The sequence below is a fragment of the Osmia bicornis genome, chromosome 15, assembly GCF_907164935.1.
Source record: "Osmia bicornis bicornis chromosome 15, iOsmBic2.1, whole genome shotgun sequence".
Lineage (NCBI taxonomy): Eukaryota > Metazoa > Arthropoda > Insecta > Hymenoptera > Megachilidae > Osmia > Osmia bicornis.
Genome location: NC_060230.1, coordinates 6,353,376 through 6,930,091, shown reverse-complemented (window position 1 = coordinate 6,930,091; position 576,716 = coordinate 6,353,376). Strand labels below are relative to the sequence as shown.

General features: G+C 42.1%; 27 protein-coding genes and 1 long non-coding RNA gene across 67 annotated transcripts in view; 16 read left to right on the top strand and 12 right to left on the bottom strand.

Moving 5' to 3' along the window:
- Positions 1 to 118,266, top strand: part of LOC114877290 (protein turtle-like) — a 130,533-nt gene extending 12,267 nt beyond the window's left edge. The window contains exons 2-14 of the mRNA XM_046288917.1: positions 75,432 to 75,564; positions 76,219 to 76,427; positions 94,174 to 94,284; positions 95,270 to 95,473; positions 109,244 to 109,395; positions 111,391 to 111,535; positions 111,843 to 111,973; positions 113,182 to 113,341; positions 113,419 to 113,712; positions 116,195 to 116,503; positions 116,698 to 117,024; positions 117,186 to 117,370; positions 117,851 to 118,266. Coding sequence (XP_046144873.1) covers positions 75,432 to 75,564; positions 76,219 to 76,427; positions 94,174 to 94,284; positions 95,270 to 95,473; positions 109,244 to 109,395; positions 111,391 to 111,535; positions 111,843 to 111,973; positions 113,182 to 113,341; positions 113,419 to 113,712; positions 116,195 to 116,503; positions 116,698 to 117,024; positions 117,186 to 117,370; positions 117,851 to 118,123 — 2,633 coding nt within the window. The 3' untranslated portion in view covers positions 118,124 to 118,266. The remainder of the gene's footprint in view (positions 1 to 75,431; positions 75,565 to 76,218; positions 76,428 to 94,173; positions 94,285 to 95,269; positions 95,474 to 109,243; positions 109,396 to 111,390; positions 111,536 to 111,842; positions 111,974 to 113,181; positions 113,342 to 113,418; positions 113,713 to 116,194; positions 116,504 to 116,697; positions 117,025 to 117,185; positions 117,371 to 117,850) is intronic.
- Positions 118,267 to 120,610: 2,344 nt separating this feature from the next.
- On the bottom strand, positions 120,611 to 123,504 carry LOC114877296 (testis-expressed protein 47-like). Its single transcript, XM_046288965.1, has 7 exons — positions 123,430 to 123,504; positions 123,165 to 123,230; positions 122,991 to 123,092; positions 122,827 to 122,931; positions 122,602 to 122,760; positions 122,337 to 122,505; positions 120,611 to 120,705 (listed from the first exon to the last, which is right to left on the bottom strand). Exons 1-7 carry the CDS (start codon positions 123,502 to 123,504, stop codon positions 120,611 to 120,613), a joined length of 771 nt encoding a protein of 256 aa, XP_046144921.1.
- Positions 123,505 to 123,961: 457 nt separating this feature from the next.
- On the bottom strand, positions 123,962 to 127,118 carry LOC114877301 (nucleoporin SEH1-A). Of its 2 annotated transcripts, XM_029189692.2 has the most exons (6): positions 126,389 to 127,118; positions 126,152 to 126,308; positions 125,826 to 126,087; positions 125,531 to 125,761; positions 125,174 to 125,461; positions 123,962 to 124,373 (listed from the first exon to the last, which is right to left on the bottom strand). In XM_029189692.2, exons 1-6 carry the CDS (start codon positions 126,497 to 126,499, stop codon positions 124,196 to 124,198), a joined length of 1,227 nt encoding a protein of 408 aa, XP_029045525.1. In that variant the 5' UTR covers positions 126,500 to 127,118; the 3' UTR covers positions 123,962 to 124,195. The 2 variants fall into 2 exon arrangements, with proteins under 2 accessions (XP_029045525.1, XP_029045526.1); XM_029189693.2 differs by lacking the exon at positions 123,962 to 124,373 and having other exon boundaries at positions 124,510 to 125,461; positions 126,389 to 127,114.
- A 1,464-nt stretch (positions 127,119 to 128,582) lies between these two features.
- Positions 128,583 to 130,399, top strand: LOC114877302 (protein FAM50 homolog). Of its 4 annotated transcripts, XM_029189697.2 has the most exons (5): positions 128,602 to 128,674; positions 128,741 to 128,773; positions 128,849 to 129,587; positions 129,681 to 129,948; positions 130,024 to 130,399. In XM_029189697.2, the coding sequence occupies exons 3-5, from the start codon at positions 128,924 to 128,926 to the stop codon at positions 130,142 to 130,144; spliced, it is 1,053 nt and encodes a 350-aa protein (XP_029045530.1). In that variant the 5' UTR covers positions 128,602 to 128,674; positions 128,741 to 128,773; positions 128,849 to 128,923; the 3' UTR covers positions 130,145 to 130,399. The 4 variants fall into 4 exon arrangements, with proteins under 4 accessions (XP_029045528.1, XP_029045527.1, XP_029045530.1 ...); XM_029189695.2 differs by lacking the exon at positions 128,741 to 128,773 and having other exon boundaries at positions 128,583 to 128,688; XM_029189694.2 differs by having other exon boundaries at positions 128,583 to 128,773.
- LOC114877303 (CDAN1-interacting nuclease 1) lies at positions 130,318 to 131,950 on the bottom strand. The gene is made up of 6 exons (XM_029189699.2): positions 131,638 to 131,950; positions 131,462 to 131,566; positions 131,257 to 131,387; positions 131,100 to 131,179; positions 130,975 to 131,024; positions 130,318 to 130,906 (listed from the first exon to the last, which is right to left on the bottom strand). The coding sequence occupies exons 1-6, from the start codon at positions 131,733 to 131,735 to the stop codon at positions 130,522 to 130,524; spliced, it is 849 nt and encodes a 282-aa protein (XP_029045532.1). The 5' UTR covers positions 131,736 to 131,950; the 3' UTR covers positions 130,318 to 130,521.
- Positions 131,951 to 132,088: 138 nt separating this feature from the next.
- LOC114877300 lies at positions 132,089 to 134,815 on the top strand. 3 transcript variants are annotated; one of them, XM_029189691.2, is made up of 3 exons: positions 132,089 to 132,420; positions 132,508 to 133,955; positions 134,051 to 134,183. In XM_029189691.2, exons 1-3 carry the CDS (start codon positions 132,345 to 132,347, stop codon positions 134,084 to 134,086), a joined length of 1,560 nt encoding a protein of 519 aa, XP_029045524.2. In that variant the 5' UTR covers positions 132,089 to 132,344; the 3' UTR covers positions 134,087 to 134,183. The 3 variants fall into 3 exon arrangements, with proteins under 3 accessions (XP_029045524.2, XP_046145010.1, XP_029045523.2); XM_046289054.1 differs by having other exon boundaries at positions 132,089 to 132,405; positions 132,508 to 134,815; XM_029189690.2 differs by having other exon boundaries at positions 132,090 to 132,420; positions 132,508 to 134,815.
- A 90-nt stretch (positions 134,816 to 134,905) lies between these two features.
- On the top strand, positions 134,906 to 157,855 carry LOC114877298 (neuroendocrine convertase 2). Its single transcript, XM_029189687.2, has 12 exons — positions 134,906 to 135,902; positions 142,707 to 142,811; positions 143,997 to 144,264; positions 146,062 to 146,099; positions 147,933 to 148,009; positions 149,553 to 149,817; positions 151,150 to 151,362; positions 152,705 to 152,805; positions 153,334 to 153,567; positions 153,950 to 154,114; positions 154,239 to 154,356; positions 154,451 to 157,855. The coding sequence occupies exons 1-12, from the start codon at positions 135,330 to 135,332 to the stop codon at positions 154,613 to 154,615; spliced, it is 2,322 nt and encodes a 773-aa protein (XP_029045520.1). The 5' UTR covers positions 134,906 to 135,329; the 3' UTR covers positions 154,616 to 157,855.
- A 2,643-nt stretch (positions 157,856 to 160,498) lies between these two features.
- On the top strand, positions 160,499 to 208,894 carry LOC114877299 (neprilysin-1). Its single transcript, XM_029189689.2, has 19 exons — positions 160,499 to 160,699; positions 162,768 to 163,197; positions 163,629 to 163,829; positions 169,180 to 169,399; positions 175,052 to 175,159; positions 187,025 to 187,239; positions 192,895 to 192,990; positions 199,407 to 199,538; positions 199,805 to 199,903; positions 199,980 to 200,152; positions 203,782 to 203,968; positions 204,554 to 204,730; positions 204,931 to 205,031; positions 205,303 to 205,358; positions 205,419 to 205,705; positions 205,774 to 205,932; positions 206,004 to 206,080; positions 206,148 to 206,427; positions 206,498 to 208,894. Exons 2-18 carry the CDS (start codon positions 163,195 to 163,197, stop codon positions 206,245 to 206,247), a joined length of 2,391 nt encoding a protein of 796 aa, XP_029045522.2. The 5' UTR covers positions 160,499 to 160,699; positions 162,768 to 163,194; the 3' UTR covers positions 206,248 to 206,427; positions 206,498 to 208,894.
- A 14,592-nt stretch (positions 208,895 to 223,486) lies between these two features.
- Positions 223,487 to 334,602, top strand: LOC114877278. 6 transcript variants are annotated; one of them, XM_029189633.2, is made up of 13 exons: positions 223,487 to 223,565; positions 223,853 to 224,210; positions 224,515 to 224,662; positions 236,912 to 240,292; positions 306,577 to 306,767; positions 307,745 to 307,934; positions 310,582 to 311,190; positions 311,315 to 312,228; positions 315,229 to 315,518; positions 320,493 to 320,841; positions 323,904 to 324,216; positions 330,929 to 331,138; positions 332,004 to 334,602. In XM_029189633.2, the coding sequence occupies exons 4-13, from the start codon at positions 236,981 to 236,983 to the stop codon at positions 332,640 to 332,642; spliced, it is 7,017 nt and encodes a 2,338-aa protein (XP_029045466.2). In that variant the 5' UTR covers positions 223,487 to 223,565; positions 223,853 to 224,210; positions 224,515 to 224,662; positions 236,912 to 236,980; the 3' UTR covers positions 332,643 to 334,602. The 6 variants fall into 6 exon arrangements, with proteins under 6 accessions (XP_029045466.2, XP_046144943.1, XP_046144942.1 ...); XM_046288987.1 differs by lacking the exon at positions 223,853 to 224,210 and having other exon boundaries at positions 223,550 to 223,565; XM_046288986.1 differs by lacking the exons at positions 223,487 to 223,565; positions 223,853 to 224,210; positions 224,515 to 224,662 and adding exons at positions 228,269 to 228,429; positions 229,875 to 230,253.
- Positions 334,603 to 334,759: 157 nt separating this feature from the next.
- LOC114877305 (zinc transporter 7) lies at positions 334,760 to 338,038 on the bottom strand. Of its 2 annotated transcripts, none has more exons than XM_029189701.2 (2): positions 337,804 to 338,038; positions 334,760 to 337,376 (listed from the first exon to the last, which is right to left on the bottom strand). In XM_029189701.2, the coding sequence occupies exon 2, from the start codon at positions 337,332 to 337,334 to the stop codon at positions 336,276 to 336,278; it is 1,059 nt and encodes a 352-aa protein (XP_029045534.1). In that variant the 5' UTR covers positions 337,335 to 337,376; positions 337,804 to 338,038; the 3' UTR covers positions 334,760 to 336,275. The 2 variants fall into 2 exon arrangements, with proteins under 2 accessions (XP_029045534.1, XP_029045535.1); XM_029189702.2 differs by lacking the exon at positions 337,804 to 338,038 and adding an exon at positions 337,459 to 337,765.
- Positions 338,039 to 338,138: 100 nt separating this feature from the next.
- LOC114877306 (40S ribosomal protein S25) lies at positions 338,139 to 339,397 on the top strand. Its single transcript, XM_029189703.2, has 3 exons — positions 338,139 to 338,224; positions 338,804 to 338,896; positions 339,085 to 339,397. The coding sequence occupies exons 1-3, from the start codon at positions 338,222 to 338,224 to the stop codon at positions 339,346 to 339,348; spliced, it is 360 nt and encodes a 119-aa protein (XP_029045536.1). The 5' UTR covers positions 338,139 to 338,221; the 3' UTR covers positions 339,349 to 339,397.
- A 106-nt stretch (positions 339,398 to 339,503) lies between these two features.
- LOC114877307 (testis-specific serine/threonine-protein kinase 1) lies at positions 339,504 to 341,552 on the top strand. The gene is made up of 4 exons (XM_029189704.2): positions 339,504 to 340,019; positions 340,255 to 340,428; positions 340,534 to 341,199; positions 341,260 to 341,552. The coding sequence occupies exons 1-4, from the start codon at positions 339,936 to 339,938 to the stop codon at positions 341,428 to 341,430; spliced, it is 1,095 nt and encodes a 364-aa protein (XP_029045537.2). The 5' UTR covers positions 339,504 to 339,935; the 3' UTR covers positions 341,431 to 341,552.
- Positions 341,553 to 341,648: 96 nt separating this feature from the next.
- On the bottom strand, positions 341,649 to 373,443 carry LOC114877304 (unc-112-related protein). Its single transcript, XM_029189700.2, has 8 exons — positions 372,875 to 373,443; positions 346,279 to 346,512; positions 345,247 to 345,515; positions 344,450 to 344,869; positions 343,427 to 343,855; positions 343,095 to 343,307; positions 342,776 to 343,012; positions 341,649 to 342,693 (listed from the first exon to the last, which is right to left on the bottom strand). Exons 1-8 carry the CDS (start codon positions 373,011 to 373,013, stop codon positions 342,493 to 342,495), a joined length of 2,142 nt encoding a protein of 713 aa, XP_029045533.1. The 5' UTR covers positions 373,014 to 373,443; the 3' UTR covers positions 341,649 to 342,492.
- A 2,982-nt stretch (positions 373,444 to 376,425) lies between these two features.
- LOC114877294 (cyclin-K) lies at positions 376,426 to 378,600 on the top strand. 2 transcript variants are annotated; one of them, XM_029189681.2, is made up of 7 exons: positions 376,426 to 376,500; positions 376,692 to 376,919; positions 376,988 to 377,119; positions 377,201 to 377,306; positions 377,382 to 377,612; positions 377,804 to 377,950; positions 378,032 to 378,600. In XM_029189681.2, exons 2-7 carry the CDS (start codon positions 376,701 to 376,703, stop codon positions 378,427 to 378,429), a joined length of 1,233 nt encoding a protein of 410 aa, XP_029045514.1. In that variant the 5' UTR covers positions 376,426 to 376,500; positions 376,692 to 376,700; the 3' UTR covers positions 378,430 to 378,600. The 2 variants fall into 2 exon arrangements, with proteins under 2 accessions (XP_029045514.1, XP_029045513.1); XM_029189680.2 differs by having other exon boundaries at positions 376,426 to 376,567.
- On the bottom strand, positions 378,504 to 380,204 carry LOC114877295 (proteasome assembly chaperone 1). Of its 2 annotated transcripts, XM_029189682.2 has the most exons (6): positions 379,852 to 380,204; positions 379,517 to 379,705; positions 379,352 to 379,431; positions 379,124 to 379,287; positions 378,855 to 379,050; positions 378,504 to 378,782 (listed from the first exon to the last, which is right to left on the bottom strand). In XM_029189682.2, the coding sequence occupies exons 2-6, from the start codon at positions 379,612 to 379,614 to the stop codon at positions 378,598 to 378,600; spliced, it is 723 nt and encodes a 240-aa protein (XP_029045515.1). In that variant the 5' UTR covers positions 379,615 to 379,705; positions 379,852 to 380,204; the 3' UTR covers positions 378,504 to 378,597. The 2 variants fall into 2 exon arrangements, with proteins under 2 accessions (XP_029045515.1, XP_029045516.1); XM_029189683.2 differs by lacking the exon at positions 379,852 to 380,204 and having other exon boundaries at positions 379,517 to 379,807.
- A 94-nt stretch (positions 380,205 to 380,298) lies between these two features.
- LOC114877281 (delta(14)-sterol reductase TM7SF2) lies at positions 380,299 to 395,194 on the bottom strand. 5 transcript variants are annotated; one of them, XM_029189649.2, is made up of 10 exons: positions 394,028 to 395,194; positions 388,834 to 388,916; positions 382,787 to 382,944; positions 382,521 to 382,704; positions 382,161 to 382,444; positions 381,715 to 382,078; positions 381,344 to 381,642; positions 381,024 to 381,277; positions 380,825 to 380,949; positions 380,299 to 380,762 (listed from the first exon to the last, which is right to left on the bottom strand). In XM_029189649.2, exons 2-10 carry the CDS (start codon positions 388,877 to 388,879, stop codon positions 380,479 to 380,481), a joined length of 1,998 nt encoding a protein of 665 aa, XP_029045482.1. In that variant the 5' UTR covers positions 388,880 to 388,916; positions 394,028 to 395,194; the 3' UTR covers positions 380,299 to 380,478. The 5 variants fall into 5 exon arrangements, with proteins under 5 accessions (XP_029045482.1, XP_029045481.1, XP_029045485.1 ...); XM_029189648.2 differs by lacking the exon at positions 394,028 to 395,194 and adding an exon at positions 391,069 to 391,152; XM_029189652.2 differs by lacking the exons at positions 388,834 to 388,916; positions 394,028 to 395,194 and adding an exon at positions 391,069 to 391,145.
- Positions 383,540 to 385,997, top strand: LOC114877284 (heat shock factor 2-binding protein-like). Of its 2 annotated transcripts, XM_029189661.2 has the most exons (7): positions 383,540 to 383,617; positions 383,859 to 384,035; positions 384,190 to 384,382; positions 384,453 to 384,571; positions 384,665 to 384,769; positions 384,844 to 385,109; positions 385,234 to 385,997. In XM_029189661.2, exons 2-7 carry the CDS (start codon positions 383,979 to 383,981, stop codon positions 385,553 to 385,555), a joined length of 1,062 nt encoding a protein of 353 aa, XP_029045494.1. In that variant the 5' UTR covers positions 383,540 to 383,617; positions 383,859 to 383,978; the 3' UTR covers positions 385,556 to 385,997. The 2 variants fall into 2 exon arrangements, with proteins under 2 accessions (XP_029045494.1, XP_029045492.1); XM_029189659.2 differs by having other exon boundaries at positions 383,581 to 384,035.
- Positions 386,954 to 401,738, top strand: LOC114877279 (monocarboxylate transporter 3). Of its 5 annotated transcripts, none has more exons than XM_029189637.2 (11): positions 386,954 to 387,824; positions 395,227 to 395,527; positions 395,611 to 395,754; positions 395,832 to 396,037; positions 396,151 to 396,379; positions 396,486 to 396,925; positions 397,004 to 397,232; positions 398,326 to 398,501; positions 398,584 to 398,806; positions 398,888 to 399,135; positions 399,222 to 401,738. In XM_029189637.2, exons 1-11 carry the CDS (start codon positions 387,732 to 387,734, stop codon positions 399,369 to 399,371), a joined length of 2,439 nt encoding a protein of 812 aa, XP_029045470.1. In that variant the 5' UTR covers positions 386,954 to 387,731; the 3' UTR covers positions 399,372 to 401,738. The 5 variants fall into 5 exon arrangements, with proteins under 5 accessions (XP_029045470.1, XP_029045469.1, XP_029045473.1 ...); XM_029189636.2 differs by having other exon boundaries at positions 386,957 to 387,824; positions 396,468 to 396,925; XM_029189640.2 differs by lacking the exon at positions 386,954 to 387,824 and adding an exon at positions 388,196 to 388,807 and having other exon boundaries at positions 396,468 to 396,925.
- A 552-nt stretch (positions 401,739 to 402,290) lies between these two features.
- Positions 402,291 to 415,463, top strand: LOC114877280 (monocarboxylate transporter 10). 5 transcript variants are annotated; one of them, XM_029189641.2, is made up of 12 exons: positions 402,291 to 402,664; positions 410,305 to 410,437; positions 410,788 to 410,992; positions 411,080 to 411,220; positions 411,431 to 411,619; positions 411,962 to 412,205; positions 412,284 to 412,479; positions 412,761 to 412,937; positions 413,012 to 413,234; positions 413,311 to 413,550; positions 413,621 to 413,746; positions 413,828 to 415,463. In XM_029189641.2, the coding sequence occupies exons 1-12, from the start codon at positions 402,576 to 402,578 to the stop codon at positions 413,986 to 413,988; spliced, it is 2,124 nt and encodes a 707-aa protein (XP_029045474.1). In that variant the 5' UTR covers positions 402,291 to 402,575; the 3' UTR covers positions 413,989 to 415,463. The 5 variants fall into 5 exon arrangements, with proteins under 5 accessions (XP_029045474.1, XP_029045476.1, XP_029045475.1 ...); XM_029189643.2 differs by lacking the exon at positions 402,291 to 402,664 and adding an exon at positions 402,684 to 402,896; XM_029189642.2 differs by lacking the exon at positions 402,291 to 402,664 and adding an exon at positions 403,369 to 404,168.
- LOC114877288 lies at positions 402,550 to 435,194 on the bottom strand. Its single transcript, XR_003789542.2, has 3 exons — positions 435,106 to 435,194; positions 420,649 to 420,717; positions 402,550 to 402,636 (listed from the first exon to the last, which is right to left on the bottom strand). It is a non-coding gene; the product is annotated as an uncharacterized LOC114877288 (long non-coding RNA).
- Positions 417,561 to 437,935, top strand: LOC114877282. Of its 5 annotated transcripts, XM_029189658.2 has the most exons (7): positions 417,561 to 417,789; positions 420,677 to 421,140; positions 431,690 to 431,904; positions 434,149 to 434,310; positions 435,182 to 435,440; positions 435,505 to 435,798; positions 435,881 to 437,935. In XM_029189658.2, exons 2-7 carry the CDS (start codon positions 421,056 to 421,058, stop codon positions 436,093 to 436,095), a joined length of 1,230 nt encoding a protein of 409 aa, XP_029045491.1. In that variant the 5' UTR covers positions 417,561 to 417,789; positions 420,677 to 421,055; the 3' UTR covers positions 436,096 to 437,935. The 5 variants fall into 5 exon arrangements, with proteins under 5 accessions (XP_029045491.1, XP_029045489.1, XP_029045487.1 ...); XM_029189656.2 differs by lacking the exons at positions 417,561 to 417,789; positions 420,677 to 421,140 and adding an exon at positions 426,674 to 428,573 and having other exon boundaries at positions 431,015 to 431,904; XM_029189654.2 differs by lacking the exons at positions 417,561 to 417,789; positions 420,677 to 421,140 and adding an exon at positions 426,674 to 428,644 and having other exon boundaries at positions 431,015 to 431,904.
- LOC114877287 (cytochrome c oxidase assembly factor 5) lies at positions 435,332 to 438,590 on the bottom strand. Of its 2 annotated transcripts, XM_029189668.2 has the most exons (4): positions 438,357 to 438,590; positions 438,136 to 438,237; positions 437,989 to 438,039; positions 435,332 to 435,417 (listed from the first exon to the last, which is right to left on the bottom strand). In XM_029189668.2, exons 1-3 carry the CDS (start codon positions 438,459 to 438,461, stop codon positions 437,998 to 438,000), a joined length of 249 nt encoding a protein of 82 aa, XP_029045501.1. In that variant the 5' UTR covers positions 438,462 to 438,590; the 3' UTR covers positions 435,332 to 435,417; positions 437,989 to 437,997. The 2 variants fall into 2 exon arrangements, with proteins under 2 accessions (XP_029045501.1, XP_029045500.1); XM_029189667.2 differs by lacking the exon at positions 435,332 to 435,417 and having other exon boundaries at positions 437,854 to 438,039; positions 438,357 to 438,588.
- Positions 438,591 to 438,715: 125 nt separating this feature from the next.
- LOC114877285 (lysM and putative peptidoglycan-binding domain-containing protein 3) lies at positions 438,716 to 440,581 on the top strand. Of its 4 annotated transcripts, none has more exons than XM_029189665.2 (3): positions 438,716 to 438,883; positions 439,071 to 439,277; positions 439,349 to 440,581. In XM_029189665.2, exons 2-3 carry the CDS (start codon positions 439,071 to 439,073, stop codon positions 439,877 to 439,879), a joined length of 738 nt encoding a protein of 245 aa, XP_029045498.1. In that variant the 5' UTR covers positions 438,716 to 438,883; the 3' UTR covers positions 439,880 to 440,581. The 4 variants fall into 4 exon arrangements, with proteins under 4 accessions (XP_029045498.1, XP_029045495.1, XP_029045496.1 ...); XM_029189662.2 differs by having other exon boundaries at positions 438,718 to 438,883; positions 439,067 to 439,277; XM_029189663.2 differs by lacking the exon at positions 438,716 to 438,883 and adding an exon at positions 438,884 to 438,976 and having other exon boundaries at positions 439,067 to 439,277.
- Positions 440,582 to 440,856: 275 nt separating this feature from the next.
- LOC114877286 (40S ribosomal protein S11) lies at positions 440,857 to 442,263 on the bottom strand. Its single transcript, XM_029189666.2, has 5 exons — positions 442,159 to 442,263; positions 441,789 to 441,914; positions 441,500 to 441,705; positions 441,150 to 441,301; positions 440,857 to 440,963 (listed from the first exon to the last, which is right to left on the bottom strand). The coding sequence occupies exons 1-4, from the start codon at positions 442,168 to 442,170 to the stop codon at positions 441,178 to 441,180; spliced, it is 468 nt and encodes a 155-aa protein (XP_029045499.1). The 5' UTR covers positions 442,171 to 442,263; the 3' UTR covers positions 440,857 to 440,963; positions 441,150 to 441,177.
- Positions 442,264 to 442,484: 221 nt separating this feature from the next.
- On the top strand, positions 442,485 to 545,636 carry LOC114877289. 2 transcript variants are annotated; one of them, XM_029189671.2, is made up of 6 exons: positions 442,485 to 442,602; positions 484,675 to 484,728; positions 502,289 to 502,318; positions 523,309 to 525,141; positions 525,229 to 525,424; positions 543,220 to 545,636. In XM_029189671.2, the coding sequence occupies exons 4-5, from the start codon at positions 523,457 to 523,459 to the stop codon at positions 525,419 to 525,421; spliced, it is 1,878 nt and encodes a 625-aa protein (XP_029045504.1). In that variant the 5' UTR covers positions 442,485 to 442,602; positions 484,675 to 484,728; positions 502,289 to 502,318; positions 523,309 to 523,456; the 3' UTR covers positions 525,422 to 525,424; positions 543,220 to 545,636. The 2 variants fall into 2 exon arrangements, with proteins under 2 accessions (XP_029045504.1, XP_029045503.1); XM_029189670.2 differs by lacking the exon at positions 442,485 to 442,602 and adding an exon at positions 453,714 to 453,886.
- A 149-nt stretch (positions 545,637 to 545,785) lies between these two features.
- On the top strand, positions 545,786 to 547,159 carry LOC114877292 (uroporphyrinogen-III synthase). Its single transcript, XM_029189677.1, has 2 exons — positions 545,786 to 546,213; positions 546,288 to 547,159. The coding sequence occupies exons 1-2, from the start codon at positions 546,003 to 546,005 to the stop codon at positions 546,887 to 546,889; spliced, it is 813 nt and encodes a 270-aa protein (XP_029045510.1). The 5' UTR covers positions 545,786 to 546,002; the 3' UTR covers positions 546,890 to 547,159.
- Positions 547,119 to 549,957, bottom strand: LOC114877291 (tyrosine-protein phosphatase non-receptor type 14). Of its 4 annotated transcripts, none has more exons than XM_029189673.2 (7): positions 549,557 to 549,957; positions 548,918 to 549,284; positions 548,678 to 548,846; positions 548,452 to 548,613; positions 548,289 to 548,377; positions 548,022 to 548,223; positions 547,119 to 547,947 (listed from the first exon to the last, which is right to left on the bottom strand). In XM_029189673.2, the coding sequence occupies exons 1-7, from the start codon at positions 549,567 to 549,569 to the stop codon at positions 547,624 to 547,626; spliced, it is 1,326 nt and encodes a 441-aa protein (XP_029045506.1). In that variant the 5' UTR covers positions 549,570 to 549,957; the 3' UTR covers positions 547,119 to 547,623. The 4 variants fall into 4 exon arrangements, with proteins under 4 accessions (XP_029045506.1, XP_029045507.1, XP_029045508.1 ...); XM_029189674.2 differs by having other exon boundaries at positions 549,485 to 549,956; XM_029189675.2 differs by having other exon boundaries at positions 549,561 to 549,956.
- A 9,027-nt stretch (positions 549,958 to 558,984) lies between these two features.
- LOC114880856 (protein unc-79 homolog) lies at positions 558,985 to 576,392 on the bottom strand. The gene is made up of 47 exons (XM_029197311.2): positions 575,817 to 576,392; positions 575,633 to 575,752; positions 575,415 to 575,576; positions 575,186 to 575,356; positions 575,032 to 575,121; positions 574,729 to 574,914; positions 574,424 to 574,656; positions 574,140 to 574,354; positions 571,527 to 571,876; positions 569,917 to 570,058; positions 569,669 to 569,845; positions 569,331 to 569,608; positions 569,129 to 569,271; positions 568,848 to 569,069; positions 568,642 to 568,785; positions 568,192 to 568,321; positions 567,828 to 568,000; positions 567,612 to 567,760; positions 567,288 to 567,445; positions 567,034 to 567,215; positions 566,756 to 566,957; positions 566,492 to 566,686; positions 566,208 to 566,321; positions 565,493 to 565,641; positions 565,313 to 565,434; positions 565,024 to 565,255; positions 564,820 to 564,961; positions 564,570 to 564,759; positions 563,770 to 564,052; positions 563,410 to 563,711; positions 563,047 to 563,354; positions 562,902 to 562,991; positions 562,655 to 562,831; positions 562,497 to 562,582; positions 562,176 to 562,423; positions 561,982 to 562,095; positions 561,783 to 561,923; positions 561,554 to 561,708; positions 561,396 to 561,490; positions 561,079 to 561,330; positions 560,788 to 561,015; positions 560,575 to 560,730; positions 560,279 to 560,454; positions 559,947 to 560,211; positions 559,736 to 559,876; positions 559,541 to 559,663; positions 558,985 to 559,469 (listed from the first exon to the last, which is right to left on the bottom strand). The coding sequence occupies exons 1-47, from the start codon at positions 575,836 to 575,838 to the stop codon at positions 559,281 to 559,283; spliced, it is 8,322 nt and encodes a 2,773-aa protein (XP_029053144.1). The 5' UTR covers positions 575,839 to 576,392; the 3' UTR covers positions 558,985 to 559,280.
- Positions 576,393 to 576,716: the final 324 nt, after the last annotated feature.

Sequence of the window (576,716 nt, the reverse complement as noted above, 5' to 3'; positions counted from 1 at the left end):
TGAAATATTATTTTTTAATTACTTCAGTTGTACGTGGCTTTTCTCTGTTTGAGCTTTCTGCGCCATTTAGACTTTCATTTTAATAATATTTTAGATTTAATGAAAAACAAATTCACTTCTTCACAATATCATTGATTAAGTTGAGAATTTCTATATAAACTATAACAATAAACTGTATATTGTGAAAGATTGCATGCTTTGTCATGCAACGACGTGATTAAAATCCGTATACAGAAAGGGTTTCCGGCTGCGCGGTTATTAAATTTAAATTTAATTAACCAACCAAATGAGTTGACACGTAAAGCGAAGTATGGGAATCAACCAAATTAGTGTTTGGAAGCGCAGACACAGTTAATATCGTTGAATTAAGAGAGAATTCGTGTATTCAATGAAACTCCACACAAAGAACGTTTGACACAAAGAAGGAACAGAAAAAAGAATAAATATACATTCCATTCCGTTGAATTAATTAAGGTTAATCAGGTATCTCGAATAAGCAAGCTTCCCTTCAATCTCGTACGAATATCCGAAAACGTGGTTCGCGTTGAATTACGAATTTCAAGGTTCTCCCACGAATTATCCAACCCTCCGGGGCTCCTAATTCTATCCAGCTCGTAGACGAGCGAAATAATATTCCACGAAGGGGTCAGGGAACGTCGACGGGTAGGACCGTAAAGCTCGAATTTACAGGGTCGTATTTCGTTTGGAAGCGACGTAACGACGAAATACCAAACGCGATCGTAATTCTCGTCTCCGGAGGATCCGTCCAGGTCGACGTTTAACGACGGAAAGACGTCGGTGTAAACGCGCCACGGCTAAGTGGTAAACGGCCAGGACAACCGGTGTTTTCCACGCGAAACCATGAATTCCAGTCGACGCGTCGAGTAGCACTCGAAGGAACTCTCCGGGAAAACCGTAATTACCGGTACAACCTCTTATGTCCGCATGCGAAAATCACGCTGCTTTCTCTCGTTGTACACTCTCTCTTATGTTTACTCGCGCGAGGAACGCGTTGTATTACGGGGGTCGTTTTCGCGCCGACGATTTCGCTTTGATGCTCTCGAGGAGCCGTTTATAGGACGATTTTCACTCAGGCTTGAATTTAAACCCCGACGATTGTCCGGAATTTTCGTGGAAAATTCTTTCCCGAAATACATAATTCACGTGTCGGGAAGTAATTCGAAACTTCGGAAAGCGTACAGCTCGATCGTTGAAATCTGCTTTCAACTTGCCGCCCGCCCCGTTTCCACCCTCTTCTGGCCACGCGCCACCACCGTAATGCAAATTACTGGCTACACTTACCAATAAAACTGTCCGGAGTGCTCGAACTTAATTATCGCCGGAAGTTACGTAACAGATTGCAGCGTGAGCGGAGGTCGGCCCGAAGAGGAACGGCCGCGCGTGTTTGCTCGCGAGGACCGAGAGAATTAGTAAGGGTAAATAACGACACCTAGGGGAAAGAGAAAGGCAGGGACGGTTGGAAATTAGGTGGAAGCCCTGCCGCGATGTCGTGGAAGGTTTAATTGATTTGTGGCGCCTTCGAATTAACGATGTTTGCCTTTTCATCCGACCGCACCACCTTCCTCCAGGTTCGTTTGAAGAGTCCTCCGCGTACCACGGGGCGTTGATTCGTCTTTGACTTCGTTGAAAACCTTCCACCGAGTGTCTGAAATTTCATTTCCAATTTGTCTTTGATGAGAAATAACTTCGGCATAAAGTAACATTTCCAAAGTTAAACGGATAAATTATGAACACTTCTGTTTATAAATAATGAAACACTCGTGACAAAACTTTTCGATAGAAACGTCCGTGTATTTTACCATGCGAATTATTTTCCAACACAGAGAGATAGTTTAACTGTCAGGATGAACGAGATACATGGTAACTGCGAATAAGCTTCGAGCCCGTTTATTCAGATTAAGCATGAAGTTTGAGCGTAACGCGTGTACGGATTCCAGCGGGGGTGGATCGTGGCATTGGGAATTAGCATTCTAGATGTTTCATTAGCAGAGTATTGAGCTTAACTTTCTTAACTCGGACGGAAGTTTCTCGAGCATCTTAACGCATCGTTCGTAAAACTGCGAATACCGTGTTACAATGCTGTTCGGTGGATGAAAATGTCAAGTCGTTTACGTTGAAAATTATCATCGTATCTTGTAGCTAAAATCAAATGTTTATTCAATTATGTTGCTGAATTATCATAAGTTGTTAGAACAGCATGCCGCACAAGTACCACCATTACCAACTGTCAAGAAAGAACAATGTCTCTCGACCTGTGTTGATCGCATCTTAATATCCTTGCGGCAGAAGGGGTACGCACCCCCTGCCGTCACGTTTTCGACCGCGTCGCCCTAAAACTTCGACTTTACTCCCGCACCGGCGTGGCAGCCGCGTTAATCTTCCTTTTAACACGCTCGAAACCACGTCGCACCTGGTGCTCTCTCCGAGTGGTCGCGGAAAATATTTTCTTGCAGAGCTAGACACCGGCTGACGGTGGAGATTTGTTCTCTGCTCGCGATAAGATCGCTCCTTTGGTGGCCCGATTTATTTCGACGGGATCGCGTCACGGATATTCACACCTTATTTCGATGGGACATTGATCGATGTGTATTTCTTTCCCTCTCTTCAAAGTGAACGAAGGAGTTTAGAAACTCATTTCGTTTGAATTCTGCTTCGAAGGATATCGACGTGTATGGACTTGGAAGATTGAAATTGTTGGAAATACTGAATATAAAGTATTTATTGTGGTCGCGTGAATGGGACGGGTGTGAATGACTGTTTAGGCTAAGGTTCGAATGTCGTGCCGAAAATCCCATAGACGGTGTCGAGAGGGGTGAAACGGGGTGCGACAGAGGGTGCCTCTAGATGGTAGGTTTTTTGGCCTGAGGGCGAAGAATTTTGACGGGGTGAGTTTGACAAACCGAGAGAGAATTGCGAGTCGATTTTAATAAAATCTTACAATAAATCCTAAGCTAATGTATATTTCCTACATTACTGATAATATAAAATTATTTAAAATTTGATTTGCTATATTAGATTGCTTTACTGTATAAAATTGCTACTCGTCTGACCATACGGTTACTCATACTACTTATCTGACCGCACTATCACAAATCCGTGACCGCACAGTAGTTAAACCAAGTCAAGTACTATCGATCAATAATTGTATGTTATTATGGTACATGTAAATTGTGGAGAGAGTAATTTCACTAGCGGAGAAGCAGTAAATCGATAAGTATGTCCGTCTCGGTAAACCGCCCCAACTAATTGATCTATATACAAACGTTCCGTTTCTGCAACTCCAATATTTCAACCGACTGCCGTTTACATCTCGGTCAGTCTAACAAATACCTTTGTCTATAGATAAACTCGAAATAATGCAACAACTATCAGTCTCTCTCGGTTCACTTATCTTCTAGATTGGGTTTAATTTAGTTTCAACTAATTCCTTGGCCGCTCCATCCTGCGACTGGATATTAAGAAAAATGAAAAATATTTCAACATTTTCCTTTTGCCAAGTAACATATTACACATATTTTCGTCACAATATCGCGAGCTTTTCCAACTCGTTTCCCAATATCTTTCGGAAGCCTCAAGTTCTGGTATCTCCACGGTTTCCAGGATACCTCGTTGAATTCTTTTGATAGTTATTCTGCCGGAACCAGTGGCTCTGAATCTTCTTCAGACATTTCTAACGCGAGACATACGCTTGTATGTTCTTACCAGCGATTCGTCTTTGAACACGTAACGCTATAGAGAGCCGCATAACCATTATGTAACCGGTAAATGTTAACGGACTAGGATCGCCGTTACCATATCGAGCAAGTGGTCCATGAAATCAACTCTGCGGTATAGGAAGGTACGGGCAGGGAACAAACCCCAGACGGCACCTTTTAAAATATCAATTTCTCTTCAGAAACCACGATACTCGTGGTTCGATTGCATTTTATGTTTCGAGTGTTTAAAGAAATATACTTGATCACAGTTTCCACCTTTTTTCAATGAAAAGTTGGTTAAATATGGATAGAATTTTCATTTACAACTCATTACCTAAAATTTTCTATAATACCGTGCTTCAACAGGGCTTTACTCGCGTTTAATTATTAAACGTCGATCAATGCACGGCATTGACAAAGTTCGGTTGCATTTATACACGACGGCTGATTTGATATTCGAAAAGGGAATACGAGAAACGTTTTTACAGATTCAGTTTGTCAGGTGCCGATGGAGGTTAGTCTTGACACAAATCACACGTTCTATAGTCACGTAATTCCTCGTAGTTCAATATTTTTCTTCGAATGTTTCTTATTCGATTCATCAGTCGAGTCTAATTAGGGTAAAGTAAGAATAAATTTGCGTTTTTCTTTTTTTGAATATGTTTAAAATGGCGAGGTGAAATTATTTAATGCGATCCACGTAGTTTTATGAACAATGTGCACCAGTTGGAAAATTATCACCCGTCGCATTACCGGAAGTATAAGTACCGTAATGGTGTGATAAATGCGTTACACGTGTGGAAGACTAAGCGACCCACTTAGATTCGATGTCGCGTTATGATGTCCATACCGAAGGCGTATGAACTCGCCGGTTGGCGTGACTAAGAAAAATACATACGTCGTAACTTTAAACCTTGTCATTTCGTTAACTGATCGCGTATTTTTATGCCGTGAATATTATTGCATACTTCGAACTGGCTCCTTTTTATAACTCGACAAAATAACTATGGTTATTTCGCAAGCGTTCCTATTTATTATAATAAATAATTGATTTATTACTTTGATGGGGGCGTATCCATCTGAACATGTAGAAACTCGGTTTACAACGATTTACTATGCACACGGTCCCCAGCGAGAATGTTACAGAAGCGAAGTGGCAGAGGGAAACAATGCAACAACAACAAGGGAATTTATGTGCTGTACAGTTGGCTGAGTAACAAAGTGGCTAGAGCTAACGATTCCACGAATTGTCCGTGGTAACGTGTCCGCGAGTGTTGCGCGATTATACGTTTTCGCGTAGTACGAAGAGCAAACGCTCATCGGCCGGTTTTCGCTACTTTCCTCGAAATGGTTCGAGTTCCTTCTGGAGAGCTCGAACTTTCGTTCACTTTGATCCAGTTATTTGAAACGAACCGATTGCCCGAGGAGATTGAGAACTCTCGCGTCCTGCCACCTGGGTTACCGAGATTTCTTTGCCCTTTGAGGATACGAATCCTGGGGCTACGACGATTAACCCTTTCGCGGTTGCAACTACTTCGCCCGAGAACTTTTCGAAACTTCAATTCGACATCGGAAAGATTTTCAACCGGAAGATTTATCTGATTGTTCCGTTTGAAAAATGTTTGAAGAATAAGACTAGTTTAAAGTAAACGGCCTTGGGAAATGATCTGTGGAAGTAGATTTGGAAGTCTGAAGAAGGGTTAATAGTTTCGGCTACTGATTGCCGATTAAATTCCCGTTTCGATTATGTTGATATTGATTAGACACCGATAACCACGATGGCTGACCAACTGAGCAGTTAACAGGTGGTCAAGAGATTCGCAAGAGTAGTAATTGAACCGAGCTGCAACGGATCAATTTGCACTTGAGTAGACGAACTTTTTTCGTTCTTAATGATCGCATTGGATTGAAATCGTGGGATCGATCTGAAGAGGATAAGAAAATTCATTTATTTTGTAATCGATATCTTCAACATAGATACTTCAAGACGATAAATGGAAAAATCATAATTTTTCGACGATGAATCGAATGGACATTTGTCTATGTTCATTGATACCGTCAATTACGATCGTTCGTACAGCAGACATCGACCATCCTGTTTCCAGCAAGCAGACCAGAACCGTAATCCAAACACTAGAACGTACAACCCTGATGGCCGTCAATTTGGCGAAACTCGGAGCGTGGAGGAGAACAACAAGCTCCGCTTAAGTACAGCCAGCCGTAGGCACGCAAACCTATTCACTAACCGGAAGATAATTAGGCGCGTGCATCGAACGACCATCCATCGCCGCATCGTCTCGAGGAAGTGGCCCATGAAACCCCATCGTCCCTGTCCCGCATCGTCCCTTTCGGCTGGTCGACGATCAGGCTGGTTGGCTACGGGAACGAAACGCGGGACGTGGAACGGGGTAAAATGAAAGCTCGCTACGAGAGGGTTGCTGGCATGAGGGGGTGAACAGGAGGGTGTTCGAGTGGCGTGACGAGCTCCCATGAAGGATTTAAGCCGCTTTGCCGCCTTCGACTCGTCCCTCTAGCCATATAATTAATTTTTCAGTCGTTTTGGAATTCCAAACTCGTTCGCGTGTCCGCTTCCGTTGTCTGCGGCTCGCCGACCGGTCCGACACCCGCGAAATAATTATTTGCACGGACGTGTTCGTGCGGCAGTTAGCTGCGCGATTAATTCTTCGCCCGTTCTGGTTAATTTTAATGCGACCCGTAGCCACGCTTGACGAATCGTACCAATTACGCGGTTTTATTTGTTCCTTCGATATGATGTATCGCGAAGGTAATTGGGAATTTTCTTCTCTGTTTAGAAAAGAATCGTTTTGTTGGGTTTATAGATTGAGTTTCGAGTATCTTAGGAAACGAAGGGTGAAGTTCTGTTAATAGATGTCGGGCTTCTCCGGGAATCGTGGATACTTTTTCTTTTCCTTTCTTTGCTGTTCTTCGATCTACCAGCTCGTAGCTCCGGGCAACGGAATCATTTCTCTGGCCCTCGGATTACCGAGAGTTTTCGGAGGCTTTGAAAAATCCTCTGCTACTAATTGCGCCCGGCCACCGATGAAACAGAACCGGGGAAACGGAGCGATAAGCTTTTACGATTTAAGTTTCGAATGAAAACAATAATTTCCTCCCTCTGTAAGTTTCAAATTTTCCTGTTCGAACAACACTTCTTCGTTGGCGATGAGAAAAAAAAAAGGAAACGAGGTCGTAAGGGGGAACGTTCTCGCGAGTTCAAACACAGGTTTCGCAGAGTAAGCAACGTGTTCAGCTCTTTCAGCCAAGAAATTCATTCGTTACGGGACGATCACGTTCGTCGTGTAAATGACGAGTCTATTCAGCGAAGGGAAGGGATAAGTGGACCGGAAGAGTGGGTCTCTGCGACACTCGGTCGCACGGTCAGGCTGGGTTACCCACCGGTCCGGGTTAGGTTAGTCGGTTTTTCCTCGTCTGAATAAAGGAGACGAAGCTCGTTGGTTAAGTAAAAGTCACGTTCGACGGTTACAGCAAGTGGCACTCGTTCGAAACAATCACGAACACGCGAATCGATGGCTAAGTGACGTTTGTTCGATCGAACCCGGGAAGCTCGTTTAATCGGCAGCAAGTGTCTCGAGCCGGCTGCGAGATCCCTTGATAAACGGCGCGCGCTGCCACTTTTCGCCAAGAAAATCTCCTTCGATTAGCAATATTCTTCAATGGAACGACGTTGTGGCATTTAACTTGTTAAAGTTATTTCATTTCGTAAGGTGATAGGAAGTAAAAGCGTCGAAGGAGGTTATTTAAAACTGGAACAATTAAAAGCAACGAATCTATCGATGCACGAGTGGAATCAGTTATCGAGTATATTACCCGGGGCTGCATCCATCAACCGACTGCAATTTGAAAATTGCAAGCGACGCAACGGATGTGTTGGACTAATCGATCGCATTATGCCAGTGTCGCAGCGTGTACTGCACGTTAACGTGCATCGCGGCTTGATTATCGCGGTGACGGTACATAATAACGAGGTTGGAAACTCGTGGATCCCGAAAACAGCGTCCCGTCGACCGAATTAATTCGCTTCTCGACGAAAAGCGAAAAGCTTGTGAAAAATGCAACGCCCGCTGATGGAGCGTTGCCCGTCGACGGTGAACGGGAATCGACAGAGAAAATGCTGCTCGTTAATCGCGGACATCGCCGGAATAGGAGATTCACGAGCATGCATTATGATTCATCAGCAACGCGATGACGAAATCGTTTCGGTGATCGATCATCGAGACATCGTTCGGTCGGTGCAAATTATTCGATGATGATCGAACAAGTGAGAGCGAAAATTGTTAATTCTCGAACGACGGACCATGGAGAGAGCCCCAGTTTAAATGTAATTTTGGTTTACATATTATTTTCATTTTCTAAATTTTATACTGTCCCTTTAAAAATTATTCTTTAGATATATGAAATTCGGTCGTTTAAAAATTAAGCAGGAGAAGGTGAAAATTGGTAACCCTCAGATGGTGGATCATAGAGAGAGCTCCAATTTTAATTGAATCATTTTATAAATTTTACGCTATCCCTTTAAACTCATTTGTTTCAAAATTATACATTTTAATTTACGTTAATATCCTTGTATATTTTTATCATTTTTAGTCTCGATTGACCCCGACTGCGGTGTGCAAGGATTAATGTAGATTGGATTTACATATTCTATTAATATCCTTTTAATATCGTTCAAATTGCAATTTGAATGAAAAATTCCTCGCGTATCCTGTTGAAAATCTGAAACCATGTTACAATCCTCATTATTACACTACCCGACGAGGTAAATCGTTTCCCATTGTTACACGAAAATTCATCGGACCGAAACGAAAGTCGACAGGCTTGTTCACCGGAACTCGAGCAGACATTAATCGTTACAGGCTGTTGTTACTCGACGGAAGTGCCGAGTGAAACCGCACAAATTAGCAAGAAATACGACGCGGTTGCGTGGAACGTCGAAAATGGTTCGACGACAAGCGCGACGAAACGACGAGCCATGCACAGGGGAATCGAATTTAATACGAACGAGGTTGGTTCGCGGTGGAAGGGAGCAATTAATTTTTCGTCTTGTCGGCTCGATTTCGTACCGGCGAAAATGTTTCCTTAGGCGGCCGGAAGTTCCTGGTTGTTTCGCGCGAGCAAGCAAATTAGGGGAGCCACCCACGGCCCGCTATTTATATGATGAATTATGGAAATGCCCGCGACTCGAGCGCGCATTCTAAACACCGTTTTAACGAACTTAATTAAACGCGAAGTTCGGCCACGAGTTTTCCTCGTAATTCAGCAACCAGCTTTCTCTCGCGACTCTATTCACTCGCGTTTCTAACGCGATATTTTAAAAAGACTTTTCGCTTACCCCGCCTCGTTGCGTTTACTTTTTCAACAATTAAAGTTGCTTCGGTTTGTCGAATTTTCACCATCTCGATGACGGTTCAAGTGCAATGAAATTCCAGGATTTACCGTTTAACCTGTTAACTGGGTCATTTTTTTTTTCTCCATTCGAAAGTGTGTTGTTCCTTAACGAGATGAATTTACTTTCCACTGTTGTAATTCTATAAAATTACGTTGCAAGACGGTTTTATCGTTTCAAAATAGTTTTACCCGTTTTGCTTGGAGACGGTGTTAATCTTTCTTTGTCTGACCATACATCCAGCTATTCTACTTACTCCTGAATTTGTAATTTAATACACGGAAGAGAGAGCGTTTGTTAGGGGAAAAAGCAATGATAAAACAGGTCGGGGTAAAGGTACGAGAGCGAGCATGTGACAGGCGGGAAAAAATAATCCCTGTCAGGGGATTTATAGAATAAAACGGTGAGTGGATGTTACGGTTATTTTCAAAGCGACCTACTTCGTAACCCTTGTATTTAATTACATCACCGTAAACGACCTTTACTACATTTTATGAGAAGCTATTAAAAAATGAAGAAGAGAAAATAAGGGCGACGCGTTCTAAAGCCGGCCGCGATTTAATAATAGGGTATTTTATTCGCAAATTTCCTGCTCTCGCTTAATGAGGAATTAATTGGTTCTGTTAAATGGACGATTAATAGTTTGGACGTACCAGTCGAAACTAATTGCGGGGGTAATTGAATAGTTGATCGAATTGAATTGAATGGACGTGTAAATTGGTCTACCCTTAATTGATCTAAGAATCATCATAAGTGTCTTACATCATAAGTTCTTTTACATCACCTCCTTTTGTAAAATTCATTAATGTACACTAATGAAACTTGCCCCGTCTATTAAAATTAAATTAAATTAAAATAAGTTATCTTCTAAATTCCGAAGAATTTTTCCAAAAATATCAGTTAAAATTCTTAATATCCTTTCTGCTACTGTATCTACTTCAATAAAGAGCGTGAATGTTCACGTGTAACTGACAGATCGATGGTATAACAAAAATAAAAGGGATGAAACTTGAAACAGAAACACGAAAATCCTTCGCACCCTCTTCCGCAGCACTCTGGTTATTGACATCTCATCCGCCATCAGTCGGGGACACGCGCAGCATACTAAAAAAAAAAGGAGCATGTCCAATTTCCAATTGATCACCATCGAGAGCAGGAGGGCGGTTACTCGCGCGGTCAAACGTAACGCGCGTGGAAGCTCGTCAGCCTCGAAAAGCCGCACAAACGCTTCTCTCAGCCGACGGCGCGAATGGCCGACAGCTTTTCACGGGAATCGAACGAAAACGGCCGACAACGCGGCTCGTCTCGTTGTCCCCGCTATTTTTTCCGGCAGATTCGCGCGACCGAGCATCTCGAGCAATTACGCGGCCACCTCCGGTAAGAGGCGTGAACCATCGATAGAGGGCTCGTTATTTCCCGCCTGCAAACCTTTCCGCACCCTCTATACAGGCTCTCTCAAAAAAGGCTCTCTTAAAATAAATAATTTTGCGTTCTTAAATGTGCCCGTTGTTTTTGAGATACCCTGTATATTTCTATCGATTCTCTCCGTTCGCGATTTGAATTGCTGCTACACGTGCCAACAACCCCCTGGCTATCTGCAATACCTGCAGGGAATTAAAACGGGGCTTTAAGAAGGAAATGCTTCAACGCGATTGTTAACAAAGTTTCAGTTAATGGTATTGTTAGTCGATGGATGCGGTGCCTATGGTTTCGGGATGCTCGCACGCTTAATTGGATCGCGCGGTACCGTTCTTTAAGCCGTCGGTTTCTAGGAGTCGTTAAAACCAGACAACTTGGTAAATTGCGAGAGCAAGAAACTCGCCGCGTTGAAACGAAGTCGCTAAATCTGGATAAAGTTCCCGGTGTAATCTCGTAAATTCAGTCGGCAGGATCAAAAGTATCTCGTTGAAAGAATTACAAAATGAAATGTCATTCCGGATTAACGCGTTAACTTCCCGTGCCTTCGAAGCTTTCTCGGATTCGTCTTTGATTTACGAGGACGTTTTTGAAATTTTAATCTTCAGAATTACTTTGAATCCAATTTTTAATGTTGTAAAAGGTTCGTGAAAGATTTAGACATTTATTTGCTTATTTGTAAATAGAATGGGGGTATTATTTTTTTTTTCAAGTTTATATCGTATTTGCCCGGTTTAAATACTAATGTGTATGTTATTTCGGTTTGCGTTGATTTTCGAAAATTTGTACAGCATCATCTATCCGCGATCGAATGGATTTTATAGGTATCCATTATCCGTGTTTCGCGATATCCGCGTTTTTATATCAACAATCGTATAATATCCAATAAATCCGATACGCGTGATTTTATTTTTCAAATAAAACGTTTTATATATTTTTTAAATAAGCGTAACAATAAAAACTGTTGATACTTTGTTGAAACACTTTCGTTCGATTTGTTGTACAATCATTTTTGTATATCATTGAAACATTTGGGGTTATTTCATTCCCAAAATAAATCCGACATAAAACATCCTGTTACATCAGATTAACATCTCTGAAGTGTACAATAAAACCGAGTTCAATTGGTTATAACGTTTCCCAAAAAACGATTTATATTCAAAGCCCTGAAACAGCAGAGTAAAGCAATACAATGTTGATCGTAAGAGTATTAGAGGGCAGATGTTGATCGTGATCCAGCTTCGGGAGGACGAAAACATCCCGGTCCCGTCTTCCAGCTAGGGGGAACGGAGAATATAAACAACGAAACGGCCGGAATAAAAATTGTATTACCGCTTCGGGGTTAACGACAAAGCCGCCGTAAAACATTTTATTCCGCGCCGCTTTTGAGAACAGCCGAATAGCAAGCCGGCTGTGACATACTTTATCAGTTGTCGCAGCCACGGAACCAACCCTCGTGCAGACCGTGAAATATGAACAGAAGCTTTTTGCTGTCCTTGTAGAGTAAAGGAAATAGAAAATCGAACACCTAGAGTGATAGATAAACTGAATTTTATCGTTTAATTCGTAAAACATTTTCTTTCCGCGATAAATATTTCATTTGAACACCGCACAACGCGTCTACGCGAATCATTAACGTTCCCTTTATTAAGGGTGTCTTTTAATTAAAACACGACTCGGAATCGAAGCCTCGAAAGCTTGTGCAATCAACGATGAATCTTCTTTCTCTTCGAATGACAACCGAATCGAATGAAAGAAATGATGCGAAAGAGATGATGGATACAGTGGTTTTGTATTCCGTGTTCACGAGAAGCTTGAATTATTCTGAATATTCATTGGGAAATTAATTAACAGATACCCCAGCCGCGGTTTCGCATGAAAATTTATTAAGGAAAGGGTTGGAATTGTACGTGACACAGAAACAATGCATGTCAACTCGTTGGAATATTCATTGAAGTATACTTTATAAAAATCGACAAGTTTCTTCATTCGATTGTGATTAATTATTTTTATTTTACGATACCGATTTACGCTCCAGTGTATCAATCTTCGATTTGAAAATATTGGGAGCTCCTACCCCTCCATATGTCAGACTTTACAACCCTTCCAAAGTATACAACCTACTTAAAATTGTCATCGCTGGGAAACTTCTATGGAAACAGGCAATCATAAACGCTATAAATGCTATAAACGCCTGTAAGTGTCTACCTAGTTTTGATAACCATAAGTTAGAGACTTCTTCGGGTCTGTCACCTCTTTTTAATTATTTCCTGAAGAATGCCTAATGCATTTCATAAAAGCTGATGCAATTATTGGTCAACTTTGAAGAGCGTTCGTAAAGAAAATTGATCGGTCGAGTAATTACGTATTCCGATCATTAACCATCGTTCGTCGAACGATGCTTTCGATTATCCTTATGCTCGATGAATTATTAAAGCTTCCCCAATTCTTCGAGCAGCCGTTTTTCCACCGATATGTACATAAGTCTTTCGCGATTTTCAAATTCAACGAGTTCCCTGTTACCGGGTGGCCCGGAGCCGAATGGTGTTTCTGTTTAAATATTCGCGGTATCGGGGCCACCGAAAGCATCGAACTGGCTCGTTAAAATTCATACGGAATAAACGAGACTACGAACAGAAACTGTTATTTTGCCCCCTTTTCTTGTTTCTTTTTTTTTTCGTGATTGTTCGGATAGGATGTATACCATGTGTTTGGTACCATGCTTCGATCGGTGACCGAATGTTTTTATTTAAAATTCTACTTTTATTCGCGTCGCTTGAGCCGGCGTGTAACTCTCGTAAATTGACTTCCTCGAGAGAAACGGTCGAATGTAAATTTCATTGGTTTCCTCGTTCCGGGAAAGAATCTCTATGATAATTTCACTGAAATATATATTTCTTTACGATCCTGAGTCGAATGAATGTTCATACAGCAACTGAAAGAATTTATTGCAATAGACTGTTTATTGTAATTACATGAGATGGTTTTAAATATTCGTTTAAACTCCATTTGACCAAAGTTCAATTGAAACGATGACATGACTCTTCGAATTTAAAGCATAAATATGATTAAATGCTACAAGGGCTTCATAGTAAGTTTGTTGCAGAAAGGTTTACTAATTAACGATCGCCGTGACAACTACATAATTCGCTCGAACGCGGTAACGAGCCAATTATTGGACCGCGATGAGCAAAGGAATCGATGCAATTCCGACCACCCCGTTTTTTGTCACATAAAAAGCCAAATAATTAATTCACGGCGACTTGGACCGATTTTAATTAGCCCGTTGATTGGTCAAAGTGTTCGGTCCATCCAATTAACGGTCTCGAAGCTTTTATTTACGATTACGACCAGCCCCACGACTTTACTCGCAACAATTCGTGAAAGTGAACTTTACGTCGAAGGGTAATTACACAAAGTGGTCGTGAAACTGCGTTAAACGAGAACGGAAGTGGCGGTGTCTTAAGGAATTCACGAGCTATCTTCTCATTGAAACCAACTGCTTTTCTCAGCCTGCTACCAATTCAATTGCTGTAACTCATTGCTTTGGAAACAGCTTGTTTTGAGGATACTTTCAGCGAAGAAAATTTAGCAAAAGCGTTGCTTTTAATGATACTTTTGCCAAGAATTTTAGTAGTAATTTTGTCATCCATTTGATAAAAGAAGTATTTTATTTATATATAATTGAAAAACAGTTAGCAGACACCTTTCTTTTATTATATTTTCTTAGAGCTTTGAAACTATGAGGATACTAAAAGTGAAGAAAGTTGGAAAGTATGAAAATATGGTGCCACGTGATGATAGATCACGATTCATTGCATCGTGAATAAATTGGACGTTCGTGGCCGATCGATCACCGCTACCTCTCGATAAAAGATGCGATAGTAATCGAGTAGTTCCAATGGTGTTTACCTTCTTGGCTGAATTTCCTCTACTTTATCCTCGCCGCATCTGGCGATCTGTTTCATCCCTTGTTGCACTCGTAACGTATCGGAGATTTAATCAAATATCCATACGTGTTCGGGCTTCGAAGAAGTACAGACGATTTTGTACCTTTCTAAATCGTCTAAGAATTGAATTCTCCTATCCGTGCGAAATTAACTGGAGATCGAATAGTCGAGAAAGTTCGGCCACGAAGCTTCCTCGATTATTTCGCAACGATTACCATTGAACCCTTCCCAGACCTCGATTAGTCTCGGAGGGTGGATCCCGATCACCTTCCTAACCAGACGAGACGCTTTCATCGACTGAAAGCAGCATGGAAGGGATGCGAATCACGATTTACCGTGGTGCAGCAACACGTACCTGGCGATCACGCTAGTCTTCTAGTTAACCTGGACTAGAAGCTCTTCTTTGTCCAGCTTCCACGTCTGGCGAGGACGTGACAGGATTACAGAAAGGTTGTGGCTGCAACGTGGAATAACTTGCATCCACAGGTTGTTGATTTTTCTCGAGAGATCCCATAGAAAAGTTGTTACATTTTGATGAACACGACAAATCCCGATCCTATACAGACAAATTGATGATATAATTAATCAAATTCAATCCACGATGATCGAAGCTTATAATTAATTTCTTAACTCGTCCCGGGTATCACCCGAATTTTTAAAACACGAATGTTTCCAAAAGGGCAGAAAAATATCCAACGACCCGATTTCGAGGGAAGACGGTACAATACCGAAGGAACAAGCTATTCGAGCAATAACGTACCCACGCGCATCGGGCCGCAAATAGTCAGGTGCATCGGCGTTGGAAGATGATGCTCGTGCATAGCTATCTACAGGGAAGAGAGGAAAATGGAGGCATGCTCGTACATCAGGGGCGTCTTACGCAAAAATTCCAATGGCTAAGGTCGCCGGGCATCGTGGAAAGAGGAAGATATCAAGCGTAGCCGCCGGTCGATACTCGAAATTCTCGATGCAGCCAGTCGGTAGAGTGGTATCGAATTGAAAGAACCTCGCGAGAAATCTTCCCGAGGAAGTGGCTGCAGTAAATACACGATATATATGCAAAGTATGTACCGGCTTGAAATTCCGTGGCGAACTAACGACCCCTCAGTGCCGTATTTTAAACCGTCTCCTCGCAGCCTCGCCCAGGGAAATATTGGAAAACTATGAAATTTCTCGGTGTCGACCTGCCTCTTCTATCCAAGACTTCGACAGGTAGCGACGAGCTGGTGGATTACCTAAGAATTTATGTGCCCAGGATAACACGAGGTGCTAGCCTCCGATGAATTACAGGATGCTGTAGCTTTCGTTCGGCAAGATCCTCTAGAGCCGAGAGGAGAACTTCCTGTTGCTTTCGTCGGATACGGATACAGAGGATGTTTCTAATGAAATTTCAATCGATCGGTTCGTCGATGCAATTAGCAACGATGAAGAATATTTTCTCGACACAGATATTCAGAAATATTTCCATGCACCTGTGGAAGCAGAGAAAACGCGAGAGCTACGATTGCGAGCGATCATTGTCTCTCTGAAATGGTTGAAAGGTATCGCGAGCCTTTTCAGAGCTCTCGGGTGCAACGTTGTTAGCCGAATTCATTGCGGAAGTTGAACGTCAAAGCGTAACGAAACACGGGGAGCCCGTAAAATCGGGTGCATCCGCTTTAGCAATAACGAGGACAACTTCACCGCAATTGTTTTTAATACGCTCCTCTGTGGTCGTCTTTTCCGTGGAACGGAATTACCGTCGAAACAGTGACAAGCCGATGCAAATTATAACTTCCTGCGTTCTCTATCAACGTCGCAAGTGTATCATTTTTGCGGCGAAACGTTTGCTTCTATTTCTCTTGATTCATGTTTACGTTGAGATGCGTGACGGAAAAATTGTTGTTCTCCTTATTTTCAGTAGAAACGCGTACAATGTAAGTTGTTACACGTACGTATAATGCTTGGGAAGTTGCAGTTGTTTAAGGTAGTATCTTGCTAGCAGTGCAAATATTCGTTGGTCCCGGTTATATGGGTAACAACGCTGACAGAGATAAATAGAGGGAGGATTAAGGATTCCCTCGAGGGAAAGGAAAAACGTGTTCTTGCCGGCGCGGCGGTAGACTCGCTCAATTTTGGCCTCCCTGCCCTCCGGAGCATACGCAATTAGTCACGAATTATCAAACTACCGCGTTTCTGCTTGGTGGCAAAGTTTCGACGGAATTAATTCGTTCTTATCAGGGGGCTCGGCTGAAAATTAAACAACGGACGGGATGAAACTTGCTTTAAGAACACAGCTACGATATTTCATCATTGTCTCTTTTTGGTATTCAAAATTTTCTTATAACTCTTAGCCAGACATTCTTAATATCCAAATACCCTCAATTCACTGTATTGGCATTTACGTTAGGTAAAATAGGAGAATTTCCATCAGAAATAATCGCGCTAAGTGCAAGCGAACCCTTCAATGACAGCGGATGTCGCATCCGCATCATAAGCTCTGTTCAATGTCTTAACAATATCGTTTTCAACGCGGTACCTTAAAAATGGTCAGGAAAGCTTTTCCTTTTACTTTCTTCCTTCTTTTATTCTTCGCGGTGTCTTCGCCTGTATCCGGCTCTCCGTTATTCAAACCGCTTCTCTTATCCATCTAGTCGTTCGTCGGGCTTTCAGCGAATATTGCAAACGTCACCTTTTCATCCTGGTTCCTGGACCCCCGGGCGAAAAGACGACTGACTTCCGCAACTACAACGGAACAAAGTTCGCAACCGTGAATCGTAACCGTTTGACCCGTAATAAATAACGCCGGTGAATTACGCGGTTTGCTTTTGTTTCGCTAGAAAGCTTGAAACTTATCTTGGTAGCAAGATGAGAAAAGTGGCGAACTTTTGCCTCTCGAAAGACGCGATTAATTGTTAGCTTTTCAAATTAACGTCGTCGTTCAAATAGCAATTTGTAACTTCGAGCAATGAAACGTGAATTAAGAGAGAAAAGAAAAATTGTTTAAATCATAGAGACGTTTGTTGCTCGATAACGTTGTTATTTGGGGAGGAAAGGAGAATTTTAATTCGATCGGGACAGGCGCACTCGCGTAATCCGCCTATCAGAAACTTGTCATCGGTAACGAAGTTTTCCGGAACTTGGAAACGTCGTAACAACTTAAATTGCTTCGCGTTCGATTACGTGGCGAACGGAAGCTGAGTATGGAACAACGTTAATCATCGATTTTTAATTCCTCCGTGCAAGAAAATGATTATAGCATGAAACCACCCTGATGAATCTATTCTTCAATAAAATAAGTGCCTTGTGGTCAGAACTAATACGATATTAAATATTTTCATTAATTTTTTTTATTAGAAATTAATTTTTATACTTGTCGCTATGTAATTCAGTGAATAATAGTCCTTAGGGATTAAATTTAGTCGAGTAATTGAAATAAAATTTTAATTGCTACGAATATTACACTAATAATTCAAAGTAGACAATTTTGATTCAAGAATTTATTCCTGTATTTAGAGTTAACACTTTGTGTGGTATGTAGGTCATCGCGTAATCCGTCCTAGAAATTTCATTTAGGCGGGTAATTGAAATAAAGTATCGATCACCATGGAAATTACATCAATAATTCAAGGTGGAAAATTGAGGCATTAGATTTAATTAATTTTAGAGATTAATCCGTAATATTCTAAATAATCCATATTATCCTGCACCAAGCGACGCGTGTATTAGTACATGAATTTGCGTTACATCTAAATGCGTGCGAATTGTAAGGAATTTAATTTGATAAAATAATTGAACCATAATTCGTAATACCACGAAAACATTAATAATTCAAGGTAAAAGATTATCGCATTATATGTAATTAATTTCAAATCATGTAATATCCTTCCGTATAATCATTTCCATTGTACCAATACCTAACTTTCTTTCATTTCAAACATACGAATATCATTTTATTTAAAAAATAAATTCTACGACGAAGGAACTAAATAAATACAACTAACAATAGGTGCTAGTAGTAAACGTGTTAAGCACCTCATTTGCTATAAACTCGAGAATTCTTCAACGAAACAAGCAAAACGAACAAGCACGAAAGAGGAATCATGTTAGTTACTGTTTTCTCGTTTAAAGCAGTCGAAAGTCGTCGAATTAATGCAAACGTGGCAGGGTCCAGCTCGAACGAACGACGTACGACGCGGATACGTATAGCTTCCCGTAGAATCGTGTATTCTACGAATCGTGTTAACGAACCTCTAAATTTAACGAGGTCGTTGCTAGAGTAGCGTAGGGGACGCGAAACGAGATTAACGGAGGCTACGGAAACGTCTTCGTACAGTTTCGGTCGAGGTTTGTTCTTACAGTCTAGTCGCCGGCGTCGCTCGGCTCCATTAGCAACGTTCCCGTCTTACCTAATAGTTACTTACATATACCGAATGGGACTGCGTTAGCTGCACTGTGGTTACTTATAATTGCCGTGGAAATTAGTATTTGCTGGGAAATACGTTGTACCGGTGGTCTTGTTAACGTTCGAGCTACGCGAACCAACGCGAGCGTGGTAACGATCCCGGTGTCGCGTCCGAGTAATTAGCCGGCTCTACTACTTAAGCATCTATACGCTGGGTTATACTACTTTCATACTCGCAAGAGTTCATGAAACGGGCATCGCCACGATTCGGAACTCGAAACGGCCACTTTCCACACCAGCAACCAGTTCTCTTTAAGTAACAGTCGCCACGAACTTTGCCCCTTTCTTGGGTCAAACGGAATTTCCACGAGAAAACTTCGGTACCTCTGAGAAGTGCATACAAGATGTCGCGTCGCTCTGAAACGTGGGAAAAAATCGATTATTCTGTACTTTAGAAATAATTCAAATTAACATTCGTGATACCGGAAGTGTTAATAACGGAAGTGATTAGGATACAGACGGAGTGAAATACGGTTCGTCTTTCATAAATGCCGCTTTGTGGCAATTTACTCAATAAACGGGACGACAGCAATATCATGGCGTTATCAGAGAAGCAGGGTGTCGGGTGCAGCCAACCCTCTAATAATTACGCAACACCGCTGTTGGTTGATTGATTTCTTCGGGCGGCCGGAAACTAGGCCGACCAACATTTACTCGAGCCATTTCCTCTCCTTTAATTTCAACCCTGTCACCTAGCGGCTACCCCTTCGACCCTCGTTACTCTTTCTTATTCCACTTTTCCCGGCCGACCGTCTGTTTTTCTCCTCGTTTAGTTTTTCCTTGTTGGCTAATTTGTATTCATAAGGAGGAGCAATTCCACCCGGTCTCTTGGCTACGATTACGTAAAATCAACCCCGACAATTTTTCTTAAGAGCTATATTTGTCTCGTTAAACGAGAGCTTTGCAATTTTTAGTTTATTTGAAATGGATAATCTTTACCTTTCTAATTTACCTTTCTAAACGAGAAAAATTGACGTTAAGGGAAGGATAAAGAAGGGATGCTTGAACAACATCTGTCGGTGGTGTATTTAAACCAAGAATAGGTAACAGGACAAACGTTTCGAGCAATGTGTTACATTGTAACCCGAGTAAACAAGGGTGTGATGTTATTTGAGATGCTTAAGTAGGTCAAACAATGCGTGTGAGATGGTTGGCATTTGTGATACCGTACCTTCTGCCTAAACGTTTGAAACGTGACTGCGTCTCTATTTATCCGGCTTACGATGTCTAACGGATTGCTTTATCAAATGAATAATGAATCGTTCGTTTCGTATCGATAAATCTCTTTTCTGATTATTGTAAAAACGTCGAATTCACCTTGATCGATTCGCCATAATGGATCCCGCGGCGGAAATGGCACGGCGGAAATCAGTCGGTCGTTGGCGAAGGAAGGAACGAGCTGGAGAGGATATTACGTAATCGCGAAAATGGACGGACGTTCGCGGAAGGAAAATCGAAACTTACTCGACGATTACGGAGGCTGCCAATTCCGTGCACGTTCCGATCGAGAACGCGCGCCGCGAATTTATCGGCGTTTTTATGACGGAACCGCGCCGAATCCTCTAGCTCGTTCACAGGCTCACGTAGCAGAAGCGTTTACGTCGGTGTCGCGAGCAACGCCGCTGTTTCCTTTTAATGGAAAACGTCGCGTCCATGGAAACGTTCGCAGAGATCCTGACCAATCTACGTCATTCCAAAGCAAACACCAGCCGACTGCATTCTCGTGTCACCTGGACACGCTTCTGCTTCGCCGACCTGAAACTGACAGACAAACAGTCTGCGGTTGTGTTCGTGTGTTTCTTCTCTCGTGAAGGGAGATTATGTCGTCTGATAGGAGACGTTTGTTATTTGCGAAATAAGCTGCTGCGAAAAGAAATCTCACGGTTTGCGGTTACGTTCTGCGAGAGGAGATGAGAATACGATTCTTCTTGATATAAAAGAAAATAATAATAATTTTGAATATTTAAATCAGAGGCTACGTGATCGTGAAATAAATATTCTAATTTATTGAATATTACAAATTTTCCTGTATTAATTGCAATCATATAATATTGTCTCAATTGCAAATGCAGTCATTCGAATAATCAAATTGGAAGCTAGTATACCCTATAATTGGAGATTAATCGATACCGTCTACTAATCGAGTAAGGGATTAGTACATTCCCGTATCATTACAGGTTAACAGATAATCCTTCCTAATGAAAGCAGAGATTAATCAGAGTAATAATTGAAGAAATCTTCGTCTTACATCATTTTTATCTTATTTGAAGTATTACAAAACCGATCTGAAAAGTATCTCCCTGTTGGTTAAATCAAAAACATAACAATCAGATGTATCGAAGTATTCTGTATCCATTACAACGAACTGATTTTAATTGGTGTTAATTAATATAATCCACGGTCAGCGTTTTGCAGTTTCTGTGTTATTAATTAGTGGATGGAAGGCGAGCAACGATCGTCGATTAAATTAACTCCCTCACAGAGGGTGTTCGTGATAAAAATGCACAACGAAGCAGCAAACTATTATTTTATAATTAAATTTCACCCACGATACTGTTTTATACTCGTTAATAACGTGTGCTACGATGCGATAAAATAAAATATCCTACTGTGTGTGTGTGTGTCGGTCGATCGATTGTGTGTTACTACATTTTATCGGTATTCGATATCAGGAAGAAAGTCGAAGAAGAAAGGAAAGAAAAATCGAATTTCCATTGGGCCTGGTTGTAATCGCGTGGCTACGACCGTTCTAGTTTCGTTTCTAAACGACCAGAGGCGGCTGCTAACGAAGGGTTGCAAAAGTAATTAACGCAAAGCTTCTTATTCGCAGAAGTTTCTCCCTTAAGCGTGGTACGAAAGTTTATCTGCTCGATACAGACGCGTTTAGAAACCGTATTACCGTGTTAATTGAGACTCGCCCCTTCGCTTTCGCTATTCACCTTGAACACTGTATTGAAAAATTAATTACAACAAGGGGTAGGTGTCAGCTAACCAAGGATCTACCCTATTCGACAATTTCTGCCTGAAAATTGATTAAGATTCATAATTATATTATTTTTTTGTAGGCCTAAGTTTATTTTTATTAATATTTGTAGAGATATGAAGGTTATTATTAGTTGCAATTTTTCTTCTGTCCCGTTCAATGGAAAATGAAAAACAGAAAAGTAGAATTTTCAATTTCGTCACAAGGTTCAGCTATAAAGTTCGAAACAATAGGCAGCTAAATAACGCTTCAAAGGAGTCGAGTAGGTAGCTCGGTGCTAATTCTTTGGCACAATAAACGTTTATCTTGTTTAAAGAGGCTGAGGAGCGTTAAAGTGCCGCAACCAAAAGAAAGCGTAGAAGAAATCGCGAGCATAAATCCGCCAGTCCTTATCAGCACCCTTATCACGCTAGTTCCGCGGTAGTTTCGAACCAACCGTGCCGACCAGGTCATCGAAGCGAAAGAAGCGCAAGAAGTAATTAACATAAGGTTCTTAACTACCGAAACTTTTGCCAGTGGCTGATGAAGATTCGAGGAACATTCGGATCCATTCTTTGCACCCGCTTCGTGACGTAAATACGATATCGTTCGTTCGTTCGTATTAACACGAGTAAAGAATGCTGATCAAATCATGACAGAGTAGTTCTACGCTGCAAGATTTCTAAAATCTGCAATAGTTGCTGAATTTCTTTACGATTTCACTGTTTCCGAGCGAGATACGGGGTAAAGCGTGACGAAGGTAAAATTGATATCGTTGAACAATGAAAGGCAGATTTATCGCGGTTCGACGGAATACAAGCGAGCGTCGATTGTTTCGAAACGGGGGTTAATGAACAAAAATTGGCAGCCGACAGTTTCGCGGCAGCGGGGTGAGTTGAAACTAGAGAGTCACTTGTTCGGCCGGCAGCGTGTTTTCGATAATTTGCTCGATCGCTCGATAACCTTCGAAATTAGGATTTATTTCACGCGAAACGCTAATTAACATTCCACGCTTATAATGGGCCAAGCCTCGGTGACGAACGCGTACAATTAGCGATGTATAAAATTAAAAACTCGTCGACCGTTCGACGAGTGGAACGTTTAAACGTCCATCGACGGGAATATAAACGGGCGCTTTCTCCGTCCAATTTGTTTTTCATCAGTCCCTTGATGCTCGCTGAAATATGCATCGTTGTTCAATAAAATAGAAATAGTCGAAATATTTCTGTTAACATTTTAACAGACACCGAATGGTAGACAATTTTTTTTATGCAAATGTTTTTTTAATAAATAGTACAACTATGCGAAAGAAAGATATGTTAAATATTAAATTTAAAAAAAATTAGTAGTATAAATTCCATTGTAATCGGCGAGTAGTACTGGTCTGCGCATGGTCAGACAGGTAGTATACGCTCGCGGCTAGTGGTATAGGTCAATGTATGGTCAGGCGGCGGCTAAAATAAACGTAATACAAATAGATAAACGTATCATACTTTCAGTATCGAATCTATTCGAGTCTAAAATAAAATATATCTAAACGGAAAGCCACCAATAGACCGGAAACAGCGTTTCAAAGAAGCAGAAGTTGTCGAACTCGTTAGGTCGCGTTTGTTCACCTGAAATATCGATCGAGGCCAATAGTAGAACGATCCACTTCGATCCATCGGTGTTTTACATTCAATCTACTTCGAGCCTGGCCATTATTTGCCTCTAGCCACTTTACGCACACACGATCCTCGATCATCGAAAATGCCTTTCGACGGTTCACCGAAATGTCCGTTATGGAGCAGCTGTGGTTTGTTTCGGCTTCGAAATTCTCGTCAAGCTCGATTGCCCGATCGCGCATCGACATCTGCAGACATTAAGAACGCTTTAACCGTTCGGTGTATTTGATCGATCGATACGTCATTTCCGGGACAGCGATAGAGTCGATGGAAAATTGAAGGGTACAAACTGTTCGTAGATCGGTCGCTCGAGTGATACCCAGCTTTTTGTTCTTGTTTTTTTTCTGCCTCTCTCTGTCGAGAATGAAAGTCTGTTTTCACGTTTGTCGACGGTAAAAGCACGCTGGCGAAGTTTTATCGTCGCATTGGGAAGCACTGACCAATCGACGTTCACCTTTTTATCCGTTGTTGATACGAGAAACTTCGATTGTCGATCTTTCATATGTTTTACACTCTAGCTTTTTCCCTTTGTACCGCGCGGTGTTGAAAAATAAGTTTCTTCGGTTGGAGATTGAAAAATAAATTGAATGTGTCCCAAACCGTGAGCGTAGTGGTAAAAAAGGGGTGGACGTTTCATTTGAAACAAAGAAGGGAATTACTCTTCTTGGGTACAAGGGTAACTTGCGCCCTTAAAATGCGTTACTATTGCGCTTGCAAGGTCTCTGTATTGTTTTTCCAATTTACGAAAGTCTTTTGTTCGGAAATTTGAATGGATAATTTTAATCAGTGCACCATTGTACAGGTTTCGTTTATCTGGGTCACATTTGCGAACCCGGTTACCGTCTCTCAAAAGTCAAACATAACTTCGAACGACAAACTAAACTATTTTTCTGAACTCTGCTTTTACGTTCTTTCATTGCAAACTCTCTTACATTAGAATTGTCAGTCGTCAACGTTCCTAGCCCTGATGCTCGCTCATTTTTACCACAACTTCTCATTGTGTACACGCAACAATACACCCATTCATGGTAAACAATTCCATATTAGCTCGTTGCACGTCGAAATATTCTCTTTATCCATATTCACGAGCTACTCGGCTCTTTTTCGTCAAACATTTGTTACTTCATATTTCTATCCACATCTGTGATCATCGTCGGAACTTTTTTAATTATTATCTAGTGCATTGCCGTACCTCCCGGTACGTGGAAGCATGTGCCCGTATCAAATAGGAATTGAACGAAAAAGATGAAGGAATTTTCAAAGCGAGTTTGAAACAGTTCGCGCAGTAGTTTTTACAAAGGATGAAATATTCCAGCCAGACTTAACAATTATACGATCTGTTACGCGATTACGTTTTGAGCATCACGTATTCGATGGCTCGGTAAATCCATCTGCGAACCGATCGTTAATCAATTTCACGCGTCGATTGCGAGACGTTTCGTTTTTGTTGTTTTTATTTTTCAAACATAGAAAATTTTGATTGCAAAGAACTGAAGTTAATTTATAACAGTATCTTAGACGTCTTCATGTATGCCGCGTTCATTGTTAATGAATATATGTATATCATTTGGATTTCAATTTTAAATAATAAGCGATTCAGAGCATGACACGTAAGGGTGAATTTCTTTATCTTGATCCCCCTCTGAATTGCAAATTTTTATGACCTCAGGACTTTTCGGTTGAAAATGTCAACTGAGTTGCTTTTCAACTAGGAAGAAAATTTTCTTTTCTCATTTGACACTCTACATAGTTTTAACAAAAATTGAATCGCCTTCGGCTAAACTTCCAGATATTACTAAAAATGAAATGATCAAACGAATCTATCACAATCTAATCCAATAATAAATTGCTTTCATCCCTGTTTACCATCATCCACCATAATTCAAACAAAGAGTAACAAAAACCACCATCAAAGAAGCTGGAGACACATAAATATATCGGTCATTAATTAACAGCCGAGTCATAAAACATCCCTCGAAAGCCTCTGTCCACGTCAACTTAATAAATCATCGCCGTTAGAGGTGGCGTCGGCATCGATTAATCGGTCTCGATATTCATCCGGTTCCCGGTCGGCCAGAAATCTTCTCAGAATCCGTACGAGCCGAACAGCCCGACAAAAGCCGAGCCCTGTCATTATAAATTTTCCTAGCGACAGCTTTTCGCCGGCTATTAACTGGCTGCTTTCACAACGACAGCTTCTCCGACCGCTATTAACCGGCCTCGCTGTCCTTTCCGCCTCGTTTCGAAACCACCCTCTAATTTCCCTCGGTCGGCCAGTTACAATTTCGTGCGTTAACGGCAGCCTTCCCTTTCGAAGGTCATCGTCTGATGGCCACCCCGTGGTACGACCCTTCTACTAAATCACCCCTTTGCGCGAAATTTCACCCCTCGAGCTCAAACTTTTGATTTGTATATTTTCTTTTCTTTAACAGAGTAAAAAAGATGAAGAAAGAACGCAGAATAATAATCTAGGCCAAAGTGTGAACGAAAGTAAAATTTGGCAAGAAACGAATCCCGTGGAATGAAGGGAAAGATAAAACCAACGGGGTTCTGAAAATAATATCAGGTTACAAACAGGGGGTGTAATGTCTCTCCTTCTACTTGTTCCTTTATTTTGCGTGCCTTTTCACCTCTCGCGCTTTGTTTTGCTCTTTCACCCACGTTTCGCAAGCTGCGTCTAATGTTACCATTTATCTTGCCAACAATTTTTCCACTCCACCCTTTAACGCTGCTTTTCACCTGTTTTCGCGCTTCCATTTTGTCGATTCGGTATCTGTTTTCAACTTTTCTTTTACGATTTCCTGCAATAAAGAAAGGCCAATTTCCTCATTCTTGCATTATTTCCATCTCTTCTCTTTTGCGTTCTAATTTCTCTTTCATTGCAATTTACCGTTCCACTCAGTTCTTCGAGCCTCTTTTATTTCCCCGTTTTCTCCATTTTTAGCGATCGATTCTCTCCTCTGCTTTTTTTTCTCTCCTATCGATCCCTTGTTTCTTTCGCTCTTTGTTTCCCCCCGGTCTTTCACCCTGTTCTGGACCTCGGATCGTTGCTACCCCCTGTTGAGAAATAAATTTCCCTGCTCCATTGAAACCACGGGCGTGATTTGAAATATCGGAACGTCGAAAGTCGCCAACGCTGGTCGCTCATAAAACTCGTGAACAAGGTATTGTCTTTATGAAGGTAACTCGTAAAAGACGAGGACAGTACTTGTAGAAGAACTTTTTCTATAAATTCCAGTCGATGATAAATTTCAATTTAAACAGATAGTTTATTTCAATCATAGAATCTACACTTTGAATATTAGAGATTATGAATTCGCGAACAAATATTATTCACGTAACGAATCATCCCTGAAGCAGGAAATCAACGTGAATCATGATAGGATTTAATCTTCGATACCCTTGAAACCGAATTGAAGTTTACATTTCGCAAGTCTTCATTTCCTCGAACATCCAGAAGGAAGGAAGGAATGAAATGAAAGAAGAACGTTTGACTCGGGGGAAGTAATTCAATTGATCCGAGAAATTCGTGGGCCAGAAGATTAAACGCCTCTCGTCGCATGTGAAAAGATCCTCGCCGTGAGGAGGGTGGGTGGGTTCGAACGTCGTCAGGTGACGTGTCTCAGGATCGTTGGACGTGAAAGCTACCCCCGTAAACCCCTTCGCTCTGTGTTCGCGAGAAGAAAACTGCCGGTTCGATTCGAGGTAAAATTCAATCTGACTTCCCTTCCATTTGCAAATTAGTTCGAGCCGCCTGCCAACCCCTTCTAAACCACCCCTCGTTCGTTTCACCCTCTTCCCACGAATTTAAGTGAAATCGTTTCTAAGTCACGCTGCTTTTACTCCTATTACACATCCATACATCTTTGATTGATACACTCGATCGACTCGGTTAACCCTGAAAAATGATGCGCTTTAGAAACATGCTTCGCGATGAGCTTGTAACTCGTGTTAGGGATGAAGGGATGGTTATTGTAGCGACGAGGAAATTGTACCGAAATGAACTTTATTAACACGTCAGTTACCGTGGAGTTCAGGAAGAATATTCATGAGAATAATGGAGGAGCGAAAAAGGAAATGAACGTGTAAATTACATCGTTGATGTAACAGAAGTGTTCAACTTGTTTCCTTTTTCATTTTTAATTAATCATTCAAATAACTACCGCAGTATTTTTAAATTCAGAAAAGTCAGTAGAAAAATTGCAGGAGACCTCATTACCGAAAACAAGTTCGTGCAAAATATTGTAATCAATCTACGATGGTTGAAAGCGAATTTCAAGTATATTACGATTACCAAATCACGCGAACGATCGTTTAATCATCATTTACTAAAAATTGTTGGTACGCGAAGGTAGACAACGGTCCGGTCCGATCCGGGTTCGGGTTCGAAGCGAATAAACGAGCAAAGCAGGTTGAATGGGGGGAAAAATTGATTTTCCACGAGCAACGAGGTCCTTTGTATCGAAGTCGAGCGTCGACCCAACGTCCCTATACAGGACACGCTCGGCTTTTATAAATTACCCCCTGTTGATTCGCGCCACTCGTTATCCGACCGATCGCTCGTTGGTCGACAGCAATGAAAGCTTAAATATTCAGAGGCCACGAAAGCGGTGATAAAATTTTAATCGGCTTCCGATTAAAATCCCTCCGATCTCTCGATTCGTAACAAAGGAACGATCGTCTCTGAAACGAACCTTTCCTATCAATTTCAACTTTTTAACAACTCTTCGATTAATTGCTTTGATTTTTCATTAATTTACAATCGACTAGCAAAAAACAAGTGAAAAAATTCGATATAGAAGATAATTGGAAAATGTACTAGTTTCAGTCAGTGAATTTTATTTCTGTACGAAACATTTTTATATTTGCTTTTCAATTCTTTGTTAGCTGCGTAACATATAAACATTCCATTTTATATTTTGTAAACAAATTTGTTTGCATTAAATGAAATATTCTGAAAATACAATCGCAACGTAACAACCAAATAAAAAATAATTTATGAAATAACCAGCTATCTAGGTTACCAATGAATACCCTTTATGTTTCTATTATCGTGCAATTGATAGTAGAACGTAAAGTTTGCGATAGAATCAGGATTTCATGTATGGATATGGATAGATAACCGATGGTGATCGGTCGCATTCACAGCGCGACGGTTCCCGACGACTCGTTATCACTTCTGTTACATCAATTGGTTCGAGCGGACAGCAAATGACGCGGAGAGCATTAGCAAACGTATATTATTACGTGGATTATTGCGCAAGCGTGATTTCGCGAGCGTATCTGTAATATGAACATCGAACCGCTGACGCAGTAACCGTGATATCGCCACAGAATCGCGGTTTACTCTCTCGAACTCGTCAGCCTCCATTTCGCGCAATAGCTGGAGGACGTACAAAATAACCGCAATTCATTGAAACGAGCCGCTGGAAACTAGTCCCCAGTGTTGGTCAATGATCCGCGCAGATTAAAAACGAACAAACTGTTCGTGGCTGTTGGACAATGATCCGCTATCGCGTAACGTCAGTTGATTAAAGGATAAAGACACGAATATTTCTTCTTAATGAATTTTACATCAGCTCTTAACACGCCTCTCAGTTTCAAACATTTCACAGAAATTGTAATTTCACGAGACAACGGCGCGAGACTTCCCAGCGAGGACGAATATCATGGTGTACAAAACAATGGAAAGGAGGGCAGAGAAAATGTAATCATCTTCGAGCGTCACAGGAAAGATGATGCATTGCTAATTAAAGTACGGGAAAAGTTTGGTCTCTTGCGATGAAGTTCGCAGAATAGCGATTAACCTGATCTTCCTTCTCTTGACTCGCGGAGACACTCCGGTTGGTTTCCCTTGTAAATGTATGATAAATGCGTTACGGTATAGTCTGGAAAAGAATCTGCTCGTGGTTGGGGCAACTTTCTCGACACGGTTTTCAAGAACGACCTTTGTAATTCGTGAAGTTGATGAATGGTTAGAAAGAGTTAGTCGAGACTGCAAATACGTGTGTAACAAAGATAGGAAGAAGAAACTTCGGTTACAGCTGAATGCTTATTCTTTGACATTTCTAGATAAGTATCAGGCAGTCGTTATTCAGCTGTTCAATTGTTCGTCATTTTGACGATCCGCGCTTAACGATTATCGCCTCCCAACGGAAACGCTCCGTAACGGCAAAATTCGTCCGGAGTGTCTGATTTTCCCGGCAAAGGGTTTAATGAGACGAGGGGTAAATGATGCGTACCGGATCGGAAGTATTACCGTAGCTATTCATAAAGGGAAGGGTAGAAGGGTCTGGCTTGGTGAGTCGGGGAAGTCGTCTGGTTGTGGAAACACCTCATTAAGATTCCCGGGACACCCCTCTCCGTAACGGGGCGCCGGTGTCCCTGTACGTCGTTGAGGAATTGTTCCGTGAGGAGCCGCCACTCGAATTACGTCTCATCAGCGCGAGTAACGTGCAATATTCAAATTATCCTACCGAGTACCGCCGCCTAATGAGAATGTATGCAAATAACGCGCGCATCCGGGACCCGGCCGCTAGCACCCGCCGTCGAAGATGCTTCACGCAACACGCGAACCCGTGCCAATTATTTAGCTAGGCTAATTGTTGTTTGGTGAAGCACGCCAGCCGGTAACGCTATCAGCTGGAATGCGCCAAGTATGATGCAGTGGACGTCGGAAACGTTTAACAGCTATTTCGAATGCGTATGGACGTACGAATGCGCATAGAACGGACCGCTTAGAGAAAGGAATTGGGACATACTGTTGAGAATTGTTGAAAATCAAGGACACAGATACCTATATATATTATCCAAGAATAATGGGAGATTAGTATGTTTTCGAAATTAAATTTAATACGGTGCCTGTAAGTAAAATCTCAGCCGCTGATTTGCATACGCTTTTTCTTACGTGATCGAATCGAGGCTAATTTACATAAATCCACAAACAAATAGTCCCAGCTTTGAATTAAGCCTCGAGCCGAGTAACGAAAGCCCTCGTACCCGTTACAGCCTCTAGTCAGCGTCATCCTCTATTGTACACAATTATCTGCACCAGCTAATTACGGTAGCTGAATTTTCATGCTCAAAGTTCGGTCACAATGGCCTTCTCCGAGCGTTGCAATTAGAGGCAGGAAATCGAACAAACAGTTGGTCGAAACATGTACCGCGAGACGGGTACGCGTCCGTACGCCGATAATCGAGCGATCGAACAGCATAATCGAGCGATGGGTAATTAGGTAGCCGTGCAAACGGCCGGCTATTATTCTAACTCAATTAATCGGACGCTGCTGCACCGTGACATATTTAAATTGTTCGCACCTCGTGCCGATTCGACGTACAAATATACGCGGTCGTCGGTGGTCGATGCTCGACCGATCAATTAATTACCATGGAATCTCATACCTATAGATAAAATAGGGAATCGTTAAAATCCTTTTTCTTGGATATTTCGACATTCGGCTAATCCCTCTGTAACGATCTAGCCCATAAATACTAGAAAATCAGACGTAGTGCGCTTAAGAACCGAACGATCGGTCCACTGAACGATTCCACCTTCCTCGAAACGTATTTTTATCGTCTGCTCGTTCGGTGTAAGGGGTATTCAAATTACACCAGGTCGTTCCGAGAAGTCGTTACGCTGGATCGAATGCAAATGGACCTGGCGTGACGTCCAAAGATACCAGAAATCGTCGTTCGAGCCGATTATTTGGCCTCCGTTAACGGTCAGTCCCTATCTGTGCCGGTATGATTTAACGGTAACGATTATTAACACGTACCGGGAGATGTATTTGTTAGACCAGAAGGAGAGTTATTGGTGTTCAGAATACGATAATCCGTCAATCGAGTGACGGATCAACGCATGGAATAACGACGCATCGGTAATTTGCCTAATCCGGCTTGATTACTCATTAAGGAGGAACAGCAATGAACTCTCCATTTTTCCATACCACTTCCTAATATATTATATAAATAGTTCCATAATCAATAAAAATGAAAGCTATTCTCCATAAAAAAAAAAGAAATTTGACGCTCAATGGAGATCCAGCGAAGAGAAACCATAGAGTAGAAAGAGGAGAAAGGAAGTATCCGTGGAACAGAGGAAAGGAACGAGATAGAAATAGGAGTCGCAGGATGAAGCAGAGAAGTCAGCGGTGCAATTTCGGCGCTGAACCGCGTCGGGACGGGAATCTCTCCGACGCTTCAACGGAAAGCTATTCCCTCGAGCGAGTGAGCGGATAGGGAGGTGTACGTGGCGGAACAGAAGCCTACAACACACCAGGCGAGACTTTTGTTTTCGCGGCGGCGGTGGAGCCGAGGTCGGGCACAATGCACCGACATGCTCAGCGTTCCTCTTTTCTCTTCTTTCCTTTCTTTTTTTCGCCGCTCGCCTCGCCGCCCCTCGCCACGCGTCGCCCGCCAAACCCCTGTTCCGCCATTTTTGCGCCGCGTTCCCGCGCGATCGAACTTTACGCTCTTGCTCGACGGAAACCGGAAACAACGATGTACCGTCAGCCTCCTAGGAATCCTAAGCCCCGTCTGGCTTTCTGGTTTGATTATTCTGGATAAAAGTTTTCATCCCTCGCACCGTACGGGTTTGTACCACTTGGAATCAGTAGTTGTCTGACTACGTGTATATTGACCTGTACTACTTATTTTCTATTTTCAAGCTGTTCGAAGTCAATTTAATATACAGGAGCGAAGTTTAAGGAAAGGTAATTATTCGCGCTTTAGTAAAGTCATTCGTATTTTACACGCAGAATGCGTGATTGTTATGGTAGTCGAAAAAAGTGGGCGAAACGAAGAAAACACATAAATCCCTCGAGCGGACGCGTGAATTTTTCCGAGATACGCGGTATAAATCTCGCGAAGCATCGCGCATCCACGGCAATTTTTATGCTTTTCCTCGTTTTTTTTTTGACTTCCCACTCTTTTTTCGTCGAAAAGCAGGAATGTGCAATGTAACGTGACGCAAGCATAACGCGGCCCACAAAAGCAGGTCGCGGAATGTCAATCCGTGAATAACGGCCATCGATGCGGCGCGGTAGTATGTTCGAAAGAAAATCCTCGAGTTTGCTGGATCCGATGATCGATTCTGCTAAAAGATAAATCTTCGAGTAGCGAGATATCGACAGAATCTTCGAGAGAAGATTAAAGATATCGAGGAACGATGGACAGGAGGATTTTGAAAAGAAAAGAATGATGGGTAGAACGAATGGGATAACGTCATTGAAACTCGTGAACGAAGGATTACATTTAAAAATTTATTTTTTGCTATTAATACGTCCCGTGCATATAATTTATGTTTATTAATAATACACCAAGAGAATTACGTAAATTCGATGAAAATTCGCTTTATAATGTATGCAGGTTGTGAAATGTAATCCATTTGTTCGAACGTTATTTACCGCGTTGTATTACTCTACATTAACCCTCTAGGGTAAATCAATTATTGATTTTCCTTTATTCTCAATTTCCCAAATCGTCTTTTACTCGGCCCATTCGTTAAATTTCGAATCCAAAGCTAATGAAAATTTAATCCAAACGACATACCATCGATCTACCCCGAGGGGAAACAAAACTCGAGCGAAATTTCGAAAGCAATCCACCCCTGTCCCTCGAATCCATACCAGATCCAAACTAATCTCCGCAAATCCATCGGGCGGAGGGTGCAGCAAATCAATCGGCACCATCGTCGAAACACGTTTTCCCGACCGAAAGGGAAACGGAAACGGAAACGGTAAAGGGAAGTCGGTCGGCAGAGAACACAACACGTCCAACCTCCCTAATCCGACGACGAGTTTCAGGATTCGTTCGTTGCGAGCTGTACTTGAAGTCACTGAGTGCGCGCCACGTGAAACCGTGGCGAACCCTAACGAGGTGTTACAGCGTTCGCAGGACGTTCCGGATCCATCCCCTTGAAACTCGGTAATTAATCTCAGGACGCCAACTCAGTTTCCATTTCGTGCATCGCGGGGCTTGATGCTTCGCTTGATGCCGTTGAATAGCTCTTCTCCGCGTCGCTCTCTGTTTTCACCGCGTACGCTTCGCGAGACAGAGATGGACTGCCAGGTATTTTCGGCTCACCTTTCCTCTTCCACTTCTTTCCCGTTGTTTGTCATCTCCCTCGAGGAGAGTAGCGTAAAAGCGACGACAGGACTCGCGATGATACAATGCTCCCTGCTGTGCACCGCGTTTTCGCTTCTCTCGTCGATGACTCTTGTTGTTGCTGTAGATACACGGGTCGAACTTTTGGGAAACTCGTAAGTGTGAAATATTGAATTTACCGAAGTGTCGTTTTGAAAAAGATTCAATGGTAACAAATCGCTTTAGAGAAGTATATTTCGCGTAGATAAATTATGTAGATCGAATTTCATCCCCATTGTTATTGCACTACAGTTCTACACAAAAGAATTCCAAAGCTTTTAACAAGTTCAAGCAAGGAACTTTCTTTAAGTTATTTTAACTCGAAGAGATGAATTGTCCGGTAAAAAGAAAGAAACTGTAACTCTGTAAGAAAAGTATGCTGGCGTTGACGGTCGATAAGTCGGCGGGGATATAAAAGGCATAAAAAATGCAACTGCTCTGCTAGTCGGTAGTGCTCCGTATGGAGATCCGGCTCGATTACCAGATAAATGGTCGCCGGGCTCGCTCTCGAGGAAGCTCGATTTGGTTTAAGGTGCACCGTAAACTGTGCTACGAGAATGGAAACAAGAGGAACGTTTTATAACGCGCGATAAGAGAAAGGGATGGTACGGGACATTCGTAAGTGTATGCGAAGAATCGCGGGACCAGCTCACCGCTCAACTTTACGAAGATGGGTTTAGAGAGAGAGAGTTGGTTCGATCTGGGAATTGCTGGAAAGTGCAAAAGTGGAAGTCGACTAGGGAAACTAGTTGAGTACTGCTGGTCGAGTTTTTCGGAATGATTGAAGAACTTTCAAAGCGAATTTCAAAGAGATTGTGGATACTTCGAATGGAATGGAATCGAGGACGTCTTAACACGTCACCTGTGCTGCACTGTTTATATATGTAGGATTTCTGCGGAAAAATTATGGCATTTTGCGGCCATCACAGGAAAGAGGCCCAGGAGCTGAGATACCATGCTCCGCTTATAAATCCCTACATATAGGATATCTTGAAAAAGGTTTTTCCTAAAGTTAGCAAGGTCCCTTATAAATTTGAAATTTTTGCAAATTCTTACGTTTAAATGCACCTGATACCAATCTACCTATAAAGGATGAAAGGGGGGTTTCAAACAGCTTGATACGACATCCCTTGATGCAATCAGGCGTCAGAAGCTCTCAAGCTCTCCCAGTAGTTTCCGAGTAAAGGTCCCAGGAGCGACATGCGAGGTCGGGATCAGAAGTGGCGAATCACCGTTGAACTTCATCAAAGTTGCGAGCCGTTCCTCTCGCGAAGTCGGCGGGAAATCTTTCAGACGGTCTTCGACGGCCGGATAAGCAGTCTCGGCGAGGGTGGGCGGGGGTGGTAGGTAGAAACGGGGTGGAACTCTCGTTCCTCGAGGTGGCAGACCGAACAAACGACCAAGTGGTTGCTCCGCGTCGCCTCGAATCGCAAGTTTCAACGCCTCGTAGCGACGCGACGTGCACCGTGCACGAAGCAGCCACAGGAGAGAGGCTGGTGCATCGGTGCATGCACACGATGATGCGCTGCATTAACCGCGACAGGACTTTGTCTGCTCGCGGCTGCGTGACGTCTCTTTCAGAATCAAACTTCCGTCCTGTAAGCCTCGCGAAGGGTGCTCGAACGTTAAACGTCCGAAGATTCGAAGCTGGGGGGTTGAAATATGAAAGAAACGCTTGAATTGGACCTTTCGCGCGGAACCGGGGATGATTTCATCTACCTCGTCGGGTATTATTAAATATAGAACCCGAATAATTTCGTAAATTTTCCTCGCGCGAGATGCGAATGACCCTCGCATCGATCGTAAAAGTTACTCGAGGATTTTATATTTGAGAATTTCCCTTTGCGAACGAGTAGCAGCGGCGTGTTATTCTCGCCCGGCTTAATTTAATTTGAATTTCAAGCGGGACCCGCTCGCCGTCCGATGAAATTCGAAATAATAGGGGCGAGAATATTATATAACAACGGCCGCGCGGTAAGAAACGCGTAATTCAAGAGATGTGGCTTTCCTTGAATTTTATTAATTCATTAAAATATACCTCATCACGCCATAGGCTGACAGCACGGTCGACGAATTTGCTTGCTCGCGAAAGGACAGCTTCGAAGTTTTCACGATCTCCTTTTTCTCACGTTCTTCGATCCTCCCTCTATTTTTAACTAGCCAAGTCAGATACATAATTCCGTAACATTTTGATCAACTTTGACGATTTACTTCTTGTGAAAAATTGAAAATCTTAGCCTTTGAGCTCGGAATTCTTGTCAATTCGTAGGCACTTTGAAAACGTAGCTACGTATACTTATAGGCATTGAATTAATGATCAGAGAACTGCAACTGACGCTACATCGTAGCAATAAATAGGATGCTTAAGTCTCTCGAGAGGTTATCGAACTTCTTCCTCATTAAAGCAAGATGAAAGCCATAAAAGAGCCGCCTCTTTATTGCCTTTCCTACTTACAAGTCAATTGCTCTCGTAAAACGATCTCGCTGAAGATAAACTCAAAAGAAATAGTAATAAGCTTTGAAACGGTATCGAACCGTATCGATCGCGTTTATCACAGTTGCTCGGGACAAATGAAGTTCGGGTCTACGGAAACGATGGGCCGGATTAACAAGGGGAACCGGAATAATTGAGAAGTTTATTGGCCGAAGCGTGGCTCGTTAATTAATTATGTCCCATTGGCTGACCGATAATCAGCTGCGGTGCGGCGGTTTGTAAAGTATTCATGATACTTTTGCCCGTTGCAGCTCGATCGTGAAATTATTGACAGTAATGGGATCGTCGAAACAAGCTGGCAAGAATAAAACGACCAGTAATTTGCACGAATTTTAAACTAACTGAATTCTGTAGAAACACTCGGCACCACGGTACAATATTAAACCGTACGTTAATTTCCAAATCACTGCGAAACGTGTTTGTTGAAATACTTCGCGATAAGTGGCTTCGGTTAGCGTAACAAAGAACGGGTGAAATCGTTTTTAAGCGAACAAAGTGGAACGATGGAAGATTAGAGAAACGAGGAAGAAGAAAATTAGACAGACGGGTGAGTTAGATTCTTCAAACGCAATTTCTCGTCGGCCCGGCCGCGGAATATAAAACGCGCCCTGACTCGTTTTCCCGAGTTTTTCGCGAATGAAGGCAAGCGAAATGAGAACAAGATGCAGCTAAATCCCACGTAAAAATCCGAACTACCGAGTATCGCGTCGGAGAGGTAATAATTTTTGCTTTTTTGCACTTCTGCGCGAAAGAACTTTAGGTAAACGTAATTTAAACATACCTCCATCGTGAGAGATAAATTAATGAATCGGTAGTTTTTCTCTGGATAGAAAAATTTATCCTATCTCTGGCGTACGATTCGAGCGAAGTGTATTTGTACAATCACGATTTCTGAGGGCAAACAATCGGGAAAATAAAAAAAAATGTCATCTGAAAAACTAGTTCAAATAACGCAAAGCGTATATTGAAAGAGTACACAAACGGTACCAATATTTATAATCGTTAATATCACGAGAGCCCGGGGGAAAAGTGATTTCGGCAGAATTGTAATTTCGCGGTGAAAATTTATGAACGCGATCCGTACGGTCGCAATTTCACCGGTTGGCCAGGATAACTGTTACGATAGCCAGAATCGGTATCGTATGCGGCTGACATGCATATTTGCCGAGCTGCAAGTTGTTTGGTACACGTTGCGCGCGCCTTCGGATTCGAGCGGTGTTGGCAAGTTCGTTTATGTTCCGCTACACATCGTGCTGATTAGCTAATCGCGAATTCCACTTAGAGAGAGAAACCGCCCCGGCTCGATATTTACGTAACGAGCTAACTGTGACCGTTCTTCGTTAACGTGCCTCCTTGGTAGGAGGATCCCTTCATAAATTATCAACTTTCAACGCGTTTCATCCTGCGTTTTATCGAACCGATCCGTTTCAATCCAATTCGAACGGATGTTTAATTAAATATTTCAAATCTATTTTAATTTAAAATTCCATTCCTCGGAAAAGCAGCAATTGTAAAAACATTTTTCTAAATGAAAAATATCGCGTATAGTAGATTGTAGAAGATTCAATCACGATTTCCAACTTCCTCAACAATGGACAGAGTTTTTGTTAATCAGCCACGCGAAAGAGATAACGCCGAGTGGAACGTTGCTACCGTGAACTAGTGTGCGCTGTAAACGGAAAACTAATTACACGGCCATTGGAACTGTTTACACGTACGTGCACCACTAGCCCTTTGATGTAATGGAATCGGGAAGATATTAACTCCGTTTTCTTTTACACTGACTTTTGGATCTTTGATTAGGGTACTCGGAAAGCTATAGTTTTCTCAATCTCAGCCATCATTCTCTTTGATTTTCGCTAATTTTTTTTTTTAATTTTCAAGTTGAATAACAGCTAATTATGAGCTTTGTAAAAGAAGCTTGGTGTGTTATTTTCAGCTGGGGTATAGAGGATTAAAAGGAAATGAAGGGAATGTTTAATTTCCAGAGGAAGAGGTTGTCAAGCTGGTAACTACTTTTTATTTATTTCACAGTGGGAAGTAACACCGTGAATAAAATACAGCGGGATGATGTGACGGTTTTTATTGGACCTTTTCTTCCTTTATCTCGTGAAAAGTTTCTTCGCGAAAACATAAAGTTTTCCAAACGTTTTAGAGCGCTCTTGTCTCGAGGGTTGTTAAGAAAGAGTAGGTAGGTTCAGAAGTGAAAAGTTGTTGAATTTTTGTTTTGTTGATTCGCTTTCATAAGAAGAAACGAATAGTCCTTAAGGAAATACGAATAAAGAGGATCCTTTGTTCCTGTTTATCTCTGTAATTCGATATTTCGAAGAACAATTGCTTAATCGAATGAATATCTTCCTCATCTTAGACTTCAAGTAGTAAAATTTCAGAAATTTCATAATATTTCCATAAATTGTTGTCTCTATGGAATACAACACCTACCGTTCCGATAACGTAAATACTGAAGTATTGTTTTATCAAACAAGAACTGTCCGTAACGTTTCCTTTTCGTCAAAGTTATTCTTGCCACTCGACAAAGAAAGTTTGTTATTCCTCGATGAAAGTTCTAAAATTTGATAACGTTCCCACGAATTGTCGCATTCGACGGTTCGTTCGCTCTTTCGTATTCTGGTGAAATCAATTATTGCAATGCCTCTTGTTTTCACTATTTCATTTCAGACAGATGCATGGAAAATATTAAAAATATTTTTATAGTATTCTACAGCACACGAAATTCTATAACCTCTATACAATCTACCAAATTGCACTCAGATGCATTTATTATTTTAAAATACATTGGAAAACTGTGTATTCCTCAACAAAAACAGAAGGATCCTACAAAATTTATCAATTCTTATTAACCTACCAAATTACAATAATAGAATTTTCAATTCCCCAAGAAAAACACTCGAACAAATTCGTCGGGGGATAATAAATTCCCTCCCGAAAACAACAGGATATACTCGCAATCGTCTGTTGCAGAAAATTCCATAAATTTCGAAAAATCAACCAAGCTGCCTCCACCGGATACCTGCCAATTTCTATAACCGAACAATGTTCAATTCCCCCGGGAAAAACACTCGAGTTAATTCATCAGAAGATCGTAAATTCCCTAACGAAAACAACACGTTGCATTCGCAGTCTTCTGTCACGAACGATCGCGCGTAAATAATCTCCGAGATGCAACGTGTGGAGAGGTTCGAAAATAACCCGGGAAACGTTCTAATGGAAATTTATGAGGCCGGATACAGAACGGTTATTGGATTCCGTGTAAACGGACGTTGTTCAACGGCCGTTCGCTTCAATCGTCGCTGATTACTTCGTTTACATTCAGCTAATTTCGTTCGCCGATTAAACGTCGCGACGACGACGCGCGAAAAAAGTAAAAGAAGAAAACGAGAGGATGACCGGAATGGCGACGAAGACGAGCGGTGCTCGTTCTATCTCGAATCACATTTTTCTCGAGGAAAACGATGTTTGCACAAGCGACGCTAATTGCGGACCCAACGGTTTCCTGAATTTCGCGCCATGTCCGACTACTGTCTTCTCTCGTCTCCTTTCTTTTTCTTCGCGTACGTTCGTCGCCGCCGTTTTTCAGCATGAAATTTGCAACACAATTACCGTAATTAATTCAGAGCTTCGTCGCGTACGTAGACGGGCGTGATTTTGCTGGAATGTAAAATGTATTCAACGACGGCGCCGATGGTCATTTCGTGCCTCGCGCGATATATTGATCTATACTACTTGAATTTCGTTCATCAATGATTATCCATCTTTCTTCTGGATCGAATTGATCAGAAATCCTCGAATCGGGTTTCATGTAATTCCAACTTGCCGTGACTTAATAAACGAACGGGATAATCGAGTTTTACAGCAACGCGTAAATGGCAATTAGCCGGCGTGTTATATGGTGCACCGTAAATGCACGGCTAAAATTCGATACAGCACGAAGCGCATACCTATCCGATACGATTCAATCAGAACTAATTACATCGGTTCGCGCGCAGTCTGCAGATTCTGGCGTCTCGTATATCGTTAGCGAATCGAATAATTCCTGGATAACGTTAAAAGCTGCTTTTCAATTTGTAAAACCGCCGAACAACACGCCGGGCAGTATTTATTTATCGGTTTTCACTCGAATCGTTGACCTCAATTTTTTTTTTTCTTTTTCGTACTATCCAAAATGTTACCATTAAAGTTACTGCTCGTTCGGTTCGAACGATATTAACGTAAATTACAAGCTATTGTTACGCATTGATTGTACAAAGTTAGTTAAACGTTTGAAGGGACGTTGCGCGTTATTATTAGGCTGATTGCTGTTTACAAAGTTAGAATAAACGGTGAACGTGTACCTAGGATTCCGCTGCACAATGCACACGTTAACCTGTTAGCGCATTCAATCGGTGATGACCGTTTTGGTTATACCGAACCGACTAATTGAAACGCTACATAAACACGATCCACGGAATTGTGTAACACGGTCAACTTTCAGCGAATTGAATTTCATCGAATCCGCCAATTTTGTTACGACCAATATTCTGATAATCTGGGAAACAAGCTCTCCTTAATTTCTCGGTGAACTTTCGAGAACTGAAATCATCGTAACAATGTTTAAATTTCCACTTTCAATCAAATGGGTTATTGATAACCGGAACTTTCCAGCTCGAAATCGTGCAAGTTAGCGAATAACAACACCTTTAATCCGTTAGAAATAGATTTTTTCAAGCATCCTCCATTCGATAACAATATTTTCCAAAGTTAGAAGTGATTGAGGAAGTCGAGTGTCGTCAAATTTATCTGCATTAAGAAGAAAATTTATGATAAATATAAAAATTCCTTTGAAACTACCAAAAGCGTGCGTCGAACAGAAACATTCTTCCAACTTTTCCAATATCTATTTTCCTCGTTTCTTAGAGCGCCGTTCGTTATCGCCTGGCGCGTTGTACATAATATCAGCGACTAAAACTCGAGTAACTCGTGATAACACGTTTCCCGTTCGTTGCACCGCGTAAAAGCTGACTTGGCGTTCGCGATATCCGCGTAAATCGTGATCGTTCACGCCGGCAGCGTTTCGTTCGCGTGCGAACGTCGTAAATATTTAGAAAAGGGTAGAAAATCATTACAGGTTTCGCGAGAACGGACCTCGTGAATGATCGTTGCTGTTTCTGTAACAACAGCGACGTTCGGCAATCCGACTGGTGTCAGAAGTTGGGCTGTTCCGGTGGAACAAAGAGACCGGGGGAACGTTCGAACTCGTTCGCGAAATTCGCTGGCGTTTGCAATTAACGAGCGTTGAGATTGTCCCACGTGTTTCGATCCAGACAAAGGAGAACTTTGGACAAATTCCGATCGACGAGACGGTTGAAACTGTTTCTGTTCGTAGGATCCGTTTGTTATCGTGACTGATGCCTACTCTCGGTTTTCAAAGAGACGGAATTTCAAAGCTCTATAATTAATTTGAAATTTTGTTGGTAAGATAAGGAGATAACATATTACAATATTTTCTAACTGCTGCTCTATTTGATTTTTCTTAAAAAAAATATTATAATTTTATGGTTTGATGGTAGCGAATATTATTGCTCTTCTGTTAATTATTCCATTATAAAAAATGACGAACAGAGATAAGCGTTTAATGGTTTAAGCAATTTCAGTAGTACGAGTCAGTAACAAAGCCGACCGGTTGTAATCTTCTATCACACAACGGAAGCCCCCGGGTATTTCTCCGATATCCAGTGATTAGTTGACGCGAAACGGTCAGGTTTTGTCGCGATTATCGCGGAGCATCGTGGAAATTGAGCTCTAAACAAGCAGGGGGAGGCATCGAATCTCGGCGACGAAAACAGCGTGTAACGCTGTAACGTAGCATTTCGAACAATGCTACGTTCGACTCGGTTAATGAATACTTGTCGAGTGCGGATTATCGTGTGCTTATCAGCGTGAAATACGATCGCCTACCCTCCGCGTGCAAATACCCTGCACGGTTGACCTTTCAAGGGGTCGGACAATTGAACGAAACGAACGACGACTGGCGAACAAAATCAGATATCATTGTCTCATTTCCGGTTCTAGGTCATTTTACCTGATTGACGATCGAGGAAATTTTTAATATATATTTCAGTTGAATTGACACCGTATTTTAAAGTTATTTAAAGAAAGATAAATGAAGAAATTAAAGGGTACTTAAGGCGAATCGATCAAGGAACACTGGTGGACTGATAAGTTAAGGGTCGAAGGGGATTTTTAAGAGAAAGGATTTGTTCGCGGTAGAACAAGAGCTTTAGGATGTTGGAAATCGTTTGTCGGGGATTTGTACTTCCGCCGAGGAGGTTACCGAGCTTACAAAAAAAGAAAAATTGGGATTTTCAGAAATTCTCCAACGGAACAATGGGATTTTCTCTGTCCAGCTACTTCCGGCCGAGATATCCGGATTTTTTCGAATTCTCGTTCGAGTTTATCCCTTTGAAAACTTACCGAGGAAGAATCTTCGTCGAAACACTGGCAGTGAAACTTTCAATTCCCATCGCAAGAAGTGTGTGACGCGAGAGAAAAAATTCCAACTCAATTTCTTTTCATCAACGCTTGCCAGATAACCGCAAAAATGGTAAGGAAAAGGCTGAAAAACTTTCGCTTCCGGTGGTACGATGTTTCACGCGTGCACGCGCGTAACCGACGAAAAAAAAAAATGGAAGGAAAATTTGCATCGATCTAATCGTGATAGTAATCAATTAGAAGGCGTAGACGTAATCTGCCGTTATAGCTGCCGGGTAATTTACCGCTAATGAATGGTAATTTATGGAACGCCAGCCATGCGTAATACCTTCTGGTACGCTCGGTTTCAGCTAAAATATCACGTTACCGCTTTAATCGTTCTACGAGGGTTCTCGCGGTTTCGCGAACCGTAAGTGTTTAAGCCTTTGCGATTAATCCATGATTCTTTTACGTCTGACAATGTTACGCTGTTTCGATTACACTCGATAAATTATTCTAAGAAGGTTAACATGTTATCACGGGTGAAAAGAACGCGAATTTTATAGAAGTTACATGATGGAAATTGATTGGTACTACTTAAAAGTTGCCTGGTTGGAGTTATTTTTGAGTCGCACTGCTTAAAAATTGCTCGGTCTGTGTATTATTGAGTCGTACTACTTAAAATTGATAGGTCAACGTTGTTATTGAGTTGCACTACTTAGAATAACTGGTCAGCGTTATTTTTGAATCGCATTGCTTAAAAATTACTCGGTCTATGTATCATTGAATCGTACTACTTAAAATTGATGGGTCGACGTTATTATTGAGTTGCACTACTTAAAATTGATGGGTCGACGTTATTATTGAGTTGCACTACTTAGAAATAGCTTGATCAGCGTTATTATTGAGTCGTACTCCTTAAAAATGTTCGAGCGGGGTTATTATTGACTCGTACTACTTAAAAACCCCTAAAATGTCACATAAGTGATAATATAACCTGAAAAATTATTTCTCCATTCTAAAATAAGGCTGTTAATAAGAAATGATTAAAAATTAAATTCTCGTTTAGGGTAAATTTAATCGAAACACTACACAAATTATCATCTTTCCTACTATCTATTATCTTCAAGTACTAGTGTCGTACCTTTAACAATTGTTTTTTATCCTCACCGAGTAGGCAATTTCCATCTCGAAAAATCTAAGTGAAATAAAGTGGTTATTCGGGAGGAAAAAGCACTATTCGCGTTGAGTAAACGCGAACTAGTGTTCCACAGGCACGTTTTAAGCGTCCATAAAGAAGCGAATGAAAGTTCCGTTCGTGGTAAACACGCTCAGCTATCGTCACCAGCGGGGAGGAGGAATATAATACCTTTCAAAACGATTGCGGAAACGCTTGTCGCTTCCGCCCCAATAACAGCGTCCCCCTAATCACCGGGAACGGTCTACAATTTTTCACTAGCCTGTCAGCTACCTCTAGCGAATGCAAACACGCGATTCTCTAAGCTTGCTCGCACATTTTTGCATCAAACAACATTACGCAGTATTGTGAATAGAAAATATTTCAAATTATAAATATCTTTGTAAATTTATTTAACGCTACTGCCTGGCTGGATGGTATTCCAAACCCTTTGTGTGTTGAGATTAGAAACTCAACTTGAAATTCAATATTTATATTCATAATTTAATGACTGTGCCGGTTAATTAAGAACAACCCCATGTGCCAGTACGAAACGTAGGAGTAGGTAAAATTGAATCGCTAACAACGGGTTGTAATTCTTGGCTAAGGAAAGGGACTTAAACGTGCCATTTAATCTGCTAATAAATTTATGCCGGTGAAACGGCGCTCGCTGGTATCGAGATTAGAAGGTGAGCTTTACACCACGGATTCAGTCTCGCCTTCTAATTATAGCTTCTAACTAATTGCGCGATCCATGGCGGAATACGACAGAATCGAGATACGACTTTCCAATACCGTGCACGGAATTACTTGCACCTTTCACGTCTATATTTCATTGTTTTCTTTCGAGAAAATTGATTGCATGAAAAATAGAAAGAACAAGTGTCGTTATCTAAACGTTTTCACGTAGAAATCAGCCTAAATTCGTTAACCGTCCGATAATCAGGCGATGCGAGGTTTAACGAGGGTCTGAACGGTTGCTAAATCAGCGTCGATTCAATTGGTCCGCCAGGGCGGAAGGAAAAACTGGGCCAAAGCGGAATTACGATGGCCAGCGCGATCTGGAAGACCGCAAGAAACTAATAAGGAAAGAATTCACGGAAGCTCACCGCCTCGAACTTCCTAACGACCTTCTTTCCGGCCAGTGTCCGGCTGTGAGCTGTTGGCTCTCTCTTTCCCCTGGCCAGTGATTTTTACCGGCAAACTTCGATCGACCTGCCTCCAATTCTCTCGAGTTTGACCTCGCGTGAAAAATTGCCGCTTCGATTCGAAATTTTTCACCTTTGTTTTTTATTTTCCTATTTTTACACTGTTCAATTCAGTGTGACAGATTCTTGATACACGCCTTTTGACGTGCAGGTCAAAAGTTATTTGAGTAAATAAAAATTTGTTAATTCTTTGCGAAATATCGAATATAATGGTTCCAGTGTTTCTTGTTCGCCATGATTCGCCTTCTTTGAGCTAGGTTATCACTGAATGAAGATTTCGCGGTAAAATTATGCAGATGCCTGATCGTAGAACGATAAGCAGCCCTGCCAAGAGAATTAATTGGGAATCCTTATCAGCCACTTAACACGCCAGATTAATTCGACTTCCTGGAAACAGTCTTACCTATCGAGATCGGCAGCCTTCCAATCTACCTCGTTACAGGCTTCCTTTCCTACCTCACCGCAAAATAATTAAGCTAGTCAAGCTTTCTATTAAACATTTGTTTATCGTTCCACGGAGAGTAGCTTGCAAGCACCGTTGCGTTTTCTAATTATTCAACAGTTGAAACTTTCCAAGTGTTTTCAATTTCATTCTTGACAAGCGTCTTCGAGTCTTGTCAGGATACCAGAGTTGGAATAATTTCTTCGAACTCGCGTATGTATTCTGTTCTTATGTATCTTCTAATTTGAAGGGAAATTTGTGAAAAATTCACCGCGTTATTTGCACTCGCTTCGTGTGCGAATATTAGAAGTAGGTGAGAATTTTCGAATAAGTTCCTCGTAAATCTACCGTGGATACTGCAAATAGAACGTATCCCAGCGGACTTAATACATCACGCCGGCTTTAATCCAGATATTTCAAGAATCCAGCGAGTCGGCAGACACTTTTGAAATACTTGGCCAACTATGCGAAACCGTAGCTTCCAACTTCGGGTTAGCGTTAACTTTGAAAGTACGGTATAAAATAGCGCTTAATGTACGCGATGTGGAACGGAAGTCGGTTCGAATCAGGGAACTTCATCGAGTTCTTTCACGGGTCAGAGAGTGTAATCCATGACGAAAAGGGGGAGAAAACTGTGTTCTTAAATCGTCCTCAAAGTATTGGAATTTCACGTCTCTCAATATGAAGCTTGTACCTGGAAATACATTTTTATTTTCTGATCGCATTTCTTTACTTGGTTCAAAATGTTGTGTAACATCGGTTGGAAACAACAAACATCCAAATAAAATGTTACGAAAAGGGAATAAAATAAGGGGATGGATTTTCTTTAATTGCAAAGGTGTACTCTCACTGGTAACTTGGAATCTGGAAGAAATTCCCTCGACTTTTTCCCTTCTCTGTGCTTGTAAAATAAAATGCGAAAGCATTCCTTGCCAGAAAGTTTCTGAAAGAACTGTGTCGAAAAAAGGTGGAGTACGATCAAAGCATTCCCAGCAATGGATCAAGGGTTCAAATGTGAAAGTGATGAGCTTGCCATGAGTAATTAGAAAATTTCAAGACAATTTGAAACTACAAATTATGTAGGAGTTCTAAATGATAATAATGGTAGAAACTGATATTTGTATCCTGTAAATGGATTGAAACTGATGGCATATAATAGTAGTTTCCCAGTTGATATTCGTATCAGAGAATGAAAACGAATAGGTTAATTAATTTGTTTCTTAACTAAAATGAAAATAAATGTGAAGGGTACTAGAAACTCGATGCACTGTGAAATTTTGATTGGTATTTAGATACAGTTAGCCAACAAATGCAGCAACGTTCGAAACTCTCCAACTCTCTGTTACACAATTCACGTCCACCGCTTTTCCCAAATGTACACTGTTCCCACACAATCCGATACAGTGAACACGCATACGGCCACCTAACGCAGCATTCAATAATAAACCCAACGATACGGTTGCAGATATTTCAACAGATCAAATAAATGGAACAGTTCGACGTTGGTATCAACGAAATGCAATTAATCATCGTTCTGATTTATTTACTTCCACGCTAGATTCATCCGATCGTCCGTGAATTTTCAATGATCTGTTATAACAAAAGGGATATCATTGTAAAACGAATGAAAAATGTATTAATGCATTGTTAAAGAATCTGTAATTAAATGAATATTTCGGCTGGCGTGAAATCGTTCAATTCCGGAAAATTCACATTTCGATTCTATATTAAATTTTTGATTTTATATTAAATATGATACAAATACGAAATTTCCTAGTGCTTCAAATTTGAAATTAATTTAGTAAAAGAGATCGAATTTTAAATAAGCATTTTCCTCGTCTTCTCAATGCTACCATAATTACACTAAAATTGACACGCGTATTCAATTTATCAGATTCAATTAATATTTCCATCGAAGCGAAAGGTTCGCTTCAAGTCCATCAGTCGTCGCATATGTAACAGAAAGGAGAGAAAAAAAAAGAGGTTTAATTTGATTAAGAACCACCTGGAACCATGCTTCCATACAAGATAGATTTCCACAATGAACTCGTGACCTACTTTCCCTCGACACTCCAATCGAATTCTCCCGTGCTGGAAAAATCCACCAGCACGTGTAACAGTATCGAAAATCCTCCGGCTGGATTATATTAATGCATATTTCACCGTGGCCGATCGATCGCCGATACGAGTGATTAATTTACCCTACGCATTCGACTAAATTATTCATCGTTTCGTCGTTTCACCAGAAATGAATCTAACTGAGAAAAATAAAAAAATTTTTTCAAATACATCATAAGCGCTCCTCGTAAAGAGGATACGACGGATGAGGGTTTAAGGCTGACCACCTTAGTGCACCCTCATAAATATAAACCTCGAATCGAATGGTTGGATTTGCGTTAAAGCTGTGCCAACGAAACTGAGATCCATCAAGGAGTGAAAATTAGAAATCGACGTTTAAGAGACGTTCAAGTCTCAGCTCGATGAATTGTCTCCTTGTTCACGAGGTGACCTGGAATTCGAAAATTCAAGGATTACGGTTCGAGGATCATGGATTTCAGCATCGATAAAAGAATTTTAAAATAGACGGAACTTCGTACGAATTACATTACTAATTACACGTTACTCTATCCACGTTTAAGAGATAAGCTTAGAGGTAAATTTCAACTAAATTCCAACGATCAATTACGAGCTCCTCTTTCTTTCTCCGGATCGATTGATCGTTTTGTAGCGAAGAAAAAAACTGTTTATTTAACGTGACGCGGTTGAAGCTGCACGAGGTGTGCAATTAATCAGCTGGTGCGGATGACGGATCGCGCGGTGTCATTGGGACGTTGGCCTGTTTAAGCTGGCGAACATCCGGACACACGGAGCTCGTTCGATATAAACGGGAATCGCGTGGAAACTGAACGATCCATGAATCGCGATCGAGCACGAAATTTCGTCGGTGGAAGGAAAAAAAAAAGAGAAACAGAGAGCTGGAGGGTGGAGGATACGTTTCAACCGCGAATTCACGCGAGCAAATAAAAACTCGCTCCGATGGACCGTGTTTGGCGAGGTTCGTTTCTCTACTTTTTTCCTTTGCTTCAGGATTCTTGAACAAATTTCTGCGATTCGATTTTGGGAACCGTTTACCTCGACGATTTTCCACTTCCGATTATCGATCGTATTGGGAAGAATTAAAGAGAAATAGCTTCAAATTGAATTTATTTAAGGAACTTAATTTCCCGCTGTAATTAACGTGTAATCAAATATTTGGCTTCACTTTTTGCAGCTGTAGAATTTTTCCCAAATATTATTTGCAGCGAGGGCAGTTTTTTCAAAGGAATTCCCCAGAATCTCGACTTCTGATTTTAATTGCATAAGCGGCAAACGCAAATAAGAGTGATGTTTACCGACCGTTTCCAAAGTACGTCCAAACAGGGACGAAACAGTAACAAGTAAACAGACGGGGCACGTTGTGTCAGCTGTTGAAACAAATAAGTTTCCACGCTGAACTTTTCCTTCACCCTGGGCTGTTGTACGTTCTTCATCTACTTTGGTTACATAGTTTCTCTGGAACTCTCCACCTAATTTTATCGCCGTGGCATTTCGGGATAATTTTAATAGAATGTCTTCTCATATATTTTCAGTTAACACCTAAATCCTTTGAAAGATTTGCATAGTTATTGCATAAATTCCTTGAAGTTTGACTACAACCCTTATTTCAAATCTCATCCCCCTTCGACACTCTATGATAATTTAAACCATTTGATTGATCTGTTACACTTCAAAAATATAGATTACTCGCACTTTGTCTCTGATTTCATCCCCTTTAATTATCAATCTCTCCTTAATAATTTCTGAGGACACTAATCAATTTTACGATATTACTTTTCACGTATAAAATTTATTTTCCTCGTTTCGACAAGATGTATGACAGGTAAAGAAAAAGGTCAACAGGGGGTAGTTTAACCCGATTCAAAATAAAAAGGCTTAGCGTGGAGCAGCAAGAGAAACGGGGACACGGGATCGGGAAAGGGCACGTCTAAGGGGTAGTAGAAAATTCAGCCGGTGCATTAGCTCATTCCGTCAGATAGAAATCTCGTCTCGTGTCGACGGTGGATGCGCTGGCTGCGAATTGCTGCCTCCGTCGCGGCGCGCCGTCGAGAATTGGCCTGAAATTGAAGCGTCAGATGGCAGAAAGAAGGATGGCGGTCACGTACATCCATCTCTCTTCGACCGACGAGCTCGAAGACGTTGGCTCGAGCACAGACACCGTCCGAGAGGATCATCCTGAGAGCATCAAGCAGAAGCTGAAGGAATGCGACGAGTTTTGAAAAGAGGCCACTCGCCGAGCGTGTTTCGCGAACGGATGGATTTTTCAAATCAAAACTATTTGAAAACGCACTCAAGACAAACGCCGTAGGTTTGTCGCGTTAATGAAATATTCGCTTAGAACCGGAAGTGGACTATTCCGGGAAGGTTCAATCGGTTAGCCGACAAAAACAAAGGATCGATCGACGAATGCTTCCGCATCGCGACGACTTAAGGAACGCCGAGAGAGTTTCACGCCTCTGGCCGCTTTGGATCACGGCCAAAGTTAAAAACGGCCAGCACTCGGGGGTCGTTGCTGTTTTTCGCACGGTTGTATACGTCCCTGCCACGCGATATTTCGGCCAAGAAGAAGGATGAAACGAGCGTGGAAAATGAAAAAAACGAACTTCCGTAGATCCCAAATTCAAGGAAACTCGCCGAACCGATTGCCGAATTTCGAGGAAGATTCTAACTACAAATTCTTGGATAATTTTTCAATCTAAAAATAATCGAAAAATTATTTCGATATCGAGCGGATACCGTGAACGAAACGATGAAACTAGTTGGCGATTTTGAACATTTTTTTCAAACAGACCGGTAAAAGTTTCATTGTGTTTTTCAGCGCGCACCGTGTTTTATCTTGTTTAGAAAAGTGTGCGAATTTATCTCCCATGGAAATAGCCGGTACAAACAGTGTAACTCAAACTTTTCGTTATTTCATAACAGATGATTTTTCGTGTTTTTTACGGGGAACAGATAACCGAGAGAATCCTCGTTAGTATCGTGTATTAAAATTGCTTGTATTTCCGAGTGCATCGTAAAACAAAGCATGTTTCGTGCTGATAAAAATGAAAAAAACTAAAAGGGATGGTCGAAAAAGAGATCGAAAAATCAATCCTTTAAACACATTTGAGAAACATACGTAAGCGTTTGTAAAGGAGGATTGAAAATGATTGCTCGCATTTGCGAAGATCCTTTTTCCAATATACGAGAGGAAAATCTGTGCTGAAGCTTCCGGTGTGGCGGCTCGTTTGTCAGGTTTCGTTTTCGCGCGTTATCCCTTCTCTCGGTGAAAAAAAAAAAAAAAAAAAACGGGATAATGATGATAACTACGTTTGCAGTAACCTACACGTCCGCCTTGATGGCCGGAGCAACGTTTCACCGGTTGCCATTTTCTAGCCAGTGTTTCCTTCTTAAACGGTGAATTTATTAAAGTCGGCCGTGTTCCTTAATGAGATTTCTCGGCTAGAACCGCGTTGTTCTTCCGCGGAACGGGCTTTACCAGACTTTATGGCCGCCTCGGTGTACAGCAGGCAAGTTATCGGTAACTAAAGGATAAAGTCTTGTTAGCTTACACGTGGTTTCGTTATTCTTCTTAATACACCGGGGTGTAATTCTGAGACCGCTGTGTTAATACTTTGAACGATGCGTGGCATGAAATATATTTTCAAAGAAATTTCATTTAAAATTAATTGAACCTTCTAAGGGTTGTGTTTCACAAACGGGGTATTTGTTTTAATTAATATTATAATTAGTATTGGAATGCAAAACTGAACTCAAATTCAATTAAAATCAACGAATACCGGAAGATTGGATGATCACGAAAAGAAGTTGAAGCGAAATCAGAAATCGAATTCCGAACGGACTCGGATCGAATCTAATCGAATCGACACTCGAGGGTATTCGAGCGAAACGTCGACGAAGAAAGGAAGTCGAACGAGCGGAAAATAACAAAACAAAGAGGCCCAATCAATCCGAAATACCTGAAAGGGTGAAGAATAGAAAGACGAAGGAGATACGTTCGACTGTTTGCAACAGGAAGAAAGCAGATTTTCACTAAAGGAGAAATAATGATAAAAAGAAAAAAGTGACATTCGAATGCGCCAACTATTTCGAATGCAAACAAAGAGGGAAATGGAATCGTCGGTAAATGTACGGACTAAAGAAGATGGATATCTTTGATGGGACGTTGTCACAAAGAGCGACGAGAATGGAAGGAGAATAATGGGAACGTTCCCCGCGAAGAAGGCAGCGTAATCGAAAGAAAAACATACCACAATAATGGAAAGTTTCGCGTCACTTTTTCCCTTGCAAGCCACCGATTACTCTGGCTACGGATATTTATACCCTACTTTTGCATCTCCGAGAAAGATCGTGATCGAGCGCTGGAATTGAAGGGAAATCATTGTTATATATTTCTCTATACGTCTTCTTCGAATCGTAAGTTCCTCTTACGAAGTCGATACTTTATTCCGATGTCTATGATTGAGCTTATTGATCATATGTCGATGAAGATGCGAGGGAGAAAAAATTTTCATTTCCTTCAATGGATTCATCAGTACATCTTCCTGGAAATGATTGAAATTCTTATACTTCTCTATTTTATCGAATACTACTCGAACGATTGCTTCGTATTTTACATTCCCTTTCCAATTCCTATTTCTCAGAAATTTTTTTCGAATTTCTATAAATGAAAATCGACGTCGTTGATTTTTCTAATTTCTAAGATTGATGGCTGGAGCGTCGAATAAAATTTTAATTTATCGTTTAATAGAATTCTTTGGAAGGGTTGCTCGATCATAGGTCACGATGAAATCGGTGCCACGTTTGACATTAACGAGGGCAAGTTGCTCCGGACATTCCACGTGGAAAAGATCCATAAAGGATTTCGCGGAACGTTCCAATAACCAAAGAAGCCGGTGATTTATCGTTGGTCGGATTCTTCGATGTACCAGGAATAGATATTTCATACGGTTACGTTGCTCGTCGGACGATCGGTCCACCATCGAGCAAGCGATTTAACTCTTTTTTCCTAAGAATGACGACCATAACCGTTCAATCTTCAGCTTTATTACAAAAATTTCTTGTTAAGCATGATATTTAGTAGTTTGCTTTTCCATTGTTACTTTGTCGCTTGACTGTGTTTAATTAAATTTTAACTACCCTTCGTACCGGTTTCCAGCACGAAAGCTCCCATATTTGAATGAAAAGAAGAATGAACTCAAACGAAATTACATTATTTAATTAACTACTTGTTTAAATGAAAAAGAGTAGCTCGACAACGTCACGGACGAATAATCAAAAGGAAGTTGATCCTCGATCTGGGTCGAGAAGGATCGTAGCGAGAAACGGAGGGACGAGAATTCGTGGTTCAAGTCGTAGAATTATGGTTGAAAAATAGTAGTAATTACGAACGGGGGTGGCGTTCGTTGTTTCTGAAAAATTCTCGCCGCTTTGTTTCGGGACGGGTTCACAGGACAAAACAATGAACAACAGGGCGATATTTTCTCGACGTTGGTCCAAGCGAATAATATCTCTCGTTGATTCTCCACCCTCTCACCCTACGTGAAAGAACTTCCAAACCTTTTATCTTGAAATATCCTGGATAGCTGCACTGGACACGGATGAACGGTTGTCGAATTTCTTTTTTATTCGTTCGCGAGAAACTTTTCTCAATTATTCCCTTCTGATCAGATCCTTTTTAATTGGCAACGATGCGAAGGAACGGTTTCTCAATTATCTTCAATTATTCGACGAATTAAATTTCCACCTCTCTTCCCTCGATTCTCTCCAATTGGAGCAACTTTACGCGCTAGAAATAAAATTAGTTGCCGCATAACGCGAGAATGATTGAATGGCCGCATAAAAGCTGAAAAAGCAATTAAACCTTGGAGAGCAACAAAATTCTATGCCACTCTGTGCGGGTGATTTCGAAACGTTTCACAGACAAGTTGGAAAACGAAAAAAAAGTAGGAAAAAATAATTTCGTACGGTAGGGTGAGGCAGAGGGCACGAAAACGAAACAGCTAAATGAAAGCGAACACTCGCGCGCGTTGATTGTTCGCCGTAGGCGATACAAACGAATAAATCCGTCGAAAGAACGGTGATTTCATCTCGCCTCTCGCGGATCGTTCTCCACCTATGGATACCGATCTCGCGCGATGGATCGAGAGAAATTCATTTCTGACCCTTCAGATGTCTAGCAACCTCGCGACGAATAAACACGCTCGGCTAAGCCGTGTTCGACCGCGAATCGATGAATCGTACCCGACAAAACGATCACACGGAGGGTGAGGAAAAAAGAAACAATCCAAGCGTTCGTGTAGCCGTAGATTGGGGGATGTTTCCGCGTGGCAACCTCTTCTGAGAAATAATTGCTATCGAGCGGAGTGGTTTTTGGGGTGCTGGTTTGTTTTCTTGCGTTTTCCATCGTTTCACCCCTCGAGGGTGTCTAGGATAGCTGATAAGGGATGATTACTCCCGAAACGTAACATCGGAATTCAAAATCAAAGAGTACATTTAAAAAATTTGATCCTGTAGATTGTCGAGGAGTTTCTCATTATACTAATTATTCTAATCACTCCTCCCTTTCTGCTGATGCATTTCAAGCCGAACCACGCTCATTTCGTGGAGCATTTCGCGAAACAAAGTAGCCGGACCCTGTTGTTCAGCAGGCTATCGCTGCTTGCTCGAGGTCGAGGCTTGACTGGCAAAAGGGGGGATGAAGGAATAGGGGATGGGGTGGATCGATAGGTGAGGCGCATGGCCACAGAGAACCACGGCCGTGGTGCACATCCCCGAAAACTTTTACCCCTGGAACAGTGTTGTTTCCGTGTTCTATGAGCGTGTTGTCTTCGTTAACCTGCCACGAAAGAGCAACGCTGCTGTCCACCCACCCAAACCTTCAACCCTTCTGTTCTACGCCCCTCCCTTACCCTCCTTCGCCCTCGAGAAGCTTCGTTTTACGTTGGGTGACGTGGAACGCGTCACTTGCACCGCGTTCTTCGCGAATGCACGGTTTTAATTAGGCGCTGAATGCGAATTGCACTCGCGGGAAAGGGCTTCTTGTTTTGCTTCAGCTCGAGGCTACTGGAAATGGGTCAGACGCGTGTTTAGGATTATAATTGCTGTCTCCTTCGCGAGATTTCCTTCTCTCTTTATCTAAAGATTTTCATTTATATCGAAGAGTTCAGAAATTGTATGCCTAGTATCGAATTTGGTCAAATAAATCGGGGATATCGGTATCCCTTCGATTTTATAACCATTCACCACCCTTTCCATCGTTCTCGTTATCTTAACGCCTGTATCCCAGTTCGTACGCTCAGGTGTCCCATAATTTTCTACGTGATCCCATGTGCCACGTGCATGGTACACCCTCAGGCAACCCCCCGGCTATTATCACCAGCAGAGAATGTACACAGACTGGTCATCGGTGGAGGGACAATAGACGATAGCAGGGGTTTTGTTTCGTCCAACTGTCCGTGCTCCTCTCTCGCTTTCCTGGGCCGAATTTCATTTTCCGATAGAACCGGTGACAAACTGCACCGATGGGCTGCGGTGAAACGAGCTTCTCTCTGATTAGAAACGTTCATCGCCGCTGTTGTTGCTATTGTTGTAAGCGTTGGCACGGTTCGAAAGCTTTTCTCTCGACGAACAAGAGTTTCAAATTCGATCGTTGACTTTTATTTTCCTATTTCGCTATGGTTCTATCGTGTCAGTATTAAGAAAACGTCAAAAGAATTCACCTAACGCTGAATCCTGAACTATTACTTTAGAATTATCTTTGTTCCGCTCGACGGTTTCGAAGAAGGACGAAAAGTAGAAAGGATTCGCCTCTTGTTAAAGAAGATTCGTTCGCCCGGTTGCACTGGGATTGAAGAATATTGTACCGTAGCGAAAATGGTCCCCGGTTGAGGCATCCAATTTTTTCTCCTATTAATTTCCTCGCGGATCGCTTCGGTTCCTTTAGAAATCAAGCTTCAACGAGCAATAAAAAGTAAATCTTTCGTACTTTCATTGCTGTAAATAGTATTAAAAGAAAAGTGAATTTCGCGAAAGTGTAATTAAGAGTTTTAGCGAGTTTAACGTGGCAATCAAGGCGTTAAAATGATTCTTGTTAGAAGTACGGTGTCGGCAGAAAGCTTGTGAGTCAACTTTTTCATAATGAATACCGTTCGCGCAATCCTCGCGAGAAGGGGTCGTTGAAACCGTCGCGCAACTCGGGGGACCAGGGACTTTTCACTTTACTCGAGTAAGCCGAGATTCATCGAGCAAGCAAAAATGATTCTTGCTACTTGGCGAACTTTCGGCCCGACTTTGAGGCTCGAGAGGACGAAAACTCGGCTTCGCGAACGAAGCTGCTCGAGAACATCGATCGGTCCTCGACTTTGTTCCAGTTATTAGACTCTCGATTCGCTCGAGGAGCACGGTTTACCGTGTTCCGCCTGATTCAGGTTTCTTCCGAACACTTTAACGCCACAAGATGCCGCCTAATATACACTCTAACCTCTTCCGCCCCACCCCGAGAAAACATGAAAGAAATGCAACTACATTTCTTTTTTTACAAGCCGCTTACGTTGTAACTAGCGAAATCGAACGAGAAGAACAATTTTTTATTTAACAAAGAAAAACTCTTTAGAGTAGCCTTTTAACATTTATTTGTAACCGTGCTTCTGAAACATCCTTTAAAGTTAATGGAAAACAAAATAGAAAAAGATATTGGAATATGTACGGGGAAAACTTTTCTTTTGTAACTTAAGAATTCCTTGCCGTGCAAAGAAAGGACAATTTGCAGAGTTCACAAGGATATATCTTTTCTCTTCTTATCCTTTTGTAATCGGACGATGCGCAAAGGAGTTTCGATAGACGCGTGAAATAGTTAGTGCCGGGGTGGGAATAAATTACAGGCTGCGTTCTATTTAAAAGGCACATTTATACGTGGCAAGAGTAGCGCGAGATTTTAACGAGGGACATTAGATAGGGGTATTAACGCGGCGCTGTCTTTGTTCGTGAAATTAATGAAAAGGTCGGAAATGAAACGACAGGACTTGCCCTGGGATAGTAATCCTCTGTTTATGCAGGGCGATGCACGAATGGAAACGCGAGGAAACCTATGGGAACTTGTCTCTACCATATTTTCCAGCCGTAAAATAAACATTAGATAATGTCGCTGAAAGGATACGAACGATCAGTGATTATTCCCGATACTCGAGCGACTCTCGGCGGTCGCGACAAATTGAAAGATAAAACGGAGGGTACGATTAAGTGTAACTGGGTAAAGAGAAACGAGAGAAGAAACGCTCTTTCGTCGCGATAAGCCTCTCGACGCGAACAGTCGAGTGAAGTTAATTCGATGTTAAAACAATTCTTATTGTCCCGGCGGACCAGAAAGAGGTGCACTTGAAACCCTCTAGTTGCTTCCCTTCAACGAACAGTGGAACGTCGATTGGTGAGAGAAAGTGGTGGTCAGTGAAATAAATTCGTTTAACCGACCCTTTTGCGGTACAATCTTGATTCCCCGAATTAACATTTAAATTAAGCAATTCGTTAAATTGAAGCAGTAAAAATGTAGAAAAAATTATTAATTCTTGAAATTAGAGTACGATTGTTTAATTTTTTCCAATCAATATAGATGAATTTGGCGGGCATTAAGAGGGGGTTGATTTTCACGGGAACAGCGTCGGAAGCAATATTCGTGTCGCCGTTTGTTCACAAATTAATTAACAGCGTGAAGGAAGGGGACACTGAAAGCCGCCGGTTGGAAACTTCTTAGTGCCTTTAATCAACCGTGAGGAACGCGAAGGGGTGAACGAGGACGTTGAACATTCTGTAGGAAACTTAGAAATTCGAGAGCATTTCGAATGGCCTTACGCGAGCATTTTCAATTGCGTAACTTTCGCGAGCCGTATAATTTCCGAATAAACCGTTGAAACTCGAATCGAGCTTCTTACGTCAACGTTTGCACAATTGGGGCTACTCTTTTCAAGCTTACCTGTCTCCGCAACGATCTTGTTGCATATATCAAAATGAGAACATCGTTTGTACGTTAAAGGAACTTCGGTATTTGTCCAATTACCGGGGACGAGTTTTCATCGGAACAGCTGCTACTGCAACTGCAACGATCAATGCTGTTGAAACCAAGAGAACACGAGAAAGCGTAAGAAACTTTTAAGGAAGAACCATGAAATCCTGGTAGATACTTCGACACTCGTTCACGGTGTCGTTCGAGAGGCAGTTGTTGTCCAAGTATCGAAAACAGTGCATTTTCTTCTTATTGTCCGAGGACGAGAAAAGATCGACACAAGGAACTTACCGATAGCTCGAGAAACACACTGGATTACACGTGGTCGAACACGTTATTGAAGCACTCGGATCGCAACGGCTGGCGTCGAAAATAATAGGGAAACTTTCCCCATCGAGCCTGGGATTTATATAGGGCCGTAAATCCTGAAATATCTCCGGGCCAATATGGCATTGGGGTCAAGTATCGGTTACTTAATTCCATGCTCAACCACCCCGTACATTCTACGTTACATTTTATCACGTTTGCTTTCTTTAATTGTATATTTGTACTTTATCGGGGTACTTAAATTTGCAAAAGTGAAATTTAAGTCCGATTTGACAATTTTAGTTCTTAGAAAAATAACAGTCATATGTAGGATTAGAAAAATAGTTTGCGACGCCTGACCTATACTACTTAAATTATTCTTCTCTTAATACTGACGCTATTATTAACCCTTTGAGGATACAGCACTCTTATACTTGAAATTTTAATACATGGAAAAATAGCAGTCATAGAATTAGAAAAAAGTTTGCTACCTCTGACTATACGCTGACCTATACTACTTAAATTACTCTTCTGTTATTAGTGATGGTATTATTAACCCTTTGAGGATAGAGATATTTAAGGTAAAAAAAGTAATAATTCCATCTTTAAAAGCATTTATTATAAATCTTTGCTGTTTGCACTTATATTTTGTATCAAGAATATAACGCGATAAGTACAGAATTGACAATTATGTTTGGACATATATATAGATCGTCTGCGAAGGGTTAAATATTAAATTTCTAATTTGTCAACCTTATTCGGGTAATTTTCAATGGAACGGTTTTCGGTAAAACAAAACTAAAATAGCTGTTACCAAACAATGATACGTTTTTTACAAGTTTCGAGACAGTAACTTTATCCAACAGCAACGATAAACGTCGAAAGTTGGCATCTCTCAGAGGCATCGTTCGCAAAGTTTAGGGGAGCGTCAAAAATTGAAGCCAGTCTCGTACGATCAAAGGGGACAGTCGTCGCGACGCCAACATCTCGCCGTGCGGAACGTTCGAAAAATATTCTCGTGTGTTCGAATCGAGAAAGTCAGCAGACCAGTCAGCTTGTTTGGTCACGGTCCGTCGAAGCGTGGAAACCGCGAGAGGATTATCAGAGTGTCTTTAAGGAAAAACGTTATCGGGTTCTTGCCGGAGTATAAGTGTAAGGGTGGCTGCTTTCCGCCGCGAGCAATTGCCTCGAAAAGTTCGCGGATGGCGTCGGCGAAAACTTCCCTTCAACTTTGTTTCCCTCTCTTCTTCTTCTTTCTTTTTTTCCGTTCGCCGATGCCATGCGCAAGTTGAACCGTTTCTACGGGACGACCATTTCCGTCTTACCGAAAACTACTCGCGAGCTGTCCTCTTAATCAAATCGTCGTTAAAAAATTTTATTTCTGATGAAATTTGAGAAATAAATCTGAGCAGGACTTAACCGTGTTTCACCGTGTGTATTATTAATGGATTATTTCCGAGCAAATTGCGCAACAACGATCGACAGTCGGAGCGGAACGCCGAGCGTAGAAACGGGATACGACTAATCCGTTGTAGCAGAGCCGAGCGTGTGATACATTGCGGCACAAAGTGTGCCTGAACGGAGCAACCAGATAGCATATTTCTATACACACGAGGATATAGCATAATGCACGAGCACACCCCTCCTAGGCAGGAATATTTAATCCGCTTTGGAACGCAAACAAGGATTTTATCGCGGATACATGTACCGACATCCTTCGAGCGTATTAACCGCGACAACGATGATGTGATTTGCAACGCGAATCTGCTCGATTGAACAGCCTTTCGTGTAGAATAATTTCAACAAGGAAATTTAACATATTTCCGGCTGTAACATATTTCTTCTCAGCATCGTATAACTTACTGTTATTAAAAATGGAAATGGAACGCGATAACAATTTAATTAAATTATTGTTATTTGTAAGGAGAATCATTGAAGAGGCACGTGCCTATTAGAGGTTACATACAGTCTCTTCAGGAACGAGTCACCGGATCGTGTCGAGGATATCATCTTGACCCGAAGATCCATGGGTAGACTATGCATTCGCTAGTCAGCAGCATTGCTCGACTTGGTTGCTCCGAGAACGCGCACACGTACACTGGGACGAGAATCGACCGGTTTTTTATACACGGGACTGTGAAAGGGGTTGCAACCCTTCACGGGACACTTTAACCCCGGCGTCGCTTAGCGAAATAGAGCGTCGCGAGTGGCATCGAAATTTCGTGGAGCACGTTTGAATGTTCCGCGAGTGTTTCGCAAGATGATTGCTTTCGTTGCACGAGGAGAGTGGAAATTGCGTGGGTCGATGCTCTTCTGGCGGAGTGGTTCGATAGACTAGGCTAGGGGTATTTTGATTTCCGACTGGATGCATCTTTTTTATCACAGAAGGAAGAAAATAATGAAACATAGCGTTTTTAAATTAAAATTGAAAATGATGTGTAATTTTATTCGAAGCCTTTCGAAAAGATAATCTATTCTTCACGTAGATTGTTCACTAGGATATCGATCATCCCTTGGTTTCGAGGGTGCACCGATGCACTTAGGATAGCGTTTCGAATACATTGATGTCCAGTGGCGGTATTCCGAGCATCGCTGGTATGTTATCCCACGACAAGGCAATTCGAGCACCCTGCTAGCACCAGGCTTTTCACCCCTCGAAGGGGAGAGAATGATCGAAATTTTCCACGATACTGTGGTCAAGATGTCGATCTACCTTCGCGTGGTATTAAACGGTATGAAACCTCATTTGAAATCATTTTATTCGAAGTAATCACGGTGTATTCGTTCGAAATTCTCGTCCTCGATAGATTGCCTGTATAACCGCAACAAAGGATAAAACGGAACAACTTGGAAGCGGACAACGAGCATATCGAATGGCGTCCGACAATTAAACGAGATGTTTGCTCAGCGGGTCGCCCGTTCATGAGGTTCTCTTTGTTCCGAGAAAAATGGTAGCTGGAAATAATGCCAGGCCATTATTCAGCATCAAACACCCGCCGCGTGTGACTTACAATATGTAACTAAAGCGCACTTGAAGCGTACAACGTTGACGCAACGTCACCGTCAGCGTTGCGACATAACGCGCATTGACCGTGTGTTAACCGTATAGTCGTTCGCTTGTAATTTAACCGGACGTTAACGTTCGAACGCGGGGGCGACGCGACGCAACAACGGACAAAACGATACTCGTTCGTTCGGCAGAGTTCGCGTTAATGCCAAGGATATTCGTAATATTCGGAATAGGTTGGGTTCCGGTGATCCCGTTATTACAGGATTACTGCCAATATTACGAATGTCCACGTTTCCGTACGCCGCCATTCTCCAAAACGACCAGGACTTTACTAATTGTTACGTGCTACGCGATAGTTAGACCGATACACGTTTGCTTTCCTCCGAGATTATGATAAATCTCCAACTAATTTCCCTCGGACGATAACCACTTACAATTTCTTAGCATGCGCGAGCAAGCACGCTACTCGTTGCGCTATTAGGAAATTTCTTTGTGCCCGTTCGCCTTCTGAATATTCCATTCGCGAATGCACTTTTACTTTGCGATAGAAATTCGAGGCGCGCGATAAAGGAAAAATATTGTTACGGTTTGCTGGAAAAGTGACGCTATTTAAGAATAATATATTTTTATTTTATTCTCATGGCAAACGCAGAATCTACCGCGATCGCGGCGCGTTTCGATACACAGAAATGGGATAGAAAAGTGGCGAAACAGCGACAAAGCGAAAGATTCAGGCGATACCGATGGCTCGACACAGTTCCAAGGCGAGTTTTGTTCGCGAATCGTTTCGTCACTGGTGAATCCGTTTATTCGGCCATTGATTGCACGGGTAAAGCCTAGAATTGCCCCATTGTTGTCGCTTAGAAATTTGTAAGCTTTCCGTTTACGCCAGGAGACCGGTATGTCTAGACTCGACGCAGTTTCTTTGAATTCATTGTTCTCGTTTTAATGAAATTTTACAAAGGTCCGACCCGACAGCCCTGCATACAAATGTCTTTCATTCTTCGCTAACCTTGAGAATGTTGATGTAACAAAGTACGGTTGCAATTAATTAAAAGAAATTGCAATTAAGAGAATCAGTTGTCAGTGAGATTCAACCGCGCCTCTGGAGTCGGAATAATTTCTTTAAAGAGGACATTAATAAATGGACGTCTTGAAATTCTTCATTGTAAGCTGAGAAATTTCTCACTGACATTCAGAAGAATCAAATCTCGTGGAAATAATTGAGTAATTAATATTAATCGAGTGCGACACGGATCCTATTCTAACTATTCCTTAGATTCTTGAAAAGTGTAGCTTACGGTGTTAGATGAACGATATAAAGTGCGTCGTTCGAAATAGCGGGAGGTCAGATCCACCGGTGTTTCCTGTCGAGCGAACACGACAAGAAAAAGGGATTTATCGAGAGGGGTCAGTTGGATATCGAGGCGGAAGCTTGATTGACTGTCGCGTATGGACGATAAACGGGTAAATCGAAGACATCGAGGGGATGCCTCTCAAAAGCCACAATCGGCCGCAATCGAGCCGTCGTTTCCAGGCTTTACGCTCATTTGCTAATCCGCTCGATTCAGCCAGCTTGGCTTCTGCAAGCGTTTCGTGACGATTAACCGTTTTCCTTCTGAACGAGGAAGTTAATGGAGAAAATTTGTTCATTGTGCACGCCCTCCATTGAAACCAGTATCATCGTTCTTTGAAACGTTTCGTGTGCGTGTTGAAATTAAATTTTCTGGTTATTCTTGATGGAATTGTTGTGTTATCGCGTTGAATTTTTGTTTAAAATTGTTTTTCCAATGTTTCGTTATTTCTATTGTGTTTATTCAAATGTATCCCAGCTTTATCATAGAATATAATGGTACACTGGGCAGATCCTTATTAGGTACAAACACAGTACTGTTATTAGGTGTCCGTGGTGCATCAGACGTTTATAGAGGCGTTTCTTAATTAGGTTACTCGTAGCAGGCAGAGGGAAACAATTAGGTCTTGTTCCACTAACAGCAGAACAGAGGTGTCGGAGACGCTTGCCACAGCAATATTGGTTGCTACCTCGAACCGTTCCTAATTTCGTATTTTCTGTAGAGAATTGTTGTAGAAATAATACTGTTCCGTTATAAGTAGACTTTCCAAACTAGAATTATCCGAAATTTCATTCTAAAACAGTGCAGAACGTTTTATAAGTTGTCTGCTAAAATGAAAGAGAACAAAGATAGGATTATCTGAAATTTAATTTCAGAACGATAAAAAAGAATCCTCAATGCCTCCATTTGCACGCAACATGATAAAAAAAAAGAGAGAAAGAAGAAACTTAAATTCAATTAAAACTACATTTTTCCTTGTAAGACCGATAAAAAGAGTCCGAGTACTGCAAGCTGGTTGGATGGTCCGAAAAAAGGTGCACGTATTCAAGTCAAACTTTTCTCCGGATTAACGTGAACGGCTGGAAGCGCGGATTTCTTTTTCGAAACTTTCCAGGCTCGAAGCAAAAAGCAGAGCAAAAATTTCTGCCTCGAGTTGGCACACTTTCGGCCAGAACTCGTGGCTAAGATTGCCTTATTTTCGCGATGGAAATGTTCGCGACGAAACAGCAACAGTGAAATGGTTTTGAATCTGCCAAAAAAGCTTGTAACCCGAAAATGTCCTTTGGAACTGGCACGAATCGGAGGAGAAAAACTGCAGTTCCACGATATATCTGGTTGCATTACGCTCGTTTATTTAATCGGTAATTCGGTGTGGTTGTTTGCGCACAGATAACGAAACGATTGCGTACGGAATTGGTGGAAAAAAATGCGAGCCGTTCGAACGATGGTAGATCGGTCAGCGATGATATTTGGAAACGAAAGGATTGTTATATGATAAATTTATGTATTTCGATTAAAGTTTATGGTAGATCCTAATCTTATCGGTGAACGAGGGAAGATAAAGGTAGAATCCATTGTATTTGTAATAGGTGGTTGTTAGTGAAATGGCACAGTTCAATGGAACTTCAACTCTAATTGTAAAAGACCTAAATTTTGCACTCTAATTCTACTCTTGCTTAAGTACTTACGAAGACTACTCTCCAAGTGTTACGTTCACTTATTAATTAAATTTTGCTACCTTATTAATCTGAATACCCCTATACCTTATTTTAGAGTTGAATTGTTTAAAAAATATTAACATTACTTGTTGGATAAGAGAAATAATTTAAATTTGATAATAAATAAATCAATTTAAAAAAAAAAAACGAATTTCTAAAATAAAAAAAAAATATAGAATAACCTTTAGATTTACAGACATGTGTTTAATCGTTTGTATGCGTGTTAAACATACTAGGAGTAATTAACTTGAAATGTTAATATTTACACCATTAAGCAATTAGCCGTCTGCTCCCAAAATGGGATACACGTGCTTGAAGAACTCTGTATAGTGTCAAAGTTTAATTAATAAACGAGCGTATCCCTTTGGTAGCTGCTCTCATTAGCTACTGAAATCCTCAGGTATTCAAATACCTAATCCTACTTAATTCCATTTCAAATCACTATCTCCATCGGTCCCTAAAAACCAGGTAACCGGCATCAAGTATTCATTGGTGTGCTGAAAATCCCATCAAAAGGTTGACCCATCATCCGTTCACCATCGAACGGGACGAGATGTTAAACGCGGTCGAAAGCTAGGAAATAAATTAAATCCAGCGAGCAGGCCGGGCTGGTCTGCGAAACGAAACGAGGCTGGTTGGTTGACCGGTACATCCGGGGCTTTCGTTCGTTCCCGATCGATCGGCAGGAGTAGCTGCAGGTGGCCACGATGGCCTACACGTTCTCGAATTCCTTGGTGCACGATGGACGTGCGCGTACGCGTGCAATATGTCTGTCTGTCGGACGTATGCATTGGCTCGACGAACTGTCCTCGTTTGTTATTAGGCGACGTACGTGTATAGGGAGAACCTAACGTCCAGTTGGAACGTAAAGCCCTGCTGATGTTTGCTGGTCAGGTGAATGCCGACGCGACCACAATGGAGGGGTCTATCGTTTGATTGAACTCGGATTACAGATTCAATAGAGAAAGTATTTCGGGTATCTCTGTAATTTGAATAATTAACACTTCGATGAAAGGTGTTATTCGTGATTTTCACACTTAATCTTTTATACCGTTATTCGCGTTAACACCTTATCCACGTCAAAGTTATTCGTAGTTTGAACGCGATAAATGAAAGTAGGGATTACCTGGTAATCTCTTTCGTCCGTGTATTTTCGAGTGGAAAAAGATGCCTGCAATAATCCGAACGCTTCCATTCCATTACCAGTGGAAGAAGAAGAGGCAAAAGTTCGCAGGAAACGGGCATTAAGAATGGCGAAAGTATTGTATTGAAATTGGACCCATCCAGATAATCCGAACTTACGGCCACTCTTTCAAAGTTTTTCCTCCTAGCTCGTTACAACGATCGCTTTCTGTTCTCTCTACCACGAGCAGAACTTCCGTGGCGATCGCAAATCCACTTTAGGTCACTGATCGTCCCGTATTAAAGCTACTGTGGAATATTTCTGTAATTGTTGAAACGTTGCTAGGAGATTGAATAGAAAAATGGCTATTGTAGCTGAAACTTGGACACTGGGATCAAAGTTGCAGCTATCATCTCTGGATAGAAGGAAAGGGTAGCCATGGGTGCAGAAGGGAACGTCTTCCCTTTGTTCCATTCTCGACAGTTTCTCTCCTGATCTACGCGATGCTCGCTCGAACAGCTACGAATCTCCAAGCGAAGCTCGAGTCGACGAATTCTACGGAGCTGAAAGTCGCTCCTGAATTCGTCGATTTGCTTCTTTGTCGTCTGCCGGTCGCATAGTCGATAGGAATTACAGTGGCAGCGTCAATATTGAATCGACTGGTCGATAGTTTGCTGAGACATTTTTCTGTCGGGTCTTCTGACGCGATGATGATCGCGAGTCGCGTGTGTGCTTCACGTAAACATCGCAGACGATGAATGGCTCAGTCACGATAAGTCATCCTGAGTGATAAGGCTTCCGATCGTTTCGGTTCTGATAGGATATTTAGGTAACACGTTGAGGATTACTCGTTAATTATCTTGCCATATTTTGCCATTTCGTATTTGACAACATACAGTGCAATTAATTTTTGCAATAATTTTACTTTTATAAACCTTGACTGTGACGTTTTAAGGGCACCTATTTTCGCGGTAGCCAACGAAGAACTAGAGGAAAAAAGACATACGTACACGGTTGGTCCAGCGGTGTTTTCACCGTCTGGCTTCTTTCATTTCAAGTTATTGCGAAGCCAAAGCGACAAACTGCCACGGCCAGTTCACGAACAACAATTCGAGCGTACTCGGAAAATTTACAGGGTCTACCGTTTCGCGGTGACAGAAGCGAGCTTCTACCAGCCGCTCCCTTTATGGCCCGTAAATATGCTGTCTAGGAAGTATAAAGTGCCTATTACGCGCGATCAATAACAAGCTCGTTCGACTTTTCACGTATCACGGTCACGAAGAGTGGTCATTAATTTCTCTAAGTGGCACAACTTGCCGCGATACGATTGCCAGGCACGACTCGTCACGCTTTGTCGACTTCCATCACTGAACTCATCGTATATTTATTCATAAATATTTCATTTCTGTGATAACGTATCGTTTCCAGGAAATCGACGCGTGTTTATGATATAGACTACGGAGAACAATTGGTTTGAATAATTCTATTGAATCGTAGTCATTTATTTCATTTAGTGACAGTGTTTTGCCGGGTAACGATTCGAAATTTAGTTAAATCCATGAATTCATTGTTGTACGAATATTACAACGATATAGAATTAATTACTTGCTTACTAATGCGCGATCACTCCTATCGAACTTGCTTTAATTATATCATATTACGAAGATATACAATGCAGTTCCGTCGAAAGCGAACAGCTTGCGGTTCTGCGTTCTCCAACTATAATCAATCAGATTAATTAAAATCTAGCATTGATTCTGATAATAGCTTGCTAACTATATAACGCACGAGCATGATATCCGTGATATCGAATATCCGATAATTCGCGTATAAGAAAAACGATGCAGGATTGAAATTAAAATTCACCCTCGAAAATAAATATCTGTAGAGATATTACCCGTGTGTACACAATTAACCGAGCGATTAAACATATTCAAGTGAAATGAAAACCCACTCGAACACGCGAGTGCTCGTTAGGAAGTAACGAATAATGAATCTCTATATTTGCCCAAGTAATTTTTATAATTAAAATAAACCAAGAATCTCAAGTTTCTCTCCGCAATTCGAGCAGATTCAATGCTCTAGCCATATTTTCCTCCGAAACATTCGTTGCTTCTTCTTAGATTATACAGTAATTTCTCTGCTGGATCTGCTTTATTTTTTAATTCCCTTAATTTTGCCTCTTCGAATAAACGTCTTGAAATGATAGATATTAACATCTTACCTATAGAATTTTCTTTGGATTTCTCTTTTTTATCTCCTAATTATGCGATTACATTGAATTTGCGGTGCCAGTCACCGGTGACTGGACCCCGCAGCATTCGGCGTGTTAAACGCGAAACAAGAGAACGGGGTGGAACAGGAGGCTCTGTCGTTTCCATGGACACGACCGTGTCGTTGGCTTAGGATCGGCTTTTCTCTGGCTGCATTTTCATACCTCGCCCTGTACATGGGTCTCCACAGTGCACATACGCATTCAATATGGTCACCCTAATGTCCTGGTGGCCAACAAAACGAAAATTCTCGGCTAATTACGAGGCGGAAGAGAGGCGAACGCGTCTCGCGTAACTGAACTTCCTTGCCCGGCCAACAGATAATAACTTCCGCTCGGTTTTCGTAAAAAGAAAGAAAACGGCCGGAACGAAGATGGGAAGGATCGTAAAGGTAATATTCTAGCCGCGCGAAATCTCTGCGAGAAAAGTTAGAAATGTAATCTCGTTGTAGGTAAATGCGTCCGTGCGAACGTGTTGCTCGCGGATACAAATTCACTGAAAACTTGGCGAATCCAATTTTACCAGACTGAATATTTCTTTCCGGTACACCTGTTGTTTTTAAGACGCTAAGGGTACGAGTATCGGCGAACCAAACGGCTGATTATGAACTATGAAGTCTGATACGAATTTATGACAGAAGGGTAAAAGAAAATAACACTTATGGTACATTAATTGAAGAATAAAGTGTAATAAATTAATATAAATAATAATAAATACAAGTGACGTAACGGAGACAATTGATAAGCATGAATATCAATGCTAAATAAAAATTTAAGTAGTATAGGTCAGTATATGGTCAGACACGAGTATTCGCAGGGTTCTGATACAAATTAATGACATAAAAGTACAACCAAATAGCAATTAAAATACATCATTTTAAAGCTTAAGGTTTGAGGAAAATGACTGTATAAACATTTCATCAACATTCTTGATACAAAATGGTTGATTCTTCAAATGAATAGAAATAGTCCATTTTCGTCTTACAATGAATAGCTCCAGGTGTCATAACAACTCGAAACAATGAAACGCTCTATAGATTAAGTGACTTCCCATTTCCAACACTTTCTCCGTTTGTACGGAAACAATGGCGCTCTTCTCTTTCAGCCATTCCTCACGAAGTGGAAGAGGATCGAGTCACGCGAGCAAACAGAAAATCAGCGTTGCTTTTGCGTCGGATATGAGCAATAAACGCGCATTTCTATGAGCTCGGTGAGCCTTAGGTATCATTTTAAATCCGATTGCGAGTATTCCAGTCTTATCGGGAAGGATATATCTGTTAGAAGCGTAGATACCATTCGAGGAGGATCAGATTCCTCGGAGAGCCACCGTCCAATGCATCGTACTTTATTCATTTCTGAATACGTCAGCTTCGTGTTAAGCCGGGATGATACGTTTCACGTTCTCCTGAATTTCACGACTTTTTATCTTTCTGACGTACAGAGAATTATCCGAAGCAATTGAATTTCGTGCATTTATTGATTGCTAAAGTTTTCACGAGAAACAGTATTCGAACGGCAATGAGAATTTCAACGAGATGAAACAGAATATTAGGCGCGTTTGATATATTGTTGACTGTTTAATTAGAACGGTAATTGAAACGTCGAATATAATCGAAGTACGGAAACGAAGACCGGTTATTATTTCGGAAATTGCGCGGACCAAAGTTTTAATTGATCGATTACGATACTTGGTCAACGAATCGGACTGGTATCGATTGTCGTCCATCGCAGTCTTGCGACGGTACTTCCGCGGAGGTTGACTTCTCCTCCGCTCTGCACGGCTCATTTTTCTCGAATGAAACTAATTTCGCGGCTCTGCCCGTCCTCCGGTATACAATTTTTCCAACTAAGCTGCACCGAGTTTTCCCTCGACGGCGTTTCGCGTCGTTTTTCTTCGCGTTACCTTCTCGGTATCGTGAAAAAATCTAGTGGAAAAGACGTTAAATGCTGGTGCTCCATTAACCACCTACCATTGCGTTATCTTTATCGCCGCTAGTTTGTTGCAAAGATCATGGAATTGCAGTCGGTCGAGACGCCAGAGAGCACAGAATTTTTCACCGGTTTTCATTATTTTTGTTTCTTTCACTGAAATTGAAGCAATTTCTGCGTTTACATTCCTGAAAAAATTACAAAAATATAACAAGTCGTAAACAAATAATGCATATTTAAATACCTTGAGTTACTGAAATACACAGTGAAAAATGAATATAAACGGCTCTGTGAAATTTATGGCAGCAGATGATACCCTACAGAAGACGAGGCTTTTATTCCGCGAACTTTCAGGTATTTCATTCGCCAATTGTTATTCCATGGACATAGACAGGGTTATTTGTCCCTTCCCTCTCTATTGTGCTCCAGATTTATTCTCTGCAATATTGACGCGCGTTTTTAAAGTATTCCCCGGTATATCATGCTAGTCTCGCGTTTGATAGCCTCGACTCGTATAAAACATTCACCGTAGCAATATTTTATGTGAATTTTCGAGTGCTCTTGTCCGCTATCGCGAAACGCCGAGAAATGTTCTGGCACCGGCTCTAGAATCCTGGCAAAAGCGTTTCGGAATGCTCGTTCCGAGACGACTCGATGTCGTTCCAGTTTTTAATCATATTTCTTCTACTACCTACAAAATCCATCGAATTCCTCTCCTTTCGACAAATGATAATTCATTCATTAACGTAGAAGATTATAAACATTCTCAGAGCAAATGTTACGAAAGCAGAAATTACTCTTTATTAATTTAAAGAGATAAGTAAATTGCATATACTTCGGTAATTCTTCGACAATTTAACAAAAGATTAAAAAAACATTGTGCACGCGGGAGACAATTCCAAGATCTCTTTGAGCGCACGAAAGAATCGAAGAGACAGGTTTCCATCAGAACCGTGAAATTGACGAATATAAAAAGCTTTCTCTACCGGTTAATCGGACCAGACGAATGTTTCCGTCGATTCAGTGGCTCCAGGGTAAATGTTTTTCTCCCTCTCGAGACACATCGACCTCGAAGAAGAGCTGAACGGGTTCCTCGGGTGTTCCTTTGTGCAGAAATGTCCCCTTTGTTCTCGCGTTTCGTACCGATGCGATGCAACGAAGTTCAAAAGGGGGATTCTCACAATTCGCCGTAGTGCAATTCATTGTGCCGGGGAATAATCCGGCTGCGAAGACGCTCCGATTCATTCGGCATCGTACCCGGCTTCCTGTTGATACGGAATTTATATTTCATGCACCGGCGGCGTCCGTTGTCTCGATGTTCCATCAACTCCCATTAATCCTCGGGATTCAGCTGGCCGCGATTGTTTCGAACGAACATCCCCAACGCGTTTCATCTTTCTATCGAGATGATCACGAGAATCGATAAGCTTTCGGCTGATCGTTTACCAAAAGATTATGCTAAGTTTCGTTTCTCCTTTCATTTCATTATTATTTTACCTTAACAGCTACCTATTCTCTGATTCGTATTACATAGGGGATTTATAAATTTATCCAGACTCATTAAACCGACAAATTTCAATTAAATTCTCATCGTTTCGCTAATGCATGCAATTCGCCGTTTTAGAAAAGCTGTTTCACGAAGATACCGTGCACATTATAATTAAATTAACCGTCAAAAACCCTATCTCGATATTCTCTTGCAAGCATTGTTGTGTAATGAACATTTAATAATATATCCAGCGCAGTTTGACGTGTGTGTATTTGGAGAAGACACGGCAGGGATTTTCACTCGTAAACGATTTAATTAAACGATCCTATGAAACTTTCGCATAAATTATCGTTCTCGAATTTTCTCGTTAATCTGCAATAAATAGCGTACTCGATACAAATAACGAGGTAAATTCAGCTCGTTCGTCGAGCTGCTGTTTGATCAGAATTAGCCGGCATTATTCGACGAGGGATTATCGATGAATTTTAACGCTGTAAACTTTCAGATTTCTCTTCTTATATTTTCCGATTAACGCACCAAGCACGATCTTCGATAAAATATTTCTCTCAGAGAACCGTATTCGGTTACGATCGTGTGGCTGTTGGAAATTTAAGAACAAGCAGTGAAAATTCATACGCGAACGAAACTGAAATACCATGAAGAGTATATGAAACGGTCATCGTTACATACCGTGCAAAATTGTCGAGTCAATTTACATTCGCAAAATCAACTGTGAGAAGTGTCTCAGCGAACTGCTGTTGACTTATTTCAACGAACGTACGGTTCGTTAACCCTTCCGAAAGGTGTCTGCTTATTAAATTGTAAAATTACTAAACTAGCTAAATTATTAAACTGACTCTAGACACTTTACTTATCAGCCCAATTCGTGCATTCGTAGAAATTAAAATGCAATTTGAAATAACAAACCTCTAAACACTATCGATAGCGGACAGAATCAATTTCATTGAACAAATAGCTAAACGTGAAATATTAACATCGAGAAAATAACATCCATTTATCGATGATCATCGTTCAGAGGAAAATCCATGGATTACAAACGAAATAACCGTATAATAAAAATTTATGCTTGCTCCGGGCAGCCTGTATGTTAGCTTTCGATATTTCAAATATGTGTTATGTTCCACCTATGATCCATCATGGAATTTATTAAAGCCTCATTTTACGAGGCAATTAAATATTGCACGCGTTTATACGAAAAGTGCCGAGTTGAAAACAAAATATCGTCTGTGGTGTTTGTACAACAGGCGACATTTATACGTCCCTTTTTCCAATGGATAAATTCATGATAAATACGGCGCCGATTGACGATGGCAAGTTTCACAATACTCTCTGTAGAAGAATGATATTACCGTTATTAAAATTGTCGCTGGTGGCACGCGTTCGCGTTAATACTTTCATCGCAGTCCATTCGATTAATTATATTATCTCGAATCGACTGATAATGCGTTCCCATCGTTTTCCTACCGTTGTTTCGTCTGATAGACGAAAGGTAGACAGTTCGAATCCACCTTTGAAACATGTAAATGCATTTTCGACAATTTCTCGATGAATTTTGTGTGTATTAATTTTATGGAGACTCGATTTACTTGGGAAAGATGAAATTTTCGACGTTCGCGTTGGGAAGTTTGCGAATTGAAAGTTTTTACAATCTGCATGGATTTTTCTCAATCAGCGAATGTTTGTAACGTTTTTAGAATAAAAATCTTTTAAATTTGAAAATTCGCAAGTTTCATAACTTCGAATATTTAATGAATATAATTAAATGAAAGAATTTCTTCGCGATTTCATTTGAGTGCCTGAAATTTACGTTAGAGTGAAGCTATTATCCTCCGAATAGGACTACCAATGTTTCATTCAGGGTCAAGATCATCTTTCGTGATATCACGTGGCTAGAGGGTTTTCCACGTGTCACGTTAATCATCGTCCCGGCTCAACTCTGCCCGATAAAATCAGCTTCGAAGAGCTAGGCTTGCCCGCTTCTCTTACCTGCTGATATTATCGATTGCAGCTTTGGTGTGCTTCTGGCTGCCGCGACAGCCGTTTACATACGCGTTGCCCGCGATATGACAAACAGCATGACGCCCCAACGACGCTCGCCACCACCCCGTGTAATGTACGGGGTTCGTTGATACGCGGCGAGACGTCAGAACTGCTTTTCCTGCTCGACTGCGGCTTTCCAGACGAGACAAAGCGTTTGAACCGCTCCAACAGTCCGTCACATTTTAATCTACCAATGAAATTATCTTCCAATTTATTTCGTTCGAAAGGAAAATATTTCAAAGAGAAGTTTATTTTGTTTCGAGAGAGACATTTTGTTAGGGGTGTCTTATTTTGAATATCGTTACAATATAAATAACACCGTGAAAGAGAATTTGTCTTCACCTTGTATTTGTGTAACAGATTTCAACAGGGAGCCCATTTCGGCAAGTATATTTGTCTATTCGATACTTTGCCGCAGTCAGGATGGAACAGATAGCGGATAGGCAAAAAGCGACAGATAACAGAACACGTAAAATCGATCCGGTCGTCCAAAACGAGCAAAAAGGGAAGCACTAACAGTCTGTAGGTCCGTGTCGAACGCCACCAAGGGTCTGCTGAAACAAGCTCGAATATCAATAAACCAACGATGGACCGTGATCATATTTCACCGGTGACAGAAAGTGCGAATTCGAAACGAGAATTCCTCTAGCGTCCCCGTTCTTCCTCCCTTCCGCGACATTCCTATTCATTTTCCTACTTTGGGAATCTGACAAAAATCGTTACGAATGATAGACGTTGGCTCGATAATGCCTTTCTCCGGCGGGGGCGGCTTCTTTTCCGATATTCCCGATATGACACGTCTCGACGAATCTACAGGGGTGAATATGCAGCTCGGAAGGAAAAGAAGAAGATATCGTCGGGGTAAAAGTCACCGCGACGACGAACCTCACGCCCATTTCCCGCCCCGAATGTTTCGCGTTTCCTTCTCTTTGTAAAATTCCTTGGAACACCTGTACTCGACGAGAATGGATCATCTAATTTTACGCAAAGAGCTTCCGCGCGAAGAAGATCCAAGCGTTCTGTCTTCCAGTCATATTGCTTTTCCATCAACTTCAAAAGATTAAATTCACTAGAAAAGGAAATTATTCCACGTAGTTTTAGTCGAGTCTAAGATAATATCATGGGCATTAATGTTTCTAATTACGCTCGTTCGTCGTTTAATGAGCACAATTTCAAAATTTCACAATTTTCATATAAAGGCACAAATTCAAAGAAAAGCACGTTCAGTCTTAGATCTGTAATTATTGTGTCGCTAATTATTGACACACACTACTTAATTTCACAATTGCGAACACGAATGCAGCCCATTAATTACACGATCCTTCCCCTCATCTCGATATTGCAGATATTAATACATCGTTTCGTTAATTACTGACTCGGGCCATTCAGGTTGATCATATCGACCGATTAAACACAGTTTATACTACTTGACCTTCGTTTTCTCGCTCGAACACGCTCGGAATAATCGTACCGCGTGCGTTCACGCACGCTTTATCGTTCATTACTGCCCAACTCTCCGTCGGGACTTTATCGTATACGGGAAACAAAGCACGCACGAGAAAAATCTCTGGAAAATGTTCGGGAACAGCTGGTAACGTTGTGTCTGAACACGTTAAGCGTATTACCCTACCCTGGGGCTCGGTTTACAGCCAATTGCTTGAATCTCCTTTCGTTCTGTTTCTCGTATGCTTATAGGAACCTGGCTAAAGGATCAAGAACATAGACTCCGTGTACTTGGAATGATAAAAATATGCTGTTTAGTATTCTCATAGGGTAGAGGGTTTTTTGTGGAAGTATAAGAGATGAATTCGTTTTGGGAGATTTTCTATAGGGATTTAGGTAACGAAAGTATGAGTTATGCCTTCTAGAACGAAATTTACGGAAAATCCATACATCAAAGAAATAATGGAAAGAGATACGATACTATTATTAGATATTATCTAGTATCACAGCGAGATTAGAGGCTTGATTCTGGAATCGACGCGATTAAACCCGTTTCACGCAATAAATAACAAACGTTCGTTCTGGCCAACAATGAGCCCTTTGTTCGGCGGCTTGTCGCCGCGTTTGTTGCTCGAACACACAATGCTCGTTTATTTCGAAGATAACGCGTCGAACGGAGCAACAATGTTTTCGATGTCGCGAGTATTGTCTTCCAGGAACGAGACTCCATTTTCTGTTCCTTCGTCTTTAACCTTAGGTACAAGAGGGTGTCGTTATTTGGATCATTAAGTAATCAAAGGGACCGAGGTAAGAGAGGTCGACAAGTTTCCTTTTACTTTCCTTTTCGCGGCGGTAGGTTTAGGGGATGCAAGTGGATACGATGAATTTTTCAAGCTACGAGCTTTGATCGAAGAGTTTGCCTTATTCAAAGGAAGTGTACAGTCGCACGTTTTTGAAAGCTTTTGAAAGGAGGGATTTTTTTATAGTTGACACCAGTTGCATGCGAAAATGGGTCTTGTAGAGTTAAATACAGGGGTGCATACTGGAGGGCTATTAATCTAATACGCGCAGCTTGCGTTTCAGTGCATCGAGTTTCATGTTTCGTGTGTCTGTCTGTTTCAGTACCGATATCGCACATTGTAGCACTGGTCGGCGATCCCACGTATCTTCCTTGCGACATATCAACCACCCACGAAGGAGATTCGGTGCATCTTGTGCTCTGGTATCGGGAGGATCTTGGTACATCGGTTTACAGGTAAGATGGGAATCGATGTGCATACAGAGTGCATCAGAAATGCATTTCAGTAATTACAGTGACGTTTAATTAAAAGTTTCTTTATGAAAGTATCAACTTGAGAGAGATTTATATTACTCTGACATTGCAATTGGCGAAAGAGGATTCAACAGGGTAAAACGAATTACAGATCTATATTATTCGGCAAATTATTCAGGTTACAACGAAAACCGGGCAGCTTCATGGATATTTCAAGCGTAGCTTTGCACGGGCATTTCGCCCGAAGAAGCTTATGCCATGCCACTTTTGAAACTGTAGCGTGAACCTTAAAATGGGCCAGCGGAAGTTTGCATTTAAAACCGCCCCGATTCATTCGTATTCCCGCGGGACTTTAATTTATTCAGCACGCGTCGCTCGGACTCCGCGTCTATCCGTTCGCGAGACCGGCCAGCCGGCAGCGTTAATTAAAATAATTATGATAATATTCAGCGGTACCGTCTCTCGCAGCTGCGTTTCACACAGAAAAATTTCGAAATAACACTAACGAGCGAAAGGATTCGTCCGTTCGACGATCTTCAAACGATCTTTCGACCAACTTGGATTTTAATCATTCGTTGTCAAAATAATAATTCTTTCTTTTCTTATGTCATTAACAATTTATTCGTTATTTTTCAGCGTCGATGCGAGAGACCGAGATTTCGGTATCGCAGAACGATGGTCGGACGACTCGGTGTTCTCGAACCGAGCTTACTTCATGCCGGACAAGCAACCGGCGGAACTCGGGGTGGACCACATCAGGGAAGAGGATGCTGGTATCTACAGATGTCGCGTCGATTTTCAGATCGGTCAAACACGAAATTCCAAGGTCAATTTAACGGTCATAGGTAAGTCGATCCTCTATTTGTCCTATACTTTGACATTCTCCAACTTGCGGCTAGAAATATTATCCTGAAGTAGCAAACATATTTCCCTCCGGATGAAAGAATAAAAACAGATCCGTCAGCTTTTCGTTGGAAAGCGTGTATCGTGTTTGAAATCTCGGAGAAATCCATGCTCTCGTATAAAGAACTCTCGCCGACGATAGCTGCTCGATAAACGCGTTTGTTACGCGTGGAAATCCGACGGGGAAAATTCTTTCCCAACTACCATTTATAAGACTTAAGATACGTTTGTATGGAAAGCACGATGCTGGTGGACGCGGTTTACACGTTCGCCAGGCGAGTGAAAAACGTTTGGAGAAAATATTTCGCTGACCGCTATCGGCCGGTTTCCACTGGAACGAGGAAAATATATCAAGATGAAAAGTATGCCAGCTGGAGAGCGCCAGACAATAGCGTACATGTGCGGCGAGGCCGGCGACTGAGCATTCTCAAGGGGTTGCACGCGTTTTATCTGATCGTTGCATCGTTGCATCGGTGCAGCGGTGCACTTCAAGTTTTTAACAGCTATCCTTCGCACAGGCTATTTATCCAACCGCGATTCAACGAGGGATCACAAAGGGAAAAGTGAGGACTCGACACGATTTTTCCACGACAATGTAACTAGGAAATTACGTGAATTTCCCGAGATTACATAAACGTAATTGATCTTGCACTAATTGCAATTTGCAAATAATAATTGCTAAGAATGTTACATAAAAGTGCAGAAATTTTTATGCGGTCTTCACCACCGCAGGAAAGTATATGTCGATGCAAACGGTTCCAAGGAATTTTCGTTATCAAGAAACGTAGCAAGTATCTAGCATCTCGTTCGCCTCCTTCTCTCATTTTTGCTTTGATTTCCATTTCCTGCGTGGCGGGCGGGTAAGAGGAAATCGACGTCGAGGCGCAGGTACGAGCAGATCGATTGGCATGGTTCGTGTGTGACGTAATTTGCAAACGGTGTCCTTTCAGCCATTTTTCATACTGAAATCGAGCGTACGACGTTGCGATCGTGCGTTGCGTAACACGTTCTCGAGCTACCCGAGCTTTGAAGTTTCAGTCTTAGAAGCTTAATGCCTGAGAAATGGCGGTGAGCTTACGTAATTTCTCAGAGATTCGACGGCGTTTTAACAGCATGAAAATCGTTCGAAACATCGATTATACATTAAAATAACTTGTAAATTTTTCATCATCTTGAAGGGAATTTACTTTAATTTTAACATGGACAATTTTCACTTCCTCGAAACAGGAAGTTTCAGAATATCATGAAAATTTATCTAAATAAACTTTCGAAAATGAACATCCCTTGAAGCTGAGAGAAGGAAAATTTGATCGAAAGGAATTCTAAATAATAGACTAATTCTCAAGCACTCCGAGCTACTATAAAACACTACCTTTCTATTTTACGATTTTAAACATCGCAGTAAGGAAGCAAAGGTGCGAAGGTGCATGAGGGTAGTAAAAGTTTCACTGGCTGTTTCTGGAACTTCTTCGACGTTCTATCGTGCCGCTTCCGGTATGCCGTTTAACGCGATGACAGGGCATTACCAGCCAGCGAGAGGAAATAACTACGATTCCTCGGGAGAGCGTGGTAAAAGCACGCAGAATGTCGACCGACCAACCAAACGATTGGGCAGAGACGAACGGAACGGAAGAGAATGGCTGTTAAAGGGAAATAGTGGAGAAGAAGCACCATCAAGTGGAAGAGGGTAAAAAAGCAGCTGACAAATAAGTCAAAAAAAGAATGAAAAGGGAGGCTGGGAAGGACCAATGAAAAATGAGAAGACATAGAAGGGAATAAATAAAAAAAAAAGATGGAAGAAAATAGGGCAAAACAATTGGTCGAAAGAGGGAAAAATGTGGAACGAGAGGGAGCGAAGAGGGATGCAGAGTTAGAGGGGTCGCGTTATAATGAAACGGATCCGAGAAAGAAAAAATCTAATTAACAATCCAGTTGGAAAATTATGGAAGCTCTGCTGACTCTAATGTACTGGGTGCTAAGAAAATAATGGCAATTGTTCCATAAATATTCTTTTAGAGGAGCAACATAGCAGAAGATGTTGAAATTGATTTTCACTTATGAAGTAATTTTATTCAAGTTCCTAATGATATTGAGAAGACTTGGAAAATTGGAAGATTTAACTTTTCAGTGAAATTATCTTTTTCCGAGATAATGCGAACAGTTGAGGCCAGTAAACTATGAGCGCATTAGTTTCTTAACACCCGGTAGAAAAGTGAGCTCGTAGCCGTTTTCTTTTCCCCCGAGGCCGGAGGAATTTTTCCCGCGGGATAATTAGCTTCGCTCTTTCACGTCGTTTTGCCAGCCATTTCGCGCGATCATCCTTGCTCCGTCTCTGTTTCTCGCGGTCGATCTTTCGTTCCTCGTAGTCACTCGTGTTGGTAAACCTTTTCCACATGAACGCCAATTAACGTGCTTTTCTCCTTTCTCCTTTCTCTGACCCGAGCGTGGAGTGGAAATTGCCGTTCTCGCATAGCTTTCCTCCCGGTCTTTTCCTCTATCGTTTTTCCGGCTCGAACGAACGAACGAACGAACGGTACTCACGGCGTTCCTGCTTCTTCCGCGACGTGTCGTTCCCAGCGCACGTACACGCCGGAAGCGAACGCCGCAATACCCATCGCGTTTCCGTTCCACGCCGGCTCCGGATACCTACACATTGGATTTTTCCAAGTACCCTAGCTAAACGCGGGATGGTCAATGAAGCGTGGTCGTTGCAATTTCCTCCGAACGGTGAACGGAAACGTCGTGAAGGTAAGTAGCGATAATTAGATTTCCAGCTGCCCACCTCGACTTCCCCATCGAGAACGTCGATGATCGGTTTGAAATTGAAATTTCACGCTGACTACCTTTCGAGGTGAAAAGAATCGCGCCATTATGGCAAAGTTACGGGACACGTGAATTTTGAAAATTTAATCAAAATAAAGCAGAATTCCTTTCTTCTTATAAATCCTGCGGAGATAAACGATCCTAATGAAGAAATTTCCGGGCGAAACATAATTACTCGACCAACATATAACACAGTTGTTCAAGTTAGCTCGTTTAACGGCGAAGAAGGAGACGGTGGTTGCCGCGTCGGCGGTAAACTAATTACGCGATGATGCTAAATTAATTTCCCCAAGATTCCGATCGTTGTTTCTGACCTTTGTCACGAGCTGAAGCCAGAGGCCTCCTTTGTACACCTTTGCCGTCCAAGTTGCACGGGAACGCTTCCCTTGGAACTCCTCCTTCGTCGTTTCAGCGACTTCCTCTTCTGTAACGCGCATCCCTTTGTGACCCAACGTTTGTTCAAGTTCAAACGTTTCTAGGCAGGAGCGAATCAGTGTGAACGCACACCTCAATATCCAGCTACCAGCTACGTTTCGTTCGGAATTCAAACAGCGCGTTAGCTATTTAAATGGAGATGTTTCTCCTCTCTGCGTTCGACAAACGCGGTGATTTTGCGAAAGGAAAGAGAGAGAAAAAAAAAGATTAAGAAAAAGAAACGCAAACAGTGTATTCCAACTCGATACATCGAAGTGTGTTTCGATGGAAGTAGAACGAGGAGCAAAGAGGCTTTTTATAAATACAGCCGAGAATTTTTAAGCGAGGAAAAGTGAGTGAAGCGGTCGAGAAAGATCCGATTTCACGAGACATGAATTTTTATTAAACCTTAAACTTTCATGGTGTTTCGCTTGTGTATACTATGCGGAATAGGAGAAAGGCAAAGGAATTGTAAATACAGGGGAACGTTTTAAGGTATCGATGAATATGTATGTTTATTTGTCGATCCGTGGCAAGAGGAATTTATGTTTTATGCATTTCGAAGGGTAAAGAAATAGAAATTATCATACAGAGGTGAGGTCGAGAGTTATATATAAAATGCGCGTAAACAATTTCTTATGAAAGACTAAAAAAAGAAGGTAAAATTAAATTTTCTCGTTCAATAAATAGTGGATAGATGTAAGCCTCGTGTTAGAAAAACTTGGAAGACGAAAGAAAAAGTTTCCAAACTCGAATTTTATCAATTTAATGATACTGAAAACCAAAAATCTAAGTTCCTACAGAGGTTTTCACCTCAAATTTTCAGCTGATCGCTCTTTACTTCCTTTCCCTTCGAAAGATCCCTAGAATTCAATATCGTTGAGGATAGTCTCGAGAATTTCTGTACGAAAGCGTTTAACGATAGAAGTTTTCCCTTTTGAACGAGGCGTTCGCCTTGAATTCGATGAAAGCTGAAGAAACGCGTTTAACTCCGGACGCGGGGGTTAAATGCATTTGAAATGGATGCTGGCCACTGAAATTTTCCGAATAAATTTTCGTGGCTGAACTGATGCCTCGATAGGGAATTGTTCGAAGAAAGGAAGAAAAGGAGTAAGGAAAAAGAGCTGTCCAGCTAGCTTGCTAGATGTTCCAAGGCTGGTTCACGAGACACCATTTATCTTTTCAAATGGATCTTCCCTGTTGCAGCTACGAAAACAATGACCCGGTAGATTTTTAAAGCAACGACCGGTTAAATTTATTGGCGGAATTTCGTGGAACCTTATGGAGGAAGTTTGGATATTCCTCCGATATCCGTCTTTGCTGTAGTATCAAATTTCAACGTCTTTTATCGATTAGAATCTATAACAGAGAATATTATCTAAAGGACAAAATTGCCAAAAACGTGGATTATAAAAAGAAAAAACACATTAATTTCAAATCATTACTAATTATTGACAAATTAAAAGATCATTGTTGGGATGAAAACACAAGTTAAAGTATTTAAAACAGAGGGAAGTGTTATTATCCTAGATTTACTAAAACACTTCTAAAAAAGAGAGAAAGAGGTAAACGATATGATCCCATTTCGGTTAAAGTCGGTAAAAAATGTGTGCGTTAAGGGGATGAAGGAAAATGTCCCGTGTACCGGTGGCTCTAAAAACACTCGCACGAACAAAAGCGAGGAAAAAGGGTGAAGAACAAAAATATCCCCCGCTTTTACGAGCCACTCAGATTGCCCAACGGGCTCCCCTATCGGGTCGTTGATTTCCGCTGGAAATGTAAATTTTCCTGGATATTAGCCACGCGTTGGTACCTCGGATATATATTTCTACCGGGAATACGGGCGTCGCGACGTCCAATATCGATGGCAACGGTCAACTTCTTCCTGCTCGGTTGTACGGAGCTTGAAACAACAGCACACCTCGTAGAAAGCCGAGTTGAAACGTTCGCAAACTCCTCTAGAGAATCTCGCCTTTATTGGATGCTCTAGGTAAACCCCTGCAATTGACCGGAAGAGAGAGACAAACGATCGAACGTATCCTGTTCGAGGGTGCGCTTGATTATTGGCGCCGGAGAGAAGGGTGCTGTTCAATCAGCGGCCCGACCAAAGACGTTACATTGTTTTTTTTTTGCTCTTCTGATACATGGGATTCGATCTTATCTTTCCACTCGGCGAAGAGAGTAAATTAATGGTCCAAGGGAGGGTGACTCGAGAGGGGATGCTGAAGTAACAGGTACTCGAACGTTAGCAAAGGGGTTGTTTCATGGAGCACAGGGTGGTTTGGATTAAAACCTTTAGATTACTTAAGTATTTGCGTTTATAAATTGTAGATTAACAGTGTCAATTTTATTTAACCCTTAAAAGAATCATACTATAGAAAATTGAATAAATACTATAGTCTTTAAAGAATTGGGATGTTTAAATTAGCTAATGACAGACAATAACTTTTCGTTATTACAAGCCCCTTTGTTCTAAAACAATCGAGTTTGAAATTCTGTCCCGTTTGAAGAGTCTAAGAAAATTAAGGAAGATCAGCGTCCTCATTGAAATCTGTTTTTCCAATGAAAAGACGTTCCCGTAATCTCATCCCTTAACGAATGAGAGCGTCGTCTGAATGAAGACAGACGTACCACTCCGAAAATTACGAATGAAAATTAGCTAGAACGTTGAGAGGACGAGAAATAATAACGATAAAGCGGATTAAAAGAATTACTGCTGTTCTTTCAATCTTCTTTCCTTTCTCTTTTATACAATTTTACCGAGAACTATGCTAATTATCAGAGCAAATATACTTTATCTCCTTTTGTATAAACCTGCAGGAGTCGCTGGTAATCCGATAATTTTGATACTATTTCGTGCGAGACTGTTTTTTACAACGGTTATTCTTCTTTCTTTCTACCGTTCGTTGCTTCCTTGTTAATACGCCGGGATTTCTTGGCGGAAAGCAAAGTAGCTACGGAAAGACGCTTTTTCTTTCACCAGTTCTTTGTCACTGCGGCTTACATTCCACCGTCCCTTTGACGTACATCAAAAACCAGCAAAATGTTATTTCCTACCTTCGACGCTGTCTAAGACTCGGAGGATGCTTTTCTGACGTCTCCCAGGTAACTTTCAAAGCCTGTGCCCTGCTCTCGAATATAGAATACTAGATTAAGCTTTCCGACATTGCCTTTTTTCTATCTAGGACAACTATATTTGAGAAAATTCGAAAATCAAACACTAATATATTAATTATTCATCGAAATTGTGTTGCACAGCTGAAGAGGTTTATAACTTAATTTTCTATGAAAATTTCGCAGATGAAGTATCTGTCTTTCACGTCTCTATTCGTCGATCGAAAGTTCTTTGCCCCGAAAGTTTTCCGCCACTCTCTTTCGCCAGCGAATTGATCTTCCGAAGGGTAATTGATCTGGATTTATCCCGATCGCGTCCTTCCCGCGCCAACTTTTAATAGTATTTTACAGCTGGAAATACGAGGAAATTTGCTCGTTTCGATCGAACGAAGCCGGATTTCGAGCTGTTCAACGGGTGAAGGAAAGCTGACCCTGTACGAAAGTTGACGAGAAACTGCTTTCGGAAAGACGAGTCTTCGATTACAGTCGCGCGAGCGTACGCTTCCGGTTTAACTCGTTCTCCAAACTGAGCACGGAAAGAAATCAACTTGGTTCGATCAATGAAAATTCAGTCTGTATATTCGTGATCGAAATTTCTTGGGAAAGAATGATTTGAAGAAAAGAATAAAAGAAACACTGAACACTTAATGCACATTTAGCTGGTTGAAAATGTGAAAATCCTTTGCGATTGTGTTACGAGCTCAAAGGATATCCTCCGTGAAATCCTCGAGTTCACAAGGAAGGATACAACGAGAAAAGTGTTTGAAAGAATACGATGTTGACTGTTTTCCACGATGCCACTCCGAATATCTTTTTTTTTTCCCTCCTCCTTTCATACACGGACGGTGGAAGGACGGTTTAATTGTATACCGTTATTGTTGCTCGCGATTATTCCTCCTCCTTCCTTCATCCTCGCTGAACGTCGGAGACATCGCATTATTTCCTTGCATTTCGCTTTGTAACGTCGGCTCAGCCTCATTGTTCACGTGCAACGCTCGCTACAAAGCGTAGAATAAACGCGCGGCTGAATAAACAGCTTCTTTTTCACCGTCTCCAGCTTTCTTGTTTTCCTCTTTGTTGAGTGAACAGGGAAACGTCCATTTTTTCCCTGCCATTCCTGATCAATGGAATCGAACGTGAATCAATAATCCAATCGTAAAGAATGGCTACCACGTAGGAGGGAAAGAGTATTAAAATTTTAATGTTGGAACGATTATTCTTTCCAAGAGGTATTTTTTAATGTCTTTGTGTGAATTGTTATGGCATAATAACCTTGCTCTTAATTCTCGTCGCGTATACGAGTAACAATGGAGGACAAAAACGTCTTATAATAACAGTATCCCGCAAGAACCGTCTCCACGGTCAAAATTCTCCAAGCGGTTCTCGCGATAAGACAGCCAGAAAACATTTCAGTTATTGCATTCCGCATCACGGAACAAATTGTCGGCTGGTAAAACCGTAAGTAATTAACGGTATCCATCTTGTCCTGTCCTACATTCTCGCGACGACACGATTGTTTGTGCAAATAACGTTGAATCCGTGCAAAAACTTGATTGCGTTCCCTACTGCCTTCGACTCAATTGTCCTCGCGACGGTATGTTTCCTTTCGCGTTAAAACACATCGTTGTTACAGTTAGATGGTTCGAGGAAAATTTGCTTTCAGTAAGAATTTCAGTATTTCGAACCGTTCGAAATTTTTATTACGATTCCTTGAAAAAATTATGGAAATTTCCAAAGCATAAGTATATTTAATTTTCACAAAAATTCTAAAATTCATTCAATATTATCTTTGTTTCGAGAAGAAAATTTTATTCGATTTATAAAATTGATAAATCATAGGTGAAATGAAAAAACGATGACAAGCGATATAATCAAAAGTAATTGTCACGTTATCACGAGGCACCGGCACTTCGTGAATATTAACCACACGATCGATACACCTAAGCCAGACAGGATTAAATCCTGCTTTGAATGAGTCTCGGCAAGCCGGAGGATCCATCAGGACACCATAGAATTTCGAGGCGATCCAATAACGCTCTGAACAGCCACGAAAGGGAAACAGAGAGGTGGAAAGAAGAGGGACGACGAGGGGTGGAAAAGGCAACAATCGATGGAGCCGTAAAAGGAATTGCAGTTTCCACTCTAAACATTGACCGAAGACACGTATCTGGCTCTCGGTGGATAGAGTTAATCCGCTCTTGGCCCTTTCCCTACTTCCGGTTGGCGAGAGTGTGTCGGATGACAATCGAAAATCAGCGTGAAACGGCACCGAAAACGTGACGATTGCCTTATCGAATCGATTCGAAACCAACGAAATAATTCCCTTTCACCCTAACTTTTATCCTTCCCGGCTATTTTTACGGAAATTTATGAGATGGATGAATCAAAATGACGGCTAATCGATGCATCGATTAAATTGAAATATTGGGGTTCAGGTAATTTAAATAATAAGAGGCGATGAATAGTTAATTACTAGGGCAATAAATAAATTTCCGATAATTTTGCAATTTTTTCATTTTATAAATTTATTTGCTTTATTTTCAAAATATTTTCGAGTTACATTCTGCGTATAATAATGAAGAATTTCACAGATGCCGGGAATCTATAGCGACAAACGTATGAAAATTTATGGAGAACTTGCTTCGACCTTCTTCGACGAGTTCCTCGACTTATCCGAGCAATGCGGGGGTACAAAAGCTATCGAGACATTCCACGGAATCCAGGTCAGCATCCTATCGGGCGAACGAACAAAGACGAGAACAGAGTCGCGACAATCGCGAGCCGCAAAGAGATGTCTCGTTGTCCACAAATTAGAACGCGATATTCCACCTTTATCTTCCTTTCAGTCTCTAAAATACTAAGAAATTCGGGAGAACCACATCTTCGCCATTTGTCAACGGACTCGATGGATCAAAAATACAGATAAACTTTGCTTCATTTCAATTTCAAAGATCTAACAAGATCTTAATTAGGAGTCAGATTTGACCGATATCTCAAATTTTGTACAGTTAATTAGTAACAGGATAGAGAAAGCTTTGTTACTCGTAAATCATTCGCGTTGAATTGTATGCAATTGCAAATTAATTGGAAGAAACACAAGGCATCGTAAAATTGCGAGCAGATAACACAAATGGAAAATTACGAACCAGTAATTCGATGAATCCGTTTCGTTAATTTCGCTGATCCACCTCGAACGAACACAAACTACCGATTCATCGATCTTAATTTCCATTAGCGATTCAACGGTTGCAACGCAACATTTTCACCTGTAATTTCCAGCAGGTATTTTCTGCAATTTTTTCACTCGTTAAATCTAATCGAAAGAAAAAACAATTGAACGCTTTTGCTCCCGTTAAATTGAATTTATAACATTCCTTAATCGCGTAACAATCTTTTATTTAAAAAACAGATATCCTTTTTTATGGATTTATAGGATCGTTCGATTATATAGAGAACTTTATCCGTCAGATTTTATGTTAGATCGTTCAGCTTGACTTTACACGAAGGGTATTCTACTTCCATGATCATATACCAGGATCATATTACTTTTCCTAACCATGTACCACGCTGATACTACTCGTCTGGCTACGTACCGGGATCATACCACTTATTTTGACCGTGTACAGAGTTATTCCACTTATCTGACCATATACCCGGTTATTCCACTTGTCTGACCGTGTACCGCGATTATACACCCTTGTCTGACCAAAGCGTGACCCATTTCCCTTGCCTAACCGCCTATCGATCTGTTCTTCTTGCCTGTTTCAACAGTATCCCCGTGTGCTGGCCACGTATCCGTTTCATTTTCTCTTTTTTTCCTGGATCATTCCCAAATATTTTATTCTTCCTTTTTTGTTTACGAGACCTGGGAGAAATATTTGAATAGGTACAAAAGGTTAATTATAAAAATTTTCTTCTTCTTCTTTTTAAAGAAATATCTTTCATAGAAATGAAAATAGTGCGAGGAATGGAAATGATGGATAGAAGATATTTCTATAGAACAAGTCACCTTTAAAGTAGACACAATCCTTTCTTACCATGATGCTACATTGATATCAAAGCCGTGATATGTATCACGAAACAGATAATAAGTGTCTTTTGAGTTCCCTGCAGAGATACCTTTAATCTGCAATCCTATCTCACATCCTTTGACACAGGATCTCCCTTCTGTTTGAACTTACTCGAAACTTTGTACAGAGAACATTGTCCTGTCATAAAGCTGATTCGACGATTTAGGTACTTAACAGATTGAAGATTATAAACTATTAAACGTGTAATTTAACTACAAGAAGCTTGGTAAAATTTTCCTCCAATTGATAGGTTAAATTTTTAATTAAAAGACGTTTATTACATTTAAACGACATTTTTTCACATTAAAACGTTTCTAAATGCAATTACTAGGAATTGCGAGAGACATCTGTATCCTTTATGTTGACAAATGAAATTTGTAATTCGCTTTAATTACAAGCCTTAATTAACTCGAGTTCCGCTCGTTACGTAACGCAACATTGCACCCGAGTTGAATGATATTAATTATGTCCGTTGCCTTTGGAATTTCCGTTCAAACGGTCCAGCCAACCGCGGCGAAGAAAAGTCCAAGTAAAGGGATCTTTTCTTGCCTGGCGATAAACTGTAAACAAGTTTTAGTCAATCTCCGGGCTGAAAGAAGAAAAAGTAATTTTCCTTAAAGTTCGAAGCGTTTTCGTCGGTGCAGAGTCGTCTGAATGCTCGGGATCCTATGCCGGCCGGCCGTGTGTATGGAAACTACTTGAAACTTCTCTAACTTCGGGCAAAGAATTTTTAAGGAAGCGTCTACAAATAAGGTCCTTTCATCCTTCTAATTTCACTTCTGGAATAGCCTACCGTACTTTCTTCGGTTAGATTACTCTGCTATCTCCATCGTTTGCAAAATATTTGCTAAATATATTCTCTGTCAATATTCTATGCTTTTTTAAAAATTATTGTCTATAAAAAGAGGATATAATAACGGCTGTTCAAATGTATATCATCCTTTAAAACGATTTAGTTTGGATTGCTATGGGTGTGCGGAATCGAATATCGCGAACACGTGAAACGAATTTCACAGCGATTTGATTTCTCTGCTCTTCTCAGGGATCATCCGTGGAACGCGATCGGTTTCAAACAGTGTGATCCAATTGATGGTCAGCTGGATTTACTTAAACGACAACGAAGGAGGGATTAATCTAATCCGGTTGATTGGTTATGAGACTTATCGCTCGACGTCTCTGCGTTTCGTAGCGCAACACCATTTGCATATTCGTAAGCACTGTATACACTGTACACGAGTGTTCTCTGTCAAGTATTAAGCCGGTTACCTTCTATCTTCCAACACGACCTCGTTATCATTCGCTTCAATCGATATATATTTTTTTATTAGAGTTCGCTCAATTCTTACGTAGCTATAAAGACTAACTAAGATGATCAGAAACCTCGTCAAAGTAATACAGTATTTGATGGAAGAAGACGAGGGTGATTCAGAAGAGAAACTTTGGTTTTTTCCAGTTTTCTTCCGTACAGTTTAGTTTTACGAGGATCTCGAGGTCTCTGAAACGTAAGAAATTTCTTATGGACAATGAGGTAGACACTCTAGAAAACAAACCTTCATAAATGAAAGTAATTGTAACTTTTCTGTTATTTATGGACCACGATTTTTATCAAGACATCAAAAAATTAGGAACTTTATCGATTTACGTTCAGATAATTATTGATTAATGAATAGGAATAAGGATCATGGAAATATATTTATTAACGTTTCACAATTTGCTAATGAATCCATCTCCCTGCAATTCCAAATTCGCAGGCTTGTCTGACTAGAAACAGGATTGCTCTACTGAATCTCGGCGAATCGATATTCTCTGTTCTACAGTGACTAGCTGTCTGATCGCGAACGTCTCATTCCACTATCATAATCAAGGTGTAACACTGACAACACCTCAGACACCTAAGTCCTTCAAGACATCCGAAACCCCAACGACGAGATATTCCAAAGCTCTAAGACCTTGTTGATCTTCCTAGAAGCTGGTAGATCTCCGCTATCAGATTGCGGGTATCGAGGCCGATAGATATCAAATTCCTCGAACCGATATAGTCATCGTTAGAACGATGGTGATTGTGCAATCGCAATATCAAAATGTATCCAATGCGATACTTTATTAAATAAGAAAATAATTGGTTTAAAGGAAAAAAAGACTTCGAAGAATCAAAAGAATGTTTCACGATCTCATCTGTTTTCGAAGCAAAGTAGCAAGCTAATTTCTATAAAGAAAGATCGCCTCAGGAGGAACGCATAATATTTTCCCATTTAATCCTGGTAAACTATATTGAGTCTAACCTTTGAGAAAACGGTGGCCAAACCTTTTCTACACCCAACCAGTGGCTTCTTCTTTTCCCCCAGAGAATTCTATTATACGCGAATCCACAACCCGTATTCCTTTCACGGATGAGAAACCCAACTCTCGCGCACCCCTTTCTCTCTGCACCCTGCGCCACCCCCCCATCGCAGTGTGCTATATAACCGAGCCAACAGAATCGGAAAGTGGGTCTCCCGACACGCTAGGACAATCTTATCCATGAAGCTAGCTCGCGAGGAAGGAAAGAAGACACCTAGGAGGCACCGTGAATGCCGGACTTGTCCGTTTCGTGGAAGAAGGTCGTCGTGTCGACGAGTATATTTTCCGCTGTCAAAGCGAATTTACAAAAAAGAAGAGACGAAAAGTGAAGAGGGGTGGGTGAAAAAATCGACGCGATGCTAAACTAGAAAACAGGTCGGGGCGAATTTTTCACCGAGAATTTTCGATCAAATCACGCGACGGTATTTTCCAGCGTCTGCTTTAAATTGCAAATTTGAAATTTTTTAAATAATTTAACAATTTTATAAATTATTTGTTGAAGATTGGATTTTTTCTGGAGATTTTATATAATAATGTAAAGACGATTCGCTGATTTTGCTTCAAATATTTCTTGAGATAGAAGAAATTGAAAGAAATACCTGTCTGACTTGTATATAATTTATAGGTACAATTAATTTTATCTTTCCTTTGATACAGATATTTTTTTATTTCTGATCGATTAATCTTCTACCTATTGTCTTATTGCAGTACGTGTCCACTGTAATTTTAGCGCATTGTCGATTCAGTGTCTTCGCATTCGAACGAGGGATTTATTTTTTTTTTTTATCCCCATTTTCACGTTTATTCGAAGCGTCGAAACGTGAGCGGAATCGTCGTGAAAAAAACGTGACGGGAGAACAATGTCGATATTGATGTTCCTTGCGTTTCGTGAATAAATTAATTTTCGAACGTTTCGCCAACGAAAAAGTAGAAATCTTTGCGTATATTCCTCTTGTTCTGCTTGTTATTACGCGAAACAAGTAATCAGCTAATTAGTAAGAAATCGTCGGTAATGAAACCAAGTTAATTTAGAATTTGATTTACGTATACCATCATGTCTGGAAACTGCTTACGAAATGTGCATTCGATTGAAATTAAATTTTCAACAGTAAAATTCTATTATTTATTCATTGCACGGTGCATTAGTATCCAAAACGATCTGATTAACAACAAACCGTTTTCGGTAAGACAAAAATCAAGATTAAAAATTAAAGAAAAATTGTAAAATTCATGTATAAACCATTTAAGTCGTTCTTCTTGAATTTCAGCATCGGCTGTGTTTTATGAAACCAGTAGATTCTACCTTGAAATTTAAGGGGCGAGTCATTTTTCTTCTGGCTTGCACCGATTACAGATATTTCTTAAAACGTTAGATAAAACCTTAGGCAATTTTTTAAAATGTTATAACCTCGTGGAATTAATGTTTCAACGATTTTTGTTGCATCTCTTTTTGAACTTCATTACTAGATTCTATTTTAACACTTATTTTTCTTTTCGATTAAGCATAGCATTTAAAGATCCAATTTTTAAAAAGTGCTTTCCATTAAAACTTTTCCAAAATTTCCTATGAGCTGAATAAGAGCTAAATAAACGAGAACCGCAGACGTTTAAACTGTATCAGAAAGAGGCAGGAGATCCAACGAATCGTTCGAATTACAATATCAGGGGATACATAAAACACGGTTAACGACATTCTGCCACGAGAAGGAAAGTGTATCGGTTTCAGGCAGGGAATCTTTCACCGTTGAAATTAACGAACGGGTCTCTCTCGGCTAAATAAACGAACGACGCGAAGAAATAAAAGGGCGAAATAAATGAGAAACGTTGTTGGAAAGTGGGACACACTGCTTTGGAATCGAAACTCGAGGCTGGAAACGGATTGGATCGTAGTATTCATCGACGCGTCATCGGCGAAAATCTGGAACCGATGAATCGACTCTCTTTGGAAATTCATACACGTTGGAACCGGAGCCAGCTCGATACATCGGCTGGTATCGATCTTCTTTTCCGCTAGAAATGTGTAAGAAGCACTTTTACATCGACGGTAATAAATGTCCTGATAGTCGAAGGGAAATATTTTCCGACCTACGATATCGTTACACGATGTCTCCAACTATTGGTATAAATTATTGGCACCGATGATGGTATTGCGGGATGAGAAATGCCTTACGGCGTACGTGTATGCTGAAAATAGACGAATAAGAGGATAACGGTCAGAGTGCAACGTTTATCTTTGTTACCCTTAATGTGTTGTATTTGTTTAACGTTTCAATGTGGAATACTTTTACACTGGGGGAATATTATGAAAGTGGAATTGTCTGACCATTTATACTCCTATTTCACTTCAATCGGACAATTAATGTCTCCGCATTATTTATTTTACTGTGCTGTTCAGAATTTTGCTGATCTGATAATGGAGAACAGACATATTGTTCTTCTTACCACGCAGAAAACCTATACTACTTGTCTGATCAAGCAGAATACATGTACTACTTTTCTGACTCTACGAGTACCTATACTACTTCCCTGACTCTACAGTTGCCTATTCTACTTGTCTGGCCATCCAGCATACCTATTCCACTTGTCTGACTCTACAGATACCTATTTCACTTGTCTGACCATACAGGATACCTATTCTACTTGCCTGACCAAGCAGAATACATTTACTACTTGCCTGACTCCGCGAGTGCCTATACTACTTATCTGACCCTACAGATACCTATTTCACTTGTCTGACCATGTAGGATACCTATTCTACTTGCCTGACTCGACAGCTACCTATACTACCTACCAACTATTCCTCTTGCAACAAAGCAAAACATTCGATCTCTAATCTCATAATCTATGCATAGAATCTACAACGAACCCTTTCAACCCTTCACCTTCTTTGAAATCCTACCTATTCCCTCGATCCAGCATTTGAATGGAACCGAATGCAACCGATGTACGCCGCACTCGGTATACATCGTCGAAGCGAAGGAAAATACAAATAAGCAAAAGAACAAAAAAGAAGAGAAAGGAAGGTGAAAGCAGCACGTCGAACGCGTTTCAACCGGCTCGTAGTTTTACTAACCCTTCGGATTACAGCGGGCGTGTATATACGTGGATCCGTGCCACGTACACGCGCAACCGAGTCATCCAAAGAGCGTGGCGTGTACCGAAGAGCGCGTGTACATAAGCGAACGGGCAAATATCGTCGTGCAGCATCCCGGCTGGCTATTCGCGCGGTGCAATTTTTCCTCTATGACCAGGAGTACCGGCTTCAATTCCGCTCGAACTAGCCGCGAAAGGTGGATACGTGATTCGCGCGAGTACCGAGCAGGCAGAGAGGAAACTGCCGAAGCAATTATTGTAATGAGATGTTCGGGGTGAAACGGCGGCACGACAGACGCGACTAGGAAACTGGACGAGCTGTCTGAGTCAGCTCTGTTTTCGGGATATCCCGGCTAGCTTCTAAAGGAGAAACCGGAACTGGAAATGCTGTTCGTTCGCTGTGGATTTATGAACAGTACGTTTACCGTTTCCTGAACGCGTCTTGAGAAAATACCAAATTTTAGGCAAATTTTGTTAATTGGATATCTTAGAAAATTTAAGAGAAAAATCACCCTGCAGAGTTCTGCAATTTTGTCTAATGAAAATTTAAGCGAAAGTGGTCGCAGTGTCCAGATTGCAAGATATACAACGGAATTGGAAATCATCTTGGCAAATTATGCAGATCCGGAGAACAGGAAGGAGATTTCATAAACAGAATATCAATGACGTCTAACATACTCTTCGACCGAGGTCAAACAATCAAATATTGGTTTGCTGGGTGTACCACGATTGCCATCAGAACACCGCCGATGCAGTTCAAATAGGTTTAAGTTACAAGGGACAGTTAATCGATCCTCTAATGTTACTTGCACTCCGCAGGATAGCTCGTCCGGTTTCGAAGAGTCATTCTACGAGAGGTAACTAACCGAAGAAACGGAAATGCAATATCCTTAGGCACGTGAGCAGGCTTATCCTTCGCTTCAAAGGAGTCATTACTCAAAGCTCCTTCTAATTGAAACTACCCTTGCATATAGATGGAAGGTGAGAAAATCACTTTCGATAGCACTTTAACCCCCAACGCAAATGTTGAAATAACTAACAGTACTCTGGTATAAGCATTTCTTGTGATTTGTTATATGAGAAGTCATTTTTAAAGCAGAAGTATCATATTTTCTGTGAGAACACATTTGATCCGCAAGATGTATAATGTATTACAAGACGGACTATGGCGTAGCAAACGCGACAGAGGCTAATGCCGACGAATGGCGTCTTCTCCGGGGCCATTTCTCAGGATCACGCGAACGTCTTCTCGGAGCAAGCGGTGACGAGAGATCGCGTAGAAAGCATACCGTGGACTTTATGCGTCGAAAGATCGTCTTTGACGAGGGTAATTTTTCAATTACCCTTCGGCCAGGTATCAACGGGCAAGCAGCTTCTTCCGTTTTCTATGCACCCGAAGGAGAGAGTTGAGAGAGCGACATCGAGCACCAGGATGCACCGTATCGATTTCAGATTCCAATTTAATGCCGTCGTAGTATCGGAGCCACGATCTTCCAATACCAATTTCGTGTTATCGGCCCAGCACGACGACGATGGCTTCCGCCTTGCGACGACAACGTCGAGACGCGCCGCGCCGCGCCGCGAGATTTGCACTCTACGCGACACTGTGTTCGCGGCTCGAAACGATTTTTGAACCTTCCGAACGATTCCGCTCGTCATCTCGAAACTCTTAAAAGAGTATTGCGCTCGATAGATACTGCAACCCGTGTTTCAGACCATTCTCGATACTCGGATACACGTATGACGATTGCGTTATCTTCCTATTCGCTAGGAAAATTTCTCAATTTATATTCTCGAAGCGTAAACACAGGGGATGGTTTATTTGTTGTTGCAGTTCCACCGCGCAAAATCGTGATCGTCGATGACTCGGAGATCGCACGGAACTCTATGGTGGGCCCGTACATGGAGGGTGACACTCTGCGGCTCTACTGCGACGTGTATGGTGGTGAGTATCGTGTCAGCTTGCATCGTGTTTCCTGTTGGTCCACTCGATAGAGAGAGAGAGAGAGAGAGGATCGTTGAAACATTCCCACGCAATTCCCGAAAACGAACGCCAGCTTTCGGTGCTGTGATCGTTAAAGGCTCGTTTGCAGTTGAGTTTACAGTGGTTGCGAACGATGCCTGGCTGACTCTCGTCGACTATAATCGAGCTGCCCCTATCATCCCCCTTTACGAATATAATAATAATTTTTCAACGTGCCAAATGCGCCAGGGATCCTCTTTTCATACAGTAGAGAGCATTTCGAACTTTTCTATTTAATTTTCGCCGGCATAAAACACCTTCCAAACATACACCTTTTACTCTTTTCGGAACAACCACTCGATTCCCGCGCACGGTAGCGTTGAATGAAATTAAAACTGTACGAGCTGGCAGGTAAAACTGACACACTTTCGGTAAATCGAGTGACGTACGCGAAAATAAGTTCATTTTTATAAACTCGGTGTAGCGGAATTTTATGAAACTCCGAGCATCCGTAGAGGCTGTTTTTGATCGTGCAATTTTCAGCGTAGCTATAAGCAGACCCGATATTCGATTTATGAATCGTTAAAATACATGGAATATCGTGCATGTTATCGAGAGCTTTTTTAAAAACCAACTAATGGAACGGAATGGGTTGAAAATATGAAAATAGGTGTTTACTTCCAAATTGGCGAAGCGCGAATTAACAGCGTTAAATAGCAACGTCTAAATACTTGGTATTGAAGGAAAAAATTTCCAAGTTCCTATTTTTCTGAATTGAATTTATTAAAAATGATTTTTATTCGAGAAATAATTAATATTTTCACTCCTCGAGAAGGAAAAACGAAATGTAATTGAAAAACACGTGTACAGGTAAAATTAAGAGAAGTGATATTGGAAAAAATCTAGCAATCAGAAGATTCACTGATCGAAAAAATTGATACTGATGAAATTGAATTGGTTTTCACAGGTAAACCAGCACCCACAGTGTCCTGGCATCGCGACGACAAGCTTGTCACCAACAAAACCATAACAGTGAGGAACGGTGTGACGCGCAGCGAGCTCGTTATAAAAAATTTAGGACGGGACGATGTCCGTTCGGTGTTGACCTGCAACGCGACGAATAACAATAGGTCGATTCCGCTCTCCTCGTCCGTTCAGGTGGACATGAATTGTAAGTATCCTGTGCATGCGATGACAACGAAACAAAAACAAATTTCCCCCCGGGTTCCGATCACTGCTCTTGCTTTTGTCCAATACTGTTCGTTCCTACCCTTGCCTCTATTTTTTTCTCGCCTTCATTTAACATCAATCGAAACGATAAACGTTTCGAAATTGCACAACGAATGAAATTGCCGAAACGCCGTCGAGTAATTAAAATTGAAAGAAGAATTAAAAAAAAAAAAAAAACAGAAGAACGATGTTTATTTTATTCTATTACAAAGTTAATGAACTGTTAATAAGGCATAAAAAATACAAAAGAGTACTTAAAGTGTTATAAATGGAAAAAAAATGATTTGCTTAATTACAATCTTTGCACTTTGTCTATTTTATATTTGATCGATACTCGGCTCAATTCACCTGTGAGTCTTCACGATAACCTTTTACCATTGGCAAGCCATCGATGTGAGAGATGTTTATCGGTATAATAGAAAAGCCAATGGCCATTTTTCTCGAGCTGTTTCAATGTTCGGAATAAAATACCTTACCATCGCGGGCAGAGATGAAGTTTCCACTCGCTGAGCAACGAAGTTTAGATCGACTTCGATCGAATCCTCGTCTAAACAATACCGATTGATTTCCACCAAGGCAATAGATAACAGGAGTGAAATATTATACATTCTGAAATTACTTTCTAAACTCGGTCGGATTATATGAAATTTTTGGATACAATTTATTAAGATCTACTCGACGAAAAAAGAGTAATAAAATAGAGAATAATAAATATCATATACGTCGGGGTGAAATCAAGATGAAGAATAAGATCCTGTTTCTGAAAGGAAGTACGCAAAGAAGAAGGCTAGGGATCCATCCCTAGGGATTCCTTTATACTCTGTACAAGGACAGAACCATTTTCCAGCCACGATGCGTGAAAGAAATGGAGGAAAAGGCTAACAGTGTAGCCATTACAGGATGAATAACGTCCACGGGGTCGTTTCTGTTCCCCTAGTGGAAAGGATTTCGATTATCTACACGATGATTTAAAATATTCCCGGTAACACGGATCAGGAAGTGACCATCCCCTTACGGTCAATCCAGCTGACTTTCTTATTTTCACCCTCTTGGAAACAAAGCGAGAACTGATGTACCGTTTACGTCTTTCGTATCGCCAAAGAATATTTATAAGAGACATATTGATACTCGAATTTTTAAACGTTAATAACTGGAAAACAAAGCCATAAACGCTATTTCATTATTCTTGATTATCGTCTTATTTTGATCCCTAAAATCACCCCTTAAAATATTACCCACCTGTTGTTGAACACCCTGTATATATATATATCCTGAATGTGACATATTTTTAAAAAGGATCAATGAGATATTTCCTTCTTTGAAAAAATTCATTTTGATTCATGTAACTTTAATTGATATAGTGTTAATGAGGCTAACTTGAATTAATTTCGCTCGAACGGTTAATAATGTAGAACAGTGAACTGGGAGCTTATGAATCTTCATATCAGACCAATCGGTTTGAATACGTGTCGTTTGAAGGGTCAACTATTCGAGCAAACGACGTCATAGCGTTCACCTGTAAGGGGTAAACTTCTCGTAAGAAGTGTAGAACGGGAAACGAGACGATCCAAGCGAAACTTCAGCATTCAACCAAATTGTTCGACGATCTTGTACAAGTACGTTCAAACAGAAGCTGGATCTAGTCACTTGTCAAACATAGAACTCTCTCGATTATCGATAGAAGCAGGAAATCTTGTTAGTAATAATTGTCAGCATTGTTGCTGCTACACGAGGAATTGCATTCGCGAGTGGTTAGTTATTCGAAAGTTCGTCAATCTCCTGGTAAATTTGGTAATTAATTCTCGATTGTACACTCTCTGCTCTCTATTCTACAAATTGCAAAACAATTTCAATTTAAAATCAAAGAAAATTGGAAAATTGTATTTTTAGCTAGAAAGAGAAAATCACCCCTATAACAGTTTAGCTTTTATTCCAGTTCCTACGAAAATCCCGTTGACCCGAACGAACCCTAAGAAACAACAAACAAAACACTTCCCAATTCACTTTGGACCCAGTAAATCCATGGCACACTATAAACGTCCCGGAAGTGAATACCTAATCCCTCTGATTGACGATTCGAAAAATTCTACGTCAGGAGTCGAGTAGTTTTGAAATAATTCAAGTGAATGGTTATTCCCAGAAGTGGCGAGGTTAACGTCAGGTAAACATTTCGCATTGTCTCCGGGTGACTTTATGCAGCCGGATGTCTTGGTCCTCGGGGAATATCGTTCCTTACGCTCGTACCACCGTCGCTCATGTAACTTACCCCTATTCGCCAGCTTTTTACGAGCTTCCCGTTCGTTCCTTTCGCTCTTGGCTTGCTACACTGGCAATAGGGATAATAACTTGATCTAGACCCTGGCCAGACTTGCTTCTCCTCAGTTTCCTTTATTACATGTTCAGAGAGCTCATCGTTCAATCATTAACGTTTGAAATTCATACTGAAATAAAAAAATTCTAAAGAAGCCACTCAGTGCAGAATCATCAAACCGGTGCTTAGTGTTCCCATAAATCAAGCCCTAAGACCTGCAATCATCTTTCAGTAGCTTCGAAATTTATCACCCGATTTCGTCAAGCAATATCATCAAAAGTTACATCGCTCCGGCGAAGATATTCCGCGAGGATTAGCATTGATGTTAGTGGCAGTACATCATGAAGGATCTCTAACGAGGCTGACTGTGTAATATCTGACGAGTCCCCGCTGGTTTATACCCTCAAGAGTAACGGAAGTTCCCGGGCAATATCGTTCCAAGTTAATAACACTAATGCGATCATATATTAATTTCTTTTATTACCTCCGCTCGGCTATTCGTCCTGGAATTATCTCGCGTAATGGATAACGCTAAGAGGACGATAAAATTCGGCTGACCGTTTATTTAAACGAGCCGTTTCAGCGTCTTTGGCGACCATTTAATCGCGTTCAATCGTAAAAAACTTTTACCAACTTTCATTCTCGTCCGTGTACTCCGGTTAAATCGTTAGATCGATAGGAACGCACGCTCTAGATAAGTCGAAATTTATCCAACGTGAAAGAGGGGAAGAAAAAAAAAAATGAAATTTTCGTGGTCAGATAAGAAGGTGAACGATAACTATTCCTCGGGAAAGTTTCGCGCTGGAACGTGCTTGCTATGTCATTAAATTACCATAACGTGACCGATAAAACGCATTATTACTTTGCCACCGCGACGAATCGCCATCTAGAACGGACCAGGTTTTATTTCAGAGTTTTCCAACCTCCGTACGATCTAATCGCTCCTCGTTTCCCGGCGATTCCTCGGATTTATGCGAATATCTTTAACGAGAAGGTATTCGATTACGAGGATAATTGAGCCGCACTCCAGAAAATTTTAAATGAGCATCGCGAGGCGAAGCGTAATTATAGTAGGATAATTGATTCGAAAGCACTCATTAAAAAAGAAATAGAAATTCTACTTCGTCAAATAATGACGATGACATTTGAATTCGCACGAACCTGTTCAGTTACAACCTCGAAATTACAAAGTAAATTCCAGTATAACACGCGAGCGCTAATTACTCCCGTTAAAATTGGATTATCGAGTAATTATGCGTATCGCGAAAAAAGAAAAATTCTGAATTGATTTCTATCGAAAGCAATTGCACAAAAAGAAGGAAAGTCCAAATGAAAGTTGAATATACCTCGGAAATATTTATTCAAAATTATTTCCCTAAATTTTCCAAGGATCTAAGCTTAAATCCAAGAATCCTTTACAAACGATTTTCATAAATGATCATCTGGTCGTCGTGTATAAAAAGGCACAAAGAAAACGTCTGCCACGCATGGAAGCATCCAAGAGCATTAAACTCATTGAAATGCATCTGATGTGGCTCGTTACTATAAAAAAAAAAAAAAAAAAAAATGAAGAAGAAGGAAGAAAGGAGAAGAAAATAAGCCATCTAGTCGCTTTATGCTCGCCTCGGAGCTGCGATCACAAAAGACGCGTACAGAGAGGAGTTCCAAGGGAACTGTGTGCCACTCGGCGAGTTAATAATACGTTTCCGGTGTTTTTCACGTAGAATGTATCGTGACACGGCACTGTCCGTAGCCAACTATAAAAGGGATCGTCCCTTTCAATAGCGCCAAGAGCCTTTCTTATTCGCCTTTCGGGCACGCAGATACGCCGCGCCGACACGGATTTCCTGTTGAAATATCTGCCTCTCATGCAAATGCCTCCCCTACGCTCCTTCTCGCCCCGATTCCTGCGAGAATCGTCGCAGCTTAGTTTCCGTTCTTCCCAACTGCGACTATTCGCCTAGATGATGGATGTACGCGCGCAGAAATCACTCGTTCGACGATAACTGTTTAACGCTTTGGCACCCCCGCGTCACCCCGACGCGTCTATGTTGAGCGATGCATGAATTTTCCGAAGGACTTGACGTGAATTTCGTAAGGGACCGTCTTATTTAATTACCGACAGTTCTGCTAAGTGCTTCGAGATAGATTTAATGGTAGACGTTGAACATCGTCAAAATGATACGGTGGATTTATGGAAAATCGAATTATTATTTAATTAAATTTTCAATGTAACGCCTCGAGTAAATGATCTTGACAGTGACGATTCTACGTTTCTAAACGAATTAATCGACAGGTATTGTAGCCCGGAAGATGCACACCGAATCCGTGCTTATTTCGTTGCGTTTCATCAAAGGGAGACGAGCCTCCGGCTGAATGCCTCGGGTACGGCTGAAGGGGGACGTACGAAAATGGAATAAGAGCGATCATACGGCGGAGAATTGTCCCGTTTTCTCGGCTGAATTTCATTACGTGAACGAAATTGAATCCCGCCGATCAATTACCCGGCTCAAGAGAGACGACCACCCTCCCTTCTTCCCATTTCTCGCTCGGAGCTCGCTCGATGCACTCCCCGATCGGAATGGTTCTCACGGCCGATTAGCGTTCCCGTTTCGTCGAAAATCTTGCCGGCTGCAGCCGCGCATCCGATTGCTTCTGGCACAAAAGCGACGACGCAGCCTTACTCTAAAACGACCCGCTCCGGCACTACGTGTCGTTCGAAACGATCAGAGAACTATGTTCGATGGAAACGATTTCGTGCTTTGAATTAGTTCACATATCCTGTGCATCTCGTTTACCATTCTCGTGACCGGTATTTTCGAAACAAACATACGTCGCGTCGTTTCAAAATTTCATTAACGAGAATAATTATGATAGATGATCGTTTCGTTAAAATGAAATTTACAGGTGACGGTATCGATAAGTGAGCGAAAAGTAGTGAACTAGATAGGGATCGAGCAGATAACGAGGGTCGCCACGATTACACCTCATTCGCGGGGGTTTGGTTTTCGTTCGCTTTGCAATTCAATCCGACGAATCTCACGGGATATTCCCGTCTGCGTCGTCGTCCCTTTCAACGTTCTCGATCATCCTCGTTCCTCGACGAAGACAAGGTTGCAGCCTGCTCTTCCGACTCCTGACACCGTTCGTGTTCCACCGCAGCCAAAGGTGTCGAATTAACGATTCCGTACTACTAGCGAGCCGTCACTCTCTGAATAGCACCTGGGAGTATGCTAATTCCGCTGGGTTCGGTGTCTTCCACGGTTAATTCGAATCCTGGAATTAGAAGCAGACTATTGCTACGTGATTCGACCGAGAACACTCGCGGCTGTCTTAAAATTTCTATTCAATTAAAGATTTCATATCTTGTCGCTATCGATCAATAATTCCTTGAAGGATAAAAAGATATAAAGAGAAACAGTAGTGGCATGGAATAACGAGCAGCCCGACGAGCCATTTCAAGGAATACTCGGAATCTTCTCATTTTTTTCTTCACTTATACGTTCAGACCGTAGTTTCCTCGTCTTCTTTACGCGATACGACAGTTCTCAAAAATATTGCTTCGCGGTTTTTCCCCGAGGGCTGGCGCGTACAACCGCGTCGAAACACGCTGAATATTCCAGGACGAGTATTCCGCGGCTGCATTAAGTATTCTTTTACGTACGAATTCTGCATACAAAACGACACCGTTCGCCGAGCGACGTTTTATTCATAACGTTTACGTTATTCTACCATGCCTCAACAGGAACGAACGGTTGACGAGAGGGAAATCGATTCCCGTTTGTACGAAAGGAAAAAGACACGAAATAACGTTTCCTTTGTTCTTGCCTGAACGTCGATTCACTGTATCTTTTAATACAGTTTGAAGAAACGAGAGAAAATACCCTGATCAATCCACCGAAAGCAATCAGAGATAAAAAGAGATAAAATAAACGAAGAAAGACTTGTTCGAAATTAAAAGTGATTTCGATAGAAATTTTTTCCCTGGTAAAAGCTCCAGCCTCGAATGGGTTTAAAATCCGACTCGACGTATCTCGAGCTATGTTTTGGAATATAACCGATGAATAGACACTCCCTGTCGGAGGTTGTCCTAAATTTTCCACGGCTATGGACCCGTTGGTGATGGCTACGGAAACATCTACGCGAAAGAACCGTTGGCCGTAGGCGACAGAAGGTCTAGGATCGGTGCTGCGTCTCTGTACAGGGAAAAAAGCTGCTCTCTCTACGGGAGATTTTCACCTACACCTTCATATACACCGGTGAAAATACTTCGCCAGCCTCGGGCTACGGTACATCTATCGACGGCCCTTTTCACCCTCGCGAACTTTTACCAGCAAAAGCAGTCGTCTCGTTTCGCGAACAACCAGAAGAACCCGCCTGCTTTCGGTGAAAGGTAGGATTAAGCTATCCGTGCATCTACCTTCGCGAAGGTTTGTGGAAAAAAAGAAAAAAGAAATGTTGAAAGGGAAAATTACAGAGGATGGTCAGTTCGTTAATTTCGTACGGTCGATTGCAGCCGATGGACCACGAAATTGGTAATTATCCCTGGCTACCGATTTCCCGATGTTTTCGTTTTTAATTGATCGGCTGACCGATTAAAAGCGCTTATCGGTGATCAATGACACGGAACGTGAACTTTGGATATTTAAATCGTTGAGGAAAGTTTGGAATCGAACAGAAGTCTGTACTTTGCGCCGGAATTTTCAACAGTTTCATTTACGAATCTGTTGAAACGCGGCAAAGAGGACGTAAGGGGGTTGGAAATCGAAAGACTATCGTCCTCGAATAATGCCACGCCGTTTTAACCCCTCTTAAATCCTGTTCGCGTAAGCCTACGCATACATCGATGCATTATCGAGCTAGTCTCCTATGGGACATTGGATTCTCGTTGGAAAAACTTTGTGGAAAAACTGGAACACTGTTTGATCCTCGATGACGCAGTGTACGACGTCTTCGTTCGCGATAAGGTAAATCTGTGCTTTCCAAGCTCTCGGATCAACCGAATGAGCCTCCATTTTTTTCCCTCGATCCTGTGCTAATGTTTGCATAATGTACGTGATAAATCCTCCTCTCTGGATCACGGATTAACGAACGCGAGCTGGTTGCATGGAAACCTGATGCTTGTTTATCGTCGATCGTTCCAGCATCGATGATCGTTAATGCGACAACGTTCGTTAAACAGGATAACTTCACGTGATCAACGATAAAAAGTAATTTAACTGTCAGCAGTTTATAAAAGTGAAATTTTCTATATAGGAATGTGCTAACACGTATAAATAGAGAAATTAAGGGGTTGTCTGTCAACTATCGTAATTCCTGTCGACCCTTCTTCGAACCCTTCCACCTCCTTTCGTACAATACACTGAGAAAACCTGACGAAAAACGGTTATCTGGCTGGGCAAGAACGGATTCCTTTCAACAAAGACGCCTAGCCAATCCATTCGTGGAACCCATTGTGATTCTTCGGGAACCACGAGGTCTCACCTTTGCAAGCCACCTGGCTATTCAGTGGAAGACAGAATAAAAGTTCGATCGAACTTCGATCTCTTTCAACTAACTAAATCGACCGTTTCGGGATACAATTGAGGAGAATTATTTGTTCGTAAATGTAAATCAAACAATCGTGTCGTAGTCGAAAGCGGTTAAGTTTCCTTTTCAAGGTAAAAGTAGAAAAGAATTATTATTTTCTCTAACCGTTTCAAACAGCAAGAACAGAGTATTCCTCTTAAAAGCTACCTCTAATTCTCTCCGAATGCAGTGACAAACCAAGATACCTTGGGCCGGTGTTCGCTCTAATATCCTTCCACGCGAATTTCTCCGTGAAAACGCAATAAGCGTCTCTGTTAGCGTGCAATTCACCGAGCACGAAGAACGCGTCGTCCATGGAAAAACGTTCTTTGCCCACTTTGCCAGACATCGTTAACCGCGACGACTTTCATCCAATTTCCCCTTGTCTCGAAGAGAACTCCGGTCCATGACACGACTCGCGGCTACCACTTAAATCGAAGTGCTCGTTCGACCCACGAGAGACCCATTGTAGGCCTCTGGATCGACAGCATCCTGATAGCCACCACCCACCCTCCCGACCATCGCGACTGATTTTCCCTCGCATCTTTCAGAAACGTCCAGTATCGTTCTCTTTGAAATCTTTGGCATGAATTGAATTAGTTTGGAACCTTTCTTTTTTATCGCAACCGAAAAGCAACACTGGACTTGGTTTTGAAAAAATTATTTTCTTTTGTTTTGGGTTCACCCTGTGACAATACTAATTTATTATAGTTGCTATAATTATTTGTTAAAATTTGGCAATAATTAGTTATTGCTGATGTTTCTTTTATTTGAAAATAAGCTATATTTGTTGAGGTCGTGAAAAATAAGGGAGAAGGTGGGAAATTGGAAGTGTGGCCCTTGGGATTCGTAGTCGTTGACCTTATCTACTTCCCCACTGTCACACCGTTGTCATCCCTCCCTCTAAGATTTCTTTTATTGGATATAGAAGTTCCAACCCCACGTATTTGAATTGAAATTTATGGGATTTAGATTTTTAACCCAATTTTCATGCAAACAACTCTTTCCAAATCATAACCCACCCCTTTCAATCTTTTGAATTAAGAATGTTTGAAAAATTAACTACCCTCTTTTTCCTTCTCTTAACATTTACCTTCTTTCAGTAAAACTGAATTCGCAGTATATTTTACGTTTCGTAAAATGAGAAAATAATTTGCTGACGCTAGGACGAGGTGAGGATATATTTCGTTGTAGAAATGGCGCAGGATGAAAAACGGATCTCTGTTACGAGAATTTAGCGCGTGTACTTAAATAACAACAATGCACACACGAATCTCGTGTTTCAAAGAGTATCTACATTTCAACGAGCACGCTCGTGTTAACGCGACGAGAGAGCTAGCGAGCAGCTGAAATTGCTGGATTAAATTTATTTTGGCCTCGTAACTCGGACAAACCGCAGCCAGTACACGACGACGAGTCGTAACGGTGGCTGTGGTATTGCTCGCGAGAATAAAAATGGTTAAAAAGGAACGCTGATTAAATTTAAATGGCTCTTGACGCGAGGTCAATCAAAATTATTGAAGAGGAAAAAAAGAAATAAATTTGAATGTAGTACTGTGAAACATTCGAAATGAAAGGATGTACCTATAACGTTGACGAATACAAATAACAACAAATTGTTTCGGCTTTAAATGACATTCTGCGAAGTAATTTCTTTGCCTGTTTGTTCTTTCGCAGTTAATTCATAACCCAGCTGCCACTGAAATGAACAATTACGCACAAACGAGCAGAGCTTGTATACGTTAAATGAAATTCTTTCCGGTTTAATTGTACATGAATCCTACATTTTATCCCTATAAAAATGGGCCACCGCAGTAACGATTATTAAACACGATAAAAATATTATTTTTTAATCAGAACACAAAAGATAAATTACGCTCCACCTTTCTATCTCCTAAACGCATCAAAAGGATCTATCTACCGATCGTCTTCTAAAAATCTTTAAAATTCCTTGTAATAATTTTTAACGACCGAGCGGAAGAGAGGAATGTCAAAAAGTTCACCTCTGGGGTGTTTGAAATGTTAATTCATAAAAAGGCAGAAATTCGCAACGAGGACTGCTCGATTGGGTTGATCGACAAAGGGGAAGATTTTCTGCGTGCACGCGTTGCCACGACGCGAGGCGGAGGAGGGTGACAGGAAACGCTCGCGCAGCTTCCGGCCGTGGCGTGCAGAGCGGCAGAAACCACAAAAGGAAAAGTTGAATGCGAAATGTCACGAAGCGACCGCGATACGCCCCGTTGCGTAAAGCAAATTTCCTCGCTTCTGTCGACGATACCGCCAGTCTCCCCAACGACCACTAGCACCACGTTCCACGGGAACAATAGGCGTTATACGTCTCGATTTCGCAGCTCCTGTGGACGTTTCCACGCGAGCAGATAGAAGATCTACATGGAAGACCGCGGATACCTCTTCCGCTTTGTGGTATTTCTTGTCGCGCGAAGAACGCCAACCGGGCGATCTCCATCTCCTCTGACGAACGACTCGTAAAATTCTTCTCTATCGTCACATTTCCTCCCAATAGAAGATCATGATTTTGAAAATAAAACTACTGCATTAACTCAAATCGTGCAATTGGAGGCACAAATCTGATAAGTAAAGTTTGGCAGTAGTAAAAGTAAAGGATAAGTCAGACGAAAGTTTCCAGCGCCAAGAGTCTCTATTTTTCACGAATTCTTTTCAGAAAAAAGCTCTGATAGACGACCAAAGGGAAAAAAGAATCGAGTTTCCAATAAGCAAAAGTAAGAAACAGTGTTGGTAACAGAGTGAAGAATGAGGTAGTGTTCTACAAAACAAAAACGTGCCAGGGAAGAAAAGAAAGAATCGAGTATACGGGAGAACAGCGACATTCAAGATTAAATATCGTAATTTTCAGACCGAATGAATTGAAAAGTACTAAGTTACAGGGTTACACGAAGCTTCATAAATCCCCTTTCCTCGTTCTCTGATAGAATTCGAAATTGCCCTTTTTCGGAGTTGCAAAGCTTCCTAAAGACTTTCAGAGTCCTTCCGGGGCTGCTTAATGGAGTCTCGAGTTGTTCTTTCCTGGAGATATTAATTTATCGTAGGAAGAACGTCGTCCGAGTCGCGAAAGAAGATTAAATACAGCGTCTTATCCGCGACACCGTTGATATTCTTTTCGCAGTTCTCTTTAAAGAGGAAGAAGAAGAAAAGGAACTTATTCTACGATTAATATGAAACGTGATTCAAGAGTCTCGAATTCGATCAAAACTCGTGTCTGTTATTCCAATAAGTTTTCAAGCTTCTTTTATTAGATTTTAAGCTTCAAATTGGTATACCATAAAATTTTGCGGTAATTAAAAATTTTCTCTTCGGAAAAATATCAGATTTTTGATATGCAAAAACCTAACGTGTGAGCAGGTTCCGCGCCAGCTTCCGGCACATCTCCATCAATATGAAGCTTTCCGGTGATTACATAATAAAGTAAACATCGTTTTAACCCCTTTAGCCGGGTCTATCGAGCGTCGCTCGAATTAGCCCGATGCAAGTCATGTAAATTAACCCAAGCCACAACTCAGAAGGGAAGCAGGCCTATTCCCTCGCGGCTGCTGGCTACGGAATGGAATATTTGAAATATTGGCTGCTCTCTGACCGCATCCGCCACTGACCCAACCCCTTTTTACGCTACCAATTCGAGGGTCGTTCGTGCTCGAGATTCTTGTTGTTTCAACGCGTGTTTCAACGCCCCGATGAAATTTCATCATCGATTATTTATCCGTCCTCAAATGCGATATCATTGCGAGCAACGAACATTTCAATAACGTAACGTGGTTTACTTAACAAGTGAAAATAAATTCAATACCTCGTGGAAACATTCGTTCCATTGATGTGTTTGTTGAAAGTAACCATACCAAGGGAGGCGTATCGAATTGATCAAGATAATTAGGTGGATGTAATTATGAAACGTTGCTTTGAGTTACCTTTGTGCTTCTAACTTTGTACTTTTATCACAGGAAAATAATTATAGAGTTGAATTAACGACGCGACTGTTATGAAAGTCACAATCATTGATGTAATAAAATATTCTTTGCCATGCAGAGAAAATTTCATTTTATGTCTGAGACACGTTAGATGAGAACATTTTATTCTATATATCGTCACGATTTGAATGCACGATACGTAAACATGGTACGTCGAGCAGGAGGATTTATTAAAATTGATATCCCTTGGTATCTGTTACAAATTTATGAGATACACAATGATGGAAGATCAGAGACGCTCCCTTTTGTGATTGAAGCCAATTATGGTTAAAGAGATGCTCCATCATCCTTAGCGAGGGGAAGCGACAGAAACATCCATTCCTGTTCCGCAATCTTGACAGAAACGGGATAGGGCTGCGACTGCAATCGGTCAATGTTTAATCTGAATAAAAAAATAGATTCGAATATTCCATCAACAAGCCACAAAGTGGCCCTATTAATATTTTCCATGGTGACTGTTTGGCAAATGGAAGACAATTCAATTTCTGTTTTCGCTACTGTAGGGAAATAGTAGAAATTGTATATTCTTATATACATCGAGCGGAAAATTCTCGATTCGCTGAATGTAGAATCTCGAAATAAGATTTGACGGTGCAACGAGGAAGGGCAAGAAAAACGAGCCGGAAGTAGACGAGCAATTTTCTGAATAACTCGATTCACCAGCCGGACGAAGTCTGCGACCTGGCAGCAATGATGTATCGCTTTATAACAAAGAGAATTTATCAATGTCAATTTGTCGCACTGGTAACTACACAGTCCTCTAACGGTGCATGTCGCGTGAGAAAGGGTGGAAAGAAAGAAAAGAACGGGTGGAAAAAGAAACACGAACGACGGAGGCGTGCTTAATTTTCGCCCCACGACATTATCGCTCGACTGTGTGAAGATGCGATAGAACGACGATTAATTACCAGCCTTGTCGGTCATTTGTTTCGAACTCTTGTCTCGAAGAATTTGATTCAAGTAGAACGAACGTTAATACAGTATACGATAAAATATCCAAGAATTTATTGAAATATTGGAAAAGGACTGTTCACCCCTGCAGCTGTTAACTCGAGAAATAATTGCAAGCTTATGAAACACTTTCACAGGAGAAATACGTAAAAGTGTTAAGCAGAATGATTGATGAATTTTAAATCGAGTTATTGCATTATCTCGTTGCATCCAAGCGCGTCGAGATATGTAGAGCATGATGAAGAGGTAGGAAGCTGAAAAAAAGAAAAATAAACGGACGACGAGGGAGGAGGAAAATCGATGTTCAATATTGCAAATAATTATCCATATAATAAAACAACAACGATACACTGTTGGTGACCTAGTAAATATAACAAGATGATAAAAACATTCGTTTTTCAAACATATTCCTATTCTACCTGTCTGCTTATCGACCGACTCGTTCTACTTGTCAAACCAAGCAGTCGTTGCTGTATTCTACTCGCCTATCCACACATCGTTCTGTTCTACTCGGCAAGTCAGATACCGAGAATAGTTCCACTATTCTCGTCTGATAATACCCCGGCCTATTCTCCTTCCGTTCCACTTTTCCACCTCTATGCAATCGCTTATTACAATACCTGTAGCTTATCGGAGCAACGCTCTCAGTTGTACATTATTATTTAATTCTTTGGCTAGCAGTTGGAAAATCCAGGCGATACGACTGAAATAACGTAAAGTACGGAATGGCAGTTAATGTCTGGATTCGCGGTTAGCCAAAGGGTTGATTCCCGATTCAATAGGATAAAACCGAAAATCGTCCATCATCCCGCGCATACATTTACACACGATTTTGCACTCGAACACGAAATTAATGCCGTGCAAACGACCGAACTTGCAGTCAGCCCTTTGGATGTGAAGATAATCGGATCGAACCAGCCGTTGTCCGCTGGCAAGAGGTACGAGCTGGTGTGCACCACTTCCGGCTCCAGGCCACCAGCCACGGTTACATGGTGGAGAAACGAGCAGCGTTTAGTCGAGTCCAAGGAGAGCGTAAGTAGAATCTCGCCCAGAACAATATGGGTCGTACGGTGGCGCATTAATCCGTCTGGTTATTCCCTGGCCGAACGTAAATCGAAACCGCCCCCTTTATACCAGGTAAAATATCTCGCCTGCTATTACAACCAACGCGTGGTATTATATAAATAAAAAGGATGAAAATTGAATTTGAAAAAAGCAATCTTGTCGAAATTTCGCTTTCTCTTGAAATTCCCGTTGCACGAATACTGGATCTGATTTGCCAGCAGTGAAAAAGGGCTGGCGCTGGATTCGATTTACTATCTCCAGGGCGCGGGTTCAATAGAACTTGTAATCCTACTTGAACGCGATCGTAGCCTTAAAGGAGCCGTAAAATAGGCGTTCCCGTACGCGTTCTGTTGTGTAGTTTGCGCGATAGCGTGCGAGGATATCGTTATCGAGGAGGGCCACGTTAAAAGCCCCATTAGACGACGAATAATTTAAATCAAAGCGAATCGGCGACGCGATAACGCTACTCCAGTTGCGTAATTAAGGAAATTAGTGCGTGCCGTTTGAGAATACGGTGAATCCGATTAATTAGAGATGAGCGTTCTTTGACGACTGGGAAGGATTTCACAAGCAATTGGAGCATTTCGAATTCTCGTAATTCAACCACTTTGTTCTGTAAATTTATCTACTGATTTCACTGCCCGTCGATTTGGATAGAGAGTGTTTCTAAGGGATGTAAATACGTTTGCGCGAAAGAGAAACGAAAAATACGAAACTTCCCAAACTATGAGATTACACGAAGAGGGAGATGAAGAGAAAAAAGAGAAAGAATGATCTCGTTTCCTTCAGCGTAGTCCTATAGATTCTACTTCCTTCTCGTATTTTTTCTTACGCCCCATCCTCTTTTGTTTAACTTTCTTATAAAAGCAAAGGAGAAAAAAGGGGCCAACGTTATTCGAACTATATTTTCTCCATTTTCCTTCTTGACAACCGTTTCCCTTTTTTTTTGAGCGCGCTTTCTCATTGGTTCCTTTTCAATTTTCACCCTCAAATATTTGTGTCTCGATGAGATAACAGGTAAACGTGGACATTTAGTTTAATTTCCAAGTAATCTTAGATTGAACCTTGAAATTAATATTTTGTTTGCTTTGATAAAATCGTATGAGAAAGATAAGTATGGAACATAATTTTCTTCTTCGAATAAAGCATTTCCAATGAAAGACCGGTTCGATGGGAACGCGGTTAATGATAACATATTGCTCTATTATCGTGGGGGAAGATGATGGGGGAAAAAGTAGCGGTGAAGTTTCGTAATTTCTCCTAACGATAAATCACCGGATACTGTTCTTCGTCTACTTCTTCTTCTTCCTCGTCAAAATATCACTCGTACAAAGACGTAACAAATAATTGAATCAGCGAAGGAATTTCATAGCAAACTGGCATTGATCAACGTCAACATTTCTGCCTTTTTATTCGTACTATCCCTGAAGAATATAGAGCGAGGTCCCAGATATACTTAAACGAAGGGGACACAAATATATCGCATAATAGTTGATAAATTAGAGTAAGAAGGAGAAGAAAATTGGAAGGCTTCGTTGTTCTTGCGATACAGATACAGGTCAATTTTCTCAAGTTTCTCGTCGTAAAGTGTGCCATAAAACTAAACAGATCCGTTGGAAACTACCAAAGTCTATGGACACTTTAAACTAAGGGAAACTCTAAACTAACCCATTTCCGGAGAATAACACGCTCATAGCGTGCTATTTCTAAGCCTACCGTGGCCCGGACCAAACCTCATTACACACGGTGCCTCAACTTTATCGTCCGAGACTAGAAAAGAACCTTGTAAAACCATGTTGTAGAAATAAACTCGGTTTCTCTTCTGTCTTCCAAATTGACGTTTTGCACCTGCCACGTGTGGATGCAATTTTGAAATAGGAACGGGGACAGCTGACGTGATGAAAACGAAATGAAACGCGAGGAAGAGACGGATGCTGAAGTTATCATAATACATTGTTGCAGACGTCGAGCGATGGGAACACGACCACCAGCATCTTATCTTTCATGGCGACCAAAGCAGATGCTGGCAAACACTTGTCGTGTCGAGCTGAAAATCCAATCATGGGAACCGAGCCGATCGAGGACGGCTGGATGCTCGAAATTCAGTGTAAGCGTATTAAAGATACAATTCGAGAGATGTTGATAGACTTTTTTTTTTACGTGGGGGAAATTTTCCAAAGACACCTCCAGCTCCTCCCCAGGGGAGAGATTTTTCCCGCTAAAACCCCCACGGTGGCCTGCACTGGGGCCATAGGGAGGGCCCCGGGACCTCTGAAGAACACACCGGGTCCCCCCCACTCCTGGCGCCCTTATCTCGGGGAAAGGTGTTGATAAACATGCAGAACCGTGTTCTTTGTCAGTTACGATTACTTCGTTGAACTTGTAACTTATCGAGACCGATCTTCGGTTCGCAGACACGCCGGAAACGCGGATACAACTGGGCACATCGTTGAACCCCAACGCGATCCGGGAGGGCACCGATGTCTACTTCGATTGCCTGATTCATGCCGAACCTCCGGTTTACAAAGTGGAATGGCGACACTTGGTGAGTTATGTTTTAGAAAATCTCTTTTTCATTCTTAAGTCACAGAGTTACCGAAACTCGCGTTTCTTATTCGAACAAAATAACGACACTTTTCTATCGAGACTTTTCCAGTTCGCGTTACAGTTTTCGTTCGCCTCTCTTTCTTAGATTTCCGACGCAAACAAGGATTCGCGTGTCTTTTCATCTCGCGAAACTAATTTAAACAAAGTCTATTTCCCGGGGATCAAAAAGTTTCATAGAAGTGACCCATTTCCGAGGGCGTACCCGAGGCTTCCAAAAAGTTCGCGCTTACGAATATCACGCGAGTCGCAAGAATCCGACCGTCAGCCTATTAGTAGAAAAAAAAACGGGACACACAAACTTCCGGCGAGCAGGGTATTCAAAGTTCCGTGATAACTTCGATTTGTAGGATGCCGGCGGAAAAATTATGGCGTTTCGTATCGGGAACCGTCCACTAGAACTCGTCGGTGGGGCTGACGTGGACGGTCCCTGCCTTAGACTCCGGGGTTCTATATTCAAAATTTTAAGGAGTGATTCTAGGGATCAAAATAAGACGAAAATCAAGAATAACGACATTTGCGGCTTTGTTTTCCAGTAATTAACGTTTAAAAATTCGAGTAAAAGGCGCCTGAAATCTGCAACCCGCCCAGCACCGACCCCTACTGACCTGCCGTTCAGTCGCCGGTGCTGGGCGGGTTGCAGGTTTCAGGCGCTTTTTACTTGAATTTTTAAACGTTAATTACTGGAAAACAACGCCGCAAATGTTATTTCATCATTCTTGATTTTCGTCTTATTTTGATCCCTAGAATCACCCCTTAAAATTTTGCCCACCTGTTGTCGAACACCCTGTATACATCAACAAGACCCGTGATGGAGCACTTGCGAGAAAGGATGGAGTTACACGCGTGACACTTTGCGGCCATCACAGGAAAGAGAGGCCCAGGTGCCATGCTCCGCTCATAACCCCCATAGATCGTGAGAATCTTGTATATTCGAACGACTCCATATACTGGAGAGACGTCCATGTATTTGCATGGAGATATTTCCCATGGGCGATGGAATTTAATGATAACGTCCTGTGCTTGGAATTGCATTCTAACGCGATAGAAAACTTGTTTCTCTGTTGATATTCTCAGATACTTGATCTTTCAAATAATAAACGTACTATTACTAATCTAATAATGATTAGTGGTAATTCTCTGTTCCAGGGTAAAACTCTCCACCACAACGTCACACAGGGTATCATAATCAGCAACCAGAGCCTGGTATTGCAAGGTGTCGACCGGAAGAGCGCAGGAAATTACACCTGTGTCGGATACAACACAGAAGGGGACGGAGAAAGTTCTCCGTTTTATTTGAACGTAATGTGTACGTGTTAGAAGACGCAACTATCGTAATGTAAGATATAGTATAAATTATTCGAACGATTCTAACGATGATTCTAGTCGCGCCCACGTGCAAACCGAATCAGACGAAGGTGCACGGGGTGGCTAAACAAGAAAAGGCAAACATATCCTGCCAAGTGGACGCGAATCCAGCCGAGGTTCAATTCCGTTGGACCTTCAACAATTCCGCCGAGAGTATCGACGTGGCTGCCGGTCATATCGCCAGGGCCGGCACATCCTCGATCGTTTCGTACACACCCATGACGGAATTGGATTACGGCACGTTGCTCTGCTGGGCCACCAATCCAATTGGACATCAACAAGTGCCCTGCGTCTATCACATCATACCGGCCGGTGAGGTATCTTTATGTGGTAATTCGATCATGGAAATTCCTGTCGGCGTGAAACTCAATATTCGGACAATGTAACGCGACGTTTCCGTTGTTCCCTTCATTTCATCGATTATAAACAGAAAGCTGATAGAAGGGAAGAAATCGTCCCTCGCACGGATTAATTTTCTGTCTCTGATTTCTTGATCGAATTTTAATTTCTCTTCAATTAGTTGGTATATTGCATTTAAGAGATTCATAGAAAAGGGTTGATGCTCTAAGGTTAGAGTACACTAAGGGTTGATATCCTATTTGGCTGATTAAACACTTCGATGTTTCACCGGTCTGATATTATACTGTGTTGAACTACTTGCCTGATCAGATACCGTCCCGGTCTATTCGTCTGACTAGACAGCGACCTATTCTACTTGTCAGACCACTCGTCGCTTTCCCGGATAACAAATATTGTGAATTCTTCTAAAGTTTCAATAAATTCAAATACTCGTTAATTATTATCAACCCTCAAGTAGTGGAATTAGGTCAGGTGGTTGATCGTCTTAAACTCACCATGGTATATTTTCGTTGCATGTGAAAAAAAGAGAGTTACAGCTTGAAAACGAACGTACAAAACGTTCTAAAGAGAACGCGAAACGTCGGTAGTTGAGCGTAATTAAAAAAAAATTCTTCGTTGCTCGAGCTGTGCTGACTTTTCAAAAGCGACAATCCCCCAGCACGAAATCGAGGAGTTCGGGGATTAAAATGAAAGTTCGTTACGGCGTTTGTGTGCACGCGTGTATACGTGGACGAATGGCCCTTTTTTTTTTGGTAACGAACATATCCATCGATCCAGCGAAACGATCCAACGGTTGGATGACCAAAAAAGGTGGAAATTGCCCGGTTAAAAATCCTCGAATCTTCGTTAAACGCGAATCTATTTATCCGGCCAAATTTTTATCCCCGTATTTTCGCCGTGCAACGATTCACCGTTTTTATTTCCGAATCTAATAACGCGGATATTCAGAGGGAAACGCGCCGCTAAAAGGGAGATGTCGAAAAAATGAAAGCGAAATAACCAAATGGAAAATTGTAACGCTTGATTACAGTTATTGATTATCTTTGCTAATTACGAATATCAATTTATATTCTTTTGATGGCATTTTTTCAAAAAATATCTAGAACGTACTTTTTTTCATTAATTCGCCCTGAAAGTACGATAATAAGCACGAAAGTTTATTCCGTGCTCGTGATTTCAATGAAATTTTTCCGAGTATTTACTAGAAAACCACATTTTCGTAGAGAAAATTTTACCTCCGAGATATTCCATGTTATTAAATCAAAGCTTTTCACGAGATTTACAGATAAAGATTCGAAAAACATTCAGCTTTCTAGGATAAAGAAAGCTGTCAAGTTTTTCAACGTTATTAACGAGAAATATTTATATCGCTGGTAGATTTTCAAGCAAATAATAATAGCCGGAAGCCCTGACAACTAAGTTTAAACAGGAGCATCCGGTCGATGTTTGCCTTGCCATAAGGAAGAACACGTTCTTTTTTTAACTCCAGTCGGATACACAAAGTGCTGCATTATTCTTTGCTAATCTAATATTTCGAAACGAAATTATTCTTGAATACGTTGCAGCCACGCGAATCGACCATTCTTTTTTCTCTTCCTCTTTTATTATTATTTTTTTAATTACTCTCCATCAGAGAACACCGTATCCATCCATTGCTTCGATCCATTTACCGATATTGAGCATCTTTAATGCACCGGCTTCCTGTTATATTAATAGACCAGCCGTAATGAACTTTGTTCTTTATCCTTTCGCTTCTATTGAAGCTTTGAATGTCTCTTAATCGCGAAGCTATTCTCGAAACGAGGACAAATAACTTTTAACGTTATCAACGATTGTTACATTTAACAGAGCAGAGACTTGTAATTAATATTCATTTCTAATGCATTCTGTTTTCAAATAATGCCTTAACTAAACTACGAAAAGAAATTGATTTTTGAAAATTTTTGAATTTTCTAAAAAAGATAATTAATAAATTTTCAATATTTTCTAAGGAAATTCAAAGGAAATTTTGATACAGAAATGTATCTTTTAAACAAACAGGATTGTGGAAGTATAAAAATAGCTGGGAGCTTTCTCGTCGCGGTAAGAAAGCTTTAAAGTTCGACGACGAAGTCCATCCGTTTCGCGCACATTCGATGAAACGCGTCTAAAGTTATTGTCGAATTTACGATACGGTCGTGATTTCCTCGCCATTTGTCACGGTATTTTCATTTCGCATAGAATCGCGGGGAAACTCGGATTATTATCGAGCCAGGGAAATCTACCTGTCTCTCGATAACAATTTTTGTATCGTAAACCGATGAGAACGCGATATTTCAATTATGGTTTCGTATAGAAACGAATAAAAACTCTTCTAGAATATCCTGATAATTTTATCATCGAATGATACGACATGAAAAAATACGAAAATGAGGGGCTTACCTGTTTGTACCAGGTCGGCCGGATATGGTTCACAATTGCACCACCTCGAACACGTCGACGAATTCGTTTTCTGTCCGATGCGCCGAGGGTTTCAACGGTGGTTTGCCCCAATCATTTCTCCTGGAAGTAAGGGAGAGCAACAGCCAGGAATTGCGTGCCAACCTGACATCGCCGGTGCCACGGTTCAGCGTCACCCATCTGGACTCCGGAGCCCTTTATCAGGCGTGCATTTACGCGTACAATGATAAAGGGCGCAGCGAGGCGATGGTGGTGCAGGCTGGCACATTGAGGCTACCAGAAAAACAATTAACGTCCGAGTCAGGTAAATGTTAATTACTTAATTTCTACCTTCTTTTTATCTTTCGTTATTTCTTTCTGAAATGGAAGAAGACAATGAAGTATTGAAAGCAGTGATCGACGAAAGATTTAGAAAATAATTTGATCGACAGGAGATTTGATTTTGAATCAGAATCGTAGCTCGAACTTTTCGTAATCGTATCGATTGTTCAATTGCAGAGAGACCCAGGCAGAACATTAGATTAATGCCGATGTTGAGCGTGATGATCGGTGTGGCGACGGCGTTGATCATCGTCGGGGTGATAGTGATGGTGGTGCTTAGGATTCAGCACACGCAGGTCGACGAGCAGAGCAAGTCTCAGATGGAGGATCACGGCAAACAAACGAAGACAATTCCAATCCAACGGGAGCTGAGGTTCCGCGAGGGAAGCAGTCTGCTCACGGATGAGAAACATCCTAGCAGCCCCTTCAGGAAACTCGAGAGCAGCGGTGAGATAAGCGAAAACGACGAGAAGAATCCTGATATTATACCTCAGCAAATCACTGGTTCGTACCTTTTTCCTTTCTATATTTCCAACTTATTGAATGCGACACCCTCGGAATATCAGATAAATCATGAGAAATTTTCAATTATTTTGAAACGAATGCCTGCAGCATTTTAACAAATTATACCTTTTATTATGAAATATCAATCACGTTAAATACAGGCGACGAGCCATCCGAGTATTTGCGAAAGAGACGACTAGTGTCGACGATCGAAACATCGCCATCGAGAAGTTTACTGGAGCACTCGACGGTTACTTCCGGTCACGGAAGTTACGTAGGCTATTGCACCATTCGCAACGGTATGCCGTTGCACGAGTTCTCGAATCTGGCGACGAAACACAAAAGCGTAAGTTCAATTTGCCCTAACGCGTTCCATGATTATCCTTCCTAGACGACTTTAACCTTTCCGGCTATATCCCATTTGAAACTGAAGTTACCCTCTTTTCTCAAGTATTTTAACTCTTTCACCGGAGGGGGAAAGTTGCTAAACTCGACGCTTTCTAAATGCATGCTGCATGCAAACTATGTCCGCAGTAAAGTGGTCATTCCAGCGATGGGATTCGAATCGGTTCTTAAGACGTTCTCAGATCAGAACGCGAGAATCGAGGAAATTGAATCGGTTGTACTGTGAAAATTAAATTTACCGATAGGATGTCCTGAAACTTCCTAAACTAAAGTTGTTTGAAAAATTCCGAAACAATATCTCAAGTTCCCATCGCCAGACATTTCCACAAAAGGATTACCCGTTCCAATGCACTCGCTGGATAGAAATCCTATGAACCCGACGCATAAAGAACATCAATCATCTGGCATCGATAAACTTTAGTTCCAGCCAATAGTGGGCGACGACTATCAGAGCGGTGTCTGCACTCTACCAAGGCAACACTGGCCAAGCCAAAGCGTTCAATCAATGTCGATGACGATGAGCCCACCGATGCTATATACCAGCTTGGGAGTCGTCAGTAGAACCTGTCCAAGTGGTACATTATTGACAAAGGACGTGGAAGCAAGGATCCCCGGACAGTGTTGCATCCAATCGCAAAAGGACGGCAAAATGAGCACCCCGATCGTCATGGCCAAGAGAGAGAGCTCGGTGTGACATTTTTCTCTTACACAGACCAGTGATCTATGAAGTATGCGTATCGATGCATTCATCGATGATGATATTTCTCCTCGGATACGCAATCGACGACCGAAACATCGCTGGAATGTATGGATAGATAATAAAGAATGTTTTTGCAATTCTTGCTGCCCTTTGGTTCGTCGTAATTATTAGTATACAGGAACTTTTTCCATCCTGTACGATGATCTTTCACTCATCATTTCATCGAAATGTTTCATTTCTATCCACTGGAATAATCGATAGTATACTTTCCTACGTTTTCTCATTTATTATTTGATCTTCGAAACGAATGAACCGCCAGAGAAATAATTTACTACTGATAGATAGGGTGATGTGTAATTGTTATTTATTCGATAATTATACAGGGTGTCTAATTGTATTCAATTTTTATTTCAAAATCAAATTATTCTTTCTCTTATCAGTTGATGTTTGCAATGAACGCCCTGTGCATCGTTCGAGGATCGTTGAATGACATTCGACAGTCGCGTGTAGGAAATAAACGCAAAGTACGTAATCGGTGCACGCAATCGGAAAACGAGGCCGGTTTATTTCGAACGAATTTATTTTCTTCCCCTTTACGCGATAACCTCGCAACTTGTAAGTCTCTCTCCCTCTCTCTCTGTCTCTCTCTCTCTCTCTGTTCGATCAAGTGCCCTTTTTACATTGAACGGACGATTCTCGAGCCACCGTGTTTGCGAATGTGAAAAAGAGAAAAGAAAATAATGAATTAGCAGATTTGTGAAAGGCGTGCGTGTGCAGTTTGGGAACGAATTACCGCTAGAAAATAAACTTTATTATACATATGCACGTGTTTCTCGCGTGCTGTACATATTATCTTGAATACGGAGGATATTTTATACAGATTGCTAGTATTTAAAGAACAAAAAGAAAACAAAATAAGAGCGAGCGAAAGAGGAATGAGAGGAAATAATGTTTATTCCAACTTTTACTATGAATAATAAAGAAATGAAGAAAAAAAAAAAGATTGTACAATTCGTCTAGTCGATGTAAGTATAAATAATGTATAATTGCGTCAAATCAAACCTAGCCAGAATAACGTGCACTGAGGATGTTCTATGAATTTAAAAAAAAAAGAAAGGTTCGTCATGTTCGCAGTCAATGGGAACAAGAAATTTTTCTGTGTGTGTGTATATGTTCGATGTTCGTACCAGGATAAAGGTAATTGGGAAACGAGGACACAGTGACATATCGTACAGCTTTTCCATCATCGAAATTAACCCGAGAGTTAAAGAAAGAACGAACACGCATAAAAGAGAAAGAGGAAAGTATGAATAGAGAGATATATATATACCGGTTGTTTTTCGTCAGTATACAGTATTCTGGATTTCATTGTACGATTAAGTATCTGTATAATGTATAAAGTAACGATTCCCTTCGGAGTAATGAAGAAACGGAGGAATGAATGAAAGGATATGCGATTGTTCTTCTACTATTGTCTTTAACAAAGCGATAAATGAATCCAAAGTTTGTTGTAAATATATATATCGGGAGTTAGACGTTCATTCGAGATCCTCTAGATGAATGTGTTCTTTTGAAACGCTAATTAGTCGTTAAGTTTTATCCTCGGAGACACGGTGTCTGACTGTAATGTTTAAAAGAAGAAATGAAAAATTGAAAAAAAAAAAGAAGAAGAAGACGCGTATGAATCTCGTTATTTATTATTGCCATTGATGGAATTGATGTCGGCGCGTAGCCAGTGTACTAACGGGAACCTCGATAATCGTTACGAAAAATCGCCTATTTCTTCTCGTATTTCAAGTAATTCATGCCACGACGAAGAGTACAAGGAGATACCCGACGACGATCAAACGACACGAATAAAGTCTCGAACGCATACTGCCATACGGTCTTTTGATAATTTATTCGAGTACTATTGCAAACGATTTACAATGTTCAACGTTGCTCGCATCATCGGTTCGATGTCCAAGTCTGAATTCATTTTATCTATGGAAGCGTCATTTGAGAAGAAATTTAGTCGACGAGAACATTGGCATGCGATTAGAAAAATGTAACATAATTATATTATTGTGAATCTTATTTCTCTTGGAATAGCTTAAATCGTAAACGAATTTAATTTTGAAGAAAACAATGGTATAATAATGATTTTCAATGTACACTCGCGTGCAATGATGTCCCTAGAAAATCTCCCAACACTCATCTTCCTGTTCTTGGATACAAAGAATAAAAGCTAGTGAACCAAATATGGAGAAGGAAAAAACATTTCTTCTACTTTTTCTTAATTAAACAAAGCCATCCTTGCACGCAGGTGTACACCTTGCGTTGTTCGCCAATTTTCTCGTCGTTTTATAATATCATATGTATCAAAGCGTATTTTCAACATCTACGAGTCCTACCCTTTGACAAACCGACTCAACGTTAAATCAAACATGTTCACGTGTTCAAACGAGGGTGACTTGGTGAATTAGCAAGGCTTCCTTGCTTCTAGTGCTTGGGTACCGACGAATCGACGATTCGAAGAACGTCTTTCTCGCAACCGTCGCCGAACATGAAATCGTAGGGTGGCGGCCAGATGCTATCTGAAAGATAAACGGCTCGTTGTGCGAACAGAGAAGACTATTCTCATAGTGCAGAATCATTTGGTCAGTATCCGGCGTATCTTGTGGTCTTTGCGTGCGTGCCTTGCATCGTTAGAAAAATTTACTTTTAATTATAATTTAGTTCTATGCTGTCCGTGCGCGAACAAATTCTTTCTATTTGAAGGAATCAGCATCGAAGTAGAACTTTTCTTACTATACTTGTTAGATACTTCCGTTACGAATGTATCGCACATACGCGCGCGCTGAGAGCAAGCGAAAGGTAGGAGAGCGTAGCGAACAAAGCAGAAGCAGCTCAGCTCGCGACCAAAGTACACGTACGATCTTGTCTCGTTATTCTTATAGTTTATCTTTCACTAAATATATGTCTACGAATTTATTTCATTACGCCTGAAGTCTCGGCATTCTTCTCTTTTCCGAAATCGAAAAGGAATTTACATTAACACGTTAACTGCCATGGTGGTCATATAAAACTGGCGCCTCAAATTTTATGGAGTTAAATAATTAAACAAAAAGAAGAAAAACAAACCTTGCATATTATTAGCAATATTTTAATAACGTAAGATACTAAATTAAAATTTCTAATTTGAAAGTTAACTGATCGTATTCTTAATAATTGCAGTTTTCATATACAGAGTGTTCGACAACAGGTGGGCGAAATTTTAAGGGGTGATTCTAGGAATCAAAATAAGACGAAAATTAGGAATGACGAAATAGCGTTTGCGGCTTTGTTTCCCAGTAATTAACATTTAAAAATTCGAGTAAAACGCGCCTGAAACCTGCAACCCGCCCAGCACCGACGACTGAACGGCAGGTCAGCAGGGGTTGGTGCTGGGCGGATTGCAGGTTTCAGGCGCTTTTTACTCGAATTTTTAAACGTTAATTACTGAAAAACAAAGCCGCAAACGCTATTTCGTTATTCTTGATTTTCGTCTTATTTTGATCCCTAGAATCACCCCTTAAAATTTTGCCCACCTGTTGTCGAACACCCTGTATGTCTGACTATACGCGTCTACTTCTACTGTGGCAGTCAATGTGTTAAATACATAACAATACTCTTTCGAAAAATTTCGATCATTCATTAATTGATACTTGGAAATTGTTTGTTTGTTATTAAAATTTGCGCAATGACCACAACATCCAACGATACCGACCACCATTCGCACGCTATTCGCTTCGTTACCAATATATCTTACAGTAGCCAGAGATAAGAGCCAAAGAAAATCTTTTTTAGATTGTTAAGAGTACATGGAAACACCGTTTCAGCTGTATACCGCCTGTACGTCTAAACGATCGAGTCTGACCAGCTGCTTTCGCGAAAGAACAGAAAAAAAGAAATAAAAAGAACATAAAATCATTCGAACGAAGTTTGTATATGTAATTAGTTTAGCGATATCCGACACAAATTTCATGTACCCCGTAAAAGGAGACGTTTTTTTGATATTGTAAATACTCTGAAATAAATAATCGTTTTTATTCAAAGTTGCCCTTTACCCTCGCACTTCCCCTTTTGCATAAATCAAATAATAAATAAAAAGTTTTTTATTTACAGATTAAAACTAACTGCACTTAAGAAGCGAGGGAATAATTAAGAACGTTCGTGATGTTCTTACCTTGATATAAATTAATGAATGGAACTTTGGAATGCGTTTGAAGGTACTCTTCAACAGACAAAAGAATTGTAGTTTTCACGTTCAACAGATATTCTATCACAGTGCTTTCGGGTAAAACTCGTGTAACCGCGTCTCCCATGTTGCTTACCACGTCTTGCATCGGAATTAACTTTTTTTTAAATACGAGGTAATTAATTTTAATGAAATTTATCGGCCAACTTTACGGTCTAGATTATTTTCACCGTTTCGTTTTATTCTTACTTACAGAGTCATGAGCCGCATTCGAAATGCTATCGCAGAATCGATACACCTTCTTGAGACAATTGTTCACTTGCCCTTTAATATCGTCCAATTCGTACGATCTTGGGATATCGAATAACGAGGGTGGAATTGCGTATATATAAAACCATTCCGTGAAAAATCTCTGTAACCCCGAACACGCCAAGTAAGGTAATATATAGATAATTTTTTTTTTTAATATACACCTCACCTGATGAGCATGATGATGAGATGGAAGAAAAATTGATCTACCAAGATCAAAGTCATGATGACCGTATAACATCTTGAATTGCTTGTAAATAATCTCATCCGACGCCTATGTTAAAATTGACAAATAGTTTCAATCGAAATTTAAATTCGAAGTAATTAGCTCACTTCTAACACGTGCACATAATATTGTGGATAAACAAGGAGTAATCCAGTGATAGGCACCTGAGTGTATTCTGCTTGTAAATCGTGTATTATAGATTCTATTTTCTAGAAATTATATCCATCAGTAGAAATATAAATATTTTTCTACTGTCTTATTGTTAATTTTGTTATTCATACCTTTTCCAAATTAGCATCACTACCACCATACATCCCGATATTTACCATACGAGTTAAGTACGTAATCTATAAACGACATATACATAAATATATTGATATTGCAGCTTTAATGAGATATAGTAATTAAAACGATAGATATCATTAAAATACAGTCTACTGTTTTACTAAGCAATGATAATGACGTTGAAACAACTTATTCAGAGAAAATGAGATATTTAGATGTAAGTAAATGAAATAAATGATAATTAATACTAAACTCTCTTACCTTTCCAGCAGCTCGAAGATTTTTCTTCACCACGTCCAGCAAACTCTTTCTGACAGGTTCAGTCACACGTTTCATAATAATAGTGTTATAAATACAGACTTTATTAATATTTTGGAAAAATAACACAGGAAAAAACGCTTTTTGTTAACCAAATTCATGCGGTTACAGTTTAAAATCACGCGACGGACGTGGGCAGTTACTACGTTGCACGTTCAACTTCCAAAAATATGATCATTTTCAAAAATATTAATCATTTCATCGCAGCTTTACGATGAAACTATCGTATAATAAAATTTCCAATATATATTAAATATTTCCTAATGCATCAGATTGTATAATTTTTTTCTGATTAGTTTATAATTTGTTGAACGTTGTGAAACAAACGCTTCCACATTACAGTTTCAAACACATTCAAAATAAGATTTATTTTACATAGGTACTTTGAATAAATAATACAAACAGATTGTTTTTCATGTGGTTTTATTTTATTTGAATACAAATATGTCATGGAATAATGTATAATAAAGCGATGTAAAAAATTAAAATTTACTAAAATCAGTCGAAGCAATTAAATTGTTCACATATGTATGTATGTACAGAACATTAACACAATGTTAATACTTAATTCCTTATTGCTATATACTACTATATGAGTGCAATAGTAGTAAACGGCGATTTTAAAAATATTAACTTTTGTAGATTTAATATGAAATAAATATTAAGTTATCCTTAAGTACAAGTAACTTAGTTATTGTGGTAATCATAGTTACTTTTTTGCTTTTGGATAGTCTACGACTGGAGGTGGAGGTGGAGTTGGTTCACTAGGATTTCCCAACCACACAGATTTACTAAAACGACCTTTTATAACAGGGGCCTGCCATTTATTGGTGCACATAACTGTAACTGTAGGCTTCTCTGCAGTGACTGTTGCTATAGTTACTGCTCTGAAAGTGAAATAAAATGTTTTTAAAGAATTATAATTATAAAGAATATTAAGGAATTTGTCAAAAATTCGTTCCCTATGTTTTATACCCTATGTTACTTAACATTTTGAGGTAGGAAAAAAATAAAAAGATTTACTTTAATATACAGATCATTTATTAATTTTAAAAAATGTTACAAATTGAATACGAAATGTGTTCCCTATATGATCTTTTCTAAACTATGAAACAATATATCCAACTTTACATACATTGTACTTTGATATTTACAATAATTCAAACACTTAGCAAAAATATATAGGATTTAATCAATTCACATACTTAAAATGTATGGTGTAATAAATCTTCTATGTATATTACAGAATACATCGTAACGTTTTCATTCAAAATTTTCTTGCAACGCGGAAGTAGTAAGTTTGTTGTAAATATAAACAAATTAACGACAAATTTCTTATTTCATCAATACTACAAAAGCTTTAGATAGAAGATACACTTCATATGTATTTCACTGAATAAAAAGTATAAATTTCTAAAACAACCAAAGAGTGTATACTGCTTAAAAATGATAATTAATATAAATTGATATGGATTTACTAAAAATAAAAAATGTATAATTATTAAAAAATAATAATAATCACATCCTTTATTATATAAATATAAATCTAACAAATTTCGCACGTATAGTGCACAGTTGTAAGGAATAACAAACGATATGAAAGTATTAATTACAATAAAAAATAACTGAATCTTTCTAATGCCAAGGCACTTGGTTTGGATGACTGATGGAACCCAATTTGTAGTACCTTGTTGTAGAAGGTGTTTGCTGTGTCCCTGTTGTGTGATTGGGGGGTGTTGCTGCTGTAGGCGTTTCTGCACTCTGAGCAGAAGTGCCGTCGCCTTTCAATACAGCAACACATTTCCAACTGTTAATATAATTATCTTTCCACAACCGTACACAGCCATCATCTCCTGAACTTGCTAAAATAGTTCCCATAATATTCCAGCACACTCGCCATACGGTGAAATCATGATCAAAGAACTGCGCAGCCGTGGAGATTTCAAAACGAAGTGAACCGCTTTGTGCGCTATCCCTATGTTAATAACAGCTCCATGTAACTTCTTTCTATTTTTATCTAATTTTATTCGTAATTTATACTTACAATGTAGGCTTCAATGTAATTATTCGTACATCTTTTGATGCAATAGCTAATGTATGAAAACTTCTGCCTAAATTCGGAGCAAAAGCAATATCATGAACAGGATCAACAATGGCTAATGTTTCCGTTTTTGCCCATCTTCTACTGCTTTCAGAGTACTCATATATAAAAACTTTTCCTCCGGATGAGGGGTTTGAATCATCACTTCCAACTGCTATCATTGGAGGATGTAACCTAATATATTTACAATCTGTTCAATACACAATTGAAATATAACTTTAGTAATAGAATACTTTACCTTGACAGAGATGGATTCCATGAGAGACAGCTACACTGAAGTTTGCAACTTATATCATGCTGTAAAGTCCATTGACTTAAATTCATAACGTCCGGAGCTTCATAAATTCTTATTACTCCATCTTCACTACAAGTAGCTAATAGAAGACCTAATGTTTTAGGTGCAAATTTTACATCAGTTACAGACTTTCTGGAATCTACTAAATTTGTCCTCCTAACCCAATGCCTCATGCCACGTTCCCCTGGACCTGACCCTTCCCCAACTATGCATAAAATGTAACATAATTAGACATTTATAGAATATAAGTAATTAGTGTGTAATCTCACCTATTTCTTCCCACACAGCAGCTGTTCTATCAAAAGAGCATGTTGCAAGGACTTGACCAAATTCAGGATGTGCCCAAGTTACCTTCCATACAGAACCACTGTGTGCTTTCCATGATGCAGTTAAGTGCCAATTACCATGTTCATCTTCATCCCAAACCTACAAAGATTTTTGCAATCGTTACAAATTATTAAGACAATAAACCTTCATAATATAAATATACACATAATAATACACACTTTTACAAACTGATCACTAGAACATGTTGCCATTCTTTGTCCATAAAAGTCATAAGCGATATCGTGAATCAAATCTTTGTGCTCAGCATTAATACTATGTGCTTCGAACATTTTTAACGTATTTATTTATTATTATATTCAGTATTTATTAACACGTATTAATGTGATGTACAGGTTAGAATGTAATCTTGAAATGCTTCATAAACCTAGTTGTATATCAAAATATTAAACAACTAAATTTTTATAATATCATATAAAGACCAGTCACAATGGTTTAAAATCATTTACTCCTTCAATATTCATTTGTAATTTTTATATTACTACAAAGGAGGGAAACACTATACATGTATTTATAATATTAGCATTGCTTAGGATTACTTCCCTAGAAAAATCCCTAGAAATTAAAATTTTACTAATTCGAACAGAGGTAGCTGGCTGTTGCACCGTTATCAACCATTCGACGTATTTAGAGCGAAGTAAAACATCATCAGTCTTATAGCGACCGCTCAGGGATGAAGGTAAACATACATATACCCATATTTTATTTTCTGCGTTCATTTAATTTGCTGTATTTATCTTCTTAGCTTATTGAATAAACCTATTAGCAGAACGAACGTGTTGATTTTATTACTCCCGTGTGCATCCTTTATATCCCTGATTCCTTTACATCTCCGCACTCCTTTTAAACCTGCCTTATTTACATCCCTGCTTTCCTTGCATTCCTTCGTCTCTTGTATGTACCCCTGCAATAATATGTTACAAAAACTGGTTCGAGTAAAGGTAAGTAAAGGTAATTAAAGTCTTATACAAATTTAGTTCCCTTTTTAACGCCAGAGGGCGCTGATTGGACGTTGAAATTTTAGTTCAATTTTTTCCCGCTAGAGGGCCAAAATTTCGGCAAGGTTTGGTTCCTTTTTTTGAAACCAGATGGCGCTGATTCGAGGTCGAAATTTTAGTTCACATTTTTGCCGCTAGAGGGCCAAAATTGCTGCATGATTTAGTTCCTTTTTGTGAAACCAGATGGCGCTGATTCGAGGTCGAAATTTTAGTTCACATTTTTGCCGCTAGAGGGCCAAAATTGCTGCTTGATTTAGTTCCTTTTTTTGAAACCAGATGGCGCTGATTCGAGGTCGAAATTTTAGTTCACATTTTTGCCGCTAGAGGGCCAAAATTGCTGCTTGATTTAGTTCCTTTTTTTGAAACCAGATGGCGCTGATTCGAGGTCGAAATTTTAGTTCACATTTTTGCCGCTAGAGGGCCAAAATTGCTGCTTGATTTAGTTCCTTTTTTTGAAACCAGATGGCGCTGATTCGAGGTCGAAATTTTAGTTCACATTTTTGCCGCTAGAGGGCCAAAATTGCTGCTTGATTTAGTTCCTTTTTTGAAACCAGATGGCGCTGATTCGACGTCGAAATCTTAGTTCGCATTTTTCCCGCTAGAGGGCCAGAATTTCGGTAAAAGTTAGTTTCCCTTTATTTATAGAGGGATATTGAAATGTAAGGGATGCAGAGATGTAAGAGATACAGGGATGTAAGGGATATAAGGGATGCAGGGATGTAGCGGTTGCAGGGATGTAAGGGATGCGGGGATGTAAGGGTTACAGGGATGTATGGGATGCAGGGTTGTGAGGGATGCAGGGATGTAAGGGATGCAGAGATGTAAGAGGTGCCGGGATGAAAGAGATGGAGGGATGTAATGGATGCAGAGATGTAAGGGATGCACTGATGTAAGGGATGCAGAGATGTGAAATGTACAGGGGAATAAAGAAAGCAGGGATGAGAAGAATGGTGGGATGTAAGGAATGTTCAGGTGTAAGGGATGCACTGATGTAAAGGATGCATACAGGAGTAATACAATCAACACGTTCTTAATTCAGTAAGCTAAGTAGATAAATACAGCAAATTAAATATATCGGCATACCGACCTGAGATGTTGGGGTGTCGACGACCCCAACGCACAAGTGACACTCTTTGCATACCGACATTATGGTAACTAGGGTTTCGGAGACTCCAAAATACGAATGATACTCTACATACCGACATTCTAGCGTCCGTGGTGTCGGAAGCCTCTAAGTACGAATGACACTCTTTGCATACCGACATAATGGCAACTGGGCAGCGTATCGTCATCTTGGGGTATCAGGGACCCCATAAATAGTAACCCCTCGAAAACAAAGGCATGCCCAGTGGTCATTGATATAGTATTACAATTCTACACATTTGTTTATTTTCCCAACAGAATCATTATAGATATGTATATGGTTTAAAGTTATTACATTCTGAATAAGTAATTAAGTCTTGGTAAATAATGTATTTTCACAGTTGTAATTGTATCTCATATGTTTAATTTCAGAGTTGTTAACATCTTTCAACATAAGTTCCAAATGTAATTTTAGTATAGGTTAAAAATGTTTTTCTTATTATGAAAGATAATTATATCAGTTTCTCAATTGTATTTTAGAGTTTTCTGGTGAAACACGTATCCCAGTTTTTGGGAATAGTCTTCTGTAGAAGTTCTAAACCGTTATTAAACATTATGGCACACTATAAAGGAGCAGCCAGTGAAGCTGGCCGTGCAATGCAGTTAATGAAGAAGAGAGAAATTGCTCAGCAAGAAATAGAATTAAGAAAAAAGAAAATAGAAGATGATCTGAAAATACATAACATAGAAAACAAATTTGCAACTCATTATAATGCTGTTGAACAACAGTTGAAGACTTCTACTATTGGATTAGTCACTTTGAATGAAATGAAAGCAAAGCAGGAAAATATAGTAAAAGAACGCGAGAGGAAACTTGCGCAAAAGGAACGTGAAAAGGAACAAGAAAAGGAACGGGCTCTTGCAGCTAAACAAGCTGAAAAAAATAAGCAGAAGAAACAAATACAAGCTTTATCATTTAATTTAGATGAAGATGAAGTAGAACTTTCTGATGAGGAAACAGAATCAAAGGTAGAGAAATCAAAAGATGATGATGATGATGATGATATTGGGCCTCTAGTAAAAAAAATAAAGAAGAATCCAGATGTGGATACAAGCTTTTTACCTGATAGAGAAAGGGAGGAAGAAGAAAACAGATTAAGAGAAGAGCTGAGACAAGAATGGGCTAGAAAACAAAATGCACTAAAAGAAGAAGAAATTGAAATTACTTTCAGTTATTGGGATGGTTCTGGACACAGAAGGAGTGTTATCATGAAAAAAGGTGAAAGTCTATTCATTACTACAATTATTATTAGTTATTAATTTTGTTAGTTATACCTTTATACTAATTGTTAATAGTTCGTACTATCTGCAGGTAATTCCATCTATCAGCTCCTTCAAAGATGCTTGGAAGTTTTACGACGCGAATTTAGTGAACTTAAAACAGTGATGGCTGATCAGTTGATGTATGTTAAAGAAGATCTAATACTACCGCATCATTATACATTTTATGATTTTATTGTAACAAAGGCAAGAGGAAAAAGTGGACCTCTCTTCACATTTGATGTTCATGACGACATTCGTGTGATGCATGACGCTTCTGTGGAAACAGAAGAATCTCACGCTGGAAAAGTGTTACTTAGGTATTATATATTTCAGTATAAATAGTTTTACATTTATCAATTTTTTTATTAATTATAAATTATATTTTGCTGCAGGTCTTGGTATGAAAGAAATAAACATATATTTCCTGCTAGTAGATGGGAACCTTTTGATCCAACAAAAAGTTACGATAAATATACGGTATCAGATAAAAATAGGAAAAAGGATAAAATTTAATGGAAAAGAAATTATATAGGAAGTAATTGTACAAAGAAATTAATAATTCATATTGTGTTCAGTAAAGAAAAATTTATCGTTTTAGGATAATTTCAATATTGTAGATATTACATTTTTAAAATATATAATTAATTTTTATTATATAGCAAGATCGGTATTATTTAAACTAGAAGTTAAACGTTAATACATATCTAGTATATTTAAAATAATGTACATACAAAATTTCATAAAATAATACACGTGCTGTAAATAGTATTTTTACAGGTGTCGGAATTTTTTACATTTTTACATACCGATGGAATCTCGGTAGCTCATTGATTTAATCATAGTTTAAGTACAAATATATATTTGATGTCACATAAGTAATTTAATTACAATCAGCAAGCAGTAGGTTTAATACAACTAGGATCCATGTATGTAATATTTTCTGGAAAGTGATCCATAATGATAAACCTTTTTTCGCTAGGTTTTGTTAAATTATCTAAGAATCCAAACCAGTAAATTACAAGTCCTGGCCCAAATCTATTCCAATAGCTTAAAAATTGTTCCTTAATATACTTTTGATGTATCTCTATATTTCCAAATCGTGCTTTAGATTCTATCCAATTAATTACAAAACCATTTACCGCGATTGGTACTTCAAGTTTAAAGTCTGGAGTTTTGTCGTAACCTCGTGATCGCAAATGTTCTTCATTACGAAACGAGAGATTTCGTTCCGTTAAAAAGTTTTGTAATTTTAACTCATACTCTTGACCTACAGAACTGGAAGTTTGATTTATGACTATACATATAAAGCAATTTTGTTTGTTATTTAATATTATGAAACTTACATTCCAATAGCATCTGCTATAGGTCCATACAAATTGTCATATAATATACACTGAAAAAACATTGAATTATTTTAAAATTGTATAATGGTGTGTGTTTAATAATTAACAAGTTTTTATCTTATTACCAAATAAATTTCATATGCAAGATCTTTATCTTGAATGAGGGTAGTGTCCTTAAACAATTTACTGACCTCATTTCTAGAAACTAAGAACATATTGCTTTTTAATATTTGGAGATAATTGTATTTTATAATAAATTGTTTTAAAATGTATGCAAATTACAATTAGGATCATCCTTTCCACAGTGCTTTTCAAGAATATTCCTAGCTAACAATGCAGGAGGTGCTCCAATGTCCTTTGCCATTTTTAATAAAATCCCAACTGGTTCACCATTCTGTACAGCTTCTACATAACTATTATTTGGATAGTATAGCTCAAGATACAGTGTAAAATATTTTTAAATGAACATAACATGAAGTATCCTTACGTATCATAATAATTTTTGTTGTTGCCAAATAATTTGCTATGATTAACTTTCATCTTATGTTGTATTTCTAAAGACAGTATACTATACAGTGTGTTTACTGGAATCCTGAATAAAGACAGAGTATTTTATTGTGATCAATAGTTAAATATAATTGTCTTTTACAGAAACACTCTTACTCGCTATATTTTTCTTTTAACATGTTTCTACAGTCCTTTGATAAACCTCGAAATTTTCGAATAGATGCTACAATATCATTATATAATTCAACCTTCATATTTGAGTCTTATTCGTGTTTCCTTGAAATATTTCAACTTTATTTTATTATCGTATAAATATACTCGTCTTCGCACGTTACGAATACTGACATTTGTATACAGCGTATACAGTATACAATTTCATTCATTCGTCTGAAGTTTACTTTTTATCCGATTTATGCGGGAAATTTTAACTTATAGCTTTTTCTTTTTTATCTTTAGTCAAAGAGGAGGACTTACTCTTTGCTGTGGGTTCGCCGAGAGATTGGTATCCCTACGCTAACAGTTGGGTTGGTATCCCTACAAGAGAGGCGGCATTAGCGCCTCCTGGTACTGAGGCGTAGACCTAAAATTTGCATCAAATTCACAAGAGCGGACTCAGTAAAGTTTGGTGGGCCTGGGCCTAGATCAGTGAAGGTTGTTGATTGTTTGCCCATAAATATTGTATATGCAACAATTTTAAAGAGAAAATAGAATGAAACATTAAATCCGTATTGTTATGAGATGTACAACAGATTAGCATAAAACACGTAATTGTATGGAAACAATCTACATGACAGATGCCTTGTATTTAATTTTCAAATATCATTTATTGGTGAATTAGTTTATACTTTAATCCTGTCAAAATTATGAATAAACGTGAAAAGTCAACAAAAAAGTACAGTGTACAGCAGGGAAAGAAAGAAACTGGTCGGTCAGAGCAAGGTAATTAATTTAATTTTTTATATAACTAAAAAAGTAATAGAATTGTATTAAATATTTGTTGATATATATAAATTTTATATGTTACAGCTTCAATCAAAAAGAATATGAAAGTTGATGTAGGAAATGATTCACCTCAACATTCTTATGATACACGTGTTTCTGGACATAGTACACCAATTTTAAAAAAGGAATATGTATATGACATAGAAGATTCTCCTGAAATTGATTATCATTACAGTCCAATTTCACTTCCTTGTACTCAAGATGGGGGCAATGAAATTTCTTGGGATTGGCAGACAACAAGTAGTAAAAATTCATACAGTAATAAACCACAAAGCAACCTCAATGAAACTCCCAAAAGAACTAAACAATTACAGAAAAAACGAAATTCCTTTTCTCCCTTATTGCAAAAACCACTTAAGAGGAAACAGATAAAGATGGAAAATATAGAAAATATTGGAAAACTAACAGCTGAATTGAAAGCATTATCGGAGAGAATGAAAGATATGCAACAAAACTGTAACAATCATGTCACTGAGAATAAAGATGGTGGAGAATGTGAATCTGAAAATAAGCTGTTGATAGGATTTGATACTGAAATTAATGATGATATAATGATACAAGTTGTTGACAATCACAAATCTAATGTAGATACAATTGCTATTAATAATAATATCAAAAAAAGTTCAAGTTATGAGGATTTATTTGATGATTCAATTGATGATTCAATGGTGAGGTGCAGTCAAGAAATTGAAGAAAAATTAAATTTGCGTAAAAGTACAGAAAATGAGACTACGGTAGTAAATATAGTAAGTGACAAGAAAGAAAAAGAATTTCACTTTTTAACATCTATCAATTCTACTGGAAGTTCCAGAAGTATTAATACTTCTAAAAATTCTTCAAGCGACACAAGCAGCCAACTAAAAACATATTCAAATAATTCAAGTAAAAATTCAGCTTCAAGTTTTTCAATTTCCAGTTTAAAAAATACAAGTCTACAGAAAGGTTCCTCTAAAAATAATGTTATACATACAGCAAATAAAAAATTACAAGAGACAAAGATGTCAGATTTTCCGGATGATTCTTTTGATGATTGTTTAGCAACTTTCGTCGAAGATGACAAGTTATTAACTAAATTGTCGGAATATGATTTTAATGCTCCAAATTCAGATGCAAACTCGAGTCATTCCAAAAAGAAAGGAACTGTTCCTTCAAGGAATAAACAATCTTCAAACAGTAATCTCTCAAAAGCAGTAGTAGATACTGTATATAATATCGAATCAAATTATACAGATGCTAAGTTGATTGCTGATGATCTGGTAGGGGAATTCGAATTTATAACTGATAAAGAAACAGTACAAAAATCTTTCCCTGGTAAAACTTCTCTAGAAAACAGGAAGTTCTTTAAAACGAAAAGCTTATCAGATCAGTGTTGTTATCAGAGAAGAAACTGTAATTTAAATAATAAGACAAATAAAACTTCAAATATTGTTGTACTAAATCCAAAACAATATCAGTTGAATTCAAATTGTTCAGTAAGTACTAATTCTGTTACCACAAGTCAAAATTCTTACAAACCTAATACACTTGCATCAATTAACGGCACGGAAAATGCGCATGCACTTGACAGACTGGAAGGAAACGAAGATGGAGATCGTATTGTTAAATACAAATCTACTAGCAATTTAAATAGCATAAAAGAAGTGAAAGAATCGTTGTCGGTACAATGCACCCCGGAAGAGATAGAACAAAAAAGGCGGGAAGCAAAGATGAGACTAGAGGCGAAACGAAAACTGCAGCAAAGTGGTCGAATGGCCAGTGCTACATCAGAAGTCCCGATAAAGAGATCTGTTAAAAGGTGATAGACTAACAGTGTTGAGTAAAATGAGTTAATGAAACTATATTTTACGATACCCTGTTGTTTTACTTACAAATACTAATGTGTCTATTCCTTGTATGTTTATGATTTCAACTACATATTGTGTCTACACAAATAGTTATATAAACAAAAGCTATTTTTCGATACAACTTTAAGCATTCTGTAAAATCATGTCAATAGCTTACAAATAATTACTTATATTTATACTTTTCTATTTTGTTATCGTTGAAAACATCACCATTATATTCTAGAATGTACAGTCATTCAATTGTAATAGCTGTTGAAATAATTATAAATACATGTTACATAAATTTCTATATATTTATTTGATTGTAACGTGTCTATTTTTCTGTCATCTAAATAATCTTAAGAAAATAAATATTTTTTAAATTTTTCTATAACAGTAGTTAATTATGTATGTTTTTTGTCACAAATAGATATACGAAGTTAAGATTATGTTGGATATGTAGGAATTATTGTGCGAGTAGAGTACATAATAAAACATTTTTCGTTAAACATTTGTTATAATTCCTTTTTTTCAATATAATTAAGTTTCTTTTATTATTTTCTTATAAATATCTCGATAAAAATACGGACAAGCGTTTAAATAAATTCTTACAAACAAGTGATATACCCTTGCCTGACCAATGTCGGGTTATACTACTTCCGCGGATCCGAAACGCGTATAAAAGTGCACGTAGTTAGCTACGTTCAAAACAACATTAAAAGAGGTTAAAATAATATAGATAACGATATAGAAGTAGTATATTTGTCGCGAGATAAGAAAGTTATGACGTGTCACATAAATATTAAGGTATAACTCACCGCGCATGGTTAGTAGAAGCGCGCCATTGCACGAGTACCATCGTTCAATCGATACACAACGTGACGTCAGACTGAAGCGTACAAGTGTGCCCGTATTGTCCATTAAACGAATTCCCGATCGGTCATTTATTTTATCTCTATCTAAACACGAATTTACACGCATCTCGTAAATAAATATTTAAAACGTGCGCGAATCGGTTTCCGAATGTTTAACGATCGCGCAGTAAACGCACACTGGTCTCATCGCGCATGCGCAGTAATTCAAGAGCAAGTGCACCGCGCATACCTGTCGGTGATTGGTGAAAGGATATTGAGAGCAAACGGTCAAGCCAGTCGGCCTGAGGTGAGCATGGGGAAAGCACGTGTCGTTTGCATTGTTGCGCGCGATTCGTCAAGCTTATACGTCGACTCAAACGTCTCCACCACCACCACCGACGCTTTCACCACCAGTGAGACGAAGGTAGCCGCAAACGCCACCACCAGCGTCGTCGTTACTACCACCGTGAACAATTCTTTGGCTTCCCCTCCCGTGCAGCGGGTTGATAGCACGAAAATCGCGGTACCCTCGCTCACGTCGCGAACAGTGCCCGCGAATGCTAGATACACCAGCGTACACCGTCGGCCTATCGCTATGTTACTCGCGGTGATCGCGTTCCTCTGCGCCGGCACCAGTGCCGAGGTGTTCACGAACACTTTTCTCGTGAAGATGAGGCAACCTGCGGAGAGACACGTCGCTGATCGCGTGGCTATTAGAAATGGATTCGTCAATCTAGGACCGGTAAGAGTCTAACCACTAATCCTCTTTATTATTTTTAAATTATAAATATTATTCTTTTTGTTCTTTTTTTTTTTCAATAACATTAAGATTCTGATTTCATTAGGAATTGTTTTGATATAGCGATAGACTGCATAGTACGAGATTCTATCACTGACACATTATGTATACTCGAGTGTAGCGCGTACGCGGTTCGACCGCCTCGAGGAAATTGCTTATCTAGGGTGAAACAGAGTATGGCTTGGGGTGCGGATAGGGTGAACATACTATGATGAGAATGAAATCTCTCTTGAACGATCGATAAGTTTACTCCAAAAGAGAAGAAACAAGAAAATACCCAAGGGAAACCTGTTTATTTATCTACCGACGGTTAGGGCATAAATTTATTTACCTCCTTGTACTATCGGTCAGGTCCCGTGCTTAAATTTTAATCTGAAGCTTACTTTTTTATATGATTATTCTAGCGGCCAATGATTTATAATATTTTATTTTTTGTTATGAATTCTGTATTTTACTATAGACCTATCCTAATAAACAAAGTACATTAAAAACTGGGACGTTTATTAAAATTTTAAATCCCTTTAGGATAAGTATTGTATATCATGAAAAAAAAAATAATCTGCGCGGGTCTCGTTTCATCCTTGCTCCACTTCACCGTTGATTTATATCACCGCGAAACTTGTTATCGGTTCGCCGCATGAACGACCTGTTATTCGCCGTAGGCATGTACGATCACAGAGGCATTGATTTCGTGACCGTTGCCACGAACGCCCGCATTATCGCGAAAACATGTTCGAAACGGTTGGTCGACGTCATAAATACATAGAATACGTATTAACGATAAGATTAGCTTAGTCCAAAGGGAGGTCCGTTACTCAATAGAGAAAGTCTTCCTCTCCTTTCCTCTGGATGTTTAATTTCCAATAAAACATCAAATAAATCATTACAAATCATAATATACTTTACTAAAGGTTTATTTATTTGTATTTAATCGAAGAACAAGCGCGTTGGTTTGATTATTTGTTTGCATTACTGAATTACTCGGGCGCAGTGAAATAATCGGCGTGTGGTCAGACAGCGCAACAGTAGAAGCGACGCGGTTTGGTCCGACGCCTACACATAAACGTTGCGTAGGCACCTTTCAGCATAGCCAGCTCTCGTCCCTAGCTGTTTTTCTACTAATACACGGTATCGTTTTACGGTTGACACTATATCAAACATTTTTGTCGAAAGTGCTTGTCTAAAATAAATATACGATGACGTATAAAGGCGATTAAAGGTTCCACTTTCGAAGTTACTTAACGAAGTTACGTTCACCAACGCGGTAAACACTGGCATAATATCAATTATAAAACTATAAGTACACGTTTATCGGTATAAACTTTCGCATATTGCAAGAAACAACGCGCTTTATATTGAACTTTTCTCATTTAATTCCCATTAATTCGATAAATCAAAGCATACACTTTAAACTGTTTTCTTCTCGCCTCCCTTTGTTCGTTTCTGGGAAAACAAATTTCATTAACCTTCGTTACGCAATTCTCTGATATCCTGTTGATCAAAGGAACATATATATATTCGCGTTAAATTAACGAGAATACATTTGTTGCGAATACATGGAGAGCTTGATTAATAAAATGAAACAATTTGATATTTATTAATGATCAAATTAAACAGCAGAGACGAGGAGTGGGTATTTTATTTCTGTCGTCTCGCGATAATTGAAACGCTCTTCGGGATTCCATTAAAAGGAGACAAAAGCATGTCTAAGATGGCGAGGATAGCTCCTGAAATTTTCCTCCTTTTTTACTACCAAATGCTTCTCGAGGGCGTAGGTTCGAACGGAAGTGTTCAAGAAGGGAGCATCTTGCTAGATAAATTAAGTTAGTCGTTGCCCATCGCGACGTTGGGGGTCGTTTCCTTTTATTAGTATCACTAGACGAATGTTATTGCCTTCTTCTCTTCTGCTCCGCGATTCTCTTGGTTGCTTCCATTCAGAATTGTACTTTCATTTAATTGTTCGCTTAAATTAAATTCGCCGCCCTGGTCATCGGTTACAATCGTCTTTTCACCCAGTACTTAGCTTACTAATTTCTACGTCATTTACCATTCTGTAACGTTACAACCTTTTCCCACTGCGACCGTTTATCTTCGGTCCATTGTTAGGTTCCCTTCCCACGCAACAGGATACATGTTCTAATAATAACAACAATCAAACGTACCATTAGACGGATTCATTAAGAATCGTCTGTTCTAGGAATAGACACCGAGATAAATGCGTCGCTTTGATTTTCTTCTCGAAAGAAAATCGCATACCCCCAAGAAAATGATTCCTAACGATTTTCAAAAGTCGATGGAACAGAAATTCGTTTCGAATCGGAGGAACGAGGGTTGTAAAGTCAATTGGTCGGAAGAACGAGAATATGAAAGGGGGAAGGATATTATAGAGCGACTTTTCTCCGTTGTTTGACGTTTGGAAATTATGCGCCAGATGTAATTTATCGTGGGGATCGATTTTCTTCTTGAAACTGGTATTTACAATGCTACGTGACGTTGCTCCATTTGATTGCCGTTTGACACGATTAATCGCCGCGTGACGTGCGCGTTGGATTATCACCGGTGATCGATCGCCTCCATTGAGGACCGATTAAAGAACCGTCATCTTTGGTGACGGTGGATTTTCGTCCACGAGAACTGGTACTAAAAAGCATTAGAATATTTTTAATAATAAATACCTGAAACTGAACAGTGATGCATGGTACAACGAAGGAATATTAATTCTAAATTGACCATCGTATGTCCATTGTACTTTAGCAAGTGTGAACCATTGTTACCGCGAATCGTAAAATGATCTACCCGGGAATAATGAAAAGATTAACGGAAAGAAGCCGAGCGAAATCGAATCATGTTTAAATAGGTCGATCGATCGGAATGTTGCGGTTACGCTGGTAACCACCTTTTGATTCTGCGACAGAAAGGTGAACATTCTATGTTCTGGTACATCTCTTTATTGAAAAAAAGAGAATGAGAGATTAAAAAGTTTCATGGTTCGATATAATCTACTAACCGGGAGAGTCTTCTTTACATTTACGTAAACAGGTTCTGGAACAGGAGGAGGAACTTCCGTTGCATCGCATCAGGGAACTAATTATTCCTCTTTATTAAGAGGCAGGGTTTGTTAACACACTTCGGGATGACTAAGCGCGCCTTTATTAATCGCCTTACGCTTTGTACGTGTCTATGGATGAGGCTCATAACTTCACTGGTTGTAGTAATAAAATATTATCTCCGAGTATGTTGGAAATATAAAATAGTGTCGCATAATGAATGAATGTTGTTTATTAGACTCTTCGAAAGTCAACTCTAGTCTGACCCATTCCTCAAAGGCACTCGCATTCATTGTTTACCTTACACCCGCACCCCTCGCTAGGACCCAAAGCTTCGCCCGAAAAAACACTCGCCAACCCTTGGGCCTGGTTTTCGTCATTGCCTTTCTCTTTTATGGCTCTCTTCCTGCTTTTAGAAATGTAAACTACCCTAAGTTCTAAACTACGTTACCACAATAGTAAGAAGAATGATTCTTTTATGCAGAAGAATTTTGATAAATTTACACACTATGTTTCTAAACGTTTCTAAGTTTATCTACTATGCAGAGTTCTCTGAATATCATTGCTATAACTTCTCATGCAACTAGAATGACGACAGCTGGCTCAGAAAGGAAGATCGTGTACAGTTAACTGCACTCAGTTATGCAACTACCAGCGTTCCGATGGACACGTTTCGAATATTTCCGAGTATCTGAACTGAAATTACGTAATCTGATCGTTCTTCTATCCTCGTACCTTTCAAAGGAACACTTTTATGGTGTCTCTATTGAACCGAAGAACAATGTAAAGTTGTTTCGCAATTCCAAAGGGATGGAAGAAAGAGAAGTATCGATGAAGATATTTCAGTATTCTCAATTGAACTTGTTTCCCTTTGGCTAGAAGGTACACTGATCATTTATATAACGTACTAATATTCAAGAAAATAATTAAATGTTATAGTATTCCAGGTATATTCTTCTTCCATTTTCAAACTAAAATAATAATCTGATATAAATTCTTCCAGCCATTTTCAATGGAAAATCAAACATTGTTCACCGAGTTTACCATCTTCTATCGCAACACGTTGTATATAAAAAGTATCCCAGTAAAATTACTTTTCCACTGTCCATAATTGGATTATGTTGGACGAAGTTTGCAACCTTCGACTTTTCTACTCGCAGCCTGTACTCTGTTAGCAATATTTCACACTGTCGAGATGTAAAAACCTTCTTGTTCCTCGATAAACCGGGAAAAATTGAATTCTCTTGCTTGCACGTTGACCACGTATACAGACGAGTTAGTCGATGTTTCGAATACATTGGTGGCTCGACAAATTCTATTTGCATACACATTTGCAACAGCTGAGCATAAGGCAAAGTACAATAAACCGGGCTACGTTCGCGGTTTATCTGCTGGACACAGGTTGTTATACCGTGTCCACTGTTACGCACTTGGTGCACGCTTGTTAATTGGATTACACGACACGTGTAGCCCGGGATAAACTCGATTAAGGAACGTATAGTTTGACGGATTGAAGTTTGCTTTCACCGACAATGGGGTCGAGAGAAACAAAATGCGAAAGGATTACATTAATAATTCCACCTTGTTGAAACGTTACGGTAACTAATTAATCCTTGACACGTTAAAACCCCTCGAGTCATCGACGTTTATGAATTCAATGTAGATAATCACTTTGACTTTAAGATTCTGTAAACTTTTCATATCGAAAGGTTGTATAAATAAATAATTATCAAAGGTGCAGGTTTCATCATTGATTTTACCCAAGTAGCATAGATATTGCTACTCCATCATGGTTCGTAGCGAGTTCTAAGTGTGCCCTGTTGGTGTGTAACGATGGTAAAGTAACCATGACGTGATATACGCGTGGAAACTCAATACCAAAGGACGAGAATAGCACGATAAGGTACTGTCGACCTCAAGTTTCTTTATATCACGGCTGGCTTGTCTCTTTTCCACCGAACAGACTGTCAAACTGTATTGATACATCTATCAAACACTCAACGTGTCGCATTCCATTTGATTCGGAAGGAAAAACATTCCGCTTCTGTTTCTCTTTCGATGAACGACAATGCTGGAAAATTTTCAAAAGTTTCATTTGACGTTCATGGAACTTGAAGATGAAATAAAAATCCCAGAATTGTCAGACCTTTTAAAAAAGTAAACTGCGTATCTGTTATACATTCTCGTTGTCGTTAGATACCAGTCTTACAAATTGATCATTATTATAGCGGCGAAGGTGTTAACGATGCTCGTTTCGAACGTTATTCACCTAAGGAAATGAAATTACACGGTTGCGAAAGAGCAGAGTAGAAGCAGGATTTACGTTTACGATCCTTCCTTCTCGTAGTACGTTTCTCATCGATCTTGGCGAGAAAAAGGAGCCTGATGGAATAATCGAACAGAGGGATATCTCCGGTGTCGTTAAGGTTTCGCTTTCAGGAAATTGTATCATCGCGCCAGCGGGTAAACAGTGTGGCTGATTTCCTGAATTTATCAGAAGGAAATTTGCAACACTCGCACGTTTTTTTATTATAAATGCAATGACAGCGTGGCACACGTCGACATAGCGGTAGGATTTCAATAAACTAACGAGATTTCTTACGACGCGGTCACGTGCAATGGGTCGGACGTCGATATCGTGCACGTGTTCTACTGAATTTCCTGCGTTTTTCCTCGCGAAAGTTCTTCAACACTCGGCAACTTTGACACGATGTTTGCTCTCGTACAAGAAACACGAGTTGGAACTATTGGAAAAATAATCAGGTACCGTGGAAACCTGACGGAGAAGTGTTTTTATCCGACATTGAAAGAAGATTAGAATCTTGCGCTGTTCAATCTTCGTACAGTCGAGGATGTTTCAAGGGGTGGACGGCGAGTTTGAATTAAAATGTAACAAACGTTTGTAGAAGTTTTATCTCGTCGAGTCTGAGTTCAGATAACGATTATTCCACGACTTCTGAAGACGATAATGTGATTACTCGATGAATAAGGGGGTTGTTTTTATTGCGATTTCTTTCTTAAACAGTGCAAACTGTTTAAATACACGAATCCTTGTGAAAAGTTATTTAGAAGCTTTAAACTTAACCCTCAGTAGTCACATTATAGATATTTTAGATAGATAGCTTAGAAATAATAAAAATGATAACATACGATATCTGTAAATAATTATTTCTCTCTTTGTTAATATTTAAACCATCATCAGATAAATTCAAGTAATTGGTCAATGTAGGTGATAGGGGTAAATACCTCGTACAGATGTGTATTTAATCCAGTGTCAGTTTGATCGATTTTCTCCCGGAAGGCAAACTTATTAATCGTATAACACCCAGTACGAGTTTATTTATTTGCAATTGGCTCGATTGGAACGACGAACCGATGTCCCTGATCCATCGCATTTATCTACTCACTGGACATCTGGAAAAAAAGGAAAAATACTTTAATACTTTTTATTTGATGTTTCATCGAGAAGGTATTTAGAATTTCTTTGAGGGAAGCTGGGAGGATTAAGCTCCTTCGAATCCTTCCTGTAAGATGATTGAAAGGAAATAACAAGTTTATTAACAGTCTTACAATTAGACTTCTCCAACTGTAGTTCTTAGTTTCCTATTTTATTAGAATTCGAAAATATCATTTTCTTATATTTGCAATGCTGGAATGCAATTTCCATACTTAACAATAACATTTTTTATTTTTTGTTTAGGTATTGGACAGTCAAACGGAATACCATTTCGTACACAGGGCTCTACCTCATGCGCGAAGCAAAAGATCCGTGCCGCATATGAGGAAATTGAAAGTAGATCCCTTGGTAAGTGATCCTTTTCAATTCCATCGACTTCCATCCACGAAACAGTACAATTTCGTTCCTTATTCTATTTCCACCGTGAAATCAAATGAAATCTTTCAATTTCGTTCCACTTTCGTGTATCGTTGATCGATCCCAACAATTTTCTCATCGTCACGTTATTCCATTTGCTATTCTAAATAGTTCCATAACAAAGGAATAAAATTTTATTCGCTTTTAAAGACATCTTTAAAAGAAAGAAAGGTTTGAATTGCGAAAGAATCGTGGGTGGATCCGTGAAACTCGATTTAAAAGCTCGCTAGTAAAAGGTAGTCGATATAAATGTAAATGAAATCTCAATTTCCAACGGTGCAAAGGATATATAATCGGACCAAGGACAAATTGCTCGCATAAAATTACGATCCTTTGATAGTATCGTTCGTTCAGAACCATATAGAATTGTCGTCGATTCTTATGGAAGATTCGTTCGTTGTCCCTTTTTATCCACAGACCTGTCATAAATTTTCATCGTCGCGACTCGCTTTTTCCATCGTTCTTTTCTATCGATTCCAGGCTGAAATACTTTAACCAAACATCCATTACTTTTCCATCGTTTGTGGGAGTCGATAGAATGGATGAAGTTCACAGTATCGGATGAAACCCGACCGGGTTTTGTTTCTTCTTCTGCTTTAACACTAGATTGCCGGACAAATAGATCCGTCAAAATAGATATAGCACATATGGATTTTTGGAACTAAGGAGTGGGAGGAGAAGGAATTAGTATTTGTATACATTTCATAATTCTATTAGAAACCAATATATGTTTTAAAAAAAATTATTTAAGTTTTTCTATATATATAGCAATAAAATCGTAAATGAATCAAATTGACTCGCTCTGGCAATCTAGTGTTAACACGTTCATCACTGATGTTGCAAATACACGGTGATAAAAATGTTAGAAACAAATCTAAAATAAGATAATTTAAAAAATTGGAAAATTTTGCAGATTGTGGAAATTTAATTTGAAGAAATAGTTCATCGTCCGCTCTAAATATATTTTAATTAAGGCTCAAAGAATTAATTCCATTCCTCGGTTGTTCGACGAACCTTATAAAAGGCAAATTAGCCGGCAGTTGGTTCGCGAAAGGGGATGAAACTAGCGTGCTAATGTAAAATATTGAGGCAGGAGGGTTCGTTTAAATGTTTTAGGTGCACACCGCGGTGCAACAGCCTGGATTCAAGAGGGTGAAGAGAGGCTACAAGCCGCTGAGCGTGGATAATCTCGTGCCCCTTTACCAAATTAAAAATCCAGCGAATCCGGCCAACAGAGACCCGTCAGACCCGTACTTCCAGTATCAGTGGTACCTGAAGAACACCGGTCAAAATGGCGGGAAACCGAAGTTGGATCTGAACGTGAAAGCAGCTTGGGCTCAAGGTGTTACCGGGAAAAATGTGACCACGGCTATAATGGACGATGGTAAGAGGATTTAATTATTATTTTTTCTTTTATTATTAACGTTTTTAGGTCAAAGTACTTTGGAAAATTCGAAGCATAAGCTTTGGTTTAGTATAAATTGTAAAATTTTAAGAACTTTAAATGCGTTCAAGAGGATAGAAATGCAAATCTGTTAATTGCATTGCGTAAGGTGTTATCCTCTAAGCGGTCGTTTAAAAAGCTTAAAACATCTTAGAGGTTACATCGTTAATGGGTCGTTTGGTGGATTTAATGGTAGCAATTTTGCTGCCGGCTTCTCGAGATCTCATTAACAAAAAGCGTTTTAGCTTAGATTACGCGGCACATGAACGTAGTTAGCTAACATTCCTGAGGTTACCTGCATTAATTGTACGCCACGGCAGCCTGATAATCAATTAAGGATATTGCTGCCACGTAATTTCATTAATTACCCTTACTTTCCTTAATACTTTAACGTACCGTCGTTAACTTCAATTTCACACCTCTATGAACATCATGCAATATTTTCTAGATAATTTTAATGAAATAAAATATATTTCAAGTAATTTAAAGCACACTGTTAGTATAAATCTTGATGCGTTTCGTATTCGTCAATCTTCGAATTGTTTCAATCAACAAGTATCTCAATGCAATTCTCCGGTGTAATGAAATTCAACGTGAAATCCATCTATGGGTCTGACGATACAGGGAAGTCGATTAAATCATGTATATTGAATTCCGTAATTCAGAGACACGAACGAGTTTCAGGGAATGCCGATAATCAACAATCTAGCGGATCAAACGGCGACGTGATCGGTTCAGCTTCGAGGAGATTTATCAACGATTAATCATCGATTCGATTTTCATTGAGGCTTAAAGCTGATATTCCTTCAAACATTACTTGAATTTCACGATAAACTACGTCCAATTTATTTGTTAATTGTGACCGCGTTAATAAATGATCATCTTATCCTTAATGAAGGTATACACAGAGAGAGTTGTTCTTTGATTTTGAATTATTTATATCGAGAACATTAATCATAATTGTATTTTATGTATTCTTCACTTCTCTGTTTATTTATTTATCTGAAATCGATACAGAAGAATTGCAAGAATTTTCACTGGAAATTAAAAGAATTGTACTCATTTGAAATCTACTGTCTGATCATTTTCATGTATTACTACTTAAATCTTTCAGTGCTAAATACTCTTTTAATCGTCTTGAATGGCAACGAAAATGACGACAAATAACTTTAATAAGTAGAATTATAATCAATTCAAGAAACTTGGTAACTGAGCTTCCAGACTGAGAAAAGCCAGAGTATTAAGTACTTTGAGAGGGTCTTGAAAGCTTATGTTTTCGAATAAAATTTTATACAATTATACTAAGCTTTAGTAATTAATTTTCTTTCCAATTCAAGAATTTCAAATTATAAATCAAATACCATAATTATTAAATGTACTCTACCACAATAGTGACGAAACGTAATTTTTCGGGACACTGCGTTGCGAACACGAATCGATAATTCCTGAGGGTGGGGTGCGTAACCACGGCTCGTTTCTGACCATTTATTAAAGCCTGGAGACCCGATACTATCTCCTAAATTGTAGGGAATGTACAGACATACAGCTTGTTAAGAATTTTAGCCTTCTGCGGTTTACCATGCTGTTATCGTTGGGAAACATCCAGACTAATACTTGAAGTACGATTTGATTGCCATTTTATTTTATCTCGTATTTTTAGCTTATATTTGATAACGTGTGTACTGAGGATTTTAATAAATCTGTTCTACTTTAAAACCTTCTTTTTATTTGTTTCAGGTGTTGATTATATGCATCCGGATTTAAAATATAATTACGTAAGTACTTTTGTTATTACAACTGTGATTTCCATTTTATTTCACTCATAAATTTACCTTTCGATAAATATCAAGAACTTCGTGCCTGAGAGTTAATTTTCTGTTTTCGATGCTGAAATAGTTTTCACAAGGTTCATTAGCATAGCCACTGAACGCTTATTGAAATTCAAATCGAGTCATGAACACGACCTTCTCATGGTAAATGGACGGCGATGAGGTTTCACGACGCGAAGCTTTCATTTTCTTTCTCTGAAACTTCATTGTTGATGTCCTTCTCGGTATCCACTCGAATAACGCGACTCTGTGTCGTCTACGTTAACGTGTTGACTCTTCCGAGGGTCATACATGGTAATTTATTCAGATAATTTATCGTCCACTATAGCGATCGTTCATTTGTAGCGACAGCATACGTCTTCAACATCTAAAGTGTTAATCAACGCGAAGTGAAAGAAGCCAACGTTTTTCAGACAGCAAATTAAACGATACTTGGTGAAAAACCACGAGCAAAAGAACAGTTTTAATAACCTTCGAAACCCTCGGAAAGTAATTACTCGTTCGGCATTTTTTATCGTTGTAACTTTCTCGTTAATTGGAAAAGTTATCTTATTATGCATAACTTTAGCATCTTACGAAAAACCAGCTTGATCTTTAAAAAAGAGCTACTGGATTTGAGTCACGTAGCCTAAGCGATCTTCACCATTCATTCTATGAAAAAAGGAATGTTATTAAACATGCTTCAATGTAGAATCTCGAACGTGTACTGAATAATGCAAGAGAAAATTCAAAAAATTTTCGGCTTTTCAGAGGAGTGAAATGATAATGCTTTCAAATTCTCATTCTTCTCGTAACGAGAGTAGGTGCTCGACTCAGTTTCTCTTAAATAAATATCACACTGAAACATTCTGCAAATGTGCCGTGCAATATTCGCGGATAAATAAAGGGGAGCGTGATAATATGAGAGGGAAGTTTTCTCGGAATTTTCTTGCTTAAGTAGACAGACAACACAACCCACGTCACGTGTTGAAGATACTTAATGAATGAAAAGAACTTGAGTTCCGGTTAGAGAACATAAATGATTTTCGTGGACATAATTCTACGATGATTAATTATAGTCTTCCCGTTGTCATTCCTTCGGGAAAGAAATTTGAATTCAGCGAAGCTTGTTCAATCCGTTCTACGTGAGTGAAATACGTCCAAGTATAAATCGTGGAATTTTTATCGGTGACGTGGTTATCAGAAAGGTAGAAAACAAGGTGATGTGGTCACGTGAGGCGAGATAAAAAACAGAGAGGTAGGAAAAGAAACGAGGGTGGACATGAAAGGGTAGTTTCCTTCGAGAAGACGAAGATTAATGGTCGAGAAACGTTGCCTATGAGCAGGAAAAATTTATGATAGATAAATCCAATGGATAAATGATTTTTATGGCGTGTAAACTGTGTCGACTTTGTTCAATTAATTAACGACGTCTTTGCGGGTGAAAATCAATGTCCGCTACTCAAAGGAATAATTCAAATAGGAAAAAAGAGAGCCAGGAGTCTCATAGGGAATTACCATAAAGGGGCTGCTTGCAGAATTCATTCAACTTTCTACCCGTTCAGAAAGCTCCAGGGTATCTTCAATTTAATGCTCCACTGCTTTTGCTAGAGATTCAGTTAAATAATTAAAAAATGAGGAAGAAAAGAAATTCTGAATATCACTGAAGCTACATTAATAACCGTGTCTGACTATATGTGGTTATTACTACTGCGGCGGTCACACGTGCGTCGCATTAAGCGTTGATATTTCTACTGCGGCAGTCAACGTGGATCGTTCTTATTGTTTTATTTGTTTCAGAATGCCAAGGCTTCTTACGACTTCAGCAGTAACGACCCTTACCCTTATCCAAGATATACTGATGACTGGTTTAACAGGTGAGTGATGAATATAAATATTTTCTCAGAACTTCAAGAAATTTATCGTTTATTAAATGTAATAAAATTAAAAACAACCCAGTCTTAGCAAGATCGCGCAACTATTGATTATCGTGCAGCAGTTAGTATCAATAATGAACCAAGGGTTGTTAAGAAAAGAAAATTGTTCCCAGTTTCCAGTTTCTCTTTCGTAACTGAGGTTGACACAATTCAGATGGAAAAAGAGAAGGAAAAATGAAGGAGTGAATAAACGTAATTTGTTTTTTTGTCGGATAATAAGAAATCGATGGTTTGATTAGACGAACGAGCGAAATTTCTGGGAATAATTCGATCTGGAGCTTGGAATAGAAATCTTCTATTGTGACTAACGAAACAAGCTGCTTCTCTTTTATCAGGTTTTGATTCAAATCCACGGAGAATTACGTGAAAATAATTCTAGAATCGATTCGTCTCGGTCTCTTTCGTAAAAACTTTCTTCTTATTTTTCTTTGACAACTTACGTAAGCCAATTCCCACCAGTTCTTGCTACTGACAAACGTTTCCATCGAATGGTCACTGAGAAATTCTTTTGATTGTGTTCGTTTCCAAGCTTAGAAAATATCTTCTTTTATACGAAGGGAGAAAAGAACCCTCGTAATCAGTTTCTCTTTTTTTCCCCTTTGCACGAGACATCTTCGTCGAGACAAAAGCGAATTTTCAGATTTCTCTGACAGCTGTTCTTTCCAAAGAAACGTCGATATTCTTGTCATATTCTTCGATCGAAAGAAATCGGAGACAGTTGTCAGAGGAGTTCGACAACATAGTTTATCGAGTTATAGTCTTGTAATTCGATGCTTCGATTAATCAAAGAGAACACGAATTTCTGTGGGAAATAAATTTAAAGGTGATCAAAAGAAATTTACGCCATCCCTCCTGAAATGAAACACACCTTCCCTTATTGTAGACAGTTACCCTCTCAAAGGGTTAAAGGTCAATCCCTGACGTCTCGTTCACGTTTGTCCTGGAGGATGAAGAAACTTATTAAAGACATTCAACCGCAATCGTTTCAGTTTCAACAATGACACGTCCGTGACCGAGTCGTTCAGACTGTTTTTACGACTTTCGTTTCTCGATTTTATCGGTTCAATCAGAACGCGAGTAATAAATAACAAAGGACGGTAAAAGCTGAATGAATCTAGTGACTGTAATAAAAGAAGAGAGAGTGGAATCTATTAAATTACACTTGAAATAGTGTTTGTTATTTTAGTCGAATTTTCAAAGGAACGCTCTTTCGATTTCACTTAATTTTGAATGAAACAAAGTTCTCTTTCATCGGCTTCTCTTCGGCAAGGTTGCTCGTCGAGCACTCCTAGCGAATGTAACATCAACACTTTTAGCAGGTCTATCAAGTTAAGTCTCAAAATATCAAATCAATCTGGCTAGGTACACCGTTCAGTCGCTGTGTATACTCGATGTAAAAGCATGTAATCCTGCGGAGCAAACATTTTCCTAGTCGCTGCTGATATCGAACGATATCTAATTAAGCTTGTTTCCTGTTGAACAGCCACGGCACCAGATGTGCCGGCGAGGTAGCCGCGGCACGAGACAACGGGGTGTGCGGTGTGGGTGTCGCTTACGATTCGAAAGTCGCCGGGATTCGAATGTTGGATCAGCCTTACATGACCGATCTGATCGAAGCTAACAGCATGGGACACGAACCTGACCTCATAGACATTTATAGCGCCTCATGGGGACCGACGGACGACGGGAAGACGGTGGACGGGCCACGAAACGCGACGATGAGGGCCATCGTGCGAGGAGTTAACGAGGTGTGTATTAGCGTCAAGTTTTTTTTCTCTTATATCAAACCAGAGGGGATCCTTTTACTCGTCCTTCGTTCGTTCGCCAAGAAATTAATCCGTGTTACCTTGAACTAACCCGGGGAGTTCCAACGATAATGAACATCTTTGTATTTTGGGAAAGTGAAGCGAAACGTAATTAACGAAAGTGGTGTAAGTGAATAATAATTAAAAGTACTTAAAATACATTTATATTTCAAGCGTTTTCTTTTTCTTGCAAGAAAATATTATCTGCTAGAAATCAAATTATACCGCACGATGGAGCACACGTTCTGCTCAAAGGAGGGCAGAATTGAATTTATGAAGCACATAACACGTGCCACAGGTCGCGGGGCAAAAAGTGCATTAAATGCATTCTAGTGGTAATCCGATTATTCTGCAGAAAAGGTGAACGCGTTCGAGTTTTCAAGATATTTACGAGCACCACCGAGAAGCAACCAATAATTGCATCGAATCCAATCAGTGCACCCTTCGTTTCGAATGAAAACGTCGATAATTTATCGTAGCAGATGGTCGTGGTTTAGTATACCTAATTGTTGGTATAATTGGATCGATGTGCGGGTAAAAGCTTTATATACAAATAATTTTTCTCTTGTGCAATTTACAGATTAATCGATAAATTTCGGAGTGGGTGGATTTGATTGTGAGTGTGCTAAGTTATGATTGTTCTCTTTGTGGTTCGCCGATAATTAATTAGGCAATTAATTAATTTCGAAACTCGTACGATCTCAATTTCAAAACGAGGCATTCAATATAAATTAATTTTCAGAATAAAGATCTCATGTGTACACTCTTTAAAAATAGATGATTTAAATTATAAAGAAGCTTCGAAAATGAAAATGAACAGAGTCTAATTAAATTGAAATTCTTCAAATTCCTAAGAGTTATTATGTAATATAGGGAGCATGATATAATATGAACTTTAGATTTAGCTTGCAAACTCGTAACGATCTCTCCACTGAACATGGAAGGGTAGTCGATAATTATTAGAATCTGCAATGTTCCAACGTCTAAGAAACACTGTCTCCTATATCAGAATCACCCTTAACAACACATCGTTACGTACACGAGTTATGACAGGTCGTTACGTGCTGCACCAGTGGGCAATCGACGTCGAAAATCCTTTGGGGATAGGGGTTGGATTCCATGAAAATTGTGCCAAAGGTGTCCAGTTAGATATTCGGTCAACCGTAAACCTGTACACCTCACGATGGCCTTAATAATCTCCTTACAGTTGATAATTATAATTTTCAATATTTCTATTAGTATCATTTTTCGAAGTGGCGTTTTTATTATTCATAGGGAAGAAGAGGGTTGGGGAATATTTATGTATGGGCATCCGGGGACGGTGGAGAAGAAGACGATTGCAATTGCGATGGTTATGCAGCTAGTATGTGGACTGTCAGCATTAATAGTGCTATTAACGACGGGCAAAATGCTCATTACGACGAGAGCTGTTCGAGCACCCTAGCCTCCACCTTCAGCAACGGGGCTAAGGATCCAAATATAGGGGTGGTAAGTAGCAATTCTTTTTATTCTGTTGTCATAATTACAATTAGCTTTATTAGAAATCTAAGCAATCAGTGATCTTCGAAATTTTCTCAAAACATAACACTATAGAGCAGCTCAACAATTTTCAAGTATTTCGAACACGCAGAGTGAAGGATCAAGGTATGGGGCAGAAATAGATTAACCCCATAAACACGAGACAGGAATTTCGTCGCATCGCAAGAATGTCTGATTCGATTGAAACCACCGTGAAATTCCAGTGAAATTCTCGTCGAGTTTCAACGCGTGTTCCATTCTATTTTTCCCCCGAGATGAAATATCTCAACAATCTCTTACAAAAATGAAACATGTTTCAAATTAACAAGTAGCCAGATGAAAAAAAGAGAATTCTTTTCAATATAACCTATTATTAAACTGTTCGTTAACTGCATAGTTACCTCGCATCGTTTAAAATCCTTCTACCCGTAGGAAACACGATCCTGAATGGATTTCACCTCCCTCTTTCATTTTCATGGCTGTTTTTGTGCTCGATAGCCGGGATTTTATGGATGAACACGGATCGCCTGGGTTTCTAGTGTTCTCTTTGTTTCACGAAAATTTCACGCTCGAACGAGCGGGAATATAAAGAGGAAAGATGGGGTGAACGCGAGTGTTCCTGGCGCAGATTACACGTACCAGCTTTTTAAATAAGATTTATTTACCCTCTGACTGTCCACGCGTGAAGCGAATGAAAAGAATTCTACCTCTGTTATTTTTCAAATTCTCATACGTTTTATATCGCGTGAAAACGCAGCGAAATATCATCAATCATTTCGTGCATTTTTCGAAAAACCCGTATTATGCTCGTAAAAAAGACTGCAATTTCTCGAAGTACCTAATCGCCCATGGTGGTACTTACGCCTCCGTCGTAAAAGCTCGATTGCACCGGTGTTTATCGCAATTTTATCGCAGTCTCCGGCAATCGAACGTAAACTTTTAATACTGAAACTTTCTCGATATCCGTGGGACACGCGTGGATGCGCTGCCAAGGAAATTATAACGTTCCAAGAGTTTAATCGCCTTTGGGAGTTGCGTTCAATCGTAGACACACCAGGAAACCATTTCGCGTTCAATTATTTCAAACGATTCGTAAATATTTAATCCTTTATAATTGTTCGTAAAATACGCTAGAGTCGTTTTTATAATGAATCTCAATTAAAACGTTCCGTACAATCGTTAAAATGCAAATGACGTAGATTCTCGTAATGAGCTGCGCTAGGTAACCCGTCCAAGTAAATTCTAATTTCAGCTGAGAAACGTGCTCGTTCGCAATTATGCGTTCACGTTGTCTTTTCCTCTTTTCTCGCAGGCAACCACTGATCTCTACGGTGAATGCACCACCACTCATAGCGGAACATCGGCTGCAGCACCGGAAGCCGCTGGAGTCTTTGCCCTTGCTCTCGAAGCTAAGTGAGTACGCTATAAAATTCTTTTCATATTCCCTTTGAATTTGTAACAAAATTTCTTCGTGAAACTATGCCTTAAAAATTCACAAAATTCCCGGTTATTGGGGAATTAAAGGTATTCGAGTTTCCATATGGCGCAATCGATGGATCGCGAAAAATATAGAGTTAACAAAGTTAAAATCCCTTTCATCCTCCATTTCAGAAAAGTTTTTTTTTTTTCGTTCCACTGCACTTTTCTCCCTTTGAGCCTTCAGTTAAAATCTGACAAGCCAGTGTATCGGGTCCATTGTTATTTCACACGGAAAATCATGATTTTCCAACAACGTCAAATGCATTGTTCAGCTTTCGTGGGCGCGCAAAATGTGAAAGGAAAATTGTATTAATTAAGTCTGTTGATCGTTACGCAAACATTTCTGTACTTCTGGATGGACAGTTAAATGGGGCTGACATAACGTTTCTCTTTGAATAAAATAAATTGTTAACTAGGGCAGAGCGATAAAAATAAAAAAATCTTTACGTTGGATTATTTCAGTCCGCAGTTGACCTGGCGAGACATTCAGCATCTGACGGTGTTAACGTCAAAGAGAAATTCTTTGTTCGACGCTAAAGGGAGATTCCATTGGACGATGAACGGTGTCGGTTTGGAATTTAACCACCTCTTCGGTTACGGTGTGCTGGATGCTGGTGCGATGGTTGCCTTGGCGAAGAAATGGAAAACTGTACCGCCACGGTATCACTGTGAAGCTGGTTCCGTGTTTGAAACTCAGTGAGTGTTTTTCAGATATTAAGGTCCCTCTGAATGTTTCGAAAATCAGGAAAATTTATAGCGCGATCCTCGTTCCTTTATTATTTATTATCATCTCCTCAAAAAGTTTTCAAGTGGCTTATCCTTTTCTATTTCCTTTCTGAGAAATATAAAAGCATACGAAGCATGCTACACGTTCAGCAGATTATTATTCGTGGATGACCAGGGTATTGATCTCGGCTGCCCTCCTGTCGCGCTTTTCCTCGTGTTACACACGAGTCTTGCCTTTTCCCGACACAGAAAAATCACTGGCTGTGTGATCCGACAAGCATTTCCCCCAGAGACTCGGTCTTTTCAGAAGGTCGACGGTGTGTCCAGAAACGTGTATCAATTTCCTTTTTAGAGAAGTGACGAGCGACCGATCGATCCTGTTGAAAATAAAGACTGATGCCTGCGCTGGCACCGAGTACGCTGTGAACTATTTGGAACACGTGCAGGCTGTTATTTCCGTGAATGCTTCTCGTCGCGGTGACCTGGAGCTGTTCTTAACTTCTCCCATGGGTACCAGGTACTTTTCTAATTAGTATTCTGATTGGCACAGTGTTATTAATGTTGATTAAAATCACACTAGTAATTGGAACTATTGAATAATTGAGCTTATGGAAGTTTCGTAATGAAGGATCTATTTTTAGATCGATGATTCTGAGTCGAAGGACAAAGGACGACGATCATAGAGATGGTTTCACAAAATGGCCTTTTATGACCACCCACACCTGGGGAGAATATCCTCAGGGGACATGGCTATTAGAGGTAAATGGAGGAAGACGATCTTATCGATGATCCATGGGGTTATTGAAATTATAGTTGAAATAGTTTTGATATTCATTTATTAAATTATGCCCAGGTGAGCTTCAATACTCAAACTCCCCAGACTGGATGGATCAGGGAATGGACTCTGATGTTGCATGGCACCAGAGATCCACCTTACACCGGACTTCCGGCGGCTGATCCACACTCGAAACTGGCGATCGTCAAGAAGGCTCACGAAGAACGTTCGACCGCGATGTAACCAGGAGGAACTCCATGATTTTAGGAACGTTCATATCGAGAGAGAAAGAAAGAGAGAAAGAGAAAGATACGTTTATGCAACAAGTCTTTATTGTTTAAGGATCTGATTTTTACAGGTGTGAAAATTCGAACGCAACCATCGTGCTGTGTTTCCGTGATCGTTTGCTGATTATTGTACCATAAAAAGCTTCGTGTTCTCGATTCTGATCTCAATTCAGTTACGTTCGAATTTTTCAACAGGAACAATCGTACTTTTTGCAAAATCAATCCTGTGTGATACCACACGTAATTATATTTTGATAGGTTGCTTGAAAATTTTTAGATTATAATTACTATTAATGTTAATGGACGATGCGTGAGTTTTATTATGATTAATAGACGATAATTATTATTGTTAGTAAAGGGCGTTGATATGGCAGAGGAGGCAGGGATGGTGTGATTGTTTTGCAAATGTCGACACGTTGATTGCCATAATAATAAAAAATAGAGATAGAGACAGACATTATAGGTACGATCATTTTTAATTTTCAATCTGCTATATGCTTTTTCCCATTTCCTTTTTATAATTATTTTAAGAAAACTTTTCTTGTGGGGCTACCTATGAAATTCTAGAAATAGAAATACTAATAGTTCCATATACAAAAATTTTAACGTGGTTACCCAAAATAGCATTTATCCTATATTAAGATTATGGTGCAGGTCACCAGCGACCCCATGGCAGTCAACGTGTTAATCTTACTTACGTACAATCTTTAATATCGTATTTAAACTTCTTTCAAGAACATGTCATTAAGATTTAACTATACTTAATTAAAATAACAAAGAAGAAATTATACTATTTATCGTAGCTATTTGAGCATTGAAGAGACCTAAAAACCAAAGATCGAACATTTTCTTTGATTCAAAAAAGACAAGATTTCGACGAATCAATAAAAAGAACAGTCCTCGGACTACACCAAAGTTAATGCCAAAGAGTTTCAGCTGGGAACAATAAAAATCATTTGGTATGGTTCTCGCAGCTCGACGAGCCCGTCCGTACTCGTACCAATTAAAACAATGGGTTTCGTAGCCGAGCTTCTTTTAGCGCGTGTCGAGTTGAGAGGCGATTCTTGTAAACGGAAACGATCAGACGGGAACACTGATGGTCCACGCGTGCCAACGTTTCTTTTTGATCTCTCAAAAGTTCCGAAAGCTTCGCGAAGAATACGAATTTCTTTTCGATGATATATCTATTATAGACTATTAGATGTTCAACTATATATATGTATATATACACGTACCTACTGGCTTTATTCAAAGAAGAAAATATTATTACCTCTCTAAGTGACGCGAGATTGGGTCCGCATTGTCTTTTACGGAGGGATACGTAGTGTTATTGTTATCGTGTTTTAATATTATATTGGTGGACGATGTGGTGTCGTTTGTTAGATTAAAATACAAATTTATATTTTATTTTGCAACTGTATTTGTTTAAAATATATTCTACATACTGTGTGACGAATTAACTGGTCTTCCTCGGTCAAACATTCTCTAAAAAGATTGCAAGTACATATCGTTACTGAAGAAACATATTGTTTTTAAAAAATATTGAAAAAGAAAGAAGAAAAAACATTGCCACTTAGAGAGGCAATATCCTATCTACCCTGATTGTCATTTTTTTCTTCTGACATTCTGTATAAATTATTGTGGTGCGGGTCACCAGTGACAATTATGGATCTTTTTTTTTTGAAAAAATAGTACTTGAAGGACTATTAAGACCGTCAGACGTTTCTGTCTTTGACGAACTGAATAAACATATCCATACATCTCGGATTCTTCGCATTACGCACAAAGTATTTCTGATAGTAACGATTTTGTACGAAATTCACTTGGGTGGTAGCCACGAATTCTGAATGGATATATCTTTCCTTTGAAATATGTATTTTTAATTGAATGATTCCAGAGATTTTTGGCTACCTCCAAGTCGAGGTCAAAGACCTTTTGATATTTTAAAATTCTTCAAAAAAAATCTACACATAATGGGAAAGAAACGTATTCTACGTTCGCACGCATGGACCAGACACAAGATCAAGACTTCATATAAATCTTCTGCTTTCATTTCGTAGCCCCATTGTCAGTAGAATTCATCAGTATTAATTGAACGATAATTGATTCATTATTTAATGAAATTCTCAGAAATTTTGATGCTGGTAATTATTAATTGAAAATTAATTAGCCTTTGATTGATCTCTAACTTGATCGATATTAACTTAAACAGAGTTAATGCTTATCTATTGGATCTGCAAATGATAGCTAAGGTGTTAATAACGAAATCGTGCGTGCGGACAATTTTTCGCATACGTCTCCACGAAATTGGACACCTGATTAAAAAAAAAAGGTAACAACATTATCGACTCATAGAATGTGACAAAACCAATTTGGGAAGGACCTATTAAGGACTATGAATCCTTTGAGTAGCAAAGACGTAGATATACGTTCAAGGGTTATCAAAAAGGTACTTGCAATATTTAAAATTTTGAAAAGGAACTCCCTGCAGATAGACGACCAATAAAAATAAAATTAACTACTCAAAGGCTTGATCCCTTGCCTTTCAATGTTTAATTTTATTCGTGTCATATCTAATCTAATTAAGACAAGTTGTATCTTTAAGTATCCTTACGTAAAAATTTTAAGAATTTCAATTTTCTTCATTTCATCGATCATGGAATAATTGATTCTATAATTCTGGATCAATAAACAACACATAAGGCAAGGGTTTAATAGATCTGAAGAAGAATGACCTATATTCATACAACATCGATTATTTCGAAATTCGAAATGATTTGGCCAATGCTCGCTGCCATTGCAAATTGAAATGATTCAAAGAATTCTCGATTTTTAGATTGCAAAGGGAATAGATAACAGCGTATGGTAATATCTAGAGAAAGAGAGAGTGAGAAAGAGAGTATGAATGTGAGAGAGATAGACAAAAGAAAAAGAGTATATAATATACGTATATAAGAACCAAAGAAGAGAAGAAAAGAAAAAGGATAAAAAAAATGACGTGTAGATACTAATAGATACGTAGAGATCAGAGAGTTTGAAGTTTATGTATTAAACATGATAAAGGATAAACGACGTCAACAAAAAATACATATTATATATACATATATATATATATATATATAGTTGAAATGAATTTAATCAACCTTATTCTGTACGTGATGTACATGGATGAATAAAATCTTTATTTTTTGGCCTGCATCGTTTTTATATGCTGTACCTGCGATCCATTCGTCTAATTATCATTTTTATAATTTAACGATCGATCACTGATCGATGGATTCTTTTGTTATTTAAAGGGTGAAGAGTGGGTATTAGAGAAGAAGGTTGACCGAGTAGAACTAATACGTCCTAACTGTATTAGAACCTAAGCAGATATTTGGTATCAACGTAGTAAAGCTTCGTCGTCGAGGTGGGATCGTTTCGTTTCGAGGATACGGCTTCTTCTAGAATCTAGATCCACATAGATTCGTCTACAAAGTACGAGTGCTTCCGTTTCTTTGCCAATGCCAATAACGAGTAAATCGTGCGATTACTCGTCCAAGATTCTTCTGCAAATCTTTGAATCCGAAAACGTTCGTTCAATTAGCAAAAATCAGAAATTGTAAAATCTTCATCTTCAACGACTCGTTAAATTGCACGATTATTATTTTTCCGTATTTATCGGGGCAATCAATTTCAGAATTTTAAGAGCAAGGTAAAACACCGATGACTCCGAAACAGCCTCTGAATTCGGTCAAGATGGAATATATTAATGGATTGTTTGCACTTGACAGGGAAACCCTTTATTGTACTTAACATTTTTATTTAAACCGTTGGCTAAAATAATTTGGTCGCGTTCCAATTATCGACGAGGGTAAGAAATTAAGGGGATGAATTCTTTGGCCAGATTGAATTTTAATTACAGCCGACACCTTTACAGTTGATACATCCGTATAGAGCGACATACGATCATGTGGATTATCAAGGATATTAATTATTCCTTTTGCTGGTACGAAATGGCTGCGTGTTTCGAGTTACCAGCTTGACAGATTGCCATCGACCCACGTAATTAACTGCTCTGAGAACGGATCGTGAGCTCTGGCAATTTGCATAATTGGGTCGGCGTTGTTAAAACGTTATTTACGCAGCTACGTTTAATTTAACGCTATCTTTCGACAACTAACCCTTGCTTGTCAGAAATCTGGATGCGAAGAAAACAAATCAAAGAATTTTGAAAATTTCCTATTAATTAATTTTCATCTCCTATTTTCAAATTTGCAAACTTACCTCACAAATATCAGAAAAATAATTTTATTCGCAAATTAACAACTAAATAATATATTATTACACTGCTGAATCATTTACAACCCCTTGATGGAAAGCTATTCACAAGCATATCGAAAGCAATTTTATCGGTGGAACAATTACTCGGAATCCTCAACATTTTATACGTTTGTAATCAAACGAAGATACAGGTTTTCGAGCAAGCACTCGTTACCCTCGTAAATTCCTAATATTTGTGGGACAGCCACTCGTCCGGCAGGATCAGGATAACAAACGAGCGCGGTTAAAAAACACGAGCATCACGCAAACTGGTCCAGAGGAAAGAAAAAATAAGATATCACTGGCATTTCATTAACTCGACCTACATATACACGAGGGCACCCTTCTACTCGTGTGTGTACAGTAAAATAAATATCGTTGAAAAATAATCATCAGCCTGGAAACAATTTTCGTTCCTGTATTACGTGAGTTGTTTAAAATATTCTGAAATTCAATTATTCATTACGAATCGCAGCTGGAATCTTTCATGAATTCTTTTATATATTTTATTAAAATCTCTTATTTCATATATTTCGTTTGTATTTTCACTTAGAATTACCGTTGCGCCCAGTTGAACCACCCCTACCGAGACACCCTGCAAACCCCTAGCACAGGGATTAATTAAATTAGTCTGTTTCTTTCAGGAAACTGCAGGATAAACCAAGGGTTCTCTACAGTACAAAGGCGGACGAAAAGGTGCCAAAAATCTTTGTACGGCAAGGGTGTATGTCGAATGTGGGCCAAGTCGAGCTGTAACGTAGAGTTTCAAGGAACGCCACAAGGCAAAGGGAGATTCTGACGTCAGCTCATTAAACCCATCGTGAAATTTGTCTGTAGGCAATGTTTCTCGTCAGATAACGAAAGCACGTTATATCGTGTGCCCGCATCGGGCCAGGTTTACAAACAAATTTGGCCGATACTCGCGAGACGCGGATTAAAGGATTAAACACTTCAGATCCACGCGATCATCGAATAAACTTGAAATAACAAATGTGAGGAGAGGCGTGATCGATGGTGAAGAAATTCGTTCACTTCTTTTCCCCTTGACATTTGGCTACCCGCTGGCTAATAATTGCAAAATCGATCGCGAAGTTGAAGAAGAATTCACGGACAAACGACTATAATTTTCCTTAAAGTACTTCAAGGTGTCCGGGGAGTTCTTAAGATTTCTTCCATGTCATTTTATTGAGTGCGATGGGACAAGAAGGCTCGCTTCGGAAAATAGATCAAATGTATAGGTGCTTTTCGTGTTGCAATTAGAAAAAAGATACCCAGGTTAAAAAAAATTTGCTTATACACTACTTCAGGCGGAGGCGACCGTAACGGAATACATAATGATATCATTATCAATTCCATCGCTAATGATAAGTCTAGGATCAGCGTAATAGCGGAGGGTGAGAGAAAGAGAAAGAAGGTGGGGGTGGAGCACAGAGAGGGGGGTAAACAAAGTAGAGTGGGAGTAGGTAGAGAGAGAGAGAAGAGGGGATAGAAGGAGACGCGACACGGTGGTTGAGTTCAGTCCGCGTGTTACCCCCAGCCGTAAAGCAGGGTCGCGTTTTCTTCACTTCCGGTTTCCCTCGTACCCAGAAGATTAAATAAAATCGTGACATAGCCGCGATACGTTTCGATCTTTTGCTCTCGTGAGTATCCAGTGAACCGGAAGTGACACACGAACCAGTGAAAACGAACGGGAAAAAGTTGACGATCTCTCTGCATTTGTTTCGTGGATTTTTAACAGGTAAAATATCATTTAATTATTCGAACAACTGATTAGTTAATTAATTTAGTGTTTTAGTTCGTAATTGTTGGAAGATAGGTTCTTTGTCCAACTATTTATAATTGATAAATTTTATAAAATTTAATTTGTGTTTCGTGAATTTTAACCCTTAATTTGATTTTATTACATTAGAATTAAAAATTTATGTACGTGTGTCGCGGAATTGATTGATAGCTACTTCTTAACGCGGGACGGTCTGATCATAAAGCACAATACTACTTAACAGGGCCCGGCCGCAGAGAATGTCCAGTGCCACGAGGCTCCGTGTCGGAATGGTTAAATGTATAATTAATTGCTTTAGTGTTATTGATTTTGGTTGACTGTTTACAACGCAGTAGTATGGCGTTAATGACCATTAACAATTTACGGTTCAAGCGTGGCCCAAATAGGAGTGAAAATATATTGAATGTATTCAATTCCACGCGCGTCTTTGTTATATTAATTTATTTCATTCCATTATATTCAAGGCGTCATGAAAAGTAAATTTATAAAAATCGATCGAAATATATCGAGTATCCACGGACATTGAGCTCCACTACGTGGCGTTTGAAACTTCCGAGGTCAGCCTTGAAATCTTCGACAAGGTAAAAGGTTCAACCCCAAAATATACAAATTGGTTGCACCGTATACGTCGGTTCGACACCGCTGACTTTGTCCGGAAAGTTTTTCAATTGGACGTTGATCGCAATCGATGCGTGTCGGGAAAACAAGAAGTATCTAACCGAGGCGCTTTCCGCTACGCGGAATCCACTTCCGTTTGAAAAGTTTCGTTGGCTGAGCGCGCGAAGTTTCCGTACGATATTTCGAGCCAGAGTCGATTTGATTAGAAAGTTTAAACAAGCTTTAGAAAATGTTATTTTAAATAGCAAAATTGAAAATAAAATTATCAACCCTTTGTTACCGGTGCTTGAAAAATAATTTAGAAAATGTGTATATCAAATAAATCTATTCTATAAATCTTGTTATGTAGAAATTTTCGAAACGGGAGATGTACTAATGTGAATAAAAATTCGAAGAAAAGAAAAAAGAAAGTTCTCTTCTTTCGTGGATTAACGTTTAACGCTCGATCCGTTTCGATCTGGTTCGTTTGCATTTTTCTTCTCGCCCGTCGTTCCGAGGCCTCAATCACGTACTCCATTGACTGGAAAATGTAATCCCGCATCGGCCCTGAATATTTTTATCTTGTTGCAAAAAATAATCGGCGAATAATATCGTCTTCGTACCTGGTTGTACCTATGAATAAACTGTACCGACGCGTCTGTTGTCCTTTTGGTAAACGCTTTTACCCCGATATTGGCATCAGCTGTGCTCAAATTTGTTCCGATCTTCGTGATCGATTGCTCGACATATTGCAAAACAATTTCGAAGTAAACTCTCTTCAAAATTGCTTTTATTTCTACTAAAATAAAACATTACAAAAGATATCTATGCTATCCGCGTCAATTTGTAGTAAAACAAATATAATGATGATTGAAGTAATAAGGGTTAATTACTGGTAAGAGCAAAGTGATCCTGTTCCTAATGAACGAAGAGAATTATTTCGAGCGAAGTGTTTGAAACGAGATAACAAAACTTGATTACACGTTGTAAAAGAATATCGCGATCACCGGATACAGCGGGGAGTGTCACAGAGAATAAGACGTTATCTAAAATAGTCCAACGATTGTAGGTCAGAAGAAACAGGAGGGACACTTTTATCGGTGGCTCCTCTTTAACAGAGTACTTTAATCCTTCGTGGTTGAAGGTTAAGGCATTCCAAGCAATAAACTGTACCACCTAGACACCCTTGGCGTGTTACCAGCATCCCGATTCTACTCCTTTTTAACGAAAAACACTTAAGCTATGGCTGGCTCTCTCGGAAAATTTCATTTAATAATTTCATCCTTCCGCAGTCTGTATTTGGGTGACGCGTGAATTATCAGTGATGGTCTTCATTCTATTACGAAAAATTTATAACCGAAGAAAATTGATTGGAAAATAATAACTTCGTTTCCCCATCAACTCCACAATTGTTAATTATTGTTGGCAGATTCGAGAGGAAGGAACCACCCTAAAGCGTCCGATGCAGAGGTTAAAAAGAAAATCCTGATCGAGCCGGCACGCGTTCGGCGGGGCGGACGTTAGGGTGTCGGGTGCTCTTGAACATCCCCTTAAGGAGGTTCAAGATTGGCGGGCTTTAAGGAGCGGGTGTTTCAAGGGACCCGGCAAATGTGGCTCTGTGCACGGTGAGCCGGGGTTACGGGGGCCGCGGGGCCCGTGGCGGCGGGGGTAGATCTCGTGGCGAAGCAAGCGTGAGGCTACCCTTGAGTCCTCGCACTCTGTGCGCCCCTGGGGCCGGAGCTGGCGCACATGTGCACCCACCGGGCGTTGGTCCAGGCGCGGCACCCACCGCGCCGACCGGAAACAACCCTGCAGGACCTGGCACCGACGAGGGATCCGGCCTTCCTGACGAGCCAATGGTATATTTTCATTCGTTTTTTCATTGTATACATACAAGTTTAATCCCAAGTCAAATTTTCTCTTCTGCTTTGTCTCTCATCGCGACGTCGAACGGTAATCCAGCACCATGTTGACATTCCATTTTCCCTGACATTTCTTTTCCATTACCTCACTGTTTTTCCTTTAAACGATCCTCGGAAGAAGAGGTAGGTAATATGTGAGAAAAGTTTCCCAAGCGTGTTCTCGTTTGAACGCAATTCCTCCTTGTTTAGATCTCCCCTCTCGAAATTATCCACCTTTCTCGTATTTTCTTGCACGTCGTGTAAGCTAACGTACATCAGGGTCGGCGGAAACGGCGACGGCTCATCAGCATTAAACGCCACTTAAAGCGAAGCACGTGTTCCAGCCGAGGGAAGGAGGATTCTTCTCATCTAATGCGTTCTGCCATCAGGTACACGTCGAGAGGGCCGTGCAACAGGGTACATGGATATGCTGCGTGCCGTGTTACTGGCTACGAAGAAGCAAAGCCGTGCACAAGGCGTTGCTCACGTTCGCCATGCTACTCGTCACGAGTCTGCTCGTCACCAGTCCTGTACTATTCCTTATCACGACTCTGCCAGAGGGGGAGCAACCGCGCGAATGCGCGCCTCTGGTGAGTGACAGATTTTTAAATAAATCACTGATAAGCGCCGCGTATCGATTCCTGTCGAGCGAGACGGAGGGTGATCCGTTAACCTGGGAACACCACTTTCGGGACTTTTTACTCGCATTTTTATTTTCGCGAACGAGCCGAATTAAGCGGCCGGGAAATAGGCGTCTGGTCGCGCCGCGGCGGGGTTAATGTTCCTCGAGAAGCTTAACGCGAGAAGGTGGTACTAAAAAGTCTCTCGTATTAAAGTGTACCAGGAGGAAAGGCGAGAGTATAAGAACGAGTGATACCGGCAGAAATTTCCAGCCGTTTCCACGGACGGAAAGATGTTTCCCTGCGGCGAGAATAAAACTTGTGACGTAGCGAGATAAACGAAATCCCGAACGATATTCCTACGGTTGGTCCGCTCGAGATACCTCGTAAAACGAACGCCGGCCATAAAGTGACGTATGTACGAGAGGATCCTCGACCGAGTGTCCTGTTATACGGCCGTTCGATCCTTCCGCTATCGTTGCTTTCATCGTTCTTCTTTTGTTCGACGCGCCGATATGTTGCTTATTTTATTGCCACCACGAGCGCTGCTGTTTACCTTATAATTTTAGTATGGCTCCCTTTACGACACCTTCCAGAAATTAAATCACTTTATAGGCTTCTCATTCCATCTTAATCGTTGAAGAACATCGTTGTTTACGAGAGCTTTCAATTTTAAATGGCCCATAAAGCAATGCTGTCCACTGCACACCTTTTACTCGCCGTTGAGTTCAACAGCAGGATTCATGAGTACTTCGGGAGTCTATGAGCACGATACGACGATACGCTCCTGGAGCGTCCAGTTGACGGCATATTTCCGTTGTTCAATCGAACACGCGATTTCCGGTGGTCGTTGGTTGTCTTTAGCTGAACGCATGGCGTATGGTTGTTGGTGAATGGAAGAGGACGATTTGTAAGCTGTCGGCTAGGTAGCACCGTGTAACAGGTTTTGTCCGCGCGAGCTAGACCGTAAGAGTTTATGTCCTCGCTGCTCGTGTTTCCCTGAAGCGTTATATCACACGCTTTAGCGCCGCTAAAGCTAGCCGTCACGAGCAAAACCAAGTGTGCATTACGGAAATCCTGTCCATACAGAAGCTGTATCTAAGCGTGTGAAAATGACTGGACGAGCAAAGACAAAATGATATTTTTCAATTTTATTTCATTGAAATTGGGTTAGTTTCAAAATCGCGATTCAAATGTTACAGGTACTGTCATTAAAAGTTGTCTACCGACGACATTTGTGCATTGGAAAGGGGGTTAAAGGCCGTCGGGTAATCATTAACACGACATCGATCGATCGTCTCGTATGGAAGAGAGAATAGACTGAAAGATATAAAAATAGACGAGCGGAGCCTCTAACGAGCCTCATTTTAACGAAGATTTATTAATCCCACCGATTTATCCGTTACCTTGTGCCAGTACTCAAACGGTACGGAAGAAAATTAGATAATACCAGTTTCGCAACGAAAGTAGTATAATTATCAGCGTATACGATCGTCTCGAAATTTCCGGGATAACGTTATCAATTATCGTTTAATTATCGCGAACCGAGGCGGCGCCTATCCTGTTACGCGTTAGTTTGCAATCAACCTATATTTAGTGGATGCACGATCATTTATGTTTACCGATACTGATAGCCCGGCTCGTGACAATATGCATTTTGCATCTGGAATAACGGCAACGAATTTGTTCAAAATTTCGTTAATTAAATTAAACAAGAAAGAGCATTCTTTCAGAAACTCCACGGTCAAGTATCGACGAATTTAATTGAAGCAGCAAATCGATAACGTACTCACGTTCCACATATTACACCTGCATTCTAATTAAACAATCATTTACCCCAATTTATAAACGTGCCTTGTAAAAACTCTCTCGTTGGAGCTATTATAAGCATTTTCATTGGAGAATTATTATTAGATTCTTTAGAGAGTAATGCAGGCTTTAAATTCATAATTTCAGATCAAAAATAAATTTTATCAATTTTCGAAGGGTGACTGGGTCAATCGAACTCCGAAGTTACGAAAGGGAAATAGAATTTTCTAATTGGTGGTATAGAAAATATTTATTTTAGATGAAGGTTAGGATGAAGGGTGAAGCCCTGATCTCGTATAGGGTTGACATTTGCCTGGAAAGCTTACCTTGAAATATGGCTTCATCGCGATACAACACGTGCTGTTTCTAACGATACGCGGCAAGAATTTCCTTTCGAATCCATCATTCGCCACGATGGAATATTGGATATTCAATAAATCATCGGATATACTCTGAACGACGAGAATCTTATGGTCTCGTTTCCATAATTCCACGCTCGTGGAAATGTTCCCAGAGGAAACTGTTGCGTTTAACGACGGACATTAGGAAATCGTTTCTTTAAACCTGCTATGACGTCCGAACAAATTTATAAATGATTTAAGAGCCTTTCTTGAATATCACAAATTTCAAGAATAAAATTTGCTTGAAGATCAGAAGTTAAAATCGTATGCAGTTTGTCAGAAGTATTCAACACTTTAAGAGTTAAATGCACTGAATCGTGAGCAATATATTACAGTGATATAATTAGAGTCGTTCCTCCTTACTTCCGACTGCATCCGGAAGATTTAAACTGCAATCTCATTCGAATCCCTTCGCTTCCTTTCCACCTCCAATCTCAGTAATTACTGTAAACTTATTAACACCGTGAAACCGAGATAAGATGCAGCGAATAAGGATTTAATTGATCACGGTTTATCTGGAAGCTTCGCCGTTTAATTATTTTTTAATTTTTGCCCTCTGCAATAAATTAGTAGGAAACGGATCAATATGTCGCTAGTGGGACCAGGGATGAAATTACATTTGCAACCTACATTATTCGGTACGCTTTCTTGCGCGTAACTGAGGCTCAATTTCGAGACCATCTCTCGGCTGCACGTGCCTCTAACTTCTCTCTTAAACTCGCGAGTGCGTGCGACAAGCGAGGAAAGCTGAAACAAGCTAAATAAACTGCTCGGTGAAACGAGATTCCTGTCCAACCATCTTTCCCTGAATGCGATTTAGATGCAGCAGTAGACTGTGCTTGGAATATAAATTGAAAGCTTACAGGTCATCTGACTCGATCCATTGGAATCATCATTTTCCAAGATCCAAAATTTCATTTTGAAATAAATTGAATCGAATTATCAAAAATATCCTAAGAACCAATTTTTCGTCTATTTCAGGTTTACATAAGTAGGTACTTGTATTAGCAAAATTAAGTTCAAAATTATTTGCTCCATCAAAAAAGTAGTAGCAAAGAAACTGTACGAGATAAGGATGTTGATGTTTCCTTTCGGAAGGGAAGAAGCACTTCACCTTTTCTGTTTCCTGAAATTTGAACCTACTTTGACCTTTGAAAGGATCCAAATATATCTCCGATGCGAAATTCGATGAGGAAATTGGTGCCGGTGGTAAGGGTGGTTCGTCGATTCTACTTTTCATCCTTCGTGGATGATCGTAGCAATACTCGATCAACTTGGCGCGAGTTCGATTAACGAGGCAGAGAAACAAAACGCGGGTTAGCTACGATAGTTTCGCAAGTTCTTTGCCGCTGCATGGCGAGCGATCCAGCGTGTAATTGAGCGGGCAGCTGACGAGGGAGGGTGGAAAAAAGTTGTTGAAAGTCGAGGAAGAAGGGATTTATCGAGCGGCAAGGTCGTTCTCAGGCCATTTCACTTGCTCGATAACAGATAATCCGACGATAACGCGAGTTTATGAGCCTCGCGGTCGTCAAGGGTAGACCCCTCTTAATCGGATGATGTTGTAGGCTTGATTTCCGTTAGGGGTTCCTTTTCCCCCGGCAAGGGTTCATCTCATTTATTCACGCGATCTAGGAATACTTGAGATTCAAGATAATTCGGAGGTTATGTTTATCCAAGCTTGATATCTGCTTCTTTTTCGTCTGTTGAGAAATTGAATAATGGATTTGATTTCCTTTAGGAGTTCCTTTAATCTAACCGTGAAATCTTGGGCGGAATGAATGGAACGGAAAGTTACAAATGCTTCGAGGTTATGTTTATACAATCAACATTTTTTCTTCTTTGAATATCGGTTTAAAAGAAGTCAGCATCAATGGGCTTGATTTCTTTTGCATTCATCTGTATAATTTTAGGGAAGACGAATGAGAATTCGAGATAATTTTAAGGCTATCGAAGAATTTCTGTTTTCAGATGCAAGATCATTTTGAAGTTATGCTTAATCAAGCTTGATATGCGCTTCTTGAAATCAAGATTTCCATCTGCCGAGGAACTGAACGATGGACTTGATTTCCTTTAGGAGTTCCTTTAATCTAACCGCGAGATCTTGTGTAGAATGAATGGGAGTGGAAGTTCAGATGCTTTTGAGGTGATCCCCCATATTTTCTTCTTTGTACCTAGCGTTTCATCAATAGGTTAGATTTCTTTCAGAAGTCCTTTTGACCCAACTAGACGACTTTAAGGAGTATAAATTAGAACAAAAACTCGAAGATTCGAAATGTTTTCCTACTGTAACATCGCTCGTCATCCGTTCGGAAACTCAATATCGCTAGAAGAAACGACGATCCAGGGGTTCGTAGTTGACGCGAACATTAATTTCACTTTGCCGTATCCGCTCGGTTCGCGAGTGTATCGACAGAGAATCGTTCGTCATTGTCGAAAAGACGTACGGCCGGCTAGTTAGTCGAGAAATCAATGGATGACAATGAAAACCCAGCCCTTCTGTTTGATTCTTAAATTTTTCCAACTTACGTGCTTCTTACGATCGATTCTTCACCCTTGGATGACCCTCCCTCCGCTCCTTCCCTCTTTTTTCTTTTCTATTTATCCTGAGGGAAGTACGAAGTTCATGCTGTATCATTCGTCTCTTTCAGAGAAGACGTATGATTCCTGATCCTTGGTCCCCCTAAGAATCCTTGGTCCTTGGACATTAAACAGGAACAGAGAAAGGGAGCATGGGAACGAATTGAATGCCATGGAAGAAAAACCTTCGTTTCTTTGCTCGCTTAAAATCGAATTTTCTAGAACGTCCGATGGAAGACGAATTATCGGAAGAAAACTGGACTTCTGTAATGGATTCGTCAAAAGAAGTCGCGTGATAGTCCTTGGGAAGTTACCTTCACCCTTTACCAATCTTGGTCGTCTTCATTTTTAAGTAGATTCTTAACCCTTGAGTGGAGCAGTTAACGACCTCAAGTAGTGTCTTCTTTCCTTGTAACTTTGTTAATTTAAAAAAAAGAATTTAAGCCTTGAAATGACTTTAATGGGCGGTTTACAATTATTTTATGGATATTAATAATTTTTCTTTTTTCATGGAAAATGGTTGTTTGTTCCAGGACGAAGCATGTATCAGAGAGAGGGACGGTCCAGAGGGTGTCTGCGATTCGAAAGCCTGCGAGGAAGCATCGAAACGAATGGTGGCGTTCATGAAGAAGGGGGTTAATCCTTGCAAGGATTTTTATCAGTTCGCGTGTGGCGGTATCCGCGACCAACAACCGTATCAGCCCAGTTCGAGCTTCAACATGCTTCAAGCAAGGGTCGACGACAACCTCCACAGTGAGTGAACGATTCTTCGTACCTCCTTCTTCCCTTTTTCTTTTCCATCAAGATACGAATCAGAAGAGACTTCTCGTTTGGCAGCTCGTTTCCCGAAAGGAAAATATTTGTTCGAGTTTACCCTCTCTTTGATCGACGCTCAAAATATCTGGTCGCTTTGCATTTTTCGCTCGTCAACGAGAGAAACATCGGCTCGGTCTGAACGAGCTTGAAAAATTAAAGCAATCGGTGCAGCTGTGCTTGAAACCGCGATCACCCTGATTTTCAGAGGTGAAATTAATTTTCTTCGATGAAAAATTTGCGGATTAAACTGCTCGTTTATCGATTCATTCGTCGATCGTACGAACGAGTTAATATTGAAGTATGAAAGTTTGGTTAGATAAGTGGGTTCGTTGAAAAACATTCGTTTTCCTTTCGATCAGCTTTCTAGTTGCCCGGAGAATCAATTTACATCGCCGCGATACATCATCCCTTTCTCGCGTCTCTTTCAGTTTTATCGCGCACGAGATGCTACCTTTCGCCTCTCTTTATCCCCTTCGACGACCTTAATCAATTCGAACCGTGTCCTTAGAAACGGGATGAAAGGTCGCCGTTAAAAATTTCGTTGATGCACTTTCTTTGAGTGGGGCCTATTTTCCTGGGAAAAAGATCGCCCAGAGGAGGGCTGGGTTAGCTTCGTTGAAATCGCTGGTCCTTTCATGCCATTTCAGCGTGACCGTTCCCTAATCTGTTGCTCCGACCGTTGCGTTTTTTATGGTCCCTCGTTAACAGGTTGATCGTTGCCATTAATTTGTCACAATTGATTAAATAAATCTACTAATCTCGAGAGATAATACGACCCCTATCGAGCAATTATTCTTATAGTAATGTAAGGGAAAAAAGAATGAAGAGTTGCGGACTAAATAGCAAAAACGAATGTTAAAGACATTCGTGTCCATAATTCGGGTAACGAAATCGGGCGAAAGTGACCTGGAAAATAAAATTAATTCACGAAATATGAAATTCCGCCTCGATGTTTCGACTAAAACGGGACACAGAAAATTATCGGGCTTTCAATATACAGGTTGTTTCAAAATAAATGTACACCGAGAATTGCAAACACTCTATATGAAAATAAGTCACGGAAATGACTTTTCATTTATGTAATTTCCAATTTTCAAAGTATATGTACTTTGGAACGGGCTGTATGCATTCTGACACGGGTACGCGCGAGTAAACAGACGGCCAGTTGGGGGGATATGTAGGTCACACGCGATTAAAAGAGGTGGACGCGCACACGTCACGGTACGCTGATGTAGGGGTTGAAAAACAAGTTGCTGCGTGTCCAGCCCGACGAAACGGTTAGGAAAAAAAAGTTTCTTTCGTTTTCCTCGTTTTCTCCTCCATCCTGGATACTGCTTATCCTCCGCGCACGAGTATGATCAATTTTGCAACACCTTCTCGACGCTGTTGTTTGCTCGTGTCTTCAATGAAGCACCCTTGTTTCGGGATCGTTGAATAGGGGGTAAATAATTTCGCGCATGGAACAACTATGTTCTTCAAACATGGGTTGAATCCTTTTTTTGAGGCAATCTTTCTTTGATAGCATGTGAATTTGTTTATATTTTCTTATATGTATAATTTTGTTCTGAATATCTTATTTTCCTATTTTGCTGAATCGAACCTTCAACTGGGAATAAAAAGAAATTATAGGAAACTATTTTGTTGGATCGAACTTTCCACTAGGAATAAAAAGAAGAAATTATAGGGAACGAGGGCTTGGCAAGCGGTTAAAAATCAACTCTTCCTTTGTTCTTGGTGCGACCACTTGGCGCCAGGATTTTTTCGAATTTTCTCATCAACAGATATTCTCTCGTTTTAGTGACACACTTTTTACGTTCAATCTGTCTTGACAGCTTCGATGCCGGCTAGAGATTCGTACAGCCAATTTTCTTCAGGATTTTACCAACATTTATCTGAGATTTTTCTCTCTCCGTTATCCAATTTCGCGTTCAATTTGGTTTCATTCGATCATTCTTTGATTTTCTTTTAGAGTCGTGCCAATTAATAAGTATCGAAAATTGATAATACTATGTTTGTGATAAATCTTTGGAGACATCGGAAATGGGTGAACATTTCCATGGTCGAGAACGATCAACGGAAACCCGTGTCTTCCGGAACAATGACGACGAAGCCTTAAACAGTATCTGAATTTACGTAAGACGAAAGAAGGGGGTTACAAACTTGATTAATCCAACGTATTTAATGGGTCAAGTTCGTCTCGGTAAGCTGAGAGTTACGTAGAGACTTCTGATCATTGAATCAGTCAATGACGAAACTTGAATTTAATCAGTTATTATTCTTTAATTTACTAAACCTTTAATTACCAAAAATACAAACAGATAATTTTCGAATTCAAATTGTCAATTTTCAAGCTAATAAAATTCTTTTTTTTGTAATTAATCCAAGCGTGATTAACGTGTTGGCGAAAATTAATAAAAACTGTTACGAAAGCTTTTCATTTTTGAAAAGTTTAATGAACCAAATGGAAAGTTACGTTGCTTGTTTCTTCGAAGTCAGCCCCACTGATTATGCGGGAAAGCTCGTTTCCTATTTCACGAGGTGGTCGGCTCCATTGTCTGACCGCAAATTCGATAATCTCCCGGGGCTTCACCGAAATTAACTTTATCACTTCAACCTGCCAGAACTATTTCGGTTTCGTCTAGACGTGTTATTTCTTGTCGCTAATTGTTTTCGCGTTTCCTATTCCAATTAATCGATCGATGCCTCCAGCCCGGCTATTTTAGAAACTACATCTTTCCAACATTTCCATCGTATCTAAGTCTACCAACATCGAAAGACAAATTAGAAAAATAAAATTTTGTAATATTTCTCTGGGTGGATTAAAAAGTTGCTCATGGAACAAGTCGTTTTAAATTGAACTTGGAACAGAAAGTTTGGTTTCGCAGTGGCTCGTCGTTATCTGAAAATTGCACTGTTAATCGTAATCCCTGGGAAGTCTTAAGCAACAGACGCTAACATTATCCGAAAGTTTCGTTTATAGTAGCCACGAGAATTTTCCAAGTAAACCTGACTCTATAAATCTCTGTTATCGAAACTTTGCTAGGAAAAATAGAATAGCAAAAAATGGCGAAAACACTGCTTTGAATGCGAAACTTCACTGTTATGTAACACAGGATGATCAGAAATCGCGACAAGGATTGTCGCATAAATACAATTTTGAGATAATCACTTTGGCGACATCCCATTTCCGCCGGATATGTGAAAATTACAGTACGATAAACAAAAAATATGGATGCAAAATGTGGATGAATTTTTATTCGACGATGGTAGGAGGGTTAAAAGTTTGCATACGGTCGGTTTTTAATATCTCGTTTTTCATGGAATACATTACGGCTCGGCCATTATGCCTGCTCGTATTACCAGGATGTTACGCTGAAATAATACGTAGTAAGGTATGCTAACGGGTCTGCTCGTATGGAAAAAAAATCCTCTATTATGCGATCGTCATTTACATGTCCATCAGGGTGCAAAGCGGTAGACAATTTCTTAACGAATTAAAGCGCGAACGATGAGATTTTATAAGGATTATAAAGCGTTCGGCTTTAATTGATTCGTGGAGGATCTGCATAAAGCATCTTTAAAGTTGGTGGAAACTTGTTCGCAAATCTTTCTTGATTTATCTCGGAACAGAAAAAGCTGGCTTCTTTTGAACGCAGATTTAACATCCAACGAGTTTCGTGCAGCGATTTTCAAATTACGCTTTAACGATCATTCGATGGCTGAAAGTTTGCAACTTTTGAATAACAAAAGGTAGGGAAAAGAAAAGAAATTATAAGAGAAAATAGCGAGTGAAATAAAGAAAAGAAAGATGGGTGAAAAAAAACACGAAGGTGAAGGATCGACGGGATACACGAAATAGTCGAGGAAGAAAATGGAAACAGAATGTTTCAAGAAAATAAAAAAAAAAAAAAGCTGGTCGGCTTCAGTACGCGTGGCTAGCGCCGAAATTTCGAGTTTCCATTTAGACGAAATCGCGAGACGAGAAAGTGACGACAAAAGATGGGAAGAGGGTTGGTGGGATGGGGTTGGTAAAAGTAAAAGAACCGACAGCCACGGACTTCCGTTGGTACTTTGGACGCGGATCCGCGACGAGTGCCTACGAATCTCGCCTCTCGAAACGCTGTGTAACGAGTTTCCAGATAGCGATTCACCCATTTCGCGCAACCGTTCGCTTTATTCGCCGAGTTGCTCTCTGTTCTTTGGAATTTTTCCCCTGCACACTTTCGCGGCAACGATTTTAGGCCAGAAACTTTGCATAGAATTCCGGCATTACCAGGGACCTACATAATTATTTATCCCATTCGCGGACACCTGAAATATTTGAGAATTAATTTCATTTTGGTAGTGGATTTTTCATGGGAGTTTCGATTTAGGTGGTTGAAGAAAAAGGGAAAGGAACGATGACACTCGCGTGACGAATATGCGCAATGTAAAGTATAATAAAGAAACGTAGAAAGTGGAATGGAATAGAAGAGAAAACGTGGAAGTCGAGGACGTCCCACAGGAGGTCAGCAAAGGCCTCACGGAAGGCTGGATCGGCTACACGGTTGGCCGTACTATAAATATTTCATGTTAATCGATATACGTGCACACGGAAGTGTGTCATGCACGTTGTCCTACCAGTCGACACAATGCTCCACATACAAGGGTTGCAATCATTCCTACAATGATCTCGAAAGACTGAAAACAAATTTTCTCCTTCTTACTTTAATCATTCTTTTATTTTTAACTCTCTACTACATATAAACAGCAGAAGGATTAACGACGAGTCGTAAAGTTTCCCTTCCGAGTATTTTGGGATAAAAGTCGTATAAAACGTTGTAAATTTTTGAAGAAAAATACGTAATATCTTCGGACATTTTACCGAGAAAATTCTCAACTTCCTGAATCTGAAATTTCTTCGGGAAAGAGGATAATAATGTTTGAAGCCGTAAGTCTGGGGATTACTCGATCAAGCAAGTTTGCTTTGAATCGAAGCTGCAACGAAGGGTTGTAAGAATAGAATTATGGCTTGTAGATGTATGTCGGAGTCGAAGTTGGATTGTTCGACAACGATAGAAAGATAGATCACCCCTCGGTCGATTTTTCGCAGACGTTTTCGGTTTGTTTTCCTTCGTCGGAATGTAAATTTTCACTTCGATCGTGGTGAATCGAGCGACTCTAAGAGCTCGAACAGGGTTACTCGGAATATTTTAATGGCCGTGTGTTTGTCCGCGTGGGCGACGGATAAAGCCATCGTTCGAATCTCTTATTTCGGTTAAATTGCACGTTCGATCGACCGAACGAACCTTTGCCATTTTCGACCCTTGAATGGCGGAGTAGTGTTATATTCGACGCGATTAAGTCTCGTGCCGAGTTTCGTGCCGGTCTTTTTATAGTCTCGTGAATTCGTAATTCGCTCGATAGAGGCAGAAAATAATTTCTCAGGGCGAGAAATATTTTTGTACCGTCGTGCGATTCGACGTGCCATTTTAATGGTAGCATACTTCACGGAATCAATGGTTCTTGTTAAACAAACGTGTTAATCATAGTACTCTGATTCGGTTCTATCGATTCTGCTATTAACAGCTTTCGAAATTTATGTTTCAGAATTGCTGGCGAACAAAACGGGTCAAATGGCTGGCGAATTCGAGAAGCTGGGTCAGTTTTATAGCGACTGTTTGGCGTTCAAGGAGAAACCGGTGAATTTTACACCCGGTGAGTGAATCTTCTCTGTCGATCGATACATTTAGTAGCTTTCTCGATTTCGAGGAACGATACGTGCTGACAGACAAATGTATCGTCGTTGCCGGATGTAACGTCACGGCGTCGCACCGTCGACCGTTCTAACGACGGAGTTTCCGGCGACAGACACGTTCGCGATGAAAATGAAACTTGTGAAAACTGTGATAGCTGAAAGGCCGTTGTTTCTGAATACTGTTTTATTTATTCACTTCGTGTTTTTTTTTTATAGATAATACAGTAGAGATCCTTGAAAAAAGAGGAAAGATTGCCAGCATCTGGAATCGAAGGGTTCTTCCGTGTTGCTAGCTTATCCATTACGCACATCCCTTCTTACTCCCACGGTTTAGTTTATTTTTGGTCCCCGGAGAACCCTCGATCCCACGCTCAAGTGTCTATATATCTTCGTTTTTTTGCACATATAGTGTTCTCTGGTATGTGTGCTTTGTTTCGGGATACATCTTCCACTTTTTACCTTCCGTAGCAGGTATCTACTAAATTCGGGTGATGAACACGAGTGGATCTACTCGGACGAAAAAGAAGAAATCGGTGTAGAAAAGTGCACGTGTTGCGCATATGAATGTTGTGCTGCATCGTAGAAGACAACGTAAGCACAACACATCCGTCACCGCGTTCATTCATTTATTCAATCGTCGACGCAGATGCTCCATTTTTGCTTCCTCTACCGCGTTCCTCTCCTTCGAATAGCAAAGGCAGCGCTTCCGTGGGCCGAACTGATCGATTATTCATACGCATGGAAAATCACGAAACTCTCCAGCGAGCAATAAAACCAGCTTTACTTTTCAGCTTGGATCTCTGTCGATCCGGTCACGGCTGGTCACGCGTCAACGATGTTCCTCTACTCGTTATACATTCGGCAAAGGTATAACGGTGATATTTTAAGCGATTTATGATGCTTCGGTGGATCTTCAAATAAATATTTTACTAACGGAGATCCTTTCGTATGGTTTATTTTCTCTTTTGGATCTCCCCTTTGTTGAAACTTCGTTTCTACTACTCCATATAATATTCTGAGACGAAAAGTTTTCTGGGTTTCACAAAATTTTCTAGAATTTCTGGGTATGGATAAAATAAGATTGTTTTCATTCGGTTATCGTTTTCTTGTTTCGGAAAGGGGATGTAAAACCGAGTGGAATCGTTCACTGGCTGCCAAGTGTTTTTCGGAAGTCCACGAAATCGCTTGGTTGATCCCTTAAAACCAGAAGAAAGCCCTCTGGGATTTGATCCCGAAACTAGACTACTTCAACAACGTTGTTTATTGATTAAAGAAACTCCCTCCACATCTTAAAGTTTGTCGTTCACGTATGAAGAACCCGAAGAAAGTAATTTCTTCAAACAGTGCACGTGATATTGGGGTATTGAGAATCGTTGACTCGCACCACTTCGTTTCCACAATCTGAATGCAGGCAGAGTAGAAAAGTTTACATTTAGCGATCCGTGTATCGGTATCGCGTTAGACGAGGATCACGAATCTACCCGGAATTTCTAGCGTCTCTTATTTCCTCGTTTGCAACTCGAAACATATCGATTCAAACGTTTTCAACGCAATATCAGCACCCGGGGCCGGATATTATTGACTCGTACTACTGGCTCACAGTTTCCCCTTGATCCCGTGCATCGAACGAATTGTATATTCGTTTCACACGGTTCAAGGGATACAATTTGTCAAGAATATTCGAGGGATACTGGAGCCGGTTACAAACGGATATCGAATCGCAGCGTCAGATATTGACTCGTACTACTGGCGCGGTGTTTCGAAGAAAAACCGCCGCGAACGCGTGCATTCAACGATTCCCTCCGTCGGATAAATTGTATATCCATTTTATACGCTTCAGAGAACGTTATTTGTCAAGAATATTCGAGGCTTCACGTTGCAGTTATAAAGGAATAAGAAATCGCAGCGTCAGATATTGAGTTGTACTACTGAATCGTCGTTTCTTTAAGGGGATAAAGCTTGAAGATGTTTTCCTCGGGTAATTACTGAACGAAGTGTCTTTTGAAACTACACGATGAAGCTACCAACTAATATTAAATTGCTGCGTCGGATGTTATTGACTCGTACTACTGGCGCGCCGTTTCATCGAAGATAAATCATCACGAATCCAGGCACACGACGATTTTCTGTGTCGAATAAATTATATATCCATTTCGCACGGTCGACGGAATACAATTTGTCAAAAAATATTCCACGATACGCGATACACGTCGCGGCAAATATTGACTCGTACTACTAGACTGACGTTTCCTCGAAAAGAAACCTCCACGTACGTATACTTTCAACGATTCCCCGTATCAAATAAATTGTACATCCATTTCTCACGGTCCGCGCAACGCGATTTGTCAAGTATATTCAAGGATATATAAAGGGACTACAAAGGAATATCAAAACGTACCGTCATATATTGGCTCGTACTACTAGACCGCCGTTCCTTCGAAGAGAAACCTCTGTAAACGCATACTTCCAACAATTGCCCGTATCGAATAAATTCTATATAGGATCCGAGTTATACGATTTATCAGGAATATCCAGGGATCCTCCCACGAAGCAAATGTTCGTAGATTTTCTTCAGATGAACGCGCGGAATGACAAGAAATTTCTCGAGACAGCCAGCGATAACAAAGAATTTGATTCGAAAGAGAAAAGCATCGCGATGAGGGATCGTTGGGAAAGAGAAAAAGGTGGCATTTTCCAATGGTGCTCGCTAATGTGTTCCCTTTTCTTCGCATTGTGCACCGACGTCGAGCAAGACGTTTGAAAGGTGGGGTAAAAATGTGGACGATGCCGGAGAAGAGAGAAACAACTTCTGACGGAAGGTGGAATTACTAGCGGTGGTGGATGAAGGGGAAGAAAAAAAGAATTACGGGATGGAATTGCGGGGGGACGGGTGTAACGTTGAACGATGAAAAGGCGTCGAAGGAGAGAGGGAATTACGGGCGAAAGGGGTGAAATCGAGGGGGAGAAGCTTTGGGAACGAGGACGGAAAAGATTGTCGAGAAGAATAGAACACGCAGTTGCACGTGCTACATTGTTCACTGATATTGACGTGTAGCGTTAATTACTCTACGATTCTTTGTATCATTCTACATACGTATAAACTCCGTTTATATCATTTTCATTGAACGCAGGGTTCAATTCTTGCAGAGATGAAAAAAGAGTGCGTGAAATATCGAAGAGATAAGCTTATGGATTTTTCACTTTTTCAATCACCCTGTCTGTTCATTTCTATTTTAGTCGAGCATTGAAAGTTTCATTGTTTCAGTGAACTCACTGGTATCGTCACGCTAAATTCCCGTTGATATTTCGACGAAACAGCGTTCATCTTTGATTAATAGGGATTGACCGACGATTCGGCGCCGATACTGATTGATTAATCGTATTTGCCCGCCGTACGATATCGGCTCCGCGTAGCCAACATTGCTTCGTTTCTATTCTTAGACCACTTACATTGACTTTCTGGGTTATACCGGTGCTGTTGTATTGGAATGACGCAGGACCATCGTTTTTCAAATTTTTCCCTTTCATCGGCTAAAAATCATCCAGATTTTTAAGACGACGTTCGAGAAATAAATTTCATCGAATCACCCCGTTCCGATGCAATTAACCCCCTCCGTGCTAGGTGTAATTAATTTCCCGGGAAAGAACGTAAAAATTGCTACCCGATGAAATTGCTGAAACACCCGAACATAAATAACGTTCCATCGCGTGCTATTCCTGGGATGTTGCGAAAATGAAGCTACATGACTCATGAGATTCACAGTTTTTTTATATTGTATTTTTCCAACAATTTTCTCCCTTAACGCGCATTCTTTCTTCTTTTAAATAGAAAAAGAATGAAATAAATTCATCGAGCAGTTTATCTTGAATAAAATCGTTCTTTACATAGTGCCAATGGTACGTAACCCCTTTAGCATACCTTAACCCTGAAACAATGGAAAGGAACGACGAAATCGGTTTCCGGTCGAGATAGAATCCTCTTACAGTTTCATAATGCAAGGTCCGTGGTGGTGGCGATCGGTTGGCCATAGATCCCCGGTGGCCTATCATTCAATTCCACCTTAGCTTCTTAAAGACAGAATCGATAACGGTTATATAATCGATACCCTCCGTTGACCGTGTTTGCCAGTGGAAAACACGGCTCCGAATTCGTTTCCGGCAGGTCGATGGAAATCGATCGACGGACACGATTTCGATGGAACGGAGAGCGTGGAATATCTACGAGCGGACTTGCGAGTCCTTGGCTGAGTTGGCGAAAATCTCGTTACGGTGTATCGATTATCCAATCTATTATACATAATAATACATATCGTATGCAACGAAAACTTCGTTTGAAAAGCGTCGTTGTTTCGTTTCGAGGAGCTCGCCATCGCGAACTTTATTTCAATGAATAGAAAAGCATCCGTGTTTCAAGGCTGTTATCTATGCGGCCACGATAACGCGAACCTTGGAAGTTCGTCGTCGGTGGAACGACTAAAGCGACGAACAAAAAGCCCGTGGCACGCTTTGTCAGAGAAAAACGCTTTGCCTCGCGATGCATCGCGTTCCACGTTAATTGACTGTTCAACCACCTTTCAGCCAGACGTATTGACGCTACGTTCGTATTCTGCAACTGTACCGGGGATTTGGAAAGCAACCCGTTCCTTGTTATTCTTCGTTTATGTATAAAACAGAAAAATTTTTTTCGGTACGGATACTCTGGGATTTTTGGAGATTCCAACAATTATAATTTTAAAAAAGTCGAGTCAGAATTCTGGGATTAGTAAATCTAATTCATCTACCATGTTCGTGACAAAGATAAAATCTCTCTGAGAAACGTGTCCCATCGACGTCGAAACGTGAAACGCATTAGCAAAATGCCAACGCGAGTGACGATTTCAATTTTAATTTCTAACCACGCGTCGACAAGAGCTTAATTGAAGGCAGGAAAATCAGCGGTGCGCCGTGGCCGTCGTTGCGGTTTGTCCACGTTTGCGGTCGCTTTCGAACGATCTGTCGCGGCATCGGGTTGGCAAAAAATTCTTTACCATAATTGAAATTCATGAAAAAAGCGCCGTGGCACAGAGGAAAAAGTGCAACGAGAAGCGTCGGGTTTGGGTTGATGGCGATCGATTAGCTTGTCACCGATGAAACGCCACAGGCGTTGCCTCTTTTTGTTTTTTTTTTCATCGAACCACCGGGGTTGGGGGTTGGTTTTTGGGGTTGATTCGCGGATGATGTTCCAGCATCGAGCAAGTAAGCACTCTGGAACCGTATGTGCCGTTCTCCGATGGTTCACAAAGGGCTAGAGGGGTGGATTGTGCGGCGGTGGTCAGCCTGGGGTGGGTTTTTATCGCGACGATTTGCATTCGGTGACATCGCACGACCAGCGAAACAATTTTTCTTCCCTCGCCGGGAAAATCTACCTTTCGTCATCGACACCCTCATCCCTGTACGATTTACGTTGAAATTTATCGCGTGGGGGTTCGTTTGGATCCCGCGGTTATCTCTGCAAATGCTTGGCACACTGTCCGCATGAAAATTTATTTATTTACACGATCGCCCGATCGGAAAGTGAAACAATGCACTCGTGAACCAGAATTTAATTTAAAAATTGAGGTTGCCCTCGGTTTCCTATATTTCAAGTGAAACTAAATATTATTCATTTATCTTTCCAATTAATTTCAAACACAAATATACGCAGCATTCAACGTCAGTTGCTCTAACTTTAAATAACTGTTTCAACGATCTAGATGCGGAAGATCAATTCTGTAATTCTAGTTGTAAATGGTGGAGAGCATCGATTCCTGGTGTAAATGACTGCTAATCGAGACGATCGAAACGACACACTGATACGAGATACGATAACGTAGCGAACAATCACGGGGATAATAATGTCAACGACGGATTAGCCGGTTGGTAGGTGGTCGTGCGCGGACGGCCGCGTAATTAATCGCTGGACAATTAGTGGATATTACGTTGACGGAGGGTTCGCGTGCGGCTACCTAAACATTTACGAATCCCTTTCGGAAATCAATTCGCTTTACGAGCTGTTCATTTTCTCCGTCGTCGTCTCGAGCAACCTTGGACTCGCAGTTTTGTGCCGAAGCAATTGATAAAAATAGTTGGCGGGAGGTATCGATTTCAGTCGGAAATACTTTGAAATCCAGCTCTCGAGCGGACTGATTTTGTCGAAATGTCTGGAATATATAATGATTCGTTTCCGTCGAACGATTAGTCTCGTTTCATTTTTCATGGACAACGGGGATTGTAAATCGTGGAAGACGTTACGTGATACTATTGAAATATCGTTCCCAGGATGTACTCGTTTTGAATACATCTTTTTCCGAATTCCTGAAAATGTATAGGACCTTGAACAACTTCGGTTCGAAGCTGCTTTAATAAATCTCGCGGACCTTGAAAGTTTTAAAACACCCCGTCAGAGGCAACGGGTATCGTATTCATCTTTGAAGGGATAATAAAATTGATAGGGCAACGGCTGTCATTTTTTATTCGGACAGATAAAATCGTACCGTTCCCTTTTGTATCGGATTTTGAAAAAGTTCAATCGATTTACACCGTCTGGCGTGTATAAAAAATAACGAGATATTATTTCTCGCAGCACACCTAGACTTTACTGTACAATAAATTCTTTGTATTCTGCAAATGGATTCGAGTTTAGTGTAAGTAGAATATGCTCAATTTATCCTGTTAACTTATGTAACTGAATACCTAAGTTGCTTAATCCTTGCACTACCATTTATTGAGTTACTACTTAAGCTGTTTAAGGAACTTATTCGTGTGAATAAATACGCGAATAGGTAATTCGATGCCAATGTGATTACTTGTTAAGTTAATCGTACTAACGAATAGAAAGCTTAGTGGCAACCCTGGATGGTTAATTACGATTGTTAACGCGCGTTCGCTAACGCGATACTTTACGAACGGGATCCTTGAAGGAGTCCTGGAAAGTTCTAGTGGAGAAACGACAAATTTCCGCGGCATGAGCGATCGCGTGCGTGCTCGCACCGATAATAAACGCGAGAGGACGGCGAGAAAAAGGCGTACACGCATCGTTGGAAGCTCTTAAGAACGAACGAAAAGGTTGGCTCGCGTGCACCTAGCCAGCGTGGCCACGATCTGACCCACTTTCCTAAAGTCGACTCGCCGCGCCGTCTTCGGCATTTGATCCTCGGGAAGGTCGTGATATTCGTGCCCGGTAACTTCGATCGTTACGGGAGCGAGTTACTCGCGAGCAAATGATTTTTCCAAGATTTCACGGAGAAACTCTTGTACATTGTTTTCCCTGTCATTCGGCTGTGTTGAATGTTGCTGGTACACTCAGGTACAGCTGTTCGTTCAGGTACCATTACTGTTGGTACAATTTCTAAGGGTGGTTGTGAAAAATAGCTACGACAAATGTACTGGATACTTTGAATAGAATCGCATCGTGCTGTTAAATAAAGTAATCGTTGGGCAATTTTAATTTAACTACCGAGGCAAACAACTACATTCAGATCGGCCACAATCGTAACCGAAGCAGCTAACCATTTCACTATTAAGATTTACATATCTTGATTTTACAGTCACGACAATCCACCCTTATCTGCATTCGTAATCAGCTGCAATCGTCGATCTATTATAGTCACACCAACCCTTATCATTATTCCAACAACAGTGTAATTCAATAAACTTTCCCTTCCAATTTAACTTTCCGTGGTAAATCGAAAATTTTCTACCTCGCAAATGTTTCGCATGGATCTCAAAGTTACAATTAATCATTCATTACGACACGGTACTTCATCGTATTATTGTCAAATTAATACGATTCACTATTTTCATTGATTTTGCAATTTGGGGTGGAAAGATTCTTTAAAATTACGACGGTCGGTTCTATTTCGGAGGAAAGCGAGAAATCAATGATTAGCGTGGCACCTGTACACCAGCTTTCGCCCGGCATCGGTGGGTGATCCATTAGCCAATTAACGGGGAAGATTAATTGCCGTACTAGCACAGTTGGACAGCCAGTGGCGAGTAAGAAAAGGAAGAAAATGAGCTCGTCGCGAGTCGAAAGTCGCCAACGGTGTCAAGGTTAGGCAATTTGGCCTCGGGCTACGTCCGGGGGATGATTTACTTCGCCCGTTCCTCGAGAAACTATTCCGTGCATTGAACAGTACGGAAACTATGCTCGGATTCGAGGATGGACCTTGCACTGTTCCATTCAATCGCACTTCCTTCTTAAGAGTAGCCGAAACCTTTAACTTAATGGAATGTCATTCAGTTACATTATGTTTGTAATTAGATACTCGTCCATTTCCTATGATAAAGGAGAAAAGTCATCAGACTGAAGGTTAAGCAAATTAACATTTGTAATTATGATTCTCGGTACAAAGCGGTACCGGGTAGAAACCATTAATAATATTAATAAACATAATTTATGGTCTATTAATTCCGGGAGGTTCCTTCATTTAGCAGTACGAGAGGGTACCAGATATGCTAGCAATCGACAACCATTAATAACTCTAATTACCATAATTTATGGTTGATTAATTCAAGGGGATACGTTAAAAGTTTTCAAAATTATTTCAAACGACCATATTTCACACCCTTGTGAAACTTGATTTAATTCGAAATATTATCTGAAGGAGCAGGTGTCTCGAGTTTTAAAAAGTAAACTCGAGGAACGCGTAAAAGTACTGGAAACAGGGAAGAAAAATACAGAAGGTGTGAAAGTACAATATTTACTTGAAAGTTAAAATACAATGAACGATCGTAGACTTCAAATATTTCTATTGCAATTATATTTCTCCTAAATAAAGTGTGGAAAGCGAGAATTCCAGTTCGAATTCGATTCGCTATGACCAACGGGTAGAAAAAGGGGTGAAAAATTTTCAACGAATACTCAACGCCAGACGACCAGGCATTGTTCTGCGCGAAGGAAAAAAAGCAGGGTACCAAAGTACCCTGTATATATCTATATATAGACAGCATCGAGGTACATTAAAGGGTTGCAGCTGTCGAGCTGCTTTTTTTAACCCCTTGCGATGTTAACGCTCGAGTCAAAACCGTGTCAAGGACAATCCCGATCAGTCGACACTTCCGTGACTTTACCCCAATGCTATTTCACGAAACGTATCAATATTTTTAGTAACACGTTGCCCCGATCTATACGAACTGAAAGGTTGAATCATGATAGACGTTCAGCATCCATCTCGTTCAAGACCTTGATCCAAAGTGTCCGCCTTTTTTCCCTACAGGGATCTATCCAGTAAAAGGAAATGTGATTTGATAGAAAAATCAGGTATCTGCTTCGTGAAACCTTCTCGAAATATTTCTCCCTGGAGAAAAGAATAGGTGGATGTTGCACACAGGTTCTCGGGTTCGATGGTGTTCTCCAAAGTCGTTCTTGACGCGGAAGAGCGTACTTTCCGTTGAAAGCCGGAAATTCGCGTCTCCTCGCTGCGCTAAGAACCGAACAGCGAGGTCGAAGAGCACAAAGCTTTTTCCGCTTCTTTCCGTTTTACGTCACGCAATTGATTTCACGTGTTTCTCAACATCCCGGCGAGTTTCATTAATGATGCCGAATCATGTGTCTACCCCTTTACTCGAAGATTTAATCAAAGGATTTATCCGAGAGCCATGTAAACGTTGTTGTGGGCGTGAATTAATTCGGTCGGTCATGGTTAATTTCGAAGCCATAGCTGCTCCTGTATCTCGATTGAATCCCCATGCCGAGGAAATCGGGGAAGACTGTGGCTTAGGGAAATGGAACTTCCGGATTGTTTCCATAGCAAAGTGGCGCGTTTTCGATCCGCCCGATTCGGTCGACCATACATCCCATAGTATCGTGTTCAAATATTCTTGGTTTTCGTTTATTTTTATTAATCAAAGACAAATCTAACTTCCTTCCCTCCATAAATAAAGAAACAATTTCCTGTGCCTAATTAATTCAGTAATCATTTCCATAAAATCAGCCTACTAATATTAAAAGCAATTCCGATCGAGACAACGAGGAAAGTTTCTACAAATTCATCGAGTTTGCCCCAGAAAACTTCCCTTCCACTCGAAGCTTTCGGATTTCTGTGGAAAAAAATTAAAACAATTAACGATTTACGAAATCTTACATGGGATATTCTATGTATAACAGGGCGAAAGAAAGAAAGGAATTTCGAACTACGATCGAAAGCAATCTGGCCAGTAGCATTCGGCTGCGTCATGCGAGGTTTGGTAGAGGGTGGCGGTGGACGAAGTTGGAGGACGTGGCGGTTGATGTCGATTTCGTATATATAACGCGACCGTTCGCGATTGTTCGTTGCGATTGAAATCACGCAAAGCTTTACTTAACGGCGAACTTGCGGATCTCGAAAGCACCGATATATTCCTTGCCCCTCTGTCTCCGTGACACCCCTTCTCGGCTCGACCCCAGGATGTTCCTCGTGGTTGGGGAGCTTCTAATCGAAATTCTCGGCCGGCCATTCGAGTCGAGAACGTCTGATAATAATTTCCTCTGAAATATCGTTTGCGACGAGATTGAAAAAATAATATATTTTACCCCCGGAATCGGTACAATCGTTACAAGCTCGTATAGCTGGCACGAAGAACATTTATTCGGACGATAAAATATAAAGGAAAGAAAAGTGAAAAGAAAAGTCTGTTTCGCGGATGAAAAGGCAATTTCGCTAAACACGTCCGTTTTGATTTGCAAGTTAGAAAATAAATTGTATCACGAACCAGTGCGATCTCGTGGCGCGATAAGGAACGAAATGATATTATAAGCGGCTCTATTATACAACGATTATTATCGTTCGCGACACGCCAACGCGAAGGGGCCAGTCGGTTCTTTTCTCTTCTTTTATTAGCTTCAATCTGGCCTCCGTTTGTTCGCCGGCACGTTGAACAACGTGCATTTATTCGAGCGTGCCGTACGTAACGAGAAATTGAACGCGATACCGGGGGAAAATGACGAATGCTCTCGCACCGGCTAATCGCGGCTATTGAACGACACGGCGATGGATCGAGAATTTTATTGCCATTGAATGAAGTATAATTACCTGATTTGTTTCAAACACAACGAAATTACTTGTTTTAGTACCCTGAAATTGGTAGCTTTAAAAAGAAGGCAAGAGTTCTGAGTAATATAAGAGACAATAATCTAAATACCGTGCGTCGCCGACCTTCCGGACGGATCAGAAAGAACTTAAAGAGCTAGGTAAATGTTTCCAGGTGCCAAACTTTTAAGACAATCAACGTGTTAACAGATTGAAAGTACTTGTTTGATGAGAACCAATACAGCATCATCGGTAAATCGAAGGGTTGCAAACCATCACCCTCGTTGTTTCTCTCCCAGGGACGAGTTAAACGAAGATTGCAAAGCTTGATAAGGGTGTTGTTGATCTTTGAAATGGATCACTCTCACACATGGAGGTTCGTTTATGTGTGCAGTTTTTATTTATAGTTTATCGTTGCAACCCGGGACAGGGTTAGCCGCGAAAGGCCGATATAGAAGGGACGCGAAGGTCGTCGATGAAAAGAGTTGCCCCGCTCGTAAATAGGGGATGCAGCGATGTATCGAGATTTGAACTTTACTCCTCCTCGTCGAACGTCGGCTCTTTTTCATTATACCTGCTCGCTGGATCGACGCATCGATTTTTAAATGAAACGCGTTCTATCCGGATCCTAGCCGTGGTTTACGTTTACCGTTTCTCCTCTTTCTCTCGCGTCGTTCGATTCTCTATTTTCATTCGAGATAGCGGTCGCTCGCTCGAACCGATCCCCACCTTCCCGACACGTTTCACACATTCCTGAATCTCGTTAAAACTTGTTTACGGGATCGCTTGTTGTTTCAGTTTACGAGCTTTTACACGAACTCGGTGGTTATCTACCCCCGAGGAGCATCGCGCCAGCCGACATCACCCCCCTAGTTTCCAGGTTGCTACGAGTGAATGGGGCACCTCTGTTCGACTTCTACGTCGATGTGGATCTTTACGATCGTTCCAGATCCTCTGTATTCCTCGATCTGCCTACGAAACATCAGGAAAACGCTTTCTTCGTGGAAAATCCGGTAAGCGTTGGAAACATTTTTATAGCAATCCTACGTACAATGGGTGGTCAAATTATTAGAGCCACGGTATGAAAAATGAGCTTTTCGTGTTTGTGTAGAAATAGAACGAGAATTTTAAGGTTTTTACTTTGTGTCACTTTTAATCAATAATCCTCCACTATTAATATACAAAAAAATACTTATTTTTTACTAATAATAAATATTTGCACTTTTCGATGGGGTTGAGCTCCGGAGAATTTCCAGGCCAGTCAAGAACTTACACTTTTATCAACTGTGTATCATAATTTTATAATTTTAATAAAAAAATAATAAAAACTCTGTTTAACTCGGTTTTCATTTAAGAATTAATCATTTTCATGTAAAATCGTCAATTTATGTGAGTAGCTCTAATAATTTGATCACCCACTGTACATGTGTTTCTTCCTCCATTCAACCACTATTGATTTTACATCGAAACAGTAGAATTTTTCTTTGATCCGATTTCATTATCTTGAGTGCATCTTTCTCTGAGTAATTCTAGATTATTTATAACGTAGCACTTGTGGGTATGAATACCAGTAGAATTTGAAATTGACCTCTTTAGAATCAGTATCCATCGTCAACTCGTTTCGCCATCCACCTTTCTTTCACTATTTCTCCCTCTCACGTTACTCACAATAAATCCTCCCATCTTTTCGCACATTTTACTGTTCAGCCTAGCCGTAACTCTCGCCGCCATAACGACATTTTATCAGCGAAGATCGTATAAATCTTGAAAATTACAAGAACCAAAGGCAGGTTCATCGATTCCGAAGGAAAATTAACGAGCGGGATTTCGGCGTGTACATCCGTTATCGAGACTCCAGGGACGAATACTTCGCGGTTGAGTGTACGGGCTAATAGATAGCGCGTCGTAAGCGGGGTTAATTCCTCGAGCAAATGTGCGGCGAGTTCCGGTGCCGGTGGAAATTCTGTCCGGTGGTTAAGAGCATCCGTAAAATGGCTGTTTGCGAATGACTGGACAGATTTTTGGACTGCGACAGCTTGCCACTCGCGACCAGGCAAAAACGTCTTCATTATTCATTCCGTTCGCTTAATACCGGCTTTATCGGCGATTCGAGAGCTTAAACCAGTGCACATGGTGCGTTGCAAGGATCGATGGAAAGGTCAGACTCTTTTTCGAATCGAAAAAAAACTACGCTGGTATTTAGATTTTGAGGAGAAAAATATTTGAGCTGCTGGTTCCTTTAGCGGAGTTTTAAAATTCAAGTGGCTACCGTTGTATATTAATAAATCAATAATATATGTATGATTATTCCGCACAAGTACTCGCGTCGCTGCTAGTCAAAGGGTTAAACTTTAACCCCATGACTTTTTCCCCGCTCGCTCACTCGAGCCACGGATGATCGATATCTGGCAACTCGGATAGTTCGAAAGTGGCCGCAAAAGTTTGCGATACTTTTCAAGCGAGGGCAATTGAGGTTCGGAATCGCGAGATACGTGTATCGCCCGCGTTTCCAAAGGACGAACGTGCAAAGCATTAATTATTTCCCTTATCCATTAACCGGTTCCGTGTTCGGTAAACTTCCGCTACCATCCGTTAACTTTTCACCGGTCCGAATCTACAGGCTGTCGTACAAGTGGTAGTACATGTAATTATACAAAGTGGCCTGAAACGCGAAATACAGTTGAACAATTTCATCCGGTAATAGGGTGAAAATTTTATTCGTTTCTTTACGGACGCGAGGTTCTTTAGAAGTCTATCCCCTTGAAAAGCTTGTTAAAGTAAAAAATATAAAGGAATATCCTGGAAAATTTCATCCCACCAGCTCTGGACGCGAGGTTCTTTAGAAGTCTATCCCCTTGAAAAGCTGGTCGCGATTAAACAGAAGGGAAAGCTACTGAAAAAGCGCGCGAGAGGCAGGAAGAAACGCAACACCGGGCAATTTGACGAGGAAATTTTCCACGACAACGACGTTCTGACCGGAATCGGATTATCCAGTGAATTTCGGACGCTAATTACAAGGCTGAGAGACGAAATTGCATCGAAGAAAGACGATGGTGCGAGATTGAAGAAGAAGAGCGTTGGTTGATTGGGCTGTGATCAAGTTTCTCGTTAGAAGTTTCGCGATACTTTCGCGATTTCTCTTACAATCTGTCTTTTACCCTTCGAATTATCATCCGTCACGCGAAGGCTGAAAGTGGATTGCTTTGAAGCAAGAGCGTTAAGTAGAAATCAAACGCGAAGGGTACATAGAATTTGCAAAGGAAAAAAGGTCTTCGCTCTCAAAGAATCGGACACTTCAGACTGCTCGAGTGTGTCTTTGAATGTTCTTTCCTCGGAGTCGAGAGTTTTCGAGCAGTTTAGCTGTTCACTGCTCTAAACAAGGTCTTGATCTTCGATCGACTTGTTCAGCCGCTTCCGCGCTCAACTTCTCTGCCATTGAAAAAGAATTTTATCCCCGTTAAATCGCGTAAGCGCGTGATACTCTAATTCTTCGTGGCTTCGCACGGTGTACTTGATATTTTAGTTGAAAGGGTAACCGCAGAGGGTTGACGATTTTTCTCTGGTTACAATTCAAAAGGCTTCTATTCTGGACGGGACAGAATTGCCGCGAAAGAGAATTAATCACAGAATTATGAATTAAAACAGGTCTTTTATTACGGGGCTGGAATAATTCCTCTGGCCCGGCAGAGTTTTTTAATAAAAGCGTAGGTTAACGGTCACGGGGTTGAAAAGACCCGTTTAGACGAGGTTCCACGGTTGGGAACAGAGAAGTCCCGGTCGGATGTACACGTTCCCATCTCGACGCGGGGGCTTCTTTGTCCCGGCAAGTTTCCTTGTGATTCTGATGAGAGACGGGGAGAATTTTAATACTTAACCACGACAAAAGGGCGTTCCTTCGTGACGTGACACATTAAACTGGCTGGTTAATAGAAAAGTAGACTCGGACAAAAATGAGGAATCTTTCCTTGAACTGGAACGATTCAGACCGTTTCATCGGTGTTTCATTTTCTAACGCTTCGGGTGAAAATAAGCAGGAGTGTCTGCTGAGAGAGGCATAAATGTTTACGCCTGCATTAGCACGGGAGAAACTGAATTTCCTATCCGAAGAGCAAATCAGGCGTTGTTTGGACACCAGGGAGGCTCCGGTGCAATCGCTCCGACACGCTCGTTGCCAAACGTTCCGGCATCCGGTTGGCCGCTCCATTTCGTACTCTAATCGCACAGAACGTGCCAACTTATTTCATGGATCGCAGCTTTCGCCGCTTGCCATCGAACCACGGGAAATTCAGCTTCTTCTCCTGTCATTTCTCGAGATTACGAAGTCAATCCCAGGGACGCGTTTACGGTCGGTTGTAAATCATCCACGTTTCACCGATTTCGGGATAATAAAGCGCGTGGTTAGAAACAAGGTGACGAGGCATAGAGACGAGGCGAGGTTTAGGGTTGAATATAACATAAATCTAGGAACGACAAGCGCGCGGAAACTCGGCCAGAGGAGGAAGGCTGGAAAGGAGGAGAGCGTGTTGTAGTAAGTCGGCCGGGGCCTCGGTTAACTGGATGCTGGATACGAGCTGGAGTACGGTAGACATAATCGGTAGAGCAGACAGAAGAGTAGGACAGACTGGAGCCAGGAATTTCAGGCGGCGAAAGTCGAAATAGCCCGGGTTCCTTGGCTGTTCGCCAGTCCCTCTGGCTGACACCGAAGAAACATCTTCCTAATTTTACATGTTTGCCTCACAATTTGACCTTCCATCCTAGATATTCTATTACCAACTGTCGCGCTACCGCTCTATTGTTTGAAATACCTTGATTGGATCGCTGAGATTCTTAAACATTTACCGGCGAAACTAGTTTAGGAGATCCCGGATGTCGTTTCATTTCGACACATATTTCCTGGCACGCACCTCTGCACAATACCAGGTTACCCAGTTATTTTTAAAATGATCAATAAAGCACCAGTCCGCAGCTACTCGTCCGTCTTCATTAACCTACTCGCGTTTGTCAATCGCGGATTTCATTTTTGCTTCGAGGAAACGGTAGAAAATTTGATGGCCCGATATTCTCGTTTAATGGTGTAATTTTACGTTCGCTCAAGTATATGGATGGCGCGAAGGAGAACGATGCGCGCGCGATTAATTGCGATTAAACACGGTAGGAAGTTTCGGTAGCACCGGATGGGAGTTCGTGCGACCGACTGTTTCCGTTTCCGTATGTGCACGGTACACATATGTCGGTGCGCAAATTACAGGGATGTGTCGCGTTCCGTGTGGACGTTCCATTTCGTAACAGGAGTATCGTTTCATTATGCTAACGAAATATCGATTATGATAATGCACGGAAGCGATTGAATCGCGTAGAATTACCATTACGACGGGCATGAAATGCGACTGCCCTTGCACTCTGTTGTTAACGTGCTTGTTTCCAAGGATTTTCGACGCTCAGAGTGAACCTTTAACGCACTCCGGTGCATTAATCCATTAATCGAGAAACGTTTCGAGCCTTCGTGCTTGGAAAATTTGTTAAATAAAATTTCCCCGTGGAAGGTCTATTCAATTTGTGAAACTCAACGCTAATGCTTTCTGTAATAAAATATTGAAAAATATATTTTTTAACGAAAATACCAGCACGATACAGGTGTTGACGTTGTTAAAACGTCTGGTTGGTAATTATTTCCTACACTGTCACCGATCAGCTGGCTCGATCTCTGTGATTAATGGTACGTTCGCGTTAAACCGCTGTACGAGTTACGAATCATTAAGGAGATCGATTCTGTTCTATTAATTGATCGCGTTGTTTAAGCCTCGTTATTCGCGTATCGTGCGTATTAAGAGAAAGGTAGCCGGTATTATTAATACACGTTGACGGGGACAATTTCTCTGGTGTCAACAGGATTAGTCGGAAGATAAATTGTAATTTAGCATATTCATATTTAATATCTTTGAATAATTATTTCGAACAGAAGGAATAATTATAGTTAATTATCAACTGGGTTAATCCTGCTGTTCTGTTTATATAAAATTTTGCATTTCACATTTCTTAGAAACTAGAGACTGCGAGAAGAATCACTTCGTTCCAACTATTCTACCTAATTTTCCACCGAGAAAAGTCTCCTTCTCTAACCAGAGGTCAAGCGATAAAGAGGGAAAATTAAGTTTGCCGGAGGCAAATTAACTTGCTTTGCAATTAAGCGTAGCTGGCGACGCATAAATCCGCAATGCGAAATCCGTTCTATTGTAAGGGGTTGGCGTAAGCCGGTTTTTCACTGCGTAAAAAACAGAGTGTGCAATATAGTCGGATACACCCTTGTTTACCGAATCACCCCTCTAACGTTTTGTCGATTCTGTTGGAAATGAACTCCTAGGTCGAACAGCGAATTGAATGGAAAACAAAGAAAGTACTTTCGGAGCAAGCAATACAATCTAAACCTAACGTAAACCTAACCCAAATTTTTCTAAGGCAATTTACTAAGAAGGTCTAAAATCTAGGCTCAAGTAATTTTGGACAAATTTTTCTATTTTCAACTTTGCTTCCACAATTTTCTAAACGCTTCCAGGTTCACGTGATTCGAGGACTCTCTTAGAATGGCGAAACGAGGAAATGAAGAAACAACGTGGTTTCGTAGTCGACGCTTAACAAATGCTATTTTAATGTACTCCATCTTGTCGCAGGAGGAGAGGTTACAATGGGCCAAGGCGTACTCCGCGATGGAGAAGCAGCAGAAGAAAATGGTCCACGAGGAAAGTCGAGCTTACACCATGATCAAGGTACGTGTAATAATTTTATTCTCGTAATTACGTCTGCTGTCGCACGGGAGATGCTGAATTGTAAGTTGAAATTAATCAAGATCCATACTCTCGTCTTCTTTTGTTCAAATTTTCCTACCCGAAAATTGGAGGAAACTTGAAATCGAAAGAAATCGAAGCTTCTTCGAGGAGGAAAGAATATGTGTGGGTTAGGTTAACGTTAGGTCTGAGATTCCGGAATGATATCAACGATATCCGGGCAGGATCGAACAGATTTTCCTAATTTTCCCCGGTATGTAAACACGATCCACGAAGAATCACGCGGTCCGTTCGGAGACGACAGGCACACTTGACCCACTTGTCAACTTGTCGAAATCTCAATCTCGATATTAACCGTGATCGCAGCGATTCGTATCGGAGAAATATGCCCGGTATGCGGGCCGATGTGATCGATGGAACGTTGGCAAGCTAATTAGGTTACCTGTACCATTGAGTAAACCCAACACCGTTGCCGAATGCTCATCGTTACCTGGTGTTATTTTAAACCGGGATCATGTTCGACCATGTAAATCCTTGGAGAATCGTGCCACGTACTGCCAGTTTCCTTCTAGTGCTTCTATTTTCATGAGAACTGTAACGAATGGTGGTGAGGATGGAATGTCGATGAGTATCGAGTGAGGATATTTCCTCTTTTCCTTGTTTCTCTTCACGATCGACTGTTTATTCGCATAAATTGCTTCGTTACTTTAATGCAGAATAATTTTAATGTAATTCAAAACCTTTCTGTAATGCAGCGACTGAATATGTAATTGAATATAAAATAAATTTGGAACACTGCGATGGATTCACCGTTTATTTCGTCACACGATGAATGCCCAAGCCACACACAGACACACACGGACGGCGCTAATAAATACACCTCACACTTTCGAATGTAATTTACACGCTATTCACCAGAAAGACAGTATTTTTCGCGGTGATGATTCAAAACATTGGCGGGATAGGTCAGGTCGATCGTATTTCTCGCTGGCTCGTCCCGAATTAAAGACACCCCGTTACACTTTTATTTCGAACAAAAGACGTATCCCGGCCCGCCGCTTCGCGCCAGGACGTCATTGTAAAAGCTGCTGTACCGTATGTTTTATTACGGTGTATATTTTTCACTACGGCGCAATAACTCTTCCGCGAATTTGTACGCCGGATCATTTTACGGGCGTCCTGTTTCGCTCGAAACTTCCTTTTCTCTCGTTTCCAACCCTCTCGTTATAACTCTTCTCCTTTCGCGGTGATCCGGAACAAGAATTCGAAACGTTTTCGAAACATTACCATTCATCCTCCTCTACGTTCGAAAGTATACATCCACCTCTAGCAACCCGAAAATGTTCATATTTCCAAGTCGAGCCGAATTGAATTATTTTTCTTCGTTACGGTGTAATCAAGCGGATTTATGTCTCAATAATAATCGTCGCTTGGGATGATCACGGAGGCGCGATTACGTCAGGGGAGCAAAGAGAAATGGCAGCACGTGATATCGTACATGGTACCATAAAACGTGTACGCAACGAAACTACGCGATCGTAAAAGGATTTTATTCCGATAGCTACTATCGACATCGATCAGACATGTATTATTACCATTTTCTTTCGAAACATCTATCTCTCGATGACTTTATGGCTTATGTCTCTTCGAATTTACCATATGTAAATTTACAGGTTGTTTCGGATTCAGAATTTTATCACGAAATAGACGTCGTTCAAAGGAATTTAGTCTACTTTGGCAAGAAGCCATTCGATGTAACGATGGGACTATTAACATGACCAAACATCGTTCACGAATTCGACGTTATCAATGAACCGTGTTACGGGCAAAGTTCGAGGAAGAAGTTGGCCAAGTTGCAGCCGTATCTAACATTGTATCATAACTGTCAGACGGTACAACACTTTTAGCTTAAAATTAATTCTCATTGCGAAACGCCAGCGACACAGTGATTTGCTAAGATCGCTTCCGTTCGAGTGCGGTTACCTTGGAACGTAGGACCAAGGCACAATGCCAAATGATGGCAATAACCAGGGGAATTATGCCTCTGCTCGAGGTAACTTCCCAAATTTTCACGTCACTATAACGATAAAATTTTTATCATCCGAAAAGGCAAACTGTAATAGTCAGAAAAATAAAAAATTTCCATAGAATCAATGGCTAAATGGTAACTAAACTAACGTTTTTTTAAACCACCCCAATATAATTGCAAATTATAATTTGTAACCAACGATCCATACAACAAGTACGTTGAATTAAATCGAGCACAATGGAATATTTTCCTTTCAACTTTAACCTTCAATTTATCAAAGAAAATGAAAAGTCGAGCGAGCCGAAATGAAAACATCTCGGATATTACCGCATTTTATTACTTATTCTGAAGGAAGGAATCGTTAAGGGAGTTACGTTGCCTTGAAAATTGTAAAGATGTAAGTAATGGAAAAATCGTAAAGGGAGAAGCAACGAGACACAGCAAAGGCTCGTTCGGTTTTCGGTTCCTGCGTTCGGGAAATCTTTTTCCACCGGCTGCTTTGATGTATCGATTGTACACGCGATCTGTATCGATGAAGCATCCAGAGATGCAGCCAAGTGTCCCAAATACTCGGCTCGATTCATTGGTCCGCGATACGACAACTATCCAGAAATAACGGGCTATCGTCGAAGTTATCGGTAAAGAAGAATTCGAGAAACATTTTCAGAGGAGGCATAAAATTGTTGGAGTTGAAAATCGAATCACTTTCGACAGTCGTTTCGAAAAATGACAAATTATACCCGAGGTATACACGATACTGTTATCGTAGAAGCAGTCCGAATAAATTTCATTTTGAAGAATTTCGAAATTGCTTCCGGACGTATGCATAATTCAAACACCGTTTACTTTGAACGTTGACCAGTCGAAAGCTCTTTCGCGTAGCGAAGCGTAATCAAGCTCAACAATCTGACCCATAAATAACCTACGGAGAATTCAGTACGTTTCATCGATTCGCTTATCTAATTCCGTAATCATCGGGTAAACAAGCACATAAATTTTCAGAAACGAGTTACATCGCTAACCGTACGGACAAGTGGCTTTCCCGAGAACGTCCGTTATCTCGCGACAGAAACCCGCGCAGACGTAACCTGCACGATATTTCGTGTCCCGGTTTCGCGAGCGCAGATCGTTCATTTAGATACAAGGTTCGATTAAATTTAATAAATGCCCCGTTTGAATTCCGACCAGACCGTACCGCTATTGATACTAACCCGCGTGATGAATATTAATATTGCGCTCCGTGACTCGGGTATATGCATTTTCTAAAATTGCTTATAAAAATTTCAGCCTCCGTCTCATTTCAGTCGTTTCAAGATAACACTAAGAGAGATAAAAGCATTGGGATAAAGACGTCAGCGAAGAAGTCATTACTGTGTAATGATTCTACTTTGTTTCACGTCGAGTCTTCACCAAACGATCCTTCTAGCTGATCTACCCCGACTTCCTATCTTTTAGAAGATACCACAAACTAGAATGCCTACCGGGATCCTGGCATTTTGCTTTCGCTCGAAAAACTCCCCGATATCCGTCGGATTAAAAGCTCTCTTCTCGTTCTCTATGAATCTACGCAAGCAGTTTTTCCTCTGATTTATCGCTGAAAATCCGCCCCGTTGTTTGTGACTCCTGTCCCTTTTCAACGAGTAACGTTCATTGTAGTTAGATTCTTCAAACAAAGTTGACTCGGTCGTTCATTTTAGTAGAGCGAAATCTTGTAAACTTTTCATAAATTCACCGCAGCGATTGTAATGAGAATTTATTGTAATATTTGAAAAGAGATTCGTATAAGAAACGAGGTATCACGAGGGGAAGCATTTGCGCGTTGAAATTATTAAAGAGTCGAGATAGGATGGTAGCGTATTAGGTGTCGAAATCAAGGGAACCAGGCCAACGAGAGAAGCCTCGAGGAAGTCATTAATTTAAAATTCAATTCGATTCCCATGTTCGTCCCCGGCGACGTACGGTGAGGCACGAAGAAATCGTGCATGGGTTAAAGGCCCAAGGGAGGGACGCAGGTGACGACGTCTGCGCGATCGTTCAAACGGCCCTGCAATTTAGCCGAATTTCGATCGTTAATTAGAGTGGTGCTGACGTAACCGCGGAACATGTGCCAGAAACGAACGCGGCTGGAGAATAAATCGAGAATGAATCATTCTGAACGGTACGAGTCCAGAACAGACGCAACTCCTCTGCCCGATTCAAACTTAATCTTCTCCAACAGTGAAATAGATGATGCTTGATGGCACTTCTAGAGTTTCATAAAGAATCATCAAACAGTAACTGTGATCTCTCAGGAAGTTCCTGAAATTCGCCCAGACCCGTGAGGTTAATAACCCGAGTCATCGAGAAGGAATCCGAGCTGATACTCGAACCCTTCATCGTCCGCGTCTCCATCGGCGGTAACGCGGCCATTATTAACGGTTCGTCGAATTAAAAGGAGCACCAGAGGCGATGGGCATCGTTATCAAAGTCGTTAGCGTCGCACAAAGCGGTGGATTTCATTTCCTCTTCCTTCTGTCGTGTCGTCGCGTACAGAGTCGTCCCCAACCCTTTGCTCCTCAGCCTCGACGACGCTGGTCGCTCAATCGTTCTCGCAAAAAAAAAAAAAATAACGCGACCCAATTTTCCAACTTTCCACAGGGATCGACGCCATTGATTCCGCGAACGTGGCAGCGACCGAATCGTCCTCGAAAGACTGTCCGTCCGTTCTCGAGTGGTTCTTCAACCCCGTTCCCCTATTCGAAGGGTAAATAAATGAAGTCGTGGCTCTGTCGGAGCGGCTCGAATGGTATGGTAACTAAAGCAATATCCGCCGGCTCGTAGTTTTATTCGCGGGAAACGGCCGGGGAATTGAAAACGGCCGGGAAGAATCCGAAACGAGGAAAAAGCAAGATGCTGTTAGAAAAGACGAGGATAAGGAAAAAGAAACCTCTGACTCTCGATTGCGAAGAATTGCCGACACAAAGTACACTCTGCAAACCCACATAGATTCGATCGAATCAAGCAAAGATGCATAATGTATGCGATTTAAAACGCTATCCGGCGCGAGTCACGTTGAAGCGCAACCCTCTAGAATTTTTTTCAAACCCCATCTCGTTAAACGCAACCAGAGGACCCGTACATTAACGAGACGCGTTACGCGATTCGTTTAATAAACGTGGCACGTTGGACGAGGCTGAATTAATAAGGTGAATCCGATTACTCCCTCCAACGTCAGTTTATTTGCGCCAGTTACAGCTTAACAGCTTATCTTCGTCCGGGAGGACGGGGGCCGGTAAGGGGGTTGCGTAGAAAAGGTAAAACGTTGGCATTTTATTCGGCGTGGTAGCGTATAAAATGGAGGCTACGGATATAAAACGTAGAATTTATTAAATCCATGGTCGAGCATCGCCACGAAAACAAAGCGGTGGGTGCCGCGTGGTTTGCCTGCTAGTCGTTTTCAGGAATTAACCAAAGCGGAGCGTGTTACGCGGGAACGTCGAGCCGACGTAATTAACGAGCGAAACAAACGGGAACCGGAGGAAAATCGTGTCGGCTGATTTTCATGAACTCCTACGCTAGATTGGCTGCGGACCTTTGGAAACCGATAGACAAAACTGCTTTTCTTCGATAAAAATCATGAAATGATCATGAAATACCCTGAATTGCCGCCTGTCCAACAATTAACGAAATCAAAACGACGTATTTCCATTGGAAATTTTAATTCAGAAATGAAACAAACTAAATCCGCGGTCTCGATGAGCACAAGTTCAAAACTGCCGACGAAGATGAGGAGTTCTGTTTCTATTCTTCAGGGAACGGGTCAGAACTTCCGTCGGGGATGAGAGGAAAAAAAAACTGCTCGATAGTCGTGTCGTTACGCCGCATACACGAACATCTCGGGAAGAGTTCATCCGGCAGTGGTGCCAATTCCCTGGGGGTCTGGCTAAAGCCTTCCTCGAGAACTTCCGTCGAAAAGTATGCCAAAGATAGGACCAAGGAGAATTCACGATCTTGAATAGCCTTATCGCAACGGGTTCGATCGGTTTCCCTCTTTTTTCTCCCATTGTTTCTACGTCTGGTAGACGCCGGAAGCGTCCATCGATCTATTTCGAAATTATTTACGCAACACCGATTTCACCATCCTCGGTACAAGTTTGAAAGTTCGATCGTCGCTATCGCGGGAAAGTACAATAATAAATGTCGCCTCTCGAGTAGCCTCGGGCTTTCATTCTTCAGAGACGATCGTAGTTTGATACTTTGCATTCGTACGTTCTCCGTTACCGTAAGTTTCCTTTCACAACGTTCTACGCTTGACTTTCGACAAACTTTCGAGTAAATATTATAAAATGATTTGGAATTGGCTAACGATAAGTAGTCACTCTGTTTACAGAATAAAATGCAGGAGCAGAGATCGCGAAGGATTCAGAAAATCGTCGATGGTTTCCTGCCGAGGACGATGGATCCGAAGGACCGGACGTCGGAGATCGATCTATTGTTACAATTCTGTCTATCCCTCAGCAAGGTAAGATTTCAACGTGATCCCGCCAAAAATACCATTTCATTTCTCCAATGAACCATTCCATTCGCTGAAAAAATAATATATTTTTTGATCTTCAATGAAACGAAGAAGATCTTTGAAAGGAAAAAAGAAAAGGACAATCTTGGATCGAATCGAAATTTCTTTCTTGAAACTTTTTCCCATTTCCTGATACGAGCAACGTCACATTCTACCCATTCACACCGACCGACCTCTGACCCTTATTCAATAACGTTTCGTTCACGTGTCAGATCTACCCGAAGCACAAGGACCTGTATAACTGGGTGGACGTCGATCAGAGGGTGTACGTTCCTTTCAACATGTCCTATCTACAGGAGAGCTTCGGTTATGTGAGTAGAGGTTAATGAGGAACGCGATTAACCGGCTAAGGCAAAAGGAAAATGATTTGCTACGTTCCTGGGTTAGATAAGGTGGGGGACGCTGCTGAACGCCACCATGGGCGCAACCACTGCCGATCTTTACAATCACAGCCGCAATCGGGATCGATCCTCTTTCGATGATCAATTGATCTACGTTTACGTAACCGCTCCTCGTTACTTTCGCAGCCTCGGTAAACTGCTGAATCGTTTCTCCAGAAGGTAAGCTTCGTAGTTACTCCGTCCTTTGATGAACATCCATCGAGAAATTCGTGAGCAACGTTCTAAATGATAAAAAATCGTGTTTCATAAGCGAAGGAAATTTCGATAAATTTCCGAGGCCTTTCATTTTCGCGCTTTTGATAAGAATGGATTTAACTTCGGTCCCTGAAAGGCCAGCAAATAATTTATTGCGGTCACGAGACACGAAAAGGTACAACCGCCTAACTCGGCCCGAGCCCTATCTTCCATAGAACGATGAATTCGATTCTTCCTCGTTCTTCCGCAACATTAAGCCCCGAATTTACGGAATATTAAAGGCCGCGATGTTTAAACGAACGCTTTCGCGTCGGAAAATAGAGGAAACAAAGGAAAGTCTTTCTTCCTCCGTCGATTTTTATCGCGTCTTAAATTTTTCGGTCATTAAAACAAGCTGTTACCGTTAAGTGCGTTGCAACATTTGCTATATGATGGAAGTAAAAAATTGACGTCGTTATTATAGTGGCTAGAGGCTCGTTTATTAGTCGAACGACCGGCGTAATATTAAAAATAACGACGCATTGCGATAACTGTCGTTATATCGGAAATTTTTTTACGATCGCTAGTTTTTATGAAACTACCTCTAATATTGGGTGTTGTTGATAATTTAAAAAGAAATTAAAACTCGACGGAAAAATTTCTATTTTCTACTGATTTGAAAATGTCGTCGATCGCTCAAAGTGAATAATTTGCAATTGGATGATCGTACGGTCAGTATTCGTGGTTTCCGGTCGCGAGAGACTACCGGGTTCGATAACAATACTTCCTCTGGCGCCTAACGAATACAGCCGAAAGCGACGTAAATAAATTCTTCTGGTTAGGTGACTGCATCTCATTGCATTAATATTCATTCAGTGTTGCCATTCGCGATTCGACCAACCGATACTTTGTTCCCGGGAGCAAACCAGCCGCCAACTTCCTGAACAACGGTCTCGAATTATCGAGGAGATATTTCAGCAAAAATGCAGTGGGAATTAACGAGGTGCCTCGATACATCAGTGGCTTTAACACTGTTATCTTTTGAAGAAATATTGCTAATGAAAAGTTCGATAACAGGAAATTAATCACGCCTGTACGGTTCGCGATTGTACATATAATCCCATTGTGTGGTTACTATAATTATCGAAAACCCTGGAAAATTCGTGGGATCGGTAGGCCGGATTGAGCGAAAATTGGGAAACGATAATATTCAGGGAATATTTGTTTGCTCAATAACCGAAGTAAACCGTGCTGGAACGTGAGCGAAACAGTAATTAAGCCGTCTTTTGATTACTCAATTAGCCGAGTCATTTATCTTTCGTTTAAAGAACACAATGGAAATATACAAACCAGTTTGAAAGTATCGGAATTGCATTGAAAAAAATTGCATCCGATGCACCGATGCATTAAACTGCATCATCTTGACATATTATTGACTATTTGATGGGTACCCAGATATCCAAGTAAATTTTCGCTAATTACGTATCTCATTAATCAAAAAGCTTCAATTAGCACAGTCTGAGGTTTTGAGGAAGCAAATTGATATTCAGGGTAACTTTTCGGACATCGATCACCGAATCGTACCGATTACATTAAACAAACTTCTCAGCACGGTTAGTTGAATACCATGAGGCAGATTGCGCGTTGCGGTCGGGAATGTCGCAGACACTGACAGGGAAGCAAGAAAATTTGCATAACACATAGACGCGTTGAAATCGTGCAAGCTAAACGACGACGTTACGTCTGTTCTATATGTACTGATTCGCTTAAATTTACCGAAACTCCCGATGCTTGGCTTCCTGCAGTTTGTTGCTACAAATTATTTAATCCGGACCGAAAGCAATCGGGAATCGTGTTCCTTTAATCATTCGATTCGTTGATCAATTAACGCGTTCGTCCGTGAAACATTCGTTACGATTGCCACGAACAGCGATACCAGTGAAAAGAAATCCTTTGACCGAGATAATTTGTTGAGTTAACACTATTAATTTCGCTTTGAATCGAGTCCAGACTCAAGAAAATAGAGGAAATTTGAGGAAAAGCTACTTCCTGAAGACAAGGCTCATGCTTAGATAGCTTAACTCGGGTTATTCGGTCGTCGAACACGAGGAATGTAGTCTTTCCAGGAAATCCAAGGTGAAATTCTTCGGTCGTGGAGCTTCCGTTCGAAGCAACAGATTCCTGAACGCGTTGCGATGTCGGGTTAGGCGATCATTTTTTTAAATTTTCAGTTCGCGTTTCCGTAACACACTTCCAGGTGGAGGTATCGCGTATGTCGTATTCAATGCTGATATTTTTCGTCATAGAATTTCACTTTACCAGAACCGTGTTATATAGGCGGTGTACAATCAATACCGTACGTATTCAGAGAGGAAAGGGTTAAAGGAGTACGGGATGGTAAATCGAGGAATACGAGTGGAGTAACCGCGGAATTATCGAGTTCGTAGCCAGTTAAGCCTAATATCAGCAAAACGAATTGATAGCGTTGCAAACATTCGGGATTCCGAAACGCCACTCTTGCAAGCGCACGCTCGTTGCTCGCTATTATCTCTGCTAGACAGACAGACGGAAACCGGAGGGATGAATGCATCCAGCCATCGCGATAATTACTGCCGAAGGTATTCCTTGCCGCGAGAATGAGACGGCGGTATCCTGCCGCCAATTTGTACCCGACCATGTATCGTACTTAATGCCAGCAGTTGTTTCGCTCTGGAGAAGCAAGAAGGCAGAATCGTTCGAATTAATCTCATTTCACTACGAATCACCATCAATTCTACAATTTACATTCGAAACCTTTCTATTCATCAGTGTTGTAACGTTTCAACGCTTTTTCGTTCGAATTAAACGATGGTACGAGCAGGAGATAGAGGCAGGAATTGAGTTTCGACAGCCGGTAGGGGATGAAATTTCTCGACGTAGGTTAATGGACGAATTAGGCAGCGATTTACGACGCGTACCATGCTGGTTGCTGGCATTAAAATTGATGCCGGTACTACATTTATTAGCTAGCTCACCGTCCACGCTGCGTACGAACTTCTACCCTCGTAAATGTTACACAAGACGATGATGCTATTCCCCGTGCTAACCACCCCAACCAGCGTTAATGCACTGTTTAATTTTCATTGTGTTCGCGCTTTCTATATTACAACATCGGGAATGTGTTTCACCGAGGGGGTGCCAATTTTAATACCTTCACCGCTGAGAGGGTTAACAATAACTGACGTCTCGAATTTAACGCAATAATAAGTACAATATTAATTATCAAAATTTCTGTGAAACAGCCTCGAAGCGTGAGTAGTACCGCAAAAAATCGATAACGTTAATTCATTATGCTTTCGAGGCCAGCTGTTCATTATTATAGCCCCGGGGGCCATTATCTTTCCAATAAAGTATATATTCGCTAGCTTTATTCGTTGTGCTCCTTCTGAATAGCAGTGTGAAAGTTATAACCCTCGAAACTGTGCTACCTACTTCCCTCGAACGAACGGTATTCAAATCTTCTTTCGGAAGATCTAAAATTCTATTCTGTTTCATTGCTCGTCTTGAAACACGTTGCGTATTCATTCGAACAGTCTGGCTACGAAGAATACTTACAAATATATCTTGTTACGAAGGATTATTCACAACGGATTGTTGCTACTGTACGCGGTGGACACGCTCCATGACATCGTGAACGTGACCGCCAGCAAGGATTGGGAACTTTCGTGCTTCAAATTGACGAAGGACGTGTTCAGTGAAATCGTTGGTGCTCTATACGTTCGTCAATACACCCCTCAATATTTAGAGACTCTAGCCAATAGGGTAAGGAAGAGAAGAATGATCAAAATTATCATTCATCCGAAGAGTCATCGATCTATCACCTATGCTAATGATATGCATCAAAGATGAACAGTTGGAGCAATGTCTTGAAATTGTAATTCAAACAAATAAGGGTAGTGTCTTATTTCAGATCCTTAATCCTTTCTCTGCGACAAAGTTTGCTGCCAGCATGCTGGTAGAAAGCTTCGCGTTGATGTGAAATATTCTAATTAGCATTGAATTTTTAGCACCCTTTATTCATAGAGGAATAAACATCATTTATGTTGCTTAAACCAGAATTCTGATATAGGACATTGCTCCAAGCGATTGCCCTGAAGTTCACCACTGTTCTATGCACTCTTGTAACTTAATAATGCACAAACTCAACTCTTGTAGTACACAGTAATAAGTACATTGTACAATATTGCGACTCGAACGCAACCTACAGTAATAGCACCCTTTATTTAAGATATCCTTTCAGTCATCATTTCAGTTTGAAATGCAATGACTATCAGTGAAGACATTAGTGATCTTTATCGTGTTAATCTGCTGACAGAGAGTAAACGAAGAAAATTATCTTTGAAATAGGTGGGAGGGCTGTTCGAACGAGTGAAGGAAACGGTAGCCGAGCGTGTCCTGGTGAAATCCTGGCTAGACGAGGAGACGAGGACACAGGCGTTGTTGAAGCTGAACTCATTGCGGGGAAGATTTCACGTTTGGCCTGGTTTTTACAACGAGACCCTGTTGGCCCGTGAAATGGCCGAGGTGATGCCTTTCTCCATGCTCCCTTACACCTGACATGCTTCAGTTTTTCCCCGTTGAACACTGCTAACAACAATTTCTCTAGAATGTCCAGTTAGATTAAGAAACGCGTGTGAAAATGATTTCTCTGTTCTGTAATCAAACACCTGGAAGACCATAAACACTTTTCCACGCTTTTCGTGACCGAGTGTCGTTTGCGGCAGGTGGAGATCGATCCGGAGGATTTCTTCCGCAGCGTGTTGATGAGGTTCCGACAGATTCGCACGGTGGATGACAAGGTTCTACGGAGGAACGTGACGGAAAAGTAAGCGACACAAATAAACGAAATTTGAGAAAATTGTGTAGGAGTTTAAGTGGAGGGGGAGAGAAGGGTTTCGTCTCCCCGGACGCCTTTAGTTCGGGCCGGGGACCGCTAGGTGACGGCGAGATGACAGTATTCTCGCTAGCGGTCGCCCGGCATGCAGTTCAAATATATAAAAGTTCTGTTAACAGCCCCACTGACGAGTCTGACAGACGATCCCGAGACGAAAACGCCTTTTTCTCCCCTCTCCTACAATTGCATTTTCTTTTTTCAGGCGTCGACATCCCTACAGCGTGAATGCTTATTACGAATCTTCTACGAACACAATCGGTAAGAATATTTCTTCCGCGTTTCACTTCATTCGCCGAGCATTTGTCAATTTCTTTTTAGGCATTCCATTAGCGATGATGGTGGCATGGGCATGGTCCTGGGACAGTGGCCCAGCCTACGCAGCACACGCGACACTCGGATCAGTGATCGGCCACGAGATTCTACACGCTTTCGATCTTCATCGACGTCGACTGCCACTAGATCCCGATTTGAACGTCGATCAATGGCTCTGGATCACGCCAGAATCTTGGAAGAGACTGGAAGCGAGGATCGAGTGTGTCGCGAGGCTATACGCGAGGAGTTTCTGGAGGAAGGTTCAATTTTATGGAAACGACGTTGCTGTACAGGTAGAAAATATTTTCTATCCTAATCGAAAAGTTCAGCTATCGATATTCGAATAAATAATTGTTCGTAGTTCGATTGGAACGTAACGAGGAACGAGAACGTCGCTGACATCGGAGCCTTGCAAATTTCTTATAAAACCTGGCACGCTCTGACGAACGGGAAGGATCGGACTCTTCCTGGATTCGAAGGACTTCGACCGAGTCAGCTTTTTTTTATAAGCGCCGCCCAGGTAAATTCTACTTCTCTGATTAATTCTTTCAATTTTGATAAAGAAAATTTTGAATAATTCTGACATCTTAGACATACTGTTCTAATATGACTGCCGAGGCCTACATTCTCTCCGTTGAACTCGATTATCACACGCCTCAGCCTGAAAGGTACGTTGCTTTTGTACTAAACGAAAAATCGATGATTTTTAACAAATTTTTAATTTTTCATCTGTAGGGTCAACGGGATTATGATGAATTCCCAGGCGTTCGCGGACGCGTTCCGTTGCCCGATCGGAACGAAAATGAACCCCCCGAACAAGTGCACCACTTGGTGATGATCGGTTCACCGAAAACGTCAGACTTCATTCGCATCAATATTCTCGATCCCTGGGATTCGACTCGGAAAACGGCGTGTTGCAGTTAGTGACGGCCCGAGCGACAAGGGTTGCTTAGTTTTGTCAACGATTTTCGAGCGATCCTGCGTCGGAGAAAATCGATTCAACTACCATCCTCTAGTACGCACACCTGCATCTAACATTTCTACGCGAAAAATTGCATTTTCAATAATTTTATTTTGTTTTCCAGAGATTCTGTTAGAACCGGGAGGGGAAAGATCGTCGAATCGATATTCGATCGTCGATTACGAAGGATCGATCGATAGATAAGCTTTTTCAGAGTCTACGATAACGAGTGAATTCGTTCGAATTCGTTAACGTTAATATCTCTCCCTACGACGCCTTTTAGAGGTCCTTAGAATACTTATCATAGTGAAAGCAATAAAATTATACGAGAGAACAGACGAGTGAGTGATACAAGCAAAAGAAAATTAAAAAAAAAAAAGAAAATAAGAAAAAAAACGTACACGTACATGTAAGCAGATTATAATGCGCTTCGATCGTTCAGTTTGCAAAGGAATCGGTAGATATCAGTAAGCTTGATGAGGGAATTAGCGATCGACGTTGTTTCTTTAGCGGAACGAGCATTACTGATAGACAGAGATGATTGTATCGTGCTCGAGCACCGAATAAATCGAGATTAGAATCGAACGAATTGGTTCTTCGATAGGAAGAAGATTCGAAACAATCAACTTCAATCTTAGGACAAAGAGTTTGCGTATTTTTCTTGGATACTCGACGATTTCTAGCCTTTTGCACTATAAACTCACCGCTTCGAAGACACTATTTTTACTATTTTAATCTTTCTCTATTGTAATTGAACGATATAACATAATAAAATTGACATTTTCATCAAATATAAAAGCCAATTGTGACAATATTGAAAATAATAACAGGATGAATTTGAATATTAATTTCACTGAAGTTCATCTTTAAATATTAACAACTTCAAATAACCGCAAGCAATAATATTACATATTTGTATTTTATATCGAAAGATATAAAATAATTACAGTGCAAAGAGCTAGAGTTTCTCCAACAACGAATGATTGAAGCTGGTTCAAAGATTCGTCATTTGAAATTGTTCGTAAAGACGGTTAATTAAATCTTTCTCGGGTTGACAAAACGCGATTTGTAAGCACTCACGAAGCGAATCGTTTAGTTTCTCGCGCACCGATTGTCTTCGCTCTTATTAGTCTGTAAAGATTGTAAAGATTGTAAATAACGGGTTCCCGCCCTTCTCTCTCTTCACCCTAACTTTCTTCAGTTTAGTTTAGTTAACTGAAAAAAAGTACTGTGGGATCGAAACCGTCACAACATTATTCCTTTTTGTCATTGATGATCAGAATTTCGAATAACAAATTAAAAAATGAAATTGAACAATGAATTGTCTATTTTTAATTACTTGGTAGTCGATCTATTAACCTTAGAAAGATTAAGGAGATTGATCGACCCCACTAATTAATAAAGAAAATTACCAAAAAATTATTTATCGAGCGGTCACGTGCAAAGCTTTGTCTCTCTAGGCTTAAACTGGCTACACTAAAGAAGAATCGAAAATGTTTGATTTCCAACGTTATCGCGAACTCCCGCAGTACCGTACTCAACCATTCCGTGTGTTGGCAAGCATGGTTCATTGCTCCGTGTTGATTCAACGGGGGGTTGTTTTAGAGAGCAAATTAATTAACTCTCGTGCTTTCATTCACCTGCATTTCGCTCAGTTTTCCTTCGTACGAACACGAATTTCGATTGAAGCTTCGCTTTTATTCGTGACACCGTTTCGCCTCGGTTCTCGATGGAAAATCGGCTTTCAGTTTTTGATCTCCAATCGATCTCGACGAGCAGCTCACTACTTTTTTTTAACAATTAACTTCTTCCAACCCTATGCTAATGTTGGAAGAGTTAATTATTATCGTTGCTTCAAGACACGATAGTTTGGGAATAGTTATTAAATTTTCAACGATTCTTTTGCGATTGAAAAGTATTTTAAAGTATCATGCGCCGCGTGGGTCATTGATGGCTCAAGAAATGCGTTCGTATATTTTCTTTGTTTGTACTACAAAATACACGTTCCCTTTATTAAACGTTCCTTGCACAAATATTCACGTTTGCAACGCTGTTCCACCTATTTCCCGTCGAGCTTGTATAAAATTCAGTGAAACAGATCAGTGCGCTGTTCGTCGCGACGCTCGTGATTCCCTTTGGTCGTCGAACGGAGACGTTGGTTCGCAACTTGGATCGGCAGCTACCGATCGTGTTGCAAAAATCAAATTTCCGCGAACCGCAGAAATTTCATCGTCGTGAGCCGACGACTAGCGAAGGTTGTTACAATTTTAGTGCGTTTACGCAAGAATCGCGATCTGTGATATTCTTAAGCAGTACTTAAGCAACTCGAGGATCCCTTCCTTCTGTTCATTCTCGATGGTTAATTAAAAAATGAAAATTATAAATTCTGATTTGATTGATTAAATATATTCGATGGATCTTATAGATCATCGAGGATGACACTTGGACGATCCTCGTCGAATCGAAAGCATAAAGTCACGTTATTTAAACACCGTTGTAAATGTAAATGGCTGATAACTCATATGGCAAATAAATATGATTTATATACAAAATCCACTTCCTCAGATCTCTATTTCTACGTTTGAAAGTGTTACCCCTTGAAGATAGAAGACAATATCGTTGATCCTATCGATCATTCATAGACGGAAAACAGTCGAGTATCTCGACGTTCCTCTGCTTCTAACCCCTGCGTGAAATGCAACAGCAAATCAGATCAACTGTATAAAAAATCAGTAACCAGCGAGTGAAAGTTTCAACTATTCTTCTCTTACTGTTATTCATCCTTTCTAATATCTTTATACCGTTAGCAATTATTAGAGCCTCGAAGCCTGCATCCAAGAATGAGCTCCCTGACAGATCATCTAACATGTCATTGGCTGTCTGGCACCTCCTGATCCTCTGGGTAACATCAGTATCAAGCAACGAACTAATCTAATCTCTTCTGGAAGGTCTTGTTATTTATATCCTCGATCGTACAGATGATACTGATCTCCTGTTCAATTATGAGCGAAGCACGGTTTCCCTATGTGTCAGAATTCGAGTACATCCCACGGCTTCATCCTTCCAGAAATCCAGATTGCCCATCGCGATTCGTTGAGAAAGATAAGATCCAAGAGAATGTAAATGGATGGAATCGACCGTCGATAGAGATCAGAGCGGTGCTGTCTCGTTGCACAAAGTAAATAAAGGGAAAGCAATATGTCGTTGGTTACTTTTAAAGACGAGTGTACTGTTTTTTAATTTTATCTGAAAGGTATTCTAACGATTTTAACAAGCGACGAGCGCGACGTGGCTACACAGAGTATCAAGGGATAACAAATTGCACGCGGAAGATTGTTATCAACATAAGGTTCAATAATATCGGCAAGGTGATTAATCAATAATTTACATAATTGCCCTGGCACTGATCAGGGATCATTACAGACCGAAATGGAAGAGAAATTCATAGTGATCGATCACGTGCTGGATTCAGCCACAATGAAAAAGATGCCACTACAGAATCCATACGTAATCAAAGTTCGTCAAGAAGCAGTATTACAATTGTACGGTTTAAAATTTCAAAGCGTGAGTACCATGATTTTTTCATTAAGGAGTTGCTGCGCTCTGTAATCATCTACTCGTTGGTGACTCTGTTGGTAATTTATCGTGATAAGGGGAAGTTCCATCGATTTTCGTATCAGAGCCAGATAATCAAGGTTCCATGGGAACGTTTTACCCGTCGTTGGTCGAGATACCAGCAGAGTAGCTGACGAAATCTCGCGAGCAACCTTATTGATCGCGCGACTTTGAACAAGGTTGTTAACGCAGAGGCGAGGGAAGAAGTGATTAACAACGAGAGCCCGAATTACACCGGGTGTAACGTTGATCCGGAGAATCCAACCTGCGGTCAGACGTTCATGCGTGGAGAACCAGTTCCTTTTAGCCAGGTAAATGACATTGATCTCATCAAGGGGTATGATCTCATCAAGGTCTCCTGCTTTTGGTATACGTAATAAAATTTTTTTAATTTTTTGGTGGCTAGCGTTATCACTGTCTCTATCGAAATTGCAAACGTTATCGCTATCTCTATTGAAATTCCAAGCGCCATCGTTAACTTTATCACCATCGCAAGCGTTATTACTATTTCTACGCTACCTCTATTGCTAGCATCATCACTAGCTCTATCGCAATTGCAAGCGCTATCACTATTTCTATGCTACCTCTATCGCTAACAACATTGCTAGCGCTATCACTAACTCTACTGCAATTGCGAGCGTTATTACTATCTCTATCGAAATTGCAAACGTTATCACTATCTCTATTGAAATTGCCAGCGCCATCGTTAACTTTATCCCCATCGCAAGCATAATTACTATTTCTATGCTACCTCTATTGCTAGCGCCAGCACTAGCTCTATCGCAATTGCAAGCGTTATCACTATTTCTATGCCACCTCTATCGCTATCGACATTGCAAGCGCCACCACCGGCGCTATCGCAATTGCAAACGTTATTACTATCTCTTTGCCACCTCTATCGCTATCGATATTGCTAGCGCCATCGCTAACGCCATCATCACCACTCTCGTTATCATTTTCGCCAGCTCAATTACCACCCTCTCGCTCTATCTAATACCATCGCCACCGCTGTACAGGGTTTCTGCTGTTCCTGCGATCCGAGGGTGAATGCTGGACGTCAGTTCGCAGGCTCGAACGATTCCGTAGAAAGTTTCGATGCCGCAGCCAAGTCAAACTACAACGACGTCGCAAACAAACCTCGCAACAGGTTAGCAAAGCAGAACGGGTATACAAGAATAGCGAACGATCCGATGGCGGAACGCCAGATCACGAAGAATGACTCTCGATCGATGAAGAAATCAAACACGCGACCCGTGAATTCTGCTAGCAGAGAAACAATTGGAAGCAGTGTTTCCAGGTCGGATGCACCTCGGGAAAAAGACGCGCGGCATAAATCGATCGATCGATCCTCGCCGATGTCATTGCGTGGAAACAAAGAAGAGAACAATCACGGGGAGTATCTCCTATCGGGGAAAAAGGAAGCCTCGAATTCCCGTGTCACGGATTCCAGCGATCGCGAAAAACATTCCAGAGAACGGGAGGTCGCCTCGTCGACATCGGTGTCGTCCACGAGACCGGAAGTGTCCGTTGGAAGGGCGCCAAGCGGCGATAAAACAGCGTCCAACAGGAACGTTGCGTGCGACAGAACGATTCAACGGGAAAATGTCTCTGGGGGAAAATCAGGAAAAGCTGGTCTCGGTGAAAAACAACGAGATCAGGTGAAAATGGTGGATAAAGAAAATTTCAATGGCGGTAAATCGATCTCTGACGTAGAACGTTTCAATTCCGTGAAAAAACAGCCGAAAAATCGACAGTCCCTGACAGAAAATGAAAGAAATAATCGCGGATTCCAGTCGGTTGATTCGAAAACGGAAGTTGAAAAATCACGGCGTGAGGGAGGGAAACACGCGGGCCGATCGAAGAGCATGAAAGCGCAGAATTCGTCGATGGTTTTAACCGATACAAAGGATTCATTTCGTTCGAGCAAGCAGGAATTAAAGAAAAAATGGTGGAAGAAGGCAGTTACATCAGCGAACTATGTCAAGGAGGACGGGCGAAAGGGTGAATCCTTCTCTGGAAATAAAGGTTCTCTCCCAAAGAAGAGGAACAAAGCGTTTCCCGTTACTTCGACAATCGATTCAGTCCCGATCCGACCTGCTATGCATTTAAACGAGCCTTTAAAAAATTTGTCGACAGGTGTATTGAATAGCAATGGGTCTCCTGTGAGCCAGTCAGCTCGCTACACCGGCAAAGGTAATTTGAATAGAGTAATGGAAGGTACGTCTCGCCGGCCGGATATTAGAGTCAAGAGTTTTAACGAGAAACATGGAACGGTCGTAGCACGATCGAACGGGAACGAGAAATCGATTCGTACCCTCGAAGACGTCGGTGTGAAGTTGATTTCGCAGATGATCAACATCGACGAGAACCTGTTACAAAATGACGATTGTTTCGACGGTGTAAAGAATCGTCCGTGCAAAGGGAGTATCGAAAATTACACGCCGCAGAAGAGAACCTTGAAGAACCTGTCTTATCGTAAGAATAGGCAGCATCGTGACCGCAGAAACCAGAACGAACACGAAGTCGATGGTTACCAAAGCGAAAGAAACTTTAGACGATCCAATGGACCGTTTCGTGCTGGAAGAAATCGACGCAGATCGAAAAGGCGAAACGAACCGTCCTCGAGGCGAAGCCGTCGAAAGAGGAGGAGCAAAAACCTCGACGATGACAAAGGATTCGCGTCGGGTAATCCGAATTCTGCTCGCGAGGTCCAAGTGTACATAGACTCCTCGAGACCCTTGCAGGAACGCACGAACGATCATCCAAGGTCGGGTAAATTCACGCATCGTAGAGCTAAGCCGAATAACGTTGCCGAAGCTACCAAGGGCCAGGAATCGATGTCAAAGGACAATTTAGATAAACGGATCGAAGAGAAATTTAGTCGTATAAACGACGTGCTGAAGGAGGATTCGATGGGGTCGAAGGGAAGCGTGGAAGAGGTGCCGGAAACCCCTGAGATTGATAAGACGAAGCAGTACAGCTATCGCGATGACACAGAGACGGGGAATAAGCTTAAGGAAACGAACGATGTATCATCTGGGCAAAAAGTTGAAGAGACTCGGGATAGGGACGCGTCCAACGAAGCCACTGAGCCAATTCTTGAAGACAAAATGAATCAAATTGAAGATGATACAGGGTCGGATACAAATCTTAACCTTGAAGCTGAGAATTTAGGAAAAGATGAAGAAATAGATGATCATCCACGTATTAATTTACCCGAGAACAAATTTGAAAAATCCAAGAGTTCAACATCCAATTCTGACCTTGTGATTTCACCTACGATGGGGTTATCGATGATCGACGATCAGTTGAAAATAACCCCAGATCTATCTTTATCAGAAAACGCAGAGAATGCCGAGGATTTTGCTTTAACTAAGGAAACATCGACGGAGATCACGCAGGCATTGATAGTAGTCGATCTCTTCAAGGTGGTAACCAATCCGCTGAACCAGCAGCAGCAAACCACCGTTCCGAAAGATACCTCGAAACCGTCCAATCGATCCACGGTGGTCGGCCGGTTGGGAAGTCTTGGTAAAAGCATACAGAAAGCTTTTGGTCTTCGGGTTCAGTCGGAAACAACTCGTCAAACATTCGCGATCACCAGTACACTAGGGTTGAACGAGTCAACAACGACGACGGAGAACACGACGGAAGCAACGACGACCGGCGTTGGTACCACGAAGATCACGGATCAGGTTTTCCGACCTTCGATCAAGCCCCTCAAAGACGCATCGAAGCAAACTTCTGGCGAGTTCCATAACGAGGTTGTCATAGACGAGTTGACTTTCCCTGACGAGACCAATCCCCCAACGACTGCCGCAACTACGCTTGTTCGACGAAGGTTCGATTCGGAAATCAACCTGATAACCGAAGAGCGACGAAGGAAGAAGAAACGTATGACACCTTTGGCGATTCAGAATAAGGATTCATCGTTGAATGGGTTTCGTCAGCCGTACAGGTACCATAGAAGTCCTCGTGCCGATAATCCTTGGTACCACGGTGGGAAGAAGGATTCGATGAAATTCTCCTTCGAAGCTGAAAACGTTAATCTGATGAAAGAGAAGCTGGGCTCGAGCAACAGTTTCCTTCGTGAACAGCGGAATTACGTGCAATTGATGGTTAATGGTCAGGACGATGCTGAAAAGGCGAATTATGGGAAAGGATACAGGCTGAAGAAAGATCGGAGCGACCTAGTGAATGGAGGTAGAAGAAGAAAAGCAGAGATCAGAAATTCGCCAGGAATTAAGTGGATTCATCATCCATGGTACGCCACTACAGAGTCTTCGGAGTATACGGTTAAAAGTAAGAATCGTGCGGACGGTGTTCTTCCTAGCAGAAGTCTGACCAATTCAAAAGAAACTGGAAGAATCCAGAAGGGATCTGATAACTTGAATCAGCCAGAAATTTCAGGTAGGATACTACCACCTTGTTCTAAAAATAAATATCGTAGAAGCAGACGTCTGTTGTCCGTTAAAAACTCGAAGAGTACCAAGAGGCACCATCAGAAGACGAGTAAAAATAAAAAGAAGCACGTTAAAGACGACGAGGATGATGAATATGAGAAGGAGTCTTCTAAACATCTAAAGAGTTTGAGGTCGCGCGTGGAGAAGTCGAAGAAACGGGACACTGAACGAGCCTCTTCGAAACGAAATAAAAGTAACAAAAACCGTAGCAAAAAGCAGCTGCAATCACCTCTGGAGGATTCGTTCGAGGGGTACGATTATTCGATGCCCAAGGAGCCGGGGTACGAAGTCCTCGAAGAAAGGCAGGCCAAGGATGTCGGCAACCCTGAAGAGTCTCTCGAAAACGACGAAACAGTTCCTTTCATAGAAGAATCTGCCCAGAGGATGATTCCTGGAGATTCGAGAATCCAAGAGAACGTGCAAAACGACGATTCGTACAGCCGTTTAGCGGACAACAGTGTGCCGGTTGATTTCGACAGATTGACGGAGAATTCGAAGGCAGAGGATTCGTTTCCGAGCGAGAAGGATGGGCAAGAATTGGGGAAAGATTTCGAGATATCACTGACAGGGAAAATTCACTTGGAAAGCGATTCGAACGGGCGACCGGTGTCCATCAGTTTCAATGCCGCGCCGGAATTCCTGCCAAAGAGTTCCATCGATTCTGGGACGATGAACGAGTACGTCGATCGATTGCCATCAGAGTCAGCCTCCAGTTCTTTCGTCGACGCGTCGAACACGGACAATGCTAATTTTTTGTCGAACGCATTCGGCGCCCAACCGGTAGACTCTGACGAGACGGGTGATCAATCGAAAGAATACTCGGGTGTAATCCGTGAAAGAAATGGGAACGCTGTGAAATACAGGGACGTGAATCGTCCTCAGAAACTGCTTCGTCTGCAGAAGAAATCCGTAGATGCTATCGAGAATGCTGATGAAGAAGAAACAAGGTTATTGAAAGGGTTACACAGAACTGATGAGAAATACAGTCCGAAGGATTTTGAGCCTTCGAACCTCAAACGGGACGTGGAATCCGTTTCAAAGGAAACAGAGGCGAAGGACGGAGATGTGTCTTCAGGCTCCGAAGACCTGAAGAATGTGCCTTTATCTGATTCTGAAGGTAACTTCGATTATAATGTCTTTATTTAAATTTCTTAATTACTGAATCTCTTATAGACTCGCCTCAGATTTCACTGGACCTGTCCAACGAACCTGAAGCATCGTTCTTGAACGCAGAAGCTGAAGACGCGGCTACCACCGTTCTTTCTGGTGGCTGTTATGCCTTAAACAGCACCACGGAGAGGATTGACCTGCCAGAAACAACCACGGTCGTTGGGAAAATGGCTGCCTTCGCGAACACAGCGTTGCTGAGCATTCAAGATTTAAATACGACTGAATACCCGAGTACCACCGAACAGTTAGCTACTACTATCACGACGGAGCGTTACGACAGCGTTCAGGAAGAAACTTTGCCGCCCCAGAAGCAACAAGCTTTCGGCTTCTCGAAGAGTGTGGCAGAGTACAATACCTCCGCGGCAGATGATAATGAAACGACGGAGAAGAAGAACATGCAGGCTGTATCTGAATTCGTGAAGAAGTTGGAGAAACTGGTGACAGACGCGGGGAACTCGAGCAACCAAACCGGCCGCACTTTGATTCATTTGAAAAAGTTCATTATCGTTCCTGATAATCAAACGTTTTGGAGTCTGGGGAAACTTTCAGAGCCTGAAGTATCGCCATCGTCGAGCACCGAGACTGTGGTTCTAATGGGAGAAGGGGTGAATGAAAATGAAAACGTTGGGTCTGTAAACGATAAGGAAGATGATGAAGTTGATGAGGAATCGAAACCAGCAGAGTCTGATTTGATTAAAGGGATAATTAGATCGGTGATAAGAGGCGATGACGAGAAACGCGACGTGACGGGTTGTGGAACAGGGAAGAAGGAAGAAAACGAGGAGCCCTCGAAAAATAATAACGTTTGCAAGGAAGATAAATCTAATATGAAAGAGAAAAGAGAAGCGTCTATGAGTAACGCGGGGCGTGAACGAAAACGAGAATCTAAAAAGAAAGACAGCAGACAGGGGAAGAAGAAACGGCGACGAAAGCGGAAAAGAAAACCTAAGAAGAAGAAAAAGAATGCGAATAAGAAGAATGATAAAAAGATTAAGAGCAAATGGCCCTTTAAAAGGAACTTACTCATGCTATCGGAAGAGGAACAGATTGAAACACCAGACTGCGGAAACAAGTGGAGGATCATTGATAAATTTTCATTGTGCGAGAAGAACAAGAATAGGATAGAACCGAAGAAGTCTGGTGAAAATAAGTTCAAAGAACCGCAGATTCGAGGAGGTCAAGATTGCTCGAATCAGAGACATCCCCCAAACGTGGATCCTTCGAAATACCTCGAATCGGCTCACTGTCTACGATTCAGTAACTTATGGTTCGTTTTATTTGCTCCTTTATAAGTGAAAAGGTAAAAACGTCATATTTTCTAGGTACTCGGTCTACCAGCTGGAAGAACCTCTCGTAGCTCACAAAATTCATCTTCAAATCTATGTAAAAGGTAGCTCTGCCGATGGATCAATTTTCTGGCAGGATTTAACAAACGGTTCGTCCGTAAGGTAATTCAATCGGTATACAATTCGATTAATTGTATTCAAGATCTTGGAGTCACTAAATTCGCGCTACACAGGACGTTTATCTCATCAGATTGGGCACCTTTGATAAACACTATCGGGATACAAGGAACAGCATGGATTTCACGTATAACGATATCAAATTAACACCGAACACGGGCTATAATTTGGATCCAACGAAAGATCGTTTATTGGTACCGTCCACGCTTTCCGAGGATACATCAAAGTACCCCGAAATCGAAGGTTTCTAAAGCGCACACCTTGATGATGTAGATTTTTTAGAGAATCATTCGGATGTAAATGAGAGGGGTTTTAATTGCGTTAGGATGGTCAGGCGAGTATCTAGTGGTGCAAGCGGACAAGATCAACGAGGATGCAAACGAGTGCGACAAAGCCGGTGTGGGTTTCACTGCGTTCGTTAATCAACCGGATCGTTGCGAACGTGTACGTGGAACCTGTTTGAAGAATCAACCGATGGATTACTGGAGACACGACGTCGTACGTACCTACACGGTCAATTTATTTCTTCAATGACATTAACACGTTGAATGATACCGTGATGCCTACCACGGCTGATTATGGATTACATTTTCTAGTCATCTTCAGTGAAATCGACACGTTATTCAGAAATGAACAAAATTTCTTCTGAAATAGTTTAGACGTCCACCGTATCATTTGTCATGCTAATGTAATTTATTAGCAACGAATTTAATATATTCGTTCGTAAAATACTGCGCAAGCTGGGGGATGGCACGCGCGGAAAATGCACCGTGGCTACTGCATACCAAGTGCTCGCGTAATTTCATTTAAATAAACATAATTGAAATTGTTGCGCGGGAAACGTCACATGCAACGTTTCAACGTACATTAATACGTTGTATAAATGAAACATTACATTCGAAATTAATAACTTACCGTGGGCGTACGAAATCAGAGAGCACTCGCAATTGAGCGGGTTGTAAATTTGAGAAATATTGCACAAAAGTAATTAATGAAGAATAAGTGCGACCACCGTACGAAAGGTAATGCGCACTTCCCGGAAGTGTCGTACTGACGAAACATTCCATTCGAAATTAATTATTCACCGCGTATTTCGAACGCGCTCTCGTTCGAAGGTAACCGCGCATAAAATTTAAAAAACGAGAACGGAAAAAGGGTTCGGAAATTAAATTTAAACTCCGAATGATACGGTAAGCGAGGAAAAGTGCCGATTCCGGCATCCGGAAGTTAAACTGGGGGGGAAAGGAGGTTAAATATATCGTGACTTTTCCAAATATTTCCGCAAAAGTGGCAGGTGTTATCGAAAGGTACAACACGTTCGATGTAATGTCACGTGTCGGCAGGAAGCACGAGATTCCGGACGGTCTGGTTGCTACTTCTTGAGCAATTTCGCCTGGGTGCCGAGCGAGGCCATCAAGTACAACGTGAACGGAACCGGAAGCCGCGAGTTCCTCGCCCTCGAGTACCATTCGCCGCACGTGTCCGTGATCGACGTTGAACTCGGGGCCGACTACAATGCTCTCCTTCGAGCAGGGTGAGTTCCAGAGGTGATGATCGTTTCTAGGATGTGTTCCCATCGAAATTCCGAATCATTTTCAACGGTCTATTCTTTCTTTACAATACCATTGTACTTTCCCCTTGAAACGTGCCGTGCTACCTTAAATTACACCATCGAGAGCTGGTCAATATTTTCTTCAAAGATACAAACCCTCTTTCAATAGATATACCATAAAGTTTCTAAAATGAGATTTCAATTGTTGCTTCAATTAATTCCCAAAGGTAATCTGTGTTGCAATTTTCATTATATTCCAGGTCATACGGTCGACTAACCGAGGTGTACATAGATAATACAGCAATTGATTACACAGTGATAACGGTGCTGATTACCAACAAAGGCTCATCTTCATCCTCTTATCGAGTCCGGATTACAGACTGTCCCGAAGGACTTCCGGTGTCGTGGTTGAACGCCGAGTCTCCAAGCAAGACAATCTCCTCCCATCACGATCGTAAAGTAGCTCTAGATCTCTACGGCAGACTCTCATTAAACGAATTCTCTTGTTCCGGTAAATATCGTCTTCTGCTCGATGAAATTTTCCTCGGGCTTATTACGTTTTCCACGATTAAAAGCAAACAAATCTTCGACAAAGAGATATCCTCCCTTTATTTTCTATCCTCTTTATTACCTTTCTTCTATTCCTCAGTGGAGCTGTTGAACAGCAACGGTGAACCGGTAGCAACGAGGAGAATAAAAACGAGAAAAATGGATCGTTGCTTTTGCGTGCGACACTGCGTTTGTACATGCGACGGTGAAAGAACGAGTTGTCAGTCTATGTCGTTGGAAAATTATCACGCTGCCGGTTTTCGAGGCCCGCTTCCGCCTACACCTGACGAACCTTTCATCTGGTTCAATCCCATAACCATAGTTTGCTTGTTTATAATCGGTGTTCTGTTGCTGTTGCTACTTTTAGGTACGAAGAGATAAATTTTTATGAAAATATTGCGAACTATGCTGAATGAGAGATACGTTCCAGGTATTTTCAAATGGCTGATAGGTCTATGCTTGCCAGCAGTAGGACGTTGGGGATTGGATGCTCTATTCGAAACGAATAAAATGAAGGAATATTTTGAAAAGGATTTGAAATCAAGAAGTGTAATATTCGATGAATCTGGCCAACCTGTGCATCCAGACACGAGAAGGAAATCTGTCAGAGTTTGCAATAGGTGAGCAAAGAGAATCAACGCGTAAGACTCGAAACTAAAATTTTCATTCATCCCGTCAGGAAGTTGGAATTTTTCCTGAATTTGATATTTTTCTTCATTTATCCATTGGTGATTTGTTGCTGGTACTGTATGAAACCTAGACAACCCAGTAAAAGTACGATTCCTGTCGAATCCCAGGTAAACGATACATTTTATTAACCCTTGGACAGTGGATTTTAATTTTCCAAATTTATCGACAAGTTTCGCCTCTTAGTTTTAGTAGAGACATCCTTGTATAGCTTTCGTAGGTCGAGGTCACGATTAACCCCGCTTTGCTGTTCAAGGGTTAAACAGTATCCTTTATAATCCTAAGACCCTCTGTACACAGTAAACCTTCTATATAGGCTAGTCTGATGTCTGAAAAGGAGGAGTCCCCTACAATGATATGCGTCAGCACGTACGGCGACAGTATAAATTCCAAGATGGAGGCGGAGGACACGAAGTACGTAATAGACGAGCTGAAGAAGTCACAGGAGTCCTTGCAGAATCTCAACAGATATAAAGTAGGCCTCTATCGATCGTCCTTTATTCCAAGGACCCGTTAACCCTCTCTAATCTCAGTTAACCAGCAATTTACGTAATAGCTGCTGTACCTAATATTTAACCTGTTCATTTCCATAAGACATATCTTAGATACGACAAAAGACTGAAAAAAAGGAGTAACTCCATATTGTGCAAGTGTTTATTTGCATGCACCTGTGGCCGACTTGGATCGCTGACTTTACACTACATTTTTTCCTTATTTTTATCCAGAGAATATAGCCCTCCCAGTTTGTCGAGAAAACCCCAAGGCAGCTCGGATAATTTACTAGATGCAATACATGTAAATCAGAGTCGTTCGCGGTGAAAAAAGCTGAGGAGAAAAATTTATGAATTTAAAACAAAAATTTTCATTTTTATCAGAAAGTTCCACTGGTGTATTAGGAAGTTGACGGAGAATTGCGTTTTACAGAGGAAGCCGGAGAGCCCAGAAACTGTTCCAAGCTCGTCGGACTGATAAGAAAAAGACGCGGGTAGGAGGTTCTCGACGCGTCGAGATGCATTTTCAATCCAGACACGTCGAAATACCGGTCCCAGGGAAATATGCGATTTTACTCGACAGGAATTATACGCAATGCGGTCGTACCACGGGACACGGACAGAGAATTTGTGGACGTTGCCGGCTTGATATCCATGGCGTGCGGGGGTGTCGGTGTGCACCCCTCGCTTTAACCTATTTTTTCCGCCCGAGCGCTATTTGTACGCGACGGTGGAATGTAAATATTCATATAGAATGCACGTATTTTTTCGTGGATTGCGCTTAGTCACGGGGAAATAAAAATAAACGCTCGTTACGCCGGGGAATTTCAGCCATGGGATATTCTCGCCCGTTTCACGACCACGGCTAAACCGTGTACGCTAATCGAGGGACGAGGATTGATTTTTCTCCTACCCTCGTTTCCCACCCTGTCAATATTCTACTCTCTATTTTTTTAAGCTAATTTATCGTGAAACACCGAATCGACACGGAACGTGAAACGTTAATTCGAGTCAATTATATCCTATCATCTCTCTACTGAAATTTACGAGCTGTAGAGGAAAAAAAAGAGCTTTACTTCCTAAATCGCTTGAATTTTATCCGTACATAAACATTCTTTTTCGAGCTGATAAAACCAGCTCGTGTAACACGCGAGCGATGAACGCTTAATATCTCGTGACACGCGGGTTATCCTGCTAACAGGAAATTCCGGAAAATGAAATTGTCGAATTTCATCAAGTTTCGTGTTTGCCGATCGACACGATCCATTTCGACATTATTCCTCCGCTCATCTCGTTATAATTCAAACACGTGGCGCGGTTTAACCGACGGCAATTTTAGTGACGTATCGCTTTAAAATAAAATTGCTTTCGCCAAGGTTTTATCATCTAAACTTTCCCCGCGGTTCATGCGTTTTAACGATACCACCGGGGACAGAGTTGCGAACGAAATTTACATTGCAAATATTATTTCCACGCAAATACGCCTCCGTTTATTGTATCCTCGCTTGCTTTATAGACTCTGTGTACAGTACTTGAGTTTAGCAACTTTTTCAGGAGGATCGCTATTTAAAATCGCGTTTCCTCGATATAAAATTGATGGCGTAAACGCGTTTCCCGTGATACTCGATTATACCATAAGTACGTCGAAAGAATGGATGCGTATGCTAAGGAAAAGGAAACGAGGAGCTTCGTATTATGCGATCGCGTGTTATCTACATGCACCTGTGCCCAGCTTGAATGCCCGTTCGTGCCCAGCCGCCAGAGAAAGGCGTTTCTTTGTCCATTGTAATTCGGTAGCCTCCGGCTGCTCCAGATTGACCGCACTCGACTGACCGTGGAGAAGCTGGAATCTACGAGTACGCGAAACGGAACAATGCTCGTCCCGTTGGCTCACGAAAGAACGCTCGCTATGTTCACTTCTTTTTCTCAGATATTTTCCGCTTACGGCACGTTCGAAATGTCAGGGAATGGATAAGGGATCGTGGTCCCCGAGTCGAGGGTTTTGTACCAATTTCAGTGATACCTCATCACCATGGAACCCGTGCACGTCTATTTAAATGCAATCTTAACGAGCATTCGAGTGGCTCAATGTTGGAAAAGAGCATTATATTCTCGTTACAGTTATTGTACGCGGTTTACTGTTCGCTTTGTTTCGTATAATTTCATTAATCGCGACAAGCTAATCATTAACTCTTTTCCCTATAATATCGAGTCCCACAAACTTACACTAGAAATGTCAATCAATTTTGAAAATTGCATTCTGTTTGAGCACGCGCTAAATATTTATGATGGTGATTATATTAGAGCGAACGGCTGTGAGAGAAGACGAACATAAGGCTACCTACTCGAGCGTGGAACTAAAGGAAAGTAAACAAACCGGGGCTCCCTGAAACGACGGATGTTGATATTTTGGAAACGATATAGGAAGCTTTCGGGGAAGAAAGAACGGAAAAATAGTCTTTTGTTTACGTGCAGTTTCAAAAAGATGTCGGCCATTTTGCCACGTCATGGCGATCAGCCATTCCCAGAAGCACCTGTTTTTCTTAATACGATATCACGCTTTGAAGATTTGGCTTATTGCTAGATATATAAAACGCGTTTGTTAGCAATGCTACTGAATCTCCTAAACAATAAATACAGAGCTTGTCTCAATATTTTTAATTAATAAAAATGAAACAGAATTTACGTCAGATTGCGCATGCGCAGTTACTTTTCCGCGATTCTTTTTGACGCGTTGACAAACTATGAGATATAATCGTATATTATGTTCGTTTCTTAATAAGATTCAAGTATCTATCGACTCACCGTTTCTGCATCCGTTGTATGTAGAAGTCAGCAGTAGATTTTCCACACTTTTTCCACGTTTTCACACGAAACACACCGGTATTCTAAACATTCGGAACACGACACGATTGATTCTCGATCTAACGACGCGACGTACTGTACTACACCGTTTACAATACATCTCGCGGTCATGTGAACTGAGGTGGGGTGTGACCAATCAGATTGCGTTATTCTTATGGCACTTCTTGTCATCGGTGAACAGTAAGCAGATCAACAATAGCGTCCCTGGCGGTCAACAATGGAAGTCAGTAAACTTTTAAAGCTTGTGTGTCGTAGCAAGTTTCTGAATATCTGGTGTCATTTGTGTAAATTTTATCCCAGAAAAAGAATCAACAATGAACATTCTAACGCAACAAAGGTAACGTTATTCGTTTTACATCGCAATCCGCGTATAATTTACGGGAAAGTGACTCTTCTCGTCATAACCATAAAAAGCGAACAGTGCAATCGGTTAACTGTTGCACTGAAGTCGCTCATTGCAACCTTGACTTTATTTTCCTCTCGATCAAACAAGACGTTCTTGTAATCATTGCTAAATACGTATTCAAATGAGGGTGATTCGGCTCGTTCTCATTTGCTGGGAATTTTCGTAATTACTAAGCGACACTTTTTCCCTCTTTAAGAATTCTTGACGCGTGTTTACAGATCGTGATATCGTCGAGGATGTGTCTCAACGATCATACCCGTAGCCGGTAAAACCCTGTTCAACAACCCTTCTCTCCAGAAAATGCATCAGGATGAACCACGAGAGGTTACATCCTGCATCCGTTGTAAGCTGAAGTCAGCAGTGGATTTTCCACACTTCCCTCGTTTTCGATACACGACATGATTGATTCTCGATCTGACGTAAGCAGTTCAGCAATGGCGTCCCTGGCGGTCAACGACGGAAGTCAGTAAACTTTAAAGCTTGTGCGTCGTAGCAAGATTTCTGAATATCTGGTGTCATTTGTGTGAATTTTATTCAAGAAAAAGAATCAGCAACGAACATTCTAACGCAACAAAGGTAACGTTATTCTCTTTACATCGCAATCCGACTATAATTTACGGGAAAGTGACTCTTCCCGTCATAACCATAAAAGCGAACAGTGCAATCGTTTAACTGGTGCACTGAAGTCACTCATTGCATTCTAACCTTGATTTTATTCTCATCTCGATCAAACAAGACGTTCTTGTAACCTACCATCGTGATCATTGCTAAATACGTACTCAAATGAGGGTGATTCGGTTCGTCCTCATTTGCTGGGAATTTCAGTCATTACTATGCGACACTTTTTCCCTCTTTAAGAATTCTCGACGTGTGTTTACAGATCGTGATATCGTTAAAGGTGTGTGCAGTCTGAACGATCATAGCGGAGCCGATAAAACCCTGTTCACGACCCTTCCCTCCAGAAAAGGCATCAGGATGAACCACGAGAGGTTGTTACATCCTGCTCATCGTCGTCGTCGTCGGCAAAGGTAAGTCACGTTCCAATGATAAATATTGCAGGTACACGTGGTTGGCGTGCACAGGGCCGTATCAACTGAAAATTCTGAACTATTATATTTTATAGACAATTCTCAATAGCGCTAACGTTTTTCTATTAAATCATTTTTATTGATACTCAAATATTGTAAATTTTATTATAAGTAGGTGGCGCTAGCGTGCTTAAGACGTCATCTTATAAGTATATTTTCAAATTTAATCTTTTGCCGTATTTTATGGATTAAACTATTCTCATTGAAACTAGTACATCGCAATAGCTATTAGAAATTACGTTCCCCTGTACTTGCCGAGCATATTCGTGAAATTACTCGAGCCAATGAAAGCTACGCTGCATTCCCTGTGCAATGGTGCACATCTGGTGCCCCGGTCGGCGCAGAATCCGTTAGCACAATGGTGATTACAGGGGCACGAAAGGCGGAACACCATGAATATATCCTTGGTGGTGTGCGCACCGTGTCTTTGTCTTACATTTCCATCACCCTGTCGTTTCTCCTCTACGATTTTTCATCCCTTCCGATTCTCTCTCCCCTTTCCACGCAATTTTTCTCGTATTTCACCCCATGGCGAAGGCTTATTGTGCCGATCCTGCATTAAAATGCAACCACTCGAAAAGCCGCCTACGCAGGGACAAAGGCGAGGAATTTGAGGCAGTTTCGAAGTTCCTACCCCCGGTTTCGGTGCACACACGCACCCTCAACTACCGAGCAATCGTATCGGCGCATTGTGCTCGGTTTCCACGTAAAATTTCCAACAACTGCCGAGGAAAGTTCTCTTTTCTGCTTCGGCTTCCGCGCTGGGAGGAGTTCCAGCTAATCTGGGATAGTTAATGCGATAAAGTTCTATGGAAATCAGACGTCTTCCAGTAATTAATTGCGATACGGTTAGTTATTTCAAGCCTGTTATATCAGAGGATTGACCTATATTCAATGTTCGTATTATTAGATACATTAGATGTTAAACACGTTCGGTATTAGGAGTTTGATTATTCGCATCGTGGCACGGGTAATTTATAAGATTTCATAATTAAGGTATCAATCAAACGTGTCGCACCCGTTTTTCTGGACGATAGGTAATTACTGTACCTTCATTCCAAGAACCATAAAGTATCGCAAAAGTATCAATTACAAGCTTCAACCGCAGGGAGGAACTTCCGTTCTAAATAATAACAGCATTTTCTTCATTTTCTCCGTTATAAACATAAAATAAGTACGTATCACCTGTTCTCATTCGATCGTTATCATCGAGTCTACATAATCAACGGTTATATTTATTTCTTCATACTAATCTGACGAACCATTTCCTCTCAATTAACTCCTAAAGTATCAGTCGCAGATATACTTAGCTACATTTTTCGAACGATTAATCTCGATCTGATATTCAAAGCTATAGAATCAAATCGCGTCCTCGTAACGGTTCGCTATGATAGAAAGAAAAATCCGACTAATCTAATAGGTCGTGGCTATTTTTCCTATTCGATTCGAGGTTACCAGTGCCACGCGATTCAGCAGCGTGAAACGAGAAACATTGAATCTTCTAGCTGCTCCTTTTACTCCGAGACGAGGCTCTTCGCCGACCGAAAAGGCTGAATCGCATCCGGAACCGGTTCCAGAAAATATGCCTCACTAACTGAACCGTGGCTCTGTAATTTACAGACGAAACCACAGATTCATCTAGATATTAGCTTTCTTTCCTAATCGATGCGAATCGAAACGAACAGGGCTTCGTTGCAATTCACTCTGCTCGATATCTCTACATTAGCCGTGCTAGGCATTAGATTCAGTATAATTCTGCAACAAAGATCTCCTGTTCAGACGCAGAGATTGTTCTCAAGTTCAACCACGATCGCCCCGTTTCGCATATTTCCGGTGTGAATGCGTTTCAACCGCGTTCAAGCATTCCTTCGTAGCGCGTTTGCATTCGCGACGCGTCGAGCAATGGGCCGGTTAACGTTCCTTCGAATTGCACAGGTAGACTGTTGTCTGCAGCAGCTGCAAACGCAAATCGTGCATTAACGCCTCGAACCACGCGATTCACGCAACCTCCGGCTCGTTCTCGCGGAAGCTGCCAATAGACTGCCGTTCGTGTCCTTCGTGTCTGTAAGGGGGATCCTTTATCTTATACCCGTTTCTTTTTTTCATTTCATCCTCAGAATGTAAATGTCCAACTCCCTTTTATTTATTTATTTTTTTTTTTAACGTTCAAGAAAATAATTTCAAGAAAATGATTTTTAATCAATGATAGGATTTACTTTTGTAATAAAAAAGTAGGATCTTTGTATAGTAGAAAACTTTGAATAGGTGATGATAGATTAAATAATGTGTAGGTTTATTTTATCATCTCCTATTATAAAGATTTTCTCATTGTGTGTGCACCTTGAGCCCAACACACGTACAGTGGTGTAAGTGCACACATACCTGTAGGTTCGTGGCCATGTGGTACGCAGCTGGGGCACCTCCTATGGGGAACCAGCTTCACCGCATTCCCTACTCGACTACCTGAGAACTTTTCGTCACGAGCTTCTTGTGCTCTCGTGACTCTTCTCGACGAGCTGGCTCTGACCATTGCTGGTCAAACTTGATTTCTTATTAGTTGTATTTCAACGATAAAAGTGCACAATTGTAAAACACCATTGGTTCGGTATCCAAGAGGTGTTGACTTTTTATTTTTTTTTTTTTATCTGCGACATTGATTAAAAAAATTGAATTTAGTGCAAACGGTGTTGACGTTCGAGAGAGATACACGTTTATTTATTCTTCGTCGAACATCGATGAGTTTAATTTCGTTAAAATGCCAGACGGCAAGGGAAGGTCTATTCATTTCGAAGGGAAAGGGAAGGAAATTGTGACGTTTCATTAATTTAATTGCACGGAGACAGAATAGCGTGTTGCACGATTTTCTTTCCATCCGATCTCATTCGTCTTCGGCAACGGTAGGTGGAAGCTCGATTTTCCCGGGTTCCGAGGTAAAACAGTCCTTCCCAAGCATCGGTGTACGTTATGTCTGCGAAATTGAAGGCACGAAGCACGATTTATGAAGTGCCCGCGAAAGAAAAATAATATCAAGGTAGGTTACGTTGCTCGAAGCGTTCGTGAGCTTTTTTTTCCTCGTGGAAATTCTTCTCGAGGTTGATCACGGAAATTGTTATCACCCTTTGCGTTTGTGTAACATTATTTAATGGAACATTTCAAGGAAGTGGTTCAGGAGGGATGAAATAATTTATTATTAGCTACCATGTTTCCTTATAATACACTTTGTAATTAAGAAGCAAGAAGAAATCTAATAAGAAAAATATGGAGAGATTATTATACTGGTAGGATTGATAAATTTTATAGCGAATTCAAGGCTCGATATTTTATTTCAAATACTATTGATGTACGAATCTATCCCTTGTATATACAAAAGGTGGTAATCGTCCCCTGCCTGTACCTTGGTATTATAACAGCCGACTGAGGCGAGACGACAACACATGTTCGTTGTGTATAGGGGGCCCAAACAAGTTCGAGCCAGCGGTTAATCCGTCCCTGTTGGTCGTCCCTCGATCACGATCACGATCCACGCGGCAGTCTTGCCGCGCCAGCGCGATCGAGAGGATCGATGCTGCGCATCGCGGTCGCGTGACGATCATCGAAAATTCAGTCGCGAAAACGATTTTCTTGTGAAAGTGGAGTGATATATACATGGAAAAAATTGTACCATCGAGGGATAAAACCCGGATATAATTTTCAACGACAATGTGCAGGTGATTGAAACGCGATTCGATGATTTATTTTCATGTTATCGCGAACGTCGTTAATTTATAGCCGTTTCTTTCTGCGACTCGCGGCTTTCGCATTTCCCTTTTCTTCTTCGTTGTTTTCTTTTCCATAAAACACACGCGAACGTATATCAGCCACTGTCACCGGTTTTATTTTTCACGATGGATTTCAAAGATCTTGAAAGATACATCCTGTCTGCTTGTGACAGACAATTAGTTTAATTCTGAAACACTGCGTTTCATCATTTTATAAAGAAAATGAATTGTTTTTAATTCTTGTTTGAATATAAGATAAATTTTAAAGTGGTTATACTGGTATCTGGTTATTGACACGAGGGTTAGACGAAACTGGGTGTGGTATGCTTTGAATCGAGGATGAATCAGTAAATATTATATTGTAACCATAATTTTTTTTTATCGCTTTCTACAGAAACGATAAAGTATCGCAATAGAGTTATCGATGGTCTAGGGAAAAAGGTGTCTCCTTTTGAGTCACCAAACGAATACTGCTTACGATATAGAAAGGGAAAGGAATGCGTGATTCAGGGGTCGAAAGTGACGTGGTGTTAGGCGAGGGTTAATTCCCCTTTTGTACTCGAAAGTGGTCAGAGTTCGGTGTTGAACTCACCTGGTCGGCTTCACGACGAGGCGATCCCTTCTCGATCAGGGATCAACTTGGGACAGGGTCGGTTATCGTCGGTGATCCACGTCTCGCGTGAGTTCGAATCACGAATGAAAACCGGAAGCTCGGAACGCGACCTGAACGGGGTGATTAATGAACCCGACGATCGTTTCACAGAAGTCGCATATCGTTATGGTGCGCCGTCGTTGCGATAGCCCGTGCTACGACGTCCTTTCCTGCGACCGATAACACTGTTTGACTTGTCAGTCCGTCGCTGATAACGTGTAGCTTGTGAAATCGTGAAATTAGGAGGTCGTAAATACCTTCTCTTTTTCTTTTCCGCGATGCAATCTTTTCGAACTTTTCCACCTTATTTCCGTTCGAACGATTCAATATTTTTGAGCAACGAATCGTCTAGGCGTGTCAAATGTCCCAAGAGCGATAAATAACGCAATCGACGCCTCTTGTAGAGTCGAGAAAAAGATTCTGGAACCTGTAACGATAAATAACAGTGGCCGAAGTGTTCGTCTAACGACGCTTGGCGTTCCATTGCCCCGTGGTATCTCAACGGAGACTGTTGGTCGGCTGCAAAAATAGAAACCAGTGATTGATTCCTACGTCGAGTAGTCAGTCAGGCAACCATCCTCCGTCGTGAAAGGAACGCGATACGTGTACGGTGAATCTGTTCGACGAAATTCGACGTTTCATTGCCCAATAGTGTCTGTATTTGGTAAATCGGTCAGTGATTTCGTGAACGAGTGGTCAGTTTTATTCTCTACCGTTCTTTGTTTAAATCTGTTCTCATCAGTGATACCCTGTGTACAAGTGGTGCACCCAGATTCTATTCTCGTAAGTTTGATACCTCTGTGTCTTCTGTAGAGGCACAGCCTCTTTTCTCGGAACAGTTACGTAGGAATCGTTCAGATACCTGTTGATGGAAGTTCTGTGAACGAATCGAGAAGGTTGGATAGACTGGACTGATAGGGAGAGCCATTCGGTGCAATCAGGAATCACCGATCGCACACGACATCGAGTGGCTGGCGACGTTCACCTACGGTTAATGTTAGCTACGTGGAAATTACGCTGTGCCACCGCAGCCAAGAATTGCCAGGATAACGTAGCCACGCTCGATTACCGGCAGGCTAGTCGACGGCAGAGATCCGCTCCCAGCGGGTGCATACAGCTAGGTACGTACATTATGCGCCTGCATTTACACATGCTCGCGATAATGCTCGTGCCAGGATGCCGGATTCGTTGCTCGTGATCTATGGACCCATTTTCGCAGCCTGTTTATTCTTTTCTCCTTTCAACCACTTTGTTAAGAATAACCGGCTTAATTAAGATATCTATGTAGTTTACGAGCTGCGTATGAGCATAAGTATCTTTGGAGAATTTCAAATTTACTGCACGTTTAACAGTTCGGAACTTAATTACTCTAATTTTATAACGGGTAATTAATCATACGAAAATGACAAACGGTTTGTATTATTTTTATCGGTATTCGAATGCGGTATCACACGCTGACAGTACAGCTTTCTTTATCACCCTTCGGTCGCGGTTAATTGTCAGCTCGTTAATATTAGAGTGGTAATGATCAGGCATCTGTCGCGGCAATAAAAGATACAGAACCTGTCAGCTATTCTCAACGATTCCACGCGGTTCTACGGTATCATTCACGGAAACCCACGCCAAGAGTATCCCCCTCCGGGCTTGATACGATGATGGAACGACGAGGCGAGGCGAGCGTAGGCGTACTACGCTCGTACGAGTGGTATACACGGTCGAGCGAAGCCGGTTACCCTGTAAAACGCAAATAAAGAAAGTTTTCATGGGCGCGGTAATGAATTATCCTCCCGGTTCCCTTTCGTTTCTCTTTCGCGTTAAGCAGATTCACGGACGTTGCACTACAAATTTTTACGCTCCTCTAATTTCATCGATAAATCCGTTCGGACGTTCCTGGACGTTAATTACCCTGGTAACATGTTTCGCTGGACGTTTATTCTCCTGCGAACGATAAGTCTGTAAATAAATTGAAAAAGATACGAATACATTTCGCAACTCGCTGTGTAAACTGTACCGAAGAGCCTTCTGTATATGTACATCTGTTTTTCGTATACCGGTGAATGTTTGTTTCGTAAACGATTGCGCGCAGGTGTAGGGCTTGGGTTTGCGAAGGGTATTGGAAATAGCTCGGAGTGCAAAGGGTTAACGCTCGAGCGAACGTGCGTGGCCGATAATGCACGAGCAAACATTTATCGGGGCCGATTCATATTCTCCGTGATTATCAGAGCCACTGAATGAGTCGGACAATGCCACGAGGATGCTGTTCACGGTGTTGTGTTGGTTATCTTCGTGTGAATGCACTTGCAGCGTGGCGTCGGTTAGTTGAGAAAAGAGATAGACGCTTCTTAACGAGCGTATCCGGTACAAAAGCGAGATCAAAGAGAGCCGAGGAATCGAACCCTTTTTCTCGACTTCCTCTATCGTAGCTAATATCGCCCCTTTGTTTCGTTATTCGAAATATCACCGACTAACGTGTCGTAAAACAACAGATGAAAGTGGGGAGGTTGGATCTCAAGTAATAACGCGACTCGAGGATTTTCGAGGATGTAAAAAGCTCGTGTTTCTTCGTGGTGGTACACAATATCGCGCACGAGTTGGCAACACGCTGCGTACAGGCACGTGGTTTATTTGCAATGAAAAACAACGGGTTTCTATGTAACGTCGCGGTGTAGACGAGATACATCGAAGGGGAGCGTGGAAAAAAGGCAGCACGATCCCCGGGGATCGCATCTGTGGGCCAAACGAGGACCCACGTGGCGAGGGACAAAGTAAAAAGTCGCAAAGAGTGTCTGTTCTTAGAGTCATCGTCGGGGCTTTCTTTAGAACTCGAGGCTACCTTTGATGCGTCAAACTGGAAGATGTTTAGAAACATATTAAATCTGTATTTTTGGTCGCCGGTCTGGCGGCGAAATGAAAGCGACAGGTGCTCCTTTGTGTTTTTTTGTTTTTTTTTAAACAAATTATTTTGCACTTGGCGATTTGGTAAAATGAAACTTGAACAATGGCCCCAGGAAACCGTCTGTAGAATTAAATATAGAAATCGGAAGAAGGGTTAATCAGCACCCTGAAAGATTTATCGCTTCCTTCGCGCAGCGCGTTAAACGGTCAAGGAAGGATTAATAAAGTAAGATGCCCACGCTGTTCGAGTGTGACGAAATCCAGTCGCGTGATGATTTTTTAGAGAATGATTTTTCTTCGTCCCGAACAAGCCGCGCGTTACACCGTAATCGTGCGTTGTATATGATAAATACGCGAGTGGTAACGATCAAAGGGTGCACGCGATACGAACAGAAATAGCGATCGTTTCACGGGGCATTTCTATTGCGTGGCTTTCTCGCAGCAGTTGCACAGGTCATGCACCTCAAAGACCGGCCCTGTCAGGGCCATGAATAGCCCCATCGGCTTAGGAACGCGGCGGGGAACTGAGAAGAAGCTTGTGAAAGGGCATCGAGTGTTTTCAGAAGGTACTCTGCGAGTAGTGGGCTACCCATCGAGAAGAATAGAAACGAAGGATACAGATTGCTTGGAAGAAACGATACATCTGTAGTAGCGAAGGGAAAGATTTTTCATTTTATTTTCCCTTTTTTTCTTGAGAGAGAGAGAGAGAGAGAGAGAGAGATTCTTGAGCGAGAAAATTCGTTCCTCTAAATTTTCCCGAGAAATTGAGACGCAAGGAGCATCTCTTCTAATGTCAGTTTTCTCGATCGTTAGATTCTTCAACTTACAAAATACTATTTTCTATCTCTCATCGAAGGATCGATATTCGTAGCGAGTTTCAACTCCTAAATTCACGAGGGAAAAATTGTAACATTCATTATTAAATCGCGAATTCTCGCTGATGTATTTTAATTGTACCGTGATAAAAGATACTCCATTAGACGGGGATAATTTAACTCGTCGTCGTCGTCGCTGCGCCCTGTGCATCGATGTGTATCTGCAAAGCGTTTTCATTAACAGATCCTTTTAGAGAACGGGATCGCAATACGGGAAACTGGGTCATTCGTTGATTTTCTTAAATTTTCTGTAATCTGTTCGAATCAGGAGATTTAGGATGCCCGCGTTATTTTAATAGCTCAACCTACGTTCCTATTCGTTTCTTGCACACATGAATGCACGTAATGAAGTACGTTCAGGCGTGATATTATTAGATTATCTGCCGTGTAGGAGAGGTTATCAGTATGCTGGAAAGATTAATGGTCCGCTGGTATCATCCCTATACGTAGTCGACCTGTTGGTTTTTTAGCCGTGAGAAATCTTGATCTTGATTTGACGCTCGTTGACGAGTCTAAAGGTTCGTTTATCACCCTCGCAGAATGGATATCGTAAAACACGAGGAACAGAAGGGTATAATTTGAAACGGAGCATAGTATTTCTGATAACCCGTATAAAATGATTTAACGTGTGAATCTCTTCAACCTGTTCGAAATGGATACAAGTTTCTAAATAGTAGTGTAACAGAAACCGGTCCGATTTGGCTGTCGACAAGTCGCTAACAAATTAAGCGCGAACATCGGATTTGCATATAATGCGTTCTTTATCCACGAATCCCCGGGGCAGATCGAATCTCGGTCCGTCGAGAATCGTGAAACGGAAACGTATGAAAAAGAGAGAGAGTAGAAACGGGATTAAAGGTCTCGTCGTACGATCAATTGACGGGTCAAAAAGGTTTAAGCAGCGTGCACAAGGACCCCGGTCTTTGGAGCTGGTTTAACGAGCGTCGCTAACGCGTACGAGTGTTTTCGCGATTGATGCGAGTAATGATTATTAGTTCATTAAAAAAAACCGTGCCACGGTCGAAGGCCCACACTGTTCTTCTCGCGTTGTTGCCTCGTTTAATTATCGTCTTCTGCTAGCCTCTCGATGTTTAAATTACGAACCCATGACTTTATGCAATACCGGTAAGATCTATTTACATGTTAAGCAGCTGAGAGGATAAGAAAAGTGTGTTGTATAATAATAACGATAAATTTATTTCTAATAAAATTGCAAATAGCGCGGTATGACGATACTTCTATAGAAAAGGACGATCGAGCGAATAGATAGATTGTATTGTACATATGTATTATACGTTGTTCTCTCGGAGACGTCCTGCTGTTCCTGGCAACGATCCAGAAGCGTCGTTTTAAAGTCGGCGAAGCGACGTAGGGGACAACGTGTGAAAAACGCTTCCTCGATAGATAGGGGTGCCTTTATTTACACCCCATGTAGCCGGGTGGTCCGGAAGCGAATAAATCGAGAAGCACCCTCGTGGCATACTTTTTTCCCTCTCTCTCTCTATCCGTCACCAACCCTACGACATTTCTTTTTTCTCCTTTTCTTCCGCGCTCTTCTCTGTCATTTATTTCGACAACGTCTTACGTGGAATCTTTTTATCCCGATAGCACGCGATAAGTTGCATAAATCATTCGTGTTTCCCAAGCCAGAAGAGTCCTTCGATGAAGATAGCGTTCAATGAAATTTCTATGCTAAGGAAAATTTAAATAAAAAATTTTTAAAGAGCCCCTTCGATTCTGCGAAATTAAATGAAGAGAAACCTTCGTTTTAATCCGGTTTGACGAACTTCAATTGAGACCCAAATTATATCAACTAGGTCTGTAACCGTCGGGTGTCATCAATTTGTTCCTTCTTTCTTCGAACTAATTATCCTCCATCGAGCTGCAATTTCCTTATAAGATAACTTAATGTTCCTCTCACAACACGCATATGTGAGATTGATGAAAAGAGAATACTAGGTTTGGGAAACGGAAACATTACAATTCTTTGCCCGGCAAAGGCAGGTGAAAAAGATACAAGCCAGGCAACTTGCGGTCAATGATCCTCTGCTGGATCCTTGCTAGTTGCAGGTTAATCCTTACCAGTCCTACGTTCCACTCAATTCTATATATACAGTGGGTGATCCCATTTTACTAGAGCTACTTGTATAAATTGACGATTTTATATAAAAATTATTAATCCTTAAATGAAAACCTAGTTAAAGTTTTAAATGTACTTGTTTATTTTTATAAGTATTTTTCTGTATATTATTAGTGGAGGATTATTAATTAAAATTTCTACACAAACACGAAAAATCCATTTTTCATAATTTGATCACCCACTGTACATCAGCTCGACATTGAAGTCTATTATTTATAAATATATTAGACGATTCCTAAACAATAAAAAGAATCTGGTTCTCAAGGAAGATCAATTCGAAATTCTCTTCCTCGATATCCTCGATAATTCTAATCCTGTTTGTCATCGCTTCGAAACGTTAATACAATTCGATTCGTGTTTCAGTCTGAAATGTATCTCCACGCTTGAATTATAAAGAAGAATTTCGTTAACGAGATAATTGTCGATCGCAACATCCAGTTTCGCAATTACGGTTGCGAAGGCAGATTTAAGATCCGGGTCAATGCATCCGAAAAATATATTTTTTTCCACGAACGACGTTGAAAACAGTGCGTCGATTTAAAATTGCGCTTCAGTGAGAAAAGGGATGTATTTTTTCGCGGCGATAATTACGAGCGAACCATCCGTCCCCTTTCGTCGTTCTGTTTCTCTCTTTTCTTTTATTACGATCCGAGCATTGTGCGAACGAACGGCATTGTCTCGAGAGGAATCCTTTTGTCGGCCGTTTGGCAAGTTGGTCAGATCTGTACCCTACGTTCCATTCCAAACGGCGATGTCTTAATTGTAGGTCAATTTCGTGGACCACTGGCAGGCACGAGTTGGCCGAAACGTTTCGGACGGTGATTTTTGAGAATAAACCTTTTATCAGACAGAAGACGTCTCGACGAGGTGGTCCATATCTCGAGGTATCATCTAAAAGTAGAATTCCAAGCGGGAGATCGTCGAATATAACCGCGTGGGAATCGTTAGAACAGCCGAAGTAGACGCGTCGCATTCGAACAGCGTCGGTTTAATTCAATTTACGCCGCTCGTGATCTTATTCCCTCGCGTGAATTGAAACTTCTCTGTCCACGTACGAACGACAAGCGAATCGTACGCTGTTTCAGCATTTATCGGAGATATTTTCGTGATTTTTGTCACTTCTCTATCGGCTGCAGATCGTAGCGACGTATGTATGTAATTGGGGACTGCTGTAATTGCCAGGAATTCGAGATATCCCGGGGCAAATCGTGATTCGACCTAGAAATTCCTAGTCCCGTTATTATAGAACGTTAATCGTTTTAACTATGCTACTGAAATTTCATCGGTATCGGTGACTTTCACATTTCCTTGCAATTATTAAAATTCGATAAATAATTCGTGGAAATATACAGGCATGTCATGAATTTAATTCTCAATTCAATAATATGCAATTAATAGACGCTTTGTATTATCAATTCGTTGGAATGCCGATGAAATAAATATGCAGGTGTATACTTGGCGAATATATTTCTAGAATGTACTTCTCGATAGTCAATATTCACCGTGCAACGGTTGGACAAGCATATTGAATTCCAAAACGGCCGTTATGGTCTTTAACGATTCGACACACGAGCGCGTGGCCGACCATTACAATATCTAATGCGCCCCGGGCCCGAAAACCGAATTAATTCTAACCGGATATCGGTCAACTACCGGATATTCCGCCATTGGTAAAACATACGGTCGCCGCTTAACCGGAAGCTCCGTGGAAGAACCGTTTTACGGAAGCGCCAGTCCTTGCATCGCTTAATCGTTCTTTCAAATAATCCTTCTCCACGAATTCCGATGTGAAAACTACTAACCATAAAATTCAAATATTTTATACCGCATGTTTTAACAAGGAATCCTATTTGGACATGTTAATTGCAGGATAACAGGAGAGCGTTTGTTCAAGGATATTCGAAAATGTGAGCCCGAGGATAGTACTCGCGTCGAAACATGAACGACGAAATAATCTTGAGAACTTTAACCAGTGCCGGTAACATTCCGTTTGTCGACGAGGATGGGGTATCGGGCGTTGACCATCGTCGTGCTCGATCGAACCTTACGCGTAGAGAAGCGACGAGGGAAACCAGCTCCGGTTTGAAACAGAGTCCTAGAAACAGTCAGCAGAGTTTCGCGAGCTTTCGTTCGATGGTTCAGTCGAAAATCGTGCAAGAGGAAAGCGTTTCCGCGTTGCAGAAGGGTGCGATGCTCGGACGGAAGGAGTCCCCTCAGTACAGACGGATGAAGCATTCACCATCTTCGCGAAGGGACAAGAACGACTCGGTTGAAACTGGTTTAGACGATCCTACCACTCTTCAACGCTACGAGAATGCCGTGTTGAGGTATCAGAAGCCGAAAACACGAGCCAAGAGACAGGCCAGTAGGGATCGTCAACAACAGCAGCAACAACAACAACAACAACAACCTAGCCACGGTTGCTCGAGCAGCGACGAGAGCGTAGCCAGGAACAAGTCGAAGAGCATCAGCTCGATCGACACGCAGTCGGTAAACAACATCCTGGACGAGTACGAGGATCTGGATTACAGGAGATCCTCGGACCTGAGCGACTCCGGCAGCGTGAACGTGTCGAACTTCGAGGCGGTCATGATGGATCAGCAGAAGAAACAACAGCAAGAAAAGACCAGGCTATCCGCGACGAGGATCCAACCGAAGCGTTCACCGGTTCGAGAAAGATCGCAGCCGGTACTGAAAGTGAACCAACAGACTCAAGTGAGACAGAGATCCAGGGAGAGACAAAAAGAAGCCGCGAAGCACGTACCGTTGTCCCAAACCGAGGACAATCCCTCTTCTCGAGTTTCGCAGTTGACTCAGAGTACGGACGCCGGTAGGGTCAGAGTGCCGGAAGTGTTGCTCCGGAAAGGAGAGGTTCAAAAGAGGGTGGACGAGTGGTTGAGTCAGACCCAGAGTCAAAGTTTCCCGGTGTCTCGGGAGAAAGCGTTGATCAGGTCGAACAGTAGCGCCGAGCAGAAGAGTCAGAGAAGGTATCGTCAGGATTCCAGGTCCAGGTCGATCGACGAGGGTAGGGACAAGTTGAACGGAACTTCGTCGAGTTACGACGACTTGAGCCGAGCGGATAGGAAGCCGGACAATCGTAGAGCGGAGAAAATAGCCGGTAACCCGGGTCGAGGGACGTACAAAGAGTATTTAGCGTCGAAGAACCGAAGCAAGCAGCAGGATTACGGTTTCAGCGCGTCGACTAGCGTGATCGGTCGATCGAGGGACGCTAGCCCGTCGACCGGTTCCAGGATTCCTCAAAGAGGTCCGTTGAGCTCGAGTTTCCGCTCGAGACGATTGGAATCCGGTAACGATACCAGTCAAGCGGACAACAGCGTCGTGGAATCGGCGCAGCATTGCCAAGCGGAAAAGAACAGTCGGGTCAGAAGCGTAGCCGACAGCAGGTCGACGAATTTGGCGAAGACGAGAAACGAGTCGTCGGATCATGGTAGGATATGTGGGCTAACTGGCGCGGTAGCTACCGGTGTTGGCTCGTCTTCGTCGTCGGTGATCCCTTGCAGAAGAGCGTCGTTCAAACGCGCGCAGAATCACGATCAAAGCACGACGAGGGCGCTCGTTAAGGAAGAGACGGGCCAGAGGACGAGAGGAGGCTGCGGTGGGACGTGCCCGAAGGGCCCCTGCAACCTTGGTGACCAAGGCGAGCCGATCTCGCCAAATAAGGAGGGAGAAAGTAGGCGGTCGGCTCTCACGAACGATTGCCAGCGTGATAAAGCAACCGATGCTGCGTGTAAATCGACGGAAGCGTCGAAGTGCGTCGATCGAGCTACGCGGGACGTTCCGATCGAGTCGGCTAGACATCGCCAGGACAAGAGGGAGCCGGACAGAACGGATCAGGCCAGACAGGAAAGCGTGTACGGAGTGGTAGGTGCTCGTGTTCGAACTCTTCAAGGTCAACAGGAGTGTCGCGTCGCAAAAACAAGGAATCCCCGAGGCGGTGCGATGCTCGCGGACGCTAGAAAGCCGCCGGTTCTACCGAGGAAGGATCAGACTGTCTGCTCGCAGGAAAGCAAGGATACGACGAAGAACGCTCCGCTCGTTTCGGTTCAATCCAGCTTCAAACCGAACAGTCGCGTGTACGCCACTCTTCAGCAATTGAACGAACAAAACTCGGCGAAATCAAGATCGACGGTTGGCCGACCGTTGGACAAGTCGCCTGGCAGATCGCAGTACAGTTCGCCGAATCACGTGGAGAAGATTTACGAGCGCAGTCTGCAGCCTCAGGTGATTCACGCGGATGACCTCGAATCGATCCTACGACCCTCTTTGCAGGTTTCTGCTTACGGCGAGCCGGCTCGATCCGATCGCCACTCGCCGCCTCCCGGAGAAGCGGTTACGCTCCTGCTGCAAAACGATCGAGAAGAAGAGGCAGAAGAAGAAGAAGAGGTTTACGAGCGAGTTGGCGAGCTACGGTACGAACACCTGGAGACTATCGAGGAAGACGATCGAAAAAGCGAGGCATCCGTTTACCCGGAGATCGGGTTCGGCCAGTGTCTTAAGATTCAGCAGGGTCTGCCGAACGGAAGGGATCGACCGAGCGAACCTGCCAGGACGTTCGTCACGTTTCACTCGGCTGGATCTCCTAGAGCGAACCTGCAGCCGCGATCGACGGCGACCGGTTCCTACGAGATGAACGAACACGAGGAAAAACGCGAGGTCGACGAACCGATCGTCATCCTGGACGACCTTGAGATCCCATACGATTCCGGGAACCAAGGGGACAGAGGTCAAGCGTGTCACACGAGGGAGAACAGCGATCTATCGACGGCCACTATTCCTCTGGACGAGTTGGAGAGTGAAAGGCAACTGGCAAAGTTCAAGGTCGTCGAAGACGAGTGTACCCGTTCGAAGGAGATGGACAACAGGACAATGGAGGCCAGGTTACGGCACAGTGTTACGGAGGAGAAAGCCGATAGAACGGTGGAAAACGAGAGAAGCAACTCGAGGGAGATGGACGGTGGTCGCGTGTCGGTGAACGAGGTGTTGCTGAAGAATCTTCAATTTAAACAAGATCTACCGAAGGACTCGGCGGAACGTGTAACCGGTGACTCGTATAAAATCATCGAACATGCGCAAAGACCGATCGGTTTTCATAACGTTCTCTGCGACGATTACGAGAACGCGCGAGACGCGAGGTTCAAGGAGAACAAAGTGTACGTGACGAAGGAAGAGATGGAGCGGCAGAGGTTGATGGACTTGCTGAGGAAAGGCGACTACGAATCGGCCAGGATGGTGAGTGATGATTCGATCCTTCTATGCTTTCATTTTTTCATGCTTTCCTTCATTCGATTTAATGTTGCCGACCGACTTAACTCGGACTTCCAATTGTTCTACTAACTTTTATCTAAAGATAATTGCACGGTATACCCGAGGTGCTTGTCACTTCGCTGTTTTATTCATTACAGGCTATATTTCAACGATTCTGATATTTTTATATTGTAAATTATATAGGGAGATTTGGTACGGTAACATTAACTCGATACCGTAGTTTCTAGTTATTTTTATGGGACGATAATTGTTAGGTGTTTGATACCTGTAGCTGTTTTATTCTACATCAGCTATATTTCAACGATTATGATACTTTTTTACCATAAGTATACCGTAATATTTGGTGCGGTCGAATAACAGGACGTTAACTTAACGACACGGATCCTGGTCATTTTTATGGGGTGATAATTGTACGATATTCGTATATGAGGAATACCGTTAAGTGGTATTAAGTGTTTAACACCTGCGACTGTTTTAGTCGTCATGAACCATGATTCAATGACTATCATATTTTTTTACTCTGAATTGTATAGCGAGATTTGACACGGTCGAGTAACTCGAACGTTAACTAGATCGGGGTGGTTCAATCGATTTCTGGTATCTCGATCACTCTCGAGTTCATAGATTTTCGCGAATCGACAGTGTCACGGTGTTTCTAGCGGCGTTAACTGGTTTCGTTTTAATTCGATACAAGATAAGCTTCGGTGGAAAGATATGGCTGACAGCAAACCAATAATTACATTCGTTCGTTCTATCGACTGTACGTATAGGGTGTAGAAATAAACGAAGAACAAGGAAATTCATATAAAATGGTTAATCGAATAAAGATTTAACTAGATGAAATGCCCTAGTTGCAACCTACGTCAGAGTTTCCTGGCTTTTTTAATATTCAAAAGCGTTCAATCATCTTTTGTTTCCACGTGTCAACAGTTTCAATACCATCAATTCTGGCAGGCTTCCAATATTTAAAAACTCGGTGGTAGAATAAAGGTATCCTAAATGAATTTTAAATATGAACAAAGCTTTTATATCTGTTCAATTAGACACCCTGTATGCACGGTGTTTCGCATGCCGAGTCAGTGATTCTTCCAATAATAATTACAAGTTGAAATTAACCGAGATACGGTTCGAATCGTCGTTTATCTGCGATCGGCGATACATCGAATCGCCATTACGCGGGTAGCCTCTTCTCGCCGTTTCGTTGCTCGCGTTCCTCGTTCCCGGCTATCTGGCTGGTGTAATCCGAAATGGATTTCGAACTTCGTCGAATTTTCCCGCGAACGATTCCGACGAAGCGTGTAAACCGACCGAACTGCGATACAATGGAAGATAGTTTGTTCCGACTTGGCGTGAAATTCACCGAGCTTCTAATTATGTAACGATGTTTCCGCGAGCGCCGCGTTAATTTGCACGCTGACGAATAAAGTTAGTTAACTGCGAAAGCCCGCTCCGTTACGAATTCGTCAAATTTAATCCGTGAGTCGTTACACGGCTGTGATTGGACGTACGAGGATTGGGTAATAACAGAAACGAGCGTGGAAACAGGGTGGGTATCGTCCGTGGAAATGGTTGCTCGTGGTCGGTGTTCAAGGTGCGCGATCTCGAGACACGACTTGCCGTAAGAAACCGGTGGCGGCGGTAAGGTTAAAGAGAAAGAGAAGTACACGATTTATGATTCAGTCGGGCTTGGGAACGGAGCATTAGGTATGCGGTTCATAGTGCGCTTTAACGCGCAAGAAAGACGCGATAAATTGTAGCACGCGTGCTAGTACGTCTGCTCGAGTCCAGAGGGAAAACGCGAGACTCGCCCTTAACGAGGTTTCAGCCTCGCGTTCCTTCTTTCTTACCTTCTTGTTCCCTGCCTTCCTCAAGGACAACGTGAATTTAATTTTCTTTCTCTTCTGTTTTGCGACAACTTGCTCGACGCTCCGGGTACACCTTACGAAATTGTAACATTTGATGTCACGTTGCCTGATTCGAGATCCTTAATCCTTTTCATTACGGTTTATTCATTATCCGTGCGATAGAAATTTCTTTCTCTCTCGCTTGGCCGCAAACGGCAAATGAAATTTCAAACTGACCATCAAGGAACGAGTTAAGATATAGAAAATGATGTATACATCGCACGATCGTCTCGTATTCCATCATTGACGATGTATCGATTACCCTGGATGAAGACTTACGAGCCCGCGCTCGTAGGGAGGAGTAACGAATATCCGCGTATAAATTGCCCGATCACCGATAGCGTGGCCGAACATGAAAGTACAAATGGCCATCGTCGAGCTGTATCAGTTTCGTGTTGTTTATTAGAGTCATGAAACGAGCGGTGGCAACAATTCGGATGGTTGTACTCGCGTACGATACGGTTGGCGAGCTACACGAACCGGGAATCGATCGATCAACCACCTCCGGAAGTAATGAATTTCTCTTTAAAACATCATTTCACCGGGGACTTATCCATCCTTCATCTGCTGTTGATTTAACCCTCCTTCGGATTATGGAAGAGCAGCTACGCTAATCTTTAAACTAAGCAGGCTCTAATTCGTGTTAACATAATTATTCGAAAATTGATGTGGAACAACGTCTTACGTATTCAATACCTTATCGGATAATTGTCCTAATTGAATGATCAACGAGGAGCGTTCTGGAATTTCGAATTCCGCAGCTGGTTTTTCGTAAGTGGCTACCCGCCGCCAATTAATCCGAACCGGGAACACGCGTGCAGCTGCATATATAATTTTCAACCCGACGCATCGAAATCAGCCGAGGATTAATCGAGACGCATTCTGTCAGGAACAGGACGCCGTGTACGTATAACACGCGGCCGAACAGGATCGATCGGTGCACGTGCAAGCATCCATACGAAAGCTTCGCAAAGATTTTCCTGTGAATTTCAAAGAATCTGCAAAGAAATTAATCCTTTCGACTCGTATGTATTTTTCTCATTTTTTCTATTAAACCGGCAAGTCAAACTGTAATATGTTCCCATAAAAATGTTTTCATTTCGATCGAATATGGAAAACAAATTCCGCCTTCTCAAATATAAATACGAGTGCAAAGGGTTAAATTTCGAACAACTTAGCCCTGAAAGTAAACATTCTCAGTCTACCGATCATCTACGTTACAAAACTTCTCTTTCACTGGACATCTGCTGTTTCTACAGCTATCTCTTGAATCGATGAAATATTAACACCCCAAGATCCACGGTAGAAGGAAGCCTCTTGCTACCGAAATTCATCAAACTTCCACACCGGTTACCGTCTCCGTCTCTTCAAACTTTGGGGGATCAGCCGGCTGACGATCGACGATCGCGGTACCAGACACCTATCCACCCGGGGAATCACAACGGAATTAATCGAGTCATAAATTCGCGTACGATGTTGTTGCATATCGTCGGGAACAATACAGGTATTCGAGGTGTACTCGGTGAGATACGCATAGCTGGACGTAGCAGGGGTTGCATCGATATTGCGTGTAACGTGCAGAAATGCATATACGCGAGACACCGTTGACGCATACGAGCGTGTCGCTGCATACGGATACAGGGTGCATAGGATGCCGCGTGTTCTCCAAGCTCCTCGATCACGAAAATTTACGAGCTCGCGCTGATATCCGCGATCCTCCCAATATGACGACCAGCTGCCGAGAGTTTATCGTCCTCCTGGAATTTTCACGCGAATTCGGGGAAGATTGATTGCGTATTCTGGAGTATGTCTTAGAAAAGACTACTCATTTTTCCGTCTGATTTCCTTTGGTGTTCCTTTGACAATACAAACTCGAGGGAGTAAATTCAGTCAAAGTCGAGAAATAACATCGAACACAGGAGCTCGGACAATAGGAAAGTCAGAGGTTTCACGAGTTTGTCAGCACGACGCTTTCTCTTTAACGTCGCGGAAATTTTCTGTCAGCGTCGATCTACGCGTTTCACCGCTCGTCGGAGAAACTCCTTTTCCTTGTCTCCAGTGTTTTGTCACGGTATCGAGGTTCTCTTCGATTGAGATTCAATGAACCGAGCAGACGATGCTTCGGGACATCCACTGTGCGTGGCGCTCGAAGCATACTCGAGACTGCAGGTGTCATCCTTTTGTATCCGCCGATGGATTTCTAAAGGATATTCTATCCTTTTGCTCCGAAAAAGCTTCTCGTTCAACCTGTTCTTTATTCTGCCATCCTCCCCTCAGAACTCGCCCTCCGTTGCTCCCTGAATAATTATTAATTCATTAACGATTTCACTCGAGCGCCAATTATTTCCAGTTCCTCTGTTAAAGGGAACGTTAATCGAAACAACCTTTCGTTTTTCGCGATGCTTTATTATGTTTTATGACGCCAATTTAAACTTTCATATTTTTTATTAGGCTTTTTTATTTCTCTCCATTTTTCGTATCAATTACCAAATTGAAAAGGGGCAACTTTTATTGATTAAAAATCACATCAACGAATGTACTTTCTCTATTCGAAACAAAATTGCCGGAAGTTCGCGAGCGTGCTCGATATTAAATTATTCGAACTTCTAACGGGTACATTAAGTTTTAATTTCATTGATTCGAACCCGGTTAGTTATGTGCGCTGTTAATAAACACGATGAGGTATAATTTAAAAAAGTTTATCGCTTGTATTAGTCGTTCGTTAGACTTTGATCGTAAAAACGTGGAACTCCCTTTAACGACGGAAGATTGGAGAACAAAATTGCTTCCTATAAAAAGCACCCGATACTTTTTTTTTCGACATGTTTGATCCTTCGTTTAAATTTATCGAAGTATTATTACCGATTAACAATGCCGATGAACAAAGGATCGGCCGCGAAGATTAAAAGAACGGGAAAATATAAATTTGATGATACAGAACGTTTCGTCGGGCATTCAGTTGAATAATTTTAATTCTCCCGACTGCTCCTCGTGAAATATTTAAATGGATTATCTATGGCGAACGGTTAATGGGTTGCGAGAAATTTCTTTTTCCTTTTATCCTGTGAAACATGAAATGTTTCCGCTTTTCAGTAGGCCAGTAATTTATAATAAATTTCGTGGAGCATATTGAAACGATGACAGGATAAATATAAAGTCTGTTTGAATAATAAAATATTTTTCGCATTGGCCCGGTTCGATTTTGGCCGTTTTATACTTCGACGGTGATCAATTCAGAGGACAAACGAGGTCGTAAAGGCGGCCTCCTTGAATTGCCACGAGGAAGAGGAAGCCGATGCTACAGGCTCGTTTATGACAACGATTTTATGGATGGAAGATGATGCGACCGAATGACTGGTAAAACGACACACACCAACCGATGACAGGATAGTCACGTAAATCGACACTGTCATTCGAGACAGCGGTCCGTCAACTTTTCCACACCTGTTTCTCTCCTTTCACCCAGGTGAGCTTCCTCTATGGACAGCATCGACCGTAAATTCTTTCACGCTTCATTGGTATTCGACGTTTCACCTGGCAAATGCTCGTCGACTCGCGATATTTGCTCCTCGCGTTAGAGTTCATATTTGCCTTCAATTCGACACGATTTTCCTATGCCTACCAAGTTGAGTGTTAATTACCAGTCATCTAAGAGATTCCTACCCAACGCTTACCACTAATTTCTCCTAAGCCCTTGAGTTATCGTTTCAATGGGTTAATAATTTTGTTACAAAGTCATCGTCTGATTAAATTCAGGTCAATGTTATTTCAAAATTCAAACAGACACTGCTACTCCAGAGTTTCTGACAGTTTCGTATCAGTTGAGAGATGGAAAGACAGGGAGAACCAGGATGAAACAACAGACCCGTTGTTAATTATACTCTGTGTAACACGTGTGAATTCGTAGCCTGCATTTGACTGACAGTGTCTAGCGATTAACTCTGGATACAGTGTAACCAGAGTATTCTCGATCAAACGTCAGTTGGAAAGTTCCTCGAGTTTGCCAAGTATTTTGATGAAACGGAGAAGAAAAGCGTTATCTTCGTACGATTTCTCTCGAAACGCGAGGCTGACTAGAGATAAGAAGAAAAATCGAAAGGGAAAAGAAGAGTAAGGACGTTGAAGAATGTCGAGCACGATACTTCGTCTCTGTCGCTTACAACCTTTTGTTTCTCGATCTTCTTTCACCCGGTCTCTCCCTTCTTCATCTTCCGAATTACCTGTTTCTCCGTCTGCTCGTCTTTCTCCCGTGGTTTTCCAACCTCTTTGTAACCCTGCAAGGGACAACCGGGAGGATCTCGAAAGTCAGACAGAGAAGAGGATAGAGTGTATCTCTTGAAACCAGTTCAACCTATAACAGAGCTTCTTTGCATCGAGCTCGTGAGAAAGCAGAGCACCGGTTGTGGTATGGCTAAAGAAACTGGGATTCGAAACGTTTCCTCGACTTTATCACTTCGTGACCGTAACCCCGAAATGTCTACTAACGGACAGGTTCTCCTGAAACAGAAAATTTCGTGTTTTCGTTTTATCAAGAAACGGAACGTCCGAAATAAAATTAGAAACGCCTGCAACACGATCGAAGAGGAGGGGAAAGAAAAAGTCCAGGGGTAAGCGAGAATCCTTTATCGACAGGATACACGCAAGCCAATTTTCTATGAAACTCCACGATCGGCGGAAAACTGGATCTCTCCTTTTCCCGTGGCTTCTTCTTTCTACGCTGTAGCTAACCCGAAAAATTTCGCTGGTGGTTCGAAAAAGTTGGAAATTGCGAGCACACCGTAACCACTTTCCGGTTTCCAGCATTGTACGCTATCGAACGACACCGTATGCATTTTAGTAGCCAACGCGTCGATGATTCTTTTTTTCCCTCCCTTTTTCCTGGACGAGCTGAAAAGCGTATGCGTTTAGCAATCCAGCGATCCAATCTCGATTTCCCATCTTCGATTCGTGTTAACAAATTTGTTATATTATACTTGTTCATCCGCGAACTTTCGATTACTTATACGAAAAAACAGATCGGCTAAGTCCCCAGTAAAACTTATCAAGGATATCCGAATAGTTATAAACGCAGTAGTTTCTATGTAAAGCAGAGTACACTAGGGGGGTATAATCCTGATGGAGTAACAACAAAGTTGATCCATTCTATTTCATAATTCCTCAAACTCTGTACTTTGTATTCCAGAAATTCGCGATGAATGTTTAAAAATTTGCAAAGCTCCGTTCAATAATTTACACTATGTTGTGACGTTTATGCACCGTCGCTTCAAGCCAGCCGAGTGTCCGTGTATTTACGAACGAACAGGGTGTATACTTTGCCACCGTCCAGACGCGATATTTTACGAGGATCATGGCGAGAGCGATAAAGAAGGAAGAAGTTGGTAGCTTCGCTAGCTGGAAAATGAAATTTTCCACGACGAAGCGTCACGTCCCCGTGAATACGAGGCGCGTAGGAGGATCGAAATTTTCCAGGGGTAGCGTCAACGGCGAAACAACGGGAGGACACTTTGCATAGAGCGGTCGACAGACGTGGTTTTATCGAACTTTAGCTGATTACGCGAAAGGGAGCGATTCCATCGCCCCTGGCATCGCTTTCCATCGAGCGAACCTGACGGTTCAATGGAAATGAGAAGGGACGCTCCTCGTCTCGCTCGTTCCCCTGGAAAATTAAATGCTCCATCGACGGGGATTAGAGTCCTCCGAGTTGAACGCCAACTTACGATCAAACGCTTCTTCCCCGTGTTTATCGTGACGAAACTTTTAACTGCTTTTCCGTGTTACTCGATATTTCCAAGACTTGGCTCCTCGCTCTTCGATGATACTTAACCCTTCGCGCTTCTATCTATATTAAGCCGATTCGAAAGTTTGATCCTTCGGAAGACGTTTTATACCTTTTCATATAGAGCACAATTTCTTCTGCCTTACGGGGGTCAGTGAACATATATTTTCCGGTCACGAGTGGCGAGGGTGACCGTGGTCTTTTTATTATACGAACGTTTCGTTTTCACCGGAACACGAGCAACCAGTTGTTTAATAATGAATAATGCATCGAGGATAATGGATCAGAAGGAAAACGCGCGACGACGAAAGAGCCTGTTTAAAAAGGGTTCGCAATTTCCTGAAGTGGTGCTCGTCCCTCGTGTATTCCCCCGGTTCTCTGTGCAGCTGGCACACTTTGCTGCACACTCGCCTCGGCTGAAGTTTATTAGAACATGGACACTGCGGACCAGAGAGGAGCACAGTTAGGTAAACTCACAGGGGGCGATGGTACAATCTACTTGGGGCTGCAACAAGAATTAGACGGGGTCGGGAGGGTGGTAGCAGGCTGTGAGGTAATTTTTATTTTCATTTACCTCTTGCCTCGCGATTTATTTCTCTTGCGAATTAACAAACCCGTCGGGTTACTTTATTTCCTCGTGACTTTCCGCTTTTTTGGTTAAATACTGGTAATAGAGTGCAAATTTGTGAAACTCTGTGGGCAAATTTTTTTTAAAGAGAAGTTCTCTGTGCTTCGTAGGAAGTTATTAGGATATAAAAATAGACAGACCCCCTTGGTTTCGAATTTATCCCCTCAGCTTAAAAGGATTCAAAGGAGGGAAATAAAAGCGTGGTGCGCGATTCCTCGCGGCCTTAAATTTCACCCTCTCAGCAATCCTGGCGGTGGCTCGGGAATAAAAGAGTGTATAAGAAAAGAATAAGGAAAATTCTTATCAGCCGGCTGGTAGGATCGCGTAGCCTCGTATAGGGTTAATTAGTATTTATCGCGAGAGTAAGCCAAGGGATTGGCCGACGGGACTGGAATCTGCGGCTAAATTTTATCGTTCAAGTTTTCTCGTACCGGCAACTTTATCCCATTTTCTTGCCTCGTGACAAGTTTTTTTTTTTTTTCTTCTTCTTTTCTTATTCTCTTCGTACAAGGGGGTTGATTTTCTTTTCGAGAAAGAAAACCGTGCGAATAAACGTTGGAGGTTGCGTTTCATTTGACGCGAAAGACGAAACGCGCTATTCAGACGAGTGGTGTGTCGATTTCGAAGGGAAAATTGAAAATTTCGCTGAAACGGATGTGAGTTTACCGTAGGAGGATGGTTGATTTACACGGAGCCACGGAAATTCGCGGAATCGTTTGGTTTTATCGTTCGGTACCATTTACTCTGCCCACGTCGACGCTGCGTTTTGTGCTTTGAAAAATCGTTGATTTACGAACGACAACCGGGGAAAACTCGCGCGGGTTAGTCTGCGTTTGATTTATATAAAAAATATAACCATCGTGATATCGAGAACCGGGACGGACTGCATTTCACGTGTTTGCGGCGATATTTTTACGCAACAACCAACGTGACACGCTTTAACGCGGCAAATGTCACCGTAGAAATATTTATGGTTAATGGAGGCTATTAAAAATATTTATGATTAATTTTTCGTTCCGATGTTTTTGACATTTCCAATTAACAGCATTGAAAATTTTTCATAGCCTTGTAAATTTGAAATTTCCGTACCAGGTCGCGGTTTTTTTTTTTTTTTCTAAACGAGATTACTCGTTCGATTTACGATTAAATTACACGTTGAAGGAACGTTCTTAGGGAGACGAAGTGTGCATTTGCACCAGTTGCATTTTCCTCGTTTCGCTGGCGTTGATCCGCGATACGCGTCGTGGCGAACCAATTCGGAAATTGGAACGTGCTCGTTCGTGGAATTTACGGGCAAGCATCTGGCGGCAGCTTAATAAAGCTTCCACGGCAGTGGTTTCGACCAGACTTAATTAGCTCCCCGACTCGTGCCACCTACAGCCACACTTTCTCCCTCTTTCCTCTGATCTTGGACTCTCTTGTTGCGAAGAAGTAACACCGGCAACCGACATGGTTTCCCTCGGCTTTCTGTCTTCCGACGAGTCACGTCGTGACTCCACTTTCCACTGTCCTAATTGAACACGCGAAACGAGCACGGAATTTTCACCCGAAATTATGCTTCCACCCTCGAGAAATCTGTGAATCTTTCTAATCGAAGAAACTTTTATGGTTTTATTCTTTTTCTTTTTTTTTTTTTCGCAATGCGGTTTCCACAAAGAGCGTATTCGTGGTCTATTTTAATAGACAGACCCTCGCAGGCTCGCTTTGAACCTTCAGAGACGTTTACAAAGCGTCAGCTTTGAGCGAAATTAATTAGTTTCTGTAATTAGTCCAACTGCAAACAGTAAGGTTTGCGTTGCCTGGTTACGGTAGGCGAGAGACAGAATTCAAACCAAACGTTTTATTGCGAACAGTATCCAGTTGCGATTGTTCTGGGACCAACTCTGTACAAATTTCCTGAATGAAAGTGCTGTTGAGGGATTAACCAGTGAAAATTTGTCCACCGATGGTCCGGTGGAAAGATGTCTTAAAAATTCTCGCACGCTGTATATTTGTAAAATAACTGATGGTGTTTCTTTTATCAGAGCGCGTTACAACGAAAGGGTTAATGGGGAATATTTTCCGGATGGGTTGTCGATCGATTCGACAGTTAGAAAGTGAAGTTTCTGTTGTTATACAAGTTGGTGTGTTCATAACTAAAGCGTTTCTTAATGCTCCACGATAGACACGCGAAACTTTCTGAAAACGATCTTCGAAAACTTTCCACTTTAGGTACACTAAAACGCGTTCGAAGGAAAGTCGAGCTTTTCTCGTTACCGTGAAAGCTGATCGGCCAAACGAGCCAATATTCATAAACGTCAAAACAATATCAACACGCGATTTATTTGCTTCGGGGTAATTTCCTGTCGCGAGTTTATCTCGATAAACCGACAGTCGGTTGTCGAAAAGATGATCCCCTTTCCGTGTACCTTGATCTTCTGTGAAACTTAGGGAGCTCGACGATCTTCAGGGTTTATCCGGCAAGATGGAAGGAAGGATGGAAGGACAGAAGAGGCTATGAAGCTTTCGAGAAAACGGTTTATCGCTTAACGCGATCAAAACTACCGTAATAACGCGATGTCGATGCTTAGGAAATGACCTTTCAACACTCTCCTCTCTTCTTTGGTATACTGTATCTTTTATACCTACAGTTTTATTTCCTAAACGATTGCTATTATTTTTTTCTTTAATACTAAGACTAATTTTGTGTTAAATTTGGAAAATTATCTCTCAATTACAGTAATTTCCATTAAGCATCTCATTTTAACTAAAGGATTTATTACAGAGTAATCGTTGGCTAATTAACGAGGACGATCCCTCGGTCGTAAATCTCGTCAGAATTTCTTGCCCGTAAAATCAGGACTCGTACATCCAACATTCTATATAAATCGAATCGTTTCCCATTGTTTTCAATAGAATTCATACGATTATTAGTAACAATTCGTTTATTATGCTGCTAATGTCGGTCGACAGGATGGCAGGTCAATGGGAACGCGTGGGTCGTGTTCGTCAGGGCGAAGCTTAACACGCATTTCCACGGGCAATGTTAATATCGACGAACACGAAACGCAATACGATCCACGGCAATTGTTTGCGCGTGTCGCTTTCACGAGACACGATCCGCCACGTATCCAGCGGTATTTTCATTAAATAACGCTGCTTGGCACGCGCGATTGTTGCCAGAGCCGATTCTGAACGATTTTCAACGAATTCGTCCCGCTGCGCTGTCTGCCGTTGCGCCGAACATTCACCGGACGCTAATTAGAAGAAAAAACACACGCTTGAAATCTGATGTTTTAGAATCGTCGAAAGTTTGATCGCTGTTTGATGGTTCGCTCGTTCGACGAAAGTTTCGCTGAACAACGGCAAGAAAGCGACAACGGTTTTGTTCGGATCGACGACCCGTATATCTACCTTGAATCTCGCGCTTTTTGTAATCAGACCCGTGACGCGCGAACGTTAGGGAATAACTTCCGACTTCCGTTGCACGTGACGCGAGCGTATTATCACCGGCACATAACTCTACATCCCCTGTATACGAGAGAGAAGCAGGAGCAACCTTTTACCGGAAATTCCAGCGCACGCGATACAGATAAGCGTGATAATTCACCGTCCTCGGTAGAAACACTCTTTTTTTCTGGCACGCCTGACGAAACCAGAAATTGCATGTAAACTGGGAATATTGCAGTTGGCCATCAGTGTCAGGCTAACGACACCCCTTTCCCGATGTTTTTCGCGCTATTCGCATGTATTATCCGCCTCGTTAACAATTAACGGTGAAAATGAAAAGGAATGCCGTGCATTTCATTCGTACTTGTGTAGGCGTTTAAGAGTTTCGTCTACCCGTATGCCTTTAGTTCGGCCCGGCGACCGCTAGGTGGCGGCGAGATGATCGGTGGCAGTGTTCTCGCTGGCAGTCGCACGGCATGTGTTCCAAATTGCGGTATGATAAATATCTGGGGCAGGAATTGTCTGTTGTCAGCCCCACTGACGAGTCTGACAGAGGATCCCGACACGAAACGTATTTTTCTCCCCTCTCCTACACTTGCAAAACACTTTCATCAGCATTAAAGAATAAAGGTAGGGAATTTTAATAAAATGATTCAGAAATTAGGTTGTTCGTCTAGATTGTTCGCGAGATTAGACGGACCTAATCATCGGATCGATGTAACTGGAACACCAGGCTAATAAGCTACTGGAAGCTACGAATTGCTCTATTAAAGTTAACGAGTGTCAAAATAGGACATCATTTACTCGTTTAGAAGCTCGTAAGAATGATAGCCTTCTGGTTCGGAAATAATTCGTGTCAAAATTACGGTACCACATTCCCAGCTGATTATTCCATCGCAAAGTAAAATATTTATTAATGTCATTATACCAAAGCTATCCTGGTAGTAACGTGTCGGTTTCATCCATTTCTCTCATGTACCCGTAATCCTTTTAAAACGCTCGTTTACAAAGCTATCGATCATTCGGGTGATCACCGTGATACGAAGAAAAAAGAATAGGTAGAAGGAGATTTTTAAATGGAGTATATTTTTCAGAAGCGTTCCGGGGATTAGTAGGGAACGAGGTTCGTTAAAAAAGTACAAGGGTATGCACAGATTTTCTTCTTCTTCAAGTATTAGATTATTTCATAAATAATATTCAGTTACACGAGATATTATAGCGGGAGGGTTAAGGACCGCAGCCACGTGCCAGGAAATAATTCAACCACTTTCGAGTGGACACCCTGGTGTCCATACAAGTCCGCATATGTCATTTCGACGCTTTCACGGTAGCGTGGTCGCACGCGTGTACATGGCCACGCGATGATCCAGCCTATGCACCGGCTTGCACATCAACCCCTCCATGATATACGCTACAGTGTCAGGAGGTATGTGTATCATTGCTATTAGTCAGGGGTGCTCGTACACCTCGAGGGTGTACTAGTTTCAACCTTGTCGGTGTTACCACAGTAGCTTTACTTCTGACAAGCTGTACGTGGTTAACGCGTTTGGATGTTTCGGAAATAATGGCGTTTTGTGATATTTTCTTGTCATCGATTTACGTCGAAGAGAAATATCATTGATCGGTTGTAGACGTTCGCAAATGTAAGCAAACGGGAAACGTCGCGTCGCGTCGGTCCGTTCTCTCATCGACAAATGGTGGACAATCGGTTCGCGTTTTCCTTTCGATTCAACGTTGTTGCGGTTCTTCGTGAGAATTTCACCGGGCTCGAAGACGATGGACGGATAAATATTGAGCAGCTCCCGAGGGAAGCGACGAGATGGTGTCTAGACAGCGTCAGACACAGTCACGATCAGAACGTGTCGTTGAGTCGACGATAATAATGCCGCCTCCTTTTGATCCTCGTTCTCCTTATTCCTTCCTCCGTCGCCAGGGGCAACCGTCACACCAGACCATTTTACCATGCTATTCCATAAAAATATTCCAAGTATATTTCATCGTCACTTTTCAAAAAAGAAATCCTCAAAGAGCCGCCTGACGTTGGAAAAAAGGTACGCGACAAAGATTTCAAACATTTTGCCAAAGGTATTTTGCGAAAAAGTAAACGACGTCCGACGGTTTACGTGAATCTATCGTCGCGTCGCAACACGTTTAATTAAACAAGCCTCGCTCGACGCAAGTTAATTTCATTAATCAAACCGAGAAGCAGAGCTGTTAGGCGAAGCTAGCTACTGCTTCAAAGAGAAAAACGATTCGCGAAACGGTCGTTGGGAGGAAAATGCTCGAGGGTGTCGTAAAGATGCCTTGGGATTCCGACTTTGCCAGAGGATGAGGTTGCCAGAGAGTACAAGACGACGAGAGAGAGGAACCATTTCACTGGTTATTCGCCAGAGCTTTATTTACTCTTCACACTGTGGGCCAGCCGTTGATTTTGCTCTTTGTACAACGTGGTTGCTTTCGAGACTGTTGTTTGTTGTTTGCACACGGACGATTCGTGACACTCGTCGCTCGTGCTATTTCGTTAGATCAAGGGATAATTTTCACCTGGACGTTCGTTAGACTATCGCGATAAATAGTACAGCCATTGCGAGCTAGAATTTCCAAACGGTCAAATAATACTTGTTCGAGAATTATCTGTAGCCTGTATGTCAAATGCGGAAACGATGTAACTTAATTAATACAACGGGACGAGAGAACGGATTGTTTTTAATAACTTTTTCTCCGCGAAATTTCCATGAAATTGATAATTTCAAGTGAAAGCTGGAGTACGAGTATCGTATGATATTCATCTGCACGAATGTCTCCCGAGTTTGAAATCCGTCACTGAAATATTGATAATTATGCGCATAAAATGTACCGCTAATTACGTGAATATTAAGCGTCGTTATAATTTTGCACGAGCTCGGGATATGCCATTTGTTATTTCGGAATGGTTCGTAGGATACGGACAATTACGGTAGCGAAACGTATTTCTCTTAATTAAAGCATCCAGCTTTCATTATTGTTTGTAACGAGAGTACGTTACCGTTAGAATAATTCCATGCTGGTAGGTCATTGTGTCCCCGCGAGGGAAAAACGGGGCCAGCTTCACCTTTTCCCTCGTTTCTGAAAGCTTTTCGGTGACTGACATACACGATTCTCTTCCACGGACAAATACTGAATACGCGATTCAAACATCCTATCCCATTTTTTTCTTCTTCCCCCTTTCTTTTACCTTTTGTCCCTGGACGCTTCGTTTCATTACGATAATGCAATTTCCACTGCTTATTATACGTTCTCCGTTGGATCCCCGTGAACGCGCGCCAGAGAACGTCGATGTTTGAATAACTCGAAGAATAATTCATAGAAACGTTCGCATAGTCGACTGACTAAATTGAATGCAAAGATAACACCAGGGAATCGTCTGTGTTCCTTCGACTTCTCTAAACGTTCAACAAACCGACATCTCCGGGATATTTGTCACGCGTGTTTCTAGGTAAATGGCAGCTACCTTCTTACGCCTTTACACGTCTCTCTCTATTAACCGTTCAAAGTTTCCAACTCTCGCTTGTGTCAACATAGTGTACACTTAGATCGTTAAATACATTAATTTTTAGAAAATCGAAAATGGAACACGAAAGTTCAACGTACGTGTGACTCCTATGCATATGCACCCAGAACTGCATCGGTGCATCAACTTATTAACGTCACAGTGAAATTGGGCATTTTTTGTGGGATGTATTAAAGCTCTAATTACTAAGAATAATGATAATTAATTTTCAAATTTCAAGCTTTCTATTTACCATTTTCACGTTATTTGTACCATAGCAATATTACTTAAAATAATGTTTTTCTATTGTTTTCTTTTAATTATTTAGGAGTGTACAAGTTGCGGGGCTGGTCACCGGTGACCTCTATGGCGTTCAACGTGTTAATTCCCTCTCGGTGGATTATTTTCAGAATAGTACCATTTTATATCTCTAATTGGAACATATTTATAAAGTAAATTTAAGCTTCCCATTCGCAGTCTATTTTCCCCGGCAAATACGGATAATCGTCGTAAATCCTTTCGTCTTTAAAAAGAAGGCGGTCGTTGATGCAGGCAGCGTAGCTCTTATCTATCCCGTTATAGAAAAATTATGAAAATCGATGATAAAATTGAAACTTTATTGCCGATAGCGTGGATAAGATAACAGGACGAGTCTCTAAAGGCGGAAATTATTAGTTAAACCGAAGGATAAAGTGGTCGGTGGAAAACATGGATTCCATGGTGTTCGCGTGATACCGTTCTTAAAAAGATCGAGAGGAGGAATACGGGAGGAACGGAAGAAATAATCTGCTCCGGTACACGCCGGATGCTGGAGATTGCGATCGGATGTCGTGACGAGAGAAAAGAACACGGTTTACCTGCAGGTAAATAAAGAGAGCAGGTGCATGCGGCGAGTTGCGCAGGTAATTGTACGACGTATTTACGTAGGCATGCGAGTAAATGCCACGTACTCTGCCCGTATAATTCACACTGGACGAACCAGTATATGGGATGTTTCTTTTTCTTCTTTCGCCTGGTATACAGTGTCTTTTCCAGTTGAGAGGATACAAGATGGCCGCTATGGCTGCTACCCGATCCTCCCGAGAGATACTTTTTATATGGGGATGATTTGGAATACCGTCCTTTTTTCCCTCTATTTCGTTACGAACGAGACAGTAACGCCGTTTAAATTCTACTTTTCAACATAAATCGAGATAGTTTAAAAGAGAACTAGAGTTTCGTGAAACTTTCCAATGGGATTCCAAACGATCAGGTGAAACGATCTAATCCGAAAGAACAGACTGTTTCCCTTCGATTATCGACTTCCAGCTATTAAAGAAGAAGAGTCACGAAACAATTTACCTTAAAGACACTGCCAGTCGCATTAAAAACTAGAAGCTTCTCTTTCGACTCCTTTTGGACTCGTTGTCCTCGGTGAACTTTGCTCGGTATAACCGGTCACCACGTTTCGTCCATTCATTTTCGACTATCAGATCGCACTCCTTTCTTTCTACCTTGGCCCCGATCGCCATCTCGATTTGCATTCTTTCTCCCGGCCGTTCGATAAGGCACGTACCTTTAACGACGATAGACAGATCGGGCATTTTATAAGTGTGTACCTTTGCATAGATATATCTGTTAAAAAATGACCATCGATAAATTCGATATAGAATCGCTAGAATCTCTCCATTTTCCATCCGTGTATTTTGGAAATTACGTTTCAAACTAATTTTCCGAATAATTCCAGCTAACGTTTCTAATTCATCGGAGTGCCCTTTGTATTTTTCAAAAGCTTGCTCGAATCATCGCTTGGTTAATTCAACTACACAGATTGCAGAGATTCTGACCGCGATGAAACGTTGTGTAATGCGTTTCATATCGAATTGAAACGTTCGTGTTTAATCATAGGCACGTTTAATATTGTATCGCGTGGCAAGCGAGGAGGCGGTCTTCATTCATCAGCGTTCAACAAGCAAAAGCAAATAGAGAGACGATAGAACTGTGTATCGTCGCAAGCCAACAGACTAATTTACATTCTCGCGTTCCACTGTTATTTCCTAGCCGTTTAATCGCCACACGCTCGATTTCAATTGTCCCAACAACGTCGCTGAACGTGAACAGGCAAATTTCAATGTTCGTGCGAACGTTTGCCCCGATAAAGTGGCTGATATTATTCATTAACTGCGAAAATGTGAAATAAAATATATCAACGTGGCATCTACGCGATGGTATCAACGGGAAAACTCGAGGACACTGGGTTTAAAGGAGGCGTTAAAGAACAATAGCGAGGAAAACATACCGCCAGTGTATCAGAGAGAATACATTTAATTAGGGTAAATTCCAAGGGAAAGAAGAAACCGAGAGACATTCCAGGAGTCGAAGAAAGGGGAGTTGGACAGGTCCTTAACGAGAAACGGTATCTTCTCTTTCTTCCTCCCTCTCTTCTTACACTCCGCTAAAGTCGGTGTCAGTTAACACCAACAGTGGTCCATTCAACACCCCCTCCGTTTGTCGCTTCATAGACGCACTTGCTCCGAATAAACGTTTCTCTGTTTACTTTGAATTGGGGGATTCATCAACTTGCGTTACAAACAACGCAGCTCCAAAAGGGGATGAAGCATTAACTCTCTTTAGCAAACGAGTTTGCGAATTCCGTCGAATTACATTTGTTATTCCTGTTACTTGTTTAGAAATTCATTCGTACAAGGGGATGAATAGAAGCAACGTTGTTCAAGAATGAGATCGTTAAAGTCAGAAGGTTTAGTTGCAATTTGAAAAGATCCTCGGATCGGAAGTTCGAGGTTCGATTGAAGAGAATCCGCGATGATCGATGTTGACGATGTCCCGAAACGAATCGAGTTGGACCAGCTGCCATTGGCAGTGTTCAGTGTCGGGCGTTAGCTCGATTCAATTCGGCGGCGATCAAATCGAATGAACCGAAGTCAGAAATCAATAATTGAATTGCGGCCGGTCGTGCATCAAAACATGCCAACAGCCTCGTTCCGCCGGTGCCGGCAGCAGAACCATAGCTCATGCACGATGCGAGTGCACTCGAGAGCCTCCATTAATATCGTCGCGTCTGACACGGCTGGTCCACCAGCCGTTTGTCCTTTCCGCGATTCTCCAGCTTCCTACCGGAAGTCTCCGCCACTTACCACCATTATATCCACCGATCTTCGATCGACACCGAAAGGGAAATCGCTTTCGATCAAGGATCCTTTGAAAATTTACTAAAGATATCGAGGGATCAACTCTCGGATCTAACGCTTTCATTTTCTAATTTGAAAATGAATGGGTTCTTTCTAGACAAATATTCAACTCTTTTTACGCGTCTATTTGCGAGGAATTCTTTGAAAGAGATAACGTAAACGAGATTGCGAATGGAAAGGAGGATCGACCAGTTTTCTGGCCACGAATCAACGATTCATCTCGTAGCAGATGTTCGCATTATCCGGATGTTCGCGTCGAGCCGTCCGTGGGAAATCGCGTGCATTCCGATTCGGTGCGTCTGTACGCTGGAATTTCAGTGAAACGACGTTTTTCTCGATAAACAGCTGCGAGCTGGCGTCAAATTGCTATGAAAAAAAAAGAATCAAATAATAGTTTCTCTTGTTCGTATTCATTGTAGAAACAAATTTTTCAGAAAATTGTTTCTAAAAAATTAAATCTTTATACCCCTCGCGAATGACACCATCTGCCTTAAATAAAAGAAAAGAAGAGAGGAAAGATTGTTTCAGTCAGTCCGATACGCACCGATCACGACGCGTCGTCTGGGTCCTCTGTCGCGGTGGTCTGGGACGCTTGCGTCGCGACGCTTCCCTCGTACGCCGGCGTTGCTCCGGGCAACCGATGGGGATGAATCCTACGCGACGCCCGGCGTCGAGTTTCCTCGTAGCGGGTGGGGCTGTTACACTCAGTGCGCTCCACGACGCCGAACTGACCACGTACAACCCGCGATCCCTCTCTAACCCTAAACGACCCTTATTCATCGATCCCTCCGACCGATCGATCGATCGATCGATCGGCCAGCCGCGTATACCGTTGAATAACGCGGACGACTAACACGATCTTGTTCGCGTGACGCGTAGTGATCGATCATCGCCGATATATCGAACTGCGATCATTCACGATAGTGGAGAAAGTGCGGTGTGATTGGGCTGAGAAGTTCAAACAGGAGGGTTCATCGAACCTGAAGAACTCCATCGGTCTTCGTCAACGACGATCTTCGGTTAAACGACAACGTGATCGTTGGATCAATTATTTAAAATTTATTTTCATACCTCGAAGATACAGCGTTTCAATTGAAAGATAAATTCGATAGCAAAGCTACATTTTCCATTTCCGTTTAATTAATCCATGTCGATTCGATTCTTTTTCTATTTCATTGAACCAGAGACAGAAACTTTTCAGCTTGGCTTTATGAGGGAAGGTTAAAAGGATATTTAAACGTGACTTTGATGCCCGATGTCCGACAGGAAGGGTTCAATCGTGAAACGATAGATCGATGGCGAGGTATGATTAATCGATCGTTTGAAACCAGGTTGAATAGGAGTGGCGTGTAAAAAGGAAGGGCGCTTCTTTAACTAATGATTGCCGTCGTGTTTGGAATCGTGTCAAAAGCGATTCATTCCGTGTCACCGATTAAAAGAGATTAATCGCGGCGCAAGGGTGGGCAGGTGTTAACACGGAACTGGAAAAGGGTGTTAAACTAATTGGAGGAGAGATCGTAAATTAACTCGACTCTCTTTTCTTTTTCCGTCCCTTCAAACGAAGAGACTCGGTTTTTCTCGTTGTTCGTGAAGAGAGAGAGAAGGGTCGCGTCGGAATTAAGCCCGTAATCTTTCGAGGGTGAAAGTTAACCTCTTAAAGAGCTGTGTCCCGTCGAAAATTAAATAGAAGAACCGACGTTAATTAACTCTGACGGTCGCGTGGCTCGCGGAAAAGCCGGCGAATTGAAAACAAAGTGCAACCCCTTCGGGCGAAACGGGACCGAAATGAAATTTTACCGGCCAACGATCGTTCGATTCGCGATCCCTTTTAAACAATTTACCTGCTCTGTGAACAATCGGATTGATCTTTTCTTTGTCTCCGCATTGCTTCGATTACCTTCAAAGAAATTTTTTTCGTAAAGCAAAACGGCTTTTTAGAAATGTTTCTTTGAAAAGCTCTCAGGACCCTTGTATATAATTGTTTGACATGAATTAATCAACTTTTGCATAAATTAAATTATTCAATTTTGTATACAAAATTATCTGATGATAATCGTCGTTGAAGGAGGCAGACTGGATATAATCGCGAGAAAAAAAAAAAAAGAAGTGTCACGTGTCGAACGGATCAATCAATTAACGGTCGGTGATCTTTGATTAATTAGTGATCGTACGGTCGAGCGAGGACGCGCGTGCACGGAAAATCGCGTCAGTATCCAGCGGAGAATCGAGATCGTCGAAGCGTCGTGTCGTGAGAGGAAAATCAAACGAATCGTGATCGTGAATGATAATCAATCGTGACAGTTGCTGATAATGATGATAAACTTCCTGTGTGACCAGTGAACATTCAGTGACATTCTATTTTCCCTTACTTTTTATCAAGGATCCGTCGATCGTAAGTGAGAAACAGTAAGTCGTTGCAGAGTTAATCGCGATTCGATAATTATGCAATTGCATTTCTCATTTTCTTCTTCGATTCATAAGTTCTCGGAACTAATTAAAAGTTCGCCGCGTGAAATCCTGTGCTCGACTTATTCATAATCAAACCATGAGTTAGTTACGATATCGGTTCTTCAAATATTTATGAAGATACTTCGATTTTCGCAATTTTAATAATTAGATGTTCCCGGTAGAATTAATTTAATCATGGAGAGGAATACAGCGTAAGACAGTTTGCGCTAGAAAAATCGGCATCGCGAATGAATTTCTCTAGAAATTTATAATCGTCGAATAATTACCCCGGGGGTCGCTTGTCCGAGCAATATTTAATTACCGTTCTACTAACAACACCCTTAATAATCGGGCGTTTAAACATTCTGCGGTTTGAAAGTCGAGTTATTTTACAAATGCTGCTTTCGTAGTCGAATTCTACAAGTTTCCACGATAAACAGAGAAGTAAGAAATAAAAAAAAAAATGAGAATAATCGATCGAGAGAAGCTTGTGTCGGATAAATGGACCGCTTTTCCGGGATCCGCTTAGCGAGGATTACTCGAAACGTTTACGCGAAACTAATGAAAATCCTCGTTACAAAATGTAGGATTTCGTAATTACTTATATTATATATTCTCGAGTAGCTTGCTCGGATCTTAGATTTGTTAACTAACAAAGAGAGAGACACTAAACAGAGAGATGATAATGAACTCCTCTGATTCGCGTCATCGAAACGCGTGCCAGCGAGCGGCTACTCAAGAACTTGTTAAATCTTCACCGAACAAAGTCAGAAATTTCTTCAGATAAGAGAAACACGTACCTTCGAAGAGATGAATATCCGGTCAACGATCTCGTTTCAAACGGTTTGATTTATCCTAATTAGAGCATCATTTCCATCTCACGTTTCGAATAAATTGTTCAATTCCAACTCGTTCTTAGGCATATATTTTAGAAGATAAAGATAGAAGGATAACGAGAAACTAGTGGTAGAATACGAAATAAGTCAGCCGAGTACTAGAATTCGATAAGGACCCAGTTTCTTCTTGTCCCATTACAGTTAAGCTAAATTTCTTGCTACTCAGGATACCTAAACGATTTACCGATTTCGTGAAGAGCGTATCGGATGATTTCAAAGTATCGAAACGGTCCGAACAACGAAATATTCTTGTTCATTCGTGCAGCAGGAGGATTCAATATCAGGGATGCCTTTGGATCCCCCGTGCGATCGGCTGCTTCGGTGACCCGACTGGGTTCCCCAAAAATGTAATTGGAATTTAGCGATCGACAGATATTACGAGGATTCCACGAGTCGGGGAATTCGTGAGAGCCGAATCTCGGCTTATACTCGAAAGGGTAAATCGGAAAATCGAAGGCTAAGCTAACGTGCCTACTGAAATTTCATTAACACGTTTCGTTTCCCGCTTATCTGCTACAAAATATTTCGATAAAAATCGTTTAATTTTTTATCACGTGGCACTGGAAATATCAGAGAAAGACGCTTTTATCTTTTGTTTAACGTTCAGAACGGGGAGGGTACTTTGAAATCGAGCAGTAGCTTCGAAAATGGCTCATTGTTTACCCATCGCTATTGTCTTCTGCCGGCTCGTAGACGCACGACATCGATCCCTCGCGATGAACTCCACTTTTTTCGACCTCTCGAACTTTCCACTCGCTTCGATTCGCCGGTTTCGCGACTTCTAAGCAAACTTTCTTAGCAACTTCAAATTGAACTGTCCGTCTTTGGTATCTCGTCGATTTCCTTTCTCATTCTTTTTTGTTCCTTCGAAGGCAGATCGATGCCTCCTGATACGACACGATTGATAATTAGACGAATTCAATTTTCAAAATTTTTCTCGATTTAGGGCTTTCATCTGTTTGAGGAATCCTCTTTCGTTTTTATAGATTCGAATAAACGAAACACAGCGGGAAAAGGCGAAACCATTTTTTGTGTCACAGAACATTGTAATTACAGCGAGAAAAAACCGGAAAATTTGTTTTACGCTTTGAATCACTTGTCACTCGCAATTACAACAAGCGTTCCGGTTGAAAATACAGCAGAAGTAGAATACAAATTTGCAGAACTAACGTTTAAAGTTGGGAAAATAATACGAACTCGCGTACGTGAATTTTCATTTTTAACCGGGCGATTCTTTTATCGCCCGACGCGACGATACGTTTATTTTTCGTCGGAAATGCGCGTTGGCAGGTTTATCGGTAAACATCGAACGAAAGAACGAAATTTATGGAAATTATAAAAGCTCGGATAAGCAAGAAAATATGTACACAGAGGCGCGTAGTATTTATTTTGATTAAACTCCACGTCGTAATTAAACTTTCTACGCTACTTTTTTCTACTTTCAAAGAACGTCCTCTCTGTCCCTCTTTGTGAATCGCGAAAGAGGTCGTTACCTAGCTTGCTAAACGTAGTAATCCGTCATTCCGAGGCTAGACATTTTCCACGCAGCACCATATCCGTTGGTGTGCAGCATTAAAATAATAAAATGATAAAAGTTGAAACCTGTGCTGACTGTTTACCATTCCGCCGCAAAGAATGAAGTCATTTGGGACCAGAGACAACATCTGCAACTGTGATTGTTCCAGCCATTATTTTACAAAGAACACTTGGCCGGAACACATTCCACGCATAAAATATTTGCTCGTTTTATTTGCAAGGCTGAAAACAAATGTTTCGCAAAATACAGGAACGACGCTCGGCGTTATCGCGGTGAAAATAACGTCGGAACGAGCAGCATCGGTGAAACAGACGACGAACTTGCGAAAGAAACGGAAGCCAGAGTGCTCTCGAGGGACGTCAGTCCTTCTACTTCCTGTACACCTTTTACCTTCTATTTTTACGCCGAGCGAAAGCACTCTGTAAACCGAATATAAACGATCGACAAGGGATTCGATCAAATTGCCAATTCATTCGTCGGGACGAACCCGAAGGTGCTGAAAATCTCCGTCGATTTTGATCCATGGACACTTTTGAAATTTATTATCGAAGGAAATTTCCGAGAGTCTCGAACAAATAAGGAACGAATTTGTCGCCGGAGTTTGCTTAGGTGTGTCAGCAGGAAAAGCGAGAGATCAAGGGTGGTAAAGGATGGGAAAGGACAGCGACGTGAACGAAGAAAGGGGTATTACCCGGTCGACGTCGGTAAATATTGACCAAAGCTCTCCGGGGACGATTGAATTAACGATTCCATTAAAATCTCCTGAAGAGATCCGGCCCGTTGACCTGTGAAACCGATTGCGTGCCTTTTCTACAGTTTTCCTATTCTTCAGGGTATTCAACTAGTCTGTTTGCAAATTTTTTTCTTTTTTACACCTCGCTCTGTAATTTAAACGCTAACAACATCCAGCTATATCCGTGGAAAATTGTCAACGTATTGCAAGCTTGCCAGTCCAGGCTGGTACGGGGCTCGCCATTAGGCGAACGGCCAACGTGAAAATCCGTATGCAGACGCGACGAGGCAATATTACCTCGTAAATACTAGGAACGTATTTCCCGTTCGCTTAATTCGATTACTCCTGTTCGACGATGTTTACGGTCACACGATATATTCCCAGCAACCGGGAATCCATTTGGCGTGGCGCTGATTGATGGACCCGGTCAGCCTTAGGTGCTCACCCCACCCCCAATGACAAACTACCCTCGCGAAAAAAATGAACTGTCTCCGAAAGAAATACGGTTACACGCGGCTCTACTCTCCGTCGAATTGAAAACGCGTTAATGAGTCCGAAAATGATGGTTGCACGTTGCTCGTACGGATCGCCGTTGTTATTTACGCGACCGAATGGAAACGTAAACTTCCAACGAGGGGAAAACATGACACGGAAGAAGGGTCAGTTGAAAACTCGTTCGATCGACCGGGCCTCCACGAATCGCCATGGCACGCCGGTTTGCACAATAACCCGCGGAAATTACTGCTACGCGAACCTGTTAAAATCTCGTTTTCGGAATACAATACGCCGCGCACCCTCTGCACGCCCTATCCCCTTTCCGTTACCCTTCGATGTTTCGATTCCACCCCGCGTCGTTGCGTCACGGAACATCCCTATTCGACAGATTGATTTTTACCAAACGATTATTCGTAGCGCTGATTGAATCGCAAGCTGTATTTAATATCACGTGTACACTAATGGAATTAATTTTGGACACTTTTAAATCTTTACTTATATTTCGCGTTTATTCAAATTGTTTTCTAATTTTAGGGCGTCGCTTATATAAAAAAATCAGTAAAAAGACCGAATAAAAATTACAATTTCAACACATCAAATGAGGTAGAAAAAAATTAATATTTCGTTGGATATCCTTTCATCCTGTGATTGCCTATTTCACATCGTGCGACGTTTCGTGTTGCCAGGCGGAAAAACAAAAATAACAACACAGTTTAGATTTTTTTTATTTAACATTTAAAACATTTACAAACCAAATCATGTGAAAATATTAGCAGAATATACATTTTCTGCACAAATATGAAATAAAGAATATTTTCACTCAAAGTGTCCAGAATTATGTCCGTATTTTGAAGCTATACATAGGACAAGTTATTTAACTTAAGATCTCTGCGGGGGGGCGAAAGGAATCTATATTATACGTCACGTTCATCTTCGATGCGCGTACCCTTCATCTTTAGTTGCTCGATCAAACACACCGTCCACGCTTCGATAGATATCAATCTGGATAATTATCGTCTCGGGTTCACGGTGCATTGATCAAACGGTATCGCGGCTAATAGTCCGCGTTTCCTGCGAAAGTACGCCATTCCAGGGAAATTGGTTAATTTACAACCGGCTCCCTGCGGCTCGCGTGTCCCCCTAACTCGGCCCTTTTCAAGCCCGAAATCGGTAGATTGAGCATTTCGCGTAACCGAGCACGCGCGAAACACGATTATCGCTTGTCAATCGTGAAACAAGCCCATTGAAAGGCACAGTCTGCCATCAGGGGACTCGTTCCGCAAACGCTATTACGATATTTCTGGCCTTTTTTCTATACGACACTTAATTTGAACCAGCGAGCAATCGTTTACCCCGCTGAGTTACCGATTTAGTTTTCAATTGAATTTCAACGATTTTCATTCTGCAAGGGGATGATTTTTCATTTAAAATATTATTCATAATTAAAATTTGATTTCGTCTTCTATTGCTCTATGGAAATGAAGATTTTTCATCATTTCTCGAGTGGTCAGTTTTTTTGGACGTTCGTATTTTCTCTCATGTTGATTTATCATTATAATTTTGTAGGAAATGGAATATTCTTGGTTTATCGGGCAACTGGGTTAACGTTTAACTCTCGTGTGACCGAATGTTGAAACAGGGACAATTTTAATTAAAAAAATTTTAATTTCAAACTCGTATATAATCTTCCGCGAACGCGAATGAATAAGGGTTACCATTTTCCAAGGGCTGTTCATTCTTTCGCTGCATCGATGAAAAACACAGAGGATTAAAGTGCAGTTGAACGTAGCTACTTGAGATACTTATCGAAGTTCAATCTCATCGACTCGCAGGCGCCAAGAAGTTTGCCCGAGAATTTATGAAATGGGTCCATCGTTAAAGGGTGGTCATTGCCGCGAAGAAAAGAAATTGTTATTAGACGAGCTGCAACGGAAGTGTGGAAGTTGCTTTTTTCTCGCGTGAATGGTCCACCCCGGCCGATTTCGATTTCTCCATTTCCTATTCCCATTTTCGTAGCACCTCATAACCCCTTCTTCCGTCGAACGAAGGAGAGGAGAAAAAAAACACGCCATAAGTATTAAACGGTCCCGCGAGGGGCCAACTCTGGCCAGGAAATTCAATTAAGAGCCGAGATTAAACGGGCGATGGAAGTTTTCTGCCTGGAAAGACGATTTTCAGGGCAATCGTCGCCGAAACGATCGCGTGGACGGCGATTAACGAAAAAGGGAAACTTCACCTGAGAAACTTCCATGGAAAAAGGTTTTCAACTTCCACCGTGCTGAATTTTTCTCCCTTTTTCCAACTTTCTCCTCCCTTGCCCCGGGGGCTAAAGAACCCAGTTTGCGACTTCGTATCGGGTCGCAGTTAACAGGGACACTTTCTGACATAATTTTCACTCGTTTCGTTGCCAGGAACAACTTCCAGGATGAAGTTTATTCCGGTTTGTTGCGTCGCAATAAAAGAATCGTAAAAATCCGACTAGAATTAAGCACAGTGGCGCAGCGAGACATTTTTAAAGAAGAGCAACTTCGTTACTAAGAAATTTACAATGCGACTTGAAAACCATGAATGAACTATAACTTCTTGCCGGAGGTTTCGTCGCATGCGCCCCTTTGTCTCCCCTCGTGGCGAATGAACTTCCCTTTGCTACAAGGTGCTTTTTAAACGTTACCATCGGTTCGTTAGAGCGACCAAGTTATTACCCTCGGTGCAGCTCGGCTATATCGTAACTTCTCCGCTGCTTAATTGCGCGTGAGTATAACGTCTGCTGTCGATATTAAACTCCCTCTGACCAGGATAATTAGACATTTTCCGGATCCTTAACCTCGTCGCTGCGTACAAGATCCCGTTTCCCGAAGAATTCGTATCCGAAGATACCGAATAGCCATTAGTATTTCCGATCTAAACATATCTTTATCTATCTCGTTCGAAAAACGTTCTCGTTACTTTCGCAACAGGCGGCGATAAATCAGGCACGAAGGGGCCCGTAGAGCAAAAAGAAGCGTACGTACATCTCTCTCAATATAATCTTGTTTCGCACGAGTCGAAAGGAGTACGGAAGCCAGAGAAGGAAGAAGCGTTTCCTGCCGGATAATGGAATGGGTTCTCGATGTTATCGCGAAGGAGCGTGCTGTTGCTGAATTTACGAGATATCCTACGGTGGCGAAAATGCTAAAGCAACAGTTATCCTCCCCCTCGTTTCCCCGACCAACTGCATCCTCCTCTCGGTGCATCGGCCGAGGCCAGTTTATAGAACAAGAACGAACAGCCCCACGGATTATAACTAAGCCGCGATTGACCCGTTCTGTGACCTCGCCGAAAGTACCTGCAACAGCTTTTCGTGTCCAGAATGGAACGTAGCGACAATCCTCGAGCGCTGTTCCCAGCGGTGATAAAAATAAATAATTCAAATTGTACGGATTCTATCGCGGATTCCGCTTTGATGTAACTCGTTGGAAACGGCGATCGAGCTTTTTCTCTCGGATGACACCGATAATTCTCGTTTTATCGATTATGCATATTCACCGTTCGCGATACTCGTGACGACGCGGTTAAACGATCACCGATCGGTCGTGCCCCTGCGAGAAAAGAACCCTCTCCTCTGGCCAGGTAGTTCGATATTCGAAGCATCGAATTATCATTTGAATTGCAAAAAGCCGATATAACCGACGCGTATAGTTCGGGAGGCGCGTATAAATTTGCCAATTGTTCGAGCGCCGTCAGCGTGCAAACGGATCGAGTTCACGTGGCACAAGTGCCAAGAGAAGTAATCCAGGAAACGGTACGCGTTTCTCCAGTTTCGCGTTACACAACCGACCCACCTGGATTAACGTATCATTGTCCCGTGGCATACGCCGCCGGCAGAACGGCTTCCAACCGTGCGGAACTTGCGTCTACACGGGGTGTTTCGTTTTAAATTGATTCGTTGAAAATATCTTTGAAATTCGAGATACTGTGGAAAAAATAGGAGGGTTACCGATGTTTAATGGACACTAATTTCTAAGTTGAAAATAATACAGGAAATTTAAATGCAATAAACATAATTAATATATATATCCATTCTTTATCTCGACAATAGCCAACATACATTCCAGCAAAAATACCTTGATAAAATTTATATAATAATATAAAATAAGAAACTGGAAAGCAGTCATTTTAACCCTTTGGTAGTTCCACTGTTAAATGACACTGTACAGTCTAATTTTTTAGAGAAATTAATATTGAAATGTCATTATTTGTCTGAAATAGAACACCCAGTGTCCGGTGCACTCGAGAGTTTCGATACTCATCCTCCTGTCTTCCCTTCTGGTCCAAAGGGTCTAGTCGCAGTCCAACGAGTTTGGTCGAGCAAAGTTTTCAATGGAATTTCGACGTTTCTGCTAATAGGACTCCCGGCGGAGTTGCTCGTCAAAGCGATCCAACTCGTAATCAAGTTTTCGATTCGCGAAAAATCCCGACGCGTGCTGACGTTCCTGAAACGGCGTCTCGTCACCAGAGAACGATACGTGTTTCACGAAACACCAGTCGCGAAACTTTGTTATTTCGTGAGCGAAATTGTTCATTATTTACACAACGCATGTTAGAAAAGTTACGCGGCTAAGTAAACACAGACGCTTTTTAACGAGAACGAAAGAGGTACCGTTTTTATTTTTTCAGGACGCCGGATCGTCGATGAAACTTTCCCAGCACAATTTCAAACTTTTCGAAATCAACCCGTTCGCTGTTCGATTCTTCGAATGTTTACCCGGCCAACTTTGCCGAAACAAACAGAACGGTCTAGTCTGCTTTTCTCATAAAACAAAGACTGAACGCGTACATACGTAAAGGTTACAGCGACACGTTTAGTACGCGTAAGCGCTGCTGCTTGTACGCTTATTAGATCGTAAAGTAAATTAAATTGATACTAGGAAGGCTGAAACTCACGCGACCCGGTGCAGAACAATCCAGGACTCCTCTCGGATAGCTGGCAATAACTACAAATTTAGTTTACTCGAAGATAAGGCTTGATTCTGATTTGTATTTTGTTAATACCATAGTCTTAGCGAGCTTTAGAAATTCAGCTCGTTCGAAGCTTCAACTCTTCTCACTGAATTTCTCCTCCATTCTCGGTGACTTCAAATTCATTATGCATTAATTCCCTAATAGAATATTACGCTGAACGAACTTGTAGCCGTCGAAAGTTTGCCAGATAAATTGCTGTGATTTAATCCGTAACAAGCTAATACTCCGACGTCCCTTAATTTGCTCGGCACCATTTTCTTGCCGTCACTTTGTACCCTTTGTCACTGGAACGCGTACCTGTTCGCGAATATTTGCAGAGCCATGTACGATCGGGTGTATCGAATGCGTTAATTAAATCCACTGTCCAAGCCGCAGCTACAGTATTGCCTCGAAATAAGCAAGTGGCTCGGGACCGAACCGTTGCTTATTTCGAGGGAGGTAGCTATTCGGCTTGACTTTGTTCTCGAAACGGCAAGATAGAGAACGCGAGGTAGCGGCAAATCATAAAGTGATCGGCCGAACAGCGATGTTATTTTTTGAACAAGGATAGAAAGCATTATATACATATATTCCATCCTTCTTCTACTAACCGATGTCACTGCTCAGTCAAGCGTGAAATTTATTACCCTAAACATCGGCTTCGCGCTTTCATGGACCTCTCACTCATTTCTCGTACCTCTCACTTTGCGGGTGACTTCAAACAAAGAAGAGGGGATAGCGACTTGCTTATTTCGAAGTCGAGACCACTTGCTTATTACGAGGCAATACTGTAGTCCTTTGTGTCTCGTGTTTCCTCGTTAATTATCACTGTCCCAATCGGTCACCCTTCCCTGTTTTTCGCTTGCGATAACACCGTTGATTGATTCTTTGTCATTGATACCCGTCGCTCGGTGTAGTTCAACACACTCGGTTCAAGCAAATATTTAAACGGCTCTTTTTGCGTTTACTAAAGTTCTACGATTAACTATGACTGAGATTATTTTTTTTTTTCTTTAAAATTTACCGCTGTTGGCATAGTTGCGTGATTGTAGAGTTAACCGAAAATGCCTTGGCCGGCACTATCGACGGTCGTAACCGGAGGAATCTGCTTTAGGAGTAGGCAAACTGTTTCCCTGTACATAGTTTTAGATTATACGCCGCTTCCGAGGCTGTGGGAAATGGATGAGATCGGGTGCAGAATGCATTTAGCAAATGCACATCCGGCGACTCTCGCTTTAGTCGATTGCTTTGCAACGCCGTTAATTACCGGCCATCCCATTCCCTGCGACCGACCTTCAATAACGTCGTGGTCGGCGAAGAATTTGTCACCTCGTCGAATTCGCAACCTGCGAACGTTCGTTTTGTCCTCGGCAATCTGTTCTCTTTCAATTCCCACTTATGCTTAATTAATACTTTTGAAGATAATTTTGTACTATCCCTCGTTAGAATTTTGCACTGGCAACTTGTATACAAATTGCAGAGGCAAGAACAATTCGGTCTCATTTTCGATAAACGACCGGGTCGTGATTTCACCCGTTCGGCCTATTTACTCGGAGGCAGGTTAAAACGAATCTAGTTGCAAATTAAACGACGCCACGGGGACAATATCGTGTCGCGTAGAACATCTTCTCTCAGCGAGACGAAAAGCTTTATTACGGATCCGGGTGATAGCGTGGAAAGCAAATTAAACGCTCCAAGATCTACTCGGCTTTTCCGTGCCTCTCTAAAGTAATTTTCCTTTGGAAGACAGCGACGAATGCCGGTTGGCGTTCGCGTTAGACGATTGCTCGATTAAGATCGATAGGTGAAAAAGAGACGGGTACAGGCAGCAAGAGACAAACGTTTCGCCTCTTGGCCTTCCAAGGGATCTCCCTTTGTACCGAGTTTCTGGCATCCTCTGGAATTCGCAATATAACGTAATTTAATGAAGCGAACGTCGAACGCCGCCAGCCAATTTCTTTATATTGATGCATTTGTGTAAAGCCTTGCGGAAGATCTATTCAACGACGAGCGAATAAAATAAGTTATGATATTAAAAAGGGGCAATCTCGTTGCTTTCAAATTACCACTCGTTTCGTGGATTTCATTTAAACTATATCAGAGTATTTTAAATGAAAATTTTATTGTGATAAAAATCGGTGGCAATCAAGGAGGGGAAATCGCGAAGAACAGGATCGAGATTCCTCATCTCCTCGCGACATTTCATTTTCGAGCACCGTAAACGGGTTACCGGCTTACTCGACGGGGTGCGAGCGATTAAAATTAACGACGAATTGGTAGGGGTGTAGTAATAGAGAGAAGGAGAAATAGTGTCTGTATGCTGGAATTTCGTAGTTTCTAGTTTGGACAAATGATCCACTAAGGAGATGGAGCCTCGTTCGGTTTATATTCCGTCTAATCTAACTCCGTCCGTGTGGCCACCATTATTCAGCGCGTTTCCAGGGTGAACGTCGCTTCTCGAGATTACCAGGCGAGCTAAGCATCCATCCTGTTCAAACCGTGAGATCGTTGTGCTCATTACGACCTGTTCATCCTTTTCCTTGCTCTCTCTCTTCGAAACAATAAAATAGGATACTCGTGCAAAATGAACTCTTGAGAAGAGAAAAAAGGAAGATAAATGATAATAAATTGATAGAGTTTTTGAAATTCTTAGAATTTAGGATACTGGTAGCAATTCATTAAAGACCCTTTATATAACTTGGAGCAAGTTTCATTAAAATGTTCATTATTAGATTAATTGCATCGAGCAGGGAATGACGTTAACAGCGAGACGACATCAAAAGCAGAATGTCCAACAAAGTCTGAAGGGCATCGTAGCGATAATTAACCAGATATTACATGCTAATTCGTAATCCCGCCGGTACAATTAGTCGCTAATGATTACTAATTTTCTGCGAACCAATTACAACCCTAACGATCTACGGTGCGTTCGCTTACCCTGTTTCGCTTCCCCTTTCTCAGCACATAATCGCTCAACTGCACAGATACCCATCTGGGCTCGAGACGTAAGTAGATCAAAGTAGTTTCGCGCGATTCGACTCCGTTCCCCGGCTGCAAGTAGTTAAGACGTTAGTAAACTCGAACGAAGATTATACTACACGTGATCGATTCGCGGCGTCGGACTTTGATTGCTACAGCGGGATTAAAAGTTACGATAACTGCAGTAATTCCCGCCATTCCACGATATTCTACGTAAGTTGTTGCGTTATTAAGAGAAGAGCGCGGTATAATTTTCCGAAATTATTACTTCGAAGTAATTAGGATTATTACGAAAGTTTTCGATGCTAATAAAGCAGTCATCAAAATATTAGCAAAGCGAACTTTAATGCTTCTCACGACTAAACGATAATATTCGAAGCAGGTAGAAACTATCTGAAAGAAAAACTGCCTCATCTACTCTGATCTCGTGTGCTTCGAACGATTACCGTTTCTTGTCGTCTGCTCGTTTACCCGATCAAAGAGAAAACGTACATGGTCTATAAACACGCTTGTCTCGAGGCAGGCAAATAATCGAGCTTGCACAAACCGGAAGGTAACAGTTACCGGTCGTGCATGTTCATTTGGAAAACGGACGGCTCGTTAATCACCGTCCATCAGGATACACGGGAACCATTCTGTCAATTGCAGCCGCCTGCTGCTGGGCAGGATTTTCGTTGGTCGCTTGCGATGGTCAACGCGCCTGCTACCACTGGACGACTCTCTAATTGGATACACGTATTGTTCATGAACGATTGGAAAAAAAAAAACTATTGTTCAAGTAGACGAGTGGAATCCTCCGTGAATAGCCTGGTGATTTTAATCATTTTCTACGAAATTGGAAAAGGTTCGATGAAAAAACAAAGCCGGAGAAGCTATCGTTTTCCATTGTCTAGCAAATGTTCCTCTAATTCTAATGAAAACGGTCCCCAAAGAAGGCGTAGTCCAGATAAATTCTCTGCTTCCTTCTGGATCCGTGTCCCCGTGGCTCTGAAATCCTCCATTGAAACCACCCTCGTGTTTCTTCGTCGGATTCGATGCTGAAAATTCGTGGCAAGCAGGGGTGAAACTGGGGGTATGGTGGTCGACGAACGGGGAAATGGGGAAAATTGGATCGTGGACCGTGTAGCCGGATTTACCGAGTGCAGACGCGAACCTGCTAGTCGGATGCAGCCCATAGTACACCAGGATTCCCGATTATTTATCGCTGACGCATTACGCGAGTGAAAATTGCACGCACGCTCGAATTATTTCCCTCTTGTTATCCGGCTACGCTCGTCTATTTTCCTACCGTAACATCGATAAGAGAATTTAATAAAAATCTGCTGTGTCTTGGGAGAGGAGATGGATCGAGAGCCATTATTTAAATTGAATATTCTACTTGGTACACAGTAATCTGCATTTTCCTTCGTTGATCCTTTATATGTACTAAGAATCCGTCCGGAAGATCGGCGACACACGGTACTTCGGCTTTAGCTCGACGATAATCTTTGTTAAAATTTTTCCTTCGTCAAGTTCCAACGTTAATTGCTCTTTCCTACATTCTCATTATCCCTCCGGTATTATAAATTCGTTTATTTTTAATTATTTTACCGTCGGAGAGATAAAGAAAGTTATACGATTCATTCCATGAATTTTAACCATCAGCATGGAAGATGCAACGCGGAGAGGGGGATCTTGATAAGAAAAAGCGTGTAGCGCTCGGTATCTATGGAAATGGTAAGAACGGCAAGAAACGTCAACAAGGGAAATACGAGCCACGTAATAAGAATTGCGCCGCTACGAGCCTGGTGGAAACTCGTTTTCACCGCGAGACCTCTTGCAGCGGAAAAACGCGCACGCGGATACGGCAGGATGAAAAACAAACGTCGTACCGAGAGGATATCGATATTCCGCGGATGAAAAAAAAAAGAAGGAAGTAAATGGAATTCTACCCTGTCGGCTCGATACTGTCGAAAGTACTATTTCAATTTTGCAGAAAATTGAAAAAGTCGGGGTCGAACGGCGAAATCGTAGACGAAAACGAGTCCATCAGTTTCATTCTCGTTTATTTTCATCGTTTTCTACCTTGAAAGCGCATTTTTTTCTATTAATTCTTCGGGATGAATGTATATCATCCAACCGAGGTATTATTCTTCGAAATTTATCAGAATTCATCGTTCCCTTTAACCGTCGAGCTTGTTTCATTGCATTGAACGGCTAATTGATTACTCGTTCGCGACTAATCGTTGCACAAAGGTCGCTGAGCGTCTCATCGATCCGTCTAAAAGTAAAAGCCACTTCCCTGCGAACCGAACCTAATTACTCCTTCAGGCTACTCAAAACTTGCCAGCTCTAACTTTCACATGCAATTAAAGTGCCTCGCGATAACTTTGCTTCGCAAGTTTTACGGGTAAACTCCTTCTTGACTTGAACAGGGAACTACTCCATCGACAACTGTTTCATTTATCCAAGTTCCTTCGATTTTTCTCTTGATGAAAACGTTCTCGCGATGCGTCGATAGAAAGATTATTTGACTACTTTTGAGGTATCGAGGCATTAAGCGAGGAAGGGAATCAATGATAATATAGATAACCTATCGTGAACGGTAACCTGCATCCGCAGGATTGCTTTAACAATGGACGATAGGTGGACTTGTTATCTTTGGTAAGGTAAACTAGTGTACGATGTGCTTTACGAGCCGCTTCGGTAGCAACGATAGCACGAAGAAGCACTCTGGAAACGGTAATGCGAAAAGCATAATTCTCGGTCTGTTGCTCGCGTTTCCTTTCGACCGTAAAACCGATCTTCCAGCTTCTGTTCTTGTCCGCTTCCCCGCACTATCCGTCGTTATTGATGACTGAAAGAAAATCGGTTTATTCGTTCTCTAATACGTTTCTTCTTCCATCGGATGAAGGAACAGAAATCTGTGTTACTACTGTAAGTTACAGCCATCGGTGAAGTGAACTTCACAAACGTATAATTTACTTTCCAATTCTTCTTTCTTAGTATTTTATCACTAGTGTGTTTTACAAATAATCTTGCTTCTCTTTCTCGTTTTCTTATCGACCCCTAAACGTGTCGCAAGATTTCCTCGAACAGAGTTTCGATGAGTGTGCAACACGTAGCGCGACATCCACGGTACACCCCAGTCTCTATACGAGCAGCTATTAACTGAAATTTGTGGCAGCCACGTAACTATCACGACTTGGATATTGTAATAGTTGTATCGGCAATTCCCGGCGCTGTATGGTAGTATGTAGCCTCGGTACGAACGGAAACGGTAACGCGGCTGGTACCGTGTTACTTTGCGCGAGAAACTGCGATTCGTTGCATGGAAATTTACTCTTCGTATAAGTACTGTGGGGTTGATTTGGCAATGGTAACGCAGAAATGGCTCGATTGGAATTAGGTGAAGATTGTATTTGTATAAACAGTTACCACTCGAACCGGCTGGATTATGGATAGCTAAACTACGAAGAAATTATAATTAAGCGAATAACGAATAAATTACGACAAAATTTCGATTAACGACTGAAACAACGAACGACACATCAAGACTGCCCTGTTCTTAAGGTCCTCGACGGGTCACCATGACCCTGTTGTAAATTATCTTAACCTAAACTAAACGTAGAATGTCCACTATCCTACAATACGATATTTCAAAAACCGTAGATAGGTGGCTGAAAAATTTATTTTATTAAAATTCATCTAGGTTTATTAGACACTAGCTAGCAAAAATAGAAGGCTACTTTTTCTATTATTTTTCCAACCCCATTCGCCGAGTTCGAGGGAAACTCTCAGGGTGGAAAAATTCTCGCTTTATTAACGAACACGTACTCGACCACCGGGGCGTCGAGTTTTTCATTTTACATCATTGTTACCGCGGTGAAAGAGCCGTTCGAGAAACAATTTTCAAACAACACGCTTCACGGGATTGCACGAAGGATGGAAAGACCATAGAATTTCAACGTTTAACACCTTGCTACGCGTTCTCAGGAAAAATCCTGAACGAGCCGGAGAAACTCACAAGGAACGTTAAACGTTATTTTCATTCGTTGCCGGCACCGTGGAGGATTCGTGCTCGACAGGATATAAAAAAGAAAAACGAGCGTTTAGGAAGACGACAGAGGCACGAAGAGGAACACGAGGAGGATATAAAAGGGACGGAGAGAAGAAGGTGGAACGTGCACCGGATGTTCAGCAGTATTTTTCAGGACGTTGCGAGGCGACAACTTTCCATCAGATCTAACGCGAAAACAAATGTTCTCGTTTGGCGAGGCGAGGGAGAGAAAAAAAGGAAATCGAGATAGGTGGCTCTTGAACAGTTCCTTTTCCTTAAGAAAATGTCTCGCGCTGTACCGCTGGAATCTCCGGACCAGACATTTTCTTATTCTTTGATATATTATACTCGAGACCCATGGATCTTATACAGTCGCAGAGGGTCATGGAAAAATATATTGGTTACCTAATGATAGAAATCGAGTTCAATTTGTTGAATTCGACGAGAAACCTTCTTTTTTTCGTCTTTGAATTCGAGATTGACGAAGGGCTGGATTTCGCGGAGATCTATAAATAATTCATGGTCTTTCTGTTTTGTTTTTACGCTCGTCGATATATTTCAAAAGCCCGACTGACACGAACGGGAGCATCGATCATGCATTTCAAACGATTACACGGAGAGACGGTAAAAATAAATGGGCGTCCCTGGTCGAAATTGAAAACGCAACGCCTGGCGTCGTGATTAAGTGGCCTAGCAGGGAATATTTATCGCGGGTATTATGAATTTTTAAGGGCCATTCGTTCGAAGACGATTGTCTAGGCTTGCGATGCAGCGCGGTGCAGCTGCAGTACAATAGCGTTACAAATTTCGTTTCAAGATAAAAGCGTAATGTCCGCTTGACTGCTAGTATTTGTCTTCCGATACAAAAGTTTTTCATTCGCTATAAAAGCATCCGTGGCGTATTTTATGACTAAAAGCTTCATAATTTCTCTATGTTTTGCTTACACCATTTCAAACAAAAGAGACGAACGCAGAGTGTGTCATTTTATTTTTGATAAAAATTGCTTTTAAATATTTTTCCAGCAAATATCCTTGGCGTCTAACTCTCTGCGGAATAGTATAAAAATTTTATCACTCGTTTCCCATAAGTTTCCCAGATGTCCCATCGATCTCCCTGGCTAAACGTCGATTTACAACCCTATGGTAATTCAGCCCCCGTAACAAGGATACGTGCGTGATCCACGGGTTGCATGCACGGCAAAAGTTAAAGCTGGATCTGTAGTGCGACTCGCGATGGTACGAGGAGGTCTCTTGGTGGTTACGGGACGATATTCATGGGGCATTAAATGGAAATCATGGCTTTACGCGCGAGCCAGCAGCTACACGGTACCTCGCGGAACCGAGCTACCCGATACGCCATTTTACTTATAACCTGCGACCATTTTATAAATATTTCATGGAGATGGTGGGCGCGCTTCGCCATATTCTCGACCTCGATGTTCTACTCTTCTCTTTACTGTCTCCTGCGCGGCCGTTTAATCGTCTTCCTCATTTTGTACTGGCACCTTTTCAGCACCGCGTATTCCCAAAACTATTATGCATCATTTCCCATGGAACGAACAAATAATATTAATTCCCGAGGAAGAATAACTTCCCCTCGATATTACTTGAGCTACTTCGGGCAAACGGTGTCCACAATTCGTATGCATTTCTTCCCGAGTTGGTTGACAATGGCGCCGTATTCGAGAGATGCTTCGCATTTTCAGAAGGATTCTTCGAATATTGAAAATCCAGAATGGAAAGTATTCTTGATGGAAAATCGAGGAAAATGTAGCGAGAGTGGCGTATCGTGGTAACAGCGTTGCTTGTGATGATGGAGCTCCAATCCTCGGAGAATTCCGTGGAAAATCGGCGAACAGATAGTATGCGTCTAATATTCTTCTATATATCTATAGAATGTCCTGAAATGGGTATTGCAATCTGGGAGCAGATGATTTGCATGAAAGAAGTAAGTCAAAATGATGGAATAAATTTTATTTAATATAATAAAGCGAAGTTTCTTTCGTATTACAATTTATTTATCTTCTCGTATGAAAATAATGACTTAATAAAATGGGTCAACAAGTACCTGAGCGTGACCGAATTTTCTTCATCGATTTACGTCCTCGTTTTCCATACAGAGCCTTGTTATCGAGCTTCAGGAACCTCTTCAATTAACCCTCTCTTATCTTGTACTAGAAATCTTCTTTATATCGTTCTCGTACCGTGTCGTTCGTAACAGAACCATTGCTTTTCACGGTCAAATGCAAATAGCATTCGTCGAACGGATACACGAGCGGATAATTCGCTAATCACTCGGCAATCGAACACACATCGGCTCGTTTAAGCATGTTGCGATCGAAAGGGCATCGAGGAATCTTGTTTTCTTGCTTGTAACAAAATGCAAATCCATCGGTTAACGGTTCGATGTAATTTATACTAATAGAAGGGAGCGCGGGTGGCAAATTATCAGCGTAACAGAGGGTGAACGCGTTATTAATGGTCCGAGGTTCGAGCATATTATCCGATTTTTCGAGTATCGACCATTAGTTCTCGTTTCTCCACGCTCGTCCTTCTTATCCTTGCCTCGTTCAACGACGTATTTTTACCTCGTAAATCCTCATCAGCTGGACGCGGTCGACCACGGTGAAAGCGAATCTCGTGGTCTCGATAAATCATCGACCTCGGTTACACCACGATTTTTCCCGCCAATGCTACGGGAAATATTGTGGAACCGGCGGACTTCTCAATTTTTCAGGCTTATTGTTGCGGCTTTAAACGGATACGGAAGGTACCGCTGGATAGGGCTCTGTATCTCGAGCACACAAATGTGTTATTTATGATAAAAGACATTTAAAGCTGATAAATAATTTATTATTCGGTTCAACGATGCCAAGGAAAATCTTCTGTACTTTTATATACTGATTTATTGTTGTCATTGTCAGTTAATTTTCAATGCTATAATAGTTATACTCTTTTTGTTTACTTCTTATTTATTGTTCAAATTGAGTTACATTTACTCAAATTATTAAATTGCTTTTCATTTTTGCCTTTCGGTTACATTCATTACTTTCGTTTCTCAACATCATTTTGTTGCTTAATTCTAGTTCTAATTCGAATTCTACTTCTAATGAAAGGGTGAAATGAATTGGAGTAGGTATTTACAATGAGTAATTTACGGAGAGCGGAATTGGATCGGGCAAAGGATGTTGTTCTTTGCCGATGGGTTGTCGTAGATCCTCGTAAATAATGACATACGTGATTTTGAAGCTTATCAAGTCCATTTCGATGTATTTGGCTGAGCCTTTCAAGAAAGGGTTTCTCGTCAGTCATCAGCCACAGGTTATATTTATACGTCGAGGTTGATCGGGAAGCATCATAAGGAGATACTTTGAAAAGTTGCAAACAGTGTTATAAAAACGAACCGTGTGATCGGCTTGTTGTCAATGCGACTTTCAATATCCGAGTTTCTTGGCACAGGTAGTCGGTTCGACCTCGTGGTCCGAGAGTCTCGAGTACATCAGTCGTAAATTGTTCGCGGGTCGCGGCGGTCGTCGGTTCCGTGTCGGTGAACAGTACCCTCGGGGCCGTTGATAAATCATCCAGCGCGGCTCGGATCAATTGCAACCGGCAACAACGTCGGTAAATAACGAATTACACGCGGCTTTCAATTTGCTCGCGCGACTTGCCGTTCACCGTTCCCGACGGACGGGATCGACTGAGAAATTTGGACTCGTTCGGATAGAAAATAAAGTGAATCCTTTTTTTGAATTGACAAATTTCCACTGAATACATCACGACCAAGCAATTAAACTCTGCAACGATTTCCCTCTCGAATTGTCACAAACGTTGTAATTCCTCTAGATAAAATTGCCTGAGAAGAGTAACCTGAAGAGTATTTGAACGTAAGGTTGAAAGAGACGACAAGGTAGCGAAAAGAAGGGAGAAAGATGGGAAATGAAGAAGAGATGGAAGGATGAAGGGTCGACCGTAAAGTAAGCTGGGCCTGTCAAGGCCAAAGAGATTGCGGTCGGGACTGAGTTAAAGGAGAAAAGGTCGTGAGCCCCTTGGGAAAAGGGGTGGAGGCCTGCGAGCAGGTTAAAAGCTCGGTCACAATAGGTTGCCTGCAAAGCTCTGGTTCCAGGGGGTCGGAGGCGGAGGAGGGTGGCGGCATCGGCGGCGGTGGAGGAAGTGGCACGAGTATGTGCTGCGTCCTTCAGGGCGCCGAGAGAGTGTTCCCCTCGAACGGGGGGAAACACGGGGCCGGGACGGGGAACAGCAGAGGTATGGGTACCTCGGTTGGTACCCAAGACCTACCTCTTGAGTCACTGTGGGCGGCTGGCCTCGACGAGGGCATGGGCTTCCCTCAGAGATGCTCCTACGCCAATCACCACTCCTCTATCGCGAATACCGCTAACAGTCACACGACCGCCAACCCTGAGGAGCTATGGAAGGAGAGGAACCTTTCTTACAGGTATCGTTTTATACTCGCGCCTCTGCATCAGTGCTGTCCAAGGAGAGCCTTAGGTGTGCTTCTTGTCAATTTCAATTAAAAATTATAGCGCGTAGGGTGTCCTATAGCTTTAGAATCCGCTCCATTGGACAGCACTGCTTCCCATCGATACACCGAACCCGAACAGTTATCCGTACCCTGTTAATCAATCGACTAGAACCCCGACCACGTCCACCGGAATCGACTCCTCGATCGCAGACGAGATATGGACGTCCGCGAACGAGGCAAAGTTCTTCCGCACCTCGACCACGTCGACTGGTATCGGTTCGTCGTTGAACCTCCACGAGAACAACCGCTCGTTAGAATCACGCGAGGGAGACTTTTACTCGACGGATATCGAAGATTCGAAGGACACCTATCGAAGATACTTCCCCAACACACCGACCACTTCGGGTTTGGGCTCATCCTCGGATCGTCAGTCGGTAGAAACTCAACGGGGATCGAAGGATCTGCCTGATCACTTGTGGGCAGCCGCTATGGAAGATGGTTTCTCTAGATACAACGCGATGAAATCTTTGCAAACGATCACCAGGCAACCGAGACCCAATCACGATTGGGTGAAAACGGAAAGGATCTCGAGGTTCACGAAACATCGGACCATCAGTCAGTCGCCTCAACGGGAAGAGGAGATATGGACGTCGAAGCTTAACGAGAACAACGTGTCCAGCTACGCGACTCAGAGGATGATGGGTCAGCATAAGTGTCATCATCAAGCGAGGAGAAGCTTCTCCACGTCGATCGTCGCTGATTTGGCAGTCACGCCCGATGGATCGCAGCAGAGCCTTGGCAGCGGCGAGTTTCTGGTGAGTCCACCCTTCTGTGTTGTCTAGCTGTTGTGTCGTAGATGATAGATTTTGATAAGGAAACGTTTCGGTAATTTCATTAAGAGAGTCTGATTTGCAATGCAAGCTAGAAATTCAGTGTTCTAGAGTCGTATGAAACGACTGATCAGCGTCGAAATTATTCTATCACGAGCCACCGATCACAGCTCATCCTGTTTAACCCCGCTCACGTGATCCACTCACCTAATCAATTGCTCCCTCTGTAAAACGGAGCGAAACTGATCTCAACGAGATCTATTCGTTCGTAATGGTCAGCAAGTATCTTTATGCCTACGCACGAACAAATCGAATCGTTCTCCGCTTACGTTTTCAAGTATTATACATTCGAGTTCCTAAAACATTCGGGAGAGGAATGAAGAAATGGCCCCGAGCGTTTTTAAAGGTTCTCGCGATTTAACGAGAAACGAAAAGGAGAAATTACACTTTTACCTTTTCATCGAACTGAAAAAGATGGAACTGATATTTTAATTAGCGAACGTAAAAGCCTAGTTTAAAATAGAATTTACAACTTGCTTAATCGTTTACACGAGTACCACTTTTGCTTACTCCATCAATGTAAACTGGGCTTTGACGCGAAGCAGGTAGAAGTCGATAGCTCGCGATTCATCGGAACGTCCCCGATCTGTCTTGAAATTCAGACCGGCTGTCAGGTCGAGTTAAAGGCGAGAAATAGGTGGAAAGCCGTTGGTGGTTCAGGCGAAAAATCAATGATGCCAACCTGTTGCCTCGAATTATCGTTTCTGCATGAATGTAAACCAACAGCAGACTCTCTCGTGCATGTTTCACTTAGCCTTGACTTTCTAATTGCATCTTCGCTCGTGACCTTTTTCGCTCTATCTTCGGGGTTATCAATTATCGATAACGTCCGATCGGAATGGAACGTTACCCAAGAGAAATCATTCGATCTCCAGGAAAGTTTCGAACGCCGAAGGTTACCTTGAATGTTTAACCAGGGGACTTAATATTTCGTAACTGTCTCGTTCGATCGGCAACCTTCACCGAGTTCAATCTACCTGGAGACCTGAGAGAAAATAACCAGTTTTATTGCGAAACCGACTACGAATCTCGGAGCAAAATTGCAAATGACCAGGATGGAAGGCAAGAATAGTCATTTAATTGGGCCATGTAATTCGTGTACAGCCATTAATACGGACTACGTAGGATTTTACAAACGTGGCTTAATTATCTGCTCCTACCAGCGTACTCGCTGTAATTACCCGCGATTATTAATTAACGCGGCGGTCTTCGTTGGAACACGAAGTCGATCGAAAAACGCTTGAAATTCATGAAATACAGAAACGTTCCATCCTATCGTACTTTCTTCTCTCAAAGTTGACAATGTTCCATTGAAAGAACTACGGAAAACATGAAATCCGATCCATTTAACAATATATCTATATCATAAAGGAAAACGAGCGAGGATAAAGAGGGATCGAAGGCTATTTGATATTTATTAGCTGGAAAAATTGTTGCTAAAAGAAAAATGAAGGAAAGGCATTTGGTCAGCGATTTTGAAACTTTCAATCAAATATTTTATTCTTTTTTACGGGAGAAAAGTAAATTGTACGACAGATTTCTTTTTTATTTGAAAGCGTGTAAGACAAAGCCTTTCGATTCTGTTCGATGCAAATGAGATAAGAAAAAGTCGTTCGATTCTTCGATGGAAACGGGATTTTCGAGGTTGTAACGCGTTCCTGGAGTCTAATTAGCCCGGTTGTCGATGCATAGAACGACAGGTCGAAGCTCGGTCGAACGGGGAACGACTTAAGTGGCCGTGAAGGAACGCGTTTGATTAAAAGCCATTTATCATTCGAGCCATGGGTCCCGGTTCCGTGCTTACGTTGGAAACGGTGGCTGGAAATGCTCGACTGGCTCGTGCCAACCTTCCAGACCAGACTTTTCATCCTCTCTCCGCAATTGTTTCCACTCCTGGTGCTTTCTCGCTCGGCCAGCAGCCACCTGAATACGAAATAATAACACTCGTGTTTCTCTATTTCCCTCGTTTTTCACGCCAGCCCTTTTCCACGTTGCTTTTTTCTTTCCGCGTCTGCTTAAGCTCGAGTATTTTTATTCGACAGCTTAAGAACGTCGAATTCGTGTTGAATTCAATTTTTGTTATTCGTCGGAACTGCGCTTTTGATGATAATAGAAAAATAGGACAGAAAGTATTCTAGCGGAATGTTGGAAGAATTTTCGCTGAATTTTTCGATTGTTTAGAATGTTTCTGGCGGAATTTAACGATAATACCGCGGCAAAATTTTTGCCTGTGGTATGTAACGTTTACTGGATTAAAAAGAAGGGGATAAAGGTTGAAAAAATTCGGTGTAGAAGTAGAAACGAGATTTCAAGGGAGTAAAAGTCACGTAGGTTATCCGCGCTCGGTCCTCTCGCCAGAGGAGCTGGAGATTCTTACCCTCTTCCGATTCGCGTGACGTGTTCCAGCGCGAACGAACCTCGGATTTCCCGTAGGAACATTATCATTTTAGCTAGCGGGGATTGCGGCTCGATTATCGATTCGGGGATGGCCCTCGTCAAGTAATCAAACGTCCCGGTTCGAGGGCTCCTCTTTTCTCCTCGCTCTTCGTGTCGGCTTCCGCCGCTAACGAAACGTAAATTCTCCTTGCGTTCCTACCGCCTGCATCGTTAGCTTGGAAATCCAGCGATTCCAGACGAATCCCTCTTGTCTCTCGATACAGTAGACTCTAGTACAGAGAGTTAGAGACGTGGAATGAAAATAGAGGGATGAGAAATTAAGGCAAACACGCTTGCACGCCTACGTGGTTGAATTTGATGTTCACTTTGAATGTTCAGAAATGGTCTCTGTTAACCCTTTCGTTAAAATCGTTCCCACACGTTTGTTATTGAAATGAATTAAAATTGATTCGATAGATTTTATTTTTACTCGTTATCGAATACCAAAGGGGTTCCTTTTAATTTGGAGACACTCGGTACAATGGCGAGGATAATCCATTATGGAGCCTCTAATTATCGGTCTCCTCGATTTTCTTGGCCCGTGATCGCGAACACCAGAAAGCAGTGGACAGACGTGAATGATGGCCTCCTTCGATTAATTGCCGTTCTCAGAACCACCTGTTGTTTGGACAGTAATCTCGTACAGTAGGGGACAAGGAAGGCTCTCTGTATACACCGATTGCAAGCGATAATGGTTACGATAGCTACGTATATCGATCATTACTGCACTTTGTACAAAAGGAAAATGTCTCAACGATTCAAGGTGGATAGCGATTTTCATTCGCCACCGTATCGCGTTACTTTATAATGGTACGCAACTTTGAGCGAGCAAATTGAAAATAATTCAATAACTTGTGTGATTTAAAATACAGAATCTGAAATCCGTCATTTCGAGGAATATTAAATCACGAAATATTAGATTTCATTTTAATATTTATTCTGAAACGCGCGCGTGTAACATGGTCCCTGTTGAAATTGGATTTCCTGGAGAGGTCTACGTCAATTTAAAATTTTCATTTCGTTCGGCCAATTAAATTCTTATTTAGTTAATTAAATTTACAATTAAATTCGTCCCGGTTATCCACGGAACGAATGAAGCTTTCCCTCTACGAGGGTTATCTCGCAGTCTAAACGCGAATAAATGAAGACGGTTTTTAATTAACTCGTATTAATTATAAATATTCGTAGAAATAGTTTTAGCAAACGAGTCACGTTTCGTGCAGCTACAATCCTTTTCAAAGATAACATTTATTTTGTATAAATTTTGAAGGCAGTTTGATAAATCAAAATTTGTCTGCGACTAGAAAGAAAATCTTGTCACGTTTCGAAACGAATTCCCGGCTTATCGATCGTTCGGTCGAGGAAATCGAGAGGACGCTGGCAATGCGGACCGTTTGAAAAGCAGACAGGTGACAGGACACGGATGAAAACGTTGATTGGCAGCGGCCGATACGTTGAAGCGGACCGTTCGGTGCCGCGCGATAACGCGTTCGTTCGCGTTATATCAATTAAGTACCCGGCAGCCTCGAAATTGATCTACGCTTAATTGGAAACTGGGGCCGCGTGCGTGCGAGGAATCCTACACGTGTTACACGCGCCAAGAGATGCCTGTATTGTTCCGTGTAATTTTGTAATTCGTCCAGGCGAATGAAATTCGCTGAAACGTGCAACAACACGATTACTCGTGATCGTCAATGTTATAACGTATGCCGATACGAAGTTAGTTTATCCCGCGATAAAATACCCGAAGCGTTTGCATTTGATTTCTGTTGTTTTCCCGAGAGGAACTTTTTATTTTTATTTTTCAAAGTCGTCGAAAAGGGAATCGTATCAAAGCGAGGAAAATATAATCAGAATCGCTAGAGTTGTCAAAGTCGGGCTCGCGAAAGGTGCTAATTATAGAGTTAATTACGAACTGTATAAATTCTGAAACTAACGCTCCTCCAGCGAAGAACCAAATTCATTTCCAAGGATGAAACGTTTCACGAAGATCGTACGTGGAAACGAGATAACACGCCGGTTTCTCGCTCTTCTCCGTCAGTTTTCATGGGCTCATCTCAAGGGAATGTACATTTCCCAGCGAACCTTTTTCGACGTATGCTCCCGTAAAAGGATTCGCTGGAAGATACGCGAAAAGTCTCGTGGGAAGGAAATCCACGAGTTTTCCTAGTTCCACTGACAGAATCGTAGCTCCAGGATAGAGCGCGTTATTGCACGCGACGAGATTCCCAGCTATCTTGTCGTTGGAAAACAAGTGCATCTTTATTCGTCGCGACGCCAAGGCTACCAGATTCTTTCAATCTATGAACGTTGTAGCAGAAGAGCTTTGTCTCATTGCTGGGGCTATTCAATTTCCATGTCCCACTTCAATCAACGTGAAAATCGTTCGCTATATATAAAGGAATCTTCTCATAGACACGTAGGGGAGATCACATGTTTTTTTTTTTATTTTTTACAGGTTGTAGTTGCAGGAAAGTTCATTTAGACATAGTTTAATATAAACTAGGTACGGCTCATTTATTTATCATATATTTATCTAATAGAAAAGATATTGCAAAAATTTACTTTAAGTGTACCAAAACTAACAATGACCCGTCGTGTCTTGATACTAATCTACAGCGAACTATGGGTTATGAGTACATTTCTATTATTTAGTTTCATTTTTATAACAATTGCGACAACTATACCCGGTCTCTCCTAATTGTTAATCAATAGCTGCTGATTGGGGTGATTCTTTACGAGCAAGGGTAAAAAGATACAAAATTTCATCGTGAATCGAACCGGTGCATAATTTTGAATTTCGTTAGCGAGCACCGCCTCTAATCGACACGCTTTGACCTCGTATTTATGCAAATGAACCGTAAAGAAGCCTTCGAAGCGGCAGAAAATTATCGATGGCTTCGTTTCCGCCGCTGGGAAATTATCGTGCCCGTTGGACCATCGGGTTCGACGAACGCCATTCTTTCAGTAACCATCGTCTCTACCTCTTTTACTCAAAAGTACTTTTTTAAAACGATATAAAAATAAGACGAACACGGAAAATGAATGAAACTGCACTTGTTCGTGGAATTCACTGAACGGGGTTGATATTTCGGAGATCGTGCGATTTTTTGTTCGACATCGCCGACCTGGGGTTCATTCATTTTCATCGGAGACAACCAAGTCACGGATGGTATTCGCGGTAATATTTATCGCCTCGGAACGATGGGACAGGGATGAAAGGAATGGTCGTCTACGAGAATAACAACGCTGTTCCCGCGTTTGCATATCACCTTCATTTCCGGGAACGCTGTGAATCACGGGATACGGTGTAAAAGGTTGCTTTTAATAGACCCGGGTCTCTACGCACCCTCTTTTCATGCTAGCTGAAAACCGTTGTATTCCTGTTTCGCAAGCTAGGAAATAGGTTCATCGTTCTTTTTGCCTACGTTGCATCAGGTGCAACACACTCTCTTCCATTAAGGTGCATTAATGCAAATGAGTATCCCGAAGATATGTGATAATTTCCATCTCTCTTCGTCAGCTATTAAGCTTACATTACGAATATTCCATTCCGCTCTATTAACGTTATTCGGATGAAGAATCTCCAGAGAGTAGAACTCGAAGTACGAATCCTTCTTTAGGAAGCACACGCGATGAAACTCGAAGAAAGTGGAAGCACCTCTCGCGGTGCACTCAAGATCCCTGAATATTCTACGGGATCCGAGAAACGCACGGAAATAGTGAAGTTCGTTCGTCGACTTAGCTGCGTTCGTAGCTCGTTCTCAACTTTCCTGGACACTTTTCAACGTCGAAGTTCAGTCTGGCGACGTGGGCGAACCCCTCGGCGCCCACCTACGTGTCTCAGTTACGATTTCTCACTAACCTAGGCCAAAGTTTGCTCAGCAACTCGTCTACCTTTGTAGACAGAGCCTCCTTTCGAGCAAGTATCGCGAACTCGGCCGATTTGTACTTGTCCGGAGCAACGGGCGCGGATATCGGGGCTCGTGATAATAGGCTGCTAAATAATCGTCGACGTTTTTCAAAATTCTCAGTGCTATCTAGCCGTAAATAGGTAATTATCTAACAAGGGAATGGTAGAAAGTGGATGGTTTATTCGAAAGACCGTGAAACGAGGAGTTTATGGTGCCATTTGGGTTCAAAAGTCATGGGACTTTGAAATTTTCATATTTTTAAGTGCATATGATTAGAAAACATGAGAAATCGAAATATGAAGTGAAAATTAAGTGTAAAAGTGACAAAGGCATGAATTTCAGATGTTTACTAACAATTAAGATGAGTTTCAGAGAAAATTGCATGTGCGATGCAATTTGCATCTGTGTGATCATTTGTGATTAAAAGTATATGGAAAAAAAAAAAAAAAATTGTTGGGAACCAAGGATTTGAACCGAGGACCTTTAGATTGCGAGTCATGTGTTTAACCACGGAGCGGATCTATGGCTCGCAATCTGAAGGTCCTCGGTTCAAATCCTTGGTTCCCAACAATTTTTTTTTTTTTTTTTTTGATAATTTTTATATAATAGTTATTCAAAAAGAGACAAATCATCATTAAAGAAAAAAAAAATGTTGGGAACCAAGAATTTGAACCGTGGATCTCTAGATTGCGAGTTGTATGTGTGAGTTTGTCTTCAGAATGTAAGGAGTAACTAATTGTAATTGTTAATATCTTTTAAACAATTAGCCATCTGCCCCCAAAAAGGGGTATAGTCGTGTTCAGCTCGACGAGCTCTACAAGTTGGCAAAGTTTCATTAATAAGTGAGTGTAACACTTGGGCAGATCCCATTGTAAGCTTGATCTCTGGCAAGTATGAAAGGTATCTTTGCGATTCGTTCGTGGATCGGGAGGGAATGGAAAATTGCAGAAGGAAAGTCAAATCGCGGCTCGTCGTGATTCATCGATGTGTCATCGTCTGGATTCGGTACACGTGCGCGGCGAGAAGTTGTCGAGCAGGCAGCCGGCACACGCGCGCTGCCATGCAACGCGAGTGCTTTTACTCGCAAATAGATTGTGTCGAGCAAAACGTGTGCGAGTTGCAGTCGAAGAGAGAGGCGTTGGACAACGTCGAAGCGGCGTCGGGTCCATCGTCGAAGAATCCAGTCGCGAAATCGTTCGTTTCGTAGTCACGTGGCATCCGCGATGCTCCTATCAAGGTGAACCCGGGTGCGTCATCGATAATGTAAAATTTCCGTTCGAACGCGCGAGTTTTCGTGATTTTAGTGCATAAAGTGCATGTGACCGGGTGCAACGCGAGCTGATTTCTCTGCAGCTACTTCGGAGGCTAAGTTTACTGTGGAAAGTGTGTTATTGTTGGCCGAGAGAGGCAGTGTAACGTAGCAGGACATTATTTAAAGCAGGAACAATGCGGAAATACAATGCTATTGTTTCTGACACTTTTATGCACAATAGCAGAATAGGCTTTGTTTATTCTGAGATACTTTAGGCATCTTCTGCAGGAATTATAAAGTTTCATGGTTCTTCGATGAATCCCTTGGATTAATTCGATAATTATGAAAATTTCATTTTCCAAGGATTAGTAAGTTATCCTTATTTTCTCTTTGAACGCTTAGTCACTGTGAATAATCGTCTCGTGGGAGGGAAAATAGTAAGCGCAATGACAAACCTTTGAATAACTTGGATCTCTAACAAACTAGCTTCCCTGAAAATATTCTCTAGCTCATCCTACACGATTACTCCCACGCGAGTTCTTCCGCGAGAGCGGTAGGGTCATGGGCAACGATTTCTACAGATCAATGTACCAGAAATCGCATTGACATCAAATGGAATCTTGTTTGTACGTTTCGAAAAAGATCTTCCACGTGTACGTAGCTGTTTTAATTCACGGCAGCACGGTTCGTCCTTCCTAAAAATTTTGCCGATTCTTGCCACGTCCGTTGGAGCCGAGCTTGTACCGTTTCGTTTCGAACTTTCCCGTGCAAATTACGCACGCGCTCGTCGAATTTCCCAATTATCGCGCTCTCGTCGAAGCAGAGCGAGGCCGAGGCAGCTGAGCGTGAATAGGAAGCCGGGGAAATTTCAACGGGAAGAGGAATTCCAAGCTAGTAGAAAGTATCGAAATACGATTTTCATTTCTTCCTCCATTCTCCGGAGCGAACCAGGCGCGCCGAGATTTACGACTTCCTAGATAAACGATTGGATTTATAGTTAATATCAAACGCGAGTTTCTCTCGCGCCATTGACCGATCCTCGTAAGTCTCTTTATATAAAACAGTTCGATAAAAATCCGTCGTTTCGAGTGCAGAGGAAAAAAAAAGGAACAGATGGCGCGTTGAATTTTCCCCTTATTCCCTGGGATTTCGTCGCGTTGCACAGGAGCGCATCGAAGCGATGGCGCTCGTCCCGCGATTGAGAAGCGATATCAGCGCGAAGTGTATTCTTGCGAAGAGGACAAAGCGGCGGATCTCGCGCGACGCCGACATGGATACGAGCGTCGTTTTATTTACGACGTCGTTTCGTGGTCGTCCATTGAGATGCGAAAGATTTTACTTACATTTTATGCAGGTCGCACCTCGATTTTACGACACGCCTCTGGATTCAACGGCTTCTACCGAGAATATACTCAGTCGCGAGAGAAAAAATATGTATAATACGTTTTAGTACGCCGCTCGGTCTGTTTGCTTTTACAATTTCGAATAAATTTTTCCAAGAATTTAACATAGGAAATAAAAGATAGGAATTGTGACAGTGTTCGATTCGAACGGTGCCTGGAATCGATTAGCTCGAAATCGAGGTTGTACAACCGGTGAACGGTTCGAATCGTTCGTACTCTTGGATAAACATGCTTCGAGGGTTACGTCAGCGAATACTGGGCATCGAGTTTTCTCGAGTCGTGCGCTAGCGCGACCCATTTTCTCGCTGGAAAAATCGCCATTCAGCGAACAACGAGCCCCGTGGTGTTCGCGCGAGTAAATCGTCGCGATCGTTTCGAGCAGCCGGGCAAATGTTTATACGACTCGTAAAAAGGCGAAGAAATCCAGCCGCGATCCTTTTCCCGGTAACGTTTCGAACGACTTCCAACGAAGTCCTTCGATCGTGGTAAACGAAAACGAATAAGTATCGTGGTAATTACGGACCGCTGTTGAATCTACCGTGAAACGAAGCTTCGGTAACTCTCTCGGATGTTTTAGATCCCTCGACGCGGATAATACGGATTCTTAACACGCTCGAGACAACAATTTTCCCTGTCCCGTTCCCTTCGCTCCTAGCTAGGATGAAGTTCGCGTGACACGGACCGTTGGAAATCATTAGTCGTCGGTGTGTCGCTAATTAACAAGCGGCGGAGACCGGTTGGAAAATTACTCGGCGGACGTTCCTAGCCACGATGATTCGTGTTTTCCCGAGTTTCTCTAGCCTTCTTCTTCGTTTCCTCTTCTATTTATTTCCACCGGCTGCCACAGTCCGACCGTATATACGAGCTTACCTTGAAACTCGGATAAAAGTCTGCCACGAAGAGCTTCCGGCCGGAAGTTTCACCGTAATCGCAGGACGTTCGCTGATATCAGTGAAACTGGGGTGCTCCTTTTTTTATGCTTAATACGGTCAGCTTTTTCCTTCGTTACGAGCTTTTCATACCTCGCGAGAGAAAAATATTCGCCGAGGAAATTGTGGATTACGAGTGAAATTAGTGAAAGAAATTGTTCATTTTATTACTTGCATTTAACGCTACTTTGAGTACTCTTTTTTCATAGACAAAACGGAAAGGAAATGAATTTCTGTTATTTTGCCGTTTATTTCCTTTCGACTTGAAGGAGTTCAGTCTGAATCCTTATAACCCGGCAGAGGAGAATCATCAGCCTAATATACTTAGACCCGGCGTGTCTTCGCGGGATAAGACAGTGTCGAGATTACATTATACTTGACACACCGTTGTCGTGCTGCTCTCCGGAGACGCTCGGCGACGCGTTTAATTTCGTTTTTCCCAGCGTCGTGAACGTTTCCTCGAACGCGTGAGGAGCAGAGGGACGAGGATCCTTTGGAAACCGAGCCAGCGTGAACAATTTCGTTCAGTTTCGCGGGAAATTATCCGCGGCAGTCTTGACGACGATTATTCCAATTCGAGACGACGAACGATCCAACTGCTTTCATCTTTGATCACATTTCAAAGATCCATTTTGACAAATCGCTGTTAAATTTATTTAATTCCGCACGAATCGGAATCCGTACACCGTGTATCTACGTTACAAAACCTTTGAAGTATCATCCCGTCAAGGTTCCTCTTTTAAATTAAAATGGCAACATTCAACAAAGTTCGTGAAATTAATATCTTACCTACTTCAAAGTTACAGTGTAACTGAGAGAAGGTACCTCGAGTTTTCTCGCCGAATAAAATATTCAAGACTTTATTTTAAAATGGAATAGAGCCGGGGAATTCAGCGAACGTAAGGTGTACTCGTAGAAGGGAACGAATGGATGCAGGAAATTCCGGATTCGTAGGATTGATAAGCGTGAAACCGAACATTAGTAATGCAGCCGAGCGAATTGAATATCGGCGTCGGTTTATCCTTCAATTTCCAATCCTTCGTGCCTCGAGATATACCTTCTCGAAAAGAGGTCCGAAAGATTCCTTCTCGTTCAACGTCGTTCGCAAACAAATCAATTCACCGAATTCCTTCCGCCGTTTGATAGCTCATCGAAAAACACCTTGAAAATTACCCTTACCGTTGATTTCAAGTTGAAAAGAAGGTTCTCGAATTATTTTTACGGAGTAGCTAATTCGGCATTAATTTCGCGACCGATACATACCATAAACGGGTCTCCATCAGCTTTTTAATTAGCAACGAATCTAATTACGGTCGCTTCGGTCTTTGCCGTGTCGCGACGGAACGAACAAAGAGCACCAAAAAAAAAACTAGAAATCAGCGTCGATGTATTCAATTAACCGGGGTAACGGGCTCTTGGCGAGTAATTAGTATCGGGTCGCGAGTGGCTCGAATCGCTTTTTCCGCTCGTTCCCGGCGAACGTGAAATTTTGTTTACTCCCCGGTACACAGACCCAGACACTTCGCGTTAATAACGATAAAAGCGTGTCTTTATTACCTCTACTGTTGCCCCGCTACGATTATGGCCGCAAGACGGTGCGCACTTCGTCTGGACCGCTTACAGCTTTTTTAACGACCGGACACAGCCTTATTGTCTGTGAAATGAACAAATTCTTCGTTTAATAGAAAATAATGGAAATTAAGGAAAATTTTCACTCGCTATTGTTGGAAAATTTGAAATAAACGAACGGTTGAGGCAGGCCATGTGCGTTCTGTCAGCGCGTTTCTCCTCTTTAAGGGGAAGTCCTTTAACTTGGGGGTGTCATAAACAAAAAGGGCATACTGTCGAAGGGGTTCTCACGACGGAGGATTTTTAGGACGCCAGGGCATTCTTGTTCTGACCGTTGACTTGTACTGAGCATTCGAAAATACAGAGCAGAGTCAATTTTAGCAAACGCCCACAGTGTTTTGTTTGATTCACATTTCCACACCAAATAATAATCCGCTCCGCTTAATCTGATCTTACACTATCACGCGTTCGTTGTAAACGTATAGAAGAAGGTTTCGCAGGGTATTTTAATCTCTCAGATTTCATTTTTGAACCTTTGTATACGTAAGTGAACGATTACACACGGTGGAAACATCGTGTGTGGCGAAGCTGAGGTCGCTTATTACTTTCTGTCTGCTCTTCAGAGAGTCCTGGCGATGTAAAAATCGAGCACTTAAGGTGCACGCTGAATACAGGGGTCGGGACTGCACGAAAATCCCAACGACCCGCAATTAGACATCGTTAAATCTCTGGAATCACCAGGAAGCCGGTTTCAGGGTTCTCATAGCCTCCGGCTTGCTGTTGCATTTTTTTGGCAACTCGCATTCATTAACGCGAAACGATCCGCTGAAAGATGCGTTCCGGGAATCTCCAAGTTCTTCCTAATTGATATATCACACTCTGAAACATTATGAAACATCGAAACGATCGCAATTCATACGGATTTCTATTGGAACGATTTAGTAATGAAAGAGTTTAAAGCGATCGTGATAAACGATGTAAACGTTCGCGTGGAAGATTAATAATTGATTTCATGGAGAATCCGAGCAATCGAATAAATTATCCGGGTAATTAGGATGGTTGGCTAATCGAGGAATTAAGTTATCAATAAATCACGTAATCGTTTGATGCTGCACATAATAACGACGCTCTTGACGTATTTTAATATCAAATTGAAACACGTTTAATCCTCGTTCTGATTAGTTTGAACGTAAAATATTAAAAACACATCGGATTGGTTACGTTTTCAGTAACTCAAATAAAATTCGGTGAATTTCATATCGATTGAATCTACAAAAAAATATCGGATTTCCATTTCCTGTTGATTATATCCGACCAGAGCAAGAAGAGTTAATCGAAAGCTCGTTTCGAGTTTCCGTTTTCCAACACGAGTTTCGTTGGTTCGTTAGAAAAACGTTCGTTAGAATCGCAGTTTTTAAAGCTTCGCACGCTGTCCGAGCCAAATGACCTCCTGATCCACCTATCTGGGATATTTTTAAACCTTTACAAGACGGACTAGTCCGTTTCGAAATCGACTCGCCAGTCGTTTTCGGTTCATCGGGCGATTTTCCATGCTATCGAGTCCGCGAAAATGCTCGATACAAGAAGGAGGGAGAATAAGTGGGTGTCGAGAGGGAAAATAGCTGAGGAACGAAAGAATTTTCGAGTGTCCTCGATTTCTTAAAATATCCCCGGCTTCATTTTTCATTCCGTCGTGACCGCCGGAAGTGAGACGTCCGCGAGACCAAAAGGCGTGCTCTATCCACGGGTATAACGTAAAGGCAAGAAAAATGGAACAGGTTTGTGTACAGTGAACCGAGTGGAAACTGTCCGTTGATTTTCCGCGAAAACTGTGCCAAGGAGCGGCGCTTCTTTCGATCGCCCTGATTCTTCGAGTTCTTTGCACCGCAACACGTGATACCATTAACTTCTTCCACGTATAAAGGGCTCGTGTAACTCATGGTACGACTGGTAAATAAGAAATGCAATTTTTCATTTTCTTTTTTCACTCGAACTGTTTCCACAAATTCCCGTAAGTTGCTTATTTATTTCTACCACAATTGGCAATAATAAGTTCCTCGATATTTCTTCGCTCGCTATGTAGCTTGAGGTTCTCTTTGGTGCTCGTTGTTACGTGTAATTTTACCACAATTACATCTAAGGGGATTACAAAACTTGTGCTCGGAAAATGAAAGAAACTTTACTCGAACAGATGGTTATAATCTTCAGTTTGAAATACAGCATTGTATTGTTGCTTTTCTACTTTTTAAAAAGAATTATTTACAACCTAAGTGTTATTGAATATCTTTCTAAAGAGTACCAAGACGAATTTTTAAGACGATCAACATCTCCTTTAAAAAATTAAATATTCATAATATAAAAATGGTGACAAGTTCGACGTCTATTTAATGTCTACAGCACTTCATTTTTGATCATCAGAAAGCGTATCAAACTTTCTCCATTCGTTAATCAATCACCCTCCATGTGTGCAGATATTTTCAACGTGAATAATTTCAATATAATAACCTGCTGCAATTTCACGGTGATCGATCGTCATAAATAGACCGCGAAAGTTTAGCATTTTCTCTACGTCTAACCTACGGTGTAATATCAGTGTTGAAACAAGAATTAGAAACGGTATTGAAATCTCAGTGAATCTCAGTTGAGGACTAACGCGTCGTTATCGAACGGAAACGACGCGGATGCATCGCTCGCTGGATGGAAATGCGAGGTGAGAACGCTCGAGGAGGATTCGAGCGCGGATCCAGGCACGCGGAAGATGACGAACAGTGTCGACGATCGCGATAACTTCCGGTTTTCCGTCGACTCGTCGGCGGAAGTGTGTCGAGCGCGATGCCGCAGCAGAAGTTTCACTGCGGCGACTGTAAAAATCGTCTGCCCGACTTGACCAGCGACATGTGTCGTCTGTTGTCCTACAGAAACTTGAACGGTCGTGTGAGGGATAAAGATAGAAGGAAACGGAACGAGGAGGATGGGAAATTGAGGAAGAACGACGAGGACAAGGTAAGATGAACGCAGAAAAATTTTAACGACGACATTTTCTTAAGGAAAAATATAAATTTGTGTACTGACCGCGATTTACCACCTACAACTTATTCGCGTCATTATATAATTATTTCAGAAAATTGCAATTAACTGAAAATAAAAATAGCGCGCGATCTCATTAACAGAAATTCGTGACGCCAGAGTTGACAAAATTAATGATCTTCAGAGGTGAAGGGGCAGGAGGGTATGTAATTTGTATTAATTCATGGGAAATTGTTGGACGCTTTAATTGCTGTCAGAAGTGCTACGTTTGAACATGGAATTCGTGGAAGTTCAGCAGGCTGAAAGTTTGCATCGAGGGTAGGGAAACTTGGTAAGGTAGTTTCACCTCGGTCTACTAAAACCTCCGCATCTGGAAGGAGGAGAAAAAAATACGCGTCCCTTAACTCTAATGTTTCCCGTAAGCGGAACGAGTTTCTCGAGCAAACTTCTGCCAGTCTGAAAGAAAAAGAAAAACAACAGAAACAAAATCCTCGTCGTTGTCGTCGCGAAACTCGTCGAATAGAATCACCGTTCGAAAATATAAATTCGAGAACTTTATTTAGCTGTATAATAATTGAAACGGCGGTAATGATAATAATCCAAATTCAGAATCTCGAGCAAGTACCGAGGCGGAGAGCTTAGATTCTATGGCAAAGCTCAGTCTGTCGGCTCTTTACGACCCTCCGGTGAATTCGTGAATGGTGCGAGATTCGGGCCGGTGTAATGAATTTCGAAGGTGCTAGCTAAGGGAATTACGTAACCTGTAGCTGCACTGTAAGCACTGCTTGCTACCTGATCTCAGGGAGCAATGCTAATTATTGATCCAGCACGTGTAGCTGGTTGAATCTGAAATCTGTAGACGGTGCTTACAAATTAAACGTGTTCTTTAAATTAATTCCACTACGATGAAAGAGTTAACGACGCGAATGAAAAAGATAGAAGACCGGAAACGCCGGGGAGGATTCGAAAGTTTTACGCTCAGCAGCCTACGGGTGAAAGAAAACTACCCCAGATTCTCTAAACGAAGACGAAAAGTTTCGTTATCTGAAATGAGATCCTGGAATCTTTTGATGCCTCATGGAAATGAATTAGAAATTTTCGAGGTCTTCTTGAAAAATATTCGAATTAAATGAAAATCACTTTCATCAATTCAACGTTGATGAAAGTTATTCCCAGGATTTCAGAATTCTCTGATGTAATTTAAACCCGTGAAGTTGTCTCGAAAATTAATGAGTGTTTTCAGTGATGTTGAATTTCTCTGGTCGGACGTTTCAACGTTTCCGAATGTAATGGAATAGTTGCTTCGTAAATAAACCAAACGGAGAGGTTCCAACGGAAAATAGCCACGTAATTTCTCAGATTGACACATTGGAAGCCTGTTCAAGTTGTATTCAAAATCCAATCCCCGTAGCCATTACGTCTAATGAATACCGGAGTGGTGCCTTTCAGTATTCCTCGGCAACCTCGAAAATCGAGGATCCCAAAACGAGCAGGAAATTTCCGATTCCCAGCTGTGAATACCAGAAACCAGGCATCGAGCAATAAACATCATAACTTGATATTTCATTTATAATGAAATCCTTAAGCATTTGAAATTTCATTTCACCGTCGCATAAACTTCGCTCGATTTTTCAATCTTCAAATAAATTTAATAGACTCTTCACCGGTGCAAATTGATTGCACGCGTGTCAAGGCGGGAGAACCTTGATGAAACTTAACACTTTCGCGTGCATCGAGAATCGCTCGATAAATAATTCATACGACATTGTTCAACGTGGAAACAGAGGATGCGTTTATTGGAAGCTGTGTCTCATAAGAAAGGTTAAAAATGGAATTCTACGTCGTACGAGGATGGAATTCGCTTAACGTTCTCCTTTGTATCCTTGGAGAGGTCGAAGCGCAATCAGGAAGCTGACGAACTCCGTTGCATAAGTACGATCACGTAGGTGCGAGGATTGCAGAGTCACAAGGTGTGACTTGTTATTTCCACCATCGTTACGATTCGATTTTATCCAAGTATCATTGACAGAGGCACAAAAGTGTGTCAGAATATTTCTTTATAGAGTTCGCAAGATTATTATTCCTTTGCGATCTAACGTGGAGTTTGACTCGATGTCAGATAGTCGAACGATCAATCGTCAATCTCTAATCAGGAAGCCCTGAAACACGAATCCATAAACGTTTCCTAAACTTTGTACCCAGCCTGTTGCTCGAAATCACCGATATCGAGCCTCAAAGTGTTTGTTAATTGTGATCCTTTGTCAACAAATTGCCGACAACCGGCAACAGGAACGGAAAGTTTGAAGCTTACGATACACCGGCAGCAAGTATCGTGGCATCGGGAGGATGGAATCGATCGTGGAAGCTCGTGTAAATCGATTACGCGACGAACGGCAAGCTTGTTCGACGAATTCTACAAAGAGTTCGGTGGGATAAAATGAAATTTTTGTGGAGGAAAAAAGCGTAAAACGATCGTTGAACAAACGAACAGAAATACTTTTTTGACCGGGAGCATATGGAGGTACGAACGAGCTGAGGACAGCGCAAACACGAGACTGGTTGAAGCGAAAAATCGACACGGATATCGATACATCGGAGGGGGTGCTGAAAAGACCACGAGCGAACGTCTACGATTTCGATATACGAGACACGGAGGCTGGCTATCGATCCCGCGGTACTCGTACATACATGTTTTTCCGCAGTGCTCCGCAATAATATTGCCATTTATGTAGGAACCGCAGCAGCCGATATCCGGTTCCCTTTTACGTAACGCTGTGGCGACTTTAATTTCAACGACGGCTCTGGATCCGTTCAGCCTCGGTTCCGAGATCCTGCACTTTGACGACGGACGTTTCTAGCAATTTAATCCGCTTTCATAGACTTACCCCACGTCGAAACGTTTCTCAAGCTATTCAGAATTTTCAACAATTCTGCGCCTCCTAAAAACGTTATTCATTTTAAAAGCATCGAGCTTCTTTGATTAATTAATAACGTTGATTTTATCATTACCATTAAATTCGTTTGTATTGAGTATCTCTAATTATCGAAAGAAGATCGAACTCGATCGATTTGCAGAGAAAAATAGTTTATTGATGAAAGTGATATACAAAAGTACAGGGGCGAAAAACTGTCGCTCGACTGATTAAAAATCAGGAGAAATCTTTTTTATTTATTTATTTTTTTTTTAATAGTTTGGATTAATTTACTTTCTTCTGCTAAAGACGAAGAATTAATCCGGTTGACGAGTCCGCGAGAGAAAACCGTCGAAAGATTAGCAAAAGAACAAAGAGTGGCCGCGAAATCTCGACGAGCTGTTCCCGCGTGTAGTCTGACGGCGAGCCTCTTGACATTTAAAGCCGTGCAAACCTCGCAACGAGGTAAACGACCGACGCCAAACAGTACCACGGCTCTTCTCTGTGGCTTTTCACCCTTTATGAACGTAGTTACACGTTCAACAAATGATACATTTCAATCGCTCGCGGCGCGTCTCTTCAATTGAATCAAGGGTTGATAATCTTTGAAACTGGCTGTGAAAAAAAAGATTTCATTTCGAGCCTCGGTGTTCCTTAATAAAGCAGAAAAACTGGCGTAGGGTAAGAAAATGAAGAAAGGAAAAGGGCAATGAAAAGGAAAGAGAAGGCTGTTTAATAAAGAGTCTTTTCATTTTGCTATATTAATTTTTATTCATACGTTCTATTTAAAATATTGACAATTTTCTGAATTTTCATTAAAACCTTCGATAACGATGTAATTATTGATGGAAGAATGTTCATGACATCCATATTGGCTGACGGCAACGTTCAAAGGCAATTTTCCCTTTGATAACGGAACGAAGGACGCTAATTAATCGAAAAAATTTTCGATTTCGAGACACGATATCGCCGTGCTGGATAGAGAAATAACGAGATCATTATCGTGAAGCGATAACCTCGATTCGCGTTGTCAACGGAAGGATATCAGGCTAGAAAACGAGATGAATAGGTGGAAGGGTCGATGACGTCCTGGATACCGTTTCCCACCCTCGAGCTTCTTTTCCTGTAACGCTGCGGCAAATGCAGGCGAATTTATCTTCTTCTCGACTGCTGGAAATTGAAGCATTATTAACACTTTCGTGATACACTTTTCAGGAGCTTTCCTATTATAAAGCTGAAACATTAAAAAATCCATTTTCCAAGAATCGTCCGCTGTTTAAAATAATTCTCCCTTGAATAAATGAGAAATGAGAAATGTTTAAAACATTTCCGCGAATTTACATAAATTCCTAATATGTTCACGACACTTGATTCCCCTGTACATATACTGACGTAACGTCAGTATAATTTAACTTCCTGAAACTATGTCGGTTTCCGTTGTGTCCGCCGGGGTGGTCGAGGAAGCGCGAAGGGTCTCCTCGCGTAGAAAACCGGGAAAATCGTGGACCAAGGGCCGTGCGCTTTAATTCTCTTTCTCGTTGTTCTCTACCTTATGAGAAGCTTACGTTGCACTCGAGTGTACAATACTTAATTCCCCGAAGAAACGCGTTGCACGTGATTGTTTGCATCAGTTGCCGGCAACGAATGCGTTAACTAACGTAATTTCCCCATGGTTAGTCGGTGGAAGAACGTGTTTTCAGCCAGTTTGCAGGCCCATCCTTTAAGTTTCTCGGAAAGATTCGCGGGGGATGTCTGCCGGAAGATACGAAGCTCTTTTCTCCTGCAGTAACGTACGACTTTACCAGCGTAGCAATGGAGGAAGATGGCAGGCGGTGTGTATGGGGTAGAGAAATTCCGTGACCTGGTTGCAAAAAGGGGTTATTACATCGGGTGCGAGCGAAAACGGGCGGGAAGGAGGCTTCGTAAAAAGTAAATATCGAACGGGGGAAAAGTGCTCGACGTAAGAGACGAGCTTTTATATGCACGCTTGAAGGAGCTGGAAAGTTGGGTATAATGAAATGCAGAGACGTGTAACGGGCTTGAAATGGAAAACGTGTCTCTCTACCGGAGACACTGGTTCACCGTCTTCGTAAAGTATCCCGACTTTTCGCTGTTAAGGAAATCGCACCGGGGGTTAAAGATTTTTCAACAACCGTCGAAGGTTACTACTCACGGAGTAAACTGTTGGTCTTTCGATTACGTTTCACGGACAATTACGCTGCTCGACGGCGAGCGTCGAGGCGCAACGGACCGACACGACGATCCTACACGTGTCCCTCGGATGCATCGAATCACGTCACAACGAAGCGAATTACCGCAAGATTGTTCATGAATATTTAGAGGGTGGCGAAGCGTGGATAAAGGACCTGCTCAGAACGGCTCGCTGGCCGTCGAACTCTCGTGCATGTGTACAATTTGTACCCATGCGAATCGAGCTATTTAATCTTTTTTCTTTTATCATTCATATTTGAAACTTTACGAAAAATGCAAATTTTCCAAAATTTCGAACACTGTAATTAATCAGTGTTGATCTACGCGATTGAACCTCCAACTATCGACGGAATAGCGATTTTTCACGACGACCTAGAACAAGCGATTTAGCCGTTCGATTTAATGGCCTATTCGAATTTCGAGGGACCTATCAGCCGATCGTAATTCACGATAATAACCGCGATCAAATCTAAAAGCGATCCGAGTGTTGGTGCGTGGGTGTGTTTGTCATTCGTCCGTTTTACAGCCCATTATACCGGTGTCGAGGGGATGAGAGGGGTCCACGGCCTGAACGAGTCATTCTGTAGGGGTTAACCGGTAATATTTTTATTATTCGAATTGTACAACAGAACCGAGGCGTTTGTAAATTGCTGGCAATCGATGGGAATCGGTCGCGTTTTGCATGCGCGACCCGTTTCGATGATTATTATTGCATTACAATTCTCATGGCGAAACTTTCTCGCTGTTAATATTAATCCTCCGAATCATTATGAAACCTGAAATGTTTATCGACGAAATAAAATTGATAAATATCCTCGCGATTTTGATCCATCGTTCGTAACAACGTCCTCTGTAATTACAGTCATTCGTTCCTATCCGTTTCTCGCACATTTCTCAAGTAATCTCTGTTTCTTCGCTGGAAGTGCGCGAAAGCGGATCTTCATTAAGAATCAGGGCTGTCGGAAGAAAGAATCGCGGCAGTAAATCTCGGAACAATTCGCCGAGGTGGCGATTGAGGGGTCGGGGATAATACTTTATTATCTCGACGACTTGATCGGGAGAAATCGAAGAAAGCAGAACGAAGTTTTCTTGGATATAATTGAAATCGTCTTATTGTCGCCTTCGTTAACGCTAATATTCATTAGTCTATCGAAGCAGCAAACTAGTTTCCGAATATATCTTTGTTTTAGTTGAAATTCGTATTCGAACAATACCCAAGGGGATCGTGTACAAGTGTTACTCGTAAAGCGAGCTTGTGTTCTCGTAAAAGCATGGAACTCCATAAACCTCGAAGAGAAGTTTGAAAGCATCGGTTCACCGTCGGAACGGTTTCTACGCGAATTTTGCGTAACTTGTCCCGTAACGACGTAGATATTCGACGCTAGCTCGCATAAATCGAGGCTAATACGACGTGACGTAAATCGAGAAGCGCGTTTCGAAAAATACCTTAACCCATGCGCTCGAGTCGGGCCGACCCCTTTTTCCAGCTCGAGTCGAGAGAATCGATGCTAACGTCGCGGATAATAAATGGCTAAAATATAGCGGTAGTTTTCGTATCGACCCCTAAACGATACCCGTAAATCCAATCCAACTATCGAAGAGCTTTCGCGAAGAAGAAGCTTTACGAATCGTCAGATTTTCTCATTTTTTATTATTCCAACTTTACCGAACGATGCGACCCCCATAGAAATGGCTGTTCTTATCGGTGCTAATTCGCCATGGAAATGACAACAGCCGTTAAATTCCTGGCGCTTCTATACCTATAACGCATCGCCGTTTTCCGTCCGATTTATTGGCTAATCCGATATTTATTGGACGGGGGGGCCAATTTCCAATTTACGCAGCGGTTAACTGGCACGGTCAGCGCAGGCACGTTAACCGTGCACGGCCAACTACACCCCGCCAGCAGGCTTAACGTTATATCCGGTTTAATTGGATCAGGATTAAATTAACTTCCGTCCCGGTGATGGAACTTTAACGCTGGGATTCCTCGGGATTCGCGTCCCTGCGCGCCCTTGTCTCGTGACCGTCCATCGATTTTCATCCCTCTTCTTCTACCCTCCGCCACCCTTTCGATCCATGGCCGACCTTTGTTTGCCGATTTTGATAACCGATTCGCCGCGACCACCATAATTTTGTCCACCATTGTGATAGTCCGGCATTGTTCTCCTCTTCTTGCTCGAGCTGGAAGCTTTTGTTTCAACGACGCCGAGATTTATTCGTTGAAAGTGGTTCATTACTTATGGTGTACAGGGAGAATGCATTGCTCTTTTGACAAATTATCGTAGGACAAATGTAATTTAGTTTGGTAGATAAACGTTTCTCGCTTTGAAATCGTGATGAAAAATAAAAGCAGCTTACAATTAGAGACGACAACCGAACCGAGAATACACCGATCAATTCTAAACGCCGTTCAAAAGATTACGCGGCACGCGTTGGTAATTAAACCCGCTAATCGCATTAGCCTCGGTTATTAATCTCGCTCGATGCGGTAGCTTTCTGTAACGACTTCCGTTCGATCGCAACTTTAATCGATGAAATTAAATGCCGAGGGTATTAGGATTTATTGGTCAACTCGATGCCTCCTATGCGTAGAATATCTCCCTGATAAATTCGATTAAATTTTATTTTATAAAGGACTATCCTATTTGTGCTCCCTGTTTTCTAAGTTAATTGTTTTCTTTCGAACGAGCTACAGCGCCTTGAGATATTGGTTCACCGTGTCAACCATTTCTTTCATCTCGATTTTTCGTTGTTTACGTCGCAGGCAACCAGGCGCTTCCTTCTGACCCCAATATCCACTGGACGTTTCCATTCAGACTTATTTCTAAAGTTTAGTTTATTCGAAATCCCCGAATAATCCGTTGGAACTTTGTAACAACATGAAGAATTGCATCCTCCTTTTCAACTATCTTTACATCCCCAACTTTTGCTTCGTAAACTTCCTTTCTTCCCTGTTACATAATTAAATAAAGGACATTTCTGCGCAGGATGCATTAACATTCACGGTAGAAGCAGGCGTGCATAATGCGTATTATTAACACATATGTATAACAGTAATGCTATTCGCTTTTCAAATCATATTTCCACGCGTTCAAACGAACAGTGCAGCTTTAAAAAAGAAAAAAAAAAAGAACTTGCCTTTTCCGGGCCCATTGAATTAAACTAGTCTTTATACTTTTAATAGAGCCAGCTTGAATGCAGTTCGTTATCTCCGTAATTGCTTGGCGACGCAGAGTTTGACCTAAAAGTTGCACGGGTCATTCGCGCGTTTCAATTCAGCCTTTCATCGTCGTGAGCGTACACAACGGTAGTCGCGTGCCACATCTTCGTCCCGGAAAAGTAGTTCACCATCGAACCAGACCAGAGACAAAACAGTTAATCCCTGTTGTCGACCCGGTTGCGGCCCAGTTAGCCGAAGGAAACACGTTCATTCGATAACTCGTCCGGTTTTTGTCGTCGCGTTCGTGTGCTCTCTTTTCCCTCGGTGAACCATACACACTTTTTCCTCTTCCACCCTCGTTTGCTTTTTATACTGTTAATTATTTGCTGTTTGCTTCAATTCCCCGGTTTATCGTATCGTTTTTTGTATAGTGTTCGTAGGGGATGATCGCTGTACACCTTGGTAGAAGGATCATTCGCAATATTAAATTGTTCAATCATCCCCTTGGATACATAGGGAATATTTAGAAATTACAGGAAAACAGTGTGAAAGATATCGAATCATCCCCTTGAATCGGCGAGCTCGATTCACCCTCCCGTTGGCCGCAGACGATGGTACGGCGACTAATTTCGATAAGTCACCCAGTCCGTTTGATTCATTGTTCAAAGTGTTCTTCGAGTCGATATCGAGCACGGTTGCTGGTAGGAAAGGAACACGGGGATCGGGGCGAAGTAAAGAAAGAAAAGGTAGAAGAAAAATCGTGGGGGTGGAGAAGCAGCGCGTTACGGTGTGTCTATGCCACGTCGAAGAAAATTGGTCCCGTGATAAAAGCCACGGCAGAGGGGAGGTTGAGGGTGAAAAAGCCGTGGAGGAAAGGGGTAACTCTCGGTTCTCCCCTATTTCTGACCGACTTATCTTCGCTCACGTAGCCATTGAGGAAGCATTACGATTGAAAAGACGGCTGCTATCGCTGACCGTAAGCTCTTTTTCACTCGCGAACCGATCACCGACGTGACCGACCGAATAAAACCATTTCTCGGTAAAGAAACGAGCCTCGAACAACGTATGCCGTGCTTCGCCTCGATGATTATCGTCTGACGAATTCGTTCCTCCATTAATAAACTCCTGTCTTGCGGAATTTTTTTTAATTTCGAGCAAACAATCAGCTACTTTCTTGGCAAGGATATAAAAAAAAATGAAGCGATGGTTCCTTCAGAAGTAATTGTAGACTTCGTTAATGAACGTTTGCTCGGCTGATCAGCAGTTAATTAAGGCACTTTCATTGCTCGATGATTCAGCAGTTGCGTAATAGACTGGTTCTTTGCTTAGCGTTTGATGAACCAAAAATAACGAAGCCTAATTAGTTTCCAAATTAAGACTCTTTTCTCGATAAGAATGTTTTATCCGTAACTATGGTAACAAAATAAATGCGACGGAGAAAACAAAGAATGAGCAATTCGAGGGACCTAACTAAAGCTCCTTCCATCTTCTTTTGTTTCAGGAATTGGAGAGGAGTTATACCCTGTCGACCCCAGGGGGTAGCAGCCCCGTTTGTTGCCCGCCTTGCAGCCCACCCCCAGCTCCAGCCGCATACATATCGAGCGCACGTGCGTCCTCGCGAAGACTCGGCGCCGGAAGTGGAATCGGTGGACCACCGTCACCGGAAAGGGATCCCCTGGGAAGACTGTTAAGGTCAGTTCCATCGTCTTTCTTCTCAGATGGTTATCGTTTACAACCTCTTTCCAGTCAGTGAAACGTGAAAAATGTTACCCTTATCAAAGATTCCATCTTCCGGTTCGTTCGGTACACATTGAAAGGTACTTCTGAATACATAGAATGATGTACATCGATCGTATTGAAATAACGTATTATGCGATGCCGAAAATGGCCCATAAAATTTCATAGTAGCTATTTATCGGTAAACGGAAGATTAAATCATAAAGTCAATGTTGGATCAAGGGTTAATCATGCAGAAGTCGTAAACCGTCGCCCTTTCCACGCTCGATCCACCTGCATTCCTACGAGTCTGAACTCATCAATCTTCGGTGCAACGTGCAACGAATGCATCGTTCAACGCGATACTACCACTTAAGCTAGTGATTACGGTTTCGTCGCTGGGGAAATTAAGCAGTGACTCGATAAGCGAACGGCACTTAAATCCCACGGGTTAGCGCACCCTAACGCGAATTAATTGGCATTTTAGTGGCGGTCTTATAAAAAGAACTTGAGCAAGAAGATCGCTCGCTTTCAGAAACCTTTTCTTTGGCTCGAGTTTAAATTGGGGCTAAACGAGTTTGTCGAGCTCGTTCTTACGGTCGTTTGTTGCGGCGACTTCGATCGATTGGTAAATTTATGAAAGTTTCCAACCCCCGGAACTTTCCGTCTAACGTGACGCAAGAGTTTGAAAAGCAAATTCTTCTTCGATTTGCTCCCGTTTATATTGAATATCGAAATGCGTTAAGAAACTCGTTTGTGTTTGATGAAATTTTTCAATTAGACGATGTATTTTTTTTTATTGGTTCACGATGAAAATCAAAGGAATCGTTGAATCGTAACTACTTAAGACTCGTTCCATTACCGGGCAACTTAAGATAATTAAGCAAATTCATTGGACATTCCAGGCGGTCCGCAAAGTCGCGGTTAAACTGGAAACTCTCGACTGCTTTCAGATTCCTGAAGACCTTCTACAGGGAGCTAGGCACTCGTGATCCACCCCATTTGCCGGGATGGGCGTCGCCACTTCCGCTTGGCACCCTTTGTCCAGCACACTTTCAACCCCACCTGCAACTGCTCCACAAAGGGGAGCAGGAACACAGACTGGAGAACATCAAGACCGACCAGATCTTCGCTCCTGTCAGGGTAAGTACTATAAATCATCCGTTTGAAATAGCGCGGTATCTCCTCGCGTATATACTCGGTGGTTGTTGACGTTGCTCGTAAAACTTTGCCGACGACCAGTTTTCGCGGCAGTTAGAGGGACGAGGGATGTTTCCGAAGGAAAAACTTGGCGTTAAGAAATGTCTGATAAAAATCCTACCTCCGCGATTCTGCTCCGTGAGAATTCTCTGAAATGTTAGCTTTCAAAGTGTACTCAGAAAAGAACGTTTAAAATAAAGAGAGAGAGAGAAGAAATCGCGTACGAGATAAAGAGAAAGAAGAGAGTTAAACTGCTGCTGGAAATGGAAGATAAAGCAAAGAGACGAGCTTGTACTCTGTGGATTTCTCGGATTCACTTGGAACCACTGTGTTCCTTCCGTCGATGTTTGTTCCCATGAAAGATGAATTCTCCCCGGGCAAAGTCGGCGAATCACGTAGGAAGTTTCGATACGCCTCGCTTTCTGATCAAGAGAATTCTTTAGCAATCGAACAGAGAGCCTCTTGAGAGGTAGCAGCCTTTTGCTAAACGGAATTTGGAAGTCGAGTATTCTTCCTCGGATCCGGTACACTGCAGAGAACATCGAGTCCTTATCGATGCAAAATAAATTCGATGTCTTATACGAAACGAATTCAGGCTGGACATATTCTAACAGCGATGGAATAAAGAATTGAACGTATTTTATGCTTGCCTTTCTGATCTCGAGTAAAGATTAAGATTTGAAAAGTTAATTAATGTCGCTAAATGGGTACGTTGATTGTTCGAAAGCCGATGACGACGACCGTTGATTGCTCGTCGATGTCGTAGTTTCTGATATTATCTCTGCATCGAGTGTCGCCGCAGCGACATAACTCTTTCGATGGTTCGAATAAAGAAGCTTTTAATCGCGCCAGTAAGATGCGAACGACGATCAAGAAACGAACGAAACCGCCGCACCGTTCTGCTTCGCGTAACGAGGCATTGTTCTGTCGTGGGCTCGATAAGATGGCCGAGTTCGCTTCGTTAACGTTTCTCGAAAGCCTTTTTTACGCCCGGCCACGCTGATAACTTCTGGCGGAATGCTCAACGAGCAGCCTTTACCCCTTTTGTTCGTCGGAAGGACTCTCAGAAATCGAGCTCTCAGGTGAATGGGCTCGTTTAATTGCACCGCGACGTCGATTTCTTATGCGTCCCTTTCGAAGGAAAAGACTGTCGCAACGTGACTTGGACGAAAAATCCATGACAATAAAATAGAATCTATACTCTGTCCAACGTAAAAACGACGTCCGAAGCATTCGTTATTCTCTTTTTCCATACGCGGTGACAATTAATTATCAGTAGGAGACCGGTATGGATAGAGTCGCGATTAATCATATGCACCAGATCGGTAGGTAATGATTAGGGATGCACCGATCGATCGAAAACTGAGTTTACTCTTACGTTGGACCGAGTATAAACACTGTTTCTTGAAACTCTCTGTATTGTTCGCTTATTCCCACGTTCCCCGTCGTGTCTAATATTTCCACGACAGTGACACATCAGCCACATGTTCCGACCTTTCCTACCGGAGAAATCGAAACGGATGGAAGCGAGTGGAGTACGTGTATCTGGCAGATAAGGAGATTTCGCGGCACAGCAGTCGGATTTATCGTGGCTTCGATAAATCTTCGGGTTCGCAAGGCTGCCGGTAGATATTGCCGGTATTAAAGCTAGATTGAGATGTTTAGCGGATGGGTGAGTCGGTGGAAAACGAAACGAGCGTTTCACTGTCTCGATAGGTTGCATGAGTTTCGTTTAGCTTGCCAAATTGTTATCGACTCCGTCGTACACTAAAAATAAGATCGCGAAGATATTATATTTGAAAATAAGTCGAGAATTCAATTCATTTTATATGTAGCTTATATTTATTGTAGTACTAATGCTCCTTGATGTAAACCTCTTCAAAAACGTTCTTGTTAAAAGGAAACAAGAAAAGCTTTCGTGAGAACCTGCATAACGGAGCACGTCTTTTATACCCCTACTTTCTTTTACGATGCATTTAGTTGCATCGAACGGGGTATCATTTTTACAATATATATTCTCCGCTCTTTCATCCCCGAAGGAAGGTTAAACTCGGTGTTTCGCCTGAAGAAAAGAGTTGATCGATAGGTAAATTCATGTTTCGTGCAAGCATGGACGACGTTTAACGGGCTTACGATTCTTCGATATGGATTTATCCTGGAAACGAGATCGGAAAAACAGGTCGTCGATGTTGGTACACGAGATTCTATCCTGTTTATTCTCGTAACAGAGCGTTCTTCAGGTTGTTCGTGTCGATATTTCTTAATGAATCTCGAGCACGATGTGGAACTCGGAGGGAATAAGAGGATCGAGGCGGTACGATGAATCACGAACAGTTTCCCTGTGTACCGGAAGCTCGTTCTTCTAAAAGGTAGACAGCCAGAGCAGCAATAAGAAGGAAAGTTAGCGACTTCGTGACCAGTTTCTCGGATACTTCTCGGTTTCCTGATCCCCAGCTGCTAACCAATTAGAACTTGAAACCTCTCGCTCGAACTAGTAATCCTATTCGAAGAATCGCTCGTTATTGATAATTGCACCCGTTGTTACACGACAATTTTTGTAATAACAAAATGAAAAATTCTTTTGTTTCAGCTAAGCGACGGCACAGTTTCGGAAGCACCCCGTCGCGTGGCCATCGAGGGTGGCCCAGGAAGCGGAAGAACGACCCTATGCCTTCGGCTTCTTCACCAATGGGCGATCCAAGGCGATGGTCCAGCCTTAGCCTTTATCGTTCCTCTTCGAGAGCTTCGCGGTAGCCCTGTGTTGAATTATTTAGCCAGAGAACTGTTCCCCAGGACAGCAGCCATCGGCGACGCTGTCGCTCAAGTCTGGCGAACGCTGCACTTAATGGAGGATCGCGTTCTATTTATCCTGGACGGTTACGACGAATGCGTAGGTGGTAGGGCATCCCTTGGCGACGCAGTGGACCTTCTCGAAGGACGGCTGTTCCCTGACGCCAGGATCCTGGTCACTTGTTCCCCGAACAACTCCAGCGTCCTGTCGCCGCTCGTTCAGAGAAGGATTCATCTGGCTGGTCTCGAGTGGTCCCACGTCGAGAGGCTGTGCGTCGCTTATTTCATTCACAACGACATCGCGGAGAAGGCTTGCGAGTTCCTCGAGGCGTTGAACGTCCAACCGCAGACCGTGAAGCAGCTTGGTCAGCATCCGTTGGGTTGGATTATGCTCTGCTGTCTCTATCAGGTATTTATCGCGGTTCAACCGAAGCACACTTTTGTTTTCTCTTCCCGAGTGTCGTCTGACATTTAGATTATCGGAGAAATAGCGTAGAAATGATTGCTTCAAAGCTCACCCTTCCGTTCCTTAGGACTCGGGTAGTTTACCAACGGAGACAAGCGCGTTGGTCCAAGCTGCGGTGAAGTGCATCGTCAGAAGGAGCCTGGATCCTCCGGTTCCCTACAGCGAGGAGGTTCCTGGTCACTGCAGGAAGCGACTGGAGGATTTTGGGAAATTATCTCTGGCAGCGCTCAGGGAAGGCAGGTGCTGTTACACGGAAGCGGAGTTAAGGGCTCGGGGTGGTGGTATCGAGGTCTCTAGACTAGGTTTCCTAACCAAAGGGCTGACCTTCGGGCAACGACGTAAACCAGAGCTTTACACACCGATTCATACGGCGGTAGCCGAGTTCCTGGCAGCTTATTATCTCACCTCCGTCGCTCAATACGCGAACATACTAAGAAGGGAATTAGAAGGATTGCCATCGGGTATCATCAGCCACCTGGCTGGTTTACTAGGGCCCAAGACTCATCTAATATTAAATCAGCTCTGCCCACTCGAAGTGCCACCCAGAGCTATGTTCTCGTTGCTGAAGGCAGCCGGTGCCTCGGATGGAAACATCTCCGCTGTGTGTAGACTAGTCGGAGCTGGACCTGGATTTGGTCCTGCTCCTAACGAGAGACCACCGGCACCGCTGGTGCACACCTCACCCTTGGAGTTAGAAGGCTGGGCTAGAATCCTTGAAAGTACAGCTTGCACACTCGAAGCCCTCGAAGTTGTCTTCCAAGTGGAAAGAGGATCCGATCCTAGGTATCTGGATGACTTCTTCGAAGCCCTTGCTGGGAACGAGAGCGTCAAACTAGTTAGAATCACGTCACTTTTGGGGCAAGAGTTTCCTGCTGACGAGGCTCAGAAGTTGGCTGGACACTTGAAAAGCGTTCTGGGGAAGAAGAAGCTGAACGACTTCGAGCTGGTCATCACGTGTTTGGAGGAAGCAGCGCACGACAGGTGAGTAGGATTCTAAAATTCATAAATAATTAACTGTGAATAGTTAAATTTCCATCTTTGATCTCGAATGCTTCGAGCTGGAGGTGTACCGTTGTACTGTGCTCCCTTATAAATCCGTCCGGAAGGTCGGCGACGCACGGTTTCCCTCCTCAATTTTCTACCCGATCATGAACCAATGTTCCAAAATCTCAAAGCGCCCTTGACACGTTTATTTTACAATGTAACTTCGGTAAAGTTACTAGAAATCGACTAAGAGACGTTGAAGCGATAGAAGTTTAGAGAGGATACTATCAGTGCAATAACGTTATAGCAAAGAAACTTTCCGAAAGGTAGACGAAGCGAAACGTTGGTTAAGCTGACACGGAACAAAAATCAAAAAAATCCTTCGGACCGTCTGCGCGAACGTCGAGCAATATCGGCAAGTGGATTAAAAAAGTTTAACCGTGAAAGAGATACGCGTACGGAGGCGTACAAATAGATCAGCTTTTTAACTCGAAACGAGAAGCAAAAGTATAAAAAGCGTTCAGGATCTTTGCGAGATAGGCAAAGAAATATTAGCCGCTATTAATTATGAACGTCTACTTATCTCGAGAACGGAGGAAACTTCTAAGGAACTGTCTTATCGCATTCACAGTCGTTCGTTAAGTTGAAAGAAAAATTTGCAAATGCACCCGTCGACTTGGCGAGTTATTTCTAGTTAAAAGTAGCTACAATAATTTCGTTCTTCTTATCCCCTAATCCATAAGAAATACGATACTATTTCCTTTCGCAAAATTCTTTCGCGTTTAAATTTCCTGCGCGCAGGTCGTATCCATTTTTCAGATCATTTTTCACGCACAAGCTCGCGAGATAAAATGCCAGAAATTTGGTTATTCGACGCACGAAGACTGGTAACAATGAGCGTACCCGAAAGGGGTTGAATCGCGGGAAGGAGAAAAGTCGAGAAAGTTGTGGAACAATATGCGGCGAATGAATGGAGGAGCAGTCATATTTTTTATTTCTTTCTCGCAACGTCGGTTCGAGAATCGCGGAGTAGGGTCAACGTCGTGGCCCGTGGCGAAAAATTAAGGAGGACGAGGCTTGGTTTTCACAGTTGAAACGTTGGACCAGTTACAGAGGCCTCGTTTCCCGACTCCGCCTTCTCCTTCCCTCTTCTCCCGTTTGTTTCTTTCCTTTTTAAGCCGGCTTTAGTCCGTTCCTTTTCCGCTGCTCTTTCCTTACTTTCCTCGAGCAGCTTGAGAAGTTTTTCGGTCTTTTCGTAAAGTTCCCGCTAAGACGACGATTCATAATTTCTCCTCTTATTCGAAGCACTTTGATGGTGTCGATCCCCGGGGAACATCAATTAGATACTGCAATTAGATTGCGAAGCTCTCGCTACTTTTTCACGTAATTTTTCACCGGTTCTTTTAAAAGTGCGGAATAAAAAGTTCGGTAACACAGTTTCGAATGTACCTGTCGATAAATCCGTCGAAAATTCGAGCCGGTTGCGGTGACGTTGACGAAGAGGACTTGTTTCATAAAATCCTGGTCAAGATAAACTATACCGGTCAGTGGAACTTTGACTGACGGCTGACTGAATATTTCCAACGGGAACGAAATACGTATTGAGCAGAGGATAAAAGAGGAACAAATTGCGTTTGTTTAAAAATATAAATGAATACGTGTTCGTTGTTTACGGGCTGTTTTTTAAACAGTGTATCGTCGCGATTTGTTTGATCGTCCAATGAAATCGTATCGATCGTTTTGTTTCGAATACGGACGGTTAAACAGAGTTGGATAATTTTAATTAACTCGGAGAACACGAAGCGCGTCTGTTTGAACTTGGAAAATATCGTAATTGAAGTGGATCCTTTGTTTATCGAATAACTGAACGAATTTACATGAACACACGTATGTACATGGGAGCGTTATTCATAACAACGGATAAAAGAGTTGTTTAATTTTCTTTCTTTTTAATATCGGAAATAGAAGCGATGTTGCTTTTTATTCTAGCATCAGGGAAACGCGATTAAAATTTCTTTCTCGGTAGTGAAACGTTGCCTTCGCCGTTGTATTGTTTATCCTCCGTTGTAAGAATTCCGCGGGAGTGAGCTTTTCCAGCGGGCTTGGTAACGCCAGAGAAAATCTAGACTCGTTTGCAATTCGCCGAGAAGGGAGTATAACTGCATCCGTAATTTGCATAACTGTTGCACGTATACGCGCAGCCGCTTCTCGAAATAATGGGGAACAGACAACGAAGGGAACATTATACATGCATAAATCCAACGGGGAATATGCATCGGTCGTCTAGCGAACAAATTTGCACAAAGGGCTGTTCCAGTATCGCGAAAGGGCGCAGATGAAGGATACTTTTTTCCATTTCGGCAGCTCTCTTTTCGTAATAAAATATAGTTTAATAACAAATTTTAATTAATTTGTCGCAAGCAAATTTGCACAAAGGATCGCTCGATTATTACGGAAAAATAGTTCTTTCAATTTTCGCCATAAAGCAGGTTGATAATAAATTTTGATTTATGAAATCAAATTAGTTTTCTCTCCATTCGTGAATGTGCACAAAGATCCATCCTAATGTCAAAGGGCTTCTCACGAAAAATGCTTATTCCAGGTTTGGAAGGTGAAATATAGGTTGATAATAAATTTTGATTCATAGGGAGGGTCCAGTAAATTTGCACGGTGGATTCGCGTAATCGTGACCGCGTCTAGTTCATTTTCATCGATATTTCGCAAACACTGCAGTTCCTCGTATCGGTAACAGTGTGTCAAGCAGCCACCGATGGCAAAAATTGCGGTGGTTGCGAAACGTTGGCAAGAAAGTTGCAAGGTTTCCAGAATCTTTGTAGCTGGATCTTTATTTTCCCCTTGTTATGCCGAAGGTTAAATTGCTGGTGCCAAACAGCGGCGAGTTTTATAACGGATAACAATTTTCTGTGGTATAAAATGAAAACTTTCATGTTTTCCAAAGACTAATGCTACTTGAAGGGAATCAATTTATTGTTTCAGATTGGAATGCGTGGTGAATGCCCTTTGCCGCGGACTGAGTCACGCGTCGAGTAGCTTGGCACGGTTGGTCCTCGACATGAATCTGTCCGGTGAACAAGTGTCCCGGGTCTGCGAGGCACTTCGTAGCTGCGTTCAAGTGCAGGCACTGCACTTGCCCCATTTGGGCTGCGGCTGCGAGGGCCTAGCATCGGTCGCTGAGTTGCTGAAAGAGAGACCACTGCTGGCGCTAAACCTGGCCGGAAGCTGGGGTGCCAAGAACGAGGATCCGTCCAGTTCTGGAATCAGTATGGGTAAAACTTTGCCTTATTTTCTCTTTTGTTTGCTTCGCACAATTTTCATTAATTTTTTTAATTTCCCGTTAGCAACGATATCGAGATGATAAAATACTTTCATTTGCAAATGTAGCGTAGAAATATTTTCATCGTGAAATTTCATTAAATTTCATTAAACTTTAGAAATGTCACATCGGGAGATAAAAAGGTATCTTTTGTTCTCCACCACGATCCAATAACGAGCGGGATGTCCGCGAGGAGGAGAACGCGTAGCCATTAGCCGGTTACGGTGGCGGAATTAGAAAGTTGAAATTAGAACAGTTTCCGGTCTAGCAGCAGGCGAATCGCGTAGAGGTGAAGTTCCCGCGGCGTTTTACATACAGTCGGAACGAAACTTCAGCCCTTTCGAACTTTAAAGCCGTACCATTTGTCCGAGTTACCGCGAATACGTACCACGTAAGACCGCTGCTCACCTCGGGGACGTTCAATTTATGAACCGGCCAGGCTTTTCTCCTGAGCGAAATTGCAATTCCGCGGTGGCGAGAAGCGGACGTTCTCCAATTTGCTTTGCTACCGGTTCCGTTCTTTCGCCCTCCTGAGTCATCTTCCTAGAGAACCGATTTACAAGGAAATCATAGTAAAAATTCGAAAAATTGCCACTTATGGCATATCAATTTGAAGCTTAATATTTTATGAAAATCACCAGGAAGAAATTGGACGATCAAATGGGTCGATTATGGAACGCCTTGCGGTAAATCGTCGAATCGCTCGTAAACCTCCGAACCCTGGGAAGGGTAAACTTTACGATCGACCCCGGTTCTTATTCGAATTTTCTTGATTCGATAAAGTTGTCGGATAAAGCGATCGCTTCGAACGGGATGCAACAAAAAATGACACGTTACAAGAAACTAGATGGTTCGGAATGTTTTCACTAGAATAATAATAGCCGTTGGATCGTGTCCTACGTGGAGGATGAACAACGTCCTCGAGGATAGTTTATACACGCTTCTCCGTGCAAACGACACTTTCCAACTGAATTTCCGCTCGCAAATAACGTATTAATCATCTCTGGGTAAACCCTCCTGGACCTTTGTTACACCCTGTCCAAACCTTCTCTCTCAAGAGCCCCTTAATGTCTTCCTCGTGCCATCCTCGCCCCCCTTTATCTTCGACCTTTGTGCACTCGAACTCGAGTCTACTCTCTATGCGCATGCATGAATAAACCCGAGAGTACTCCAAAAGAGACACCTTCAAACCCGAAACTGATTCGATTCTTTCTATTTTCATCGCAAAAAGATGATGGTGGATGATGGAGATACTAATTCAAGAAATTTCCCGTGGAAAATTCCGAGCCTATCGCGGTCCGTTCATTCGTCCGTTCCTCGGGATCGTACGAATCAGAATTTCGATTTTCCTCTATTTTCTTTAAACGGATAACTGCTGGATCGAGTTTACTTCTGACGGGCTGAAAGAAGTCCCCGAAGATTGGCTCGTCGGGTCGAAGGCAATCTTCCTCGAGGCGACGACGAGCCGTATAGCGGCGTAGACAAATCAAATCTTTCGGTTTGACGGTTTCTCGAGAGAACTCATCGATCCTTTCTCTTCCTACCCCCGTTACCCTCGTTTCGCTCGTTCCTGGATGGATATATACGCGTCGAGAGAGAAAATACAGGGGAACGGAGAGAAACAACTCGTTGCTCGATTCAGTGAATAACGTTGTGCTTTTCCGTTTCTCATTTTTCTTCCATCGACGTCTGCCATTATTATTCTAGAACATTTCAAACATCTTCGTCCCGACGATTTAAGAATATTTTGTTCTGTTTCTATGCGATCGAATCGAACGAGAAAGGATTTAAGTAGTATAACACGTAGAAAACGCGACGTTTTAAATTGGACCGTGCGGTTTTGATTCGCCGAAAAAATTGTCAAGAATTCGAAGCAACGCGTTTCATTTGTTAAAAGGTGGAACGAATTTCGGCGGTGGAATCAATTGCAATCGATTTAACAGACGACCCGTAGCCTTCCGACCATCGCGCAGACCCATCGCTTGATTTATAGGTCAGTGTGCTTTTTGCACCAAAGCGTTGCATCAAAGCATTCCGAGTAGCATTGAAACTCTTCTCGGCCGTGATTCGTATTACTGTTTCGCGTTGTTTGTTTCTCTTTTTGCAACGCTAACTAAAAATCGATCTAACCATCCGCGAATTGAATTCCTACGAAAAGAATTGCACGCGATTCCTGTCAAAAGATTCGAGCTTCTCGCGACTGGATGCCGCTCGGCACCGTTCGAATTAATAATCTTTCCCGATACTTTTGATAAATATTTATGAGATCCTCTTTATTATTTGCAATTTATCGTGGGTGGATTTTTATGTTAGTCTGTTCCAAATGAAACAAGAATGAAATATTTTCTACAGATCAAATCCTGTCTGACTTTTATTCGAAACAAAGCAAAGGTACAGAGGAGATCGAATAATGGAAAAATACCAATTCCATTCGTTTCTATGGCTTTTTCCTCCTCCTTCTTCAACGAATTACGTAAATTATCCTCCGAACCGTGACGCGAGCCATTCTCGAGTTTAATGAAATCCAAGAGGAGAAAGAATTAAACGGGGGAAAAGATGCTCGGGGCCGTTTATCATTCCCTTTGCCATTCCACTTGTCCAACACGCCGGAAGCGAATGAATTTAGACGGCAACGAGTAGCCGTGTGGATGCTCTTTGATAATTTCGGTCAGCCAACCGTTTCGTCGTGCGACAAAATGGAGGCCCTTGGTCCACGCGTCTGCATCCATTATACGCCTTAAGTGGTTATTTAACGAAATAATGCCAACCAAAGCGGAAAAAGCTGTGTCACGTCGGTGCTGTTAAACGTGTTAATCTCTTCTATCTGGCGGAAAGAGAAAGACCGACTTGCGCGGCATTCGAAGAGCGGAATTCTATCTGGTTGTCGATCGTCGCGCGATTGCGACGCTCGGTGCACCGGTTTGGATCGTTTGGAATTTTTCAACGGATACCAAGGACCGATGGAATTCGTTCCTAGGATATCTACGATTACCTGATACTCGTACGCGAGTTAATAACCCGTCGTCACCGCGGAAACTTGCCGTTTAATAACAAATTTCCGATCGATCCCACCGCGCGCGACTATAAGCAAACAGCTCGTAACTTGGCGAAACTTGAAGAGCTTGGCCGAAACTGTTAACTCGACGATATTATCGGAAGAACAACAGGGGGGGTCGTTTGCGTTACTCGTCGTCGCGTTAACAGAGCTTCCATAGGAACGTTTGCTAGCGATTCCCTGGTGAAACTTCTGAAACGTGAGCTTCGAGTTCGAGTGGTTTGCAATACGAAATCATTTTCTTTCGTAGCCTGATTATTCTTCCTCCTGTACTTACTCGCGAACAACAATGAATCTCATCAAGGTTTCACGGTTGCTCATTACTTTCAGCCACTCTACTCGCTGTCGCTGCTAATTATTCCAGCGCGACAGTTACCATAACAAGGGGCGACGACTAGAAATTCCAAAAGCAGAAGTTCTCCAGCGAAGGAGTCTCGTTTCCTAGCACGAACTAGCGCTCTTCATTTTCCCTCGGCATGCGAGAACTCGTCTCGTAAACCGAACAGAAATATCTCGAATAAAATGCGTAACTTATCGCGGTTTCTGTTTAATGAAATTTCCCTGGGATTGGTAAAAATTTCGGGGTACCGGGGAGCAGCAGTCGCCCGGACCTTCTGGCCGCGACGTTATATTCCTGAGCGAATTAATATTCCGACTGGAATTCCATCGACCTCAGCTTTCTCAAATTTCCTGTAATCCAACGGAGCGAGCACGTACAGCGGGCTCTACGAGATCACGTCCAAAAAGGAGTTTGTTAACTCCATTGGAATCCAGGGCGAGCGGCGAATTAAAGCTATCGTCGAGTAAACGCGATTCCGTGGCCCAGAGGATAACACGCGCGTCTGACTATCGTCGAGTTACACTCCTCGAAAATACCCGTAGATATAATGAGGTTATCGCTTGTTCGTTTCCTCGGTCTCACCACTGAAATTCGTTCGATCTTTGTTATCAAACTTGAGCGTTCCGGATTTTAACGGGGAATATTTCGGACGGCAATGGTGGATTTTGTTCTTGTCTTCCTCCTTTAGAGTACAAAATGATGGCTCTCGTTACACGACGTTTGACTACTAGTAACGCTCGTTTCCGCGAAGGAAGCTGTCTGTCTTAAAGCAGTTTGTTTGTCAACTGGTTGGCGAACCGTGAGATTCCTTGGCGTTGCAGAAACGTGAGCAACGACTACCGTACGGGACGCGTCTTTAAGCGTGTTCAGCCGAGTTTACCGGCCGTAAAGCTTCGCCCGCGTAGAATTAATATAAACGAAGCGTGTAAGGGAGAAAGGTAACGACGTTGGTTCGCGCGTTGCTAAGCGGTTCGTAAAATAAGCGGCGGAAGCGGTTACGTAGAGGGAACTTTATTGAGGGCTCTCCTCCTCCGAAACGACGCACCGTAAGATAATGGCTTCAATGACGAACAATACGCGAGGGTGAACGTACCGTTGAATGAAACTACGTTACGAGCGATCGGGGATTCGCCAATCTGATCCCGACGATTCCTATGAACGATTTGTTCCATTTGCTCGTACAATTTCCTTTCGATTGCTTTTTTAAGTGGATCGATCGTGCAGACGCGCTTTTTTTCGTACAACGATAGAACGTTGAAAATTTGGAGATTTTCCAGTTACCGGCCGACGGAATGGCGAACCAACAAACGTTCGTGAATCAAAGTAAACCGTTCGTCACCGAGAATCCATTAGCCGGTACCATTGATTTCATCCCCCGTCGAGTTCACCCTCTGCAATTACAATTCATTCCGGGCGAACTAACTTGCTCGAACGCACCCCGAAACTTCGAAACGGCGAACCCGTGAGAGCATTTCTACCGTTTCCCTGTAACACGGTCCGGCGAAATGAGACGATCGAAAGGAATTGCGTAGGTTCGGGTTCCGGTTCCGGAAGCAGCGGCTGCGCGTCCAGCACCCTTGGCACGCTACCCCTTAATCGTTGCTACTCCTCCCTACCACGGGGCGCTTTGGCAGCCTATGGGAGTTTAACGAGGCCCGCAACCCTGCCACGACTTCCTCTGGGGCTTGGCCTTGGTCCTGCACCCGGCACCGGAAACGGCCCGCTACCCCAGAACGACAGGGACAGGGACAGCAACGGAAGTAGCAAGAGGAACAGCGACAGCGTACTGTGTCATCGTTTACCGCTCTTGCACCCGTTGCCTACTTGCGACCTCACCAGCCACCAGGGCACAGGATTTCACGAGATATTCAACGCTATCAGGTGAGATTCTGATTAATCCTTTCACTGTGAAATTATCAATCTCCGTTTAGCGAATTTCCAGCCTTCCCGTAAATATCCTTGATTTATTGAAGATTTCAACACTCTAGGCGTCAACGTTCGAGTTTCTCGGTTATTAAGTTACGAGAGGGTTAAAATGAAAGGTTAACGAGGAAACGTTTAGGAGAAATTATTTAATATTCGAGGAAGGAAAATGAAAAGAAACGAGGAGATTTGCAACTTTCATTTACGGTTACGTAAATCTGTCAGCAGCACCGGTTCTCTGTAAAGCAACTTCCAAGCCGTAGGCCGTGCTACGAGTTCAACTTACCCCCGCGAAGTTTCCAACATTCGGCTCCTCGAACACCACTGGTAAATGAGTTATGGAAATTAAGGAGACGAACGAGCGTGGCCATTCAGGAAATTATACGAACTTCCTTCGGCAAGGAAGTCCCTTGCCAAAGTTTAAGGGTGAATTGCGTCAACATCGTTTTCGCGAATTTTTAAAGGTTCATTAAATCGAGGTAAAACGTAAGAGTTAATACGATTCGAAGGAAAGTCGGAGAAGAACGACGGAAAGAAGGGGAAAGGTGGCGCGGTATCGTAAAAAGAATCGCAGGAATTGTGTAATTCGACTCGGCAGCCATTTGTTCCAAGTCGCGTTGATGAAAAGCCGGCAAGAAAGAAAGCACTTGGTTCTTTATGAATCCGTTTACGAGCGGCAACGTTCGCGCGACACACGGCGCAAACGGAAGTCGAGGCCGGCTGCGTAGTTCAACCCTTTTGTTTCCTCGTTTACGAACGGGGCCTTGGCACACGTCAACCCTTAAACGCGAAAAATACCTTCCACCATATACATTCCCTTTGTTCCTGCCCTTTGTCTTCGCTGCCTTTTCAACGGAATCCGTAACGGCTTGTTGCCAGCCCCGATGAAGGCTAGTTCCGAAATTCTCCAACATTTTTCGCCTCCCTGTCCTCATTAGAGCTCCTCAAATTAAAATCATAACATCGTCCTCGTTTCAGCTTTGTTCCCCTCTCCCAGGCTGGGGAAAAATGTAAAAAATTAAAGCCCCGAGACTTGCAGCTTGAAATTTTCGAATTCAACGATTATAAAAAAGGCATCCCTCGTTTCGCTACACAAAGAAATCATTTGGAAAATGGTAAAACGCGGTATCTGAAATACGTCGCATGACCGGTGACCCATCGGTTCTGCTTCAACCGTTTGTTTTCCAGCCTTTCCTCGCGGGAAGAACGATACACGGTTAGAATCGAGAGAAACAGAGGGAACGATATATATACGCGCTTTGATTTAGAGTATCAGTTTTATTGGCCGAGTGGCTTATCCGCCGCGAGCATTTCGAATAAAATGTTTATTCTCGCTCGCGATTCGAAGCACGATCGGCCACGCTACGTTCACGGGCTGTATTTTTACCGTCGAATAGATACGTCGAGACCACTCGAGCGGCTTTACCCCTGGCTGGATACCATTAAAGGAGCGCCATTAACTGTATGCCCGGCTAACCAGCCACTAATAGCCGAGTAAATATCGTGCGAGCAGTAGATAGCGTTAAATCCAGGCCCAGATCCAGACGGTCGAGCTCCTTGAATTGTCCCTATTAAACGCAGGAACATACGTGAGACCCTCTCGACCTGTCCGAATCCGTAAGCTGTTAGTTCTTTACCACCCTCGTCCACCCTATTGTGGTGTCTATGGTTATTTTTATACAGATCCTAGGATTTGTAATAAAAATATCGAGGCTGTTAACATTTAATTTGAAAAATCAAGGAAAACGTATGAATTTTAATGAATTATTTTCGATCTTTTGTTTTATGCAACGAGACATTGATTCGAAGGAAATAAGCGTGTCGAAAGTGTGTCGATCTGCAGAGGAACTTTTTAATTGTACTTGTTAATCAGGCACAGCTTCCCCGGGCGGATTACACGGGCACGTTAATGACTGATCTGATTTGCCAGGAAATTGTTCAATTTACAAGCGACCAGCTCGAATAATCGACTTTGCGGAATCGATTCTGTTAAACACAGCCGCGCTCACGTTATTTCGTGGTTCTCCAGCGTAATTACATTTATTTCGTAGCCGGTTTTTATAACAGTTTTAATATTCCCGGCAAACTTTTCCTTTCCGCCGTTCGATCGGAGTGAACGAGGTTTAATTAAAAGTCTATCTGTTCGATTAATAAAGGAATTACCTCGTCGATCGTTAGACCAAATCGTATAATCGTCTTGGTTGGCTTGTCAATTTCTTTGATTAAAATCGAACGTCTTGCTACAGACACGACAGAATTCGTTAATTAAAATTGGAAGATTCAATCGTATCGCTTTATTATTTGCCGTCATCGTAGAAATGTATGGCAAATTAGCGGAAATTGTGAATCGATTTTTGTTCAGTCGCAGAAGGACATTCGCGTTTGTGTAGCGAAAACTCCTATCGTCCTATTTATTGGTAAATTTTCCGGATGTCAAGTGAGTTTCGGTGTCAGGAGGATTTCACAGGCTCTTCAATTATCGATACGATTACATTCGATAAATCAAACTCGAATGTATCTCGTTAGAATTCGAATCTCTAACACAATTTCATCAGAAACCAATGTCGAGGGGTTCTCTCCCTTCTTTTTGTGCCTAAATCCTCGCCCTTTCCAATAATAGATCCACATATGGCACGGCTCGTATCCAATTCAGAAAAGATTTTCGATATCTGCTCGGAAATTCAAATTTGGACAAAGGTACCGCACCCCTTTTCTTTCTCTTCCTTCTTATATAATTTTTTACTTTTTCCATTTTTCTGAAGCAGACAAGAATTCTTTCTTCCGTCAAATCCAAATTCCATAGAAAATGAGAAGAATTCTTCTCATGAGAAGAAGTAATACTTTTTATAATTTTTTATATTAATCCATTAAGATTCTTTTTTATCAAAAAAAATTACTTGCAAACGTCGCAATTGTGCCAGTTGGCTAGCCACAAAAATTAAAGTGGAACGTCAACATTGGCCAATCCGAAATTGCATGACCATCCAACTAATCGATGGCGGTTTGCTCCGATGCCTCAGAGAACCGAACTGCAAGCTGAGGTCCCTGAACGTGTCCAAGTGTTTGCTCGGTGGATTGGATGCGGGTTGCTTGGGCGAGACCATCCGAAGGGCACGTAATTTGGATGCTCTAAGGGCTGCCGGTGCATCGAGGCCAGCGGACGTGATGCCACTAGTCCTTGCATTGACTGAAGCACCTTGCCTTCAACTTTTGGATCTCGCTAGTCCACGACTAGCCCTCGATGATCATCCATCGAGATTATTGTGTCACGCGCTCGCCAGGAACACCACCCTTAAATTGCTCAGCCTCGAGGGATGGACGTTTAGAATAGAGGTAAGTTCATAAAATATAATAATTAAATACAAAGAAAAGCTCCGGTATATTACAAGGTTTCGTCCAATCGTTTGATCCGACAGAATTTCTCTGTTAGCCCCGAAGGTTGACTCGATCAACGACGAAACATCCGCAGAATTTAATAATGCCCCAACAATTGCAGTTGGTAAACGAGTAAACCATCCAGCCGGAATGCTGACAAGTTCGTCGACGATTCGAGGCTGGAATTTACATTTCGAATTCAGAGCCAGCTCCTAACGAGTCGGCACTTTAAGTTAACCGTCGCAGTGTACGCGAACGACGCGGAGCTTTTCTGGCTACCGTTGAAAATTTCATCCCCGGTGCTTGCTTTTGTATTCCGTGTTAATGACCGAGAACCACCGTGTCCATCAAGGTACCGTGCGCGAGCGGATATGGAACCGTGTATGCAGTCTCGTTTGCCGAGTGGATTTCGCGATGGCCATTGTCGAACGGATGGAAAACGATAAACTAATAAAGCTGAGAGGATCCGATTGTTACCCCGGCCTGCAGCGAGCATACGTGAATTTTTTTTTTTTTTAAATTGAACGTTTTAAATGTTTTCTGGTTCACCGGTTTCAAACGGATCGGCTTTCGTTCCCCTGATATCGATTCCTCGGTAAATCGGTCGAATAAAAGAATCTCTCTCTTTTTCGTTGGAAGTTAGCGATGTTTCGGATTCAGACAGCTTTTCCGGCGTACCGATCGAAGGCTTATACGAACTTTTCCGACGTTGTATATCGGGGACGACTACTTGAGATTCCGTACCAGAACGTTGTCGAGACGTTGTGCAACTTTGCGCCGTGCAAGTTGTCGGAGCGCGGTTGAATATCGCCGCCCAGCACTTACGAAATTGTGCGCCATTGCATTGAAGGAAAAAGGGAGAATAATGGTTAAACCGTAGGAACAGATAAAGGGGCGTTTCGTCAATGGGGCTGATGATGAACGATCCCTGCCCCAGACGCCTATAATCCCGTTTTTTGGAACCTATATGTAAATCGCATGCCGGGGGACCGCCAGCGAGAACAGACCCAAATCTCGCTGCCACCTGGCGGTCGCCGACCCGAGCTAAGGGCGTCTTGGGAGACTCACCGTCTTCCCCTTCCTCTAAACGCCTACTATACGATTTTTACTTAAGATCGATGATTTTATTGAGGAACCGTATTTAATAGTTAAACATCAAGTTCGCGGTTTGCGATCCGCTAGTAGAAACCGGCTTTAACGCTAAGCTAGTAGTAAAGACGCGTCATTGGTCAGACGTGGAACGCACAATTTCTACAAAGAGAATTTTTACGGCGCATAATTCCTCTGGCCTACTTCAGCGACAAGTTAAATTTGATTCCGGACGCTGGTTATCCGCCGCTGCATTTTCAATCAAACCGTAAAGCGGAAAATTGAAGAGGCTAGTAGAACAGATCAATGTATAGTCGGACGCGGCAGCCTGAACGCTATAAACGATGTTTGCCAAAGCATTTCTTTTAATGTTTCCATTTATACCAACACTTTATTGTGTGTATAATAATAATTTTTATCATTATCTTACGGGTACCATAGATTCTGTACGATTGGAACGGGAAATTACATTTCACTTAGCTTACTCGCAATTGAACGAGCATCGAAGCTTGTGGCGGACATGATGAAACGAATCGTCCTGTATTATTCATGCTGTCATTTCGGACGATCAAAGCACATGGAAACTAATTGCTCCTTAATTAGCGGAACTGCTCACCGCGTCCACAATTATCGATGATAAGCCCGTAAGCTATTTCCATCTCTCCAGGTTAGTTAACGAAGCAAATTCGAGGATAACGTAAACAGAATTCCTCTGTTTCAATTAATGAAACGTCGCGCGAAAAGGGTGGCAAAGGATAGATGAAGAAGAGTGACGTGCTCACAGTTTCAGGTTGAATATTTTACGTAATTAACCATTTTACTTTTGCGTACTGCTCACAGTCGAAATTCTGAAACGGTATTAACCGAGAGCTCAACGTTGCTGACTCCTTTCCTTAAATTAGTGAGGGGTATAAACAATCCTCGTGTCGTCTGCCTTTATCTTGCTCCAGTTCTCTAACCTGGATAATTAATTAACCACTTTCAGGATAATCCAGCGATACACCTGATAGGATTATTCCTTGGCCGTGTTCTCTTTCTTCTCTGTCGGTTTTCGCTTGTCTTTTTCTTCGCTCGGCTACCAGAATCTTGATAGAAATAATGGCTCATAGCCAACAATGGCCTTAGAGAAGATTAGAGCATAGAATAGGTTCAGAGTTTCGATTTATGGAGGGTGTTTAAAAGGCTCTAGAAATCTTGCTATAGCACTGGACTTATATAAAAATTCCTTTTTCATTTTTTAGGTCAGTTCCCGGGTATCTGAATTCTTCGAATAAGATAAAAAAAAAAATATTGGAATTTGAAAATGTAAGGTGTTGAAATTCCGCAATTCCTGGGAAAAATACGTCAGACTTTGGTCGGCAGACAGAAAACCACAGAGTTTTCGAGCGATTCTTTTTACGGTCCACAGAGTTTCTGGTAGTAGACCCTTCTGTACGTTTTACTGATCCCATTGTGGTTCGTAAGTTGGTCGAAACCTCGAAGACGTAACCAGAGAAGCCTCGATTCTCTTACAGGATTCCACATGCATTCCTCGATATCGATTTCCCTTTGTTTTTTCCCTTTTCGTAGCATTACTTTTAAATAGCCTTACATGTTTCAAGACTATTATACTGTAAAAGCATACTCGAAATTGATTCAGAACAATGATTTATTCCCACTTAACCTTTTTACTCGCCAAGTACCCTAACATACAATAAGGGAAATCGTTGAGGCAGAGATTTACACTCGAATTCGCAGTTCCATTATTCATAACACCTTGCAAGCACATTTATTCATTCAAATTCACTAAAGCTGTTTACCGTTGAACACTCGAGCCAAACTGTACCGAGGAGAAACGAATGAAACAATAGCGATCGCGTGGGTGTTCTCGGTAAATCAAGAAACAAAAAGTGGAATCAATTAAAGAGAGTGATCGCGTCGAGTGTCTTTTCTTTCTTTTGCCAGAACAAAATGGAAGGAAAAAAAACGAAAGAGATACACACGTACACGCTCGAATGAATTCGAACGTTTTAGCCGTTTCGACGTGCTCGAAGAATCTGATTTATTTAAAAGCAAGAGCGTCCTCGGTGCGAGGAGATCCAGCCGCGAAATAAAGTATGATATTGAACAGAGACGGTAGACAGTGGCGGGCAAACAAGATATATAGGCGACGACACGGCCAAATGGATTTTCCATTATTAAAAATGCTCCCGAGAGCGAGCTTTCCCTCTTTCGTTCGTGTCATCCAATTTACTTAAATCTGCCAGCAAGTTGGCGAGACCGTGACTCTTGGCCCGTTACCCTCAACCGACCAAAGTTATTAGATCCTCCAATAAATTCCAACCATTTTTTACCGCTAAGAAAGTATTCATTTGTTTCTATAAAAAAAAAAAAAAGAAAAAACAAATATCCTCCGGATATGAAATGCAAGATAAATGGAACGTTGAACAAATGAATCGATCATCGCGAGAGAATATAAAACGAGGGCTGGTTATTACTTCGGAGCGTTTCCACAAAGAGCTCCTTATTTATTATCCACCTTGTTCAAATGCAAAACATCTTGGATGATTTATAAACTCGCCTTCAAACGATTCACCCCCTCGGGCTAATAACATTTATGTTAATCGAGGGGAAATTTAACGAGGTCGAGATTTCTTATTTTGTCGAGAACGAAACAGCTTCTTCTTCTTTCATTATTCTATTCGTGTAAACTGATTAATCGGTGTTCCTGTTTTACCTGTATACGATTAAATTGAATTCGCGGTGGCACTTTTTCATACGGTTAGATCGTTCGTTCGGAAAGTTCCATTTTACTAATTTTTTTCTACGACGCGAAGACCGAGATATACGATTTTTAGCAGTCATAAAATACTTGTCGGACAGGGCCACGAGGTTTTCCAGGCCGTTCAACGTCGCTGGTAATATTGTCCGCGATAAATTACATACACCCCATTCTCCAGCGAGCTCCGATCCTCGAACATTCTTCTCCGCGATCCTGACCAACATCCACGGGAATAGGTGAAAATTTCCATGAGAATACCAGCCGCATCAGACGCGTCCCGTGCTACTTGCTTTTCCATCCTTATGGAGATCGATCCTATAGAAACGTTTATTCAAAACATCGTAACAAGTAGCGGGAAATTTATCTTGGATAAAGTTCGCGAATCGTATATCATTTAACTCGTTTTATGGACGAACTTGTGATAATATTTCATATAAATTGAACGATAAAAGATTATCGTATCGAATGTTGAGGAAAAGTTTGAAAATTTTTTCTAAACGGATATTTGGAAAAATATGCCCGCTACTTCGTCCAACAGTTAATGAAACGAAATTTCTTTACCGCTTGTCGTGATTTCGTGTTAGCAAAGCGGAGTTTATCGGTTCGTCGATAAAGCGACTCGTTCGCTTAATCGCATCAGTAACGAGGGTAAACTGTACGGTCTGAACGAGGGGGGTAGCGCGAAGGTGGAGCCTTGAAAAGCACATAATTCGCAGAATATCCCGGATAAATTGTACAACCGTAAAATCCTACCGGTGGCACCGGTGATATCACGCTCGGAAACAATGAGGCAGGGTCGAGTAGCACGAGCGCGGAGAGGGCACGGGCAAATTTCATTTAACGCACGAGGGTGATTATAAACAATGCAGCTCGTTGGAGGCTCTCTGTACCGACTGTCATCTCCCCTCCCCTCTTCCTGCACTCGACCCCTTTCGCCAGGCTATTATTGTGTGCGGCCTGTCACGAACCTGGACGATTTCCATTTAAAAAGAACGCTGCCGTGCCGTGGCTGCCGATTCATTCAATTTATGCCGCCACTCCGCTATTTTTCATCGGTCCACCGACGGAATTGCCGTACAGGGTGTCCTCCAATTGGACGATCAAACTGTGACAGAGTATGCCATACGGGTGAAAATAAAATTTCTTTTTTTTTTTCTTCAATTTCTTTGAGAGTTTTTTTGGTTCGTCAAAGAACGATTAAAGGGGAATGTTTTTAAGCAGCTCGACAAATAACGGAGGTTCATTAAAGTTCCAGAGAATAGAGGTGCCACCCCAAACGTTTCGACCACGCCAGCCATAATTTTGCTCAATTTTCCCAGCATTATTCAAACCAGCCGACGTTCCCGTAAAAACTACCCTCTTAAATCAAACGATCCGGCCGCGAAATAATCTAGCAGGAAAGAAAGCAGAACTTCCACGAGGTGTTTAAATTCTACCACCTCTAATACCGTGAAAGGGAAAAAAAAGGAAATAGTGTTCGCGAACGAAACGAACAAACCACGAGAGTGTATACTATGAATAAAAATTACACGAGAATATCAACGTGGGTACCAGAAAGGTTTCATTAAAAATTTTTAAACGAAACTTCTTTGAGCCGCCTTATGTTTTATTCATGGAAACAGCTAGCGTGGTTTAATCGTTTAATTTCGAAGCACCTTGTAGAGGTTGGTGAAAAAGAAGGATCAGCTACAAAACACGAAGCATTTCCTGAGACATCCTCTTCACGGTTTGCAGACGGAATAATTTCACCAGCGAGGAAGCGGAATGTCGGTTAAAATAGCAGGTGACACTTGTTGCGTCAATTATCGACTAAACATTTTTAAACGTCGCGACGCGAATAATCAACGTTGCTAATGAGTGTGATGTGATAATATGGTTAAAAAAAAAGCCAGTGCAGTCTGGAAAAGGTGACGATATCGTGCCTCGAATCCCCGTACATAAATCCAATCCGATTTTCAAACTCTCGGAAACTAAAGTCAATTGTTGAAACAGTTCGACTTTGACTTTGCCGCGGTAGCTTTTCCACGGAAAACTCCCCGGAGAGGGTGACTGCACTTTGAAATATTGCATAGGACTCCGTTACGCGCGTCGCTTTTCCTCCGTGTCACCAGGAACTCGGAGTTAAAGTGGAACGAAGCCGTTTCGTTCCGATCGAGGAGGCCCCCGGCTTTCGTGATCAATTCGAAACTGCACGTCGCGCCACTTAATGACACCCCCTTCTCGAAACTGTGTCGCCTAATTAGGTCGTTCTATTTCGAGGCGACGCGACGCGTCTCGATATCAATCTCCGCCGAAGAAACTTCCAAGTTTTCTGAACGTCTACTCGTTAACAAAAATTTATAACTATAAAAATGATTTAAAGATTAGTCGCGACTTAAAGCTCCTCTTCAGACGCGATGCGCGTGATCCTGTAATCTCGAAAGCCATTGTGCTTGTACCATCTCGCTTTGTTCCCATCTCATTGGCGGTCCAACGTAATACCGCAAGCGATTTCGGCGCCGCGACGCGTTCAGACCAGCCACTTCCACGTGTAACGTGCGTTAATAATGAAGGGGCGGGAAGCCGGGTGATCAAAGCGTCTTCTGGCTAACCGAAGTGGATTTTCCGGAGATTTTCGGAATTCCAACCGTGTTACGATACACTTGAGAATTTCTCGAAATTACGTAAACCGATGATATAAAGTGAATAGAAATGGGGAACGTTTTCGATGGGAGATATAAGAAAAATAATCTTCTGAAAGGTTCACTGCGGTGACACAGATTTCCGAGTAGCTGTAATGCGATTGTGCCGTGATGTAACGAAAATTGTTTGGATTTTCAGGAATCGGATAGCCTGGCAGTGTTCTCCGAGTTACTTAGATACACGAGCGTCCGCGAATTAAGTCTGTGCAACGCGCGGTTGCATCTGGCCGTCCATGAAGGTCCTTTGGCGAGATTAGGACGCCGGGACGACGCAGGAGCCGAGCTCCTTAGAGCGGCTCCTCCGCCCGCCTGCCCTGCCATTGTGTTCCTCAGGCTGGCCGGCTTTCAAGTAAGTAATCCTTTTTTCCAGCTGCCCCGAATGAAAAGGAACCCCCATCCCTTCCCTTAACGCGAGTCTTCTAATTGCAAATTAGATCGACGCGTCTCAACGAATCGATTTCTATTCCTGAAGTTTTGCCAGATCACAAAATTAGATATCCACGCGTGTAACGTATCAGTTTCATGAAACGAAAGGTAACGATCATCGACGTATCCGATTGCCGAGGGTCCGTAGACAACATATTCGAGACACTCGAGCTCGTTCGAGCCAGTTCGATTCGTAATTTGAGGCCGTCGATGATTCGTTCGCGGTCTGCTCGGTGGTCGTTTGAAAACCGCGACAGATTATTCGCGTTGGTCAGGAAACTGGTTTCCACCCCGTGTCAGCCGACGTTACCGGCTTGGTTACGTTGTAAACTCGCCGAACGATCGATATATTACGTGCTTCGATTCGTTACGTAAATGAAAGAAAATGAAATGCGGCGGCTAGCACTTCCTAGAGGCTATGCAGTCCCTCGACGTTCCCTTTATCCTTCCAATTTATGCTTAAAATTCATTTGAACCTTTGAAAGTTCCCATTTGTCTTCGTTACTCGATGGTCCGTCGACGGTGTCCAAAGAGGAAGCGAACGAAGTGGTCGTGGACAAAATGGTCCTCTCCAATTTCCTTTTTCCTTCAATCTATCAGTTCGGTTCAGTTTAAACCCCAAAGTTCTCATTCCTCTTCGTCGCTCAACGATCTGACAGCTCCGATGGCAGTGTCCAAAAATGGAAGTGAATAAAGTGATTCCTTCCAATTCCTCTTCGTCCATTGACAGTCCAAGATGTCCAAAAAAAGAAGCTGATGAAATGGTCTACAATGCTCTCTGATTCCAGGTTACGGTGAACGACCGTCTGGCCCTTCGAGGACCCCTTCTGTTGCCCTTCCTCGCCGGTTTCACCGCCCTCAGCGAGCTGGATCTCTCTCTGGACAAGTCTACCATAGGAGGCAACAGCGGCTCCTTGTTATTCATCGACGACAAGATTCTCCAGCAATTCTTCAGCTGTCTTTCCTCTCATTTCAAGAACCTCCAGTCGTTGAGGATCAACTTCTGGCGGGTCACTCTGGAGGACAGCGACAAGACGATGAGGCAGATAGCCAAGTACCTGAAGCTGTGTAACCTGAGCTTCCTGAAGGCGAACGGGCTTATAGTGACCGACAGCGCGAAGAAGGTTCAGATGGAGCATGTTTTCGTGCAAACGGTACTTACACACCTGCAGTATCTCACCTGGCTGTGCCTGGACGGCGTGGATCTGACGGAGAGCCAGGCATCGAGTATCGGTAAATGCGTTAGAGATCGTTATCCCGGTACTTCGTTAGATATCAGCGCGAAAGACGTGCACGTCAAGTCGGTGAAGGCTTTGGTCGCGGCTGTGGAAGAGGGCGGTAGAGCGGAAGTGGTGTACACCGGCGGATCTAACTGCAGATTAAAGATCACGAAATTGCAGAAGAACGGCAAGGGGAAGAAGAAGTGAGAATCGAAGGTAAAGCTTCTGGTTGATAACGACACGGAAGTTTTTTTTTAGAATTGTCTAAGCCACGAGGAACGTGGCCGGGATAAGGAAGATTTGATCTTGAAGAGGATGGGAATTGAAACCTGATCATCGGAGTTGTTCGTTGACGATCCGGTGAAACGGATGTCAGAAGGGACAAGGATCGAGGAAACGACTAGCAAAGTGAACGTAAACGCGTAGTTTTTAGACAGAAGGAACGCGTATATCGTCGATGAATTTTAGCCATAAGAGGCATATAGAATAAGACTACTTTACGAAGGAAATGTATGGGGGAACGAGATTGATGGAACGAAGCCGACACTTTGTGGATTTTTCGTCTTACTGTGATTTCCTTTTCTGCGTCGTCGCTCTCCTAACGATAGATCATTATAGATCGTAGAGTTTGTTAAAAGCGTGGAAAGAAGTCGAGATTGTAGGGAAAAGGTTCTTTGTTTTAGAAGATGTGGTACGATTTCTTTCTAGAGGAAGAAATTGAAGGAGAAATAAATAATCGCGAGACCAAGTCACACGTGAATACGTATTACCGAAAGATATTTAAAAATGAAAGAGGCTGTTGCAACTAGATACGTTCGTTGTTGTTAGATGGACTGTAAAATACGATTCAGAGTAATATATTATTATTGTCATTATTACGATGATCATTATTATTATTCTTACGATTATTAGAATATTCTCTGATCACGATTATTAAATGTTACGATCGATGATCCAAGAGTGAAATGGCTTTACCGGATGGGGCGGTTTGTTGGAGACTTGAAGAGATTTTATAAATTATATTCTATAGTAGCGGGTAGGAAACGTATCCAGAGAAGAGACACGTCGGTTTTCGAATTCTACGGTACATTATAGAGAACGATGGCTATTGTATTGTATGAGAGATAAAGTAGAAGAAAAAATTGATAAAAAAAATGAAAAAAAAAAAAAGAAAAAAAGAACCTGTAACGCAACTGCCAAATCGTAACGTAGACTTGAAACGCGACTATTGTCTATCGATATCGTATTATCACCAGTTCGTTACTTTCTAGAATTAAGCGCGATTTCCATTTGCTCGTCATTGAATGAAAGCTGCATCGGCACCGAAGGCACAAGAAATACTACACTGCCATGCACTTTGCAAAAACTTAATTTATTACACAGGTTCGTACAATTAATTTTATTCTTTGGGAACCGCGAAAAAAGTACAATCGTGTGCATTGATGACTATTCGCTCCTCCAAATAGAAGGGGTGCCTTGTAAGGAGGGTGGTGGGCGTCTATGTCCCTCTCCAATTTCCAGCATACCACCTCCATACCTTCATCCCTCCAATACCACCCTTGGTGACTGTTCCACGTGGTTTGGTGGGTGGTGGGATATCATCTCCCTCTCTACTTCCCCTTATCAAGAAAAGACATCATCGCACGCGACTGTACTATCGTCGTTTCGCACTTCGGAACCCGCATAGATGCTCATTACCGCGTTATCTTGAGTCGAGGAATGTTATCTGGAGCAGAAACACTGCCGATTTCTCCTGAATAATCTCAGAACAATAAAATAAATTTTGAATCAACTTTACCAGATACAGTTCCACGCCCCATTTTTCGCAAGCAACAAGTTTTCTTTGATCACCCAGTTAGGATAGGCAAACGTCGTCTCGCTGATGCGTTCCGCACGGTTTTTCATTTTTGATAGTTTGCTATGTACATAAGATTACATTCGATCGATGCCGTGCAACAGACGTGGCACGATTTGTTACATTTGCCAGGCCGTTTTATGAAAAACACGTTGTACACGACAGGAAAACTGAAGCTGACACCACACGTGTCGTAGTGTACGCAAACGGAATCTCTGTCCGGTGTGGGATCAGCTTCAACGATTTTATTATAAATATTTATGTATTTATATGTGTATACATATCCTTCAAATAAATGTAATATGTGTTTAAGTGTTTCCTGTGTGGCTGACTTCCTCATCGTCGAAGAAGAAACTCGTCTGACGAATAAATAAAGGAAATTTACTGATATAAAGATTCTCTTGATTTACGATGTTCTCCAGTATTTGCGAACGGATATTGGTAATAAAAATCAACATCAACGAAAGAGTTTGAAGATTAGTATTTCTGTTTATTATTTACACTGTGTTGATATCGAAGATATACAATTTTGTGTTTTATTTATACAGTAATGTTGATAAAACGTAACAATGTTGACTTTCATCGAGGAAATTACATACCCCTTCGTTGCTATCTTTATTGAAGAGAGTTTAATCGTTATTTTAACGATAGAGCATCTCAATAAAAAAGTTGTCCACATCCCGTTACCAAACAAATTTCTGTTAAGTCTCTATCGACGTTTCGTTTTCTCAAAGAATTATATTTTCTTCTACTTCGTCACCATCTGATGTATACAAATTATATTATGTACTTATATAGCACGGCTATATGGAATGTCCTGGTCATGCTTACGATTTACGCTTACAAATCTGTCGTAAATCTAATTCGTGTCTCGGCGGATATATTACAATGCTAATGAAAACGATGAACAATGATTCTCTATATCACGCATGTATGAAATATGTGGTAGAAAACCATGCACGCTAATGAAATATATTTTTTCGCGAAGCAAGTCTTGTTTGACCTTAAATAGAATTTTTTGTAGAATTGTTTATTTCATATTCGCAATGCATTGTCATGAAATGAATATCCTGCGCGCGTTAAAAATATATATTTTTTTTTAAATATTAATTGAATTACAATAGCATTTAACGCGAGCAGTATGTAAAAAGTGAATACATTTTTATTATGCAAGAAAACGCAACTTTGTTTAACGTAAGAATATTAGTTTATATTACAGTTTATAAAGTTGTATTTATATATAGTATATATTTCACATATTTTCTTTTTTTTTTTATAGTAATGACTAGCTGTCTACAGCTGTCTATATATAATTACGGCCATTATTACGCGCTTAGATTATTTTTTTAATATCTTGCACACGCTCGACCATAATGCACCGAAGTTTTACTGTATATCGTAATGTACATAAACTTAATGTAGTTACAAAGTGAATGAAAAAGAGATCTTTACAAAAGTGGTGTAAATCAGCCGCCGCAATGATGAAATGGATTGTATTACAGTACACCCGTAATTTCTTAAAGTTTCCAACTTCGTCGGACAATTAATGAAATACACCATTAAGTTTTTTGAATCAAAGATAAAATGCAATTTAGTGAAATAAGATAATATTATGCGATATAAACAAATCATTGCTTACATATACAAAGAATAACATGAAATAAGTGATTTTCAATTACAGTAGATACAAATTTCTAAATGCATTATTTTAAAGATGAAATTGAAATATCCTTAGGAATACATCCCTAAATTGACAACCTATTATGTTTTCATAATTGTTTAAAAATTTGGACACATTCTTAAATGATTTGTAATCCAAGATGATATTTGCTATTACTCAGAATTATGCATCTGCAGAATTTTAAAATGGCAAAAATATTTTGCACTAATGCAGTGTTCCTAGCTTGCTTCTGACAAACTCCACAAACAAATACAGTCTTGGAGCACTTATAAGAACACTTTAGGACATGCATATTTTTCCTAGATCACATGGGTGCGTAATCCAGTTGGACAGTTAGATGCCTTACTCCGGCTGCTTGGAAAATCATCTGTGTGTGCGCTACAACGTATTTAGGTTCCACTGTTCTGGCAACCTCCAATTTCAAACATCCAACGTACACGTCTGAACACAGTGTCCAGAAATGTGGTTCTTGTACACTGTACACCCCAGCCAGTTGGGTCACTTTGTTGTAACACTGCGGTAGAACATGATCCAATGCTGGTGGTTGCCTTTGCATCAATATCTCCCATGAATCTTTCATCAAAGAAAGTACACTTAAAACTATCAATACTGCTATCAGCATGGAACAAATTGGATCAGCTATAAACCAACCAAACAGACGCATCAGTATGGCTGATATAATTACACCAACAGATCCAAGAGTGTCTGCTAAGATATGCAAGAAGACACCTTTCATAATTTGAGAGTTTGTACCACTGAAGGAAGGATCGATCTCAATATCATGATGATCATGGCTATGGCTATGGTTTAAGTGAGAATGTCCATGGCTGCTATGAGACTGAGAATGTGAGTGCCCATGTCCCATTCCATGGCCGTGCCCATGTCCATGCCTGAACACGTATATTCCAACTAAATTAACTAACAATCCCATAATAGACACAACAAGAAGTCTTTCATGTTTTATCTCTGGTGGTTCAATGGACCTCTCAACTGCTTCTGACATAATGAAAAGAGCAATGAAGAATAATAGCAGAGCATTGACAAATCCTCCCAATACTTCTGCTCTAACATAACCATAAGAATATCTTTCATTTGCTCTCCATTTTGTTATAACAGATGCAGCCAAACCAAATAGCAGACCAGTGCAATCAAAGAACATGTGGAAACTGTCTGATATCAAGCCCAAACTATTTGTCCATATTCCATAGAGTAATTCAATGAAGGCAAAGGATAAATTGAGGAGAAGAAATAAAAATAAATTCCTGGTGTTCTTATCAGAAAATATTAAACGTTTCCAGCTTAGTACCTTCTCTAATATCCGACTACCAATGTTTCTAGAGTCTTTGTGCGAAAGTGGAAGCATTTTGTATAGATGTCAGGATTCTTCCTGTGAGTAATGATGATCCTAAAATCAGAAAGAAAATAATTTTTTTTTAGAATTCAATATTTCACATATGTTTATTAAAAATATTGTTTTCTTAACGAACCTATAATGTATACAATTAATATAAGTATTTCAGTAAGAATTCTTTACTAAAACAAAAACAATCACGGAACAGAGTTAAAAATATGTCAAGCATAAACTATTGAACATACAGCTGATTAAACGGTACTCTCGCTTATCGGTTAATGACATTCACCAGTTATACCAAAAACCAAATTTTTGAATAAAATACACAATCTACGATGAATCGTCACAATCGTGACAATTAAATTATTAAATCTACACAGTTATCATTAACGACTTCTATGGAATAAAAACAGGAATGACACGTAGCAACAGTGAAAGGATTCTTAACCTTACACGTATATTTCTACGAAGACGAAATTACCTTTTTGTCTAAAGTGAAATAAAAACAGATGTTTGTGATTGATTGAATGATACTAGGTAGTATTCTTAACGCGAATACATTTTTTAAGAGGGTCAAAATTGTGAAGAACCGGGCCTTAAAAACACACAGCGTGGCGCCATGCTTTATACATTGCAGCCACTCCTGAGTGACTGACAGATAAATTCGATATTATGCACGATCCGTGCAATTTATTTTGCTAAATTACATACTTTTTTAATGGAAAAATTAACATAAGTGATCAATTAATTTATTTACCCGCAATCATTAATTTTTTTAATTTTCTTGTATCTTTGGTAATGGTACTGATTAATGTAGTAAAATAGAGGGCACTGCAAATGATTAGCAATAGAGATGGCGATACCTGTACTTCCCTTTTCTTTCCGAGTCGACAGCCATCATGGTGAGTAATTGGGAAAACGTTTTTCTTTATGTTTTAATTGTATTTAACTGAAGAACTTTTATAAATACAATAGTAGTTTCCCTTCCGAGTAGTGTGGTGTTTTTGTTTTAAACATTAACCGAAGGATTTCTTATTGATTTTGCACGTGATAAAGTGGATAACCTTTTCGAGTGATTTCATCCACATGGTGTATACAATGTATTGAATATATTTTATCTCAAAACTCTTTCATTTTATTTATAATACTTCTAAGCTAACTCAATACAAATGTATCGCTTATTATGCATTATTAAGAACAGGAATTTACTTAGATTTCTAGATATGTCATTATCTAACCTCTTTCATTTTGCAAATGTTTTGTTGACACATTGAGAAATTATTGCAATATACATTAAGAGTGTGAAGTATGTTATTGAATATTTAATATTTTGTTAGATAAAACATTATGATGAAAAACTCATTCTAGATCAATTCGATGATAGCAAAATACTGATTTAATGAGCCTGAAGAGTATTCTACATCCGAATAAGATATGTCTATTTGTGGAACAGTTTATTAATTTTTATTTTTATGTTTCAGCCGCCTAAAAAGGATACAAAGGGGTCTTCAAAGCAGCCACAAAAAACACAGAAAAAGAAGGAAGGAGGATCTGGTGGCAAAGCCAAGAAGAAGGTTTGTATTATGATCGCTTCAGCTGTTGGATTTCTGTACAACAGCTTTTAAATGATGAACACTTATAGCCTTGACAAACAATGAAAGTAGAATGCTGATTTAATGAGTCTGATACAATATTTTAATAAATACATTCTTCCATTTGTACTTGAACAAATGTTACATTATCTGTTTTCTTCTTATTGCAGAAGTGGTCTAAAGGAAAAGTACGTGACAAGTTAAATAACCAGGTGTTGTTTGACAAAGGCACGTATGAAAAACTGTTGAAAGAAGTGCCACAATACAAATTAATCACCCCATCGATCGTTAGCGAAAGATTAAAGATTCGCGGATCCCTTGCCAGGAGGGCCCTGATTGAGTTGCAACAGAAAGGACTCATTAAACAAGTTGTACAGCACCATGCGCAATTAATATACACGCGTACCACCAAGGGTGACGATCCGGCCGCGTAATTCTTACGCAATGTATAATTTTGGTTAATAAAAAATCTTCGTAAGTCAACACGCGTTGGCTCATTCTATATTTAATTTTGTATCGTTTGAAAATCTAGTAAATTCGAGAGGAAGGCAAACGAGCGATCTGAATGTATGTTGCAATCGACCACGGTAAAGTCGCAATCGCGGCACAACCGTACATTGTTTTTCAAATATAATGGCTGTGTTCGAATGAGACCCGGATCTTTTCCTCTGCCCCGTTCCGTACCAGATACAAGCTGGTCTCGACGCTCAAAATTCTAGTGCACACAGCCATTTGAAATGACGGAACGGATCCTCGACTTAATTTCATCCACGTAGAACTTGACAAGACGTTATTCAGCTCCTGAGGCGGAGCTAGATTTATATAGATCTGTTGCGACAAAATTGATCGAATAGTGTTTCAAGGGAAAGTGTGTAAAATCAAGAGGAATAAAGCTTATCTGGTGTAGAAAGACCAGGAATAGAGAGAAACACGTATGTGTGTGCGCAGAGAAAGTGAAGAGGAAAGAGGGAGAGTTGGTTATCTGTTATCAGGATCAGAAGTCCAATGAAGATCCACTGGCATGGCCACGCCACTCAGCCCCCGAAATTCGGAGGTGAACGCGCTTGAACAGCGAGGCTATCTTATTGGCAAAAAAATCGGACAGGTTATTTACCCCTAACCCGTTAATCCCACCCCAGTTCGTTAACCTTTTCCCTCTCTTCTCTTCCACCTGTTCTCCTTATCTCTCCTCTATACACAGCTATATTTCATTTATTTCTTTTCTACAATTATACACGTTGACGCGTGCTTTATATTTACCGGTTTTATACTTTCTGTCTGATGTTCTCTGTTCTAATAATATATGTAATTAACGTTAATCGAAACTTTGTAAACGTTAGGGATCGTACGCGACGGTACACCTGGCCGAGTATGTCGACGGAACAAGCTCGAAGAAATTGCGATTAGCCTGTAAAATATTCGACAAAGAGAAAGCACCCCCCGACTTCCTCGACAAATTCTTCCCCCGTGAACTTGAAATCCTTACAAAGATCGAAAATCCTCATATCATTCAAGTAAGATGACACACGATTGGGAACGGAACAACCCTGGACGAAACGAATGGAATTCAAAGTAACACGCTAATTAACAGTTGTCAGAATAGGAACAAACAATTACAGGTACATAGTATACTGCAGCGTGGTCCAAGAGTCTTCATCTTCATGCGTTACGCCGACAACGGTGACCTACTGGACTTTGTCGACAGAAACGGTGCTGTACCGGAGCAACAATCGAAGCTCTGGTTCAGACAGATGGCTTCCGGTCTCCACTATCTTCACGGGAAGAACATCGCTCATCGTGATCTGAAATGCGAGAATATACTGTTGTCTAGGAAGTTCAATGTTAAATTGGCTGACTTTGGTTTTGCCAGATTCTGCGTTGACCACGAGGGTAGGCGCGTTCTTAGTAAAACCTATTGCGGCTCTGCTGCGTATGCTGCACCGGAAGTCGTCTCTGGTACACCGTACAACCCAAAACTGGCCGATGTCTGGTCACTCGGGATTATTTTATTCATCATGCTAAACGCATCGATGCCGTTCGACGACTCCAACTTGCAGAAGTTACTCAAGGACCAGATGTCGAGGAACTGGATGTTCCGGTCACGAGTACGAGAAACTGTGTCAGCGTTAGCGAAGAGTATCGTTAAACATATTTTAGAACCGGACATTACGTTGAGGCTAACGCTGGAAAGAGTTCTGGGCCACGAATGGGTGCGGACCAAGAAGGAGAAACCAGGATTTCTTACCGGTCGACTCGTGCACTCGGCGCCTCCTATTCATCCACAGGTAATTTATTTATTTTTTTTACCAATACTCTACGGTTTCAGGCAATATGGTTTTGGTCAGGCATGCGGAGGTGGCGGAAAGTTGGTCGGTGGAGGGGCTGCAGGGGGTTGCAACGTACCCTTGGTACTCAAAGGACTAGCATCGTCCAAGAACTCGGAGAATCAAAATCAAGGTAACGCCGCGAAGTCTGTGGACAATTCAGGGAAGAACACGCAATTGTCCGCTGTTTAATGACGACAAACAGAACCGACAAGGATGAACCAACGTCGTTCGCACGTCGGACGTCGATCGGATGCACAGTGATCTGTGCATCTTTCAATCTACAAATGTTTATAGTTCATTTTTCTATACATGGTTTTTAATAACTCATATTTTAATAAAGAATTTCACGATTTTAAAGGTGCCTCTTCTGTGTACTTGATGTCGTCGAAAGTAAGTAGAAGAACGTATTAATAATAATAATTAAGTTTATTGTACAACTAACGTCTATTAATATACAAAACTATAATTTTTTGATTACACGTTCGATAACGTGACATTATACATATATAAGTAGATAATATGTAACATTACAAGTAAATATTTTTTTAATATATATAGTTTACATTAAAACAACAAATAATTTACACGTTTCGATGCGTCGTCTCTGTCGATCTCTCTCGGCGTAGCACCTAGTGATGTTAAAAATACATGTATTTTCTGAGAGAGATCGGCTTGGCGATTCAAAAAAAAAAAAAAGAAAGATTGTCAGTGAAGATGAGTCTACAGGATAGCTCAAAGAACATGCTTGTCACTGTAAAAATATTCGTTCGTTCATGACCTTAATCAACGGCCTCGCGTGTACAAAAGGGCGCGGTTTGCACTGTCCTGGGTCGATTGTGCTGTGCGTGTTTCTCACCATTACAAAATACAATTACATTTGTATCCCATTATAAAGGCTTTAGCGGATAAAAACACTTCTGCATCATGTACAAGTCGTGTATCGCTTTACACATATTGTCTTCGCAGGTGCATGATTAATCACCCTCGAAAGATTGCATGTTGAATGAACGATAAATTCGCTAAGAACGAGTTATTTCCTAAGGTGAGATAAAAAGTTCGCACCCCTTTACGAGCGGGACAGGCAGTTGTATACAGGCGATACAATTTCCTATTTACAAAATACAATATAAGATCGTCTATAGAATTAAGTATTTTTACAAAATTGTCAACCAACGCGTGGTGCTGCTTTTTCAGATCAAGGCAAAGTACACTTTTCATCTATATTTTTCCTCATAGATGCATCACGGTTTCTTAAACCCATCCCCCCGTAAGTTTATGGAACATCTCTTCGTTCAACGTTTGATTCGCCTCCTTCGATCGCATCGACAGGAATATGTAACCTCCTATGAACTCGTGTACGACCTTACAGTCCGCTGATTGACACTCGAAGATAATGTTTTCTTCCTCGAACTGAACCATCATGTGCTTCACCTCCCAGTTAACGTTCCATGCCTGTACAAACGAAAAGCGTCGATTCAACGAACAGTTTTTATTTCCAAATTTAAGTCCAAACACGTTTAATTCATCTCCTTACCTTCATCGTGTTGTATCTCCAAGTTTTCAAATGATCGCCACTGTGAAGTTCCATTCGCATCAGCCTATTATTAGCGATGCCCAACAATTCATCTTTACTTTTTCCAGTGAATCTGACCACGAATAACGAAATCCCGTACTCGGGCAAAGATTGCCAAGCTTTTATGTAACTCAATTTAGCCTCGACCAACGGTAGATCCTTGACGTTCGTGTGTGCCTCCAGGATCCTCTGAACCAACTGCATCGAAAGGAAGAAATTTAGCCATATAGGATGAAGAACACCTCGAGTCAATTATAGAATTACAGCTGGACTCACATACCTTTCCTTTGAACTTCTTCACGAATCTAGGGGCGACATAGTCATCCGGTACGATGTCGAGAGAATTTGGACTGATCGCTGGTGCAGGTGCAGGCCTCTGCAATTGCAAGAAAGCTGTGATGCTGTTTACTTCGCTCTCGTACGATGCATCTGCAAGGGACCGTCCTTTGGCCGCTAATCTACAGGCTGCCATCCATTTGGCGTATTGTTGTTCCTGCAACGTACACCAACGATGTAAGACCATTATGAAACAGGCGCTAATTGCTGGTCGCGATGGAAGTATCAGATGAGAAGGTCGTGGTGGGACGGGTGGGTGAAGCCGGGTGCACTCACGTTGTCGCATCTGATCCACATCTCGGTCATGCCCTCGGCACTGGGCACCTCAAGTCTGATCCCGTAGCGGCCTTGCGATAGATGGACATCAGGCGTGACCTCGCAACCACGCAGATTGATCACGTAGGCAGGTGACTCGCTGCTGTTCGTCTCCTCCCGGCTCTTGTACAGCCTCAGGTGAAGGTCCCTGCACGTGACCCAGTAGCGTTTGAACGCCTTCAGGGTGAAACGCTTCGGCTTCAAGAAGCGCAGGTAGTCGCACAGTTCCGGCACCTGAGTGATATCGCTGGGACCGTTGCTAATGTTGCTGCCTTCCAGGGTCACCTGGAGATCCGTCAAGGCTGCGTCAATGTCATCCTCGACGGGTGAGGAGGCGCCGTTGCTGTCGTAACTCGGCTGCGGCACGCTAGCCTGAAGATTCACCTGCACCTGCAATCATACGCGGGCCGTTGACGTCATCTGTCCACGCGATACCTCCGCTCCTTTTATCGATACGCGTGTGCGGCGATCGTGAAATCGATGGGCGTGCCGGGAAAGAAACAAACACGGATCGGTCGATCGACTTAAGGAAACGAGGATCGAGGGATTCGCGCGATCGCGACGACTGGTCGGATGCCTTTAATTGGACGCAATCAGCTAAGTGGAGGTAAAAATTTTTCTCCTTGCAACGGCCCGTTTCATTTCTATCTTTAGACGCTTCGATCATCTCGATATTTTTCAATTTCAGAAACCAGTCCTCCCTGCGTCGCGTAGCGTCGCGATCTCCCGTGTCATCACCAGCTATTTCCGTCTGCCGCTTACCGAGACTCATACCCCGCGTATATATAGATCGATCCGGTCCACCAGCGCCGGATGTTTGGATCGTGAAAACGTTACCGCGTAAACGATTGCGCAGCTGGCCCGTCTCGCCCCGCGAATCACCGGTGATGCGGGACGCGTCTGGACGAAGCGGTAAGATTTCTACCCTTTCAAATGTTTCACTCCACCCGCTACCCTTCCTTCGCTTACAGAGTTAATCCATACCTGAAGAGCGGCAAACATCAGCATCTCCTCCTCGGTGCAGTCAATCTCTTCAGCCAACAGCTGCCATTTGGCCTGCTCGTAAATCATGTTGATCCTGACGGCGTCGGTTTTCGGGTTCAGGTCGTAGAACGAGTAGAACTTGAACTTCAACCGTAGGGTGTCGAATTCGCGGATCCCCTGTTCCATGATCGACAGGGAGGAATCGAGCCAGGCCACGTTCATCCTGGCTCGTTCGACGAGATTTTTCGGCCTTATCAATTTAGCCCGTACCTCCGGTGATACCGTGTTCGGACTTTGGGCCAAGGACTCTGACAGTCCTCCGTTCAACGCCTCCAGACTCATGGTACTGTTGTTCGCATTGAAAGAGCCGGTGCTACCAAAACCAGACGAATTGTTGTTCCTCTTCCAGGTACCGGTTTGCTGGAGAAGAGAGAAGCGTAAGTCAGGTTACTCGACTCGTTGCAACAGCGAGAGCAATAAATACCACCTAATGATTACCAGGGAGGTTGGAAAAACGGGGCCGCTCGCGAGAAGCAAATTAGCTTTCCAAGAGGAACGGCTCTGTAAGCGGTAATGATAGGCCAATATCGATAAATCATAGCCACGGCAACGAGCTCTCGATCGCGAGATTATTTATTACCATAACAGGTCCGATCCGGCTGCTCTGCTATCTCGGATCCTACATAGACCCTTACGTACCCTCGATACACGATCATCGTTCAAAAGGGAATACCTCGAAGAATTTTAACTCGGCAACGCTTAATCCATTTCTTTAGGTATTATTTTTCACCACTCACCGAGACTGGAGAGCTGATCGGCGTGCTGTGATTTCTGTTGTTGGGTGTGACCGGAGCGCACATGAAAGGGCTGCTTTGGTCCAAGCTACCCGTCGATCCCCTGGGACTCTGGCTAACAGGAATGAAGGTATTCGTGTCCGCCGGCACGTTCCAGTGGCCGTTTTTCTGGTGCTCGATCTTCTTCTTCACCGGCAGATCCTTCAGATTGTATTTCAGATGATTCGGCTCGAGGGGCTTGCAGAAAGACAGCTCCTCCGGGTGTCTGATACCTGTACGCGAAGAAATTCACTGTTAATTGGAAAATTTTTAAAGGTGATAAATTAATGTTCAAGAAATTTGCATAGATACGTTAAAGTACTCGTCGATTTCTCCATAATTCCTCGTTTCGTAATTTGTTTGTTCATTTTGCCTTCGATTTATTTGCTAAACGAGGAGCTTACGTTATGATAGCTATTTATGAGCATGACACGATGAGAGCTATCGACGAGGTCATCCGTTTACGACCACGTGGACGAAAAAAAAAACAGAAACAGGAAAGTCGATTTAATAATCGTCGCGTTAACGAGTTACTTCGCGAACAGGCACAACGATCGAATGAATCGATCAATTATTCTTTCCAAGTGTCACATGACAAAGGAAGGAAAACATAGTCCCGGGATACCGATACAATGCCTTCGTTATCGCGGCGAACCACTTCCTTGATTAAAAAGCTTGCCCACCATGCTGTCGCGGTGAAGTTCAGGCACGAAGCCACCCGTGACCTTCGCGTGACTGAGAATTTAACAATTTTATTTCATTACCGGCGCTAATTAGCACCGTCACGCGGCCACGGTGTCGTGCTCGATGGGCAACGTGTGCTTGAATCTCTTTAAAAACCAACGACCTTACACACCGTTTAACGCCAACAAATTTTCACGTCTGCCCGTCGATCCTCTGGTAAACATTTATCTTTTCCATTTGCAATAACGTACTATATTTCCCCGGTGTGACAGGATGTTAATTTCGACTCTACTAAATATAAAACTGACTTGCCTAATTCTTTGCAGAGATTGATCACGGCGTTGAACGTTTTCACGGAGAAGTCGACCTTGCAGTCGAGGCAACGCATATCCGGCAGCTGTACCCTCAGGGTTTTGTGCATTGGCGTGAAGTGAAGAAGAGCATCCGCGGCCACGCCGTACTGATCGAGCGTGCTTCTCGTTCTGGTAAGCCAGTGATTCCTGTCGGGCCACCATAACGCGTGGTCCGACCAGTCCATGGCGATGTCTGTGGAAAAACAACGATAGAAATTTGTTAAACGATATTATTACAGAATATAACGATAAGTTCCTGAAATATTTATACGCAATTGTAGGGTATCACGAAGACGGACACGGTCGATTGGTCGGTGTTCGGAGGGGGTCGATTGTTTAATGCTCCTTAAAGGGAGGACGTCAATTGATCAATGAAGATCCAACACGGTGGTAATAGACGCGCGTGTTTATTGCCTTCATCGTCGGCCCCTTTGTACAGTTTCGCGATTCCGGAAATAGAAAACATCCCTAATTCGTTGGGGGGAGAGATTGCACGAGGGTGCAACGGACGTTGACGTCGCGATAAACACCCACCGTACATTGATCTGTCCGAAAGGACGATAAAGACCCTTGTAAATGGTGCCATTATAACTGGCTCGTGAAAGTCAGATCCTATTAAAATTCTACGTATCCTAAAGTAAACGATATTACTCGACACTTGAACCAGCGTAGACTAGTTAGCCCTCTTAAGAGTTCCCATAATAAACTTTCCTCTTTTAATAAAACTTCCAGTATTAAATGTTTATTTTTAGACTCGAAATTATTACGAAGCTCATGCTCGTTTCTCTTCTAGACCCATCCCGCGTAATAACTCCGTAGATTTAATTTCACTTGCGGTCGCGAATGTACGACTTCCCAAGTCTCTGACCGCAGCCTTAAACCCTGATCCTCGTTAGAGTCCAACGCACACGGTCTAAGCTCGAAAAGGCGTAAGAACTTTCAATGTTTTTCTTTCCTCGATGCACCGGACCCCGCGTGCATCCGGCACACGTGCGTCACAATTCCATGACGTTTCCTATCTGACATGATTTACGCAGCCAGTGGTTTTAACGACCACGTGGTTGCCCGGGGTTCTGTTTATATTGTTGCCTTAACAAATTATGTCCATGGCTATCAAATTTCTAAGGTTTGGACCATTTTTTCCTCTGTCACAAAATGTTCCAAGTTTTGGACTTTCCACGTTGCGCTATTACTCCTCCTGCAACATCGACGACCCCTTTAATTGGCGAGAGTCAAGGTATCCCAGTAGCGATACGCTAATTACACGTGGGAGTCTCCCTCGAAGTAACCGAGAGAAAAAAAATTCTCAAGGGTTGGAACGTCTTCAAAAGACTTCCTCGAACGTTTGTTTCCAGCAGAACAGTAGCTCGCGACCGTTCGAGCACGCTCTTCTTTTCTCTCCCCCTTCCTACTCTTTCCTTTCGATTCTCGGTCGCGTGTATGTAAATGCATCCTCTTTCTTCCTCCTTTCCCGCAAGAAAGTAGGCGTCCCTTGTAAGAAGGTTACAATGAGCCTTTCAGAATAGTCCATGCACATACGCAAAGATGCGTCCCGGACTTGGCACCCTCCCCCTTTCTTTGTGTCCATTCTTTCGCACGAGCGACCGACCCGCTCCTGAGTGGCTGTCGGGAGACAACCCCTTGTGTGCGAAGACGACGACGACAAGGGTGTCGGCTGGCTCCAAGGGTTTCATCCCTCGCCGCCTCTCGAAACCAGGGAAAAACCAAGCTGGTTTTCTCGTATACACGGGACACACACGTGCACCGGTCGCGACTCAACTCGGAAAAGGAATTTTCACAGCTGTCCCGTGCCGACCGCTCCGTATCCGCTCGATTTAACGACCAGGACCTACCCCCGAAATCGCTGCCGACGAAAATCTGAACCGCGTTGTTTCGCTCGGCTATTAGGAAGACCACATGGCGAACGCGACGAACCGTGACGAATCGTTCGAGGGTGTGAATAGGATTGCGGTTAATTAATTCCGTTTAGGAATTCGTATCACGCGACGAAGATTCTCCTGTTCCTCGCCAAGTCCAACGGCTACCGGTCTTCTTTCTATGCGACAAACTTAACGCGAGGCACGCGACGAATTCGAAAGGACGTCGCGATGTACCGTTAATGGGACAAATGATTTTTCTCACTAATGACCCGTTGCGCCGCACGGTTTTTACGCACCGTTACGTAGCATCGGTCGTCGAATCCGCTTCCGTGCGAACGCGAACTCAGAAACATAACCGACGAGAAGCGAATGCACGATTCTGCAGCTGCGTTCTATAAATATTTCGCGAATTTTCGGAGCCCTCCTCTCGTTGCTCTCCTATCGAGAACCCACGGGACCTTCGGCGCCACCCACGCGATCTTCATCGGTTTATTTTCCAACGACCGTTCCCGTTGCGACCGAGCAAAGAGGAGGCATCGCGATCATCCTTGCAAGCGGAATGCAACTTGCAACGATGTTACAATGTGAGAGATACAGCTACCTATCACGCGTTCGGTATGCATTGTATCTCGTTACAAGATATTAAACAGCGGCTGTCCTCGAATGAAATATTCAATTAGACGCTCGTAAGTACACGGTTTGCGTCGCATGCGATGCAAATCCGCCCCTGAGCCTTTTATGCAAATGGTGATGTTCGTTAGGTGACCCCGTTCGCAAGGGTTCAGGGGAAGGCCGATGGAGGAACAATCTATTGTTGCTGATCTTTGACCAGCTTTTTCTTTGCACGTTGAATTTTTATGTCACCGATCGCGCACACAATAGAGAGGATTGCATATTCAATAATATCTTTGGAAATTAGAATTTTTTTTTATTTTATAAGCCTTATAAAGTTATGCCTACGTTTATGGCACGGATGACATTTAGAAACGAACTGCTCCTCTTAGGAAGTTCAGCCACGAAAGTGCAACGAACGGTGCAAAGACCCAGCGATGCACTCTGCCAAATACCACGCTAAGAAGCGAGGCGTATGCTCTTTTAAAAGGTCTACTAAAATCTCATGAAAACTACTAAGAGGAACATGGATTAGAATCGCGGATACGAGACAAGAAAATGTTCTCTGCATAACAAGGAGGAACCGTGTACCGGTAGAAGTAGCACGGTGACACAATAACGAGAAAAACGACGTCTCCTCCAGGTTGTTTTATTACTCGTGTTAACGACCGGAAACACGCTTTCGCAATCTATCACGCGAAAATGATGATTCGTTTCCTTCGAGAAATCTTGTTGGATAAATTTACTGAGAAATGGTACACGTCGAGTGGAAAATCAATTGAAGAAAATCTCTGTAAAGTAGTTCCAGCTTGATTGACCGTTTCGTGAAATGTAAATGACGAAGGGGGTCGCGTCGAGACCGTACGGTCACGGTTTTTTCAGTAAAAGGATTCCCCGCAGCGTCGTTCCCCGCTAAAGCCTCGATGCAGGGTGATAAATTTTCGGCTAAGAAGCGGCCTTAATGAGCCTGCCTCCGTTAGAGTGGCAATTTACTCGAGGCTGGTGTTCAATTGATTCCATTCGGAGAGAAAAAAAGGTATTCGTCGAGAATGGCACAGGTGCCGCGTGCAATATCAATGCGATCCACGCCTAATTATTCAAATTGCCCGCCGCTTTATAGAATTCTTAATCAGCCCTCCTTCGACCGTCTACCTTCTCCGCCCTTCCCCGTTTTGTCGGCCTCCTTTACAACGCCGTAAATTAATTTTTGCCCCAATGAAATCTTCGAGACTTTTATGGTCTGACTGGTGGAATTGCTCGTTCCGTTGGAATCATTCCGCGTCGAGACGAAGTCGAGCACCGAACACGCGTGTTCCTTTGGAATTCTTCCGCTATGTTGCCTCTCGATTTACGCTACGCGAGTATTTACACGAGTCTCCAGACGTTCGTTTCACTAAAATAGATCCGTTCCTCTGACACGGAAAGTCAGCGACACGGTTTACCCGTTCCGTCATCGACGACTTTCTTCGCGATTACACTTTAACACGCTGCTATAACTCAACGAAAACATTGTTACCACGAGGAAACATGCGTAGTGGACGTCGCTTTTATTTCTTCCTCGAAAATGGTATAAATAGCGACTCGGTTGCAAATATCGCGGACGTCGGCTTCGCGATTCCCGAAAGAACAGGGAGAGACGAGACGAAAATCACGCAAATTTTCCTTCTATCTTTGTTTATTCACAATTTAATACAATATTAACACTTTGTCAAGTTACAAGAGGTCAATACGAATTGGTTTGGTCAACTGCTGACAGTGTTCTTCGTGCCGAGGATCGACGGTCGGTCGTTGGCGGACAGGCTTTCGGCTTGATATGCAACGAGCGACGATAATGAGCCTTGTACGAGCGTGCTCGGTCGCGTGTATGCACATCTGCATCCCGTACGTACACAATTTGATGCAACAATCGTTTCGTCGCAGGTATTCGATGCGCCGTGTACGCCGCGAGAATCGTAAACTCGGCCCAGTTTCATCGTTACACTTTCATCGTTCCGTTAGTAAAAAAGAATATTTCAATTGTAACGTATCAAGAAAATAACGCCGCAAGTGTAATATGTAATTTTTCGAAAAGGGTTGAAAGTTCTCTGCTTTTCAACCCGTCCACTGCGACCATAGACCCGTTTTATCGCGTTCAATGTTTTCTTTATAAATACTAGAGCTCCTTAAGCGGGCAGGATTATCTCGTCGAGTCTAATATACGCGTAAATATTGAAAAGCACCATAGAGAGCACGTGCAGCCTGTGTAAACGGGGATACGCGAAGGAAGGAACGCTTTAGAAACGTAGCTGCTCATAGCGTTTACCAGCGGGGGTAAGAGCGCTTAATAAGGGGACAAAAGCGGAGGCGCACGTGGCTACACATAACACCCCGTTTCACGGAACAAACGATCGACGACGGAAGTCGCGAATATAATATTATGATGTAATAATGGGAACGCAACGAACACCGACGGTGACAATGCCGCGAGTACCGGCCGCAAGCACCCCTTTCGTTCCACGAGTTTGCAACGCGAAAAACCGAGGGGTTTCGGGGAACGCAGGGCACGCAGTCACCCCTGTGCGGTTCGCAATTGTGCGAAGAAATGTGGGCCATTGAGAGGGAAGAAAGAGAGGCCCAGAAGGACGCTACCCGACTCTGTCAACAAGGATGAACATTGGGGTGCGTTTCAGGATTGGGGTGGATTCAGCTTTTGCTGCAGCGTGTTTCAACGATTGTACGACGAAACGCTTGCCTATGTTTGCGTGTCACATTCTCTACGGTAGATATGTATTTAGGTTACAAGGGCAAAACGATAAGGTATCTCGATTATCCGTTTAAGCTTATTACGTGTCTGGACTGTAGATAATTGTATAAATTTAAATGTCGAATGAGATGATTTAGATGACGATTTACAAAGGCAAGGAGCGTATAGAATAGATTGAATTTTCAATTTTGCAAACGATCAATCAGCTTTTATTAATTAGCATTCACGAGTCGTTTTAAATCCGTGTCTGAAAAGAACGCGCAAACATAGAATCGTCGAACAAACCCTCGCGGTTCTTAGCGTCTACTTTTCCCCGGTTTCTCCCTCTGTTTGGCGAACTGAAGCATCGTCGAGTCACCCCCGAGCGATGCAGAAAGAGGAGGATGCGAAAACTGCAGGGACCAGGCGAGCCAGAAGAAAGTCCCTCCTGGTACCGACGCCGACGCCCCTTTGATTTCTCGGCCGATTAATCGCGGCGCCGCTTCTTCTGTCGACGAATCTCGAGACGGAATGCCGTGAAATGAAAGCGTAGGGACCGTGAAACACGGCTCACGAGGGATGCCAGCTCGCCTCCCTGTGGATCCGGTTAACGAGGACCGCCCTCGTCTACGATTTTATCAGGCGGTAACTGAAACTTGCTCTCGCAGACCCGATGCAATTAAATTCAGCCGCGTTCCTCTATATAGGGTGTCAAAAATATCCAACGACTTTCCAAGAAAATGGAAAATTTGCAAAATTTTCAATGACTTGGCGAAAAGCAAAGGCAAATCGATCGCGAACCGAGTATGTTCTAAAGGTTAAGACCGATACATTTATTTCCTTGCACGGTGTCCGGAACGGTTGCGCCCGGAGGTGAGCGATATGCAAATCGACCGGCCCCTCTGGTACCTGTTGCGTTCTATTCAAACCGGGGTACTCGTTCCTTGCTCCCATGCACGCTTCCATTCGACTTTCCCGAACCAAGAACCGATCGAATTCCGATCGGAATAATGACTGGAAGCGAACGCGATGGCGGTTACGCAACCGGCAAGTGCAGTTGTCATGCAGCAACCTTTCGTCACGGTTAATGCACGAGTTGGTTCGCGTCGTCGAGCGTATCCAGCCCTTAATTGTTCTAAAATAAGCACTGACTCAGTCTCGACGCCTTTAACCGTGCTTAATCCGTTTGCGTTCGTTCGTCACGCCGATCCAGAACCGGCGATTCTTAACGCAATTCCAACCCTCCTGACCAATGGAAAGAATCGATGGTAAGAAAAATTGCTGTACATCGAATGACCGATTTCGAAACGTAGAAAGTCTGACGCGAATCGATGACACAATAGTTAAGAAATTTTTATTAACGCGGACCCAATTAGAGGAGCAACGAGTTTCAAGTATCAAAAAGCGTGTCGCTGGAACGGTTACATAATAATTATGAGACACGATCACATGGGTCAATTTCGTTGTTTGTTAGCGGCGCAATAAGAAAGGCGAACGTACGAAACAAACGAATTAGCCTTCATTGCCCCACGCAAAAAAGCAGCACGTTTACCGCGGCTTCCATCTTACTGCACCGTGGATTCCTTTTACCCACGGTCCGAGGAACGCGCAGCGTAACGAGGCTCGTTTTAAAACGTTTACTTTATTATCAGCGATGCTTCTTCTCACGGATCATCTAACTGTTTCACCCGGAGCCGTGTAAAACGGTGGAACGGCCGTTCGATGACCTCCACCTTGCTCGTTGAATGCGTAATACCTGATTGTCTCGCGATTACCGACCGAAAGGTGAACGTACCCTTATCTTTTCTCACGAGATACAGCTTTACAATCGTATCGATCATTTTTTCTCGCACGACGAAACTCTCCGCTATTATCTAAGATCGATGAGCTCGAATTGCGTTTTACGAGGAGGATCGCAAGAACGACTAAATAAAGCCGAGCTTTAAATAACCCAACGCGATCATGGTTTATCTGACGGTTGTGGGGGCGTGTACGCGGTCTTGTAATTACGCAGGCGACGCGCGTAGATGAGTATCGTCTATCATTGCCACTCGTGTGCCCTCCTTTTCGATCCACTTTTTCCGTACGTTCATCGGTGACCTAGTTTCGCCCATCGAAAAAATAATTGTTTTGCAAATCTTTCGGGACGTTCGACGACCGATTTGATATTCCTCCGTTCTATTTCGAGTAAGCGCGATCGTCGTTGACCCGATAAGAATGGAAACAAGCGACGCGTAACAGACTTTTCCTTCCATAAAAGGGTGGCGTCTGCGTACATCAGATTGTCCTCCGTTTTTAGACGAACGCGACACGAAACATTCCTATATGGCCTGTGGGCCTTCTGCCGTCAGAGGGGACAAGAAAACGACAAGTGGCTTTAACGAAAACGTGTTCCTAAACGATGACGCACAACACGCGTCAAACATAATCCTTTTTCTCTTTCTTCGACGAACGAAACTAGCAACTGGTAGCAGAACGATGACGCTACCTGTATGGACTTCCTCCGACCGAATGAATGAATATGTATGCTGAATTTAATTAACGAGTCAAGGACGTAACTGTTTCCGTTGCAAACGCACGCTCGTCCTTTCCACCTCGTTCCGTTCCGTCCGCGGAACGAATCGATCCGTTGGAATTCTTTCGATTTTCTTTTTTAATACAGAAATAACGAAAGGGAGACTGCGAATTTAGCCTTTCCCAACGGATGATACTTTATCCACGATAACTCTGTTTAACCTTTCATCCGCGTGGAAACGTTGCGTGGGCGAAAGCGCATCTTTAGATTCCACGAGTATACTGTTCGAAACGACCCCAGCCTCGAGGAAGTGCACTTTTGTCGTCGAATAGCCGCGTTCATGGGAACGTAGGTGGAAAATCGCGTGACGAACGTCGAAGCGTATTATGTGCAAATAACGCGATTTAGCTTCTTCGAGGCGGAAAAGCCGGAAGTGTCTATCGACCGACGAAATAATTATCCTTCGAGAAACTCATTGTTCCATCATTTCTCTGACAAATCAAAGCCCGTATACATTGGCGTATACACCGACAGAATTACTTGAAATTCTTAGTAAAGGGGACCCAGTTCGTCCTAGACAAAAATCCTAGTCACGCCATTGAACGTTATTTAGTCTATCGACCGACGAAATAATTATCCTTCAAGAAACTTGGTGTTCCATAATTTCTCTGACAAATCAAAGCCCCTATACATTGGCGTATACGCCGACGGAATTACTTGAAATTCTTAGTAAAGGGGAGCTAGCTCGTCCTAGACAAAAATCCTAGTCACGCCACTGAACGTATAGATTCTTCGCTCGAAAAAAAGTGGTTCAATTGGTCGGACACGCCCGCATATATCTGCCCACGTTCGAGCAAAAGGCCAACGAAATCGATACGTCCCTGTAGCGTTATCTGAAGTCACTTTTGCCTAACCACCTCGCCGACCCTTTTTTCCCAGCAACGCCTAGCATTCTTTCGTGCACGACGTTTATTGCTCGTTACGACTTTCCATCCGCGACACAAATCCTGTCGGCAAGCTATTGTGCTCCCGAGATATACATCTGTTACACGAGCATGCATTTCTTATTGCAGAGGTTTCTTCCTTTTTTTGGAAGCTGGCATTTGTATAGGTAGGGTGGTTGAAAAGGTCTCCTCAAATTCCTAGTATATTCCAAAGAAGATTGGAAGGGGTAAAGTGTGATAGGTCACTAGGTTGTTTCCTAATTAGCAATTTTAATTTTTATGCTACAAATGCTAGAGCGAAAATTCAGAAAGGTAGATCGCGAAATGGATTACTCCTCCTGCGGGACCCACGCGACGCTATCGTATCGATCTTCAGATAGATAGGAGATATCGAACGAAGGGAGTGCTCTGTCCTGACCCGATTCTATCGCTATACTTACGAAATTCGAGCACAATCTAGCCTAGTATCTCTGTCGAGCCCGCGGCTACCGTGATCGCCAGCTCGCTCTAATTATTTCCAGTTATTAAAAATTGCGAACGAAACACTGAGATTAATATCTAATAATAGAAGTGTTATAGCGACTAATTTGCAACTATGATATTGATCACTCGAGAATTGTTAAAATAACGTCGCGCGTCGGTGATCCCGCGAATGACGCTACACACGCAATTACATAGATGAAGAAGCAGGGAGCGGTTGAGTATGGCGAGAGAGGAGCACAAGAGGACGGAAAAAGAGGAAAAGGAAGAAAGGGAGAGAGAATGGAACGGGGAGAACGAGAGAGGGAACACAATAAATGTCAGAACAACGACCCCGCAGTGGCTCGTCCACCAGACGGATGGATCGTTGCCCATCGCTCGCAAAATATTCGCGACGAACAAACATTTCCAGCTTTCCAGACTGAAATTCAAGCCGTAGAACACTTTCCCTAGATTAATGTCACCCCTTTAGCCGAGCTATTATGCTCGGGCTATATCCATCGTTCGCTGGAAATAAGCAATCCTTTACCGACCGAATGGCGTGACCACGTTTTTTAGATACAATGGGTCATCCACGTCGAATTATAATGCCAATGCTGTCGAGCACGATCGATGAGCGATCGGAGAAAGGATCGAGGACGTTAAACTTCCGGTGAGGAGAAAATAACTTTGCCAGAGTCCTCCTTTATGGCGCCTCTGTTTTGTACGATTGTCCGGATGTGGTTATTTGCGACTCGTGTTCGACTTTAACCCTTTTGTTCCGAATGACGTCATCGTTATTTTATTTTATGAATCCAAGGAATCATCATCCTTGTCCAGATACATGGTTCCCGGTAACCGTACACCATCTTCGAACGTACATGTTAAAAATGATGATCGAAACGCGTCTGAACGACCTTCGCGAATTTTGTAACCCGCTTGTAACCAGGACATGGCGTCATACTATAATTTCGTTTTACGACAACATCATGCTGGTTCCTTCGCCGTAGGAAAGAAAACTGGGCCACGCGTACGTATTTATAGAGACCCAAAAAGGGGGTTGGAAAAAGAGTGGGGCGCAGTCTGGAGAAAACTATTATTGGAGTCAACTGGTTATTCGCATTCAACTTCTGTTTAGAAATTTTAACTAACTATACAGAGGATCTTTCAACCCTCTCCTTCGAATTACAAGTGAAACTTAACAACATCCCTCGATAAATAAATAAAAATTCCGCGGGGGGTTGCACACTCGATTAATGTTCCTCGTTAACCGACGATCAAGAATTCACCGCTGCTGAAATCGATTTCACCCCTGGCCGAACTTCGTCTACCGGTCCTCGTTATGAACGCACGATTTGCTCTTGAGGAAGGAAAACGAGCGGAAAAAAGAAACGAGAAGGAGAGGGAAAGTCTGGGTGCGTTTCGAAGGAAAGACTAGGCGAAATATAGGGGAAGAGGAAGAGGGTCGCAATTAGTCGTTCCACGGGAAACGCGCGCGGTAATGATGCACGACCGGCTCGCACTTCCGGTACGTCGACACTGCCAGACAGAGAGAAACAGCTTATTCCCTCTTTTTGTTTCATTATACGCGCGACTTCCTCGCTTTCTCGAAGAACCGACAGGGATGGAGGACGATTGTTTCGTAGCCCCGAGTTATTGTTGGCGAATCTGTTTTTTCCTTGTTCCCGACTGGTTGCACTCGGTTGCATCGGAAAGCGACGGTTCGCTCTGATAATTCGACGCTGAATATGCGAGTTAACCCTTTCAGATTAATTTCCCTGATTTAGGGGTTGGTGACATTAACGAAACACGCGTCGTTATTAAAACCTCTTTCAAAATTAAATACAAGTCTCATTTAGATTTCAACTTATCGTCACCTCGTACCATCTGTGAATTCATTAAAGTCGAAATTATTTGGCTCGCAGTTGTCTCTTCGTCATCGCGTATTTTCGTCAGATTTACATTTCACGCGATCCGCTGCCGAAGACGCGCAATTAAACTCTCCACCAACGATTGCGAAACGCAAATATCCGTGGCGCCGATTTGCATAGTTCTTACGTCATCGCACGCCTCGGGAATCTTTTCACCAAGCTCTTTTGTCAGTGAATTCTTTCATTCTCTCACGTTGCTCGCGCATACCTGCCGCATACCGGGCTAATTATCGCGTTTATCCCGAGAAAGTGTTTCATTGTCCCTTCGTTAAGCGTTCGAAACGGCTTGTTCGACGGTTCGCGTTGTTCTCGTAGCTTTTGTTTGCGTAGGACAGCGATACCTTGAACCGGAAACGTGGCAGGCACGTTGATTGCGAGGAATATATCAATCCGACGCGAGTCGCGAGTCCATTCACAGGCGCCAGCCGTGAACGGACATCGCCAGGATGTCGGCGATGCTCGCGATTCGCACGGATATCGCGAACGATTTAATTAACTCGACATGTGGTATTTCCATCGACCGCCTTGTGTCCTCGATTTGATTTAAAAAAAAAATTAAATGAACAGTCGTTGTCCTCCGTTCTTCGAGGACGTATACATCGGTGTTCATTGGGGAAAAGATTAACTTTCAAGGGAAGCACTTTTCTCTGCGGCGAAAGGAGAGAACGCGCGAAGAAATATATAGTTCCCCGACGCATTAACAATCTCCGGTGTGTATATTGGCGGCTAGAAGTCGTTTCTTGCCGCATACCCGATGATTGAGCTCCCCGAGCAATTTGTCTTCGCCATCGTCCACTCTCCCGACCGAAAGAAAGAAACCCGTCTACTTTTCTTCCTCGCCACGCAACCATCGAACGCTATCATTTTTTTTCCTTCTTCAACGCCGCTCTCCCTCGCAGGGGTGGCCGGTAGACTTTCTGTCTTCGTGCAATGTCCCGCACGAATATTCGAACAACGTGGGAGGAGTACAGGCAGACGATCGATCGGATGGAAAGAGCGCGAGGGTGGTGGTGCTTCTTTTTTGTTTAATAATTTAGTCCTTTCAATGGGGATCTCTTGAGACTTGAACTGTTCCTGAGAATTGCTCGCGGTTCTCATTTAACCCCCTCTTTTACGATTATATCGCTCTTTTTCATATATTTTTTTCATTCTTACGCTTGGTGCGCCTTGTTTTCGTCAGAAGTAAAGAAGGAACTCTCCACCTTTTCCTGTAAACATCCTTCGATGCCCGATGTAAAATTTTACGAGCGTCACGAGCTGCCCGATACGTTCCAGCGCGGACCAAAAAGAACGTCCTCCAGCTTTACGACGGCCATGTCGGGCATACCGTAAATAATTCTTGCGACGAAATATCTCGCGTGCCTAGCGAAGCTCGGCACATTTATCTATCGAGTATCTCGCGTATTTCAAACTGCGACTTCCGAAAAGTCGCGGTATTTCGTCTGGAAAAATCGCGCGAGAGGAAATTCGTTTACGAAACATGGATATGTATCTTCGTCCACGCGTTTCGAAAGAACGATTCTGTCCCCCTTATCGCGGCTGCACATCCTTAACTATGCATATTCGCGAGTATCATCACTTCCGCTGACGTCAGGCTCCCCTTTCCCTGTAACACCGTTTCCTGTCTATGCAGAAACGCGCCACGCTATAGAGCAGCTTCGAGTTTGTATCATTTTTTCATTTTTTCTTTTTACGAAAACCGTCTCGTTTCCAAGTACAAAGTGCAAAGCCAGTGAAAGAGGAAAAGAAGCACGAGACAAAGAATCCAGACGTTCGACGCAGATAGAAGACATAGCTGATTGGCTTCCGGAAGCGGCGGCAGCTCGCGATTCCATATTTTTCCTCGTACGATCGTTGCATTCGCGATCACCACCGAGGCTGTCATGTAAACGCGCATTAATATATCATGCCCGAAGCAATTATACAATCTCGTTAGCATTCTTCTGGACGCAGAAACTCGTATCACGATGAATGGAAGCCTTTCATACGCGAGCCACGCGCTTCTTGCTTCGTTCGAACGCGTGTAGCGACTACGTTAAATACCCCGTCGTGTGTCACCGACTGCGAAAACCGTTTAACGCTTTTGCCGGTCGCTTCATTAATTTTTCACTATTTCCCGACAAAAAGCAACGATCCGATTTCCAACGCTTCGCGGCACGAACGGATGGATAAGCAATATTCGTCGACAAAGAACGCGATACTACTCGCGGATGGCATAATGTTTCGTGCTTTAACACGTTGCAGCCAGTGACACGTATGTCAGGAATAATTCGTAAGATAATCTTAGACACGACTAGGCACGATACTTTGAAAACTCGTGACCGAACGCTGATTTCGGCCCTCCTCTGTTTCCTATTCGCGCTGGTTAGAGCACTACCGATCGTGAGTAATTACCTAGTATCCAGCCTCCTCGACGTATATGTACGTCGGTACGTGGCACGTTTACACCACGGTAAATCTTTCGAGACGTGTATTCGTTCCCTTGCTCCGAACCATGTACATAAGCGAGAAACCTGTAAATGATCTTCGCCATAAGCAGGTCAGATCTCGGGTAGCTGCGACTTATCTGGGTCGCGAGTTAGCTTATCCATCAGGGCGCAATGGTACAGTTTGGATGCAATCGAGGAGATCGTTTATCTTCTCGGAAGTCAATGAATATTTGCATTGACCAAAGGCATTCCATGTATTAACGCTGAAAGATAGATTTCTGATTTCAAAGAAATCCAGGCCGATCTGATGCTATGAAACTTCCTTTCGATTCCATTCTCTTTGTACAGCACGGGGTAACGTCGAATCGCGTAGGCAGATAAGCCGGACAGATACGTGCGTTATCAATCGCCGTAAATCATAAAACGGGCGCCGGGGCAACGCGTACGGATCTTATGGACAGGAATGAAAGAATAACTAGCGATGGAAGTTGAAAGGATTGCGTAGATCACGGTTGTCGCTCGATCTGCCCGCACGTGGGCCGAGAAAATCGCAATTTACGGACACGAACGGGGGATCACTGGAGTGATGCAACTAGCAGACATCGTACCGATCGGCTGTAACAAGACTGACTTATCGGCTATTATTATTACCCTTCTTGTCTTCGCTATGCATCACTGTCAGACGTTACCCTTTCATACGCCATTCAGACTTTTTCTCCTGTGAAAGAGCGCTTAATTATCGTCCTCTATAAATACGACGGAACGAGTAAAAGCCCGATAAATAACGGGCTTTGTACTCGGATATTTTAGAAGACTTTATGGAATAAATACTATTGATACTTTTGCATGTTCGAATCCCATCAGCTGATTTCGAAACCATCCATTTGATATGCAACATTTGTGCATACCTTAACTGCATATAAGCATACGTCGTCTAATGATTATTATCGTTGATCCTTTGTCGGGTGACCAGCGTCTAGAGACACTGGAAGCCAATTCGGCCTGTGATCTATCAGCTTATGAAGCGGTATGCGTGACAAGAGCCGACATACTACGTACTAAACACCATGAATGGACACGAAGGCGTTCGAGTGAATGGAAACCAAGAGGCGAGTTTCGCCTACGCGTTCACCGCTCGTACAGTCGGAGACAAGTCTTGCATACACGTCGACGCATTAGACTCGAACCGACTTTGCGTGTATGAATATGGATGCACAGAGGCTGATCGAACCAACGAGTCTTCGAATCTATGCGTTTCTGCACGCGTACGCGACGACGATTATTTTTGTACAACGTATCTGCTCGAACGATAAGCAGTATCGCTAGCCTTAGATAAAGTAATCGGGTAAAAAAAGGAAAGATTGGATTGCTCGTTTGGACAATTTGGTGGTATATTAAAATTGTGATAGAAAGAAAAAAAGATTGTAATGGAAGTTGCCAGTAATTCTCGGACGGTGAATCGCTGCGATATACGAAACGACACTTATCGGACGAGCCGATAATTTCAAGTTAACCGCGTTACGTAAACAAAGTAGAACGATAATAGAAAACTGGTAAACAAGGTAGTCTGGTCGGAAATTTTGTACGAGGATGGTAATTAGCAAAAGCGAACGGCGCCCAGACGATGATATTGCACGCGTGTTCACCGAGGGTATCAACGTTCCAGCTAGAAAGTATTACGATAAGAATAAACTGCTTGCGATACACGCGGAGCATAATATTGATACAAGCTGATAACTCTGTCCAAGAGATCGTTCGAAGACGTTAAAAAATGGCTCGTTATCTTTCTGGCTGACAATCGGTATGCTTAAAATCCTGTGGACATTCCATTTGAGAAAATATAGAATCGACCTTGAAATCTCTGAAAATAATGAATATATTTCTGGTGAATCACCGTGTATATTTTTAACGAATCAGCAAAGCGAGTTTCGTCGACGCGAATGGAAGCGGAGTCGCAAAGCGGTTCGTCGAGGGTGCAACGGCGTCGCGCGCCTTGTATCAACAGGAAGATAAACGATGAGATTACCCGGAGAAAGGGGAGGAAGAGAAAAAATAGAGAATGAAATCAGCGGCTGTAATCCAGGTATGCACTTGGGCGCTTTGCCAAGATGCTAGGAATGCAACGTGCGGTCTCGATCGGTGCATATGAGTACACGAGTATGCACTCAACGAAATTGCGGATGCACGGAGATGCACTTCGTGATCACAGAAATGGACTTTCCCTTGGGAAAATTTTTTTTTAAACTCAACAAGAGAAAGCGGTGTTTTTGCACCGTGAAAGCTGCTATTATCTAAAAGCCAATTACAAGGTGGGAAAAAAAAAGTAATGTAATCTACGTTATGACACATTTTGAATGCTTTCTACCTCGATTAAAATTGTGCCGCACAATTTCAAACGATATCTGTGCCACGGTCGAGACCTCGATCTCGACGACCCATTCCAGTTCTTCCCGCTTCAAGGTTCGCGCCATGTATTTTTGAGAAAGATAAACATTTCGAGACGTGTAACACAACCGATACACCTTATTCTTCTCTTTACTTTGCATGGATTTTTATTCTACACTGGGTCAACCATCCGTGTCTACAGTACCTGAAGCCGCAAGGTCGGCGACGACGAGTCACGCGACCGATAGTCGTATTCAAATTGTACCAAGGCTCCGGATTGCTTTGCGCCTTCCTTGCTACGGATTCTCATCCGAACAGAATTGCATTATACCTTTGACAACCGCAGATATTATCGACGAATAGAATTACAATCTTCACAAATTTTCCTTACACCTGTCCTTTTGATTGCAACAAGGCTCGACGATCTTGAATACACTTTTCATCGCGCCATTCTAGCGAAATTCAGATTCTAGATGCACTCCCCGCAAAATGCATCCGTTGCATAAGCGCGCATCTTACGGAGGAGGGTTTTTCGCGAGCTTGTCAATGATGCCATTCATGCGAAAGGTCGATTACTTCTATGCCTCGTAGGACTGATAAACTAACTTCCGTGGAATATTACGAAGAGAGGGCGACCGTGATATAGATCGACCGAAGCCTGAGTCACAAGGCCGAAAAAACAAAGTCGGCCCACGACGAATTGGCGAGAATTTGTAAATTTGAAAGAATTCTTTGATGCGCTAAAAAGTGAGCGAAAATGCAGTTGGCGGTGAACGTGTTAAGACCATCATTCTCAAAGACATCCTGTGTATACAGGCTCGCGACGGATCAGAAACGGATGCAGTCTGTGCACCCAGCAGACTGGCGTGTTCCTGCCGACGCACAATGTACCATTGTCTTTTCCTCTTTCGCGAGTGCCCGCCTTTCTACATTATGAACGCTTTTATTTCCCACCGTATTACGAGAAACTGGTAGGGTCAAGCTGTTCGTACGGACAGGTAGGCGTGCATCCACTTAAAATCTCATCAGAGTGCATATGGGTGCTGCATGAAATTGCTCGCGTTTGAATCATCTGCTCGTTTAACGATTACGCTGATATAAGTCGAATCTAAATTCACGCGAAACTGACCAAGGACGCATTAATCTTCTCCGTCACGGAAGCTTAACGACGATCGCAATTTAAGCAATGGAGGAGTCGACAGGATAATGCAATTCCTTGGCAAAACCCATGACAAGCGTGAGCGACATGCAACGAATATAGGGTGAAAGATGGAACCGCCATGCGAATGAATCATCCCTCTTCCTGTCGCTAATGGGATATAATATTTCGAGGGATTTAGTAACCGACTTGCCGATGTTTGCCACATCGACCGGTTCTCTCGATCAGTTGCGGACCACCGGGTGTCGTACCGAGGGGAAATTAAGTTCGCGTATTTCGTCGTCGTCCAAAGAAACCGCCGTAAGAAATTGAAATATCGTTTCGCACGAACGAGCAGAGAGAAACGTTCCACGCCATGGCCGGGTATGTCGTAAGCGGCAACATCGATCACGATAGCCGATTCACGAACGATAACAGTTCGCTCTCATCGGGTTCGGAGCGCAGCATCTCACGGACAAAGGTTCGTTCATCGCGAGCCTACTGTGGGTCAAATAAAACCGATCGAGCAGAGCACACGTGACTTCCTTAGCCGTGTACATTTCATTTTTTTTTTTTTTCATTCTAAGCGTAGATCGGAACGTAGCCGATCACGAAGCTTCGAAAAGCAATACAGTGGCCTTATTCAAACGATTCGCTATACGTGCTTCGCTTCGGTCAATTATGCGATCTGAATTAACGAGAATCGTGTTTCTATTCGAGGAATTTATGCTCAGAATAAATATTTGCGATAGCGTGGCACGTTCGGGAATATTTCTGTTGAAGTTCTAGTGGATAGATAAAAACGTGACTGTTTGGAAGGGGACTTTTTGAAATACTTCCCGATAGAAAGGTGAAGGGGTATAAAATGCAATTGCATGGTACTGGAACGCGTAAATACGTGCCACGGTATGCGTATCCATGGTTCGTTATACGTTCGCCGGGGTGTCGAATGTCGGTCGTAATGTGCTCGCGATGGAGAACACATCCGTTATAATTGTACCACCAATGAGCGATCGAGAGTCGGCTTACAACACGCCGGGGATCAATATTTCGCGTATTTCATTCGAACAGCTCGAAAGATGAAACCAGTTGAACGATGCGTTTATTAACACCTTGCCTATCACTAGTGGGTGGAATGAGTAATCGCTATCGTTTCGTAGTTTGATAATAATTAGGAGTAATATCTACGAATTGATAATTTGAATTTGAAAATCAAATTTCAAACGATTTATGTAATTGCTGTTATTTAAGTGAGGAGGTTACCATGGCTGCCTTCCAAAACCGAGAATATGACCGGGTTCAATTCTTGGAAGAACAGAAAGCAGTTCCCGAGACATCCTATTCTTGATTCTCATTAAATCTGTTGCGGATCATTCACAATACTAATATTCTCGCAAGTGCTCGTTCACTTGTCCATCTAAATGAATCCATCACTTCTTCAATTTTCCTCCCGTCTACGCAATCACTGGCATAAATCACTTTCAATTGACACTCGCTCATGACCCAAAAATTCGCGAAATTTACCAAAAGGATGCTGCTGATTATTTCATTGACCTCGTGCTAGCAATCGTCACTTCAATGAACAGATTTCCGTTCGTTCGAAATCAGGTAGCTTTGATCGTCATCGTTTCTATCGCATTCTCGTGAAATCATCGTACGATTTCGTAAACAAGTCGGAGAAAGCTCGCCTTATATAGATCGACGGGAAAGACGAAAAGGCCCGCCTCTGCCCACGTCTGGCTGTTTCACGTGCTTCCGGGCCGCGTAAACTGCCCCGGGTACGAGCCAAGAGGATTTTAATGACTGCTTTCGAGTCGTAACAACGGCTGCATAATCCCAGCCAGACAGATGGAACTGACGGATTACGAGCGATCGCGTCATTTTTCAGAAACCACTTCGGACGATGGTGTCAGAAATATTAAAATAAACTTGACTGATAATTTGAAAAAATATTTTGCCGATTCAAATAGCTAGGTTAAACTTGAAAGTACCTTGAAATAGAATAACTTTCTTGTAGGGATATAAATATATCGGTCAAGTCGATTGACTACGTCAATTGCTTAACAATCCGACTGATTCAAAGTAGCAATAAAGTTATACGATCGATCGACCAGATTGATTGGTCGCAATTTTAATCACGACTGAATTGTCATTTAAAACCAAGCCCGTTTAAAAACAACGCCTTCCGATTACGTTTTACCAATTGCTCTTTCCCGCTAATCTTCCCTAGCGACGTATCGTTTCCACGAACAGCCTGAGCGACCTTTCTGATACAACTTAAACAACCGATAGGAAGCTCGCTGGTATCGCTATGCAATAAAATATTCTTCCCATTCTCATTTTTCATCACGACCGCGCTGAGTGACTCGACAAACTGCAATTCTTCTCGCTTTATTTCCCGTACGAGATACAGAGGCGCCGGCCAAGGGAAATATCAAAGTTTACTGCTGCCATCCTATGCAGTTGATAAGGCGAAACAAAAGCTCGTAGGCCCTTAGACGGTGTACCAAGAATTATTTTATTCTTATTTTAAAAATACAGCCAAGTGTTTGACAATATCGCAACGTCACGTAGCAAATGGGTCATCTTCTAAAAGAAACAATTAGTCTTCGCGAAGGTCTTCAAGAAAGGTGTGGTCTGTTTGATCCCGTCATCGTTCGAGTCACGACTGCAGCTAACCATCCAGGAAATTTCCTTCGGTCTTTTCTGTACCAGAAGGGAGTGACCTTCGGGTAGGTCTTCCGGGTGTGTCCCGACCTGTGAAACATCCCTTATTTATCGAACGTTCGTTGAAAAATAAAAAGAACGAAGAAATTATTCGATATAAAACATACTTACTTAGTCACGAATTCGTTGAACCGACTCGCAGCCATATAAGGCCCGTCCTTCGTGCCGTTAAACCGCAATAATGAAGTCACTCAGTCAAGGTTTCGGTCGGTTTCTACCAGAGACCGAGAATTGCCACTTGCCACCATCTTCTTCGATATTTTCAGCATTGCTACTGGTACCATTCGAAAGAACGTCGAAAAGGGGTGTCAGAGACTAGCGCCGTTGTTTGATGACTTCACAAACTGCGTTCGTAATTGAGAAGAATGCCTTTCTTCAGAAAGAAGGCCGTATAATCGATTACGATAAGCAGTGCTATCGGTGTTAGGAACCCGTTCGCTTCGAGTCCTGCCAGTATTGAACGGTTTATCTTATCCGAGGGAAGGAATTCCTAAGGGCAGCATGGATGTTACTTCCTCCTCGAACGCTTCTATCCTTTCAATAAAACTGGTAGCTTTTATTCGAATACCGTTTCAACATTACGCGAGGAGCGTAAATTTATCGATGAGTTAACGAAATATGCAAAATTTACGATGCATACGTAACGTAACGCTGACACGAGCATCGTGCCAGTTGCTTGCTGAATTCTGCAAAGTGGAATCGTGTTTCTGGCACGAATAGTTTTGAGTATCGAGGTTTCTTTTGTTTATATGAAAATTTTACTAACGTCGACGACACTTGAGAGGAATACGCATTTCTGATAGAATTTTCTTCCAACATTCCGAAAGGCGGTAAATACTCGTGAATCAACAGCTGTGCGATGAGTCAGTGCCGACTCAACTTCTTTTTCTTTTCTGTGTTCTCCTTGTCGTTGATGTTGGAGCATCGCCAACTGGCTACCGAACAAACTCTGTCGAAAACCGTTTCCTCGTAGACCAGCTACGTCTCGTACTATTGAACTTGCGAAACTTTCATTCCGATTTATTGCCTTTTAACGCTCGATCCTCCTGCTTCAAAGCGTTACTCCTTCGTTACATCGACCAAGTTGTATAATAGAAGACGTTGCGAATAAATTAGATTTAAAAAGAAGTCACGAAGAGATGTTTCCACGACGTAGAAAATTCATATTCGAATAACCGGACCTTGGTCCAGACCGCCTCGGTATTCGATTTAATTAAAAGAACTTCTTCTCGCGGATGATTCAGCCAATTACAAAACTCGTCGAGCGTGTTCTGTGAAACGCTAAAAACTGACTACCACTCACGCCCTAGGGAATTATTCATATCCGAGAGAAACGCGTGGATCACTGCCCGTTCCAGGGGATTGCACCGCAACCGTGGTGTAACTTAAAACTGGAGTAAAGTATGTATCATAGTCCGGTATGACTCAGCGAAAGGAGGAAAAAAAAAGCTTCTGAAATGAGTATTCCGTGAAATCACAACGAACACTCGACGATAAATTCTCGATGGAGTAACAAGAATTCATATCTCGGTTACGATTTGTAAAAACAGCTGTAAAAATCGTTGATCGATGATCATCGACGCGATTGGGGCTTATTACAGCAACGGTATCGAGTAGCAACGTGTAACTTACTTATTAGCATACTTACTTAACGATTACGGAATGATCGATAGCGTTCGAAGTCAATTATCGAGCGTATTTTTTTCCCTCCTCGATAGCTAATAGTGCATCATTCGCAGCTAAAGATCAAGGCTAGAAGCAAAGGTTATCGGAACATAGAAATCGAGTATAGTTCTTGTTATCCAACCTCGACACAATTTTTAATTAGAATTACGCTAGTCGTCTACTATTGCGACACCACCGGTTCCATCGAATCCGCTTCGTATCCGCTCACGTTTTCACCAGGAAACCGACCAGTGGTAGCTAATCTTCTTAAGTTCCTTCTGAGAAAAGGCCATGTTCCACCCCGGCCGCTATCGCATCCCTTGTCCCGTGCAAATAGGATTATCGCGACCATGGAACGTGATGAATCTTTCGCGCTTTCTTCCTTTCCATAATCAAAGAGATAACTCGAACGCTTCCATAACACATGGCTAGACGTTCGAGCAGAAACGATAAGCGACTTAGTTTATTTTCATTTTTCTTTCTATGAGGACATGTTCGATGGAACGCAGACTACGGGGCATGGTGGAACGTGTCTAGCAGAAATAACTCTGCATACGAGAGATAAAAAGTCTTACCAACGCGATGAATAATGACGGCAAGTGAGGAATATGATGCTAGATATTTAACTCTTTGCTACTCCTTGTTGTATCTTTCCTTATGTTTGTATTTGCATACCCTTTTTCTATAATCGTGTGATTAAGACTTACAAGGGACATTACCCAATCGACACACGCCGATTTTGATGCCCTTTGAGTATGATATAGAACTGAAAAAAATATTTGACACGTATTTTATTTTATCGGCAATCGTCCATGCTGAAGGGGTGAAAAAAATGACAAAAATAGATTATTTTTTCAATATATTTTTTATACAAAAATATTTTTCAATAATGTGGCTACATAGAAAAATGTGCTGTTCAAAAACACACAAATTCCATTTTCAATATTCGCCTACACCTGAGATATTCAAGAAAATATGTTTTGCAACCCCAACCTTGAGGGCTATTTTCACCCCTTCAGCATGGACGATTGCCGATAAAAGAAAATACGTGTCAAATATTTTTTTCAGTTCTATATTATACTCAAAGGGCATCAAAATCGGCGTGTGTCGATTGGGTAATGTCCCTTGTTGGAATTAAATTATCTACATTATTCTATCATTAGTCTTGAAGTCTCAATTAATATTCATCCGTGGTACAATGATTTCAACATTCCTATTATCCCGACGACTACATGGCATTCAGGATATCGGTGCAACGAGGCGGTAACCCGGTTCCAGATGCACGTATAAGACAACGATGTAGGATGATCGAGCAACAGTGATAAATACACTGGTACCGAAGTCTCGGCAAGGTGAAAAGAAGCTCACACACGCCTCTCGGCGAGTACCGTAAGAACGACCTTGCCTCCGAATGGCGAAACGGTCCGGGTGCAACTACAATAAATACCTTCGATACTTTACACCTGGTAACTACCAGTTTCAGCAGAGAAACGACCGGTATCGAGGACGAGGACGCGAGGTATCGTAGAATTCGTCCGTGGAACGGATCCTGCCGAAACTCATCTTCATCCGAGACATTTCAGGTGTTTCGTAACGCAAACAGGATCCATAAGTCGAGTCAACTTTTGCGCGTAGATTGCATTCACTCGTAGATCGATTACTTCATCCATCCTTGTGTTTCTATGAATTCAGAAACCGAGGAGGATCAATTAGAGCCACTTACGTAATGCTCGACTATGTATCAAGGCTATAAAATGACACGAAGCACGAACTGGCTTGAATAACTCGGAAATCAGCGGTAGGAGTTTCGTGTGTCCGTCGGAGTTCGAACGGGTTGCAATTTCGTAAGAAATCCGCTTCGACGGAACGCTGATCCTCCCGCGAACCGTACGAGGTAGCCCGGAATATAAAATTACGAAGCGGGTAATCCGATCCTGTACACGTAAGCCGAGCAGATAATTCGAGTTAAGTGGCTCTCTCGGCACTCTAAGTCGTCGTGTGTACGGATTTTACCTGCGTCACACTTGAACGGGGTAGTAAAAGGTAAAAAATTCGCGCAGAGGCGGGCTGCGCGTTCGAGTGCCCACGCGTGTTGGAGTCCGCTCGCTCTTTCTCCACTTCGACCTCTCTATCACCCTTTCCTTTTCTTTTTTCTTACTCCTACAGAATGCTACGTGTCGTAACCAACTATAAACATTGGCACCTGCGGCCCTGTCACCTTTTCTTCTATCCGACTGCGCCGACCACCGCTTCTCTTTGCAGTCGTAAACCACGAACCGATCCTACCGGACGAAAGTGCCGTGAATCTTTCGGGGAAAGATTTTCTACCATTTCCCGCCTTGTTTCAGGAATTCCCATAAACGAGAGGAGAGAAATGGTCAGAGGTACGCCGCGTGAGAACGAATGGTAATCTCACGGAAAGTTTGGGATTCCGAGGAAGGAAAGATTTACAAAGCGCCGTTGGTTTGAACAAAATTTCTGAAACGATTTGTTGCAACAGTCTCGTTCGATTTCGTGGAATGGACGCGAGAAGAATGTTGTCTTGTCATCGAGTTACTGACGTACGGTACTTTCGAGTCTCCGACTTCTTTTCGCGTTCTTCACCCTGCACGTGTCGTCCACCTGACGGACGTTAATTATACGAGCGTAGATCGAACGATCTGCTTTCCGTCTATATTTCAATGCCTCCAACTCGGCTCGTCTTTCCTCCGAAACTCAGTCGTCTTCGATGGCATTCGAAAATCGCTAGGAAGCCGTTTTGCAACCAGTTACAGCGCTATTCAATGACGCAACGTAGCGGCATTCCAGCGTCCACGTTTCTGTATGCAAAGTACACTAAATCTTTCCAGGAAAGAGAAAAGTGTACGTAGCACGTATCCCATTTCGCCGTCCAAAATGCCAGAGGAATATACGACCCTCGTTCCCGGCGACAGAATGTAAATTTCAACTGCTTTTTGTCTAAACTAACCAGTCGATCGTAAGATAGCCGAGAAAAGTATCTCGTAATATATATATTCAAACGGGTGAAATTTTATGGCGTTTAACACTGACGACTCCGGATCAGAAATTTTCAGAAAAATTTCAATAGCATTCAAACTCGCTGCTTTATTCAGACGTCGAACGTCGACCTTTGCTACGTGATTTCGCACAACCAGTGCGAACCAGCTCCGCGGGACACCCGGTAGATTTACCATAGGGCTTTGCCATCGTAAGAGAGCGTCTGAAAGCGATGGACGAGCACCTGTACGACTACGGTAACCTGTCAAGCTGGAAGGGCAAGAAAGGGCCACCTAACAAAAGCTCTTTTACCATCCGAATCCTCCTTACCTGCTCGTTTCTTGCATCTTCGAAATCTCGAGCTCGGTACCTGCGCTATTTTGGCGAGAAAATTGATCGATTCGACGAGCAACTTATTCGGAAGGATCTACCTGTCGACGTAGAAAGTTACCTTAACCAAAATGCCGTCATGTATCGGCACTCGTGTTAAATTATCATTAATGTACATAGAAGGGCATATCTTTTAGATAGGTGTTATCTCCTGTCGCACGAGCTACGAGTAAACAGTGTAGTTTGAAATCTTCTTTCACCGGAAGTAGCTTGCATCGAAACCGATGTACTTCGCCAAATTGCATCCTACTATCATTTTTCTCAAGTCCCAGATATTATAAAACTGTTTTTCATCTCGAACGAATGGGGCTTACAAGTTACGGATTAGAGGGCGAGATTTAACGAAGGGATAATGGTTCGAGCGCCCCTGTAGGATCCCTTTCCGCCCGGTAGGAGCGCGCGTAGTCGTCTTTAGGATCGAAGAAACGGCCGGCACCGAACGAGCAGAAGGCCGGCTCGAAAAATCAGATGGAGGAAACGGCAAGTTAAAATAAGCCCGACTCGCCGTCCTTCTCGTGTAAACGGGGAACAGAGACGGTTGAACTCTGTCGTGTTCGTAAGACACCGCCGAAAATACACTGATGCCTAATAGAAGGAGGGCCTGGCGCGTACCAAGAGTTTATACGCTATATAGGCTCGCCCAAACAAGCTGCAAACGGATGAAAAAAGGAAACCGATATCGCTCGTGGGTGTAAATTATAGCGATGCGTACGTAAATGGTGATGGGAAAATAGATCAACAGAAGCGTTTTCTATTTCAGCTATCCTCCTTCTTTTCGACAATCGAATTTATCCACTCGTGAAACTGAGTTTGACCGGAAACAAGGATCCATATATGGAGGTCGATCGCAGTAAAACTCATGTTAAATTTCACGGACGATTTGCACAGCATTTGCTCGATATCTTTTTAAAACAGCTGTGCAACCAGACTGCACCGTTGGCTCGCGATATACACCCCGGTGTCTATTCGTCCGTGAGTGGGCTACGGTTCGCTCAATTGATCGAAATTGGCTAATTCGTCGAGGCTGAAACTATCCAACTCCAAACGGGGCTAATTATCCGGTGTATCGAACGACAGTCTCTCCGGTCGTTGGCAGTATATTATGAAAGAAAAGTCGAAAAAGGTGAAGGGGTGGAAATAAAAAAAGGAAAAGATGATATATTCGTAGAAGAAATTGCAATTGGCAAGGGAATTAGATAGCAGGACTCGGTTACGCTTATCCACGAGGAAAGTGACCGTACGGTGTTCGTTTTACGTGCGGCGAGACATAGGAATCGGCCGCCGGTGTCTCACGTGTCTCCTCGTCTCTCTACGGAACTGTGGGAGCTCCCTTTAGCATATAAAGGAGTCAGTCGCGTCCGTGCGTTCGTCGTCATGGCGAAACTAGTTCGACCGTCCAGTTTTTCCACTGGTGTGCACGCTTTGCTCGTGTTCACCTAGATGGTGGGAGACAGCATCTCGCGAGCAGTCGCGTTCCTTACAGCGACACGCTAATAATCCTGCAACTTGTTGCTGCACGCTCGTAAGTCCAGTTTTATGAAAGGCGTAGCATCCTTTTGTAGCCGTCGCACACGTTGCGTTTTCATCTTCGATTCGAAATTTATCACGTGACACGTTTCGTCTATCACGTGTCATAAATTGATCAACCGGAGATGGTTTGAATTTTAAATGTTCGCGCGCTTGAACGCGGCCAGTGAAACGCGTCGGACGTGTTTAAACGCGAAAGATTAACAGAGATAGATATGCGCTCGAGAAACTCACCGAGATCCTCGACCAGTCGTAGCATGACACCGCCGATGTGCAATTCTCCTTTTACTCGTAAGCTCCTCTCCACTTGAAGATCTGTCACGTAGACACGCAACACCCAACTACCGTCCACTTCGTGACCGTCGGAATACATCGTTTCCCGATCGAGAGTTGAAAAGTGAAATGTGAAAAAACAAAACTGCCGCGTGTACACCTTCGGTGCCGGACACTCGAGCGCAATGGAACGATCGTTTATCAACGTGCAGAAATCATGATTTCTTGCGCGGCACTTGACACCGCCACGAATACACTTTAACGTTGATCGTCGTTCGATAAAAGATCAATTATTGTACACCGGAATCACTCGAGTAGATCTCGCGATTCTCGAGCAACACGTTACGTCGAAGTGTACGCAGCACTTGCGATACACTGGCTGTCTCGAATCGGAGTCATACAAATTCGTTCCGAATTCTGTGTGGAGGCGCTCCAATCGGCAGCCCCCCGATCCCACAGCTGGTTTCACGACTGGTGTTGGCCTTACATACACTCTCGACTCGGCTCGGCTCGGCTCAGCTACACTCTCTTACCGAGAATAGAACTATTTACAAGAGACGCGCGCTCGGAATGCGCGCGCAGTTCTCCTCCACCTTTCTGCCGCCACGACGCGGCTGCAGCTCGCGCGTAACCCGTCACACAACTTGGTTTCCTTTCCCTTCCCGTCGACCGACACCGCTCCGTATTCTTTCGTCGTTTTTCCTTTCCTATTTTATTGCCTTCGAGTGCTCGTCGTCCTTCTCGGCCCTTTCTTCCTTCGCTGACGTAGCCTCTTGTTTCCACATATTGGCACACCATATCTACCTTAGGATTATTCTAAGGCAGATTCTACACGTAATTAATTCTTCTATTTATTAAAATGTTATTTTATAATAGAGTAAATTGAATGTGCAGCCTTGATCTGTAAGATCTTTTTTACGCGCGATGGCATCTTTTGTTATTTTATTTCTATAAGTACAGTCTATAAAATTTATGACTAGTCTCGATTAGATACATTAAATTCAAAATTTATATACTATGTTATCTATTACGATTACTTCAAACTTCACTCAGTTACTTCCTACAGCGCTAGTGTACAGTAACATAAGTAGAATTCTTCTTTTACCTACTGCTTGCCTTTTTACTATATAGTACCGACTTATAAAGAAACCGACAAAGCGCTACAGTCTGTCGACTGTAAGATGTAGGGAGTCGTCTCCTACTTTCCGCAGTCGGCGGAGTGGCAAACATTTATGATTGTATTCCTCTCCTTGGCCTTGTCCGAGGACCCCTTTTATTTCACTTTTCCCTCTTATTTATATAATTTTATCTGCGTTCATTCAATTTACTGTATTTATCTTCGTAGCTTATTGAATAAACTCATTAGGAGGACGAACGTGTTGATTTTATTACTCCCGTGTGCATTCTTTACATCCCTGATTCTACTATATCTCCGCACCCTTATATCACTGCATTCCCTACATCCCAGCAACCCTTACATCTCAGTATTCCGAACATCTCTGCACCCCTTACATCCCTGCATTCATTTCATCCCTACATTCCTTACATTTCTTCATCCCTTACATCTCTGTTTCCCTTACATCCCTGCATTCGTCACATTCCTGCTTTCTTTATATTCCAACATTCCTTACATCCCTGCATCCCTTATATGCCTGCATCCTTTACATCCTTGTATTACTTATATTCCTGCATTCCATACATCCCAGTACCTCCCTGTAATTTATTTGAAATTTTTACGGCTATAAGGCCTGCGATTTTATACAAATTTAGTTCCCCTTTTCGCCACGAGAGGGCGCTGATTCGACATCGACATTTCAGTTCACATTTTTGCCGCCAGAGAGCCAGAAATTCTGCAAGATTTAGTTCCTTTTTTCGACACCAGGGGGCGCTGATTCGACATCGAAATTTTAGTTCGCATTTTTGCCGCCAGAGGGCCAAAAATTGAGCGAGATTTAGTTCCTTTTTTCGACACCAGAGGGCGCTGATCCGACATCGAAATTTTAGTTCGCATTTTTGCCGCCAGAGGGCCAGAAATTGAGCGAGATTTAGTTCCTTTTTTCGACACCAGAGGGCGCTGATCCGACATCGAAATTTTAGTTCGCATTTTTGCCGCCAGAGGGCCAGAAATTGAGCGAGATTTAGTTCCTTTTTTCGACACCAGAGGGCGCTGATCCGACATCGAAATTTTAGTTCGCATTTTTGCCGCAAGAGGGCCAGAAATCGAGCAAGATTTAGTTCCTTTTTTCGCCACCAGAGGGCGCTGGTTCGACATCGAAATTTTAGTTCAAATATTTGCCGCTAGGGGGCGCTATTTTTCAAGAATTTCGCGAAAAAAGGAAGTAACTTACCTTTACTTACCTTTACTCGAAGCAGTCTTTATAATATATTTATTATAATAGATACAGAGATGTAAGGAATGTAGGAATGTAAGGGATGAAGCGATATAAGGAATGTAGGGATGAAAAGAATGTAGGGATTAAGGGATGAAGAGATGTAAGGAATATAGGGATGAAGAGATGTAAGGAATATAGGGATGAAAAGAATGTAGGGATGATAAGAATGTAGGGACGTAAGGGATGAAGCGATGTAAGGAATGTAGGGATGTAAGGGTTGAAGCGATGCACGGAATGTACGGATGAAAAGAATGTTGGGATGTAAGGGATGAAGTGATGTAAGGAGTGTAGGAATGAAAAGAATGTAGGGGTGTAAGGGATGAAGAGATGTCAGGAATGTAGGGATGAAAAAAATGTAGGCATGAAAAGTGTGTAGGGATAAAAAGAATGCAGAGATGTAACAGTACGAGGGATGTAAAGGAATCCCGTAGGGATCCGGGGCTGGGGCCCCGGTCTCCACTACGCGCGGTCCGTGGAGTGCCGCCATCGGGTGTGGCCCCCGATGTCGGCGGAATTTGGCACATGGCGGAGGGTCAAAGGACCCTCCCTACCGCCCTAGTGCAGGCCACCGTGGTGGTTTTAGTGGGTAAAAATCCCACACTACCTCCGGTCCCTCCCCAGGGGGGCTGAAGGTGTCTTTCTGAAGATTTCCACCACGTTAAAAAAAAAAAAAAAGGGATATTTAAGGGTTGCAGGAATGTAAGGAATGCTGGGATGGAAGGAATGCAGGGATGTAAGGGATACTGAGATGGCCTTGGCCTATAATGAGGGATAAAATTATATAAGTAACTGAAAAAAGTAAAATAAATGGGGTCCTCGGTTGCGACCCAGAAGAGGGTTATAATCATAAATGTTATTCTCCTTCGATGAGCTTATTTAATAAGCAAAAAAAAATAAATGAAGTAAATTAAATAAATTCTGGAAAAAAAATTATACTGCCCGCTTCATATGGACCTGATATTATCCAGGGGTGTTAGGGACCCCGCTGCGCCAGCGACTATTTCTGCATACCGACCTGATATCATATTGGGGTGTGAGGAACCCCTAAGCACCGGTGACACTGTTTGCATACTAACATTTTGACATCTGGGATGTTAGGGACCCCGAAGCACCGATGACACTCTTTGCTTACCGACACTCTGATTGAATCCATTCGTGTTTTCGGCAAATGTGGATACTGTAAATGCTGTAAATGTAAACGATTTTAACATTATTAGCATTATAAAATATTTAATCTTTTCTGTATTGAAAAGATTTTGTGGTATGTTTAATGGGAAACATTTAAGCAATGAATGAAAGCTTTTGTATAGAAAACTATAGTAATAAGTATACTAACCTGTAGTAGAATTTTAAATTTAATTGTATAATAAACATTTCCTTTTAAGATCATAAAAATGCCATGCTGGTATTATGAGAAAAAGGAACTGCGAAATACACCATCAATTCAAGATGGGATTGATTATGAAACTGAATGCAGATATAGAAAAGAGGGTGCACGGTTTATCATTGATACAGGAACAAAAATGGATTTAGGTTACAATACAATGGCAACTGGCGTTGTTTATTTCCACCGATTTTATATGTTTCATTCATTTAAGAACTTTCCAAGATATGTAAGTATCCATGGGTAAATATGGTTTAAAATCTGAATGGTGTGTCTCATGTTTTTAATGTCACTTAGGTGACTGCATGCTGTTGTTTATTTCTGGCAGGCAAAGTAGAAGAAACTCCAAAAAAATGTAAAGACATCATTAAGACTGCTAAAACTTTGTTAACTGACCAAAAATTTATGACATTTGGAGAAGATCCTAAGGTAAATTCAGATTATATTTTATCTCATTTAATTAGTAACTTATAGAATAACATTTCTTTTATAAGTATGTTTGTTTTACAGGAGGAAGTTATGACATTAGAAAGAATTTTATTACAAACTATCAAATTTGATTTGCAAGTTGAACATCCATATAGTTATCTGCTTAAATATGCAAAATGCCTTAAAGGTACACATATGAATTTAATAAATATCATCATGAATCATATATTAAATAACAAGATATATTATGGCTATGTTGCAGGTGATAAAAACAAATTACAGAAGATGGTCCAAATGGCTTGGACATTTGTTAATGATAGTTTATGTACAACATTATCTCTTCAATGGGAACCAGAAATCATAGCTGTTGCTCTTATGTATTTAGCTGGAAAGCTTAGCAAATTTGAAGTAGTAGATTGGAATGGAAGACAACCAAAACATTTACGTTGGTGGGATATGTTTGTTGAAGATGTTACCATGGATCTTTTAGAAGGTTTGTTACAATAGTTTATTTATTCACTTATTTTTCGATATGTAATTCTTATATGTATGAGTTGCATTGAACTTGTCGCAGTGAAGTTGGCCACGCATTCACTCACCGACGCGGCGTGAATGCGTCAGTGAATTTGTAGCCAACTTCACTGCGACAAGTCCAATGCAACTCATTGTACTACAATTTTTCAGACATATGTCATCAGGTACTAGATTTATATTCACAAGCTAATAATACAAAGCCACCAGATTCACCACCAATGACACCATCTAATGAACCATGTAGAGATAGAGCGATACCTCCACCTCCCACAGAGTCAGCACCTAACACACCAAATGGTATATAAAAATGAGATTCTTAGTTTTATTTGTACTTAATTAAATCAAAAATGAAATACAAATCTTTAATTATATTTGTAGTAACGCCAGGAAAATCTACTAAAGTTGAAGCAGCTGCAGTTTCAGCAAATGGATGTCCACCTACAGATGCTACAGATCCAATGAAACCAATGGATGTACCACCACATTTTCCAACCTATCCAACTAATTTTCCACCTGGTAATATCAATTATCCGCCAGCCTTTCCTCCAGCAAATGTTTCGGTACCTCCTCCTCCCGTGAATGCGATGAATCACATTGTTCCACCTATGCACCACATGGGTACACCTGGTGCTATCAGACCAGCACCGCCTGCTCCTAGTACAACGCAGTCACCATTTCAACCATATCCTTATCCTACAAATGCTTCATATTTTCCACCAAATAATCCAGTTCCTCCAGCACCCGCACCGCGCACGTATTATCCACCACAACCTTAGCGAATAGAAACTCTTGATACCAAAAATATAATTTTTTTTCGTGTGTGGTTATTATATTATTAAATACTTAATAATTGAATTTTTGTAAATATTGTAAATATTTAATATTTGCTATTGACAGTAATATTAAATGATAAAGCTTTTACATTAAAAAAATTAGCTGAAATTCTACATATAAAGGTTGCCTTTATTAAAAAAGTCTTTTCCAGCAAATGAAACATCATGTAGTGTGCAGTTCAAAGCTACAAATAATTTTATAAGAGGTTCTGCAGATGCAGAATCCAATGCAAAACTATCTATATATAAAACGTATAAAACTGCAGGTAACTCCATAAATTCTGCATATGACAAAACTGAAAAAAAAAATACAATTTGATTACTAAATTTTTATATTAAACCATGTTTCTATTTGAATTAAAACTGACCTCCTGCTGTAACTCCATATACAATATTTGGTTGTTCTAGAAAGGGTTCTTTTAACTTGCAAACATTATTACCAGACTCTGTGACTAACATTCTTAGGAATGATGGTACAGCTGGTATGTTTTTATTCTTAAACTGTGATATATGTCTATATGTTATGCAAATTGTATTTTCTACACTTGACAAAATATCAGTCATCTAATAAATTCCAAGAAATTAATGTAGAGCACTTAGCATTTGATAGCAGATTACTTCACTTAAATATACTTACTTTATCCACAAGCTTACTTGAAAATTTGACATCAAAATGTTCAGATACAATGCATAAATAAACCTCATCATTAATTTGATAAATTGTACATGCTTTCTTTTGTTTATCATCTTCTACAAAACATACTTCTTTCGAATTTTTACCCAAACTTTCCTTTGAGAAATCTAATTTCATAAAAATCAGAAAAGTCATTAAGATATCAACGCTGGCAAACAGGAGTTATATTACCGATTAATATTTCGCCTTCAATTACAATTAATTTATTGATTCGAGTTGGCTTTTCTTTTAACCATCGAACAAAGAATTCACTGGAATAAATATTAAAAGATAATATTTAATATCTTCAAATGTATTTATCTGAAGGAGGTTATGTTAAATAAAAATACAACTTACGGTTGATATATTGGTTGTCCTGTCGGTTCACTTTCCTCTTCGTCATCCCAAAATGCTCGTGAAACTGGAAATACTACTTCACCGAAAAAACTAGCCATTTTGCTAGATGAAATTAATTGAGAGCGTTAATTGCTTATTGCTCTTCTTACTGTGTCATGTCATTATGTTTCAAAGGTATCGGGATAACCGCTACTCATCGTTCATGTTTGAAACACAATGAAAGAAGAATAAGCATCAAACAATACATCAATTCTTTTGTTTATTAAATATTGTATTTTATTTCAATAAAATTTTATGTTGTTTTAAAACTATGTGAATATTACAAAATTATTTACTTGCCAATCAGCAATTATACATATCTGTATAAAAGTATAAAAATTCTTGATGTTTTTATCATAGAATTATATTTTACAATAAAGTATTTATATCAACAATGTCTTACTCTACATCATCTTTTAAATTAATTGTACAAATAATTATCTTTCATTCAAATAATAGCCCTTTGTCTATCGCTTTATTAATTTTAAAAACCCAAGTATGTGTCTAATATAAAATGTCATGATGATTCTTTTTGGTTCATGTTGATTTGGACCCTATACATCATTCTGGTGATATACATATGTATACCGCAGTTCACCAGAGTCCATAACTGCGACGCGCAGGTTGGAAGATGGTGGGGGAACGCAGCGAGCTCTCTGCTAATCGCTTTCCACTTCGTTTGGGAGTATCGCCAATCAGGGCGAAGATGCGTACTGGAGATGCGCGAAGAACGAAAACGGGACTTTTCGCAGTTATGGACTCTCGTGAACTGCGGTATATATTCAACATCATCTTAAAACTACAATGTACGCATTTAAAGTATTTCATTCTATAAAATAATGAGCATTGTTGTTTATAAGGTACAGTTCTGTGACACATTTTGGTATCTAAAAATACCTTACTATCATTGTATACATAATGCTCTAAAATATACGATATAAAATCATGTATTTAACCCGTGATATATACTGTTCCCAAGCTAAACCGTAGCGCATTTTACAACGTTCATTGTCCCTTACTGCTCTGTGTACTAACAATGCTGTACACATAATTGCATAATAATAAGGCAAAACATCACATGCCAAACTTGTACACGATATCGACCACCACATGATTATGTCACCCAAATAATTTGGGTGTCTCACGTGACCCCACAAACCTGACACTATAAGTTTCGTACCGCGTATCGTCGGTATGGTTTCCAGATCTATGAAATAATATAAACATTTAGAAATTGCAAAAATTTCATAAACTTATTACAATACTTACGTGCGAGTGATGGAGATAAAGGATTCCGTCTGAATTCGTTCTTTTGTAAGTTACTAATCCTATACAGTAAATATCCAATTATAAAAGGCAGTACAGGAAGAACATTGAAGTAACTCAACTGTGTTCTAAAGTTGAAAAAAAAAAATGTATTATTTCATTTTGTACTTACCACCGTTTTCAATAAAACTGTAATACTTACTTATGGTACAACATATACTTTGTTGTAAGTGTCGGTAAAAATGGAAATAGAAAATATCCAACACATAACATGTAACCAGTTCCTTCATACATTATCTCAAAAGTTGTTAAAATTGCAGACTCAAAGAACAAGGTATCCATTGCATAAATTATTTGTAGTAAACAAGTTAATAACACACTAACATTAAGGTGTTCTAAGCTGTAACTTTCGGCTTCTTCGACTGTTTTAATTACAATAGATAAGTTAACAAGAATCTGTAAATACAGTAAAAAATTTATAGGTTTTGTTACATTAAAGAACATTTCCTATAAAATTCCTACCACAGCTATTAGAGATGAACGGAAGAGACATAGTTTAAAGTCTATAGGACCGATTCTGGGATTAATTTCTCTTCCTTGCCAAAAGTTATATATCGCACTATTTGTCGATCCGTGTATATTAAGATTAGCTATGGGAGCTCTGTCACTTTTTAAAAATAATGACACTGATAAAATTGTTCCAATGATCCAACCGCTAATTGACAACTGTACACAATTTTCTATAATGAAATCAGTGACTTTTATGTCTTGGTATATACACATGATAAGTACAAATAACGATAAAACAGTACATAAAAATCCTGGAAAAAAAGATAAAATAATTGCAAACGTTTCGTGCTTCAAACGGAATAGTTCACTAGTAATAAAATTACCGTTTGAACGATATTGTAATCTTCCCATTCTACTCTGTGGGCCATAAATTTTACGTCCAATTGGAATAATTGAACTAATAGCCACGAAAAGCAAATATCCCAAATATGCAACAAAAGCTTCTAAATTTATATAGGTATTTAAATCTGTAGTTATATTAGGGTATCCAAATGAACACCGCTTTTCTGTGCACATTAACTGTGGTAAAATTGTACTCAGAGGTAATACAAATATTAGAATGAGACTACCAAGCCACCCTCCCCATTCTTGTGGTTCGCTAACGATACTTATTTCCTTTTTCCGTTTTTCCATTACCTGTGTACTCAAATCAACATCTTCTTCGTAGTTTAAAGTCTTTAACAAATCCTAAAACGAAATGTTAATAAATACCCATTGAAAATTTAATTGATTTACGGTAGATAATTTATGCATACGAAAGAAACTTTACTTGATCTCTTTGTACCGAGTGACCTCTTTCTTTCCCCTCAATAAAATTAAAATCGAACAACTGACTTTTCCTTTCTAAAGGAAGTGAGACAGCTCTATTAATATTTCTTGTTAACATAACCATTTTATGGTCTGATTCAGGTTTTAGTGTACCCGAGAAGAGCCTCGTTGATCTACGCGTAACTGTACTCATTTCTTTTAATCGAGACTGAAGAGATGCTAGTTCCAAAAAATCGTCATCTTTTGTACTTCTTTTACTGACAGTATTATCAGTTTTAACTGCATCTGTATATTTATAAATGATTATACTATTGATACCATTTAATAATAGGAATGCTATATACTTTGTTTCTTCATTTACCATCAGATAATTGTATTCGTGGTAATGAGACTTTTGCAAATTTTGTACTTTTGGATGAAGCCTGTTTACTTGAAGATGAGGATCTTCCAGGTGAACGTCTACTTGGAGATTTTTTACTAGATCTAGTTGGACTTTTTTTACCTACAGACCTTGATTTTGCTGTACTTCTAGACGGTCTACTGATCTAAAATTTAGAAGAGAAGGTCTATAGAAGTTCCGAAATATGGAACTAATGAGAGATAAAGATTAATTATTCCAAAACATACCTTAACATCATTTGAATGAATAGTACGTTCGTTGCCTGTTTCAAATTTTATCCTGTAAAAATCACCCCTCACACTTAATATCTTCCCCTTAAGAAATTCATCTGTACTTGGATGTCTAGCAAGTACTTCTGTTCCTTCCTCAAACTTCATTTTTATATCTGGAAAGCAGTAATTACTTTTAAAAAATGGTTACATAATAACTAAACATACGTATATAGGTACAATTATTATTATGTAAATTGATTACATTGCATTTATATAAAATACTGAAAAAAAAGTTTTTTACATGAAAAAAATTAATAGCGCGAAATAACACAAATATTGTTCCATGTTTCTATAAGTGAATATTATCGTATATGCAACGAAAGCTGAATTAAGTTCTAACGTATTGAAACACAAATAATACATTTCCATAACTTACATGCAGTTCCACTCAGGCAATAGTAATATCTTGTAATGAGATTCTGGCTGGTTTAAAAATAAGAGAGCTTCTAATCGTAAGGTTATAATTAACGCTTTTTTTTGCATCATAACACGAAGACGCGCACAAAATACGGTGTTCCGAGATGCATAAAATGCAAGCCACGCTGAATGCAGCACAGGACGCGTGTATTATGATGCGTTTACAAGAAAACACATTTATACGAATGTTAAATTTTGCATAAATATTATGCATAATTCGTAAAAATAAAAGAACTTAAACAGCAACGTAGAAATTTTGAATATTTAAAAAAAAATCTGTTGCAGCTATTAAAAAAACCAATCGTTATCATCAATCCGGATGTTTGGATACGCTTGTGGGATGGAGATCTATATTTTTGTAATTTTTAGGTAATTTGAAATAAACGTATTTAAATAAATGTATAATTGAAGGTTTTCATAATATATGCAACGTTATATGACTCTTTAGTTGCAATAAATGTTAGTCGAAAGCAATTTCAAAATAAGCAATTACATGCTAAAAGGTATCATTAATACAATCGTTACATTTCTATAATTTTTTGAATTGTGACACGCTGGCGTATGTAGCTTGCTTATTTTTTATAATATAGAATTTTATCTGTCTATACAGGCGACGATAATTCGCACGATATGCAAGTGAAACCTTTCAAAATATTTTCAGTCTCATTAACTCGTTAAATACATATAAAAGGAATCATTCAAACCGGTATCAAAATTACATCGAATAACCATGGACACCGATGTAGACATAGACGAAACAAATCTAAAGGACGAAGAACAAGTTCTGGTACATAAATAAATTTAATTTTCCCCTCGGTATTCGAACAATCGCTCATCGTTTGTATTGTGTTCTACGGATTTGCGCAAAATAAAAAGGCAGCCGGAAATGACGCCAAAGGAAATCCACTTCCTTGTAATTCAAACGTATCGAAATCTTTTAGATTGTCGTGGAGAACACCTTGAGCACCGTCGAGAAAAGTATGTGCAAATTTATAAAGGACGTTCCAGAGGCATTGGCCGCCTCTGGATTGGAAGTTAACCTAGAAAAACTAAACATAGACGATGGTAAAAAGATACTGCAGCTTCTTCATCCGTTTCCCAAATCGTTTACCGATCTTAAGGCGAATAAAGAAGGTTCGAGGACCAGCTATTTATCTTGTATCAAAAGTATGTCGCGTTTCATTTTAATTAACGTGTATTATAGAGGAGAAAGAAAAACTGTCAGCTCTGGAACGAGAGTGCGAGCAATTGCGTGACCAATTGCAGCAACAAATCGATGGGAATAAAAGGGCACAAGAGGAAATAAAGTACCTGAGAGAACAAGTGACTTTAACGTTAACGTCTCTTCGCTTCCGTAAACGTTTATCGACGTTCGATGATCATTTTATTTTATTTATTTATCTTTTCTTTTTGTAGATATTAAATCAAAGTACATACTGCGCAAGCTTAGGGGCGGTTTTGAGCAACTTATCATGGCGCGCCTCCAGGTCCCCAGAGATTGTCGATGTTTGGCTTTCCGGGGTAAAAATACACGTTTTTCTCCCTCGAGCTTCTTCCACGAACAAACAATCTCGCGCTAATTGGTCTGTTTACAGTTCCAGCATAAGATCGACGAATTATTATCGATAACGGACGGAAGTTTCGTTGCGTTCATGAACACTTATCGGGACGCGTTCCCTCCAACTTGCAACGTCGAATACGAGTTTATTAGCGGTTTGCTAGGCATCGTGACGAATATCTCAGCCACTCCTGAGGGTAGGGAATTCTTGATCACCAACAGAAATGGTCGTGATTTCGTACAGAAGATGATTAAACTCATGCCCGCTTTGCCGGTTTCCCAGGGTTCCCTTTCTTTACAAAAGTGATTATATTATTATTAGGTCAATGCGTACGAAACGTTGCATTCCTATCACTTTCATTATTTTACTTTTATTAGGTAAATTATTATTTATTTTTGTTTCTAACTGTAACCTATAATCTCACAGGCTGATGTTAATGATATTCTATAACGTGAGCATGAACAAGACCGGTTTGCAGCATCTATTCGAGTCGCAGATATGGGAACCGTTGAACTATTATCTGAGAAACAATTCGTTGCCGAGCAAACTGCAGCTGCTATGTCTGCGGATACTACTATTGATTACATACGATTTGACTAACCCAAAATATATTCAAAAGTTGACCACGACACTGCCGCTCGATCGAATAGAGGATATCGCAGCTTCGAACGACAACGGAATGAGCACCATCGCGAAACAAGTGATAAAACATTTGCGAGACTCGCAGAAATTCCTAAGTTCCAATTAAAACACGCTACGTATTATTTAACGTTGATCGCCTGTAGTATTAACGTGCATATTAATTGAAAGTTGCTAAAGAGAAAAAAAAATTCCGTTGATGTAACGCGAATTACACGCATTGAAGCGAACGAGAAACAGATAAATACTCGTATTCGTGGAATCGAGCGACGCGTTACATCGTTTCACGAATCGAACGGCTATCAAACATCAGCGTATCCTTGAAAACGTGTTCGTGACTAGTCTCGGGAACTGTCGAATATCGATCTGCTTTAATGCAGCTACAAAATAAAAGCAATCGTGCGGAATGGCGTACGGAACAGTACGAAAATCGATTATGCATACGGTTAGGCGGTAAAACGTACATCGAGCGGATGAATATCTTTCTGACCGATTAAACTGATTATAAAGAAGTATCTTCTAATTGAATAAACATAATTCGTAGTTCGTTCGAGCGACAAGTCGATTGAAAATATAAATTGAATTTTTTTCTTTACACTTCGCGTTACATCGACAGCATTAGAATACGTTTACAATACCAATTGTATGTACGGCTAATTAGTATGCACGATGCATTGATAGAAGGATGCGCTAGGAGGAACGTATGACAATGTGTCAGTCGAAATTTCATTGAGCATCGATGGCCTTCAGCTTTGAAGGTTGCGTCAACGAACACCGCAGTATCGCGTTTCGAACTTGCAACCCTAGCGTAAAATGTTCACGAGTGTGTACATTTTACACAATTGCAATGGTATCTATAGTCACGATAAACCTGCGATTGCAGCTAACTCTAAATTACCTGCTAGTTTCGAACAACAAGGTTAAACTATTAAGAACCAAACGATTCTTTATTCTTTACAAAGTCGCACGGTAAATCGATACGTAGTAGATCGATGAATATGCGGCAAATGATCTATCCCTAGATGCTAAATAAATTATGCCCAGGGTTCATTTTCCAGAAATGCATTTAACTCTTTCAACCTTTCTCGTTAGATACGATGAAACGTAAAGGTGAAGGGTCAGATCTGATTAATCCGACGATAGCAATCCGCGTGCATATCTATTGTTTGAAAAAAAAAAAAGGAAACGGCTTTTTATGGGAATAACAACTCACAGAAATCTGTACGTTTCATTATCCCGCATAAAGAGACGGAGAGAATTGGAAAGGATTGAGAGAAAGAAGGATAAGAAAAAAATGTGCTAGGTATAGATGTATGTAATACCGACCAGCTATCTCGTCGATAATCGAGCTGCGCAAGCTCGTAGGGAAACGCCACGCGGGGGCGTGCGCGACAAGAGATCGCGCTTGCTCCCTTGTCGCGTTCGGTGTTGAGCGGCCGTGGCAACAAGGGTGAGGGTGGGGGGCACGCGTCGCGACGTCCGGCGTCGCGTAAACGGGAGATCACGGCAGGCAGGCAGGCAGGACCTAGGGAAGGCGACGGCCGGGCGGTCGTTTTATTGATCCCGGGGCGCCGCGGCGCTACCCACCCGCGGCGGGATCGTCTGCGAGAAAATTCTCTCCAACAGGATTTTCACGTTTTCTGTCGGCCGGTTGAACCGTGAATTACGCGAACGCCACGGTGACAAGAGTCTATTTTTTCCTCGTCAATTATTAAGGAAGAAATTGTACCGGGAAAGGAAGGAAGGTACTTGGAAACGTGGGTGGACTCGACCGTTGTGGGGTGCAAGCAACTTCTTCGTCGTCGCCGCCGTCATCGTCGTCGAGGGTTCGAACGATCTGGGAATTGGTTTTAGTGGTGGCGGTCGTGTCGCGGCTGCACCGAATATATCGCAATAAGGAATACACCGGTAAGAAGAACGAACCGGTGACGTAGGATCAACGTCTAACCGCAACGATCCGCGTATCCTTGCGGTCGGAAGATCGTTCGGGATCTTCGTTTCGTGTCGAAGGACCGATGGACTGAAAGAACGTGGTAGCGCCCGGAAGAAGCTGTCGTCGAGCAGCTCCAACTTCCAGGATTTCATGCAACGCCGATGGAGGGCTTATAGATTGAGAGGGGGCGCACCGGACCACCCTAACGAGGTGTCACCCGGCTGGTGATCGCGTCGATCTCGTGTCGTCCTTCGTCCACGGGGACGCGGACACCGGGATCGTTAGCTGTGGGTGTTTTCGATCAGTTTAAGACAGTGACAACCGAGCATCGAGTAGGCGCCGCGGCGCCGAAATGGGCCCCGCCAGTAGCCGCGAACAAATAGGGGAGCAGATCGGTGACGACGATGGCCTGCAAATTAAGACAAAACCTATGGTCAACAACATCGTAAGTTATTCTTACATCTTTTGTCCTTTTCCTATATTACTTCTCCCTTGCTTTGTTTCTAGTTTTCATTGTATGTACCTTATACGTAAAGACACAGGAGGGATTCATCATGATACATAAAGATTGATGAAATTCAGGCGGGTGTGTGCACACGTGAAACGAGAGAACCGAACGCTACAATTTGCCACTCTATTTTCGTCATAAAACAGACACGTATTCGTGCATCTGCGCTAGAACTCCTTCAATGACGAAATACTCTGAATGTTTAATTTAGAAAACGTCTGCTCGATTCCGAATTCCACGAAAGCTTGCGCGAACGGTACGGAAATTTTCGAAACCATCCGCGGTAGGATTCGCAAGTCGGCGTCGTGTAACGTGGTCGTTCATGGAGCACAGTGTATGTACAACTATTCGGCGATACGTTTATTAGTTGCCGGGTGATTTTCATCCAATTTCTTAGTAGATATCTTGTGCATACTTGTACAGTGTCACGCGGCTAGAACTTTGTACCTATCGATAGGATCGCTTTGCACGTTTTGTATGTCCCCGCGACTTCGCATCCATGAGTAATCTGTAGCGGAAGGAATACGGCCAGTCATCGCCTAACAAAGAAAAACAGTAAAGGAGAGGGAAATTTATAGAACAAAGAGAGAGAGAGACATCGAGCAAAACGCGACGATAGGACACGAAGAAGACTCGGCAAGGGAAATGGAGTGAGATGGAGATTTCATAGAGTGGGGAATCGGATGGACTCCACGTCCGCGATGCGATAAGTCAGCCGGTGGTTGAGCAGCGCGCATTTTCATATCGCTCGTTTCTTGTACCAGAGCTGGACGCTGTCCACTCAGGTGGCGCGAGTCCCGCCATCTCTCTTTTTCTCCCTTTCATTCGCTTTCTCACTCACCGCGAGGGTGTTCATCTTCATTCAGATATAGGACGTTCCGGTCAAACGTTGCCACCGTGCAATGTCGCCAAAGAATAAGGTATGTAACTACAAAAAATGTCTTACCATCGTTTATTGGGAAAATCTTGCAACGCTTGTGTCCATCTTCCATTTGTCCTTTGATCCATCGTACACGTTATTCCGTATATCTACAACGAATCAAGTTCTTCGTTACCAACGGCGGTCATAACTTAACTCCTCTGTCGTCTGCATAAATCCAATCGAATTTCATCGAAAACGATACATCGCCACGTGATTCGGTGTGATCTATCGCCACTTAGTGCCAGTTAGTCTCGTGCCTCTCTTTAGTTGGCGATAATCCATTTGAATCGATAACAAAATGCCGATGACCGATCGGTGGGCGTGTTTTTTTCTCTATCGTCAGCCAGTGGAATTTTAACCGGCAATTCTCACAGTGCGGTGCACCTTTGGCAAACTTCACGCAACCGTCCCGAGTTCCGATCGCAGTTACGCGAGATACAAAGGTAAAATGGCAAAATACACGAACGAAAACGAGTTAATCACGAAACGCATGAGTGAAAGTGGTCTGAGTGCAGTCTGGTCGACGGGAGTGATGATAATGCATTGCTCGCAAACAGAGCCGCCCCTAGCGTTATGCAAACCGAGCACTTGCGTATCGTTTATTAGTAGTCACTTCATACTTTTATTAGAACAGATTTTAAGGTTATCCGTTTACGATTAGATGTTTGCAATAATGTCGGCCTTTGCACACGAGCCTCGCAAATTCCAGGGACATCTTTCTTTGCGAATATACCACTGACAGCGTTGTAGATGGCACATTCAGTGTATAAAATTTCACTGAAAAATAATCGTCTATCATTTGGGTGGAGTTACGAATATTCGTACCTCGTTTCACGACGAATGCCATATCATGTGCCAGTTTACAATCGTTTGGTGTCGAGCCACGGATTATGATGTACTTTATTACGTGCGAACGTCTTATCTTTTTGAGTGTTTGTTGAATTTGTTATCGTTCTGTATCGATGTCGAGTACGTATTCCTCTTGTCCCCGGGCTATTCGATCGGCTAATGTTTAAATCGTAGGTACTAATGTGTGTCCATGGTTTCAATTTGACCGCCTTTTCGAAGGACTCCTCGTTTCGAAGCGCGGGGTGCAAGTAGATTAACCTTGCCATTTCGTAAACGAATTTTGAACATATAACCTCCACCGCGAGGTGTAATTAACAAGATTGTAAAAACGAATCTCCGTGATAACGGTAGAACAAATACACGATTAATCATGGTGATTACAAGCAACAGTAAATTTTCATAATTCTCCCGGATATCGATTAGCTTCGATTAGGAGGCTCGTGTTCGTATCCCTATTCGATATCAGCGATATATCGATAATTCTTTTTCGAGTGCATCGGCAGCTCTTCTGCCATCTTTAATCTATCCAATAAAATTTTTCCAAAGTTTATCGCGATGTATGAAGTATTTACGTGCGAAAAGGGGAGAAGAGATATCATCGTTGTGGCAATTCAAATAGGGTTATGATAATTCGTAGCGCATACTCAGACAATATATGATTCATCGATATTACAGGAACGTTGCTCTTCCTTTCTGTCATTGTATGCACTACTTGTTTATCGCGAGCTTCTAATATCTTGCGTCCTAAGCAAACTGGGACAAACGAAGAAGAGGCTAACGTCGCCGTCGTAAACAATGCCCCGTTGCGATTCAGGAAAATATCGCCGCGATCCGGCTCGTTTATATTTTCTGAGTCATTTGAACGTGGCATCGCTAGCTGACGTTTCCAAGAAAACGAGAACCAGATGTTCCCGTGATTATTGCAAATTGCTGATCATGTTTATGTATCTCCGCGCGTCAGAAAATTCTCAAGGAAAACACTGCAAAATGATGAATAATAAAAAATTCACTAATTTTTATCAAATATCATGTATCAACGCTCTGCCGCATTTTTCGGATATTTTACTACTGTGCGGGATTTGGTTTGCCCGTAGTTATCTACAGGCTTTGGTTACCGAGTACCGTCGGATCAAGACGAAAAAACAATGTTTCGTCAATTATCATGAATTGAATTTGCGATGTGCGTTACTCGTTGACATCTAGCTATTAACTTTTCCACGGAGATGAGAAGCAGATGGTGTTTTTCATGTGGCTCGTATGCGTTGAACGTTAATTGCCGCTGGTTATTATCTAATTAATTCATAAGCGTCGTTGAATACAACAGACGAGTATCGTGGAACACAGTGTTGCAGAGTGGTTCTCGTGTGATCGACGTTACGTACAGTGGTACCATTCTCCTTCCGTACTTACCACTATCCCTTTTATCGTTATGATTCTTCCTTCGACTGTTTCCATCACTGTTACACGACTCGAGATCATCTTCAGAATGTTTGCTTAGTACCCCCCTCCTTGGTTACGATCCTCGTCGCCACTGTTCGTCGCGGTAATTCGATCGTTGGTGATTTTCGTTGAGAGACGGCCATCGTCGTAGATCGGCTATCGATTAACCGCGATTCCATGTATCGTTGGTAATCTCGATAATACGATATTTTCGATATAAGCTCGTTTCTCGCATGCGAGATCAATTTCATGGTGGTGTAAGCATCGACTTAGATTATTAGTGGTCGCGTCACGCTAAGGTATGGCTACTTTTCGATACACGTTCTTCATTCATCGGGAATTATTCGATTGTTCGATCTCGAACGTGACATATCGATGCCACCTAACACCGTTACAGTGGGAACTGTCACTTTCATCGTAAAGCACAAGCGTTGCCAGCAAATATTTGCTGACCGAGGTAACGTTTCGAAACGGCTAACTCTAAAAATTGCATAAACTTTCGTGGTTCGAGGTGGTCTCGACTATACTCTGGGTGTCTTTAGAAAAAATAAAAAAAAAAAAAATAAAAATCTGACACGTATATGTACAGCAGACTAAATGGCTAACGCAGAACAACGTATCGATATATTGAACGTAAGTTCAAGCTCTTGCTTCGTTAAATAAATAACTTGCCGATCTGTGCACTGCTACCGACGGTCAACATGAATCATCCACGCTGAACAGAGCCGAGTGACATTGAGCTGCATCGTGTCGGTCACTCGAATGTAATTTCTTCTGTAAAAGTAACCCTTTCGATATGCGTGAGAACGACGGAACGATTTTTGGCCTTGCGGGTAGCGCAATGTCACGGAGCTACTTATTTTTGTGCTCTTGATGCTTGACGATGCCTGATACAGCTTTTCAACTAAAATGAAACGCGCCGGATAGCTATTCCTCGCTTGTTCACGATTTAATTTTAACTTACATCATTGTCGTTACACCCAATCGATTTGAACGTTCGAAATTCTTTAAAATTTAAATGGGCTCGACTAAGCCACTCGCGCGATCGCATATTTTTTTAACGATACTATCTAGAAACGTAATGTTCAATTTATAGCCGGTCTTGAAAATTTCATGTTTCAACTTTTTTTCTCGGTATGTTTTAACACTTTTTTTACGATGTTTATACGAAAAACGAGGGCAAAAAGCGCGAAAAAAAGCGGTCGAACTGTTTACATCATTGTTCGAGCTTCTTTAATACTTATAGCTTTCGTTTATGTAACACACATTGGTAAGGTCACAAATCATTTTAAAACGAATCACTTGGTATCGAGATCTTTTACATGTTGCATGAAATTGCCGAAATGGTTGCTGAATTTCCCAAACAAATATGTCTGTCTTTCTTTCATTCTCTCTTGTTCGGCTGTCTTTGTTCGAACATACATTTTTCTCTCCTATGAAAATGAATTTAAAAAAAGAAGAAGGATAAAATGGTGTTCGTTTAAAAATTCAAGGCGTCTTTCGGAACCATGAACGATGCAAATTCGCGTATCGTCTGGACGTCTCGCGCCACGTAATTGTGACAGGGTGGGGACGCGTGTGTGACGCTTCGCATTTATAGGTTAACTTTTCGCGCACAGGCGATCAGTGCCGCTTCAACGAGGGCTCTGGGCTCTCTCGTTGTCGCAGGGGATTCTTTTGTTCGGCAAGTACTTAAATTCTCATCAACAGCCGTGTAAAATTCAGTCGTTCGTGCACTTGAAATCCATCCAGAAAGCGAACTCGATCGAAACGTTAACAGTGCATTTCGTTCACGATCGCCAAATAAAGTGGTCGTACGTATTATTGACACATCGTCTTGTGCGTGCTGTTCCATTCCTTTGAATTATCGTACGCAATTGCACAAAAATCATTTTCAAACACGATGACAGAAGAAAGAACGTTTCACGCGTGAAGGCATAAAGTTATTTCGTTCGAGGAGGTTCGAAGAAGAGAAGACTATACTACTACGGGTGTTCGTATTATAAATAGAATCTTCGTAGCGCGTAGTGATACACACAAGATATTCAGTAGAACAGGCAATCGTTTATGCCGGCAAAACTTGTCATGACGTCTGTTGTCGCATTATTTCACGAGGTGTGCAGTGTTCGCGTGCATCCTCCACGATGTCTCGTGGTTGAATCTCGTCGATGACCTGAACTCTGGGAAGCGTCGTTGCGTGTACGTGCATCGTAGTCCCCGTGTTTGTAATACAAAGGAAGAAGAAGAGAACGTTTGCTCGATCCCTTCGGTAGAGCTCTGTACTTCTCACTGGTTTTTTCGCATTTGGTGTCGTTGATCGTTGATTCGCATAAGGCGGTTGAGCGCGTGATGGCAGAGCGGTATAGAAGGCTGCTGACACGAGGCGCGCGAGTGTGTGCGAGACATGGCAGCGGATTTTGATGAGTGCGACACGACTCCTGTTTAATTGCAACAGGGGGGAGTTTTAAAAAACTCGCAGAAGTTGCGTAGCGTAGCGAACCTTGTGGGATACAGTCACGGAAAGAAAGAACATACAGCGCGCAGCTGCGCGCAACTTCAACGAAAATAGAACTCTGCACACAGTGTGTGTGGAGGCCAACGACGGAACGAGCGAAGTGTGACATTAAGGCGATTGTAGAATGTCGCGCGTGTCGCTCAACAAGTCGCAGTACAGCCAATACGGCTCGCGTCGCGTGCGGAAAATCAGCACGGTACGTTACGAAAATTCGTGTAAGATTTGGTAACCCGCGTGCATTGGATGCATCACCCTCGATCCTTTCATTCTTCGCAGAGATCGATCTATAAGTACTTGGTTTCACGCATTTTACGAAGCGCTGTAGTCCGTTTCGTTTGTCGCTCGGGGACGACACGTGACTCAGTCTTGTCAGTTAATGTAATTTACACTTTCGAACAGAAGTTTACGACGAACCTGAGAAACGAGTACGGTCCCACACTATGCGTGCCATACGTATACATCCTCCGTACACCCGTGGTATCACTGCATGCCAGTGTGCACGATTTTCATCCGTCGCGAATGTGACACCGACCGCCACGAAAACAAGGTCGAAAACAATACCTCTGATTGAGCTTCCTTCGCCTTGGCGTTAGGTGGCGCACGTCTTGCCGATTCTAATGACAAGTGGATCAGCTGATCGGGCTGACCTTCCATTCGGCTAAGTCACTATCGCGCCCACCGATGATGCATTCGTATGGGTTATCGTTACATTTAAATTCGTTAATGTGTCGACAGTCCTCGAGGTCATTGTACGGAATCCCTTTGTTTGTTCGAAATGTCTGCTAAACAAGTCCCTCACAAACCTTTCCTTTCAGTAATCTTACAGAACATCTCCGAAGCAGAAGACCAATAAAATTTTACTATTCGTTTTTGTTTTTTAATCGGAAAGGAGCGAGAGGAGCGACTCTGATCATTTTAATCAGAGTCCTTTTATCGCGTGATCAATGTCGTTTCCAATTTATTAGATTCAGTGGAAATACCACTTACCTTGGATAAAACATAGCCTTAGGGACTAGTTAAGTCACAGTAGCCATATAGCACATATGCGCTTGCGTTAGCGTTATAAGATCATCTTATAATACGGCCTGGTCGTTCGTTCTCACATTACGTTTAGGAAAGCATCTTTCTTAATAACGTTTTCATATATCCAGTTAGTTTTTATAGCATTCATTTATGAAATTTTTCATTTGCTTCTATAAACAGTTCATAATAATATGCTAATGCATAGAGACTTGCTTGAGCATGCAAGATTCTTTGAAATCTCTAAGGATTCTCATCTGGTAATCTGTTAATCAATCTTCAATGTTGTGTAGCGAGCAATGATATGTCTATGTATTTATGCATTGGCATGAAAGGAAGCTTTTTCTTGGAGCATTCAAGGTGAACTGCCACTAGTTTACTCAAGGCAAACACAAATATCAATGTTACAATGGAACAACATCTTAAAAAGCTTTCATTCAAACTTTGTAGTAATGATGAATCCCTCGTTCATTGTTCATTTCTTCTATAATATTGTCACTTCAACTGACAAAATAATTCAATTTGTCCACTTCTCTATGCACTAAGATCATCATGTTCAAGTAATTTATGGAAATGTGTACATCTTTTTATAGACGGAAAGCGAGTATTCTGTAGAAGAACATGCAAGATTAACAACTACAGATGGACCAGGTGATGAAACATCTCCAGAGGATGAAGGGGGGTCACTATGCGAATACCATGACATACCTCCTCCACCTGATGGTGGATATGGATGGGTTGTGGTATTTGCATCATTCATGTGTAACATGATAGTAGATGGTATTGCCTATACATTTGGTGTTTTTCTGGGAGAATTTGTTAAATATTTTGGAGAAGGAAAAGGAAAAGCTGCATGGGTTGGTTCATTATTATCTGGCATGTACCTCAGTGCTGGTAAATGTCCTCTTTATAGATGCTGTTATTTATCTTGAAGTGTAAATAACACCTTAGTTTTAACAGATTTTCATTTCTTACAGGACCTGTTGTCAGTGCTTTAACAAATAAATACGGATGTAGAGCAGTATGTATGGCTGGAAGTTTTTTAGGTGCAGCAGCATTTGTACTTTCAACATTTTCAACCAGTATAAATATGCTTATGCTGACTTATGGTGTTATGGGAGGTGTGCAGAATAAATCTGAACACTGTTTATTTTATTACATTCTGAGCACTAGTTTCTAATCATACTGTATCTTTTAGGAATTGGATTTGGTCTAATATATTTGCCAGCAGTAGTATGCGTAGGTTATTATTTTGAAACCAAAAGATCTTTAGCTACAGGCATTGCTGTATGTGGTTCAGGATTTGGTACATTTGCATTTGCACCTCTTGCAACAATGTTACTAGAAACATATAACTGGAAAGGAGCAAACTTGATCCTTGCTGGCCTTATCTTGCATTGTGCTGTAAGTGCCTTATAAAGTACTTGTAATATCAACGGCACGATATTTATCTAAATCTTCTTAAACATTTTGGACAGATGATTATATACATTATAATAACAATAATCCGATTTCAGGTGTTTGGTGCAATGATGAGACCACTAGAATACCCAAAAGCTTCTTCTGTTAAACCACTGTTACAAAGAATGGCAGAAGAAAAAAGATTTCAAATGGAACGTGGGAGTATCGGTGGTTCTTATTTTATGGTACAATTGCCAGATGGATCAATGGAGAAAAGAATGAAGATGCCTATTAATATTGATCCTGGTGTCCACTCCAGTTTCAATTTAGACCAACTAGTGCCTGGTAAGAATGTTTCTATTTAATTTAAAGAAAAACGCGTATCTAAATAAGCTCCTTTAAAATTATATTTTATTCGATCATAATATTCAAGGAACTCCTTTAACACCAGTTCCAACGGTACCAACCCTCCCCACTATATCGGAAGTGAAAGTACAAGAACACTCTTCTAGTGGAGCAACCAGTAACAGTGGCAGTATGGATTTAAAGAGCATTTCCACTAAATCCAAGAGTAAAAGGAATATTGACGATACCAAAGAAACAAAAGATGCATCAGAAAAGGCTGAAAGTGAATTTAAACCAATTATTCCTAGAAACGCTTCACAGCCCGCTTTCACAACTCACGTACAAGGTTTACCGAAGAATGGTTCTGTGCCATTTTTTGATAGAATTCGTAAAACTAGCACCGGTGAGAGATATAAGCCAAGTCTCAGCGCAATTAAGAATTCTAGAACGACACTGAATTCAAACGGCGATATCCGAAAAAGCTTACATTTGAGACTTTCTACAAGCAGTGTCATGGGCTCCCGAAATAACAATGCGGAAGTGGATGTATGTTATCATCATCATTCTTCTTTTTTAAATGTATGATTATATTATATAATACCGGATTGATAATGTATCTTACAGGATGGCGAAAGTATTACTTTTACGACTAGCAAATCAAGTATCCCAAAGGAGAAACCACAAATAATTCGGCCATTATCTAGAAAGGATATTTTTTATAGTGGCAGTGTACTTAATTTACCAGAATATCAAAGTCAAAAATCTTTGGCGAATTATCGCCAGAGTGTTATTTCCCTACCAAAATCCGTTCGCGGAGATGCTAAAGACATTGATGTTGAAAAGGCACCTCAACGTAAGTGATTTCTTTTAGGGAGGAAGTTTCATTTTTTTGGTAGAAAAAACCGACTTTTTTGGAAATTATTTTTACCAAAAAATCCAATGGTATTTTGTTCTGTATACATGTAGTTATCGTTTAAACTCGAAGTAAGAAAAAAAAAATTGTTTTTGAGAAAATGGCAGCTTGTCAAACTTGGATAATGAATTTTACTCATAAAATTGGTAACTTTTCTTGCGATAAAAAGAAATATTTTTGACGTATCACTTTGTCTCTAGTTCAGACGATAAAGAGATGTTTTCTGAACATACAGTTAAAATTTCAAGTCAATCGATTGAATAGTTTATTAGAAATCATGACCGCCAGTTGTAAAAACCTTGTTTCGAGAAAAACGCGTTTAAAGTTTAAAGTTGAATTTATGAAGATGTGTCAAGTACTGACAGCTAATCTGTTATACCAGGGCCATAGAGTATTCCTTCTTCTTGCTCGTAAAACTCTACTTTTTCGTGTTGTTGCATTCGCCGTTGTGTACGAGCTTCTTTTGTGGTTTCGTCGCTCCAGTCGCCTTTCATCACGGGCATTGCAAAAAATTTTCGTCTACTCACCAATTTCAATTCCGATGGTTATCATTACTTTTAAAATAGCAAAAAAGCCTTCATTAAAAATGCTGGCTTCTATATAAGCTGAAATTTCTACTGTTTTTAAGCCACAGTGTAGATGTTTGGGGGCTAATCACCAGACAGTAGAATTAAAACTTTCGTTATTATTTTGTGTTTCACCATAATGTCTGGTCAATTCGTAGTGTCGTGGAAAATAAAAAAAAGAAAAGAATATAAACTTTATGGTACAGAGTCCTGTGTGTTCGTTACGAAACAAACAGTTGCTGCGCGCCTCAAAATATACCTGCGGCGCCAAGTCGGTTTACGGTTTATAACTTTCACAATTTAATTAGTTTTGAATTGAAACTTTGTAGAAGTATTTTCAAGACTTGAAACTACAAGATTACGTGAAAAAAAAATCGATTTTTTTCACCAAAAAAATAAAACTCCCCCCTTAAGGTAGACAGTGGTAGAACTTACGAATTTCTATTCAAATATCATAAATATTCCAGAACCATTATGTCCTTGTTTGGTGCTACCTGACTCGTTCAAGGAAGCCTTGGCAACGATGATGGACGTATCTCTACTGAAAGATCCAGTGTTTTTGTTAATTGGTATTAGTAATGTGTTTGGAATGGCTGGATTGTATGTCCCCTTTTTTTACTTGGTAGATGCTGCAGTTTTAGATGTAAGTTCAACCGCATCATAAATCTTTCACAAGGTATAGTTTCTTATACACTTAATTTTTTAATATTTATCGTTTCTTTCAGGGAATTGAGAGCAATTCTGCATCGTTTTTATTATCTATAATTGGTATTACCAACACCGTGGGTCGTGTGGCTTGTGGATATATCGCAGACTTTCCGCAAGTGAACTCATTGTTGTTGAATAATATCTGTTTAATTATATCGACACTTGCTGTTGCTGCAACTCCATTTTGTCATTCTTATCCTGCTTACATCGTTATGAGTATATTTTTCGGCATAGCTATATGTGAGTGTCCTGATTTTATTGACCGTCGTGTGTTCCATTCTAATTCAGCAGTTATAAAGAGTTATAAATTTAATTTTTCAGCTGGATACATTTCGTTGACATCAATTATTTTAGTAGATTTATTGGGACTGGACAAATTGACAAATGCATTTGGCCTTTTAATTTTATTCAGAGGCGCTGCCGCTATTATTGGTTCGCCTTTGGCAGGTGCTGTTTTCGATGCAACAAAAACCTATAGCATCCCATTCTTTATGGCAGGATTTTTCTTCTTAATGAGCACTATAACCAGTTTCATGGCTCCAGCAATGAAACGGTGCACGACGCCGCAGGTACACACATTTAATAATTCTCAAGTGTACGATAAAAATGTTGTAATTTGTAGCGTTTTAAAAGTAACGAATAAAATTTGTTACAGACTCAGCCTGTGATATTAGATACGTTGACTCCAATTGACGAAGATATTGAAGAAGAGAACGAGGAAGATATTCCTGAAATTGTAGAAACTGCGCCATCTCCACAGGAACCGCCTGAAAAAGAAATTAAACAAATAGAGTCTGTTCTATAAGGCTGGTTCGCTTAAAGAAAAATAAAATAGCCTTCACCTCCGAGCCACACTGTGATAGGGCTGCTGCTTTGAGAAGGTCTGAAAAAAAAGGTACTTTTTCGTTATAAATTTTAATGGATAAAGCACAAATTACTATGCATCACCTGATGGTATTTTTGACGTACTTAGAATTTTTGCAATTGTATCTAATTTTTTTTATGAAACTAATATATGTATATATATACATATACATACATACACTGTGAAAAATGCCATCAGGTGTGCAAAATTTCATTTGCCTATGTCAATAGTAGATCATAGATAGAAGAATTTATTAACTTAATCAGTATAGATTGATCAGTATAAAAAAACGTTGAAAAAAAGAAAAAAAAAATGCTTTTTGCACTTACATATCGAGTACTCTTGAAAAAGGAAAAAGAAATATTAATCTTTATCATAGGTGATATAAATATACTTATGATTTAGAATAAGGATGGTCAATCTAACATTCTACAACTGGCTCTCTTTTTACCTATGTTTTCTCATTACTACCACGTTCTAAGTGTATTTTTAGTCAATTGTGTTTTTGGAGGTACGATTTATGTATCGGGAAACAACGAAAACGCTTCGCTATAATTATGTTCATTTCTTCTAAACTGTTTGTGTTGATATCAAGTTCAATTTGAGATTGTACGCGTGGCCAACGTCTTTCACGATCGACCATCCTTAATCGAGAACACCCCACCTATAACTCGTTACTTAAATCTATTTTTGGTCGCAACCCAAAGATACAATTCCAATTGATTACATTCAGAGAGATATTTTTCTTGCATATACGATAAATGTACATACATTATATAGGTAAAAAGAATGTGGAGTAGGTTACATATACATATAAATAGATGATTCGTTGTCGCGAAAAAAAGAATTGTAAATAATATATAGGCAATTGTAAAATAGTGTATAACAAAGAAATTTCGAAATTAGACAGATAAAATGATTTCTGTTTTATGGAACCCTCGTTTACCGGAAGTTGGTTCCTGTATTAATATATTGATTATATGAACAATTAATACGCTCGTAGGTAGAGACTATATAATTAATATATTAACGATTCAGCTAGAGAACGTTACGTTTCACTGAATGTATAAAAAAGAAAAGGAACGTCTCGTCCGATGTATCTAGTTTGTGTAAATTAATCCTAATTAATTAACTAGAATTGACTGTCGGCAAGATGCGATACGATTCGAGGCACATTAATTAACACAAACTAATTCTTGACTAAATATATACGTGTTTATTGCAACACGAGTCCCCAGCGAAATAAAAGAGTTTTATCGTGTCACCATGTACCGTGTAAGTAATAAAATGAATACCGAATAATCGCGAATAGAAAGCGAGAGAGAAAACGTTCATTCAATTATATATTATAATACTTTTTATTTACGAACGCATACGCGCCTATGATTCGTATAACTATATAAATCAGTATTCGATTAATACAGATTTATATATTTATATTCATTTATATATAAATATATACACATAACGAGGAAAACAGGAGAATAATTGTAAAAAAAAATCTTGTTGAACGGCATACAACAAATGTTATAAATTGTATGTACATTGTATATACGGTGATTTAATTGGAAACGTTTATCGACACGCGATCGTACATGATCTACTCTGAAGATAAAAAAGTGAAGAAAGGAGGAACCGTGATGCTGTCGATAAAGAAAACAAAAACGAAAAAAAAAGAAGAAATACCAACAGTGCTATTATCAATCACTGCTGCTGCTATCACTATTACCACTATTATTATTACTACTACGCTACGCATTATTAATTAGTACAACTATTACGAACACTTATTTTTAATTCTCATGATTGTCATACAAGAGGATGTTTTTTTTCTGTTTCGTGGTTTAAATCGAACATAATTGTATACATGCCTACCCAAGCTGAATGTGTGTAAGTACGTGTGCACGCGTGTCGCCGCCAGCAAATCTTGCAATTACATTTACCATTAATAGACTATATAACATATAAATATTATCGACGCGCGTGCCATGTGGCATTCCGCGCATGCGCATGGTTTACTTCGTATGTATGCATGTGGGGTTTGGCGGGAAGTACTAGGACAGGGGGATACAGACAGGATTCTAGTTAAAAGGATACGCGAAATATGTACGCATAATACAAGACATACACGCGTACGAGGCGTGTAACACACACGTGCACACGACTTAATCTTGTGCATACGTTTAAACTTTAAAAAAAAAAAATAAAAAAGTGAAGTATATGTATGCTATGGTACAAAGAAGGACAAATTGTATTAGGTAACGTTTATTGAAACTGAAGAGGAATTATGAATTTTTATTACTGAAACACTGCGTTGACTTGTTTATTTATTAGTATTATGTATCTTCCCTAAATACTCCCGCTTTCTTTCGATCGTTCATTTCGGCTTACACACTGTTTAACCAACATCGTATGTAAGTTACACGAATGGGCAGTAAACGATTAGCAATAAAACACTGTAATATGTGAAGCAGTTTGCATTATTGTCATGCTGGTTCTGATCGTAAATGATGCTTATCATTATCGAACCTCTTTCGTTGAATAAAATATACGAAATAATTATAACGTTAAAATGTCAAATATCAAGGAGAGTGAAAGGCTGAGGAAACGCGCCGAAAAATTTGCACGCATGCGTGTCGCAAGCACGGTGTGGTCGCGTTTAAAAAAAACATTTCTCACCTTTTTAATCAGTCGACGGTATCTTTCTAGTTTCGGGGCACGTGCTAGCGTGACTGCTCTCGCGTCGTCTCCTCGTAGATCGTCGTCGTGGTTTTCCACCTCCCTCTGTCACAAACGAACGGTATATACCGAGGAGTTCGTCGCGCGATAGGCGTATATTCTTGGCGCGACCTACCTTAAGTGTAAACTTGCACTTTCGTTTAAGCGCCACCGTGCAACAGGAGGGGCGAAGCACAGAAAACAGAAGGAAGGTTTGGTGGAACACACCGTCACCATTACGTAGCGCGATAATTCCAAGTGGTTCGTCGTTATTCGTCGCGATGTGTTACCTCGCGCTTTTCCAGTGGTAGTAGCGGTAGTTTGCCGCTTTCGTCTTTAGTCTCATTCTCTCACTAACTCCGCTCGTCTTCTCGTTCCCTCTCTGTCTATCCGGTGTATCTCGAACATCGACTTCCGTTGATTTTCATGGCACTCGCCCTCTGTTGGTTCAGTTTTTTCGGGCGAAGCGGACGACACCAAGCTGCAACTGTGAAAACGACGATCATGACGCATACGTGAGTGCATTTCGGTACAGGCTTTTTTCCACGGGGTTCGGTGTGAAGTTGTCGACGCGTATTGACCAATCATCGGTAAAAAGAGGAGCGTCAGCCGAAAATAGATCCTTGCAAATGAAAGTTATCCCGCGGATTCTATCCTTTGGACATGATTGAGATCATATCAATCGATCTAGAACGGTCGAAGGAGATGCTCTACCATTGATACAAGGACGCGTAAATGTATTCTTAGGTAAATCAACGCGAATGAAGCAAAAAGAGAGCTGCGATGTATTTCTGTGTGGCGCGAGTTCACGCCGCGCGACGCGACGCGACGTCGCGTTTCGTGCACGTGTAATCGAGCACGCCGCTCCATAAAACGCGGGAATTAGTGAAGTTGAAACATGCAAATTGATTCGAGTGGTTTACACGGAACCAGTTTGCTTTATTAATCAACTAATTTTCCCGAGTTCACGTTACATTTCAGATGAAATGTTACGTTTAAAGGTGTGATTAAACGTTACCTCGCCGCAGTTCGAGCGCGTGTAATTAACACGTTCTCGATCGTAACATGGCATGGAACACATTCATAACGTTGCAACTACGGAATTGGAAGGGGCAAGGACGTTTCTAACCTCCCATTAAGATTAGCGGATCGTTATCGGTATAAGATGACCATCTGTGTCTAACTGTTTCGACGATAACAAACCTTCTTTCCATCGTTACGTCATCGAGCTGGTTATCACGGTGTCGTGGTTGGAAACGTCGAAAACGGGTTGTCAAGTGGTCGCACAATCTCCGCTGAAACGGGTTATCGGGTAATTGCCTCCAGACTCCTTATCGACGATCGACGGAATTCGTGGCGCGCATGTCGTGCATACGCACGGCTCGTTAACGTTTCACGCGTAACCGTTCGACTCGATCGTAGGTGTTTACCCGTCGATTTCGATTCTCGATCGAGCCAAGTGAATCGCGTCCTCGACTCGCATCGATCTCGATCCGATGTGTCGCGTTATCGCGTACCACGGTAGACGATCAATGATCGATCGTCGTCGAGTGAATTTCAATCGATTCGTTCCACCGGATACTCTCGAACTTCACGGTGCGCTAGGCGAGAAAAGCGCGGGATATCGATCAGCGAAAGATCCGTATCGATTCACGGCCGATTTTCAGCCGCCTTCGAATTCCACATAATCGTCGCTTTCTACGCCTGTTACGTCACGCGTAGCGCCGCCACGGGATCCTCTGGCGTGGCGAGTACGAGCGTATATCCAACGGGACGATCCTCTCCGCTCGGTACGGACCAATCTGGCATTCGGTCGTTATCGGTGACCGATGGAAGCCGTGCACACCCGACGGGACACGCCGATCGCGCAGCTAATTCTCTGGCACATCGCGCGTACCGTCTTAGTAGAAGCGCATCACGCGACCACGAACACGCGTGGCTTCCGTTGCTGTCTTCTTTTTACCTCGTGCCCGGTCCCTGGAATTTTCGCAGTCTGTGACGGTGGCTTCACGACGAAAGGTAATCAAGCAACGTAAACGACTTTAACGTATATCATGGTAAACCGGACGCGTGTCTCGTCGCGTTGTGCATAACACTGTGGCGTTAAAAGTGTTAAAAGTTCACGCGGTGCATGTGTGCGCGCGCGTCGTGTGCACGTAAGTATTCACGTGTACTAACGCGTTTCGTATGCTACGAGAGTTAGCGCGCATTTCCCGCCTTTCAGGTCAGCGCATGCGCACTTGGCCGCGTCCCTTTGCACGTGGTTAGCGACACACGTGCGCCTTTTTTACGCGTCCGCGATGCCTAGGAGAGATGCGAAAGCGCATCAAACGCGAGAAATAAACGAGTATTTCACGGATGCGCATAAATTCAGCCGCTTATCGCTCGATTCCTCGAGTCTATCAATAAGAATTGAGCAAGACAGCTGTGTTTTTTTTTTTCTACTCGCCGACCGGTGACGCTTATCCCGCGATATCATTGACGTTCGACGACGAAACAACATCGATTTCCGAAATTTCCATACAGTTCGAGCGCAGTCGCGAGCGTGCACGGAACTTGCCTAAGTCGATTGGAATATTAATTGCGAATCGGTAATGAGCCTTCCGACCTTGCTCTGTCAATAATACGCGCTAGTGGAAGACTCTTTCTACTTTTTTCCCGAATTTCTTTTCTACTCGCTCCTACGGATAGGATGAATTTGAAAGTCAATCGACTCGTTTATCGTAGCTTGTCTCCTCCCACGACTGAGACAGAAGGAGGTAAGAGAAAAAACATGAACAATAATTGCTGTCCGTGTCCTCGCCAGGCAAGATTATAGCGAGGCTACAACGACGACAAAACATTTCTTGAATCTTCGAAACGCCATCCCGAACGTTTCTCGTCCCTCGACCAAGCCTCTTTTGTTCTTTAAAAGTCTTTCGTGGAAAAACGTGTAATAGCCACGTGTTAACACTTGGAAAACAGATCTCCGGCTTCATTTTTCTGACCTGCGGAAACTCGTCGCCCGGGCGAACAATGGAGCGAACGAGGGCCGAGATGAAGCTGAGGCGGTCGAGTGGGCAACAAACAGAGGGATCGCGGGTTTATTGGCCTGTTTACAGCTATTTCTGAAACTCTCGCGTCTGCTGAATCAGCGCCTCCAATGTTGGTAAATAAATGCACAAGAAATCAGAGGAGATAAGTTTTGTCGAACTTTGGCCTCGGCACGTGGTCTCGTTTCCCTCCCGCGATTCATAAGGGACGTAGGATTGATTGTGCCGCATTTGACGATCCCGTTTACTCATTGAAGTTCGCGAACAGAGGGAAACGAGGGACTGGACCGTCCTAATAAATTCTTCGAGAGAGGGCAATACCGTGTGGAATTCAATAAGGGTACCCTATCTCGGTACTCACGATGGAATTGATCGTTTTGCGATTTTTCGATCGAGCTCGACCAGTCTATGATCCATTTTGAGGGGTTATTTGATGCTTTGAATGATGAAGAATTTGAAGGGTCAATCTATATTTTCAGGAGGAGGCAAATCCCACCCCTGTTGAGCCATCATTCACTTTCAATTTTCAGAGATCTAGGAATAAAATTTAAAAATTCACGAATTGTTCATGGATCTCGATAGACCTGTTGCTTCTATTGCCTATACACTGTAAATTATTGGAGTTTCTACTGGTACATGCAGTGTACTCAAAATATAGCACTCGATGGTACACGTTTATCAAATTTCATACGTGGTGTGTTTCTCGATTGATCGGTAATCGATCATCATAAGTGGAGATTATGATTTGGGAAGAACTGTTTTCGACAGATAGGGAGATAACGATGCAACTAATTATGATATCGTCGAACTCGTGAGGAGTGATTAAAGATCGTTTGAAAAAAGAATCAGGATTTTAGAAAAATATCCTTTCGAAATTGTTAAATAATTAATCAATTATTCGAAGTTATATTATTTTTCAATGTAATCAGGATTAATTTTTACCCACTAAATCTATCTCTGAAATATGTTACATCGTGTACACGAGATGATAAATCAAATATTTTATTAGACGATTGTTCGAGAGTGCTTAGACTTATCAGGGATCAATCAATATCAAAGATGTTTCGTTAGCGATTAAAGAAAGTAATTCGACTTATTTACAAGATTTCTTGTCGTAGATAAACAGGTCTATCGTGATCGTTACTGTAACCACTTTTCAGTCAGGTCGATCGGTTGAAGATCAGACAAATATTGTCGCTCCTGCTGCTGTTTATCAGGTCGAAGTCGATCTTCAACATTCACGAGCTACCAGATTGAGAGAAGTAGTACGTTTCAATATTTATTCGGCTCGATATCGAGGAGCAAGCATAATTTTCCATTCGACTATTGTTCCAAGTGTTGGACGAGCGGCGATAAAGCAACGAAACCAAGTGTTTCTTCATACCTCCGTCTATCGTGGTCCTATCAGCGAAATCCCCGAACCTACCAGTTCCGAGCGAAAAATTATCGAAGATAATTGGCATAAAAATAAATTTCGTTAATAATAACAGTCGAAACAGCGACCTCGTTTACACTGATTCGTTTTTTTGTAAGCGAAAGCAATAAATTAGATGAGACAAGTGTAAGTTTAAGTAACCGGGACGTTTGATGATATATTCTTAATTTCCTTCCACTTTTTTTGGTAATTAGCTTTGGAATGTTGAAATTCATCGCTAAAAATATCATCGTAAACGGGTAGGATTCTGCGATCAATGTTTTATCTTTTTAAATTCACGAAATTAGTTAGATAAGGTTTTTTGATGCTACGTTTCCGTTGAGAAGAGCAACGCGACTACATGATTGCTCCTCGTCTTTGCTTGGTATCAATTAAAGCGAATAAAGTTGCATGAAAATTCAATTGAAAACCTGACAATTTTCCAATTAAACTCAATACGACCGGTTAAATCGAATTGAACGAGCCGCCCCATAACGAGCGCCTCTTTCCCGCTATCAAAACGGACAGTTTGTTTCCGTGGCGTTTCCAGGAAGACGCGATGAATAACATGCCGCGAAGACAAGTTCCTCCTCGTTTGTTACGTGTGAACCGATCCTACCTTCGGTTGACACGAGGACGTTTACTCCTCATCGTGACTACAACTAATGCGCTGATTATTATAATTGTTAATTGCAGTAATTTCTTGAGAAACGCCGTGGATCACGCGGCATATCACGCGTAGAGATTTGTTAAAATGGTACTTGGAACTAAGTAATATTGAAATAGAAATTTTCTAATTTTTTAGAATTAATTTTTCGGTGATCCACGCAACATGGCTCACGTTCATTACCAAAAATGATAACTACAACGTCTTTTTCACAAAAGTAGCTTTGTTTATAAAGAGGAAATCGATCATTCGCGAAGACTGCGATCAGCAACTCTCGATGGACAAAATTCCATCGGTCATCGTTAACTTGGCGATTATTTCTTCTGGAGGAACGATCAAACGCGGCTCGATTGATCGTTTCGCGTTCATCATGTTCGCCTCGTTTCGTTATCGTGTTCGTTATCATCGGAGAAAGAGGAGAGTAGAAATGAAAGCAGACGCGTTTTGGTATCGAGCCAGAAATGAATTCCCGAGCAAACGGTCCGTCGCATTGTGTCCAACGCAACACGATAACAAGCTATCTGGCCGCTTTTTTGCACAGATAATTGCTCCTCCTGCTTTCTAGAGCACCGATTGCACCGATCCGATCGTTTCTCAATTGCTCCTTACGAATTTCTTCTATGCTCCTCCCGTAATGTCGCTATTATTAGGACCATCTATTCTTGGTCCGTGCCATGGAAAACCTACATCGTTCGAGGAAAATGTATACCGCGACTGAGAAACGTTGTTTGACATTTTTCTACCGTTTTATATTCCACCTAACTCGCCAGCGGTTAAATTAATTTCAATTCTCTTCTAGCTTCTAATGGTTGTTAAAAGTAGCATCTCCAAATGGCAAGGCGTGAACTTAAATTAGTGCCATTTCGAGATACTTTTATATACAGACTCTCCATATCGTTCATTTATTATAATTTAAAAGCCACAGCAGACGAGTTACGCTCGCTAAAAATAAGCACATCCCTTATCAATCGGGCCGAGTTTACACAGGCCTGTTTGCACAATATGCCTCGGTCCGTGCAATAATGTAACTTCACGCGAGTTACATGTCCATCGTGTTCTCAGCATTTGTTCGCACGTGTCGAAATCCTTTTGTAGCCTATGAATCATGTCGATTATACAGGACCTTGATATCAATGACGATCAACGGGGAGAACGACGAAGACGGGGACGAGAGAGTCGTTGACCTTATCGATCCTCGCGATTTCGAATCATATTTGATCATTTAACGTCAACGCGTTGAAGAAGACTTCAAATTTCTATTTTTATATCTACTGTTAAATCTCTTACTATTTATGAATGACTAGTTTACCGCTTACATACGCGAACATAGAATCGGAGAATCATATGTGCGCTAAATACACACGCAGTATGTATTTCATACTGTCACCGTTGTTCCTGACACTGTTATCTTTAACGTGATTATTATTAACATACTTTGGAAGCAGATTAATCCAGCTGATAAACAAGCAAACAATTTGTTCAAATTGATTGTATAATCTAGCTACCTGGATACTTTACTTTAAATACCCCCGGTATCTGATCGCGACAAAACTTTCCGTGTGAGTGTTTGATTAATTATTATAATCAGATTGAAGTATTTAAACGGTAGCAGTGGGTGGGAAATAAGCTTAAAAATAATCTGGAGAGTATAAAATGCTCTTTTTCAGAATATCCTTAGAGACTTCGTAGGCCTGGGTCACCGTTGACTCTACCTCGAGACAAATAGTTAGGTAAATAAGAATAAACTCGTGAGTACTTATATTGTCATCGATTTTGGGAAGCGGCATTCTTCGTCGGGATAAGTGCATTGTCATTAAGTTCGGGGAGCAGTAGTCATCGCGATAATCCCAAGGAAAATATTATTCATCCTTTTCAACCGTAAATTTGTCTTCTCCCCTTCTTTCGATATCGTGCAACGAATGTCGCCGGTGACGTTTCCGTTCGCCGGTAAACAGTGTGCGCGACACGGTTTTCTCCGTTTATCCCGACAGATCTTTTCGATGTGTAAACGCCGCCAAGAAAATTTCCTCGTTGACATAGGTCGTATCTTATCGCCGATTCACAAAATACCGAATACGTACAAAAACCGGCACTCCGTTAGAAGAATAACGAATGGACATTCTCCGACCAGTTTTCGACTGATCAGCCTCGGAGAAAGGTCGCGTATTTTCTTTAACTCTACTGCTGTTCATTTTTCTTCATCATTCTTATCGTTATTAATTACAACGGTACGTAGATACATCAACGTTTTTTTTTTCATTATTTAATTCACCATTAAATTCAATCGTTCGCAACACGCGATCTTTGCACTTTGTTATTGTCGCACTGAATTTATTTGCAATATTTCTATAGAGAACTTCGTTTACGGGTAATTTTGTTTTATAGGAGTGACACGTGCAGTAGTTATATGTAGATTAGATACAAGACGCATATGGTGCGTCGTTACACGCGACGCACCTGGTGTGTCTTCGATAGAACGCATACGGCGCGTCAGGGAAACCTTGCTTTCTCCCTATGTTAATTCTTCTGCATACTAGTCTTGATTTTCTAATAACATTTTTCTTAAAAAGGAGTGCATTCAGTTGAAAATGAAATAAAAATTGATAAAGTAAATCGAGTATGGATCAAGTTTACCTCCTCTGATTAGATCAGAGGAGGAGAAAGAAAGGCCGCGGAAGGCACGAAAATCTCGTTGCTCCGCTTCCGCCTTGATTCTGCACACGTGTATAATTCATCGGTATGGTAATGGAGGCGTGTTTACGCGGTGCTGCAAGCATGCCGGCTATGACGTGTCGTATGTTCGCAAACGATGCGAAGAAACAAGCGATGCATTAAATTAAAACGACGTAAGAGCGTGGAATAACGAACGATCGAATCGGAGGCGCGAGCGTAGAGCGCGCGGACTTTTACTGGGCCTCGTAATGTTACATGCTGTTATCATCTCGCGCGTGCACAGATCACGCGAACCGCTTTTCTTTTCCGTTTAATCGTCGCGCGGCTTTTAATAACTGGAACCGGCCCGTTCCGCGTCTGCTGTTTCAGTCAACCGTGGACGACGATGGCGTCGCTGGAGAACAAAGTGGATGAACGAGTCGCGAAAGCGTCGCAACAGAACGGAGGCGGATGCAGGAACGAGGAGCTGCCTCTCGAAGATGTCCAGGATAACAACAACGAGGTAAGAAAATAATTTTCTTGGAAAATTTCGCTTAGAATACCCTAGACCAATTGTTATTACTAGGGTAAGTCATGATTGACCAAATTGCACTACTCAGGGGTTAAGCATTCTGCCCTTTAGATTCTATGTCGCCCATAGAATTCTTTCTCTTTAAGAACTTGCAAAAAATAAACCAAAGCTCTTTGTTTCGAAGAAGAAACAAAGAGAAGCAAAGTTTAGAAGGCGTGCAACTGATCTGCAAAGGCGCGGTCTAAGATTACGGTCCATTTAATATGGTAATCGAAGAAAAGTTTCGAATAAACGACGTTAGAATTTCTAAGAAGAAGTTTGGGAAAACTTGCTGTTTGCAGACCATCGAAGTGGAGATGGTGGTGCCACCGGATGGAGGATGGGGTTGGGTGATCGTCGCTGCATCCTTCATGTGCAATCTCTTTGTGGATGGTATCATCTTCAGCTTTGGTGTCTTCCTGAACGACGTGTCCGAGGCTTTCTCAGTTTCCAAAGCGAGGGTCGCTTTGGTTGGCTCGTTGCAATCTGGGTTCTATCTCATGGCTGGTCAGTGAGACGATAAGATCTTCTTGAAGAGAAAGGATCTTTTTTTATACATATAATAGTTTCGTTGCTGTTTTATTCTGTTCACAGGTCCTTTTGTGTCGGCTTTGGCCAACAGGTACGGCTTCAGGCTGGTCGCGATCCTAGGAAGTGTTATAAGTTGCGGCGCTTTCGTGCTCTCCTACTTTAGCACTTCCATCGAGTTCCTCTACATCTCTTATGGTGTACTTGGTAAGTTCTTTGCTGCTGGCCTCGGCGAGAAACTTTTTTCCGTGTTCTATTTCACGAACGAGACTTCCTATCTCCCATTATCGGTATAATATCGATGCTTTCCAAAGTTTTCTTGAATAATTTTTCCAAGAATTTACGAGCAGCTACTTAATTTCAATTGAATTTCAAAATCTTCAACTTGATTTCTTATTTTTCTTTATCCATTGTCAGGAGGTATCGGCGCAGGATTGATCTACGTGCCGGCTGTGATAACGACAGGATTTTATTTTGAAAGATGGAGAGCCCTGGCTACAGGGATCGCGGTTTGCGGCTCTGGGATCGGCGCCTTCTTGCTCGCACCCATTTCAGATCTGCTCGTCAAGGAATTCGGGTGGAGGGGCGCGTTGTTATTTCAAGCAGGTAATCAAAAATATCCTCATTACTACGTAGACGAAATTTTGCGAATCTTCGAGCGACAACTTAAGACTCAACATGCTTATTCAAGCTTTCGGAAATTTTTCACAAACTTGTTTGTGTCATCATATATTATCTGACATATTAATTAAGCAGAATCTTGTATTAAGATACATTTAAACATGTGTTTAAACATCTCGGTAATGTTAATAATTGAGACCATATTTCCATTTGATAAATGATTAAACTTGCTCGACTAATTTTGAAACACTCTGAACAAAAAATATTGCAGCATGCAAAAATGATAAACCAATGGAATGTTAGAAAAGGTTGGCTGGAATATTGCAGGAATGTTGCTGAATTGTGCCATATTCGGGGCGATGTTTCGTCCATTGAAACCGACCAGGATTAAAGTGAAACCTACCCCAGAGAACGTGGACTTAGAGGTGAAAAACAGTTTGATGGCAAAAGGTGTGTCTACCGCATCGTTGCACTGCGTGCAACCTGGCAGAAGTGGTTTCTTTGGTACGAATAACAACACGGAATATCCAACAGCAGCCGAGCTACTCGGCAGTAATCCCAACATAGTAAAGTAATAATTCAATCTTCCTACGGACATACCGCGTGTGTAAGTAGAACGGATCAATCATTGAAGAACTTTTTGTTGCAGTGTTTCCAAATCTCTACATTCACTTCACAGGGTTCATGTGGAGCTACGTACTTTGGAAAGGAAGTTAAGCAACTCGGAAAAACGATTATCCGCGCCGATCTATCCTGACCTGGATGTGAACATGGACGAAAAAATTGCAGAAGAGAATAATCTGCTGGGTGGTGATGTGGAAAGATTGAACGGCAAAGTACCCACGGTGAGTCTGAAATATCTCGCGTTGTTCTACTGATAGATAGGAACTTTTCTAAGTGCCGTGCGTCGCCGATCTTCCGAACGGATGCTTTGTATCTACAGGGGTACATACCTCGAGGAGTACCTTTGCCAGGATAGTTCTGAAGATTGTTTTCTCACATTTGGAAAGAGCTAATGAATTTTAGCGAGATTGGATAATTGGTTAAAACGGTCCATAAGAGCGTTCGTGGCTCGTCCCGTGCCAACAGGATACGGTTAGTTGCAATAAAGGAAAATTGTTGGCAGATTCGCAGACACACGATTAGCGGTCGAAGACTTCGCGCGGACTCGGACTGTAGCCAAAAGTCGTTGAAGGTGGGCAACAAGCGGAATCCGTTCAGCAAGGATCCACAGAGACCATTTTATAGGGACGATATCTTTTACGGGGGTTCTTTGAACAGACTGCCTCATTACAGGTCCCAGGTATGAAACTATACATTCGCTAATATTCTCGAAAAACATGAGAATAATGGAACTATTGAATATAATTTTCATAGCAATCATCCGTGGGCTATCACATGTCGGTCACGCGTTTGCCAACCGCCACGGACGTAGCTGAAGAGGAAAGCGGAAGTTGTTATCTATGTCCAGAAAGCGTACGAAGGATCCTGACAACCATGCTGGATTTGAGTCTACTGAAAAGTCCTTCATTCTTGATCCTGGCAATCTCCGGAGGACTCACTATGATGGGCTTCTATACACCCTTTATGTACGTCGCAGGTATCGTATCAAATTTTAACAGATTAATTTCTCGAATTAATATTCTAAATTAGTGGAAACTGTTTCTATTCCACAGACCGAGCGATAAGAGCAGGAACCGAGCCATCCACAGCGATGTTCCTGGTGTCAGTGATCGGTATCGGCAATACCATTGGTCGTGTGGTGTGTGGAGTGGCTAGTAGTTTGCCAGGTGTCAATGCATTGGTCGTTAATAATATATTCATCAGTACTGGTGGATTATTAACCCTACTGTCTGGTCTGTCGCTCACTCAGGGCTTCCAGTTTTTCTATGCAGCCAGTTTTGGCATTAGCATTTGTAAGTATATAATACAGAGTATCAAAGAAAAATCTTCCATTGAAAATTTGAATTATTTCAATTTTCACAGCTGTCTTCGCCTCGCTGAGATCGATCCTCGTGGTAGACCTGCTGAGCCTGGAGAAATTGACCAACGCGTTCGGGTTGCTTCTCCTGTTCCAAGGTGTGGCAGCTGCCATAGGCGCGCCTCTTGCAGGTGATTATAAAATATCGATTTCTTTCCAAGTTCCATAAAGTTGTCCCTTGCGGAATCGTTCACGATGATCCCGTTGTTCAGGCGCCTTCATGGACGCGACAGGAAGCTACGACGCCTCTTTCTATCTATCCGGTAGTCTGATCTTCTTATCGGCTGTGATCTGTTACCCTCTGAAGAGGATCAACGAATGGGAAAAAATGAAGAGCAGCGAGAAGAACAGCGACGATCCATCAAAGTCTTGATCAACAACGAAGCCACGACTAGACGACGTAGACTGAAGTCTGTCGCGTTCGCTGCTTAGCGCTCCGTGTTTTGTACATATACCGACGTGTAAATAATTTATAACGAGCCTTTGGAGTCGTTAATTAATCCACGACGAACAGGGAAAAGCTCGTTACAGTCAACGATAAAAATCATCGTCGTTGGAATGGAAGGGTCTGTCGGGTTCGGTCAAGTGCAATTGAGCAGCAGAGATTTTGCAGATACGAATGAAGAGGGTGGTATCGTAAGAGGACATTTTTGTCGAGATCTGATTCGACATAAGAACACGTTGTTTAGGGTAATTATACTGCCGTTCATAAGTACATGGACACTGCTATCTTTACAAAAATTTAATTTTAATTGTTAATTAACACTTTTACTGCCACAGGGGTCATCGGTGACTTCACGTTATAATACATTTTGTATTTAATTCCATTGCATTTTGTCTCAAATATTTGTATAAGATTCTGGTGGAGATGGTCAGAAATATTTTAAACTTTCCAAGTGTCTCTGTACTTATGAACAGTATTAACACTTCCATGGGGTCCATGTATCCCACGACTCCTCTGTGTTTAAAAAAAACCATGGACAGGACAGGTTAATGCCTTGTATCGGTGCCTTTTACTCATAATCTTCCTCAAATACCGCGAGGATAAGAATAATGATAGATCCAGTAAGAGAGGTTGAATAGATCACTTATATTGTAATCTATTTTTGCTACGACCTTGTTACCGTCACAACCGAACTGGCATACTCCAGATTCGCGTAAATTTAGGTAGTCTTCACGCTTTCTGGATCGTGAAACGCACACGTCGCATCGTCTCGACGGGAAACGATGAGAGATATCTTGGAAGCGATCCGATTCGCAGGCAAAGTGAATTCGTTAAATCGTGATCGATCGATCTCTCGTTTCGCTTCCGAGATATCTGGTAGAGCATGTTTCTATAATAAACAAGCACTAGCGTACGGTAAAGGCGTATGTACTTGCATAAACGGGTACATGTGATCTTGATATAGAGAACGTGCATCCGTTCTGGTGCAGTGCTATTTATAGCGTTAATTAACACGTTGATTGTCATCAGGGATTCGTTTCACAATTTTCATTGAAAAATGATAAAAGGGGTAAAAAAGCTAAAGTTACACTAACGATTTGAAACCGCAAAATTATCGATATTTTAATTTTTAATTAATGAAAAATTAATTTTCTACGATGGCAATCAAGGTGTTGAGCGTTTCGAGCGATATCCGGAATTGGATTCCGGATGTCGGCGCCCTCTAGCCTTAAATGACTTGCTCAAAAATTAAATCCGTTCCTACTGTTCCTAATTAATTATCTATTGCGTAGTATTTCTCTTTTTTTTTTTTTTTTTAATTAGAGTCGAACCGTGAACCACGAGTTCGTTGATGCCCTTAATTCTCGTAACACGCGACGTTTCGAAGATCGCGAAACACTTACACTCACTTTGTTAAGAAATAAATTATTGAACGTATCCATGAATCTGTTTTTCTATCTCCTTTACCTCTCCATATGGAAAACACTTTCAACGACGTGACCGCGACGTGACTACAGCGTGACTAACAATAAGGTGTGCGAAACTTGAATTTTCCATGGTACATAATCGGTGACTGCATTTAAGTTCATTCCGCCACACCTCTGCTCGCGTTAAAACAACATGACACAAGATAATGTTATAAATTATTTATCGTCGAGGTACCTGTCTCTCATTAGCTACGCCTTCTTATCTCTAATTACATCGACGATTGAAATTTACAACTTTTAACGTTTAGTTTATTGCGATCATTAATGATCCATTTTACGTTTCTTTGCATCTTGAATGGCTTGGATTTAATCTAGATGTGCGCTGTTATGATTTAATTGATTTTTTATACCTCCTTAATCGTTTTCTCAGCTATGAAATCACATCCGTATTAATTAATGCAATTTCATTAAAAAGAAAAACAAAGATCGCTATGAAATCTCTATCTAAGTAACACTTGTGTTAATAACAAAATATTCTGTTTCAAAAATACTTCTTGAATAATAGGTTCGCAACGAAAGTGTTAACGAACACCGGTAATCAAATTCATAAAGCAGTCTCTTCCGTGGGAAACGCTCGAGGAATTTGCATAAGATTGTTTGTGTCGCAGTTGGGACGGTCGAAAAACGGATCCTCGAGGAAATGAAAGAAGACGAAGAAGAAGGTCGACCGTGAGAGAAGCGTGTTTAACGAATGCCAATAATTTATGCCCGGACATGGTCGCGAGGAGAGAAAGACCGGCGTTGGTTCGAGCGAGCTAGAGCAACGAACAAAGTCATAAATACTGAATTGCAGACAATTCTCTCCTAGGTAGCTCGACTCCAGTCTCGTTCGCTTGAATTGCTTTTTCTAGCGTGTCACCGCTCGACTCCGGAAGATAATTGAAAAAAACACAGCAAATTTTCCGGATCACTCGACTCTGTTTGAAGTTAATAAAAGAATTTCTCTTTCTACCGAATCTTGCCAACGTAATAAGCTAATTGTCCCAAACATGCATTCGTTATATATTTTCACTGATCTGGCTCAGTTTACGATTGATTGCATAAGCTTTTAGCATTTCAAACCGGTAGCCAAAAGCTAAGTTTTTTCTTTCACTGTGCCATGAATATTTTCGGTGGTCGATTAAGAATTCGTTTCTCCTCTGGCTGACCCTCTTCCTCGGGCACACTTTTTCTTTAGAAGTGAAATTGATTTTTACCAAGAGCACACGAGTTAAGTTCTCCTAGTAACTTCCAGAAGACAGAACTACCATTTTTCTGTTTTGTAATTACCATCACTCAACGATTCTCCGAAAATATCAAAAACAATTATCTGCCACCGAGTTATCGCAAAGTATACCGGACACCGTTCCTCGAGCACTTTTCAGTTCCGTTCAAACGTTTCTGTGCGAGAATCGTCCTCTGGCGCTCTCGAGTCTGGCACAGAAGAGGGCCAAAGATAGAGAAGATCGCGAAGAGCCAGGTGATACTTGAAGAGCAGACAGAAGGGCAAAGAAGGTATTAAAAAAAAGAAAAGAAGAAGAAGAAAGAAGGAAGCGTAGAAAGAAGGGCCAACATTCGCGACGGTGTCTCGAAGGCAACGGGGTCTCTGCTTCCGACTGCAGATACATTGCGACATAGAACCGGGGGTTAGTGTAGGGGGTTTCGTGGTGGTAGGAGAGGGGCGAAGGGACCGGCAACGGGGGGTGGTGGTTCGCTAGAGGCTCGAAAGGGGGATGAAATGCGCCGCGACGCGTTGCGGCGAAGCCAGAGAAAGACGGAATGAATTTCTGCTCCCGTATCCGCAGCATCCTCCATCCTTCTCCCTTCTTTCTTCCAACGTTTTTTCTTCACCCTTTTCACCTCATCGCACACGCTTTACATCCGACCGTTTTCCTCTCTCTTCCCGTTCTTCTCTCCGCTTACCCTTAAAACGTTCTCTCTGTTCAACCTTCGACCGGATATCTTGATCCTTCTCTTCCGTTTCTACCTCTTTCTCTGTTTCACCCTGTCGCGGTCCAGTCGAGTGTCGGCCCGTGTACCGAGCAGTTCACCTCGTGGCTGGCTCGTTCGCGAGACAAGGTGTGCATGTGAATCCTGGCTGGTTAGACGAGATCTTTCGCACCAGGGACCACCGTTTCGAACGGCCTGGCCAGGATCGAGCTGCAGGAGGAAGGATTCGCGCGACAGGATATCGAAAGGATCGACTCCGTGCGGATAACGCGACGGGAGAATCCACGTGGCTTGGAGAGTAGACGCGTGAAAGGTAGAAGGGATAATTCTATCTCGGGAAGGGTGGAAAGGGTTCGCGTTTAGTATGGAAGGTGCACGAATATCGTGCGGAGTGTTTCCGAAAGGGGTGAAAATTTATCTGTGAATGAAATGAAAGTTTGTTGATGCAATTTTGATAGGGTTGTTTTAGATGTTGTTTTAATCTGTACATCTTTGAGGGAATTTCGGAAGGTAAAATTAAATTTAGACAGCAGAATTTTAGTGTTTTGAAAGGTATAGAAGGTAAATATTCTTTTTCTAGTTTCATAGAAACTCTAGACTGTATCTTTTCATATTTAGAATGATGATTCGTCTCATTCGAACGAGTAGTTCCCTAATTACCTCCAGCTGGAAAATAAGCATGTCTAGCTTGCGCTATTCTCGAGTAGTCGAGAGGGGAAGCTTATTAAGCCCTGCTTCCTTCATTCTTCACAATTCTGAGAATCTTAAAATAAGGACAAGTCCAACCTACGGACTTGATCAATAAAAAGAGAAGAAAGAAAGTATCATTTTTACAAAACTTCGTCATCAAAGAAGGTTTTCAAAAACACTCCAGATATTCGATAAGCAAAAACATCCCTTATTTGATGTTGAAAATATTCAATAGATACATGGACCCTTGGTATTCCGTTCAGACGCGATCGAACTTGGACTATTTATACTTTGATTGAAAATCGACCGGCCAGGTCCACGTGCTTGGGATGACAAAGCGTTGTCAGCTTATACAACCCTTAGAAACCGTTCGTTCTCCCCTGATTCTACGTTTCTACCAGTCGTAGACGGGCTTTTCGTATCTCTGTTCACGAATCTAGGAAACTCGTAAGCAGCTTAGCCAGAGATACTCGAAGTGGTCTTAGGATGTAACGCGACTTTCGTACTGCTTTCACGGCCGCGCGAACTCCATTTCCGGCGAACGGGCGGGTGAAAATATAACGTGACACGAGTCGACGATGCTTCAAAGGATCGGAGTTTATCAGGTTTCACGGTTGATAAAAGCGAAAAACGTCTACACGTTGCTCGTTTGGCCGCGTTTCGCTTTGCTCGCTTGTTTTCAACATCAACCACAAATATTCGATGCTTAATCCATTCATGTTCCAAATTCGGAAAGCAACAAAATTTCACGTTGTGTTTTAATAAGTACGATTCCTGATTTTATTATAAACATTCAATTTAATTTAGTTACGAATACCTTTCGAGGTAATCGAGGTGCGAGTTCGATTCAGAGTTAATCGACCTCTATAAAAGATCCGAATGAAACCGAATCGCGTCAGGTCAATTCCTTTCTTCGACAAACAGGCTTTTCGTTGGCCATTCGACAATAACCGACTTCTCCAGTCCCGGTTTCTTTCTTTTTACTCCGTCGCGAGCATTAATCAAATTAAAATTCCCGCCTGCGATCGAAGAACGGTCTTTATGCGACCCAAAGCTTTCGGTTTTCCATTGGCTTAATTTAATCTCGCGAGGAAGATTAACACAGCTTTGGTTATAAAACGCAAATATGCGGACTGTTTTACAGATAGGGTAACGCGTATTTAGCCCCTTTAGAATGATTGCCTTTCCCTTTGTTCCTTTTTTTTAGTCTAATTTTTAAACAAATGATGTAAAATTTCAAAAATGGAAATGATACGAAATACAAAGTTAAATTAAAATTGGGGCTCTCTCCATGGTCCGCAGTTCGAGGGTTGAAAAGATTCTAAATAGAGGAACAGATTGTAATCGAACGGGAATACGGTATTAATGTTCAACCAAGCGTGTCTCGAGGGTGCAATCAATAGGCTAACTCTCCCGGGTATAATTAACACGCTTCTCGATTTTATTAGCGTCATTAATTCTATTGTCACTTCAATGAACGCACCTGTACGTTATCCATTATGGCGGCGGGCGGTATCTGGCGCGAGAAAGCGCGGGAAAATCATCAAGATCAATGGCGCATAACCTCGCGTGCTTGATTGCCTCGCACACGGATCAACGTCGATAAAGTCTGTGGCTCGAGGGTACTGTTTCGATGAGAGCCACTCGATTCCGAGCACCTACTCTCCTATATATCGTGCCAGCCAGAAAAACGACACCGGCAATTTAGTATACTTGCTTATTGCTTCCGTTTTTTCGATAGCCGTGTCGATACGGTGATTTTCACGATGACCGCGCGACTTTTATTGCCTCTTACCTGGCGATTATCACGTGTTATTTGCATAAATGAAATACAACCGCGAACGCGATAAGGCTAACTTGGTAATTGATCTATTCTCCTATCTATAGTGAAAAATCTAAGGATAAAAGTGATTTTTACCCTTTGACACACGCGAAGGCATGTAACTTTCTTATAAAAGGGAAAAAACGCGAAGATAAGAGGTTCCAGATTGGGTTCTCCCAAGGATCTCCCTAGAGTCTAGGGTCCTAGACCAAAGGCAACCGATAAAGCGTACTTTGCCCTTAAGTGTACATATCTCTCTTACTACCTCCGATTACGTCGATCATCTTTCCATTTCTGCACTATTCGTCGATGCCTATCGAACCGGTGGCGCCTCCTTTGAGGATCCACCAAGAAGTTCGGAAATGTTGAAATTAGGAAAGGGGGCGTAACGCGGGGAAACTTTGGAACCCGTTAATAGGTTCGTAATCTGCTAACAAGCCAGATCGTCCGTAGCAGTTGGTAATCAATTTAGTCTTCCTGCGAGCTTTGTTAAATGAAATCGAACCGATGGACAGAAATGATACGCGACCAAGTGCATCAGGTGTTTACATTGGATCACGTGGTTCCGTTGTTTTAACCGCGAAACGCGTTATTTTCGTATTTCCCGCGCGACGTCGAGTAAAAATAACTTCCGAGAAAGCTTTAAGTATCGTTCCTTACCTGGCATTCGTCTGTCTCTCTGCGAAAGGTGAAGCCGCGAGCACGCCGGGTTGAAGGAGAGTCGCCATTCTACAAAAGGAAGAAGAAGCCAGTTATTTCGGTGCTAATTAAGTTGACACCTCCACTCGTACACGCGAAAGCACACGGTCAGTGCCTAATTGGCACGGCGGCAATACGATCATCCTTAATTGGTTAATTTGCGAAGAGGCACGAGAACCGATGCGTCGCGGCGCGGTCCAGTGTTGCAGGATGCAAGCGCACCTGGACATCTCCGGATAATCCTGCCACATTTGGGATCGAAACGCGAGCAATCGACCACAGTCTACGATACCTCCTTAACGATAATCCGAACAACATTTCTTCTCTTCTATGACAAGTTCCTCCAATACGTGACCAAATTCGCGATCATGACCAGCGGACAGAGGAACAAATCGGTGGTGCATCCGGAACAACAACGGTACACGTACATGCCATGTCCACTCTACGACACCGGTGAGTTAATTCTTCTGTCATTTTGCATTCTTTCCCGATTTCTTCATTTTAGAACAGGTAATAATAAGCGTATAATTAGAAAACTTGGTAAATTTGGTGTTTCACTTTTAAACGGGAAAAGAAGTCGCATTTTCCTTCGACCAAAATGAGGGAATTGCATGCAAACGTTCCAAGTATAATTTTTTTATCATTAGAAGCAACTAACGATCGCATAGTGGGCGGAAATGCAAAAAATAAAGCCTGTGACTCGTTCCATAGGCTACTTGCGATAGCTGTTCCACTTACTTCGTTATTTGCCATTGGAATGCAAACAGAGGGACCGCAACGTTCTATAAGATTTCCTCTCGATCCTTGAAAGTTGGCGGGCGTGGTCCGTACTGAAGGAAATTGGGTTTCTATAACGGTCGGACAAAGTTTTCAGATAGTCGAATCGAAATGAGCAGGTTTTTCTCGCGGCATCTCTCGCTTCGTACCTAGATGTCTTTCGACTTAACAAAGGCTTCCTAATAAATAACTTTTTCATCCAACTTTTTCAATGAACCTTTCTTTCGCCTCTGGTGTTGCAAAAGTGATCGTATACATTTAATTGGTTGCCTTCCCTTCGAATCGGATCGCGTTATTTAAATCCGGTGTAAATTCAGCAACGAGGTTACTTCGGCCATCAATATTTATTAAATTTACACCGCTGTGCGATTGTCGTGTATACGCACGGCTCATTTGAATACCAAAACCACGAAGTTTTCTAATTAAACGCGACAACAGACTAGGCGAGACTGCTCGCATACATTTTTCTGTCGAATAAATTATTTCTTAGACATCTAGCAAGCCTGTAAATTTGTTTTTTTGCATTCGATAGAAACGTCCGAGTTACACGATTCATCAAATTAGAAAAAAACATCGGCACGATTAATGTCCCATCGCGTAGAGAAAGTTGCATGGTCCACGTGCATGCGGCCAATTACGTTTAGAGATTAATTATAGCGAGAAACAATAATCCCCGGTTGCTCGTGATCCATCAACGTAATTCCAGCGAGAGACGAAGCGTCGAGCGTGGAAATCCGACAAACTTTAAACTCGACTACATTCGCCGAGTATAGCGACGACGTTTACCCTGAAACACATGCGCTAAACTTTGACCGGGGGGCGGGGGATGATAAACGAGGCTGACGTTGAACGCGAATTCACGATGTCCTCGACGACGTTGAGCGAGCGAAGGATACGAAAAATTCACCCAGCCGTTTCGTTAAACTGCTTTTAAACAGCGATCGCGTTAAATAACAAATGTCGTTTGATCTTCGAAATTGTGCTCGGAAAGGTATTTGCATGCCGTTCGATCACGAGGAACAAACGACAAAGCGGATCGACGGTACAGGGAAGTTAAGTAACCGAGGGGTAAAAAAGCCGATATTTACAGGAGGGCAGCGACGGGACGCTTTCATTCGTCACGCTGTTGGTTACCCGAGTCGACGGAAATTGCAATTAATCCGGGAACAGGTGGTGCCCGTGCCGTTAACCACCGCGTTGCATAATGAAACAAACGGTGAATGAAACATGAAGCGACACGGCCCACTGGCGAATCATTATAAATCGCATTGCGACAAACTGTTTACATCCCCGGGGAAAGATTTTCCATTCCGACGACGATGTTTGAGCCTGTGACTTTTTCATTGGCTCGATAAACATCGGAAATTTTGTGAAGATCGTCTTCGAGTCGACTGTTTAATTAAGGAAACTTCCACGATGTCGAAACGAGCCAACTATTTGACCACGCGGACCGGGAACTATCGGCCACTACCGATGGAACTATTTAACAAAGAACCAAGTGACTGTCGATAGAATTGGCACATCGTGTTCGATAATTTGTCGAGTAACTTTGAAATGCTAGGTACACCGAGAGAGAATCCTATTTAACCCTTTCCGTCAATTCCTCTACATTTTCTCCGGACGGTATTTTAAAAGTATATTTCGATTTTCCTGTCGAATTCTAGAAACGACAAACTGTTGAAGGTTATCTGTCAGTGAAGGCAAATAAATTCGCACCGCAGATAGAACCGCGTCGAATAAACAGGAACGAGAATAGGTGAATTTATTATCCACGGTGATTGTTTATTCGATCCTGATAACTGGTTTGTTTTTCGTTCGATTATTTATAACGCCGTTGGCAGAGAAAAGATGTAAAATCATGGTAATGCGGAGGCTCGAACGTGCATAATCGATCCGCGTTCTGTGTAAACAATTTATAGCACTTTTGAATTTTAAAAAAACGCTATATCTCGCTTGCAGCTGGTAAAAGTTAGCGTGTTTCTATCGACACTCGACATTTTTTCGAATCTTTTCCATATAAAATGTAACATTGGAGAAGTGAATAATTCCGGATTCTAGGAAAGGCTAAACCTCCGGAGGAATGCAAAATTAGCTCGCAATCTAAACGGTGGCTAGCTGTAAAGAAGTCAAGGTTGCTCGCACGGCACTGCACACGGAGAAAAAAGAAATTTTGCACGGGCGCATCAAGGTGTGCAATCGATTCTGATGCAGTCGACTAGGCGCGCGCCTACCATTCCCATTACGACCCTGTTCGACAGATACAGGGTGTTTCAAAAACATTGTATACCGTTAGAACTCTAGATTCTTCAGGTGAAAACAAATCGAAAAGTTCTCTGCCATTTTGCCGTACGAGGCTTCGTTATTGAGATATGAGCGATTAAAAATTGGACGGGTGACTTCCGGGGTGCCCTGTCTAAACGGTCACGTGAGCAGGGCACCCCGGAAGTCGGGCAGCCAATTTCCAAATTGCTTATATCTCCGAAACGAAGCCTTGAATTTAAAAATAGTAAAGGACTTTTCGATTCATTTTGATATTTTCATGGTGTACAATATTTTTTAGACATCCTGTATATTTCACGATTAAATATTAATTGCCTTGTTGCACGTTCGTGGGACTGACAAACAGTGAAAGGTATATATTACGTGACATTGACGTTGTTAAATAAATGATCAATTAGAAGGGAAATCATAAATCGTCACGGTCTTGGTTACAGAACCTGTATCGAACCAGCTGATCGTAATAACTATGTAACACGTTGATCGCTATGGGAATAAACGATCGAAGGAAAGGAAAATTTTAAATATCATCAGTGTTACATTTCACATTTGATATTTTCATATGTTTTCCATATTAGATCAATCACAGCTGCTTAATGTATTGCATAATAAATTGATTAACGATGATTAATGAAACATGTAGGGAAAAAGGTGATCGTCTGGGGTCATTGTTTATGACACTGTTACAAATGACCCAATATAATATTTCTTTGTTGAAAATAGCTATAAATTACACCGACAAGTAAGTTTGAAGTGATTTATATCGAGGTTAACGACTCTGGCCACGGATCACTTGCCGCCTTTGCATACAATGTACAGAAAGTGTGTTTCCTTGCCAGAAATACACTTTCCGTGACTTGTCAAGGGTTCGACGAACAAACAAGCTTCTCTAAAAAAACAATCAAACGTATGCATCTGGTATTATGATTTCAAAACATGCTATGGAAAATTATTATGTGTTCCTCGACCATATTTAAGAAACAACGAAAGAGTCGAATGACCGGTTAATACGGAAGCGATCTTGTGCCAAATTGTATTCAGTAAATTTTACGAATCGTAAACTGTAGCTGCAATTTTGTCAAGCTTCCACCAATTTTACGACTACTTGTTGAACCGTTCTCTTCGAGACCAGGATCCCTTCGCTGTTTTCAGAAAGTTTACGTTCTTTCTGCCACACTCGTGGCTGGGTCGTTTCGGTTATTTCAATTTATTCTTCTCCTAAACTATGATATTATATAAAGCCCCACTTTCAACCCGCTTCGAAATAAATACACCCGCGCTCGAGACCCTTAGAATTTCGAGAAACTGTCATCGTTATTATTACTTCTTTCCTTCTACAAAATTACATCGAATGAAATTATTAAGCATTTCCGTGGCACGTGCGAACGCAGAATCGATTCATTTTCGCGAGCTGTCACGACTCTGATATCGATTCGTTGACCTTTACTTCGCTTACACGCTCGTCTCGTGAACATAAATCGAATTTTCCATGTCGTTCGTTCCTTCTGAACCACGATCGGCCAAGAGATTTAAACTTAAGCGTGTTATTTGTGTACCAAGTTATTTTGCTATCGGCTCCTAGAAAAGTCCACAGAGAGTTTAAAGATACTTCCTATAGATAATGAAAACGATCTAAAGTACTTTAACGTTTGAGAATGTATGGAAGCGTGAACGTAGAATTCGAAACACGATTTGGTGCCTTTTAGCATTGGTGCGTTTATTCGAATGGCGCGTGCAACGCGAGCTAGCTGTTCGAGAATGTGAATCTATATTTTGCCCAACTGCAAACGTATTCGCGGTACGCCGTCGCGAATGCAAAACTGGCCTGGCTTGTTGTATGCACCGACATGGTCGACGAATGCTTTAACTTCATGGAGATTTCGTGACAACGCGTCGCATCGACGATCACGTTCGAAACTTTGGCTACCTGATTAATAGGGTTCACCTTCTGAAAGCCTATCAACCAGATTTTTCACCCCTATCATTGCTTGTTGATTGGAAATAAGATTTCTCGAGCTTGTTAACGAGACCTCACGCGACAGAATCGTAGAACCCCGCACTTGAACTCCCGAGTTCAAGTTTAACCCTCGCGTTCTACTTTCGTGCGAATGCCATGGCAAAACTTCTATCGACTATAAGAAAGTTCATTAAATAAAAAGAGAACTTCTGTAATACTTCTACTTCGACTCTGAAAAAAAAAAAAACTTTTATTGTTGGTCTTATCAACTCAGTCTCCATTTGAAAATGATTCGCCTATCTGTACTTCTCGAAACGAAACGACCAAATCACTGATAGTTAAGGAAATATAGAGCACCGGCCATTAAGAAGATTAGCAGAGGTCGTTTCACTCTGATAAGCTCGGCGATCGATTGCCATGACACTGCGAAATCGACGCGTCCCATCGATTTTCCTCGTTTTTCAAGCACCTTGAAAGTATTCATAGTTTTTGTCGTTCGGCCAGCGGCGTTGATACGTGCGTTAACTTTAGTCCGTTAGACGAATGCCAAGAATACGTTCGTTGTTGATGAGATATTTTTGTTCGGAGGAAAGAAAAGACGGTAAGAAACGGCAAATGAAAGTCTCCTTGAAAAGATAACAAGCAAACACGAAATAGCATCATAAAATAAAAAAGAAAATAAAAAGCTTGAAGGATGAATACGTTCAAGGCAACTCTGAATCTGCTAATTAGAAATAAGCGTGTAAATGATTATAAATATGCGCTAATTGCGAGCGAGCGCTCTGCTCTCTCGCAGTAGAACAGCCCGCGGTCCGACAAGTAGTAGCGCGATCAGACATTTCTCAGCCGGGAAAGATGATACTCCAACGATGGTGAATGGAACTAATCAAATCCTAATCACCGTGAAATTTTTCCCGTCCCTTTTTCCACTGAAATTACTTTGTTTTTCACTACAAGGCTCTGGTTTAAAAATCAACGAGTATTGTAACATTTTTCAATCACCGATAATGTTACATAAAAACTTTTGGTTCATCGTTGGAAGAAGATTGCCAAGTTGATCTGCATGTTCCTCGAAGCCGATCGTTTCTCTTATGCTAACTGACCCGTGAACAGAGATGGGCGAAAATTCGCTGGCAAAATTTTTGGCGAGATTCGCGGTGTTCTCTCGCGTTGGCCATCCGCGATATTCTGAATTATGGTGACGGTCCGTCGCCATAAATCTCGGTCCATTTTTCATCCGTGAGATCTCCGCGTTAACGCCTCCTATCCGATGAATCGAACTGTTTTCAATTTTTCTCTCCAAGTCCTTGACATTATTTATGCAGTGCCGTAAACGCAGTGCACACTTTTTTCATTGAATTGAATTAGAATCAGTATTCTATACGTTTGAAAGAATAATACTTTAGAAGGATTGCAACGGGAATATTCTGTAATCCGATGCAAATGGTTTTAATGTCGTTCACAGTTTGACGATTCGGTTTATATGGAACACTTGTTGATCTTTCCATTCCTTGCGACGTTTCTTTTATATTTCTTTCTACTTGTTTTCCATATCGCGTCTCTCTTTGTCTGGATTTCATACCGGGAAACAGAGAAATGTGTCGCTATAACGATGTTGAAAGGTATAATGATCTCTTGCTTTTATAAGGCACGTGTTTCTATTAGTAACCAAGGTGCTTTTAAAAAAGCTTTCAAATCGTCGAGTTTCGAGTGCACTTTCGCGAGTAGTTTTAACGGAACCATACAAGTATTTCCGGTCTTAAGTCCATCGTACATCCCGAAACAAATTTGCATTCCCGCGAAACTTCCTCGTAACAAGAAGTTCCGTTGTTTCACTCGGGATTTATCGACTTATTACCGCGACTCGACTTGCCTCGTAAATCCTACTTTGTAATTAGAAAAATTAATTTCACGTTGAATGAATTTCATATAGAGTTTCATCGCGGCTTTTTAAGGATAAAAGCTCGGAATCTTTACATTTATTCCTTGAATTATTATCGCGAGACGGAAAACGATTACCGGTTTGCGTGATTCAATAGGCAAAGAAATTTTGCAATAAAGTCCTTGGAATTTTTCATGGGTGACAAAAAAGGAAGTTCTAATAATATTCACGGCTGGCAGTTTGCCAGGAGAATTGTTTTTTAAAAGTTTCCACGTCCGAACTGGGGTTGGATTAGTAATAGATTAGGATTTCTTTAGAGAGGAGAAGGTGAAAATCGAGGCGTAGTGCGTTCGCGAAGTTTTTGGCACTGCTCCGTGGCCACGAGACGTCGCGAGGCTGAAACATAGCCTTCCTGTATCGCTTCTTAGCCTAACATCGGTCTCGCGCGAGCTTAATTGTATCTGAGCACGAAAAGGAAAGAAATGTTAAAGCAAAGGCGAGAAACCACCTCGACGTCCAAAAACTCGCCAATTCATTTGTGGCCAAAAGTCATCGCGTTTCCGTGAGCTTCGTCGTTGGCCAGCGGAGTGACGGTGGAGCGGACGATCGACGTGAACGGGCTCTGGTCAGCGTCGCGACGCCTCGTCCACGTTCAGTGCTAGGCTGTCGGCGCGTGGCGAAGCTCACCCTCGCTCTTTGCAACTCGTTCCTCGAGGGCACGTGGAATCTAGCATTTGTATCGATCGATCTTCCGCTCGATCCGCGAGTGATCGAGCCGGACTAGGTCTCCAGGGTCGAGGATAACCCGTTGCGTTGGCTTGACCTTGACGTTGGGCGACACACAACATCAACCGTGAATATTTCAACGGAACATTGTATCGATCTGAGGTGCAAACGGAACACGTGTCTCGCGATTCGATCTCGTCTGCCCGTTGGCTCGGTTTTGCCCTTTTTTCGCATCCGGCAGCCACGCAGCGCTCGAATCATCATCAGGTAGCATCTGTGTCAAATCGTTGTGAGATCAATTGTTGTTGAGAGGTGTTCGTGGCAAGCAACAACGAACTGTACCGTTACGTTTTGTTCTCTCTCTCTGTGTGTTTTGTGTGCGTTGTTCCCTTGTCCGTGTCTGTGAATTACTATTATGTGTGTGGGGTTATTGTGGCGGGATAAAGTTGACGGTGTCTACCCTGGCTACGTGTTATTTACCCGTTCTTCCATTTCCTACCGTTTGCGGACAGAGCCACGCATTCTTTCTCCCTCGTGAAATCCTCAACATGTCTGGTTTTATTCGTGAATCATATGTACATATGTGGATCAAGACGTTGTATCGACTCGAAAACGCGGTTACGAGATTGTGGATCCTTTTTACGCTTCGCTGTATTTTTTCTGTAGTCGTAGACCAGTCTCATGACTAATACAAAGTGTCTGTTGGTGTGCAGCAGTGCTGTCCAGGATATTTGTTTGATTTTCGAACGGCTGCAGAAGTATTAATTCTGGAGATACCTTTAGAGAGTACAGTGGACAGCACTGCTCTATGGTGTAAACTCCACACCAGGCCTGCACAGCAAGTAGCGTGTCAGGGAAGTTGCCCTTTGGTTTCTGACACCACTATTCGCAAGTTCTCAACTTCTGTCGACCAGAAATACTAAATTTGTCAGTTTTACTTCATCTTCAAAGTTGAATTTCCGCCATCTGACTGCTGCACAGTAAAAATGAGATGCCCCTCGAGGCAACTTGATGAGCAGGCCTCTTCCACGCCATAACCGTTCGTTGTGCTTGATGTTCGCTTTCCATGTGCCGGAGTTTGTGCATGATATCTGGTACCATTCGCCGGCGAACGAACGAAAGCAAAATGGCCCTTCGGTTCGGTCGATCAAACGCGTGAACGGAGAAACGCGACGGTTTTTCTTTCTTCTTTTTTAAGCGAAGCGTCCGGTACGCGATTTTGAAATGGTGGTAACGATTGTAGGAAGGCACGATTCGCTTAGCCCCGGGTAAAATCTGACCGACAGGCCAAGTGTCGTAACTCGAAACGTCAAACGATTGCCAGCTTCAACTTCATCGGTGGAAATTCGAGGGAAAAAGGACACTATTCCTGACCGGCGTTCATTAATTCTTGTTTACGTTGAATATCGGCTGAACTAGTTCACGATTCTTGAATTTCCGTCGGCCGATATTGCATCGCGTTGACGCTTGGCTACGATACAGCCAGTCGACGGTGTCAAAAACGTTTGTCTAGAAATACCCGTGACAATAATGCGTCTTTTCGAAGAAGTACACACGCAATCTTCGTCTATAACGAAGGATTACAAAGGACCTCGAACGTCTTCGTTTTTGTGGAAAGTTTGAGAGAGGAAAGGTATCGGATTATCGCGGATCAATCTTCCCGATTGATTATCATCGATTTTCGAGAAAGGCTTGAATCGCGTTTTACTGACTGCGCCATGAATACTATCGTGACAAGACAGTCCTTGTGGTTGCGGCAGATCAATCGAGAGACTCCCTAGTTAGAGTCAGTGCTGTTGAGTCTAGCAAACATGCCTCGTGGTGAGAAGGTCAAGTCTCGTGTCTTTATTTTTACTCTATTCGTGCAAATCGTCAAAACTTTTAATTTACAAAACACAGTTACTTAAGTATTTATACTTGTGCAAATTGCCGGGGTGTTTAACCCATTAACTACCAAATTATTTTTTTTGAAATTTTTGGCCGGATAAGTTACATATATGCATATTTTTGGCGCCGAGTGGTGAACGTAAAATTCCAAAATCTAATGGATTAATGTTATGCCACACCAGAAGAATATATTTGTGAAGTACATCTTATGTTATTCCTTCCCAGTATGGAAAGAATTAATTCAAGAATAATATACACAATGCTATAAATTGAATCGGGAATATCAACGAAGTGCACGTATCAGAAGGATAAAGGAAAATTCGTGATGTTCGCGTGACACGCGACTGTCATTTCCAAGGCGCAATTATAATCCTGAACCTTGAAGTCACCAGCTAAATCGAGCGCGATCAAATCGTCCTCGTGCTCAGCTTTAATCTTACCATGTTCAAATCGTATTAGTTTGTTCCACGGAACGATTTCATTCCGACCGATCGAAGCCAGTTGCTCGTGATTAAGACAGGACGAAAAATATGAGATTATAGGGACGCTCGTTAAATCGTCTTTCAAAAGTTACTCGATGAAGAGTACAGCAAACTATAAACTTCGAGTGGCGACACTTGGCGCGAATCGTTCCTGGTCTTCCAACGGTACCCTGATTCTAGCCGCGCGTAGAACGAACCCCTAACAAACGAATAACTCGCTCGAGTGTGCCAGGATACAGCAGTACCTCTTTAAAACACTTCTCTCTCCAATAACCTTATTTTCCGTCGGGAAACAAGTGAGGAAAGTTCTGATCGCAAGTGCGGCCGTCGATTCCACAGACGAAGCTCGACAGCGGTGCAAGACTAACAAGTATCCCACAGCGATGTTCTCGTTTCTATATCCGCGCCTCCCCCACACAAACCGAGATACATAGATCGTCGATCGAAAAACAGCCGTGAAACGAACGTACCGAAAACGCGCACAGGCTCAGGAAGTCGAGATAAATCGTGAAAAATCTAGACTGGCTAGGGACGCTTTCGTGGTCGTCGAGCACCGTTAGAACCACCACCACCGCGGTGTTTCTTCCACACGCGGTAAAACAATTCCAACCAGACAAATAAAAACCGCGGGGTTGAACGACCCTTAAACGACACACGACACACGTCGAACACGTGGACGGTCCACCTTAGCACACTCACGGTCAGTCATGAATCTTATGTTCCGCAAGAACTTCGGCGAGAAGGGATTCGGTGGTGGTGGCGGAGGAGGAGGAGGAGGAGGAGGAGGCGGAGGCGGATTGGAGGGTCGCACGACCCTCGGAAATACATACGGGCCGGCTACATTGGGGTACACGGGGACGCGGTTCGGCGTGGTGCGCGGCGCCGGCCAGTCGGCCGTCGGGACGCGCGCACCCATCCGACGCAGCAAAGAGTTCGGCTACTTCCCTTCGATGGCGGATCACGAGCACCAGGGCTTCGGATACCGGACTCACTTGTTCCTCACGCCACCGACAGGCGGCGCCCTCGGCTCGCCACCGGAAGAACCAACCGAGAGATTGGGCCCACCACCGAGGAAGAATTCCGGTCCTCATGTGATCAAATGGGGCGGGGGTGGTGGTAGCGGGTCTGGACAGGGGTCCAACGCTGGTACCCAAGCGAAACGGAAGCAGGCACAGAGCGTGCTGCAGAAGGAATCTTCCGAACCACCGACACCGACTGCCTCCAGACAGGTAGGTGGAACGGATTGCTTTCAAAGCAGAAAGTAGGTATCGGTAGTGATTAGTACCTAGATGCTAGGATGAATGAACTTTAACCCTTCTATTGGTTTCATCAAAGCTTGCGGTAACGTTGAATTTAGTTAGACTGAAAATTCACTAACTAATGAAAGTTGATTCTCTAGCTCGAAGATACCGAAATTAATCTTCAGTCACCGCAATCAATCGAAGCAAGAGACTGACGATCGCGAGATGCTACCTAATCGCCCGTGTGATCGTTCGCTCGTGTCTAATCAAATACTTCGACTCAGGTGTTGCCAGCTGGAAATATGGGTTAAATTTAATCAGTCCCTCCCTTCAAGTTAAGAGACTACTGTTCCAATTTACGTGGACGTGCAGCTATTACAAGAATAGCAACTCTATAACCTTTTGGTTAAAGATACAATCACTTTCATTCCTACGTCAGCCTGATCAACTTCCTAAAACAGGAAAACCAGCGTTCTCAGCTTCGAAGATGAGAACACTTCGTGTTGGTTCGATTCGCGCCGATAGAATACCGAATCCTTACAAAACGAATGCAACACGAATCATAGCAAATCTTGTTTTCCCGTCGACCTATCAAGCCTGTAAGACGAATCGGGGACACGATACGTCGGGTTATCGTGCTCGCCTCGATTAAAGCTTGTTGCTCGACGAAAGTACTGGCTAGACCGCATACAGAGAAACTATACGTATGTATATGTACCGGGGAGGATGATAATTTTTCGTTAGCAAAGGTCGAGTTCCTCCTGGAAATTACACGTTGTAACCGACCGGTCGAACATGTCGGTTCGCTATCGACGAGTGGCTACCTGAAACACGGCCAACCGGACACTCGTGACGATATTTCAACGGGAAGTACACGCCTCGGGTTGGATTCACGTACACGCGGATACGTAGCAGCCTCTTCGGAATACACTGGGATCGTTTCGCAAATTATGGAGGATACGAGTCGGGGCCCAACACGGAACCAACCGCATAAAGTTACACCTACGCTGTACTAACCGGCACGCAAACTCCCTATCTTATTGCACGCCAAGGCGGATCTCGCGACGTCCCATAAATATCCTCGCAGTAAACCAACAACTAGCGATGGGATTGATATATATTGAAAATGCTCAAACAATTTAATGCTTCATTAATCATATGAAAACCAACCCCCGAGTGTCCTTAGATTTGAATAAATTTTGGCACATTGATAAATTATATCATCTACACACGAATCTCGTATTTGAGAAAATTTCGAAATTCTACGATGGATGTTGGGTGCCGTGCAACAGGAAGCCATTCGTCAGACCGAGTATTACAGCATCTTCGGCAGAATAGGTAACGAGAATCTACAAACGCGATCGTGTCGCGTTTCCGTTTTCCCTTCGAATGTAAATGTATCCAGAACGGAATAACGTTTCTTGCTCGAAACGTGGAACATGCTTACGTTTGCAAAGTGTCTTTTTTAAATCTTTTTTACGTATCGGTAAAAATGTTCAAGGGAATTAAATGAAGATTTCTGCTTTCAACGACTAGCAAATGGTGGAATCAATTTTCTGATAAACCTGACTCGGACATGGGATTTTCCGGTATCGATGGGTACACCGGAAATCCTCCAAAATCGCGATTTATCTTCTCGTTTCAAAAGAAACGAAGATTTGTAATGTTCAGATAGTTGGATCAATACTTTCGCTTGATATTGTAATTTTTTGTGGAGAAAGTGGAAGGTTACTGTCGCACGGTAGTCAAATACCAACTCCAGGGATTAATAGGAGCAAAAATGGCTTTGAAAATGTCAAATGCTGAGACAAAATGCCAAGAACGATCAAGAGCGTTTACGCGTGGCTATAAATCACGAGTCTACGCGAGGGTACAACGAAAGGGACGACGTTAACCTACATCTAAAGACGAAGGTGTCTTCAACGTTTTACTCGCAACCCCAGAGGTGTTGTTTCCCAGATATGTGGTTGTTAAAAGATGCAACAAACTCTCGCTAAACTTTAACACCAGCGAATACGTTGCCGATGCCTGTGATTCGATTCATTTTGAGAAGACGATAGAAGAATCAGTGAAACTTCGAGAGAATCGTACCTGTTTAAATTAATTTCTAATTAGATTCGACATTGTGTAGCGAAGGGTTAAAGTTTGGGGGTAACTTTAGCGACAGTAGATGGACGTTGGCGTGAACAGTCTGACTAAAGTTAATTATACCGAATTGTATGGCGTTCGTAGGTTTCCTTCAGTGGTAACCGGGCATCCGGCGCGTACACGCCCCTTGTGGTTTCCGGGAACAGTCCACCACGAAGCGAACCGATCTCCCTGGCCACTTTGGACCGCGACTGTTTCATCATCCCCCTCGCATCTCTCGAACGATTTCTACCAGCTGGAGTACCGGTACGTGCTACGAATCCCATAGGAAATTTCATCCAACAATCTTCCCCATTCTTTACATTCACCTCTTTAACGTTTATGCTACGCGAAAATGAAAAGACATCAAGAATCTTCGCATGCCTGATTTGTATTGTACATATCTAAAGTTTATTTCCTTTTGAAGTCTACCTATTAACATTTATAGATCGCATCCTTTTTATATCTCTAACCAGTTATTTTAAAACGTACTTTTGATTCTACTCGGTTCGATCGTGTCGCAAACGCGTTTCACAACCAGGAACTGTGCGTATGTTTTGCAACGAGTTCGTTTAACGTCACGACCTTGCGTGCAATCGTAATGATCGATAAACCAAGACATGCTAAAATGTTCTCTCATAAATTCATCATAAGCTTCATCGACTGGTTTCGATCAAATTCGAAACAGATCCGACAAGAAATTGAAACATCTCGATGGCTTCGTTCGTTACAAATTGGGTCACCAAATAATTCTATCTATACAATGATTTCATCGTTACGATATGCACAAGGTATGTTAATCGAGAATGCACCTGATGAAACCAGAATGCTCGAGTTATTGGCCTTAAGAGTTAGCTACGACCTTGCTGGCACGACCTCAACAGGGTAAAAATAGATAAAAGCGTCACTGTCGAGGTGGAGTACAACCAAAAGTTCGATGAATGACGTATCGATCGTAGAATAAACATTGCCGATTACCTTATTAATATTTTCACCGACCCTCAGTTCGTACAATTGATATGCGACTAATATTAAAAAAATTTCAAAAATGTTTCTACTTACACGATGGTGAAAGTTAACGTTGGATGCTGGCGAAATCCCCATCAGTTGATTAATCGTTTTCTTTCTTCAATCACAGCTTTGTTTCAACTCGTTGCAGCACGCTCCGATCGCAGATAAAAAGAGGCCAGGAAGTCCTCTGTCGGTCCTCGAGGTCGAAGACCCGAAACAATGCGTTCTCGCACATTTCATGACACCTCTGGAACCGCTGGATCCTCTGGTCGAATCCCCGGTTTCTCATCCACTGGTTTTGCAAAGGGACACAGCGGCCGAACTGGTCGCCGAGATAGCACCTTCCGCCTCGCAGAGTATTCTCTTAACAAACATGGAGAAGAATGGTTAGTATCGCTATGAAGATTCTGTTTATACGTAAGTATCTAACGAGTATGATTATCATTTCAGCGGACTTCCCGTTCATCACGTATTATCTGATAAACAAACAGAACACCGATCCCGTGGATTTTTACAACGAGGTTCAATGCGCTGCCCTGAGGAAGTTCGATCCCCGGGACCTTCGATACGCGGCCAGTCACACGTTGGATTTGTTCAACGAGGTGGCGACAATAGCGAGGCCACCGTTGGAACCACCTGGTGTGAGACCACCGATTCCGTCCACCGGCTACATTGTCTCAATTTTCAAGGTGTTCGAGGGCGACGATGGCCTCAAGTTCGAGCAGAACTGGCTCTACTGGACCGGTACTCTTTCCGTCTTTCAAAATTCAAGTTCAAGGATCTCCTCAGGGTTGCAAGGTCTAAGTTTCAACTGAATTTGTTCCAGGTGCCCGCATGATATACCGATACCTGCCAAAATCGGTTGGCTTGAGACGCATCACCCTGCACAAGTCCATGTCACAAGGCGACAAGATGTACCTACTGATCTGCGAGTGCTCGCAGTTGCAAGACAATCTCTCCGCGGCGGCTATATTGTTGCCGGCTTTGCGCGCCCGATTATGCGGATACACCGGTCTCTATCGACCCTCGGTGTGCTTCTGATTTCTCAAGAAACGCTGACAACGCGTTACCGATGGTAGACTACACTTTAGTAGAGCTACTTTGTGAAATTACAAACGAACAAGATGCAATAACGGAAACATTGTTACAAGATAAGCTTCGGGGATGGAACAATATCTGCTCGGGGCTCGTTTCGTTCAACTGTAAATGTAGCTCGCAATACTGGTAGTTTCGAACGATACGCTTCTGTCGTCAACAAGAATTTCTCCAGTTTTATAAAGTCACTTGTATTTTTGCATCGCCAAGAGACAGCGGTTACGAGTTCTACGCTCCTTGTAACGCGTCGCTTACGATCTTATCGAGCTCTTACTGCCGACGTTTCTTACGAATCTAGCAATTTCACGAAACGAGCCCTTCCCATCGACGATTGTTCAATAAGCTATCGGAAAGTCGGATATCTATCGTGTTTAGTGATCTCTGAATGGAATCGTAATGGGGAAACACCTTCGTATACGCTTTAGGGATATCACGATGAAAAATCTGTACGCTTCGGGATGCACACCCGTCTAGTTACGCCTCTCTGGCCTGTTTGTATTTTTCGACTTTACATACATATTTCATCCAGCGTTAAGGCAAGCGTAACTGGCTGCTCGATACAATCGGGACGACTCTTGCATGTACATACCATTAGGGACACGCGAGACACTTTTATTACTATCGACGACTATCGATTAAATCGCTAACTACATATCATATACTCGATAAACTGTGATATTCGAATGATTACCGCATATATCACACAACGAACGCGACGAGAATATCGCCAAACATTCTCGACAAAATAACTCTTGGAATACTACTTGACGAAACGATTTTCAACTCGACACGACATAGAACCGTCGATGTCGATGACACTCCGTAAACGTAATCCATCGGGATCTTTTATTAATTGCATTCACACGTTTGATATTACATATCTTTGCCTGGATTTATCGATACTCGCGGATTTTGATTGCGACACGGGCGGATAATGGATAAACTACAACTTTGAAATCAAAGCTGAGTAAATTTGAAATTTATACTTTATTCGCCGGCAAAGAATCGAACGGTAGATCTCCCGCCTTTTTTTCTGGGAGGAATAGGTAGATGGATCAGAAGAAACGGGGAAAGCTTAATCAGATTTTTCTTAGGTGCCCGTAGAAATTTTAGAGAGAGGACGAGTAGCATGAATTGGCATTGTAGTACAAAAAAGAAATAAAATAATAAAAAGGAAGAAAACAGATATTAAAAACGTATAGTCAATATACGCTTGTTGCATACAGACAATAGCTAGATCGATTGCGCAGGCGCGATCGATAATTTAGATTTATAAGAAACCGACGGCGTATACTTGTAAAAATACGTCCCCTTCATACTCGCTGAAACAAAACGTGGAACAAGATGCTCTTAAGTATAAGGCGACGACAAGAAACAAATAAAACAAAGACTCGCGATTTTACTGTGATCCCACGTGTATCGCGACGAAACGATACACGTCGTTAATACGTGTACGATTGAGTGAACTCGATACGTGAGGTGTGATTGATTTTTCTCTCATTCGAGTTAAACACCGTTGAATACCGATTATTTACCTGCACAAGTTTGTTTACCAGAATAAATTTGCTCCACGCATGGGAGTACGCCTCTTCAGGGTATACTTTGCGATCGTACGAGGATCGAGTTATACGAGCGAATCTAATCGTGAATACAGACATCCAATTGTTTCATTGGACAAAATCGGATTGTACCATACATTGATACTTCGCAATTATAATAGATTTATTATATCATGTACAACGAATAATAATGAAGTAATAATAATAATAAATCACTTCTAATATTACATCTTACAAACTATAATATGTTCCTTTTTACAAGTGAATTTCATTTATGTACCTTATAATATTAGTAACCCCTTGGTCCTCTAAACCTCCTTCTTGCATCAATCTGAAACCATGTGATCATTGACATTTCGTATAACAATATTGAAAGTTAGGGTACAAATATATTATTTTATTAACAATGAAGAACGGTTATACTTACAATCGAATGTTTGCATTCGTAAAACGTTTGACGGAGAAAATAACACTCGTCGGGTATGGAAGGATCTCTGCTTTGGAAACATTCTTTAGGTGTACGCCTTTGCTAAAAATAAATATATATGATGAGTTTCATTGGATTATACTTATAGAAAATTGTGCCTTTTGTTCATTACCGATTTGTAAATATTAAAATAAACAGGAGAGTGCAAGTTAACCACTCACAATTTTACAACAATCGGTTTCCAGCATACACATTTTCAAATCTGCTCGAATATGAGCACATCTAGAATTATCCTTTAAAGTTTCACCTTCTGTATATTTCATCATCTTGAAAAGCGACTATTTTGAAAGCTTTTATACAAATTGCGTGTAAATTTGATACGGCAGATGTAACTTTGTATTTCACAAAATTCATCACAGAAAATCTAACCTTTCTTTATTTTGCGTCACGCCATGAACGGTGTATAAGACAGACTAAACTGGTCCTATGAAAAGTTGTGTTACGTCGGTAATGTAACACGTTTCGGTCGCCACATGGCAACATTTTCAATGACAAAGAAGCAATAATCTGTCTTATACCTCGTCCATGGTACATTATATTATCCAATCTGCGTGGATTAAATTTCGTAAATGACCGACACAAAATTTAGATAACGATTTTTATCTTGAAATGTTATTGTTTTTAACAATGCATATGATAAGCAATAAAAAATAGTAAATCAAATTCACTAAAGATAAAAGGTTCTGAGGTAAATGACAGTCTTGATAATCTTACAGGAAGATTTGACAGGTCACACATTTAATGAATTTAATTGGTATTCAAACCACAGTATCCTTTGAGTGTAATTATACCTGTTGTATACCTATTATATTCAACAGTGATCCGAATTTTCCAACTAAATTCGTATGTGATTCAAAATAATATTTTTCAGACAGATGGTTTATCAACGAGGAAATCAGAGGGAAGGTTCCCCACATTATGTTTTCTTATATTCGGATGATGAAAATAGCGGAGAGGAAGAAACCATTTCTTTGCAACCACGTAATAGAACTACATCATTGCCACGTAAAGTGGAAGTGATAACTATTCAACTTAAGCCAGAGGACACATTGCAAGCTTTAGCATTGCGGTATAGATGCACGGTAATAAATAAACAAAGAAACAGACAAAGGATTAGGATGAAATTAAGTTGAATTATAAATTCTATTTTTAGATATCAGAATTAAAGAGAATTAACAAGATTCATAAAGAGAATGAGATATATGCAAGACGTTTCATAAAGGTACCTATTCAACCATTTTCTATATTAACTGAATCTTTAGAAAAGAATCAGAGTGGACAAACAGACCAAGGTGAAATAAATATTCCTACAACTGGAGAAGATATAGAAAGTACAACAGATTCATTATTAAATTTGATAAAAGATCCAGTTGTAACTGAATCGCCAAAGGCAGAAATTAATACAATTATATTGAATTCAGTGTGTGAACCTTTGTCATCGTATGGCAGTAATAATAGTTTAGAAATTGCTAGTTCGGATTGTGATCAATTACTTATTACAGCTGAAAGTAATTCAGGAAGCTCTCATTTAACAGATACATTTAAATGTTCTGGTGATGACTGTGGATTATCCTGGACACAGCTCCTTGGATTTTCCCTACTATTAGGTTTTGCAGGTCCTATTATATATATACTTTACATAGCTGAATTTTCGTCTAAAAATCATTCAACTGCTAATCACTAGTAATATTTCAATCAAAACGAAATAATATTGTTTCTACATGGTACAAGATGCTGATATTGCAAGATATGGAGTGATAATATAAGTTTATAAAAGACTATTCTAATTTAAAGAGTGAGACTGTACTAAACCATGAATTTGAAATCTCTAATTTGCCATTATGTAACTAGTATTGGCATAAGTAAGACATTTAGTGAGTAATATAATACTCTAAGTGAATGAAAATTACGAGATACTGTTAAACAGCATAATATTGTGCCTTTATGATTAAGTATCTATTTGATACATTATAGAACGGTTCCGAATATGTATGCTGTTGGCATATGTATGTAAGTATTAACAAGCCTCAGTTTTGATAGTACGTTATTCACTTTAAACAGAGGTGGCCAAAGATCTGCTCATTGGCAGTTGATCTATCTCGAAATATACTATTAAGTGATTTTTAATTGTTTTTTTCTATCAGCGATATTAAGGGCAAACCTATTAAGAGTATATAGTACTTGTGATGGATTTATACATTTTATAATCGCGATATTGTTATTAATTAAGTGTACGAATTATGTACTCTGTAATTATACATAGTGATACTAATGTGACTTTTGACAATATTTTATTATGATGCTGTTAAAATTATGTAAAAAATGCTTTTGATAAGACAACTGTTAATCTCGTTGAGATTTATAAAAATATATATTTTAACACAAAGGTGCTGTTTAATATCCCTTCTGGTATTACCGTATAATATCAAACTTATAGTCCGTTCAACGAGCCGAGTCAGTAAATGTATACAAACTTACGTGCTCGAGGCAAGGCCGACGCACATTAATTTTCAGTTCGACCACTTCGTTCGACGTCTAGGTAAATACTAAGCCGGGCCTGCGTCGAGTACGTGAATTTGTATACATTCACTGACTCGTCTCGTTAGATGAACTGAACACTTAAATCTTAAGGAAAACGATCACATTATTTCAGTAAAAAAATTATGTATAGAAATGTTTATTTATTAATTTCGAATGTTGTAAGTTACAAATCAACATGGTACCCCATGTTTTTTGTATCCTCTGATTCACAATAATATTATTTTTTCCTGGAATAAATATATAGTACACATAAATCATTATGTACTAACCTCATAAGTAAATTTCAAGTTATCTTATAAAAGTTCAGAAAAACGTAAAAACATCGTTCAGTTTAATAAATTCAGAAGACCGTCGTTATTTTCATCATTAAATAATATTTAATAGAAATTGATATACTTTGAGATATTACTAACCATGATGGTGTTTCGCAACTTTATGATCTTAAAATTTCTTGAAACTTTTCTTTGAACCAGTTCCTTTGGAGACCTTCAACACATTAAACCTGACTGTTTTACTGAGTGGCCTACACTCTCCAATAGTTACTACATCTCCAATTTCTACGTCTCTGTAACAAATAATTAAAGAGAAAACAATAAATAGTGTGAAACAACCAATATTTAAAACGCTGATAACATTGTATTTAAATTATTTTCAGTAGACGAATAAGCTACTTCACGTTGTTCTTCAGAAGACCGTCGTCAATTTCATCATATAATTTTGTTAATCACAAAAATTATCTACGTGAATCTATCATAACACAAACCTGAAGCAAGGACTTAAATGCACACTCATATTACGATGGCGTTTTTCAAATCTATTATATTTTCTAATATAATGCAAGTAATCTCGACGTATGACAATAGTCCGCTGCATTTTCATCTTTTGTACGACACCGGTAAGAATACGACCGCGGATTGAAATGTTACCCGTAAATGGACATTTCTTGTCAATGTATGTTCCTTCTATCGCCTAAAACATAAATGGGAAAATTGTACATTTAATTTCTTTTAAGTATCATAATACACCATTTTTCCAATGAATAAATTACTTACCTCACGTGGTGTTTTGAAACCAAGACCTACATTGCGGCTATACCTCATAGGCTTCCTCCTTTTGGGGCCCAGACCTTTCTTGCGGTTAAGAAAGATCGTGGGTTGCTTTTGAAACGCACGCTCGGTCTAAAAATGTAAAAATACATTTTTATACTACTCTGCTAGCAAAACGCTATGTTTGAGTGATTTAACCACGTGCAGCGTTCATGCTACGAGTTACTTTTTTATAACAATTATTAAACGACTGATATTTTCATTTCATTGTATTCTTTGACGATAAAAATGATTAAGCGGATAATGATATTTAATAAATAACACAGTTAAATATATGAAATTATACATATCAATATTGTTAATATCGTAGACGTACCTGATCAGCCATCTTGCCGTAGTGAAAGAGCAACCCGAACCGGAAATATGGCCAACATCACTCGATCGCCAGTAGAGCCAATATAAAGAAGTGGCTAATAAATCAGGAAATAATAGATATAATTTATTTAATTTCAATAATTTAATAAGTGATGATACAAATATATTTATAACTATGTTTTGGCAAAATGTTTCATAATTATTGAACATTAATATTTTTTGAATCGAGTAGTAGGTCGATCGTTCGTTCGATAGATCGAACGAACGATACAAGTCGGAGTCATTACGAAGTATAACTTGTTACAGATCGAAGTGGTCAGTCGGGAAGATTGGTTTGGTTTTTTTGTGGTTGTGCGTGGGTCGTGGATAATTCAATTTACTCGAGTGGAGACATAAGCAGACATGTCGTTGTGCACCGCATTCCAGTTTTTGTATCGCCATTGCGGTGAGTAAAGACATTTCTTTTCTCTGAGCGATATAGGAAGACATCGGTACTTTGTAAGGCTCGAAGGTTATCATGTTCTACGATATTGAACATTCTGATATGTTATATTCGCAAATGTCAATGTTGCACGAGCTATTTATTGTATCCTAATTGTTATTAACTGTTATATGTGCGTAATTTTTAACAAGCACGTTAGGCGCCAAAATCATTTTTCCTGAGTCTACTGCAATATTCGGCCGCAAGATGGCGGCATCAAACCGTTACAAAACGAGATAAACAAGAGTAACCAGTCAATGCTTTACGAGCTCGGAATTGAATCGCTTCAAAAACACGCGAGCTATTTTATTAACAGCCGTATTTAATGAATATGTAGCTATCGATCTCAAAACAATTGGCAGCAATGTTGCGATTTCGCAAATCGCGGTTTCTTAATTAACAAAATTCGCTGCTTTTGACTGATTTATAAAAAAAATAGAATCAAAGGGAGTCAAAATTGTAACTTTTCATTTGTCAGTGCGAAGTATGGTAAAAGAGGGACTGGTATGTACACCTTACCTCATCTGGTAATGTCTGGGACTCCCTAAAATCATGAGCTCCTCTGGAGAACAAAGGCATATCCAGTCCTTTCATACATATCTGCAGTCAGTAGTTGCATTTTCTGGGCCGATCTCATTACTCTCACGATCTATTTTTTATTTTTCAAGATCAATGCTCATTGAATATAGGTAGCCTTGATACAAAGTATCGTTGTTTGTTCCTATTACTGAATATCTTTATTCGACTACGAATGTCTTTATTTCAAACATGGACGCGTACACGAAGTCCAACTACGTTTCCTGTTTCCGTAAATGGTATTAACAACTATGAAAAAAAAAAAAAAATGAAAAAAAAAAAGAAAAGGGACTGGTATCGCGAACTCGTATTCCCATTATCGCGTCACACATCGTTGCCGTTGTGGGAATCGATTGGAACAACAGTGTCTTTCCTTAAGCGCTCTGCATATTGTCACGCTTTCGTTCATCGGCTGCAACTTCGAACCACTTGCACGAGCAACGGTGAACGGCAAACCGCAGTGGAACAAATTTTCCATTGTTGTTTCCATTTCACTGTTATTTTATAGAAATCGTTAGATATCCCGTTTAATACAGGATTTTCTCTTGGAAGGTAACTCGAGAGGCATCAATTATTTATTGCCATTCTCTTAGGAAAAATCTGTATACCATTTAAAAGTATGCGACAACCTGTATACCGGTAGGCAAATGAGATGGATATGTACGAGGTACAGCTTCCACTCCTCAGTTTAACGTCCGACAACGTTCATCTCCATTTTCCACGGACGACCTCCGTGTAACTCCTCGTATTGCTTTCTCTTCAGTAAAAGATCAGCCATACACGCGTCTCCTCCAAAGCGTTTTTCATTAGTTCTGGCTCGGTTGAATGCAAATCGTGGCGATCATTTGTCTGCCAACAAAGAGTCGTTACTGTTCCTTTTTTTATTTTTATTCTTTTTTAATAGTCGACCCGGTTATCTGTCTGCCTGCTCGTTCGTATCTATTTTTTTGCTGTAATTTATCATCGATAGCGTTGATCCACGTGTGTATATATAATGTGTAATGATATTCCGTGGTTAGCAATTAGCGATCCACTCCGTATCCTAACTCGAATCCGTCATCGTCATTGCGCTGCTCTCCATTCACCCGTCCGTAGGGAAGCATTTTATATTTCTATCGTTATTATTAACATTATTATTCTATAATATTCTGTAATTCTGAGAAGGCAAAAGTGCTTCAATGCGACCGTAAAACCGCGTTTATCGTGTCTCTTGCTGTTCGGAGGATGTCCGTCTTGGTGTTATTGTGCCCTGATCGTCCCCAGCTCTCTAAACGTAATTGCATTTCTTGTGACGAAGATAATTTATCGGTCAGTTTTGCTTCCTCTCCCCCCTCTCATTATCGGTAATCGTGACGCGTAATTGCGAATCGTTTACCAATTATAAGTGCATCGAGGATTGTGATTAACACCTTGGTTTATGTTGTGCCGCTTTAATTGTGGTAAACCCGACTAGCACTTATTCACTTTTACGTTACGTTACGATACGATACCTTCGCGACGACGCGAGAACGAGAAGGATAGACGGAAAAAGGGAAACGGATGCGTTTCTTCCAGGACGAATAAATAGAGCTATTAGCGAGGGTATACGCGTTATTATTTCTCTAATTACTGAAACTGAGAACAAATGATTTGATGGGAGGAACTAATAGAATATCTCAGCTTCTTTAATTATCATTTATAGAGGTAAATAACACCTAGACGCGAAAAAATATACCTTCCAGGTATCGTAAAATAAAAGCGTAAGTTACTAGGATCAAAGGGTAAAAGAAAAAGTGTCTGAGATACATATTTCCTTTCAAAAAATCAATCATTTGCATAGCGATACATCAGGAACGAGATACCCAATCATCTAATTTGCAGTTATGAATTGGCACCTAGGCAACTTTTTTTTTCCTCTTAATATTTCTTGGTAAGGTGATTAGGTCTTTTGTTACCTATCATCCATTCCACGTTCGACTCCTTTGAAATTTCGACCTAGGCCATCGGGTATAATAGGATAATAAGGTATTTGTATTTGATGAATCGAGCTGCGTTCATTTGACGTGGTAAACTTTGACTGATAGGATCAAGCACAATGGGATAACGAGGTGTTATTAAATCGGATAAACATAATTAGATAGATCGTTTCGATTCTGTATTACTTGGTGAAATTTCATCATTTATATGTTAATGACGAATCCATGCACAGTTAGGTACAAGATACCAAATATATATGCAAATTTGAATCAAGTAGCAAATGAAAAATTTTTTGTCGGAAATTTTAACGTTAACAATGACGAAGGAAACAATAGGTAAATCTTGTCAATTGTCAGACCGTTGGAAGTTTTCTGTAATTGCGAGGAGTAGAGGATCTCAACAGAGGATTCGAAGAAGCTTAATTGAGGAGAGGATGGTAACGGATCGATGATATTTACGCGGCATTCTCGAGGCGCGAGTAACAAATTGATTATCCTTGAACCGTGGGTAGCCGGATTGTATCCAGACAGCTGGAGAATGTATTATTAAGCTGAAGAATCTTCGACGGACTTCCGCGCTTCTGAAACGAATATAACAAGCCTGAGTAACACACAGACGTAATCCTATGCCAGCTCGTTACCCACGATTGCCATTCGATCTGCCGATAATCAATCTATTCGAGACAGCCTTTAATTCACGCTTGATCGTTCGAATCGTTGTACGACAGTTTCTGTTTTCTTGTTTCTATTCGAACCAATCGACACAGGAAAGTGTACAACCTCCTATTTCGTTTGTAAAGTCTTGTTTTTACAATTAAGCATACCATACCTTGGGGTCATGTCGTGTATGCAGATTCTCATCAAAAATACCGGAAGATAATTTGCGAAAATTTGACCAAGACGAAGGTGTCTCTAAAGTGACAGACGTTCATTTCGAGAATGACGATACTGTATTTACTTCCTGGACAGTTCAATGCTTCAGCCTTCGAACCGAAACATTCTGAATTTTCTAAGTAGATAGAAATCAATTTTAGCGTCATTGGTGGTTGTTTAGTCGTAAAAGAGCATCAGATTAGGAACATGTCTTCTGGTAGAAGCATCCTTATAAGTGAATCTTTGAGATTACGTACAGCTTCGAAAAAACCTTGGGATGTAAAAAATTACCGCAATCGGGAAGTTTGTCAAGGTAGACGTATCAAAGTAATCCAGCCTCTTAGAAAAAACCCTGCTCTCAAAGGGTTAATTGGGAGCCGTGAATGGGGTAGCGTTGCGTGTTCTCTGGTTGGCGCCAACCGTTCCTCGAATCGGCCTCACGTAAACGAACTTAATTAAATAAATCCGCGAAAGGTAAAACGAAATAAACGCAATAACTTTAACGATGCGTATTTCATTCGTTTCTAATTTGTACGTGCTAGAGAATAAGACGTAAAGAACGCTTCCGTCATTTACTTTAAGAGGTTAGCTTCGTTTCTAGATGAGAAGATTCGATTACGAGCTGACCGATACATAAATGCAAAAAGTTGAGAATATCATCCACGTAGTCTTCGTAATATAATAAGACTGGAAATTGAAAAGCTCAGTGAATAGTCTTCGATTAACGATCATGCCACGGTCATTTCCAACGTGTTAGGATCGATTGATAAAATAAAGTTCGATAAATAAAGAAATTTAGAATTATCGTTCAACAGTACCACAGCTGATCGCTCAAAGCTTTTATTCCTCTCTGGAACCACGACAGCGAAAGTAGCCAGCGGAGCGATCAGAACAGACCACGTAACGAGACGAGAATAAAACTGAAAGCAGCAACGGCAGCGGTGCACGTTGATATTATATAAATCTCGTGGAAGGTGTACAAGTAAAGGACGTTGTATCAGAAGTGTATCGTTCGAAGCTTGAATGGCTTAGAGATGGAAGTAGAAGAGAAAAAGTAAATGATGAACGAACGTTTGCTATCAAGTCTGGTGCTTTCATCTGGTCTGATCGACGCTCGACATCCCTAGCGGATCTGCTTCAATAAAAATCCCAATCGTTTCTCATTCAATTATCTTCTTCACGCTGCCTCGTTGCCCCGTTATTCGTTCGATCGTTTCGCTCGGTTATTCAACGATCGATCTTCTTGCACTATGTGTCGATTAGAAGTACGCGATGCCACACCGGTTGCTGCGATCAACGGCGCAAATAAAAAGCCGGCAAAACACTTTATTCGTATAATTTAACGCCGATTAACGAGCATCTTTTTTCTCCGAGCGTTTCATAAGAGTAATCACCATCGCATCGGATTGAAACAATTATTCTATCCATTTTCGGTGTCCACTTTTTCACACCGCCAACTCGTTGAAAGTTGATGGACAGAATCACGGGTGCGAGCTGTCAGATTTTGCGAAACGAACAAACCACTTGACCTTTCGCTTGGAATTATCCGTACGACGAGGTTTTTCATTGACGAAAGGTAAAAGTATCATTTTTGTCCCAGCGTGTGTGCATCGGTCAGGTAACTGGCTTCCATCGTCTGCCAATCAATGACTCGGCTTTATTGGACAGAGGATATTAAATGTTGCCGGTAAAAGAGAGGCGGATAGATGAAGGATGGGGGGGTCTTGGTTGCTTCCGGAGCCGTGACTTCTGTCGGCCTCTGTAATTAGTAATTACAGAGTCGAGCCGGGAACAGCAACAATATGGTGTCTAAAGCTCACGAGGAGGAATCGATGGGACGTCGATGACCCTAACGACGAGAGATTTTTTTCTGGTTAGACCGCTTACACGAATCTATCGAAATACCATTGGCAGAAGTCAGACGCGGTTACACGGCAGATTACGCCGCCTGGCAAATGAAATTAACACTCGCCAAAGCGATTTTTAAGTAATTACTAACCGTTGTATACACAGATGTTTCATTCGCGAGAAAGATTCCGCGTACGGGAGAGGATGATTTGTGGGAATGGACAGTGATTCGAGACGTTGGCTCATTTTTGTCTCCTGTTGACTAATAATAATTATTCAATCCAGAATATAACTCGCGTTTTCTGATAAAATTTGAAATAGATCAAAATCTATTCTAATTTATAACTTATTGACTTATTGGACCAAATGTATACAATTATCATTGACGATCTGTCGATTGAAATGACTTTATCAACGATCCTCGAACGGATGTTCTTTATCGCGAAAGTACACGATGGGATGGCTATCCGGGTCATTACTTACCTTTCCATCCGAGGTCGCCTGGAACAGATGCAAACGGTGTAATTCACGCTGATTGAAAGGTTCAGCGTTACAATTTGCTGAATGAAAATGAAATAAAAAGAAAGGGGAGTCAGTGACGTTGCTTGCCCGTATTTACGTTATCCAATGAAACGAGGAACGTACGCGCAGAGGAAGTAGATTTTTTTGCTTGTCCCTTTCTTTCTTTCTTTAATGAACCGCAGAGACTCTGATGAAATTACCGTGCGCTTGCTCGTGGTACACGGGCAAAACGAGTCTGTAATGTTTATATTAAACTTCCGGTGAGCGTTTTGCTATCGGCGAAGGAAGGTCGATGTCAGAGCGGCAAGATTGTTGTGACAAGTATTCAAATTGTTCCAATTAGTTTTGAATAAAACGTACAATGTTGCAACATAAACTGATCATTTCGAGATGCAATCTTTCTATCTTCTTATCGCAACATTCTATTTTCTTTCTATGGTTATACTTGACAAGGAAACAAGAAAATAGACGAACCGAATCTTATCAATTATTTTAATCAACGGAAGAGTATCTTATAATAAAAAGCAATATCTCTAAAAATGCAGATGACATGCATAAAATTAAATCGAAGTTATGGTCTCGTCCCAGAGTTAAATACCGCTATATTAATCTACCACGTTTGATCATGACTACCTCGCGCGACTCGGTTCTAGATAATAATTTACAAAATACTCTTATACGTCTACGTAACAACTCAATCGGCGCGGTATGGTTATAAAAGGCATAAAGAAAAAAGGAAGCCTCAACCTCGGAAGCTTATCGCCTGGAGATCGTTTCTGTATCATCGTTCATAACGAGTACATGGCAATAAATATACAATAAAATGTTAAGCGCCACGCTCTTATGACAGCAGCCCGATACGATTAGAGGCGTACGCCGCCAGGCGCGTGTCATCGTTCAATAAATTCCCGTGAAAAAAAAAAAAATAAAAAGACGGGTTATCGTCCAAGAACGATATTCCACGTGATGGATGCCGGTGAATCGGTTCGTTTAATTTGTGCGCGGGGCAGAAGCTATTCGCATAAATAAATATATATCAGATACAGATCTGATGGCGTCGCGCGATCGCAGCATGTCACCGTGCAACGATGGAATTCAATGGGTGACAGCTCGTTAGCGACGCTGGATAGAGTCGTTCTGATCAATCGTGCAAAACGACGAGATCGTCATTTATCATTTCTGCGAAGACCACGCGCGTGAAACCGCGAATCGAACGAGTAATTTTGCTCGATAGCTCGCAACCATCTGTTCGACGTCCCGTCTTGTGGTCGATAACTGTTGCCCTTCCTTGCGTTCTATATCTTCCTTTTTTTTTATACACGAAGGGTTGAAGTACAATCGAGAGACATTAGGGAGGAGAGGAGATCGAGATCGCGATCTCAGGTTCGCTGGACGAGAGAAACGCGAAGGGAATCGTGCGAGTGAAGTTACACGTCGTAACAGGTAGCCTTTGGTTATTTTGAAGTTGAAAAATTTTCAGAAAAATTCATTTAAATTTTGAAAATATACACTGGGATGTAATCTCGTCTGGGAGGATACGTTTATCCAACGACCGGTAGGAAATTTTAATTACTCGTTCGCGAGGATACGACACCGTCGCTGTTATTAATTCACCGGGCTTTTAACGGCTCGAAAGGTAGACCAATTCGCGTTAATGTGCTCCGGGTACGTCAAGATAGTTCCTGTAATGGTAACGAGGTGCCCGTGAATTTGCATGAACCAGGATTTCACCTAGCAACCAGCGACACAGAGAGATTGCTTAATGTCCCCGTTCGCAATTAGGACTAGACGCCCGGATCATCGGTACGTTTCAACAAACCCTGTATTAATTCGAAGAGGATAGCTTAATGATGCTTATTTCCGACCACGTGCTCGGATAGCACGGACATCTCTGGTCAAAGTGAAAATTAACCAACTACCGGGAATCCGAGACCACTCATCATTTCTCTGGATGTGATAAGAAGTATCAATGAGGAAGCGTCGGGTATGCGGGCCGTTGCTCCTGGTTTTTACCCGCGAACCGTGAGAATCCATCGAAGAATTTGCAAAACAACGGGCGAACAGCGTCGTTGAATAATTGCTTGAGTAAAATTCATTTGGCCACTGGCATTGGGCATGTTTATTCAAGTGTTGCGTTATATCCCCCGCGTAACGCGCTGGTTATTAAGCGGTTCAGACACCATAAAGCTACCACATAAATTTCTTTTACTTCGACTGTTTTCATACGTTCTCGAAGCCCCGGAAGCGTTTATGGAACCCGTATGAATTCTCAGAATGATAAGTAGGATTTACATAGAGAAATATTTTTCCTTATCTCTCATACATACGAAATATGGAAATTTGCCACCTTCTTTCTTAAAAATAAAAAATAAAAATGTAATTATCCAATTTATGGGCGAGGGTGTTGTAGAAATAACAGGATATAACAATTTTTCGTAACTATGGTTGGCAACCTTTTAGCCAAGCTCCAATTTCGTGATCGTTGCCGATGAAAATGTTACGTACACGGTGTGTAGGTATTGTTTTTGCAGAAAGGTCGTTCGGTGTTGCAGAAGAGATCGGTGTACCGAGCGGGTAATATACCGTTTGCCGTGTTTACACGCAGGCACGAAAATTGTGGGGAAAATGATGGTGGTAGGCGGGCCTGGCCGGTCGAGGCCAGGTCGTGTCACGGAGGAGCCAGCATCCACGCCCCCCTAACGATCGAAATTCATTTCCATAATTATCTCACGACCGCGGATCGCCGCGGCGTGTACCTAGGGGAAACGATCACCGCCTGCATTCGTTCGGGGGACCGTGCCTATATTCGTGTGAACCGCGGACGGAAGTTCGAGGTTAAATTCCGTGTTTCTTTGGGCTCGTTATCGTGCTCGTTATTAAGTACACTGGTATTTCTTAATGGATTCGTTCTTAAGTAATTACACGGCTCACGATACTGTGACTTCGATGATTGTTCTATTCCTTTCGGTAACACGGAACTCCTTTCTACCTCCGCTTCTTCGTTTAAATCCTCTGTGCGACAGGAAATAGAATTCTCATTAAGGAAGCGAGTGTCTTATATCGGCGAGGTTTTTCCATTTCACTGGATGTGTTTCTCGTTTTAATTGTCAGATTCGAACTCGCCGGAATCCCCGAAGTCATTCGTTATTCCCGCTGGAAAAACAGCCGGGATTTAAGCGAAACACTCTCGGTACCGGTGTTCCTTGTGTGTGTGATCAATGTCCCACCGTACATTTACATATCCGCCAACCCTCATGATTGCAAATGTACTGTTTAGCGTGTTGCCTCGCCGCATTGGATTCTTCTCCATTTATTTTTTTCTCCGTCTCTCTTTGCCCGTTTCGTGGCGACGGAATGGAAAGAGATAACGCGACTTCGAGTTCGTATCATCAGGCCGTAATGTCGTTTTTTCATAACGGGTCGGTAACACGGACTTAAATCCTCGCTTCTTCGATCCTTGGCGCGCATTAAATTCAGCGAGGACGCGAGATTACTTATAATTAAACCTCCTGGCCAACGCGCGCCACTCTGTCTCTCGTCTGGTCTACTCTTCGCGTGCGTGTCTAAAGCTCTTCGAAAGCGTTCCCCGATTTTTTCTCACCTTTCTTTTTACCTCTCCATCGGACTGGTTGCTGGCAGTATGTTACCAACGACATACAGCAACGTGCGTACACGAGCCTGTGTCTCGTATGTACTTCTGTGCGCGTACTCGTTACACTATCCGCGACAAATTAACATCGAGAAGGTATATCGCTTGGCGAAAGATTTCTCTCGTTACAGAGAGGATATTGATTTTAACTGGAAAGAAACTTGAAAATAGAGGAACCCCTGCAGTTTCATCTAAAAGTATTCTTTTACGGTTTCAAGAAAATTGCATTCTTGTTTTCGTTCGATGTATTTGGCTCTTTTAAGATCCATCGCGTTCCGTTGTATATTCCGTCGAATGTGTTGTACTTAACGTCGGCTACGTCGTGTAACGCCGTGTAATTCCGTAATATGCGTAACGTAATGCGACCGCGAACTTCATTATTATCAAATCCATAAATTTGCCCGCGTTACAGAGGCGCGCGGGTCGATGCAAATGCGGATTCGCTCCAGCAGTAAATTGTTTCGTTAACATCGGTAAACGCCACTTCGTACGGATCGTTGGATTTATCTGAGATTAGTTTGAGGAAACAATTATACACGTTTTTCAAGGCTACCCCATTTCATGCACCCCATTTCATTTCCATAGAATAAGGAAAAATAATATTAATAATATTGCTAAGGCTGAGCCAGGTCGTACGCGCATCATCACGCGTTCGCGGCAAACGCGTTAAGAAAGCCATCCTTTTTAGAAACGCGATTAGAGGGATGATCGATAGAAAGGTTTGAAACTAGTACCAAATCCTCGTTGAAATTAGACAGGATGAAAATGCAAGAGATATAACCACGATCGCGATTATCGCTCGCTACTCTCGCGATTTTATTAGCGAACGCACGCGCAAAACGCGAAACCAGTTTCTCCCTGTAGGAAAGCCCGATATCGATACGCGGCAATATTTCCACAAGGTAATACGCTTAACGCGATTCGAAGCGAAGCATAAAAAGTACAGTAATGCGATAATGCCGCAATTAACACGATTTTTAATACGTATCATTACGAACTCTTTGAACAACCTCCTTTGACCTCCAGTGTTCTCCGTTTTTTTTTGAATCATCGCCGAATTTACCGGGGTCAAGTTCGATTCGCGCGAAAAAAATGTCACCCTTATCGAATTCCGAACTGCGCACGCGCATCAATCGCCGCGAGACGATAGGAAACGCGCGAACGCGGCCATAATGCACGCTCACGTAAGGTACAGACGAGTTCTTCATTATCGTCAGGGGCCTAAATTGCGTGGGCGTACCTATACCTTCGTACGTTACTTACCTTGATGTACTATAGCCAGTTGGTTCGCACACGCGTGCAGGTCTGCGTACGAATGCGAGCACAGCCGGTATTTGTATAGATTCGCGGCCACAGGTTCGCCGTACGAGCACGACCGAAGTTGCGCGAACTCGGCCGAACGCGGTGAAGCCGGTTGTCGCGCTCCTCGCCAGATGCGACTCCAAGTCAGTATCGCGTCAGTCCTCCAGCGGAATTGGTCAGTGATCTGTGTCAGAGCAGGGCCAGTCGTCACTCTCCTTTTCTCTCTCGTTCATCCGTCCGTCTTCAACGTGTATCGTCCGGCGCACGTCGAAGTATCGGTGGTTTCACGCGATTACTCCGTTTCGTCGGTTTTCTCGCGTTACGCACGCCCGCTTCCTCCCTTACCATATATACATATCTAGAGGGTTAAGCGTACATAAGTACCAACGTACATAGTACATATACAGTAATAGTACAGTGCTACAGTGGAGTTACCAGTGGGGAAAACAAAAATTAGTTTGCAAGCGGACGTGCCTCACGGCGACCCTCGTCCACCACGTTCTGGATCGTACAGCGACAGCAGGTGAGTGGAAAGTTTTCGTAGTAGGGTATCGTTTTAGTAGCGACGTGACTGGCTCCGGACCTTAAGTCCCGGAGGGCCAGCCTACCACACGCCATTTCTTCGAATTTTTCACGATTAATAGGTTAATGGAACTACTCTCCTTAAATGAAATACGCACTGTATCTGGTATTGTGCGAGCGATTGTATAAGTGTATCACAGATTAATCCATTTTTTTTTTCACCTACTTTACCTTTAACAAGTCATAACACGATATCATAATGTTCTTTTTAATTATATCCGTAACGTTTTGAATTCTTGCAAATCAATGACCGCGTCGAGTGCGCAAGTTTGATTGCTTCCCGGCAGTTTTTGTATACAACAACTTGTTTCCAACTGTTTACACATCAGAACGACACGTTCCATTATCTGGAACGGTGAACAGCCGTTTCAGGATAGAAAAACATTTTCAAAGTCATCCCGTCCGGTTGAGTATTGTTTCTTCCTCACCTTTTTCCGATCGAGCTGGACGTTCAGTGACCCGATCACTCGGTCGATCTGCATCCCAAAGGTTAGCCGAACCTTTTCTCGGAATAAAGTTCCTAAACGTTCTTTTCTTGCTATCCAAATGCTCCGAAACGTTCCTGCTCGCTTCATTTGTTAGCGTCGCCCTGAAAAAAATGGCGCTCGTAGAGGGGGCGATTTCTCTCGCAAGGTGATCGTAAATTCGAGGCTCGTAGGCCGTCGTTCTTCTCTTCTTCTCTTCTCATCTTTCGTCTTTTTACCTTTTTTCTCCCTCCTCGATCCCTTACCGTTAGTGGTCCGCCCTACCGACGAGCAGCATGTTGATCGGCGTCGAAATTTATCTTTTCAGATCCTCGCTACCTTAATTTTTTACAAACTTTATTCATTCTCTTCACGACATTTCTGCGTCGAATTTTGTTATAAATTTGTAACAGTTCAGAGTACTGAGTACTTGTATTTTCAGGTACTCAGGCTTCAAATTCTACGCATTGAATACCAGTACTCGAAATACCGGTACTCTTGAGTATTCGAAGATATAAATACCAGTATTCGCAGGTACTGGTATCAAGGAGTACCTGTATTCGCAAATATATATACAACGTCAAATACTCCTCCAAGTATTCGTACCCTCGAGTACCTGTATTCCGTTCACGTACTCCCTGAAATCACATTGACCATATCAAATAAGGTAACAACTTACGGTGCGTAATCTAACGGGTGTAGTCTCGCTGATACATTAGATTTGAATCTTACCAGCTGCTCTGCTACGACGTAATGGTTTACACGCAGCATTTTTCGTAGTCTCTTCTGATATTAGAACATCGCAATTACGTGTTACTGTTATTAACTGTTAATACGGAGCCCGAACCGGACTGGTTTGCAAATCCGGATTCTCCGTTCATATTGACTCCCTTGCGGTCCGTCGCTGACAGTGCTAACCAGTTGCAAATAAAATAACTTGAAAAACTTTCAAATTGATATTCAGGTTCGTTTTTGGTCACGCTTATCGCTTGGGCAATATTTCAATCCGATTCCAATGATCCTTGGAAGCAAAGTAACTCAGAAACGATAAAAGTATGGCGTTTCGACGAATGGGAGCACTGTTTTCCCCGATACTTTTTTTTTTTTTTTTACCTTTCATTCGTAACGGACAATGGTCCGATGAATACACGAAGGTAACGCTCGTGAGTGGCTACCGTCGAGGTTAAAATCGAATGTGTGTCACGTTCACCGCGGCGTCGATTAGTAATCGGAGCGCGAGCGGCAATTACACTTGAAAAAGTCAATGTTACGTTGGAAGGTTTCGTACGTATTGCGCAAGCACGCGTGTTCCGGGTTACACAGTCTCATCGTTTCGCGGTCCTGTGAACCTTTCAGACGAACGTTGCTCCCTCGATGAAAGGCACATTGTATTTGTAATCAACTCTTTGTTCGGGAAACGAGATAGAGTACATGATGCGTGGGTAATACTTCAGCAGCAATCGAATGCCTTGAATCAAAGTTATTATCAAAAAAATACCGGGGATTTTCGAGCACAGAGATTCTCCACGGCTTTACTTTGTCAGAATTGATTGAACTGAAGTCGCTAAAGGTGAATTTCATCGTAGTACTTGAAAGATTTCTTGATTTCTTGTTTATCATTGCTGGATCTCTAAAAATCTTCCTGTTTACCTCAGTGTAACTTTTCAAATAACATATTTTCAAGATACTATCGATACTTTATCACTGTTAATGATTTCTTATCGAGCTTATCTGTATAGAGCTATTGTGAAATCTTGATAGTCGATGCACATCTCATCAATTAACTCGGAATTGAAACATGAATTTTTTAATTAAAATTTAGTGAAAAGTATGGAGCGCGCTAGCGCGGATCGTTTGAAAGGGTTAATCAGGACCGAATGCGACCATATAGGTGCCATACAATCGCCTGGGCATTATGTAGGTAATTTATGAAGCTTATTTGCTGTACAATTAGATATCCGCGTATTACATGCGGGGGTACAGGCTCATAGTTTGCATAGTAATGGCCCCTTGAGTTCCATCAACGAACGTACCAGAGAAATCCCTCAGTTTTTCTGTCGACGTACATAGCTGGCATAATATACGATACATACGGTGTAACGAGGTATGTAATGGGTAATAATACGTAATGATATAATACGTACATTCCGTGGCGAATGTTCGGTAAAACAAACATTGCGTTAGCGAGATACTTTGGTCGTAAAAGGGCCCCTGGTCCAAGATGGTTCTTTAGAACGAATCTTGATGATGTTGTAACGTAAGGGTTACAAAATTTTTTGAAAATGTCGAAAGAAACGAGAAAGAAGAATGAATAGCCACGGGAGACTGTCGAACGGCTGTCGAACGGCTGGTGATTTGAATGCGCGCAAGGGTAGGGTCGCAGCAGCGTACGAAATGGCTGCCAGGCATCGTTGTTTGTTTCCTGCGATTCTTATCGATCCCCGACGTTCGATCACGAGTTAAAGTTTCGTTTGGACGGAACGAAAGCCCGCGATTGAATTAATTTACGCAAATGAATAAGTAAGGCTCGCCGGGGGCCAAGGAAGTTCGTTTTCAGTGCGGCTCGGTACACGATCGTACTCGTTTATCAATCGACGGCGGTTGGTATCGATTTCACGAAGGCGAACAGCTTCTCGTCGCGATATCGATTGCTCCGCGAAACGTAGATATCGGTTGACCAGAAAATCGTTCCCGATACACGAATTGCGCGGTTATACCTGTTGAATAATCGTTGGATAAGCGGACCGATTAATTAGTCAAACGCAATTTAGATAGGGAATCGAACGATAGTTTAGAGAAGACGTTTGATTTCTTCGAGTACTTTATGTAGATGTTTCTCTTATTTGAAAAATGTAAATTAATTAGTTCCTGTCGAGTGGCTCGGTAGATACAGCCATGCGTAACAAGACGCACGATGATAAGTTCACTGCCATGGGGGATCATTGGTGATTCGAAATTTAGTACAACAGAACAATTGAAAGGAAAAATGAATTGTTCCGATTTTCAATGTCCCTTTCGATTCGGATAGGCGAAAGCAGACAGAGGAAAGCTCGACGGAGGACGTTAATTTATGTTGCACGTTCGAAATAGTTTGTTAACGCTTTATGAACCGGTTCCCCGTAGCTTTGACTTGCTAATATATCGCCGCTCGTTGCATCACTGCATCAGATTATATCGTGTGCTAAACGCGTTACGCTCGGCGAGATTTTTCGACGGGCCGCTTTAATGCATTCTCGCATCGCGAGAAGCGGCGTGGCCTGTTCCTTTCCTCCAACTTTTTCTTATTACTCTTCTTTATTTTCTTCTGCCGAAGGAAACAGCGAGCGTAGAACAGCTCGTAGGAAGCTGGACGCGATAGAGCAAACGTTTTATCGAAGCCAATTACCGATCGCGCAAAACATTGGTCGTTTGGTGGATCAATTTTGTAACGGCGAAACAATTTTCTCAACAGAGACTACACAAATTGTTGCGAAACCCTTTGAAGTATAATAAAAGGGTTCGGTTGAAATTTTCAAAAAAAAAAAAAATTGAAATTAGTGTTAATCCGAGTTACGCCGACGAATGAAAGAGAAGAGAAAATTTCTACGCCAATGTACTAGGCAGAGTTAAAGGAAAGACAAAAGCAAAAAGGGGATCAAAGACGCGTAAAGACGTGCATGCAATCAAACGAGGGAGTAGAAGGAGCGGGCGAGCAGCGTGCATTTAAACTGCACGCGGTGTTTCTTGGTAACGAACGAAAGGAAAAATACGCGTCGGAACAGTTTCTCGGGCATATAACCGACCATAATGGGAAGGCAGAGTGGTCTTATCCCACAGAGTGGGAGCCCACGTTCGCCGGGCGAACGCTGTTGGCCCGATGCACCCTTGCACCCACCGTGTCTGGGTGACGTTCCGTGTATCTGGGTGAGACTACATGGAAACGGATAATGAGAGAAACAGCCGGATGGAACGTAGGAAAGAAGAAGTCGTGAGCTTTACTGCTCTCGACCCTGCCTCTAAGCCTGTTGAATCGTTGCAAGAAACGTTCTCGATGCAATGGCGTCAAAATATTCTAATTCTACCTTCCTTTTCTAACAACAGAAACTTATATTCTTCGTTTTAATAATTAATTACGGAATACAGAGGATAGAGAACAGAAATTTTTTCAAATTAATTGATCGTACCAACCGGTCACAACTGATAGCCTAATCGTTACTCCGCGCCCCGATACACCATGGAATATTAATTAAGCGTGATTAACAAAGAGGACGAAGATGCGGCGTCGCTTTCGAACGTACCAGGCGCCACGGTTATCGTAATTATTGTAATTATCCTTTACGAGGGCCATGAAGAGTCACCGAGGATGGTCCCGCTCTGCTCGGGGAGCATCCGAGCGGAGAGACTACGACTCGATCTTCCGGTTTCTTCGACGATCGAAGGTCGGTCATAGGCTCGTGGATTACATTAGATGCATCCTTTCGTCTATTCACCAGGGTACTTTGTTAGATGAGACTCGTTAGACAAAATAGAGTCATCGTTCTTCTATGAAAAAAAAAGTAGTAGATCGTTCTTGAAGAAAGTAACGACGAGGAATTTCTCTCTTTTTTTTTTTAAACAATTGTATTTTAAGAAATAGTATTATACACGGTTCTCGGTGGTACAAAGTGTAACGCAACTTTTCTAGAACTCGCTCGTACCAGAAGTTCCTCGATAACCAAGGCGGTATAATGATTTCGAAGGAATACCCGAGTTACACGTTCGCGTTTACTCCTCTACCGGTTTTTGTGTCTAGGTTAAAAAACGGTATTGCGTGCCGATTTCGCTCTGTTAGAGGTTCTGGGACGTCACCGACTCAGGCTCGACCTGCCTCCGTGCGATCAATTCCTATCCGCTTTCCAGAAACAGCTAAAACGTAGCTGTGTGCCATGATTCAGTCGTCGAGAAAGCAAACTTTCTTCTAATTTTTCGACAAAAATGATTGAACCAAGAGCAACGAAACCGAGTGTTTCAAAAAATGGCCCTGAATCATCGCTCGTCTTCTCGATGTAGCCTCGTCGTTCGATCTCGAGGACGAGGCTTCGCTTCCTGGAAATATCGAAAAAAAGGATCGAGAGGTGGGCAAAGTGAATCGAGCTGCAAATTAAACGGTCTGTCGCGGAACGAAGCGGTTCGAATGGTTCCTTCGATTATATCTGACCGCTATCCAGAAGAGAGTTATAGGCTGGCAGAAAAACGGGCTGACAGGAACACCGTGGCCCTGGCCGAAACACAGGGAAGAGAAGAATGCAAGGGGGTGGAGAACGAAACTTTGTTTGATCTATGAGTTAGGGTGGGTGGTCAAGTCGAACGCGTATTCTTTGTCGAAGCGCGAATCCGACAAAAAGATAGATCCCGTATCTTGTCCCTTCTTTCACTATTTTTTTTTTTTCTTCCATCAGAGATATCTATGGAACATAACCGTTATTAAGGTCGAGGATTATATGGTTCGTTTAGCTGAACTCCTTTTCTTTTAATCACGATACCCGATCGTTAATTTGACATTAATCATTCGGATAGATGGTTCGTCCCTGATTCTCCTGATTATTATTATCATTTCCGTTACGAATCCGTTTTATCTTTGCAATACAACTGTTTGTCTGAATATGGAGGTAGATAAGAGTTTCGATAATAGAGATTAAGAGTTTAAGAGCTGGGAATAATTTCAGTTAAGATGAAACTGGAATTCGAATGAGAATCAGATCGAAGGTTAATTTTAAATGGATACCTTTTCACAGGGTCGTAACGATCTAAGCGTCTAACAATGAGACGTAAAGAAGCAGCGTTGACCCGGAAAGTGTTACGAGTACATATAGCACGGTGCACATTGTATGCCTCTTCGTGGCATACTGAACGAGTACCCGTTATGCTCGTTTCAAAGATTTAAGCGTTTTGCGCAATCGGTCGGCTCTCCTTCTTTCTCTTTCTCGCATTCTGACCAGTGTGACATACTTTCCTGCTCCCGTCATAGAATCCCGACCAAGTTTCTCCGTTCTTCTACCCCGGGGAACGAACAGTGTTTTGAGGAATTATTCATTTTACAACGAAACAAACGAGAATAGGAACCTTTCTCGGTTTTATTTATCCGCTGATCTATCTGAGAAAAAATTCAAAAATTAAGAGTCAGCGTGTGTGTTGACCTTGCTGGTTACGCCACGAATTGTTTGAACTTTGGCATAAATCAACTCTGCTATGAAAACAACTTAAAGACCTCGGTTTATTCTTCCTTTTTTTTGCGCGGACCACGGCGAAGTTACAAAACATAGCCAAATGCAACGGACTAATTGCTCGGACGGCACGAATTACCTACGTTTATGTAATTTTGATTCCTTGCTTTCGCCTTAGGCTACCGTCGAAATTTTACTTTCTATCTCGTTGTTGTGACAGTTCGCGGAACGGCATTCAACGTTTGCCTTATTACGGTATCAGAATGATTAGGCGCGGAGGGGGATCGCTTTTTATCTCCGTCGTATGATAAATTGGTCGCTTTGTTGAATCGAGGATTTTCTATCCGCAGGTTTCATGCTCGCAGATGTTATAAAAGCACCGATTCAACCGATCATTGCGAAATTCGAAGCTAATCAAACGTACGGTTGAATATCTTCTTCCGATACTATAGGAAATATTATTCTACTAGAAATTACATAGCCCGACGACGAAATAGATACCCGGTGATTAATAATTCTTTATCGAACAGATGTTTCGACACGTCAAACATGCAATCGAACGATCCATCAACGTTTGCCAACAGCAGGAAGCTGACCTGAAAAGTACGGTCCTACTGCCGGTTGCATACTATCTTCATTATGTCACGATCGGCTATGAGCCCGTATTACACTCGAAGAAATATGTCCTGGCTGATTTTGTTACCTACGAAAGGCTGTCGCCTAGTTGCGACACTGCCTATTGATCGACGCGTGATTAAGACTTTCGATGTTGCTTATTGATCATTCATTGATTACGTAGCGAACTTTGACTTGGTCGTTCGTATCGAGGTATCTGGTGAAACAGCACGTGTTCGTTATATCGGGAAAACGAAAGTAGGGCTACTTTAGATCGATTAATTCTTTACGAGGTATATTAGACATTGACCTCCTCGGCGTTGAACGTAGATATCAAAGAGGATTAATAATCTTTGATGAATATTAAGATGGATAGGAAATCGGTGGCTGACCGGTGAATATCGTCGATCGTGTTCGACACACGAGGGTAACGCTCTACTTGCCGAGAAATGTCAACCGCATTCTACAACGGCGACCGGCCAGCCAGCCAGAACATTCGCCGGCTAACGTTTTCTGCGCGCCTACGTTCCTCCTTTGATTCCCTATTGTTCGCCTCGGATGATATCCTGAAACGTGTTCTCGGAGCGGTGTTCACGGAGACACGTACTCGTAGAGAGTAAGAGAGCCAGGGGAATATGCATATTTAGTCGCGGCTCACGGCTCGAGCCGAGCGAGTTAACAGCCGCGAAACTCTCGACGCGCCTGTTTCGCCGTTCAGACACTGTGCTTTTCTGCCTCCAGACAGACGCACACACGTTCGCCAAGAGAAGGTAGAATGAGCAATGATAGAGACGGAGGAACGGGAAAGTGATCTCTTCGATTACTTTATGTTAATATCGTTTCATCGATGAACTTTGTACTTTTCATGCATCCTTTTGTTCGCGCCAATGATTTTTTAGTTCGAGCTGTTAAATATCGATATGAGTAGCATCGATATTATATTAATTTCGTAAAATGGCGAGTGATCTACTGTGTCGGTCCATGCATAGACAGCCACAGTAGATACAGACATGGTCAGACACAGTAGAATCAGACACGTCCAATTACTGCATCTAAGAATTAGAATATTTCGTTTATGTTTTACAGGACAATTAAATTGTCTATCGATAATTATCGAAAAATTTCCCTGGTAGGTTCATGTATTATACGTTTTATCGAGTTGGATTCTTGTTCTCGGTGCCTGAAACCCGAAGCTGTCTCGGTTTCAGAAACTTCGATCTCGCCGTGTCGCCGAGAGCGATCAAACGTAATCCTTCGTAAAGATCCTCGGCACGAATGGTTATCCTCTGTCTAGGTATCCGACCATGCAGGCCTCGATAATTGTTGGTACCGTGCGTGGACCACGATTCCTATTTCTTCTCGTGTTTCCAAGGGTTCAATCGCGAGAGTCTGCTCTTCGTTTCCAGCAAAAGCGAGAGTCACTCCCACGCGAGAAAAACGTTTAACCCTTTCGCTACTAACGTCGGCTATATACCACTGATCCGTGACAGAACCTGTGGTTACTAATGTCGATTACAGTCGTTCGACGATTACACGGAATAACATATTTTATGTAATTAATACGTTTGCATAAAACCTAATATCGGTTCTCCGCTTTTGATACCGACGGTTTCGTTAACCTTGCGATTAGATTCTTCAGGGTCAGATGTAAAAATGTAGGGTAACGGAGGGAGAAATAATCGTGAACCAGATGCGACACGATAAGGTGTGCGTGTTCGACGAAGAAAAAGGACACAAGCTGTTTGGCCCCGTTCTATTTCTCTCGTTTACTCTCTCGGTTCCGTTTCTTTCCTTCGCCACATGAATGAACGCGCCAGCCGGAAGTAAGTAGGTTACTGTTACGTCATGCGCGCACGCGCGCTCGCTCGGCCGACCTGCAGCTTGCACCAACGACACGATGCTATAGTTTCGCGCTCATATTAGACCAGATCTTACCGATAGACTGCCGGCTAAGAGAAAGTAATTAAAGGAGAAAGACAGAGTGAGTGTGTGTGTGTATGTGTAAGAGAGAGAGAGAGAGAGAGATAGAGAGATCGTCTTGGCAAGATGCACCGCCCGTTTCCGCTCTGCTAAATTCAAGGTTACCCATTGTCGGCCTGGTAGAACACCTAGCCACATACTTCCAGTTCTTCTTGTTCTTCTTGTTCTCTCGTGGCACGCTTGCGTTTCCTCTGAATCGCCTCTGTCGTTGGTAACCCGTGATAAGGATGATGCATTAGAGTCCTTGGGAAGGAATACTACTTGCCACCTTGGAAGAAGGATGGCAAAGGATGATCTGCTTCGGAGATTGCCACCAATGTGCTGATCATTTGTCAGCGGTCTTTTTTTCTTTTTTTTTCTTTTTAAGAACGATACGTATCAATTTTTATAATTTCTCATCGATATTCTCTTTGGAATCGTACGGAGTTCCGGTTAGTTCAGAGTAGAGTCGAGTATTTCGAAGGTGCAGCGCGCAGTAGCGATCGAACAAAGTTGTTAGAAAGCAGAGTAAAGTCAGGTGGACACGATAGATCTAGCTTTGTCGCGGTACGATCGGATTTGGGAGTAACCGGGAGGAATTTAAACGGCCGCGTAGGCGACAGTGAAAGCAGCGTTACTTAATACTCGTATCACCGGCCGTAAATAACAAAGACCGCCCGCTCGTTGAACTGGACCGAACGACTTTTGTCGTCTTATTGGTGTACGTTTAAGGCGATAGACGCGCAGGAACTCGAAAACAGGCCTCTCTCGAAAGTCGAAAAGACAAATCTTGATCGTTGATGAATTTATATTCTCGACCTCTGACCCTAACCGATGCGACGTCGAGCCTGGTACTTCCTTTTTTCTTCTTCCCTTTTTAAGAAACTGCCTTGAAATCGAAGCTATCGAGAAACAATTTTCACCGTTCGAAATTTGTTACACTTGATTAATGAACATCGAGGGAAGAAACGGCTTAGGTTTCAACAAAAATAATTAATTTCCTTGGTATCGTGGTATCGGTTAGTGGAACGTTGCACGTACGTAGCGTCGTTTAATCAGGATCATCAGGAGGCACGACCTTCGTAGCCGCGGATGGTTCATTAATAAAAAGAAGTCGCGTTTCCACCAGCGAGATCTCAGGCTGGCGCCGTGTAAATCGAAGAGGACCTGGTGTTCCCTTGCACTTGCCAGGGCCCGAGGGGACAGGTTTCAAGGCTGCGACCGATCATCGTCTCGATGAGCCTCTTCTCACTCTCCTCACGTCTCATCTTCACGATGAAATACGAAAAAACAAGGTGGATGCGTGACAGGGGAGGTAACGTACGTTCCCTAGCGACCTTTTTCTCGAACGGTTTCTCATGCAAAATGGGAAAATGTTGCTGAGAAACAGCGGTGAACAACTTCGATGGGAGGAACGAGACTTTTCTTTGCCAGGAAGTGGACACTGGTGTGCTTCGTTCTGCTTCCGCTCTCACGCGTTCTCTTCAACAAAGATTTTCATCTTCCCCCGAGAAGCGACTCGTTTATAACTTCTCTATTTTCGTCTAAAACGCTGTCGAAAGATTCTCTGCTTGAATTATCAGGCAGTAGGGTTCGTCTGGAAGGGTCCCGACAGGAGATTGATCGGTACGGTCGATTTCCGATCGACAAGCCGAGGGGAGACAGTGTTGGTCGAGCTGGCATTCGTCTCGGGCTCTTATACGTGACAAATCGAATGGAGGCCAAAGGGACGACGTGACACGACGCAAGAGCGATGAATAGAGGAATAGATCTGTCGTGTTTAGCTCGATTTCTACCCCCCCTTTTTATTCTCCTCTTCCCATCCTTTCGGCACGTGAATGTCTTCTGCATCTAGATCCCGCTGGATCTAGATACACCGTTTCATCGACGTGATCTCGATCGAGTCGTTTTAGACACGGTTCCGCGTGAAACGATCGATAATTCCCATTGAATGAAGAATTTTTTTGTAGAAAATCATTGCTTTTCCATTGTTTCAATAGAAAACCGCGGTTTAACGGATTTGCCGAAGATCCGCGTGAAAAGGTGGCATTCGAATAATTCCCGAGTAAAACACCTTGTCATCCAAAGAATTTCTATGGACTGGCTCCGAGACGTTCAAGGAGAAATCGTTTCAATAGCGGCTGATTGTTTATCGGTAATACCAGTCGAAGAAATTTCAAGGATGTTGTAACGCTTCCGTTAATAATACGCTATAAATAGCTATGGTGCTGTTAGGTTTTCATAAATAAAAAAAAAAAATACGGTAAGACGGTGGAGAAAGGGAGTCGCTTATGGTTTCATCCGCGTGAAACTCATTTCACGACAAACTCGCACCGTCAGAGTGATTTCGTGCGCCAATGGAGTCAGCTTTTTCTCTCCCGATGGGTTCAAAACCATTCGACAAGTCATCGTTCGCGGCTAACGTTGCCCATTTCCCTGTAACCATAGCGATACGTGAAAAAGTACATTCTCCATGGTTCAATCTCTTCGCCGTACACTAATACTCTTCCTGGACATTAAGCTTCGATTGTTAAGATGGAATCAAAATGACTAATACTGTTATCCCCTTGAACCGCGGTTAGTCGACGGTATTTGTCGAATAAGTGGGCAAGCTTCGTACATCAATTTTCCTGTCTTCTAACATCGCATTATTCATTTTCTATTTGTCATCATTCCAGCGTGCGAAAGGATGGCGGATAGGCGGATAGAAAATTTTCCCGAAGTACATTGGTTTTTATTTCGAGAATATCTTGCGGAATGAAGTCGGAATACGATAAGGGAGCTAATAAGCCTCGGAAGCTAGCTGGAATAGCATTAATTTCCATCCTGCAGGAAGATTAATCCCTCCTGTTGCTCGGAGCAGCTCGAAAGCGAACAAGCGTATGTATCTGTCTAATCCATCTGTCGGTTTCACGCGTGCGTGGGCGTGTGTTGCTTCGACACCTTTGCCGATATATGTGTAACGCCGTGTAACCACCGCTTAACAAGGTTACAGGAATTCGATCTTAACGCGAGAAACTCGCGCGCGTGCCGTCTTTCAACCAACGACCATAGCCTCGGCAATTATTCCGCTAATTGTAGAATCGTTGCGGTCGCTTTGTTCTACATTTCATCGTATCCGTGACAGATATATTTCTCATTAATCATCGAATAAATTAAACGAAATTTCACAACTCTCTGCCGCGTTATCCCGGTGTCAACGATCCGAAATGGAATTCACGGTGAAATGCGGGTTAATCGAGGGTTAATCTATCACGGAACCGCGTCGAGAGGGCGCGTTACAGCTCTCTAAATCGCGTCGTTGTGTTTCTACCTTAATGTTAGATTCATTGTACGCACGGTGCAACGTGTGGGCGTGAATAATCGACGCTCTAACATGCGAGCCCGGGATCTAGAACTGGAGTTGAAAAGAAACAGGGAGGGAGAGAGAGAGAGTTGATGGAGAAAGGGGCTATTGACCGAGGGGGCCATTTTTTTTTTTTTCGTCGACATTAGAGAAGTGTACAATAGAGATTCGTAGAAGCATTCGGTCACCCATTAATTGTATCTTTTAGCCTGGATTACACGTGTTGAAAGAGAAAGGAGCCATTGACCCGGGGGGGATAGTTGTTCGGAATAAGCGATCCTGAAAAGGTACCATAAGCCTCTTTGTGTAACTAAGTATTATCGAGTGTTTCACGAGAATCTTAGCGAATAGGGATTACTCAATTGTATTTGAAAGTGGGACATCGTGGATCGTTGAATCTAATCTTTCTCTGTCCGACGATTAATTCGAATTTTTTCTCTCCATATCCTCTCGATTGGCTGTTACCGTTCCGAGGAGGTTGAACGAAAATCGCCGTTCGAGGAGACGAAGGGTGTCTTCTTTCGAGACCTTTTCATGCGGTACGTTCGTAAGCAGAGCGAGTCGAGCTTATCTGGAGAGGCCTGGTTTCACGAACACGGCCTCGTAGCTCGCCTTCTACTTTAACCCATGGATAACACGGTGCACCAACTCTCTTTATCCTCTTCGAGCCATTCTCGTCCGTTTCGTTCCCTCTAACCGTGGTGTAGTCCCTTTCGATCTTCGATTCCTCGTTCGGTTGCCTCCACGTTCTCTCCTGTCTCTTCTTCTTTCTCCTTCGTGTTCGATGTTCGATACCTCTTCACCCTTCGTCCCTTTTCATCGTCTCAGCTCGACTCGGCCGTTTCCCTCCCTTCTGTCTTGCCGCGGTGCTCGAAGCGAGCTGGTCCTGCTATAACCCGGAGTCGGCTGACGGTCGCCCCATGTATGGCAGCTTGTTTTATGCTGGCTACGCTGCATTGCGATGCACGTCGCGTTGTGTGCAGTGTGCACTCGCCTCGAAACACACGCGATGTATTATATATCCTGCGCCACGGCTTTCGAATAACCGCGTAACTCGGTGGCGGGACGTATCCAGATTGTCCTTCCCTACCATCGGGCCGCCACGATTCCCTTTCCTAAGGGATGAGTTACAAGCACTTCGTCTTGTTCAGAGATCAAATATTATCGAATTCTTGCTCTGGATCACCTTTCGATGAGAATTCGATCCTAGATCTAATTCACTTTCCTAACTAATTCTCTCTGTATATATCGAGAACCTCAGCCGTTCTCCAGGGCAAAAGAAAGAACAGGAAAGAGAAAGAGAGAGAGGGGCGGTCAGTTCGAGCGGCAACTTCGAAACGCGCGTAATGGCATTCCTCGTTCTCAGCTGCGTTCGCACCCTGACCTTACTCGCCCATATTCGGGCCTGATCGTGATTGCTTTCTGCCTTTTTGCACACCGTGGATCCGGTGTATGCGTGCACGCGGATACGCGTTCCTCTTTTCACGGGCGGTCTTATTACGTTTTTGTTTCGCTAACGAACGCGAACGGACGATTGCTGCGAGGAGAGTGATCCATCGAAATCGCACGCTTTCGTTTTTCCATCGGTTCGAAGGCACATGCCTAATAAATAGATTCTTAATCTATCTGTAACGATCTATCTGTTAGCGATTATTACGCAAGAGAGAAAGGACCGATAAATACGACAGGATCGATGAAAAACCGTCGGAGATCTTTAAGACAATGGATCGATTTGTCTTCGGAGGAACAAGAGACTGGATGATTTTTCTCATCGATCATAGCGGTAATGAAAATTATCGGGGTGCAGCGATCTCGAGGCGGAAAACGGGCTACGAATCGCGCAGTCTTGTCTACTCGAAGAGGAGCGAATGAAAGGAAAAAAATGACGTAGAAGAAAAGAATAAATCAACGTCGATAATAATTCCTACAGCGTGTAATGACGTCCGAAGGAAACAGGATCAACGGCTTTTTGCGTTGTTGTTTTCGCGAGCGCATCCTTCTCGATCCACGGGAAATGCAAGGCACCGGGAATACTATCGAGAGGACGCGATCGGCACACGCTCGATACGCTCCGACCGCTTTTACCACTCACCAGACCCAACAGATGTATTTATGTTCGGTTAATCGACTTCGCTTCTTCCACTCGATGCTCGAACGTATCGGGTAGAAGTGGAAACGTCGTTGAAAAAGTAGCAATCCCTCTTTCTGCCTCGAGATCAATGGCTTGGGACAACAATCCTCCACCTCCTCCTCCTTCTTTCTTTCGTTTCCTCTTTTTCGATTCCGATTACTTGAAAAGCAACTCGAGATCCCCGTACGAAGACCCGGCGAGTTCGCTTTCAAGATCGCCAATTCCTTCTCTTTTACCGATGGTATCAATTTCAATCCGTGTAGCAAACGAATTAAAAATTAATTTACCGAAATGTGAGGGATCGGTCGACGTTCCCTTAAACGTGCCGTAGCTCATCCACGGTTGGATGGTTAGTTTTCACTGACAACGCCGGTTCTGTGCATCCAAGCCCCGTTCTGGAGAACCGTGACCTTGAAAGTCGACTATAGGAACGCTGTAGGAGAACGTGCCACGAGTTGGACCGGTGCATAGCGCGATAATCTCGATACTGGGATCGATCGGTTTCCTCCGAAGGGTTCGCTCGGAAAGTTTTGAGAATCCTCGGCGAAGAATCCTTTCAAAATTAAATGGTTCTATTGTCTTAGTAATTTGTATTCAAAGGGTTATGTAGCGAGGAAACGGGATGAAAGGTAATTTCACGTCTCGTCCTCGTAATCCAAATTCATGGCGACGAGTTTGCCGGAGACTATTTCAAGAAAGAGGCGGAGGGGGATGTTCTATAAGCGGTTTGAATTTATTTTTGCGCCAAGGGGACAGCCAGTCCCTTTGTCGCGGAAGGTCGTGTTCGTGGTCGAGTTTGCGGGCAATCCTCTCGCTGTCGTCGCACGACAACTCTTCCGACTCCTTTTGCTTGGCGGATTTACGGTAAAAACTAGTTTCGCAGCACGCCTCTCTATTTCAGTCGTCCTGGCTCGTGCAACGTGGAAGCGTTTCCACTCCTTTCTGGCTACCATTCGATTTATGTACGTTGCCCGGTAATTGATGCTCCTAGCAGCTCGATTTCGACAGCCGTGGAACGTTTACGTTTCAACGGAAGCACGTGCGGTATCCGCGAATCGCTATTATCGATCCTGTAATTAGCCGCAATTAGCACGATGTCGCCTCGTTCGCGACGCCACCGACCGAGAGATTACGCTCGGTGGTTGGCTTCGCGAGCTCTCTTTCGCGCCGTGTTCCTCCGCGATAGACTTTGAATTCGATTTTGAAAAATAATCCTCTCGATCTCGTTACGTAAAGATACGCGAATCTCCAAGTGACGTAACGACGATTCGAATAAAATGCATTCTATTTGTCAGGGACGTTGCAATCTTGGCCTTATTGAATCGCACGGTACCCGTACCGGTAGCATTGAAACTAACCAAGTACTTTTCCCACACGTGTAGGAAGATGCGTTCGAAAGATTAAATTAATTCCATAGTGTGTCGGTGAGACGTCAAAGCGACGCGAAGCGTACATCCTCGTTAGATGATTCACTAGTTTCCCTCCGGTATCTTTAAAGCGGTTCCCTTTAAAATTGATTAAATTTAATCGTCGAATCGTTGCATCGATTTTATTCGCCCGCTGATTAATTGCTCTCGCTGCTTGGCAGAGGTGGGTTGTATTTTAATAGACGCGCCGGCCAATAACGAGCACGTTTAATTGACCATTAACGCTCGTCCCGCGTTGAAAACCGACCGAAACGATGCTAACAAAACAGGACGATAAAACGAAGCGTTATTGGTTATTGGATCCTATCGACCGGCTCGATTCGTCAAATATAAATTACATTGCCTATTGATGTTGAAGTACGGTACTTTTATTTACGGGTCTGTTGTAAACGTCGTGTAACAGCGCGAATGTAACCGGGGTAAAAATGATTATATATTCATAGGAAGTTGCGTTATTACGGCCCCGTGCTTCGTTCTTCTTTAGAAGCATCCTTAAAGGCGGCGTAAACTGAAATATATGCAGTGGAAAAACGGTATTTCCAATGATATTCTATTTGAATGTTTAATAAATTTTCTTAAGTGCAAGAATAAATTTCATCTCTTAGGAAATTATGTTCGTAATGTAATTAAGTCGTGTACGTAGGCCTTTGGTAATTCTTTTGTTCCATCTTATTGACTCGCATACATAACAATAACTCGTTTAACCAACGCGGATAATAAGCAACGAGTAGTAGATGGATGAAGAAAGTTTTCTGGTCGTAATTGAAACGTCATTGCGGTGATCGGAAAGTTTCCGAAGGAAAGTACCGTAAGGAACGATTCGGGTTGCGTAGTCGATACTCGATCAATCGAATCGACGATAAGCCTGCGTTTGCGTAATTGTGTCTCGTTCCATTTTCTCCTATCTCGACACGCACTTTTAGCGTGATCGAGATCGTGTCTGTGGCTAGAATGGACACGGTTAGCACACGTTGTATTATGTAAAACGCGGTTGTACAGCAAAATGGTCAGAAGATAGCGCTCGATATTAATGCTCCCCGATGCTTTTGCAACGTTCGAATGAATTTTTCTCTTTCACAAGATCACCGGTTACGCTTACGGGAGAAATATCGCCGAGTAAATTATAAGAAGGATAAAATCATGGTACGATTTATAAAATACGATGCCATGAAAATTCAAACAAATCCGCTCGCCTCCGAGGGAGAAGAAAATCTGTAGAAAGAGTAGGGAAAAGCTATGGAAGAAGGGAGGATGGCTTGCGTTATCCTTGAAGGACGCCTGATCGTTGCCGTCATCAGGAATACCATTCGGACGCGAATAAAATTACAAGTCGCGGCGAACGAACGTCCGTGGTGGCATTGAACGTGACGATACACGCTTTCCTCTATCCAATAATTATTTATAAATACGTGACGTCACGTTCCAGCCTAGACTACACTTCGTACGCCGACGCTAATTAGATGGTTACGCGGTGAAAAAGTTCATCGAACCCCGCCTCTCGAGCATCTTCTCTCTCCTACAACTTGTCCAGCCTTCTCGATAACACGACCAATTGGTCCCAGTTACGGCTTCTCTATGTAAATACTGCTCGTTCACCTAGCGAGAATCTTTCTTACCTTCGGAATTTTATAGAGGACCGCTTTTGCTCGCGAATATACGAGCAGGTTGCTATATTGTGAGTTAGTAAGTTGAGCTGAAATCATGGTATTTCCTTGGCTCGTTATACCGAGACAAAATTAACGATTCACTCAATTTTTTCTTCGAACGATGCTAATCTTTTAGAGTTATAATTTAATATTCTAATTGTATTCGGACTTGAGCCACTTCTCGGGTATCGAGACTCGTTTTTGAAAAATCTACCTATATTTTTCCGAGATTTCTTCCCACGAAATAACGCGAACTTGGACCGGTTTCGCATAAGTAAGATTTTTCTCCGATAATCCGATTTCGTATCCGTGGAAATCGTATGACGAGCAGGGGAGTACTCATCGAACGGCCATCGAACGCTTAACTATCGAGCCGCCTCTCTGGAAATTATTTTGTCGCGCATGTAAATTGGATATTACTAATTCGCGCCTCCGTGTAACTCGATATCATTACTGCGTCATTACACCAGAAGCCGTCCGAGCAGGATGATTTACACGAAGGACTCGTTTCTCCGCGCGTTTAAGCTTCATTTACCTTAACGCGATTTTCCGCAAGGGATCGCTTTCAGCCAACCCATGGTTTTTCACCTTCTCGAAAATGCCGTGCAAACGGAGAAAGAGAAAGAGAGAGTTTTCATATTCGATGAGTGATTAAATCGGATGAATCGTACCGTTTCATTGACACGGATGATCGAATGACTACGTAAATCGATAAGGAATACTCGGTAACAATTAATTACACTGATTCGTTTCGGAAGAGTAACTTTCATCCAATTAATCGAATATCGAACGACATCGAGATCGTCGATCTCCATTGAATTTTCCTCGATTCGACTCGTGCAATTTGGCGTTCACAATCAGTCGTTAAACTCTATCAGCCGTGTAATTGCAGCGGCGAGTTGGCGAGTGCGTATTGTGCGCGCACACGCTTCGCTTTTTTGCTATCGTGAGATCATCTTCCTTTCTCTCTTTTACCTTGGATTCATTTTTTTTTTTTGTTTCTTTTTATTTCATCTCCCTTCTCTCACGTTGCAATTGATCGTTTCACGAATTGTTCATCGATGAAATCAGAAACAGTTTAATTTAACCGGATCGTCCGTCGCGTATTCCCGATTGTCGATGCGCTCGTGATCAGCTAAGACGAGAGGTTTTCTCGTAACCGGACGGTGGACAGGCTCCGGGTTCGGAATCGAAGCAAACGAAGGAAGTGCATCGGGGAACGACCTCGAGCTGTCGATCGAGACCGCTAAGAAGGTCTCCGGTTGGCCGCCACGCAGTTGCACGAAGACACGAACGTCGTCGTACAAGCTTTTGCGCAACAGGCATAATTATGGCCGAAGAGGAAGCGTAGCCGAGTGCGTTAGCACACGTAGGACGAGCGTTGAACGATGAACTTGACACTGTCGAGCCATGGAAACGGCCACTAGGGAAGATCGAGCGCTAACAAGTGAGAAGATCGAGTGCGTTACCGTAACTCTCATCTCCGCCTACTCGTTCGTTCACCATCTTTTTTTCTTCTTTCATCTTTCAGAATTCGAAGAAAAAGGAATATTTTTCTCAAGATTTTTCTTAGTTGTTTAATTTATTCGTCGGTCGGTGTACGGTGAAAACACCAGGACGTGCACGTAGCAGACTGCGTTGCATAACTAATGGGTCGGCGATCGAGGAACGGCGATAGATCGGCGTACTCTCTCGCTATCTGAATAATAATTTGGCTTTATTCAGCATAGAAGTCGGCGGCATCGTCGTCGTCGCGATCGTTCGACGTGAGAAGGTTCGAGCCACGAATTTGCATATAAACGCCGCGATCTAACGTTACCGCTTCGACCTGCGTCGTTACTGCCGAATACTAACGGTCCCTCTTTGTTCCTACTCGGCCATTAGCAATTATTAACAGTCATTTTCGTGAGTCGTGAGACGCGAACATGATCGAACGTTTTGCGAGGATCGATAATCGATCAATTTGAATTTCACCCGATTCGTGTGTGCACCAACATAACTGCACTCGAAAAACGAAATATTTTACATACTATACTTTTAGAAAGCAATCCTACGACAAATTGTTGAGTTAGAAGTAACTTTCCTTCACTCGAATCTGCACTTTGGATTAGTGGAAAGGTATATTAATAAAGAATAGCATTCTCAAGTTTCATTTAATCGATGGTTAGAGATCCCTCGAATTAAAATTCATCGTGCCTCATCTCAAGCTTGTCGCAATTTAATTTCCAACGACGAAATTCTGCGTTTCCTGGAAAGGAATGCAACATCGAACGACCGAAAAAGATTCGATTCATGGTGACCGCGATCCATTCCATTGACACGACGATGGGAATTTTTAACGATTTCACGGCTCAGATTTGCATATCTGGGCTTCTGATGATCTTGAAACTCCCCTGACTGGTCAAAATTCCTCGAATCTCGAGAAACTTAACGAGTAATCAGAATTCTTACGATAACGAAACAAATTGAAGAAGACGTTTATCGATATTTATACCAATCGTTTCTGCGCTTTGTTTCGCTGAGAATCATTATTGCTTCTCATACACGAACTACAGTTATTCCCCGTTTCGTTCCATCAAAGCTAAGCACTTTTTGCATTTCGATATCAAAGAAAGTTGACCAGTCTAGGGTACACGGACAATTAGTCTCGATAACGATCATTAAGGTCATCATTGAACCGTAAAAACGGGTCAGAGTCCTCTGAGACAGTGATCGAGCTCGAGCAGTGATTCTCAATTTATCTATAATTCTTCGCAGTTATGTTTGAGATTGTTTAAATAAAAAAAGAAAAAAAGAAACTTTAGAGAAAGAGAGAAGAGATAAAAGGAGGGTGAACGAACTTTGAACGGTTTAATATTTCTATAGAGACTGTGACGCATAAATCACGAGAAGCGTGTGCAAGGGACGAAGGAAGGAACAGGAAGTGCCTCGGCACCGACACACGATTTGACAAAGTATTATCGATACGTGACGAGAAAGTCGAGTCTTTGTTGCGTTGCAGTACGCGTGGGATTGCCATTCGTTGCACGGACAACGTCGCTCGATTTTCGTGGTATAACCTCGCGAAACGGAATGCACCGCTTCCAACTGCTTTGTTTTCCCATGGCGAACCCTTTTAAAAAACGAACGTGCCCCAACTCGAGTATTCACCTTACATTCCTTCCCGCTTCTCAAAAGTCAACTGCTCGGGACCCTTTCGCATCTTCCATTGCAAATGCTGAAATTGTTCATATTTATAAAAAGAGAAGAGGTAAGAGAGTAGACGAGGAGATAAGAAACGATGTCGATCGTCTCGTACGCTGACCAGGAAATCCATAATCAAAGGCCAGTGTCAGCGCGGACATGTTCACGGGGATATTCAAGTGTCAAACCGTATAAACAATCCATGTACGAGGCGCATGTAAATGAAAAACGCACGCACGCGATCCTCGGTTTCGCAAGCAGACGCTATTGTCCGCGGTAACACAAAAGGAGGTAAGGATTTTTCACCGTGCCTTTTACACGGGGGTTGCAAGGAAGCTGTGGCAAGGAACGACAGACGTTTATTGATACGTGACGAGAAAGCGAACCCGTGTGGGATTGGCATTCGTCGCGTGGTGAGCCAGGATGAGCCAGGACCTCGGTATGCAAACCGATTCGTTCGCCTCCTCTTCGGCTCCGCTTAAAAACGCTTCGACGGTGCGTCAATGAAACCAGTTAAGACTTTTCTGCCTTTTCACGAGGCTTCTGGCAATTCCAGAAATTACATACTCGTATCGTTCGCCGTTTAAAAGTTTAGTATCGATGTTTCGAAAGGTGGTTAATGGGAGATCGGGGTTGTCGCGCGGCCGATGAAACGAGATTTACGGGAAATTTTCTAACTTTTCGCGTGACACCGAGAGGAAATTCCGACAGTCACCGAGTTCGCTGGGCGTTCGTGACCAAGCCTCGTAAGTATCCGCGACGAAACGTCCCGGCGCTTCGTTCTGGACGATTTAAGAGACTAGGTTAAATTGCCTTTGCTTCCTCGCTCTTTTCTTTTCCCTGGAAATGTGCTTGGGCTTTCTGGCGAGCGTGCAAAACCCGGCACGCGAGGCTTTCAAGCTTTCGGCTATCTTAACATTTTTCCCCATCGTTCACTATTCTTGTCATTTATTTTCAGAAAAATTCGATTTTCAAATTTGTAGACTCGCATAAATTACGTGGACGTTTAAGATTTATTCTTTCGCCAAGGTTTCACTTTGGATCGACGTTTTATTTCCGCGCCATAACAGACAGATTTTCCGGACTGTCGGTCTACAAGAAGGAAAAAAACAGAAACAAATGATTCGAGTGAATTATTTCCGCGGTTACTTTCGACGTTCGAACGAAACTCGTCCGTAACGCCGGGCACGCGATCACCGGCGCGGATCCAGCCTTTTTATTGGCCCGTTAACCAGATCGGTGTACAGCCGCGAACACGTGCAATTAGCTGAAATCGTGGCTCGGTAACCTCTTTAATCGTGATGCATGTTAGAAAGTCGCTAGAGAAGGATTTCAGAGAAATTTCCGACTATGCGTGTGTACGCTGACCGAGAAATGCGCTTTACGTCGGTCCGATAGCTGAAACGTCGAACGGTGTAATATTTTCAACGGACTACTGAACGTTTTAATCGTCCGTTCGATGTAAATCATTGGAAAAGTTCGACGAAGCGAAAGCTTGAAAAAAGGAAGAAAGGTTGAACATATTAGCCTCCCGAGACTTCTCATTTCATTTTTCTATATCGATAAGATAGAGTAAGTTATTACCTTGTTCAGCTATCTGGCTGACAGAATTATATTTTCGTCGAGCTATAATTTATTACACTTTTCTAGAGTGGAGGATATTTTCATTAGGGAAATCATAGGGGTGGGGGTGGGTGAAAGCGATCAATTTCTTGATGGAAGAAAGTAATGAATTAAATACGTCTAATGTTATTGCATTTCTATATGCCAGCTCGTTCAGATCACAGACGCATCACGAAGAACCCGTCGACGATGTCACGAATGATTTCTCCGCTCTGTCGACCGGCACAGAAGCGTGTTAATCGAGGCTGCTAAGCGGAATTCCTAGCCAGCCGATCGACAGTCGACAATTAAAGTCGCACCGAGCGTTAGCGTTAAGCAAACACAATAGACCCGCAGCTATCGTTGCGACAGTCGTTGTCATTCCAGACACATTTTCTCCTTTGTTCTATCCATCTCGTAGCCGTTTGCCATTCGATTTCCCAATCTCGCAACGTCGGTGGCCCAACCCTTGATTCTTTCTTACTATCCTTTTTTCGTTCTTCTTCCCCGCTCTTTTTCGCGTTTCTTTTTTCGTCTCTTGTCTGCGATGGACGCGTCGGGGCGCACCCTGAGACCGCACCCTGCCGTCGAATCGGTTTCCCCCTCCTTGTCCCACGTGTTCGGCGTTAATTAGGGAGCGGCTGGGACAATCGTCGATTTAGTTAGCCAGGATTTTACGTTCGATGCGTTTTCCGACGAAAAGACACGCGAGCCTCGCGTGTTAATGACATTCTTAACTAGAGAAAAAATTAGGTTGATGAAAGTTTCCAAGCGGACGGTTTCGGGGAACAATTACGGTTATCAACGTGTCCGCTGAGCAGCGCCATTGAAACGTAGAAAGTAAGACTTCGGATGGGCATGACTTAAACTCGAAAGCCTCGAGAAACAATTACCATAAAGTTTCGACCGTACGACCGTCTCCGGGTTATTTATGTTCCGGTCCTCCCGACTGTTCGCCTCTTTCGAGATTTCATGGTTGCGCGAGTGGTTAAATTAGACGTTCAACCCCTTTCGCAGAGGGTAACAACGTAAGAATAAAAAATTGAAACGTCTCAATTGAAATCTCGAGGTTGTATTACTTGTTTCGTTAATTGCTACTATGAAGTAGAAAATAAGAGGGAAAGGTAACTGGCGGCGAGTTAGGGGTTGACTGTACCGTAAATAACGTTCCTGACGACCTTCGTTTTAAGTAAACGAACGTGTTCGAGCGGCAAGGCAATCTGGTGTTAATCAGGACGAAGACATTAAGCGAAATAACGTACGGGTATCCTTTGAAAAGAGTGTCACGGTGCAATTGTAAAGGACTTGAGGACGTTTGGAAAGGCGAGGGGCAAGTGAAAGCGTCGTTAACGTGACAGATAATTAATCTAACCCCGATAAATGCTCGATTACAACCGACCAAGGACGAGTGTACTATTAAACGTACGGTCGAACGAGAAAGTTTCAAATAAGAGGGGAAAAAAGTTCACGGTGCCTGATATATTATTTAGAGAAATAAAGATGATGGAAAGTTAATTGCCTATCCGTGTTATAGAAAAATAGGTTATAAAATAGATAGAATTTTCTTACCTACATTTGCGTTAAAGGACGAACAAACGTTTTAGAAACTCGTTCAGTCTTCAACAGCGGTTACCAGTTTAATTCTTCGCGTGCCATCGGTGAAAAAGTTCGAGGAGCAAAGTACGGGGCAGGCTTTGTTCAGTACGTCACTGGGTCACCGGTTCGGTAGGTTCGAGTCGGCCAGGCAGGAGGAAATTTTACTTGGAACCGGGCCACGTTCGACGCGCCAAGAATTTACCCGTGAAATTCCTCCACGACGTACAGCGAGGCTCGATACTCGAAAGGATAAAAAGAAACGAGAAACTCGACGAACCGTTCGTTATATCCTCGATACGGCACGCGTGGTTATGATCGTTGTCGAGATGCTGCTGATTAACATGCTTGAACGAGCATTCGTTCATAAAGTAATCCTCTAAAGTGGCTGTTCTGTTTAAATCGTTGAAATTCCTGTGGCTTGTTTCCTTGCCTTTTCAGTATTGAAATACATAAGCGCACGGGTGTTTCTATCTTCCATCTGGAAATCGATTTCCCGTGTGATTTAGTATCATTGAATTAGCGGTTAGACTATAAACCGAACGAGAATTCATGATTATTCCGACGTTGATTTAATTGATCGAATTATTGATAGGTAAATTGCTGGAAAATCAGGTTTTTGAATTTCCATCTTCTATAAAACTAGTTGATGAAAAAATGAAATTCAAGTTGCCTTTCGTGTTTCTCTTCCTTCTGTTCGCAAAAGGTAAGTCGGAAAGGAAAGGCATCTACGGGGCAAGAAATTCCACCCTCGTACGGTAAAAAAGGGGTAAAGAAGGGAAGGAGGAGAGATAAGGGTCAAGGTGGCCGTAACTCGCGGAACGAAATCGAACCGAATCGAGAGAAGAAGCGACGCGGCGGTTGCAGTTGGGTGAAGGCGGTTTCGCGATCGTTGCCGATAGTCGCGAGAGGAGAGAACAGCGGAATATTGGCCAACTATCGCGTTGCATTAGCATATCTACGCGGCAATAAAGGTGTGTAACCGTATTCAGCTAGCCGCGCGTAAACCAGCCGATAAATTAGACGCGCTAATCGAACGCTCGTTGCAATGACCGCGTGTAATCGAGCCGAGTGCCATGCCGCGCCGATTTCAGCCTCACCTCAAAGAGGAAGAGGCGACCAAGGAAATTTCGTCGGCTAGTTTTCTAATCGTTCCGATCAGTTTCTTAGGAGATTCTCCTGTTTTTCTCTGCGACAATGGCTCGATTTCATCCGGAAAACGAGGCTGAAACAAGCTCGTTACAAGCTGTTACTCGAGGCTGTTTACTCTTTATAGACCGCGTCTGATTGAAACAGTAATATTGTCTCTTACTTTTGTTCTACAAACTTGCTTGTCTCGTAGAAATGAAATAAGCAAACTTAATTTTGCTCGATCGTTCTGGACACGTGTAAAATTATGAAAGTTTCTCTAGAAAGATGTCGAAGCGAGGTAGAAACATTTCTGCCCCACGCGCGTGGTCGGAGCGTACAAAATCGTGGCAATTAAGAGATCCTTGTAACCGATCGGCCGATTGCTTCATGTAATCCGTTGAAATTACGCTTGAAACGGCGGCGTCGTGCGTCATCGCGCGTCTTGCTCAATCGAGCGACCGCGATCGACGCCGAGCGTCTTTAATCGCTTAATTGTCGCGCCACGCGACCCTCGCGAACAACGGCCGACTCTCCTTACCCACTTTCGAAGATTCGCGTTTCCCTCACCTTTCACCGGCTATTTAACCGCTGAATACCGTCGACGATTACCTACGAAACAACGTGTTCGAAGCTATACGATTTCATCTTTGGTCGAATGAAGAATTCCAGGAGCATCTAATCGCGATCCTTTGGTCGAGACCTGGACGTTCGTTTTTCTGGATGCTCTCCTTACCTCCATATTTTCTCGGTAAGGATAATCGTTCAGTGGAACGCGCCCGAAATAAAATTTCGTCGAAGCACGTAGACGAAGAAACTGGTTCGAGCGTGGTAGGTGCCCGTTCCTCTCTTCTAATAAACGAAATTAACTTTCCGCGGACGATCGGCCGAAAAAGCGGTCGCGTTCCGCAGGAATGCTCGTCCTCCACTTGGAACGGATCCTTACAAGGATCTCTGGTCCGCGTGTACGTGCCTCGACACTGAACCTTCCATCTTAGTAATTGGCGTTCTTGTTTAATTGAGTATTGTTTAGGGCACGTGGAAGGTCAGCTCGATTGATTTTTATATAAATCTAAAATCGAAATCCGATTAGAAGAAATTCCTTGGAGGTAACAATAAGTGATCCCGAGAATTCCATAATCGAAAGGATATCTGGTTAGTTGAAAGCGTGGGCGTGTTGGGAACAGTACGATGCTCGGAATAGAACGAGAAGAAGAAGGTGTACCGGGATGGAGCGGAAGGTGGTGTTGGTGGCGGTGATCGCAGCTGCAATTACCCGACCGTTATCAGCGGTTACGTCGCCGGCGACGTTGTAGACTCGTAAACAGAGAGGATAGTTTCGCCGGATAGTCGAGCGATTTCGTGGCCAGATAAGGCCCGGCCGCGTAATCTTTATGGTCGTGCGAAGGAAACGTCATAACTCGTGGCTCTGGCCACCGTTCGCCAAGTTACGAGCGCGGCTCGCGCGAATAACGCGCTAATTGAATGAACGAACCGAGCCGACCCGCTTATCTGGGAGGCCGGATCTCGTTAATCGCCAGACGCTTTTAGAAACGGAAGTTCCATCGCGATGCATCGTATCTGCGCCGGTGCAACGCGGTGCAACGAGCTACTCGGCCCCGATTGCTTTTAGCGTTACCATCGGGTCACGGTTGAGTTTGTGGGGTCGTTAGTGTGACGAGCGAGGGGCTGCTTTTATGGGGAAGAAACTCGTTTCGATAGCGATGGAAGGATATATGGGGGTCTATGGAAATTGAGGTGAAAGGTTGAAGATGGTAAGTGCAAGAGGAAAAGTGGGACGCTTGAAGCTATATTTCAAGTCTTACCACTTTGATGCCACTAGGGAAATTATTTTTCCATAAATACAGAAAAAAAAGAATACAAAGGTTACCTAATCCCATATGCACTCTTTAATGGAGAAATCATCGGGAAGATCTGTAAACGATGAACGATCCAGTTGCGCGACAAAGTGGCGGAATACAAGCGGTTTAAGTAAGTGTACCGGTAGTAAAAGATAACAGTTTGAAAGCAAATAGATTTTCGCGGTCACGCAACCGGATTCGCCGGGGCTGGTTTGACGCGGAACAGGCGTTATCGGCGCGATTAGTGGAAAGGGAAAAGGGTGTCTCGTAAGCCGCGGTGGCGGCAGCCAAACAACGCCTCTAAATTACCGAGTTACAGGCTTCTGGCAGCCGGTCGCAATAACGCGAGCTCCTATCCAACGCTACGATAATTGCCGGTTCGTTGCCTGTGTACCGGCTTTCCTTTTGCCTTTTCGCTCAGCCTTTCTCCTTCTATCCACCTCGAACCGCGCGTAGTCTGTCCTCTGCAAAGGTTATGCTCTTGCGAGACAAGTTGAGCAACGGGTTAGGTGATCGTGCACCGGGTGTCTCAAAACTGGTCTTTCTAATGGCTCACCTGTCGAATCTCATCGAATTCGCCCCGTTAAGGTTCAGGTGGCTCGAGTGGAATTCCGGGGTGGAAGCGTGCGGTCTGTCCGTAAGATAGAATTGTGAAACGATGAAAAGTATCGCGATCTCGATTCCCCGTTGCAAAGTGCATCGATGTAGCTAAATAGGACGTGGTCTCACGCTCGCCGGTGCATCTAGGCTTCGACGCTTCAAGGTTGCCTCGCGAGGATCGGTGTCGCGCTCTTGCCAGCAGACCTTTTAACGATTTTGCAACGAAATCCGCAACGACACGTTTCGCAACAGCCCGCGGCTCGCATTGTATCCACGACGTTCCAATGAATAACCTGCCGCGACTGCTCGACTAATGGATAATCGCAATTATCAGTGTGAAATCGGTTTTCGCCGCGACGGGGGAGGCGAGTGTCTTGAAATCGAATTTATGAGCTCGGTATCCCCGGGATTAATAACTTTACGCCGCGAGGCTACGGTGTTCTGGATCCTACGAGGTTCTGGAAGATCTTCTAAAATTTCTGTGCCTGATAAATTACTCAAGAATTAGGCACATCGATCGCAGTCACGTCTTATCGATTTCACCGATAGGAATCGACGAATTTTTCTCAGATCTTCGAGCCGTTTCTGTTCGGTGCGTTAATAGGTACGGTCGTTGATGCGTAGCGTCATTGATTATACGTTGCAATAATGCTTCACGACCAATTAAAATGCACTGTTGGATACTGATATACTGCAAATTAACCGGCGCTACGTTGCCGCTTAATCAGCATATTTATTGCTGGCAGCAGAGCCAAGCCAGGCAAAGCGAGCTACGGATGAAAGAAAAAGAGAAAGGAAGAAAGAGAGAATCGTAGATGGTGTATGCTTCAATGTTGCGAGTGGTACCAATTTCATTGGGGATACGCTTAATCCAAGTGGATAACGCGGATAGCAAGCTGGATATAATAGGAATCCTCTCGGCGGTTCCACGCTTCCAGTCATCTCACCCTATACCAGTTTTCCTACGAACCATGCTTATAAAGTATCGTTCGAGTTCTCGAAGCTTAACCTTTTCCCTCCACTATATCACCGACCACCTCCGTATTTCGTTTCGCGCCCTTTGCTCGCCATCGCGCGAAAGGAAAATTTATCGACCTCCCTCTTTGTTCCTTTCTTTCTTTCAGGGCAGAAGGGTGGTGCTTATAACTCAAGGATATTGGGCACTTCTTCTTCTGTCAGTGAAAGTGAAGGATTGTTAAATTAAGAGGGAAGAAAGATTTTACAGGATTTTATGGCTTATTTGGCAGAGAGCCTGTTGCCGGTGGTTCTTTGTTGTTTGTTTTGGGGTTGAAGACGGGGACCGAGTTATTGAGTACTTCTTCTTCTGGTGAAAGCGAGGAACTGGTTATTTAGAATGAGAGGATGATTTCGGAGGATTTTATTTGGAGAACAGACTTTTCTTTTTATTTATCGAGAAGATAGATGGTAATCTCAAGGATACGAGGTACTTTTTCTTCTTCGGAGAAGAGCGAGGGTGTTTTCTCGAAGTCGAAGCTTCGAATGGAAGGAGACACGAGTCACGTGAGAATGACAGCGAATAAGATTGTTATTGCTGGTTGTCCAGCGTATCTTTGCATCTATCTGCGAGCGATATGTCGGTAGCTCATCTTGGACGTTCAGTCGGTTACCATTGCTCGCCCTGGCTCGCTGACAACAATCACGCCACGTAGATATTTATGCGGTTATTATCTTATTCCTCTGAGATCAATTAGATGTATCTCGGCTGATCTTGGACCGTTTTCACTGACGTTTATTACTACTTGTCAGCGAACGTTCTTCGTATCCTCTAGCTCTAGAACTTCCCAGATAATCTGGTTACAAAACAATCGAGAACATTTTGGTCGGTCTGATTAATCGACAGAAAGAGAAAGGTATCGATCACCTGTCCATCGAACAGTTCAAGATACATCGTCTGGAATCGTCTGATCGGCGCGTGCACATTGTTGCAAGGGTACCAGTCGAGGAACGTGACACCGCGTGTCTCGGTGAACAGGCTCGAGAGCTGCACCGGATTATCCAAGTAGAAAATGTAATGGAACGAGTAAAGTTTGCGTTCACGCGTCGTTGAACTCGGCCAGGACCTGACAGCGTGGATAGAAGGCAGAGCCGAAGGAAGGGAACGAGAGACAATGCCGTGGACGATGGAGCACCGGTGTGATTAGGTAACCGTATCGACGTGCTTCGAATCAGCCTCGTGTGGGTGCACGACACACGTGTACCTAGAGAAAGAGAGCAGATAGGTGAACACGTTCGATAGATAATGCATTTTCCACGGACACGTTCCAGATTCCAGTTAAATCAGCCCGGTTTCCTCCGGAAATTCCCTAACATTTTTCTTTCGACTGGTCTAGAGGAAATGCCTGAGGATATTTCGGTTAGTTGATCGATAATTGTTATTAGAATGGTGTAAATTCGACAAGATCGAATTACAAGCGATTTGAACTTGACCTTTCGTTAGGATCGAGCAATCAAAGAGGCGGTAGATGAATCGAAGATTAATATTCAAGCTAGATTAACACACTCTAACGTTGTAGGATCGTTAAATTTTACAATCGATCGAATCGTAGGCGCGTGTTAGCCCGTAGCCGGTTTAACGATCGTTCGAGGCCGCAAATGAAGCAGAAAGTTAATTCTGACGATTGATCGTCGTTAGACCAGCATGCACGATTGGACAAATTAAGGCGTAACGGGTAAATGGCTCGTTAACGATGCCTCGTCGCTCTTTTTACCTCTTCTGCTCATTTTCCTTTCACACGTGAAATCGAATACTTTTTATCATTCAAATGATTCCCAATAGAAATTATCAATCGAAAAAACTAGAGTAGAACGATAATTAAACGCCGTATCTTTAAAACTTTTAAGACGTTTAATGTAATCATCGCTCCATACGAGTTTACGATTTCATCTAAATTACGAGATTTTAATATTTCAGGTTTCGTTTATTACCATTATCAGTAACTGTTTTTACAATGTCGTTCGTTTGCTTTCCAGGAACGACAGGAAACCCGGCGGATCATCCACGGGGAGAGAGCATCGAGATTGTCGGTAAGTCGAAACATCTACATATACTACCTTTTTCATCGAGTCATCCGAGATCAATTAACGCGTTTTTAAATCCGATACTTTTTATTCGTCGATACTCTAACGCTGATCGCGTCCTGCTTCGACGACTTCCTGTTTGCCTTCGATTATGCAAGAAACAGAGAGGTATCAGGAAGTTCATTTTACGATCGATTTCATGCGTGCCTCGAGCTTTATTTTCACTCTTCTTACTTTTTTATGAAATCTGACCGATAAAGCGGATGTACACTTGGTCAATTTGACTTTCTTATTTATTTTTCGAAAAATTGTATTTAAAGGGAGCAAGATAGAAATTAAAATTCAAAAGCATTTACCACCGAAAGGGTTAATTACGTAGAGCAAGAAAGCTTTTTCACTTGCTTTAACATTCGCGAACACCCTGTATAATGGTGGGACGTCGATTGACCCTTGCGGTACTCCCACCAGCATCCAACGACCGCATCACCCACACCAGGACGCGTAGCGCAGCCATCACCATCGGCGTCCTATGTCGATGGCTGTCGAGCCTGTAGAGACGCGCCACGACGCCTGTACGCTTCGCTTCGTACGTGCAGGGGTCATATTCTCATCGGCGATGCATGTCCCCTGGTGAACAGTCCACCGAAACGGTTCGTCGTTCGATCGAACGGAGAAAAATTGCGAAGCAACGGCAGAGCTCGCGAACAGACCTCGAGACTCTGCCCGATAGAAATCTGATCGCTCGTTACCTGTTCCTCTCTCATGGACTGCGTCAGAGATATCGTGACCGTTTTTGCGCCGGGGTCATAGCTGTCCTTCGGATGCATCGGGTCCTCTTCCTTTTTTCATCGAGACTCGTGACGGTGGCAATCGAGAGCACCGAAGATGACTTTGATTCGAACGAGGGTCAACAGTTGAAAATCCCTAGCGATCCCATCGCTTGGAATTGAAATTGAAATTTTCAGAATTCTATTTCTGGAAAATGCGCAACTTTCAAATTGGACACTCTGTATATTCGACAGTGCACAGAGGAGTTTTCGAACGGGTTCAAAGCCGCCATACGACGACGTTTCGAACGCTTTAATGGGCGGAATTTGTCTGGCCGGCAGGTACACTGACAGCCAGTCGGTCGTGCCTATTGCCCGAGGGTATACGAAGAGGCGAGGAGGAAAAGGAGGATGCTCGAGCGAGCGGACGGCAAGTTCGCGACCGCCACCACCGTATGTAGGACAATTTCGCGGGAAACCTGGCTCGATTTTTCCGCTGACCCGTGGGAATTTATGGGCGGATACCGCGGCTGCCGTGGCGCGGTTATTAGAAGCGGGATCTGGGACACGAGGAAGCCGAGGATGCGTTCCTCGAGCTACGGGACAGAGGTCAGCCAGTTAGACTCTGGGAGGGATGTCGTTAGAGGTGGAATTTAAATGGTAGAAGAGATTGGAACGATTCGAAGCCTTCCTTGATAGCGCTTGATGTTCCTTTCAAGGAGATGTCTTCAGAGGATGCAATTGTTAAAGAGAATATTTATTTATAAAAACCTTCTGCCTCGGCTGTTGCAATATCGGAACCGTTATTTCATCAAGTTCGATTAATAAAATTGCCACTTCACGTCGACCTAATTCTGATTCTTGAAACATTTCATCGACAGGTATCGCTGGGTTGTTAAACAATTTCCCACGTCGATCAACGAGGATAGTTTTAATAGCCCAGCCCGAAGCGTATCGATAATGGACTGTCGAGCGATCCAGTCGGATAACTCGAGGTCGTGTAGACGATCTATTCTCCCCCCTTCTCCCCCATTCCACTTTATTCCTCCTCCATTTACGACAATGTGAAAAGATATCCTTATCTAATCCAGGTCGTAATGTCAGGATTGTTAACGAAGGATAGATTACCGATCGATCGAGTTCGTTACGTTCCCAACCTGGCCTCGTATCTTTGACCTTGGTCGAGGGTGGAACGGTTGTGAAATTGAAAAAACGAGAGGTACGAGTTGGTCGTAATTAAAGCATCGACGTTCGAGGTACCGTAAGGGTCAATCCACGGTCTCGAGTATCATACTTGGGAGCGAACGTGGCACGCAGAGGCCGCGATGGCCACATCGTCGTGCCTACGCTTTTGATCGTTGGAATTTGTCAGGTATCGATGAACAAGTGTCCCTATGAATTGAGAAATTCATAGAATTTTATGGAAAAATATTTTTTGAATACTCTTAGTTATCTAACGACAGGTAGACGGTGGTTCTCGCCATCACCATGAAAAGAAAATAGTGGTCGGAGGACGACTACCTATTTATCCATTCCTAGTACGACTCGTTAGTCTCCTTCGACTTTCTTCGCTTCCTGATTGCCTTCCTGGTCCGTCGTATCGTGTACCTGCCTGGCCAGACAAATTCCGGTCGTTAAAGCTCCAGTGTCCCGGCACTTCCGCGCGCGTGTGAACCGCGTGAACCCTGTCCCCTTCGATGCACTCGAGCCTCTTTCGGGCTGACATGACGGCCTAAAACGGGAAAGCTTTCGCTTCTGAAAGAGGATGCCGATTCTAGCGGTACGTTCTTTGAGTTAACGTACGCTGGAATTGGCTTTCCTAACGAGCCACCGTGCTTTTATCAGACGAAACCTTCTAAGGTCCAATTGATCTTAAACAAAGGGGACATTGTACAGTTAAAAAGGTACTTGTCCAGCAAAAGAAAATGAAGGATTTTTCATTTTTCCAAATGGTATTTTGAAATATCTTTGCTGGAAAAAGTCGTAGAGGAGAATATTTCTATCGGTATTGGCTATAAATTAAGATGAGAGCAGGAAAAGGTAAGAAGCCGACCGTCAAAGGAGGCACGTTGACCGGTCAACACAATCGGCGTGCCGGTTGTGTAGCACGCCTTTTTCGGCGAACTGTGAACGTAGCCTGAGGTCTGGCATTCCCCTTTCCTCCTTCGTCGTCGGCCGGTTCGTCCGGGGTCACCGACGAGAGGTCACGTCGCTCGCATGGCATCGGTGACTTTTTCATTTTTCTCTCTCCCTCCATCGACCCTTACACCCCCTCTCTCTTAACCCGTATCTTTCTCTCGCTTCTTCTCGATAGCCAGGGGCCCAGCTTTGCTCGATGCTGCTTCGTTTAAAGGAGTGGTTCAACACATAGGCGCAGACCTCTTCTCAAACAAGAAGAGGTCTCTTCTTCTTCAACCACCAGCGGGGTGGATTAAAAAATTTCATATTTTTAAATTCTGGAGGCAAAAGGGTGCAAAATTAGTTTATATAATTTGATTTTAATTAATATTTGAAGACGTAGGCGCATTTTTGGAGAAAAATTCTTGGATCTCGAAAAGGGTGGATTGGAAATATTATTTTTTCAATAAAAATCATAGTCTGAGAGTGGTTATCTTCTTTTTGAACCACCAACAGGGTTAATTACAAAATTTCATTTTTTTTTAATTCTGGAGGCAAAAGGGTGCAAAATTATTTTATATAACTTGATTTTAATTAATATTTGCAGACATAGGCGTATTTTTTGGAGAAAAATTCTTGGATTCCAAAAAGGGTGGATTGGAAATATTATTTTTTCAATAAAAATCATAGTTTAAGAGTGGTTATCTTCTTTTTGAACCACCCACAGGGTTAATTACAAAATTTCATTTTTTTTCATTCTGGAGGCAAAAGGGTGCAAAAATATTTGATTTTAATTAATATTTTCGGAGAAAAATTCTTGGATCTCAAAGAGGGTGGTTTGAAAATATTATTTCTTCAATAAAAATCATAGTTTGAGATTGGTTGGATCTGATTCATCGAAGAACCTCTCGAACCGTCGAACATGGCGCACGGTTAAGTGTCTCGCGTTCTCTCTAATCACTTTACCCACGACACCGAGCCGAAAACTAACGGTAACATCTGCTTCCACGGTGAATAGTGTTCATCGAGCGGTTTTTGCCGTGCGAACAGCGCCAGTGGTCAAAGGTTCTCGCGTATAAAACCGATGAAGACGCGGTTCGAGAGGACGACGAGGAAGATTTGCGAGCACACTGAGAGACGGCTTACCGATTCCTAAGTCACCGGCATGAAAGGATAAATGCTCGCGATTAACGATTTATTTAATTCAACGACGATGGTGACCGACCGTTGCTCCTCTTTTCTTCTTCCTGAAGACCGAGGAAAATTTTTAATTAATATTTTTTTTTCAACACTAACGCTCTTACGATTTCTTTTATTACTCGATCCTAAAGGGTCGATTCCACGCTATAAGAGGGAAATAAATTTCAGCGAAAATCGAACGATTCGAACAATTTTCATTGCACGAACAGTTAAACGAACATTCTAGGATACATCGATTACGGGCTAAAGAATGTTCCGCGAACGTTGAGCGGTTAAACAATCATCCGAAATATTCGTGATACCAAGTGTTTTCCGAGAAAGGCAATTAGTTGGGCGAACTATTCGCGTAAATCACGGAGCCGTTAACTAAATCTTGATTGATCAATTAAACGGTCGTCGCGGGACGTTTATAATGCAGTGAATATCTCGGAACGAGACGAGCCACGGTTGACCAACAGCTTAGCGAGAATAATGGCTTTGCGTAACAATTAAACGTCGCTTTCAGATGCATTTACGATTTGAGCAATCCTTTCAGCGTCACGATTACGAATCAACTAGACAGCTCATCGTTTAACTCTCGTCTCGGAGTTCTTGGCATTCTTTTCATCTTTTCTTATTCCGATTGAATCGATTTTATCGATGCCGCAATATTTTGCCATCTATTACTTACCTTCTATTATTTTTTTTTTTCGCAAAATCAGAGGCGTTGACCATAACAGTCGAGGAGTTAAGTATCGTAGTGTCGGCACGGTAATGCGGGTGATTGCGTTTAATGGGTGTCATTAACGGAGGAGGGTGAACGGTGGTATGCGGATTAGTCGAGAGGCGGATTGTCAAAATGCTCGAGCCAGGAGGCACGTGGTGTACCGTTACACAGAAGGCGTTCGCCTATCGAATATTCGACCTACGACCCCGGCGACGCGCGGCACCGTGAACGCGGAAATGCAGCTACGCTTGGCATCGGCCCTCCAATGACCTTACGCGGAGTCCGTTTGTCTCTTGGCCAGCAAACTCGCCGACGCCGCCGCCGCCGTCGTGGCTGAGCCTCGCTTTCGATGGGATAATCGCGAATTCTTTGCACGAGCTGATTTACGAGCCTGCCTGTTCGTCGATGCAAGACGAATTTCGACGAGACGATCCTTCGTTCCTTACCCAACCTCTGTGTCGCGGCTTCCTTCGACCGTGTCTTCTTATCGTACCAACAGATATTTCTTGTTTTTAATAAATAGATGCAAATTGAATGATCAATTTTTCGATCGCGAACAAAAGTTTCGATGTTGCAAATTGAAAAATTCGATGTTGCTGGTTAGAATAAATTGATGGGAGTTAGACATCGTTTGGCTTTCTCGAACAATAGGCGACTTCGCCTATAATCGGAAGTAAGTCTCGTTAGCGTAATGCGTAACTGTACATAGTGACTGGCTAATTTTGTATTACGTCCCATTACGTGTCGACGGATTAAGGGTTCAGGATCCTCTACGCCACCCTTCTCCTGTTAATCCTCGTGAAATAGATCGAACCCAAAGCTCTCCTATATTTTCAATTCTACAATTGTGCACAGTTTACTTCGACCGGTGTTAATTACAAACGAGCCGCATAATTGTCAGGTGTTATTACGTGTATCATTGTTGAACCGCGAGCGTGGCGGATCTCACTCGGCAAGTGTAAGAGCGAAAGGAACGGAAACGTGTTTTTGAAAAGGAAAGTAGCACAGTTTCCTCGATCAGAAAAATAAACAGCGAGAACTTGGCTAACAGAAGATCCTCGTCTTTCCCCGTTTCCTGCTTGGAAATCGTTTGCACGATCACGCGAGCCTTAACAAGCGCTCTTTGAAATGAAAACACACGTCCACTCTTCAATCATCGATAGCATGAACAACTTTATCTTCGTAAATATTCTTTGAAGAATAATTAATAGCCTTTTGAAACATTTTAAAGCTTAATAAACAAAAGCATCGAAAGAGTACGATTTCGTAATTCGCCTCCGTGTTGGTAACTTTCCGACCATTTGATGGCGTCTAACGCGAAAACCGTGAAAGTCCACGGATTATTTTACGAGCAGACGGTCTCGACGAACGGTGGCGCAGAGAGAGAAGGAAGAGAGCCCTTTCAGGTGCATCTCGGCGTAGGCCATGCGTCTTGGCGGGCAGCAATGGCATTTAAATGTTAGGCTCTTCTATCTGGCCGGTGGTATTTCGCGGCGGTCTGAGGCCGCATCTCGCCGCCACTCTCTGTGTTCAATTTCGAAAGTTAAATGTCAATGAGTAGCGGGCGCCGCCGTCGATGCACGTTTCGCTGCTGCATCTACGCAGAATGCACTTCTTCGCGTGTGCAACACACGGTATGTGAAAATTGGAAAATTTAAAAATATGAAAAAGAGTTAGTTTGATTGCTCAATAAACAGCAATCCGAAGATTCTACATGACACGTACGTACACTAGTGTAACGCCTCTATAGACTCGGCTTATTAGCTGTACGCACGATTACGTCGGGTCGCGCGCCTCTCTGTACCGCACCGAACCCAGTATCGCTCGTAATTACATCCCCTATTTACTCTGCCTAATGAGCGTTTGATTGGCTCTGTTAATTATTGTAAAGGCATCGGACTCGTTGCCAGCGAGTAACGGAACGCCTGGATGGCCCCATCGCAAAGAGGCCGCGTCGTCCATGCGCCGGATCGTATCTCCACGAAGAACACCGTTCCTTTCGAATATTTTGCGCATTTCCTTGATCACCAGATCCTTCGATCAATTAATTCGCGAGTCGATGCTGGGATGTTAGCTAGTAAAATCCGGGTTCCAAACGGTTCATCGTTTATCTATCCGGCAACAATAAACATTGTTTCACGCGGCGACCATGACGAACCCATTTCGAATCGTTGAAATATTCCTTGGCTCGAGGTATAGGAGCGAAATAAAGAAAAAAGGAAGGAATCGACAAACAGCAAACGACACAGAAGAGGCAGTGCACGATTTGCCCTTGGCCCCGAAGAATCAGCATCCGGTTTATCCGGAGGATCTTCACGCCGTCGGCGCCACGGCAATCCCCCGTAAAGGAAAACACGAGGAGAGGGTAGAGAGGGGAAGGAGAAAAAGAAAAAAAAAAAATTAAACTAATTGCCGCCCTCCTAGAGCTAAGTTCACGGAACGAGGCGAATCGCTATCTTTCTGACTAATTAAATTACTCGCCGTGAAATCCAGAGAAGCGGCCGCGTTCGAGTGCACGCTCGCAAACTCCGCGGCCGGCTGATTCTCGCGTTAAGTGGTAAATCGTCGAATTAACATCCGTTTCTTGCTGCATTTGCAACAACAACAACGATTTTACGCGGCTCGCGCGTCGTTTTTTCCCCGATTCCCCGGAGCTGACCACCTTTTCGGATCAGCTTGAAACGTGCCACTCTGCAGGGACCACCTGCCTTGCGAATCAGATTAAAATTTCATTCTTTTCACGAGCGAACCTTGGCCTATCGATGTTTTTAATTGCACGAAAGGGAATGGATACGGTAAGAGATAAAGAAGACGATCTGGATTACCTAATGGTCGGGGGTAGTTCAACTCGGCGGGTTGAAGATTCCTGGTTCGAATTCCTATCCAGTAATCCTATCGATCGAATATGTTTCTCCCCTGGATCTTATAGTGCCTACTATACTCTGATGCTCTTCTCTGTATACGTTCTACAGTTGAAACGTTATTTTAAATCGCTTTCTCGACGTGAAGTGTAGACATCAAACACCTGGTACTGTTACCTAAAATCGAAATTCAAAGAAACGAGGTTAATACAAAGTGTACGGTTGCGAAAGGAGCGTGCAGATGACGAACGATCAAGATCGAAAGCTTGATGTCGTGCAACGAACCGCGTGTACGCGATCGTACGTTAGCTACGCGAGACTTTCATGTCCCCCATGGAAACTGAAGTCGCGTAGTAAGAGTTGTGCTCCACATAAGGCAAGACGACGTAACATGTATACGGTTACAACAGCCTCATTCCTCCGCGTAATGCGCATAGTGCACATTCCTATCCGCGAACTAATATCGACTGCCGGGTTGACTGGTTTGCGATGGATAAGCTTGAACTGGGTCAAAGCCAGATGAAGTAAAAAAATTCAGCCGTCAATCGTTTGGCGAGTTACCAAGCTGAAAATGTTATCTTTGATTCTCGTTAGATTAACAGGTTCTCGTATCCCTCCGGTGATTTGCATAACCTTGCGTTTCGCATCAGATTTGCCTGTGGATTCAGCAACGATCCTAAATGCGTGAATTTCTTCGATTCACGGTGGAGACGAGGCTTAGCTAATAGCCTGACGAAGGGCCGGGTGAAATTTGCGAGCCAGCATCCCAGCTCGAGGAGGATCGGTCGTCCGTGGCAGCAGCAGGGGTCCACGGTGACGAAGGTGTCGTTGATTCCCCACGCACTTCCGCGAAACGAGATACCATAGCCTAGCCTCTCTCCTTTCGTTATTTCTTCTTTTTGCGATCCTCTCTCTGGTCCGAGTCGACGACACGCTTGAATTTACGCACGCTCGCCGGGAATTCTCACTTTCCAACGTCCATAGACCAGCAGCTCCCCTTCGTACGACTTCTTATTTTCCGCTCGCGATCGCCTGACTATTGTACCGTGAGCAGGATTATCCTGCTTCAACGTACCGGGTGTATCGCTTAACCGGGACGAGATACCAATCTCCGGGACGATTAGGAATAATAAAAATGTCGTGAGAGATAATGAAGCTCTTCGCCGCGGGAGACGTCAACGCGAAATGCATCTCGTGCGCGGTTAATTTATGGGAATTGTACGTACGCGTTTTCTAGTAAATGATACAATGACCATTTGTCGTCATATAGAGCAATTGTTTTGTATTATTTACACGTACCGTGTTCTATTATTGCACTCGCGTCCACGTATTATGGTAGAGCCTATAGGTATACAAGTATAACGAGCGATGGTGGGATGGTTCGCATAGTTGCTACGAGACCCGTCACGGCTGTGTCACGCGATGACCGCGGATGTTTATGCAAATGCACGCTTCTATGGGGTATCTCGAGGTGGTTAAAAGTACGTTCGTTATTTCGCGTACTTTATTACGTGTAACGTACATTCTGTATTGCGTCCGAGGTATTCCGTTGTGCCTCGAATACGGGCCGATTCAGAACTCGAGTATTCGATCTATCTTGGAGAAATTATTATTATGGAGAAATAACAATTTTCTACCAAAGGGTTAATCCCGTTTATTAACGAATAAATCAAAATAAATAAATAAATTATTCTTTGATCCTCTACTTACTGATTAACGCTCTTTCAATGCTGCGTTAATTAGAGGAATCTATTCGAGTCTAGTTATCACTTTTTATCTTTTACTCGTTAGGCGAAGTCAAACCGAGGAATAAATAAAATGTATATACATAGAATAAAGGAACCCTCGGTGGATAATTATTATCCCGGTGGTCTGTTTATCGTAGGTGATTTTCACGCTGGCGTAGACATTCAAATTGCACGAGGGCTTTAGAGGCGCAACCAGCGAGACAGAACTCTCGCAACACGGGTAATAACAGCGATAGTACTCGGGCAGAGGGACGGGGAGGCAGGAAAAGATTCAGCTAGGGGAGACAACCAAGCGAGGAAAATTTTTTTACATCGGTTACAAAGAAATTACAGCTTGCAGTTTATTGTTCATGAATATTTTATCTCGAAGCCGTAAGAATAGAATGATTAATTATGGTACACCTAGTTAATCGCAAAAAAATCGCGAAACATTAATTAAGCCCCGAAGAAAACACCTCGTCCATCTTCGTGGAAATGAATATTACGTTGACTTCGATCGGTAGGGAGTGACTTTAGTTGTCATCTTCTCCAAGTGGTTCGGAAATTCTCTCACGTGTCTATATGTTCCCGCGATCGTCATGGAAGAAGCGAGTAAAGGAATCACGGATCGGGGAGTTGACAAGCGTCGCGACGAATGCACTGCGAGACGCCTCGATCGAGAATCGATCCAGTCAAATAAACTCAGACGTTTGCATTGAATCGAACAGTGTACTCGCCGCGAGTGACTGATCTCGTGTAATGCTATTTACATGAAACCTAATCCTTGCCGCTCGCGAAGCCTGTTGTTAGCTGGAGCTAACATGGGAACAACGGGTATCGGAGGAGGATCGCTCGGCTCGATTAATTTATAATAGATTGCAAAATGTTTTATTACGTGAAAAAATCGCGATTGACGTTCGTCCCTGATCTATGCCATTTCTCCGCGCAATTAATGCTTTTTACCTATACACGGCCGTTACTCTCCCTTCGGTCCCGATCCGCGTTCACTCTCGATATTCCCTTTCACGCAGCAACCTATCCTCGAAGCGGAGATAGAAAACGACTTCCTGATCCCGTGGGGTTAACTGCCAACTGACCGAACTCCTATATCGCCTTCCGCATGGGAGACCCACGTTTACACCGGCCTCGGTTTGCCATTTACACGACATATTTCTGTTCGCCAGCCGCATCGGGGAAAGGAGAAAGGTGAATCGGTAGATGCTTGGAATCTATTCTGAATAAAATCGAACTCGCTTTAATAGAAAATCAATTTCGAAGGGAAAAGAAGGAAAAGATTGGCGAATAATAATCGGTAAAAATAATGGCAAGGGGTAGAAACACGATTTCGCGTTGAAATGATGTAAAGAATCCGTAAGATCGGTGCAACGGGCTCGGTGCATACGGTCAGAAATGGCGGAAGCATCGTGAACAAGAACTCGCTCACGTTTCCACGGCCTTCGATTACCGTGCGAAACAATAGGGGAACCGACTTTCCTCGCTTTCGACGACAGCCGAGCTGTTTGTTTCAACGTTGTGACGCGAGCATTACCTAACTGGCTCGGTTAACACCGCAGAAAATCTTTCTCTTTCTCTCCGCTCGTATCTAAGTAACCCACTAAACTAGAAGAGCGGCGAGGAACGAGGACAATGGATCCACGGGAGTCGCAAACACCGTGGTTGCAGCCAATTGCATTAAGGAGAAAGCTTGACTCGACGCGAACCCGCTTCGTTTATCGCCTCTTTCATCTACCTTCGCTCCTGTTATTTCGCGATCTACCATTCCGCTGTTAATCTTAGTCAAAAATTTTTTTCGCCAAACGACCTTCGCTTTGCATCTCGAAAGTGTACACTTTGCACGGTACACGTTTTGATTTTTAAACAGATTCCATTTTTCTTAATATTTACCGTCCAAAGTTTAATTAACCGGTGTCTGTTTGCACTTCACGAAATACATATTTGTCGTCGAAAAAGTGCTGCATCCTTTTTTTTTTTCTTCATCTTTAGAAATTTGTTGTCGAATGAGAGTCAGGTCGTCGCGTCGGTGGTTTCTCGAACAGTCGATTCGTCGAATCGTTCGAAACCGGACAGGATCGAAGCTAGAGAGGATGTCGATCGGTCGTTAGAGCGGGATGTTTAGCCAAACGACAAAGATCTCTCTTCTACCGCGGATGGACTGGACGTTATGTAAGCGAGGATCTCGATCCCAGATCTCGTCTGATTACTCGTTACAAGGATCGTTTCTCCTGCGAGGGTTTATCGATATCTCGGCTACGAATTGATCGATCGCAACCAGGAAATGCCACGAACGACGTTCGGCTCTCGTCAAAAATGCACAGAATTATTCCACTTGAAAAATTGCCATCTCTATTTTAACTCTATGCTCTGCTCTTTCTCTTCGTACAACTCATCGTTCATTTTAAAATATGTATACGAGGTAGAGGAAAACGTGTCGTGTAATTCCTAAGATTAATATCCACGGTTCGATATAAATTGAGACGTCTATTTTGAAAGTAAGAGATCAAGAAAGACGAAAGGGATACATGAAATATAATAAAAAGGTGGGAAATTTTGCAAACGTTTTGATTCGCGTGGCAACCGCGAGAAACGATCGTTTTTCAGCGCGATATAGTGTAATTAACCGCTGGCTAGGATTTTACGAGCGACTATCGCTGTCGGTGCAAAGAGATTCGAACGCGAAAGTTACATAAAGACGAGTGGTACCCCATAATTTGATCGAGCAAACAATGCGGTGTATTTAAGCCTGGATCGAGGTGAAAGGCGGTAACGTGAAAATCAGAGAAGAAAAATAAGTGATCCATTCGGGGGCGTTAGATTTTTCATCGTGACAAGAAACAGCATTCAAAGAAATCCTATTGTAAAAGGAAACACGATCAATGATAATTAATGAACAATATAAATGTGAGGGAGGATCATTAATCATGATCCTCGAATTCGAAGTATCGACGGGATTCGAGAATACACGTTGAAGACACGAGAAAACGAGCGCTGTCATCTGAAACCGTCCTCTTCTCCGATGTAGTCGCGCAAAAAGAAAACGCGGACGAAACTTGAGTAATATCGACCGCAGGAAAAATTCGCGGGATCGCATGGCCTTTGCTAAATTGATTCTTGTACATACGCGGGACGATCGCGCGCGTTTATTCGCACGCTTGCGTTCGATCTTCTACGTTTTCTTTTCCTTTGCGTTGAGATCATCGATCCTTCAAAAAATTTCACGAAACTTTCGAAACTCGGCACCGACGACTGTGAATCGCATGAAAAGACTAGAAGGCTTCGGGCTGATGAGCGTTAAACCATCGGAGGGGTCGACGCGGATGCGTAAGTCGAGGCGGAAACGCGGTGGTCGATCGCGGGCGGAAATTCGTGGGCAAGAGCGTGGCCCCGAGGGCGATGCGCGTACGCGGCGAGTTATCGAGGCTCGTCGGGACGGAAAACAAAGTCGGCAGCCGGTCGAGATAACATTATTATCGAGGCAAGGCTGGAAAGAAAGGGCCACCGAGTACATGAGAGCACGACGGGGGGTTAAGGTACCGGCATCCTTGCCCCGGGCTAAGAGGAGAACCGCCAGTTACATGGTGGATCCAAGAGGAAGGAGGACGCTGTAGGAGGCGCATGGCGAATCTAACGACCAAATCTCGGCACCGGTGTAAAATGCAAAACAGCGAGACCGTGGCGTGCAGAGAACCCTGTTCCCCGAACGAATTCCACGATGCGTGGCGACCAAGGTGGAGGTCGAGTACTCTACGATCCCTCCTCCTCCACCTCTGTCTACCTTTGCTTATTTTCTTTCTCTTCGTCTCCCTGTTTTCCCTTTCTTTTTGTGTCTGTTGTTTGTTAGGTACCTAAACTAATAGTCTTGAAAAAATCAAGGTCCTTTATAACATTCATCGAGAGAGCGCATCGTAAATCTATGCAAGCAGGATCGTGACTTACCATTGTTGCTTTTGCTTCTGTACCCTCGTTGCTTCCTCCGAGACTCTTTTTCCTTTCTACCTCCACGCGGGTGTGCGTGAAGCAGAACGAAACGAGGGTACCGGCTCCGAGTCGGCTTTTGACTCGGTCCTCCTTGGATCCTTGAGAAAAAGTTGCTGGGATCTGTATCGAGCTGCAACCCGGTTGCTCTTTCCTGTCTAAAGACAACGGGGCGCGATGTCAATTCATGGTTTCTAAACTTTTTGTGAAATTTTCATGAATCGTTTCATTTACGTTTCCGCGCTACTTATGCGAGACTTCTGACTCACTTTCAGTCACTTTATTTGTCACTTTCACCGAGAAACTTAATTGCATCGATCGTTACTCGTTTCCTTCGCGACGATAATTACAGCTGTTTCTTTTGAAAACCTTTCGAGTTTAACATTTGTTTCATTTAATGTTTATGCAAGTATCATGGGGTTAAGATAAGCGTAGTACATTTCCGGAATCAGCATGAAAAGCTAATTTGAATATAATCGGTGGTCGGTACCCGCGAATAGCAGCGTTGCCAATGCGAACAATGGAGCACGCGACAAGAAAATAAAAGGTAACTCCGCGATTACCGGGTCAACCAGGGAATTTATAAGCGACGCGCGAAGAATCGTTAATGAACGATTAAATAATAAGCCTGGCGGCTTCTAGAGTGCCTAGCAATAAATCCGACTTAACGGAGAGAGGCGGTATTATTTACGCGCTACGGTGACAACGTTAAAAACCCGCGAAGAGTAATAACCGAGAAGGTGTTCGCGGATTAAAAGCCGTGACACTGCTAGTTCCAGCGATTATTCTTCCTCGCAACGATGTAATTAAATCTCGCGACTAACGTTTGTTTACCCTTTACGAGCTTGCTTTTAATCTTCACGATTCAATTATATCATTTCCCGTCGAAAATGATCGATATTACGCAATTTATGATAAGAAATTTTCTTAGAATCGAAACCTTACTTTTCGAACGTTTTGAATCGGTAATGATTTTCGCGCCACTTGAAAAGCGCGGGATTTCCTAGGCAACGGCGTGGCGCGGCAGTAGAGTGACATGCGCATAAGTGACAGCACGTGTTTTGACGTTTCGCTGGTGAAATGGAATTGATAGCGGTGCAATTACAAGCGCAAATTGTAGCCGTTCTGTCGTCTGTCGTGCAGCAAGAGCCGACTGTTCATAAAATGACAATGTACTCTGTGCTAGAAGCGTGCCGGTACACGTTAAAACGTTTAGATCCGCGTCCCGAGATAACCTAACCTTCGTCATAGTTTACCGAGCACGACGCCGGTTCCCTCGTCGGCTTTTCCTCCCGTATATCCGCTTGCCACTGCACCACGATCCAGACTATTCCTCTAGGATAACAGCGACGGTATGTACTGCTTATTTTTTATCGTTTGTTAATTATTGTGTATTAGATACAAAGGAAACTATGTAAGCTACTTTTGCAATTGTTCTACCAATGATACCTGAATGCCATTGGTTGCAATCAGAATTATACACGAGCATAATTTGTCTTGGTACCACGTGTCTATAAGCAAGGTACAACTTTGCCATGTTAGATCTATCTGCATACAATTCACTGCGATGCTAAATTGTGCCCGAGCTCAATTTATCACCTGGATAGCAGCGTTTAAATTGCATCCATATTAGGCATAATGAAACGTAATCTATTGGTAAGTTAAGAGTTGTTCCCGTTGAAACCAGCGGGTTCATAGGAAAGCATGCAGAGTCAAACACACCTAGACCTATCCCATTATTGCATCCCGGACAACTAAATCTACTTTTCCTGAGCATAATCAAGCACGCTCTGCCTCTCTGGACAATGAACCTCGCCCTAATGCCGTGATAGGCATAATGAAGCCTCGGCATAATCCAATGCCAACGACACCAACAACTGTGCACAGTTTGTGCGCACACAGGGGGAGGTAAACAAGCCGAGGCTTAATCTGTTTCCACCGGTGCATCGTGTACGCGGAACGGCTAAATATAAAGGCAACGTTTTCCTTGAAATAGCCAGTCAGCAGGTAATTAGCGTCGTGCCTCGCATAATTAGCCCCAGACACGCCTAGGCAAATGTTTCACTTTCGAATCGTGGAGCGACACTTTCATGGAACGCGTGCCCGTTCCACGAACTTCCATGCCAATTTTACATTCCTCTTGCACCGTTCGCGCGTGCTCTGCACCGAATACAAAGAAAGGAATCGGTGAAACACGTCGACGACGAATGGGTGTCGCGGGAATAAAATTTTGAGAACGAAGACGGTTGTAAAAACGGTTGAAATCATCGGAGAATTGTTTACGAGCCCGGAAAGTTTAGATCTCGAGTCGACGCCTGCTTCTTTCGTCTTTTAACGAGCCACCAGGAAAAGCCACTCGCCAATGAAAAATAAACAACGTTTACCAAGAAGACCGAGTCGATTCTTCGTTTCGATGAACGGTCACGTTCGTTCGCCTAGGCTCGTTTGAATAATTCGCTAGTTTGCAGGACGGACACGATGCACCGACAGGCTGACTGAGAAAGTGTCTTTGCCAACCTTATACCGATAATGCATTGTTCAGACACATTTGAAACACGTTTACAAGCTTCTTGCTCTAGCGTTGCGTCAACGGTGAGCACGAAATTTCACGTTGTAACGATCGTTTTTCTCCTGCCACGATCAAGTTGCGAAAGTGTTGCATTTTTCCGAGGATTTGTAGTGGACTCCAAGGTTGGTTTCATTTCGAGGAAGAGAGGGAAAAGAAAGGGATATAGCTGTGACTGGTGTTGCTGGTATCGTTGAAAGTTGAATGGTAGCGATAGATTCTCATTTCGTTATTCAATTTCCAAGACGAATCGATAATTTCTTAAATAGAGTGGTAGATACATAACGGCTTGTTTAATAGGAGCATCCGGTGTACTACGAAGCTACTTGATCGTGGTACGATCGAGCGTTTATTGGCTTTATTGTCGCCCGGTCGTTTTCTCAGTGAATGAACGCTCGCAACGGCGTTCGAAGCTGTAAAGGTGCCTTAAACTGCCACCTCTTCGTAATTACGCGCAATAAATCGTTTCGGAGCTATTATACGGTGATCCTTTACTGCGTCCGGATAATAATCACGCGTGATTTCGCGTTAAAACGATCGCGCTCGCTTTTTATCCGTTAACGGCGACGCTAGAGCGAATTCGTCTAGCAGAGATATTTCACGAGCGATGGTAATCGTTCGCAGAGGATGCTTTCAGTCAATTCAGTCAGTTATCAAGGAATTAGTTAAGGAATTATTAGCGAAGTGGTAATCATAAAATGAATGATATACTTCAGAAGGTTTTCGCAAATCAGCAGGCAAAAAACGTGTTCAACAAGGTGTAGCAATTTGCATAGAAATTTCTCAAGTTCACCAGCTAATCCGCCAGAAATCTATCCGTCGTTAACCCATACGTATTCGAGCCCTCGAACGAGTCACCCCGAGTTCATATGCATCTGAAAAAGACAAGCTCACGAGCGTCTAAGGGTCAAAAGTCTTCTCGGCAAGAACATGAAATACTATCTTTCTTTCCCTCTCTCCGTTGGCGAAGAATTCCTTTGAGTACCGCTACCGTGGACAGCTCGTATCCATCAAGCATTTATCTCTCCGTCATCGGCGTCGCCTACAAAACGATTTATACCGCGGCCACGAGCACGAAATAATTCATCGGCGGTGGCTAGTTTACGCGGATGCAGCCCGAACCACGAGGATGATATCCGTCGGAACGGTTACCACGAACCCTGACCGCCGGATAACGAATGGGACTCGTTGATTTTCCGGTTTTGGCCAGGTGACGGGGAAGGAAACAGGAAATGTCGTTGGCTCGGACGTGGCACGTGAGCTGTACGCGCGATGAAAAGCGGTTGCGATAGAGCGGACACGAGGCTCTTGACCGTCTTTCACCGTTCGTTCGCGTTTCCGTCTAGTGCTTTTCGGTGATCGACTGTGCTTCGATACTTGTTTTCTATCTAACACTACAATTTGTGAAAGGTTCGTTGCAGTATTAACATATTAGAGATAGTTATTTCAATTTGAAACCCAGTTGGAGAAAAAATAAGTAGTTTAGGTCAATGATAAAGTCGGCATCTTTATTTTTTGCTTCCTTTCACTAAGGAATCTGAAATTTTTTTCAAGTATCACTTTAATCAAACTAGAATAATTTGATTGATTGCACTTAATTAATGGAGGAATTTGGATTTTTGTTTCAGAATCAAGACGCACAGGACGAAAGGCAACGAGTGAGTACCATTGCATCGTGTAATATTAAATTTGAAATATAAAATCGTCGGGTCGTAGAGGTTTAAGACACAATTCATAATGTAGAACGGATACTTTCACGTCGTTTTATATACTGATCGTTCGCTTTGCTATCCGTTCACGTGGGTCATCGATGAACTTACCGCGGTACACACGTAGTAATTACATAGAGCATAGTGATACCCGTGAAACGTGGCTCGATAACATTGTTCCGACGGATAAAAAGGATCACGGAGAAAGGCGCTGCGTTACAGATCATCGATCACCCACGGCGAAGTAACCCCGTAAGTACACTGTAATTATTTTGCAACTACACAAAACGGTACAAGACGACGTTAACAGTCGAAGCGATAGAAAGTATGATTATTCCCAACTTCGATCTATAATGAACTTTCTCGAGTCCGATTAATTAAATTTCAAACGTCGGTTAAACGAAATAAAAATGAAATTGAGGATGAAACTTATGAAGAGGACTCCTATTACCGGCTACTTATATCAACGACGTAAAACGGCAAATTGAAAGATTAAATTGGAAAATGAAGTGATCGTATCTTTAATAGCAGTTATTATAATGTACCAGTCGACGTGTTAACACTAAACATGAAGTAACGAGTTGAAAACACGAGGATGAACGAGGAGCAAGTAGAAGAGTACCGAGCTGATCGGAAAGTTCAACGGAGGTTCAACGGTGACCCACGTTAATTTACGTGGACCACCAACGACCCCGTAACTGTACCACACACGGTAATTACCGACTCGATGATGCAACGAAGCTTCCTCGAGCGAGTCGAACGATCCGACCCATCGGGCCTGGGTCACCTGGAGCTAATTGAATTCCTGCGGACGCGTTGAAACGACAAGCTTTGAATCTCCTCCTCTATTGATCCATTAAATTATCAATGGAGAATTGAGAAATTTTAAATAGGATCTCGTAATAAAATTTTGAAGATTGAATGTTACCAAGTTGCCATCAAAAGGGTTAAGTAACTTTAAAACTATTGATCGTCACCTTGAAACCATAGATAGGAAGGTTCGTGATTTATCGACGCGTAAAAGCTCATTAAATTTTGATGGTGACACATAGTGAATTCTCCTCGTAAGATGAGTGACGACATTACTTATGGTATAAGTACCTAGCCCGTAAGTCTTGTGGGATCAGCTGATACAAAAGGTTAATTGGCATCACTTTGCTTCCACGAGCAATAAATTAAGAAAAAAAAAAAAAGGAAAGGCTTAAATCATCACGTGGAAGCGGTGAAACATCATCAAGCAATAAACTGTAATAAATGAGATATCCAGAGGGGAATTTCTTCAAGATTTTCAGTAAGTTAAAGAAAGAAGAAAAAGGAAAATGTTCGTTATCCGAGAACCATGCTGCTCTCGTTTAGATGGGATTCAACGAAAATAATTAATACGTTTCCATGAAGAGAAACGATCGCGCATCCATTACCACGATCCAGGAAGGTGTTCCACGAACGCAGTTTGCAATCAGAGAGCCAAAACCGCTCGTTCCTCGTGAAAGATCGATCGACTGCTCCCTTTTTATGCGTTCGTTGCGTGGTAATTAGCGTTGCCCCTGTAATGGCTCGTTGCATTAACGTCAGGACTGGGCCTGATGGTTTCTGGTGTCGTTGGCATTTTGCAAGGATTGTCGTTCATTATTTAAAGGAAACTCATTTGTTTCTATCTACACTCAGGTGCAACGAAGACTTTTTTTAAGGGGATGGTAGGGGGAGGAATCTGCCACCACTTACCTAGGGATAGCTTAGTGAGAGTCTAGGGGAAGTTAGGAAGAAACCAGGGACAACCTAGGAAAAGCCTAGGGGAACTTAAGAAATGCTTAAAGAAAACTTATGAAAATCCCAGGGAAAATTTAGGGAAAGCCTAAGAAAAGCCCAGAGAATGGGGTTCCTTAAATTTCACATGCCTGTAAAAAAAATATTAACCAGTTCATAAAGTAATAGTATACAAGCTATAACGAGAACACAAAAGACTTGAGCGGTACGATTTCATTATCGTCAAAAGTCCATGCAACCGAAGGTTGAACTTGATATCTCTGCCTTTTTTCTTGCATTTTCAATTTACCTGAACGTAGCTGTCTGTTCGTTACTCTGGTTCGACAGGTAGGCGTATCGAAAGCTGGCACGCGGCTCTTGAGCCTTCCAGCTGGAATGAAAATGCATGCTTCCAGGATGATTCACGGTCAGTTTCAAAATAGGGGATTTCAAGAGAGGTGATCTCACCCCGGTGTCACGCAACGTCAGGTCGTTGATAGTCTTTTAATACTGTAATGATTGCATATCTTGCGGGATCGTTTAAAGCACGTTTAAAGAGCCCAACGTACTCGCTTATTTAGACATTAGCGAAAGTATCATTATTTATTGCTCGGAGCAATTAGGTAACGCGGTTGGAATTCGGCGAATATTTCGAACTCAAACAGATCATTATATTTTACTAATTATATCTACATTGCTACCACCAATTTCTTGTCATCTTCAATTTTAACCGATGACTTTAATCATGATATATCGAAAAGAAAAAGTAACAATGAATCAACGTTTATGTCCGGATTTTTTCCTCGAAAACAAAAAAATATTACGTCCCAAGAATGAGGTAACCTTACACATGCAAGTGTCGGTCCCGTTACTGTCTTCGAAATACCAAACAAACCGTGTTCGTGAATCCTGTCGCACGATTAGCACCTCGCCCGATCGTCTTACACCCGCGTTACGAAATTTCGATGGCAAAAAAGCGTTGCTCGGACACGAAACCTCGATCGTTCGTGCCTTTCAGCAGGATTTTTTTCTCCGTCGATGCCAGTTTCTTGCTATACGCGAGCAAGCTCACGCGGAAAAGTGTTAAAAACCATCCGTACAAGCGATGGTACAAGCTCGGAATACCTTGTCGAGGCTTTTTCTGAGCGGTTCACCGTCGAACCGCAGGAATCTGGTGGAAAAAATCGGAAATAACATTGTATGCATCGATTGGCTGCATGTTGCATCGCGGAAGATTCAATATCGCGAAGTACTCCATATCTCTGCAACATTAATTTGCCTCGAGACTTTTTTTATCCCAGCAATATGGTACTCCGATGTTGGATATTTTTTACACAACCGGAATATCGCAATTATAGCTGGAATTTTAATTGAAATCAAACTGTTCCACGGGTTGCACTTATTTTTACTGGAACACTGTAATTTAATGTTGCAAAGGTGGATCGGATTAAAGAAAATTGAAGTATTATTCGTTCGATGAATTCTCGTGATCGCGGTTACTAAAGTCACTTTTTTCCTCGAACTCTTGATAGGCAAGAAAGAATAATTTGGTTCACGCGAGATCCTAGTTTCATTACAATTCAATGTTATAATTGATGGGCGTAAATTCCATTAGCAGAATTACCATCGACGTTACAGTATACAAAAAGGCTCTTTCCCGTTATTTCATTAACGATAGTTGTCATTGTAACGTCAACTACATAGAGAAGCTTGGTATATAACGTCTCGTTGCTTTCACCTCGTGTTTTAGCTATATTTCGTTCGACTACCGAGTTCGTGTCATATCATATTTGTATCCTTGTGTTCTGTTCACATCCTTGTGTTCCTGCGTTATCGTCTCGTTCCAGACGTCCTGTATCTCCTTTGCACCGACATCACCACTGTCCTTGTACATACGATTTTTCATGTTGTTCTTGTACTCCTTGTCGTACGGTTCTCGTTGCGTATAGTTGTTGTTTTTCGTGTCATGCTCGTACCGTTGTTACGGTATGCTTGGGTATACTTTTTCTCTCCTGTATCTCCGTTGCGTACCTCTTGTAAACTTTGGAATATTAACCAGTTAGGCGGCGCAGACGAGACTCAAAGATGTAGAGTTGAAATTTCACTATTTTTACTTGGGTCACGATTGATCCGTTCCCTCCGGATTTAAGATCAGGGCATTTAACTATAGTTCGCTGGAAAAAGGTACAGAATACGCGATCGAAGGATACTTCTGGTTATGCAAATCCGTAAATAAATCTTTGTGGCTGGTGTTTAAGACGATCCGCTGATTTGTTTCTGTTATACAATGTTGCATGCTAATGTCCGGTAATCGAGGGTAATTATCACGAGATGGTTCAAGTGTCGCGTTCATTTTGCTGGACTGGTTTTACCTGATTGAGAAACGAGTGCTTCACTTTGCTGCAAAGTGACTGTACTTCGTCAGTCAAACTTGTTTGAACGGGTAAAATTTCAGTGCAAATAGCTTTTAGGATTAAAAAGAGCGCTCGATAGCGCACGTTGCGATGGACGTTGATATTCTGCGATCCCAAGGGCATCGGTCAGCCTCGAAGGGATTAGGATTCGAAGGATGTCTGGGATATATCTAGCGATAAGTTAGCTTGAAAATCAACCGGACGATTAATATACTAGCCGAAGACGTTTGATAAAAATCATCGTGGCAATCTGTTCGAGTTTCGCCGCATAAAGACCGCGGAGATAAAGTATATGCGAGTAAAGAATAAGCCAGGAATCCTGCTCGCCCGTGGCGCATTGTAAATATTGATCTTGTAGAGTGTTGGTGGAAGTTATCACCGAAGGGAATAGAACGGGAGAATGAGATGGTGAAAAACGGCTTTTACAGAGGATACATTATGGCCGCGCCGTGGACGCGGCAACGGACGAGTATTTCGTTAGATTTAGGGCCAACGCCCAGAGGCTGCCTCTCTGGTTCGCCTTTTTTTACACACGTGGACACGGGACGGGATCCGGTGGACCCAGCAGAGTAGCTTCGGTGGTTTAAGCCCAGACGATGTGCCCGATCTTCGCCATAGGCGTGACCAAAAAGTTCCAACGAAGCTGCGCTCGCTCGAGGACTCCTCCTCGACGAGTTTTATTTAACGTGGCTCGAAGTGATGGATGCAAAAGCGCATTACAACCGACCAAGCCGGAGAGTTCGATGAACTTGGCCAGTCGAGAAGTTTTTTTAACATCTTTTCGTACCTTTTCTGGTTAGAGAATCGCAATTTTTCAACTGCAAGTCCCATGCGTGGATCATCAATCAACCCCTGCCTCTGCAATCTAACAGTCAGGTTTCGAAGAATAAGCTTGCAAAAATTCTTTCGGCAATAACCAGTCGTCCCCCTGCAGTTGGCCCAACGTGGCATTATTTCCACTACCTTCGACGTCTATCGCGCGAGGAATTCCACCTTCCATCTCGAACGCGAAATCATCCCACGCCAGAGTGGTAGCTTTTCATTTTACGCGAGTTACAGGTATCGAGCGGAACGTTCATTTCTTCGAGTACCATTCGTTCTGTGAACGAGTAGCCTCGGTTTCTCGCTAGCCAGCAGCTCGTAACTATAGAAATCGAACCCTTCGCTCGATACCACCCTTGGCTATCGGCGATTCGCCTCGGTTCTCACGAATCCACGGCCCTACGCCAATGGCGGACGCGGTGGAAAGAGGTACGAAGCACGAAAAAGAGTTTGCCATCGGGCGAACACTTTCCAGCACGGAGCGCGCGGAGTTCCACGACCGCGTTTCGGGACAACAGCACGCCGGTGCCCAAGCAACGTGGGGGCCTCCCGTCCTTGGTCCGTGTCAGTGGCATAGACCATACAGGGCCCGTTCAAGGTCGAACCGAGCGGAGCCGAGCCCGAACGAAGAAGCCCGATGGGCCTGGAGCCGAGCCTAGCCGACCGCGTTCGGGCCCAGCCGATCGAGAAGGAGGGGGTGGCTCGTATAAGGGCGTGGTGGGGGACGGTGAGCTGATCGAGGGCCTGAGCCAAGTGTCATCCTATACCCGTGTGCCTGCCACGTCGTTTCGCAGCGTCTTAACGCACATTAATACACTCTCTGTATGTACACTATAAGACGACACCCGCCTTCGCCGCGGTTTTCGTTTCTTTCTCATTTTTTTTGACGTTGTCCGCCTTTGCTTGTCTTTTCTTTCTCTCTTCACATTGGTTTTGTATTCTTCTTCTTATGCTGCTGCTGTTGCCCCTTCTTCTTCATCGTTGTCTTCTTTCGATGGCCAGGTTAGCCGGCTTGTTCGTTTTTCGATCTTTCGGGGTTTTGTTGTCTCTGCCCGATCCTGTTGGATACTTAAGCGGTTAGCGAGAACCAAGCTTTTCGCGGCGATTCTTGACGGGCAACGAAAAATTCAACGGATCTCTTCAGATAGGAAATCTCGGGAACGGTGATCGATCGTTACACGCTTCCACGCGATCGAGGGTCGATGACTTTGGGTCCAAAGAGCAGCCTCGCTGACGCGGGAAGTATCGAGTTGACGATTTTTCTTTTTCTTTTTTTTCGCCCAACTGGGTGGCCCGACTATCCCTTTCTTTCTTAGAATTCTCTCGTTCGATCGGATACTTAGAAGTCTCGATCATTCTTAACCCCTTGTTGTAGATTAACCGTTCGCGGTTTCCAGTTCCATGAAACATGAATTTCATTAATCCGATCGTGATCTCGTGATTGAAGACACTTCGAGTTTCGCCATGGAACAAACCTCCGAGCTTTTCGAGGATTTTGTATTTACAGTTAAATCCTCCGATCGGAGCTTTTGGTAATTCCTTGGATTTATAGAAGCCGGTTCCACGGAACCTGCAATTTCAGGGCTCGCTGCTGGACGTAACCGGCGCGTCCGAGATACGACCTTCCTTGGCCAAGGATTACGGCAGAGCGACCGACCGATTTTAGCAATCTCCCTCTTCGGGCCGGTATGCTCGTGATCGTCTGATGTAACAGGTTTCACCTGGCCGTGGCAACGAGCCACGAAGAAGCAAACACCGGATTTCAAGGTTATTTAATAACCAACTGAGAATCGATGGAAAGAATTTAACCCTTCCTATGAGGGATGTTGTAGGGACTTGAAAAATTTCTTAGTTAAAATGCCCTATTTGTAACTTTTAATGTTACCGATGATCACCACAGTCCACTTTCCAAGTATAGTTAACAACCTAAGGACACTCGAGTATCTATGTGTCTGCGGATCCCTGATGAAGCTAGTTGCCATGCTGGATACTTAATTAGAATATTCATCCATCAGAACACGATTTACACGTAGAAGCTTCTAACGGTAATGGACTTTGAGACACTAGAACTTGAATGCCTTAACGTACAGCTTGACACCTCTCCGGGGAGACCATATCTAGCTTATTAACACATTGCGTGCGGGAGACTGTGATTACGGTCTGGAATGGGTCGAAGGCGGATATTTTATGTTTCTATAAAAATTGAAAGTAACTGCTTCCATGTGAAATAGGACCAGCAATAGGATCATTTTCACACTCTCGAAAATAAGATCAGAACAATGGACTGGGTAGCCTCGTAAAAATGTTCAAGTTTCCGATGGAAATATTCCCATAGGAGCCATGCGGATCGCGTCGTTGCAACTGGACGCCGTAAAAGGGCTAAACTTGATATGCAGCCCGTTACACGTGAGTTCCGTTAAATCGGCCCCGCGTTAACCGGGCGAACGTCGATTTTCACGCGACGCGTGCTTCCGGCTCGCGTGCTCCACGATCCTAGCCGATAAGCATCGATAACGCGTGATTAATGCAAAGCGAATCGCGAGCCCGGAACACGCGACTTGTCGCGCGACAACGGGTCTCTCGATGAGCCTCGATGTCACGTCGTTCCAGATAACGGGCCACCTGGCCAAATAGGACTATCTTGTGTCCACTGACGCGTCGATGGTGTTCCATGACCGCTGTCGATTCATATTCTATGCCGATCCTTCGCGATCGAAACGTTTCTTCTGGTAACGAGACGCGTCGTTAGTGTTGGAAATGGAAATGGAAATGGAAATGGAAATGGAAAATGGTTCGAAGGATTCTAAGAATTCTAAGAATGAAAGAAAGAGAGACTTTTCGTTTGTATATTCGGAAGTAGCATCGTTAATTTATTTAAACGAAACAGGAAGTCGAAGAGTGTACGATGAATAGGCACGTGACAATCGCAGGCTGTCTGCTTAACTGTAATCAGCCGCATTCGGGGTCACGTTCACACGAAACCCACTCGAAAGCGCTTATTAATTCGCTAATTCTAATTAATATTAATGCTGTTCGAAGCCACGCCGTATCTCCGTGTTCGTATTCAAACAAGTTATGCGTATCGATAGCAGGCGACGAGTGCAGAATTTCGAAAGTAGACCTGGCACACTTTCTAGCCCGATACACATTGCTTTTTAACCCTTTTTCACTTTTAGAATCTTAATTGCCTATTAAAAGAGAACTTTAATTGAATTAAAGAAATACGAGTAGAGTGCAAAGCGATGTCGCAAGCAACATAATTTACATAATAAATACTAGGCATTAAAAAAATTCCACGAAGAAGAGAAATATTTTTTTTGTTTTTTAATTATTTTTATTCAAAGTCAACGACACTGCGAACCAATTACCCGGCGAGCGTTATCTACCGTGACAAGAGGACGTACGACACTGAATTAAAGCGACCATTAAAAGTATCCTTTTCGCTGCTTCGGTCCGACTCATCTGCCGATTACCATAATTGCCTTTTTACGGTTGTCTCTGCGGAAAAAAAGGAAAAAACGAGGGATGGGCCGAGCCGGGTCTCCTTTTCGAGATCACAAAGGTAGCTCTATCAGTGTTGAACGTCGAAAACTTACGAGGGTCCCCAATGGTATCGACGTTAATGCGACGAAAAGGGGCGAAAAAGGAAGGACGCGAACTTTACGACGTGACGTTCGTTAATTCTTGTCGGAATCTTAACGGTGTCGTCGGAGCGAACCGATCGATCCTGATTCCCTTCGGAGAAATCGCGAAGACGCGTGTGCCGTGATACCGTCGACGTTGCGAGGACCCCAAAAACAAGGCTTCCTTCTTAATTAGCGGATCGTTTAGCCCGGAGATTGACAAAGACCGAGTGCAAAGTAGCGGAACGACGCGACGCACGTCAGGAAAGTCGTAAGCTCGCGGAACAACGCGTGCCGCAAGAAACGGGCAGACACTTTCCACGGTTTTTGCGATTTTCTCGAGTCCACGCGCAACTCGCAAGGGTGCATCGACCCGGTCCCAGCTCGACGCGAGGATTTTAATTGCAGACCTGGTTGGCGGGCTTTTTCTAACCGCGTCAAGGAAGCGAATTACAATCGCAAAAAGGCAGGTGAGAGGGGCGGAAAGGGGAAGCAAGAGGACCAGGCCACGGCAATTAATTCATCGAGTGCGGGAAATATCAGGAAATTCCAGGAGCGACGGTGACGAGCCGCGACCCTCGTACCTTCTTAATTAATAGCTGAAAGAGAATCGCTTCTTATCGCAGTTGAACTTCACCGATCCAATCACCGTGACTTCTCTTGTTTCTCCCTCTTCGAGAAACGGTAACCTCGAACGAACAAACGGGAAGTGGAAGACGCATGTCACACCGTGGATCGGTTTATTGGAGGATGTCGGCCACATCGCTCGGATTTTTCTCGACGATCGCACGATTTTCCCGCGACTGGAACGTGGAAGCCTAGGATGGAATTCTGGAATGGTAGCGAGGATAGATCCTTCAGGAAATGCTACCCTGACACTGATTTTTTTATCACCCTTATACGCGTTCGATGTTCTTCTGTCTTCTTGAATTTGGAAAGTTCAGAAGTAAATCGCGAAAATACCACGGTCGGTACTGTTAGATCGCTGCATATTTAACCAACGATATTTTAACTCTGCCTTCCTAGTCTCTCCTTTTAACGGTGATGCATTCGTTACGGTACCACGGTGTTCTGTGCATTCTTTATACGACTGCTAAACACACGGTTCGTGTGTAACGTTCAGCCGGCCAGTCGACGCCCTTGAACAATAAACCGCACACTTTTGCTCTCTGCTTTTTCTCTTCTGTCGTTTCTTCCCTTCTTCGTTTAACGAACAGGTCAAAGGATCGTTGCACCTGCTTTGGCAGACCCTGTTTTCCCTGTTGCCAGGCAGAATTTGTGAAACTGTAACCTGAAAGTTCCGAATTCCCGCCATTTTTCGTAGATTCCTCCATACAGATAATCGTTTGATAGAAAACGAAACTAGAATAAGTGATAGCTTCTTGCTCCACAAAGAAATACCTTCTCTTCTATAAATTAATCCGGAAAGCCCGAGGGTTCTCGTTAGAATCTAATTTAAACTTTGCTGAAAGTTTCAAGGAAAGTGATTGATACGGTCGTTCGAGGAGAGTTAGAAAAGGATATAAGCCCGCGGGTTAGGTTCGAATGCAATAACGCATTGGAAAGTGATCGGGTCTGACGGAACGGAAGTACGTTTGCAAAAGGTGTTCGGTGCATGCGGCAGGTGGTGTTTACGTTGCATAGGAAACAGCGAAAGAGTGGGCAAAGTTGACGTTTTAAAAGAGAAACGCACGCTACCAGAGGTAATTTCTTTCCCCTACGCGAATTTTCTAATACGGAATATAACTCTTGGCGAACGTTAGCCTCGTCCCGCGAAACGCTCGTTTCTGTTACCCGTACGTATTTATGTAAATTACGAAGTAACCGTCGAGGAAGGATTACTGGGTACGCTCTCCCGATTGTAAATTACTCGTTTTAATGAGAAGAACCTCAACGGTAGCGTGATCCTTTCGGTCTGTGCTCGATAAAATTAACGATTCCTCGCGAGTATTTAAATATTCGCGTCGCCCAAACGTGACGCCCATCACCGTCCTCCGAAATGATCTTCTAACGTTAAAACCATCGATATTAGACGTATATTAATTCTCAGACAACCGAAGGAACGGGCTGAATGTTTAAATAATTGATTTTTTGATATATAAAATGATTTCGAGATAAAGAGCCTAAAGGTGAAAGAAACGTTTCCATCGGCGAGAGTCGAAGGAGAGAAGATAAGTGGCAGTTGGCCAGCAGGAGCAGCGAGCTACCGTAAGTGCTAAGAACAGTAGCTAATCAACGGTATCTGATAAGGATTGCGGCGAGGAAGCGAGATTAGAATCAGTTAGCAAATTAGTTAAGCATTCCAGTGAGCTACTTATCAGCCTCTTCTTGCCAGTTCGTCGAGGAAAACATGAATTTCAACCAATTTCACCAAGGTCGAGGAACGAAGCCGAGTAGATTCGCGGCAATGGAAAGCACGTTGAACGTTAATTCAATCTGGCGTATCGCGCGAACGCTTGTCCGGTGTCTGAAAACGATTATCGCACGGCAAAATTAATAGGCTCTAATCGAAGCTAATAACTCGTTGCTCGACCGCTCCCGCGCGAGCTACATGCGAGCTGGTAATCGAGAAAAATCACTAGGTTCACTGGATTATTTATTTCGACAGGATATATTGCTATCGATATTGCGTTCCGTTCGCAATTAACGCCCATTGATTGCGAATCTTCCAACGATTATCCATTAACGATTATGCACGAAATTTATTAGTATCAACTATCGAAAATGATGAATTTAGGATAAATCGTCGTGCATGTAGATAGATCCGAAAAATCCATCATCAGCGAGTACCATCAGATGTGTATCTCCATGGATCTTAGGGTACATCGATCAGGTCTCTGCGGCGCGAGATCCGTCCCTTCCATCCCCTTTTTCTCTGAGTCTCCCCTGGTGTCCGAGTCTCCTCGTAGCTCGTTCTCGAGGGCAGAGGTGGCTGTTGGAGTGCACGAGATCGCAGCTATGCGCCAGCGGAAGATGGCCAGCGAAGCTGTTATAGGAGGAGCGGTGGGCGCCTCCTCGTCGTAGTTATATTTAGATTCGCGCTGACCGGCTTCGTGCTTCTTGTTTTACATTTAACCGGGCATCACACTCGCCGGCACCGGCTTCACTGCCTCCTTCTCCTCGTCTCCTCGCTCGATTCCACAGCGGGAGAGATCCTGCGGGAGATCGTACCCGTTCAGACCGCCGAACCTCTCCTCCTGGACTCGACCGGACGATCCTCCGGTTAACTATACCCTCGTAAAAGCGACGAATCCGCTTGCTAGTCCAGTCGCAACGTCGTTTCAGCTGTGACGGAGTAACGTTATAAATGTTTGAGAAAAATGGTTAGTATAGAAGGAAGGATTGTTGGTAAAGATGGGAAACGTTTCCGTGGACGATGGTAGAGAAGAACGAAACAGTCACGCACCTTTTGGCCAGCCAGTTTGGCTCTTAATTGGCTGATCAAGGCATCAAGGAAGTTTCTCGTTTTTTGCCCGGGCTCCCTCGTGAATTCTCCCCGCGATCGCGCCGATCTTATTCAATCGGGTCCTCCTTAATCGAGACGCGCATCGACCGATCGGAGATAAGTAGCGAATCCCGACTCTGCCCGCAATTTCGCCAGCTTCTTCAGAGAATTTTCGATCTCATCGTACCAGTTCCGAGTACCCTGTTCGTAGCGTCGGACGACGTTCGTTCCATTACCATGGGCCTACCCAATAACGATATAATCGTGGACGTGGATGTGTTCGGAGTTTGGACTTTGGTTTGATCTTTTGGAATTTCGAGCTCGTTCAAATATTCATGAAAAGAATCTCTAGAAAATATCGTTCGAAGACAACGAAGATAGAAGTGAGAGGATACTGGAAGAGGACCGAACATCTTGTGCAAAGGCGATATTCATCGCTCGTTCGGCTACATCCGATCCATGGAGGTGGATTCTTTAACAGCTTTCCCACGAACGGCAGAAGAGGAAGGAAGAGAGGTGACTGGCTTCGTTTCGCTCGACATTGTTCACCGGCACCCTCCATGCAAAGTACGATCGTCATTGTGCCGTCCCATTAGTAAGAAATTAGCAAAACTTCCGGACCGCCGCGAGATCCGACGTCCGATTCGCGATGTTATCATGACATCGAGGGGAGGAACACTCCGTTCCGCCATTCGTGCTCACAGGAAATTAAGTTTAACCATTTCTTTACATTTCTGATAAAAAAGAAAAAAAGAAATAAAATCGTCTGCTAGAATTTTCAACGTTGAAAGATTTAAACGATGTCAAATGAAATTCCAGCTCGACGAGGTATCGAGATGAATTTTCAATTAACTTACGGAAACAGACGACAGAGTTGTAAGAGGGAATTCATTGAATCGCAACGCGATACAGTTTGACTGCTTATTTCAGCCGCGTGAACAGGAGAAAGAAACCGACGAGTGTTTGCAATTAAGAGGCGGGACGAAGGAGAAAACATCTGCAATGTAGATGCAGTCCGTTTAGTTGCGGAACCCTCTTATACACGGCAATCTTAATATAGATGCGATCGTCGGCAAGAGGAAGCAGAAACGAGTCGTCCGGTAGCAGGAAAATCGCCATTCCTTTTTCGTTCTCGACTACTCTTCCTTGCAACGTTCGATCGTTTCTCCTTATCCTTACGCATTCTCGAAAAACGAGTCTTTTGCGAAAAGAAATGCACTTTTTCCCTTATAAGGTAGATAATCCCAATTACAGAACACGTAATGATTATCAGTAGAAGAAAATTAGAAGTTACTTCTCCGAAATTTTACGAAAAGTTTTTCTTTTTCTATAATTGGCGAGTTTATCAGGTGTCAGAAGGCACGCTTGTAGAAAATCGATCGCAACACCTGAAAGGCTTAAACAGTATCAAGTATAGCTAATGGTACCATCGTGTTTCATCGGATGGTTGCCATTTTGTACGGAATAACAGGGCATTTGTCTCGCCGCAGGATCGACCTTCGACTCCTTTTTACTCTTCCTAAAATTCCACTCTCTCTTTCTCTGTTAGACAATTCTTCCCACGGGCAAAAACGAACGTCCTCCGCGTTCGATTTTCCGTCCATGACTGTCGATTTCTTGCGGATCGGGCTCGTTAGGCGACACTCGCTTGGAAACACTCGTTCGTTGCCTCGCGGAACGTAATCGTGTTTACTTTCGATCGTTCGACCGAGACACTCTGGTCCCACTCGTCGCGCCGTTTAGATCTCAACTGGAGAGGAACGGCTACGCCTTCTTGTCTATCACGTCAGCTAAGGATCCTCGTTTTCCATCTCCATCGTGGATAATCTAGAAAAGTCGCTAGGAAATTGGAACCGGTACGTCGACGTTGTGATTGACGGTGAAATTGAAGGATCTGATAGCGTAGTTTATAGCATGTTTCCACGTTAACTCATTAACACCTATCGATAAGAGTCGCGGATAAGAAAAAAAAAACCAAAAAGAAATGAACTCACCATATGGTAGATACGATTAAACGGATTCTATACGATGCGATTCGCGTAACTGCATTCATCTAAACGCGATGGGTAATATTTCACAACTGTTAAGAAGATTATAAGAGTCGGACGAAGGGAAAAAATGTGAAAAGGAACAACACTTGCGGGTCGAAAGTGTACGAATAAATCAGCAAGGGGTTCGAGAAACCAGTTTAACGGGGATAGAAAGACTGTAATTCGATGGTTTTCCGTGTAACGACGAATCTAGCCCGATCCGACAGTAAAATACACCCTGTCGGCCAAATACAGGCCGACCATTTATTGGTTGAGAGTTCGAGGGCGCAATTACCGCGGGAAATAACACCGGATATTAATGCAGTGTCATTCGAAATAAGCGGCAGGATAAATCAATGCCGGCTTAACGAGGTCCTGACGCGTGACAGGAGGAGCTGTTAAGGGTTACCTCTCTTCGGTTGCATCTTGAATACGTCCACGGGACACCGATAAAACCGTTTCGCAACGATATCTCTGGTTATTTCGAGATCGGTATATCGGTGATCTTGGACTTGTCGTCTATGATGAGCCTGGCCATTAATAAATTTCCAGTTCAAGGTGAACCGGTGCTTTCCTTTCAGAGGATAAATTAATCTTTCGAAGAGCCGCTTGATTATTCGGAACGATATTCTATTTACAACCGTGAGATTCGTTGTAAAAGTTTCGTACAAAAGAGATTCTTTGTCATTTTCGCAACGCGTGCTCGCTTATGCAGGCGTTGAAGTCACCGCTCGCGCCGCGTATAATTCTCCCATCCGTCAGACGAAACGTCTCGATATCCATTCCGCTTCGTTTCGAAACGATTTAAAACGCGAAAACCAATGAAATAAAAAAGGAAGAAGGAGATATCGAGTAAAAATAGAATATCAGTAAATTGAGAACGGCACGCGCTCGGAAGAGGGCTCTCGGCCGAGTGTTAACCAGACGTTAACAATCGACGGCATTAAATTCCCCCGGCCGGTTCGATCGATCCACGGGTTGCATCTGGTTGGCTTGCACAATTGGAAAGGCTGTCAGCGTCCGTGTACCGGGAACGATGATTCTGCGGTCACTCGTCGAGGCCTTGCCGCTGCCACGGTAGCTGCTTTCCTGCTAGCCTTTCCAGCGGGCTTTGTACTTCTATTAGCGAGCGCGCACGTGCGCCGCTACATAACTTATTGACAGTGACGGAGCAGGACGAAAGGGAAAGGGGAGAAGATCTGGCTGGTAGATAGAGAACGAGTAACCACCATGGACGCAAGAGCACGGATGAAGAAGGATAGAGATTAGAATACCTTTTACCGGCGCATCTCGAACACGGTTGCATCGGCAGTGCAACTGAAAGATCGAGCTGCACCCTCGACCGCGTGTACGTGACGGAACGAATTGGGAGAAAGGAAACGGGCACTGTACGTCCGTCTTGTCTCTCTGTCTGCATACTTCGTGAAAGAATGTTTGACGGTTCGGTGTTGATTTCGGGTAGACCGAGAGATTTCTTCTTGTATCTCTACGCCCGATTGAAGGCTCGAGATGTTTGAACAGCGAGGACTGGACCGGTGACGTAGAAGAGATCTTAAGAAGGTGCAATCGACTGTAATGCAAGATAAGTGTCGTAGCGAATGTCGCGTATGCCGCATATCATGTTTACTGATGAAAATGGGTTGGTTGAAGGAATGCAAGGCTTGGCTAGCTTTTCACGAGATGTCACATCAAAGACATTCACGGAGCAATATTTGTATACGGTTCGACAGTCAAGAAAATGGTAGCGAATTTTTAAACTACTATTTTCTTTTTTTTTTCGTTAAGATGCGAAGAGTACGAAAGAACAGGTACGCGATACAAAAACGGAAAGAAGATTGCTTAACTGCGAGAGGAAGGAGGTGCAGCTGGTACAAAGAGGCTGATTCGAGATGGACGACGTGCGACCACTTTTTAAACTCGTGCCACCTTCCAATTAGCAATTATTGAGACGTTTCGGCGATCGTCGCGGAATTTTAAGAAGGACACGTCCGTTCGATGGACTGAAATTTCATCGCGCGAAAAACATCACCGACTCATCGTTTCTTTGATCGAAGAAACGTTTATACTTCGACGAAATTGTCAATCTTCTTTTCTTCGAATCTCTTTTCTTCGACTATGGTTTTTCTAGAGATTTCGAACTATTCGTTGAAATTACATACATCAGAAGTACTCTTCTATCCTTGAAAAGCAGACCAAAGATTACATAGTAGTTTAGCGGACGATCCGGCGTCACGGTGAGTCTCTTCCTTTAAACGCGAGACGTCTTCTCGCGTCTTTGCAGTTAATGCATCACAATCATCGCGGAACCAGAAACAAGGCCCATCAGCGAAGCTCGAGAGACCTGGTCCAGGTATGATGGATGGAGATGTTCTTGCTGGTCGCTTCACGAGGAAGTTATTACGGTTTGCAGGAGGGTGACGGCGATGCGAATGGAAGGACTAGTCAAACCCGAGGCGGGGAGAAAAAAGTCAGAATGTCGAGCACGCTGACCCTGAAACTGTCTCGAAAATCATCTGTTTCTTTCTTTGGATCGAAGTAATTGGTTAACGAGCCCTCGCAATTTCGCATCCGATCGACCAACCTCTTTTTCCTCTACCTTATCGAGAGAGGTTTCTTATCAAACCTGGAATTGATTCTCGAGTTTCATTCGAAAAAAGAAAACAGATATAAATTTCCTTTCAAATATAAATTTGTAACAGACGACCTCGTTCCTTTGAACTTCTCGAATAAAAGAATCACCGCGTTTCTTGCTGCTCGAGCAAAAACAAGTAGCCGAGTGAAAAATAAGAAAGTAGAAAACGATGATGCTTCTTATTCGACAAGTAAAAAGCAACGTCCTGCTTCATGGTAAAGAGCCAGTCGGCTAATTGTATGTTATTATGGGGACGAGCGTATGCAAAAGGGGCTAGGCAACGCGTCCTCGTCGCGGTAACGACGAAACGACGAAATAATTAACGAGACGTTCGAACGGAAGGCGTGTGTTTAGTCTAATAGAAATAATTGCTCTTGAACGAAGCAAGATGGATCAGCTGAAACGATTCGATTCGAACCGCAAGAACTGCTTCTTACAATGTGTCTTGATCGGCAATTTATGTTAAACCAGTCGAACCAATGAACTCAATCTCATCAGGCGACTATGCAAAGTTTGAATTTCCCGTCGTTTCCAATGATTTATAAACCCTTCTGTTCACTGAATTGATCGAACCTCGGGAATGAACGCTGACACCTCGACGATACGAATCTTGATTGCTGGATAGGACAAAAATACCGGATGACTTGCAGTCTTAAGGAACGTTGCAAGCTTTCTTTTTGTTTTCAAGCTCATCGAGCTTGAATTTGCATACCTGTAATTCAGAATATTTTTCTCTGTAGTGTAAGTGATTTCATCGGGTGTTGAAAGCTATTAACCTCTTGCACTTGGAGTAAAAAAGGGTTGAGTCACTGTTTCAAAGATCAGGGTTCAAGTTATATTAAGATCGCGATGGAATAAAAATAAATTACTTAGATATTTTTCAAATAAATTAAACGAGATACGTGCTGCTACAATGTTCCTCTGCATTTTCATTGCAAAACGGTGGTATAGTTGCACACCGCGGTTGCCGCATACGTGCCTCGGCATAATTAGATTAATATACCGCGAAATTGGATTAAGAAAGCAGAGTGGAGCGGCGCAGATACGACAAGTTTTTTCGTGAGAACACCAAGAGGGTTAATTAAGGCCCGACAGGCCGGGTGCAAACGACTTGTCACGTACGCGAAACTCACCTTCACTCTTCCTCTCTTCTTCGTGCTCTATTCAACTCTTCTATCTAACTTACCTTCTTCAATATTCTTGATAAAAAAAGGAATAGCTGCTTCTTCTTTGAAACAAACAATTCATATTCCAACTTCAGACTTTAAGATCATTTTTCTCATCCCGTCCTTTGTTCATACAATTCTCAGCGGTTGTGCGTGTAAATCATTCGCAAAATGGCTGTAGCGCGCTGGCGTGATTCGAAAAGAAAGAACCTGGGGATTAGAAGGGAGGAGAGGATACCGATTATGCTAATTCGCCACGGGCGTGGCTGGAAGTGTGATTACCCAGACGAAGAGTGATGCTCGTTGGCCTTGGGAATTTTCAACGCGTTATCAGAGCAGTGCTGACAGGATTACGCGATATGGAAAGAATAAAGTGAGGTGAGAGGGCGGTTATCGGTACGCGATCACGGGGACGATCGTCGGCCGGTGTCGAAATCGAGCGAGGGAAACAAAAGGATCGTAGAGAGACGTGTCGGCGTCGTGGTGGTAGCTGTAGCTCGCGGTGCCACGGTGAAAGCTGCTTCGGGTTCTGCGGCATATAATTCGAGGGCATGTCGATAAATCAGCCAGCGAGAGCGAACGAGAGCGAGATCTAAGGAGAAACACGGGGTGACGGTGTGCGTTGCGACACGAGCTCGTCTATTCGTGGGCGGCTTGATATTCTCCGCAGCGTCTCTTGCTCCTCGATACCTATTTCTTCACCCATCGGTTCGCTTATCTTTGCTTTCCACGGCAATTCGATAAGGTGAAAAGTATCTTTGACCAAATGGCTAAGTTTTGATAAGGGACCGGGTGTCTCTCCTATCGCGATGGTCATTAGACGCCTGGACTATTATGCGCCAAACTCATACCCGAACCTAGGTTGCTGAAGTTCATTGTTTAAACGTACTTTTGATATCGTATCTCAGCCAGTTCTTCGGCTACAGACTCTCGGGGCTAATTCCTAGCCACGCATACAGCGTACGTGTAACAATAAAACATTACGATTAGAGGCCATGTTTCCCGAGTTTGCCACACCGTTCGTCCGTCCGTAGGCGTCTCCTCTGCTATATATTGTCATCGGGCCCGATAAGTATCGTACAGGGCATCGAGACCCCACGATCCCCTAGTCTACCTTAAAATCTTTAATCGTATATTTTCAAGAACAATCCCTATCTGTCGAACGAATCTCCCTCTTCCGTGGGTTAGATCCAGCCTCCTCTGACCAAGTCTTCCGTTGCTACCAGTCAGCATTTCTAGTAGCTAAATATATTTCTATCCTTCCACGCTTCACTGTAGCGTTGAAATCTGTTTTAATTGTACGGAAAGAATAGATCTCGCCATAATTTTCCCTCTAAGTGTTTATTACTCCATGGAATTACAGAATTAGAAGCATTTAATCGCGATTTTCCTTCGCACTCTGGTTTCTCTGTTTTGCCCTTCTTTATAGTTAGAACATCATTCTCAAGGTTGAAAGGAATGAATAAAACCTTACGATACAGGATATACAGTGGACGATTTTATAGTCGAAACGCGACGTGGCGAAAGGATTAAGTACGCAGACCGGAATAATCATTCAGATTCTCAGATGTTGGCAACGGTAATTCGAATCCGTTAACACACCATCCGAACCATTCGCTATCGGTTGTACAGCAACGAATCTTGTAGCTGGTATCTTTGTAAGAAGAGAGAAGAAAAAAGAAAAGAATCGTACAGGATCAAAGATCACGCTCTCTCGCAACGCGCCTTGCCGTCCCCTTGAGAAAGATGTCTCCTGGCCAAAGGATTACTCGGATACACTCCCATCGGATTCACGGTGTGTATCGGATACAATGCGATCCGTCCGTTCCCGTATCGCGTAATCGCCTTATCAAGGGAACACGCAGCCCGTACCAGAGGAACTTAACGGTTTCCTGCGTTCGATCAAAGCACCGTTCCCAGCGAAAAATTCCAATACAAATTTGCATGGGGCCGGTAGAATGCAGCGTGAAAGCTTACGTGTGTTGTGCGCCGCGGCGTTGCATTGGAGAGAAGGTGGAGGATATAGCGTAGATGAGAATGCAGGACAGAGAGGAGTGTGTCGAATAACTTCCTAGAGGCGCGCCTGTCACGACGCCCCGGGTCATTGGTCACCCCGTGCTTATCTCTGGCTGCTTGCGGGCCATCTCTCCGAGGCCCCTTTCAGACGGCTCGATTTTCATTGCGCGATTTCATTATCCCCCGATTCCCTGCCACCTATATATACAGACACACACATACCTATGGTATGTTAGATCTCTTCTGAATGGGCCTTTCACACGGCCCGCGATAAATTGCCCGCGGGATCGTTCGAATGCGAGAGCTAGAACGGACGCGCTTCCGTGTGTGGGCCCCGGATCCCGAAGGGGTTCCTCTATTTCTCCGATGATTCATCTTGGACACGTTTCTTAGGCGATTTCTTCGATTTTCACCCGGTCTCGAGTTAAAAGAGAAGGTACCCAGCGATGCTAGCAGAAAATTTAAGACTTCCATGTGACGGTAAACAAACGAAATGGATAATTAGCAGCGTGAAACGTTGCTATAAGCCAGCCAGTGACCACGATTTATATAATCCTCGTGTTATCCGATATACGTTGGAACGGGAGGTAACACGGAAGCCTAGGTAACGCGAGGATAACTCTGGCGAGCGAGACGGGTTCCCAAAGCGGCGTTACGACACCGCGGAATTTCCGTGCCGATCGCGGCATAACCGTGAAGCAATTCGTCCGGGGAATCGTTTAACGCGGACCGCGATGCTCGACGGTCGAGTCACGATCGTTACTTTCCTCGCCCGGTCAGATATACACGCTTTAGAGAAATCCGAAACAATCGACGGCACCGCCCATTTACGAACACGCTCGTTAGGTAACCAGCCTCCAAGATATTCCTCGATGATCGTCTACTTTAATCGTTGGTTACGCTGATGATGCGAACGCTATGAGGAAGTAACGGGAAACGGGCCTCGCCCCAACCGCTTTGACCCGATAAAGAGATAAGATTCGTTCGCCGATTTCTTTTCAGCCCCGACAGTTGAAATTGTAAACTAATTGGTTGGCACCCGGTTCAGTTGCAGATGGAGCATAGAGGCGCGGCGCCGGATCAGCAGGAGTATCAGTAGCGGTCAGCGATCTTTGGGGCCCTGAGCGGGCCCTGTGGACTGGGACGTCGGCGCCAGGGCCCGTGCTCGCGACGGTGGGCGGCGTTGGAGCGCCGCGATGGCCGCGACCGACGGTCAGATCGTGGTTGCGGCGGCACGTTGGGCCGAGGAAGCGACGTACCTGCGTGAATTCGTGTCCAAGTATCGTCTCCCGGCGGTGATCAAGATCACGAAGGGCCAGTACGGTGGTCTGGGCGTGCCGACCCTTCCGGCGCCCAGTTTACAGAGTACTGCCCTCTTGGTGTCGGCCGGACGTCGACGGAAGATCGTTGCTCAGGCGGTGAAGATCAAGGAAGGTCGTAGGGTGGTAGGCGTGGGGCCGAGGTTGGCTATTCCCGATTCTTACGCGGGTTACTTCGAGATTCTGAGCGAAGAGGGTAGAGCGGTGCGCGGTATCGAGTCGGTGAGCGAGCTATGTCGAAGATGCCCGGAGGAAGGAGCGCTGGTACGAGAAACCGTGCGGGGTATAGCTTGCAGAGTGGACGACGAGTCGGGCATAGTTGTTCCCGAGGGGACGAGGACCCTGGCTGCCGGGGAGACGATCGTGACGGCAGGGGAAGTGAGTCTTCCTGGCCGCGGTAGATTTCTGCGTTGCGTCGACTGTCGAGGGGACAGCGTGCTGCTGGGCATGGAGCAGCGGGGCCGCTTCAGCGCCCTTGCACGCGAGGACAACATCAGCGGCGTGCACACGGCCAGAGCGTTGCTCAGCAAGCGTCTGCCTTTGACAGTCAGACTGGTGCACGGACAGCCGCCCAGGGGGCTGAAGTCGTCGTCGCAGTTCGTGCCAGAGCTCAGGTTGTTGTCCACGTTCGAGGAGGAGCACGTGTTCGCGTTGCCGTTGCAGAGAGAGGGCGCCGCAGTGGCGTTGCCGTTGGCAGCTCCGCTGAAGCTGGTAAAGGCTAGAAACGAGGAGGCACTCAGGTCGATGCAGGAGTTCACGAGGCTGGTGGAACGCGCTTCGCGCCTTGTCGCCGACGTGGCAGATCGCGCGCACGTGCTGGACGGTCGTCTGGGCGAGAGCAAGCCATCCAGACAGACCAGAAGCGGTTCGGGCTTTCTCAGGCGGTCGTCGACCAACTCGGACAACGGGCCGTTGAGCCACCACAGAAACAACGCTAGCCATCATCATCACCATCATCATTATCACAGCAACGGACATCAGGCGTCCTCTGGACACGCGGGATACAGGGACGAGAACCGCGTGCCTCCTTCGGCCTGCACGGAGGAGTACGACGAGATCGATCAGATCTACGATTACGTTCGCGGGTTCGCCCCGTTGCCGAAGAGCGTCAGGTCACCGTACGAGAGCCCATTGCCCGCCCCGCAAGGCTCTAGTCCGCCTCTGACACCTGTCACCGTGACGGTAGCACCTCTGTTGGACGACAGACCGGAACCACCGCCCATAGAAACCATCCCGACCAAGAAGATACAGGCGGAGAAGAGAACGAGGCGCGCCGTGAAGGAGGCACCACAGCCCAGGGTTGAGAAACCACCGTTGGCTAAGCTGTACGTGAAGAACAGCGGCACTCAGAGGGGTCGCCCTTTGATGAGGCAGAAGAGCGCGTCGCCGTTGAAGGAAACGCCTCCCGGCTACAAGGGAGGCTCCCCGCTATTCAACATCCGATACAAGAGCCTGACGAACCTTCAGCAGGCCATGGAACTCGACGGCACCTTGGACTCCAGTCACTCTGGGGGCAGGACGTCGGGGGACTCCGGTGCTGGTGCTAAGCTACCGGAGAAGAGGTACGTACGACAGATCGTTATAAGGTAGGATAGACTCGGATGAGTTTATCGTCTCGAAATCGATAGCATAAATCGTCTGTTCCTCAGATCGCGGCGTTTGAGCAGACCACGTTCTCTGACGAATTTAGTGTGGGAGCTTCGCGGTGGAAGTGGGCTAGGCTGCGCGAGACCGGAAACACCACCGCCCGCCACAGCCGCGCCACTGCCACCGACCAAATGTGGGCCACGTCTGGCTGTCACCGTGGTGGCACCCCGGCGTGTTGGCACGCTCTACCTCTAACTCGTAAGTACCATTCCCAACATTTTTCCAACGTGTACCAAAACTTACAAGGGATAACGAGACTGTAGAAATTCGACGCATCACTTTAACATCCCTTGTTAGCGTCACGTAAATCCAACCGGTGATTCCCTTATTCCGAAGTCACGGTATACAAGAACGTTGACTGATGGCACAACTTAACCCGAGAAAACTGAATGTTAGAACACCATTGCTACCCACGGGAATCCTTGTTTTCTCGCATACCTATGGTGTTCCACCTAATCGATTACCATTACCCGGCTGCAGTAATCGCAGCTTCCCTCGTTAACTTCAAGTTTTTGCCCCGTGAACGATCACTTTGTCGCCTCGTAAACTCGGCGTGAAAAAAAAAACCGAACGTCACCTCAGCTAGGCGCGTTCGAGTATAATCACGCTAGTGTTTTCCAATGAGATTAATTTCCCCGCTACTACTTTATCGAGCAACCGAACGATCCGTTCGTCGGTGGACGTCGAGGTTGCAATCAACCAGGAAAGACGTACCGGTTACGGCGCAGTTACAGCGTACTTTGTCCGGGAATCGTTAAATTTACAGGATCCAGCCGGGGTTGATCCCTTAACGAACCATTTTACTGGCCATTATAAAAGGCAGCCAGGTGTTTCCCTATTGCCGCGAGTCCTTATTCGTTTAATCGCCCTTGCTACCCGACTCGATCGTCATAATCGCGTCTAAGAAACGCACCTGTGCCATCCAGGAAACGATTGCTGTTATTGCGAATTATTGTGGTTAAGCTGTCTAATGCTTCTGCTGAAACGGTAAGCTCAGCTACTGCCTGCTCGAGCAATTAACGAGGGGGGATAGAGAAGATTCAACGGCACTCCGAGGTCTGATGATACCACGATGGTACCCTGAGGATACCAACTGGAATAAAAGTCCAAGCGCGTTGATGCACGATTTCTGGGACCTTATCTATCGGATTCGAGTATGTTTGAATAGAATTCCTAGCTATGGGAAAAGGGGAGGTTCTAGGAGATAACGAGGGAAAGAGGAACGAAAACGGGACGGTGGTGGAATGGTCGATAGCGAGCGGACAGCCTCGGGATAGGTAACGTCATCCTCGCCGATGTAATAGGCCTGGTTCGACTGAAAGCCGCTCCGTGAGCGGAATTAAACGAGAGCAGGTTCAACGGCTGAGCATACCGTGGCTTCCGGTCACCGGGAACTGGATCGCGTGTTACGAAAATTATGATCGGGCCTGCCCTGATCGGCAGCCAACAGATCCGAAGCAGAACCAGTCGGGGTCCGTGCGTGTTTTCTACATCTTACTTTGTTCGATTACTCGTTGAAAGGATACAACATCGAAATGTTTGCTGGAACGAACTTTTGACCCTTGAACGACCAATTAAGCGGCGTCGTTCGAAAGGTGATGCCTTCTTATGATTTCCTGTTTACCAAGCGGAACATCCACCGTACACCAATGTCATTCTAGAGTTTTTAATCGGCTGATTAAGTAATTAACTCGTAAACCTTCAATGTTCCGCTCGACGGCTAAAGGTATCTATAAAACGTTTTATGAGCGACACCTTTCTGTCGGGTTAGCCAGCTGATGAAGCTGTCCTGTTAACGGCACGAGAAAGCCATTTTCTAGTTTCCTCGAATCGTTTAATTAACCAGAGCTTATTCCACAGAAATAGACAATCTTGGATAGCTGGATGTAAAAAACTGCAGCCTGTTTTTCTCAACTAACTAGCGGAAATTAAGAACTCGATGATCTCGGTACTTTATTTTTATTTACCAATATCTTGATTAGAGTCAGGTGGCGTTCTACTGAGAAAAGAACATCCGTATCGTTAAAAACATCAGGGTGAATCGCGTTAAATTTCCCGATGACCCAGCATGCAAGAAGCAAGTCGGAAACGAGTACCGGGCACGAAGGTCTTCCGAGTATCCCACGAGGTCGAAGACGCTCGAGTCATCATCATCGCGGACTCCTACGAGCAAGAAAGCCTCGGATCGTCCCGCTGACGAGCGTGGTGCACGCGAAATTTCCTCGTGGTTCGTACACGCGAGAAAAAATTCCAAAACGAATCGTATTGCGTAACCGGCGAGCTTCGTTTTATCGTGGTCGAGTGCGAATTAGTGCCGCGTTGGCCTTCGCGCCCACGCGTCTCTCCCTTTCGCGAGCAGATAAATAGCCGCTCGTGCAAGATGCCTCGAGAGTACGCGTCTCGCCCCTCTATATCTCGAATTTAATTTACAATCGGTTCAGGACTACGCTCGAGCCGTAACGAGGCCGGGAAAATGGAAAACCACGAGCAAGTAGAAAAGTCGATGAATGGTCAGCCGGTGGTAAACGTTCGCTCCGCGTTCGCTGGAAAAAATGATTGAAAAGCTGAACTGGTCGACGTTAACACGGAACGGGTACGGGTTCTCCGCGTCTCTAAATCCACGGGTGTTAATAATTACCAGGCATTGATAAGTGAAACGAGCATCCACGAAGATAAAGAGAATCCATCTAACGGCACGATTTTCATCGTTTTTCCCGGGGATTACTTTCTTGTTGTTAATACACGGATGATTCTACTCGGACGACTAATCCGTATTGACATTGTAGACTGGTTTATCTAATTACCCATTTCGTTTTCATTTCTTGCTCGTCTTATCGTTCCGCAGCTTGTTAAAATCTATTAGACTGTGAAATGAAATCAATGGATGGTACACTTGCTACGCTTGGGAAAACGGTGAGAGAAGAGAAGGGAATGATGATAATATGCGTTTCGTTTAGGGGCATAATGGGATGGTCAGTGAGTCTACCGGTAGATTCTTATCTTCTATACGGAGATAGTTAGAGTCAAGTCAGGTATACATTAGGATAGATAGTTAGAGGAGAACTGCTGATGGTCCTTCTGGTTCTTAGTGTAGGATGTTATTACCATGAAAAATGGTGGATATACCATTTTGGAAAGTGACAGAAGCGTGGTCTTTTCGCTGAACGTCTTTCCAGTAACGCACAGTGGAAATATCAACGAATGGTCCGACCATCAGCCATTAACACTCGGGTGGTCGAACTGGTAGCGCAACGAACAAGGTTGCAGAACGAAGTTTTATTTCCAATTTAGTAGGAATTTCTACGATACTATTACGGTCTATCAGGGGGTCTGGAACAACATTCTTGCAACCTTACCGAGCCGACGGCACGAGGATGTGTCACACGAAACCGCAAGGAACATCATGGCGGGTATTAGAGGAGGAGGAAGAGGGACTGTTCCCTGGCGAAATTGTCCAGCATCCTTCCGCGGCGTGTAGGTAATTGGCCTCCGCGGGGATCGCGGTTAATCGAAGCCCATCTCTTTTTCTACGCTCTCCCCTTAAGCTTTCTTTCCCTTTTTCTTTTTATCTTTGCTTTACTTTGCTTTCTTTCCGTGCAAGAGGCCGGCGCGAATCGAACGAATGGATTCCACGGTAAAACGTGAACCGATTGTGGGTAGCGAATTAGATGATGAAATAAGTAGCGAGCCTAATGACGGAGAACGAGTCAAATGGAAAACTGTACGCTGGATTTTCGAACTTTTCAGCCGTGTCGGCTGAGAATCAGCCATGCTGGAACCTTGCCTCGTCCGAACTTGAGGGGAAACGGTGAAGCTCATCGATTCGTTCCTTTACCAACGATTTCTTGCTAGACTTACGTGTCGACGATTAGAAGAGTTTAAGCTCGATTAAATTTCAAGTTTAAAGCGAACGTTTAGACCGAGTACTAGCGAGAAAGTTGGCGTAGCCTGCGATCCCTCTGGTGGCGAGTAACAGCACCCATTTACATCATCGCCATGTTACGCGCGGAGCGTCCTTCGACTCATCTGCTTGGTCCAGGCATCTGCGAGCACGGTGTTCGCCGGTCGGCGTCTTGGTTCCGTGTGTACGTGCATATTTGTGCGTGGGCGGAGACCAGTAGCCGGCTCGCAGCACGGCCGGTTGATCGGCCTGTTGGACCGTGACGTGCCAACCACTACCACTTTATTATTACTACTATGCACTGCCGCGCATTACTCTCGAGGGCCCGTGTTCTCCGTTCGGCGTGCACCTACACGATCACGCCTGCCCGTCCGGACCAGGCTTTATTACACTTGCCTCGATGGTACGCGAGCGTACGCCACGCTGCCCGCTACGCATCCTTCTCGTGGAACGCGTTTGCCAAGCTGCTATCATGGTTCCGTGGTTCCTCGGATGCCTGGATAGGCGACCGGTGAAAGGGAGATTAAGTTCGAGGGATCGGAAAGTACTTTTCTTCGGTGAAGAAGAACCACTCGTGTGGGAGGTTGGAGCGTATGCCGAGGGGTTAAAGATCTTGCCTGTCTTCAAGGTCGATGCGGTTTTACCTTGTTGCTTGGTTACTTTTCTGGTCAAGTCATGTGAGAAGTCGAGGATGCGAGGATTAGGTTGCAAAGGGTGGTGTATAGTCGCTGTCACGATGTAGCCAGGTTGTAATTCAACACGTTTGGGTTGTGGAAGATTCCCCGGAGCTACCTAAAATTTTCTTATCGTTCATTGAGCTTGACGTCTTAAGATATCGCTCGGTCGAGAGGATACTTCAAGTATCTTTACCGAAGACCACGGTGTTTGGTATTGAAAATCTTGAAGAAAACTCACGTTCGGAATGTTTAATATCAAATTACTGATGGATGTCTCAGGAGGAGCAGGACAAAAACCTATCCCAAACTTCATCTTGCGAGGCTGTCGCGGCGCGTACGGGCGAGTAAGCTTCGTTCCCGGCATCAAACGGTTAAATTGCACGACACGGGTCGCGTATAAATTCAATTAATGTCACCGTTCGTGGAAGGCGCAATAATTGATTGATAAAAATCGAAGAGAATAAGGTAGTTTCGCGGATCCCCTGTGCACCAATCACGGTAGGACAGGTAACAAATAATAAATTAACAGTCCCGCCACGGGGACAGAGTGTATACATTGTGGATTATGGTCTTGAAGAGAATTTATAATCCGGCAACGCTGAAATTGTGCACTCGCGCGAGTTCCGTTACGAATCTACCTTGTACCTTGCACCGGCGGCCACCTAACCGGACTTGCAACATTCGCCAGCTGAAAACCGCCTTGGTCATCGCGTAACACACATGATGCTCGTATATCTCCTGTTATGCAATACTCGTTGCCTAGATTACGCCGTTTCACGGGTTCGTTCGCTTCTAATCGCGTCGCGATCGTGATCATCGTTGATTTCACTTGCGAGAAGACAATTTGCTAATGGATCTAATTTAGAAAATTTTATTAAAATACCAAAAGACCTTCGTATCTTGAGAAATAAATTTTCGAACGTTTCGTTGACGAGCCGTTCTCGGTAAAGCATCTCGCTGCATCGTCGTAACCGTCGAAGCCGATCGTGTGCTTTACGATCCGATCAGCTCGTACTCTCGCCTTCTTTCCCGTCTCACCGAGGCGTCTATCGAGTGCAGAGGTGATCCACATCGAGCGGTTTTTCATCGTGCTCGCATAGCCGCGTATAAAATCCGCGGTCGAACACCTTCAGCGAGCTCGAAAGCACCTGCATAACCGAGCAGCTCCGCGGAATCGGCCGAGCCCGGTGTTTTACGACTAACCGTGAAATCAAACTGCCCGGTGTTTGCAGTGCACTGCTATTCCCCCCTTTACCCTATCCCGTACATTGTTTCCTTTCCTCTGGTTCCTTTCTCTTTTTTCCGCTTCTTCCTGCTGGCGGGTTGCGTTCCTCCCAGAGTTCCTCCTTCGTCGTTTTCTTCTTGCCGCACGATTCATTATCGTACGGACTGTTTCCTGCGGAAAAGAAACGTCGTGGAAAAGTGGAGAACGCAAAGTAGTTCCTTTGTGCTCGCGGATGGAAAAAGGAGAAGAATGGAAGAAGGTGGGAAAGAAAAGGAAATGCTTGAATAAAAGGGATGGGGGAGAGAAAAAAGAGAAAAGCGGAATGTTTTTTGCGTCAGCTGTTGCGGTGAACTCCAAGAAACATCACGTTGGTCACGTTTCAGAAGAATTTCATGATACGCTTTTCTTGGAGAAGAAAAATGAAAAATCCTTCGGTATTCTTCGACTATCGCCGATAGAAGAAATGGACGGAGCATGAAAGTTCTTTCTTCCGAGATGGCGCGGGCTTATTCGACGTGGGGAATGGCGGTTGGCCAAGGTTTTTCGAGTGCAAACGTCGGAGAAGCGACGCAAAAGTGGAAGCGGAGTGGTCCATCGCGCCGGTGCGAGCGCCTTCGGTGTGTTCTTGTGAAATGCGCGAGTGCAGTTCCGAGAAGTGTGCAGGCCGGTGGGTGGTCTCCATTCAGAGATGTTTATGGCTGTGTCGTGGCAAAGTGGCTGTACGCCATAGCCCGTACTCCTTCGTGGCGCCCGCAGGGTCGAAGACCTAGGTTCGTCAGCTTCGCCCGGCAGCTCGACCAACAGCTTCTACCGCATCCTCGACCGCTTCAAATAAGCTTTCAAAGGAAAACGTCCTCCGCTAGTAATTCCGCTCGTGTTTGGATGGAAACAGTCTGAAGTGAAATTATCTGGAGCATCTTCAAGAGGAGCAACGTGAAACCAAGTTAAAGGGGTCGTATCCGAAGCACCGGTTCTCCGGTTCTGCGATCCTTGGATCTATCACTGCCTGCCAAGAGGAAAGCTTCCGAGGCGTGGTCGAGAATCGCGATCAGCGCGTTCATCAAGCCACGTGTCCACCTAACATAGCCACAGCGGATTCCCGCGTTTAAGTGAAAGCGCTTCTAAAGTCTCCTCCGCTATTTTCAAGCAAAGCTAGAATTCGATTCCCTCGCAAGATTAATTAAAATCCAGTCGAATAGATGGTAACTGATAATCCATTTTCAATTAAGATCAAAGGTGAAGCGTTCGTACCCGAAGAGTTTCGAAGGTTTCAAAGTAGTTAGAACAGAAAGATCCATTCATCTTGTTAGACGTCGATTTAACCTTTCAAATTAAAGAGACGACATAGACAGTCGTATTCGGGATCATTAATTCCTTCGATTTCTATCGTTCGCTTTCAATGGAGAAATTTTCATATCGTAATTATCATCGTTAGGTTTCCAGCTCAATGATTTAAATTGAACACCACGTTCTCTGTATACTTTTAGACGCTGTGTTAGTCGTTTGGGTTTACTTTCACTATGCGGTTCGCTTCTCTTCAAATCATCTCATCAGACTTTCCGCCATTTGCAACGATCTAATAAAAAGGATTCGAGCGAACAGACTTGTATTCAAACACTCTCTATTCAGATTTTTTCTATAAACGGAATCCTCGAAGCAATGGAAACGAATTGAATCCCAGCTTCATTTTTTTGTTCGGTTAATTCTTATCCGATCGTTTATGTTTCCTCTTTCACCCGGCTGAACCAGTTTCTTTTTCATTTAATCTACGCTTACACGCGTCCTTCTTAATTTCCTGTAGCCACGATATTTCTTTTCTTTCGTCCGTCGATCGCCGATAACCACCCTCCTCCCCCGTGATCGCAAAAAGCAGCAATATTTCTTCGTGTTTCCACCACCTCGTCCAATTAATTTAAACGCTTCCTTCTGCTTACATCCCCGAGACCAGTGTACCTCCTCTCCTCGCCACGCTTCCTTATGGGAAATTGACTTTTTTTTTCCAATCATTTGTCCGGGAAACATCGAGTCGAAGGAAAAAAGGGAGTTGGAGCGTTTAAAGAGAGTACATTAGCATCGATGGGATTCAAGCTCTACCTCGTAATAATGCTGCTGCATTGAAGAGAAATTAACAAAAATATGGGGTAATGGGATGCTATATTAGTGTGCTGGCAATGTTGCAACGTGTCTGTAATAAAATTTCCAAGGTGTTAAATAGAGAACCCGCAGCTTCTATCCTCTAACTGAAATTTTGAAAGTATCGAACACCTCTTTGCACCATCCTAATCCTTCTGTTCATATTTGAACACCGTTAAAACCACTAACTACGCTGCAGCATTTCATCAGCGATAAATAGTGTAGCATGAAGAATCCATTACCACTTACCGTACTTATCGATCTTCGGTATCCCACAATGGTTCATTGCCGTCCCACACCCATGTTCTTCCTGCTCTTTTCAAACTCCCCCTTACGTATCGTAGCACATCCATCGTGAAGTTTCAAGATCTTCAAACCGAAGGGAAGAAGGAACGAAGAAAAGTGTATGTACATACACGTTCCGTCGACGAGCTTTCCTTTCCTTTCCTTTCCTTCGACCGTGAATCGTTGATTCTTTTTCATTTTTTTATTTCTCTTCTATGGCACATATTGTTTAGCATACAATAATGGCGTTACGCTTCTTCCTACCGTGTTGCGTTCAGGCTGGTTGCGTTCCTTTTCTTATGGCCTCCCATAGGAGGGCCCAGCTGCGGCTGATCGACTCCTGGATAACGTCGCGATGCCGATATTAATCGATATTCTAATCGGTTAATCGATGCCAGAGGCGTCTTCGAACGTAATATCCGCTCATAACGGACCACTTGCGCTTCTTCCTGGCCGACGATAACTATCGAAGCGGCTTAGAACCGTCGACGGCTCTATGGAGAGAGGTTCTATGGAACGTTCATTCTCACCGTGGTATTTGTTTCCTCCTGGAAATTGATTTTACCAGCAGCACCTTTCTTCTGGATCTTCGTTCCCACCTGCTGCTTCTTTCGAAAATTAATCTCCGTATCTTCTGAATATTTATACAATTTCAAAATCTACGTTCTATTTCGTTAGATGTTACGAAAGGTTAGATACTGGCTTGTTTTAAATTCTTCTGGAGGAATTTACTGGACGAAGGTCGACGCAAATGGCAAGGCTACCGACGCTACACGCTCGAGAGGAAACGCTTCGTGTCGAACCAACACGATATTTGAATTTTATTGATGCTTGTTGCCGGTACCCGCGGAATCCGCGGTTCACTGGCTGGAAATCATTTACGCCCTTCTGCCTCTTTCGTCACACCCTTCAGAGATACGATCATGAATTATTCAGACGTTCGCTTCCGTCCTGGCGGATTCGTGTTATTGGCCGCAAAAACAGAAGCTTCTTCCTTTCTGCTTTGGAATTTCTTCGCGGTGTCTGTGTAGTTATTTTCGTGAAACTTTTATTAGCCTAACGATACATGACAATTCATTATATGATCCTCTAAAGTGATCCATTATTTTATGAAAAAAAAAAAGAAGAAGAAATTAGCGTGGCAAGAGAGCAGAAAGTTACAGAAAGCAGCGAGGTAGCCGTCACGGTCAAAGTCAGCGCCGAAACCTTGAAGGCCCGACATCCGGTCGAAGCTCGAAGCGATCGTCGATTCGAGATAACGCGTTCTTTCTTCAGCGGCAGCCGCGTCTAACCGCCCGTTGAAATTCGCCTCGATTGTTCTCGCGTGAACCATTGCCGAAGAAGGGAAGAAGGTCGCCGCTAGGTCGTCGCTGCCAACCGCACCGTGAAACCCCGTGAATTCATGGCGTAATTCGACCGATTATGCAATCCGTTCAGCCGACCTATCGAAGTTTAAGCCTTACCCTTGAACCTTCCGATCTACATACTTCTATTTGAAAATAGAATCAATTTCTTCGTCGCAAAAGGGACGGTGGTAATTTTCACCGTTGAAATTGATAAGGATAAGGAAGGACTAAGATATCGACTATTAAAAGAGGTGGTGAATATCGATAGCGTTAACGAGGATCGACTAGACTCGTAGTCGCCTGTTATCGGTGCTGTCCGCGAGAAAAATTCCGACAAGATCGATGCATCGATGCGGCCAGCCTCGACCGAGGAGCATATAAAATGCACGGGTTATTGTCGCCGGGACCCTTACCGACAGCTGCTCGTTAGTTGTTGCCAGTCGCGGAGGTGAACCAGTCGAACCTACTCCTATACTGGGTGTTTCTTTCATATACGTTCCTTGAAAAGTCTTAACAAATTCGTAGGATGTCGTAGGAATAATTAATCGTAGGGATAATTTGAAACATCAAGGATAATTAAAACTAAGTTAAATGAGGCTTGAAGAAAGTTGTCTAGAAATAAGTGATGCGAAGCAATGAATAACCAGTTCGACTGACAGGAACCAGTTTGAATATCTGAAAACAGGGAAAGTAATGAGAGAAAAGGTGTTTGAAAGGTTGAAAGGTAGGAAAATCGTTGGTAAAGGAACACCCTGTGACCGTTTAACGTCGATGCAGGCAAAGCAAAGGCAAAGTAAAGGGACAGACCACGCCTTGCACCGCCTTGGCAGTGGAGAGTTCGCGTTCAACCTCCTCTTCATCGTCTCACCTCGCCTCGGGCATAACTAATATATCGACGAGTCTACTCTCCTCTCCTCTCCTCTCCTCCTTCTCTCTATCTTTCTCGTTTTCTTTCACCTTTTAGCATCGGCGATACACGATTCACGTGATCCTGACGCGAGCGTACACGCGACTACGCCGAGAAATTCTTCGACCGCTTCAACATTCTAGATTCTAATCTGAATACTTTTTATCTACCTCTGTGTAATTACAGTTCAAAGGTAATTTAACCCGTTCTTCTAAATACCATTTTTCCAATTACACACGTACGGCGACGGGTGTTGTTTCTCGTTAGATTTCAGGGAAGAGGAAGCGGATAAAAATGGACATTCTACGCGTGTCGTCGGCCACGCTGGTCGATTAACTTAATACCCTTGAGATCGTATCGTTCGCGAGCGGGTGTTAGGCGGATGGGAACAACCAGACGAAGGTCTCGTGCACCGTGTCACTGGGTTACTGGAAAATTTTCCAGACCAGCAATCGCGACAGGAGGCTGTACTGCTTAGCGGCATTCCATTCAGGATTGAAACTTTATCGGCGTTAATTGAACCGTGCGCACACGAACGCGTGTAACCTACCCGCTGATGTAATTTCTTGTCCGATGCTTTTCATTTAATCGCCGAGCAACGGTACCGAGCTAAATCATGACCCCGATTTATGTTCGATAAATAACCGAGATACATTTCTCGCGGCTCACCCTGTGTACTGTTTATCGGCTTGAGAATCGATCGAGAAAGGAGATCGATACTATGTTGCCGTGTACACGATGTCTGCTCGATTGACGAAAGGTTTCGCGAGCTTCTCACAGTGTCACTGGGTTACTGGATAATTTTCCAGGCGAGTAACCGCGCCGCGTGAGAGCGAATCCAGCGAGGGAGCTGCATTTACGGCAACGCGATTCGCTCGAACGTGCCTCCGATACCGGCGCGCCAGACTCTCGTAAACTATTTTCCGTGGGCAGAAAAATCGAACGGAACATTAGCAACGCGCTCGGTACGCCAAGATACGAGCCGCGTCACGCGCGGTTAATTGCAAGCGAAACACGTTCGCCTCCTCGAAATCGAGCCGCATCTATAGCTTCTCCCTGATAATTATACTTGTACGATCTTTCAAACGTCTTCAAACACGGGAAAAGATTTGTAATTCGGTAAAGTTAAATGAGATTTCAAGGAATTTCAGAAACTTAGGATGTATCGTTGACTCGTACTACTGAAATGGTACTCCTTTGTTTCGGACGAATGCGCGAGTAGGACAAATCGGCGTCGTCAGCGACTCGAGACTCGGTAAATAAGTAACATTGTGTATTACACGGTCGCGCAGACCGGGTTCCACATCTCACGGAAGACGAACGAACACGCGGATCGTTTTCCCAGGCGTTGCACTCCCGTTATCGTTATCCTCTCTCACGTACGAATGTCGGATCGGTGAACGAGCCGATTCAGCCTCGTGGCTCGCCCATCGACCGTTTTACGTCGTAACGGTGATCGATTTTCCGACCTCGAGAACGATCTATGCTGCGACTTTTAATGACATTTCAAAGTGCAATTTCAAATTATCACCGGTGGTTGTCACGTTCAATTGAAACCGTCGCGCATCTGTCGTATCTAAATTAATAATATTAATTAGCATGAATTTGCTAAACTTCTAAAGATCATTCATCATCCGTTAACAGTATCGGGACAAGTATTTTTCCCGTGGTCGAACAAAGAAACGAGTGTCGATAACGGTGCTATTTCCCTCGTCTCCTCTTCTTCCTCTTTTAACATGCCGTTCTCTTCGTTCCTCGAGAACTTCCTCTTCCATCGCTTCGACACGCCACGCGGGCTCGAGTTTCCACTTTCGATTCGTTCCACTTCGAGCATCGTTTTCCAGCCGCAGGAAAATCGACCGTTTTGCGATTACATTGATCGCCTAAGTATCTTCCTTCCAGCTCGATTTTTTATTCGTCGAAAGGATCGCTGAGGGAAGAGCTTCGAGCCGCGGAGGTAAACGCGGTTAAACGGTCCGCGAGCGAAGCTGTACGTCGGTGGAACGGAAACGAAGGGCCGCAATTATTGCACCCGTTGCTTTTCTCGCTGTAACCGAAGTGACTATGTATCTGTTGCTCGATTAACTGCGACCTTCGCTGCTCTGGCGAACGTAGAAACTCGAATACCGTGTGTACATGGTGTTTCACAATCAATGATGGCGACAAGCACTTACATCGACATTCATGTAAAATAATCAATTGCACACTTTAGATGAAGAAGAATTGATACCGAACAAAACATCAGTATTCTTTTCTTGCCTTGTTCTAATAATCGTGTGCAAATGTTAAAATTAGAATTGCAAGTATAAAGGATCGTTTCGGTAGGAAAGTTCTATATAGAGTAGAATCCTTGAACGGCACCGTTAATTGCACCGATTAGGGAATCACCGTAATAATCGCATCCGCGGTCGAAGTGACCGAGACTCGGTAGAGAAAAGCTCGATCGGCACGAAGGAAGCGGTGTAATTATATTTGCAAATACGCGAGCGTATCGCATGCTCACCAATGCAAATCCTGTGGGTCTCTTCTGGTACTTGCACGATTTGCTTCGCATCGCGGAGAAAATAAACCGTGCGAGGCCATTGATTCAAGAAACGAACTATCAATTACGTGTATCGCTCTCGAATCCGTGTTCCATCCAGAGCAAATAGTAAATCGAATTGTTTGTACGAGTAATCGATGGAAGATTCTTTATTCTTTTTCTTCTTCCTTCATGATTACTCGAGTATTTCTTGTAATTTTTTGTTCGGGATAAAACTGGCCAGGGGTAAGGATAAGAATCTGGTAATTAGAATAAAAGAACGTCTAATTCAATTAGAGGGTCACGTAGTAGTGGCTGCAATTAAGTTTTCTCGGGTGATAATGATAAATCGTGGCCAGGGTGTCTATTGCCTTAGCGCCGATTATAAAGGTCGCCGAGTGAAAGTACGCGGCCAATTAATACCGATCGATAGAGCCGCGCGATCTGCTTCGATAATAATTACTATAACGCGGGGTACGCGCGAAAATTGCTCGCGCGAGTCGCGCAATCGAGGCTGCGCAATCGATACGTGACGATTTTGCTATGCTAACGTTCACCTATTCTAACGTTGCCTCCTCAGATTTACACAGATCCAAATTCGAAATAAAATTAAACTCTTCTAAATGAAAAAATGAAGAATAATTTCTGTAATTTGAAGAATCTTTATCAAACATTACTCTGGATATTTGAAATGAAATAGATTACGTGTCTCGCAGGATATTCGAAACCCGAGGAAAAATTGAGCTCGCAGAACTTCTTCAGCTCGACGACATGACTCGCTTGCTCGCGCGATCTGGGTCGGCCGATTGCAACAATGCGCTTTGTGTGCAGCATGCACCGAAGGAGGAGACGCATGCACCGAGATACCTGGCTGACTGCTCGCCTACGTGCACGTGCCGTGCAGTTGGCTTTCTAGATTTCGTTCCGTGCCATTTGTTGTTACGTTTTCCCCCTTCGACAACCTAGGGATCTGCATTCGAATGTTCCTTTGAAATTTTACATCGTCGTTTAATGTACCGTTATCCCACTCATTCCGCAATGGATTTCCCTTGTCCTTTCATTCGATGCTCTTGTTACTTCGACTTCGCCTTCGAAGGAATCGTGGACATTTTAGATTTCTTACTTTCTTACATTTTAAACTTTCGAATTGTAAATTGAAATTAAATTTCGAATTTTATTATAAATCTAGTCCTTTCGAGCTCGTCGAGTTTCAATCATACCAAACACGATGGTTATTGTTAATCGAAGAAGGAACGAAGGGTTAGTAAAGACGATTTTTTCCCTTGTACATAGTCGATGCTCTCCAGGCTACGCTTTTCCCACGAATTTCATTCCGGATAAACGGCGGCACGCTAGGTTAAGCCGAGATTTAACTAAGATCCACGTATTAGTATGCCCGAGTAGTATAACATGGTGAAGAACGGTACATGAGAGCGCGACAAAGGCCGTGGAGGTAACTTATGGGTATGAACTCTGCAAAAGGACTTCCTGTATGACCTCTGATCGGGAAACAAGGCCGTGGCCACGAGTTGCTTCGTTGCACGAAACGGACGTTTAAGTGCCGACCGTACTCTTTGCTTTATTTTCCATTTGCAAATAATTTTAACTTCACTTAAAGAAAAATTTAAATACCAACTTAATATTCCATCCTCGGCTTATTCATTTTTAATTGAAATTGCTCAACTACCTGAAAATTACCTAAAAGGAACGCGTTAATTGCCTTCTATCTTCCCAAGTCTCCAACGAAGCATCTTAAATTAAACAATAGCGAATTATCCTCGTTTCCCAGGCATCGGTTCGCAACAGAGGGAACGAAAGTCTAATTTAAGGCGGCACGCGCGACAATTCGCGAAAACGACGAGGGGGGAAAAATAAGGGAAGTCGCGAATCGACGAGCGGACAGAGGAGGAGCACTTTGGTCTGGTACTCGCTTCACGCTCGTTTACGCTAGTTCACGCCAGTTTACACAGGTAATATTATGTTAAGACCCATCTTTACGAGGACCAACGGCGCAAAGTATCCACGGTTTCAGCGTTATTGGTGAAGAGAGGAAGATGTAGGGGGACAGTGTTAGTAGAGAAAAGGAAGAGGAAACGTGAAAGCTTATGGACTCGCGCAGAGAGCAAAGCGAATCCCAAAGCGAAGTTGTTTCCTTCGGGACGATCGTGGCAAAGATATGACGTCCGACTGGCTGCCAGGCTTGAAGGGCTTCGCAAACGATCGGTCGTTGAACCGCGAAACGTTCCTGAAGCGTTGCTAGCCGCGAACAAATGCCATTTGCTAAGGACAATGCTAGGAAAATGAACAATTTCAGAAAAAAAAAAAGAAAAGATAGAAAAGATGGTATTTTATTTCTTTTATTTACTCGAGGAGACAATTCAATTTTCTGAAAAAGCACCATAATTTCCCTTCTGTCGTTAACAATAGTATTACGCAACAGGGATCTTCTTATTGTACGATGAAGACGTTAGAAGGAAACAATTAAGATACAATGAAAGTAGAGAGAGTCAGCCTTTTCGATAAGGGCACGAATCGTCGCGAGTCCTACGCCAAGTATCGCGGGGGTAAAAATGGCGGATAGAAGGAAAAATGGCAGAGGCGACGAGGAGGAACAAAGCGACCCACGCTGTTGCGGGTATCATCGTAGTCATATTCATACGCGAACGTAAGGGCATTTCAACGCGGGGACAATAGCGATGAGAGCGTTATTTTTACGGCAGTCGCGATTGCGACGCGGTGACTTTTGCGGCCACGCGACCATCTTTAACTGCCAATAAAGGACTCGCCCCGTGAAAGTGGCTCGTGACAGCCGTTGAAACGGAAACAGACAACTAAAACGATTCCCTCGTTTCCGACGAATACGTTCGCGGATCGCTGACTTTCCTTTCTGCGACCGTCGCGTCGTTCCCTTCCGGAAGTTCATTTGAAGTATGCTTCAATGATTACGCCGTTCGAAGGCGTAATTAAAAATTGCTCTAAATTTAGAATATTTTTCTTTTCTGTTAAAAATGGAACAGAGGTAATTTTTTAATGGAATAAGTTCGAATGTAACGAGGAGGCTTCGGTTCAGCATCGGTGGAAGCTTCGTTGGCTGACTGTCGGCAATGATAAACGGTGGCAGGTATAACAATGGGTTCATTACCGAAAGTTTGGCCCGGCTTGGGCCCCCTTGGCGAATCCTGGCCCGGCAAAGGGGTCCGGGTCGTCGACCTCTGCACACGGATGCTTGCCTCGCCGCAGCAACCTCTCACGAAAAGTACACGTGCACCGAGCAAAGAATACTCTTCAAATTCAAATTTCAAGAAAAATTTTAAATAATCCAAGAAAGCATAAAAATATCAACACTCGTGAACAGCAGTGTGTATATAATTGTTTTAAATTCAAATAAATCTTCGCTACTTCGATAAATAATGAATTGAATTAGGTGTCTTAGCTCGAGAACTGTAATTTATCATTATTTCACTTGTCTCGTATTTTAATTACATCCTGACCCAGTCGATAGTAATTAATGCAAACCGTACACCCTCTTATGCATACCACCGCAGCATGGTTGGACGTGCGCAAGGGGTATCTGTTCATGGCGCAAAGAAATGAGTAAATTATTATTGTGAATGGACACGGTCTCTATGGTAGTTGGCAATTTAGCAGCTTGCTCGAACAAAGGGCTGACTTTTCGTCGTGGCGAGACGGGAACGACGCGAGTCTGCCGGCAATACCGTCTCGGAAAAATAAATGCACGCACGCCCATTGTGCGAGTACGCACGGCAGAACACCGCCAGAAGGGTTTTTGTTCGAACGTATGGTTGGAACATGTGCGCCGGCTCGTGTCGTGTCATTCACACGAACACCACGACCTTCTTGCCGACTGAAAGAACCGGCTAAGAAGCTACGAAATGATAGCCCCTTTTCACTCTCGACGAAAACGCGTTCTCCTTTTGTCGCAAACGAATAGCTCTGCCTCTTGAAAAAAGCTAAGAAAAATGTAGAAAAACCATCTTTCCTCTTAGCAACACCGAACGTCGGTGCAACAATATTCCAATGCATTATCTGGATCTTCTTTCAATCGAAGAAACAACGTTGTCGATCGCGCGGACCAGGGAGAAAATTAATGATCCCTTCGCGATTATTAATAGCCAGGCGAAATTCATGGCCACGAATTTCGCACGATTATCTTCGGAATGAAATAGCTCGTCATGGTCCGCGAGTAATTGCCACGTACCGTCGAGTGATAAATAATTTGCAAATACGCGAAACGACAACATTGTAAAGAAGAGGCGTGTCTGGCAGCGTCGATAATCAGCTTAAGATTTATGGATTCGTTCAATTACCCATAGACGTCCTTGAGTCCCTTGTCCTTTGTCCTGTTCCTTTTTTTTCCCCCGTGACAAGACTAGTTTATGAAAGGATCGATCAGGCTCGTTTTTTCAACCGATACGATTCGTTTTCCTATTTTCTAAAAGGGATAAAATCGACATCGATGATTCACGAAGTTACCGTGTGTAACTTGTTTATGTTTCTCTTACGAATTACAACAATTCAGAGACGTATCCCGCAGCAAGAGTATTGTTTGCCGGGTAAAGGAAGGCTAGTATCGATATCAGAGAAGGGCTGCCTGCCAGGCTGCGTTCTGCATCGGCAATTTGCATGACCGATGATCGAGCACTAGCGTGCAACCAGTGACTAGGTGCATCGTCATTACGCATTGGCCAGATACGATCAAACTATCGGTAATGATAGTCGCGCGACCCGGCGCACGTACGCGAACGCCAGGGTCGCGTTTATTAAATTACGTCAAATTATTGGTACGCTCCGAGGGTCGATTATCGGTGCTGCACTTGGCAGCAGGGTTCGATCCTTCCTTCCAACGTGGTCCACGCGATCCTTTCGTCCTTTTCATGAATTGCCACGTGATTTCGTTGATTCGAAAAAAGATAAGAATACAGTAGAGATCGATCGTTATTTATCTCCATGCTAATTGATCGATTGATTTCATTTCAGATTCGAACCGACGAAGGGCAGAAGAAGGCGAAGAGCGGTCCGGATGGGGCGTCATGGATCTCCGATGTCTTCGATTAATCAAAAACCCCTAGCCAGAGCTCAAGCAACGACAGACGGATCTACGATCCGTCGACGAACCCACCATTTGTCCCTGAAACTAGATTCATCGCCATTTCGAACCTCTGATACCACGAATACGCACCGAGTAGAAGAAAGGAATCACGATCGCGATGCTTCATCAATATTTCGAAGCAAAAGGAACTGGGAATCCTTGAAGATAACTTTTGCAAAAGAAAAGCTCGACTATCTTTTTCTGTTTACATTTTCATAATAAAGTTAATGCATCTTTAAATTCCAGTCGAAAAGGACTCCGCGGCAATGGTGCAAATCTTCGACAGCTATTTTTTTTTTAAATTGGAATTTGAAGAAACAAGATTGATAGTTTAATTTAATGTAAAATTGCAGCGAGTTCTTTTGATTAAAATCCAAGGACAATTTAGTCGTCCTACCAAAGTTTGAGCGATCTTCTTGAACGACATCGAGTTTGAGTTTCCCAGATTGAGTTGGAATGAATAATTCGACGATAAGGAAAAATCGTTCTCATATGAAAGAGGAACGAACGAGGGAAAGTGGAATGGTCTAATAAAAACGTCTATGAAAATGTATGATTTTATTGGATCACGAGACTGTTATTCAGGAGGAGAATGACCAGGTAATAATTTTGATAGCGCTTCTCGTGAAGCAGAAATTGCGGAATCGTTAGGCACACGATTGATTGGCAAAGAGAAAGAGGGATTCACGCTGAAACGCGCTGTTAGTTAATCTAATAGGAAGCGTAGTTAAGGATTTACGAATGCCATAATAATGACCAACTTCTTGTGGTTGTACTTAAGTCATACCTTTTACACTTTACTGTTTACTTTTTAAGACTAATTAAGTTACTGTTAAGTTACATAAATATTCCATTATCGGACCGTCTTCTATCGACATAAATGCTAAGGTCTTTGTTTTATCATTCATTTTTTTTTTTTTTTTTATTTCCTTGTGCATGTCTGTGTGTTTTTACTACGACAATTCTGGTACTGGGAGATTCCTTTGGGTTATCATTAGACAGAAGTTTGATCAATCTTTTTCTCACAGCTCGTATCCAAAGTTCGATTACACCTGTGATGTTCTCTGCTTTGAACTGATAAAACCTCAAACGAAAGAATGGGACCAAAATGATCCGCACAGTGCCCTTTTGCGAAATGCAAACGATCAAATTGTTTGTTTTTACATTAACTTTGTTCTGTCTTGAATGCTTCAAAGGACGTCGACGAAAGCCTACGACAGCCAAGATCGCGTACAGGAGCTGTTTAATAAACTCCTGAAATCAGGTGTCGAGACCGCCTGTCGGTTAATGGTCCTGGCCAGCTCACGCGCCTTGGACCTTGGTCTCACTTTTGTGATTATTATTTAAGTAGATTCTAAGGATACGATAGTATAGGCTAGACTTTTTACAATGTTTCTCTTTCCATACAAGAGAATTCGATACTTAAATTTGACTCGTTCCCTTATCGGAATGGCTACATCATAGCTGCAAACGTATTTTAATAGACCGTTTTAAATGAAACTCAAACAAGAGAGATGATACATTTATAATATGAAAATCCCGCTAAGAATATGATGTAGACGAAACAGAAGCGGATTGTAAATCCTGTGTCAAACACCGGTCATCGATTTTCCCTGATATAGTTTTTACGTATTTCTGTAACATATAAGTTTCCCTAGTTGTAACAGTAAAGAAGGTGTAGATTTTTTTGATTCTCATGATATACATATACATTCTATTTTGCGCAATGAATCTGAGCAAGAAGGCACTCGGTCCCCTTTACGGCGGAACTCTGTGCGCTATAATCGTTCGTGACCCAAGGAACGAGTATCCCGTATGTCGACGTTCGCCGAGATTTTGCCAGGAGAACAGTTTGCAATGCTGCCAGTGTTTACCGTGTTAAATTCCTTATACCCCGTCCCGCTCCACCCACAAACGCATATACGTAATTTTACACGCTTTATTACCGCGCCTTAGTCCTACCCATCCTTTTCCACCCTTTTTCCATTAAGTCTAGTTCGTTACAGGGCATTGGATATAGTATCGTTGTCCACGTTATTAGGTTGCATTACGTAGGACACGGCATTTTTATGGTTGGTGTTTTCATGGCGAAATACTCGATGCGTAAGGGTCGAGGACCGTTGTACCTTCGAATGCACGCGTTCGAATGATTACGTTTAAGGATCGTAAGGACAGACATCCACTTTGTGATTCCGTAACCAGTTGTTTAATGTGTGTTTTTTTTTTTTTGTACTTTCCTTAATGCTTATCTAGGATAGCTTGTGTACCCTAAAGAGTGTTTCAATAAAATTGACAATGAAATCAATACCTATCCCTATTTGGAGTGACATCACGCGCTCTTCGTTTGAAAATTCAATTCGAAGATCGAGTATCGAAGTTGCCGTTCGATAGTAGTATCGAACGCGCCATCCTGCGGTCGCGACTTCTAAGGAACTAAGTAGTCAAAATGGCCGCCGTGCCGCGATACGAAATCTCTTTGCCGCTTCAATCATCATTTTTACTGAGAATATTAAGTGAATATTGTCGGTCTTGTAAAAATTGAAGTGTTTAAAGACTCGTCGATAATTAGTTCAATGAAGTTTACTCGTTTTCTTTTGATTCGTGAGTTAATTCCGAAATTGTCAGTGCTTGTGTAGTCGACGATCGGTGTTACCGATTCCTTTTAGCGCGTATGACGATAATAAACTTCGCGAATATGGCAATACGTTACAAATCGGTAGTATTGTGCCGCGGTTTGTCGGAAAAGAATGACTCGCAAGAAGCTTACGTAAAAACGTTAAAAACCGCAGGTTATGTGTGCGATTGTCTACCTACTCTGTGCTTCGAATTCATTAATGGATTCGAACTACAAGCATGTCTTCTGTCACCTCTCTCGTATCATGGTAGTGATACTCCACCTGACTTTTTCTCATTCTCTTTAAATCTGTATTATCTTTATTTAATGTTATATTTATAGGAATGATACTGACAAGTCGACGCGCCGCGGAAGCAATCGGCCTTGTCTCCAAAGATGACAACGTCCTACACCCTTGGAAATCGTTACCAGTATACTGTGTAGGGACAGCAACTGAGTCATTTGCCAAAAGTCACTTAGGTTCAGAGAACTGCTTTGGTAGTCAGACTGGTAATTCCAAAGAATTAGCAGAATTGTTAGTTGCATCTATTGCAAAAAAGTCGAAGCCCTTGTTGTACCCTTGTAGTGAAATTGGAAGAGAAACAATTGAAAAAACTCTTAATGAAAATGACATAAGTGTCCATAAAATAATTGCATATAGAACTTTGCCTAGTAAAACTTTGGAACAGGATTTGTTAAAGTTTCTTGACAATAGTCCCAAGATATTTGTTTTCTTTAGTCCTTCTACTGTAGAACACATAATAGCTTCATTGAGAAAGATATCTTACAATATGTGTAACATAAAAGCAGTTGCTATTGGACCAGTGACTAGGCAAGCATTATTTGATGCTGAGATAGAAGTTTATGCGACTGCAAGTAAACCTGACCCTGCATCTTTATTGGAAGCTATTAGTAATGCTGAGAAAATTCAAGTCAAGGAATGATGCATACTGCTTTGTTGCTATTTTCTGTAAGTATGTAAATGTTAATCTGTTCAAGTTGTAGTTAGACTGTTAATATAGCAACAAAGAGTATTTATTTTTGCTACTGCAGAATTAAAATGTGATAATTGATTTTTATCTTTGAGCTCTTATGGATTAAGATATTTCTTTGTCAATATTTAAGTTGTTTTAAGTTTATTAGATATGAACTGTAAATTAATTAATTTATGGGTTTATAATTTGAATAAATTTTATTTTTGTTACAACAATAAATACATCTTATTTTGCTAAACTTATTAATTACAAAAATAAGGTTGCCATGTATATACAGTACAATATCTTTTAGTTGTTATACAACATTAACATTATTGTATGTTTTAAAGTATAACAATGTATTGTTTTGAACACTGATATAATCAGAAAGATTATTTCCCTGTCTAGTAAAGGGAATTATAAAATACGTTTTCAGCATATAATAAGCAGGACTATAATAAAATACTAACACTTAGAAATAATATACCTTTAAATGAATCATACAGAGTGGAAAAAGAATTTCCAAAATTGTGCATGTCAGTCTTTGCCATTAATCTCTATAGGATTTCCTATTTCTTTTAACGATAACATATGTCTGTGTGAATGATTGCTAGAAAATACTGTTCCATGAAAACACTTATAATACTTAGAATGACTGTTGTTTGTACAATTTGCTCTGACCGAATGTATATGTTAGCAAAAATCTAGTATCTATTTCGATTAACAACATTACCGAGAAGGCACGAAATATCAGCTCCAACAATCGTGGATTGATTAGCATAATAGGGTTGAGGCGGGTTTCCTCCGTTATTGTATTTCATTTGAACAGCAGTCTCGTAGTCGGGCGCAGGTCTATAGGATGGAAGTAAAGCACGTAAGTTGTTTATGTCTGTTGATGACACGGATACGACGGGATATGGCGATGTCGACAGATCATTATAACTTGTCCATCTTGTGTGACCCTCCATGTTCCTATTATCCAAATTTACGGACACCGCGTGATCCCCTGAGTCATTAGTATCGCTGTCCTAGAATACGATATATCGTTTCTGTTTAAACGGGCCGACAATATTTTACATCTCGCGAAAGCAATAGTACTTACAAAATACCCGTTTGTTGATCTTTCTAATGGACGAGATTCTTGATGTTGCATATAAAACGTGTGTTGCGCTATGCATAAACGCCAGACATATTTCGCATTACGCGATTCGTTGAATATGAATTGTTTTGGCTCTTCGCCTTCGGCTTGACATTCTATTCTAAAGGTCTTTTTATGATTAATAACGTTGCTTATATCTTTCCATCTGAAGTAAAAATATTTTCTTAGCTCATCTAGTCATTTTTATCAATATTCAAAGAGGGCAGTTACCTGTAGAATTGTGTCGATTGTGTGTTAGGATAAATAACCATGATCCCATTGATAGAAATCCCAAGTATCACCTCGTTATTGCCATTATCCTGCAATCCAATAGACTTAAGTCTTCATTTCTAAAACATTAAGAACACATTAAACTTGAAAATAGTGTTAATACCTTAGTGGAAAATGTTTCATTCCCATATCCCTCCAACTGCATAACAATGGAAATGTATAATTCCTCTGATGCAGCTTGAGTAACACCCATAAGATTCTTATATTGGCATACAGCAGTATGCAAAAGAGAATCTAGACCTCCAGGGTCTGCCTGAATTACATCCTGAAAGGAGTGAAATAAAAAATAAATTGAACAAATCCAACTAAGGGTGTTTTTTGTCTATTACCTTGGGAAATAATGTGCATTGCTGTAAGCATTCCATTGTATGTCTCTCTGCATCATAATTACCAAATTCTGCCTGCATTGAATAGCTTGCTAAGAGAGTAGCTTGTCTGGAATTACATTGAAATCTACCTTCCAACACATCACTTTTCAATTGAAGATAATAATGATACCTGAAGACACAATGTACAAGGAATGAATAACAATAAAGAGATACTGAAACATCCAAAATATAATTGTATACCTTGTCATTTCATCCTGGATCAGCTGTACATCTGTGACATAGTACATCACCCTTAAATATAGACTGAAACTTTTGGCCTCCTTTTCCAATTGTTTCTTTAATGGCTTGTCCATGTCCACCCATCTTGGAGAGAGGGAATCATGGCGTGAGATATAACGCAGACCAAAAAACTCTGGCTGTCCTAAGCCCAAACGTTGAGTCACATTGTCCAAACATTCTTGACCAAGACTGTCAATGCTCAATGTACATTCTATGGAAGTGGTGTCCAATAATTCAATGCAGATCACATACTGATTTTTTGAAACCACGTTATATTGTCGACTTTTCTTCAAATGGAACTTAAACGGCATTTTAATAAAGTGTTTAACTGAAAAAAAGAAATAAATAACTCAAACGTGGAACCGCGTAAAATTAATGCGTCTGAGTTCTCATATCCTCATTAAGTTGTTTCCGAAAAATGGGACAACTATATAGACTACAATAATTCAAGAATAAAAGAAAAATAAAGCGTTGGGATAACAGAAGAATGATGTGCTGCTACTACGACTGGACAAGGAAAGTAAATACCTCATCACTATGAAAGAGCACCGAAATGTTTCACGATACTTTTACTTTTAATTGAAATTTATGTACATCTACCTACTGTACACATTCCACTCTGTCAAGCATGAGAAATGTATAATTTTTCATGACTAATAAATTGAAAGCATTTCTAACCTCGTTGTTCACGTCATTAATGCTAGTTACAAAATTGCAGTATACAGTTCTTATACCGTGTGTCCTTGATGGAAAACTTAAAACGATGAATATTTACTTCAAACAAAATGAATTTAAATTACCGCTAAAAGTGTATAAATAACAGATCAAGTGCATAAAATGTCATAGACAAGCATATTGTTTGTAAATAAAATTAACTGCATAGAATAATGTAATAGTTTTTGAATGATTCCTAATCAGACGTACTATATATTCATCGATATCAATGAAATTACGTTTCAATCACTGAAACTCGTTTGTATTGTCAAGTAATTAGGAAGAATAATGAATAGTCCTGAGGAAAATTAGATCTAGTTACCAAAGAAATTCCCTAAAATCGTTTTTACCGACAGACCCTAGAAAAATCCTCAGAAACGATTTCTCACCTTATTACTTACGTTCTTGCTGAACCTTTGACTATTAGTCAAAGTGCTAAACAGATTGCAAAGAAATTTGAGGGACGTGTTCAGGAGGCCCTAAAGAATGGCTGTCTGGTCTTTATATTACCCAAATCGTAAAAAAATGATAAAATATTGAAATTGGTGTCTGTCCACGGTCAAGAAAATGGCGGATCCGACTATCCTGCACTAATTTATTTGTAATATAAACATTTTTGCGAATCGTATGTCCAAATAGAGACCAGAGCGCCATTCTTTGGGTCGAATAGAGCAAAACGAGCACCTAAGGGATGATGTACAAGCCTCCAAGTAGAAGAAATTTGAGAAATTTCCCATTTATGCTGCTTTTATGATAATAATTTATTAAATACCATTAATATCTTATGTATTTTTCTATCTTTTTTCTTATATTTCGGTGCTTTAAAGTGGAAAAACTAATCTTGACTTTATTTCAATATGGCGTTGATAATTTTCAACTAACCTTTTTGTTCTTTTGATGTTACAGTTTCAAAGCAATTCGAAGTTTCTACCAATGTCTGTGATTGGTCATTCCATTATGGCGTCCTCCTATTTAGACCAATCAGATTCATCGTTGCAAGATGTGTTGCACGGAGTGTGGTGGAGTGCAACAGTCCTCTTCGAAGCTTCGTCCGTTTGGTACGTGTCTGCAACAGGTAAGATTTAATCATCTTCAAATATTAAATTAAATTGCCGACCGGGTATTAAAAGTACAAAAAACAGAAAGAAATATTAAAGGGAAGTCTGAATTCTTGATCTTTGACATTAATCCGGCATTTTCTTCAAAAATACGTGAGTTGAAAATTTTTGCTCTCGCCGCGAATGCACAATAAGAACAGCAGAATCTGAATTATTTTCTCTTTTATATCGTTAAATTCCTAAATATTATTGAATGTTTTTAGTATTGTTTTACACAATTTACTGTTTTTAATTTAATAACGTACTTTCTTGAGCATCGTAATGTTATTCCTGTTTAGACTTGTTCGTGTATACTTGCTTAGATATCGGCCGATACCGGAATATACCGAAAAATGCCGAGCGTTGCCGACCGGTCTTCGTCGGGAAGGAAGGTCTCGCCATTTCTCTCGCGAACGTCGAAGTGGTAAGACGTGTTGAGAGCATCCTTGCGCATAAGTAGTAGGTAAGCATTGTATCTATTAAAATATTTTGCATAAATTATAGTTCGATCGTTTATTATTGATAACTTTATTATTGTTGATTACATTTTATGTACATAAATTCGTATTTCTTTTTTGTTACAGATACTTGATGGATATTGAAAGGACGCCATGCCACCTGATATAAGTTTGAAATAGAATGTCGTAAGAATGTATTGTTTTAATTTATTGTAATCAATTATTAACATTTATTATTACTTTTTTTTTATTGAGTCGTTGTTAATTGTAAGCATTTTTTATAATTAATTGGTACCAAGATCAAGAATGAAAAGATTAGAGACATTTTTATTCTTTAATCAATTCATAGAAAAAGAATAATTAATTTTTCATCTTATCAAATAATTTCGTCTAGTATTTTAATACATTTGTTTTAAATTAGAACAAAATTGAAATAATTCGTATTTTACTGCAAATGATTGCTTTAATTCTGCAATTATAAATTATTTTAAACATTCCATTTCTGTTAAATCGTAGTAATTATATTATAATATTCAGCTTTCGATGCAAGTTTAAATTAAAATAGAATCACGTTTTTAAATTACATGCTGTTTAAGCATGATTAATTATTGGACTTTGCTTATTGAAAAGAATTTGGACAATTTATAAATTACGACGTAATAGAATTTTCAACAGTCTTTAGTATGCTTACAATTTTAACAACAGAAATCCTCTACTTTAATAAATAGTCTATTATTTATTGAACAACGATTTTCTATTCTTGTAATATTCATTGAAATAATTATCAACAATTATTTAAAACATTTTATTATTACGATGTAATCTAGGATCAATGTTCAACTTGAATAATATTCGTGTTCGTTGAAAATATTTCACGAACCCTGATATTTTCATTTACACATAACAGTATTTCCTCAGTTGAGCTCAATAAGAAGAATGTTGGTTTTGTTTTGTATACATTTCCACCCATCCCCAACCTCCTCACTAATCTTTTCTTCCAGGAATTGTTGTGGCCGCGCGCAAGGCGGTCGGTAGAGTCAGTGTTTGTACGAACATATTTCCAATGTTTTGATTTCTTCAAGGGTGAACTGGCCCTGAATAGAGTTGCGTTTGTACAATTAGGAATCACGCGAAAGTAGAGTCAGTGTTTGCTGCGTATTATAAAATATTTCCTAGAGCATCGCGGCTCTGATTTTTCTTTTTCCATCGCGAAAGTAGATTCTACAATTGTTCGTCGGAAATTATTCACGGTCGCGTTACTAGTACTTTATATCTTTATTTTTATTTTTAATTTTTTTTTTTTATTGTTCGATATATCCGGTATTAGAGTCACGGCACCACTGAAGAGGAGTCTTGGGCGTTGCTCCATAAGGAAAGAGTGTAAGTATCTTATTACTTTATTTAATTAATTTTAACTCAAATAGAATAATTTACAATTTTAACACTTGATAATTGAGAGTTCATCTCAATTGCTGTTGTTAATATTTTGTAAAATCCAATTTCATATATAATTTTATTAGAATAAAAATTGATAATTTGCAAAATTAACCGTAATTCTTTTTTGTTTTGTTACAGATGAATTTTTTGATTTTGCCGAGTTCCTGGGTATCCTGATGATGGCTTTCTTCACGACTTCCGTCTTGGTACGTCACTTAATTGCTTTTTATTAAAATAGAATAATTTACAATTTCAATACTTGATAATTGAGATTTCGTTTTAATTACTAATATTTTATAAAATCCATCTTTACATATAATTTTGTTAGAATAAGAATTGATAATTTTCAAAATTAACCGTAACTCTTCTTTTTTTGTTACAGATGAATTTCTTCACGACTTCCGTCTTTTCCTACAAGGCAGCCTCCTACCTGGTGATGTCCATCCTCCTACTTGACTGTCTGAAGAAGAGTATATCTGCGAACGGTGAGTCGCATGTTTTATGGTTCCTCCGGTGCCCAATCATGTCGTAGGACGAATGGTCCGAATCGACACGGGTTACTGGTTGTATACGTGGTAGGCTAGCACAGTGACCATGGGTATGATTATACATACTCATGAGTAGTAACATTTTTATTGTGTTTTATTTCATTTAGTTCAGGCTAGGTCTTCTTGTACACCGCGTTTTAATATCATTTCAATTCCACATATTCCAATAGATATTTATGAAAAATATGAATGCTCTTAAATGTTCTTAAATGTGGAATATGAAATATTTTAATACCGAAACAATTTTATTTAGTTTGTCTGTAATAGAGAAGTGAAATACTATAACGTTCAAAGCAATATAATATTGATAGTATTATGTAATATGTATGCTGGATATACATATTAATGATACTATGACATTGATTTAATTACATTTTGTACATTATAAATTCAAATATAATTTGAGAATTTTTTACGAGTAGTTTAACTTATTTACATGTTCATGAAAAAATGAACAATTTATGTGCAAGAAGACAATTCGTGACGGGTAGATTTCCAAGTCAGAGTGATCTATTTCAACACACTTTGCGTATTCTTGAAAATTTACTCTGAGGAGGGAATCGCCCGAGGATGTTTTAACTTCTTATTAATTTTCACAATATATTCTTTTTTCATTGTAAAGAATTTTTAATTAGTCATTTTGCTTTTAATAAAATATCAAATTCAATTTTGACATTAAATTCCTTTTTATTAGAGTTTTGCATTTCTTAAATTAGTGTTGCGAAAAATTTCCAGCGCGGGAGTAAATATGACGATGCACTGACTAGTATTCGGTGGGAATCCTTTTGGTTTTTAAACTCAATCCAATGTATTATTTAATTAATCAAATTAGTTACAAGGATTCCGCGGCCTGAGACCGTGAACACCATCTCTGGGAGATATACCCATGCATTACTAGGCCTTTGCAGGCGCAGTTTTAGAATACGGAACATATGAAAATATGTTACCATATTCTAAAGTGTCGTCCTTTTGTCTATACTATGGGCGTCCGTCAATCTGACACCGTTGGATGCAACGTGTTGGACGGGCGGGTAGCGCTCTTAGCGAAGGGGTGCACTCTGTCCTGGCGTTACGACGTCCAGGCGGGGTGGGTGGTATGTAGCGTCTGGCGTAAGACTAGGGGGCGTGAAACCCTTCGTTGCCAGCTGATATTAGCAGTGCACCATGTTTGCGTCATAGTTGCTCTATTTTACTTTTTAGTATTTGTTCTTAAAGATTTATACTTACAAAGTCGAGTCACTTTTATTAAAATATTGAAATATTAGCCCGTTAGATGTTTATGTACTAATCATGTTTGTAGATCAGGATTTTCAGGTTTAACCCCTTCCGTGTTTATTGCCAAAGCCCATTCACGTGCCCAGGTGCTACTTGGATGGGTAGAGGCAATGGGCACGATGACCTAGTTCATAAGAATAATAATTAATAAGCGGCTGGCATTGTGTTAGTATATCGTGCACGACGTAATCTCCACATATGGTGTGTGTATTTTTAGGCTGTGGGATTACGTCGGTTTAGTAACTTTTTCATTTAACTTTTAATTTGAAATAATATTTTATTCAACAAGATGTACGATGAACGTACAAACCAAATAGTATTATTACCATTATTATTACTGTATTGCCATTACTATTACCATGATTATTACCATTATTATGAAATATTCTATATTAAAGTAGTTAATTAAATTTTTTGATTATCATTATACGCAATGATTGCTAGCCTTGCCAGACGATTTCAGTGAAAAATGGTACGTACCGTAGAGTGTGATGTGAGATGAAACTCGGGTGTCGGAGGCGTCCCGGGACGTTCTCTCTAGTGTAGGTCTTGCGCCCGGGTGGAGTGTATGGGGGTCGTGGAATGAATTTTTGTGAGAATGTGATTTTGCCTTTTTTAAATATAGCGTTAGGTAGGTAGGTAGTATACCTTCTGGTGTGTGTGATAGATCGTAAGTAGGTAGGGCCGGGACAGGTTGTCACAGTCTCTTGGTCGGGTAGGCGCGATTTCGGTGATCAACCTGTACCTGGAATATATTTGAAGAATTGACGATACGATCGATACGAACGGAGTATGCCGTTCGCCGTCTATCTATCTGTACAATTTTTCAAATTTTTGGCGACTTCATAAGTCGTCATACGCGATCGCGATGGCACGAAACGCACAAGTTCTGCTCGAGCACGGCACGTGTGCACGAACAACGACTTATATAAAGTCCTTTTTCGTCCACGTGTCAATTAGAGTTTCGCGATTTTTCTTTTTTGTTGATTGTTTTTTTTTTGTTTTGCGAATTTGCAAGTCTCGAGCTTTAGATATAAGTTTCAGGTGGGTGGACCGCCCGAAGAAAGAAAAGGCTATGTGCCGAAGCGCCCCGACAAACTGTCTTTCAAGAGGGGAACTACTAATGATTTTGCATCCTTTTGCAAAAAAGGATGGGAAATCATTATCGTTACTACTTTGTCACTGTGCTTGCCTGTAGTTGTAGTTTTATAATTTCAGGAGAAGAGGGGGCCCGTGACCCCCATGATTTTGGGCAAATCGCGTTTTCAATTTAGTGTTGCGAATGAATATCGATCACGGTTCAATTTAGTGTTGCGTATGCATGATTAACGCAATTTTCATTTAGTTAGTGTTGCGAACTTTAAATATCGCGTTTCTTTCTTGCATTATTTTAAAATAGAATTTAACTTTTTAATATTGATTGCTTTAAGATTTTTGAGAGTTTTGCTTTTTAATGTTCATTGCTTTAGTGTTGCGAGTAAAAGATTCACGGTTTGAAAATCCCCTTTTTTTGCATTTTAATTACATGTCTTAAAGATAGCGTTGCGAATGACATTAGCGCGATTGTTTCCCAGTGTTGCGACTTATAAATACGTGTTTGCTTTGCATTAGTTTATAGAGTTCCCTGCTAATTAGTGTTGCGATAATGAATATTCGCGTTTTGCATTAGAGTTGCGATATATGATGAAATGCCCAAAAACGATCCAGTGGAGTTGCCATGGTCCATAAGGCAGCTATGGACCAGCTGCCGTGGTACAGCCTAGGATTGGCTGTACCCCTTTTTTAGGTTAGTGTTGCGTCTTACAAAATTCGGTAGATTTGAGTAGTGTTGCGTTACAGTTCGCGTTTTTTCATTTTCTCTTTTTTTCAGCTTAGCGTTGCGCATAATGGAGCAGCCTTCACGCGTACGCTTTTGTACATATTATATAATTAATGAAATTAGTGTTGCGAATGAATTCGCGATTGTTATTAAATTTTTTACTTTTTTGTATTTATTAAATTAGTGGAAGTAACTATGACTCACATTCGGTGGGAGTCCTTTTAAGGATTCCGCGGCCTGAGACCGTGAACACCATCTCTGGGAGATATACCCATGCATTACTAGGCCTTTGCAGGCGCAGTTTTAGAATACGGAACATATGAAAATATGTTACCATATTCTAAACTGCAGTCCTTTTGTCTATACTATGGGCGTCCGTCAATCTGACACCGTTGGATGCAACGTGTTGGACGGGCGGGTAGCGCTCTTAGCGAAGGGGTGCACTCTGTCCTGGCGTTACGACGTCCAGGCGGGGTGGGTGGTATGTAGCGTCTGGCGTAAGACTAGGGGGCGTGAGACCCTTCGTTGCCAGCCGATGTTTTGTCATAGTTCAGAATGTTTGCAATTTTGAAATTAGTGTTGCGTGTGATTTCGGTTTTTATAGGGTTTGCTTAGGGATTGCTCTTATGGGCAGTCAAACTTTTCTTTTCAGGTTCCCCTGTACCCTCCCTCCCACTGCCCCGACGCCATTCTTTTTTCTTCTCCTTTTTTTAATTTTGAAAATTTTGAGCATTCGGTTATTGGAAATAGTGTTAAATATTATATGAATTTAATATTTTCAGAATATTATTAAATACGATAAAGTTTTAAATAGAACTCTATTCAAAGTTTTATTTAAAATGGATGTTCATTTTATTTTGTGATGATTGGTGATGAATTATTTCAAGGAATATTTGTTCATTTGAGATAGCTTATTAAATTTTAATTTTACTTTATTTAAATAAAAGTAGTGGATAATTGTTGTTCGAGTTGTTCAGTTTTAAGTTTTAATCGCGGTGTTTCGTTTCAAGCGTACGGAGAAGCTAATTAAATTACTTTTATAAATTTTCAAATTTCTTTCCTGAAAAGCAAAGTCGTCTCGTGATTTTCTTTTCAGTTTTTCCATTTACAATAAATTCGCATTGAAAGTTGTATTGAATAATATAATGCAATAAAGTCGGATAGAGTCATGGTTGTACGTATATTGCAGTAAAAGACAGTTGTTTCAATTAAAATACTGAGTACTATTTGTCGCGAAATGAACGAATATTAAATACAATAATATGAAAAAATTAATGTTCTTAACTCAAATCACTTAACCCAAATATATATTTTTCTAAATCTTTTTCTCTTTATTTTGGTACTGAAGTTTGCTTTTAATTCATATTTCGTATCCAATTGATTTTGAGTTATTAACAATTACTTTGACTTTCGTAAAATTTTATTGTTATTAATGTATCTTCTTTCCAGTTATTAATTTTTTTTTGTCTTTATCTGGATTCAATTAATCAGTTTCTGTTACAGAGAAAGATCTTTGTAGGAAGTGTGGATTAATAATATTGGATAATAGACTGGAAAAAATATAATACAAAATCTAGCGTCCATAAATGGAATTCAATGTATCCAATTAAGTAAAACTAGGTGAAAATGATTCAAAAGGAAAAATGATTCTTATGAGTGGTAATATTTCAACCGTACTATTTTCGAAAATTGTATTTAATCCTTTTTTGTTTGTTTCAGGAGATATTCTGATAACAACAACGAAATCAACAAATGCATTATAGGTATTCGTTTATACTCCTTTAGATTTTTATATAGACAGGTCGTAAAGTTATTAATAAGGCTATATGAATTTTATTATTTTTAAAAATGATGTCTAACCTTCTTCAGTTTATTTCAGGAAGTATTCTGGTGAGGACAACAAAATCAACAAATTCATTGTACTTATTTATGTATATGGTCATTAAGATATAATCGTTAAACACTGCAGTGTTTAATTAGGAAGCGTTAGATTTAAGCGAATTTTTAATATAATTACGAGCGCTCGTATAGTCGGGTATTCTTAGTAATATATGTAGGACAAATATGCAATTGCATATTTATTAAGTACAGATCTGTAATCAAAATCAAAATTAAAAAATATTGCAATAGGAATAAAAAGCAAAAATGTAGGTAGATATACATATGTATATAAGTAGATAGGCAGGTAGTGAATACAAATAATGCACCTTTTGTTGTTCGTTTGCACAACAGCCGAAACGTTTTGCAAATGTGCATCAAGAGGATGATGTTATTGAATAAAAGTAAAAATTTGCATAAATGGAGGGTGGATGGGACGAGGTAGGGCGGGTCTCCACCCGCAGCAACCTCCCCGTGGTGAGACCTGGGCAATCGTTATTATTTGATGACTAATTAATAACTGTATCATTATTTCTATGGTACATTTATTAATTATGCAGCAAATAATACGAGCGAATTGGCTGCGAAATTTATGCTTTTTTTTCTATTTAATCTCTGTTATATTTTTTTCAGGAACTATGCTTTTGAGATTCTGAAGTGTACCATATTGCAAATACAATTATACGGAAAGAAAATTAATAATAATGAATGGATGGTCAGTATTGTTTAATTATGTACTTATACATATAGCTATCGTAGTATATACATATGTGTCATTTATGTAGGTATATGCGGATGGTGACGTAGTATAGCATGTTAGTTGGATGCAATAACTGAGGTGGCGCTTAAATCAGTTTCTGTTCGGCCTAATGAAGCGTTGACTGTTTTACCGACGTTTAAACCAAGAGAGGTCTACATTACACAGGGGTATAAGAAATTTTGATACAATAAATATATTTTGTAACAAGTAACAAGTTACAATTTCAATACACAAACAACTATGTAACATTCAATACAAATAACACTAGAGATCTTCAGAAATATTTATAAAACGTCCCATTGATCTAGATAATTCGTTCTTCTTCCAATTTTCCCATTTTAAATTGAATAGAATTGAGTGGCCGTAGAAGACTGCATTTCTATTTGTCCCATCTTGAATTGCAGTCGGTGTAGCCATCGTAACAACATAGCATTCGATTCTCGACGAGATGAGACAAAGTTTTCCGACATTTTATTCGGTGGGAAGTCTCGACAGTTTTGCAAACGCATTTGCAAGTGTCCTGGTAGCTAATTGCAAAGAAATCTTTTATCCCAGTTTTCTTATTTTCGAAAGAATAATATTTTAATAATTATTCTACCTGAGCATGGTGCGAGTACAAAATTGGACTCCAAAGTGGCAACAGTTTGCTTAACAAAATGGACCCACACTCTAGCAAAGCTTCTAGTAGACTTAGAAAATGGAGGTTCACCATTTCTGCCAGCTAGATAGATAATCATTTTATTAAAACAAACAAAAAGAATCATTCTTTGCTCGTTTCTCATCATTCACTTACAACTTTCGAATATCCAACCAACTGCAATATGCAGGGCGTTATTTTTCCCCAGAATTCTAGTAAAATATTCATGGTGACGTTATGTCCTTCACTGTTCGATGGATTGTTCTTCGATAATTCTTCCAGATACATTGTCCACAGCTAAACAAGAAAGGTACGTAATATTTTAATTACGCCCTTAATTACTGGTTTGAAATTAAAGTATTATTACCTGACAAAGTATAAAAGCATGAAATAGAGAGGACATGTGTAACACCGATGCCTTGGATTGTTCCGGAAACCCGGAGAATATAAACTGCACGTGATCAGCGACATGGCAGGATACTTCCTGCGGTATTGGTTGCGCTGTCGGGATCGATGAGCCGTGACTATGCGTATTATTACTACTGGCGAACATGGCCGTGTGCGTGAGGGAGCCTAACAACAGCCATGACAACAGCCTAATGTGCCCTATGCAATCCACGTATTCTCGGGCACTGAGAACCATGAATAATTTTGTCAAAGTAAATACGAATTAGAAATTGGATTAATTGAAAGATTTACCCTTGTTGCGTCATGGATGGGGCGCTGTAGAGCCAAGGAAGATATCTAGCCACTGCTCTATTCTCCCTATTGTTGCCTCTGGTAATTTCTAGCGCCACGTATTGCGCCAGACCACATTTCAGCAATCCACCCAAAGTGTCTTCGTTCAGACCAGCTTGCATTCCTTTGCTGTAACTCTGACAGCAACAAACAATATCCATTTAACAAATGCACAGTTCATCCAGGAGTTTAACGTCAAGAAGAAGACGAAGACGAATCGAATATGCAAAACTGCATCAATCAGTGTCACTGTTTACCTTCACTTTACTCAACGTGTGAAAATCAGCCAAGAAATCAAGCACGTCTGACAGCTGATTCTTCAGGGACTCGGATGCGTTCGTGTTGTAGATCGGTGATACATCCGTTTGGATGTTCTCCAAGGCGATCGTATTGGGCAACGATCCACCGATATCCTAAATATTTCAATGATTCACGTACAAGTAATCAGTCTGGTGTTTTATGCAACATACCTGAAGCACGAAGTGCAACAACAGCAGAAAATTGGAGTCCGGTATGGTGGTCTTGAATTTGATCGCTTGGATCAGCTCGAATACGATCGTTCGTCCGAAGAAGTGTTTGTCTCTGTCTCTGGTGAAGCCACGATGACAGAGATAGCATAAATCAGTTAGATAACTGTACTTAATGGTGAAATTTTGTATGGCGTAGCTTAACACTTTGGCGAATGGGTCTAGCATGCCCTGCAAATCAATTATGCATTGCAAAATGTATTATTCATAACCTGGACTATGTGAATGACTGACCTTCGATTGCTGTATCCCTGGAACCTTCAATAATGAAATCATGATCCTCAATAATGGCGTGGTGTCCTCGATAGAGGAGAGCATCAACACGAGTCTTCGAAATAGACCATCAAATTGTGTCAGCAATCCGCTCCAGGTTGTTGCACCTGGACCAAGACCTGCCTCCAGTGGCAGACAGTCCAGGTAGCAAGCTATGTTGTACAGTATTATGGGAAGACGTTCCACGGGCAAAGATTTCTTTGCGTTCAAGGTCTGAAATTAATTTGGAACGATTGATTAAGACTTGTTAAAGTGAACTTATATTCAAGTATCATCACCTCGAGTAGCAATTGCAGAGGTGCAATTGGATTGAGTTCGTTGAAGTCTACTAGTGCCTGAGTGACACTCTTGAAGAACTGCATTCTGGTAGATTCTAAAAAATAAATTAGCGACATAATAAATTAAAAGACAAACAAGTTTTGTATGAAATTAATACCGTTCAAGTGCGTTTGAAACATTTGCATGAAGACTCCGTTAGGCGCCAGTTGATGAAGAACACAACGAAGAAATTGATGTGCTACACTGATCGCACCACCTGGCAGGTGCATGTTGGTCTCACTTTGCCAAGGATACATCGCGTTCAGTGCCACCCTGCGAAGACAGAAATAATTGATTACAATTTATTTGTAGAAAACTGAAGAATTCTAGCAAGAGGCTAGACCAACTTTGTTACAACACGTAGAATCTCTGGCAAGAGTGGTGCTGCCAAGGATGGCTCACGATGAATGAATGTTCCTAGATTAATGATACACAGGCCTAGTTCCTCGTCAGAGTATTCCTCTTTTATGGTTCCGCATTCTGAACATCTACAACCAACACGAAGTTCAACAATAGAAACCTTGTTAAAACCTTCGTCGAAGATACCTTTCGTAGATACAGTCGTCTCCTATACGGAATAGACTCTGTTTCAAGCTAAAATCAGCGTGACAGGCCTGCTGCGAGGTGACGTCGAAATGAGGCTGCAATTGAGGACCTGACCTGTAGACATGCATAATAAACACCTTTTTATTAATAAAGCTAGTGCGTAGATATGAAGAAAATGGTTCTCTAAAGTTCACCAAGATTCTGTGCGCCTCGCTATTGGCCCATCTAGCCCAACGATGCTGTCCTTCCGAGGCTTGTCTCGTTGAATACGAACGTGATCCTTTATCTTGGATCTTCGATCAAGATCGAAGATTCTTGAAGGATAATCCGAGGATTCTATCGCTGGAGGCGGCGATTCCAGTGCGACCTGCTTGATCAATCTTCTTGGACTGGCAGACCTACTCGAATGCACCTCATTCGATGTTGGTACCAAAGATGCCGACTGAAAGATCGTAGAAATTGATATTTTCTGATATAAATAATTGCGTCGTAAAAATGGAGAAATGATTAAGTACCAGATTCTCAGATGTTGTACTGTCTTGTTTCACTGGTGCTTGGCCGTCAGTCTTTATACCGTTTCCATTCCCAAATTTATTCGAATCTAAAGTATTTATCGAAATGGTGTTATTATTGGAAAGGTACAGTTTTATTTATTATGAAAATCGGAAGGAACCTTCAATTTCTTGGACCCCAAGCGCCTGGCGAACGTGCTCTACCAAGCCAGAGAAATCTCTATGGGGCCCCACTGGTAGCAGTCGTTCAGGCATAGGGAATTCTAGCTGGGATATGCTTCGAGGACTAGTTATTTCGCTGGATACGCACGTCTCGCTATCCTGATCGAACGAAGAACCTGAAGAAAACATTTTCTTGCATAATAAAAATTACTTGTCTATCTGAAATCACGTTATAGTACTACTTACTGACTGTTAACACGTCCATTTTGGACAGAGGAGATTCCGGCGAGCCATACGTGTCTTCGCAACGCAGAACACGTTGAGCGGGTCGGGGACCTACAACGTCGTCATCATCAATTTCGACATGCTAGAAACATCATCAAGTACTTACCAGTAGGACGTATCGCGGTGCCAATTGGCAATAGACGTTCAACAGTTGGCGCGATTAGAGGATGAGGAGGATCGGTCCAGCCAGGATGCTGACCGTTTTCTGTGCTGGTGATTTGAGAAGAAATTGAGCTAACAGCTGGTGAACTCGACTGATCGCTGCTGGTAACCGTGACTACTTGACCTGGAGATACAGGCGATGCCATAGTCACGCTTTGTTCGATACGCTTCTGACGACCCAACTGCTTAGAGGTTGGAGAGTCTGAATTACTGGATCCTGCAGCAGGTGCCTTTTCTTTATGCTCCCCGTATCTGTAACACGATTATGTTAATAATCTTCAGAAGTAAAGAAAGAAATAAGAGTTACCTTTGAATTTGATGAGGAAGAGTAGTGGCAAGGGCACTGCACAATCCGAAAGGCTTCGAGGCAGCAGTGTCTCCATTGAAGGCTATTTGAACAGTGACGTTCTTTTCTTGAGCAGCTTTCTCTAGGATTGTTCTTTCCAAAATTCCTTTTTCCGCCACTGTTTTGTCCATTTTCTCGCTCACTGCTCTGGTTATAGCAGTGTACTTCTGCAGATCAGCTTGACCACTTAATAACGTACTGGTTACCATCATCTTCACTCCCTCGTGTACACTCCATTTCTTCTGTGGCCCGGGTTTCGCACCCTGTCGAAATGATCTTGATTAATTAAGCTACATTGTGGCAATCAGTGTTGATAAGTACCTGATGAGCATCGTCTTCGCTACCCAAGAACCAAGTGGGCCTGCCGACCATGTCCGGCTTCTTGGCGACCTGCTGGTTATTCCAGTCCACCCTAGCCACGATATCGGTGGTGGTGACGGTGCTCCTAGGCCCGTGTAGCGATACACTTCTGGTTACAATGGCCGGGGTCTCTTCCAGCTCTCCGAGCGATCCACCACTGCTGCCATGTAAGGTGCTGTCAGATTTTGGGCTCTCGGGTATTGCAGCCAGCTCGGACTCCGTATCATCCGCATTGATCGAGTAGCTTTGCAGAGCATTCACAATAGCGGAAATTGTAACAAGCAGCTACTGGTGTAAGCACAGGCACGTGTGTGATGATGTACCCTCTCGGTCCTGGCTAGTTAACAACACTCTAGGAAGTACTCTAGAGGTTCATGGGTCTAACTCTACTATTTCAATGTCTATCAGGGATGTTCAAATAATTGATCAAACTATCGGACTTCAAACAAACTACAAGTGTTGATCTTTCAATCCTACTATTCTATTATTCATCTATTAGAATACGAAACATGTGCCAACGTTGTCGTTTCTCTGATCTTCATCTCGTTTTAATGAAACTGAAAGGAGGAACGTAATTCTACTCTATCGGAATCGTGTTCGATTTAATGGAACAGAGGTCACAAGGGATGCAGGGTTCACAAACGTGTCGGGGTGGAACATTCCAAGCTAGAGTAGCCTAATGCTCTACCTCTCCAGGACGGGAGCTATGTTATTGTTCTAAAATGCAGTGGAGCCAAGTATAAAGGTGTAGATAAAATGACCTGGAATGCTTGTTCGTGTAACGACAAGACGGTGTGCTTTCTTCCCAGTGAGTTTCCATTTGACTGTGAATTGGGCCTGGGCTACGTTGGTGTACAGAAATCATGGATGTCCTCATTGGAGTGCTCTCGGTGTTCACATCCCCTGTCGTCACTAATTCATGATCTACACCCAGAGACGGTTGTGACACGTCTGTAATTAGAAAAGAGCATAAGTTCTCCGTCGTCATCTCTTGTTTAGTGAATGATGTACCTCGTGATCTAGATGGTGGAGCACCCATCACCACAGTGGCTGGAATCCTCTTGCACTGATGGTGCTGGGTATCCAAGGTGTTCAAAACGATCTTGATCAGCACTTGCAGCTGATTGCACCATGGTTGCTGGCCGTATTGACACTGAGGAAAATTCGCTGATCATCTATTTGAGTTCAATTTGATGAAGTTCATTTTGAACTCACCTTGTACAGTATGACAAGCAAGGACATTAGCCAGGAGCGTCTGTTTTGAGGTTCCAAGTACCAGAGGCTATAGGTAGGTGCTTGGTGATCCGATGGAGGCATCCCTTGTGGTGGACAGGGACAATGTTGCAGAATAGCTAATACAGGGGGTGTCATTACCCATCCCATCACGTGGTTCTGGTCCAGGAGTTGGGGGAGATTCGCGATGAACACGTTGAACACAGGGGATACTCTAAAGGCGATTGCAGGATTATTCGATGAATTTATATACAACCTTGAAATTTCTTACCGTAAGCGTTGAGGCGAAGTATGAAAAGTACGTTCCGTTTGATTGTACCCTAATAGAAGGTACAGATGTCGTAGAACGATTCCTTGGGTCTTTGATAGAGGTTTCTCATCCGTTGGAAAGGCCTAGAGGTTTGACATTTTTTCTTAAGAATGAAAATTTATAAGGTGATGATTGAATTACCTGATCCGGTCTGGAAAGAAATTGCATAAGAAGGAACACCAGCAAATGCATGGTCTCCTTGTCAGCTTCCTCTAGATCCACGATTTTGTGGGTATATCCTGGTAGAGCGCTAGTTTCGTCCACCATGTTTAAAGAATGAACGTGTCCATCTGTAATATTTGATAATATTAAACCCTGTTTTCATAAACATCTTTCAAATATGAAAGAACCTTACCGTCGCTGGTAGTACTTTGAAATTATTTTAATTACCTTTCATGCATAAACAATCTGAACAAGGCATCTAATCTAATCTAATGGTGTCTAAGATAGCCTAAGGAATTTATTACGTGCCAACTAAGGAGATCCCAACTATAATCTATCGAATTGACAATTAAATTTGCAGATTTCAAAAATCAAAAGGATAGCAAAGTTTTGCGTCAAGCTAGCTGCAAAAGGCGAAAAGAAAAACTCCCAAAAAGTATCTCTCGTGAAACTCCCATTTTGAAAAATGGTCTTCGAGTAATTCAAGAGATACAAAGCGATGAAAGCGAATTCCTTTCGAAGGGCAGCAGAACCATCGACTTACCACTCAGCTTCCACATGTAACACACACCTGTCCTTCGAAATCCTCGAACGGTTATCAGGGTTTCCGGTACACAAAGGATAGGGAAGGTAACATTGATGCTTAACACATAGTAATGCCACGTCTAGAGCTACTGCAGCAACACTACTCTACCTGGTATACTGTTATTAGGTGGGGTGGACCCCAGCAACTGACCCAGTCCGAATCTGGAGCTCTTGCGTTTCAGGATAGGCGCCGAGTATTGCCGGCTGTACACCTTTTCCTTTTCTGAGCGGGTTTGGAACGGTGGAACAGGTCAGAAACACGTGTACGATCAGGGTGTGTGAACTTGGCTAATATTCTAGAATTCTATCAGTCTTCTTGTGATTCTATATTCGTTTATCATCGAGTACGATGACTAGTATGAGGTATTCCATGAACCTATGCGATTCGTGTACCTTGTTTAGTGTCCTGTCGAGGGATCATCGATGCAGGCGCCGACATTGTGCGTTTGTAAGGCCATTTTGTACCGAAACTGGCGCTGAGCGTCTTTATCGAGTTCGTTCCACTTCCGTCCGACTGCGATAAGGCTTCCTGTGCTCTGTGAAGCTTCTTCATGAAAATCTCGCTGTTTAGATCCGTGTTCCTAAGATCTATGAAATTAGGACTTCTTAAATGTCTATTAGATTACTTCTGTGTTCTTTATTCGTTTCAAAACTGACCACGAAGATAGGGTATGTCTCCAGATCTCTCGAGATTGATCTGAGCCTCCAGAAACAGGGCGTCGAAACGATTGAGAAAGAATTCCCAAGTCAAAATATGTCTGTCACTTAGGCTGTTATGTAATTGGTAGAGTGATTGCAGTACCATAGGCCGATCCACTATCACAGAATCGAATTGGGTCTCCAAACAGAGGATCAGTGACTAAAAATGATCAAGTTTAAAATACCAGATTTTTCAGGATTTTATTTGTTTAGTTATCCTAGATGTTGAATTTTACCCTGACAGCTGTATCGTGAATGGTACCAAGATACAGAGTCGCTCTTTGCGCCACATAAACATTTCCATCGTCCATGCTGGCGACCAAATAGCAGAATGCGTTTGCCAAAGCAGCTTGGAGGCTCATAACATTTCTCAGTGGAGTAGAATCCATGAATCTTGCCATCAGAGTAACCCTTTCCACTGTAGAATGACAGTATGAGGATCTCGTGATTACTCGATGGATTTTGATAAATTATTTTATAATTATCACACCTGCTACGAATCGAACACGCCAATCCGAATTGTGAAATTCTTCCTGAATTAAACGCCAGAAGGTGTCTGTCCCACAGAGCAATGTGACACAGTGCAACAACAACGGCACTGTCACTTGGGCTATGTGCGAATGTTCAGCATTGAGGAGGTCCCATAAACTGTAGAAAGATAGAATCGAAATTTCATTTTAAGTAATTTGATAGATAGATGATCAATTTTTAATCAGTTGCTATCGAGACACACGAAATACCTGACAATTTTGTAGCAACTGAAATTTTAAAACATTGTTACTAACTTTCCTACTAATTTAAACAAATAACCTACTTTTTAATTAGTAAATTCTCTTGGCACCATATGAAGAAACCTTGATGATCCTTTACTGCGATATTAAAGGCATCACCGTACAGGCACATGACGTTTAAACATTGCAGCATATAGTATAATATATCAGGCTTCTCGATCGTCATTATTTCCTGTAGACACAACAAACAGAAAATATATAAACTCTCTTTTAACTAAAGATTCATCTTAAAAGAATACCTTTAGGAGTTTGTGTATGTATTGAAGTTGCTCTGGAAGGTCTTCAATGTTGAATCGAAACTTCCCAACGGATGTGTGCCAAAAATCATCCGCCTCGTTTTCCGGGCTCAAATTCAGAGGTTGATCGTTTTCTCCTATTAGTCTTGCCTTTGCCACGCTCACAGTTGCCGTTGCTGAAACAGCGATCGCGTAATTGTGCTTTGTAAATGATTTCTGATAGATTCAAGTGGAGTAGATCAATGTATCGTCAGGCGCTGGACGTACTAATAGAAATGAAGTAGTACAGGTCGGCGTATGACGAGACATCAAGTTCCTACGTTAATTCATAGCGCGAATTTTAATTAAAAAATGAAATACCACTCACCCACGTCAGTATCAGACAAGGTGACAGCTCTCGCGACCGCCGACATGACCTTCTCCGTTGGTATGATGGCTGTCAGGTCCAGCTGCTCCGAAACTGTCTCTACTGTGGCTGTCATGATCTGTTCGAAGAACTGATATAAACGATCAAAATAGCTACCTCCGGCCACATAGATTAGCCTACCGTGTTGTATCAGTGGTCACAATACGCCATTTCGCAGTGGAGAAGAAGAGAGACAGACAGAAGGCAACACGCACACAGTTTAGACGAAGAGCATGCTGCGTTAATTACTTTTTTTTTTTTACTGGCGGAAAGTGTTTGTTTCGCACACAGATAGATAGATAGAGAGAAACGTAGAGACAGATAGAGATAGACACGTGTTCAATTAGGCTGTGTAACACATGGTGTGAGAATCCTCGATTCTCTTCGGAGAACGATCATCGTGGAACGTACCTGAGGCATGTGAGCTAGTACACCACCGACCGAGTGCATTTCCGGTACCGGCATACTGATCACCACGTCCGATTTCGAGTCACCTTTCCTAGAGCCCTCGGGACTCTTTCGACCGTGATCGTCCGCATTTTCATCTAAGATCTTCTGAAAATTCAAGGACAATTTATTTATTTATTTATTCGAAGAAATTGATCAGTGAAACTTACATCAGGTGGGTATGCTGGATTTTCCGGTGCCATGTAAGTGACTAATTGCAGGCACAATTGGTGCCAGATCACCCTGGCTTCGCAGTAAGTGCACTCGGTGTCCGTGTTGCACACATGGCAATTGTTCCAATTCGAAGCGACGATAGACTTCATTAATCGACACGCGTCTCTGCATACCCAAGTGTTGATACCTGTGTGCTTGTCCACATTTTGCAGCTCCATCTTCAAATTGAAATTCATGATAAATGGAGTTTCTTTTCCTGTGAAATTATAATTCCTACCTGTTTCAAGAGTATATCGAGCATAAGAATACAGCAAGATAAATTCAATTCTGCGTTAGTAGTGAATTCCATGTGTCTCGGGGTGGGTGCAGCATCATCAGACAAAGGTGTTGATTTTCCCGATTCGTTCTCCACAACCGAACCTGTTCATCATTAAACATTTCAATATTTTAATACCTTACATAGATCATTTTGCGCTTACATATGGCGTTTCCATCGTCGTCCTTTTTCTTGGTTCCCTTGCTGGGTTTCTGTTCGGACTCGGATAAGTTCATGGCACCCATGACAGCCACGCCATCGCTGAACATTGAGAATAACTGACAGAGAGGAATACTGATTTCTAACATGGTCAGAGTTTGCAGCCAATTCAGTGCTTGCTCTTGAACCTTCGCACAGGTGTTGACGAAACGTTTCGCCACAAAATTGTACATCTTCTTCGCGTCGAAGCCTAAGGGGCTCATATCTCTGTCTAGGATTTTTCTAAAAAATTTATGATAGTTGATCAAAGAATTCTGGGCTCTCGTTTTGGAGTTTCATTACCGTAGAATCATTTTCAATTCGTGAAGCTCGTATTCCGGAACGTCGTTCACCATGGCCTCCATCCAATGAGGCATCACATAATCCCAGACATCCGGTGTGATTACTTCGTAGGGCACCAAACAGAAGAGACGATTCAGACCGTCTTTCAGGTGCGACGTTCTTGAAGCCAATGTTTCCCTTGATTAATAATTAACAATTTTATAGTATCAGTTACATTGGGTTAGTTGAAGTTTTATTTGTATTCCTACCAGTGTCCACCCACTCGAACGTAGTCGGCCGGATGTGGTAGAAGACAGGAAATAAAAACTTCATAATGTGTCTTCATCACCTCGGCCAACCATCCACAAACGTATTCGGTTTTCAGCTTCTCAAGTGGACTCTCCGCTTGACCTACAATAGACATTTACATCTAATTAACTTTGTTTTCTTCTTAAATCTCGTTGAAAGTATTTGCGTATCTATAGTCACGGAAATTTGGGAATTTTATCGAATCAAGTACTTCTGAATATAAATTTCTCTACGGGTTATTAAAACTTTCAGATAATTCAATCGTGTATAAGCTGGATAACATTGACGAGCAGACTAATTTTGAATCCCGAATTTAGGATTTTCAATTGAGCACTACTTCGATGCATGGAACCTTCACAAATTGTTTTCTGTGAAATAATTTTCTTCTTTATCGTGAATTAAAGTTTCTTTGTGTATCGTTAGATTCGATGCATCGCAAGGTAGAAGACTCGATCAGCCGCGACGCAGACGCACTCTTGTTCCTTCCTTCTTACTGTCTTCAAAAAAAGCTTTCACAAATACACAACATACAATGTTTCGCATTTGTGTCTGTGTGTGTATACACAATGTGGCATGCACACGAGGGGGCCAACGGTATTTCTTTTCTCCATCGAAATGCGTACGCACAGACGTCAATCGGCAGACCATTTAATTACACGTATCTGCGTCAAATTCTACGCTAATTAAATTATACCAGGATAATGAGGAATGAATGACTGCGAAACTGACGCCTATGCAACGAAAAAATTTAATACAGCGTGCCACGAGACTGATAGGAGACATCGATTACACTGAGTTACTGGTCAACAGAGATACAAATGGGGGCGTAGAATTTATAGAAAGAGAATGAAACGAGGGAGCAACACAGAAAGCTTGTTCAGTCGAAATCTGTTTAACATGTTGGCATGTGTTCATGGTTAAGCTTGGAAAGACACTCAGATACTTTTACCCAACAAGTTGTACAGAGAGGTTCGTTCTGCTTCGTTCATTTTACGCTATCACTTTGCCTTTCGTCATGCGATCGACGAAAGATTACTGCGACTATAAATAACTGTACTGAGATAAGTAGAAATTTTTGAACATTTGAGAAAGGCAAAGTGTCGTCGAAAGAGCAAAGACGACGAACGAATGTACAGGGCGCCGCAAAAGTCAGGGCCGATCCGCTCGAATGTGCCTACGATCGCGGCCAAAGACTACCTACGTCTAGTGATGGGCTCGAGACGCTTCGAATCGCTTCGAGTACAACGCGACAGTTTCATTAAAAATATTCCTCGAAACTCGAAGAAGAGCCTGAACTCTTTTAAAGTCTCGAGACGGAAAATTCTACAGAAATTTTATAATATTAAGATTGAAAAATCCAGATAAAAGTACTCGAGTTGAATTGTACTCATGATAAATATTAAAACTTGATTCTACGAAAAGAAAAAAAAAAATGAAAATGTTATGAAAAAAAGCACGAAGCGATTGCTCGACAGCTTCGAAGAGTAGCTGGGCTGCAGCGTCCCGTCACCACCATAATTCTTCTACGTCTACTTCATTAAGTGTATAAATATGCGAAGTGTTAAATTACCAACAGAAAAGATAAGATGCATAAGGCTTTTTTCAGTACCATCGAAAGAGTAGGCAGTAACATGAAACCAATGAAATAGCATTGACAATAAACGTCCGAGAATTTCGATCGAGGTGTCTTGATTTGGGGTGCAAAGCCCAACCAGCAGCCAGACACCGTATCTTCCAAGAAGTTGTCTCTCCTCTAGGGTGGTTGGATCGCATTGCCCTCCAGCACCGCCACCGGATGTACCACCACCGCCAGTTCCGCTGCTTCCGCCTCCTGGGAATCCTGCGCTGCCCTTATTAGTATTTATTTCCGAGTTCTCTCGATTACTATCCATACTTAGCGGTTCAGCTTCCTTAAGCAGGCTGCAAGTAGAAAGGAGAGTGGGTCAACCGGGTACCATTAACGCGATCGGCCGCCACGTCTGGTTGTGGTCGGTTATGGTGGTGGCAATTTTCTTGGTGGTGAAATTTGTGACATTTTAGATCAATGGATGATCGACATTCTCAGTGAATAATCGAGTCACTTGAAATTGTCAGGCTAATGTTAATTTCACTGATTCTTCGTTATCTGAATTTTTCTAATTGTTACAATCGTTTTGCTGATAATTTCAAACTACTCGATAGGATAAAAAAAGGCACCGAACGTCGAAGAATCGGAGCTTCCACGTCCAGTGATGGTCAAAATTCTTTCACGATCTTCATTCTCTATCAAATTAAATTAATTGATTATTATATTTGAGGATCAATTAACACCTTTGATCGTGAAAAAATTCATCGAACTGTTATTTATAATGAACGACAATGTCGATCGACGATTCAGACATGTTTTATAAAAAAAATTGAAGATGAAATGCTGATCAATCTATGTCGACCACAACGTTGAAATCAGACGCGACTTCAGATCGCGATCGTCGACAAATTATTTGAATCAAATAGATAGATATCCCCGATGGTGAAACGTTAAATCGAATAGAGAATCATTTCCTCGAACGTGATTGATTAGAATCACGGTATTCCGTGTTCTAGCTACGAGGGTTCATGCCAGTTGCAATATAAAGGGGCTACGTGAATGCAGAAGTGGCCAAGAACAGATGCCATTTCGTGTACTAGCAATTGTCGTTCGATTTCACGGAGAAATTTACCGAATTCAGTAGAAAGAAGAAGTGTATGAAAATTAAAATTTATTCTGGCTCCTAAGGTGTTAGACTTCGGTTTCGACTAATTTTTAATCAGAAAAAATAAGACTAAATCCAGGTCGTCCCGTTAGAATTGTGTTTCTGTTCATGCAGCATACCAGTGTGTCTCAGGTAATGGGTATCTAGTCAAGCCTGAGCCAGTAGGTCTGTTTTTATTTGTAGAACGGTACCAGGTGCTGGTGTGTTGTATCCAGGACGTGATACGGCCTGGTGTCCTCGGGTAAGGCGCATTGCAACTTTTAAGGTGCACTTTTCCTATGCTCTACTGTGGGTGAATGCTTCAAAGTCACGTGTCTTACGCGGACAACTCGGAGAAGAAAAACTTGTCTATTTGTCTAGCATCGGTCAGCTCAAGCTGATCTTCAATCGACCTCTCTTGCTCTACTTCTCTCATTTTTTTTTTAACCCTTTAACTACGGGTGCTTTTGGCACAGCCGATCGCTCTAATTTAAAATTATATTACTGAAGTGATATTCTATTTTAAAAGATTTTTTTTTATTGTATTTATTTTATTTTTATTTTAGTGGTATATAAGTTACAGCTGCTATTTAATATTAGCAAAAATTAACATGTTGTTTATATACTACACTCGTCTCTGGCTATAATTTTAATATGTGGTTTATAAACCACACCCGCAGTTAAAGGGTTAAATTTAAATTCAGAATTTATCTGTGAGCTCGAAAAGCTGACCGATTCTAGTTTGAATAACGAATCGAGATATCTCCAAAGAAAGATATTAAATGACCCAACAGGATCCAGATAAAATATTTTCAAACGTGATATCTCGTCCGTTCTCATGAATTTTAAAAACAATATATGGAGCATTTGTTAATCACGTTTAATGGAACTTACATTGGATGCTAATCATAAGTCACTAAATATTTCTTCAATTATTATACAAATTTCCATTGAACGTGATTGCAGCATAATGTCTTACCAAGCAGGATGGGCCAGCACGAACAAACACGCAAAGCAACAATGATCCTGCGATCATTCGTTAGTACGCTGTTATCGTGTTTCTTTCGAACATATCCAAGGTAAAACGCTGTTTGATCCGTGATTAACAACCGTTCTTAAGACGCGACCTTATTTCCAAATTAAAAGAATCTTGCATTGAAAATCTTGAAAGACTTTCGAACTCCACGCTTTTTATCATCATGGTCGCGACCTGCTGTGGGTTGGTAAACACAATTGGAACCAATGCAATTTGTACCAAGAAACACTTCTTAACACTTTATCAACCCACTATTTCAAATTTATCATTCTTCACAAAGGGTCTTTTGCTTCTAAGAACATCTATTCAAATTCGTAGAAATCCCAGCAACAGGAAGTGTTCCTTGTTTCAACCAGTTCCGTGTTCCTGTTTCTCTTAGGTAAGCGGTACACGATCTCTGAGCAGTAAATAAAAACTATAGCAAGGTGTTTCTCACCTGACGATGGATTGGACCATGTAGGTTTGAGTTTGAGAATCGAGCTGAGATATATGAGGTAAAGCCATGTGGTATACATGGTCGCCACCTCGTCGATTATTGTGCCGTATATTGTGACATTGTTGGCAATAGCGAATAGGGTGGTTTCCATTATAACTGGCGCATTCCGTAGAGAAGCATACACTGATCGCTGATTTGTCCGTGGCTCTGCAGTTCTTCGTGTAAAAATCATTTATAAAATCATCCTCTTAATTGTCACCGTTCATTAGCTCAACGATACTCACTTTGTTTTCGCATATCATGGACACCTGTTGCATGGGATGCAAAATGTCGTAGAACATCTGATTCGGATGTTCCCTGTGTATCTCATTGGCGCATTCGATGCAAAGGTACAAGGGCGGGGGTGTGTCGGTTGCAAAGGTGATGGATATTCGATGGTCGTAGCAAACTTTACCGGCTTCCGCGTTGCCCGCGTTGGGGCACGTGTCTCTTTGGCAGACGAAGGGTGTCAGGTCGTCTGAAATCGCGTTCAAATCCAATAATACATTTTTTCATAAATCGATATACGCAGTGTTGAATTATTACGTACTCGCGAACTTCATTAAGACTGCTCTTCGATCGAATAGATTGGGGTTGAACGATGGCCAGTAGTAAAAGAGTAGTTTAGCCGCGGATGCTCTGGCTGGCGCCGTTCCGTATGCAACCACGCAGAGAATGTCTTTCACCACGCCTGGTTTCAGCGCCATCAAGCACTCCAACAGTTGGCAATGGTGTGCTGAAATAGGGTCGTTCTTTTGTGAATATTTTAAAAAGAGAAAGATCAGTTCTTTGATACTTTTCAGTCATGGTTTGTTTCTCATCGTTGAAGGCTAATGTTAGATTTCGTTGATACCTGCGTTGTTGGAATATTGAAAGATCATCATAATGACAGCAGCTATTGATTGACTTGCTGCATTCTCATTCCCATCTTCGGTCTTTCTCGCTGCAATTGAATGAACATTTAAAATTCGTAGCTGAATTGTATCTATCGGAGTTGAACAACTCACCAATGGTGAATGGTAGAATGTAGAAGCAGAGATAATTGACGATGTCTTGGTGGAGATCCATCGGGAGCACCGAGATCGAGCTGGCTGTCAAATATGGTACGTTGTCGATCAGATCGTGATCCAGGAAAGGTAGTATACATGCTAGACACTGCAGCAGAGCTTGACCAAACGCTGTAACACAAATTTAAATTTGTGATAATTATATACAAAATTAACAACATGATCAGACCTTGTAAACCATTGTGAATGGAAGGAACAACATCGATCAGCTGAGTGAGGGCATTGTAAAGTTGTTTATAATCCAAATTCGGATAAAGAGCCATGCGTTCAGCGTCGAACTTTTGCGATTTGATCATCTCGAATGGTGGTTCGCGGACTTCCTTCAGCAAAGCTGAAAATAATCCACGAATGAATGATAAGTCACTCACGCTGATTAAATATTCTTACATAACAACATTTGAGAGCAAGATTTCACTGTATTCGCCATATCGAGGCCAGAAGGTACAGGCTGACTGCCATGAAGAAGCCTCTGATAATAATCGTGTAGGCTAGTCAGCTTCAAAGAATCTGAAACATATAATTTTTTTCTCAGTAGAAAGATTCAGAGACAATAAATAAACACTGTACTTACATGACGCGAATCTGGTCCCCATTTTATCGAATTTTCACAGAACACTGACTAATTAATTATTTTCTCAATTATTATATATTTGTATCGTTTTGTTCACTCATCCTCTTCATTAAATTTAAATTATTGAAGAAACAAAATATCCATGTAGGTGGATAAAAGGTGGTACACCCATGATGTTGGAAATTTATGTTACATCGCGAGTGTAACTCTTTATGTTTGATTATTGATGATTCTTCGAATTTTAAAAAACGCTGTCGCGTCGATTAAAGATGGAAAATGAAAGACTCTTGTCTTTGACATGTTGTTCAGCTGCAGAATCAGCACGGGTCCATTGCAGATTACGTGTCAGTAGAAAGTTGAGCGCGCAGGTCGTATCGACCTGTTCGAGAATGCGGCGCCCTCTCATCTTTTCATCCCCTTCAGGGATGGAACTTGAATTCCCGGGAAAATCCAACCATCATAACGAGATTTCCATCAATTCTACATTTTACTCGTCAGTTTTCCCTCACTTTCTGTTCGCAATTTGACGCTTTTGTTCTTCAAGTTTTCAAGGTAATTTGTCGTAGACAAATGAATCGTTTCCAAGCGTTTTAATCAAGATGTAATTAGATATCGTTACAAGTACTTCTTTTAACCAGAGTTATGTCACTCGTTTAGCAGCAGAAAGTCGTTCCAAGACGCGTTATGCAAGAAGCTTCTCTACAATTACGTAAGCCTGATCATACGAGGTTTGACAATTATTCCATAATGTCATTATCCCTGATCCAATAAGCTACAATTATGCTTTTAAGAGATTACCACGCGAAGATGAAATTACAGCGATGTTTTATTGGTAAACGAGGCGCTCTTGTTATTGAGCTACTTATTTTAAGAGAGAATAAAAAATTTGTCAACGACATC

What these genes read in the sequence shown, in the direction of transcription:
- LOC114877296 (XM_046288965.1), bottom strand. Translation starts at nt 123,504, where the DNA reads ATGAAACGTGTGACTGAACCTGTCAGAAAGAGTTTGCTGGACGTGGTG. An exon ending in GTGATGCTAATTTGGAAAAG is followed by an intron (nt 123,093 to 123,164) that starts GTATGAATAACA and finishes TATAATTTCTAG; the next exon opens with AAAATAGAATCTATAATACA. An exon ending in ATTATGTGCACGTGTTAGAA is followed by an intron (nt 122,932 to 122,990) that starts GTGAGCTAATTA and finishes ATTTTAACATAG; the next exon opens with GCGTCGGATGAGATTATTTA.
- LOC114877301 (XM_029189692.2), bottom strand. Translation starts at nt 126,499, where the DNA reads ATGTTCGAAGCACATAGTATTAATGCTGAGCACAAAGATTTGATTCAC. An exon ending in CTAGTGATCAGTTTGTAAAA is followed by an intron (nt 126,309 to 126,388) that starts GTGTGTATTATT and finishes AAATCTTTGTAG; the next exon opens with GTTTGGGATGAAGATGAACA. An exon ending in ATTACATTGAAGCCTACATT is followed by an intron (nt 125,462 to 125,530) that starts GTAAGTATAAAT and finishes TTATTAACATAG; the next exon opens with GGATAGCGCACAAAGCGGTT.
- LOC114877302 (XM_029189695.2), top strand. Translation starts at nt 128,924, where the DNA reads ATGGCACACTATAAAGGAGCAGCCAGTGAAGCTGGCCGTGCAATGCAG. An exon ending in GAGTGTTATCATGAAAAAAG is followed by an intron (nt 129,588 to 129,680) that starts GTGAAAGTCTAT and finishes TACTATCTGCAG; the next exon opens with GTAATTCCATCTATCAGCTC. An exon ending in GCTGGAAAAGTGTTACTTAG is followed by an intron (nt 129,949 to 130,023) that starts GTATTATATATT and finishes ATTTTGCTGCAG; the next exon opens with GTCTTGGTATGAAAGAAATA.
- LOC114877303 (XM_029189699.2), bottom strand. Translation starts at nt 131,735, where the DNA reads ATGAAGGTTGAATTATATAATGATATTGTAGCATCTATTCGAAAATTT. An exon ending in AACAAAAATTATTATGATAC is followed by an intron (nt 131,388 to 131,461) that starts GTAAGGATACTT and finishes TCCAAATAATAG; the next exon opens with TTATGTAGAAGCTGTACAGA. An exon ending in TGGAAAGGATGATCCTAATT is followed by an intron (nt 131,180 to 131,256) that starts GTAATTTGCATA and finishes ATATGTTCTTAG; the next exon opens with TTTCTAGAAATGAGGTCAGT.
- LOC114877300 (XM_029189690.2), top strand. Translation starts at nt 132,345, where the DNA reads ATGAATAAACGTGAAAAGTCAACAAAAAAGTACAGTGTACAGCAGGGA. An exon ending in AACTGGTCGGTCAGAGCAAG is followed by an intron (nt 132,421 to 132,507) that starts GTAATTAATTTA and finishes TATATGTTACAG; the next exon opens with CTTCAATCAAAAAGAATATG.
- LOC114877298 (XM_029189687.2), top strand. Translation starts at nt 135,330, where the DNA reads ATGTTTAACGATCGCGCAGTAAACGCACACTGGTCTCATCGCGCATGC. An exon ending in CGGATTTAAAATATAATTAC is followed by an intron (nt 146,100 to 147,932) that starts GTAAGTACTTTT and finishes TATTTGTTTCAG; the next exon opens with AATGCCAAGGCTTCTTACGA. An exon ending in TCGTGCGAGGAGTTAACGAG is followed by an intron (nt 149,818 to 151,149) that starts GTGTGTATTAGC and finishes TATTATTCATAG; the next exon opens with GGAAGAAGAGGGTTGGGGAA.
- LOC114877299 (XM_029189689.2), top strand. An exon ending in CGGAGGAACGTGACGGAAAA is followed by an intron (nt 205,032 to 205,302) that starts GTAAGCGACACA and finishes TTCTTTTTTCAG; the next exon opens with GCGTCGACATCCCTACAGCG. An exon ending in GAAACGACGTTGCTGTACAG is followed by an intron (nt 205,706 to 205,773) that starts GTAGAAAATATT and finishes AATTGTTCGTAG; the next exon opens with TTCGATTGGAACGTAACGAG.
- LOC114877278 (XM_029189633.2), top strand. Translation starts at nt 236,981, where the DNA reads ATGAACGACGAAATAATCTTGAGAACTTTAACCAGTGCCGGTAACATT. An exon ending in TGCTCTGCTGTCTCTATCAG is followed by an intron (nt 311,191 to 311,314) that starts GTATTTATCGCG and finishes TCCGTTCCTTAG; the next exon opens with GACTCGGGTAGTTTACCAAC. An exon ending in TCAGGCTGGCCGGCTTTCAA is followed by an intron (nt 331,139 to 332,003) that starts GTAAGTAATCCT and finishes CTCTGATTCCAG; the next exon opens with GTTACGGTGAACGACCGTCT.
- LOC114877305 (XM_029189701.2), bottom strand. Translation starts at nt 337,334, where the DNA reads ATGCTTCCACTTTCGCACAAAGACTCTAGAAACATTGGTAGTCGGATA.
- LOC114877306 (XM_029189703.2), top strand. An exon ending in GTGGCAAAGCCAAGAAGAAG is followed by an intron (nt 338,897 to 339,084) that starts GTTTGTATTATG and finishes TTCTTATTGCAG; the next exon opens with AAGTGGTCTAAAGGAAAAGT.
- LOC114877307 (XM_029189704.2), top strand. Translation starts at nt 339,936, where the DNA reads ATGGCCACGCCACTCAGCCCCCGAAATTCGGAGGTGAACGCGCTTGAA. An exon ending in AAAATCCTCATATCATTCAA is followed by an intron (nt 340,429 to 340,533) that starts GTAAGATGACAC and finishes AAACAATTACAG; the next exon opens with GTACATAGTATACTGCAGCG. An exon ending in CGCCTCCTATTCATCCACAG is followed by an intron (nt 341,200 to 341,259) that starts GTAATTTATTTA and finishes GGTTTTGGTCAG; the next exon opens with GCATGCGGAGGTGGCGGAAA.
- LOC114877304 (XM_029189700.2), bottom strand. Translation starts at nt 373,013, where the DNA reads ATGTATTCCGACGGTCACGAAGTGGACGGTAGTTGGGTGTTGCGTGTC. An exon ending in CAATCTCTGCAAAGAATTAG is followed by an intron (nt 345,516 to 346,278) that starts GCAAGTCAGTTT and finishes CTTCGCGTACAG; the next exon opens with GTATCAGACACCCGGAGGAG. An exon ending in TGAAGAAGTTCAAAGGAAAG is followed by an intron (nt 343,013 to 343,094) that starts GTATGTGAGTCC and finishes CTTTCGATGCAG; the next exon opens with TTGGTTCAGAGGATCCTGGA.
- LOC114877294 (XM_029189681.2), top strand. Translation starts at nt 376,701, where the DNA reads ATGCCATGCTGGTATTATGAGAAAAAGGAACTGCGAAATACACCATCA. An exon ending in CATTTGGAGAAGATCCTAAG is followed by an intron (nt 377,120 to 377,200) that starts GTAAATTCAGAT and finishes TTTGTTTTACAG; the next exon opens with GAGGAAGTTATGACATTAGA. An exon ending in AGCACCTAACACACCAAATG is followed by an intron (nt 377,951 to 378,031) that starts GTATATAAAAAT and finishes TTATATTTGTAG; the next exon opens with TAACGCCAGGAAAATCTACT.
- LOC114877295 (XM_029189682.2), bottom strand. Translation starts at nt 379,614, where the DNA reads ATGGCTAGTTTTTTCGGTGAAGTAGTATTTCCAGTTTCACGAGCATTT. An exon ending in GGACAACCAATATATCAACC is followed by an intron (nt 379,432 to 379,516) that starts GTAAGTTGTATT and finishes TATTTATTCCAG; the next exon opens with TGAATTCTTTGTTCGATGGT. An exon ending in TGAAGGCGAAATATTAATCG is followed by an intron (nt 379,288 to 379,351) that starts GTAATATAACTC and finishes TTATGAAATTAG; the next exon opens with ATTTCTCAAAGGAAAGTTTG.
- LOC114877284 (XM_029189661.2), top strand. Translation starts at nt 383,979, where the DNA reads ATGGACACCGATGTAGACATAGACGAAACAAATCTAAAGGACGAAGAA. An exon ending in AGGACGAAGAACAAGTTCTG is followed by an intron (nt 384,036 to 384,189) that starts GTACATAAATAA and finishes GAAATCTTTTAG; the next exon opens with ATTGTCGTGGAGAACACCTT. An exon ending in GGTTCCCTTTCTTTACAAAA is followed by an intron (nt 385,110 to 385,233) that starts GTGATTATATTA and finishes ATAATCTCACAG; the next exon opens with GCTGATGTTAATGATATTCT.
- LOC114877279 (XM_029189636.2), top strand. Translation starts at nt 387,732, where the DNA reads ATGGGCCCCGCCAGTAGCCGCGAACAAATAGGGGAGCAGATCGGTGAC. An exon ending in GACTTATGGTGTTATGGGAG is followed by an intron (nt 395,755 to 395,831) that starts GTGTGCAGAATA and finishes TGTATCTTTTAG; the next exon opens with GAATTGGATTTGGTCTAATA. An exon ending in AACGGTGCACGACGCCGCAG is followed by an intron (nt 399,136 to 399,221) that starts GTACACACATTT and finishes AATTTGTTACAG; the next exon opens with ACTCAGCCTGTGATATTAGA.
- LOC114877281 (XM_029189649.2), bottom strand. Translation starts at nt 388,879, where the DNA reads ATGGAAGATGGACACAAGCGTTGCAAGATTTTCCCAATAAACGATG. An exon ending in ATTACAATATCGTTCAAACG is followed by an intron (nt 381,643 to 381,714) that starts GTAATTTTATTA and finishes CTTTTTTTCCAG; the next exon opens with GATTTTTATGTACTGTTTTA. An exon ending in GTTCATCTCTAATAGCTGTG is followed by an intron (nt 381,278 to 381,343) that starts GTAGGAATTTTA and finishes CTGTATTTACAG; the next exon opens with ATTCTTGTTAACTTATCTAT.
- LOC114877280 (XM_029189641.2), top strand. Translation starts at nt 402,576, where the DNA reads ATGGCACTCGCCCTCTGTTGGTTCAGTTTTTTCGGGCGAAGCGGACGA. An exon ending in ACGACGATCATGACGCATAC is followed by an intron (nt 402,665 to 410,304) that starts GTGAGTGCATTT and finishes CTGCTGTTTCAG; the next exon opens with TCAACCGTGGACGACGATGG. An exon ending in TGGGTTCTATCTCATGGCTG is followed by an intron (nt 410,993 to 411,079) that starts GTCAGTGAGACG and finishes TTCTGTTCACAG; the next exon opens with GTCCTTTTGTGTCGGCTTTG.
- LOC114877282 (XM_029189656.2), top strand. Translation starts at nt 431,383, where the DNA reads ATGAATCTTATGTTCCGCAAGAACTTCGGCGAGAAGGGATTCGGTGGT. An exon ending in CACCGACTGCCTCCAGACAG is followed by an intron (nt 431,905 to 434,148) that starts GTAGGTGGAACG and finishes TGGCGTTCGTAG; the next exon opens with GTTTCCTTCAGTGGTAACCG. An exon ending in AACAAACATGGAGAAGAATG is followed by an intron (nt 435,441 to 435,504) that starts GTTAGTATCGCT and finishes TTATCATTTCAG; the next exon opens with CGGACTTCCCGTTCATCACG.
- LOC114877287 (XM_029189668.2), bottom strand. Translation starts at nt 438,461, where the DNA reads ATGATGAAATATACAGAAGGTGAAACTTTAAAGGATAATTCTAGATGT. An exon ending in AAACCGATTGTTGTAAAATT is followed by an intron (nt 438,238 to 438,356) that starts GTGAGTGGTTAA and finishes ATTTATTTTTAG; the next exon opens with CAAAGGCGTACACCTAAAGA. An exon ending in ACGAATGCAAACATTCGATT is followed by an intron (nt 438,040 to 438,135) that starts GTAAGTATAACC and finishes ACATGGTTTCAG; the next exon opens with ATTGATGCAAGAAGGAGGTT.
- LOC114877285 (XM_029189665.2), top strand. Translation starts at nt 439,071, where the DNA reads ATGGTTTATCAACGAGGAAATCAGAGGGAAGGTTCCCCACATTATGTT. An exon ending in CATTGCGGTATAGATGCACG is followed by an intron (nt 439,278 to 439,348) that starts GTAATAAATAAA and finishes TTCTATTTTTAG; the next exon opens with ATATCAGAATTAAAGAGAAT.
- LOC114877286 (XM_029189666.2), bottom strand. An exon ending in GTTTCAAAACACCACGTGAG is followed by an intron (nt 441,706 to 441,788) that starts GTAAGTAATTTA and finishes TTTATGTTTTAG; the next exon opens with GCGATAGAAGGAACATACAT. An exon ending in CATTTAAGTCCTTGCTTCAG is followed by an intron (nt 441,302 to 441,499) that starts GTTTGTGTTATG and finishes TATTTGTTACAG; the next exon opens with AGACGTAGAAATTGGAGATG.
- LOC114877289 (XM_029189671.2), top strand. Translation starts at nt 523,457, where the DNA reads ATGGCCGCGACCGACGGTCAGATCGTGGTTGCGGCGGCACGTTGGGCC. An exon ending in GCTAAGCTACCGGAGAAGAG is followed by an intron (nt 525,142 to 525,228) that starts GTACGTACGACA and finishes TCTGTTCCTCAG; the next exon opens with ATCGCGGCGTTTGAGCAGAC.
- LOC114877292 (XM_029189677.1), top strand. Translation starts at nt 546,003, where the DNA reads ATGACGATAATAAACTTCGCGAATATGGCAATACGTTACAAATCGGTA. An exon ending in GTCACCTCTCTCGTATCATG is followed by an intron (nt 546,214 to 546,287) that starts GTAGTGATACTC and finishes TTATATTTATAG; the next exon opens with GAATGATACTGACAAGTCGA.
- LOC114877291 (XM_029189673.2), bottom strand. An exon ending in ATCCAGGATGAAATGACAAG is followed by an intron (nt 548,847 to 548,917) that starts GTATACAATTAT and finishes TTGTGTCTTCAG; the next exon opens with GTATCATTATTATCTTCAAT. An exon ending in ATGAAACATTTTCCACTAAG is followed by an intron (nt 548,378 to 548,451) that starts GTATTAACACTA and finishes ATTGGATTGCAG; the next exon opens with GATAATGGCAATAACGAGGT.
- LOC114880856 (XM_029197311.2), bottom strand. Translation starts at nt 575,838, where the DNA reads ATGGGGACCAGATTCGCGTCAT. An exon ending in TTGCTCTCAAATGTTGTTAT is followed by an intron (nt 575,577 to 575,632) that starts GTAAGAATATTT and finishes GATTATTTTCAG; the next exon opens with CTTTGCTGAAGGAAGTCCGC. An exon ending in CATTCTACCATTCACCATTG is followed by an intron (nt 575,122 to 575,185) that starts GTGAGTTGTTCA and finishes ATTCAATTGCAG; the next exon opens with CGAGAAAGACCGAAGATGGG.